Below are 575,007 nucleotides of genomic sequence, written 5' to 3'. Positions count from 1 at the left end.
TGAGTCCAGGTAAGATTAGAAGAAACATCTTGTCAACCACAGAATCATGAGGAATAATAAATTTTTAAAAATATATATTTTATTGATTTTTTACAGAGAGGAAGGGAGAGAGATAGAGAGTTAGAAACATTGATCAGCTGCCTCTTGCACACCCCCCACTGGGGACGTGCCCGCAACCAAGGTACATGCCCTTGACCGGAATTGAACCTGGGACCTTTCAGTCCGCAGGCTGGCGCTCTATCCACTGAGCCAAACCGGTATCGGCAGGAATAATAAATTTTTATTATTTTCAGCTATTAAGCTTTGAGGGTGGTTTTTTACCCAGCAATAGCTCACTGATAAAATACTGAGGCCTTGCTTGCACTCTCAAAAACTGAGAAGCAACCCAAATGCAGGTTGTGGGGTGTAGTTTATAGGAGCCTGGACTTTGAGGCTTGGGCCCCAAATCCCACCCTGCCACTTTACCACTCTTTGACGATAAAAAATTTATTCAACTTCCCCCTATGTGTTCTCCTAGATCCTTGAGAGAATTCGAGGGGTTAATATACAGAAAGGACTTGAAATAATCTTTGGTAGAGATCAATGCTATTAAGTGTTGGCTATTGGTATTATATGGTCACCAATAAATGTGGTTCATATATGCGCTAGAGATGATACCGGAGTAAATTTAACATATATGTAAAAACTTGGACAATTCTCAAAAATATATGATTGTGTGGAAAAAGCAAGTTGTAGGATCATAACATTTATGGAAAAGTATTTTAAGCCTGGCCGGCATGTCTCAGTGGTTGAGCGTCAACCTATGAACCAGGAGGTCATGGGTTTGATTCCCGGAGAGGCCACGTGCCCGGGTTGCGGGCTCAGTCCCCAGTGTGGTGTGTGCGGGAGGCAGCCAATCAAAGATTCTCTCTCATCATTGATGTTTCTATTTCTCCCACTTCCTTCCTCTCTGAAATCAATAATAAATATATTTATATATATATATATATATATACATATATATATATATTTTTTTACAGAGAGGAAGAGAGAGGGATAGAGAGTTAGAAACATCAATGAGAGAGAATCATCGATCAGCTGCCTCTTGCACACCCCCTACTGGGGATGTGCCCGCAACCAAGGTACATGCCCTTGACCAGAATCGAACCTGGGACCCTTGAGTCCGCAGGCCGACGCTCTATCCACTGAGCCAAACCGGTTTCGGCAATAATAAATATTTTTTAAAGTATTTTAAAAGGGAGGAGGACAAAAAACTGTCTTAGAGTGTCTCTTCGAAGGCAAAGGTGGGAATGGATTTCTAAGGAGAAATAAAAAAGGATTTTGCTTTAATTGGAATGTTCTTTTTTCTTATTATACAAAAAGTACCCTAGTTGCATCATTTTAAAAAAGTCATGCATAGGAAAAAAAACTGGGGGCCAAAAAGCTAAAATCTAACATTGGTGAATTAGGTTTGGTGAGGATATGATTGCTGTTTTCTTCGTCCGTGTTCTTTATTTCTGCACCCCCTCCTCCCAAATTCCCATATTAATTGAATTACAGTGGTTCTGAATCCTTCGTTTTCTTTAGCTTCAGCTTGGGGACCTGGCCTTCTCCAGCCAGCCCTGACACCTGTCTTGTCGCAGGCAGGCTGAGCGGGGTGTGCATAGCACCTGGAACTGTGACCCAGGGCCTCCCAGCGTGGGCCCACCCATGCCCTCCGGTGGCTGTGTTCTTGCCAAAGCTTCAGATCTCAGGCTTTGATCCTCAACGTGTTTGAAGAACATCGACTCATTAGTTTCAATCCTGTGAATTATAAGGGGGTTTCCCATCCTCCTACTCCTCTGGCAAGGAGCCTAGACACCCTCCTGCAAGCAGCTGAGGGTAAACAGCTGTGGGGAGGGGGGTGCTTGTACCAAGGTGTCTGGGGAAGGGGGAGCACAAAAGAGGTGCGTGCCAGGGGCGATTTCCTTCCATAGCAGATGCCGAATGGAGGACTTTATCAGGCTCTTTAAATTTTTAAAGACTGGTTGGCGATGTTTTGTCTTGCTGTCGTTTTTTTTATCGAGGAGGGCAGATAAATCGGCTTTGGTGTCCTTAACTATTGTGTATGAGGGTGTGAAAGCAAAGGCTGCTGCAAGGACCTACAATATACAGGTCAGTGGGAGATGGGGAAATTGGGAATCAGGAGAATTGTTTGCTCTCAAGCAAAATCGTTCCTGGATTTTTCTATTTTTCTTGTCATTGTTTTTTTTGGGGGGGGAGGGAGGCATCTTTTTTACTTAATTTATTCTTTTTCCTGGATTCTTCTGTTTGGACGCTTATCTCATTTTAGGGTTTTATATCCAAAGGAAAATCTTGACGTTCTTTCTGGTTTTGATCTATAGATTCTGGATTACACAGTCTGAAAAATTAGAGTTCGGGTAAGACTGGTTTTTAACTCACAAATAACACATATTCTTGGTTATTCTAATAGAAAAAAATACAGCTCTGGTCAGCGTGGCTCAGTTGGTCGGAGTGTCGCCCTGTGCACTGAAAGATCAGTCTGTCAGTCGAGGGGAAGACAGGCTGGAGGGGACTCAAGAAGGCCATTGTGGTAGTCCAGGAGAGAGATGACAGAATTAAATAGAATAAAATGTGCAAAGCACTTAATGATATGGGGATGAGGGGGAATTACTATTCGCAATAGAGTAGGCAAGCAAGGACTGCTTGAGGCAATAAGTAAAGAGTCCAGAGTTAGAGGGACTTGTGTGTCCCTGGGATCTTTGAAACTCCTTTCCCCTCTTCCAGTGATAAATGCTAGAGTCTTTTATCCTTACCAAGTTATTTGACCTGTATTCTGGTAGTCTAATCTGCATTTATGTTTGTATTTTTCCACCTGTGTTCCTTCTGGTCACCATCAGCTGGGGAGGGAAGAATTGCATGGAGAGAGCTTCTAATGTTATCAGTTGAAGTGAAGTTCTTGGGGTATCGTGAGGAAAAGAATTTCCTGAGTCCCCCGTGGAAGGATGGGGTTTCATGGAAACCTTTATTAATGATGTAAAATTAAGGAGGCTCCCCTCCAAGGTCCCATCTCTGTCCATCCCACCATGGAAAAAGTCCAATCTTGTCTTCAGCAGGGCCAGAAATAAGGCCACCATCCAGAATCTCTGTTCCATATTAAAGTCCAGTCCAGTCCAGTCCGGTCCAGTCCGGTATCCTGTGTGTGGAGCCCACATGGCCATGGGCCATTCGACTGCGGCCACATGGCTATGGAAGTGAACGCAAGGGTGAGTGTAGGTCACAGAGCAAGGAGACACAAGAAGGGGAGGAGGGAACTCTTTGTATAGGGGTTTTAACCTTCCAAAATTCTGCATGTTTCCAGTGGGGTCCACCTGCCAGCCAATTCCTTGTTTCCTACGCTAGGCTGACAGGCAAGTACCTTCCCTACGTCCCCCTGAGTTCACTGCGTACGTGCCCACCTCCTTTGTTTGATCCTTTCCCCTGTGATCTGCAAGGAATGGACAGGTGGTTCCCTGGGGAGGGTAAGGCTGTAGCTTCCTCATGAAGCTGCCCAGATGTCCATGCTTATAATGTCTGACTTCCCTTTGCTTTCTTTATTAATAATAACAAGCTAATTACGATGATAACACTAACACTTCTTGTTAGTCATGGGATCTTGTAAGTCACCCAGTCTCTCTGAACTCAGTTTCATCTTCTACAAAATGAGGATTCTGTGAGGATCCGTGGATAACTGTACAGAAAATATTTTCAAAATGCAAGGAAAAAAATTATTATTATTTTATTCAATATTTATTTTTTTAAAAGAAATACTTAGTAAGCATCTACTGTGGGCCAGGCACCATTGTTGGTGCTGAGAATATAACAATGGGGGGTGGGGGGAGAGAACAAAAATGCAACCCTTTGCCGAAACCGGTTTGGCTCAGTGGATAGAGCGTTGGCCTCGGACTGAAGGGTCCCAGGTTCGATTCCGGTCAAGGGCGTGTACCTTGGTTGCGGGCACATCCCCAGTAGGGGGTGTGCAAGAGGCAGCTGATAGATGTTTCTAACTCTCTATCCCTCTCTCTTCCTCTCTGTAAAAAATCAATAAAATATATATATTTTTAAAAATGCAACCCTTCCACGGTTGATGTTATTGTGGAAGTCCATTCAAATTCTGGGTTTTTCGGATTTTGATCATATGTTCTAAATTGTCAGATCACCTTGAGCCCATGAAAAAGACAAACGGATTCTGGCCTGACTACAGTCTTGGTCAAAATAGGGAAGATAGAATGGGGGAAGGGTTTACTAACGCCCTGAAGTTATTCAGAAAGGACTAAAAATAAGAGGTTAAGTGGATTAAACTTGCCTTCCCTTTCCCAAACACTGATCAAACACTAAGCAATCCTGCATACACATCTGTTTATATACTGAATTTTTCAAAAATATTTCTAACTGCCTTTCTTTTCCCAAACACTTAGCAATCCTGCATACATATCTATTTATATGCTGAATTTTTAAAAAATATTTCACCGCGAAAGCAAGTCCAAACATGAGAACCAGCTTTGTGACCTTGAGGGAGAAAGCAGTGGAAGTTAGCAGAAATAACTGAGCTTGCTGTGCAACCATGGGCAGGTCACCTTCCTGATCTGGATCTTGCTGAATACCAGTTCATGGATGATTTAGTTGCATCAGAATTGAGACAGGACAGTCAAAAGCTAGGTAAATTTAGTTGATTGAATTAAATTGCATTGATCAAATGAAAGCAAATTTAATTATTTGGATTACATGATATTACTAGAGGCCTGATGCACGAAATTCATGCAAGAGTAGGCCTTCCTGCCCTAACTAGTTTGGCTCAGTGGATAGAGCATCGGCCTGCAGACTAAAAGGTCCCAGGTTCGATTCCGGTCAAGGGCATATACCTTGGTTGCGGGCACATCCCCATTAGGAGGTATGTAGGAGGCAGCTGATCGATGTTTCTCTCTCATCAATATTCTAACTCTCTATCCCTCTCCCTTCCTCTCTGTAAAAAAAAAAAAAAGAGTAAGCCTTCCTTCCCCCACTGCTGGCACTGGCTTCCCTCTGGCACCAGGGACCTGGGCTTCCCTCACAGTCCCGGCTTCATCTGGAAGGTCATCTGGAAGGAGGTCCGGAAGGACATCAGGTCTAATTAGCATATTACACTTTTATTATTATAGACTAGCGGCCCAGTGCACAAAATCTGTGCATGGGGGGGCGGCATGTCCCTCAGCTCGGCCTGCACCCTCTCGCAATCCGGGACCGCTGGCTCCTAACCTTTCGCCTGCCTGTCTGCCTGATCGCCCCTAACTGCTCGCCTGCCTGCCTTATCACCCCTAATCATTCTACCTGCCTGCCTGATCACCCCTAACTGCTCCCCTGCCAGCCTGATCACCCCTAACTGCTCTCCCCTGCCAGCCTGATCACCCCTAACTGCTCTCCCCTGCCAGTCTGATTACCCCTAACTGCTCTCCCCTGCCGGCCTGATCGCCCCTAACTGCCTCTGCCTCAGCCCCCACCACCATGGCTTTGTATGGAAGACGTGCAGTCTATCTGGTCTAATTAGCATATTACCCTTTTATTAGTATAGATTATTTTCTTAAAGATCCCTTTTTGGCCTTACAGTTGTCAAAGTTTCTAGACCTTAGCCATTCACAGGGATTCAGGGCTTGTGAGTGCTTATTGATTCATCGATTCCATGCCCTGAATATACACACATACATAAATACTTGGCCTCTGATCTCCGGAAACTGAAAGCTCAGGCCTTGGCAAAAATTCACCAGTGCTGAAGGCATCACCACCCTGCCTGAGATTCAGGGGAAAGGAACCTACAGTATGTGCGTTAGGTTTCTCCATGGGGATCAGCTGCCTCAGCACCTTTAAGGATTCAAAGGTGAGAGTCCCAGCCTGGCCAGTGTGCTCAGTGGTTGAGCACTGACCTATGAACTAGGAGATCATGGTTCGATTCCTAGTCAGGGCACATGTGGGCTCATGTGTGGGGCATGCAGTAGGTAGCTGATCAGCGATTCTTTCTCATCATTGATGTTTCTGTCTCTCTCTCCCTCTCCCTTCCTCTCTGAAATCAATAAAAAATATATTTAAAAAAAAAGTGAGAGTCTCAGAAAGCTCAGGAACAGACATAAGGAAGTAAGGCAGGAATCATTTGTGCAAAGCACTGGACAGGGGAGGGAGAGGCAGGAAATAGGACCTCACCCAGTTTTAAGGCTGTTTCCTAGAAAAGACTGAAAAATACCCGCTTGTCTTTGAGACACATTCCCATAGTGTACAGTGTGGGAGTGAAGTTCTGGGAAACTTGCTACCAAAAATGGGCAGAAAAGCTCTTTCTAAATGTTTCTTGAGGACTCAGAATTTAACCCTGGCCCAGAGGCAAATATGTTTAAGAGATTCTTAAGAGAAAAGGATTTGGTATTATGGAATTCTCCCTAATATCTGCTCCCCAAATTAATTCTTCTAGCACATATTGGTGGGTAGTAGGTTGGCAACTGGTTCAGGCAATGAGTTGTGGAGTGAGACAGAATTGGGTTATACTGTCATTTTGCCTCAGCTGTGTGGCCTCAGTTTTCTTGTCTGTGAAAAGGGAATAATATGAACGGCTGTGTAAGTTGTGAGGATTAGAATGAGATAATGCATGAGAGTACCTAGCACAGAGTCTGAATCCAGTGCATGCTCTGAAAATGATAGTAGTTCATTTGCTTAGGACTTGTATTACTTGTATGAAACTGTGCAAAACCCTTTCTCATATCAGTTCTGTGAGATGGGGCAAGAAACCCACATCGATTTTGCTTCTATGCATCTAGCACCCTGCCAAATGCTAAAGTTATTACCTTGTTGATTTCATTCATTCAATAAATATTTTAGTATCTATTTAATGCCAGGCTGGTCTGTACACCAGGTACAGCAGTGAACAAAGCAGACAAAAATCCCTGCCTCTCACAGAAGATTCCCTCCATGGGGGAGAGACACAGGAAATGCAATTGAATGAACACTTACGTTTACTATGTCCTAAAGGGCTTTACAGATATTAACGCATAACCCATGAGGAAGGGGTTATTATGCTTATCCCACTTTTCCCATGAGGATCCTGAGGCACAAGGGAGTTGAAAGCCACGTGCCCAAGGTCTCAGAGTTCAGAAGAGCTGGATTCAGGATTCAAAGCTGGACATTGTGACTCCAGAGCCCTTGCTCTTAATCACTACTGTATAGTGCCTCTCAAAAAAAAAAAAAAAAAGTGCATATGGCCCTAGCTGGTTTGGCTCAGTGGATAGAAGAACGTCAGCCTGCGGACTGAAGGGTCCCAGGTTCTATTCTTGTCAAGGGCCCAAGCCTGGGTTGTAGGCTTGATCCCCAGTGGGGGATGTGCAGGAGGCAGCCAATCAATGATTCTCTCTCATCATTGATGTTTCTATCTCTTTTCCCCCTCTCCCTTCCTCTCTGTAATCAATAAAGATACATTTTTAAAAAAGTACATATGTACTAATACATCAGGGTATGATAAATGCTATGAAAAATATAAAGCAGGGGCAGGGCGGGGGCGGGCTAGAAGGGGTCAGTGGGGTAAAAAAGGGGACATGTAATCCTTTCAACAATAAAGATTTAATTAAAGAGAAAAACAAAAAATAGGGAAACTTAATAAGAGAGATAGGGGGTGATAGGAGGTCGGGAAAGGCCCCTCTGAGGAGCTGCAAGACCTGAAGGAGTGAGGGAGAGGCAGGGGGGAGGCCTGGAGGAAGGGCGATCCAGGCATAGGAAACTGTGAGTACAAAGGCCTGGAGGCAGACCTGTGCCTGATGTGTCGGAGAACCACAGGTAGGCTAGCGTGGGAAAAGCAGTGTGAGCAAGTGGTAGAAGATGAGCCAGAGAGTGAAAGAGGACTCGGGCTGACCACTGGAAGCCTGCAATTGCCTTTCTCTGAGCTGGGAAGATGGCAGGAGGAGCAGGTTTGTGGGGGAAGGTCAGGAGTTCAGTTTGGGATAATTCTCATTCTCACCCATCAAACAGGAATGACTGGCTCCAGAGGGCTTGAGAAATGAAATAACTCACCCCAGGCCAATCAGGCAGTCGTTTCCAGAGGAAAAGGTTCAGCCTCCCTGCTGACCCTACTTTCAATGCCACAGCCTTTCCCTGGTTGGGTGCTCTGGAGAAATTTGGAGAAGTTATATTTTATTTTTTTTTAAAGTATGTTTTTACTGATTTTAGAGAGAGGAAGGAAGAAGGAGAGAGAGATAGAAACATCAGTGATGAGAGAGAATCATGGATCAGTTGGCTACCTCCTCCTGCATGCCCTCACTGGGGATGGAGCCCGCAACCCCAGCATGTTAAACATGCCCCAAATTCAAGTCTGGACCTTCCCCCAATTCCAAACTTGCTCTGCCTGCAATAGGATTCCAAGAAGCAGACCCTGAGACAAGGACTCGTGTGTCTGAATGACTTATTAAGGAAGAACTCCCAACACATAAAGGAATGGGAGAAACGGGACAAAAAGGGTAAGAAGCTGAGCAAGGGTGTGATTTCAGAGCCGGTGCCTGGAGGAAAGCTTCAGCCTGATCCAGGGATGCTGTGGGTAGGTTACCGCTGGGAGCTTGTCTGAGGGAAAGGGAACTGGTCACTGGCTAAGGGCTGGGAACGTGAACTCCTGGGCACTTCCTTGCAAGGGCAAGGGGACCCCAACAGCATGAGGATAGACCTCTGAAGAGAGCCACAGGTGCTGGCTGCCAGGGGAATCAGCACAAAGAAGCCAAGGGAAGGGAGTTCAGAAATAAGCCAAGGGATCCCAGGGGGTCTGAGTGATGCCATGAGAGTGTCCATTGCATGTACCTTCCCATCTCAGGAAATGGCATGGCCATCCTGGTGGTTGCTGAGGCCCCAAAGCCTGAAGTCATCCTTGACCCGCTCTGCCTCTCACACCCCATACATATCCAATCCTTTCGACAATCTTATTGTCAATCCCTTCAAAATATACCCATAATCTGATCCCTTCCTCCCTTCCCTTCCCTCCCCTCCCCTCCCCTTCCCTTTTCTCCTTCTTTCTTTCTTTCTTTCCTTTCTTTCTTCTTTCTTTCTTTCTTTCTTTCTTTCTTTCTTTCTTTCTTTCTTCCTTCCTTCCTTCCTTCCTTCCTTCCTTCCTTCCTTCCTTCCTTCCTTTCTTTCTTCCTTCCTTCCTTTCTTCCTTCCTTCCTTCTTTCTTAATCCCCACTCAAGGATATTTTTTCCATGGAATTCTTTTAGAAAGAGTGGAGGTGGGGAGGAGAGAGAGAGAAACATCAATGTAAGAGAGACACATCAGTTAGCTTCCTCCTTCATGTACCTCGACCATGGCCAAGCCTGCAACTGGGAATCGATGCTCTAACCACGGAGAAAACTGGCTAGGTCTCTTTTTTCTTTTACTAATTTTTTTTTAATTGTGGTAGAATACGTAAAACATTTCAGTGGTGCCGAAACCGGTTTGGCTCAGTGGATAGAGCGTCGGCCTGCGGACTGAAAGGTCCCAGGTTCGATTCCGGTCAAGGGCATGTACCTTGGTTGCGGGCACGTCCCCAGTGGGGGGGTGTGCAGGAGGCAGCTGATCAATGTTTCTCTCTCATCGATGTTTCTAACTCTCTATCCCTCTCCCTTCTTCTCTGTGAAAAATCAATAAAATATATTAAAAAAAAAAACACACACATTTCAGTGGTATTAAGTACATTTGTCACTAACCCCTGCTGGTCAGAGACTCCCAAATCATAGTCGTTCTGCCCAGTGTTGCTCACATCAATAGGACAAGATAGTATTTGACAAAGCAAGTCAGAAACTATTCTTTGGCCAAGGACTGGAGAATAATCAAATGCCTAATGATTCCTTCTCCCTGATTCTGGGGAATTAGGAGAATATGAAAGGGTCTGGAGTGGGGGAGGGGGAGTAGGGGTGGGGATTCCTGAGAAAGGGTGGAGAGTTCTTGGATTTCTAAGGGAGCATGCACAGTTCCTAAACATGTTTGGAACATGCCTACCCATGCATCACATGTCTCATTTTAATGTTAAATCTCCACCCCTGGGCGTGATTTTTACTATGCTAGTGAAGAAAAGTTAGTGAAAGGTCAGGTGCCATCTTGGATTTTTTTGATGCCAACTGGTTTCTGGTTGGTGGTCCTTGTGTTCTTAGCTAGTCTTGGGATTTCTGCCTTGTCTTACCATGGTCTATAGGCCTTACGAGATTTGTTCCCCGCCCTCCCCATTCTAACTCATTTCTTACTGACTGGCTCTACTCCGGCCACACTGGCTTTTTGTTTGTTTGATTATGTTTCTGTCCCAAGTAATTTATCCTCTGTCTTGGGGCCTTTGCCTGTTTTCTCTACCTGGAATACTCTTTCTTCAGATATCCATAGTGTAACTTGCCTTTTTGCTTCCTCAGGTTTTGTTCAAATGTCCATGTCTCTCTCTCTCTCTCTTTTTAAATTGATGAGAGAGAGAGAGAGAGAGAGAGAGAGAGAGAGAGAGAGAGAAGCATGGATTTGTTGTTCCACTTATTTATGCATTCATTTGTTGCTTCTTGTATGTGCCCTGACCAGGGATCAAACCCACAACCTTGGCCTTTGGATGACACTCACCAACTGAACTACCCCAGGGCCACCTGTCCATTTCTCAATGAGGCCTCTGGGCTTCCTGATTGCTCATCTGCCCCTCATCTATTTTTTTTTAAATATATATTTTATTGATTTTTTACAGAGAGGAAGGCAGAGGGATAGAGAGTTAGAAACATCGATGAGAGAGAAACATCGATCAGCTGCCTCCTGCACACCCCCCACTGGGGATGTGCCCGCAACCAAGGTACATGTCCTTGACCGGAATCGAAGCTGGGACCCTTCAGTCCGAAGGCCGACGCTCTATCCACTGAGCCAAACCGGTTTCAGCTTGCCCCTCATCTATTTTCTGCCCTTCTCTGCCTGCTCTGTGCCTGGGGAGAATGACACCTAAACACCCCACCACCTGGGCGGGCTTTCTTGTCCTCAGGTTTCTGGATGGGTTTGGACCATTGGAGGCACTGCCAGGAGCTGAAGGGCAAAAGGAAACCGATGTGTGGGTATCTTCCCCTGCTCTTCCCTGCTCTGCTCTGGGCAGTGGCCCTACCTCTCCTGGACCACAGACGCATTTGGAAGGGTGGTCCTCACTCTCCAGCTCTTCCCCAACTCCAACTTCCAATGAGACCATTACCTCCTTTTGTCCTCCAGTCCTCAAAGTTGTAATGCCTTTCTGCTGTCGCTTAACACCCCTGTGGGTTCCCTGACCATTCCTCTAGCCCTTTCACTGAGACTTGAAACCCCCATCTTCCCAACGCCCCCAACCAAGCTGGATTCTGTCTTCTGCTACACCGTTACCCGAACACTTTATTTACAGTTTCCAATCCTATCTTCTGTCCCATGAATTGGCTATTCCCATTCTGTTCTTATTCTTCTACACAGCACATGTTATCTAACATAATATATATTTACTTAATTATTTTCCTCGATGCCCCACACTCTTGGATGGAAGGTCCAAGGGTGCAGGGTTGTTTGTCTGTTTAGTTCACTATTGTATCTCTAGTGATTGGCACAAAGCAAGCAATTGTTGAATGAATGAATGAATGAATGAATGAATGAACGAACGAACGATCGACAAGGGAGCTACGGAGAAGACCGCAGTGTGGTCCAAGCTGCAGGCGGAAGAGCTGACTCTCAATTTCTCCTCTCCCGCCTCCGCCCGGAATGCTGAGCGCCCGAGAAGGAGGCGGAAATGAGTGCGCCCAACAGCCCTCCAGCCGGGAGTTTACTTAATTAGGACCTGCATCCCCGGGCTCGTTTGTGTTTAACTGTCCGCCTAATGGCTTCATCTGGCTCCTGGCTGGGGAAGGGGAACCTGCGAGGCGAGGGTAGGCGGGGCCCGAGGGTACATTCTGGGACCTGCCGCGCCCAGTGGTCCCCCCCCCCCCCCCCCGCCACCTCCCGCGCGGGTACCTACCTCTCCCCGCGCCCCGGAAAGCGACCCCTGCGGGAGAGCGAGGCGAGGGGGGCGCAGAGTTCAGCGAGCCTCCAGTTTATATTGAGCTTTATCTACCCCTCGTCCCCAACCCCACCCGAGGGACCACTGGCCGGTAACACAGCGCTCCGGCGACCTCGGAGGCCAATGGCTCGCTGAACCGTGAGCCGTGAAATTGAAGGATTACAGCGTTTCTCATTCTCTTAGTTGGGGGGGATGTAAGGGCTGCTACAGAGGAGGGAAAGGGCTCGGGAGGCGGAGGCGGAGGACACATGAGTCGGATCCTGAAGCAATACCAGGAAACATTTGGGCACTTGCTCTGTGCCAGGTACTGAGTTTAGCGTTGGAAACGTGCTAATTTAATCCTCGTCGGTATGCATTAGTTCACTTAATCTCCTAGTACTGTGGGTGGCAGATGTAATAGCCCCATCTGACGTCTGCAGAACTGTTGCTCAGAACTGTTGCTCACTTGCTCGAGGCCACAGCGCTAGTAAGCGGTGCAAACGCATGCGGGAAGGCGGGCGGTGCGCCCCAGAGCCAAGGCCCAGGTAGAGAAAGGACTGCCAGGGTCGCAACGCAATCCGTCCCCCTTTTAGCCTGCCGCAGGCCTGATGGTGGGAAGGACTAGGAGACCACCACCTCAGCTCTGGGGGGGAGGGGGAGGGAGGGCGGGCAAAGAATCTACAATTAGAGACTTCACTCTCCTCCTCAAACCCCTAAATCTGAGCTGGAGAGGAGGGGGGCGGGGGGAAGGAGAGACGTCAGGGAACAAGAGGGTGGGCAGAGGGCGTGCAGGGCGCAGCGATTCTCGGGACAGTTTCTGTGTCCAGGGCAAGCACTTCAGGTCCGCGCACGTCTCCCAGAGCCGTGTTCAAGGAAGGCTCGCTGGAAGGCTGCTTTAGGCAGCAAGCAGTTTTTGCTCAGGTTATATTCAGTATTAAAGACCAATAAAAAGAGCCGCATTTTTTTTAAATGCCTTTATTTAAGTTGAGAAAGTGTTATGTTTTATGGGAGTGGAGGGTGTTGCTGGAGACTATGAGGCTAATAACCTTGTGCCCTTGGACGCCACCGTGACTTCCGAGCGCTGGGAACACCCCTCCCAGGCCCCGTTGGTTCTGCTGTGCAAGGGGTTTTCTGCAGATTTTGTAACGCGGTTCCTCGCCACTCACTGCGTTTTAAACCCTCCGAGTGGGCTGGCGTGGGAGGTGGGGATAGAGGCAGGGGCAGACGCGGCTGTAGCCGGGCGTGGGGCGGACACGCCCGCCTCCATCAAAGCTTTGGGTCACAGCGCCTCGTGGGGGAGGGGCCACGAATGGGGCGCCCCTGTTTCGGGTCAGGTTCGAAGGCCTCTCCGCTTTTTTCAGCGACAGCCGCAGGACCCAGAAACATTTTTCGTTGCTTGCCGCGGAGGTTGAAGAGTGGGGTGGAATTTTTTTGTTCTGCTTTTTTTTCCCCTCGAACCCAGAACCTGTGAGACAGCGGAGTCCCTGCCGGGAGCAGCTCCAGAAAAGCCGAGAGAACGCCGGAGGAGGGGTTTCGCGGGGCTTCGAAGGTGCTAGGACCGCGCCAGCCACCGCCCCACCTGCGAGGGAGGCGGGACCTCGCGGCGCCGGACCAATCAGCGCGCACCGGCTCTCACCTGGCCTCCTTCCGCTGGGTCCCGGGAGCTACGGAGCTCACAGCGGCGCGGAGAGCTTAGCGCAGCGGCTGCACGCTGTCGGGGCAGTGTCTTCACCTCTCTCTCTCCAGCAATGGGGCTCCCTAGAGGGTCTCTCGCGACCCGCCTCTTCCACTTCTTCCTCCTACTTCAGGTACCCTATTGCCTCGCCCTTGCCCTGCCGATGGGATGCTCCCCGGAGGGCGGGCGGGGTCCGCATGCGGTGGCGTCGGGGAGGGCGTCGGGGTGGCTGGTCTCCTGGAGGCCACGGCGTCCTGGGAAGCCCCGAAGCCCCGTTAGTAATCCGGAGATGGGTGTGCAGGGCCGGGCACGCCCGTGACCCGACCTTCCTCTTTTCCCCGCTCTTCCCTTTGGCTTAGGTTTGCTGGCTGCCGTGCGCGGCCTCCGAGCCGTGCCGGGCGGACTCCGGGGGAGCTGAAGTGACCTTGGAGGCGGGAGGAGCGCAGCTGGAGCCGGGCCAGGCTCCGGGGAGAGGTAAGATCCTCCAAGCGCCCGCCCCGTGCATCTACTGGGCGGATGGAAACCGCACGTGGTCCGCTCTGGGGTGGCCCGCGCGAGCGGTGTCCCGCCGCCTCAGGTGCGGGGGAGGCGCAGAGAGCGTCTTGGGGGCCGGGGTGTAGGTGGGCAGTTGACGGGGAAGACCGGAGGGCGTCGCGCCCTCTGAGGTCCAGGTCCTCCTTGCCCCACTCCGGCTGCTAACCCGGGCGGCTTGAGCTCCTCACCCAGCGGGTCTGGGGGAGGCTCCCCCGCTGGCCTCCGCGGAGGAATGTGCCGGCCGCATTCTTCCCCCGGCCCCCGCGCAGGTGCGGGGATGAACCGTGCCCGGGGCGGCCCCCTTCGCCCCTCTCGGGCCCCTTTGTGTACCGTGCTTTGTGTCTCCGACAGACAGACCGGGTCTGTTTCTCTTCTTCGCGCTCCCCCTCCCCCGCCCCCCTTCTTCCCCGGCAGCTGGAATGCGCTCTTAACCCTGCCCTTCCCGGCGGGTCTGCGCCCCTGCTGCCTGCCTGCCTGCCTGGAAACGGGGGCTGGCACACCTGGGCTCGGGCCATCGCGCAGCGGGGACACTCCCGCACCTCCCGTGCCTTGGGACTGGAATGTTAGGGCACTTGGGGAGTGGGGGGGTCCCAAGCTTGAAAGTCTTGAGCTGAGGGGGCGGTGGGTGGGAGATCAAAGCACGTTTTTGACCTCCCCATGACTTGTTTACCCCCTTTAGTTCAAAAACTTGAGAGTGGGGGTGGGGACCACTTTGGTGGCGGAGAACCCGTGGGTTCTGAGAGCCAGGCAGCTGCAGGCTCAAAGGGGTCTCCTTCCCTCCCCGCGGAGGAGGGGGGAGGGTGGCTTCTCCGCTGGACCAAACCCAAGCTCTTCAACAGAGGTGTAACTCAGGATTCTTGAGTGGGGTTCCGGAGGACTGTTCACCTGTAAAATTGTTTTAAGAATTGCTGTGTGCATTTTTCCTGGGAGGGGATCTATAGTGTACTTGGTTTTCAAAACAAATTAAACGCTGCCACCTAGCATTTTTCTCAGCCCCCGTCAGCATCCCCCCTCACCCCACAGCTTTAACGCGGAGGTGCCCGTGCTGCCGGGACAGAATGGCTCTCTTTTGTTTCTGCAAAAGAGGATTGGAGGCCTTGAGCCTGTGGAAGCCTTTCCCCCACCCTCTTTTCCAAAATAACTGCAGATCCTCAAAAACAATTAACACTCAGGCTAGGCCAGGCTCCTTAAACTCCTGGCTGTAGGGAGCAGAGGAGAGGTATTAAGAGGCCATGCCTCATAAACTTTAAATTCTTGTGCATGAGTTTATTACTGACTAGCTAACAAACTGCAGCTCAGGCAACCTGTAAAAACGTTCACTTGGGCAGGGCCCCAAATCCAATTCCAGCTCCCCGAGGAAGCCTCATTGCTAACCCGAGTGCTGCCAGATCTGAACCCCTGCCCCTCATTGTCAAGTTCTTTGACTAGGTTCTGGGAGAGCAAGCTGTGGCTTTTGAGTGCTGTCTGCCTTATCTTTCTTACCGAAGCAAGAAATATCAGATTAGCTGTCACTGCACTAAGCTTGAGGTTGTTGGGGGGGGAGCGGTGATCTGGTTTTCGATTTCACGGTCTGCTTGGTGAGTGTTTCCTGGTGACATCAGGCTTTTTAAACCTTTTGAGAAAATTCCGCTTTCTCGGGTGTGTGGTTTAGGATTGTGAAAAGGGTGGGTTCATGCCAGGAGCACACCTGGGATATTAAACAAAGGGTGGGTTCATGTGCTTGGCTAACTTTGTGCCTCCTTGCAACATGCCTGGTCTTCCGGTGAGATAGGCTGCCACCTTATTTAAAGTAAAAGTAAGTTTCTGGGCCCAATTGGTCCCATAAATTAGGATGCCCCAGCAAAAAAATATTGGTATTTCTCCCCTTAGTCGTCAGCTGCTGACACCTGTCTACCTCCCTACCTCTACCCCAGCTCCCCACCCTCTCAGTACACAGGATGGACCCAGCCCAGTTGAAAGGGTTATCCTGAGGGGACATACACACACTCAAGTCTGGCCAGGCAGACAACAGTTTCCATGTTGCCAGGGAACAACTGCCCCTGTTGTTCTCCCCTGGGTTATGAATATCACAGGTGTCTATGAAGTTGAGCTCAAAGAAATTATCTGATATAATTAATACCTTGTTTGTATGTGCACTTTCCTCTTCAAAGCATTTCCACAACCCTGAGCTTGCTTAATCCTCCTGACTGTTCTCTTGAAGCTGGTAAGGTAAATATTAAACTACTTCAGCTCCCAAGCTGAGTTGGGGCTTCAGAAAGCCGTAAGCCCAGCCCTTCTGGAGGTTTTAAAAGGTGGGGAAATGGAGGAACAGCTTAATGAATTTAATTTGCTTAGTTAAATAGCTCGCAGGCTTCCTTGAGCATCACAGACATGACTTTTACCTGTAGGTTTATGCCCAGGACCTGTTAAGGAGGATGCCCCGTGGGTATTCGCATGAATCATGACACTCTTACGAAGGGGCTGCCCATTTTACAGGTGAAACCCGAGTAGTTATGGCTTCACTAACATCATCACTGCAGTAACCAGCTGGGACTTGAATGGCAGTTTCTGACTCCCAAGTCCCCTGGCATTTTTTTACTGCCAGAAAGTGGGAGGTGGATGAAATGGAGATAGAGCAGGAATGTTCTCCTACCCCAGCCCCACAGTGTGGGGTCTGCTTTCCTTCAAGTGTGGTCTGCAAGCAAAGACAAAGGAGAGGTGGGAGGAGGGACTTGCATATGGGTGCAGTGGTTAAAAGTGAGTGACCTAGAGCGGTCTATACATTCTTAATGGTGAACAATTGAGAGGCAGCTTACAGTACGAGAAGTTCAGTACTTCATGTGGTCCCTCAGCAGGTTCAGCTCCCCCTCAGTCAGCGTTTGGGTAATTTCAAAGCTCAGTAATAAATCTGACTGGACATGAGTTAACTTCAAGATGGTTTTGCTTATTTCAACTTGTGTAAAAATTGCCTTTTGTTTCGGAGCCCCCATTCTGGGCTGTGCCCTCTATTTGATGATTATTTGGCCTCTAGTTACATTTTATTCTTTCAGTAAACGTATTTAGCATCTGCATGTATCAGACCCTGTTCTAGAACTGCAGCCATATAGCAGTGAACAAAACGAAGGCCCTGCCTTCGGGGAGCTTGCAGTCTAAAACTAGAGGTTCGATGCACGAAATTCGTGCAAGAATAGGCCTTCCTCCTTCCCCCGGCTGCTGGCACCGGCTTCCCTCTGGCACCCCGGGACCCTGGCTTCCCTTGCAACCCTGGCTTCATCCAGTCCAATTAGCATATTATGCTTTTATTATTATAGATTAGTTATTTTTGTGCTTGTGACTGACTGCCTTGCAAAGCAGGTGACGGTATTTTCCCCTTAGTGTAGGATGGGGATAAGGAACTTGACATGAGGTCACGGGGGCAGTCAGCAGTAAGGCCAGGATTGAAACCCAGAGGGATTCCGCAGTGCCTGATAAATCTGCCTCTGATGAATGAGTATTTGGGAATTGAGGCTTCGAGCTGGCTCAGCAGCAGAGTAGGGTTGGTTACCAAAGCCTGTTGTACATCGCTGTTAGCTTGGGGAGCAGGTCTCAAATCTCTAGGCTCCCTTTCCACCTCCTCACAAGGCACTGTTCCTAGGTTACCCAGTGCAGGGCGCCCACAACTCTGCTGTGTGAGAAAGGCATGGCTTATGATGAGCAATGAGTTTCTAGGGCTAGAAACTAGCTCTGCAAAGCATTCGGAGGAGGGAGAGAAGGGCTTCCCCTGCCCAAGTCAGTTGCACCTTTGGTTCTGAGACTGCAGCGTCTCTATTCAGAGAACCACTGTGATTGAAGAGTAACATGTGGAGGAAAGTGCTTGATGGACTTCACTGAAGACACCCATGTACCCAGCACCCAGCTCAGGAAACGGCATTACAAGCACCTCAGATACTCCTTTCTTTCCAGTCTCTACCTTCCTCCCAAGAAAGCCGCTATCCTGATTCTAATAAGATGATTTAATCTGCCTGTATTTGGACTTCATGTAGAAGAACCAGAGAGAAAATCCTCTTGGATCTGGCTTCTTGACTGCACATGTGAGATTCTTGTATAGTTCTGGATGTGGCTGTAGTTGATTCTCATGTGGCTGAAATACTCAATATAGCATTTGGGAATTGAGCATTTGAGCAGCAGACTCCTCGTATGACGAAGATGCTCCTATAGTAGTCATTATGTGACTATCCGCAGTTCTGTTGACCAGCGATTGAGGAGTCCCCCATCCCCCCCTTTTTTTGTGGGTGGCTATAATAACTGGTGCTACTGTGAACACTATTGTTCAGGACTTTTGGTGAAACTATAAACAGTATCTATTAGGTACATACCTGGGAACATAATTGCTGGGTTAACTTAACTGAGACCCACAGTACTGTGACCGTGTCCTGAGAAGTCAGCTTTTCTCTGTCTTGGAGTAGCTGGGTCTCTTCTGGATTCAGCCACCTGCCCTCCCCCAACAGTCTCCTTACCAGACCCATCCTGTCTTGCTTCTTATCTGGCCTTAAGCTAAGAGACAAGCCATTATTGTGTACTTGGTAGCTTCCTTTATCTTGGGGGAGAAATCTTTATCTTTTTTTGCCCTTAAGCTAATGCTTGTATTTTCCCCCAAAGTAGAAAGGAAATCTCAAAAGGACCCTGAATTTCTTAGGTGAGGTCTTTTTCCTGGGTGAAGATTGTTATCCTGGCCAGTGAGTGGGTGGGCAGCAGACTCCTCGTATGACAAAGGTAGTGAAGTCCAGCTCCTCCCTCAATTCAGAGGCAATGAAGTATCTGAGATCGGAAGCCAAGTTGAGTGGTCATTCAGCCAACAAATGTCAGAACACCCACGGTGCTAAATGTTCATAAGTGAGCAAGACCCCCAGCTCCTTAACCTCAGTGGGCTCCTCTGATTAGAGGAGGAAGCAGATCAGTCACCAGACAATTTTATTTACTTTGTTGTTAATCCACACACAAGGATATTTTTTCCATTGATTTTTTTTTTTAGAGAGAGAGTGGAAGTGGGAAAGAAACATCAATGTGTGAGAGAGAGATGGATTGGTTGCCTTCCACACCCAACCCAGGTACATGCCCTTGACCGGAATTGAACCGGTGGTGTTTAGGCCAACTCTCTAACCAGTGAGCTCACTGGCCAGGGCAGTCACCCAGGCGATGTTAATAGTGAATCCTTTGTTCAGCAAATATTTATTGAGTACCTACTAAGTTCCAGGTACTGTTTTTAGGTGCTGGGGATACATTTAGTGAACAAAACATGAAAAAAACTCAGGCTTCATGAACTACATGTCTGTTAGTGGAGGGAGACAGACAAATTAAGTTATTTACATGAATGTGTGTGTGTGTGTGTGTGTGTGTGTGTGTGTATTTATATACATACTAGAGGCCCAGTACACGAAATTCATGCACGGGGCGGGGGAGGGGGGGACGGAAATTGTCCTTCAGCATAGCCTGCACCCTCTCCAATCTAGGACCCCTTGAGGGATGTCCGACTGCCCGTTTAGGCCTGATCCTACTGGAATCGGGCCTAAACGGGCAGTCAGACATACCTCTCACAATCCAGGACTGCTGGCTCCCAACTGCTTGCCTGCCTGCCTTCCTGCCTTCCTGATTGCCCCTAACCACTTCTGCCTGCCAGCCTGGTCACCCCCTAACCACTCCCCTGCCAGCCTGATTGATGCCTAACTGCTCCCCTGCCAGCCTGATTGCCCCTAACTGCCCTCCCCTGCAGGCCTGGTTCCCCTCCAACTGCCCTCCCCTGCAGGCCTGGTCCCTCCCAACTGCCCTCCCCTGCTGGCCATCTTGTGACGGCTATCTTGTTTGTTGGAGTAATGGTCAATTTGCATATTACTCTTTTATTAGCTAGGATATGACCGAGTGGGAAGTGGGAGAGGAAAAATTTAGAGTCACATAGGAACAGCTGCTGACATGTTCTTGGGGGAACCTGGAGGAAGTGGTATAAAGCTGGAGGCTGAGGAAGACTTAATGCAAGAGAGTTGGGGCATGAGAGGCAACAGGGAGTGTTCCTGGCAGGGGAACAGCATATGGCTGGTCCATGGAGTGTAAGGTGGGGAGAGGCACAAGGAGAAGTAGGCAGGGTCCAGTCCAGCTTGGAATTAGTATCCCCTCAGAACAGAGGTAGTAAGGTGTTCTGGAAAGGCAGGACAGGGGGCTGAAGTCCCAGTTGTGCCGCCATGGAGGCCAGAGTCTCTGAAGTCTCCTCTTGAGCCAAGACAGGGCCCCACCGCCAGCATCCCTTCTCAACCCCCCTTTTCCCAGACCCGAGGGCAAGGATGTTGTCAGCCTCAGTTGAATTTTCCCCCTCATTTCATTTAGTTACTGGGCATTGCCAACCGAGGCAGCCGGGCTGATGAGGAAGGACTTTGAAACAAAAACACAACCTAAGTACCATTTGCCAAGAGCTAACTGAGTTCCAGAAACTACACTGTGTACTTTATGTAATAAGCCCCTTTAATCCTCCTAAAAGCCCTGTGAGCAGGGTGGAATTGGCTCCATTTAACTGGATAGGAAACCTAGGCTTTTAACTTTGTAGCTTATCCAAGGTCGCCCAGGTAGTAAATTGTGGAGTTAGGGTTTGAACCCAGGTTGGACTCTAAGCGTGAGGTACTAACCATTTGGGAGTCGGGGTGAGAGAGGGAAAGAGGGTGTGAGTCTCTGGCCCCAGCCAAACCGGAGGAAGATTGGAAATAGTTAACTTCTGACCCAAGAGCTTTGAATTCCTGTCCCCTCCACAGGCCTCTGTTAATCACCAGGAGCTGGAATTGGGCGGGGGAGGGGGCATTTCTAGCCAGGATCCCTGGCCTTCCTTTTAGGATGGAAGGCGGGTAGGGAGGGCTCAGGACCCAGGCCCGATAGCCTCTCACTGACATTCTCAGCAGAGAATCTGCTTCTGGTGTTCATCTTCTGCCTCTCCGCCCCCCCCCCCGTCCCCGTCCCCGTCCCCCCCCCCCCCCCGCTCTCCGCCCCCTCCTCCCAGCACCAAGACCCTCCCCCACCTTGCTCTGAATGGAGGAGCTTGATGTACTCGACCCTCCCCCTACTCCTCCTGCCAAATCTGGGTACCCTCGCCCTTCTGGGTTACTAGAACATCAATGGGCTGCAAACCCCTCAAGCTAGCAGAACCCCCTCAGGCTGCAGTGGCCGTGGTCCCGCTGAACGGCAGGGTGCTGGGGTCCTGCTGCTTGCTCAGTGAACCTGTGCAAAGAAAGCTGAATGCACACCTTGCTTTCTCCCTTTACCCCATCTTTTTTTTTTTTTTTTAATATATATTTTATTGATTTTTTTACAGAGAGGAAGGGAGAGGGATAGAGAGTTAGAAACATCGATGAGAGAAACATCGATCAGCTGCCTCCTGCACACCTCCCACTGGGGATGTGCCCACAACCAAGGTACATGCCCTTGACCGGAATCGAACCTGGGACCTTTCAGTCTGCAGGCTGATGCTCTATCCACTGAGCCAAACCAGTTAGGGCCTTTACCCCATCTTTGAACTCACAACTCGCTCTGTCACCGTCTGTCTTTTGAGGGGAAGGCTCACAGCCAGGACTACACAGCCAGGAGGTGGAATGGCTGGGGCTGCTACCCCCCGCAAGCGGTATCTCTAGGCTGCACAGAACCCCAGGGAGGAGAGATCTGGTCTCCCCCGGACTCTGAGGCATCTCAAGGGCTAGATGGGGAGATGGGGCTGAGGACGCACCATCCCAGGCTTCCCTCTTCCCCCTCAATCTCAGTAACCCCACTTCTGCTTGTTTACTAGTAAGAGTGCATAAGATTAGTTCGAAACGACATCTCTCTCACTAAGAAACCTTAAACTTGAATTGAAGACTGGAAGTAAATTGATCTTGCCCAGGGGTTCCGACCTCTGGGTCTCACATTACCTGTAGGAAGTCTGCTCCCCTGCAATGACTTGTGTACTAGGGTGCCTGTGGCCCTGGCTGGGTAGCTCAGTTGGTCAGAGTGTGGTCCCGATACGCCAAGGTTCAGTCCTCGGTCAAGGCACACACGCAAGAATCAGCGTTTAGGTTCTAACGTCCTGTGTGGGAAATGCCCCCTGGCCCTGGAGCCACGAGGAGGCAGGTGGGCTGCTGGTTGGTCAGTGGGAGGGCTGGAGCGCTCAGCTACCATCCTGGGTGTCTTGCTTAGGCTGGCTGCCTTTTCACAACGAGCCCTGTCTTGTTGTAGCTTCAGGCAGAGAGAAAAGACGGCTACTTGTGGGCTCCCCGCACACAAGTCAGAACAAGACTCCAAGCCCCACACCCTGCCCTCTCCTTGTGGAGTCGGCTTCGGCTGGGGCTTCCCACCAGGGCTTCAAGACCTGTTATTTTCTTGTCTTTTTCCGCTTCCAGAATTCTCCTGCATTCCCCAACTGGGACTCAACCACATTGTTAACTGGTTTGCCCCTGCCTTTGGCCTCCAAGAGTCAGTAATTTGCAAGCTTGACTGAGTGTTAAAATTGCCTAGGGAGCTTTTTATTTTCATCATACTCCCTTCCTTGTATACTATTTTATATTGTTTATGTAGGGTTGGGTGGTTGGGATTTTACGTTAATACGTAAGTATATGTTCACGGTAAAAACCATGGTTTTCACTCAAATATATTAGCACTTACTATGTGACAGGTATTGCTCTTAGCATTTTATGTGTTAGCTTGTTTAATCACCATGACATCCCTTGAGGTAGATACCGCTATCACCCTCTTGTTACAGATGAGAAAACCAAGACCAGAGAGGTTAGGTAACTTGCCCAAGACCACACAGCTGGTGAATAGATATTTCCAAGGATGCAAATCTAAGCATCCTGAGCTTTAACCACTAAATGTCACTGCCTCTCAATAGAAGCAAATCAGAAATAAACACGTGAAAGTTCTTCTCTTCCTCAGTTCTGCTCCCTAAGGATAAGCACAATTAACGGTTTAATGTGAATCCTCGTAGACCTTTTTCTTTACAAAAAAAATGTATGGATGCACACCAAAATTCTTAACAAGAATTGGACTGTATTATGCATGAAGATATTACTCTGCAGCTTTCCTAACTTACTGAATCCGGCTTCTTTCCAGAGTGCTCAATACACATCTGTCTTGTCCATTAACAGCTCCGTGGTCTTCTACGTGGTAGACATATGGTGATTTATATAGCTGACCCCTATTTTTATCTTTGACAGATGTGGAGTGGGGAGGAGTTACCATAAAAATTGTGAAGTGTTTAGACTTTCAGAACTCTTTAACTATCAGGAATCACCTTATTAGGAAAGATTGCTGTAGAAAGGAGTGAATGAATTGTTCATCTTAACCCCATCCAGATAAATTAAGCCTTTACGTTTGAATAATAACCTTCAAGACGAGCTTTGCTGTAAGCTTCACGAGGTTACTGTACCACTTTAAAATCATAGTTTTCACACTAACCATTGTTGTATGTCTTAATTATCTGACTTGCAAAAAGCATTTGAAATCACCAAAAGTAAAAAATTTAATTGTGTAACAAATTTATTAGCACTTGTATTATTTTCCTTTAAGTGTCGAGAGCTCGAGAAATGTGACGTTCGGTCAAAGCAAAAATGCATTTTTTTTTCTCAAGTTTTCTTCAGATTCCAAAATCTAGTTGGCAAGCATTGTGCTGAATACAAGTTGACTTCCATTTTTAAAGAGCATACTCTTTTCTGGTCTTACTTTTCCCTCCCCCCCCCCCCCAGAGGGGCTTATGGGTGTGTGTGTTTTTTATATTACTGCAATACACAGTCTTATACAGGGTGGTTGCATTGATGTAAAATATGCATTCTTAAAAACCTCAAAAATTCATAACTCCCATGATTCAAGACCTACAGTCTCATATGAACATATGTGTGTGGGATGAGGAAGCTAGGGGGATGCTTACAATTCACTAGTCCCTCCAGTTTTGAAATTATGAGACTTTTTACACTTTTTCTTAATTTTGGAGATTTGTATTTCTTTAAAGTTTGCATACAAAGTGAGACTTAATAATTATGGCACCGTTTCAAATTTCTGTCACTGAAATTTGCACAAAATGTAACTATCCTAATGCCGAGAGGCCGGAGCTGGAGTTCAGGGCTGCAGTGCCTGAGTTAATGTGTTTGTCCCTGACTAGCTGTGGAAACGGGTAAGTTGCCTGTTTTCCCATCTGTAAAATAGGGATAATAGTGGGGATCTTCTAACACTGTGGTGAGGATTAAACGAGTTATTGTTGCCTTGGCTGGTGTGGCATAATAGAACCTCAGCCCGCACACCGAAGGGTCGTGGGTTGGATTCCCCGTTAAGGGCACATACCTGGGTTGCAGGTTCGATCCCCAGCCTTGGTCAGGGCGCATGCAGGAGGCAACCAATTGATATGTCTTCCTCACATCGATGTTTCTCTTCTCTTGCTCTCTCCTCCTTCCCTCTGTCCCCTCCCTCCCTCTGTCCATCCCTTCCACTCTCTCTAAAAATCATTGGAAAAACTCCTCAGGTGAGGAGGATTAACAATAACAAAAATGAGTTAGTGTATGAAAACGCATGTAGTAAAAACAACCAAAACGCATGTAGTAAATAAATGTTAGGTGTTAGGGGTGTTTATAATAGTACTAGAGGCCCAATTGCGAGGAGGTGCCCTGCGGGGGGCTGGGACCCACACCTGACCGGCATAGCACTGGCCGCTGCATTGTGTCCGCTGGGGTGGGGGTAGTCACTCCTGTGTGTTGTGTCTCTGCTCCGGCCCGCCCCCCCGCCCCAGCCTCCCCGCTGCCGCCGGGGGGGGGGGGGGGGGGGGGACCGGCACGCAGTCCCCTCCTGCCCATCTGCGTGGGCAGCTCCTCCTGAGCAGTGGTGATGCCCGGCTAATTAGCATATCCCGTGTTTTTTTTTTTTTTTAATGTATATATTATTACAATTGGACAAGTCTGTATGCATATTTCCTTAGAATGCTTTCTTGGAAGCAAAATTGCCAGATCAAAGGACTTTCATGGTTCATTCAACAATTATTGAATACCTACTGTGTGTCAGGTATTGTGCTAAGTGTTGGGATACAGTGATAAGCAAATTCTAACACAATCTTGGCCTTTGCGCATTATAGAAACTAGTAGGGGAGATAAGCATTTAGCTAATAACAAGTAAACTGATAAATTGTAAGGAATTCTATGGAAGAAAGTTATATAGAGCTAGAAGAGTTTTTAAAATGGGAAACTGATCTACTTTGGGAGGGTTGAGGGAGTTTTCCTGAGAAAGTAACTTTTGAATTTGAATCTGAAGAATGTTAGGAGTTAACTGGGTAAAATTGGAGTGGGAATACAGGGAGAAACTGTTCTAGACAGAGGAAATGGAATGTGCAAAGGGCCTGTGGTAAGGGGACTATGAAGAATATTAGAAGAGAACTAATATAGTTAGAGAGCAGAGATAAGGATTGAGCACATTAAAGATAATGGTTTTTATCCAAAGAACAATGGCACATCATTGGTAAGTTTCAAATGGAATTGATTTTATTTTCTCAAATGTATCATCTGTTACATTTTCAAAAGGACTGCCCTCCCTTTTTTTTTTTTTTTTGCAGCAAAGCAAGCAAGCATTTATTGGCCACAGCAAAACACACTCAGGATAGTGAAACAAGGAAGGGCTTAGCATAGAAGAAGCAACAGGAGAGTCTAGGCTGGGCTGCGTTGGCTCACTGGGAAGTCAGAGAAAAGGGGGCCTTGGAGACAGGTTTGGGGGTAGCCTGAGCTGCCAGTGCCCATTGCTTCTCTGGTTGCAAGTCTCATGGGGTCCCTTAGCGTTTAGGAGGTGTGTGCCTGTGAGGGAAGAGGAGGGGAAAGGGAATGGTGCGGGTGTGCTCCCCAGAGGGAGAGCGTGCTAAAAGATCCTTTTTTACTTTTTTTTTTAAATATATTTTTATTGATTTCAGAGAGGAAAGGAGAAGGAGAGAGAGAGAGAGAGAAACATCAATGATGAGAGAGGATCATTGATCAGCTGCCTCTGGCATGCCCCCTATGGGGGACCCCGGCATGTGCCCTGACTGGGACTCGAACCTTGACCTCCTGGTTCATGGGTCAATGCTTAACCACTGAGCCACAGTGGCTGGACTTAATGTATCTCTTTGACAGAGGGACTAAAAGAAAAAAAGAAACTAGTAAGGTATGCATGAAAGAAGCATGGCATTTTGAATTTAATTTCCAGTGCTTGCCTCTATGGCAGTTGATCTGTTTTTTCTTAACTTTCTGCTTCAATCAGGATTCTGGGTGACCTTCACTTTCCCTTTTGGGTGTTGTTTGTTTTTTGCTTTTTAAATTACTATCCCTGGTTTTAAATACTTATTTATTTATTTATTTATTGAGAGTGAGAGAAACATCAATGTGAGAGCCAGACATTGATTGGTTGCCTCCTGTACACCCCCTACCAGGGATCAAACCCACAACCCAGGCATGTGCCCTGACCAGGCATTGAACCGGCAATCTTTTAGTCCACAGGATGACACCCAACCAACTGAGCCACACTGGACAGTGTTAATTGTGCCTTTAAAAGTACAACACATCCTGTTTGACCCTCATCAGAGCCTGTGTGTGTGTGTTCCCATTTTAGAGACTGGAAATGAATAAGGGCTTATATTTGTGGAGTGCTTACTGTTGCACAGCTTAAATATGAAGTGACTTGCTCAAGGCTGCAGGGCCAGCCAGTGTGCTGCAGTTTTACCCAGCAGACCCTTAGTTGCTATCCCAGATGTCCCAGGTTGAGCACTAGGATCTCTATTCTGATTTGGTCCTTGAAGGTAGAAATCAGCGAGCCGAAGAGCACACCTCATGCGCAGCTTTGAGTCTGTGGGTGCTTCAAGCTCTCCGCGTGCTGTGGCGTGTAGCCCAGCTTGGGTTTCTCTAGGGACTTTCAGAGAGGACGCAGCTTCCACCGGTAAGGAGGGAAGCTCTTTCCAAAGAGGCCAAACTGAGTCCCCTGGAAAGAATTGCTTTCTCCTTAACTGGCTACCAAAAAGCTTTTCAAGTGGGGGAGTTGGAGGGGGCGGGAACCGCATCTCATTTTGATTGCAAATCCAATGTTTACTGGTACTGTGGAAAATAAGCAAAATGGAGGTCACCACCCATACAGGACCTTTGCCTTTTTAAGCGAACACTTTCAATAGATCTTTCAGGTCCATTTACCTAACCAAGACTCCACTGAGGGTGTCTGATCGGAGGGAGTGGACCTGCATCCCATTGTGCACCCTCTCCAGCCCCCTTCCTTCCCTGGCAGTCCAGCTGCCCCTCCTACTTCGCTGGGTCCGAGAAGGGCTCCAAGCCGAGGGCCTCAACTGCCCTGCCTGCTCTGTCTGCAGGAAGATCCGGTGGCAGGGTGAGGAGAGCATAGATGGGGGCCACCTGCCAGTGTGGCCCCGCAGCTGGTCATCTCTGCAAAGCCACCGCTATGCTGGCGACCCCGGGGAATCCCATCCACCGAGCGCTGCAGCTGCAGCACAGAGCTGGTCTCCTTTGGCGTCCGGAAGACGGTGATTTTGTGGTGACGAATGATCACTTACACGTCCATGGTGGTGGAGCGGTTTACTCTGCTCTTGGCTTTTGGGAGGAAGAACCTGGCTTCTAGGAGGGCACTGGCGGGCAGGTGGAGCGGCCTGAGCGATTTATCTCCCCGTGGCTCACGGCCAACCTAATGGCCTCGAGCCCCTCACAGGCCTCCTCCCTCCCGGCCCTGCCCCGCTCACCTATCGCCACCTTGTTTTGTTGTTAGTGTTTTGGTTTTTTTTGTCAGGAAGATGGGTGGTTCTGGGGAGAGCTCGTCTGCCTTCCCGGTGCCAACGCTCGGGGCCATATGTAATCTATCTAATCTATGCATCTGCCTTTCTCTTTTATAAGATAAACATAGCCATACTTCATAATAGCCAGGTGCCTGGTGTAAATGATAACAGGGCTGTTTTGTGACCTGTCCCCAACCCCGCCTTCAGCAGAGTGGTAGGTCTTCTTTTATGACATTTAAGGCTATAGGTTAGACATTTGAACAACTTGTCGCACACATAATTAAGGATTCTGTTGAAAGGTAAGTTGTTGAAGCTTAAAAAAAAAATTTTTTTTTTTTAAATACACTGTTCAAGCAACAGTCATGAACATCCTTGCAGTTCCGGTTTTGTGACATCCGGGATGATTTCTGCCACAATTCCTGGGTCAGAGGGCTTGTTTGAGGCTTAATTTTTCAGAAAGGTTGTGCCAGTGTGCACTCCCCCACCCCTAACAATATATAGCAGCGCCGTTTCCCAAGTATTCCACAACACTTGTTCTTTTCACCTGTGTTTCTTAATAAGTGAACCTTTTATAAATATAGTCTCACTCGGGAAATCGGCAGAATCTTTTTTCAAGGCAATGTCACATAATTTCCCCCTGCACCTTCTTATCCCAACCCCTAACAGGAGGGTAGTGATCGCTGCAAGGACGAGTGCTGGCTTCATGAGCTAGAGATGCCCCTAAACCAAAGGTCAGTAGGGAAACTGGCCAAGGTGGATCACGCGAAGGACATTTGTCCCCAGAGAGACGGCTGGTTGTATTTCGTTTTTTGTAAATAACAGACAACTTTTAATTACCAAAAAGGTTTTGCACGTTGGTATCTATTTAGGAAATGGACTTATCCAAAAGCAAACGAAAATAGGTTCCTCAGCCCTCGCTGGTTTGGCTCAGTGGATGGAGCATCAGCCCGTGGACTAAAGGATCCCGGGTTCGATTCCGGTCCAGGGCACATGCCCGGATTGTGGGCTCGATTCCCAGGAGGGAGTGTGCAGGAGGCAAGGAGGCAAGTCAGTCAATGATTCTCATTATTTCTCTCTCTCTTGCTCCCTCTCCCTTCCTCTCTGATATAAAAGAAAATAGGTTTGTCAGGCGACCCAAACTGAAAATCACTGTTCCCATGTTTCATTAATCAAGATATAAAATACAATTAAAGAAAAATATTTTACATTAAAATCTTGGTTTTGTATGTTTTTTAGAAGAAAATTTTCTACCTGGGGGTGGCAGTTACCAGTGATTTCTGTTTGTTTTTATTTTTCAAACTATTAAATCATGCAATGCATACAAAAATGGAATTGCAAACACATTTATGTTCAGAAAAGTCACTTTTTAAGTGTATCAAACACTTAAAATATATATATATATTATTGATTTTTTTTTTTTTTTTTTTTTACAAAGAGGAAGGGAGAGTGATAGAGAGTTAGAAACATTGATGAGAGAGAAACATCGATCAGCTGCCTCCTGCACATTCCTACTGGGTATGTGCTCGCAACCAAGGTACATGCCCTTGATCAGAATTGAACCTGGGACCCTTCAGTCCACAGGTCGACGTTCTATCCACTGAGCCAAATGGTTAGGGCTGCTTTTGTTTTTAAAAAAATCTTTGGCTTTTTAGAGAGAGAGGAAAAGAGGAGAGAGAGAGAAACACCCATGTGAGAGCGCAACATTGATCTGCTGCCTCCTGAATACCTCCTAGCAAGGATCTATCCCACAACCCAGGCACGTACCCTTGACCTGGGGCAGGCTGGAGGGGGTCAGTGGGGTGGGGGGAGGGGATATATATAATACTTTCAACAATAAAGATTTTAAAAAATAAATGAAAAAAAAAGACTTCTCACTTAGAGCAGTATAAGCAAATATTTTCAGTTTCACAATACATTATCATTTACTGGAGACTCTGCAACAATGGCTTATCTATAATAATAAAAGCGTAATACGCTAATTCGACCTTCTGAACAACGGTGTGAGGGAAGCCCGGGTGGGAAGCCCAGGTCCGGATGCCAGAGGGAAGCCGGTGCCGGCAGCCGGGGAAGGAAGGCCTACTCTTGCACGAATTTCGTGCATCGGGCCTCTAGTTGGCAATAAGTACCAATTATGAGTTATTCAGGAATTATAAAGTAGGCCAGATAACAAGCAGGGAGAGGAATACTACCTACAGCTCTCAGGTTCAACTGCAAATGAAAGGTTTCTCCTCCAGACCCGAATGCACTCTGCTATTTCAGAAGGGACACTGTATCAGTCAGGGTCCCTGAGGAAAAGATGACACAGGGCTGGCTCTGGGCTGGACACAGTGCTCAGTGCTGTGTGAACATCATTCCGCTTAATCCTCCCAGTGAGCTTAGGAGATGGGTATTATCGCTTGTATTTTGCCAAGGCATTCACTCAGTCAGAATGGATATTGGGGCTCTATAGTACCTCCATGTCATGGCTGAGAGGACAAGCTCCTCACCTTCAGGGGTGTTCCCCTGAGAGTTTGGAGGTGCCCCAGGCAATTCCAGTCTAACCCAGGCCTGGAATGATGTCTCAGCCCAGTATCCATCAGTTCTTACAAGTCTATTTAAAAATATTTCTTGCCCTGGCCAGGTGGCTCAGTCAGTTAGAGCATTGTGCTGATACACTAAGGTTACAGGTTCGATCCCCAGTCAGGGCACATACAAGAATCAACCAATGGGTGCATGAGTGGGTGGAACAACACATCGATCTTTCTCTGCCTTCCCGCCCCCCCTCTCTAAAAATAAATTTAATGAGGGCATATATGGGAGTGGGGTGGGGGTGGCAATGGTAAGATATGTACATATATAATACCTTAATAAAAAAATTGGAAAAAAATAAAAAATAAATAATAAACAAAAATAAATTTAAAATAATAAATAAATAAAAAGCTTTCTTTTTGCAACAGCTCTAGTACCCCAAGGACTTGACTCTTCTTGCCCAAGTTTTATAGGGGTGCCATTTCAGGATCTGAGGTCAGGCTTGGCAGGGGCGATCTTTAGAGAGGAGCTTTGAGCACAGGCCAGGGACTCCTGGTTCCATTGGATGTCTTCTGATCCAGTGCAGATACATAGAACTCTGGTTTTTTATAAATTAATTTCTCTGGAAGCAGTCTCAGGTTATCAACTCCCTTCTTCAACAGTATTCTAGGAATTGTGTATTTCGGCTCAGTGCTGAGAGCTATCAATTTATATCTACCTTTTCATCAGGTTCATTGACTTGGTGATTCAGAATTCCTGTGGGAGAAACTGAATCTGAAGCAGTCTGCTGACTTTGTTTACCGTACCGGATGCGTGTGGAGAGTAGGCCTCTGTTTCCCAGTCTTAAGATCTGAACTGTTGCCCCATGTGCTCATCAGCACTCACCAGCTTGCCCCAAGCAGAGTTTGACACAAGCCCATTCATGCCTTCATGACTTGGCCGAGGTTTGTGGCCTTGTGGAGGTAGGCTGCAGTCAGGAACAGGAAATACATCTGCTTACTTCACTTCACCGGCTGTTGGAAGGTGGATGAGTGATTATGAGACCTGGTTTCAGATCAATTTCATTTTGAACCAGTGATGCAAGCCACTGGTGCCAGGAAGCATCTGGGAGGAAGTTGTAATGATTTTGCCCCACAGCTTACTGTTTACCGGTCTCTTTGTGACTCATGGCTTACAGAGAAAACTCATATTCCTACAGTTGTCTCAGCAAGCTTCCGTGGGCAGGTCAGCTTGTCCCTGAGATCTCTACCCTCTACCTCCCCCGGTTAGCCCAGAGCACTCCCAAAAAACAGTCCTCTCCAGATGCAGACTGAGCCAGCTCCCTTTTATGCTCTTTGGTCCCGTGTATCTCCTCCTCCCTTCAGTGCTTCATCCCTCAGGTAAGGCATTTGGCTATAGCTAAGCCCCTACCCACTTTGAGAGATGGTTTTTCTATGATGTAGAGGCAGGCCCAGACTTGGAGTCTGAAGCCTAGGTTAATTGTGAGTAGGCGAAAGGTACCTTTTAAAGGCTTACTCTGGGCTAGTCACAGTGCTCAGTGCTGTGTGAAACATCCCATTTAATCCTGCTAAGTTTATGAGATAGCTATGATTTTTTCCTATTTTCCAGAGGAGGACAGCTTCCATATGCTCATACAATATGGATTTGAACCGAAGCCTTTCAGTCTCCAAATCCCACGTTCTTCATCACTGCCCTGCCTCTAGGATTTGAAATCTGGTCCTGCTGCTTCTTGGTGGTGGGGCCTTGCATGCTTACCCGTCTGAAACTGCTTCTTGCAGCAGCCTCTGGTTTCCTGAGTTGTCAGAAAGGGGAGGAGGTGTAATATCCACCTTGCAGGTTAGTTTTTGAGGATTTTGGATAGGAAAACACTTAGCTGAGTGTCTCAGGCCTTTGAAGCATGTTCCTGCCTGCCTGGCTCAGGCCCTTGGCTGTATTCTGCCTCCGGCTGAATGCGGGTTGCAGCTGGCGGGGCCAGGCGGGGCCAGGCCCTCTGATGCAACTGGAATAGGCGGCTTGAGTGGGAGGCATGTACAGTTGGCATCCATCCCTCTTGGCTTCCTGGTAGTAGGCGCTGTCCCCTCGGAGAATAGATGGACAGCCCAGATACTGTGCTATAAATATTTGGAACCATAAGAATGATGGAAATGTGCTGGCAAACAGCAGTGAAGCGTGTTCACGTTCCTGGGGGGCAGATCTGGAAGATGGCAGAAAGAGGGTTTCTGGTTCCTGGCAGCTTTGAGAGTGTGGAGGATTCAGGCTTCTGAGTAATAAGGGGAGTCGCTCCATTAAGCCTCCTGCTGGGAAACCTGTTGGGGAGGGTTGGAGGGCTCATTGAGTCTCTCCTGAAGGGAAATCGCTGACAGGCTGATCTGGCCAGCCCTCTGCTAGCTGGAGACCTTCCCTTAGGAAGAGGACTGTTTTAAGCCCAGTTTTTCGAGTTACCCCCCAGAGATATTTTTCAAATACAACTTAAAAATACACATGTAGGCATTTTGTAGAGACTGCATTGTTCTATATCTTTTTTTCTTTTTTAATTAACGATATGTCTTAAGAGATCTTTCCAGATCAAGACACAGCAGCTTCCTCGTCTTTTATAGTTTTTATGGCTACATCTTGTTCTCTTGTATAAATGGTATCATCACCCAAAGTTAACCTCTTGTTGATGGACATTTATGTTTTCTGGACTTTTGCTATTATAATGAGTCCTTGGTTGGTTGGTTTGCTAGAAAGCGGAGGGAAGGTTATGGTGTCCTTATAAGAGGAGGAAAGTTGGACACTGGCAGTCACAGAGGGAAGACCAGGTAAAGCACAGGGAGGAGCCAGCCATTTAGAAGCCAAGGAGAGAGAGGCCTCGAAAGAAACCAACCCTGCTGACACCTTCGTCTCAGACTTCTGGCCCCCAGAATTATGAGAAAATAAACATTTTGTTGTTTAAGCTCCTTCGTCCATGCTGGGTTAGGACCCACCCTATGACTTCATTTTATTTTATTTTATTTTATTTTATTTTATTTTAAAATATATATATTTTTATTGATTTTTTTACAGAGAGGAAGGGAGAGGGATAGAGAGTTAGAAACATCGATGAGAGAGAAACATCGATCAGCTGCCTCCTGCACACGCCCTACTGGGGATGTGCCAAGGTACATGCCCTTGACCGGAATCGAACCTGGGACCCTTGAGTCCACAGGCCAACGCTCTATCCACTGAGCCAAACCGATTAGGGCATCTATGACCTCATTTTAATTTATCACCTCTTTAAAGGCCCTGTCTCCAAAAACAGTCACATCCTGAAATACTGGGGGTTAGGACCTCAGCATACGAGTTTTAGGGGAGACATGAATCCTGTTAAGAGAGTCATGTTAAGAGAAAACTTGAACATATAAAAAAAGAAGAGCCCTAGCTGGTTTGGCTCAATGGATAGAGCGTCGGCTTGCGGACTGAAGGGTCCCAGGTTCGATTCCAGCCAAGGGCACGTGCCTGGGTTGTGGGCTCGATCCCCCAGTGGGGGGCGTGCAGGAGGCAGCTGGTCAGTGATTTTCATCATTGATGTTTCTATCTCCCCCACTCCCTTCTCTGAAATCAATAAAATATATTTTTTAAAAAAGAAGAAAGTAATTAAAAAAAAAAAATCCTCAGCTGAGGACATGCAGAGAGAGAAACATTAATCTACATATGCCCTAACCAGGAACCAAACTTGCAACCCAGGTATGTGCCTGACCTGAAATCAAACCAGCAACTTTTTGATGCTCAACCAACTGAGTCACTCCACTGGCAAGAAAGTAAATTTCTGATAACCCTAATCATTGGGAAGGTAGACTTCCTTCCAGTCTTTTTTTTTTTTTTTTTCTGTGCCTAATTACAAATACTGTATGTGCAGTTCTACATTCTGCTTACTTTTCTTACTTCATAGTATAAGTCCTTCCCTAGATAACTTAAAGACTACTATAAATATCATTTTGCATAGTTGATCAATAATGAATGGAGTTAGTACCCCATAGGTTATTTAACTCTTTTATTTTGTTGTTAATCCTCACCTGAGGATATTTTTCCATTGATTTTTTAGGGAGAATGGAAGAGAGAGGGAAAGGCAGAGAGAAACACACATTAATTGGTTGCCTCCTGCACGGGGCCGGGCCAGGGAGGAGCCTGCAACCAAGGTATGTGCCCTTCACCAAAATCGAACCTGGGACGCTTTGGTCCGCAGGCTGACATTGTATCTCCTGAGCCAAACCAGGTAGGGCTAACTCTTTTTAAAAATTTATTTATTTATTTACTGAGAGAGAGACAGACAGACAGACCGACAGACATTGATTTGTTGTTCTACTTACTTATGCATTCATTGGTTGCTTCTTGAGTAGGGATCAAACCTGCAACCTTGGATGATGTTCTTAACCAACTGAGCTACCTGGCCAGGGCTAGATCATTTAACTCTTGCCCTCTATGAAAGATGACGTAACCTTTGCCACATGTCATTCCTGGTCCTTTTAGCCCTAAAGCAGAGCAAAAAATAACTCCAGATGAGACTACAAAGCTGTGTTGGAGGGAAAGGGCAGGTTCTCCCTGGGGATCTTGTGCCCCTGGGGCCCTCTGGAGCTGAATCTGGCCTCATCTGTCTTCCCCTTCCTCCCACTGGCCAGGCATGTCACAGCCCGTGACTCCTCAGTGGGAATGTCGTCAAGGAGGCAGGGCTGGTTTCTAAGCAATCTTCTCTTTCACGTGGGCACATTCCAGCCTTCCCACAGCGGGTCCTGCCTCTGTGTGTGCGCTCTGGGGAGCTGGCTCTGGGCTCGGGAGCTGAAGGCAGCTCTGTGTGCTTTTAAGTCCCCCTTGACACTCTTCCATCACTAACCCCTCTCCCCAGATTATGGCCAGTATGTTAATAACTTCCTTCACCTAGGTTAGTTTTGCCTGTTTTTGAACTTCAGGCTAATGGGATCATGCATATGTTCTCTGTTCAATCTGGTTTCTATTAGGGAACCATATGTTTGTAAGATTCATCCAGAATGTCCTTATAGTTGATTCATTTCAGTATGTGAATAGACCATGATGTTTCTAGCCATTCTACCTTGATGGACGTTTGGGCTGTTTCCAGTTTTTAGCTATTATAAACAGTGCTGCTGTGAACATTATAATACATGTCTTTTGGTCAATGTGTTTTTGTTGAATCTATATCTCAAAGTGAATTGCTGGGTCTTGGGGAATGTGTATATTTAGCTTCAGTAAATACTGACCAACAGTTTCCCAAAATGACTGTCCCATTTTACACTCTCATGTCGGACTTCCACTTTTCTATTGAGCTAAAATTTGCACAAAAATTGACCATTTAAAAAACCATTTTAACCCTGTCCGGTTTGGCTCAGTGGATAGAGCATCGGCCTGCGGACTGAAGGGTTCCGGGTTCGATTCCAGTCAAGGGCATGTACCTTGGTTGCAGGCACATCTCCAGTAGGAGGTGTGCAGGAGGCAGCTGATCGATGTTTCTCTCCCATCAATGTTTCTAACTCTCTATCCCTCTCCCTTCCTCTCTGTAAAAAATCAATAAAATATATTTTAAAAAAACCATTTTAAAGAAAACAATTCAGTGATATTAAGTACATTCATAATGTTGTGCAACCATCACCGTTTTCCATCTCCAGAACTTTTTTCATCTTCCCAAACAGAAACTTTATATCCTAAGTACCTCATGTAAGCAGAATCGTACAGTATTTGTCCTTTTGCGACTGGCTTATTTTACTTAGCATAATGTTTTCAAGGTTCCTTTATATGGTAGTGTGTATCAGAACTTTATTCCTTTTAAAGGCTGAATAATATTCCATTGTATGTATAAACCACATTTTGTTCATCTCTGATGGACAGTTGGATTATTTCTATCTTTTTGCTACTATGAATAATTTTTCTATGAAAATTTATATATGAATATCTGTTTGAATTCCCACAATTCTTTTGGGTATGCACCTAGAAATGAAATTGCTGGATCATGTGGTAATTCTATGTTTACCTTTTTTTAAAAATATATATATTTTATTGATTTTTTACAGAGAGGAAGGGAGAGGGATAGAGAGTTAGAAACATCGATGAGAGAGAAACCCTGCACACTCCCTACTGGGTATGTGCTCGCAGCCAAGGTACATGCCCTTGACTGGAATTGAACCTGGGACCCTTGACTCCGCAGGCTGATGCTCTATCCACTGAGCCAAACCGGTTAGGGCCTATGTTTACCTTTTGAGGAACCACTATTTCACATTCCCAATGCATGTGGGTTCCAATTTATATACATCTTGCCAACACTTACTATCTTCCATTTGAGGGGCGGGGGTGTTACACATTTGTAAAAATGTGTTGATTTTTAGAGAGAGAGGAGTGGGGGGAGAGACATAGATTTGTTGTTCCACTTATTTATGCATTTATTGGTTGATTCTTTGTATGTGCTCTAACCAGAGATCGAACCGAACCTACAACCTTAGGGAATTGGACGATGCTTGAACCAACTGACCTACCCTGCCTCCTGTATGTCCCCGACTGGGGATGAGGTCGCAAACTCAGGCATGTGCAAAGGACAACAGCTCTGCCAACTAAGCCACACCGGCCAGGGCCCATGTGGGTTTTTTAAAAAATAGCCATCCTAGTGGGTGTGAAATGGTACCTCATTGTGATTTTGATTTGATCGTTCCTAATGACTAATGATATTGAGTATCTTTTATATGCTTATTGACCCTTCCTTGTATATTGTCCTTGGAGAAATGTCCTTTCAAGTTTTTTGCCTGCCCCCAGAACAACTTGGGTGGTTTTGTTGTTGAGTTTTTAAGGAGTTCGTTATATTTTCTGGATATTAATCCTTTGGAATTTGACTTTTTTATATTAAACTCCTTGAATACTTTGTCATGTTCACATTACTTTTGTACTTGACAAAAAAAACCTCATCTGTTACCCTTTCTTATACTAAGGAAGGATTTAAAATAAAAACAATCACCATCATCATCAACTGAGCCTAAAGGACAATTCTTCAAAGAAGGACAGTTGGAAGGCCTCACCCTGACATGTCCATGGCACAGCACTGTCCCGAGGTCCTGGCTGTGCTGCAGCCCGGTAAAACGATGAGCGCTGGGGTCTGGGCCAGCGCAAAGGGAACCACAGGGCCAGAGCCTGGTGCTAATGGGCCCAAGTGTGGCCTCCAGCAGGTTCCCTGATTTGACCTCAGGAATAGCGTGTAAGAACATTGGTTGTGAGTAATATTTAGCGTATGCTTTAGGGTCAGGCTGACCTGGCTTCTGAACCTCAGTTTTCTTACCTTTGCAAAGAGGCTAACACCTACCTTGGTGGGGTAGATGTAAGGATAAAATGGGCCCAGTCTCTGGCTTGGTGAATGATAAGTTATTAACTCACAATGCTTATTTAAAGGGTGGCCAAGCAGGAGGGATCCAGGAGTGTGACAAGCTGAGCAGCAGTCGCCAACCAGTGGTCCGAAAGGTTGGCGACCACTGGTTTAAGGAAACCTTTGGAGCAGTGGTCGCCAACCGGTGGCCCGTGGACCACTGGTGGTCCGTGAGGTCCGAAAGGATGGCGACCGATGGTCTAGAGCAGTGGTCAGCAAACCGCGGCTCGCGAGCCACATGCGGCTCTTTGGTCCCTTGAGTGTTCTAATGCCACTTCTTCAAAATAGACTCGCCCAGGCTGAAAACCGACTTACACTCAAGGGGCCAGAGAGCCGCATGTGGCTCGCGAGCCACAATTTGCCGACCACTGGTCTAGAGCAAGCTGTGTGAGCGATGATGTAGCCGGATGCATAGTGCATGGAAACCTTCTGCCTCCAGCTGTGACCTTGCCCCCCTCCCCATCCCCTATGTCTCATGAGGCCGCTGGGTACTAATGTCACTCAATGTCTGTGATCTTGGTTTTCTGGCCTCATGAATGAAGAAAGGGGTTTGGCTTACAAACTGACCGCAAAGTGGCCCTCCCTTTAGAGACCAAACTTGGAAGCCCCATCTGAAACTCGTCTTTGGTCACATTGCTGCTCAGAGGAGGCAAGCCGAGCCTCCACCTGCAGTGGAACACGCCTCGATCCAATCAAGGAGCTGCTGTCTGCTGTAGTTTCTCTGGGGTAGCTTCCAGAAGCCCCTCCTTCCTAATACTCTTTCTCTTCTCCCCAGTTTTCATGGGCTGCCCTGGGCAAGAGTCGGCCCTGCTTAGCACTGATCACGATTTCACTGCACTGAACGACACAACAGTCCAGGTAAAATACCACGTCCACCCGTGTGTATAGGTGGGGAGTGGGTGAGATGTACTTTGTGCATTAGCAGATTGCTATTGTGAGCCACCTCGTCCCTTCAGAGGAGGCAGTGTTCGCCCAATTGTCACAGTGTAGTGCTTGCAGCTGCCCAGTAGGGGCGGCAGAGAGCTGCCTTGTGAGTACTGGTCCAATGCTCTTGTAACCTTGGATTCTTTTTCTCACCTCTCTTTTCTTTCCCATATCATCTGGGTAAACCCCAAGGGAAGGCAATTCCCACACAGAACTGCCAATCCCATGAGCCCCTGGGAAGATGGACATGAGGCACTTGGTCACACATTGTTTCTTTTAATTAGTTTTTTTGAATGGCTAATATATACATGGTTCAAAAATAAAAAATACATATATTTAAAATTATGCAATGAATTACCTCCCCTAATTTCTCTCCATCTGCCTAATGCCCTCTCCACCCCCTTCCCACAGATAATCACCATTATTAGTTTCTTCTGTGTTCCCCCAGACTTTGTCTATAAATAAGCAAATATGAAGGTATGGTCTTATTTTCCTACCTTTTTACACAAAAGATGGAACAGTGCCTGGCATCTGTTAAGCACTATGTGTTTGTTAAATAAAATGCTAAACTCTTCTGTACCTTGTTCTTTGCACTCAACAGTACATATCAAAGGTCTTTCCATGTCAGCACATGGAGAGCTTCCTTATTCCTCATTTTTAGAGCTGCATAGTACTCCCCTAGATGTATGTACTATAGACTTTTCCATTGGTCCTCTGGACCTTAGATTGTTCCAATTTTTCTTTTGCCGTAGACCCATCCAGGTCTGCCTCCTGACCCTTAACTCCTGTAGGTGAGGATGGTGGGTGCGTTCCAGCTGTTTGCATATCTAGGTTAAGGGGTCTTCTCTCCTTACAGGAAAGTAAGGCTCTGAGGCTCTCCCCATCCAAACGTATCTTACGAAGACGCAAGAGAGAGTGGGTGTTCCCGCCGCTGTCTGTCCCTGAGAATGGCAAGGGTCCCTTCCCTCAGAGGCTGAATCAGGTATGACTGTGCTTCTCCCTGGGAGTCACTGGTGGCTGCAGGGACCCTCACCTAAAGGCCTGAATAGAGGTTTCCTGGTCCTGAGCACTGGGGCCTACAGAGGAAAGCCTCTCTCGTGGCACCAGTTTCTGATAAGGCTGTGCCTCTTCACCCAGGAGATATGGGTCACTTTGTCAGCTGCCGTTTTTTATTTTGCTTCCAGCTCAAATCTAGTAAGGACAGAGGCACCAAGATTTTCTACAGCATCACAGGGCCTGGGGCCGACAGTCCCCCTGAGGGTATCTTCACCATAGAGAAGGAAACAGGCTGGTTGTTACTGAATAAGCCATTGGACCGGGAGAAGATTGCCAAGTATGAGGCAAGTAACCTTTAGCATCCAGTGAGAAGCGGGGCCCCAGGGCCTGGTGGGAAGGGTGGCGCCAGGCTGACCCCAGACCTGTGCACCCGCAGCTCTTTGGCCACGCTGTGTCAGAGAACGGTGCCTCCGTGGAAGAGCCCATGAACATCTCCATCATCGTGACAGACCAGAATGACCACAAGCCCAAGTTCACCCAGGATGTCTTCAAAGGGAGTGTCTTGGAGGGGGCACTGCCCGGTAAGAGGATTGGGGAGGGGATAGCGATAGAGGCCTATGGCCTTGGGTCAATGTATGGTACCATCTGGAGATCAGCTCAGACCCTTAAGGTTCGAAGGACTCTCTACCTCTGACTTCCTTGGCTGTGCAACAGATCACCTGGGATCTTCTTTAAAATCCAGATTCTCCTACTCCATCCCAAGGTCCCTGAGTAAGAGTGATCCTAGACTAGAGCTCTGGAATCTGTATATATATGAAAATTTCCCAGAAGCCTCAGATGATCAACCAGGTTTAGGAACCACTAGCTTTGGAGCTACAATGACTAGATTTGAATTTTGATTTTGCCTCTTTACCTGCTGTGACCCTCGACAAGTTCTTGACCTCTGAGCCTTAATCCTCACATCTGCAAATGGCAATAATATCAACCTTAGAGGATTCTGAAGGTTAGAGATAATACACCTAACTTATATAATATGAAGCACCTGACACGAGGGTCTGCTGTGAATAGCAGCAGCAGAAAAGCAGTAGAGGCCAGGAGGTACTGGAGGATGGTTTATGCTGAGGGAAAAATAAATTCTCAGGGCTGGAGAAGAGGGTGGGAGAGGCCAGCAGCAAACTAGGGAAATAGGTACATATTAGTGCTCAAAGACGGGTCCTGCTGGGAAGGGTTCCTCTTCCTTCCTCTCCGAATTGTGGACAATACATACAGAGAAGTATAAATTGGTTAGACTGCCAATAACAGAAATTCCCAAAAGAAACGCAGTACCTTAAACAAGATGGAGGCTTCCCCCTGCCTGCCCCCACCCCCCTTATAGTTAGGAAGCCTACAAGTGGTCAGCTCAGTCTGGAATGGTGGTGTCCAGTTGGAGACCTAGACTCCTCTCTCTTTGCTCTGCGGTTTTGGCACGGTTCCCAAGGTTGTCTCATGGTTGCTGCTGGAGCTCCAGCCATTCTACCTGGGACAAGGGGAAGGGTGGGAAGAATAAACCCAAACTCGGAAAAACACGCCCCCCCCAAAGCCGTAAATCCCATTTGTCAGAATTTAGAGTTGTGGTCACAGCTAGCTGAAGAAGGGATGGGAAAGAGTCTTTGTTCCAGGTAAGCCTGTGCCCAGCCGAAAGTGATTATGGAGGATTATGTCTCTTAAGTAAGAAGGGAGGGAGGAGAAGGGGAGCGTGGAAAATGGGCACCCGTTAGCGATCTCTGTCAGAAAGTGGACTGTGGGTCTAAGCCGCGGAGCAGGAGGGGGCTCACTCATCCTTTCTGCCCTCCAGGCACATCTGTGATGCAGGTGACAGCCACAGACGAGGACGATGCCATCAACACCTACAATGGGGTGGTTGCTTACGCCATTCACAGCCAGGAGCCAAAGGACCCTCCCAACATGTTCACCATCCACCGGAGCACCGGCACCATCGGCGTCATCTCCAGTGGCCTGGACCGGGAGGTGAGTGGCCCCGAGGCAGAGTGCCGCCTGCCCGGGTTTGTCCAGGCCAGGGCCCGACGCTCGGAGCAGGAGCCTCTGGCCCTGCCCCCAAAGCCCACGATGGAGCAGTGGGGACCCACGTCAGCTGGCAGTGGTTGCTGCTCCGTTCCCATGCGGGTGTCCCTCCGCCCATTGGGCCGATGGCATGCCGCCAGACCATCTCGTTGAGGCTGAGGAGGCAGCTATAAAATGCAGACATTTGATATTTTCCGTAGGTTTTCTCATTTCCTCTCGGAACGGCTCACTTAGCGTGCACATGGCCCAGATTCGTCCCCTGTGGACCACAAAGTAGAATTAGCTCCTCGGATACTGGAGTCGCCTCCTGTTTCCTAATTAATTCCTCCGACCGAATCCCTGCTCAAAGCTCTCATTCTGCATCTGCCCAGGGTCAGGGGTCAAAGCCCAGGCTTCAGCCCCCGACAGGCCCCGGGACGCTGTTTGTATGGGCAGTTTCCCTCCCCTTCCACCCTTTGCTTCTCTTCTTTTGGGCGGTGGGTCGAGGAGTCAAGAGAACACGGTGAGAGGGAGAAACATTCTGCCGCCCTCCGCCTTCTCCCAAGGCTGCACTCTCAGGGGCCTCCGCTCTCCTCTCCTCCCCAGAAAGTCCCTACGTACACACTGACGGTCCAGGCTACCGACCTGGACGGCGAAGGCTCCACCACCACGGCAGTGGCCATCGTGGAAGTCCTCGACGCCAATGACAACGCCCCCGTGTTTGATCCCCAGAAGGTAATGCCCCTTCCTTCCTTCCTTCCTTCCTTCCTTCCTTCCTTCCTTCCTTCCTTCCTTATCAGAAATGAAGAACGAGGGGTTTCCTTTCTAATGAAACTCCAGAACCAGCTTAACGTTGCTTCAATTCCAGCCCCACCACCGACGAGCAGTGTGACCTCAGGCAAACTCCCTAACCTCTCTGTGCTCCATTTCCTAATCTGGGATCATGATAATACCCGCTGCATTGTTCTGAGTTTTCAGTGAAATAACCTGTGTAACACAACCCCTGGTGTATAAAAAATCTTTGATGATAAGAAAACTTCTAATTTACCTGCCCACACAGTGAATGCTTGTACATTCCAGTGACAGAACTCGGGGCCAGTCGAGACAACACCTAACCCCCTTCTATCTTGAGGCAGCTTTGGCTGCTAACATTACTTAAGGCTGATTAAAATGTGTTCTGAGCAGTTCATCTGTTCTAGAACTTCCAAAAAAGAACCCGGTCCCCGCCCCAGAGCACTTATGCCTTCCTGATCTCAACCCCATAGGTGGTTACACTTGGAGGGGGTTGGGCACCCGGACCAGGGAGATTCCTGGAGTATCAGGCCCCTGGGTAGAGGGAAGGCAGGCCCGAGGTTGCTGTAGTCTGTCCCAGCGGCTGGGAGGCCGGCTCTCGGGGCGTACTGCCTCTCTGTGTGCCCCGAAACCCTGGTGACCGAGTCGGGTGAAAGGGTAAGAGGCATGAGGCCTCCCTAGAGCTGGATGGAGGATTCACAGCAGGAGACGAATGGAACAGCCTGTCTGACTGCTGTGCTTCCCACTGACAGTATGAGGCTCATGTGCCCGAGAACGCAGTGGGCCACGAGGTACAGAGGCTGACCGTGACTGACCTAGACGCCCCCAACTCATCGGCATGGCGTGCCGCCTACCGCATCTTGGAAGGTGACAGTGGGGACCATTTTACCATCACCACCCACCCCGAGAGCAACCAGGGTATCCTGACAACCAAGAAGGTGAGTCCGTTTGGGCTTTAGACGAGGGCCACACCTGGGACGGTCAGGTCTGCAGCTTCGAGGTGACACCTGCCTTGGGACAGGTGCCTTGGACCATTCGTTCGTCCGTCAGAGTGCGCACCAGGCCAGTGGCCTCCGACACTTGCCCATCCCTTTTCTGTGGGGGAATTCCTCTCATACTAAACCTTAACCAGGGACCCAATCGAATCAAAGCAGGTCCGTGGAGCCCCTCCACTCAGTTCCCAGTGCCCATTGGCTGTCCTCAGTCAGTCCGCACACGGAGGTTCTCTGTCTTATTGGAATTCTTGCTAATTTCGTACTTCATCCATATCTCGGTGATTGGATAGTAAAATGTTCTGAATTACTTAGTAAGGTATCTCAACCACGACGTAAATAAAATTGATGCTTTAGGAAGATGGGACTGATCTTTCTTTGATTTCTTTTGTATCTCTGTAGAATCATTCAAATGTAGTGAATACTGGCTCATTCAAGCAGCTCACAACACAAGTGGTATTAATGTTTTTCCCCAGAACAACAAATAAACAACTCTTGGGAAAGGCTTGAACAAATCGAATTACAATTCCCCCTCAGAAGTTCCATTCCTAGAAAATTCAGTATATATTAAAACCACACCAAAAGGGTTTTTTTTACGTAAAACATGTTCTAGATTGCAATTGTAAACAGATTTTTCACACCCGTGAATACACAAATGTCCAGCGGAATGTTGTCAAGTCACATGGATATGGGACAGTTCTTTGTGTCCCTGCCCCAGCCTGTAAATACCAGTGGTGTCCCCAGTCATTACGACCGAGAGAAATGCCTTCACAAGTTTCTGAAGTGCCTGCCAGGGGGCGGCACCACCCCATTGGGAACCAGTTCTGGGGCTCACCAGTCTGGTTGCCTTTGGGGCGGTGGGGTGGTCTGAGAGGCCCCTCTAGATGCCACTCCGGAAATGCAGGTGGCTTTATGGGTAGGGAGGGGGCAGCGGGGTGGGCCCTTCCTTCTGACATCCCAGCTCCGCATGGGGCCTCCTTCTTCCCTCTCAGGGCTTGGATTTTGAGGCCAAGAACCAGCACACTCTGTACATTGAAGTGACCAACGAGGCTCCCTTCGTAGTGAAGCTCCCGACCTCCACGGCCACCGTAGTGGTCCACGTGGAGGATGTGAATGAGGCACCCGTGTTCGCCCCGCCCTCCAATGTCGTTGAGGTACAGGAGGACATCGCTGCTGGGGAGCCGGTCTGCACCTACACTGCGCAGGACCCGGACAGGGGGCGTCAGAGGGTCAGGTATGCAGCCGCTGGGCTCACATTCCTCCAGATGCGCTGGGACTTCTGGGCGTTGGTTATGGCCAGTGTTTGTTCTCATTGCCATAAAGGTTGTGAAATATTTTGCCCGACCGGCGCGGCTCAATGGTTGAGCATCGTCCTATGAACCAGGAGGTCATGGTTCGATTCCTGGTCGGGGCACATGCCCAGGTTGCGGGCTCGATCCCCAGTGTGGGGCGTGCAGGAGGCAGCCAGTCAATGATTCTCTCTCATCATTGATGTTTTTCTCTCTCCCTCTCCCTTCCTCTCTGAAATCAATAAAAAAAAATAAAAAAAAAAAAAACCAACTGAAATATTTTGAACCTTCTGGACAGTTGTTTATGATGGCCAGGATTTGTTGTCATTGCCGTAAAGATTGTGAAATATTTTAAATCTTCTGGACAGTTGTTTATCATGGCCAGTATTTGTTCTTATTGCCGTAAAGATTGTGAAATATTTTGAACCTTTTGGACAGTTATTTATTATGGCCAGTATTTGTTGTCATTGCCCTAAAGATTGTTAAGTATTTTGAACCTTCTGGATGGCTGTTTATTATGGCCAGTATTTGTTCTTATTGCCGTAAAGATTGTGAAATATTTTGAACATCTCCCCGCTCCTCTTCCCCCCCTCCCCCCCCCAAAGGCTAAAGACTCTGGGCAGGGGTTCAGGGGGCAGGTGTTCTTGCTCCTTCTCACATATCCTTGCTGGCCCCCCACCTGCTGCTCAGGCTCCCATTTAGGGGTAAGATGCCTTCTCCACATGATCCTGCTCAGGAGCCCTGCGTCCCAGGACACCGTCGGCTAGTTGGCATGAGGAAGCTTTGAATGATGACACCAGAATTCTGAGTATTCTGTGTGTGACTCTTCCCGACTTTTCCACTCCAGCTACCACATCCTGAGAGACCCAGCAGGGTGGCTGGCGATGGACCCGGACAGTGGGCAGGTCACTGCTGCGGGAGCCCTGGACCGGGAGGATGAGCGGTTTGTGAGGAACAACATCTACGAAGTCATGGTCTTGGCCACGGACGATGGTGAGAGCTTCCTCCCAGCCCCTCCTCATCGGCACCTTTGGTTTCCCAGGTCACATAACACAGCACGTCCCCTCCATAGAGGGAGTATGGTGTGTGTGTGTGTGTAAGGGGGTGTTAGCAATCCAATCTGGAGGGTTCAAAGGGGTCCTTCAGAGGAGTGTTTTAAAGACTGGTCCTTGGGTGGCTGGCCATGGTTCTGATTTTCCTAAAACCTGAGTTAGGAGATATCCTGAAGCCGAAGTTTGTGGTTCACTAAGCCCTGAATTAGCCTGTCCATGTCCCCTGGGTTAATTGAAAGGGGCTGCCTGGAAGTGCCATGCTTGATTAGTGATGTCACACTATGGCAGGGTGGGGGTTATGATGTGATTGTCATCTGTTTGACACATAGTGAGTAAATGGAGGCCTGGGGGCAGGGGAGAGGTCTGTGTGAAGGGAAGCTGCATTAGCCCACAGGTGGCCAGTAGGTTTTGCTTTGTGACAGAATGCTAATGGCTGTCTGGATGAAGTGGCTGCAATTCTATGCTATGGTCAGTTAGTAATATCTGCTGTGGCCACAAAATGAGAATGCTGGCTCATTGCCTTGTATCTGCCATCACTGGTTTGATCTACAGTGAAGCTAGTGTATGGAGGGTCTTCAGAGGTTACAGCCGGGCAGTAACAGGACCCCTCCCTGAGGCTGACTGGGTAGGTCATAGGGGAGCTTAACATTGATTCACCAACCCAACCAAGGGCACATGCTGAAAAGGATCATACGTGTCATTATGAACAGGGAGCCCTCCCGCCACTGGCACGGGGACCCTCCTGCTGACACTGGTGGACGTCAACGACCACGGCCCTGTCCCTGAGCCCCGTCAGATCACCATCTGCAACCAGAGCCCTGTGCCCCAAGTGCTGAACATCACGGACAAGGACCTGTCCCCTCACACCTCCCCTTTCAAGGCCCAGCTCACACAGGACTCGGACATCTACTGGACGGCAAAGGTCAATGAGAAAGGTAACTGAGTGATGGTGGCAGGCAGGTGCCAGCTCTGCGGGGTGTGTTTGCCCCGTACCAGGACCCTGCGCCCACGCCCACTGAGCATCTTATGGGCCATAGAGGTAATGGTCTCGAGAACATCAATCCAAGGCTAATGATTTACCTATCGGGAGCCTTTGGAATTCCACAGGAGCCTTGCAGACCATTCTAGCCCAACTGCCTTCCTGTGTAGATGGAAAAACAAGCCCGGGGGGGTGGGGGGATGACTTTCTCCATGTCACGTGAGTCAGGGTCCCAATGCCGTGGTAACAGCTAAAGTGCACTGAGCGTGCTTACTCTGTGCTAAACACCACTTCAGATGCTTTACGTGGGTTAGATTTTTAAATCCTCACAACAATCCTATGAAGAAGGTACTATTACCACATACACATGTGTGCATACCCATTTTACAGATGAGGAGACACCAAGGCTTACAGAAGTTTAAATACCTTGCTAGAGGCTCTATGGCTAGAATTGATGGCACCAGGGTTTGAATCAGGCAGTCTGATTTACCCTAATCCTCTGCTGCCTCCCATTTATTGAACCCTGGTGATATGCACGATGGGTTTTTCTCTTTTTCCTTATTTAATATTTCTACCACCTGTGTGGTATTTTTTTCTCCCTAGTTACAGATGAGAGTGAGACTCAGAGAGGTTAAATAGCATGCTTAAGAGTGAGTGAGCAATAAAGATTGAAGCCAGAGCCCCTGGCCCCCCACCCTGCTCCCATCCGCCTCTGTCCTTTCTCTTTCTGACACCCCTGTAGCTTCTCGGCCTTCAGTAGTATTTATTTGCCACAGGCCTGGAGAGGGGCTTCACTAGTATTAAATGGGTGATGACCCAGCATGCATGAGAGAAGGTAGATCCAGCCTCAAGTGCCAACAGGTCTCTGGAGAAACATTGCACCACTTCCCTCCCCCCCCCCCTTTTTTTTTTTTTACGGTTGCAGTATTTTTTAAAATACTTTTTTATTTTTTTAGAGAAAGAAAAAAGGAAAGGGAAAGAGAGAGAGAGAGAAACATCAACGTGAGAGAGAAACATCGATTGTTTGCCTCCCATATGCACCCTGATCAGGGATTAAACCCAAAACCTGGGTATGTACCCTGACCCAGAATCAAACCGTCAGCTTTTTGGTGTCTGAGACAACATTCAGCCAATTGAACACGCTGGCCAGGGTCTGCATCACTCTCCTGCAAAATGTTCTCTTCTTGCCTGGCCGGCATGGCTCAGCAGTTGAGCACCTACCTAAGAACCAGGAGGTCATGGTTTGATTCCCGGTCAGGGCACATGCCCAGGTTGTGGGCTCGATCCCCAGTCTTGTGGGGTGTGCAGGAGGCAGCCGTGGGTCAATGATTCTTTCTCATCGTTGTTGTTCCTGTCTCTCTCTCCCTCTTCCCCTCCTCTCTGAAATCAAGAAAAAAAGTATATTTTTAAAAATGTTCTCCTCTTCCTCTTGGGGCCAAGATTCCAATCCAGGAGAGAAGTCGGTCCTCCGGTGTCTGGGAACCAGTACATTCAGGCTCTGCCTTCTGCTCCAATGAGACCAGATGCCCAGGGTCCATTCCTGCTGCTAATCCCAGTGCAGAAAGGACTGCCCACCTGCTTCAGGCGCCCACATTGGCTCATTTTTGTGATGCCTGTGATTTGGGTGTATATGTCCAGCACCTTTCCTCTGGGGAGCCCAGATTTGTCTCCTGTCACCCCCTTGTGGCCTAGAATACACTTTCCCCTCCCTGACCATGTTGTTGAGAGAGTGTGGACTCTGGAGCCACAAGGCCTTGGTCCCAGACCTGACTCCTCCATTTACTAGCTTTGTGATCGTGGGCGACTTACTGAGCCTCACTTCCCCTGTCTGTAAAAGGGTGCCGATCACTGAGCCTGCTTCTCCTGTTACCATGGAGGTTGAGTAAGTGGCCACATGGAAAGCATCTTGTCCGGCACGTCAGTGCTCGGTAGATGCCCACGGCCGCTTTTTATCACCGCGACTTCCCAACACATCAGCTCTGGCTCTGTCAGGTGTGAGCATTATGGTCAAAGCCCAATGCTCCCAGCACCTGATAACAGTATTAATACCTGGTTCTTGGTTTTAATTTAGTTTTTGGACCCGATCTTGTCCCCGTTGTCAGGGGAATTAACTCAAAATGTGACCCAGTGTGACCTCGAGCTAGTTGCTTGACCTCCCTAAGCTTCAGTTCCTGCATTTGTACAAGGGGGATAGCAATACCTGCCTCTAAGTTAAGGTGAAGATTAGAGTTGGGCTTAGTCCATAGTGTCAATTTAATCACCATGGCCACCAGCACCACCACCACCACCAACTGAGAAATCAGCCCTCCAGTGTCTGGGAACAGCGTGGGGATAGAGGTGTTTGTGAAATATCCCACATTGGCCTCTCTACACGGCAGACCAGACGTTCAGCCTGCAGAACTCACCCTGCCACTGCCGAATGGGCACAGGGCGATTCTCCCTTCCGGCCTTTTTACTAAGAGGGGCCCAGTGAGTGTGCAGAGGCTTTGAACTGAAAATGGCTGGAGGTCAGTGCTGACATAGGCCAGCACTCCTAAGGGCAGGTGAGCTGGAAATGTGGGGCTGTTTCTTATTGTCCCAATGATTGGGAAATACTATGGCATTGAGTGGTGAGGATCTGTCATGCTTGGGGAAGTCCTGCATGATGAAACATAGTCCCACCCAAGCTTAAGTAGCTCTCTCCCTGAGAAACTTGCCTCTAAACTGAAGGTCTTTTTTCAGAGATGCCCCTGACTGTATTTCTCACCTGCAAACATAGCCTCTCTCCCCACTCTAGGATTGCCCCACGGTCTCCCCAGAATGATGCCCCTTGTGCAGGCTGCACCGAGCTCAGCTTCTGCCTGTGGTTAGCCTGCCACCCATCTTGGGCTTTTGAAGGCCAGTTAGCTCAGTGCCCATTGCAGCCTTATTTCCAGCAACCCTGACTTGTGTGCAGTTATAACACAGGTTAGCGTCCTCTCTGATCTGCTTAACGACATGTTATGTCACCAAGTCGTGTGCATTTGAATTTATTAATAACAGATGCTCACTTGGGAATATCAGTGCTTGGGGTATTGAAATGCTATTATACAGTTGGGGTGTAAACGTTGTATTTACTATTGCAAGAGCAAAATGCTGCAGTAGTCAACGGTAGTGAACTTTCAAATAGGAAAACAAGTGGCCAGTTAACATGACTATTAAAATACTAGTTAGCCCTGGCCAGGTGGCTCAGTTGGTTGGAGCACCATCTTGTACACCAAAAGGTTGTGGGTTCAATTCCAAGTCAGGGCACTTACCTAGGTTGTATGTTCAATCCCCGATCGGGGTGCATATGGAGGCAACCAGTCAACGTTTTTCACGTCGATGTTTCTCTTACTCTTTCTTCCTCTCTCTCACAAAATCAATTTTAAAAATATCCTCAGGTGGTGATGAAAGAAAGAAAGCATGAGGATAGCTATCTCCTGGGAAGAACAGTGTTGTTTTTGAGGCAAAGAACAGTCTACAGCGATTGCCAACCTTTCAGACCTCACGGACCACCAGTGGTCTGTGGACCACCGGTTGGCGACCGCTGGTCTAGCAGCTAGTGGTGCTAAGAAATTACTGGCTCTGCATGACAAGACTTTAAAAAAAAAAAAAAGTCATATTTTAAAAATACTGTGATTATTGTGTGTGTGTTTTTTAATGTAAGTTGTTTTGTTTTGTTTTCCTGCCCCAATAATCCTTACCATGATGGTGAATTTGGCTTTGGCCATATATAAAAAAAATTTTTAAGGTATTTTATTGACTTTCAGAGAGAGAGAGAAACTTCCATATGAGAGCGAACATCCGAAATATTGACTGGCTGCCTCCTGCACACTCCCCATGGGAGATGGAGCCCACAACCCAGGCATGTGCCTTGACCAGGAATTGAACCAGCAACCTTTTGGTACACGAGATGACACCCAACTGAGCTCTACTGGCCAGGGCCAGATACCAATTTTTAACACTTGCTCAAAGCGTGCTTTTGGGATATTTTTCCTTGTCACCCAGATATATAGAGGCTCTTGCCTCAAACCTCCGTCATGATATGCTCTGTTCCATTCATGGTTTCCCGAGGTGAATAAATTATCTGCCCACTCCAGGAGACGCAGTGGCCTTGTCACTGAAGAAGTTCCTAAAGCAAGACACGTACGATGTGCACCTTTCTCTGTCCGACCGCGGCAACAAGCAACAGCTGGCAGTGATCAAGGCCACCGTGTGCGACTGCCACGGCCACGTGGAGACCTGCCCCGTACCCTGGAAGGGGGGGTTCCTCCTGCTCCCCATCCTGGGGGCCGTCCTGGCTCTGCTGTGTGAGTACCGGTGCCCTTCCCCCTCTAAAGATGGGGTAGTTAGAAAACCTGATTCTACACTGAACTCCGGGGACTAAGGGCCACCAGCATTGCCCATCTCTTCCTTAAACTCTGAATTCCAGGAGTGTCATTCAGTCAGTAGGAAAGTAACATCAGCTAGAAGAGTCCCATCCCTACAAAGGAGAATTTCCCTAAGGCCAGTACCGTTAATAAGGGAAGGCTGACAATAAATGGATACAGAATTATAGATGGGGATGAAGTCACAGTGCTGCCAGGAGGAGGTGACTTTGACTGAGACCTGAAGGGCGAGAGCCATGCATGTGCATAGAGAGTGTTCCAGGCAAGGGGAAAGCCCAGAGCAAGGTTCTGAATGGGGACCCGCTGGGTATAGTTAAGGAACTCTGAGGAGGCCACTGTGACTAGACCTGGGCAGGGGAGAGGGAGGGATGGGAACAGGCCAGGGCTAAATCCTGTACACCTTGATGAGTTACAGGTGTTCTTAGGTGCAAGGGAGTGACTGAAGTGTGTTAAGCTCTGGCTACTGAGTGGAAAGGTCTAAAACTAGATGGGGCTCTGAGAATTTGGGGGTCCTGTGTGGTTGTGGGGGGGGGTGTGAATATTCACACTTCCCCACCCTTTCAGTCCTCCTGGTACTGCTCCTCTTGCTGGTGAGAAAGAAGCAGAAGGTCAAGGAACCCCTTCTGCTCCCAGAAGACGACACCCGTGACAACGTCTTCTACTATGGCGAAGAGGGGGGTGGCGAGGAGGACCAGGTAAGACATTGGGAGGCCTGGGGTGTGGGGCCACTGGCCCGGGTGGTTAAGTCAACCAACTAACCACGTTACTTAGCTACATTGACCAGACCTTGGCCTAACATTGATAACACCTCGTGCCATACAAAATTATCAACTTAAAAATTAGCCTGGTATATTTGGTCAGACATTTAATTAACTCACCCCTAACGCCTTGGCAGGGCCAGACCTAATGACTGGGCGTTCCCCACCCCTGGCCTAAAGCGTTAATCTTCATGCAGGATCGACCACCAGCTCTCCTCTTCTGAGAGGGTATCTGGTCCATTGCTATAGTCTCTTAGGCCCCGGTCAAGGTGACCTTCAGCCTGCACTTAATTTGAGAGAGGGGATGTGGAGACTAGGGCTTTCAGAAATCAGATATTTCTGTCTTCTAAGACCTACCCATGAACCAGAACATCCAACTGGGAGCGAAGTGGGGTGAGATGTAGATGGTGGGGGGAGCAGGGGAGTCCTTCTCAATCTCATGCTCTCCTTTCTCGAAGGACTATGACATCACCCAACTCCACCGGGGTCTGGAGGCCCGGCCCAAGGTTGTTCTCCGCAACGATGTGGCGCCAGCCTTTATCCCCACACCCATGTACCGTCAACGACCAGCCAACCCCGATGAAATCGGCAACTTCATCACCGAGGTGAGGCATGGGGCCAGCCTAGGGCAGCCCTGGACTCGGGCTCCCGTGGCACAGGGGCAAGAGCATGGGCCAGAGTCTTGGCTCTTGGTTCAAATCCTGACTTCACCACCAACCAGTTGTGTGACCTCCGGCACCTTTGAGTAACTCCTGGGCTTCTATTTCCTGCTTTATGAAACCCTGGCTTGCAGAGTGGTAAAGAATGGATTAGGAATCATTTATTCATTTATTCAACAAATACAGGGTGGGGCAAAAGTCAGTTTACGGTTTTGAGTACACGCAACAGTTTATTCTTGTATTCTTATTTATTAATTATTGTATTGTTTTCCATATGAACAACTGTAAACCTACTTTTGCCCCACCCTGTATAGTGGTTGTTAGGAAAAAACTCTGGAGCCAGAGAACCTGGGTCTGGATTTGTAAAGGTGCCAGGTGGTCCTGGTGTGGGTGGGGTTGGGACGTGTGATACAGGCTGCTTTAAGGATTGGATGCGTAAGCACCTGGAACAGGCTAGCACGGTGGCTCCCAAGCTGCCCTCCCGTTGCAATCTCCTGGGGATGTCAAAACCTGATGCCTCGGACTCACCCCACCCCCCAAGGTTGTGATTTAATTGCCCTGGATAATACCTGGGCGTTGGGATGTTCTAAAGACTCCCAGGTAATGTAAGTTTGGGAAGCACTGGCCGGGCACCTCCCATTTGTTAGGAAATGCTAGTTATTGTTGCTAGTAGCTGAGTGCCTCCAGTGTTCTTAACTCTAGTCACACATTTGAAGAATTTTGAAAAATATCAATGCCAGGGACACAGGCATGTTTTTATAGGCTCTGATATTTTTGGCTCCCAGGGTTGTAAGAACCACTGAACTAGGTACATAGGAGGTAGACGATATGAGCCTGGGACCTCCGTAACAGTCAGTAAATGGAGGTTTTTAATAGGAAGGGTGGATGGGTGGGTGGACGGATGGATGGATGCATGGATGGGTAGGTGGATGGGTGGATGGATGGATGGGTGGGTGCATGAGTGCATGGGTGCATGGATTGGGGAGTGCGAGGAAGTAGCTGTAGGCAAAGGGCTCGGGGGCGGTCAGGATACCTCTCCTCCCTGGCTTTTGACCCCTTCTGGCTCAGTCTTCTCTTCTGCATAAAAGGCAGCTACACACACACACACACACACACAAAAAAAAAGGCAGCTACACTTTTTGCTTTGTGGAAGTAACCTGAGCATGTTTGAGAGTGCCGTGCTAAAACAAAAGCATCTGGGGAAAGATACCTGGAATGGTGGGTTTGAGAAGATACCTCGGAGCTAAATATCTGCAGCTTTTCCCTCCAGTTAGATTAAGTCGGATTCTAGAATGTCTCTGTGTATTGGACAGTTAGCAAATAGTATCTCATTTAACCCCTATGGCAACCCTGTAGGGTAGGAGTCCCATCATTTTCCTCATTTTACAATAAGGAAATAGTGTTCCGTTATTATGCCAGGTACTATTCAATAAGCACTTTACAGATATTCACTTATTCTTCTAATGCCGTGGTCGGCAAACTGCGGCTCGCGAGCCACATGCGGCTCTTTAGGCCCCTTGAGTGTGGCTCTTCCACAAAATACCACGGCCTGGGCGAGTCTATTTTGAAGAAGTGGCATTAGAAGAAGTTTAAGTGTAAAAAATTTGGCTCTCAAAAGAAATTTCAATCGTTGTACTGTTGATATTTGGCTCTGTTGACTAATGAGTTTGCCGACCACTGCTCTAATGGAATTTATTCCTCTAACTATATGAAGTCTCCCCATCTCAGAGATGAGGAAAAAGCAGCATAGAGAGGTGAAAGGACTTGCCCAACGTCACATGATAGTGTGTGAAGTCTGAGTTCTGGCTTAAGCCCTCTGATGTCAGAGTCCCGGACCTTCACTGCTGGCCTGTCTGTCGCACTGAGCACTTGCTGTATGTCGGGCCCTGCGCTGAGCTCATTGCACGATTTCATGTCAACCTTCAAAACCTCAAGGGAGGGGAGAAGTGGCTTCGCAGGTGAGGAAATGCAGGCTCAGCCCAGTGATCCAACTTGCCTGAGTTCTCGCAGCTGCCAAGTGCGGGATCCCGCGGCTCTTAACCACCTGCTCTCTGTCGCTACAGAACCTGAAGGCGGCCAACACGGACCCCACAGCCCCGCCCTATGACTCCCTGTTGGTGTTCGACTACGAGGGCTGCGGCTCTGAGGCCCCCTCGCTGAGCTCCCTCACCTCCTCGGCCTCTGACCAGGACCAAGACTATGACTACCTGAACGAGTGGGGCAGCCGCTTCAAGAAGCTGGCGGACATGTATGGGGCTGGCCAGGATGACTAGGCCTCCGGGCCAGCGGGGCCCAGGGCTGAACGTCAGGCTCAGCTGCATCTTCAAAGGGGCTCAGTGCCCCCTCAGCCAAGGACTCTGAGCTGTTGGGAAGTGGCCTGAGCAACTCGGATGCAAGAGGCCTCGAGCCTGACAGCAGATGGGTTGGTTCTCAGCCCTTCGAACATGGGCCGTCGGACTTCGGCACTGAAGCCTGGCAGCCTAGGGCCGGGGTGCCCCCGAGGCTGAATTTTTGGGAGTCTCCTCCCTGCCTTGAAATGCTCAGCCCTGTGTCCTGACGCCCCAAGATGCCGTTCTCTCTGGAATGGACCTTTCTCCTTAGGAAGAGGCCTCTTTTTACAACCCGGATTTTTTTTTTTTTTTTTAATGCTATTTTTGAAAAGTTAGAGGCGGGTCCTCAGCGGTCCCCTGGAGCCTTCAGAGCCCAGCCCAGAGCTGCTGGGCCCTCGGCCTCACACGTTTCTCTTTGATCTCCAGGCCCGAGGCCTCCTAACCGGAATGGATTGCTGCGTTTTTATACTGAGCGTGTCTAGGTGGTCCTTTATTTTTATTTTCCCCGCGGAGTGCTGTAGACGAAGGGTGATGACAATCGGGTAAATGTACTAGAACTTTTTTATTAAAGGAACTTTTTTCCCAGAGGTGTCAGGGGAGTGAACTCCTTTTTTAAAGTCGTTTTATTGATTCACATGCACATACCATTCACCCACTTACGTGTAAAATCCAACGGTTTTTAGACTTTTCAGAGTTGTGGGAGGGGAGTGAGCGCTCTTAACCCCTTCCTCTTTTTGGGAATGGGACTTCCTCGATGAGCACCTTCCTCTTCTGCCTGCCGACCACAGCTTCCCCCCACTGGGGAGAGGAAACTCAGGGTCCCTTTACAGGCCCAGGTGGGGACGAACCTGCTCTCCTCCCTGTGGGTTCCGTCTCCCGTCTGTGTGAGAACCAGTTAACCTCCTGACCCCGGAGCTGAGCCCCACCAGGGCTGCCCGGGACATCATTTCTTTTTTTTGTGTGTGTGTGTGTTTATTACAAACTTTAATTGCTTCTTATCCTAATAACTTTACAAATATAGAACTACATGCCAGTCTGGGGATGCTCAGTAGTGAATCACCCCTGTGAGGCACAGCTTAATGCCGCTATCATCCATGTGGGAGCAGTCTCAGTGGTGGCCTCAGCCATAGGGAAAGAGGGTCATGAGGAAGGCTGCCTAGTGTGGCCAGGCCACCTGGCTTCAGGTCTGTGCAGGTGCTTCAACTGCACGATGCTCATTCTCTGTCCGTTGAGTCTCCATGTACTTTCGCATCTTCTCAACTATCCAGGAGGGTAGGACAAAGGATTTCAGCTCCTCTAACTTCAGGTCCAGGCATCCTCTGTAATCATCGCTGGCAGCGAGGTCCCGGATGTCCTCTTCAATGAGGAGGTAGGCCATCTTCCCCCCGGTTGCCCGCATGTGATGTTGCTCGGCCAGCCAGTGCTTGTCCTGGGGATCAGCTGCGTACTTAAAGAGGTGTGGGTGCTTGATGTAGATTCTCCCTCTGGTGCCCCCCATCCCCAGGGCTTTGTTGGCTCGAGATCCTAACACAAAGGTGGTAGATTCATTCAGCCGAGCTGGGTCCCACTTGGGGCCTTCTCGGCGAATTGGTTCACAGGATTTTGGTTTCCACACCATGCCAGGGGCTGCCCGGTCATTTGACTGGATGTGTCCAGGAGGCCGTCCCTTCCTCTTTTTGGGAATGGGACTTCCTCGATGAGCACCTTCCTCTTCTGCCTGCCGACCACGCTTTATCCCTGGAAGCTCATGGGTCAATCTGGGTATAACTTTTTCTCCGTCTGAGAACAGCAGTTTTGCCTGCTCTAGGCAGCTGCGACAGGCCTCCTGGATCAGCTGCTCTGCATCCACTTCTTCCCCAACGTTGTCTCGCACATTCAGTGCTGCCTTCTGGAAGAACTTCATGTACTTGTTGAACACAGTCTGGATCTCCTCGTTGATGCTAGGCTGCAGCACAGCTCGAAGGAGGTCCATGGAGATAGCAGGATCTGTGAAACTGGTGGTCATCTGTGAGCGGCGGCCCCTTCGCTGCACCTGCCGGTGCTTTATCATTATGTTCCAAGGATTCGTGAGGACCAGCTGCCCCGCTGCGCCCGCATCTCCCAGCTCCGGGCCGCCCCGCTCGGCCCCGCCGGGTCCCCGCGGCTGCTCGGCGTCGCCTGTGTCCCCCATGGCGCCCCCGATCCTCACAACTCTAGCCCGACTCTGCCAATCGGGACATCATTTCTTATGGGGCGTGTGTACCGCGTGATTTCCTCCACGCCACAGGCTGTGTTGAGAGACGGGTTGGGGGGGAGGGGAGTCCGGCTGTGCTACTTCTTAGCATCACTTAACCTCTACCTGCCTCAGGTGTTTCATGCATAAAAGGAGGTGGTCCTAGGGGGGGTAAGTGAATTCATGTATGGCACAAGGCGCTGTTTGTGTTCATTGGTAACGGCTTCCAGTTAGTCCCTTTTTAGGCCTGGACAGCACTTAACTCCAATGATTTCCTTCAAACCCATCCTTGCCATCACCCTCTGAGGGGATTTTCCTCCTTTGGAGAATAGCCTTAGTGTATTTCTTTCAAATGACGCCTGATCATCATCAGAATCAAGCCAGACAGACAGAGAGCTCACTCCGCAGGTCACCGAGATGGAACCCTCCTCACAGCGCCCAGGCACGGATGCAGGGATAGGGCTGAAGAGGCAGCAGGCAGAGAACCGTGCACGTGGGCCTTCGTTCCAGCAAAATTTCAATGTTTTCTTCGCAATGAACCGGCAGGATAGAAGCGAGTGAAGCTGAAAAGGTGGCTGACGTGGAAATAAATGTTTCCTTCCCGCAAGAGCGACCCTCTGGAAAGCAGACGTCCCCGGGCCCCCAGCAGCCGTGTCACCTGCAGAATCAGACTGCAGGCAGGACCCCGCCGGCTGCTTTAACCAGCCTTCCAGGTGGTTCTGATGCAGGCGCGAGGTTAAGACCAAGGCTCTGAAGGACGAGGCTGAGGGTGTCCGGAAGCCTCAGACCCAGACCCCGGATGGGGAAGTGAAAAGAGAAATGAGGTAAGAAACCTCACCCGTCCTTGGTCCTTAGCACCGTAGCCCACAGTCAAGGCCGCTTCCTGCCTCTCCCCCGAGCCGCTGCCTGTGGCTCCTGCGGCCTCAGATTCCCCTCCACCAGGGCCTTGCTGCTTTTGCTGATAAGGTTGTTGGGGAGGATTAGGTGTCTCAGCCAGCAAACACCTGCTGCCCTTTATCTTAAACTCCTCTCCGGGAAGCCTGAATGAAGCCTGAAACCCTATCTTCGGTGGAGACTTAATCCTAAGACCGAACAGCCACCGTTTGGGCTGGCCTTCCTCCCCGGAGGTTTTTGGAGGGGGTTGAGGAAAAGCGGCCTTTCCCAGCCACGCCTGGGCTCCGGGTGGATCTCGATTCCCCGAGCGGTGGAACCCGTCGCCAGCCTCGGTGATTCGGAAGGACTAGGCCTGGGCTCTGTGAAGGGAATGGGCGTGAGGTCACTCTCTCTCTGGCCTGCTTCTTATCTGCAAAATGGGATCTTAGGACTAGTCTTTGGGGCCTGTAAAAAGTCAACATAAGTCACCAGTGCTAACCACTCCGCGTGGGCGCCAACCGGAACCAGTGCGACCATCTGCCAGTGGCCACCTGCATGTTTGATTTTCTATACCTTGAGTATGAATTATTCACATTTTGTGGTTCAACAGTTGGTTGTGCATCCTTCCAGTCTTTCTCCCTATACCTTACGTGGGAATTTTGCCATCTATCTTCTCCTAACAGGACCTACAAGCAGACTGCCTTATTGTCTCTAATGCATCCAGTTTAGATGTGTGAGCATTTATTTAATCTCACCCACCATCCATGGACATTACTGATTTTGCCTTTGACACCGTTAAACTCCCTGGAGCATCCATCTCTGCAGATGCTTCAAAGCCAGTCTCCCACCAACTAGGGAGGGTCGGGGTGGGCGAGGCCGTGGTCCTGGTTGGGATCAAGGCTGCCCGATTCTGAATGGAGGGTTCCGTCTAGGTTGATGGCTTGGTGCTGAGGGACCCCTCAGGCTCATTCTATTAAATGACCCCACCCCCCACCCCCCGCATCTTCATCCCACAGACTTATAACCCAAGTCCAACTAAAAAGGTAAAGTGACTTAGTTGGAAGGAGTTGGGGTGCTCAGAGACCCACCTCGTAGCCTCTTCCTCTCAATATTGCTCCTTAAGAGCCCCCCAGTTCAGAACATTTTGAAAACTGCCTCTAGGCTACCCCTGTCATTTTTCAGGTGGCAAAAGGTAGAGGTGCCAAAAGTGGGCATTCCCCAAGACCTCTTGCAGGGCAGAGGTGGGCTGGGCCTCTCACTTCTCACATGCCTTTTCCCTTGTGGCTGACCTGACAGTCGTGTGTGTGTGTGTGTGTGTGTGTGTGTGTGCGCGCGCGTGTGTGTGTGTGTGTGTGTGTGCGCCAAAGAGGTCAGTCAACCTGGGAAGCCCCTTTGACAGCCCACACCCTGTATGACCAGCTCCCTTTGGGCTGAAGGCAGAGCCTACCTCCCACTGAAACCATCCACCAAGGAGCTGTGGTTCAGGGCACAGTTCAAATCCCAGCGCTTCCAGGCAGGGCACCTTAGACAAATCACTTTACCTTTCTGTGCCTCACTTTTCTCATCTGGAAAATGGAGCAATAAATGAGTTAATATCTGTAAAGTGCTTAGAAGGTGCCTGGCATACAAGTGCTGCCTAAGTGTTGTAGTTATCACTACTGTGGTTGAGGGACTGCCGGCCAGTAAGCTCCTTTACCTCCACAGTCACACCTTGGGTGGAACTGCCCTTCCCACCCTAAGCCAGACATTCCCTGCAGGCCCTTCCCCTCTCGCCCAGCAGAGGGCACCATCCACCTGAACCACAGCATGGCTGGGGAGACTCCCAACCTGGCAACCAAGGGAGAGAGAGATCCCAGGAAGGGCAGGAGCCCCAGGCAAAACAGTCACAGTGGCTGCCGCACCCCAGGTCCAGGAGTCAGCTGTGTGTCAGGAACCGCCTTGGACACTTCGGTGATGACGGTGGTGGCGGCAGCAACACTCAATTATAGGTGGTGCCCTTCACATGCCTGGAGTCAGTTACACACGCTCTCCGACTCACAACCCTGGGGAGAGAGGTTTTATGGTTCCCTTTTTGAATAGAAATTTAGGGTCAGAGAAATTAACGACCATATGTAGCCAGGAAGTGACAGACAGTTTGGGGGTTCAGGTCCCCTTGATTTCCAAGTATGGGCTCGTTTTACTATCCTACATAATAAAAGGGTAATAGGCAAATCAAATGGCAGAACGACCGGTCGCTATGTCGCACACTGACCACCAGGAGGAAGATGCTCAATATAGGAGCTGGCCCCTGGTGGTCAGTGTTCTCCCACAGGGTGGGAATGGGCGGGAGGAGGGGGGAGCACCGCTCAGCCAGAAGCTGGGCTGACAGCTGGTGAGTGCAGCTGCAGTGGCAGGATGTCCGACTTCTGGCTTAGGCCTGCTCCCCACAGCCCACTCCCTAAGCTATCAGTTGGACATCCCCGAGGGTTCCCGGCCTGGGGCTGAGGGGCGGCCCCTCCTCCCCCCCAGTGCACGAATGTCGTGCACAGGGCCTCTAGTTGAGAATAAGACTCCAGCCCAGCTGGCGTGGCTCAGTGGTTGAGCGTTTGATGAGGTTGCAGTTCAGTTCCGGGTCAGAGCACATGCCTGGGTTGTGGGCTCAATCCCCAGCAGGGGACATGGAGGAGGCAGCCAATCAACCTGGGATTGGTGTTTCTATCTCCTCCTCTCCCTTCCTCTCTCTGAAATCAATAAAAATATATTTTTTTAAAAAAGGAGGAAGATGCCGAAACCGGTTTGGCTCAGTGGATAGAGCGTTGGCCTGCGGACTCAAGGGTCCCAGTTTCGATTCCGGTCAAGGGCATGTACCTTGGTTGCGGGCACATCCCCAGTAGGGGGTGTGCAAGAGGCAGCTGATCGGTGTTGCTCTCTCATCGATGTTTCTAACTCTCTATCCCTCTCCCTCTCTGTAAAAAATCAATAAAATATTTTTTTTTTAAAAAAAGGAGGAAGATGAAGTTGGCAAGGGGCATAGGAAGGAAGGGGCTGGGCTGGGGGTCAGTTCCAGTAGTCAGGGAAGGCCTTGTTGAGAATGTGTCATTTAAGCAAAGACTGGAGGATTTGGGGGAGCAAGTGTGCAGCTATGTCCAGGTAAAGGAACAAGTGCAAAGGCCTGAGGCAGGAGCATGCTTGGTGGGGCTCCGCAGGGTGTGGCAGGGACACCAGTGTGGCCGGAGCAGAAAGAGACCGAGTGCAGTGGGAGATGAGATCTGACAAGCAAAGGGTGGGGCTCAGGGTGCCCAGTCCTGGGCCCAGTCCCCGCCTGGGCTGGAGGCTCAGTTCAGGGCAAGGCCTGAGAAAAGGCCTGACTCAGTAACCTCAGCTCCATCCCGGAGCTGGAGAAACCTGATTCTTCTCTGCTCCATCCTCAGCCCCCGAGGAGGCAGCCGGACCTGTCGGGGCCTGCAGGCAGCTGCGGAGCCGCCTGGCAGGCGCTGCAGGATTCTCTCTCTCGGGGGCCCTGACTGAAGGGAGAGGCTGTCAGAGAGGAACCAGGTCTGGTGGGGCAGCGGCCTGGTGAAGAGGGAGCCCCTAGAGGTTGCAGACATGGTGACTCAGCAGCCCGACCCCCTCTAAGCCTCCGTTTCCTCAAGACGGCACCTCTCTCAAAGGGCTGAGAGGAGCGGCTGTGAAATAACGTTTGAGAAGCACTCAGAGCTGTGCCCGATGAGCAGTTAGGGTTCAACAGTGGTAACTGCTACTATTCTTGTTGCTGTTTCTTGTTATCAAGCCTTCTCCAAGTTAGGGGTGGGCTGGGAGCTGCCCGTCCGTCCGCTCGGCTGCCTCAGCATTCCTGTGCCCACTGCCCAGCAGGCTGCAAGGGTGTGGCGGGCCCGAGGGGAACCTGAGAGGGGGTGGTGGGTCAGGAATGCTCGGTCAGGGTTCCACCCATTCCTGTCCCCACTGCCTTCCAGTAAACCAGGGCCAGCTGATGGGGCAAGACAGGGCAGTCCTCCGTGGGTCACCCTGGGACCTACGGCCAAGGCATTCTGGGGAGGTGATGCCAAGTGATTACAATTATCATTAGAGCCTCCATGAGTTATCTACTTGCCGTTTGCGAAAATGTCACTCCAAATCGAAGTCGCAGTGTTAAATGTCCCATAAGTCTGCACAGGAGCTGACCCCAATGCGCTGGGACCTCATCTGCTGCTGCTGTCTCTTCTCACTCACACCCTGGTTCTGGCTCCATCAGCTTCCTGCCCTTCTCAGAATAGTCCAGGCTGCCTCCCACCTCAGGGCCTTGGCACTTGCCGTGCCCTCTGCCTGCTGTGCCATCCCCCCCAGGTACCTCCTGGCCCCCTTCCCTCCTTCAGGCATCACCTCATGTCAGCTTGTCGACTCTGCTTGCATCAGGGAGAGAGTCCCCCTCCTTTCCGTGCTTAGCCAGTCTCTAACGACCTGAACCAGAGAAAGAGGGCCTAGGATTTAATGACATGGTTCTGTCGTCATTGTTTTTATACTTACTTTCTAGTGTGACAAAGGACGCTGGTTTTCCATGTACAATATTGTTCATGTTTTGAATTTAAGATACATTTCTTTAAGTTTTAAATAGTGAGTCCATTTAGTGAAACAATATCGAGTCAAGATTAGTGAAGGTAGATCTCCGGGGCGCCGGGAACAGTGAAGGTGGTACTTCAAAGAATGAAGCTGGAAAATGTAAATCCATGTTCTGTGTTTTATCTCAGAGGTTTTTTTAAACAGTATGCACTTTCTTTGGGGAGAGCCAGTTTACATCCAGAAAGTAAAAGAAGACTTACATGCTAATCTGCTTATTGAAAGTTAGCTATAGTCCAGGGAAGAGTGAGAGGGAACTGTGGGAGCGGGGAAAATCCTGGCAGGCTTCCTGAAGGAGGAAGCTCTTGGAATTGGCCTCGAAGGATGTGTGGCAGTTGGATAAGGGGCTGAAAGAAAGGAGGAGAGAGGCAGGGAAAGAATGGTTTCCTAGAATTTTCGGATGAGAAAGGAAGAGTCTTGGAGAGTCCCATGTTTTCTCTTGCCATTGACTTGTGATACAAATGAGAAAACTGAGGCCCAGAGGGTGGTTAGAGCAAGTGGCTACAGAGAGCCCAGGCTGGGTGGGGTCTTGGGATCTTGTTCCAAGCCTGAAAAGACAGGGCCAGGCCGAGTGAGAAGAGGTAAGGGCCGGAGTGGCAGAGTGAGGAGAGATGACAAGGAAGACACTTTGGGCTTGAGGCAGCAAGGAGCCTCAGTGGCCTGTGGAGAAGGAGGAAGCCCCAAGAACGGTGGACAGCACAGCAGCGTGTGAGAGTGTGGGCTCTGAAGCGCCAGTGCCTGGGTTCGAGTCCTCCTCTGCCATTCATGACAAGTTACCATCTCTGTAGGATCAGCTTCTCTACCCGTGAGATGGGGTAACAAGAGTGCATGCCTCACGAAGTTGCTGCGACAAGTCAACGCATGTAACGCACTCGGAGCGGGGCTTAGCAAGTACTCAATAAATATTAAGCCTTGTAGTTTTTATTGCAGTCATGCACCACATAAAGATGTTTAATGGACCACATATATGTTGGTGGTCCCATAAAATCATAATGGAGCTGAATTTCCCGTAAGAAATGGGAGGATGTGTGTGGCTCAGGAAGGAATTCTTTTCTCTGACAGAAGCATTATTGGTGGGGCTTGGCAGTAGAATCCCTCTCACCTCGGGTTTTTTTGTTTGATTTTTAGAGAAAGAGAGACATCAATTTGTTGTTCCACTTATTTATGCGTTCGTTGGTTGATTCTTGTATGTGCCCTGACCGGGGATCGAACCTGCAACCTTAGCAGATTGGGGTGATGCTCTAACCAACTGAGCTACCCAGCCAGTTCTGAGTGCACGGACTACATGCCCGTCAGCCCGCCGCTGGCCTGGGTCAGCACAGAGGAGCCTGTCTCCCAGCGCTAGGTATTCCGAGGGCTCTACAGCCCCCCAGACCTGGACGCATGGCCTTCAGAGTGCATGGCTCCAAGTTCTTCGTTGAGGACCCAAGACCACCCTGGCACAAGGACACAGGTCCCCAGGAGCTTCCTTACGGGCATGAAGTCACTGTCACTTCAGGGGCAGCTTTCTGTGGTCGTGTGGAGCCAGCCTCCCCCTGTGCTTGGGAAGTATTTTCGGGTTGTAATGATGTAAAGCATAGATAAGATTTACTGCTTCCATCAGTGCAGTGCCAGGGAGAGCCCTCTGTACCAGGCGGGGTCAATGGAACCCAAAACAAACTTCCAGCGTCAAAATACCGAGTCTTCCGTTCCCCGTCCTCCCCGTGTTCAGTGACCCTCTTTTTTAAAATGAACACCGCAAAGTTCCGTAATCTGACCGCGACTCCAAGTGCAGTAGCCAAAACCACGGGCCGTGGAAATCCCGTTCCTTTGTCTCGATGACTCATTCCTGCTGATCCTCGGCCACCTTTCAGTCCCTCCTCACAGTCACAACCATGGTGATCGGCGCCTGGCCCGGCCAGTTCCTCCTCCTCCTCATGTCCCATCAGTCCAGCCCACGTCCCTGTGCGTGGAGCAGCCCTGACAGCTTCGAGGTTTCGTTTCTGACCTGCAGGAAGGCAGCGGGGGGAGGGAGGGGGGGGCGGCAGAAACAGGCGAACTCGGAAGATTCACTGAGGAAAGTAACGGAGTTCTCTTGACGGCGTGGTGGGCAGACTTGCAGGATTCCTTACCGAAGCACTGTTAGCATTGGGGAGGGATTCCCCTTGGTTGTGGGGGCTGTCGTGCGCGTCGTAGGACGTTTAACAGCATCCCTGACCTCCACCTGCTGGATGCTGGATGCCGGTAGCATCTCTGCCCAGTTGTGACAACCAACCTTGTCTCTAGACGTTGCCAGGTGTCCCGGGGGGAGGGGGAGGGGGTGCAAAATCATCCCTGGGTGAGAATCACTAGGCTACAGTAACCATGTGGGATAGATAGCGAGGCATCCTGGGGCTGGCAAATGGGAAGCCATTACACCCTTAGGCCTAAGGGGCAGGGGGAGGAAAGGGCCTTTGAGACCCCGCTGAGAGCTGGAGCCACGGAAGAGGGTCCACGTGACAGGAGCCATGGCCACCGGTTGCAGAATCGCCACACAGCGTGGCAGGGGAGGGTCTGAACTCACTTTCCTCCCAGGCCCATCTCAGTGTTCTACCTCAGTTCCACCAGCTGTCAGCCGGATCACGGGGAGCTCGGGCCAGCGCCGCTCATAGAGGGGCTCCTGGCGCACAGGGCAACGGGAGGAGCGTGGGCCTGGCGGGCAAAGGGGGGGACTTAACCGGGGCCGAGGACTGTCGTCCAAGCGGGGTGACGGTGGCTGGACAAAGAGGCGGGCGTGGGTGGAATGGGCAGAAGTGAGTGGAATCGGGGATATCTGAGGATGCGTGGCTGATTAGATGTGGGCAGTGAGTGAGGGGAAGGAGTGAAGGATAAGATGGTCGGGTTTCTGGCCTGGTTTGACAAAGGCGCCATTTTCTGAAATGAAGAAGACAGAAGGAGGAGCAGGCTGGAGAAGGGCAATGGTGAGTTTTGCTTCCGACATGCCTGCACTTGGAACATTTTGAGGTGCCCATGGGACATGGAAGTGGAGGTGTTCAGGGGCAGTTAGGTTATCCTGGGGTGGGGCTCTGGAGAGATCTGGGCTGCACGCAGGGGAGGGGCCCTGGACAGGAGGGGCATTGGTGCCAGCTTCCCACAGCCTCTGTCCTGCTTCCCTGTAGAGATGGGAGAGGGAAGTTGAGACCAGCTGGAGGGGAAGCAAGAGGAGAGGGGAAGGAGAAGTGGTAGGCTGCATGCCATGAAGGGAGCTCATCCCTTATTTCCTATTCCCATCTCCCTCCTCTCTGGGTGCTCTCCTGGGGAGGGAAGTAAAAGCTGAGGGTGAGGCCCGAGTGCAGGGCCTGAAGGAGGGAGCTTCAGACACTCTGCTTGTGTCATCCCACGAGCAGCCTGGCAGTTGGGGGGGAAGGAGGAGGTTTGGAGGAACAGTCATCTGCCCACCCCTGGTGCTTCCTGGCAGCCAGCAGTGAGAAAGCTTGGGGATGCCGCTGGGCCAGGCCCAGAGCTGAAGATCTAAGAGGGCTCTCTCCATCCTGGGTGACCCCGTGAATCAATGAGTCTATAGAGGCTTCAGCAAGAGCAGCTAAGAGCTGTGAATAATGATCAGAACTTCAAAAGGAATCACCCTGGCTGGGTAGCTCAGTTGGTTAGTGCATCATCCTGATACATCAACGTTGGGGGTTTAATCTCTAGCCAAGGCACATGTAAGAAGCACCAATGGGTAGAAATAAGTGGAAAAACAGATTGATGTTTCTCTCTCTCAAATCAATAAATAAAATTTCTGAGGAAAAAAACAACAACAACTTCAAAAGGAAATGATAGCCCTAGCTGGTTTGGCTCAGTGGATAGTGCGTTGGGTTCCGGGTTTGATTACAGTCAAGAGCACATGCCTCAGTTGTAGGCTCTCAGCCCTGGTCAGGGGCATGCAGGAGGCAACCAATTGATGTGTCTCTCTCACATTGATGTTTCTCTCTGTCTCTCCCTCTCCCTTCCACTCTCTCTAATAATCAATGGAAAAAACATCCTTGGATGAGGATTAATAACAACAACAACAAAAACAGGAAATGATAAGGAAAGCTATAATAATAGTCTCCTTGTCTTAAGAACTTTCTAAATGCCAGGTAGTCCTCGGAGCACTTTCTTTTATCCCAGTCCAATCAGGTGACCAGAGCAACCTGCTCTTTCTGAGATAGAGCTCTAATAGCCATCACTGGGCCATATGACAAAGATGCGATGATCCCCATTGGACAGGTGAGGAGATTGGGGCTAAGAAACGTGGGGAAACCTGGCTGAGATCTGAACTCAGGACCTCCCAACTCCAAGATCCTTACACAGTCCACCTGCAGGCCCAGGGCATGCGCCTCCCTTCCATGCCGTCCTCCCTCTGCTGCTGGCCCCACACGCCCCCTCGTCCTCCTGAGATCTCCCCACCCTCTGCCCCGCCTCTCCCTCCCTCTCTATGGCAATTAAGATCTTTTTTGTGTGTGTTTTTTGTAGACTACACTTAAGATCCTTGAGAAATATTTTAAATGTTGATCTCATGTAATTTTTTCCATTAAGGAAAAAACAATAAAACCAAGTCATTTCACTTATATGGCACCCTCTTATTTATTTCCCTTAGTAATTCAGCTGACCCTCCATAAAGGGAACAGCTTCCCTAATCCTAATCAACAAGCATATCAGGTTGCTCCTGCTCCCGCTGGCTGGGGTCAGGAGCAGGTTTGTTTTCCAGGGACATCAGCCATCTCAACTCATGAGCCAACAGGGAGGAACTTCAGGGGTTTGGTTTCAAGTGCCCCCGAGGGCTGCTTGCAAGCACCCCGCCCTTCCCCTCTGTGCCCACCAAAGTGCCTGCGCAGACGGTTGCAGTGGCCTTCAAGCTGTGCTGCCTCCCAAGGAGCCCTCCCCCATCTGTGCCAGAGTGACCTTTCCGGAACGCGGATCTCATCGTGCCCCTGAAACACTTCCGTTCCGTTCCCGTGACCAACTACATCAAGTCCAAGAGGCAGGTCGTGTGAATCCTCCAACCTTGGTCTCAGTTGACCTTGCAACTTCAACTCCTGCCCACCCCTCACCTCTCCCCACGAGCTGTGCTGGACACCCCCCCTCTCCCTCCTGGAACACGGACTCTCCTCCGGCCTCACCTTTGCTTGTACTGTTCCCCTACTGGAGTACCTTTCCTTTCACCCCATTCCTCCCCAGTCTGATCAATTCTTTTTTCTTTCTTTCTTTATATTATTGATTTTTAGGGAGAGAGAAGTGGGGGAGAAAGAAAGAGAGAAAGGGGGGAGAGGAGAGAGAGAGAAACATTGATTTGTTGTTACATGTATTTATGCCTTCATTGGTTGATCCTTGTATGTGCCCTGACCGGGGATTAAACCTGCAACCTTGGCATATCGGGACGATCGACACTCTAACCAACTGAGCTACCGGGCCAGGGTGAAAAATCTGATCACTTATTACAAGCAGTTCATCTGCAAAGCCTCCCACGATTCTGGGAGTGTCAGAATTAGCCGTTCCCTTGACATCTCCCCCCTTCCTCTAGTACAGTGGTCGGCAAACTGCGGCTCGCGAGCCACTGCCTTAGGGAAAAACACTTAAAAAACATTTTAACAATGTACTAATGTCTTTAACCTGAAGTCAAAACTTCGGGTAAGGGTAATGCCTTACGCAGCGGTCGGCAAACTCATTAGTCAACCGGGCGGCAAACCGCGGCTCGCGAGCCACAGTTTGCCGGCCACTGCTCTAGTAGATCTCATCAGAGTCTGGTTCTTGGGCATTTCGTGTCCATCTCCGCAGTTAGACCTCAGGCTCACTAAATGCCTCTGCCTTGTTACAGCCAGCCCACACTCTCACCCCGAGCACCGAGCACAGTGCCTGGGACCCAGGCGGGTTCTGCGAAATCGCTGCATTGAAATCCAAGACTGAAAACCTTCTCTGAATCCCATCTTGGTATTTCCGGTAAAGGGGAGTAATGCTGGTCTCTCATCTCTCAAAGCTGCTTTGCCTCTCTGTTACCTACAAGGAACTTGGTTCCTGCCATGCTGTCACTTCTTCCAGGAAGCTTTCCAGGTTTGGCATCCCTCCTATGAGAATTTCCTTAACACTTGCCCTACTGCACTCATCGCTCTGAAGTGTAAATGCCTCCTTGCCTGCCCATTTCCCCCACCAGCCTGAGGACACCTTGAGTGCAGGGCTGAGAGTCTAGCCCAGGGTAGGTACCTGGTGAGAGTTAACAATTGTAGAGCACTTCCAGCATGCTCAGCGTGTTTTGAGCACTTTATATATGTATTCAGCTGTTTAAGTGCCAAAATAACCCCATGAGGTATGTTGTATTATCTAGAGAGTTTCTGAAATTTGCCCAAAGTCACCCAGCTAGGAAACAGAGGAACAAGGATTTTATTCCAAGCCATCTGACTCCAGTGCCAGCTCTTACCCACTGCACAACATTAATTGCATAACTTAGTGAACGGAAGTGGGGCCCATGCTGAGGAGCCCAGCACACCCTGGACTCCTGCTCATCTCCCCGCAGGAGACATAGACCCACTCCCGTCTGCAGGGAGTTGCCCAAATGCCAGGCCAAGATCTGTACTAATAAAGCATTCTTGGTGAATAGCATTTTAATAAAGACCTGTTGTTCTCCTCTGCCCTCGAAGCCACCCCATTTCCTGCTGCCCCACAGGGAGGTCCCGGGAATGGTTAATATTGCTTTGCTGATGAATAACCTCTGGGGTGGCTTTAGTAACAAAAGACCTCGCAGCACCAGGCCTGCAGCCAGACCTCGCAAAGACAGTCCTCCCTCTCCTTGCTGGTGGGCACAATATGCAGTGTGGGACAGAGGTAGGTTGACAGTCGCTTATATGGGAAATAATATAATAATTAATAAATAATAATACAAGAATAAACTCGTGTTTCACATACAACAGTAGACCTACTTTCGTCCCACCCTGTATGGCTCAAAAACCTGAAATATGCACCTAATATTTGACCCAGTAAATCCACTTGGAGAAATTTATCCTAAAGACTTATCCGTGCACTCCTCACTGGTATCTATACTACTAATAGAGGAATATGCAAATTGTCCAGGACGCTGTCACAGTAACAGTAACGACCGAACAGCGGGCTGCGTGGGGCAACCAGGCCAGCAGGAGGGCAGTGGGGGGCAGTTAGGGATGACCAGGCTGGCAGAGGGGGGCAGTTGGGGGTGACCAGGCTGGCAGAGGGGGGCAGTTGGGGGTGACCAGGCTGGTGGTGGGGGGCAGTTAGGAGCAAGCAGTCCTGGATTGTAAGAGGGTGCAGGCTGGGCTGAGGGGACTCCCCTCCCCCATGCACAAATTTCATGCACTGGGATATATATATATATATATATATATATATATATATATATGTTCCTCATAACATTGTTGGTAAGAATAAACGGGGGGAAAAAAAGGGAAATAGTTTTATAAGTTATAGGTATCTAAACAGCCGGAAATTATATAGCCATTAAAATGCTATTGGAAATCTATATTTATTGATGTGGCAGTCTGTCCATGAACTGGTATTGAGTAAAAACTCGGGTTACTCTGTAGAATCAGTCGAGAAAGGTAGTTTATTCCACAGAAAGTGGTACCAGTAGTTGCCCTTGGAGAGGGGAACAGAGAGGAAGATTTGCTTCATAATTCTTTTAAAATATGTTTTTATCGATTTCAGAGAGAGGAAGGGAGAGGGGAGAGAGAGATAGAAACATCAACGATGAGAGAGAATCCTGCAGGTCCCCTACTGGGGATCGAGCCCACAACTTGGGCACGTGCCCTGACCAGGAACCAAACCGGTGAGCTCTTGCTTCACGGGTCAACGCTCAGCCACTGAGTGACACTGACCAGGCGATGTTACATTTTTAAAATCCATTATCCTGTCAGTGGACACCTGGGTTTGCCCAGATTCTGCTATTATGAATAATGCATCTTTTTTTTTTTTTAATATATTTTATTGATTTTTTACTGAGAGGAAGGGAGAGGGATAGAAAGCTAGAAACATCGATGAGAGAGAAACATCGACCAGCTGCCTCCTGCACACCCCCCACCGGGGATGTGCCCGCAACCAAGGTACATGCCCTTGACCGGAATCGAACCCAGGACCCCCCAGTCCACAGGCCGACGCTCTATCCACTGAGCCAAACCGGTTTTGGCATGAATAATGCATCTTGTACGGGTCTCCTGCTGTGCCTGCTGCAGGTGCTTCCTCGGCTGAAATGCTGAGGAAGGAGCTCTCTGGGGTGTTGGTTTGTGAATGATGAGTTTTACTACGATTGTTCATTGCACTCCCACCAGCGCATCAAGGAATGGCTGATGATCCATGTTCTAAGTGACGCTGATTTAGTTGGACTTCTTAACGTGGGCAACTGAATGAATTGGCAGACTTATTCTCAACACTTACCCTTTCACTCCTTTCAAACTTGGGACCAGGTGCATGTATTACTCAGATGAATATAAAACACAGTGATGTCTTTGTCTGAAGAGACAAAGGTTGGATATAGCTCAAAATGTCAACTGTGGTTAACGCTAGGGTAATAGGTCATTTTTATTTTTCTCCTTTTTGTTTATCTCTGCATTAAACATTTTTTCTACTGAGGATATTTATTACTTATACTAGAGGCCTGGTGCATGAAATTCATGCACTTAGGCGGGAGTCCCTCAGCCTGGCCTACACTCTCTCGCAGTCCGGGACCCCTTAGGGGATGTCCGACTGCCGGCTTGGGCCCGATTCCCCCGGAGATTGGGCCTAAGCCGGCAGTCGGGCTTCCCTCTTGCAATCCGGGATCCCTCGCTCCTTACCGCCTGCCTGCTCACTCCTTACTGCTCAGCTCGCTGCTCCTTAGCACTGCAGTGGAGGTGGGAGAGGCTCCCGCCATCACCACTGTGTTCACCAGCTGTGAGCCTGGCTTCTGGCTGAGCGGCTGCTCCTCCTGTGGGAGTGCAATGACCACCAGGGGGCAGCTCCTGTGTTGAGCGTCTGCCCCTGGTGGTCAGTGTGCATCATAGCGACCAGTTGTTCTGTTCGTTCTGCCATAATGGTCACTTAGGCTTTTATTATATAGACAATTTTTAAAAAGAAAGAGGGAAGCTATATGGTACACAACATTAGTTGTTAGGTAAATACAAATTAAAATGGCAATAAAATACCACTACACAATTATTAGGATGGCTACCATTTAAAGACTGACCTCACCACATGCTGGAGGAGATGTGGAGCAGCTGGAACCCTCACACGTTGCTGATGGCACTACAAAATGGTACGGCCACTTCGGAAAAACAGTTTGGCAATTTCTTACAAAGCCAAACACGCTAACCAAGTGATTCTGCAATTCTACTCCTAGATATTAACCCAAGAGAAATGAAAACATATGTTTATACAAAGACACATGAATGTTCCTAGAAGCTTTACTCATAATAACCTAAAACTGGAAACAGCCCAAATGCCCATTAAATGGGTAAACAATTTGTGGTGTATTCATGCAATGGGATATTGCTAAACCAGAGAGAGAGAGAGAGAGAGAGAGAGAGAGAGAGAGAGAGAGAGAATTACAAATCCAGGGAAGGCAACTGTAGGTTTACAGTTGTGAGTACATGAAACACGGAGTTTATTCTTGTATTGTTATTTATTAATTATTGTATTTTCCATGCAAACATTGCTGATATAGTTCTTTCATAATATAACAATAACAATAATGATAATAATAATGTTTTGTAAAGTTCATTGAGCATTTAGAGTGCTTTGCAGGTATTAGTTCATTTCATCCTCACACCACTTCCAAGAGGTGGGAATGTTGTTACCTCCATTTTATTAAGGAGAAAACCTAGGTGCCCAGAGTTTATGTAATTTGCTAAAGTCAACACAGACCAGTGTCCCCAGGATTTGAACCCAGTCTTCTCCCGCTAGGGCCCAAGCTCTTAACCATCATACTAAATCAACTGAGGTGTCTTAGACAAACTTTATAATGTCATCACAGTGTCTGGGTCCTCCAGGGCCCTCAGTCGATAAAAACGAATGAAAAGTAGCTAAGGTGGCACATAATAGCCACCCTTTATGTATATTGCTTATCCTGTGCCAGACATTGGTTCAGACCTGTACCAGCTAACTTGATTCCTAGAAAATCCTAAATGGGAGGTTCTACTACATCATCAACCCCATTTAGTAGATGGGAGCTTGAGGCACAGAGCCAATAACTTGTACATAGCCAGTAAATGGTAGAGGTGGGATTTGACCCCAAGCAGCCTGCCTCCAGAGTCGGTATTCTTAAACACTACCCAGTCTGCCTTTTGGGTGGCTTTTCAGTATAAGCTACAGCCCAACAACAGGTCCTCAAGAATGGGATGAGGCCCTGATTTACCGTATTTTCCGGCGTATAAGATGACTGGGCATATAGAAGATTTTCCTGGGTTAAAAAGTCGTCTTATACGCCGGAAAATACGGTAATTCCCTGTGAAGCACATGCCTGGGTTGCCTGCTGGATCCCCAGTGGGGAGCATGCAGGAGGCAGCTGATCGATTGTTTATCTCTCTCTACCTCTCTCTCTCTCCTTCCCTCTTTCCCTCCCTCCCTCCCTGTTCCTTCCTCTCTAAAATCAATAAAAAATATTTTAAAAAGAATGGGATGGGGAAAAGAGAGGATCACAAGTGAAGAAAATTTCTTGCAAATAAGGCTATTTTGGACTCTTGGCTTTTAAATTTTTGTTTTGATACGTTTTTAGATTTTTAGGTCACAGCATGACTAAGTTCTATCCACTAAGAGGAACCAGACTGCGACCCAGCCCCAGCAGGCACAGACTGGAAACTGGCATGTAGCATGAGGGAAGTGTCTTCTTGGACCTTGGCGGGCTCTGGAAGGTGTGGCTCTGCGGGGGGGTGTGGGGGGGTGGGCAGGGCTTCCCCCCCAGAGGCAGGCACCAGGCCCACCATGCTGCCCCCACTTTGAGCTCCTCCATCAGAGAGGACCCCACAACCTCAGGGGAGTGGCTTCCTCCTGATGCTAGGCAAGCAGGCTGCCGCTGAAGGTTCGCTTGTACACCCAGCATCTCTTCGCTCTTCCCTAGTTGACAGCACCATCACTTTCCTTTCGGGGACACAGTCCCCCGACCCTTGGTCCTGGGAGGCTGATGCCCACGGCCCAGGCTTAGCCGATCAGAACCCCGCAGCGACCTCTCTGGCCGCAGTGCCGGCTCCGAGGTGTGCACAGGAGCCACGTCAGGGCACAGAAGTGAAACCTGAGACTTCCGCTGCGCCTACAGGGAAAGCCTGGCTCTTTGTGACCAGGAGCCCTAAACCGGTGGGTTGGGGGCCTGTCCCTGCCTTGATAGGAGAAACTGAGCGGCAAAGTCCACCTGGAGGAGAGCCAAGACAAAACAAGACCGTTCCCTGATGACATAAGGTGGCCCCCGGGAGCCATCCACGCCTGAATCCCATCCACGTGACCGTTTTAGGACACGAGCCCTCCTGTGTCTGCTTACCCACTTCTGTTTCCCGCACTGACAACCCAAAGGGACAATACACGTGCCACACTGGGTGAGGAGTCTTAAGGCTCAGATCCGAGTCAAGGTTTCCCTACTTGCCGAAGCCGGTTTGACTCAGTGGATGGAGCGTTGGCCTGCGGACTCAAGGGTCCCAGGTTCGATTCCTGGTCAAGGGCATGTACCTTGGTTGCGGGCACATCACCCAGTGGGGGGTGTGCAGGAGGCAGCTGATCGATGTTTCTCTCTCATCGATGTTTCTGGCTCTGTATCCCTCTCTCTTCCTCTCTGTAGAAAATCAATAAAATATATTTTTAAAAATAGGTTTCCCTACTTAATAGGCCTGGAAACGTCCTGTGTTTCAGTCCCTTCAGCGGTGAAATGGAAGTGGTGTCGCTGCCTGTATCCGGTGTTGCGGTGGAAATCAAGTGAGCATGGGCAGGAAGTGCTGTGTAATCTGTAAGTGCTTTGCCAAAGCTACAACTTCATATACAGGTGGGCAGTCTCTATTGTGTGTGGGATTCAAAGGAGAAGGTGCCCGGCCGGCATGGCTCAGTGGCTATGCGTTGACCTATGAACCAGAAGGTCAGGGTTCGATTCCCGGTCAGGGCACATGCCTGGGGGTCATGGGCTCCATCCCCAGTGTGGGGCGTGCAGGAGGCAGCCGATCAATGATTCTCTCTCATCATTGATGTTTCTCTCTCTCTCTCCCTCTCCCTTCCTCTCTGAAATAAATCTATATAATAAAGCGACCGTTAAGGCAGAACGACCAGAATGACTGGTCGCTATGATGCACACTGACCACCAGGGGGCAGATGCTCAAAGCAGGAGCTGCCCCCTGGTGGTCAGTGCACTCCCACAGGGGGAGTGGCCGCTCAGCCAGAAGCCACGGCTGGCAAGCACAGTGGTGGTGGCGGGAGTCCGCAGCGCTAAGGAGCAGCGAGCAGGTGGGAGGTAAGGAGTGAGGGGTCCCGGACTGCGAGAAGGCGCAGGCTGGGCTGAGGGACCCCCCCCACACACACCCAGTGCATGAATTTCGTGTACTGGGCCTCTAGTAAAAATATTAAAAAAAAAAAAAAAAAGGAAAGGAGAAGGTGATCTAGATGTGAGCAGTTCAATTTATTCCATGTCCAACCTGCTATGTGACTGTGACATCGGACAGGTGTTGTTTTGTTGGTTTTTTTTTTTTAAATATTTTTATTGATTTTTTTACAGAGAGGAAGGGAGAGGAATAGAGAGTTAGAAACATTGATGGGAGAGAAACATCAATCAGCTGCCTCCTGCACACTTCCTACTGGGGATGTGCCCGCAACCAAGGTACATGCCCTTGACCGGAATTGAACCTGGGACCTTTCAGTCCGCAGGCTGATGCTCTATCCATTGAGCCAGACCAGTTAGGGCCGGACAGGTATTTTAATCTCTCTGAACTTTGGTTCTTGCCTTGGGAAAAATGATTTCTTGGTGTCCCCTGGGGGATTTGTAAATTGGATCAGGTTACTCCCCTGATCTTTTTTTTTTTTTTTAATATATTTTTATTTATGTCATAGAGGAAGTGAGAGGGAGAGAGAGATAGAAACATCAATGATGAGAGAGAATCATTCATCAGCTGCCTCCTTCACACCGCACACTGGGGACTGAGACCGGATCCCGAGCATGTGCCCTGACCGGGAATCCAACCGAGACCTCTTGGTTCATAGGTCGATGCTCAACCACTGAGCCACCACGGCCGGGGGTACTCCCCTGATCTTAATTAAAGTCTTGGACTCCAATGGTTCCCACTGCTCTGAGGACACAGTCCAAGTAGCTGACCACGATTAACACGTTAAGCACCATGTCAGTCACCGGTGACTGAAACGGAAAGGAAGACGAAACAGGCTTGGCGCTTAACGTGTTAACACAGCCTCCACCACCACTCTCCTTACCTGCCTGTCCAATCTCTTGCCTCCCCAGCCTGAGCTCTACTGAACTTCCTGAAATGCCGAGCTCTCCCCCTCTGCCAAGAACACCCCGATTAACTGCCTTCCCCGAGTCCCTGTGCCTCCCCGTCACAGGCCTTCCTTGTTCATCTCCAGTCATGATCACCTGGGCGGGACTTCAGCCGGTCACTGACACGGCTATTCTAGCTGCTAAAATACTGTACTGAAAAGTTCCCGTATCTGTTGGTTACCAGCTGCTTCCCTGAGCCCCTCAAGCGCTCCCCACACCTGCAGCCCCTCCCATGACCCCAAACCTCCCACCACCCAGCATCCAAAGGGGCGAAGCCTGGCGCAGCAGGTGCCCAGGGATCCTGCTCTGGTCTTAGTGGCTGGTGTTCATTTTGACGGGCCCAGCGTCCAGGCTCTACCAGTTGGTAAATATTATTAATATTTCACCAGGCAAATACCTGGTTCCCTCGCCGTTTATCCCACAGACCAAAGGCTCCTTGAGGGCAGGGGGCTCCTCCCTCCCCAGCAGAGCACTTGGCCCAGGCTAGGTGCCCAGGGAGGGTGTGCCCGATGAATGAATGGAGGAGCGAGCGAATGAGAAGTTGGAGAGTCGCTCTCGAAAGTGGTGCCCGCCCCCCCTCCCCTCCTCAGAACGGACTCTGGAGTTTTTGTTGAGGTTGTGATGGAAACCTTGCTCTTTGCCCTGGTTTTATCGCTCTGCTGGTCTCCACCCCTGCGGGACACTCCCTCCACCTGCCATCTCTGCTCCAGCGTGGCCACCCTCCCTTCCTACAAACTTGGGTTCTCTCTGGGAACGGCTGAGCCTGGGAAGACCAAGATACACCCCTTTCATGAACGCATGAGCAGGTGAGCACATGCGCGCGCGCGCGCACACACACACACACACACACACACATACACACACACACACACTCACACACACACACTCACACACACACACACACACACACACACACTCACACACACACACGCACACACTCACACACACACACTCACACACACACACACACACACACTCACACACACACACACACTCACACACACACACTCACACTCACACACACACACTCACACACACGCACACACACACGCACGCACACACTCACACACACACACTCACACACACACACACACACACACTCACACACACACACACACTCACACACACACTCACACTCACACACACACACTCACACACACTCACACACACACATACACACACACACACTCACACACACACACACACACACGCGCGCGCACACACACACACACACACAGAGTCAACAGTGCTCACGGACAGTGGTAAGGTGACTAACTCCTCCCTGTTTACCCAGGACTTCCCCGTGTGTAGCACTAAAGTCCTCCACGCCAGGAGCCCTCTCTGTCCCTGGCAGACGGGGATGATGGGCCACCCTAGCCCTGGGTTGGCTGGGTCTTTCTTCCTGGGCCGTGGGAGGTGTGGTGGCTTTCAGGATGGGCTTCTGTGTCACGGTGCTGGGCACAGGGCCTGCCTGGCGCCTGGGGCGTTGGCCACAGCTCCGCCCCTTCCTAGCCACTTCCAGGGTGGCATCTTCCTCAGAGAGGCACACGGGCTAATAAAAGTAAAAGTGCCTTGACCTAGGGCAGTGGTCGGCAAACTCATCAGCCCACAGAGCCAAATATCAACAGTACAACGACTGAAATTTCTTTTGAGAGCCGAAAACCGACTTCTGCGCGTGGGCCACGAGGTTTCAATCGCACTGTCCGTGCGCGCCCGCACGTGGTATTTTGTGGAAGAGCCACACTCAAGGGGCCAAAGAGCCGCGTGCGGCTCGCGAGCCGCGGTTTGCCGACCACGGACCTAGGGCCTGGAGCACAATGAGTGTTGTATAAATGACAGCCACTCTTGTTGTTGTTGCTGTAGTTGTATATGTGCATGGGAGGAAGGTTTCTAGGTTTTTCCATTTGTGAAACAAAAACAGTCGGAGGTGTAGGGCTGCAAAAACCACCCCTCTACTAAGACTGCTCTTAGCAAGACACTCCCCCCACTTAAAAAAATAAAACCGTTTTATTCGGATAAAATTCATAAACCACACAGTTCACCCATTTAAAGCATTCAATTCAGTATGTTTTAGTGCGATCGTCACCACAGCCTAAGTTTAGAACATATTCATCCCTTTCTGAAAGAAGTCCATACCCATTAGCCGCCACTCCCAATTTCCCTCCGACCCCCAATCCTGCCCAGCCCTAGGCAACCGCTAATCTATTTTCTGTCTCCATAGATTTGCCTATTCAGGAAATTTCATAAAAATGGAGCCATACGATATGTGGTCTTGTGTGTCTGGCTTCTTTCACTTAGCCTGATGTTTTCAAGGTTCACCCATGTTGGAGCATGTATCAGAACTTCATTCCTTTTCATTGCCAACCTCCACCCACCCCCTTCGATCCAGTTTAGATATACCCAGAAAGAGTTCAATGCTCACCCCAGGCACAACGGGTTCGCACTTGTGGAGGAAGAGACCAACTTAGGTTACTCCTTATGTCTTCATTTTTCTTTTGCCCTCTTTACTTTTTCTTTATATTTTAAAGAGATAATATTTGAAATAAAAAGAGAATAGCCCTGGCTGGTTTGGCTTAGTGGTTAGAGCATTGGCTTGTGGTCTGAAGGGTCTCAGGTTTGATTCCTGGTCAAGGGTCAAGGGCATGTTACCATGGTTGCAGGTTTGATCCCCAGACCTGGCCAGGGTGTGTGGGGGAGGCAATCAATCAATTCGTCTCTCTCACATTGATCTTTCTCTTTCTCTCCTCCTCCTCCCTCTCGTCCACTCTCTAGAAATCAATGGGAAAAACTATCCTCAGGTGAGGATTAAAAAAGAGAGAGAGAATAAATATATTACAGTGTAAGTTATAAAGCATAATAGTGAATAAGAGTGAACTCACCACGTACCTACAGCTTCCCTCTCCAGAGAAATAACTGTTGGGAGGGGAGGATGTCGTGTCCTTATCAAGCTTCCCAACTTCCCTCTGAAGCGATTTCCAATTTTTAATAGTTATATATTATTCATAGTATTTCCATTTTGTCCTGTGACTATAATTAAGTATTTTGTGCTTTGTCTGGGGGTTGAGTCTAAAAACTGAAAAGCAAAAACAAAACAAACAGCATCATGATTCCATAAATATTCCTCACAGGAGAACTCCTGGCCCCCAGGGAAGGAAATGTGAACCTGGCCAGTGACACGTTCCCAATCTCAAAAAGCTCAGAGTCAAAGAGTTTCAGAAGCAGAAGAATGAAAGGATCTTTTCAGGCCAACTAAGTCATTTCACAGGCAGGAGGCTGAGACGCGGGGAAGGAAAGAGATTCTGCTCCCAGTTACAAGGTCAGTCCCCTACAGTGTTCTAGCCACCTCCTGGAATTGGATAAGTAAATTGTGTTAGCCACAAAGTTCCATTTTATTTTATTAAAAATATTGAATTGATTTTAGAGAGAAAGAAAAGGAGAGAGATAGAGGAACATTGAGTTGTTGTTCCACTTATTTATGCATTCCTTGGTTGCTTTTTATTTTTAACTTTTAAAAAAATATATTTTTTTATTGATTTCAGAGAGGAAGGGAGTTAGAGAGAGAGAGATAGAAACATCAATGATGAGAGAGAATCATTGATTGGCTGCCTCTTGCACGCCCCACATTGGGGATCGAGCCCGCAAACCGGGGACATGCCCTGACTGAGAATCGAACCCACAACCTTGGGGTACCAGGCTGGGGGGCTCTAACCAACTGAGCCACCTGACCAGGGCACAGAGTTCCATTTTAAAGGGACATTAAATCATGAGGGCTTCACAGTAAGAGTTCGAGGGCATACATTAAGAAAATAAAATATTTTAATTACATAAAGTAAAAGCCCTTTGTCTCCGAATATCTGTGACTTGGAGCCAGGGGGTGATTTCATTGGCTGCTGAGCCTGGAGAGGGTTGGCCCTTCGAACCTGGGGGTAAGCCTTATCTCTCCATCCCACCTGGCAGGGTTCTTGGCTCTGAGAGCAGGGGTGGGGCCTTCTCTGCTCGCAGGTGGGAGACAGGAAGCAACAGGTCTGTGGGGCCCCGACAGCTATTCTGTGGCACCTTATCTGTCTTCTTGAGTCACCGGTACAAAGGTATCTGTGCAAAGAGAGGGCACCCTGCCAGCCGCGGCTCCCTGGCAGCGGCTCCCTCGCTCACGGGCTCAGGAGGAGGTGAGGGGTGGGCTGGAGGGAGCCTGCTGCCAGGGACTCCACTCAGGGAAAGCCCCCCACTCCTGAGAACGGTAGAATGTGAAATTAACAATAATTAGTGTTTATTGGCACTCCCTGTTGGCACAGGCACTCAGGTTAGTTCACCCGATTCTGGCAATCAGCCAACGAAGTAGGTGCTATTGTTATCCCCATTTGTACAGAGGAGGAAATGGACTCCTTCAAACGCTTATAACTCGCAGGTGGAAGCGCAGGGTTCAGACCCAGGCGGCGAGGCGCCCGCGTCCCTGCTGGGCACCATTTGCCGTTTGGTTTTATAGCTGGGGCACCAGCCCCAAGCCCACCTCTGCCATGACCTGGCTGTTACTCTCTCTGAGCCTCGGTCTCCTCCTCGGGAAAATGGGGATAATACCTTCTGCTGTGTAGGCAGGTTGGAGGGCTGAACGGTCGGGCCCAGGGCCTGCCCCTCTGGTTTCAGTGCTCGCCATCCCCGCCCCTCCGTGTGCTGGGAGCTCCAGCCAGACCCAAGGGTCGGCAGCTCAGGCTGTGCTCTTGCCACCTTCTCTTGGCTGCCCTGGAGTCAGGAATTTCAGGCCAACTCGACAGACCATTTATTGCTAAATGAAGTCAGGTTTGCCTCTCAGTTCAGATGGCACCTGGCATTAAAAGCCTGCCCTGACTTTGGGAGGATAGCATGAAGATCCAGAGTCTTTGGAGGCGGTGGCTGTGGGTTCAAATTCCAGGTTTGTCACTGTTACTGTGTATCTTTTTACCCCTCTGTGCCTCTGCTTCCAAATCTGTGAAATGGATGTAGTGATTGCACCCAGAGGGCTGTATGAGGACTGGTGAGAGAAGGGAACTCCAGGAAGTAGCAGCTACCATTTTTATTACACTGTATATTGCAATCACAATGGCTGGCATATAGCATTCAATAATCCTATCTAATAAAAGGGGAATATGCTAATTGACCATCACTCCGTCACAAAGATGGCTGCACCCACAGCTGAGGCCAAGTTCCCATAAGGAGCCTTAACAAGCAATCAGCAGGGACCTGAGGCTACGCCCTCCCCCACCTGGCAGGGCTTGACAGGGGACCTCAAGGTGCGCTTCCCATCCTGGTGCTGGGTTAGGGGACCTCAGGCTGCTCCCCCCGCCCCAGCGCCAGGCCAGGGGACCTCAGGCCGTACCCCCCGCCTGGCAGGGCTTGACGGGGGAACCTCAGGCCGCGCCCCCTGCCCCAGCACTGGGCCAGGGGACCTGAGGCTGCACCCCGCTGCCTGGCTGGGCTTGACAGGGGACCTGAGGCTGCACCCCCGCCCTCCCGGTGCTGGGCTGGGGGACCTGAGGCTGCACCCCCCCACCCTGGTGGGGCTTGACAGGGGACCTCAGGCCATGCTCCCCCACCCAGCGGGGCTTGACAGGGGATCTCAGGCCATGTCTCCCACCTGGCAGGGCTTGATGGAGGACCTAAAGGCAGGCCCCCGGCCCCAGTCTGGGCTGGGGGACCTCAGGCCACACCCCCCGTCCTGGTACCGGGCCAGGGGACCTGAGGCTATGTCCCCTGCCCGGCAGGGCTTGACAAGGGTGGACTGGCCGAGTCTGGATCTAGCCCAATGGGGGGGGGTGGGGGGGGGGGCCGGCCGGGTCTGGGTCTCACACGATTTTGAGGTGCGTGTGGGTGGGCGGGGACTTGACTCTGGGTCCCGTGGTGAGCCCCAGACTGACAGGAGGAAGGTTTTCATATACATTTTACTAATTTTCTTTCATCTCTGACACTTCTTTATAGAGAAAGGGAAAATAGCAATATTAAATTATTTCCTCTAATTAATCCCCCCCTTTTTTTTTTTTAAATATATTTTATTGATTTTTTACAGAGAGGAAGAGAGAGGGACAGAGAGCTAGAAACATCGATCAGCTGCCTCCTGCACACCCCCTACTGGGGATGTGCCCGCAACCAAGGTACATGCCCTTGACCGGAATCGAACCTGGGTCCCTTGAGTCTGCAGGCCGACGCTCTATCCACTGAGCCAAACCGGTTTCAGCTAATCCCCCCCTTTTTAAAAAATATATTTTATTTATTTTTTACAGAGAGGGATAGAGAGTTAGAAACATCGATCAGCTGCCTCTTGCACACCCCCTGGGGATGTGCCCGCCACCAAGTTACATGCCCTTGACCGGAATCGAACCTGGGACCCTTCAGTCCGCAGGCCGACGCTCTATCCACTGAGCCAAACCGGTTTCGGCGTTAATCCCCTTTTAATGTGCACGAATTTCATGCCCCGGGTCACTAGTACTTAATAAATAAATGGCTGGATTTCGCCTGTCTGTACCCCTCATCACCTATGAACAACTTCTCCTCCTCCTCCTCCTCCTCCTCCTCCTCCTCCTCCTCCTCCTCCTCCTTCTTCTTCTTTTTAAACCTATGAGCTTCTTAAGGGCAGGGACTATATTCTGTTTATTTCTTTGTCCCTAATGTTAAGCAGAGTGCCTGCCACATAGGGGTACTTAATAAAGGTTTATTGTTTGCCCCAATAAGCTAATGGACCTGGACAGCCACCATCCATGGTACTAAAACCACAGGATGAAAGGCTGATGACGGATTTGATAGTGGAGGGCTGAGCTGATACCAACTGCATCTTAGTTATTCTAATAGAGTCAACCAGACAATTTCTGGCTTCTAATAGGAAGGACTAGGTATGAAATATTTTTCTAATATGGGAAATACTCAGGATGAAATATTTTTGCCTGAAAAAAATGGAATCTGAATCAAATCTAGTTTTGAGTACCAGTTTATGTGACATATGGAATAGAGGGAGTAACATCATGAGGATGCATTTGACCAAAATAAAATGCAGGACAAATGATCTGGTATATATATAAATATATATATATATATATATATATATATATATATACATATATATATATATATATATATATATGAATATATAAAAAAGCCCCTTAAAAAAAGCACAAAACAAAATTGTCCTCTGTAAATCTGGAATTATGTCAAAATAGAAACAAGCAAAAAAGGGATCTGTTCATTATCTTGCTTGTGCTGATGGTTTCACAGTGTATGCATATGCCCAAACTCATTATATTACGTACTTTAAATATGTGCTGTCAATTATAACTCAGAAAAGCTGAACAAAAAGGGGTGAGGGGACCATCACAGATATAAAAAGGCACCATAGTCCAGTGTGGCTCCTGCTTGGTCCTGATTCAAACAAGCTAATTATAAAAGAGACTTTTTTTTTTTTCAAATAAAGCCTAGCCATTGGATGATATTGAGGAGTTATTATGAATTTTATTAGATATTATTGGTCATGTTTAAGGAATGTATTTCTCAGAGATGCAGATTGAAATATTTACAGGGGAAATGACATGTTATTTGGGATTTTGCTTTAAAATGTTCTGGAAAAAAACAACACACCCAAAACAACATCCGTGGGCTACACACTTGAAGGAATGTCCAAAATCCAAAACACTGACACACCAAATGCTTAGGATGTGGTGCAACAGGAACGCTCACTCATTCATTGTTGGTGAGAATGCAAATGGTGCAGCCACTTTGGAAGACAGTGGCAATCTCTTACAAAAGCAAACATACTCTTACCATACAGCCCAGCAATTCTGCCCCTGGGTATTTACCCAAAGGACCCGAAAGCCTACATCCACGGAAACCTGCACGTGGATGTTTATAGCAGTTTTATTAATAATTGCCAAAAGTTGGAAGCAACCAAGATATCCTTTAATAGGTGAATAGATAAATTGTGATACCCTCAGACAATGGAAAATCAAGCAGCAGTAAAAAGAAACCGGCTATCAAGCCATGAAAAGACATAGAGGAAGCTTACATGCATGTTACTAAGTGAAAGAAGCCAATCGGAAAAGCCTATAATATGACATTCTGGAAAAGGCAAAACTGGCCACAGTAAGATCAGTGGTTGAGACCTGGCCCGTTTGGCTCAGTGGTTGGAGCATTGGCCTGCAGACTAAAGGGTCCCGGGTTCGATTCTGGTCAAGGACATGAACCTCGGTTGCAGGATTGATCCCCAGGCCCGGGTTAGGGTACGTGCCGGAGGGTACCAATTGGTGTGTCTCACTCACATTGATGTTTCTCTCTCTGTCTCTCCACCTCCCTTCCACTCTGTCTAAAAGTCAATGGAAAAAATATCCTCAGGCCAAGACCGGTTTGGCTCAGTGGATAGAGCGTCGGCCTGCGGACTGAAGGGTCCCGGGTTCGATTCCGGTCAGGGGCATGTACCTTGGTTGCGGGCACATCCCCAGTGGGCAGCTGATCAGGAGGCAGCTGATCGATGTTTCTCTCTCATTGATGTTTCTAACTCTCTATCCCTCTCTCTTCCTCTCTGTAAAAAATAAATAAAATATATTTAAAAAAAAATATCCTCAGGTGAGGAGTAACAAAATAAATAAAACAGCAGTGGTTGGCAGCAGTGAGGGGAGGGAGGACAAAGGGGTAGATGGAGCACAGAGAATTTTTAGGGTAGTGAAGCGACTCCGTATGATACTGTAGTGGTAGTATACATTTGTCCAAACCCGCAGAACATACACCACCAATGAATCAGTGTCGGTTCATCAAGTCTAACAAATGTACTACTATGGTCGGGGATGTTGGTCTTGGGGGGAGGCTATATATGTATGGGGCTGGGGATATATTGGAAATCTGTATCTTCCCCTCAAATTTGCAGTGAAGCTAACACTGTTTTTTTTAAATAGTCTTAGTTTTTTAAAAACGCAGGGGTGAAAAGATGCAACAAGATTTGGTGCAATTACAAAGTTTTCAAATTATAAAAGTTACAAAAAATACTGCTGAAGCTAGATGGTAGATACTCGATGTTTCATTATAGTCAAATGTATACCATAGACATGGTATACATTTGACTATTTTCTTTGCTTTGTGTTTGAAATAGGCGTGTTTTTTGCAGACGTAAGTGGCTGTCAGTTGAGCAGGAGGCAGAGGGGCATACTCAGTCCCCTCCCCTGTGTGTTGGCAGGCGGCGGCCCTGCAGAGGTGCCAGGAGCCCCCAGGAGCAGATAGAACCCAGCAATCAAGCTCCTTGGGAGCCAGATCTGACTGCAGCCCCTAGCAATTCCATTTCCCCCTGGGATTCCTCCCTCTATAGCTGTGGGGTTGGGCTCCTCCCAGCAGAGCCTGGGGCAGAAGTGGCCCTCCCAGTCTGAGAACCAATTTTACTGCCTTTGGTCTGGAGATGAAAAAGATAGGACTGCCAGAGGGATTAATCATTAGCCCCTGGCTGAGCCGGCTCCTGGACACCGGACGTGAAAGCCCTTCGGAGACACACCTTCAACCAGGAAGCCTGGCGTTCCTCATCCCAAGGAAGGGTGCCCGGTTAGCACCAGCGGTAGGGACTGTCATCCACCTGGAGGGGCACTGGCAAGGCCTCTCTGGTCCACATTTCCTTTCCCCGTTGATGCCTGAACTTCCACCATTTACATTGGACAGGCCCTCAAATGGATCTCAGCGCCAAGATTTTGATTTTTCTTGCCCCCATGTGAGAAGCTTATGAAAGCAATGAAACTCACCACCTGCACCGAGGGGTTTGCATACAATTTCAGGGTTCCATGGGCACCCCCCCTCCCCGCAACTCCCTCCCCCCCCCCCCAGTCCACCCACTGACCAGGTTAACAACCCTGGGTGGAGTTTAATGGCTCCTGAGGATTTATTCTTTGAGAGAAGCACACTCCAGAGCCCTCTTTAAAATGCAAATGACCCTGGGAGGGTTGAAAAGACTAACCAGTCAGTGTGAACATTTTTCCAAGCTGAGGCCATAGATAGCCTCAGAGACTTTAATGGTGGGGGTGGGGTGGGGAAAGGAGGGCCTGAGGGTGGAGAGGCTTCCTGGGGACTCACAGTGTGGCTTAGAACTGGGAAGGGAATGTACTGAGCCGAGTGCGGAAAGCCAACTTTAGGGCACTTACAGCACCCCCCACCCCCCCACACCCCCGGCCCAGCTAGTGGCAGAACAAGAATTTGAACCCTCCACCAGCTCCAGACTAAAGGCCATCCTGTTAGAACTAAGGCGAGCCCCCAAAATCAAGGGTCCTGGTAGAACACAAAGCATACTCGGGAGCCAGACAGCAAGGCAAATACCTTTACTCCTGCAGGAGGGCGCGCAGGCACAGGGAGCCGGTGGTGCGCTCATAGCCCTCCTCTTGAGTTTCCGGATCATCGCCATCGACCAGGAGACTATGTTCATTCTAATCAAGACTTGGAAGGGAAATAAGTTGGAACCCTCCAGGGAAGGACCCTACCTTGTCTTGCTTACGGTGGAGACTGCTGTTCGAACTGCAGAACGAGGTTGGAGCCATCTCTCATGGGTTAAGGGCGGACCATCAGCTTCTCCGGGTGGACACCTCCACCTGGACAGCCGTACCAGCCCCTTGAAATTAATGCTGAAAACTGTGAGGCTGGGTTCGATTTGCTTTAGGGATCTGGAATTGCAGGGGCTTATAATGTGGGTTGGAGAAATGTGTACAATTCAGATCATGCTTATCCAGTTAAGTTATGGGTTGCAGATAACTTGAATGACTTGGATATTTCAGCCTTTAGGCCAAAAGATTGGCTAGGACTAGACTTAGGAGTAGATGTCACAGGACAAGATCCCCTAGGCCAGTGGTCGGCAAATTCATTAGCCAACAGAGCCAAATACCAACAGTACAACAATTGAAATTTCTTTTGAGAGCCGAAAACCGACTTCTGTGCATGGGCCACGTGATAGAGCCAAATTACCGTGCTGCCCCTCCCTGTAGACTGCAAGAATGTAACAGTTGCATGTACCTGCCAATAGGAATGTAGAGAGATGGACTCAGTCCACTTTAGGCAAGAACAATTGAAATTTCTTTTGAGAGCCGAAAACCGACTTCTGTGCATGGGCCACGAAGTTTCAATCGCATTGTACGTGCATGCCCACACGTGGTATTTTGTGGAAGAGCCTCACTCAAGGGGCCAAAGAGCCGCATGTGGCTCAGGAGGCGCAGTTTGCCGACCACTGCCCTAGGCCACTGCCACCACCATGCAAATAGAAGCAGGATATAAGGGAACGAATGCCTGGGTGGAATGGACTAAATGTTCTGTACACTGCCCTGAATAAAAGCGACCGTTACGTTTGTGTGGCTGGAAGGCTAGAGGCCCAAGTGATCCCACTTTCGTTCGGATGGACCTCAGACAGTAACAGGATGGAATGTGTGCTTGCCCTATATCAGGAGGAAACCACCTGGGGAAATACTTCCTGTAAGACTCTCGCCCTGTTGTTCCCATCCAACAGAGGTAAAGAGCAGGGATTCCCCCAAACGATCTGGCCCCTGTCTTCCGACATAAACTATACCTCATGCCTCTCCAGGGGGAGAACAGTACTCAGAGTTTATGGGAAATTTATCCGGATGCGTAAATGGCCAAGTATCCTCACAAGCCCATCATGCTGCACTGTGGATACCCCTTGCAGATGTCTGGTGGTGTTTATTGTCAGGGACCATTGCTTGCGGCCTTGCCCAGCAGTTGGAGCGGAACTTGCGCTCGGATACAATTGGCTACCCCCTTTCACTTTGGCAAACCGTAAACCTCTTTCAAAGGACAGACAGACCAGGAAGAAGAGAGAGATCCAGGGGGCTCCTTGGATCCCCATATTTACACAGATCCCATTGGGCACTCTTCCTAAATCTAGTGCCAAATGAGTTTTAAGGCTGGAAATCAGATTGCTGCAGGATTTGAATCTGTCCTGTGCTGGCGGTCCACTGCAAACAAGAATGCGGTTGGGTTAATGACCTGTACTATAACCTGCAAAGGGTTGTTAACTATACTCAAGATGCAGTTCAAGGTATAGCTGAACAACTAGAGGCCACCAGCAGGATGACGTGGGAGAAGAGATTGGCCTCGGATAGGATTCTGGCAGAAAAGGAGGAGTTTGTGTAATGTTCTACACTCATCCCTGACAACACAGCTCCAGACAGGACCTTCACGAAGGCCCTGCAGGGGTTAACAACTCTAGCTAGTGAGTTAGCTGAGAACCTGGGATTGAGGATCCTTTCTCTGATTTAGCAATGGTTCGGAGAATGGAAGGGAATGACAGTAGTGGATGTTCTATCATCCCATGTATGAGGGGTCTTTTTTTTTTTAATATATTTTATTGATTTTTTACAGAGAGGAAGAGAAAGGGACAGAGAGTTAGAAACATCGATGTGAGAGAAACATCGATCAGCTGCCTCTTGCACACCCCCTATAGGGGATGTGCCCGCAACCAAGGTACATGCCCTTGACCGGAATCGAACCTGGGACCCTTGAGTCTGCAGGCTGACGCTCTATCCACTGAGCCAAACCGGTTTCGGCATGTATGAGGGGTCTTATCTAAAGGTTAATGGAAACCGCATTGACCAAACAGCAAAACAGTCTTCTCCTAGACACTGCAGAGCATGGAAGTCATGTTAGCCGAGTTTGAAGAAAAGAGTTAAATAAAGAAAAGGGGGGGCACTGTGAGAATAAACAAATCATCTTCTCTGTCAAAGAAGGGAGTTTAGGCAGCCTTCAGTTTGGCCCACGTGACTTGCAGCTCCCCTGGGGGCCGCCATTTTCAAATGGCAAAGGTCAACCCCCTCCCCCTTTAAATTAGCCAATCTCGCAAGACTGGGAGCCTAAGCTCTTCCAATCAAGAGTGAGGCACAGATCACGTGCCTCAGGGATAAAATCCTGAGTGGACCGCCCGCCCGCTCAGTGTGCGTGTGCTCCCAGACCCTGTGCTGCACACCCTCCTGCAGGAGTAAGGTATTGGCCTGCTGTCGGGCTCCCGAGTATGCTTTGTGTTCTACCAGGACCCCTGATCTTGGGGGCTCGCCTTATTTCTAACAGTTGAGAGAGGTCAGCCCTTCATGATCAATTTCATGGAACTTGGAGAAATTCTTGCTGAGAAGTCTGAAGACAAGCATCTCTCCGGACCTGTCCACACTGCCCCTAATTGTTTTCTAAAATCCTTTTTATTGAATTATCAGAGTGTAATGGAAGAGTCGATGAGAGTCACTGAGAAGTTACAAGGCCAAGGCTTGCTGGGCGGAGGAAAACAAAGCCCTAACAGCTCCCTGGGCTGAGTGATGGTATAAAATATGTATTTTTACATAACTGGGCAAAAAAAAAAATAAACGAACAAGGCCGCCCCATGGGGACAACGCCTCTTTCTGTATTTCCATTATCTTGTTTAATGCACAGTCCAGTCCAGCAGGAGCCTCAGTGGGAAGGGAATACTGGAGCCTTTTCCCTCCGAGCCTCCTGGTAGGTGAAGAGGCAGAGAGAGCCAAGATGCAGAAATCCAAACGGCCTGGGCGTGTGCTCAGAAACCCATTAAAACGAAGGGGCAGATGGGGAACGCCATTAAAACTGAGGGGACAGACAGGTTGAGGGGGACTGAGTTGACCCCAAACAGTCTTGCTCTGAGACATTGCTTCTCTTCTGGGGCTGAAAAAGTAGCTTCAGTGGACTCAGCTTTACCGTTAAGCTCCTCTGGGTGAACTATTGTAAACATGGCCTTCCCCATGTGGAAGGGGGAAAGGGGGTGGCCCTTTCCAAAAACAACCTCCACCCCAAACATTTACGGGGCCCTTGCTACTAGGGGCCAAGCACTCTGCTAAGTGATTTTCTTGCATTATCTCCCATCAGCCCATCTGTAGAGATGAGAACACAGACTCGTCAAGGTCACACAGTTAGTCAGCAGCTGACTCCACACTGTGTTGTGGTTCTGACCATGTTTGGAGAGTGAAGGGAATGATGGTGCTCTTGAAACCACGCAGGTGCGGCTGGCCCCTGAATAACATTTGCATGTCTATTCTTTTCGTGATCCTAAAATTATTTTATTGGGGACAGAATTCTCTAGAGAAGGGTATGTGGCGATGGGGTGGTGTTAAGAGACCCAGTCTGGGGATCAGGAGATCTCAGGTTCCAGTCTTGGCTTTGACATTGATTTGCTATGGGACATTGAGAGTTATTTGCAAATAACAGGTTTGCGTGATCTCCATTTAAAAAAATATATATTTTTATTCATGTCAGAGAGGAAGGGAGAGAGAGATAGAAACATTAATGGTGAGAATCACTGATTGATTGGCTGCCTCCTGCAAGGCCCCCCCCCCCCCCCGCAACTGGGGGCAGCCCTTGTTGTTGCTATTATCATCACTCGTATCTACAGAGCTATTATGGTGCAGGAAATATTGGTCTCCTTAATTGTATGGCAACCTCACAACACAGGGAGGCATTTGTGATGATTATTCCCATTTGGAAGGTGAAGAAGCTGAGGTGTGGAACTCCGCCCGGTGAACTGAGTTGCAGACAAGAGCCGGCGGAGACCTGCAGTTAAAAGGACGGAACTAGATGAAGGGTGAAGCCCAGGTGTCAGTGAGTCACCCACTGCGGAGCCGGCTTCCAACTTGGTGGTAATAGGAATCCTGCACCCAACCCTCACTCTGCCAGCCGCGGTCCAGCGGGGCACCAGGTCAGCGCGAGGCAGGGGGCGGGGCGGGGTCGGGGGCGGGCCGGCCTCCCGGGGCCAGCGGAGGAAGCTGGGGCCGCGCCGGCCGCTCATTGGCTGCGGGCGGCAGGTGCAACCTCAGCCAATCAGTGGTGCCGAGGGCGGGGCCTCCCCTGCTCACCTGGCGGCTGCGGCGCTGCCCTACTCAGTGGCGCTGGGAGCCTCGGAGCACCTGCGAGTTCCTGGAAGTTCTGCCCGACTCTAGTCCGGCCGTACCGACCCGCACCGGCCCGCCATGGGCCCTCCGTGCCGCAGCCTCTCCACGCCCCTGCTGCTGCTGCTGCTGCTGCTGCAGGTACGCCGGGCCCCCTGGCTTTCCGGGGACGCCTTCCGGGCCCATCCTCCGCGCCCCGGCTCCCAGTCCCTCCGTCTCTCGTCGTCCCTCCCGCTCTCCTGTCGTCCCCGCTCCCTCTTCTTCCAAGAAAGTTTGGGTCCAGAGGCCCGGAGCGGCCTAAGCCGGCGGCGCCCTGGACTCGGCGGAGCGGGAGCGGGAGCGGGTGAGAGCGAGCGCGGCTTTGCCCGCCGCCCCTGGTCCCCGCGGTGGGCGCGCCTCGGTGCAGGCTCTGGGGGCTCGGGTTTGGCTGCGGAATGGGCGAGGGGCGGAGGGGGGCGTGCAGCCGAGTGGGGGTTGGATATGGAAAGGGGGAGCCCCGGTGCGAGTGCAGGGGAGCCGGGAGTAGTGGGGCGGCCCCCGAGGTAACGCAAGAGGAATCGATAGAAATAAAGGCACCTGCCGGGTGGAGAAAGGGAAGTTAATAGGTATGGGGCGACCCCGGGGTGAGAAAGTGGGGTCAAAAGTTGTTAGAGCGCCCAGGGTCCGAGGAGCTAGACCAGGCATGGGAGCGTCCCCGGCGGGAGGCCAGTGGAGTTGGGGAGTCCAGGTGCCTCCAGGGGAACTGAAGGAGCCGGAAGGGAAGGGGGGCCGGGTCGGGAGGAGGTGACCCAGCAGCCCCTCTCCCGGGCGTTCCTGGGGGCTCGGCGGCCTCGGGGCTCGGAGTGAATTCGGCGCGGCTGCCTGCCCGGGGGCAGCGGTGGGTCCCTCCCACAGTCCCGGCGCTGCGAGCCGGGGAGGGGTGGCGCTGTGGGGTTTCGGTGTAGGCTGGAGGGGACCCCCCCAAGTCACCCCGGTTCCATCCTTTTCGCCCACCGCAGGTCTCATCGCGGCTCTGCCAGGAGCCGGAGCCCTGTCGCCCCGGCTTTGGCGCCGAGAGCTACACGTTCCCGGTGCCCCGGCGGCACTTGGAGAGAGGCCGGGTCCTGGGCCGAGGTGAGCTCCGCGGGCCGGCGGCGGGGCCTGGGGAGGGTCCGAGACGTTGCGCCCCCACGTTCGGGGGCTGGACTGGGCAGTCCCCTTCTTCCTTGGCGCAGAGGACACGCCTTTGGAATGTGCACAAATGTGGGGGTCCGAGCTTCGGTCTCACGGAGCTCTGTGGTGGGGGGGCTACCCTGGCGAGTTATGTTACAGGAGGGGCACCGGTTAGAGGCCTTCCGTGTGGCTCCTGTCGTCCTGACCCCTTCGGAGACAGTCTGTCATTTCCTACCGCACAAATCTAATGTGTGGGCAGGGCGGGAGGGGCGTGGGAGTTCCCCGTCCACAGATGAGCAACGGAAGGCTCAGCGGGCGGGGCCCACTGGCCCAGGGTGGGAACTGGAACTCGCACCTCGCTCCCAGGCCGCGTTCTGCACCCTCTCAGATGGCTGGGGAGCCCTCTCAGTTGTTAAGCTGTGGCTTTTGCTCTCAGAAATGAAAACATTTGGACACAGGTGCTAGTCCTCCTCCCCCCTCCCCCTCCCCCCCAGGAGTAATGTCTTTTTCTTTTTCTTTTTCTTTTCTGGGCTTTATCATCGCTGAGATAATCAGAATTCTAGAGCTTGCTTTGTTTCATTCCACTGTTGCCCTGGGGCGAAAACAAGGGAAGGTTGGTTTCTCTTCTGGTTTCACCGATTCCCAGATGCGTTTTTTTTTTTTCTTCCCAAACCACTTTCTCCTCCCGCTGGATTTTAGTTGATTGGGCGAGTTATCATAACAATAAAAAAAAAAAAAACAACACACTTTTTGAAACCAGAAATCACCCACAATCCCCTGAGGGAATTGATTGCTTATTCTTCTAATCTTTGGCCACGTGAAACATCTACAGCTATCACCCTGTTGTTTGAAAAAAAAATTTTTTTTTGAACTTTGGAATTTGTGCCAATTGTAGGCGGCATTTGCGGCATTTTTACCCTCCCCCTCTTACGGAGAAACTGAAGCTCGATTGATTAAAATGTGTTTGCTTTTCTGAGGCGTGTGTGTGCGGTGTGTGGCGCGTTCTCTGGGGTCAGGCAGGAAGTGTTTGCCCGATTTTTGCCCTGGGTCCGTCTTACTTGGCCAGTCCCTGCTTGAGGTTCTGCCCCACCCTGTGCTAGGCACCTGGGAGTGAACTGAGATAGAGGGATATTCTAGCCCTGCCCTCCGTACTGCCTGCTCCAGCAGGTTGCTAAGAATGTCCCAGAACCCACTTAGAGGGCACCGGTGCCTGGAATGTTTGATGGGTATCAGTGGGCAGGGAGGATTGGCTTCTGGAAGGAGTCAGCATTGACCCAGCCTTGAGGAAGGGCTCAGGGATTAGAAGCAGGTGTGTGTACATATGGGGTGTCCCAACACAAGTGCTGGTCACTGTGATTTCCTGAATCAAGACATCTGGTAGCACCAAGGGTGGGATTTGTTTTTATCCCTCTGGTGTTTGACCACAATAATACTATTATTACGGCCCTAACCGGTTTGGCTCAGTGGATAGAGCGTTGGCCTGCGGACTGAAGGGTCCCAGGTTCAATTCCGGACAAGGGCATGTGTCTTGGTTGCGGGCACATCCCCAGTGGGGGGTGTGCAGGAGGCAGCTGATCGATGTTTCTAACTCTCTATCCCTCTCCCTTCCTCCCTGTAAAAAAACAATAAAATATATATTAAAAATACTATTATTACGTATTAATAATAATTATTAATAACAACACCTATTAGTTGCTTTTAACTGGACGGTGGGGCAAGTGCTTCACATATTTTTACCTCCTTTAATCTTCCCAAGAGCCTTATGAGGGTGGGCACCAGGGTTCTTCCTGTTTGGCAGATGAGAAAACGGAAGCGTAAAGCAATGCAGTTGTCTGCTCAGGGTTTCCCAGCTGGTCTTTCTCCCGCTCTCCCCTTCTCTTCTCTGTAATCTCAACAAGGAAAGAGGGTGCTCGGGAGTCAGTGTCCACTGTGAAGTGGGCTTCATCCTCCCTGGGTGCCTGGGAGAGCAGAGGTGTTGACAGGGCCGACCCTAGAGGAGGTGGTGGTGATGGAGACAGCTCAGCCCCGGTGGGAGGGGTCAGACCCGGTGGGAGGTGGAGGGGCCTGCAGCTGGTGGTCTTGCTGGGCGAGGCGGTCTCCACCAGCTGCTTGTGTGGCTGGTTTCAGGTCCCCACTCAACAGATTTCTTGACATTTCACTTCGGGGGGGGGGGGGCTTTTTGGACTATGGGGTCCTTTCCTATCAATCCAGTGTGGAATCACCCCAGGACAGAAGTGCCCTTGTGATAAACCACACGTGGGACCTCAGGGAACTGGCTTTGTGATGTAAAAAGGCTGGCAGGGGTGGGGGGGATGGGGGTAGGGGGAGGGTTTAGGGAGGTGGCCTCCCTCTCTCAGGACAGTGTAGAAAATGGAGGGATGTCACATTACACCAGGTTTAAACCTTGGCCCCAGGGAGAGTCTGCATACAATCTCCCTCAAGGTTCCACGGGCATCCCTCACCCCCAGTCCAGCCTCAGACCCCAGGTTAGAAGCCTGGGTGGAGTTTCATGGCTCCTGCGTTTTAATTCTTTGAAAGCAGCGCAGTCCAGAGCCCACCGGCTCCGTGGAGAGTTTGCTGCCTGGGAGCTTGAAAACTGGAACCTGTCGCTTTTTGTCCACCCGTGACCATAGAGTGTCACAAGTAGGATTTGGCTAAACTCGGGGGGGCTTTGGGGCATTTTTGTGCCCCATGAGATCCTTGTATTTGTTCTATTGGTTTCTCTCCAGGTTCTAGAATGGAGAATGTTTTAAAAACAAAGACCAACCCCCCCAAAACAAACAAACAAACAAACAAAAAAAACAACCCCAGCTGTAAATGGGTTCTTTAGTTTCTGATTATCTTCCCTTTTCTGAGCACAAATGGATTTCGGATCTCACTCTGCTTTGAGTGACGGGAGGTGGCGGGGAGGAAGGCGGCTGGGCTTCAAACCCAGGATTTCCGTGCTTTTGCTTCCTCTGCCACCTGGCCTTGGGCAGACAAGGCTTGTGCTTTGGGCCTGAGCTCTGGCTGCGTGATGGATTGACCTCCTCACCGGCACCCACCTGTGCGGATTCAGTACACCCATTTCCTCCTCTCCCTGAAAGACGTGCTGAAAGGTGGTGGGAACCTTACGCTGGCCCCCTAATTAAATGGGCTTTAACAAAACAGAGAGAAACCTGCTTTGGAATGATCTTACATCATCAGATCCCCACTCCCCCACCTCTCAAACTCCTCAACATCACTTCCCAGAGTACGGCACTCACACCTGTGGGCACTCACACCTGTGACCGAGCTCACGGGGATCGGGGAGGAGACTAATGGCTCCTGCTCCTGCTCCTGCCCTTGCCTTTGCCTCTCACTAGGAGCAGAGGCCTGAGGTCCTGGGCCCTGCAAGGCCATTTAAGGAAGGCTGGCTGCTGCGCCTGCCCTCCCTCTCTGCCAGGTGGCTATGGAAATCCCTGTTTGCTCTCCGGGGCTTTTTATTGAGCCAGCCTTTTCTTCCGAAATGCTCACCTTGGTGTCTGTTACGCATTCCCTTCCAAGTGTAGCCCCAGATAAGCCAGACGCTGAAGCGATCAGCTCTCCCATCTCCCAGAAGCTGCCAAAACCCGAAAGTCCCCGGGAGGCACCACACAATCCAGACTTCTGGGTTTCCACTCTGCCTCAACTTCCATCTCCTCTCCGGGCTCGGGGCTTTCAGGGAGATGGAGGAAATCAGTATGGCTGGGCAGGGTGGCCCTGTAAGTACCTGAAAGGTCCGGGTTTGAATTTCAGCTGTTAGCTGTGTGACCTTGGGTAAATCCATTTACTTCGGCGAGCCTCAGTTTCCCCATGTGTAACATGGGAGGCTGGCCGTGAGAATTGAGCGTTCGTATTCACTCAGTCGTTGAGTCAACCCGTGACTGTTGAGTGCCAGCACTGGGCTAGGCCCTGGGATCACAGTAATGAATAAAGCAGATGTGCACTGAACATAAAGGCAAGTGGGACAAATGTAAAGAGATAAGGGGGGGAAAAAAAAGGAGATAAGGAGTCGTGAAATGGTGGCTCATATTTCTTAGGGACGGAGTAGGCAGTCAAATACATTTTGAATAAATGAATAAACGAGTGAATAAATACTGACCACTCCTCAGGCCTTGTCTTATCCTTTTCCTCTTAAACTCCGTGGCCTCGGGCCAGCCCTCGCCGGCGATTGTAATTGGGCAGGGAAGAGCTGGGGCTGTGGCTCTCCAAGCTTTGTGGTAAGTGTGTCCCTGGGATGCAGTGTACTGAGTGCTTCCCTCTGAAAGCTCCGGAGGGCAGAGAAAGGAGACCTCAGCTTCGGAAATGGGAGGGCAGTTAGTCATTTTTAAGTGTTTTTCATCTTTGGTCAATTAAAAAGAAATAGGTGGTGGCCTTTCTCCCTCGCTCTAATTCGTTTCCCATTTATAAAGCGCAGCTTATGCTTGGCAGGGCTTTAGGTCCCTCCTCTTTCTGCGCTCTTCCTCTTCCCTCTCCTTCCTCTTCATCTCCCTCCAGTCCTCCTCTTCCCCGCAAGGCCCTGCCTGCACCCTCCCAACATTTGGAGGGTCCTGGAGTCAGACTGCCTAGATTGCAGTCCAGGTAATGCCCCTTGCCAGCCGAGGGACATTGGACAAGGGCTTTCTAAGCCTCTGTTTTCCCATCTGTAAAATGGGCAGAATAGTATCCAAGCCATAGGGTGTGTCAAGTGCTTGATGAATATTAAGTAATAAAGCCCCCCCCCCCCCCCCCCCCCCCCGGAGTATTTAGTGCTTTCTGTTTGAGACACTCCCTCCCGTGTTTTACCTTCAGTTCAAACCTCTCCCTGGGCTCCCTCCTGCCCAGCAAACCAGCCAAACCAGTTTCCTCAGTCTCTCTCTGCTTCTGTGTTAAAGCAAACACCACTCTGCAAACAGTGACTAGACCAAAGTGCCCTTTGCTAGGAAAGGAAACGCTGGTATTGCTTGCCACTGTGCCGTGCGCTTGGGGTGGGCTGAAGCGGGTTTGCCTGTTGACCTGCTCATGAATATTGTTTAGAATCGCCGTGGGAGGAGTGGGGCCAGGAGCAAGCGGGGGTGGGGAAGTCAGGATGACGTTAGACGTTTCAGTTTCTGCTTGGTTTGTAAAAGTATTTCATAATCCACATGCTCAGGGATACCAGTCTGTTTTCCCATTGCTATGAATGCTCTGCCCCAGCCCCTGAGACCCTGGTTTGCCCACACGGCTAAGCATCGAATCACCTGGAGCACTTCAAAAACACAGATTTGCCCTCCTGCTAATTCACTGAGCTACCGTCCCACTTAGTTCCTCACAGGTAATCGATTTTATTGGTGTTTTGTGTATCTTTTTTCAGGGTTTCCTTATGGGAACACAAAAGGAGTAATTTCTTGATGCAAAAAAAGTAAATTTATTTATTTATTTATTTAATATATTTTTATTGATTTCAGAGAGGAAGGGACAGGGAGAGAGGGATAGAAACACCAATAATGAGAGAATCACTGATCGGCTGCCTTCTGCACGCCTCCCACTGGGGATCGAGCCCACAACTGGGCATGTGCCCTTGACTGGAATCGAACTCGGGACCCTTCAGTCCACAGGCCGATGCTCTATCCACTGAGCCCAACCAGCCAGAACAAAAAAAGTAAATTTAATAATAATCTTTTTATGTAAAGAGGGTGGGGTTCTGGACATGGCACTGGACAACTCCAGCCGCTAGGTCACACATGTTTGAGTAAATACCTGGTGCCAGGCAGGGTGTGGGCATCTGGTTGTCAGCCTGAGGCCAGGGATCCAAGGGCACCGCGGATCAGGCTGCGGCCAGGCTGGCCGTTCTGCCGTGCTGGGGGAGGAGAGCTCTGTGGGTGCCAGTGGAGCAGCTGGGATGGGACGGGGGGGACCTGAAGAAGCAGCAGCCAGTGCCCAGACTTCAGCCCCAGCCCCTGCCTGCAGGACATTCCAGAACATCTCTGAGAGAAAGTGTCCAGGGGTAGGTAATTCCAGTACACTCTCAGAATTCCGTGGGGTGGGGACACGTTCAGCGGGTGCAAGGAGTGGTTTTACCTGCTAGGCTTTGAAGAGTGAGAGTGCGTCTACATCAGCCAGACAGAGAAGGGGAAAGAGCTCTCCAGGAAGAGGAAGTGGGGTGCCCAGAGGTGTGGCAGGGCATAGTGGAGTCAGGCTGGCTCTGTGCCTTCTGGAACAGGGAGGGTGCGTATAGGAGGAGAGGGTCCCCGGATGAGGCTGCCTAGCCCGGCCAGGGTTAGGCCTGGACCTCAGTCTACAGGTAAGAGAGGATGTTCTCTTTCTGTTCTTTTAGTAGGCAGATCATGCATTTGATTAAAAGGTGAAATAGTCTTGTCCTGGCCAGTGTGGCTCAGTTGGTTGGGCCCCATGCACCTCAAGGTTGTAGCTCAATCCCCAGTTGAGGGCTGGGAGCATGGGGGAGGCGGCCAATCAATGTTTCACTCTTTCTCTCTCTCTAAAAATCAATGAAATATATACTTTTTAAGGGAAAAAGTCTCCTTTCCACCTCATTCCACTCTTTACCCAGTTCTTCCCCTCGGCACAGATAATCAGTTAGTTCATAGATAACTGCTTTTATTGGTCTCTTGTGTATATTTTTCAGAGTTTCCTTATGGGAATACAAAAAAGGTCATTTCTTTATGTAAATATAAATTTAATAACAATCTTTTTATCCAAAGAGTAGCATAGGGATAATACTGTTCCATACCTTCTTTTTTAAAAAATTTAATATATTTCTATTGATTTCAGAGGGGAAGGGAGAAGGAGAGAGAGATAGAAACATCAATGATGAGAGAGAACCATTGATCAGCTGCCTCCTGCACACCCCACACTGGGGATTGAGTCTGCAACCTGGGCATGTGCCCTTGACCGGAATCGAACCTGGGACCCTTCAGTCCGCAGGCCGACGCTCTATCCACCGAGCCAAACCGGCTAGGGCCATACCTTCTTTTTTGCCCAACAGTATAGTTGTGTGTTCTCTCTATATATCTCGATCTTCCACATACTTTTACTTTTGATACAGCTGCGTGGCATGGATGTGCCATAGTCTTATTTAACCTGCCCCTGATCGACACTGGGATAGACTATGGGTTGTGTCTTTTTGTTCAGAAAACAGCACCCCAGGGAATAACGTAGCATCTATATCCTTTTGCACACATCCTGGTGAATGCAGAAGATAAATTGCCACAGACGGGCCTGCCGGGTCAGGGCACGTGCCTTTCTAACTTGGCCAGATAGTGCCCTTCCAAGGACTGTATCAGTTGCTGCCCTGCCGGCATCTAGAGACAACCTGTTTCCCACTGTCCCCGCGGGGGCTTTTAAGCAAAGGTACTGGGAGCCTGTCTGCCTGAAGTCCAGATAGTTTTGATTTGAGGAAAGACTTTAAAATTCCAGCAGCTAAATGGCTCTAAGCAAGAGGCTTTAATTCTAGCAGCTTCTACTTTGCACTCATACTGGGAATAGACAAGAAAGAGGAACACGTTGGGGAAGGAGAGAGTTTTTGGTTAGGAGAGTGGTGAGTGAGTGAGGACCCAGAAGTAGGTGGTGTTATCAAAGAAGTGTTTGGGAATTTCAGGTCTGGAGCTTGGAAGAATGCTAGTCACCAGTTTAAATATGAATTTGGGTACGAAAATGGTGTTTTTCCTTAATCAAACTGGAGTGTAAAATGATAGAAGGGCTATACTGACAGTATGTATTTGGGGTGGCCAACAAGTAAAAATAGAACTATTTCTACCCAATATGAGGCATGGGTCCTGCAAAGGGCCTTGAAGACTTGATGGTTTAGCTAAGCCTCACAGTGACTTAAGTCAGGAACTGTCATTACTCCCTGCTCTGGAAGAGGAAACAGGCTCAGAGAGGTTGGACAGCTTGCCTGAGGTCACCCAGCTGGGTAGTGGCAGAGTTGAGGCTACAGTCCTGGGCTTTTTTTTTTTTTTAAGATTTATTGATATTGAGAGAGAGAGAGAGAGAGAGAGAGAGAGAGAGAGAGAGAGAGAGAGAGAGAGAGGACATGGATGTGAGAGCTTATATAAATCGGCTGCTTCCTGCATGCCCCCTACTGGAGATCGAGCCTGAAACCTAGGCATGTGCCCTGACCAGGAATTGAACCAGCAACCTTTCAGTGCATAGGATGACATGACATTCAACCAACCGAGTCACAATGGCCAAGGCAACAGCCCTGGACTTTTATCTTTCATAACCTGTGCTCTCATCTGTGCCCCTCAGTGCCTTTTGACAACCAGCATCTCCCGTGGAACCTAATTCACTTTTCTAAGGCAGCAATTTTCAACTAGTGTGCCACAAGAATTTTTAAGACAGGCAATACCTGAGTAGTCAGGGGTCTGACCTTTTCCTTTGGATTGTCAAATAAAAAAATGACAGCCAGGCTGGTGTGGCTCAGTGGTTGAACATCGACTTATGAACCAAGAGGTCATGGTTCGATTACTGGTCAGGGCATGGGCACACGCCTCGGTTTCTGGGCTCGATCCCCAGTGCAGTGTGGGGTGTGCAGGAGGCAGCCTATCAATGATTCTCATTATTGATGTTTCTATCTCTCCCTCTCTGAAATCAATAAAAATATTTTTTTAAAAAGAAACATTAAAAAAAAATGACAGCAGTCAACAATAGCTGTCCAGTGTGAATGAATCAAAATTATACCTTTTTTTCATATTGCCAAAAAATGTTTTTTGCGAGCTACAGATATTAGCAATTAGTTTATGTGTGCCAGGAGATGGGAAAGGTTGAAAATCACTGTTCTAAGGGAAAAGGATTCCCTCCTGATACCTTTGCATCTCACCAATTTTAATTGTGATGCTGGAATTCAGTCTCTTTTGTCTTTGAAGTACCTCTTTTGTCTTTCGATTTTGGGCAATTTTCAGCCTCTTTCCCTTTTTTAAAAAAGAATTTTTTTAAATTTATTGATTTGAGAGAGAGAGAGAGAGGGAAAGAAACATCCTGTCGATGCATTCATTGGTTACTTCTTGTTTTGTGCCCTGACCTGGGATCAAGCCTGCAACCTTGGCTATCTGGACGAAGTTCTAACCGATTGAGCTATCTGGTCAGGGCAGAGCCTCTTTCCCTTTTGACTTGCATCTCCAAGGAAATGCTCGGTGAACAGCACTTATTTTCCCTTCTGTCTGTCTTTTCAACTTTCTGAGTCCCTGAGAATGCGATTACTGTGGCATTCAAGATCGGAGGGTGGGAAGAAAACTGCCCTAAACAAGCTCACGTCCCACCTAGGGTTTTCTCAGGGTGCGGAAGCCGGGCAGCGGCCTGGGTGTGGCTCTCTCCCCGGAAAGAGGGAGAACACGCCCACATCCCAGTGAGCTCTGATGTTACTTCTAGGACCGAGTGGGGCCTGCCTGGAAGGGTTGAACCTGTTCCCCAAGAGCAAAATCATAAAAGGTAGCCAGCACAGGACTCCTTGGGATAATTGGCCAAGGCCTAGATAATAATTACTGGGCTTTGTAATTAGGAGAGCTTGTAACAAGCCGAAAGCCTTTCAGTTAGGTGATACCGGGGCAAGGTGAAGTCTATAAGAACACCTGTTTCTGTGGTTTGGCATTCAAACGCGCTGATATACCTTGTCTGTTCCCAGAAGAATTTTCCCAAAAGAAGTTTGAGAGGGTCCTCACTTAGATGATTGCAACGGCCTCCTTTCTGGTCTCTCTGCTCCCCCCTTCACTTACCCCAACACAGTCTTTTCTCTGCCCAGCAGAGTTAGAAAATATCGATCTCACTCAAACTCTGCCAGTAGTTCCCATTTCACACAGACGGAAAGTCAAAGTCCTTTCTGTGTCTTACCAGGTCCCCATGATCTGCCCCTAATCACCTCTCGGTCTCTCGCCCTCTTTGCTTCCTGATTGAACCTAAGCAGCACACCAGACACACGTCTACCTCAGGCTCACTCCTTACCGTCCTCGAGTCTTTGCTCCTATGTCAGCCTCTCAGGAAGGCCTTTCTCGAACCCCCTATTTGAGGTAGTGACCTCTTCCTCCGAAACCCTTCTTTTCCCTTTTTTGTTTTATTTCCTTTCGCAGCACTTTTCGCCATCTAACATCCTATGTATTTACTTACTTCTGCCCATTGTCTCCTTGCACCAGAACATAAGCTCCAAGAGGCCTGGGATTTTTGTCTTACTTAGTTCACAGGCTGTATTGTGTCTAGAATAGTGCATGGCACATAATAGGTACTCAGTAGTGTTTGGTGAATGAAAGAATGAATCTGGTTTCAGAATATATATATATATCTTTTGCTTTTAGAAGCTATTCCACTATGCTTTTAAAAATAAAAAAAAAAATTGAGATAGCCCTGGCTGGTTTGGCTCAGTGGATAGAGTGTCAGACTGCGGACTGAAGGGTCCCGGGTTCAATTCTGGTCAAGGGCACATGCCCGGGTTGCGGGCTTGATCCCCAATTGGGGGCGTGCAGGAAGTGGCTGATCAATGATTCTCATCATTGATGTTTCTTTCTCTCTCTCCCTCACCCTTCCTCTCTGAAATCAATAAAAATATACTTTAAAAAATTGCGATATCATTGACATATAACAGTTTCAGGTGTAATTGTGCCTTTTGTTTTAAAGAAAAGAGGCAACTTTTTCAGTACGAACCACAGAGAGAAACAAAGAGGAGGGGCTGTTCTCAGGGCATGTGTCTCTGCTTGGCACTCCCGAGTTTCTCTGCGCCCTGCACACACCCCTGATGTAACCTTACCTAATTGTCTTGTCACAAAACAGCTTGCAGTCTGCAGTCTAAAGGTCAGACGAGCCATTTCTGCCTTGGTGTAAGGAAGCACCAGATCAAAATCTAAACAGCGATCTGAGCCCGCCAGGGCCATCTGTCTGGTTTCCTATTGTCTGCGTAACACCTTCCTTGAGCAAGGCTCCCAGATACACCCAACACCTCCTCCTGGTGTCTGCAGTATCCGCAGGCCCATTAATTGTTCAAGACCCGGTGTCCATTCTTCTAGTCCTTGGCAATGAAAAGGAGCCTGGAAGGAACTTGTGGAGAGATGTGAAAAGCGCAAAGACAGTAATTTAAGGCTAACTCAATCAGCTCATGGCCACGATAAAAATCTCACAGCTCTGAAATCCATCTGATCGATCAATCAATATTCATTGAGAGTGTATTATAGGGCAGTATTTTATAAATCTTGATGTAAGCAACATCACCCTGCTTTCAGGAAGGTAACTAACTGCCTAATGGGCAGAATTGCCAGATTTAACAGATTAAAAATACAGGACAGCCTGACCAGCATGGCTTAGTGGTTGAGCGTCGATGGTTCAATTCCCGGCCAAGGCACATGCCCAGGTTACCGGCTCGATCCCCCATGTGGAGTGTGCAGGAGGCAGCCAATCAGTGATTCTTTCCCATCATTGATGTATCTATTTCTCTCTCCCTCTCCCTTCCTCTCTAAAATTAAATATATATATATACACACACACACACACACACACACACACACATATATATGTAAATACAGGACAGCCAGTTACATTTGAATTTTAGGTAAACAAGGACTAATTTCTTTAGTATCAGTATGCCCCATGCAACATTTGAGAGATACTTACTAAAAAAAAACAAAAATTGTTGTTTCATACTCGATTCTTTTTTTTTTTTAATATATTTTATTGATTTTTTACAGAGGAAGGGAGAGGGATAGAAAGCTAGAAACATTGATGAGAGAGAAACATCGACCAGCTGCCTCCTGCACACCCCCTACCGGGGATGTGCCCGCAACCAAGGTACATGCCCTTGACCGGAATCAAACCTGGGACCTTTCAGTCTGCAGACCAACGCTCTATCCACTGAGCCAAACCGGTTTCAGCGCATACTCCATTCTTTTTAAAACATTTATATTTTATTGATTTTTTACAGAGAGGAAGGGAGAGGGATAGAAAGTTAGAAACATCGACGAGAGAGAAACATCGTTCAGCTGCCTCCTGCACACCTCCCACTGGGGATGTGCCCGCAACCAAGGTACATGCCCTTGACCGGAATCGAACCTGGAACCCTTCAGTCCGCAGGCCGACACTATCCACTGAGCCAAACCGGTTAGGGCCATACTCGATTCTTATCACAAGCAATGGTGTATTGACTAGTCCTTCCCATGCACTTACTATGTTTCCAATAAGACATGCTGTCTCTCTCCCTGAAACCTCACAACAGCCAGTGAGAAGTGACATTTGTTGGCCCTGAGAGGCTGAGTAAGATACGGGTGGGTCATGGAGACAGGAAGTGGGAAAGACCGGCTGCTTGTTCTGGTGGCTGTTGGACTCCAAACCTGTGCTCTTTACAGCCAGTGTGTGAGCGCCAGGCGAAGGGGATGGATAATTCCTGCTCCGAAGGTCTCGGAGGGAGAGGAGTCCTTCTGGAGACAGAGGCAGTCATCTGTGCATTCACTGCACAATTTTATGTTGAGTGCCTGCCGGCACTGGCTCTGTGCTAGGCAGCGGGGATATAATGGAATGAAAGAGACACAGTCCCGCCCTTGTGGACTTCCCTTCTAGTCGGAGGAGATAGGAGGCAGACAGATGGCGATCTATGGAAGGAAAAACAGCAGAGATAGCAGGAAGGGTGTGCTGGTGGGGAGAGATTTGCGGGAGTCATCACTAAGAAGAATGACATCTGTGAAAAGACCTGAAGAAGTGAGGTGCTCCATAGATGTTGGGATTGGACTGTGTTTTGAAGGAGTTGGACTGTCCACATTCTTTCACTCCCGATTGCTGCCGTTTAAAAAGACTCTTCTCTGAGCAGGCATTTTTCTAGAGGAATGACCCTGAGGCCTAATTGTCCCCACGTCTCCTTTAAAGGCTATGCCGTTCAAACCAGGATCTAATCCTCTTTCCTAGCTACTCACGCATTGGCGTGTTGCCCAAGAGGAATATGGTTCTAGTCTAGTTTTCTTAACTTCCTCATGACAGAAGGATGAAATTGTCCAATAAACAGGCATCATGACTTCTTGGGCATGATTTCTTTTGGGGGGGGGGGTGGGGTGAGGTGGGGGGAGGTACATGTATATTGGTGTCATAGGAACCCGCTAGTTAGAATACAGTCTTGATTGAGTAAGAAGATTTTCAAAGACTGCAAACTTCCTCCCCCACAAATTCTTCATCACCATTGTGTGGGTGTGTTTGAAAAGGGAAGGAGAGATGACCAGCTGGAGCTTGTGGGAAGCGTGGTGGCTTTCCTATTGAAAACGTCACCCACTGAGTCAGCGGAGGGACATTGGTTGGCAGGTGGAGGGAGGCTCTGAATCACCGACATTGAGAGCCTGATCCTGTTAGGCTATCGGTATCGGAGGCTGAATCAGCTGTGACATCACCCTCTCACAGTCGCAGGGCAGGTACTCTCGGTGCCATTCTTACTCATAAATCCCGGGAGATCCTGGCCCTCGATCCCTTCATCCCTTCACCAGCAAGAAGCCCGGGGTTTCTGCAGAGATGACTGAGTCCAGCAGTTGCTTGGTGAAGTTCCCGTGTCCGGTTTTCATTACCGCCCCAACCCCTGGGCTTGCAGTCATGACTAAACTTTCTGGAGAAATTGGGCTTGGTGGGTGAACTGCCTTCACCCTTTGCCCTTCTTACGTCTGCGTTTATGAAGAAACGCTCTTCCGTGCCCTGCAGACGGGGGTTTCGGAGCTTGTCATCTGCGTCTTCGATTTGGAAACGTCCCCTGTGAACTGTGCTGATTTTTCTTTGGACTTTGGAGTCAGTGACGATTTCCCTCTCGCTTTTCCCCTCTCCTCTCCGCTAATCCTCTCACTTGAACCACGGGCACACGGAAGACTTGGGGAGGCTGCTCACCCTAGGAAACTGCACTTCACTTCCCAGGTGTGAGGCCTGACTCCTGGTTTCAGCGGAGATTGGATGTCAGGGTTGTGACTCTAATCCTCAGCACTTATTTCTCTTCTAACCTGTGAAACAAAGGAAGCCGCTTTCCCCGGGCCTCCCTGGGAGAGGGAAGATGAATGGGGAGGGCTGCGAGGAGAGGCGTGATCGGGTGGCTTCAGATCCCGTCTCGCTCTTGTTTGCCACGTGACCTCGGGCAGGTTATGTAACCTTTCCGTGCCTCAGTCCCCTCACCTGTAACACCATCGTTCCTACCTCGCAGGGTTGAGATGAGGACTCGGCGAGTTCACGTGTATAAAGTGCGCGCAGTGCCGGGCACAGAGCAAACACCCTGAAGCATTGAGTTTTCCCGATGAGACCTTTCTGCTTTAGAACTGTATCAGGAGGTGAAAAAGACGCTAACGGCCAAAGGGGCCCGAGGGAATAAGGATGAGGAAGGGGTTACACCCCCTTGTCTGTTTGCTCCTTGCCTTCCCCGAGTCTAAGACATTCCTCTTGACCCAACACCCACTGTGCAGACTGTTTGCTGCCAGTCAGGTGGACCATCAAGAAGCCACTCTGCTAATTTATAGTCACGCCTATTTGGTTCAGTCATCCTATGAACTTGATTCCAGTGTTATCTCCATTTTACAGAGGAGTAAACTGAGACTCAGAGAGAGTTCATGACTTGTCTAAGGCCACAAAGCTAGGACATGGCAGGCAGAGGTTAGAACCCCGCTCCACTGACCCCAAAGCTTATGCCACCACCTGTGTACCTGTACCTACCTGGCGAATGCTTCTCTGTGAACTCTCAGGTTCCTTGTTATAACCATTAGAAAAATCATATATTTATATTCCCAGTTATTCCCAGTGTTTCTTGAATTAGATATATATAGATACTTATTCCCCCTCCCCTAACTTAACTAAAAAAGTAGCATATTATACACAGTGTTCTTGTTTACTTGAAATATCTTGGAGAGTGTCCTCATTTTTAACAAATGTATAGTATTCCCTTGTAGCCCTATATTGATTGATGGATACTGGCTGTGTCTGGGCTTTGACTATGAGAGCAATGTCAGGAGCATTTTAGATGCCGTGTGCAGGAGCGCCTGCAATGCGGAGGTCTCTGGCCTCTGGATTTTTACCGATTGCAGGGGACAGGTTCCTTGCTGGACCAGTCTGGGCATTGGAGAGGGACTAGGTGTTTAGGGTTTTCTGATGATAAACAGGGTCCTCATTAGTATGGAGCCAGGGGCAACTTCTCACACCAACGCTGATGAGTTGATTCTTGCAGGGGTCCCTGCCCAGCCTCCCACGTGCCCATCAATAGTCCTATAATGCTGTGCTTCCCCCAGGTCCCAGGATCCTTAAGCCGCCCCGGTGGGGAGTTTTGTGGATGACTGACTACCCCAGCCTTTGCTGCTGGCCTTTTGAGAAAGCGGAGAACTAGTTAATCTGCTTTCAAATACTTGCAAAGGCCATATCCTCCATGTGGCCCACGGAGAATAGAATAAGAGGAAATTCGGAGAATAGAATAAGAGGAAATGCGGCAGAATTGCAGCAGGAGGGGCTGGGGAAGACTTCTGTGATTGGCTGGTAGCACTGGAACCGCCTGTTGCAAATACAGCTCCTGTTCCAGTTGTGCACCGAGATCCCCTGTGGTCGCACCGGGTCATCTTGCTTGTCCCCCCCTCAATCCCTTGCCACGGGAGCTCTGTTCCAGACAGAATTCCAGGGTCTCTGTAACCTTCACGGACTGTCGCCCTAGGAAGATGTGGAATGGTTCAGCATTAATCTCACAGAGAAAGAGTATGTTTTAAAAAATCCGTTTATTGGGAGCAAAGTTAGGAAGGAGTCTTAACCGAGTCATGTAGCTTCTCAGTTTGTACATGAATTTGGCCGTTTCAGTGCTGTTAGGTGACTGGACCAGAGTCACACAGCTGACAGGAGTCAGAATTAGAATAATAATAACATGGTTGTTAAGCAGGAATCATCATGTTCATTGCACTGTCCGTTGATTGAGTCCTCAACTATTCCCGTAGGATTTCATTTTAAAATCCCTGCCCTAACCGGTTTGACTCAAGGGTCCCAGATTCGATTCCGGTCAAGGGCATGTACCTTGGTTGTGGGCACACACCCAGTAGGGAGTGTGCAGGAGGCAGCTGATCAATGTTTCTCTCTCATCAATGTTTCTAACTCTCTATCCCTCTCCCTTCCTCTCTGTAAAAAATCAGTAAAATGTATTTTAAATAAATAAATAAATAAATAAATAAAATCCCTGCACCAACACTTGGGGGTCGGTACTGTGACAGTTCCATTTTCAAACAATAAAACAAAGGGTCACACGGCTGGTGGCCTGGGAAGGGAAAAGGGAGTCTCCCAGCCTGGCGGGCTTTTACCCCTCCCTGTGCTCAGCAGCTCCGTTTCTGGGAACATCTGCATTCTAGGCTCTTCACTTTTGGCCCAGAGAGGAACCTCAAGGTCCACCCGAAGTCCTTTACTGCTTCCAGCCTTTGGGTAGATGAAGCTTTAAGATCCCTTTGGCTCCTTTGAAAGCCCAGAATAAAAGGGGTGTTACTGGCCCCCGTGAATGGTGAAGTGTATCCAGAGTTGAGTTTTGCAAGCCATTTCAGAGTTTCATTGGCTCCTTTAATTGTTATTATTATTTTCTTTTCTAAGCTACTACTTAAAGTTTCTTCCTAGTCACTTTGGGATGGGGATGCGGGGTGGGGTGGAGGGTAAACCAGTTAACTCTATGAATGCCACAGCTTGCTTGACCTCCCTACCACGCTTCATGGGAGGGAAAAAAAAATTATATAATATTTTTTTTTTTTAATTCATAATAGCAGTGATGGATTGGGGTTATGTTGAAGAAGGAGGGACGGGACGAGTTTGGCTGGTGTGGCTCAGTTGCTTGAGCGTTGTCCCATGCACTGAGGCTGCTGGTTCGATTCCAGGTCAGGGTACATGCCGGGTTTCAGACTTGATCCCCAGTAATGAGTGTGGAGGAGACAGCCGGTCGAGGTTTCTCTCTCATCAGTGTTTCTATCTCTCTCTCCCTCTCCCTTCCTCTCTCTCTCAAATTAATAAAAACATATTTAAAAAAAGAAGGGGGTGCATCAGAGATACACACTGCCATGTTTACAGATGGAAGGCTACGTGTCCGGGTGGGTAAGGAACTGGCGGTATAAATGCCGTGAGATCGCCATGAGCTCAGGGTTGTGGGAGCTGGATATGTGTGGTCCATTATCCTACTCTCTCTACTTTTGATTATGTTCGAAACTCTTCATTATAAAGTTTAAACAGGTTTTGCAAGGAAAACCTGAATAATGATCTCTAATAGAAAATTCAAACACCTTCCCCTTCTCGGTGGCTGACGTTAGCAATTTGGTGTGTGTCCTCCCGGACCCCTTTCTAAGCATTCACAGAGCATGCGTGCCCATATCTGTGGGGTTTGAAAAAAAAAATTGGGGTGTTGCAGAAATGGAAATATGAATTGTTCTACAAAGTGGAACCATCTCCCTTATAATATGGAAAATTTTGCACGTCAATCCTGGAACTTTGTCCCCCTCCATTCTCTATAACCTGAGGAAGGTGTTTTTAATAACATAGAAGGCAAATGAATTAGTTCCCCTTAGCCTGGTGTTTGAGTGCCTACTGTGTGCTCGCGTCAGTCATGAGGCTCCTCCTGTCCCGAGGGCTTTGGAGATCTGTCCGGGAGCTTTGGAAACGCAGAGACACCGAGCTATCAGACAATGGGCGCATTCAGAATCCAGGTGGGGTTAGACCTGTGTGGGCTGGAGCAGCTGCCGAAGCTCCTGCAGAGGTGTTGGGTGGCCTGTGAGCAGGAAGGGGGAAGGGGTGGGAAGGGAGGGGCCTCCCATGCAGATTGGGGGGGGGGGGTTAGGAACATGACAAGGAATGTTTGGATGGTGACTAGTAGCTCAGGTGAAACTCAGCTTTCTGCCCTGGAGCCACACCAGGAGGGTGAGGGGCTGTGAGGAGACTCTCCTTAGCCCTCCCGCCTGGCCTCTGAGGCTGGCAGGGTCACAGCAGGACAGTAATGTGGCTGCCTGGCAGGGTGGGGCCCTGTTGGCAGAGACCCTGGCAAGCTGGGAGAACAGGAGCAGCAGGTTCTCCCTCTGCCTGCCCTGGGGCCAGGGGACCCAGTCCGTCCCAGGCTGGAGCAGTCTGGAGTCGGCCACAGAGAACGGGAAGTGCCCCTCAGAGGCCAGCGTGGTCTGGCCTGATTCATCAGAACCAGGGCCGCCCACCTGGGCCACTGCCACCCCAAGTGCTTATCAGACTCTCCTCCTCCATCCCCAGCCTTGCTCCCAGGTGCCCTCTCAGCCACTGGCAGCAGCACCCATCTGTCCACCCCTTTGTCCATCATTCACGCACTTGTTCACTCATTCAGTCAGTAATGATTGAGAGCTGTTATGTGCCAAGCACTGTTGTGGGATGGGGGATACCGCAGAGAACAGACCTATGAATCTCCTCCCGTGTGGAGTTTGCATTCTAGTGTGTTGGTGGGAACAGGCAACCAACATAATAAATATGTAAGACATTTAGGGTATTGCGTGGCAACACATGTTTAGGAAAAATAAATCTGAGTGAGGAATTACTGAGAAGCCCTGGGGTGGTCAAGAGGGCCTCACTGAAGGGGGCCATTGAAGCAAGGATCCGAGGGAAGTGAAGGATCGGGTGAAGGGGGATCTAGATGAGGGAACAGCAAGGACAGAGGCCCTGAGGCAGAGCGGAAGAGCAAGGAGGCCAGGGTGCGTGGACTTGAGTGACCAAGGCGCAGGGGACGATAGAAGGGCAGAGGGGGATGGCCCAGTGCAGAGGGCTTTGTAAGGACTTTAACTCCTGGCTCCTCTCTCCCGTTCAGTCCAGATCCACCCACTACTTCCGGCCAGTTAGCTGTCTCCTCCCTGCCTCCATTCCAGGCAGTGGAATACTCAATAGGTAGTTGTTTGGGCGGGGCTCTTCCAAGGGCAGGGTCCGGCTGGTGGTTAATAGCTTGGACCCTGGACCCCGACTGCTCAGGTTCTAGAGCTGAGCACAGAGGCCCAGGGCCTCTCTCAAGCTTCTGATTCACTTGGTTCAAGGTGAGGCCCATGGAGTCACATTTCTTATGATGATGCTGTTTCATCCCCAGAGCAGCCAGGCTCTCTGTCTACTCCACTAGCACACTTTCCTGTGTTCCCTGCATAGCTAATTCACCTCTCCTGGCCAGCTCCATTGATGCTTCCTCCAGGAAGCCTTCCTTGATTTTCCACCCCTAGCCTAGGTCAGGACATCCCTCTTCTCCGCCCACCTCCACCTGCCCATGGCTATTTGCTTCCCAAAGATAAATCAGTTGTAAAAAGCAGCTTAACTTGCCCTAACCGATTTGGCTCAGTGGATAGAGCGTCGGTCTGCAGACTCAAGGGTCCCAAGTTTGATTCCCGTCAAGGGCATGTACCTTGGTTGCCGGTATATCTCCAGTAGTGGGTGTGCAGGAGGCAGCTGGTTGATGTTTCTCTCTCATCAATGTTTCTAACTCTCTCCCTCTCCTTTCCTCTCTGTAAAATATCAATCATATATATATATATATATATATATATATATATATATGGCAGCTTAATTTAAAGCATTTGATTCCTCTGCTTCTTAACATTGAAGGGAAATTGTGGTGATAGCCACTACTTTTTTGTGTTTAGCATCAGCAAGGACCTGAGCCCCAAACTTCAACTCACTCTTCAGCCTATTGAGCCTACCCCGTGCCAAGCATTCAGACAGACCCTCAGAAGTGAGGACCCCCACCCCCGTGTGGAATTTCTGTTCTAGAAGGGGGAGGGACAACAAACAGAATAAGTAGAATGTGAGAAGGTGGTTGCCAGAGGAAAAAGTCCGAGTAAAACGGTGGCATGGGGGCTGCACCTGTAATCCCGCGATTGCCATAATCCTTTGTCTCCCAGGCCCAGTCCCGGGTACAGATGACAGATTGAGATTGAGAAAGGGGAACGGCTGGCATTTCCGGAGAAGGGGATGGGCAAACGCTGAGGGCAGAGGGAAGTGGAAGCGGGTTGTGGGACCTAGAAGTGAGGGAGGGAAGTAAATACTCACAGGGGTGGAGGGGGGTAATCACATGCCCTCACCCTACTCCTTGGAATGTGCGCCCAGAAAGCTCTGCCATTTGAAATGCTGATCAGTTCATTAGCAATTGTTATGGGCCTTCAGCTCTTGTAAGGTTTTAACCCTGTCATTCTGGGAAATAGTTCTCAATCTCTAAGATGCTTCAAAACCACCTGTGTAACTCATAAAAAATGCAGACTCCTGGGCCCCTTCCCCTCAGACGTAAATCTGGGTGGGGTCCGGGAATCTGCATTTTAAACAAGTCCACTGGGCTCGAAGGGGAGGGCTTGGGATTGCCCTTTCAAGAAAAGCTGGACCATAGCATCCCATCCCAAACCTGAGTGTGGGTTACCCGGACACCTTAAAAGTGCAGGCTTTGAGGGGCCTCCCCTCTAGAGGTTCAGAGTCACGAGGCCTGTGGGGGGAGTGGGAGTTGTTTTAAACACACTCCCCCGGTGATTCTTGATTGGACTTGGGGGTGGAGTGGGGGTAAACGTATGAATGCACCCAAAGCTATAGACAAGATGAATGTGTGTGCATGCACTTGTGCAAGGCTTTTTTTGGGTTCAGAGGATCTACAACTTTCATCAGACTTTGAGGCGTCCGAGCCCCCGCCCCCTCATCCCCCCCCAACAAAGCTTGGTTCTGTGCAAAAGGATTGGTTCCCGAAGTCTGGGAAACAACCTCAGGGTCTGTCAGTTCGGAAGGGAAGGGAAGTTGAGGGCTGCAAACTCCTCAAGATATGTGACAAAATGGCTGAAACGCTGGTTGAAGGAAGAGTTCCAGTGTATTTGGAGACAAGAGCTTGGATGGCTAAAGGGGCTTATTCTTCCCTCCCTCCCTCCCTCCCTCCCTCTCATTCATCCACCCATCATTCATTCTTTCGTTCAGATAGTCTTTAGGCACCTGCTGCATTCAAGACCCTCAGCCATCCAGGCTGCTCGAGGCGGGAGGGCAACCCAGATAATTCAAACTAGTGGATGATTTGGCAAGCTAACTGACTTGGTTTTGGTCCGAGATGTGGTTTATGAGTCTGCAAACACAATTCCCTAATTTATGAGTTGCCCAGCCCAACATTAAGATGTGTGGCCAAGCCCTACTGCTGTTCTGGAGAAGCCAGCATGAAACTCAAACAGCATGGAGATAAGGCAGCTGCCGTTACAGTTTTAGGTTGGGCCAGGTAAGAATTTTAGGGACTTCCCTTGCTGTGAACAGGGAGTAAAGTTGCTTTTCTCTCTGTGTGTGTTTTTTTGGGGAGGAGGGGAGGGAGGGAAGATTTGGTTTATGATTAATCCATCTAGAATTTGATAACAGATCCAGTGAGTGTGTAAGGCATTTCAGAAATTTGAAATTTGATTCTGATGCACTCCTGAAATTTTAGAGAAGGAAATTAATCATAAATCTGGGGAGTTTGCCAGTTATTACTAGGTATGCCTTAAGGCAGGTGATTTATCTCTTTTTAAAAAAAATAGTTTATTAATTTTTTAGAGAGAGGAAGGGAGAAGAGAGAAACATCAACGTGAGAGCGTCACTTTGATTGGCTGCCTCCTGTACACCCACTACCAGGGATCAAACCTCAACCTGGGCCTGTGCCCTGACCGGGAATCTAACCATCAACCCTTGGATGCCCAACCAACTGAGCCACATGGGCCAGGGCTCCTTTTTTAAATTCTCACTTGAGGATATGTTTTTTTATTGATTATTTTTAGAGAGAGAGAAAGAGAGGGAGGGAGGGAGGGAGAGAGAGAGAAGAGAGAGAGAGAGAGAGAGAAACATCAATATGGGAGAGAAATATCCACCAGTTGCTTCCCATAATAACCCTGACCGGATCAAACCCACAACCTTTTAAGTATTTCTGCATATCGTGACTTTCAGATATTTAACACTTTTACAGATATATTTTTCCTCTCATAGGAAAGTTCCCTGTTGCAATTGGATCTGTTTTCTACCTGGATCTGTCTTGTGCCTGTTCTCAGTGAATCCTCCTCAATATAAGTCTCAAATAATTAATGGCCATTATCAAGAACCTCCTTCAGTTATTGACATGCACACTTGGTTTTACATATGTGAGCTTATTTAGTTTTCACACCAACCTTATTATAGTTATTTCCATTTTATAGATGGGGAGACTGAGGCCCAGGGAGGGCTACATAGTGGCAGGGCAAGCATTTAGCGTGTGCATCTAATTGCTGGGATACACAGCATCTTTCCTTGAGATCACCGAGTCAAGTTGTCCAAGCACTTGGGGTCCAGTACTGGATTTCTTTCGAGGGCATCCTGTCTTCCTGTTAACTATTTTTCCGCTGTAAAACCGGATTAGTCGTATCTATCTCATAAGATTATTGGGGAAATTAAATGAGATGAACAATACAGAAGGTCAGGCATGCACTGGGCACTCAGATCGTAGCAGTAATTACCCTTCCCGATAACTGTAAAATACACTAGCCATTATTGTTAACACTATATCAGTGATACAGCTCTTACTATGTGCCGGGCATTGCCCCGAACATTTGCATCTATATATATAAAAGCCAAGCGACCGGAACGACAGAATGACTGGAACGCTCACAACGGCAGCCCCAACTGCCTGTGGCCCCTCCCCCTGGTTGGCCTGGCCCTGATTAGCCCCCATCGGGGCAGGCGGCTGGACCCTACCCATGCCTGAATTTGTGCACCGGGCCTCTAGTAGTAACATAAAATTCCACCAATCCTCTGTGGGAGTAGTAGGTTCTAGACCCCATTTTCAGATGAGGAAATGGAGGCCCAGAGAGGTTCATAGAGCTTAGGGCCCACCATGACATGAGGATCTGCCACTTAGATCTTAAGGGCATTTTATCCTCTTGGTGATAGAATCTGATGAACTAGATCATTCCTACTCCATTGTCGACAGTGATGTTCCAGTAACAGGATGATCAGAATCCTCCAGAGACGGGCATTCTCTTTCCCATGGTGCCAAGGACATTCCTTTTTCATGGTTTCCTTAAGCACCTCTTGTCTCTGTTGGTCTGTTTCTTCACTTTGTTCATCCCCACCTCATTCCAATGAAGGACTTGAAGGTGTGGGCTACTGAGACACATAATATCTGTATGTCCGATGGAGATAGGGAAATGGGCAAAGGAAAATGTAAGGCTAAAGGATGAGGACAGGAGGAGGGCTGAGGAGCCAAATGCTCACCACAGCGCCTGGTTCCCTGCTACAAGCAGACCACAAATGTGACTGAGCTTCCTACCAGTCAAAACAAAGAGCTCATTTGCATGATGGGGATTCTGTATGTTAAGCATAAATCAGTGCTTCAGCGGGGAACTCAGCTGTTCCAGAGCGTTCTTACCCGTCTGGCAACGCCTCTTATACCTCAGACTTACCATTTGTACTTCCCTTTATTATAAAACTAATACATGTTTGTTATGGGGAAAACATTAGGAAATGTAGACAGCTAAGAAGAGGAAAAGAGATTTAAATTGTGCATAATATCACTACCTAGATATCAGCATGGGGAAACATTTTGGCGTACATTCTCCTAGAAGTAAGGTGTCTATGACTACAGGGTGTAATATAATGTAAATGCATATGGTAGCAATAACATGTACCCGGGATTTTACTAATGCATCTCGTTCCCCAGCACTCTGCTGCCTCAGGGCCACTGTGCGGGCTGTTCCCTGAGCCTGGGACACATCTCCCGCAGGTATCCTCATGGCTCTCCTCCTTAACCCCATCCAGGCGGCTGCTCCAATTTCACTCTCATCCGAGTCCGCCTGTGCAACAGCACACACCTGCACCTGTCACTGTACCCCCTTACCCTGTGTTTATTTTCATGGTCCTTAAGTATGTATGTATGTATGTATGTATGTATGTATGTATAGTTCAGAACCATGATCTCGCTATGCTTTACCTACGTAATATCTGCAGGCTGCTTCCTGATTTCTTCAAGGAGGCCTTTTGTGCACCTGCCTTTTTTCAGGTGATAGTCCCTCTTGGATACCTTCCCTCCCAGTCAGTTTTGTGACCTGTCTTGGCCACTATTATGCTTTTTTCCACCTTTGCCTGAGAGTCATAGTTGCAGAGTTGGAAGGGCTCTTGGAGCCACGTGGTCCAACCCTTTCTCTGGCCTAGAGAGTCAGCCTTCCTACCCCTGGTGTGTGCTCCTGGGAGCTCTGTCTCCCATCCTAACCATGTCACCTTCCTGACTCAAGCCTGCTTCCCAAGGACACCACCCCTGGCCAGCCCCCCTCAGACACAAACTTCCCCTGGGACTGAAAGGACCTCAGAGGTAAGGACTTGGGTCTCCTTTCTGTCCCACCCGACACTAAGGAGGACCTCAAGGGATATTAATGGATGGATGAAAAGCTCCACACCCACCTCCAGGTGGGGATCATGTTTATTTAGGGCCTGGCACATACCAGGCACTGGTCCAGGTACCAGGCGGTACTGCCGAGAGGGAGACACACCAGGCCTGTGCCTTCAGGGAACTTGAGTTCTAGTGTCTGTGTAGACATTACCGTGTAAATAGGATTTCAGGGAGTGGTACATTTTATGAAAGAAATGGGGAGGGGAGAACGGGTGGGGAAGAGGCCTACTCTAGCTAAGGATGGGTCAGGCAAGTGGTTAGGGGAGGTGTGCATTGTGTGGAGAGCTGGGAAGGAGGATGCTGCGAAAGGAAACGGAGAAACCTAAGCAGAGGAAACAGCAAGGGCCAAGGACCTGAGGCAGGAAAGGCGCAGTGCCGGGGGAGGAAGAGTGGCCAGGAGCCAGGTGGGCAGGGGTGGAGAGCGGGTAGGAGGAGACGTTGGAGGGGTAGGCCGAGGCCAGATCTGGTCTCTGGTCAGACGGCCTCTTCTGAAGGACAGATACATGCCTCTGCATCAGCTTCCACCCCGATGAAGTGATGCGAACCAGTCCATTCGGCTGACTCATTCTTCTGGGTTTTCAGGGGAATCCATCTGTTTCTTTTAGAAATGATGCGCGGGAGACCAGAGCATGAAGTTTGTTCAGTGAACATGGCTTGCCCAGTGCGGCCTCGGTGTCAGAAAGGATTTGGGTGGATGGCTCATGAAAACTAATTCCTGCCCACAGGATCCTGTCTTTCAGTTCCAGCTAACCCAGACCTCCCCTTGCTGCTGCTGCCCACACGTCTGTTTCCTGCCCCGGCTCTGTTTCTGGTAGCATCTGCTTGTCCCTAGCTCCGGAATAACAGCTAGCGCCCATCGAACTTTCCTTCTGTGTCCGACACCTGCTAAGGGCTTGACATGGATTAACCTGCTTACTCATCCCATCCCCTTAGGAAACAGGGGCCATCACAGTCTCTGTTCGATGGGTGAGAAAGTGAGGCAGGAGAAGGTGAAGTTAGGTGCCTGGGGTGGCATAGCTGGTAAGTGGTGGGCCTGGGATTTGAACTCAGGTCATATGACCTCTCACCTGGGCTCTTAACCACTTAACGCTATCCTGTGGCCCTGAATTAAGGACTCGGAGCCTAGGCTGCTTGTCTTAAAATTGACCCCATATTGCCCTGTGGTCACCAGTAGTTTACGTCCTTAAGTTCTTGTAGACAGGGTCCCTGCCTTTCCCGACTCAGCCTCCCTCCCCACGCCGGGCACGGAAGGGCAGGGCTCCATTAGAGCTTGGAAGCCTCATCTCTGATTTACAGTTTTGACAACTGCTGTCCCTCCTGACCTCTTGTGCGGCAAGGGTAAGTCTCTTTTATTAGTCCACTAAGATTAATGAACTATAGACCTTACAAGTAGTAAACATTCAGTAAATGTTCACTGAGCATCTCTTAGGACCCGGCTCTGTTTGCATTCCGAGTGAGAAACCAGTGATAGCCAGCATGTACGGAGAACTTGCCGTGTGCCCAGGGCTGGGCTGACCCATCTTGTATATTCCTCACCACACTCCGAGGCAGGACCTAGTCCGTTCTGCTCTATTAGCAATGTGATCCGGGCCTTCCGAAAAGTCACCCAGGAAAAACCACAGAGCTTATGGGGAAACGGCTAGGGGAATGGCACTCAAACTTTGGGAGACATTAGAAAAAAGAAGTTTGAGCGGGAGGGTAGGGAGGAGAGGGGGGGAAAAGAAAGAAGTTTGCATATGGGAGTAGGTCTCGGGAGGGTGGCATCTTGTGAGTTGTGGATGGAAGGAAGGTAATCCGTAATCAGATGGAAAGTTGTAGCACCAGGTGGGGATGGGTATGGAACACGACACGTCCTGAACTGAGGGAGCTGGAAGGGGTGTGCGCGTGTGCGTGTGCGTGTGTGTGTGTGTGTGTGTGTGTACATGTGTGCATTCCTGTGCTTCAGCTGAGTATACCTTTCTAAGTGTTTCTCACAAAGTCATAGCACATGAGCAAACTTGACAGTTGAGTTATGCTCAGACTGTTCCCTAATTAATCATTCATGTTGGAACAAATGTGCCTTTTCAAAGCAGGCATTGTGGAAGAGCTGCTGTTATGCCAATTCTGCAGTGAAGTAAATTGGCGGCGCAGGGCTGTGCAGCTAGGAGATGGCAGAGCTGGGATTTTAACGCAGGTCAGCCTGAGGGCTTAACCTCTGTGCCACAGGGCTCTCCCCCTTCTCACTGATGGGAAGCCAGTTGTGCTGACCGAGATGGGCAAGAGGAGAGGTTCTGGAACCGCACTGCCCCCTCCCCTCATCACAACTGCCCGTGTGGAAAGAAAAGGTGGTGTTTTTCCCTTCGAGTTGAGTCCGATAGCCTCCTTTTGTCCTCCTGCTTTGAGGATAGAACCTGAAGCATCTGTAGGGTGCCAGGAGGGGTTGGGCATTTCTGTTTTTGTGTGTTTAAGCACATGAATTTCAGGTAAACGTATCTATATCCATGTACACACAACAGCCACACATGGATCTCAAGTTTGTAATTTAAAAAAGTCATTACATTTCCCTCCCCTGTAATAAAGCCTAGCTGGAATTTCTAGATCTGAAGCTTCTAAGGTAAAGAGCTGGTGGTGTCAGCACGTTGCTTTCAGAAGGAACAAAAGGTTATGATTTCACAGACCCTGAAATTAGACCTCAAGGTCAGGGCAGTGGACTCCAGGGCACTCACTCATGATACTTGGGTGTTTAGCTTTAGCTAAATGTTGCCCTTTCTACTTTTCATCTGCCGTCCACAGACCCCCTAAATGGGAAAATTTAGCTGTGAAAGTCATAAAAAGTCCCCAAATATAGCTACTTTAGAATTTTTAATATGGTAGCAGGTAACAAGCACAGTTTGTATACTCTTTCTATTTTGATAATAACGATCACCATTCTCTGAATGTGAGCAATGGATTAAGTGCTTAGCATACGGCCGGACGTGCACCGAGAACCACTGCCCAGGGCACTCATTGTGCGTAAACTCCGAGGCCGACAGGCTTGTGTGCCAGCTAGGGTGCTGGTCCCTCCTTTGTGCGCCTTCTCATTTCCTCCTCACTACGGTATTCTGGTTTGGAGACTGCCGTTAGACCCATTTCATAGATGAGGAAACTAAGATCTGGGGGAGGGCAAGTGATTCGACTTCAACTGGAGTTCTGAGCGGTGGCGTGGAAACCTCAATCTAGGTGTGTCTGACTTTGGAGTTGCCACCATCCTGTCCCACCTCCCAAGTTGATAGCTCTGTTATAAATGTGATGTTGGTGTCTATAAGCCTTATACCTTCCGCCGGTTTAGAGGAAACCAGAATTGCCCTGAGTTCATTTAGGGTGGTGGTCAGGTATGTTCACCTGGTGCTTCCTGTCCCACCCCCAGGCGTTCTCAACAAACTTCGTAGGGCAGGAAACCATGCGTGAGAGCATAGTGGTCAAGAACTCTAATTCCAGTTTCATACCAGTAACGTAAGCCAGGAGACCCTGAGCAAGTTTCTCAAACTCTGCCTCAATTTCTCCACCTGTCAGGTGGAGATAGCAATAGCACCTACTTCATAGTTATGGTGAAGATTAAATGTCTAATATAATGAGCCTGGCACAGAGCCTGTGCAATAGAAAGTGTCAGCAGCAGCAGCAATAGTAGTAGTAGTAGTAGTTGCCATTATTATTATTGTTATATGATTGTTGTTTTTATTACCACCTCCACCACCATCACCACCAACAAAGGCTTTAGCCAGGGTTGCCTTCAAAGCAGTGTTTGTGAGGTGGTGATGTTCTTGGGGAGGTGACGTGTTTCCTTAAAAGATCATTAGAAAAATCACAATAGATAATACGTCACACTCACTGGGATGGCTATAATTTAAAAAACAGAGAACATGACAAGTGTTGGCGAGGATGGCGGAGAAGTTAGAACCTTCATATACTGCTGGTGGGAATGTGTCATTGTGCTGCCGCTATGGAGAACAGTCTGACAGTCCCTCATCGAGTTGAGCATGGTTACCATACGACCCAGCAATTTCACTCCTAGGCATATACCCAAGAGACTGGAAAACATATGTCCACACAAAAACTTGTACATGAATATTCATAGCACTATTCAGAGTAGCCAAAAAGTGAAAATAACCCAAATGTTTATCAACTGGTAAGTGTGGTATGTTCATACAGTTGAATATTACTCAGCTATAGAGAGGAATGAGATGCTTCCCCATTCCTTTTAATGATACTGGCTACCACATGGTTGAAGTTGAAACAGGCTGAGTGAAAGAAGCCAGGTACAAAAGGCCACATATTGTCTGACTCCATGTATATGACACTAGTGGCCCGGTGCACGGATTCGTGCACATTGAAAGGAAATTAATTAGAAGAAAGATTTGTGCCGTAATTACGTTACTGCAAAAAATTACATGTGAAAATAGTGTATATAATATAGTATTATAAAATTAAAATATGAAATACTTTAATATCGCTATTCACCCTTTATAATAGAAGTGTCAGAGATGAAAGAAAATTAGTAAAATGTATATGAAAATAATATATAAATTGATTAATAAATAAACAATAACAACATGATATAAAAACAAAGACATGATATAAAAATAACAAAAACGATATAAAAACAACATTGATAAAAACAATGACTGGTAAGTTGATTAATAAATAAACAACAACAACATGATATAACAATAAACATGATATAAAAACAACATTGAGCCCTAACCGGTTTGGCTCAGTGGATAGAGCGTCCGCCTGCGGACTGAAGGGTCCCAGGTTCAAGTCCGGTCAAGGGCATGTACCTTGGTTGCAGGCATATCCCCAGTAGGGGGTGTGCAGGAGGCAGCTGGTCGATGTTTCTAACTCTCTATCCCTCTCCCTTCCTCTCTGTAAAAAAATCAATAAAATATATTTTTTTAAATTGATAAAAACAATGAATGATAAATTGATTAAACTTATTCTAATATTTCCCTGTACACCACATTAAGGTTAAAAACACTTTCAGAGTGCTTGAGTAATTTCCCTTGTGATGAAGTATTGACAACTTGAACATCACACGCTCTTCGAACTTGAGAGAGAGCAACATATAACTGACCATGTCTGAAAACGGGTTCAGGTAAAATATGCGCAACTCAACGTTTATTTTTAAATTGTCAGTGTGCAATTTAAGTGACTTTGCTAGTCATATGTACCGGCCAGTTGGTCGGACGGTCAGACGGATGGATGGTCTGTCACTTAGCCTTTTATATATATATAGATATCCAGAACAGGCACATCTATAGGGACAGAAAACAGGTGAGTGGTTGCCAGGAGCTGGGGGAAGAGGCAGGAATTGGGGCTGATTGCTGATGGGTACATGGTTTTTTTGGGGGAATGATGGAAATGTTCTAGAGTTACAGAGTAATAATAGTTGCACAACGTAGGGAATAATTAAAAACACTAAAATTTACACTTTGAATTGGTGAATGTTATGGTATGTGAATTCCATCTAAATTCTTTAAAATGCAGCAGGGGAAAAAGTAAGATCATTAGTGAAGTAGTTCCTGCTCCTGGTAGTACAGGTGCTGCTGAGCGTTTAGTAAACCACCTCAGGCTGGAGGGGGTGCTTCCCGTGGCCCTGCCCCCTGAAGAACCTTGGTTCGCAGGCTTCCCATAATCAGAAGGGATTCTGGGAAACCACAGCCACCTGCTTGCCTAAGAAAATGGACACCCGAAGTAAGTTTGATGTATTGTGTAATTCAAAGGCAGGCAGGCAGGCAGGCAGGCAGGCTTTCGAGATGAGTCTGAGCTAATGGCTTAAAAGGGTGTTTAAAGAGAAAGCTGTAGCCGGACTGGTCTCATCTGCCCAGTCAGCAGAAACGGCACATTAAGGATGAGAAGTATTTAAAGCTGGCAGCCATGACACGCGTTTTCCGTCCTACAGGGTTTAGTTAATGCACGGTTCTCCCGTGGAATTGATTAAGGTCAGGAGGTTCTTTCCCCTCTTGCTGGCTCCCCTGCTGTCCCCCTTTATGTCAGAAGGCAAGAAGTTCTCCAGAAATTAACACTCAAAGGCTGCGCTCTTCTTTAAGCAAATTAAGGCCTTCGGGGATGACCAGGTGGCCCATCAGGTTTTGCCAGGGCCAATGAGCCCCATTACCAACCAAGGTGTTGAGCCAACTTTATTTACAGCTCTTAGAGCCAGTTCCTGTGCTGTTGAAATTCCCCCAAAGACCTGTCTGTACGGGCCTTGTCAGATGTCAGCACACCGCCTGCCCCATCAGCACTTTAGCCTTCCACCTGCAGTGTGGGCTTGAGTGAGATGCCCCAGAGCCAGCTCACCTGGAACCCGACACTCCCATTTGGTGACTGTTTGGAGGCTACTGCAATGGCCCAGGTGTCAAGGAAAAAGGCAAAGAGAACCAGGGAGAGAGGATACATGCCGACTGATCACAGGGGCAGGGCGAAGTGGAGGTTAAGGCTTTGGGGTCAGGCTGGCTTGAGTTCAATTCCCAGCTTTGTCTGTTTGCTAGGCGTGTGACCTTGGGCAAGTCACTTCACCTCTGTGCGTCTTGCTTTACTCACTTGTAAAACGGAACTGCCGTACCTGCCTCCCAGGGTCCTTAAGGGGATTAACTGAGACTCTATATGGTGCTTCTCATGGGGCTAACACTTGATCACTTCCTGGTAGCCATAGGATAACTAGCAGCCATAGCCCACCTGCAGGCTCCTGAGCATCCTTGGCGGGTCTAAAGTGGGGATTCCAAAGCCCGCAATTCTCGGCCATACTCAGGCGCCACCCTAGCCTCTGGAAAGTGTGCCCACCTCTGCTGGCTCTCATCTTCAGAGTTCACATGAAGGCCCTGCTCTTGGGTTGCCTTTGGGGCCATCTGGGGCTCCTCCTTGGGATCTGGCCAGATGTTTGGGGGGACAAAGGCGCCATTTATTCATCCAACAAATATTTATTGAGAACTTAAGTGCTCAGCACTGGTGTAGGTACTGTAGATATAGTCATGACCACAAGGATAGTAGGGAATAATAACGATGTAAGTGTAGTAAATATACAGTGTGTTAAATGCTGTAGAGAAAAAATAAAGCAGGGAATAAGGATAAGAATGGAGATACCAGCCCTAGCCGATTTGGCTCTGTGGATAGAGCGCTGGCCTGAGGACTAAAGGGTCCTGGGTTCGATTCCCGTCAAGGGCATGTACCTCGGTTGCAGGCTCCTCCCTGGCCCGGGCCCGGGCCCAGGTCGGGGCTCGTGCAGGAGGCAACCAATCGATGTGTTTTTCTCACATCTATATTTCTCTCTGTCTTTCCCTCTCTCTTCCACTCTCTAAAAATCAATGGAGAAATATCCTCGAGTGAGGATTAAAGAAAAAGAATGGAGTGCTAGAGGCAGGGGACTGCTATTGGAAATACAGTGTTCAGGGCCTGCATGGAGGAAAAGAGGGAGGGGTCCCAGAGGGAACAGCAAATACAGGTGACTTGGGCAGGAGCACATCCAGCCATCTGGCTGCAGCAGAGAAAATGAGGTGAGGGTAGACGCTGTCAAGCGGGGAGTCATGCTTTTACTTGGAGGGAAATGGGGATCTCTGGAGGGCTGGAGCTGAGCAGAGGCACATGGTGATGTGACTGCGGTTGTAACAGGCTCGCAGGCTCTGCTTCGGAGAGAAGAGCCTGTGGGGATCTGGGCCTGAACTGGGAAGACTGTTAGGAGGCTGCTGTGAAGGTCCAGGCATCAAGAGATGAATTGGGTCTATCGGGCGAGGGGATGGGAGATATTGGATTCTTGGGCTGTCTCCATGTTCTTCTCCCATCCCTCATTTTGACCCCCTGCCCCCACATGCTAGCAGGAGGCTTGCGATTACCCCTCTGCTGGTGCTCAGGAGTTGGGGCTGGGGAGGCATTGGAAGCAACCAGTCATTTGGCCTCATTTGAGCCCCTTCATTCTTTCATCCTCCCTCCCAACACCCACTGCTCCAGTTTAAGCCCTAAGCGTGCCTCTGGTCCAGAGCTCCTCTTTGGGGATCTCAGACGTCTTTGAGAAAGTATCAAAGGCCATGGAGCCTCCCACAGGTGTCCATCCACATCTTTTTTTTTTAATTTAAGGTTGTTGGTGTTTTTTTTTCATATATTTATTGATTTCAGAGAGGAGTGGAGAAGGAGAGAGAGATAGAAACATCAATGATAAGAGAGAATCATTGATCGGCTGCCTTCTGCAAGCCTTCTACTGGGGAACGAACCCACAACCCGGGCATGTGCCCTTGACCGGAATTGAACCTGGGACCCTTCAGTCCACAGGCCGGATGCTCTAGCCACGGAGCCAAATCAGCTGGGGTGGTGTCCACATCTTTACTTATAATTCCAGGGGCTCACGGCTTCCCATTCACAGACCTAGAACCTTGGCTCAAGCCAGAGTTACCACCGCTACCTCCTCAGGGAGGAGGTCGGGCAAAGCAGAACAGTCAAGTGGGACACTTCCTTTCATGGCCACAGAAGAGGCTGCCAGGTGGCCTGAGAAGGTACCACAACTTTGATCAGAAGAAATGGAAGTCACTGACTTGCCCTTAGGCGAGGGCACCACACCCAAAAGCGGGAGTGGCAGATGGTGGGGGGGGGGTGGGGGGGTGCCGGAGGCCATGGGGGGGGGGCACTGATAGAATGTTAGTTTACAGAGGAACCCGTGGGGGCTCTGCCTCTCCTGCAGGGTGGTCTCAGGTGGCTGCGGAAGGCTCCAGTTCCGCAAACCTCTAACGTGACAATACCAGCAGCAAAGCAGGTTAACCACATATCAAGGTTGAGCAATTGATAAAAAGCCTTATCTTGCCCTGTTGTAGAAAAAGGGGAAACAGAACAAGGGTTCATTTTCCTGAAGTCACACAGTTCTTAGAGGCACAGCTCTACCTGGCCCCCAAGCTCACACTCTGGGCCCCAGTGCTGTACGAAGCCACGCCAGTGCGGCCGTTGGAGCCTGAGTCAGGGCCATCTGGGAGGCTGGCCGCCAGCCCAGTCCTGCTTGGGGTCAGCTCTGAGCAGACGGCATTTCTTTCTTTTCTTGGGTGGTCTTGCTGTTTCTGTCCCTTGGCTGGCCCACATCTTGCCCTCTGATGCCATTGTCACCGGCCCTTCTAGAAGGAGTCAGCCTAGTACATCTCGAGGAGTAAACTCCCAGTCTGTCTCTTCTCCACTCTGCCCAGGGCAGCTGTATCCTCCTTGCCCCTTTGCCTCTGGACCAGTTCCATGGGTCAACATTCCTCTTAAAGTGTGACCCTTGGGAAGAAAATCAGCATTCATCACTTAGATCATTAGATCGTAACCCTGAGAATGTACTTATCAAACCACAAATAGACTCGGACAGAACCAGACCACGTCGCCTCCCGTCTCTGAGTGTCTGATTTCTGATAATGCAGCTGAAGTCTGCATCAGGGGTTTTGGAAGCCTGAACGCAGGGCTTGCCTGTTGAAGTTTGTCGACTCAACACTGGCCCTGTCCTTCGGTTCAACCCTCTCGTTAAAGAAAGCTGTAAATGTGAACGTAGGAAAGCCAACATGAACCAACTCAAATGCTACAAGTGACCCAAAAGCAGGTCTCTCTCCCTCCATCAGCAGTTCACCTCCTGTGACAACCAGTGTTCCCAGTTTCTGTATCCTGAAGATATCCTAAGCACATTCTCTGTCCCATTTTGCTTTTTGCTTTCTCTGAAGGCAAGTTCCTCTCATTATTACATACAGATTTATTTTATTCTTTTTTTTTGAAAGTTAAATTTATTGGGGTTATTTGATTCTTTTAAGCAGCTACCTCATTCTTTTTTTTTTTTTAAATTAAGATGTTTAAAAATTGTATTTTTAGAGAGAGAAGAAGGGAGAGGGAGAGAGAAACAACAGTGTGAGTGAAACATTGATCGGCTTTCTCCTGCACACCCTCCTACTGGGGATCGAGCCTGCAACCCAGGCAAGTGCCCTGACCAGGAATCAAACCGGCCACCTTTTGGTGCACGCGACGATGCCCAACCAACTGAGCCACACTGGCCAGGGCACTGATCCTCTGTTGACGGATGCTTGGTTTGTCTCCCATGTTTGGCCACTGACTGCCAGCAGTGCCTTATGAATAACCTATGTCCTTTAGCCTGTGTGCAAGCTTCCAATTTTTGATGGTATTGGAACGGGGGAAGAGGCCAGGTAAACGGATTGTTGTTGCAAGAAAGGTCCAAACCTGTAAGAATTTTTGAGTTTTTTTTTGAGCCAAACTGACAACAGTTGCGGGGAAGCAAAATCTCAACAGATTGAGAAAATGCTCCAGAGAATGGCAGTTGTGCACCGTATTTTGTACATGACAATCAAAGGAGGAGGTGTAAGGGGTTACATGAAATCCATTGGTGATAGATTAGGGAGGTGGGCGGGAGCAAGCAGCCTCGGGGGAGGAGGTAGGGGGTGTCTGGGATAGGATGGAAAGTAAAACGAGTAGACAGAGACACCCTTCTTTTCCATAGGTGGGTACAGGAGAGTGAGCGGTCTCCTGCTCTGGTCTCCTGCAGTGAGTGTGCTGGGCGGGGAGCGGGGGGGGGGGGGGTGGTCTGGAAAAAGGAAATTATTCTGACATTCCAAAGGTTTGTTATTGAAGATGCAAGAAAACAGACAGGCTCCGTTAAGGTAAAGATTGACCTTTGTCAAGGAAGATACCAGCCTAGGACAGGGCTACCCCCCATGACTGGCTTTCAGTTGAGAAGTTTTAATTTCAGACCATCCTATGTGGTTCCTTTTGGTCTCTGAGGTTGTAAGGCCGCCATGCAGGCCTCCCCTGAGCTTGTCAGGTTTCGTATGTGGCCCCTTTTTCATCCACAGGACCACAGAGTCTTGTAAGAGCTGCAGCCAAGAACATTAAAAGTTTGGGAACTGAGCTGGGACAGGTGCCACCTGTCCTTGTGGTGGCAGCCACCATACCATGGCATCTTAAGGCGTTAGTCATGTGGCCGGTGGCTGCACCCTTGCATCTGCCAAAGTCTACGCCTGGAACCGGGGCTTGGTCTTCCTGTCATTTTCTTATTTTTGATTTTTTTTTTTTCTTACTTGGAGTGAGAAACACCAATTTGAGATATTTCTGCTTTTTCCTGGGACTCAGCAGGATGCGGGATTGGTTATGGGGGCTTATTTCTCAGGAGCCAGAGCGAAGGCCCACGCGAGGGCTGAGCGATTACCTTCAGCAAACACTCTTGGAAGCAGCTGCCTTTCACATCAATGCTTATTTGTTCTTGATAATGGAAAACGGTGCTAGCGTCCACTAAGAAAGAAAACACTTTCTCTTGCAAGCTCTGTCGGACAAGTGAGCACTTGTTTGGGAGTCATCTGCAAGGCATGTGACCTGGAGCCTCTGGGAAATGCCCGACTTCTGAAGCTGGGGCTTCCAGCTGTCTTAGGGAGTCCTGTTCCAAATGTCAGAGGCAGTGCGCCCAGGCTTTCCTAGCACAACCCACCTTTGGGAAAGGTGCACGCCCCACATTCTTTCCCTGTGCAGAGGCTTCCAGGCTTTGTTCCCCAGTTACCCAGTGATCCCAACTGCCCAGCTCCGCGCCTGTGTCAGCATATTTCTGCGCCAGCTCGCACTTGGGAAATGCTGCCGCCAGATTGGCGCATATTTCTACCCGGGTTGTGTTCTTTACGGAGAATTAAGTCTGTGGTGTTAAGCAAACTACCTTTGTCCCCAGCATGGATTGTCCTCCATTGTGTCGCTCGTACCTACCCCCGGAGCTTCTCTCCCTCTTCGAGGCAGAGCAGTTTTAACCGAGTGGTTGCTATACCAGCGTTGGCAGGTTTGGGGCGTGAATCCTGCTTTAGAGAGTGACTGGCTCTGTGACCTTGAGCAAATGACTTAAGCCTTTCTGGGCCTCGGGCTCATGGGCATCCAGGGGATTAAAGGACCCCGCCTGCTTCCCAGCAGTTCCACGCCTGTGAAGAGCTCAGCACCATGTCTGCACATAATGACTATCATTATATTGAATATTTATTTACTCTTCTAATTATTGTTAATTAAGAATGATTTGTGGCTTCTCTTTTCCTTCCCCACGTTTTCATAACTCTGACCTTGGCATTTTTGGGTGCATGGATGGGTGTCTCTTTTGAACCATGGGACTTGGACTCATGGGGTCCTCCTCAGAGGAGATCCTAGCAACTATTTTTGTTACAGGTTTGTTGAGATGTAACTTATATCCCTTACAATTTACTCCCTTGTGAGTGTACAGTGAGATAATTGTTATGCATATGCACAGCTGTCTGGCCATCACCACAATCCAGTTTTAGAATATTTATATCACCCCACAAGTTACCTCGTGCCTCTTGGAAACCAAGACTCAGACCTATTCCTAGCTCCGGGAAGCCACTGACCTTGGTTGTCATATAAGTGGAATATGTACTCTTTTGTGCACTTTTTAAAAATGCCCAGGCATAGGCCTTGCCCCAGATGAACTAAATCCAATCTCCTGGGCTGATAGTTTTTTTTTTGAATTGTAGTCTTTGTCTTTTTCTTCCACTTAGCATAATGCTTCTAAGGTTCATCTAATACTACGGCAGTTATTGTTTCTATTGCTGAGTAGCTATACCATACTTTATCCTTCCTAATAACTATCTAGGTTGATTTTTGTTGTTTAATGGACAAGTGGAGGAAAAAGAAGAAAGTTGAGGAAGAAGGCACTTAAAAATACGGTAGTACCCATGCCCCAATTTTAGAAAAGCAGGGCATTATGGATACAGGACAGGGGAAGGAAGTGAATTAGGAAAGGGTCGTAGACCAGAGTCTGAAGGACACATAGGACACACAACAAGCATTAACAGTGGCTTCTCTGCTTGGATGGGACCATCAGTGCTTTTTTATTTTTTAAAAAATATGTTTTATTGATTTTAGAGAGAGAGAAGAAGGGAGAGGGATTGAGCCTGAAACCCAGGCATGCGCCCTGACCTTTGGTACATGAGATGACGCTCAACCAACTGAGCCACACTGGCCAGGGAGACCATGAGTGCTTTTGATTTGTGTGTGTGTGTGTGTGTGTGTGTGTGTGTTCCTTTTTTGGGGGTAGTGGGTGACAGCTTTATTGAGATATAATTTACACATCATACATTAAATCCTTTTAAACTGTAGTATTCAATGGCTCTTCAGTATATCCACAGAGCTGTGCAGCCACAAACAACTTGAGAACATTTTCATCATTCCAAAACGAAGTCCCTCATCCTTTAGCTGCCACCTCTTGGCTGCCCCTTCCCCCCAACCCCCAGAGCTAGGCATCCACTCATTTATTTTCCATCTACAGAATTTGCCTATTCTGGACATTTCATATAAGTTAACCAATCAATACATGGTCTTTTGTGACTGGCTTCTTTTAGCATAATGTTTACAAGGTTCATGCACGGTGTAGCACGTATCAGTACTTCATTTCTTCTTGCTGCTGAATGCATAATATTCTATGGTATGGATATGCCACATTTTATCTGTTCATCAGTTGATGAACATTTGGGTTGTTTTCACTTTTTGGCTATTTTGAATAATGTTATTACGTCATCTATGTTTTGTCACTTTCCCCCTCTAGCACAAGTTATTGCTATTGAAATTAAAAACAAAACTTAAGATTTGAGGGGAAAATAGCACCCTGAGTAACAAGTGGCCGAGGAATGTGAGGTATGTGCGTTTCTACCATCATGTTATCCTCCAACAGCCCAGAGTAAAAGGAAGGGAAGTCACGGGGTGTCAGGTGGGGAAGGAGGAGGCCTCAAAACCCAGAAGATCAGACTGGTAAGGGGGTAGGGCTGTAGGTTTTGGGGAGCACTCTCCCTCCTGGGAGCATGTCCACACATTTTCTCCCTCTCAGGCTTGCATTGCATCTCCTAAACTCTTAGGGTCCCCACGAGACTTGCAATGGGCAGTGGCAGCTCATCCCAGGCTAACCCCCAAACCTCTCCCAGGCCCCCTTTTTTCCTGACTTCCCTGCGAGCTAAAGCAGCCCCGTCTAGGCTCTCCTGTTACTTCTTCTATCCTAAGCCCTTGCTTGCTTCACTGACCCCAGCTTTAATACACGTACTCTGTCAACCCCTCTTTTGCCCCCACAAAAGCAACAACACTAAGTCTCGAGAGTCAGCCAGACCTGGGTTTGAATCCCACCTCAAGCCACTCAGTGCTGTACGAACTTGGGAGAGTCACTCTCTGAGACTTTACCGATACGCTGGAAGAGCGATACTTCCCCCACTGGTGTGGTGATAATGTAAGGTGTTTATTATACCTCCTGCCGCTCCTAAGGGCAGCCTTCGGAAAGCCATTCTCCACCATCATTGGGTGCTCCAAGCCCCTGGGGGAGGTTTAAAATATACCCGGTGTCTGTGCTCTCTACTAGCCCTAAACATCAAATTCAGTTACCCCGGGCAGGGCCCAGGCCTGGGTATTCGGTTGTTGTGTTGTTAATCCTCACCAGACGATATTTTTTCTATTGCTTTTCAGAAAGAGTGGATGGAAGGGAAGGGGGGGGCGGGGAAGAGAGAGAGAGAAACAGTGAGGTGAGAGAGTCCATCGACTGATTGTGTCCTGCACAAGCCCCAACTGGGGGCGGGGAGTGAACCCACAACTCAGGTACCTGCCCTTGACCGGGAATGGAACCCACGACCCTTTGGTGCACAGGCCGATGCTCTAACCACTGAGCAACGCCGGCTAGGGCCAGGCCTGGGAATCTTTTAGCCCAGGAGAGTCTGTACAGGGCACATTAGACCCTGGATTGGAAATGATGTTACAGGTATATTGGTCACGGTGCTTTATTTCATAAGTGGCCAACTAAGAGCCCTCCCTTAGGGCCTAGGACCCAGTCCCCCACCCCAGGCCCGTCAGCTGTCTCTCCTCTGAGGGGTCAGCAGGAGTTGGAATTTCTGAACGTGGGGCCCTCTCCGGCCTTGGGGAATGCAGCAGAAAGGAAAAGTGGACAGATGTTGTGGTGTATGAGGGAGCCTCTTCTTTCTAATCAATAAGCAAACAGTTCCTGGAGTTGCCCAACCTGCCACAGGAATGTTTCCTGGGTTGCAGGCCATGGGAATGATCAATTACCGCCTCTGCGTTTAGGCAGGCAGGTTGGGTGTTTGTGTATTTAACATGCAGCCGGAAGCTGGGTCAGTAAACCCCCAATTTAGTGAGGAAGCCAGAGAGCCTCCTCATTCTCTTTGTTGTTTTGACGAAACCAAACAAGTTTCCCTTGCTGTGACAGGGAAGAAGTCCCCTCCACCTCTCCCGCAGGCCGGATGCCAGCTCCCTGCTGGAGCGGAGTGCCATTGCTTCCCCCTCTTCCCTTTTTTAAAAAATTTAATATAGCTGAAACCGGTTTGGCTCAGTGCATAGAGCGTCAGCCTGCAGACTGAAGGGTCCCAGGTTCGATTCCGGTCAAGGGCATGTACCTTGGTTGTGGGCACGTCCCTGGTGGGGGATGTGCAGGAGGCAGCTTATCGATGTTTCTCTCTCATCGATGTTTCTAACTCTCTATCCCTCTCCCTTCCTCTCTGTAAAAAATCAATAAAATATATTTAAGAAAAAAAAAATTTAATATACTAGAGGCCCGATGCATGAAATTCGAGCAAGAGTAGGCCCTCACAGCCGCAGTGGCTTTGTCTGGAAAGGCGTCTGGATGATCATTCTGCTGTTTGGCCATTTGGTTGATTTGCATATTATGCTTTTATTATAGATTTTTATTGATTTCAGAGAGGAAGGGAGAGGGAGAGAGAACCGTCAATGATGAGAGAAAATCTTTGATCAGCTGCCTCCTGCACACCCCCTACTGGGGATCGAGCCCACAACCCAGGCATGTGCCCTTGACCGGAATCGAACCCAGAACCCTTCAGTCTGCAGGCCAATGCTCTATCCACTGAGCCAAACCAGCTGGGGCCTCTTCCCCTTTTTGAACAGGTGAGGTGAGAGGCCTTGGCAGTTAGTGTTCACCTTGGAGAACTAAAGCCAAGCCCTTGGTCTCGGACTTGAGCAGAGAAGCAGCCCCGGCTGAGCCACCAGAGCCCCATCCAGGCAGGATATTGAGATCAAACTAGATGAGGTCTTATCAGCGGGTGCTGGCCCCTCCGTATCTGAACTGCCCAGGACAGGCCTGGGATGAAAACGACTTAAAACAGTTCTTTTCTGGCCTTGATTTGAAAAGGGCAAAGGGAATGGAGGCCGGGTCTGACCAGACAGAAGGAGCAGGAGCCTTCACCACGAACAGGCCTGTGTGGGAGCCCCGTGCTAACATGACTTTCATTTCACTAGAATGTCAGCCCCAGGAGGTCAGGGATCAGGACCGGCAACCCTGCTGTGTTCACCCCTGGCTCTTCAGAACTAGAATAGGGCCCAGTCCATGGTAGCTGAGCAGCACTAGGCGCTTGAATTTCCTCCTGGTTGTCACATGGCTCCCTCCCTCCCTCATCTAGCATGCAGCCAGAAGCTGGGACTCCTCCTCCTCCTCTTCCTCCTCTTCCTCTTACTCCTCCTCTTCCTCTTCCTCCTCCTCCTCTTCCTCCTCCTCCTCTTCCTTCTTCTTCTTCTTGACTTCTTCTTATTATTATTACTTTTAAATCTTTAAAAACATGTACAGGAGGACATGTTTTTCATAGATGAGAGAGAGGGAGAGGGAGAGAGAGAGAGAGAGAGAGAGAGAGAGAGAGAGAGAAACAGAAACATTGATTGTTGCCTCCCGTACACACTGCAACCAGGGATACAACCCAAAACGGGTATGTGCCCTGACTGTGAATTGAACCTGCGACCCTTGGGTGCACAGGACAATGCTCTAACCCAACTGAGCCACACCAACCAGGGCCTAAAGTAAATTGTCCCGTCCCCTCCAGCTGCTGCATAAAACCTTGGAACCCCCTTACATGCTTATTTTTCTCTATTAACACTTTTCATTGCTGACACTTATTAGTTTGTCAACTGTCTCATCCCCACTGGAATGTAAGCCCCGTGAGGGCAGGGACATTGCTTTGTTTTGCTGTATGTCCCAGGCCTTAGGATGATGCCAGGCAAAGAGTAAGGGCTCAGGCAATATTTTGTTGAAGAAACAATCCTTGATGCAACCCCTTAAAGGCGAAGAGGAGAATGGGGAAACTGACGCTCACGGGAGGTCAACATAGCTTGCTGACAGCAGCACATAAAAAGCACAGCTGGGGTTTGAACCCAGATTGGTTTGACCTGCATTTACACAGATGTAAACTATAAAGGTGTTTGCACTGGCTTTTAGCCACTTCCACAAGTGCCATTTATGACATTTTTTACTGGGCCGATTCTGATCAGCACCACAGTGTTTGCTGTTCAAGAACAGAAACAGCATTAGCCTGAGCAGAACCATGAGTGGGGAGCAAAAACACACTGTCTGAGTGACCCAGGGGGAGGACAAGGGTGATGGATCACCCCTTTGTCCTTGTGGGCGCCCCTTCCCAGGGGCCTGGGCTAATGGTTCCTTCACCTGTGATCTCACTGCTCACTGTTTACTCTCTGCGCTGACACCCTGCCCTGCCCCTCCACCTCCGTCTGTTTTGATGGAAACTGAAGCAAGGGGACTTTGCTCCTTGCTTCCTACCCAGGCAGCATTCATTGTTTTTTTTGTTTTTTTGTTTTAAATATATTTTATTGCTTTTTTACAGAGAAGAAGGGAGAGGGAGAGAGTTAGAAACATCAATGAGAGAGAAACATCAATCAGCTGCCTCCTGCACACCCCCTATTGAGGATGTGCCTGCAACCAAGGTACATGCCCTTGACCGGAATCGAACCCGAGACCCTTGAGTCCGCAGGCCGACGCTCTATCCACTGAGCCAAATCGGTTAGGGCAGTGTTCCTTGTTGACATCTGTTATTTGGGTGCCGGTGAAGACAGAGACCACGTAATTAAAATGTGTTCTGGGCAAAGACGTGTTGGGAGGCTGGGAGAAAGACCTCACTAAGGTGTGGGTGCCCCAGGCAATGACACCCCTGAAGCCCATCACCTGGGCTTTGTGGACACAGAACTTGAGTTATGCTTGTGCAACATGATAGTCCAAGCTGCTTATCTCTCCCAGAAAAATGTGTGGGGTTTAAGGCTAGCTCATGAGAGGAATTCTTCACTTACTTTAGCTAATGTAATATGTTGATTTAAAGGAGGACATTCTTTAAAAAAAAAATTTTTTTTTTAATGGATTTCAGAGAGGAAGGAAGTGGGAGAGAGAGATAGAGACATGAGTGATGAGAGCGAATCATTGATTGGCTGCCTCCTGGTTCATAAGTCAATGCTCAACTACTGAGCCATACTGGCTGGGCAAGGAGAACATTCTTGAATCTGACATTCAAAACTTTCTCCTTCGCGTGGCTTCTGATGGTCACTGTCCTTACTTAATGTTTTCTGAGGTTTGGAACTGGGTTTCCAAGGCACAGCAGCCTTCGTTCTAGGAGAGAGACGGAGTGTGTGTAGGGGGAAGATGGAGACTGGAAACTTGGCTGTTACATGCCAGCTACTCTCCACCTGTCCTATTCTTCTGTGTGAACTAACCTCCGGGATCCATTCAAGTAGTAATTATTTTGCAAAATGGCTCATCAATACTAAGAGGCTGCCTGTGGTTAAGTCCCGATAGTGGCGGCCGACCACAGGCTCTGCCACTTGATGGCCGGCCGTGTGGCCTGGCCAGGTCTCCTCAGTGACACTTCTCGGAGCCTCAGTTTCCTCATTTAGAAGCAGGACTGCCCAGGCCACCTGGGTCTAGGAAGGCTATCACGTGGTATTGTGTCCCTCGTTCTCAGTAGCAAATGGACACATATAATTTGAGACCTACTGGGGCTAAAAAGATAGTCTTCCTGGTGCAACTTGACTCTCCTCGGCATCACCGAGAGTGGACAAGCTGGAGGCTTTCCCTCCCACTTTTTAAACCTGAAAACGACATTTTTCTGCTGAGCCTGGGTATTCAGTGAACCCATAAAGTTTAGTAATTTCATGGACACCATCAAAGGAAAATGGTCCAGAATCACACAGAGCCATCAAAGAAAATGGAACCTATAAAGGAATTGGATAGGCAGTGGTAGCTATGGAGAATTACGGCTTTGTTTGAAACACCGTTCCTAACCAGCAAAAATAAACTCTTGCCTAGCTAAGTGATCCGTGTCTGTCTTCCCAGGATTCCTTTTGTTCATCAGGTTAAACTTCTTGTCTTTTTAAAAAATATATCTTGCCCTGGTTGGTTTGGCTCAGTGGATAGAGCGTCCGTCTGCGGGCTGAAGGGTCCTGGGTTTGATTCCAGTCAGGGCCCATGCCCGAGTTGCGGGCTCGATCTCCAGTAGGGGGCATGCAGGAAGCAGCCGATCAACGATTCCCTTTCATCATTGATGTTTCTATCTCTCTCTCCCTCCTTCTCTGAAAGCAATAAAAATATATTTAAAAAATTAAAAAACAAAAAATAAATCTTTATTGATTTCAGAGAGGAAGGGAGAGGGAGAGATAGAAACATCACTGATGAGAGAGATTCATTGATTGGCTGCCTCCTGTACGATTGAGCATGGCTTATACCCAGACAGGGAATTGAACCGTGACCTCCTGGTTTATAGGTCGATGCCCAACCACTGAGCCACCGTGACTAGGCTAAACTTTTTTTTTTTTTTAATTATTATTTTAAAAATATATTTTATTGATTTTTCACAGAGAGAAAGGGAGAGGGATAGAGAGCTAGAAACATGGATGAGAGAGATACATCCATCGACCAGCTGCCTCCTGCACACGCCCCACCGGGGATGTGCCCGCAACCAATGTACATGCCCTTGACCGGAATTGAACCTGGGACCTTTCAGTCCGCAGACCGACGCTCTATCCACTGAGCCAAACCGGTTTCGGCTAGGCTAAACTTCTTGTCTTTTATCTTCTCTAAGTTAGAAACTGAAGCCTTCAGGTTGGGGGTATGCAATGGCCGTGTGACCCCCAGGAGCCTCAGAAGGCTCTCTGATCTAGCCCTCGAGTTGTGTGTGTGACTTTCTCTTCCTGAGGCTGAGCGCTCAAGTTCAAATGGTCCTTGAATGAAAGCTAAATGCCCTCTTCTTTGGTGTTAGCTGTGGCAAAAGCGTTCTGATGAGAGGGAAACAATCCATAATGCACGCCTTTGTATGTGGTGTGGTGAAGACACTGCTTTCAAATAGTTGCTTCTAAGAGACTGGGGTATCCCAGTCTTGAGATATAGTTACCAAATAACTATAGTTAGCTGGCTTTGATAGCAGGCCCCTGTCCTTAAATCTCAACATCTCCTGGAAATATATAAATGCTTTTCAAACTGTCTTGTTCCTACCCACTCACATTCCAGCTATGGGGCTGGGCGGGGGTGGGAGAAGAATCCTTGAAGCTGGACTGTTCTGTGGCAGATTGGCAATTCTAAGTGAAGAATGCTGCTGAGCGCCCAGAGCCTACCCCAGCGCTGGTCACGAGTTTAATGTGTATTTGAACTTCACTCATCTCTTCCAGGGCCTTCTGATGAAAGCTGCTACTTCCGCCAAATAAGCTAGAAAATGAGACTCTTGCAGGATGACTAATACACAAAATCACAATGTGTTAAAAAAGTCATTTTGTCTGGCCGGCGTGGCTCAGTGGTTGAGTGTTGATCTATGAACCCCAAGGGATCATGGCTCGATTCCCAGTCAGGGCACATGCCCGGGTTGTGGGCTTGATCCCCAGTATAGGGTGTGCAGGAGGCAGCCAATCAATGATTCCCTCTCATCATTGATATTTCAAACTCTCTCTTCTTCTCTGAAATCAAGAAAAATCAAGAAAAGTCACTTATTTTTGTTGTTTTAAAAAGTAATTCATGGTAATTGTGACATACAATCTATACTAATAAAAGGGTAATATGCTAATTAGATCAGATGTCTTCCGGACATCCTTCTGGACAAAGCCACGGTGGCGGGGGCTGAGGCAGAGGCTATTAGGGGCAATTAGGCCGGCAGGGGAGAGCGGTTATGGGCAATCAGGCAGGCAGAGTGGTTAGGGGCGATCAGGCAGGCAGGTTAGGAACCAGCGGTCCTGGATTGTGAGAGGGATGTCGAACTGCCAGTTTAGGCCTGATCCTGGGCCTAAACCGGCAGTCGGACATCCCCTGAGAGGGTTCCGGGTTGGAGAGGGTGCAGGCTGGGCTGAGGGACACTTCTCTTCCCCCCGCCCCGCATGAATTTTGTGCACCGGGCCTCTAGTCCTATATAATAAAAGCCTAATATGCTAAGTGTCCAACCGTTTGTTCAACCATTTGACCAGTCGCTATCATGTGCACTGACCACCAGGGGACAGATGCTCCAACTAGTAGGTTAACTTGCTGCTGGGGTCCAGCTGATGGGGACTGAGCAAGATGGGCCGGACATGCCCTGGAGCCCTCCCTCGGTCCCTCCCCGGCCCCAATCGTGCACCAGTGGGGTCCCTTGGCCAGCTCTCCAACATCCCCTGAGGGGTCCCAGATTGCAAGAGGGTGTAGGCCAGGCCAAGAGACCCGCCGGTGCACAAATCCGTGCACTGGGCCTCTAATATAATATAAGGATGTACAAGGAAAATACATTTAACAAAAAGAAAACTACTTCCTACCCCTCCTGCTACCACACTTCTTCCAGTCTTCCCCCACCTGCCTCCACCCAGATTACCGTTAACCATTTGGTGTATAGAATTCCATACTGACCTGGAATGTCTTTTCCTTAAATATTCCTTTTCATTATTGCTGGAAAGCGTATCCCCATTTTGCATACAGGAACAGGGGTGAAGACAGCCCAGCCCCTTCACTCACCAGCATATAATTTAGGGCAAAGGAAATGGGGTTAGTGATGTCTATCCAAAGGCTGAGAAGGTGGGAAATTTAATCAGAAAATTGGACATAAGGAGCACAGTTCAAGGGGTCGGTCTGGCTAATAGAAGCATGAGGAACAGTGGTTAGGGTCATGAACTCCCAGGCTGTCTGGGTTCCAATCCCAGCTCTACTACTTAGCTAGCTGCCTCAGTTTTCCCATCTTGAAAAGGCAACATTGGTAGTGCCAACCTCATAGAGTTCTGGGATGAATATTAGTAAAGTGCTTGGAAGAGAGCTGGACGCAATGTTCTATACATGTTAAGAATATTTAAAAATTGCCTGGCTGGTGTGGCTCAGTGGTTGAGCATCAACCTATGAGCCAGGGATGATGGTTCAATTCCTGGTCAGGGCACAGGCCTGGGTTGCAGACTTGATCCCCAGTAAGAGGCATGCAGGAGGCAGCCAATCAATGATTTTCTCTGATTATAGGTGTCTCTATCTCTCCCTCTCCCTTCCTCTCTGAAATCAACCAAAATATATTAAAAATGTTTAAAAATTGCTTAAATAAAGGTAGTAGAAGTGATTGGTTGAGGTTGTAGTTTTTGAGGGTGATGATAACGTTATGGTGGTGAAAAGTTTTTCCCATTAAGAGATGACCATTGGGTTCTTGGCTCTTGTCACTGGGATTTGGTTTTTTAGATCAAGCGACCAAATGGCCGGTTTAAGAAAGGAGGAGGAATAGAGGATTGCACCCTCTCCAATCCGGGGACCCCTCGGGGGATGTCTGGCTGAAAAGAATAGTTAGTTCCTTGCTGGCTTTATTTGCGTTTAACTTTTTTATTGTGAAAATGTTCAATTCTATCCACTTCCCAGGTACTGATCCTCTTGTTCCAACAGTTTGCCATTCCTATTTACTCTCCCACATGCTGGCCTTACCGTTCACGGTGGCTCCTCGTCGCTGGCCAGCCCTGGCCAGGTTTGAAGTAAGCTTTCCCAGAGCCTCCCTAGATCTGGAGATCCCCTTGGTCTGTCCTATAATTTCTGGCTTATCAGCCTAGAGGATCAGGTTGCCAGGAAAGGTAATGACCCTTAATGAGCACCTAGAAATTCAGGTTGGGGCTGCCTGGTGGCCACACTTCTTCTGTCACTTCCCAAAGGGTGGGGCTTTGTCACCATTAAGATGAGACGCCCCAGAGCAGGTTAAACGCCTTGCATCAAGTTATGCGCAAAGCCATTTTCATTTTTTCAGGCCGCCACCCTTGGCAAGTCCAGTCATGCTTGTCCCAACTTTCGCTACCCAGATTTGAGCTTGAGTTGGCTGGCTACAGGAATGCCGTGTGATGAACCGAGGCAGCTCTTGTTCCCTGGTGATGTGACAGGTCCCCAAACGGTCCAGTTGCCCCAGTATTTCTGTTGGAGGGAACTGGGGGAGGGTTATTTGAAAAATATCTTGTTTTGCTAGTTTAAAAAGAAATTTCTGTTTTAGACTTACAGGGAGGTATCGGCCCATCCTTTGAAAGACTTTGCATTTTTGCCCTTGATGGTGTTGCTCAGTTGGTTGGGTGTTACCCCGTGCACCAAAAGGTTGCTGGTTCAGATTTCCAGTCTGCGGGCTTGATCCCTGGTAGGCGGTGTGCAGGAGGCAGCCAATTGATGTTTTCCTCTCACATCCATGTTTCTCTCCTTTTTCCCCTGTTCTCTAAAAATCAGTAAAATACCTGAGGGGGGGAAAAAAACTATTAAAAAAGGAAAGACCGTTTTTCTTCTCGGCTTCTGTTGTTATTTTAGGGTTCATCTGTCTGTCTAGCAAATACTTGTCTTCTAGCTTGTATGCAAAGAAATAAAAACCTCCTTTGACTTGCATTGTCCTTTTGCTTTCAAAATGTGATTCACATTCACTGGCATGGCTAATCTTCACAAAACCCTGAAGAGGCAGGCTTGATAAGTGGTGGTATTCTTCATGTTCCAGTGGAAAAAACCGAGGCACAGAGAGGTTAAGCGTTTTGCTGAGGCCACTCAGCAAGAACATGGCAGAACTTGGGTTTATAATCCAGCCAAGAATCAGACCAGCCCTTTCTTCATGTCGCCTTAAACCTCCCGCGCTCCGCCCCCAGCCCCTCCTGTCATTTATTACAGCCTTATTTGCCAGGTAGTAGACTCCCAACTACTGCATGAGTTGGCTGCAGATTTTTATCATCCCTGGATTTTAGGCTACGGGGCAAAGTCATCCTTTAAAAATAGCTAAGGCCCCAAGCAAAAAGTTCTCTGCAGGGTGAGAGAGTGCCAACCATGAGACATGCTGAGGGTTAGTCCCAGCTCCACGGTAAAGTCGTTATAAGATGTCAGGTAAATTTCTTAACCTCTCTGAGCCTCAGTTTCTTCATCTTCAAAATGAGGGGTACTCGTGGTACTTACCCTGCCACCCCCAAACATGGTTTTATTTTCTCTGGCAAGGGTGGGGCTGTTGGCTTCAAAAACATTTGCAAGGGTGGCCCCTGGTGGAGGAAGTGAAAACTGCAATTCAGGCATCATGGTGATTTTAGGGCTTTCTGGCAGAGACCTGGTCCTCATGAATGGAGAGGTGTCTAGCTATGTAAAATAGGCACAAAAGCAGGAACTTAATAAAAGATCACTTACACAAAATAGAAATTCCACTGGAGGAATGCGGGGCAATTATCTGAATGGGAGGAAAACAGGCCAACTTGAGTTTCCCAGAATGAACTGTTTTATCTACGGTTCCCTCTGCCTTGAAGGCTCTTGAGCCGTGTTTTCTGCAAGGCTGGTTCCTTTAGGTCTCAGCTCAGATGCCTCCACGTCAGAGAGGTCTTCCCTCACCATCCAATATAAGTTGTGCTTTTCCCAAACCATCCCGCCCCGCTGTCATTCTTGTAGTACCCTCTTTAATTCTTTTAGAGCCACTGGCATTGATCACTATCTGCAAGTTTTGGTTTAGGTATTTGCCCATCTCCTCCACAATAGTATAAGCTCAATGAGAGCAGGTGTCTTATCTGTCTTGTTCACAGTTGGTGGGAACCTTATCAATATGTTTATTGATTTGAGAGGGAGAGAGAAACATTGATATGAGAGAAAAAACATAGATCGGTTGCCTCCCGTTTGCACCCTGACCGGGAATCTAACCTGAAACCTAGGTATGTACCCTGACTGGGAATGGAATCCACAACCTTTTTTGGTGTATGGGATGATGCTCCAATCAACTGAGCCACCCAGCCAGGGCAACTACATTTTTAGAAAACTAGTTTTGTCTTTAAGCAGTTGGTCCTAAGTTCCCTCACCCAGGTTGTCCTCTGCCTTTTGCATTTGACTTGCCTCCCTGGATGATCAGGTTGAAGAGTCCTATGACTCCCCAGCAGACAGTGAGCAGTTTCTCCTCTGCCTCCTGCAAGCAGGAATTTCCTCTGAATGTCTCAGATAATCTACAATAATAAAAGAGTAAGATGCAAATTGACCATACCTTTGTGATGCCCACCAGCCAGTCAGGAGTGAGTATGCAAATTAACCCAACAAAGATGACGGGTTAATTTTTATACGCAGGCATTCCACACTGCCCCTGGCTGCTCTGAGCCTCTGGGCAGCATGGGAAGGCGGAAAGGTGGCTCTGGCTGGAGCAAAGGTGGTGCCGGCAGCCAGGGGAAGGAAGGCCCATACTTGCATGAATCTTTGTGCATCGGGCCTTTAGTAAGCATATAATCAGCACTCAGTAAATACCTGCTGTTATCAATGTCTTTTGTGGAGTACTCATAGGGGTTGAATAAGTTATTAACCAAAGCTATATATATCCTACATAATAAAAGGGTAATATGTAAATTACCATCACTCCGCTACGCCCACGATTGGGCCAGCGGGAGGCACAGGGGGCGGGACTCGGGGTGGCCAATTGGGCCGGCGGAACGCTGAGCTCGCGTTGCCAGCGGCGGCACAAGCTCAGCGTCTGCGCCATGTCTGTGCTGTGCCACAGAAGGGGCCTCTGGGGCAGCGAGCGGACCATCAAAAGCGGGGAAGCTGGCTGTCTATCCACATCCTGCTGCGGACCATCAAAAGCGGGGAGAGAAAGCGGGGGAGCTGGCTGCTAACAGTGTCCGCGGAGTGTGCTAGGCTTTGCGGGGCAGTGGATATGGCCTGGATGGCAGGTTAGGCTTAGGGGACCCTACACGTGTATGATTTAATCATGCACTGGGCCTCTAGTATATTTAATATTTTATTTTAAAAATTAAATGTAGTATTTAAATTTTATATAGTGTTTCTGTGCCAGACACTGTTCTGTGTATCTTAAAACCACCTTAGTAGGTAGTTGCTATTATTTCTGTAGCCTATCCACAGTATCTGACTGTACCATGCTCTCTAGATTTTTACCTCAATAGGTATTCTGTTTCCATTATTTTAGGGGGCTGTTTCCATATTGTCAAGAGTATCTGAAAAGGAGAAGCCCCTTTTTATTGATATCGAAAAGCAGAGGTTACTTGCTAGACAGGTTACTGTTTCACTTTACAAGGAGAGGAGAAAAAAAAAAGCAGACCACACTAAACAGTCGCCCTCTACTTGTGAAGAACAGGAAGATGATATCAACTGCTCTTTCTTTGCTGTCCTGTCACCAGACGATGGTTTGTTTTGTTTGTGCTTAATTTGTGTGACTTAGGCTTTTGGTAGGTGAGTCCCGTTTGATTTTTAGAGAAGGAATGTGCTTGTTTTTAATCTGCCCAATTTCTTAATCGCTGTTATTTATACCCTGCAGTGAGTTTTGAAGGATGCACCGGCCAACCAAGGACCATCTATGTTTCTGATGACACCAGATTCAGAGTGGGCACGGATGGGGTGCTTATGGTCAAACGGCCTTTACAGCTGCATAATCCAGAGATGAGTTTTCTTGTTCACGCCTGGGACTCCGCCCGCAAGAAGCTCTCCACCAAAGTGACACTGAAGGCAGCAGTGCACGACCACCGCCAGCACCACCACCACCACCACCACCAGCACCACCACCATCATGTACGTTGCAGTGTTTCTTAAGCGTTCACTGTTATTTGAGTCTGCTTCTTAATGTGGGGTTCTGTACTTGGCACCATGCAGATTTGGGGCTGGGTAATCTTTTGTTGTGCAGCGTCCCGTGCACTGTGTGCTGTCTAGCAGCATCCCCTGTCTTCACCCATTAGTAGCTAATTGCACCCCCACGAGGTGACAACCAAAATGTCTCCAGACACTGCCAGTGTCCCCTGGGAAACAAAATAGTCCCCAGTTGAGAACCATCGGTCTAACTCAGTGGTCGGCAAACTCACTAGTCAACAGAGCCAAATATCAACAGTACAACGATTGACATTTCTTTTGAGAGCCGACTTCTGGAAATTTCAATCGCACTGTACATGCACGCCCGCACGTGGTATTTTGTGCAAGAGCCACACTCAAGGGGCCAAAGAGCTGCATGTGGCTCGCGAGCTGCACTTTGCCGACCACTGGTCTAACTGAACTAATTTTTTGTTGGGGATTTTTTTTTTTTTTTTTTTGCTTCTGGGTAGAGAGGGATCAGGTGGAATGGTGGCAAGATGCCATTATCTTTACTTCGGCAGGTTGAGTAGAATAGTGTGGGTAAGGGCATGGACTCTGTCTGGGATTGAATTTACTACCTGAGTAAACGTGGAAGGTATTGTCAGTGCTTGAATGTCCTTATCTGTAAAATGGAGATGATAATGACTGCATGTGTTAATACACGTGAAATGCTAGAACCACGCTTGGCATATGATAAGTACCCAGTAATTGTCAACTATACATATGATAAGTACCTCCTTATCACTCCTGGAGGAAGAATGAGTAAGAGGTCAATACTCTGATCGTTTGCTCTTTGTGTTTCTCGTGGAGAGGGTGTCTTGGCAAAGACAGGGAAGAGTCAGTGGGAAGCTTTTGCCTCATTGGACTGTAATCTACACAAGATCCTTCCCCATGATACGGCAGTGTCTGGCCCTCCGTCTGGCACATACCAGGAGGCCAGTAGCGATTCAGTGGACAAACAGGTGGACCAGCCATGAATGGAAGGACGTATGCCTGTCCAGGTCCTTGGCAAGAGTGTTTCTGGGAATTGTTAGCCAAAGCCAAATGCCTTTCCCAGTTTCTAAAGTGCTCCCATGGTGCTTCCTACCAAAACGTCTCCCTGGGGAGCATTCTAGTTGCATTCTGCTACTGCCCTGGAAGTGTGGAGCGGGTTCTACATGCCAAGGCCTTTCCGGCTGGCTCCTGTTTTTCTCTCCAAAGACTCCTGAGATTCAGGGGACTTGACAGTCCGGACAGATTGAAATTTATCATCCTGGTGTAATTGGACCGACCAGAAAAATGAGGAACTTAGCAGAATTATATTAACATAGGTCTCTGACTCAAGTCCTCAATGGACTCTGTCATTCATGTAAGTTCAGCATGGTGGGTTCTTGTTGGGTAGCTATGCCTGAGAGCCTCTTATGACCAAAGACAGTTTTGAACTTGTTTTTTTCCTTCAACTTTTCCTCCCCACCTTTGCCAACTTTGCCTCTGCCTCCGTGTCGGCTGATTGTGACTAGATTCAAATACATGTCTTGCACGAATTGCATGCATCAGGCCTCTAGTACAACATAATATTGAATGTAAGCTGGAATGGAAAAATAAAATTTTAAAAACATGACAGTTGTGACATTGCAGGCTTAAAATACTTGTAAAATATCATGAAACCCACAAACCTATCATCGTGCATGTATAATGATTGCTTGAACTCTGGGTACTAAGGAAGATCAAAAGAGACCACTTTCTTTATTATGGCAAAGCGTTTAATTGGGTTTTGTTTGGGCTGTTAATTTTGTTATTAACTTAAAATCACTTGCTGTCCCCACAAGGATGGAGATGCTGACTGGATAGATTGGATTGTTTGGCAGGCATTATTTCTCATGAATTATCTCATTATGTTCTTCGTCTCTTTTCCTTTTAGGACTCTCTCCCTGAAGCCCGAATGGAAGTGCTCACATTTCCCGACTCCCACCATGGTCTCAGAAGACAGAGGAGAGACTGGTTTATCCCTCCCATCAGCTGCCAAGAAAATGACAAAGGGCCATTTCCTAAGCATCTGGCTCAGGTAGAGAAGGATGTTCTCTATTTTCTTTGGGAGGAATTTGGCAGAGAAGGACTAAGGAGAGGAAGGAGAAAGACCGAATGTAAGGATCCTCCCTTGCTAATTCTGTGTCTGTTTTGTCTCCAGATCAAGTCTAGCAGAGACAAAGAGACACAGGTTTTCTACAGCATCACTGGCCAAGGAGCTGATGCACCCCCCGTCGGTGTGTTTATTATTGAAAGAGAGACAGGATGGCTAAAGGTGACGCAGCCTCTGGATAGAGAAGCAATTGCCAAGTACATAGTGAGTATTTCTTAGATGCTTATTAATGATGGGGTACCATCTTTCCAAAATTGTTTGGTCAACCGATTTGTATCCCTAGATCCGACACTCTGGACATAAGAGGGGCTTAATTTGCTACTTTGTGACCTATTGATAAAGAGAAATGACAGGAGAACCTGGATATGGGGGTTGTTAAATTACTTTTGTTGTTAGGAATAATGCGGGGAGAGTCCTTATGCATCATGCATAACTTTGGACCCAAGATATCAGCCTACTGGAGCTAAAAGTAGAGGCCAGTGATGATGTTGGAGAGCAAAAACCATTTCTGGACCCCGTAGCAGAGTGAGCTTAGGGAAACTGGGAAGTAATGTATTGATGCCAAATGCAGAAAAATCAGGAGGACACACTAGACTGGAGTGGCCAGGCTAATTTTACCCTGCTTGGAAGAAGTCAGAGCGTTAGGGTTCCACCGTTATCTCCTGAGCCTAGATCCTGAGGAGGGAATGGGAGCTCTGGCCTGGTGGGTGTGTTCTCCAGCCCTCAGGTCTCCACATGTCATGCTCTCAGCCAGTGTGCTGACCTCATTGGAGCAGCAGCACGTGGGTGAGAAAAGGGCTCTGCTGCAGGTGTCCATGCACTCGGGTCTCAGAGAGTGGGAAGGAGGGGACACCAGGTGGAGCCCACTCTCTGGTCGGGCCCCTCCTCCCACTTCTTCTCTCCTTGGGGCCCAAGTAACCCTCCCGTGGCTCTTGCAGCTCTTCTCTCACGCTGTGTCTTCCAACGGGGATGCCATTGAGGATCCGATGGAGATTGTGATCACGGTGAGAGATCAGAATGACAACAGGCCCGAGTTCACCCAGGCGGTCTTTGAGGGGTCTGTCGTGGAAGGTGCTCTCCCAGGTAAGGAGGAGCCAAATACCCAGAAAGAAGAAGCATAGGGTATTGGACAACAGTCTGTTGGGGCTGGGATTTGGCGGCAGGCTCTTCTTGTGGACAGAACTTGTTTGAAAACTACTGTGTGTGAGTGTAATTATTAGACTTTTTAAGCTCTAGTCCATGAGGAATAATATCTCAGTGCAATTATAATTGCATTTCTCTAATTATTAAAAGGCTAAGTATCTTACCATATGTTTGTTGGCCTACGAATTTCTTCATTTTCTTTTTTAAATGTTTTTATTGATTTTTTTTTAGAGAGTGAAAAAGGGAGAGGGATCTGGAGATAGAAACATTGATGAGTGAGAAACATCATTGATTGGCCAGCCTCCTGCATGTTCCCAAATGGTGGATAAGCCCCATCCATTGGCAGGTGCCCTGACCAGGAATCAGACCAGAGACTTCTTGGTTCCAGGGTTGACGCTCAATCACTGAACCACACCAGACGGGGTTACGTTTCTTCTTGACAATTTGTCTATTCAAGTCTTTTGCCCTTTTATTCCCTTGGGCTATTTGTCTTTTTCCTATAAACTCTTAGAGTTTTTTAGATGTCCTAGGGGCTAGTCCTGTCAGTCACTTGTGTTATAAATATTTTCTCCCACCTGGAAGGCAATGATCTCATAGGACCCATTCCCTCATGTGAAGCTGTGGCCGAGAAGCCCATTGTGGACATCTTTGGATTTTTCCTGTTTTTCAGGCTATTCACTCAGTATAAGAGACATGAAAAAAAGTTTTAATTTAACCCGAACTTATTTCCTTTCTCCCCCTCACATCCACGCTCACCCAAAATTTCTTGGAACACTGCTCACCTGATGGAAGCCTTCCTCCTCTAGCACTGTTTTAAATCATTTGGAAATTAGCAACCAGAAGAGCCATGACATGGTGTGTCCTTGGGGCCCAGCCTTTAACGCTCTGGGCAGTGTTGAGTTGAGTAGTACTGACCAGACCCTGAATGCAGCTTGACTCCATCTTCCTCTCCTTTCATGCTTCCAGGAACCTCCGTGATGCAGGTCACAGCCACAGACGCGGACGACGAAGTGAACACCTACAACGCTGCCATCGCTTACAGGATCATCAGCCAAGAGCCTAGACAGCCTCATGCTCATATGTTCACCATCAACAGGGACACAGGAGTCATCAGTGTGCTCACTACCGGGCTGGACCATGAGGTTAGGGGGAAGAGATCCAGAGGGTGTTGTGGGCAAATGCACATTAGCTAAATCCATGGACAACACAAAACTCTGCTGAGGCCAGTTACCACCTATATGGTCATGGTCTGAGCTTTGCATCTGCACATGTGTGCAGAGGTTTTGTGCCTAGCGGACAGGCTGGTAGGCCGGCATTTACGCAGATGATAAAATATCTGTGTCTGTGCTATGGGCTGGCTGCTGTGGCTGTTGGTCCTAACTTGGGTGTGTTCAATCTCTTGCAGAAGTTTCCCAACTACACCCTGGTGGTTGAAGCTGCTGACCTTCAAGGTGAAGGCTTAAGCACAACTGCAAAAGCTGTGATCACAATCCTTGAGACAAGCCCTCCAGAATCTGAGCCAACCAAGGTAATTTTGCAACCCTTTGATGGTTTTCATCTGCTCCTGAGGGAAGTTCTTGAAAGCTTTCCGCGACTAGTGAACGCAGATAGGCGTGGCTAGTGTCTGTCTCATGCCCCTTGGCAAAATTTTGTAAGTAGCCAAAATCAGTTATTGAATCCATGACCTTGCATTGAACATCTTAGTAGCAAATTGTATCAGGTTCTATTTATTCATTGAATAAACATTTTTTGAGTTAATACCAGGCACCAATTTTATTTGTTAACTAGAGGCCCGGTGCATGAAATTTGTGCATGGGGGGGGGGTAAGGGGGTTGTGTCTCTCAGCCCAGCCTGCACCCTCTCCAATCTGGGACCCCTCAAGGGATGTCCAACTGCCCATTTAGGCCCGATCCCACCACTGGGATTGGGCCTAAATGGGCAGTCGAACATCTCTCTCACAATCCAGGATTGCTGGCCCCCAACCGCTCACCTGCGTGCCAGCCTGTCTGATTGCCCCTAACTGCTTCTGCCTGCCAGGCTGATCACCCCCTGACCACTCCCCTGCCAGCCTGATCAACGCCTAACTGCTCCCCTGCTGGCCAAATTGCCCCTAACTGCCCTCCCCTACCAGCCTGGCCACCCCCAACTGCCCTCTCATGCAGGCCTGTTCCCCCCCAACTGCCCTCCCCTGCAGGCCTGGTCCCCCTCAACATTCTCCCCCCCCCCCCCCCCCCCGCGCTGGCCTGATCACCTACAACTGCCCTCCCCTGCCGGCCATCTTGTGGTAGCCATCTTGTGTCCACATGGGGGCGTCCATCTTTGACCACATGTGGGTGGTCATCTTGTGTGTTGGAGTGATGGTCAATTTGCATATTACTCTTTTACTATATAGGATTATTCGTAAGTAAAGCGGGGGCTTGGGCAGTGGGAGAATAAGTTTATATCTGATGTTGCAGTTCTTTCTCTTTGTTTGTGGGTTTTCTCATTCTAGAGTCTCCTTTTTTCTGAGTTATGAATTCCATGTTCAGTATGCTTAGGCACGGTTCCCTTTCATTTTACACATGAAGCCATTAATGTTATGTTTTACCAGCACGGTGCTCATCGTCATTTATTACCATTCTCTGAAAATATTCTGTAATCCTGATGTCAGCAAGGCATGGCCTTTGTCTTCCTCTTCAGTGGAGCAAGTGACTCTGTGTGCACTCATCCGTGCCGGTTCGCCACCATGGCGGTGCAAGATGGTGCTGTTTATGCTTAGGTTACAGTATTGACAGTTGGGTTTGTGCTTGTCTCAGTGCTGGGGTCAAATTCCAAACTTGACTTCATTAAAACCATAACTCAGAGTTTTCCAACCAGTTCAACCATCCTCTCCATCATTGTCATTTGCGGAGCACTTACTACGTTCAAGCACTATTTGTAATACTAGTATCTCATTTTTCCTTTCAAAACCTTATGAGGTGTAGGTACTAATATTATCCCCATTCTTAGATGTTAGGAAACCGGGGGACAGAGAAGTTACATAATCTGCCCGCAATATGCAAGTGAATATTGAGAATTCAAAGCCAGGGAGAACACTCCAAAGCCGGCGCATACCCAGGCAGGACTGCTTCTCTAGGAGGTGAATGTGATGATAGAGATGGTGTGTGTGTGTGTGTGTGTGTGTGTGTGTGTTTGTGGGAACTATGCAGAATTGAGAAGTATTTTGTGATGATATCTAAGCACCTCTCATGTTTTTCTTGTCCATTTTGAATGAAATTTTAGAAACCAGGAAATAGCGCTTGAATCACACTGGGCAAACAATGACCAGTGGTTTTATACATGGTAGGGGATGGAATTGTCCTCTGGAACCTTGACTGTGTTATCACTAATCACTTTAAAACTCTTGCACAATTTGGAAGATTTTTTCCCTTCCATCTTCCACTATCTTATTTCCCTGTGTGTGCATAACGTTATCATTATTTTACATGGAAACTGTTTAATACAAGTCTCTTAGGATGTTTTTTGTTTCGATCCCAGTCGCTTCTATTAGAACAAATGGATATCATGTAGACAAAATGACACTATGCAAGTAAGCAATTTAAATATATACATATGGATATTGATTTCAGAAAGGAAGGAAGAAAGAGAGAGAGAAAGAACATCAATGATGACAGGCAATTATGGATCGGCTATCCCTGGTTAAGTTTATTCCTAGGTATCTTAATACTTTTTGTTGCCATGGTAAATGGGATTGTTTTTTTAATTTCTCTTTCTGTGAGTTCATTATTGGTGCATAAAAAAGCTATAGATTTCTGGGTGTTAATTTTGTATCCTGCTATATTGCGGAATTCATTTATTAAGTCTAGTAGTTTTTTGATGGAGTCTTTAGGGTGTTCTATGTACAATATCATGCCATCTGCGACTAATGACAACTTAACTTCTTCTTTTCCAATTTGGATGCCTGTTACTTCCCTCATTATGTTTTTTTTATCTCTTTTCTTTTTAGGAATCTCTCCCTGAAACCCAGACGGAAGTGCCCACATTTCCTTTCTGCCACCGTGGTCTCAGAAGACAGAAGAGAGACTGGGTTATCCCTCCCATCAGCTGCACAGAAAATGAGAAAGGCCCGTTTCCTAAGAATCTGGTCCAGGTAGAGAAGAATGCCCTCTATTTCTTTGGGAGGAATTGGCAGAGAAGGACCAAAGAGAGGAAGGAGAAAGACCGAATGTAAGGATCCTCCCTTGCTAATTCTGTGTCTGTTTTGTCTCCAGATCAAGTCTAGCAGAGACAAAGAGACACAGGTTTTCTACAGCATCACTGGCCAAGGAGCTGATGCACCTCCCATCAGTGTGTTTATTATTGAAAGAGAGACAGGATGGCTAAAGGTGACGCAGCCTCTGGATAGAGAAGCAATTGCCCAATACATAGTGAGTATCTCTTAGATGTTTATTAATGATGGGGTCCCATCTTTCCCAAACTTTTTGGTCAACCGATTTGGATCCCTAGATTCGACACTCTGGACATAAGAGGGTCTTAATTTGCCACTTTGATAAAGAGAAATGACAGGAGAACCTGGATACGGGGATTGCTAAATTGTTTTTGTTGTTAGGAATAAAGCAGGGAGAGTCCTTATGCATCATGCATAAGTTTAGACTCAAGATATCAACTTATTCTTGGAGTTAAAAGTTCCTCATTCAAAGGAAGAGGCCAGTGATGATGTTGGGGAGCAAAAAAACCAAGCTCCTCGTATGTCCAGAGCTATTTCTGGGCCCCGTAGCAGAGTGAGCTTACGGAAACTGGGAAGTAATGTATTGATGCCAAATGCAGAAAAATCAGGAGGACACACTAGACTGGAGTGGCCAGGCTAATTTTACCCTGCTTGGAAGAAGTCAGAGCGTTAGGGCTCCACCGTTATCTCCTGAGCCTAGATCCTGAGGAGGGAATGGGAGCTCTGGCCTGGTGGGTGTGTTCTCCAGCCCTCAGGTCTCCACATGTCATGCTCTCAGCCAGTCTGCTGACCTCATTGGAGCAGCAGCACGTGGGTGAGAAAAGGGCTCTGCTGCAGGTGTCCATGCACTCGGGTCTCAGAGAGTGGGAAGGAGGGGACACCAGGTGGAGCCCGCTCTCTGGTCGGGCCCCTCCTCCCACTTCTTCTCTCCTTGGGGCCCAAGTAACCCTCCCGTGGCTCTTGCAGCTCTGCTCTCACGCTGTGTCTTCCAACGGGGATGCCATTGAGGATCCGATGGAGATTGTGATCACAGTGAGAGATCAGAATGACAACAGGCCCGAGTTCACCCAGGCGGTCTTTGAGGGGTCTGTCGATGAAGGTGCTCTCCCAGGTAAGGAGGAGCCAAATACCCAGAAAGATGCTTAGGTCCTTTGAACCCCCAGTGTTTTGGGGCTGGCATTTGGGATCAGGCCCTTCTTGTGGACAGAATTTCAGTGAAAGCCACTGTGTGTAAGTGTGTTTGTGTGTGGGGGAGGGCACTATGCTTGCACATGCGTACAACCCGCTATTTGTAAAAATGTGTATAAAATCAGAGTAGTTTAAAAACAACCTTCCTGAGCTTTACCCATAACATAAACAGGTGATAACACATTTTTGTACATTCAATGTATTATATACTGTATTCTTACAATAAAAAAAAACTAGAAAAAGAAAATGTTAAGAAAAAACTTTAAAAAATAAAGTAAAAATGAAAACAGCCTTCTTTCACTAAATAGATCCTTGCCAGAGTTTAAGTCCCTCAAACGATTTTCCTGATCACACAGCCTCTAAATAGAGAAGCAATTTTTTCTACTTCCCATAGGTAGATACTGCCCTCATGTTTGTGGTAATTATTTCCTTTTTTTCTTTTTCTCCAAATCTATCTTCACCGTGTGTGAATTTGACCCTAGATAAAAATCTTGTTAGTTTTTCCTACTTTTCTACATGGTGATAAACTGTTTTCCAAGGTGGCCTAACTAGTTTGTGTGCCCATGAGCCATGTATGTTCTGTAATTACTAGACTTTTTAAGCTTTAGTCCATGAGGAATGATATCTCAGTGCAATTATAATTGCATTTCTCTAATTATTAAAAGGCTAAGTATCTTATCATATGTTTGTTTGCCTATGAATTTCTTCATTTTCTTTTTTAAATGTTTTTATTGATTTTTTTTTTAGAGAGTGAAAAAGGGAGAGGGATCTGGAGATAGAAACATTGATGAGAGAGAAACATCATTGATTGGCCAGCCTCCTGCATGTTCCCAAATGGTGGATAAGCCCCACCCATTGGCAGGTGCCCTGACCAGGAATCAGACCAGAGACTTCTTGGTTCCTGGATTGATGCTCAATCACTGAACCACACCAGACGGGGTTACGTTTCTTCTTGACAATTTGTCTATTCAAGTCTTTTGCCCTTTTATTCCCTTGGGCTATTTGTCTTTTTCCTATAAACACTTAGAGTTATTTAGATGTCCTAGGGGCTAGTCCTGTCAGTCACTTGTGTTATAAATATTTTCTCCCACCTGGAAGGCAATGATCTCATAGGACCCATTCCCTCATGTGAAGCTGTGGCCGAGAAGCCCATTGTGGACATCTTTGGATTTTTCCTGTTTTTCAGGCTATTCACTCAGTATAAGAGACATGAAGAAAAGTTTAATTTAACCCTAACTTATTTCCTTTCTCCCCCTCACATCCACGCTCACCCAAAATTTCTTGGAACACTGCTCACCTGATAGAAGTCTTCCTCCTCTAGCACTGTTTTATTTATTTATTTATTTATTTATTTTTAAATTTTTTTATTTTTTTTAAATTTCTTTATTGATTAAGGTATCACATATTTGTCCTCGTCCCCCCATTTCCATCCCACCCCCCTCCCCACACATGCCCCCACCCCCCTGTTGTCCTTAACCACTGGTTGGGCTCATATGTCTGCACACAAATCCTTTGGTTGATCTCTCCCTTTATCCCCACCCTTCCCTACCCTCCCCCCGAGGCCCGACAGTCTGATCCATGCCTCCTTGTTTCTGGGTCTGTTCTTGTTCATCAGTCTATGTTGTTCATTATTTCCCCTAGATGAGTGAGATCATGTGCTCTTAGAAATACACTTATAAGAACCGAAAATGAGACAAGCAATAATGGTTATGGTGACAGGCAAATGAATCGGTCTGTAGTGAGTTTCTTTCTGGGCCAACAGTTCTTTTGAGACCCAATTTCAATGTCCAACAGTTCCTTATGTGTACATGTCAGCACTGACATTTCAGTTCTGGATGGTGGACAACTGGTGGTAATGCAGGTCCGACTCTGTCTGGTTTGGTCCTGGGCAATCTGCAGTGATGCACAGCTGCTAACTGCTATTATGGGAAGGCCACATCAGCGTCTTCTGTCTCTGGACTGCTTCTCTTCTGTATTCATGGCTGTAGTAGTCCTGTCGATTCTTCTCTTGCTAGAATCCACATGGTCTCGGAGTTGTTTTCTGAAAATATACAAACATATTCTCGACCAAAAGTTAATAAAGGAATATTTTCTATAAATTTGACTGGGGATCCTTTTTCAATTTTTGCCCAAATGATTTTCCTCTGGCTTGTTTTATCACCTTGTGTGTTTTTCATGGGTGTCTTGCTTTTAGCCTTACAATTAATTTTCTAAAGTATTAATTTTCTAGATGTAATTTACTTACAGGATATTTTTCCTTACATGATATTACTCTACTATCCCCTCCTTTTTTGATTTAAATGTTAGGAGGCTTTTGAAAATTTTATAATGTAGTCTTGATGGCTTTTAAATTTTAATTTTTTGTACTATAATATTACTGTTTTAGGTTCATTACATGGTGCACAATTTTATCGTGAGATGAAGTACCAATAAAGATTTTAGTTGATACTTTAGGAACACCTTTTTGTCCAGTACAGTTATTTTTCTAGAATATTCACTTGTTTCAACTGGCCAATTTAAATTTGCCTGAAAACTTGACTACTATTTTACTGTCAAATTTATTACTCTAACAATAATCTTGTTTTACCCTGTAAATATTGGTGGAAGGGATTATTTGCCTTCTTGAGTAGGTCCTGAGCATTCCTGGTGGTAGGCTGGATTTAGATATCATAAACCCACTTCCCCACAACATGAGTACAAGACAACTCAAACAATTCTTGTTGGAGTGAGAGGGCAGCTGCTGTCGGCCAAGTCTCTGTCGGTCACCTGGGTCCTGATCTGAGCTGGGCATGGGAAGCACGAAGCAGCCATGGGGGCAGGAGACCTCCCTCAGAAGGGGCTAGGATTCAGGCCCCTGCAATGTTGGGGGAGGTGAGGGTCTGTGCCCCACCTCTGTTGATCCCCAAATTCTCTCCTGATGGCCCCTCTGCGACTGTGCCTGTCTTAGGTTGTTCCTTCCTTGAGGAATCTTACCCGTCTCTGGCTAACCAGCCATCCTCCGGGGCCAAGCAGGGTGACGTGAGGTTCAGTTTTGTCTCCTTGGTAGCCTATGCCCCCGTGGCCTCCATGCCCAGCTCCTGTCTTGGGATCCCCTCGCCTGCTGGCGGGGCCCCAGCCCTGATCACATATCTTTTGGAACCCGGGTTTCTTCTCCAGGGGGGGCTCAGTTCGCCCTACTGGGTGAGAGACAGATCCATGGCACCAGCCATAACGAGACTTCAACCTCAACATGAACAGAGAGCTCATGCAACAGCTGTGAGCAATTGAATTGTGTCAAGAGGGTCTCTCTTGGCCTAAAGGGTAAGAGGGACCAATATAGAGTGCTCAGGTGCCCTCCCAGGAGGCCCTCCACACAACGAAAAGGGTTAAATCCTTACATGTCCTTTTTAAATTGCTGCCAGACATTCCAAGAATTAGTTTGTACATTTGCTTGGGATAATTATATATTATGCTGTAGTAATTCTAAAGTATCAAGAGATGTGTTAAGTTTGTCTCCAAGCACCAAACAGATGACTTTTTTTTTTTTTATTCCCAAGGGTGCGAGGAACTATTATAAGTATTGGGGGTGATCCAAATCTGGGGATAAATTTTAATGATAGTGTAGAATAATATCATGCAAGGATATTCTTTGTTGTCATCCATGGGAATTCCCTTTCAAACTGGCTGTCCATTTCTTTTTATGTAGACAAGGTCTTAGTTACATTTTTTGGACCTCTACCGGGGGCACGTAGTGATAGTAGTGACACCCTTTCTTTGGTATCCACACAAGCCAGAAACCTCTCTTTAATTGTATACACAAAGGGGCATTGTTCTAGCACTGTTTTAAATCATTTGGAAATTAGCAACCAGAAGAGCCATGACATGGTGTGTCCCTGGGGCCCAGCCTTTAACGCTCTGGGCAGTGTTGAGTTGAGCAGTACTGACCAGACCCTGAATGCAGCTTGACTCGATCTTCCTCTCCTTTCATGCTTCCAGGAACCTCCGTGATGCAGGTCACAGCCACAGACGCGGACGACGAAGTGAACACCTACAACGCTGCCATCGCTTACAGGATCATCAGCCAAGAGCCTAGACAGCCTCATGCTCATATGTTCACCATCAACAGGGACACAGGAGTCATCAGTGTGCTCACTACCGGGCTGGACCATGAGGTTAGGGGGAAGAGATCCAGAGGGTGTTGTGGGCAAATGCACATTAGCTAAATCCATGGACAACACAAAACTCTGCTGAGGCCAGTTACCACCTATATGGTCATGGTCTGAGCTTTGCATCTGCACATGTGTGCAGAGGTTTTGTGCCTAGTGGACAGGCTGATAGGCTGGCATTTACGCAGATGATAAAATATCTGTGTCTGTGCTATGAGCTGGCTAATGTGGCTGTTGGTCTTAACTTGGGTGTGTTCAATCTCTGCAGAAGTTTCCCAACTACACCCTGGTGCTTGAAGCTGCTGACCTTCAAGGTGAAGGCTTAAGCACAACTGCAAAAGCTGTGATCACGGTCCTTGAGACAAGCCCTCCAGAATCTGAGCCAACCAAGGTAATTCTGCTACCCTTTGATGGTTTTCATCTGCTCCTGAGGGAAGTTCTTGAAAGCTTTCCCCCAACTAGTGAACGCAGATAGGCGTGGCTAGTGTCTGTCTCATGCCCCTTGGCAAAATTTTGTAAGTAGCCAAAATCAGTTATTGAATCCATGACCTTGCATTGAACATCTTAGTAGCAAATTGTATCAGGTTCTATTTATTCATTGAATAAACATTTTTTGAGTTAATACCAGGCACCAATTTTATTTGTTAACTAGAGGCCCGGTGCATGAAATTTGTGCATGGGGGGGGGGTAAGGGGGTTGTGTCTCTCAGCCCAGCCTGCACCCTCTCCAATCTGGGACCCCTCAAGGGATATCCAACTGCCCATTTAGGCCCGATCCCACCACTGGGATCGGGCCTAAATGGGCAGTCGAACATCTCTCTCACAATCCAGAATTGCTGGCCCCCAACCGCTCACCTGCGTGCCAGCCTGTCTGATTGCCCCTAACTGCTTCTGCCTGCCAGGCTGATCACCCCCTGACCACTCCCCTGCCAGCCTGATCAACGCCTAACTGCTCCCCTGCTGGCCAAATTGCCCCTAACTGCCCTCCCCTACCAGCCTGGCCACCCCCAACTGCCCTCTCATGCAGGCCTGTTCCCCTCCAACTTCCCTCCCCTGCAGGCCTGGTTCTCCTCAACATCCCCCCCACTGCTGGCCTGATCACCTACAACTGCCCTCCCCTGCCGGCCATCTTGTGGTGGCCATCTTGTGTCCACATGGGGGCGTCCATCTTTGACCACATGTGGGTGGCCATCTTGTGTGTTGGAGCGATGGTCAATTTGCATATTACTCTTTTATTATATAGGATTATTCCTAAATAAAGCGGGGGCTTGGGCAGTGGGAGGATAAGTTTATATCTGATGTTGCAGTTCTTTCTCTTTGTTTGTGGGTTTTCTCATTCTAGAGTCTCCTTTTTCTGAGTTATGAATTCCATGTTCAGTATGCTTAGGCACAGTTCCCTTTCATTTTACACATGAAGCCATTAATGTTATGTTTTACCAGCCAGGTGCTCATCGTCATTTATTACCATTCTCTGAAAATACTCTGTAATCCTGACGTCAGCAAGGCATGGCCTTTGTCTTCCTCTTCAGTGGAGCAAGTGACTCTGTATGCACTCATCCATGCCGGTTCGCCACCATGGCGGTGCAAGATGGTGCTGTTTATGCTTAGGTTACAGTATTGACAGTTGGGTTTGTGCTTGTCTCAGTGCTGGGGTCAAATTCCAAACTTGACTTCATTAAAACCATAACTCAAGAGTTTTCCAACCAGTTCAACCATCCTCTTCATCATTGTCATTTGCGGAGCACTTACTACGTTCAAGCACTATTTGTAATACTAGTATCTCATTTTTCCTTTCAAAACCTTATGAGGTGTAGGTACTAATATTATCCCCATTCTTAGATGTTAGGAAACCGGGGGACAGAGAAGTTAAGTAATCTGCCCACAATATGCAAGTGAATAGTGAGAATTCAAAGCCAGGGAGCTGACTCCAAAGCCTGCCCTTGACCCAGCAGGCGGGACTGCTTCTCTAGGAGGTGAATGTGATGATAGAGATGGTGTGTGTGTGTGTGTGTGTGTGTGTGTGTTTGTGGGAACTATGCAGAATTGAGAAGTATTTTGTGATGATATCTAAGCACCTCTCATGTTTTTCTTGTCCATTTTGAATGAAATTTTAGAAACCAGGAAATAGCGCTTGAATCACACTGGGCAAACAATGACCAGTGGTTTTATACATGGTAGGGGATGGAATTGTCCTCTGGAACCTTGACTGTGTTATCACTAATCACTTTAAAACTCTTGCACAATTTGGAAGATTTTTTCCCTTCCATCTTCCACTATCTTATTTCCCTGTGTGTGCATAACGTTATCATTATTTTACATGGAAACTGTTTAATACAAGTCTCTTAGGATGTTTTTTGTTTCGATCCCAGTAGCTTCTATTAGAACAAATGGTCATCATGTAGACAAAATGACACTATGCGAGTAAGCAATTTAAATATATACATATGGATATTGATTTCAGAAAGGAAGGAAGAAAGAGAGAGAGAAAGAACATCAATGATGACAGGCAATTATGGATCGGCTATCTTTGGTTAAGTTTATTCCTAGGTATCTTAATACTTTTTGTTGCCATGGTAAATGGGATTGTTTTTTTAATTTCTCTTTCTGTGAGTTCATTATTGGTGCATAAAAAAGCTATAGATTTCTGGGTGTTAATTTTGTATCCTGCTATATTGCGGAATTCATTTATTAAGTCTAGTAGTTTTTTGATGGAGTCTTTAGGGTGTTCTATGTACAATATCATGCCATCTGCGACTAATGACAACTTAACTTCTTCTTTTCCAATTTGGATGCCTGTTACTTCCCTCATTATGTTTTTTTTTTATCTCTTTTCTTTTTAGGAATCTCTCCCTGAAACCCAGACGGAAGTGCCCACATTTCCTGTCTGCCACCGTGGTCTCAGAAGACAGAAGAGAGACTGGGTTATCCCTCCCATCAGCTGCACAGAAAATGACAAAGGCCCGTTTCCTAAGAATCTGGTCCAGGTAGAGAAGAATGCCCTCTATTTCTTTGCGAGGAATTGGCAGAGAAGGACCAAAGAGAGGAAGGAGAAAGACCGAATGTAAGGATCCTCCCTTGCTAATTCTGTGTCTGTTTTGTCTCCAGATCAAGTCTAGCAGAGACAAAGAGACACAGGTTTTCTACAGCATCACTGGCAAAGGAGCTGATGCACCCCCCGTCGGTGTGTTTATTATTGAAAGAGAGACAGGATGGCTAAAGGTGACGCAGCCTCTGGATAGAGAAGCAATTGCCCAATACATAGTGAGTATCTCTTAGATGTTTATTAATGATGGGGTCCCATCTTTCCCAAACTTTTTGGTCAACCGATTTGGATCCCTAGATTCGACACTCTGGACATAAGAGGGTCTTAATTTGCCACTTTGATAAAGAGAAATGACAGGAGAACCTGGATACGGGGATTGCTAAATTGTTTTTGTTGTTAGGAATAAAGCAGGGAGAGTCCTTATGCATCATGCATAAGTTTAGACTCAAGATATCAACTTATTCTTGGAGTTAAAAGTTCCTCATTCAAAGGAAGAGGCCAGTGATGATGTTGGGGAGAAAAAAAAACCAAGCTCCTCGTATGTACAGAGCTATTTCTGGGCCCCATAGCAGAGTGAGCTTACGGAAACTGGGAAGTAATGTATTGATGCCAAATGCAGAAAAATCAGGAGGACACACTAGACTGGAGTGGCCAGGCTAATTTTACCCTGCTTGGAAGAAGTCAGAGCGTTAGGGCTCCACCGTTATCTCCTGAGCCTAGATCCTGAGGAGGGAATGGGAGCTCTGACCTGGTGGGTGTGTTCTCCAGCCCTCAGGTCTCCACATGTCATGCTCTCAGCCAGTGTGCTGACCTCATTGGAGCAGCAGCACGTGGGTGAGGAAAGGGCTCTGCTGCAGGTGTCCACGCACTCGGGTCTCAGAGAGTGGGAAGGAGGGGACACCAGGTGGAGCCCACTCTCTGGTCGGGCCACTGCTCCCACTTCTTCTCTTCTTGGGGCCCAAGTAACCCTCCCGTGGCTCTTGCAGCTCTGCTCTCACGCTGTGTCTTCCAACGGGGATGCCATTGAGGATCCGATGGAGATTGTGATCACGGTGAGAGATCAGAATGACAACAGGCCCGAGTTCACCCAGGCGGTCTTTGAGGGGTCTGTCGATGAAGGTGCTCTCCCAGGTAAGGAGGAGCCAAATACCCAGAAAGATGCTTAGGTCCTCTGGATCGCAGTGTGTTAGGAATGGCGTTTGGGATCAGGCCCTTCTTGTGGACAGAATTTCAGTGAAAGCCACTGTGTGTAAGTGTGTTTGTGTGTGGGGGAGGGCACTATGCTTGCACATGCGTACAACCCGCTATTTGTAAAAATGTGTATAAAATCAGAGTAGTTTAAAAACAACCTTCCTGAGCTTTACCCATAACATAAACAGGTGATAACACATTTTTGTACATTCTATGTATTATATACTGTATTCTTACAATAAAAAAAAACTAGAAAAAGAAAATGTTAAGAAAAATTTTTTAAAAATAAAGTAAAAATAAAAACAGCCTTCTTTCACTAAATAGATCCTTGCCAGAGTTTAAGTCCATCAAACAATTTTCCTGATCACACAGCCTCTAAATAGAGATGCATTTTTTTCTACTTCCCATAAAGGTAGATACTGCCCTCATGTTTGTGGTAATTATTTCCTTTTTTTCTTTTTCTCCAAATTTTTCTTCTTCCGTGTGTGAATTTGACCCTAGATAAAAATCTTGTTAGTTTTTCCTACTTTTCTACATGGTGATAAACTGTTTTCCAAGGTGGCCTAACTAGTTTGTGTGCCCATGAGCCATGTATGTTCTGTAATTACTAGACTTTTTAAGCTTTAGTCCATGAGGAATGATATCTCAGTGCAATTATAATTGCATTTCTCTAATTATTAAAAGGCTAAGTATCTTATCATATGTTTGTTTGCCTATGAATTTCTTCATTTTCTTTTTTAAATGTTTTTATTGATTTTTTTTAGAGGGCGAAAAAGGGAGAGGGATCTGGAGATAGAAACATTGATGAGAGAGAAACATCATTGATTGGCAGCCTCCTGCATGTTCCCAAATGGTGGATGAGTCCCACCCATTGGCAGGTGCCCTGACCAGGAATCAGACCAGAGACTTCTTGGTTCCTGGGTTGACGCTCAACCACTGAACCACACCAGACGGGGTTGCGTTTCTTCTTGACAACTTGTCTATTCAAGTCTTTTGCTCTTTTATTCCCTTGGGCTATTTGTCTTTTTCCTATAAACTCTTAGAGTTATTTAGATGTCCTAGGGGCTAGTCCTGTCAGTCACTTGTGTTATAAATATTTTCTCCCACCTGGAAGGCAATGATCTCATAGGACCCATTCCCTCATGTGAAGCTGTGGCCGAGAAGCCCATTGTGGACATCTTTGGATTTTTCCTGTTTTTCAGGCTATTCACTCAGTATAAGAGACATGAAAGAAAGTTTTAATTTAACCCGAACTTATTTCCTTTCTCCCCCTCACATCCACGCTCACCCAAAATTTCTTGGAACACTGCTCACCTGATGGAAGCCTTCCTCCTCTAGCACTGTTTTAAATCATTTGGAAATTAGCAACCAGAAGAGCCATGACATGGTGTGTCCCTGGGGCCCAGCCTTTAACGCTCTGGGCAGTGTTGAGTTGAGCAGTACTGACCAGACCCTGAATGCAGCTTGACTCCATCTTCCTCTCCTTTCATGCTTCCAGGAACCTCCGTGATGCAGGTCACAGCCACAGACGCGGACGACGAAGTGAACACCTACAACGCTGCCATCGCTTACAGGATCATCAGCCAAGAGCCTAGACAGCCTCATGCTCATATGTTCACCATCAACAGGGACACAGGAGTCATCAGTGTGCTCACTACCGGGCTGGACCATGAGGTTAGGGGGAAGAGATCCAGAGGGTGTTGTGGGCAAATGCACATTAGCTAAATCCATGGACAACACAAAACTCTGCTGAGGCCAGTTACCACCTATATGGTCATGGTCTGAGCTTTGCATCTGCACATGTGTGCAGAGGTTGTGTGCCTAGCGGACAGGCTGATAGGCTGGCATTTACGCAGATGATAAAATATCTGTGTCTGTGCTATGGGCTGGCTGCTGTGGCTGTTGGTCCTAACTTGGGTGTGTTCAATCTCTTGCAGAAGTTTCCCAACTACACCCTGGTGGTTGAAGCTGCTGACCTTCAAGGTGAAGGCTTAAGCACAACTGCAAAAGCTGTGATCACAATCCTTTACATCAACCCTCCAGAATTTGAGCCAACCAAGGTAATTCCGCAACTCTTTGATGGTTTCCAAAGAAAGGTCCTTTGTCACTTTACAACTGCTCCTGAGGTAAGCCCTTGAAAACTTTCCCCAGCCCTAGGCGGTTTGGCTCAGTGACTAGAGCATCATCCTGCGGAATGAAGGGTCCCTGGTTCGATTCCAGTCAAGGGTACATGCCCAGACTGGAATGCTCCCTACTATTTTTATTTGTTAATTTATACATAAATAAAGTGGGGGCCTGGTGGGCGGGAGAATAAGTTTAGATCTGACATTGCAGTTCTTTCTCTTTGTTGGTGGGTTTTCTTATTCTAATGTATCCTTTTTTCTGAGGGATGAATTCCTTGTTCAGTATGCTTAGGCACGGTTCCCTTTAATTTTACACATGAAGCCATTAATGTTATGTTTTACCAGCCAGGTGCTCATCGTCATTTATTACCATTCTCTGAAAATACTCTGTAATCCTGACGTCAGCAAGGCATGGCCTTTGTCTTCCTCTTCAGTGGAGCAAGTGACTCTGTATGCACTCATCCGTGCTGGTTCGCCACCATGGCGGTGCAAGATGGTGCTGTTTATGCTTAGGTTACAGTATTGACCGTTGGGTTTGTGTTTAGTTCTGTGTAGGGTCACGTCCCAAAGTTGACTTCATTAAAACGATAAATCAGTGTTTTCCAACCAGTTCAACCATCCTCTCCATGATTGTCATTTATGGAGCACTTACTATGTTCAGGCATTAATACCTCATTTATTCCTCCCAAGAACCTTATGAGGTGTAGGTACTAATATTATCTCCATTCTTAGATGTTAGGAAACGGGTGGACAGAAAAGTTAAATAATCTGCCCGCAATATGCAAGTGAATAGTGAGAATTCAAAGCCAGGGAGAACACTCCAAAGCCAGCGCATACCCAGGCAGGACTGCTTCTCTAGGAGGTGAATGTGAGGATGAAGATGGTGTGTGTGTGTGTGAACTATGCAGAATTGGGAAGGCTTTTGTGGTGATATCTGGTCACATCTCCTGTTTGTCTTGTGCATTTTGAGTCAAATTTAAAAAAAAAACAAAAACTAGGGCTTGAATCACACTGGGCAAACAGTGACCAGTGACTTTATAGATGATGAGGGATGGAATTGTCCTCTGGAACTTTGACCGTGTTACCACTAATCACTTTAAAACACTTAATCAATTTGGAAGATTTTTTTCCCTTCCATCTTCCACTATCTTATATTCCTTTGTGTGCATAACATTGTCATTATCACACATGAAAACTGTTTAATACAAGTCTCAAAGGATGTTTTTGGTTTTCATCCCAGCAGCTTCTGTTAGAACAGTGGTCGGCAAACTGCGGCTCGCGAGCCACATGCGGTTCTTTGGCCCCTTGAGTGTTCTAACGCCACTTCTTCAAAATAGACTCGCCCAGGCCGAAAACCAACTTCTGCGCATGGGCCACGAAGTTTCAATCGCACTGTTTGTGCGCGCCTGCATGCGGTATTTTGTGGAAGAGCCACACTCAAGGGGCCAAAGAGCCGCATGTGGCTCGTGAGCCACGGTTTGCCGACCACTGTGTTAGAACAAATGGACACCTTAAAGATATAGTGACACCACAAGAGTAAGGGATTTTTATTTATCACAAAGTAGTCTTAGTACCAGTTCCCAAAACTCACTGATTTTGGCTGAATTTGGGGACCTATAACCCTAAGAAAAATATAAAGCAAAAGAAATTAAAACACCAGGATATCCAGTTGTTGAGTAAGCTGATACAAAATCATTGGAGTATACAGTTCTATTAAAAATGACAGGTGTGTTTTGTAAAGTATATGATTATCTCACCACAATGCTGTACACTTGAAATTAATCTATATATATCTCCATAAATGATAAAGTAATTTATATATTAATACATACACACACACACACACACACACACACACACACACACATATACACATATATACATATATATGTGTAATATGCTAATGAGACCGGACGACCTTCCTGATGAAGCTGGGCCTGCGAGGGAAGCCTGGTCCCGGGTGCCTGCCGTCTCTCGCACAAATTTCATGCATCAGGCCTCTAGTACAACATAATATTGAATGTAAGCTGGAATGGAAAAATAAAATTTTAAAAACATGACAGTTGTGACATTGTAGGCTTAAAATACTTGTAAAATATCATGAAACCCACAAACCTATCATCGTGCATGTATAATGATTGCTTGAACTCTGGGTACTAAGGAAGATCAAGAGAGAACACTTTATTATGGCAAAGCATTTAATTGCGTTTTGTTTGGGCTGTTAATTTTGTTATTAACTTAAAATCACTTGCTGTCCCCACAAGGATGGAGATGCTGACTGGATAGATTGGATTGTTTGGCAGGCATTATTTCTCATGAATTATCTCATTATGTTCTTCGTCTCTTTTCCTTTTAGGACTCTCTCCCTGAAGCCCGAATGGAAGTGCTCACATTTCCCGACTCCCACCATGGTCTCAGAAGACAGAAGAGAGACTGGGTTATCCCTCCCATCAGCTGCCCAGAAAATGAGAAAGGCCCGTTTCCTAAAAATCTGGTCCAGGTAGAGAAGAATGTTCTCTATTTTCTTTGGGAGGAATTTGGCAGAGAAGGACCAAGGAGAGGAAGAAGAAAGACCGAATGTAAGGATCCTCCCTTGCTAATTCTGTGTCTGTTTTGTCTCCAGATCAAGTCTAACAGAGACAAAGAGACACAGGTTTTCTACAGCATCACTGGCCAAGGAGCTGATGCACCCCCCGTCGGTGTGTTTATTATTGAAAGAGAGACAGGATGGCTAAAGGTGACGCAGCCTCTGGACAGAGAAGCAATTGCCAAGTACATAGTGAGTATCTCTTAGATGCTTATTAATGATCGGGTCCCATCTTTCCAAAATTGTTTGATCAACTGATTTGGATTCCTAGATTCGAGACTGTGGACATAAGAGGGGCTTAATTTGCCGCTTTGGGACCTATTGATAAAGAGAAATGACAGGAGAACCTGGATATGGGGGTTGTTAAATTACTTTTGTTGTTAGGAATAATGCGGGGAGAGTCCTTATGCATCATGCATAACTTTGGACCCAAGATATCAGCCTACTGGAGCTAAAAGTAGAGGCCAGTGATGATGTTGGAGAACAAAAATTATTTCTGGGCCCCATAGCAGAGTGAGCTTACGGAAACTGGGAAGTAATGTATTGATGCCAAATGCAGAAAAATCAGGAGGACACACTAAACTGGAGTGGCCAGGCTAATTTTACCCTGCTTGGAAGAAGTCAGAGCGTTAGGGTTCCACCGTTATCTCCTGAGCCTAGATCCTGAGGAGGGAATGGGAGCTCTGACCTGGTGGGTGTGTTCTCCAGCCCTCAGGTCTCCACATGTCATGCTCTCAGCCAGTGTGCTGACCTCATTGGAGCAGCAGCACGTGGGTGAGAAAAGGGCTCTGCTGCAGGTGTCCATGCACTCGGGTCTCAGAGAGTGGGAAGGAGGGGACACCAGGTGGAGCCCACTCTCTGGTCGGGCCACTGCTCCCACTTCTTCTCTTCTTGGGGCCCAAGTAACCCTCCCGTGGCTCTTGCAGCTCTTCTCTCACGCTGTGTCTTCCAATGGGAATGCCATTGAGGATCCGATGGAGATTGTGATCACGGTGACAGATCAGAATGACAACAGGCCCGAGTTCATCCAGGCGGTCTTTGAGGGGTCTGTCGATGAAGGTGCTCTCCCAGGTAAGAGGAGCCAAATACCCAGAAAGATGCTTAGGTCCTTTGAACCCCCAGTGTTTTGGGGCTGGCATTTGGGATCAGGCCCTTCTTGTGGACAGAATTTCAGTGAAAGCCACTGTGTGTGTGTGTGTGTGTGTGTGTGCGCACTGTTCGTGTGCATGCATGTAGCACTCTACCTGCAAAAATGTGTATAAAATCAGAGGGATTTAAACACAACCTTCCTTCACTAAACAGTAGTATGAACCCCTCATACAATTTTCCTGATCACATTTTTTTCTCCTTCCCTTAGAGGTAGACACTGCCCTCCTGTTCTTTGTGGTAATTATTCCCTTGTGTTTTGTGTGTTTTTTTTTTTAATTTGTCTTCTACATTGTATGTTTTTGCCCCTAGATAAAATCTTGTTTTGCCTATTTTTCTACATGGTGATAAACTGTTTTCCAATGTGGTCAAACCAATTTGCACTTCCATCAGCCATGTATATCCTGGAATTATTAGACTCTTTAGCTTTAGTCAATGTGTAATGACTTCTCAGTACAGTTTAAAAGTGCATTTCTCTGATTATTAACAGGCTAAGCATCTCATATGTTTGTTGGCTTTTGAGTTTCTTCTTTTTTTAAATGTTTTTATTGATCTTTTTTTTAGAGAGAGAGAAAAGGAGAGGGATCGAGAGATAAAAACATTGATGAGAGCGAAACATCATCAATTAGCTGCACACCCCACAGTGGGGACCGAGCCCCAACCCTGGTATGTGTCGGGACCAGGAATTGAACTGGCTACCTCTTGGTTCCTGGGTCTACGCTCAGCCACTGAGCCATACCAGACAGGCTTGAGTTTCTCCTTGACGACTTGTCTATTCAAGTTGTTTGGCCTTTTATTCCCTTGGGCTATATGCCTTTTTCCTATAAACTCTTATAGATATTTAGGTGTCCTAGGAACTAGTCCTGTCAGTCACTTGTGTTATAAATATTTTCTCCCACCTGGAAGGCAGTGATCTCAAAGGACCCATTCTCTCAGGTGAAGCTGTGGCGGAGAAGACAGTTGCGGAAGTCTTGAGATTTTTCCTATATTTCAGGCTATTCACTCACTATAAGAGACATGGCAAAACGCTTTAGTTTAACCCTCACTCTATTCCCCATCTCCTCCTCACATCCACCTCCACCCAAAATATTTGCTTGGGAAAACTGCTCATCTCGGGGAAGGCGTTCTTCCTCTGGTAGCACTTTGGTAAGAAATTTGGAAATTAGCAATCAGAAGCTCTGTGACACAGTGTGTCCCCGGGGTCCCACCTTTAACGCTCTGGACAGAATTGAGTTGAGCAGTACTGCCCAGACCCTGAAGTGCAGCTTGACCCGATCTTCCTCTCCTTTCATGCTTCCAGGAACCTCCGTGATGCAGGTCTCAGCCACAGACGCAGACGACGAAGTGAACACCTACAACGCTGCCATTGCTTACAAGATCATCAGCCAAGAGCCTAAAGAGCCTCATGAGCAAATGTTCACCATCAACAGGGACACAGGAGTCATCAGTGTGCTCACTACCGGGCTGGACCGTGAGGTTAGCGGGGAAGAGATCCAGAGGGTGTTGTGGGCAAATGCACATTAGCTAAATCCATGGACAACACAAAACTCTGCTGAGGCCAGTTACCACCTACATGGTCATGGTCTGAGCTTTGCATCTGCACATGTGTGCAGAGGTTGTGTGCCTAGCAGACAGGCTGGTAGGTGGGCATTTACGCAGATGATAAAATATCTGTGTCTATGCTGTGGGCTGGGCTGATGTGGCTGTTGGTCCTAACTTGGGTGTGCTCAATCTCTTGCAGAAGTTTCCCAACTACTCTCTGGTGATTGAAGCTGCTGACCTTCAAGGTGAAGGCTTAAGCACAACTGCAAAAGCTGTGATCACGGTCCTTGACATCAACGACAACCCTCCTGAATTTGACCCAACCACGGTAATTCTGCAACTCCTTGATGGTTTCTAAAGAAAGGTCCTTTGTCACTTTACAACTGCTCTTGAAAACTTTCCGGAGACTAGTGAACTTCAAACTAAGAAGCAAGCAGATTGGGGTAGCTGTTGTCTTTATCTGGTGCCTATTGGCAGAATTTTGTGAAGTGGCAGAAAGCATCTATTGAAGCCATGTCCTCGAATTGTGTATCTTGGTAGCAAATCTTACCAGGTTCTAGTTATTCATTGAACAAACATTTTCTGAGTTAATACCAGGCACTATGTTAGACACTTGCGATATTATCACCAACAAGGCCAAAGATGCCATTTTCACGAAGTTGATAGTCTATCTAGATGTTAGACAACTTAAACGGATAATTGTGTGCAATTATATTAAACTAGTGGCCCGATGCATGAAATTTGTGCATGGGTAGGGTCCCTAGGCCTGGCTGGCGATCAGGGTTGATCTGTGGGGCGACTAGCAGGGCGATTGGGGGGTTCGGTGAGGCCGCTGTCACCCGCCTTGACTGGCCTGGGGCCTGCGGGCTGGGGACAGTTTCTGTGTTGAGTGCCTGCCCCCTGGTGGTCAGTGCACATCATAGCGACCGGTCGTTTCACTGGTCGTTCCGCTATTCAGTCAATTTGCATATTAGGCTTTTATTATATAGGATTATTATACAGGATAGGGTGCGGTGCAGGAGAAGGGACTATGCCCCACAAAAGAACCTTAAATCTTATTGTATTAATTAGAAATCAGCTCAATGGTTAGTAACAGAGACTAGCCTCTTGGGGGTTAAACAAATAGGGTTGACGTTTTCTCTTGTGTCCCAAAAAACCCAGAGGTGGATAGTCCACTCTGGCAATAGAGACCACGCCTGCTTTGTTTTGGGGCATGACTTCCACCCTCAATGCTTCCTTGTGGCCCAGGAGGGAGGCAAGGGCAAGGCGTGCAAAAGGCATTGCTGCTAAGTTAAGTCCAATTATTTCTGGGAAGACCCATCCCACAAAGTTTGTTTACATCTCATTAACAACTGCTGTCTGCAAAGGAAGACTGGAAATAGAGTATTTTATTTGGGAACATTGCTTCCTCCAACAATACCGTAAGTGAAGAAGGGGAGACTGGATATTCAGTAGGCAATTAGCCGTGTCTGCCACCCTCACCTAGACATTGTGCCAGTGAGTAACATTTGTACTAAGACCCGAAAGGAGGTTGGCAAATGTGCAGGACAGGGGAGGATGGAAGTGTTGCATGCAGAAGGATATGCCCTGAATCAAGAGGGAGCTTGATGCATAGCAAGAACTGCAAAACAGCGTAGAGAACCAAATGAGGTGGGTCCTGCAGGACCTTGTAGACTAAGTTTAGAGTTTTAGAATTCTTAACTCAACACCTGAGCCAGAGTGTGCTGAGAGGCCCAGATAGCCAGGGCCTTGGAGAGCTACTTTAGGTACTCCTAAGTGCTACCTGACCCACCGACAGGAAAGAAGGGCCCTTCTGGTTGGGTGGCCACTTCCTCTGAGCATTCCCTTAGCCCCCTGAGACCTGGTTTCACTATCGTGTCTCAGGAAGTCATACGTGACCCGTCTTTTCCTTTGTTCTGCAGTACCAGGGGCAGGTTTATGAGAACGAGGCTGATGCCGTAATCGCTACGCTCAAAGTGACTGATGCCGACCTCCCCAGAACCCCGGCGTGGGAGGCCGTGTACACTGTATTAAATGGCAAGGACCAATTTGTTGTCGACACAGACCCAGTAACCAACGATGGCATTTTGAAAACGGCTAAGGTTTGTATGGTGCTTGGCAAGATGCAGAAACTGACAGCCCAGCTAGCTGCCGACTCCCTTGTCCCTGTTGTCTTCTCAGTAAATTAACATGCTATTCGGGGGGTAGAGGTGGCTGGCTTTCCCAGTTTCCTTGGACCATTTGGGATTTGCAGTGACTCTTCAGGCTCCTGTGAGAAGTCAGGAAGCTCCTACCCAGCATCCTAGAATTGAAGAGGAAGTACCATCTGTTTTAATAGGCTCTTTCCTTGAAGCATTTGCCTGCCGTCCATATCCATTTTGCAAATGAGAGCAAAAATGGTTTATTGGTCCCTGCTATTTTCCTGAATTATTTTAGAAGTGGGTCAGATATGATTATGATTGAAAGATGTCTTGGAAACTTGAAAATAAGAAGTTGAGTGATTTTTTTTAAAAATTGATTTTAGAAAGAGAGGAAGGGAAAGGGGGAGAGAAAGAGAGAGAGAGAGAAACATCGATGAGAGAGAAACATCAACAACGACATGCCCTTCTCTGGGATCCAGCCCCCAATCTGGGCATGCGCCCTGACCGGGAATTGAACAGGCAATCTGTTGGTGCATGCATGGGTCGACGCTCAACCACTGAGCCATGCTGGCTGGGCATGAGTGATTTTTAAAATTATTAAAAAATTATTATTCTTAAATAATAATTATTAAATGTGAGGTAGTTCCTTTTCCTGCTTTCTTAGGTATAGAAACAGGCCTAGCGGTTAAGTTTCCCAAGTCACATAGGATCTTCTGTCCATCTGCTATCACATGGCCAGCATGTCAGACAGGATGTGAGCATTCGCACTGCTCTTGAGTTAACGTGCTAGTGTTTGTTAACTGAAGCTTGCTGTTTGAGATTTCATGAGTTCATCTTTCTTCTCCTTCTGGCGGGGGTGCGGGGGTCCCCAACTTGAATGCAGCCAGAGTTGAGAATCACTGGTATGTTGCTAACCAAAAGCAATAGTTAAGTGTTGTTGTTATTTTCTACTAATATAACATTTTTAACACTTTTTTTTTTTTTTAGGGCTTAGATTTTGAGGCCAAGCAGCAGTACATTCTCTACGTGACAGTGAAGAATTCGATCCCCTTTGAGGTTGCTCTGTCTACTTCCACAGCCACCGTCACCGTGGATGTGATGGATGTGAACGAAGCCCCCATCTTCATGCCTCCCCAAAAGAGACTGGAGGTGTCCGAAGACTTTCCAGTGGGACAGGAAATCACATCTTACACCGCCCAGGATCCGGACACGTTCATGGACCAGAAGATAACGTAAGTGTGGGTTTTTCAACTGACTTGGAGCAACTGGGTGTATGTATATAAAGTACTTAATTTATAACATTTTATCATCATTGGTGCAAGACCCTTCTCTTAATTGTTTGTTTTTTTAAAAAAATTTCCTTTTTATCTCCATTCCCCATATCTTTTCCCCTTCCCTCTATAGCTAGCCATTCCAGGATTACCGTGCTTCCTCTCTTTGAGTTCACGTAGTATAGTAGGAATGTGGTTTTAATTTACATATGTGCTTTGTCTATAAGTTTATTGTTCTCTTTAAACTTGAAAGCACCTCTGTGGTGTAAATTACAGCCACAGATACTGAAAATACACACAAACCAACAGCAACAGTGTTCTAGACTTTTGAGAGCTGGGTTTGACTAGGAAAAACTATTAAAGCACAAACCCAAACATGACACACATGTGTCTTGTTAGTACGTGTGGTTTCCAGGGGTAATGGAGGCCTTTCCTCTGTGGTACTCACGTCCTCTTCTCAGGGAGCTAGATTTCTACTTGTTAATACCTACTTCAGAGGAATCTGTCACGACCTCTGAACTATTTATAAAAATGTTATGTGAGCCCAGCCAGCGTGGCTCAGTGGTTGAGTGTCGACCTATGAACCAGGAGGTCACAGTTCAATTCCCGGTCAGGGCACATGCCTAGGGTGCAGGCTCAATCTCCAGTGTGGGACATGCAGGAGGCAGCCAATCAATGATTCTCTCTCATCATTGATGTTTCTACCTCTCTCTTCCTCTCTGAAATCAATAAAAATATATTTGGAAAATAAATAAATAAAAAATGCAGAGGAGAGTCAAGTTTGTTTGGTAATTGAGTGTGTTATTGTTGTGGATGGTGTTTGTGTTTTAGCCTCCGGGCATGTGACTTAATGAAACTTAAAAGAAGCAGATGGAAAGAGTTTAAGTGTGACTTCAACTTCTGAGGTTTTTCCGGAAGTGTTACTTCTGTCCTGAATGAGAGGGCTCGTAAATGCCTTTAAACCACGTGCGCACTGCACGGGATGAACTGTGTGGAGGGTCTGGTCAGTGATCTTAGTGGCCGCGAGCATCATTAGCTCAAGGATGATGGGGATTTTTAAAATGGAGGAACCGGGCCGATAGCACCCACATCTTGGATTAATTTTAACATTTACTAAAACAGCAATGACAACTCGCCTTGATGTGCCACCTGGTGGGATTCAACAGCAGGTGCCCAGCGCCACTTAAGAAATCATTTTTGGAGAAAACAAAAGTTGAAACAGAATCTAATCAAGTCTTAGGGTCTGATTTTGAAGAATTACAGGGAATGAAGAAACAAGTTAAATCCTAAGAAGAAGCAGTCGGCCAAATACAGAATGTGGGAATTATATGACAGATGACATATTCTTCAACAGATAAATGGCAAGAGGGTGAGGGTGACTGCTATAGATGAAAGAGTTAAGAGACTGACCAACCAGCTGGAATGTGTAGGCTGTGCTTGACTGTGAGTTCAACAATCCAACTATCAGAAACACCCTTGAGGCAATTAGAGAAAGGTGAACAAAGACTCAGCATTAGATGACATTAAGTAATTATTGTTGTGTGTGTTAGTGGCATTGTGATTATGTCTTTTAAAAAACCTTATCACCCTAGCCAGTTTGGCTCAGTGGATAGAGCATCGGCCTACGGACCAACAGGTCCCGGGTTCATTTCTGGTCAAGGGAACATACCTTGGTTTTAGGCTCCTCTCCAGCCCAGGCCCTGGTCAGGGCCCCTATAGGAGGCAACCAATTGGTGTGTTTCTCTCACATCAATATTTCTCTCTCTCTTTCCCTTTTCCACTCTCCCTAAAAATCAATGGGGAAAAAAATATCCTTGAATGAGGATTAACTAACTAGATAAATAAGTAAGTAAGTAAGTAAGAATAAAAAACCTTTTCTATACAGGATCCATGCTGAAGTGTTTGCAGAAGAAATCTTCTGATGTTTGAGATTTGCTTTAAAAATACCATAATTTTGCACATGCAGTCAATGTACTGCTCATAATCCAAGGATTCTTCTTCGTGGTCCAAAATATAAGGGCTGGATAAGGTGTGTTTTTGGCAGTGCAGCGGTTGACACCTGCCTGCCCGCTTCGCCCTCCATGGCTAACAGGGAGCGCGGCCTGGTTGGCAGCATCAAGTGCTTTGAGCAGAAGAGATTCTGCTCGTGGCCATGAAGTTCCTTTGGGCCTCTGAGGAACTCCTGCAGCGGCACAGCATTGAACTAAAAGACCACCCATTCTACCCCGGGCTGGTGAGGTACATGAACTCGGGGCCTGTGGCGGCCACGGTCTGGGCAGGGCTGAATGTGGTGAAGACAGGGCCCGTGATGCTTGGGGAGACCCACCCAGCAGATTCTAAGCCAGAATCCTCCTCGGAGACTTCTGCGTTCAGGTTGGCAGGAACATCACTGTCGGCAGTGATTCGGTAAGAAGTGCCGAGAGAGAAACCATCCTATGGTGTAAGCCTGAAGACTTGGTTGACTGCAGGTCTTGTGCTTTTGACTGGATCTATGACTAAGAGGTGGACAAAGCACCAGTCCTCTTTGGCTCCACTTGGAATGGTCCCTGGACATCGCTCTTCATTCCATTGACTTGGAAGCAATAGGGTCAATCTTTCTTTTCTGAAGCACATTTACCAATAAAGCCTTTGGAAACGGCGGGGGGAGGGGGGGTGTTTTTAAAAAATATATATTTATATTGATTTCAGAGAGGAAGGGAGAGGAAGAGAGAGATGAAAACATCAATGATTAAAGAGAATCATTGAGGGAGGTGAGGGGGTAAGAGATCAACCAAAGGACTTGTATGCATGCATATGAGCATAACCAATGGACACAGACGGGGTGGGGGTTGGGAGGGGTGAGGGCATGTGCTGGGGCATGGGGGCGACCGGGGAGAGGTCAATGGGGGAAAAAGGAGACATTTGTAATACTTTAAACAATAAATAATTTAAATTTAGAAAGAAAGAAAGAATCATTGATCGGCTACCATCCTGCTCGCCCCCCACCGGGGATGGAGCCTGCAACCCAGGCATGTGCCCTGACTGGGAATTGAACCATGACCTCCTGGCTCATAGTTCAATGCTCAACCACTGAGCCATGCCCAAAAAAGATGTGTTTTTAATCAAACTTCAAAAGGATAGTAAAGAACTAAGATAACGTTGTAGTGTTTTTGTTCCAGGGGTTTCCAGGCTGGGTTGATATCTTAGCTTGCAATAGTGAAATAGGTAGTTCAAAGCCTCCCTTGGGTCAGGGACCAAGTCTTAATAGTTTGTGTAGCGGCCCTTACCCCTGGATAAAGACCACTCTGTGTAGTTCATTGCTTTGCACTTCTAAGGAAGTGGGGATAAGCCTATAGGTATCCAAGGCTCTTACCTCCTTAAGTTTCTTTGCTTGCTTTTCTGAGTCTTCCCATGACCCCAATGAATAACTAACTGAGCACTATTTCCCTGTTTTTCACGCCTATGTGCCCTCTGATGGATTGGCTTTGTACTCCTAATAAGGTGTTGCTTACCAGTGTTCTCTTTGCTTTTGGCCTTTTTTTTTTTGGTTATTGTTGTAACCCACTGAGGCATTTTATTTGCATGTATGTATTACATCCCTGAAAAAAGAATCCCAGGTTTTCCCTCCTGTGTGTTTTTGTCTTGCTTCTTCATGGGGCAGTGCCCGCTGGAGTTGTCAGTACAATGAAACGGAACTGATGGGATGGGAGCAGGATCTTTGTGTTGCTTATAAAACCTGGGGCTGATCTCGCCACACTTGTTTGACCTGCCTGTGAGGTTCACAGCAATTTCCCCCAACTCTGTGAGCATCAATAATTTCAAATTTGCCAATGTAACTATGCTTCATCATCACAGTTAGAAACCAGATGGTGACTTTGGAGGGCGGCCTAATAAGGACCTCTCCTTTTGGCATTGTTGATCCTCTTGAGAATCAGCCAGGACATCCATGTGCACCCTTATGGAGGCATGGGAAGATGATGGAAAGAACTCACTTGGCATTTTGAATAAAGCATTTTTATTTTTTTTTTGCTCTGCATGACCATAAGAAGTTTTAGCCTGTTTCACACCTACCATTAAATGCCACTCTAGCCTGACCAGCTTGGCTCAGTGGTTGAGCATCAACCTATGAACCAGGAGATCGTGGTTCGATTCCCGGTCAGGGCACATGCCTGGGTTGCGGGCTCAGTCCCCAGTAGAGGGCATGCAGGAGACAACCAATATCAGTGATCCTCCCTCATTGATGTTTCTCTCTCTCTCTCCCTCTCCCTTCCTCTCTGAAATCAATTAAAAAATATATTTTTAAAAAATGCCACTATAGAGGCCCATCCCCAAGTTACCAAATCTCCAAATGCTAATGGCAGGGTGCTGAGTGATGCCAAACTCTGAAAGAGTTTGCTTTGAAAAATACATAAAGATGATAATACTCATTATTCAGGCAAGAATTACCCACAGTTAAATCTATGGGAGGAAAGTTAGTTGAACAGGATATTCTCAGATTATCTCCCCTCAGGGTATAATTTAATTGCAAAGAGGAAACATTTACCTTTACTGTGAAAAAGCCTGTTGGCCCCTCCTTTATCTGTGATCAAAGGGAACATCAATAAAAGGACAAACAGACGCCTTGTCCCTCCTAATGAGATGCACCTAGAAGGACACACCATCACCTGTGTAGTCTGAGGACTGTTTGGGGGAAATTGACAATTTGCATGTGTACCATATGTTTATTAATAGTATTTTATCAAAGGTTATATTTTATGAAATTGAAAATTACATTGTTGGTTATATAAGAGAATGCCTTTGTTCTTTGGAGATGATTACTCATAAATATTTCAGTGTGTTAAGGAACATCATGTCTGCAATGTAGTCTTGTGAGTTCAGCAAAACAAGACATGATATAAATGTGTGTCAGCTTTTGTATATAGCAAAATATTAACAACAGGTGAATCTAGGTGAAGGGTACATGGATGCTTATCACACTTTTCTTGGCAACTTTTGTATAGGTATGATATTTTAAAGAAAAGGTGGAAGTCAAAATTGTAGAGAAGTTGGAACTGATCAACAAAGAGGAACTTTAGAATTCATCAGCGACATGCTATTCACTGTTCCAATTCTAAGCCAGAGCTTGTGCCTTTTCAGGTATCGGATTTGGCGGGATGCTGCCAACTGGCTGGAGATTAATCCGGACACCGGTGCCATTTCCACTCGGGCTGAGATGGACAGAGAGGACTTGGAGCACGTGAAGAACAACACATACACGGCCCTCATTATAGCTATTGACAATGGTAAGGCCACCCTTCCTCCCTGGCTTTGCTGCCTCGCCTCGCTCTCTTCCTTGCCCCCCACCCTTCTTTTGGAAGCATGAGTTCCTTCTTTTTCTTTAACAAAAGCATTCTCATTGACAAAAATGCAAATAATTTCAGTCAAGCAGAAGTTCCTTTTCACCACTTCTCTATACTCCTTCTCCTCGGCAGCCAGGCTGTCTGGATTTAAATCCTAGGACTAAAGCTCAAGGCATGTATGACCTTGAACTTATTACCTAATCTTTAAGTCCTTCAGTTCCTTTATCTGACAAAATGATAGTATCCCATCAGAATTTAATGAGTTTATATATGTAAAAAGTGCCCAGAAGAGTACATGCTCCAGGAGGACTGTTGTCATTTTTATTATCGTCATCCTCATTATTAGTTAAGTGTGGTTCCTTCCAGACTATTTCTGTGTATTTTAAAAATATATGTATTTTTATTGCCCAATCAGTGTGGCTCAGTGGTTGAACATCAACTTATGAACCAGGAGGTTACAGTTCGATTCCCCGTCAGGGCACATGGCCAGGTTGTGGGTTTGATCCCCAGTGTTGGGTGTGAAGGAGGCGGCCCGGATCACTGATTCCCTCTCATCATTGATGTTTCTATTTCTCTCTCCCTCTCCTTTCCTTCTGAAATCAATAAAAATATTTTTTAAAAGCGAAGCACAAAAAAACAATGAGATGTGCCTGTACCTCTTTTCAATCAAATGATATTATCTGGATACAGCATAATTTAATCATTTGCTTATTAAAAGACCATGGAAGTTGTTTTCAGTTCTTCACTATTTACATGAGTATTAAGTAAACATCCTTGTGCATGCTACTTCCCTGAAGTAGATACTCAGAAGCATAATTACTTTTATAAAAAAAATATTTTTATTGATTTTAGAGAGGAAGGGAGAGGGAGAGAGAGATAGAAATATTAATGATGAGAGAGAATTATTTTTTTAAAAAAATATATTTCTTTATTGATTTCAGAGAGGAAGGGAGAAGGAAAGAGAGATAGAAACATCAATGATGAGAGAGAATCACCAATTGGCTGCCTCCTACACACCCCCTACTGGGGATCGAGCCCGAAACCCAGGCATGTGCCCTTGGCCGGAATTGAACCCGGGACCCTTCAGTCCACAGGCTGATGCTCTATCCACTGAGCCAAGCCGGCTAGGGCTGAGAGAGAATTATTGATCGGCCATCTCCCACACACCCCTACTGGGGATCGAGCCCACAATGCAGGCATGTGCCCTTGACCAGAATTGAACCTGGGACCCTTCAGTCTGCAGGCAATGCTCTATCCACTGAGCCAAACTGGCTAGGGCACAGAATTACTTTTATTTTTTTAATTTTTTATTTAAAAAAATATATATTTTATTGATTTTTTTACAGAGAGGAAGGGAGAGAGATAGAGAGTTAGAAATATAGATGAGAGAGAGACATCGATTAGCTGCCTCCTGCACACCCCCCACTGGGGATGTGCCCACAACCAAGGTACATGCCCTTGACCGGAATCAAACCTGGGACCTTTCAGTCTGCAGGCCGACGCTCTATCTACTGAGCCAAACCGGTTTCGGCCACAGAATTACTTTTAAAGAGACCCGCTAGCTTCCAGTGATTAAATTCTTTTCCCCTTTCTCATTTCTCAACTGCCTGAAGTAGTAATTCCAGACTTGATAATCTGGAAAGCAGAGGGCAAGGCAAATATGGCCCTGGCTCTATTCGCAGAATGCTTTTTTGTTGTTGTTAATCCTCGCCCGAGGATATTTTCCCATTGAATTTTAGGGAGAGTGGAAGAGAAAGGGAAAGGAACAAACATCCGATGTGAGAGAAACACATCAATTGGTTGCCTCGTGCACGAGCCCCAACCAGGGCCCGGGCTGGGGAGGACCCTGCAACCAAGGTACGTGCCCTCGACTGGAATCGAACCCAGGACCCTTTGGTCCGCAGTCTGACCCTGTAGCCATTGAGCAGAACTGGCTAGGGCACAGAATGCTTTTGCATAAAGGGAAAGCTAACCCATTGCTTCAGCTGCAGTCCCACACTGGCCAGTTGTCTCTGGCTCCATGGGAATTCCCTGGCCTGGCCTGAGATGAGTTGAGGGAATGGTATCTAAACCAAGGGTCAACAACTTTCTGTAAAGGCCAGGAAGTAAATACCTTAGGCTTTGTAGGCCATGCAGTCTCTTGCTATTGTAGTGTAGAAGCACTCATAGACAGTCTATGAAGGGATGAGCATAGCTGTTTTCCTAATTTGGCCAGAATGTGTTCATTCTAATTGATTCCTTAAAATGTTACTTAGTGCTGGACTCAATAGTTCTCAGTGTAGGTCTACGAGAAGAAGGAAGTTTCATCAGAAAACCAATCAGTTCATTTAAAAAAGTTTTCTTTAAAAAAACGTGATACTGCCAAAACCGGTTTGGCTCAGTGGATAGAGCGTCGGCCTGTGGACTGAAAGGTCCCAGGTTCGATTCTGGTCAAGGGCATGTACCTTGGTTGCGGGCACATCCCCAGTGGGGGTTGTGCAGGAGGCAGCTGATCGATGTCTCTCTCTCATCGATGTTTCTAACCCTATCCCTCTCTCTTCCTCTCTGTAAAAAATCATTAAAATATATTTTTTTAAAAATGTGATACATGCTCATTGTTAAAACAAGAAAATTCACATGATAAAGTAAAAAAAAATCTATCCATGGATGAAAGAATAACACACATAATGGAATATTATTCAACCTTAAAAAGGAAGGAAATCCGTCACATGTTTCGACATGGATGGACAGTGAGGACGTTATGCTAATTGAAATAAGCCAGTCACACAAAGGCAAATACTGTATGATTCCACTAACAGGATTAAAGTCAAGTTCATAGAAACAAAGTAGAGTGGAGGTTACTAGGAACTGGAGGGGAGACGGGGAATTGTTTAATGGACACAGAGTTTCAGTTTTGCAAGGTGAAAAAGTTCTGGAGAGCTGTTTCACAAGGTGACTGTTGGACTGTTTACTTAACAAGGTGGTAAATTTTATGCTATGCAGTTATTGTTTTTTTAACCACTAAAAAAAAAGGTCGCCTTGACCGGTTTGGCTCAGTGGATAGAGCGTCGGCCTGTGGACTCAAGGGTCCCAGGTTCGATTCCAGTCAAGGGCATGTACCTTGGTTACAGGCACATACCCAGTAGTGGGTGTGCAGGAGGCAGATGATCGATGTTTCTCTCTCATCGATGTTTCTAACTCTCTGTCCCTCTCCCTTCCTCTCTGTAAAAAATCAATAAAATATATATATTTTTAAAAATGGGCAAAAGAAAAATAATCACTACAGTCTTGCCACCCAGGTATAACTATTTACAGGTTTGAGATATAGTTCCCTGGGTTTTATTCCCCAATAATATACTCACACTGATGATGATGATGATGATGATGATGATTCCTTGAATATCTACTTTTTTTTTACTACCATATGCTAGCTACTGTATCAGGATGTAAAAGAAATGCAAACAGAAGTGTGTATGACCTGGCTGGTGTAGCTCAGGTATTGTCCTGTGCACCAAAAGGTTGCCGGTTCAATTTTGTGGGGGCACATGCCCAGGTTGTAAGCTTGATCCCTGATAGGGGGCATGCAGGAGGTAGCTGATCGATGTTGCTCTCTCACATCTATGCTTCTCTCTCTCTCTCTCTCTCTCTCTCTCTCTCTCCCATTACGTTCCCCTCTCTCTCAAACTCAATAAAAATGTATTTTTTTAAAAAGCAGTGTGTATGAGCTTCCAAATCTATTTTGAAAATCTAGTTGGAGCTATTTTATAAGGCTCAACCCATTGCTAATGACCTTAAAGCCATTGAAGTTCAGAAAAGGGAGAACTGGTAGGGGCAATGCAGACTTCTTAGAGTGGTAGAAATTTAATGAATGAATAATGATAGGTGAAGAGGAGGAAGGAGGGTGCTCTTGGTATGAGAAATCCTATATAATAAAAGGCTAATATGCAAATTGACTCCTCTACCAGGAGTTTGACCAGGGGGTGGGGCCAGCCCGCCTACCACCCATGGCCCCTTCCCCCAGCCGGTCCAGCCCGATTGCCCCCACCCGTGCATGAATTTGTGCACCGGGCCTCTAGTAACTTGAATAATTGTTACCAAAATGTGGAATTAGCATGTCAGAGACCTGCCCAACCAGGAGTGAAGATGCCCTGGGATTGGCAGGATAGGAGGCTCTGTGGGCAGGTGACCCCTGAAGAGCCAGGACAAGCTTTGGGTTCAGTCTATGGGAGGCAATAGGGATTCATTAATGTTCCCGAGCTGTGGTATATCCTATGTATTTCTTCTTAGGTTCTCCACCTGCTACTGGAACGGGAACCCTTCTCCTGGTCCTCTCCGATGTGAATGACAATGCCCCTGTACCAGAACCTCGAACTTTGGAATTCTGCCAGAGGGATCCGCAGCCTCATGTCATCAACATCATTGATCCAGATCTTCCCCCCAACACGTCGCCTTACACAGCAGAACTTACACACGGGGCCAGTGTCAACTGGACCATTGAGTACAATGACGCAGGTGGGAACTTGCATCTCATTTTGGAAACTTTGCTCTGACTTTCGTGCTTCCCCCGCCCCCTCCCCCACCTCCCCTTCTGAAATTCCCTTCTTAACTTGCAGGTGTCACCCCTTTCATTCGATGCTTGTTTCCTTGTCCCCTCTGCATTTGAGGCTTCCACCACAACGTCCCTTTTCCCAGCTGGTTGACTCTGGAACATACTGCTCAGTAATCTCCAGTCCAAGCAGCTTTGGGACATCTTTAGTTCCTTAATAATCTTATTCGACAGTAAACTTTTTTCTCTCTCCTGACCCCATCATTTATTTTTGTTGCTTCCTCTAGGACGTGAATCTCTCACTTTGAAGCCAAAGAAAACCTTAGAGTTGGGCGACTACAAAATAAACCTCAGGCTCGAAGATAACCAGAACAAAGACCAGGTGACCACCTTAGAAGTTTATGTGTGTGACTGCGAAGGGGCCGTCAGCAGCTGTAAGAGGAACGCAGCCATTGTCGAAGGTGGATTGCAGCTTCCTGCCATCCTGGGGATTCTCGGAGGCATCCTTGCTTTGCTAAGTAAGTACAGCTGGCGAGTGTACCTTGACTTCTAAAATGGGGGAGGTTTATCACCTGCTGAACATTTCAGAGGTCCAAGACTGGAAGGCCACCCGTTGTATTAACACATTGCGGACGGATCACGAGAATTCTTGTGTTTGCTGTTTTAAGGCTTGTGGCCAATCACGAGAATTCTGTAAGAAGATATTAGCTTGTGCCCTAACTGGTCTGGCTCAATGGATAGAGCATCGGCCTGTGGACTGAAAGGTCCCAGGTTCGATTCCAGTCAAGGGCATGTGCCTTGGTTGCGGGCGCATCCCCAGTGGGAGGTGTGTAGGAGGCAGCTGATCGATGTTTCTAACTCTCTATTCCTCTCCCTTCCTCTCTGTAAAAAATCAATAAAATATATTTTAAAAAAAAGATATTAGCTTGTAAGAACATGTAATAACTTCACAATGCAATGGGTATTTATTTATTTTATTTTTTTAAAAAATATGTATTTTTATTGATTTCAGAGAGAGGAAGGGAGAGAGAGAGAAGAGAGAGAGAGAGAGAGAGAGAGAGATTGAAACATCAATGATGAGAGAGAATCATTGATTGGCTGCCTTGAGCCCACAACCTGGGCATGTGCCCTTGACCGGAATCGAACCCAGGACCCTTCAGTCCACAGGCCGATGCTCTATCCATTGAGCCAAATTTGCTAGGGCTATTTTATTGATTTCTTATAGAGAGGAAGGGAGAGGGATAGAGAGTTAGAAACATTGATGGGAGAGAAACATTGATCAGTTGCCTCCTGCACACCCCCTACGGGGGATGTGCCCACAACCAAGGTACATGCCCTTGACAGGAATCGAACCTGGGACTCTTCAGTCCGCAGGCCGACGCTCTATCCACTGAGCCAAACCAGCTTGGGCTGGGTATTTAATTTTAAAGTGTGCTTTTAACATTTATGTAAAACAATTTTTGTACTCGTTCAATAGAAACTTACCTGGCCACTGGGTAAAGCCAGCAATAAGTCTCCTGGTCCGCAATGTGTTAAGTCAACAGGGGGCCCAGTCCTTCTATTTTATTGTTCTTTCGATCCATCAGGGTAGTACTTCTCAAGCTCATGGGCAGACAAATTGCCTGCACCCCTTTTTTTGTTTGTTTGTTTGTTTATCTGTGTCTCTTTGTAATATCACAGTTTTGATCCAGTAGGTTTGGGGTGGGGCCTCAGATTCGGCATTTCTAACCAGCTCCCACGTGATGCTGGACATTGCGGGTCCTTAGACCAACTCAGGGCAGCAAGGCCTTGGGATGCTGTCCTCATCAGCGTGGTCAGAGCCAGCCAGCTCACCTCCCGCACATTCCATCCTAGAGGAGGGATGATCAAGGAAAGGGAAGGGACACATCTGGAAACTGCACACATCACCTTCACTCACACCCCCTTGGCCCAAATACAGCCACCCCTGGAAGTCCCCACTCTAACTGGGTGACCATGTGCCCGATTAAAACTTAGCAGAGGGCAGGGTGGAGTGTGGAGTGAACGGTGAATATCAATGACTGAAAGAATGAAGGAGAAAAAAGACCCTGGGAAAAATCTGGCAGTTTCTGCTGTAGAGTTTAAAACTGATACTCCCTGACCCCACCTAGGGTTGACCCAGATGTTTTTACAGTTTCAAAAAAATCGGTTTGTTGTCTCACTTATTTCTGCATTCTTGTATGTGCTCAGTCCCTCAGGGTAGTGCTTCTCAGGGTAGTACAGTCCCTCAGGTAGTAACATTCTCATATAGTTGCTTCTTGTATGTGCTCTGACCAAGGATCGAAGCCGCAACCTTGGTATACTGGGACGATGAGCTGCCCAGCCAGGACAGAATCTGGTGTTTCTTCCATTGGATCTTGTTCTAACAAGAACAAAGATAGCAGCAATCTTTCATTCTATGAAACACTATAATTAATATTATACCCATAAGCAGCTAGTTTTCCAGCCATATATTCTCCATCTGAATTATTATGAGAGCAACCCCATGTTTGTATCCAAATTTCCTGTATGCCTGGAACAGTGGGTGGATTATCTTCCTCTTGCAAATAGTTTAGGGTATTTCGCCTTCGCACCTTTGGAACAATGTGCTTTCTTGCAAAACGCCTATCTTGTGGCTTTGAATCTTGCTGTGACACAGTATCTTCTACGTCTGGGGTATCAGCTGTTAAGTATGTATACATTTTTTTGGGGACACCCTATATTTTTTTTTTTCATTTACAATAAACAATTTGATATTTTTAAAACATTAAATGCTAATTGTATATCTTAGAATTATCCCAAGATCAGATGAAAACCCTGGAAATTAAGCAGCTTTTAAAGCTTGCTTACATGATTTTATCTTAAGGGAAGATAAGGTATATACCAGGTGATTATTAATAGTCTATGCCCCACCCCTATAACTGATTAACAATAATATGCATGCATCAAATCACATTTAGGCCCAACCCTGCGCGCAAAATTTCAGTGGCATCAGTTCGCTCAGAACCAAAGTCCTTCCAGTGGTCCACATGTCCTGGCTACCCCTCTGCCCTCCTCAGCACTTCTTTCCCCCTCACTCATCCTGCTACAGCCACGCTGACCTCCCCTTCCTGAATCACACCACCCATGGCCTTACTGGTACCATTTCCACCGCGTGGAGCACTTCCCCTCAGATTTTGGAAAAGAGCCGATTGGTTTCAGGTCCAGTTGTGAATTCAAGACCGCACTTGAATTCACATGTCGTCCGGTACGTTGTAATGCGTATGTCACCTGCAGGGATGTGAGCATCCCCACGTGGGTTGTCTGACAGCCCTCCGTCTGGTATGCGAGGCAGTGTGCTCTGACAGTTGCTGCTTAAGGCCTTCTTGACCTCTGTCTTCGCCTTTCAGTCCTGATTCTGCTGCTTCTGCTGTTTGTCCGGAGGAAACGGGTGGTCAAAGAGCCCTTACTGCCCCCGGAAGATGACACCCGGGACAACGTGTATTACTACGATGAAGAAGGAGGTGGAGAAGAGGACCAGGTGGGTGTCAAAAACTGTGGTAAAAATCTTAGTGGCAATTTGTTTGGAAGAAGCAATGGTTAGAGGGCGGACATTTGAGATAGCTCTGTGTCACTTTGTATATTATTTTTTTTAAAGCCTTGCCCGATGCCCTAACCCAGTGGTCGGCAAACTCATTAGTCAACAGAGCCAAATATCAATAGTACAACGATTGAAATTTCTTTTGAGAGCCAAATTTTTTTTATTATTATTATTATTTTTAATATATTTTATTGATTTTTTATAGAGAGGAATAGAGAGTTAGAAACATAGATGAGAGAGAAACATCGATCAGCTGCCTCTTGCACACCCTCTACTGGGGATGCGCCCGCAACCAAGGTACATGCCCTTGACCGGAATCGAACCTGGGACCCTTGAGTCCGCAGGCCGACGCTCTATCCACTGAGCCAAACCGGTTTCGGTGAGAGAGAGCCAAATTTTTTAAACTTAAACTTCTTCTAACGCCAGTTCTTCAAAATAGACTTGCCCAGGCTGTGGTATTTTGTGGAAGAGCCACACTCAAGGGGCCAAAGAGCCGCATGTGGCTCGTGAGCCGCAGTTTGCCGACCACGGCCCTCACTGGTTTGGCTCAGTGGATAGAGCGTCGGCCTGTGGACTGAAGGGTCCCAGGTTCGATTCTGGTCAAGGGCATGTACCTTGGTTGCGGGCACATACCCGATCAAGGACATGTACCTTGGTTGCAGGGGGCAGCTGATCGATGTTTCTAACTCTCTATTCCTCTCCCTTTCTCTCTGTAAGAAATCAATAAGATATATTTAAAAAAAATAAAGCCTTGCCCAAGAACATGGACATTGCCACTGGCCATCGTCATCAATATAACACTGCTTACATTTATTGAATGTGCACTGTTCTGCACTCAAGTTACTGAACAGAGGCACAGAGCAGTTAAGCAACTTACCCAAAGTCACACAGCTAGGAAGCATTAGAACCAGGTAGTCTGAGTCCAGAGCCTACTTTCCTCGTCGCTAGTCTCAGGAAATGAACTTCATTCAAATTATCTTTGACATGGAGCAACTGATCTGGCTTCATATTTTTCCCCTTGAATTGTTTTAGCTACGCTAAACTGTTTTTTTACTTTTTGTAGGTATTAAATCTTTAGGTTTCCTTTATTTGTCCTGATTTGGAGGTGGTCTTAACTTGCCTTGCCCTGGAGTTTTCCAGAGGAGTTTTAGAAGTCTGCTGTTTTTAGAAAGGGAAGCATCAGACCCATTACAGAGTCCTGTTAGGGTGGGAAGGGCGTGAATATTTGCTGAATAATAATCTAATAATCATACCCCGTGAGAATTTAATAAGGTCCAACCATCTCCATCTCTACCTACAAGTGCTTCTCGCAAATCCTTTTGTGCTATATTTCCTTCCAGTGCTGATTTGGAGACTCTTAGGTTGAAAACTACCATTTCAGCTTACACTGGCACATGCTTGTAAATACATAGTTGTCAGTGAAGGCATCATCCGGTACCATAACCTATAAACCAAACAGAACCCTGTTTCTGGTTTACTCTTTGCTATACTTTCACCTTTTTCTCCAAAGGACTTTGACCTGAGCCAGTTGCACAGGGGCCTGGATGCTCGGCCGGAAGTGACTCGCAACGACGTGGCTCCAACCCTCCTGAGTGTGCCCCAGTACCGGCCCCGCCCTGCCAATCCTGACGAAATTGGGAACTTCATTGATGAAGTAAGTAAGCAAAGTCGAAAGCCAAGGCACAACTCGTCTCTAAACTTAGAAAGGAGCATTTGTGTCAAAAAGTTAAGAGTCTAGATGCTTTCCTTCGCCACATTGCCATCTTTCACGATCCCTGAGCCCTATTTCTGTGTGTCTCATCTGGATTTCAGAAATAATATCATTTCGAATGGATCTCAGTGAATTGCAGAGTCCGTATGGCAACACCAAGCATCACTTGAAAAGACTGAATAGAATTAGAAATGAAATGAAAGAGACACAGAGTAGATCCCGTTTGGTTTACAAATAACGTTTTCATTTTTAGGGGGAAAGATATTCTGCATATTTTCCCTTAACTTCCTTTTCATGAACAACATACCATGTCCATCTTCGGGGGCAGTTTGTACGAATTTACCGCGTCGGTGTTGGTAGCTCCTGGGGTGCTCCAGGGTGGTGGTCGCATTGCCATGCGGTCCACTCTGCCTGCGGCACCAAGAGAAGGCATCTTGCCTAAGATGTCAGGTGTGTGGCGCCTTCCATTGAAAGGTCCTGTTTTCTTCCTTCTTCTTTAGAATTTGAAGGCGGCCGATAGCGACCCCACGGCTCCCCCTTACGACTCTCTGCTCGTGTTTGATTATGAAGGAAGTGGTTCCGAAGCTGCTAGTCTGAGCTCCCTGAACTCCTCGGAGTCAGACCGAGACCAGGACTATGACTACCTGAATGAATGGGGCAATCGCTTCAAGAAGCTGGCAGATATGTATGGAGGTGGCGTGGATGATTAGGGGACTCCAGGCAGATGAGGAGAGAGATGGGTCCCTATACTCGTGTGCTGGGAAATGTAGGAATAATTTTTCTGGAGGTCTTTCAGCTCCCCTTATGTGAGGTGAATATCTGGGGAAGAGAGATTGATCAGTGATGCCGTTAGGATAGTTATAATTTCCACTTTGTAGATCTAATCTGTGTGTTAGAAAGATTTTGACTTACTCCTTGAGTCTTTTCTTTCTCTTGTCACTCTTTACAAGCTTGCAGATTTTTTAAAGGGTGTTGTCTCATTTTTAAAAGGAAGGGGAGGGGTTGAATGCCCTATTGTTTTGTAAATACATAAAATTTAATTTTTAATTTTTTTATCCTATCACTGCATGGGTGTCCCATGTTCCAGTCTCCACTCTCACTCCTCAATTTACTTTACCCCAGACAGGACTTCTGGGAGGCAGAAACTATTGGGCCCTTTTAGGGTAAGAGGCTGTGTCTTAGTCTGGCCATATTGTGACTGGGTATTGTATACTCTTAAAACCCTTTTTTTTCATCTCCTAAGTGTGTAACTTGAAATGGACATCTACCCATTAACTTGTTCTGAGTCAGCATGTTTGTTATGTGAATGTCCTTATGGGGTGCTTTGGTTCTAAACAAGGAGCCTTGATCAGAATCAGCGATGAGTTTTCAGGTGCCACTTAACTTTTAATGTTTATCACAAAAACGTAAAAAAGACTGATGTATTTCGAGACTCGGATCAGTGCCGAAAGTGTTGCAGCCAAAGAGAGAAGATGGCTTTTCACAGCTGATGGAACACATGAAGAGTGGGCTTGGAGATGGCAGGAGAAATTGTCGCTGAGCCTGGCAATTTAGCAAACTGAGGCTGAGAATGGTTGAGATGGCTTTACCTCTGGCCCTGAAAATTCTGGAAAAAAATGGAAGACTCTCAACATGTGTTTCCTACCCGGATCGCAAGACCATGGTCCATAGAATCCCCAAGTGCTTGCTTCTGTTGATGTCCACAGGAAGTACTGGCTGATCTGGACACATTTGCCCCCACATCTGAGAAAACATAATATTAGGAACTCCAGTTTTTTCTTGGGGGTAAGGAGAACCTCGATTTGGATATTCTTTTCATAGAGATGCAACTATCAAAAACTTTTGACAACCACAGAAAATTGCTTACTGTCCATCAACTGTTTTTCGAAGGAAAAAAAAATCCCTGCAACCACTTCTTGGAATTGTCTTGATTTTTTAAGCAATTTAAACTCCAAAGTAGTTCTGTATAGACAGTCACTATAGTTTTGAGTGGATATGTGTGCGGGTGCTGATAATTTCTATTTTCTTTGGGGATGGAAAAACAATTCAAGCTGATAAAATGTATTCCTAAATATTCATTTTTATAAATTTTATTAAAGAATTTTGTTAAATCATTGTCAAACTTGTTTTATTTGATTGCACCACAATCCCAGGCAAGACAAATGATAGATGACCTCAGTCTAAACATGGAGAAAGGAGCTTTATATTCAAATGACTTCTCCAGAACTTTGATTTTTCCGTGATGCACCAAGTAGAAGAGAAACTGCATTTTCAAGGTCACTTTATTTGAAAAACATTTCTTCATGACCTAGCTGATTTGGCTCAGTGGATAGAGCGTCGGCCTGTACACGGAAGGGTCCTGGGTTCGATTCTGGTCAAGGGCTGCGGGCCCGATCTCCAGTAGGAGGCATGCGGGAGGCAGCCGATCAATGATTCTCTCTCATCATCGATGTTTCTATCGCTCCCTCCCTCTTCCTCTCTGAAATCAATTAAAAAATATATTTTTTAAAAGGTCCAAAATTATAAAGAAAAACACCTTATTCATGTGCATGTTGTAAAACCAATACAATTCCTTTGGCAACGGGAGAGGTCTGGGCTGAGCTGGGGGTAAGAAGTAGAGCTTCAAACAACATTCAGTCAGTCAGCAAAGTTAGTAAAGACCAGACGTTCTCTAACAGGGTACATAGTGGCCCCCTCCCCCAGGAGATACTTGGCAGTTTCTGGATATGGTTTGATGGTCATGACTGGGGAGGTGCTGCTAATATCAAGTCAAGGCCAGGGACGCTGCTGAACATCCTGCAATGCACAGGACAGCCCCGCATAACCAAGAATGATCAGGCCCAAATGGCAGTGGTGCCTCTGAGAAGTCCTGGGATAGGCCTTTGACTTTTCTCTGCTGGAGGGGTATAACTTTTTAAACTACTTTAAAAAATTTTTAATTGTGCCAAAACCGGTTTGGCTCAGTGGATAGAGCGTCGGTCTGCGGACTTAAGGGTCCCAGGTTCGATTCCGGTCAAGGGCACGTACATTGGTTGCGGGCACATCCCCGGTAGGGGGTGTGCAAGAGGCAGCTGGTCGATGTTTCTCTCTCATCGATGTTTCTAGCTCTCTATCCCTCTCCCTTCCTCTCTGTAAAAAATCAATAAAATATATTTAAAAAAAAATTTTTTTAATTGTAAACTACATATCACATTTTATTGTTTTTAAGTGTACAGTTAAATTGCACTAAATACATTAACAGGGGCTTAATGATGGTGACATTGATCACTAGGACAATCCTTATTCTTAGGAGATGAATGATGAATCTAGGGGCAAAGTGTTAATGCGGTCTGGAAAGTAACAATTGGAGAAAAAAAAGCATATCAACAGAGCGCAAAAGCAAACGTGAAAAATGTTCGCAACGCCTGCACCTATGTTCACTCACTGCAGCATTTTTCACAACAGTCAAAAGGTGGAAACAACCCAGTGTCCATCAGTGAATGAGTATATTAAACAAAATGGGGCATACACACAACATGGAATATTATTCAGCCTTAAAAAGTAGAAAAATCTGCCCTGGCTGGTTTGGCTCAGTGGATAGAGCGTCGGCCTGCGGACTCAAGGGTCCCAGGTTCGATTCCTGTCAAGGGCATGTACCTTGGTTGCGGGCACATCCCCAGTGGGGGCGGGGGGGTGCAAGAGGCAGCTGATCGGTGTTTCTAACTATCCTTCTACCTTCCTCTCTGTAAAAAATCAATAAAATATATATTTAAGATGCTAAAAAAAATAAAAAGGAGAAAAATCTTGCCCTGGCTGGTGTGGCTCAGTGGACTGGGCATCATCCCCGGCACTAGGGGGTTGCTGGTTTGATTCCTGGTCAAGGGCACATACCCCAGTTACAAGCTTGATCCCTGGTAGGGGGCGTGCAGGAGGCAGTGGATCCACGTTGTACTCTCACATCCATGTTTCTCGCTTCCTCCTCTTCTCCTCCTGAGAAATCAATAAACTATTCTTAAAAAAAAAAAAAAATCCTGACACATGCTACAATGTGAATACTTAATGTCACTGACTTGTTTACATTAGAATGTTGATTTTATGTTATGCATATTTTACCTTAATAAAAAGAAGTTTGACATGGGAGTATAAAATGGTTACCTAACATTGTGAATGTACTTATTGCCACTGAATCATATGCTTAAAAATGGTAAATTTTATATCTATTTTACAGTAATAAAAAATAGGGGGAAATATGATACAGACAAATAAAATGATTCTACCATGAATAAAATTAAAGTGTTTACAGAGGACCTACCATAAGCAAGGGGCTGTACCAGCAAGGAAATAACTTCTGAAAAAGACTACTGAGAAGATAGCAGGCCCAGCCAGGAGCCTGGATGATGGGAAGTCTGGAGAACCGTGCCTCTGTTTCCCTCTTGCTAGTTCTGTAGGTCCTGACAAGGTGGTATGTGGAGAAGACAGGAGCCATCCTGCCTGAGTTCAAATTCTGGTTCTGTACTTTATTTATTTTTTAAATATATTGATTTTTTACAGAGAGGAAGGGAGAGGGATAGAGAGTTAGAAACGTCTATGAGAAACATCGATCAGCTGCCTCCTGCACACCCCCTACTGGGGATGTGTGTGCAACCAAGGTACATGCCCTTGACCGGAATTGAACCCGGGACCCCTCAGTCCGCAGGCTGACGCTCTATCCACTGAGCCGAACTGGCCAGGGCTGGGTTCGTACTTTATAGCTCTGAGCTTAGACAAGTTATTTAACCTTCCTCTCTCCTGTTTCCTTTTCTCCAATAGGAAGATAACCGTTCCTACTTCACAGGAGGCTGTGAAGCTAGGTGAGCTGAAATGTATAAAGCATTTAGAAGAGTGCCTGGCTCACGGTAGTGCTTTTTTTTCTATTGTTGAATAAGGGGCACAGCAAGGGAGTTTTGAGTAGAGGAAATCATTTAAGCAAAACCAGGATGATAGAAAAGACCAAGCCAGACTGGATTTAGTCAGATAGAACTATTAAAGTGTGTTGAGCAGAACTATGTGATCCAAAGTGGTGTTCTGTGAAGGTGCATCTGTTTGCAGGGTTGAACTGGCCTGGGAGGGGACCAGAGACAGCAAAGAGCCTCTGAATTTAGAGTTGAAATAAGGATAAAGGGATCCAGAATATACCACTACTGAAGAGGTTTTCTCCTGAACTCCCCTTATCTGCTTAAAAGCAGAGCCTCCCAAAAGAATTCAACAGTCATAAACCTCCCCAGGAGTTTCACAACCAGGGAGGGTAGAAATTGGCTTCACTGGGATAGGAAATCAGCAACAGATATTGTCACAAAACTATCATAGCTCCCATTTCTTTTTCTCAAAGTCTCTTGTTTTCCCTCCGCTGCCCTTTCTCTCCCTCCCCTTTCCCTGTTAAGACAGCATACAAACCCCCAATTCTAACCACCTCATTGAGGCACATTCTTCTGTGAATTCTTTAGGATGTGCATAAACATCTGGTTTTTCTCTTGCTTATCTGTCTTTTGTCAGTTTAATTCACAAGCCCCATATCCAAAACCTAAGTAGATAAAATTCTCCTCAGATAAGGATCTGCTTGATGCTAAAGGGAGAGGTAATATAAAGGTAAAACCTTTCCTTTAAGATAAGTGAAAAGAAGCTTCAGTGATGTCTTTTGTGGAGTGGGTGGTGGGGGTTATCACAGAGACTAAGGTTTTCAGACGGATAGGGTAAGAATTTAGGGCTCAATTATGAAAGATAGAATGCAACCACTCCACTTATCACATGTGGCTTTAGAAGATAGAAACCCTTAACTTGCTGGGGTCTTGACTGGCGATTCTGTTTCTGTAAAACAGCCATTGATAACTATTGGATACCAAAAGCCTTGTTAGTTCTGGGTTGACCAATGTTCTATCTGCTTAGTTAGGTCTCCCATTGTTTCATTCAGTACATGCATATTTTCATACTGACATACATACTGTTTCACGATAAACTACTTCTAATTTCCTTCTTGATGTAGCGGTTAATTGTGCATCCAGGCAAGTTATATTAGCTGTGGGTCCCCCCGCCCCCAGGGCAGTAAAGAGGGGCGGAGAAAATATCAGGACCAATGGGCGTTCCCGCTCACGTCGGCCCCGCCCACGTAGGTGGCCCCGCCCCCCCAGCACCACGCGCGCATGCGCGCAGCACCTGCCACACTGAACATGGCGGCGGGCCCGGTCCGCCGAGGCGCCTGAGCAGGTCGCAAAGTGGCGCGTGCCACTCCAGTCATGGCGGACCGCGGGCTGTCCGCGGGTGGCGGTCCTCTGGAAACATGCGGTCTGGAGCGGATTTTGGAGGCGCTGAGGCTGCTGCTGAGCCCGGGAGGTGAGAGGACGGACCACGGCGCCGGGCTGCATTGGGGACTCTCAGGGCCGCCAGTCTCCCACGGCCGCTCTGACTCCCACACGGTGCGCCCCTCAGGCCCTCGCGGGGCTTCGGGGCTGGAGGCCGCCCCGCCCCCGGGGGCTTTGGGCACGGTCTGCCCAGCCTCACATGACCCGTGAGGAAGCCAGGCTTCAGGAGGGATGGGTTTCTGTGGACACTGATACTAACCAGGGTCTCTCGAGCGCTTCCCTCTGCCAGACCCTGTGCAAGCGCCTTGGGTACTCGGTTTCTTTCAGTCCTTCTGCAGCTTCCGAGGCAGGGACTGCGGAAACGGCTCCGGAGGCGTGGGTGCTCGGGACGGTCAAGGGAGGTCCCAACCTCTGGGGGGCGCAGGGTCTAATGGGGACACTGGAGGTTTGTGCAGAATGCCAAGGAGTCCCGCAAAAGGAAGCAGTGGCGTTTGAGCTGGGTTTGGGGAGAGTATTTAGGGATTTACAGCCTGGGACGGATTTACAATCACTTTTAATCTTCCGTGATGACTTGACAAGGTGTTCCCGATTTAGAATCTGAAGGCACCCTGGGAGCCTGGCGCTCACCGTTCACAGCCAAGCACACCCAAGCCGCACCGAAGACATAAGTAACCTACCCAAGATCATGCGCTCATATTGTTCCAGATGTTACCTGGAGCTTTGAGAAAGGACACAGGTGAAGTGTCTGTTTTGGGGAAAGAGGTTTAGGGTGTTACATGAAGTGTCATGTGAGGTGATGTTTCATGTCTTAAATTTTGAGACATGCCCTCTTCCCCGTCAGCCCCCCCTTTCCCCGCCCAAACTGCAAAAACTCCCACAAACATTATACCATACATGGAATGAAGTGAAAAGAAGTTTTTAATAATAGTAGTTGAGTGCCTAAGAAGTATCCATCCCTGTACTATGCTGATTATTAATTTCTCACAACAATCACATGAGCTAGGTATTATGTGTATTCCATTTTACTGAGGTTGGAGATTGCTCAGTGTCAGTCTAGCGAGTGGCAAAGCTAGGGTTTGAATTCAGGAGGCTTCCACTGTAGTGTGATGACTACACTACTTTGCCCCAGTGAAGAACTAAACCTCAAAGTAGAGTTTTAACTTCCTAATCAAGAGGTCACTTGTCTAGCAACTGCAACTCTCTCACATACAACTGAGGAAAAGGTTAAATGAGCAAAACAATCTGGAAGTAATCATCTGTCACAAAGCTCATGTACTTCATTTATAGAAGACCTCTAAATCTCAAAGAGTATGTGGTAGAATTATATACATGAACTTAATTAAATTATTCTTTTTCAAATAGGAATCTAAGCATTCCTATTTGAAAAAGAATTATTTAGTGTTGTTAAAATGACATTATTTTGCACATACAGTCTATTACATATTGTGTGAATCTGCCTGCTGTTTTCTTTTATCAGATCTTTCGCTGAAGGAGTTTAAAGTGCATTATGATATTCAGATGCCCCTGATGGGCAGAGGATCTTGAGCAGACAGGATGAAAGTATTGGTTAAAATGACATCCCCCTGGTTAAACTTCTTTTGATCTGTAAATTAACTATCTTTGAGGTAATATTTACTGAGAGTTAACTGTTTCTAGTATTCTATCCTCAGTGCTGTTGGAGATGCAAATGTGTACAACAACTTATGCTCTCAAGCATCTTGTCTGTTTGGGGAAGATGGTACCATACCTATAAACCAGAAGATATTCGACATGGCAAGATAATACTAGTGCTAAGTGGATGGTACAGATAGCAATTGGTTAGAGAGGAATTCTCCATGGGTGAGGCCACAGGAGGAAAAAGAATTGAGTCTAGATGGGAATTACATAGACAGGAAGGAAGATATCAACATTCTTTCACTTTTGAGCTACCAAAAGTTCTACTGCATTAAGCATTTCTCTTCCCCTGACTTCCATTTCTATTCTCAATCATGGGCCAAATAAGAATATTTCCATCTCCACTTTTAGGAAAAATGGGGGCCATCTCAACAATAGTTTTCTTAAAAAAAATAACTTTTCTAAATAAATATAGTTTCACTGGGGGAGAACGGGCTGAAAATTCCAATAATCCTATATAATAAAAGGCTAATATGCAAATCGACCTAACTGTGGAGTGAACAGTCGCTATGAAGTGCACTGACCACCAGGGGGCAGATGCTCAATGCAGGAGCTGCCCCCTGGTGGTCAGTGTGCTCCCACAGGGGGAGCACCGCTCAGCCAGAAGCTGGGCTCATGGCTAGTGAGTGCAGCAGTGGTGGCGGGAGCCTCTTCAGCCTCCGTGGTAGTGCTAAGGCTGCCCAGGCCTAAGCTATCAGTCGGACATCCCCCAAGGGCTCTTGGACTGCAAGAGGGTGCAGACTGGGCTGAGGGACACCCCCTGAGTGCATGAATCTCATGCACTGGGCCTCTAGTTTATAAATAAGGAAAGTGTGTTACACTTATTCTTGCATGCCACATTGTTTGCACTTTGAACTTAATAAAAAGTATCATACAAATTGTGACGTCTGCTTTTAAATGTCACAAAGCATAGACATTTAAATTGCTGATTGGAAAGACTAGATGATGCTATTCACGAGGGCAGCATTTCCCAAAGTGTGATAGGAATGGCGCTAGGTGGTGGGTAGAACAATGTAGTGAAGTGATCAAGAGTTTGGCTCTGGAGCCAGACTGCCCAAGTTGAATATGCCCTGGAAATAATAATGATTAATGACTAATAATAGTCCTTGCCTTACAGAGTTGTTGTGAGACTTGAGTTAAATACATAAAGCTTAGAAAAATGTATTAGCTATTATAATTTAAGTTTAAAATGATTTAATTTGAAGAAATAAACAAAGCAAATTACAATATAGCTGGTCCTCCAGTAAATGACAACAATTGTGAAATGCTATGTGACTGAAATTTGGAAAACATTGTTTTAAGGCAACAATCTCAAACTTTTTGGTTTCAGCACTTTTTTACACTCTTAAAATTTGCTGAGGACTTAAAAGAGATTTTCCGTGGGTTATATGTATCAATATTTACTGTATTAGAAATGAAGATCTTAAGAGAAGCCTTTTACATTTATTTTAAAATAACATTAATTTTAAAGAAGATAAAATAACATTGATAAACCATTGTATGCTAACATAATGACAAGTCTCATGAAAATTATTTTTTGCAAAATAAAATAAATTAGTGGGAAGAATGGCATTGTTTTACATTTTTGCAAATTTTCTTAATGTCTGGCTTATTAGAGGACAGCCCGATTTTTATATTTGCTTCTCCATTCATTCTGTCATGATAGGTTGTTCTGATTGAAATAGATGAAGAAACGCTAGACTCACAGATATATGTGGTTGGAAAATGGGAGGAAACTTCAATCACCTTTTCAGATAATTGTGTATATTTATTTATTTAAGTTTTTTTAAAATTTATTTTTAGAGAGAGAGGAAGGGAGAGAAGGAGAAACATTGATGTGAGAGTGGAATGCCTTTATTTTCAAGTAGATTTTATTTTTATCACCAATAGAGGGCAGAAAAGACTACTTTATTAAGGGATTCGATAAACAGCTTTTGCTTTAAATCACTTTCTTTGTGTCCCATGTTTGGGTTCAAACATCTTATAAAGTTACAGAAACTCACTTAGAGGTTGTTTAGTGATCTTCATGGTTAGTGACTACAAGCTGTGAGAGCACTTACTTTTTAGGTATCTTTAGCCAAAGGAACCACATATTCACGCCCGTGGGTCAGAATACTTACCCTGGACAGCCCTAAAGAAGTACTGGAAAATTCTTCTGACTCTTATTATTTTTAAAGAAAAATGTTATTCTTCCTTTTTATTTTTACAAAGTACTTTATGTTCCTTATAGTAAAGCTTAAAATATAGAAAAACTAAAAGAAGAAAATTAAAATGACCTTAATCCCACTATCGAGAGATTGCATTTTGGGAAATATTATTTTTCTTTTTGACAAGGTCTCATATACTACCTACCGTTTTATAGACTTAAAAATAACTTTTTTTTTAGTACAGAAACTATAAATATTCACTATAAAGATTTTTAAAATTATAATTAAACACAAAAGAAAAATCCATATCTTCTTACTGTTCTCTCCCTCTTTCTATGTAATTCATTTTAGTTTTTAATTTGTTCTCCCACTGCTATTTTTGAAAATAAAAGTAAATAATATATTTCATATTCCCTTCCATTCTTACACAAAAGGTAGCATACTATATACATTCTTCTGCACTTTTACATTTTAATAAGTCTTAGGGATCACTAAACAGTGGCACTAATCTTTCTCTTTCCCTTTTATAAGTAATCCATTATGTGTACATATCATTTCTTATCCAGTCAGTTTTCTAATGGGCATTTGGGTTGTTTCAAGTTTTTGGTTTTTTTAATCCTCACCCGAGGATACTTTTCCATTGATTTTTAGAAAGCGTGGAAGAGAGAGGGAAAGACAGAGAGAAATATCGATGTGAAAGAAACACATCGATTGGTTGCCTCCTGCATGAGCCCCAACCAGGGCCCAGGCCAGGAGGAGTCTGCAACCGAGGTACGTGCCCTTGACTGGATTCAAACCCAGGACCCTTCAGTCTACAGGCTGATGTTCTATCCACTGAGCCAAACCGGCTAGAGCAAGTCTTTTATTAATACAAGAAACACTACAATGAATACCTTGTGTATATGTCATTTTTGCCTGAATTCCTGAAATGGAATTGCTAGGCCAAAGGTTAAATGCTGATGTAATTTTGCTAGATATTGCCCAATTTCTCTCCTTAGGGAGGTACCATTTTAGTTTCTACCAGCAATGTATGATAGTGTGTGTTTCCCCTAAACCTTGTCACATAATCTACATATATAAAAGGCTAATATGCTAAGTGTTCAACTGACTGACCAGTCACTATGATGCGCACTGACCACCAGGGGGCAGACGCTCAACGCAGGAGCTGCCAAGCTGCAGTGACTTGGCAGCGGTGGTTCTCAGGTGACGCACCCCGAAACCAGAGAGGAGGGAGCCCAATTCCTCACAGGGCCGTGGTATTCCACCTTCGGCCATGGGTTATGTTGTCGCTGGGGCACTGTCCCCCCGAATCTGGTTTACTGCACACTTGCATTTGCATTCCACACCCTGTACCACAGCTACTTTGCAGAGTGCCCTCTCACTCTGAGACCCCTTGGAGGATGTTGGAGAGCCGATTTCGGCACCATCCTCGCAGGCCAAGCCGAGGGACCCCACCTGCCAGCGGGACCCTGCTCACTCAGCAGACGCCTTTCGAGCCACAGCACCACCCCAGGTGCGGCCGGCTGGGGAGGGACCGTGGGAGGTTGGCTCCAGGGCATGTCCGGCCCGTCTCACCCAGTCCTGCCCCGCCGGCCACCTTCTAATTAATTTCCTTTCAGTGTGCACAAATCTGTACACCGGGTCACTAGTGTGTTATAAAACTTGGACTTTAGCCAGCTGATAGATGGGAAGTGCTATTTTAGTACAGTTTTAACTTACCTTTCTTTTAGGAGCAAAGTGGATCATATTTTCATATTTAAAAGTCATTTGCATTTTTTCTATAAACTTGACATCTTTTGCTCATATAGTGTTTTATACTCTTTGTCCACTTTAGAATATATTGAATGAACATGTCGTTAATTAATGTTCAATATAATTTAATGGCTGCACCTAGAACAGTTTGATTGAATGAATCTTCGGTACTAAATGTTCAGCTTTCTAAATTTCTGTTCTAGTTACAATTTAAGCCCAGAAAGATAGCTAAGACATGGCCTCTGACTTCAGAACTCAAGTGGAATAGAAACTAACTAGATGAAGAATAACATGTTAGGGACGCTATTCTAATGACATCCAAAGTGCTATGGGAAGGGAGGGAATGTGGTCCTGAATTCTGCCTAGGCTGGGTGGCACAGTTAGAGGAGGCTTTCCAGAGGCAATGCCCAGGCCTCAGAGGATGAACTGGAGTGGGCAGTGCATTTCCACAGAGGAAAGTGCAATTAATTTTCCACGTATGTTGTCTCTCCTTTTTTTTTTTTTTCCCCTTAAAAGGATCAGGCTCAAGTTCACTACAGATCACAAAACATGATGTCTTGTTGGCTACTTTAAAATCTAACCTGTCTGCTTTGGAGGACAAATTTCTGAAGGATCCCCACTGGAAGAAACTGCAACTGCTAAGGGATGAAATTGCCAATAGGGCAGAGTGGCCCCAAAACTCGGTGGATGTCACCTGGAGTTTTACCTCTCAAACCTTACTGTTGCTCTTGTGCTTGAAGGAAACCATGATCCACCTTGCAGCTGGTTTCAATCCAGGTAAACCCAACCCGAGGACTCCAGAAGCCGCCCCTGCCCTGAGCCCAGATACACTCAGTATCTCACAGCAGAAGACGGTCCAGTCAGCTTTACAGTTTGTGGTCACCTTGGGCGTCTGCCCATATCTCATGCCCGGTGTTGGAGTCCCCTTGAGATACAGGACTGAGTTTGGGGCTGTTGTTCAAGACGTGGTGTGTCTTGAGGCTGCCCCCGATGCAACCCGGAGACTGTATACCAGCTGCAGGGTCCTCCTGAATGTTGCTCAGCACGCATCTCTGGGGAGCTTGATTTTCTGCCGCCATTTTGGGGATGTTGCAGCAGGTCTGTGCCAACTGGGATTCTGCCCAACCAAGAGAAAATCACTAAAACCTGAAGAAGAGGTAAAATATATGTTGAGAGAGACAGAGTCTGTGGGTGTGTCTGTGCGAATCTGTATGAATATGTGTACATATTTGTGTGTGGTTGTTACAAAAAATAACTCTTACTTCTTTGGAAAGGGACTGATGGAAAGAGAGTTCCTACTGAATGTCAAAGCATACCCAGTAGATAAATGAATCTTTTTAGAGGGTTGGAGCTTTATTAGATGCTAGTCCTTTGCCCACTTGGAGAGTCCATTTCACCTGTCCCTTCTTGTCATTCTATGGAACAGCTATCACAGGCTATTTCTTTGAGCCTCTGTTTCCTTTTTTATAAAATTGTATAGTAAGACCTGCCTTGGAAAGAGGTTGTGAGGATTAAGGTTAATGTGGGTAAAGTACCTAGCCCAATCCCCAATAATGCTCATCAAAATATAATTACTACCGATATTAGTATTAAGCTGTTCATAACTCCTTCATTAAGTTCTTGGGAGGATTAAATGAGGTAAAGTAGGTAAAGCACCTGGTACACTGCATAATTCAGTCAATGTTTGTTGTTATTAGGAGTTAGGGGTATGTGCCTGTGTTTTACTGACACTCAGTAGGTCAGGATTTAGTATCTGGACCATAAAGGTACTGTGGAAGTTACGGAAGCATAAGACATGTCCTTTTCTCAAACAGCTCCCACATTAATTGAGGAGACAAGTCTCACAAATATAACATTTCAGGGACTCCTACGCCCCCATGAGGGGACCACTAGCATCTGCGTAGGAACCTGGCCAGAAGAAACTGTTACTATATGAATGTAGTGAGGGTCAGTGTAGTTCATATGCAGGGTAATTCCTTAGCCACTGCCGCCAGATCTCGTAATGCCCACCACCTCATTCTCTGTCACCTTTCTATGTCATCTTCCAACTTGTTTCTTTTTGTTCCCCTTTTTTTTAAAAAAAAATCCTCATCCGAGGATATGTTTATTGATTTGTAGAGAGAGAGGAAGGAAGAGAGAGAGGGAAACATTGATGTGAAAGAGAAACATCGATCAATCAGTTGCCTTCTGTACATGCCCAACCTTTGCTGTAGGGGTTGACACTCCAACCAACTGAGCCACCCTGCTAGGACTGTTGGTTCCCTTTTCCATTCTCTCTCCTGGCTGTGCTCACAAACATTTACCTAAACCCACTCTCATTGGAGCAATGACAGGAATTTATGAGCTCTCCCACTGCCTTTGTTCTGTGGAGCAGAGCGTCATGCTCTTTACGACAGGGTGTGAGTCATGACAGTTCTATCTGGACTTCTGAGATAGGGGCATCTGATCGACAGGTTTTATTAATATCACTGGGGCCAGGCAGTGCCCCAGGGGTCTCTGGCAGGAGAGACAAAAGAAAGGGAAAGACATAGAAAGGACCAAGTATGAAGGTGGGAGAAGTTGGCAGAAGGGGAAACATGACGGTGTCATCATGAAGCTGGACAAGTCCCAGCTATAGCTGCTGCCCTAAGCAGCTCCTGTACCTCCTTTTGCTAAATGGTAATGGGCAGCACACTGACTGCTTGACTGAGTTACTGAAGGGGGACAGTACTGTTGAGGCCCTGTGAATAGCACCCCTCTTTGCTGCCCAAGTTCTCAGTGAATTAAAAGACATTTAACAGAGTAAGAGAGATGTGAAAAGTAAAGACATCACCTTTAGCCCTGGCCCGGTGGCTCAGTTGTTTGGAACGTCATCCCATGCACCAACAAGTTGTGGGTTTGATCCCAGGTCGGGGCGTGTATGAGAGGCAACGGATCAGTGTTTCTCTCTCTTTCTCTTCCTCTCTCTCCCTCCCTCCCTTCTTTCCTCTCTCTAAAATCAGTAAAAAATTAAAACAAACATTACTCATAAGTTCAGAGTTGGAGGATATTGCTTCCAGATGGAGACAAATGAGCTTCCCAACAGTGAATTCCAGAATCAGACACTCTTACTACTCCCCCAGTTTTAAGGAGGGCTGGACAACTGCAGTGCCTCTGCTGCATGGCAGGGGCTGTGCCTCTGTAAAACGCACAGCCAGGAAGAGCAGACAGAATGTGCACTTGCTCTGAAGAGGTAGAAGAGGAACGAGCTGAGCTGTGCATGACAAAACTAGCCAATAAGTAAGCTTATTCCAGACTCACCATTGAGGTAAGTCAATAAGCTCTGCTGCCCAGAGTTGAGTGCGGGGATGGAAAGAGGCCAGGAGTGTGTCTATAGTGTGGCTTCCTCCAGGCGGCAGGATGAAGAAGCCTTCTTCCCTCTCCCCTCACAAGTGTCTGGACAGTATTGTAAAATATTACCTTCGATTGCCTGCCTGCTTTTTATTCTGCAAAAGACAAGTACCTGTTTTTTTAGGTGTTAACTGAAGAGGAAAGAGCCCTATCTAGGGAGGCCTTGAGAGACATCTTGGATCAAGTGTATCAACCATTAGCAGTTCGAGAATTACTTATCCTCCAGGGAGGACCACCCCAGGTTGGTATTCAGGCCTAGGGACTCTCGTGGGTGAATCATTAATTATAATGTGCAGTCTTCTGGGAGTGGGCCTTCTCCTGGGAAATTTGATAATCTAGTTAAATCTCATTTCATCTCTTAGATCATTACATGGTATTTGGAAAACTAAATTTCACTGATCCTTAGGATAATTTAAAAGGATTTTTTTAAAATATATATTTTATTGATTTTTTACAGAGAGGAAGATAGAGGGACAGAGAGTTAGAAACATCAATGAGAGAGAAACATTGATCAGCCGCCTCCTACACACCCCCCTACCGGGGATGTGCCCGCAACCAAGGTACATGCCCCTGACCGGAACCGAACCCGGGACCCCTCAGTCCGCAAGCCAACGCTCTATCCACTGAGCCAAACCGGTTTTGGCATAAAAGGATTTTTCTTTTAGTGAAATGATGGACACTGTTCCCAAGAATATGGTAGTTTTATTTAAAATATATTTTATCCATTCTGAAACTAGATATTTTTAAACTAAAATTTGGCTATTTGACAGTACATTCTTTTAGAAGAAATATTTGAATATCTTATTTTTTAATGGAGTATTTGAAGTCAAGAAATTAAATTTAGAGCTGTTGCCCTAGTTGGTTTGGCTCGGTGGATAGAGCGTCAGCCTGCAGGTCCCGGGTTCGATTCCGGCCAAGGGCACATGCCCGGGTTGTGGTCTCGGTCCCCAGTGGGGGGCGTGCAGGAGGCAGCCTATCAATGATTCTCTTTCATCATTGATGTTTCTATCTCTCTCTCCCTCTCCATTCCTCTCTGAAATAAATAAAAATATATTAAAAAAAATAAAATTAGAGCTGTTATTGGGACTATTCTTAGCTCCTTTGAAAAAAAATGTAATAGTATATATTCTACTAGGCATGTGATAATTCTTTTTTTTCTTACAAATACTTATGTATCTGCAGTGACTGAATTTGGGGATGTAGATGGGAATTATCTATTTGCTTTAGGACCTAAAGTTTAGTTATCATTCTAGGTGAGTAAAGCGTGAGGGGCCAAAGGAATTGGCTGTAGGTTAGGAACAAGGACCAGCTGAAACTGGAGACAAAGATATCTCCCAACTGAAGTCATTTTCATCTCATCCCCAGAGCATTACTATAGCTCACCCCCCATACACTCTGCTTCTCTGAATAAATTCACAGTTTGCCAGATTAAAACAAATGCATTCTACTGATAATGTGGTAAAAAGCAGAGACTCTGGAGTTAGGCATACTAGAATTCAACCCCAGTGTGCAGCTGTATGAATTAATAAACCTTTCCATCCCTCACTTCCCTTATCCATAAAATGGGATGACAGCAGTGCCTTTTTATAAGTCCCTTTTGAGATTATGTGGGAGGTTCTTAACAAGAAATGGTAATTTTTACTCCTCCATAAGTATAAGAGAGAGGACAGGTTAGTTAGGATTGTTTCTTTCACTAATTTTGGGCTCACAAGTGCCCAAAAATGGTTAACATTTTTGCTCAAAATAAGGGACACCAAGTCTGTTTGTTCATGATGGCTCCACATAGCTCTCAAAAAGGAGCCCTTGATGAAATCCACCTCTTGCCTGAAATTGCTGTGTCACAAGGAATCATAGTAGGTAAGACCTTGGAGGCAAGATTAGAGTGCCTGCCCTCTCTCTGTTGTGAACTGTCCTGGTGGTGAGGAGTGTTCAGAAGAATCTTCTTTGGAAGCTAGATTCAACTGGAAGGACTGCATTCAGAGACTGGCCACATGAACCCTGTGTTCCCCAAATCTGTTTTATTCATTGATGTGTTTGTCTATTTCTGGGTTTGAAACTTCACTTGCTGTTTCACTTGAAGTTTTACTGTATTTTTACTTTTTTAAAATGAGGAAGAAGGTTTTGTAAAGGAAAAAAATTTCTTTTGAAGTCTGTACAGCATACTATTTATTGTCAGTCTGTCTCATTATATATGTTTTAATAATTTCTACACATCCCATCTATTTCATTGACATTCAGTTCATACCTTTCCCTTCCTTTTCAGTCCTGCACAGATGTGAAGACACAAGTTAGATGTCGGGCCCCCGCTTGGCTTCGGCGTCTGTGTGGGCAGCTGCTCTCTGAAAGGTTGATGAGATCCAGTGGTGTTCAGGCAGTGGTCCGGGGCATTTTGGAAGGAGCAGGTGGTAAGAAAGAAAATGTTTCTGTTACTTTAGTATCCATTTTCCTTAAAGTCAGAGTGAATTACTGATCTTTAACATTTGCCTTTAAACTTGATTGAGACTATATGTGTCTTTGTGGAGATTAAGGAACTTAGACTTGGAATTCAAACCTTAATGAATTTCTTTTCCAAAGAAACTATTTTCTTGCCATTTTTCTAAAACAGTCGTGATACACTGCTCACATTGTTTGAATGATATTGTTGGCTATTTCAAATGAATTGTAATATCAGAGGAAAACATTGCACAGAAAGTTTAAGTAAAACCCTAAAGAAAATGTGAAATTCTCAGTGGGAAAAGGCTTTGTAGCAGGGTGCTAAGAGGACTTTGCCTCAGGACTTAAAACACAAAAGAGTTATCTTGAAGCTACACATACCTTAGAGATACACACTTTGGGATGAAGTTTTAGATTTATTTCCACGCCCTGGCCAGATAGCTCAGTTGGTTAGAGTGTTGTCCTGATATGCCAAGGTTGAGGGTTCAATTCCCGATCAGGGCACATATAAGAAAAGGGAACATACAAGAATGAACCAGTGAATACACACATAAGTGGAACAGCAAATTGATGTTTCTCTCTTTCTCCCTCCCTCTCTTAATTCTCCCTTCTCCTCTCTCTCTAAAAATTAATTTAAAAAACTTTCAAGAATAGTTAAAAATAGCTCTAGCTGGTTTGGCTCAGTAGACAGAGCATCAGCCTGTGGACTGAAGAGTCCTGTGTTCGATTCTGGTCAAGGGCACATGCCTGGGTTGCGGGCTCGATCCCCAGTTAGGGGCGTGCAAGAGGCAGTCAATCAATGATTCTCTCTCATCATTGATGTTTCTATCTCTCTCTCTCCCTCTCCCTTTCTCTTTGAAATCAATAAAAAAAGAAAAAAAAAAAAAACAACAAGAAAAATCTCAAATAAACAATTTTTTTAAATATAGTTAAAAATAAATAATGAAGAAAGAATACAGTTCAGTGGTTTTTAGTATATTCACAAAGTTGTGTAGCTATTACTAATATCTAATTCCAAACATTTTTCTTTAATTAATTTTATTTTTTACATAAAAAGTTCAGTAAAAATTGGATAAAGTAGAGTGATTTTAAGCAGTAAAGCAATCTTATCAACATAGCACAAGGCTGGCCAAAACCACAAGGCAGCCTGCTTTGGAATATTTACATGATAACAAATTAAACCTTGCAGGAGATCTTCAACCGTCCTTACAAAGTCTGCCTGTGATTCTAGCATGTAAAGGCTAAAAGCAAAACAAAAAACCAACAAAAACCAGGAAAAAACAAACATTATTTTCAATATATTCACATATATATTAAAATATAATACAGGTCATCAGGGTAGAGGTTGTGCTTGGGGATGCACATGGTCTGTGGGCCGACAGCACCGCCATAGTTCTAAACATTTTTATCATTATCCCCCCCAAACCCCTCATACTCAGCAATTACTCCCTGGGTCCCCTCCTCCAGTTCCTTGTAAGCACTAACCTACTTTCTGTCTCAGTGAATTTGCCTGTTCTGGATATTTCATCCAAATGGAATGAATGATGCAGTTTGTGATCTTTGTGTTTGGCTTCTTTCACTTAGCTTCTTTTTATTTTTTATTTTTTTAGGTTTAGTCATGTTGTACATGAATCAGCCCTTTATTCCTTTTTATGACTGAATTGTATGCATATGCCTGGTAATTTTTAAAGTGTTGTTTTTTTTTTATCCTCACCCAAGAATACTTTTTCCTTTGGTTTTTAGAGAGATAGTGGGAGGGAGTGAGGAGAGAGGATGAGGAAGAGGGAGAGGGAGAGGGAGAGGGAGAGGGAGAAACATTGATGTGAGAGAGACACATCAATTGGTTGCCTCCCCCTTAATCCCTGACTGGGGGCCCTGGATTGAACCTGCAACCAGGGTACATGCCCTTGACCTGGAATCGAATCTGTGACCTTTTGATCCACGGGCCCACACTCTAACCACTGAGAAAACCCAGCCAGGGCTATCTCAAATTTTTAGGACCTTACCTGGGAGACTGCTGTGAGTTTTTGACATGTCTATTCATTGCTGACAGCTGGGGCAGCTGGTGGGAGTGATGCGGAGGCAACAGCTGCTGACTGGAAAAAGTGTGACTTGATTGCAAAGATTTTGGCCTCTTGTCCCCAGCAGTCTCTTTCACCAGAGGACTACTATAGAGATACCTGCCCGCAGGTAAATCATTTTGTTTCTTTTGAAAGTTTGAGGATTTTCTGCTTATTTACAGAAAGAGGATTTTTAATGTTCCTCTAATATTGAGGTAAAAGCAATATAATATTTAAGTTTATTGTTCATTGAGCAACCTTCTTAATAAGTGAATTGAAAACCGGTTGGAGACACAGACCTATTGTTAGGTTCAAGTACACTTCATCACTATTAGATAAGTAAGTAGGCCACCCAGCTTACTGTCAGAGTTGGGCTATAAAACTAAAGTTTTATCTTATTCCTTATCTTTTCTGTGTGTTTTTAATTAGCTAAAAAATAGGTATTAAATAAATAAGGTAAATTAATATGACACATAATTTAAAAAGCACAAAAGAGTAAACAGAATTGTAAGTTTCCCTAGTCCCTCAGAAGTAGTCACTATTACCAATTTCTTGTTTATTTTCCAGAGATATTCTGTGTGTTATGTATATATAATTATATGTATTTGTATGTATATTTATAGTCTAATTTTCATCCAAATGATAACGTACTACACACACTGTTTTTCATTTTGCCTTTTTAACTTAACAATGTACCTTGAAGATCATTTCATATAGTCATTTCATATAGAGCTGCCTAATTCTTTTTCGTGGGTGCCTAGTATTGCATTACATTCATTAATAATTTGTACCATAATTTATTTAACCAGTCCCCTAATGGATATTTGAGTTGTTTTCATTATTTTGCTATTATAAACCATGCTACAGTTAATACTCATAAATCTTGTACATGTGCAAGTCCTACCATAGGAAAAATTCCTAGAAATGAAATGACCAGTCCAAAGGGTATATACAGTTAAATTTTTTTTTTACGAGTTTCAGTTCTTTATTGGCTTCCTACAGTTAAATTTGTAACTGATATTATTTATGTATCTGTTTTCCTACACTTTTGCCTATACAACATGCTACAAAACTTTTTTTATCTTTGCTAATCTGATAGGTGAAAAATGTGGAAGGAGTTTTCTTAATCAGTACTCCCCATGCAATTAAATGTAAGACATGGCTTTTGAAGTATAGTCCAAAGAAAGTAGTTCTTTGTTATGCTGATCAGGGTTCTCATGGGTAGGCATGCATGAGAACACAATATCACAATGTAAAGATTTTATAGTGAAATATACTGCATATAAATAATCTTACAGGACAAAGTTAGTAATTGCAATTATGAATAAATATTTCCTGAAACTAGCAGCTTTAGTTTCGGTACTTGACAAAAGGCTAAAATCAAGTCACAGGTTTCAGGCTTGCTGAGTCTTTCTGGCAGTGTCAGAGGTCACATACAGTTTTTGGGCAGAGATTCTCCTGCCTACAAAAAGTGCAAGAGTCACTTTTAAGTCAGGAACAGAAATATACTTTTCTATCAGTTGCTTTTAGAGTGTAGTAAACCCACCTAGGTACTGGAAATCTATGTTTGTCTTTGAGAAAATAGGCTGTTGTCTGGGATAATTCAAACACGACAGGCGATCTTTAGGCTCTAAATGTACTTACATACCTTGACCCAGTAATTTCATTTAGTGGTGCTTTTATAATAGCAAAATTTGGGGAAAAACAGAATGTCTAGATATTAGGAAATAATTTAACCCTTTGCACTCGCTTGCTTTTTTTCTCGAGCTGCTACCGATGCTAACCGTGTCGAGTCACACTCGACATCCGAGTGCAAAAGGTTAATAAATTCTTACCTGCAGCTTGAATAGATATATATCACCATATAGTATTTTTGAGGAATTTATAACAGTACTAGGGGCCCAGTGCATGAATTCGTGCACCTTGAACTGTGGGCCGCAAGGCTGCGGTGGGCACAGGGGCGGGTCTCGGCCCATCCTCCACTCCCTTGCCCAGCTCCTCCCGCTGTGGCCCCGAGTCCCTTCTCTGCCTGAAGCCCTGCTCCCACGCGCAGACAGTGCTGGCCCCACTCACACCCACTGATGGCACAGAGCCATTGGGGCCAGCACCAGCAGGGGGTGCCAGCGCCAGATGGGACAGCGGTGTGGGGGAGCAAAGAATTTTCAGAATTTCCAGAGGCTTGCCCCGATGACAGCAACCAGCACCCTGCCTTGTCTGATGCCCCAGCTCACCTGTTCCATCATCCCGCCGGGGCTGACGCCATTTATGTTCCGCGCGCCTCCTGGTGGTCAGCGCATGTCATAGCGACCGGTTATTCGGTTGCTCGGTTGTTCTGCCGTTTGGTCTATTTGCATATTAGGGTTTTATATATATAGACAATATTTTAATAATATATACAACTGAATATTAAGTGTGGCTTCAATTAAAAAGAAAAAAGAATTATACAGAAATATATTGGAAAATGGCGACCGGGGATCTGATGTGAGTCAGCACCAGACACGCTTCCACTTCTCCTGGACCTGTTCGCTGCCTACACTCCCTAGATTCCACAACTCCACCCCTTCTCCTGCACCTCAGCCATGGATGAAAAAACTGACAATCATGCCTGCAGGGCTGATATTTGCATCTATAAGTGTGCATGCAGCCAAAGAAGAGGAATCCAAAAAGCAGCTAATGAAACCAGAGCAGCTCCCCATATATACTTCACCACCTCTTCAATCTAAATATGTTGAAGAGCAGCCTGGTAATTTACAAATGGGCTTTGCCTCCATCCACACTACAACTGGTCGTTATATTGGCTGGTGCAAGGGTGTTTATGTCTTTGTGAAAAATGGGATAATGGATACAGTTCAATTTGGAAAAGGTTCTAGATTTAAGAAAATTGCTTATCCATTGGGATTGGCCACTTTAGGAGCAACTGTTTGTTACCCAGTTCAGTCCGTAATAATTGCAAAGGTCACCGGGAAAAAGGCATATGCTACAAGTCAGAACATTTATGAAGCAGTTAAATCACTGTGGACAAAAAACAACGAAAAGGAGTCACTTCCTGAACCTAAAGAAAAAATTAAGCTAGAAAGCTCTGCTGAAATAGAAATACCTGCAAAAACAGCTCACAACCCAAAGCACTCAGTGGGTTTGCCAACAGAACTCAGATCTGAAATGAAGACAAAATCAGAATTCACCTCAGGTGCTACACAGTTTATGCCTGACCCCAAGCTCATGGATCATGGACAGTCCCATCCAGAAGATGTAGATATGTATAGCACTAGAAGCTGAAATAGTCTACGTAGAGAATTACAAGATGTGTGAAGTTCCAAATGATAATGAAAGAAATCATGTAATGGGTAATTGTGATGCATAGAGCATAATTTAAAGCAAATTTATCCCATACATCTTCTAATGTATAGTTTGACCAATCAAGGAAGTGATTAAAACACAAACAGAAAATACAATCGAAACAATATTAAATGATTGGTGAAGAGGCAGAGGTAGTAGTATTAAGATGCATTTGATGACTTAAGGGTGTTTATAAACAAAAAATAGAGTAAATATGTGAACAATTATGAGACTAAGATCTGAAAAAAATGTATGTACTTATACACACATATATTTGCTTTAGCTTTTTCTCACTATCAATTCCCAACTTGTGACATTAATGTCAGCTAAATTAGAATGGTTTGTGGAAGGATATTTTCTCTATCCTTCTCTTTTTTCATTTCCCAGAGCAGGAATAAAATATCCATATTTTATGACAAAAAAAAAAAAAAAAGAAATATATTGGAAAAAATACACCACAAATGATTATTAGTGATTTAGGAAGATTTAATTTTATTCTCAAAACGTTATTTTCTAGATTTTCCACAATGAGCATGTAGTTTATATATTTTATAAAATTATTTAATGAAAACATAGTCTCTTCAGTTCTCATAACCTTTGATACTGGGTTGTTAAATTTTAAAAAACCGATTTTGTTGAATCAGTGTTATTTCAGTGAGTTTATTTTTTGGCCTAAAGAAATTAGTGCTTTTTCTTCTTAGTTAATGTAATGCCCCTTGTAAAGAGGCTGGTATTTATTTACTTCATATACTTTTTCTTTTAGATCCTGGATTTATTTCACTTTCAGGATAAATTAACAGCACGACAATTTCAGAGAATTGCCACCACTACCTTCCTAACTATGTCAAGAGAACGCCCACAATTGGCAGCAAAGTATTTGCTTCAGCCAGTGTTAGCGCCTCTTCATCGATGTTTGAATACAGCAGGTAAAGGAGGAAGTCTGGTGGTTGGGTGCCTCTCTAAAGGATCTTCTTCAGTGTGTCAGGTTTAAATGACTTCAGTCTGTGGTATATCAGTGACTTTAGTTTTACCTTTTTCTCCCCCAACGTTTTATTTTGAAAAATCCAGTTCACAAAAGTTCTAAGAAGATACAGTGAACCTAGATTGACCAACGGTTATTTTTTGGCCACATTTGCTTTATCTTTCTCTTTCGATACGTGTACATTTTTTTCTAAAACATTTGAGAGTTGTAGACATCATCTAATATACAGACTTTATTCAGATTTCTCTAACTGTCCCAAGAATTTCTTTTATAACTTTTTTAAAAATCCAGAATCCAGCCAAGAATCATGCATTACATTCCCTTATGTCTTTTTAGTTTCCTTTAATATAGAATACTTCTCCAGTTTTTTGTTTGTCTTTCACCACCATATTTTTGAAGAGCCTAGGTTATAGAATATTTCTTAATTTGTATTTGTTTAATTGTTTCCTCATGATTAGATCCAGGTTAAACATTTTGGCAGGAATACTACATAGGATGATGGTTCTTTTTTCAGTCTCCATCAGATTAAGGGACATATGTTATCACTTTATCCCGTTATTAGCAATGTTATATTTGATAATTTAGTTAACATAGTAGCACACAGATTTCTCCGTTGTAAAATACTGTCTTCCCTATGTAATTAATAAGTAAGCTATGTCATGGTAGTCTGAGACTGTGTGATAGTCTCTGTGAATACTGTTTCCCAATAGTCTTTCATACTATGGTTTAAAATCCATTGATGTCTTACCAGTAAAATGGTGACTATTTCTTTTGTTATTTCTATTTTGTTAGTTGGTATTCTTCTGTAAAGAAGAGCTTCTCTTTCTTCCTGTCTCGCCCCTTTAAGAAATTATTATTTAAATATCAGTATAGATATTTAGATTATTTTTTAATTGGTTACCAAACATTTCTGTCATTCATTTTGATGCTCAGATTTTCCTTTACTTGGCCAGTGTTTAGTTCTGTTTTAATGTCTTAAAAGATTGACATTTTCAACATTTTCCTTAGTATGTATAGCTTTATTGAGTTTAATGCTGGGATACTGAGTATCATTATAGCACTCTTGGTGATTAAAAAACATTTTTTCTAGTTAGTAGTTCCTAAGGTTAATAATGAAGAAAAAATGTTGGATGTTATGGTTAAACCAAATTTAGGTCTGTGTAGACTGTGTGGAAGTCATTTTGTAGTGTGAATTTTTCTGGGTGTACTAGTATGTGGTAGGAGATGTGGAGTCATGGAGAAAGTCTGATCCTTTTGCATAGTAAAACTTCACCAGACTCAGCCTTGGTGAAGTGAAATTAATCAGACATGACAAACATGATAGTTTAGTAAATACTTAAATTTCCTTTGTATGTTTAATAGGAATCTATCATAGAATCAGTATATTCTTCAAAAAATGGCAAAAAAAAAATGACATGCTATTTCTGTTGGCTTGAGTGTGGGTAATTTTGGTTTTTGTTCTCTAGAGATTCCAGAGAGTGACATGGTGCCAGGGACCATTTTGGTGACAGAAGAAGAACTTAGTAGATGTATTGAGGATGTATTTAAGGTTGGTAATTTGAGTCACTAATGTTTTTAGCTAATATTTTTACTTAGTCTTTAAAAATAATTTTGCCTTTTTAATTGGTTCTTTAAGAATTGGAATGGTTAGTCTTAAATTATTCCAAATCATCAAAATCTTTTCACTTTTTGAAACTGGAAACTATAAGCTGTTAATGAAAAAAAACTGGTACATTTTGAAACCATCAGTTTTCATCATTTATCTGAATGTTAAGCAGTTTATATTCTCTAACTAGCACATGCCATTGATGAAAGCATGCCTTTTAAAGAAATTGACAGAGGCATTTACAATACTGTAGGCTTCCTAAAGTGTATGAACATTTTGAATCTACTTTATAACTTTTGATAAAATTACCATCATAAAGAAGTCTGAATAAATGGATCCTGCAAATGACTACCTAAAAATATACTGAAAATGAAAAAAAAGTAAATTGTATATCCTCTATGATTATATGATATATATGAAATACATATTTTTAGTCAAAAATAAAATCCATTGTGTTAGGCTTGAGGTAAAGATTCTTTTTTAAGTTTATTTCAATAAATTTATAAATGAAAAATATTTACAAGAATAAACAGCTTTCAAAACTATGCTCCATGTAAAAAGGTATAGCCACTTTGGAAAATAGTTTGGCAGTTCCTCACAAAATTAAACCTGGAGTTATGTGACCCAGAAGTTCCACTCCTAGGTGTGTACCCAAGAAAAATGAAAACATGTTCACATAAAAATCTGTACAAGAATATTCATAGCAGCACTATTCATAATAGCCCAGATATGGAAACAACCCAAAGTCTATCAATAGATGAATGGATAAACAAATGTGGTATGTTTACATAATAGACTACTTTTTTAGCCATAAAAAGGAGTGGAATATGGATACATACCACAATATAGATGAATTTAAAAATTATAATTTAAGCCCTAGTTGGTTTGGCTCAGTGGATAGAGCGTCGGCCTGCGGACTGAAGGGTCCTGGGTTCAATTTCGGTTAAGGGCACTTTATCTCGGTTGCAGGCTCCTCCCTGACCCGAGTTCTGGTCGGGGCTTGTGCAGGAGGCAACCAATCGATGTGTCTCTCTCACATCAGTGTTTCTCTGTCTTTCCCTTTTTCTTCCACTCTCCCTAAAAATCAATGGGAAAATATCCTCGGATGAGGATTAAAAAATATAATTTATGATTTAAAATATTTAAAAAGAAGCCAGAGCCGAAACCGGTTTGGCTCAGTGGATAGAGCGTCGGCCTGCGGGCTCAAGGATCCCAGGTTCGATTCCGGTCAAGAGCATGTACCTTGGTTGCGGGCACATCCCCAGTAGAGGGGTGTGCAAGAGGCAGCTGATCGATGTTTCTCTGTCATCGATGTTTCTAACTCTCTATCCCTCTCTCTTCCTCTCTGTAAAAAAATCAATACGATATATATTTAAAAAGAAGCCAGACACAAAAGACCACACATTGTATGATTCGATCTATCTGAAATGTTCAGGATAGGTAGATTCATAGAAATAGAAAGTAGGTTAGTGGTCGCTAGGGGTTGTAGATAGAGAATTGGGAGTAGCTGCTAATGGGTATTGGGTTTCTTTTTGAGGTAAGGGAAATATTCTTGGATTAGATAGTGGTGATTGTTATACAACCTTGTGAATATTCTAAAAGCTACTGGATTGCATATTTTAAGAGAGTGAATTTTATGGCATGTGAGTTATATCTCAATAATTTAAAAATTTATATTCTACATATCTCATTTCTATGGTAGTAAATTAAACATTTTTATTTATTTATTTTTTAATATTTTTTAAAATTGATTTCAGAGAGGAATGTAGAGGGAGAGAGAGATAGAAACATCAATGATGAGAGAGAATCATTGATTGGCTATCTCCTGCACACCCACTACTGGGGATCGAGCCCGCAATCTGGGCATGTGCCTTTGACCAGAATAAAACCAGGGACCCTTCAGTCCGCAGGCTGACACTCTATCCACTGAGCTAACCCAGCTAGGGCATAAATGAAACATTTTTAGAGTAAATTTTCAAATTTTAGTTTATTATGAAATAGTTCAAACATACAAAAAATATGAAGAGTAAAACACTCATGCACCCATCACTCAGCTGAAATTCTCTACTTGAAAGGATTACTATCCTGAATTTGTACTTACTATCTCTTAAGCTATTTGTAGTATCATTGTACATGATTTTAAATTTATTTTAATGGCATTGCAATGTATGTGACATTAATTCATTAATTTTCACCACTAGATGTAATTACATTATGTGACTATATCACCATATATTTGTTTATTTTTCTATTGGTATTTGAGTTATTTCCATAGAGTTTTTGCTAATCTGTTTGGTACATTAGTTTTGACTAGAGGCCCAGTGCACGAAATTCGTGCGCAGGGTGTGTGTCCCTCAGCCCAGCCTGCACCCTCTCCAATCCAGGACTGCTGGCTCCCAACTGCTCGCCTGCCTGCCTTCCTGATTGCCCCTAACCATTCTGCCTGCCAGCCTGATCACCCTCTAACCACTCCTCTGCCAGCCTGATTGCCCCTAACTGCCATCCCCTGCAGGCCTGATCACCCCTAACTGCCCTCCCCTGCAGGCCTGGTCACCCCTAACTGCCCTCCCCTGCAGGCCTGGTCCTCCCCAACTGCTCTTCCCTGCAGGCCTGGATCCCCCTCAACTGCCCTTCCCTGCAGGCCCGGTCGCCCCCAACTTCCCTCCTCTGCTGGCCTGGTCTCCTCTAACTGCCCTCCCCTGCAGGCTTGATCACCCCCAACTTCCCTCCCTTGCAGGCCTGGTCCCTCCTAACTGTCCTCCCCTGCTGGCCATCTTGTGGTGGCCATCTTGTGCCCACATGGGAGCAGCCATCTTTGACCACATGGGGGCAGCCATCTTGTGTTGGAGTGATGGTCAATTTGCAAATTACTGTTTTATTAAATAGGATTAGCAGTTAGTTCTCTTATTACTAGTGAGGTTAAGCATTACTTTGTGCTTTAAGTTCATTCTGTAAATTGTTCATTTTTTCACTTCTGTAAATTGTTCATATAGTTTGTCCATTAAAAATTGTGTTATTGGCCTCTTTTAGAGTACTTTCTTTTTTAAAACAGCTTTATTGAGGTATACTTTACAGAACATAAAATAATATTTTAATTGTACAATTCAATGATTGTTAGTAAATTTACAGAGTTGTAAAACTATTACAATATAGTTTTAGAACATTTCCATCACCCCCCAAAGATGCCTTGTGCCTATTTACAATCACTTCCTCTTCCCACTCTCAGCCCCAGGCAACCACTAATCTGCTCTCTGCCTCACTGGATTTGCCTTTTGGGGATATTTTGTATGAGGGAATCATGCGGTATGTGCTCTTTTGTGTTTTGTGGCTGGCTTCTCTTAGCATAATGTTTCTGAGGTTCATATGTTGCATATATCAATATTTTGTCTCTTTTTTTTGTTAAGTAATATTCTATTGTATGACTATATCACATTTTGTTCATCTGTTCATTAGTTGATGGACGTTTGGATGTAGAGTAAAATATTTTAAAAACAGCTGTATAAGATGTAATTCACATATTGTATAGTTCACTCATTTAATGTATGCACATCAGTGGTTTGTTTTTTTTTACATCAGTGGTTTTTTAATATATTCACAGATTTGTGCAGCTGTCCTCACTATCTTATTTTAGGATATTTCATTACCCAAAATGAAACCCCACACCACTCCCAAATCCTACTATTGCCCCCCAGATGGAGGGAAATCCACTTCTAGTTTGGTGAATTAAAACCTCCTGGAGAGGCAAGCAAAACAGTTTGGCGTAGACACTTGATTATGCACAAGGATTGGGACTATCGTGAAAGCAGAAGGGGTGTAGAAGGGTAATTATTCTCTCTACAAGGTTTTGGCAACTCAGCTGCAGTGGGAAAACAGAGGACATGTGTATGTTGGAGGGAAATGGTAAACACTGTGTAAAATTTAGCTACAAAGGATGTGTCTTTATTAACTTTCTGCTAATACTAAATTATAGAGTACAGCCCAACGGCAGGAAATAAGGAAAACATCTGGGATGGTTGAATTGATTCAGCAACTCACTGGGTAACAAGAGGGTGTTTAATTTTAGAGAGGCACTTGGGAACATTTCCAGCTCTGGTTGTCTCTCTCTCACTTTTCTTTTCTTTTTAACAGATTTATTGAGATATAATTCACATACCACACGACTCACACATTTAAAATGTTCAGTTCAGCTCTCTGAATGAAAATTTTATGGTGGGAACAATGACAAGGGAAGGCCTTTCTGCGCTTGCATCCTTCATACACACAGCGAGTGGAGCCGTATGGCTCTGGTGGGCCAAGTGGGAAGTTCTCACCAATAGAGGTGTAAATATAGGTGCTAGTGGAATTGAATTGAAAGTTGGCAGAGTTACTTCTACTTCATCTGCATAATAATCCTCATCATTTCTGTGTGTGTACCTTACCTCTGGTAAAATTATCTAAGCCAAAAAAGGGATATGCAGCTCAAATAACTTTTAGTTCATTGGCTTCCTATTCTGTTTCCTCCGACTCTGAATGTCTGGGACCCAAGCCCTAAAATGCTGAAATTCTTTTGTCCTCCCTGGTATGAGAGAGATAAATGGTCTTTCTTTGCCTACAGGGGTGAAGAGAGGTTTAGACTGCACAGAGATTGGTTCTGGGTAAGGTAGGATAAGATAATTCCACTTCTTTCTGATTTGGATATTTTATTGGTTTTAAGAGAACTGGCCAGAATCTGATATTGGACTTGGGTTGGAGGAGGAGTGGGGTTAAGTATGGGATGTTTCCTTTTAGTATTCCTTATAGTACTTGCCAGACTCCCTAAAGGTGGAAGAAATTTTAGGGTAGGAAAGGCTAGAAGATAACTAATTATTTTATTTTCCTCATTTCTCATTTCCATCATCTTTTCTTCTTTCTGTCTTACTCTCACTCTTTCTGTATTTAGAAAAGATAATATTTGCACATGGTGTAAGTTTAAGAAGTACAAAAGGCTTTAAGTTACTCTCCCTCTCATCTGTGGCTGTTCCGTAAAGGCAGTCATTCTTTCTGGATGTTTCCATCTTTAGTTGAACTGTGGCCTTGAATAACATGCAAAGGACTGAAAGAAGCGCCCTTCAAAGCTGTGGGATATGCAAGTGTTAGATTTTCAAAATGCTGCAGTTCAGATTCTGGTATAGTGTCGTGACAAGCACCTACCCTTTTGAGTCAAACAGACCTTGATTAGAATCTGGCTCCAGGGTTGACTATCAATGTGACTTTAGGTGATGTATTTAACACGAGTTGTGGGGGTGAATAAGGTAAATTTTGGTAGGTTCATTGTATGCTTTAATACATAATAGGTACTCAAAAACTCAGTTCCTTCTTGGTTCAGGGAAATTCTTATTTTAAAGGATAATTTTATGCAATATGCTCTGAAAACATGAATAGTACAAAATGCTATATTAGGTAACTTGTCCTGTTCTTCTGCCTCTTACAAGTCTTATTGAAACTCAGTAAGTACATTCGAAGTTCTGGAACATTACTATCAAAAGGATCACTGTGATATTTTAGAAGGCAGCATTTAGCTAGTTTAATACTTAACAGGAGTAAAATCAAGTTTCAGCCTGTACTGGATTTCAATGTTAGGATTAAGTCACCTTGATTCTGAATAGACTCATCATGTTTTTATTTCCACACTTGTACATCCCTGTGAAAGATAAGGCCATAAACTAAGGGGATAGTTCCATTTAAAGTGGCATCAGTGAGAATAAAATATTTAGAAATAAATTTAACATTTGCATAAGGTTGTATATTTTACAAAATGTTCCAACATGAATTATCTTCCTTGGTCTTTATGCTAAAAGCTTAGTGCCTACATTATAAATGAGGAAATGAGATCTAGGGAGCTTTAAGTGTCTTATCCATGTTCACTCACTTGATATGTGATTTTGGGAAATTACATAGGTGGCACACCCAGTTTCCTGGCTCCTGACTTCCCAGTGCCTTTTCAGTTACTCAGCATGTGCTTAACAATGTAATGGGAGTCTATGAAATGTGAGATGGATCTTCTGAGGACTGCTTTCTGTTTTGTTTTGCTTTGAAACAGAAACATTTATAAAGGGCAAAGAGGGCCAAAGATGATTTGACTTTGGGTGATGGGCACACAATCCAATATGCAGATTATGTATCATAGAAATATACAATTAAAACCCATATGATATTATTAACCAATGTCACCCCAATATATTTAACTTTTTAAAAAGGAAACACATGATTATTCTTAATACTTTTGACCATTTTGACTCGTGTGAGTTTTTCCTTTCCTTTTTATTTAAATTTCTAGTCAATCCTGCCAGAGAAATTCAGTCCTCCAGACATTGAAGATAGTAAGTACTGAACAAGCCAATATGGTAAAGTCAACCCTTCTTTTGTCCAATCTGCTCTCCCTTTCATGGCTGAAGTTCTGTTCTGTTCAGTTAATTTGCATTGATTGAGTAGCTTCTAGCTATAAGTTGTTGTTTTTTAAGTGAAAATACAGAGTGCATTGCAACTTCCCCACAAAAGTAGAGCTTTTGAGAAAGTAAACACCAGTCAAGTCTTTGTTCATTCATTCTTTGATCCAGTTCATTGGTCACCAAAAAAATTTACCAACTACCTACTAAGTGCCTAACACTCTGAGAAGTTTACAAATGCAGATATGATTAAGAGCCAGTCACTGCCTTCAAGGAGCTCCTAGGCAAGCAAAGAGTTACAGTAATGTGCAATCCTAATATATAAAAAGCCAGGGGCCATCACGACTAAAACAACTGGATGACGACTGAACAGCAGGCTGCGTGGGGTGACCGGGCCGGCAGGGGGATTAGTGAGGGATGACCAAACGACTGAACATCAGGCTGCATGGGGCAACCAGGCCAACAGGGGGGGGCATTTGGGGGTGATTAGGTCGGCAGGGGGGGGCAGTTAGGGGTGATCAGGCAGGCAGGCAGGTGAGCAGTTAGGAGCCAGCGGTCCCGGATTGTGAGAGGGATGTCCCGGATTGGAGAGGGTGCAGGCTGGGCTGAGGGAGACCCCGCCCCCCCCCCCGCCCATGCACAAATTTTGTGCACCGGGCCTCTAGTCTATATATAATTAAGTACCCAGAAACACACCTCTGCTACTTGTTAGAGCAGCAGTCCTCTAAGCTTGAATGAAGGGTTGTAAGGCTTAACTGTGGGCACGTTCTCTCATGGCTGGCTCTGTGATGGAAAGCCAAGATTCATTCAGGAAGGAATGTGGAAATCCCCAGAAAGGAATGAGGAAATCCCCAGACTGCCAGTGGGATCACTGGTACCCATCTGTTTCCTCTTCTAATCTGTTCTGAGCCGATGTGATTTTTATAGAGCCATACTGTTCTCTTATTTTGCCCGACAGCCCTGTACTACACATTTATACTAGAAAAGCCACAGCTAGATATGGAAGTTCAACTGCAAAGCACCATTTCACTTACTCACAGATTGGCTTTTTTACACCAAAGGATTGAAAAGGTACCTTGAGAGTCTGTCTTTCCCTTCTCTGCTTCAGCTTTTCCAAGGTATTTTGTTTGGTGATCCCTGGCTGTATAGATACAGAAAACCTTTAAACTAAATAGGATTTCATCTTTAAAGTACTAAGTTCAGAACTGATAGAACAGAAAGTGTGTCTGGAAGGGATAGAAATTTTGGTCAAGTTGAAGATTCAGTGTTTCAAAAAATGTTGGGTGGGGAAAGATGGTTCTTTTTTTTTCAACTAGTCTTACCTCTTAATGGCTGAGGTACCAGAAAGGTATAGAAGAAAATGAGCAAACTTGCAATCAAGTCAGAGAATGCTTGATGAGACCTGAACGAGGCCTTAAAATTTGATGATCCAACCCCTTTATTTTCCACATAAGGAAACTGAGACTCAATTTGTGTTATGTCTTACAACTGGACAGTGGAAGTATTTACAAATAATCCTATGTGAAACATACCCAATAGTTACACTGCTGAAAAAAAGGAAGCTTTCAAATGATATGGAACATTTTTACCACAGGTAGAAATAATATATGAAGTGTTGAATTATGTCTCAGAACTTGAATTCCCATCCCACTTTGCCTCCAGGTGAGGAGAGGAACCCCAACTAGAAAGAGACAGCACGTAAGCACAGTCCAAGGAAAATCCGTAATGCCTGGATGTTAAGGGCACAGAGATGGTGCAATAGAGTCCTCCCTCCCTCAGAGGGGAGGAAGCAGCTTGCCTGTTGTGCCTTGACTGCTTCTTCAGTTGGTGCTGTCACCAGCCTGGTGTGGAGGAGACTGGCCCAGCAGTTTCCTTTATATGTTGTATGACTTCACTGGAAGGACTGTGTTTGTTTGTTTTTTCTTTTTCTTTTTTTTTTAGAGCATTTGTTCAGTGTTGGCACCAGAGATCATAGTTCAGTCAGTCAGAGCTCCTTTATGGGTCACTAAACTCCAGGTACAAGTCAATAATCTGGGGAGTCCACTTAAGGGGGAAGCAACCAGAGTCTACTTTGGAAGTATAAGAGGTTAATGCTGCATGTTAGGTGCAGACCAAACTGTTAACCTGCATGTGAGTTTAGTATGAGGCAAGAGATTGGAAGGAAGGGGCTGTCATTGGAAAGGACTGGCTAGGGTATGGGCCTGGAGACCCACCAGAAGACTTGGTAGAAAGGGGCCATATAAGATGCTCAGTAGGAGGAAGAGGAAGTGGTACAGAAGCTGCTGTCCATGGTGCCGCTCAGAAACTCCAGTTCTCTTTTGCAGATTGCAGGAATAGAGTTATTAACCCTTTGCACTCGCTTGCTTTTTCTCGATTTCTTTATTCTACTCGGGATTTAATTTTTTAAATACCCCAGATTTTACAAAGCGCGGCAGTAGAATAAAAAACTGGAGTTTCTTTTCATACAAACCTATTTATTTGGATTTTTTTATATTTCAAATTATTGATACATTCAAAGAGTAACTTTAATCTCTATAATTTTTCATGGTGTGATATTTTTTGAAACATTCACCCACATGAAGACCTGGTTTACATTCACATGTTTCGCAAATATAAATCATCTCTCTTCTTCCTCCTTTGATTTTTCTGTTAGAACAAACAACACAATCTTTGTGTTTTTTGTTAGGGTGAGGTGTGATTATATGGAACTTTCCATCTAAACGTTGCTCTAAGTTAGTGGATAATAATCTACCCCTGGAAGTTAGTGTACCATCTCTGAATTCTCCAACAAGATCATGTACTAGTTTCCTAATAAATTTCACACGCGTTATCCGTTTTTCATTTTTTCTTTTTTGGCATTCTTTGTACAATATATAGGAATTTACAACACTGACCTCAAGCCCCCAGAAAAACAATTTACGCCACCATTTTAGAGTCTTCCTCATAAAACAGTATGTGCCTGTGTAGTGATCAGCTATATCAACACCCCCCATAAACTTTGTATAGTTGGTCACGACCATGGGTTTGAGAACTATTTCCTTCCCACCACCACGCACTCTCCTTTCCACAGACTCAGTCTCTGAAGTGTCCCATGTACTGAGCATTGTGACTATCCTCTTGTCTTTCCACGCAAGAAGCATTACATTTTCATCCCTGAAAGCCACTATCTCTCCTTTCATTAGCTTTGGATGTTTGATAACAGGTGGATCATCTTTCCTATTGGGCATTATTGTCCCTGTCAATTGTGTTTTTTCCTTGAACAATTCCTTTGCAAGAGTGACACTAGTGTAATACCTGTCAGTGAAGAAATGATAACCTTGAGAACCAGGTACTGAGTTCTTCAATCTTTCATGAAGCTCTAAAACTATTCTGCTAGTAAAAGGGAGATCAGGTCTCACCAATGTTTCAGATGTTATTCCTACATAATAAGGGACAAATGAATGTACGTAACCACATTTTGAATCTGAGAGGACTTATGAACGAATACCCCATTTTGTTGGCTTTTTAGGATTATATGTGATGAAGTGTATCTTTCCCTTGAAACCAACAACAGTCTCATCAACAGCAATCTCTCTTCCAGGATAGAATCTCTCCCTAAATTTCATTTCAAGGTATGACAAGAAGCAGTTTACCTTCTCAGTTCTTGTTCTCAAATCTTTACTTGACTTTTGGTCGTTTTTCAAGTGTAACATCCAAAATATTTGCAAGAACCTTTCTCTTTTGAAAACAGATAGAAAAAATGGTATATGAGACTCAAAATCCATGGACCAATAACTCTGCAAGTTGGGGTGATTCAATACACCCATATTTAGTATTACACCAAGAAAAGCCTTCATTTCCTCTATTGTCACATCTTTCCAATTATTCCAAGTGGATTGCTGGGATAGTTCTTTCTGGCTAATTTTATGCCTAGCATACTCATTTGTCTCATCCGTTGTATTTTTTATCAACGTCTCAGTAAAAAACAACTGAAAAAAGTCTATTGGTGTGGCACATCCAGAAGGAACTTGAGGTCCATCATGTAACTAACCAGTGGAGAAAGGGATTCTGCTAGGCTCTTTGTCATTCACAGATGTAGATGTCCACTTTTCTTTTTCCTGTTTTCCCCTAGAAACGTAACTTTCACTGGGTCTTATACCCGATCTCTCAATGATATCACCTATATCTCCATCACTCTCACTCAAATAAACAATTGTGCGTCTTCGTTTTGCCTTTATGAATTCAATGTCACTGTCACTGTCAGTACTTTCAGCCAGATCTTTGGGCAAAGCAAGGGACTTTTTCTTTTCTGTAGTTCCACTAGGACCAGCGATTTGTTCATTATCTCCACTCGCATCCTCAGAGAATTCACTTTCGTCACTATTACATTTTTCACTTTTTTCTTCGTTTTCGAAGTAAAATTCATCATCGCTGCTTTCTATGTCTTTGGAAAACTTATCCATCCTGCGGAGGGGAAATTCACTCAGAACGTGCGACTGCTAGGGGACAAGCCAATCATCCAACTAAACCCTGTGTCATGACAACATCTGTGATATGCTAATAGAAACCTAAACAAACCTAGGAGACGAAAAGATAAGGTTCTTTACCAAGGAAAGATGATGCAAGCTCAAAAAGGCATGATGCAATGACTCATGCCTTGGACCCTCCTACTCAAGATTGCTGCCCATGCAAAAGATAAGCTTAGGTGGTGGCATCAGTTGAGACGGCATTTACATTTTACTTGTCCTTTCATGCTAATGAAAACAAGAAAAGATACTGGAAAAATAGACAAAAATCCCCCTTCCCCCCGCGGTGAAACTACATGTCGAGTGTGGCTCGACATACGAGCTGCTACCGATGCTAACCGTGTCGAGTCACACTCAACATCCGAGTGCAAAAGGTTAATAGCCTGACAAGCTGGGATCTACTGATTGTGGGGGGGAGGGGGGAGGGATAGCTGGGATAAAGTTGGTATGGGTTAGGAACTGAAGCAATGAAAATATCATTATGAACAAGGGGAGTGAGTATGGGAGGTCATATAGTACAATGCTTTGTTCTTTTTTAAACTGTGGTAGAATATACACAACATAAAATTTACCATTTTAGACACTTTAACTCAGTGGCATTAAGTCCATTCACAGTGTTGTACAACCATCACCACTCTCTGGTTTTAGAACTTTTTCATCACCCCTGACTAGGGTTACAGGCTCGATCCCCAGGTGGCGTGCAGGAGGCAGCCAATTGATGTTTCTCTCGCATCACTGATGTTTCTCTATCCCTCTCCCTTCCCCTCTCTCTAAAAATCAATAAAAACATATTTTAAAAAACTGCTTATATACCAAAAATTGAGGTAACACAACATAATCATCTCCTCTGATAGGTGCTGAAGTAGGAAATTTGACTTTTGCCTTCAAGGCTAGATGAAGAGGTAAGAGATAACTATATATTCAAAGATTGATTATAGGTTACAAGCTTTAAAATGCTATTGGGATTCAGAGGAGAAAAGTCACTAATAGTTGTTAGATGCTTAATGAATAAATGAATGAATGAATGAATGAATGAATGAATGAACAATTGAACAGTCAAATACATAGCTGGCCTATGGAAGAAGTAGAACTTGATCTGGGTCAATATAATAAGTACCACTGCCTGTCTTTCAACTACAAAATACAATCTAGTCATTAGGATGCAGAGCAATCTATTAGGTGGATAACAGAAACTGGATTTTGATGATTTTCTTTTTAGATGGCTAGTCCAAAACTTTTGGAAAAATATATATATTTTCATTAAGGAAATTTAAAGGAAGGTAGATTTGGGCACAATACAAGGAAGAATTTACTATTAACATTGGAAGGAAGGTGACAATCCTGTATGTGTCAAGCAGAGGCCATTAAAGTTCTTTGAGATATATAGAAAATTATTGACCAGATTGAGCCAAAGGAGACTTGATTGCTAAATCTTTCCACTTTGAAAAAAAAATCCATTTCTCTATTTCTATCTGTGAATTTAATGAATTATTAGTTGATGAATTGCTAGGATTTATTCTTAATTTCCCTCTCTTTCCACATGCCCTTCCTCTCATCACTCTCTATCCCTTTAACCTATTTTGTTTTTCTTCATCACACTTGTCACTGTCTGATATTATATTTGCTGTTTATTCACTGTCCCCCAACTAGAATGTAGAAGCAGACAATTTGTTCACTTCTGTATGCCTGGCACACAATTGGTGCTCAATAAGCATTTGCTGAAGCTTTAGATAACAATAAATAACATATATATATAAATAGCTGTACAGTTTTTCCTAAATATAAAAGTAGTACTTCTTTCTTGTTAATAAAATACAGAGAAATATAAGGAGAGGTTTTAAAAATTGGAGGAATTTATCAACAACAACTTATACTCCTGGGAAATGTGCTTGATTTGGGTTCACCTAAAGTTTTAGGTGTTTGGGCCCAATCAGGCCAGTAAATAATAAAGATTTAACCCCATCTGTGTTTTTTTTGTTCTTTGTTTTGTAATGTACAAAAGATGCTGGTAAGGAAGGATGGCTCCATAGGGATTACCTCTGGGAACATAGAATCCAAAGCCGAACAATGGGCTCTTACGTTATCTGGGCAATCTGTTTTGTACCTCCTGTAATTGGTGATATATAATTAGGCCTGCATATTACTTCTGAACACTGCCATACAATGCACTTCATTTAGCTGGGCTTATGGAGATTAGATCATGCACAGGAAGCTGGCTCCTTGGTTATAGAGCTCCATAGAGGAGTTGGGAGGCTTAAGGAGGGTGAAAAATTAGGGTTGATTTAAAGGGACAGGATTCTCTGGAAAAGCACAGAGATTTTTCCACTTTGTGCCTCCATGACCTTTAGTTGCCCATAAGCAGCATTGATTCTTGCCTCAATACTTTCTGTAAATAAGGGCCTCTTTAAGCTTCCCTTTCCTTGCCCTTTAAAAAAGGCTGCTACTACTGACATTGTAAGATTGTTTTCATTTTCATGAGCTAACTCTAAAGAATCTAACAGTACCTAGAAGATAAAAACCCCAACATAGTTCCTGGAACACATACTAAAAGTTTAATCATTGTCGGTTTCTTTTTCCCCCTCTCCTTTTATCCACCGTTATCACTGTCCACACTATCAGGCTTTAATTAATTTATTGTAAAATAATGACATTTTGAAATCCCAGTATGTTTGACTGGAGTTTTGAATAACATTTTGCACTTCTTAAGATAATTTAAATTACCCACCTTGAGTTATTGTTATTATAATTGGTTTACTTGTTTTATTCTTGTTAGATCACAAGCAGTCTGAGAGATGACTCTTATTCATTTTTATATTCACTACCTAGGACAGTACTTTGATCCCAGTGGATATTCAAAAAATATATATCATAATTATTGTTAATAAAAATCAGCATCCTCACACACTTCACCCTATAAGGCCAGTGCGGATCTAGATACACAGCATAACTTCTTTGAACATTTATTGATTTGGAGAGAATAGGACATACCATTTTGCCAGTAACATTTTAAGAGTGACAAATCTAGAGCAAGCTATGTTTTTGTGTGGGGTTTTCTCAAACTAGGTTTAACTTTTTTATGTGGCATTGATTGCTTGTTAGTTTCTAAGAGCAGGGCCTTCAGCAGTAAGAGAATTATTGTACAGATGAATAATAGGCAGATTAGGAGACTCAGAGGTAGTCAAAAGTAGGAAAGTAAGGGGTCAGAAAATGGGTCAATTTACCCATTTTGCCCCGCAGTTTTTCAGGCTGCACACACAAAAGAGCTGCAGCCCAGTCTCCCTCCATGTGTTTCAGCCTGTCTGTCAATCTCAAATGGTTTCATTGGCCTTAGAGCTAAAATTGTTTGTCTTAGCACTAGTGTGTTGCTTACGGTAAGACTCTGAGCCCTGCTAATAAGTGTATGCTGTTTGATTCCCATTCCTCTGGCTTTGCAGTTACTCTCTCCATTTCCTTTTCCCTAGGTGTACGTGGTGGGGAATGAGCCTTTAACAGTTTTGGTGGATTCCCTGCTTCCCGTCCTGGGAGTGCTCTTTTCTCTCTACTGCTTTACCAAGCAGAGCGTGTCTCACATAAGGTAAACAACCAGAGAAACTTACTTGTTTATAAATAGTGAAGTCTTCTCTTGCATGTTGCTCTCGTTCTTATTTTGAATTTAACATGTCTCCTTATAATTAACTAGAGGTTCAGTGCACGACATTCGTGCACTCGAGGGGAGGTGGGGGGGTCCTTCAGCCTGGCCTGTGCCCTTTAGCAGTCCGGGAGCCCTTGAGGGATGTCAGTCGGACATCCTTAGCACTGCCACCGAGGTGGGAGAGGCTCCCGCCACCGCAGCTTGTGACTGAGTGGCGCTCCCCCTGTGGGAGCGCACTGACCACCAGGGGGCAGCTCCTGCATTGAGCATCTGCTCCCTGGTGGTCAGTGTGCATCATAGTGACCAGTCGTTCCACCATTCAGTTGATTTGCATATTACCCTTTTATTATATAGGATTTTTTCTTTTCAGTCAGGAAAACATTTGAGAATCTTCTTCTGCTCATATAGAAAAGAGAGAGCTTTGCAAATTGCAGGGGATTGGGTGTAGTTTTTAGAATGACTTGCCTCAGCCTCAGTCCTAGACATCAGAGATGAATGTTTACATGTATGAACCTGCCCCTGTTTAATCAGTGAAAAATACTGGAATTACATGTCTAGGAAGGAGGAAATAGAGGATGGTTCATAACTACCTCGTGGGGAGCTAGGAATCAAGCTCGGGAAATCTGGATCTGAATATGGCACTCTGTAATTTAGACTTGGATTTGGTGTTAGTGCTGCACAGTGTAGTTTAGAATGAAGGGGTTTCTTAGTCGTCCAGAAAATAACCTTTTGTGTTGGAATTTAAGTTGACTCCTTTGGTATCAGCTCTGTTTTCACAGCTACTTTCATGGTTTCTTTCTCCTTCTTATAAGAGTTTATATCCTTTCTAAAGTATTACAGAATTCTGATTTTTGGTGTTTGGAAATACCCCTTATGTAATCTGATGTACAATAATGGAACCTTCTTTATTGAGTTATTATAAAGACTGCGTCAAACTGTTTAGCAAATCTACCATCATCTCCAAGGGGTGAAGGAAAGTATAGTCGACCCTTGCACAACATAGGTTTGAACTATGCGGGTCCAGTTATAGATGATTTTTTTCAGTAAATACCTGTACTGTTTTTAGTCTGTGCTTGGGATCTGTGGAGGTGGAGGACTGACTGTACATAAATCTATGCCATTTTATTTATTTATTTATTTATTTATTTTTATCCTCACCCGAGGATATTTTTCCATTGATTTTTAGAGAGAGTGGAAGAGAGAGGAAAAGACAGAGAGAAATATCCTTGTGAGAGAAACACTTCAATTGGTTGCCTCCTGCACACTCCCCGACCAGGGCCCGGGCTGGGGAGGAGCATGCAACTGAGGTATGTGCCCTAGACTAGAATCGAACCCGGGACCCTTTGGTGGATAGGCTGATAGTCTATCCACTGAGCCAAACTGGCTAGGGCAATCTATGCCGTTTTATATAGGGGACTTGAGCATCTTCAGATTTTGGTATTTGCAGGGGATCCTGGAACCAATCCCCCAAGGATATGGAGGGACATCTTAAGTTTTCGGGGAGTCAGAAGTTTATACATATATTTTTACTGTGTGTGGGGGTCGGTATCCCTAACCCCCACACGTTGTTCAAGGGTCATCTGCACTGTCTTGCATATTAGTCAAAGCTTACGTATTGCCTTCGACTCTAACTTTTGGTTAGCGCATCATTGTAGCCCAAAGCCACATGGGAAGTGACAATAGGAAGTGCATTGTGAGATGAAGATTATACATGTGAATTTGGCTTTAATGGACCATCCATATAATAACTCTTGTTTTAGTTTTGAAACCCAAGTCCTCATAACACTGTCATGTCCACATCAGAGACTAAGAAGGAAGAGGCAAATGTTTATTCCATTCCTCTCCTAGTTGAAAAGGGGATGAGGAGTCAGCAAGAATTTGTTGTATGCTGTTTCTTCGTCACCAGCTATTGGTCCCATTGGTAGTGATGGGTTCATCAGTGTAAACTTTCTTTCACAGCGCCTAATCCAAAGGCAGGGGGTACACTTTGTATTACAAAAAAAAAACATTCACGTGGGGCTCATATGTCATATCACATTTATTTCTAGAGCCAAAGATCAGTCAGTCACTCATTGAATTTCAGGATATTTGTAAGAAGCATACTTTTCATTCTTGCACTTCAGTGGAACTAGGTGACTATGCCAGCATTTAGAATGCAGTGGGACCTGACAGTCTTTCTTTCTCTCTTGTTAGATGCATAGAGTAAGATGACAAGCTCATTTATTACTTTTTCTGCCAGGTCACTTTGCCAAGAGATCTTATTATGGATTCTGGGGAAACTGGAGAGGAACAAAGCAGTTGCCAGCCTGAAAGGATTTGCAGGATTGGACCGATCTGTGCCTTCTCTCCATTCTCTATGTCAGTTTAGAGCTGCCACTCAAGGTGGCATTATGATTACCATCAAAGAGGCCATTTGGTGAGTCCAACCACACTTTGCTGTCTCTCTTCAGATTTAATTGTACCCGAGGCCAATCTGTGATTTGTCCACTAAGGGGCGCTGATAGAAAGGAAACAAAAAAGGGGCTGACATGCTCCTGTTTATTATAATGTCTAAATGAAATGTGAGCCTTCAGTAATCCTCCAGGCTTTTCCTCCATGCCAGCTAATAGTAGGTGCAATGTACTGGAGCCTCACAGCTCTGCATCACGACAAGCCCCTTACTTCACAAAGTCTTTGCCAGTGAATCAGAATAAAGGGCAGACACATGTTCACCCTCAACACCATAAACCAATGCGCTTTCTCACTCTCAAAATGGTATATGTGTGTTCTGAGTCAGGCGTTTTCCAATGGGAAATTGCTTGATAGCTACTTTTTATAGAAATTTTATAATGGCGGTTTGTTTCTCCCAGGGATTGATTAGAAGGTGCTTAATAAATGTTACTGGAATGGATAATTTATTTCTCCAACATCTCACAAGTGTAGTTTAAATTATTTCCATTTTCTGGGTGATATGTATAGATGTTATTACCTCAGACTGTAAATTATTCTTATCAGATTTCACAAAGTATTTACCTGGTGGCAACTACTGTACTTAGATTTCATATCACATTCAAAATGAGGCCATTTGTTAGTGTTTAATTTTTTTATTCATGGTTGACTTTAAGTTTTAGAACACTTTCATTATGATGAACTTGAGGAAAATAAACATATTGATTGCAAACAATTATCAGTACAAACTTAAGCTAATATTTTACTGAGAGTTATTTTGTTGAGCATTAGTAGGTTCTGTAGTTATGCCCTTGAACTGAAAGAGTTTAAAATTTTGGGGCATGTTTATTTAAAAAGTGCTTTGAAACAGGGACCAATTTAGTGACTATATAAAGAATTTTATAGTATTTAACTTATCAGTAGTTAAAACTTATTGCTATGTTAACAAGTCTTTAGTGCACTTCTTAGTGCACATATGTAAAAATCAACAGTTCTTATTGAAATTAAATTTTCTCTTTATTGTCGGAAAGATAGTGACTAGGCAGCGCTTGAATGAATCTCCATCACGACCAGATCCTTAACCTGGGGTCTCTACATGGACTTTTAAGGGGCTATAATCTCCTTGAAATTATACACAAGAAATTTTTTTATATGCAAACATGGATTTTTTTACCCCCCTGGAATAAAGGGAAAATAATTTAAACCAAAATTTGCGGTCTTTTTAATGATTTGTTGTATGGAAAAATAACATGTTACTTTAGAATATTATTAATGGGGTTTTAAAAAAAATATATCTCTGGGTGATCAGTCTTCCCAAGATAAATGTGATCCACATTGCAGTGATGAAGATGAAGCCCTGTACCAGAAGGTATCCTCAGAGCAGTGCCAGCTGGAGCATCTCGGGGACTTGCTGTCCCACTGCCAGGAATGTGGGTTGGCTGGTGACTTCTTCATCTTCTGCTTGAAGGTAAGAGCTACAGTACATGTACAGTTCATGGTCAGCTTTATTCCAGGGTAGTATCAGGAGCCCCATTGAATTTTCAGGGTAGTCATGATCTTAGGTTCTAAAATTAGGGCCTCTTAGGATAAATAATCAGAGGGTATAAGAGTAAGTTATTTTTTAAGAGGTTTGGTAAAAAGAAGAAACCTAACCCTCAGCAGTACACGTATAACTGAACGACTTTACAAGGTAATCTGCCCTGAATTTTAGAGATGACCAAAGCAGAACTGTTGATCTATGAAAGGGTTAATCTTTGCTCTGTGTTCATAGTAAGAACTCTTTTGAAGTTAATAGCAGGTTTTACAGCTATAGAGTAATCCCTTTCCTTTCTGACTATTGTTTTGTCAGGTATTTGGAAAGGAGATTTAGCAGTGCTGCCTCTCTCATTTCATTTTGTAGCCGCTTGAAAACCTTCTCCGGGTTTGCTTCTTGGTGCTGGTGGTTGTCCTAATCTCCAACAGTAACCCGTACCCCATACCATTACCCCTTATTTGCACTATTTGAGACCATAAGCCTCTGATTCCTTGTCTTCCAGCTCTGCCTTCTCCATTATTTTCCCTAAAGAAAGTGTCTACTCCAAGAGAATGTTTGTGGAGTTTAAGGATCGTGTGGGTGTGGGAGAATGCAAGGAGTGAATTAGGGCTAACAATTCTAGAATTTGAAGTTGGGGATACTTTTTTGATGCTTTCTCCTCTCCCATGTTCACATCTACCCCCTCCGCCCAGCCCACTCATTGTAAATAACATTACAAGAATATATGTCCTCTTAATTTGACACTTTAAAAATTTTTATTTAAAAACAAAAACAAAAAATGAAAGGGGTTTTTGTTTTTTGTTTTTTCCCCTCTAAACCTAGGTTTTCCCACCTTGGTATTATTGACACTTTGGGTAGGATAATTTTTTGCTGGCTGCAGGAAAAGGGGAGATGGGAGGCCTTCTGGTGAGGATTGGGGGGCTTCCTATGCATTGTAGGATGTTTAGCAGCATCTCTGACCTCTTCCCACTAGGTGCTTGTACCACCCTCCAATTATGACCAAAATTGTCCCCACACATTGCTAAATGTCCCCCTTGGGAGCAAAATGGCTTAGGCACAGTTGAGAAGCACTGCTCTAAACTGTCAGTTACTCCGTTAAAGCATTAATTGTTAACACGTTGCGGACCAGTAGTTTTATTGCTAGCTTTACCCAGTGGCCAGATAAGTTTCTATTGAACGAGTACAAAAAACGTTTTACATAAATGTTAAAGGCACGCTTTAAAATTAAATACCCATTGCATTTTGAAGTTATTTATTACATGTTCTTCCAAGCTATGATACTTTGTAAAATACTGTGTAATGTGAAGCGAGAATTCTCGTCATCCGTTTAAGTAAGTTAAGGTTTTACCTTCTCAAGGAAATTTTCAATATGAAGAGTAGGGGAAAAGCCTACAAAACTCACAATAATGAATTATGTATTGGTAGAAGTTTAGTTCTAAATATCTTAGGGAAAAGGACTGTGGTGCTGAAAGCATCTAATAGTCTCTAAAGAGGTTTGGAAATGTTATTTGGCTTTAGTTCAAGGAAGGCTAGTGATGGAGATCATAAAAATACTGGTGAAATAAGTAGTCTTTCAAACTAGTTCTTCGTGTGTATGTTTTTCTTTATGAAGTTTTAAATTTTCATACACAGGTATCATAGTATAGGTACTATCTGCCACTTACATTTTTTACTCCACAGTGCCTTTGAGAGCTCTCTGCATTGATATCCACATAGACCTGGTTCATTTATCTCAACTGCTCCAATATAATAAATACATCACAACTTATTCATTTTCTTATTGCTGGACATTTTTGTTTCAAATTTTTGGCTATTATAAATAATGCTGCGGTGAACACAGACTTGTCCTTTAAGTACACATTTCAAACAGAGTTTTCTAGCTCTTGTTGAGCCCTTCGTCCTACAGGCTTTTTATTCACTTTCCCTTTTCTCTTACACTGATAGGAGTTGACTCATGTGGCCGTGGAAAATGAAGCAGAGTTAAAAACGCAGCACTTCTCCAGCAAAAGCCTCTTGGAATTAGAACAGCACCAAAGTCTTCTGGTAGAAGGCCAAGAGCAGAAGCTGCTGGTCCTACAGCTGGTGGCTGTTCTGTGCGAGAGAATGTCTGAGCAGATATTCACAAACATCACTCAGGTCAGTGTCTGTCACATTCTGGATCCAGCCTGGTTTGGTTTCTTTACATTCTTTCCAAAAAAATGTTCGAAGAATGTTACTCAGAGTGTGGTTTGATGACACCTGCCTCAGTGTTACCTGGAATGCTGGTTAAACATGCAAATCACTGAGCCCACACCAGACCAAGAGGATTGACACTTTCATAGGTCCTGGGAATCAGCACGTTTATTAACAAACTCCTGAGGCGATTCTCAAACGCATAAAACTTTAAGAAGTGTTTTAAATGAGCCTGGGCATCTGCTTTTTGTTGTTGTTGTTGTTAATTCTCACCCGAGGGTATTTTTCCATTGATTTTTTAGAGTGTGGAAGGGAGGACAAGAGACAAAGAGAGGGAGAAACATCAATGTCACATCAATTGGTTGCCTCCCACATGTGCCTCAACCAGGGCCAGGGATGGAGCCTGCAACCGAGGTATGTGCCCTTGACCGGGATTGAACCCGGGACCCTTCAGTCTGTGGGCTGAAACTTATCCACTGAGGCAAACATCTGTATTTAAGAAACATATTTTTATTGATTTTTAGAGAGAGAGGGAGGGGAAGGGAGACAGAGAGAGAGAAATATGGATAGGCTGCCTCCTGCACACTCCCTACCAGGGATCAGGTCTGCAAACTGGGAATCAAACCAGCAACCTTTTGGTGCACAGAATGATGCCCAACCAACTGAGCTACACGGGCCAAGGCTGGGCATCTGTATTTTTTAATGCTCTATGGATGTGCATCAAAAGTTGAGAGTGATTAGAAACTCAAATTTAAGAAAACAATCATCTAGAATTTTACAGGTCCTCTAACTCAGATCTTATCTCCCTAATAGCCTGTGAAGTTTTAAGATTAAAAAAAAAAAATGCTTTCAGAGTAGAGTAACTATGTGTGTGAATCAGCACCTGAATTTTATTGGCTCAGACATAATTTTTACCAGCTTTTTTTTTTTTGTAATCCTCACCCAAGGATATTTTCTCCATTGCTTTTTAAGGAGAGTCAAAGTGAGGGGTGGGGGTGGGCGGGGAAACATTGATGTGAGTGAGACATATCAATTGGTTGCCTCCCACAGGAGCCTCCTACCTTTCGGGGATCAAACCTGCAACCCAGGTACATGCCCTTGACCAGGAATTGGAATTGAACCTGAGATCCTTAGTTGTGCTGGTGGATGTTCTAACCACTGAGAACATCAGCCAGGGCTTACTAGCTTTTTTAAAAATAGGAAATAAAAGTAATAAAGCATAAGCAGTGCAGGTGCCATATTATACCACTTTACCAGAATAAGTTGGTTGGTGAATAGTCAGTTGTAAGATGGTATGATTGTCGCATTTAAATCTGATTCTCCAGCTCTTTGTATCCTTCTCATTGTCATCTGCCTCGGGTGTTGCTAAGCAGCATTTCTGTACAGCTCCTGCTGAGAAAATTTGCAGCTGCCTGTCAGCTCTGACTTATCGTGACTGTTTAATGAGAATTATGGTCATGATTTTTTTCCTGGCCTCTTATTCCTTCAGTTCATTGACCCTGTGTTATGTTACTCAATGGGGTGATTTGTTTCTCTTGTGTTTATATCGTATCCCTAAAGACTTTCACATGCAGATCTTATGCTTTTGTCTCAGGATGCTAGTTGGAAGGGGAAATGGTCTAAAAATTTATATGACTTGAGCTTTTGCTCTTATCTCCCATTATTCCTAACTAAGGAACAATGGTTTGAGGCTGATACTAAAATGATTTGTCCCATTAAATTATCCTTCAGCTAAGGTTAAAATGTATCAAGACAAAAAGAAACAAAAAAAAATATTAAATTGGATTTAGTAATCTTATTGCTAGTGATACTTTTGGTATGTTATTTTGAAACACACACACATGGATAAGTTATAAGTAATAAATGTTATAGTAATTTGGTTACTATGATTAGGGACCACAATTTTCAGTATAAGAAAAGAATTATAAATATAAAACTTTTTTTGAGTAAAAACCCTAGTATCTTGAATTTTGATTGGAAGTTTGAGTGTGAACTCATGATTTGTTTTTCTCTTTTTGAAAAATAGGTAATTCCTGACTAGGTTCACTGTCAGTGCCAAGAAGCAATGACATCGCAGTAGCACTAAACATCATTTGTACTGGATTATAGTTTCTAAATACCATTTCCTACTAAAAGAACACAAAGCTTATAGGATTAAAGGTTTATTTGTGGTCTAGGGTAGGAATTGTATACTATAAGCCTCAGGGCATTTTATTGTACATGAATATAAGGAAACTATGTGAAATTAATGAGGTCATGTCAATAATACTCAGGAGCCAATTTGAAGGGGCCATAGGACATTTTGAGCATTAAAAGGAATAATGCCTGCAATGGATTTAAACACATCAAAGTTGTAAATTCTAGTCCCTACAAAAAAATATCTCGTGTAGGACATCTTTGGAGATTGTTAGGGTATTACTTATTAATTTGTAAATTGATAAATGAAGGAAAGAATAAAGCATTTATCTTGCTTTTCCTTGGGAACTGTATTTCAATATAACCAAATAGCTGATGAAGGAAAAATTTTCTTTATACAGGAATCACAGCTAAAAAATCCAAAGAACTAGAAAATTATTTTTTACAATTCCCTAATGAAATAATAGATCTAAGTAACAATCATCAATGTTACTAAAATCATTAGGGATACTGTATAATGAATGTAATTAGGCCAAATACACCCAAACCAACTGATCCCCTCACCCCCTGCACAGCATTTTATCAAGAAAACTTTCAGCTCTGGCCAGTGTTGCTCAATTGGTTGAACTTTGTCCCATGCACCAAAAGGTTACTGATTCCATTTCGGGTCAGGGCACACGCCCTAGTTTTGGGCTTGATCCCCAGTAGGAGGCATGCAGGATGTTTCACTCTCACATCAATGTTTCTCTCCCTATCCCTTTCTCACTAAAATCAATACAAACATTTGAAAAAAAAGAAAAATTTCAAATTTGAAAGAATTTTATAGTGATTACTTACATACCCACTGCCTAGATTCTATTAGCATTTTATTATACTTGCTTTATCACATATTAATCCCTGTTTTCAACTGTCTATCTACCTCATTTTTGATGAATTTCAGGGTTAATACAAATATCAGTATATGCCTCCCTAAATATTTCAGTATGAACTGTTCATCTTAACATCACCATAGGTAGACAAGCAGACATTATGTGCCTCTTGATGTAATACAGTAGGACAGATGCAGCAGCTCCTGGGAAAAGTTCTGACAAAATAAAATAAAATCCCCAAAATGTTAATTTGAATCTAATCAAGAAAACGCAGGACAAGTTAATGCCATGAGGAAGCAATTGGCCAAATGCAGAAAGTGGGAAATTCTACAGGACAAATGACCCAGTTTCTTTATCAAATAAATGGCATCAAAAAGGAGTAGGGCTAAAAAAGAAAAAAGGAGCAGGCTGTTGTAGCTTGAAAGGGACGTATAACCAAATGCAATGTGTGGATCCTGATTCAAACAAACCAAGACATTTTTGAACAGTCATGGACCGAGTATTAGAAGATATAAGGGATTGTTGGTTGTAGTCATGGTATGGTAGTAACACATGCTCATTGTAAACACATTTAAACAATATAGAAGTGCAAAATTTAAAAATTAGCGATTTCTGATTAAAGATGGTGTGTTGAACACATGTGTTTATCTGCCTCCTCTGGAAACCACAAGGACCAATAGAGCAGGAAAGGAGAGACAGTAAATAAAAGAGAATAACATTTGGAAACTGGAGAATAGTAGCTGATTTAGCAACTTCAGAAAATGGAAAGCTAAGTGCCTGCATGGGAGAAGTCAAGAAGCAAAGCACTGCATTTCAATACAATTGTTTTGAAAAGAAGAAGAAAAAAGAAACAAGCTACTTCTCCATGCAGAACCCTGGGAGGACTGGAGGCCCCAGATAAGCTTTAAAGATGGAGCTGAATTTAGAGCTTAAAATAGGTTGAAAAGCTGCACTAGCGTGGATAGACCCCTTGATTCTTTCCTCAACTTTGTACAACCACCTCCCGTCCACAGCAAAAGATTGGAGGTTTATTCTTTTTTAAAAAATATATACTTTTATTGGTTTTCAGAGAGGAAGGGAGAGGGAGAGAGAGATAGAAACATCAATGATGAGAGAATCACTGATTGGCTGCCTCCTGCACGCCCCACACAGGGGATCGGGCCCACAACCCAGGCAGGACAAGAAAACGCAGGACAAGTTAATGCCACGAGGAAGCAATTGGCCAAATGCTAAAAAAGATGTTTCACTCTCACAGCTATATCTTTTAGCTGATATAGAAGCATCCTGCCAAAACCGGTTTGGCTCAGTGGATAGAGCGTCGGCCTGCGGACTGAAAGGTCCCAGGTTCGATTCCAGTCAAGGGCATATACCTTGGTTGCTGGCACATCCCCAGTAGGGGGTGTGCAGGAGGCAGCTGATCGATGTTTCTCATCGATGTTTCTAGCTTTCTATCCCTCTCCCTTCCTCTCTATAAAAAAAAAAAAAAAAAAAAAAAAAGTGAAGAAGCATCCTATAAGCAAGGTGTGCTTTAGAAAACTCTTGAAAGGCAAATTAGGTAGCCCAAGATGCTCAATGAGAGTTTCTCTAAAAGGGCCAGTGTCCTTAACAATAAAGTCCTAGGCTAAGAGGGTGGTGAAAATTGCCATAACCAGCATTGTTCATTTCAGTAGGTGGAACTTTAAATAATTTTTCTAGCTTCCTGCCTTATTACAAAAGACAAGTGTTAACAAGCCACTTTTTTTTTTTTTTTTACTTTAAGCTTGCAATAAAGATTCTAGCGTAGTGTGTAATTTGCCCAGGGAGTTGAACATGCAAGCTTGCATGGTATTTAGAGGCTTATTATGACCTATCTCAGCTGCCCCATTTTCAAAATGATTTTCCTCTTTTGAGCCATTAATCCTCAGTGTGCGTGTGTGTGTGTGCGCGCATGTGTGTGTGTGTCCAGTATGTATGTGTGTGTGCATGTACAAGTGTATGTGTATGCTGTCTTTTATTCAAAGGTGTTTCTTCCTTTGAAAGTGATTAATCAATGTGCAGTTAAAATGATGCTGACCAAGATAATTCCATTTAAGGTTTAGTAGGTTGACAAATGTGATATAAAATATTATATGCGAAAGTCTTAATCCTTTAAATATATTTGATACTTAAAAAATGACTCTGATTCATTTGTACAGATTGTTTGAAGACACTGGCTTCTACATAAAATTGAATGCTTCTTCCCCCATTCTTTGCTTAATTAGAATAAGACTGTTAAAATGGCAGGGGTGAGGCCCTGGCCAGGTAGCTCAGTTGGTTAGAACATTGTCCCAATATAAGAAGGTTGTGGGTTCAATTCCTGGTCAGGACACATGCAAGAATCAACCAATGAATGCATAAATAAGTAGAACAACAAATCGATGTGTGTTTTTTCTCTATCTCTCTCAAAATCAATAAAAAAATTTTAAATTTTTTTTAAAAAGTGAGTGGGCCCTAGCCGGTTTGGCTCAATGGATAGAGAGAAGGGTCCTGGGTTCAATTCTGGTCAAGGGCACATACTTTGGTTACAGGCTCAATCCCCAGCCTCGATTGGGGCTAGTACGGGAGACAACCAATTGATGTGTCTCTCTCACATTGATGTTTCTCTCTGTCTCTCCCCTTCCCTTCCACTCTCTCTAAAAATCCATGGAAAAATATCTTTGGGTGAGGATTAACAACAACAACAAAAATAGTTGCTAGGATGCGGGGAAGATATTCTTCAGGAGGAAAACTCATTAGAAGAAGTAGAGCTAGGACCTTCTAAGTTGGTCAAAAAGTAACAAATCCTTTTTCATTTTAATTTCCTGCCAAAATTCATGAAAAGTAAAGGGAGTTGGTTTAGTATATTAAAACATTTGGAAAAGTTTAAATGGGCTTTCTCACTTATTGACCATATGGCCTTGAGCAGATAACCTCCTTAAGTCTCAGATTCTTCATCTCAAAATGAGGATAAGAGTAGTGACTTCCTAGAGTTAATATGAGGCCTAAGTGATATTGTGCATGTGAAACACTGAGCACCATGCCTGCTACACAATAGTAGTTGTTGTTGAAGGTTCTTGCTATCATGATGTTGATGTGGAAGAAGATGAAGTTGTAGACATAAGATGTAAAGAAAATGTTGAGATTTTTTTTTCTTTCTCCCCACTGATTCTAAATCCCTTTTCTGTGGTAGGTGGTGGACTTTGTTGCAGCAACACTGCAGCGAGCATGTGCAAGCTTGGCCCACCAGACAGAGAGCACTGTGGAATCACAGACACTGAGCATGTCCATGGGGCTGGTGGCTGTCATGCTGGGAGGAGCTGTTCAGGTGAGTTGCAGACATGAGCCAAACTTGAAGGGAGGGAGAAGAGAAAAACCTATGGTTTCCCTTCCATACCCTTGTGAGAAATAAGAATGGATGTTGCACAGAGGAGAACCAGGATAAACAAGCCAAGTTGTTAGTGAGAATTGTCTCCGAAGTAGAGGACAAGAAAATGTGCACTTTCACTTTGTCACCTGCATAGTGGTCACCATCAGAAAGGCAGGGCCCTTTCTGGCCTGGCACAGCTTGATTTGGAAACACTCAGCACAGTGATTTGCATCCATGGCGAATACTGAATCCTCTTACCCTCACTGTACTGGCTTCCAAAGCTGGTTCCTACTGTTCCAGTCAGGGGAAGCCTTTGTAGCCTGCTGGTTGCTTAGGGTTCCATCTGTTTTAAATAGTTTCGTTTTAGCATAGGATCCATTGTTTTGCTCATATCATGTAACATGTTAAAGCTTTGTTTCCAGTGGATGTATCTTTTACATACTTAATTTATAATTTTTTCCCCCTCAAAAGTATTTATTACACACTTGCTTTGTGCCAGATACTGAGCTAAGGTGCTGGGAATACAACAGTGGACCAAAGAGACATGGTTTCTACCCTCATGAAGCTTGCAGTCCAGTAAGGGAGTCAGATACCAAATAACTATCCAAAAAATATACATAGAATTGAATGAAGTTGCAGAAAAGTGGAAGGTACCAGGAGAATATAGCATCCAACCTAGGCTGGGAAGGTCTCTACTGAGGAAGTGTAAGGTTAAGGTAAGACTTGAATGATGGATAGAAATTTGGGTGTACATGTAGTGCGGATGGAGGAAACTCTTCCAATTAAAGAAAACATTTGCACAAAGACCAGGAAGCAGGAAAGAGCTTGGTATACTTGAGACACTGATAGAAGGCCAGCATAGCTGAAAGGTAGAGACTGAGGGTCAAAGTAATGCTAGACAAAGTGGAAAGGTATGCTCTGGCTAATTATTTCCATACTAGAGGCCCGGTGCATGAAATTCATGCACAGGTAGAGTCCCTAGGCCTGGCCGGCAATCAGGGCCGATTTGGGCCTTCAGGCTGCTGGCCGGGGCCTTACTTCATTCCACACCACCCCCTGGTGGTCAGCACACATCATAGCGAGTGATCGAGCTCCTGGTCTTCCAGTGGAACTCCTGAGGGGACAATTTGCATATTAGGCTTTTATATATATAGATAGATAGACTAGAGGCCTGGTGCACGAAATTTGTGCATGGTGGAGGGGGGTCCCTCAACCTAGCCTGCATCCTCTCGCAATCCAGGACTCCTTGGGGGATGTCCGACTGCCCGTTTAGGCCCGATCCTGCTGTGGGATCAGGCCTAAACCAGCAGTTGGACATCCCTCTCGCAATCCAGGACCACTGGCTCCTAACCACTTGCCTGCCTGCCTCATTGCCCCTAACCACTCGCCTGCCTGCTTCATTGCCCCTAACCACTCGCCTGCCTGCCTAATTACTTCTAACCGCTTGCCTGCCTGCCTGATCACCCCTAACCATTCTGCTTGCCTGCCTGATCGCCTCTAACCGCCTTTGCCTTGGCCCTGCCACTGCCGTTTCATCCAGAAGGACGTCCGGAATGATGTCCAGAAGGTCTTTCAGCTGTCCGGTCTAATTAGCATATTACACTTTTATTATAGAAGATTAGGTTAGGAGACTACAAGAAGGCAAAATGGACTTAGTGCAAGTATTATGAAATCTAACCTAAGAAGGCAGAATGGACTTAGTGCAAGTATTATGAAATCTAACCTGAAATTAGACTAGCTATAGCTCTTAGTAATGAGTAGGGAACCCTTTGGGAATGGAATTTTGAATTGGAGGGTTCAAATTGGATACCGATTTTTTTTATATACTGATTCTTGATATGTTAGGATTTCCCATCTCTAACCTGTCCCAAATGGAAAAATAGAACATAGAAATCTCCATTTCCCTTTCTAAAAGCCTATTGTTGGGACTGGCTGTGTAAATTAGTAATGTTTTAAGAGAGTCTCATGATTTATGCAAATGTACATTCCTTACCTATCCCTGCCCTTTCATGAGCTATCCTGACTCACTACTTACATCCTGGCTTTCTCTGACTTTGCAGTTACTTAAATTTACATAAACACGTCACCCTTACACTTTTGCTCTAAATCTAGTCTTTTTTCCCCCTTTTGGTTCGTGGGATTTACTAGTATAAGTGGCTTCTAGAGTAACACTGGGTTTCCTGTCTTTGTGTTGGAAAAAAAAGTCATGATTCTGAATTATGTTTTCAGATAACTATTGTCAGGTTTAGGGTTTTTTGCTTCAGAGTCTAGAAGATTATACTGTACCTATTCTCAATTAGGATTAATTATTTTAACTAATGAAACAGTATCTAGTAGCAAAGAACCTTCCTTTTTTTCCCATTCTAATTTATGTAATTAAGGTAATCATTAGAACATAGTGACTGGGAAGAGGAGTTCATTAGGAGGAAGTGTAGGTTTAAGACTTCTAATAGGACAACTGTAACTCCAAACTCATTTTCTAAATTTTTGGATTGGTCATCAGTACAAGTAGTATGATGCTGGGAACTTCCCTGTCCCCTCAGGAAGCAATTTTTGCCTGATGCTTTCTGGCCTGTCGGGTCCTCTGAGCTTTGAGGCTCAGGTGGTGTGGCTGGACTTGAACCCAGATCTTGAAATCACATACCACATTTTCTGAGAGTATCGTGGAATGAACTTATTCAAGAAATATTTATCAAGTGCCTCTTTGCCCTCATGGAGCTTACCTTTTAGTAGCTATGATTAATATGATGAATTCTTAATTATTTTTTTAAAAAGATTCTTATTTTTATATTTTAAGTATAGCTCACCATAAAACAGGGCATACTGCATGCTGACTTAGAACAAAAGTAAAAAAACTACTGGTAAATAAATTCAGTGTCATTATGTAAATAAGGATCCAGGTATGTAAACTAAAGGATCCAGGTCAGCTAAAGATCTGAAGAAATATAGGTGATATATGGAAATGAGAACACAAAAAATAAATGTAAGTATTTTTCAGAATTGGGAATTTTTAGGTCAGGATTTTATTGCTGGAAGAGACCCTGCGATTCTTCCAAAACAGTGATTCTCGCTGGAGCAGGATGAGGCAGGATGAGGGTATGCCTGCCCCAGAGGGGAGCTGCGCAAAGTGTCAGGTGGGGCTTTTTCAGTGTGCAGTTCCCTCTGGATGTCATGCCCCTTCTCAGATGCTTCCCTTAGAAGCACCCTCCTTCTCACCCTCCGTCCTGGCCCTGCCCGTCCAACCCCCAGTTCTCAAATTGAAAGTTTGCAGAAGTTTAGAACAACTCACCATCTAACTGAGTCACTCCCGACACCCTGAGCAAACTCATAGTTGTGGGCTGACATAGCTCTGCTTATTCCATTCCTGAAGCATTCCAGAAACTCTGGAAGAGAGGCAGCCAGATAAAGGACTCTGTCACTTGTGGGCTGTTCCTCCAGGCCTCAGGGCTTGTACACAGAATTCTGTGCTGAGTAGCAGTTACAGTAGAACCGGAGGCTTCATGTCAGGTCTCAATCTTGATGGTAGCCCTAGATGACCCTTGAAAAGTAATTAACTGTGTAGTGCCTCAGTTTCCTCATCTAATTAAGTGAATATTACTTCATACCTCAAAATAGTTTTTAAATATTTATCAACAAATAGTTGATACCTGTAGTCTTAGATTTTCCTCATCCTATCTAATAGACAAATATGCAAATTGACCATACCTCCGACACGCCCACAAGCCACACCCACCATCCAATCAGAGCAAGCATGCAAATTAACCCAAACCAAGATGGCTACAGCCACAGAGAGCAAGGTTTCCTAGGTAACAGAGGAAGCCAAGCTTTCTGCCTGCCCTGGCCAGACCTAAGCCTCCACTCAAGCTACAAAGTTTCAGTTATAGAAGGTAAACAAATTTAAACAAATGGCGGCAGAATGGAGCTTGAGAGAGCAGGCCAGGGTTGCCGCCGGCAACAGGGGAAGCAAAGCTTTCCGCACATCCTGGCCGGGCCCACCCGCTTAAGGCAACAAAGTTTCAATTATAACCCCAACACAAATGGCTGCCAGCCTCGGAGGGAGCCCCAGGCTTGGCTCCGCTCCAGGCTACAAAGTTTCAATTGTAGAAGGAAAATAAATTCCAGATACCAGGGCCTCTGCTTGGGTTGCCAGGGGGTGTGGCCAGCCTGCAAACCACCACAGGCCCCTCGCTCAGGCCGCCCTACACCCCAAGGGTACCCCACCCTGATCAGGGACACCCTTCAGGGCAAACCAGCTGGCCCCCACCCCTGTACCAGGCCTCTATCCTATCTAATAAAAGAGTAATATGCAGATTGATCATCACTGCAACACACAATATAGCTGCCCCCATGTGGTCAAAGATCCTGCCCCCATGTGGACACAAGATGGCCACCACAAGAAGGCCAGCAGGAGAGGGCAGTTGGGAGGCACCCGGCCTACAAGGGAGGGCAGTTGGAGGTGATCAACCCTGCAGGAGAGGGCAGTTAGGGGTGACCAGGCCGGCAGAGGAGGGAAGTTGGGGGCAAACAGGCTGGCAGCAGAGTGGTTAGAGGGTGATCAGGCTGGCAGGCAGAAGCGGTTAGGGGCAATCAGGAAGGCAGGCAGGCAAGCAGTTGGGAGCCAGCAGTCCTGGATTGTGAGAGGGATGTCCGACTGCCCGTTTAGGCCCGATCCCACTGGGATCGGGCCTAAACGGGCAGTCGGACATCCCTTGAGGGGTCCCATATTAGCGAGGGTACAGGCTGGGCTGAGGGACAACCCCCCTCCGTGCACGAATTTCGTGCACCGGGCCTCTAGTTTTTCTAATAGTGGAGAATCTGTAGGCTTATGAAGCTGAGGGTGTGCATTGCTTTGATTGCTTTATCAACTATTTGATTCAGAAAACACCTACTTGCCCATGTGATTAAAGAGGTTACCCAGTTTAATAGGATGAATTCCCCCAATGACTAAGAAATTTGAAAACAGGGAGAACAGGTGCTTTTTTTTTTTAATAGACAATTTTTAGAGCAGTTGTAGGTGTGCAGAAAAATTGAGCAGCAGGTTCAGAGGTTTCTTATGTACCTGCCTCCCCCACTATCAACATCATGCAATAGAGTGGTACATTTATTACAGTCAATGGACCTACACTGATACATCATTATCACCCCAAGTCTATAGTTTACATTAAAGTTCACTCCTGGTGTTGTACACTCTATGGGTTTTGACAAATGTACAATGACATGTATCTACCACATGTAATAGTTTCACTGTCCTAAAAACCCTCAGTGCTCTGTCTATTCATTCTCTCCCCCATCTTCCCCAACCCCTGACAACCAGTGATCTTTCTACTGTCCCTACAGTTTTGCCTTTCCCAGAATGTTACATGGTTGAAAGCATACACTGTGTAGCCTTTCCAGACTGGTTTCTTTTCCTTAGTAATATGTATTTAAGGTCCCTCCACGTCTTTTGTGGTTTGATAACCCATTTCTTTTTAGTGTTGAATAATTTCATTTCTAGTAGGTGTATAGTGGTATCTTGTTGTTTTAATTTGAAATTCCTTGATGTAGGATATTGAGCATCTCTTCATGTGCTGTATATCTGTGCATCTTCTTTGGTGAAATGTCTGTTGAGGTCTTTTGCCCATTTTTGATTGGGTTGTTTGTTTACTCATTGTTGAGTTTTAAGATTTCTTTGCATATTTTGGATAAGTGTCCTTTATCAGATGTGCCTTTTGCAAATATTTCTTCCTGGTCTGTGGCTTGTCTTCTGCAATGTCAAGAACAGAAGTTTTTAATTTTAATGAAGTGCAGCTGATTAATTATTTCTTTCTTGGGTTCCTTTTCTTTGGTATTTAATAGAAAAAAAAGTCATCTCCATACCCAAGATCATAAAGATTTTTCTCCTATATTATCTTGTAGGAACTTCATAGTTTTGCATTTTACAGTCTATGATGCATTTTGAGTTAATTTTTGTGAAGGTGTAAGGTCTGTGTCTAAATTCTTTTTTTTTCTTTTCCGCACATGAATGTCCAATTATTCCATCACCATTTGTTGAAAAGCCTGTCTTTTCTTCATTGTATTGCCTTTGCTTCTTTGTCAAAGATCAGTTTACTATATTTATGTAGGTCTATTTCTGGGTTCTCTCTATTTTCCGTAGGTCTATTTGTTTTGTATTATATTTACTTTTTAAAGAAATTGTATATAACAGAAATGAAAAAGAGTCCATGTAATGTATATATTCCCATTTCAGATGCATAAAGAAAACACACACACACACACACACAAAGATCCATGATACTACAGAGGTACTGAATGACGTTTAGCATAATGATAACACTAGCAAAATTATTCTAAAATGTCCTTCAGTTCCACATAGATTCCTGATAAAATTGACCCTTTTCTTAGGTAACATATACCTTTACTCTAGACACACATATTATCTTCCTTAAGATACAGTAACACAAAAATGGTCAGTTGTTTTACACATGAAGGTAATCTGACATATGTTGCAGAACTAGAAATTCTACTTTATGCCAAATTTGCATTAGTTTGTAATTGTTTAAACAAAGAATTCTGAGGGGAGTGTATGGTGAAATTCTACAGGTACAAACCTGTCATGTGCCTCAAGTTTTCACTTAATTTGGAGGAAAGTGGTGGGGAAAGTGAGCAGTAACAATTTGTGGACTTACAGCATAAAATGAGAACATTATATAGGTCTTGCAAAAACAGTTAGTTGGTTAATTGGCTGTTTGTTGGATAATGAAACAAATGAATGAATAAGTAATAAATATCCTGCCTTGTTCTAAAAAGGATTTAAGAATTGCAATATTTTGCCCAGCCGGTTTGGCTCAGTGGGTAGAGCATCATCCCACGGACTGAAGGGTCCTGGGTTTGATTCCGGTCAAGAGCACATACCTTGGTTGCAGGCTCGATTCCCAGCCCGGGTCGCACACGTGTGGGAGGCATTCGTTCGATGTCTTTCTCACATCGATGTTTCCCTCTGTGTGTCTCTCCCCATTCCTTCCACTGTCTCTAGAAGGAAAAAAAAAACCCAATGGATAAAATATCCTTCATGAGGATTAACAGAAAAAACAAAAGACTGCATGGTTTTCAAACTATCAGGGCCTCATGAAGCTTCATATAGTTTCCCCAGTATTTTCAAACAGAAAAAGGTTACAACTGATTCTTGTTTTCTACACTGACTGCACATGTATCTTCCCTAGTGAGGACTATGAAATTATTAGAACAAAGCTTCTGAAAAAAATAAAATCTTATGTAATTTTCACTCCTAATTTCTAGCAGAAATTCCCTTTAGCCAGTTATTGTCCCATTCTTTCCCAGACCTGTGGTGCCACTGTATGCTACCTAGCCTCTTTAGATCATTTAGTTAAGAACATTTGTCCAAGTGAGACCATGTAGGACATTAGCCAGACTTGTTGCGTTCACATCTTACCATGTGGCCTTGGACATGTTACTTAACTGTTCTGTGCTTCAGTTTCCTCCTGTTTAAAATATAGATAAAACACCACACCTGAAACCTATATGATCATGTTGACCAATGTCACCCCAATAAATTTACTAAAAAAATAAAATGTAGATAATCATTGTAATTAGATCAAAGGGATATGAATGTGTGTTTTGTTTATCATATTTATTTTTAAAACATTTACATAGTACTTACTATGTGTCAGGCCCTAAGTACTTTGCCAATAGGAACTCATCTTTTTATGGCAGAAGGTACATTAAAAATACAATAAAAGTAAAAAATACACTAATCTGGAAAATAATTTTATCATATGATTGGGTATTAAAATCTGACTTGGGCTCTAGCCGGTTTGGCTTAATGGATAGAGGGTCCTAGATTCGATTCCGGTCAAGGACACGTACCTCGGTTGCAGGCTCCTCCCTGGCCCAGGCCCTGGTTGGGGCGCGTGCAGGAGGCAACCAGTCGATGTATTTCTCTCACATTGTTATTTCTCTCTGTCGTTCCCTCTTTCTTTCTCTCTTTCTAAAAATCAATGGAAAAATATCCTTGAGTGAGGATTAAGAAAATCTGATTGGGTAAGAATAGCTGTAGAGATAAACAGTTTAAGGGATAAGTGGGTACAAAGGGTGTAAACAGGCTGTTAACAGAAAAAGAAATGCGGATGGCCAATAAACAGGGAAGGATGTCTAGCAGCACTATTAGTTTGGCTAATGCAAATTAAAACCATAAGATGCCATGTTATACTCGTCAGATTGTAAAACTTAAGAGCAATAATCTGCATTACTGATGTAATTGTTAATTTAGAAAAGGACCTATAAAATGGTAAGTATTCAATAAATGTTTTTTGTTGTAATTGCTCAACAGTGGCTATTAGTGCTAGACTCAGGCTATCTGCTGATTACACCAGCAACAAGATTTTACACCCGCCCCTTTTACTCAGGATGTGTTGCCTTATGTTCAAGTCATGTTAACATTTGCCATTTTTCATTTCATTTTGTAGTTGAAGTCAAGTGATTTTGCTGTCCTGAAGCAATTGCTGCCTCTATTGGAGAAGGTTTCCAACACATACCCGGACCCTGTCATCCAAGAACTCGCTGCTGATCTCCGCATCACCATCTCCACCCATGGAGCCTTTTCTACCGAGGCTGTCAGTGTGGCTGCCCAGAGTACCCTGAACAAAAAGGATCCAGAAAGGAAAATAGAAGAGCAGCAACAAACCAGTCATGAAAGATACACTGATGTGTCAAATAGCCACCTCGAACAACAGCAAAGCCATGAGAAATCCAATCAAACTGGCTTGAAGTCCAGTGCTCCACTCATTCCTCAGGAGGTCAGTGAGCCCAGCACTACTGCAAACCAGAAATCTGGGAGCATAACCACAGAACAGCTCCAGGAAGTTCTTTTATCTGCTTATGACCCTCAAATTCCAACACGGGCTGCTGCCCTGCGGACTCTTTCTCGCTGGATAGAACAGAGGGAAGCAAGAGCCCTTGAGGTGCAAGAGAAGCTTCTCAAGGTGAGGAGAGCGCCCTACAGAAACATATGTATGGGTAGGGCAGCTTCCCACTGTCTTGCTGTGTATCAAGCCCTGTCCTGGATTACTTGCAGGGACCTTGTAATTGTCTGAGGAGGCAAGACTTAGACACAGGAGAGACCCAGATGATCACACAAGGCTAAACTGAACATGAACAGAGTACCGGAATTTTTACAGGCAAGAAATGCTGTGGACAGTCGGGGAAAGGAGAGAGTTGAAATCTGGAGGAAGTATCTCTTGATATGGCCTTAACAAACTAGTAAAGTCTGAGCAGATGAAAGAAGAGGGGCTGGAACAGCATGAGCAGATTCCCAGAGAAGGGAAAGCACCTTTCTGGTAAATAGACACTGTGACCAGCCAGATAAGCCACCTGTTTTCTCTGGGCCCCTTTTAGAGGGGCATTAGGACTGAGTCTCCTGCTCTCTACTCCCTCCATCACAGTGAAAAAACATCATAGATTTATGTGGGAGAACACATATGCTTAGCTGGGGATCTTTTCTCTTAGTGGAAATTATCCTGACCTCAGTATGGGTTCAGAGCAAATGATCTAGAGCAGTGGTCGCCAACTTTTTGGACCTCACGGACCACCCAGTGGTCTGCAGATCACCGGTTGATGACCGCTGATCTAGAGACTACTGACCAAATTCTAGATCAGTTTCTTGGACAAGCCACTTAAACTTTCTGAGCCTCAGTTTCTTAATTTTTAAAGTGAGGGTCCACTTTATGTTGAAAGATTTAAAATAAAATCGTCCATGTAAAGCACCAATTATAGTGACAGGCACATAATGAGTATCAAATAAAGGTTAGCTGTTGTTATTATCTCTTCCATATGGTTAAGCCATTAGAGTAAGAATTGTAATTCTGATTGAAACCATTTATTTTTAGTCACTGAAGTATTAGAATTAACAGCATAATAATAATTGCTATTTATTGAGACAGACCCTATACTTTTCAGACAGTGTCTGTAGTCCTCACAACAACTGCAATATTGGTATTGTCCCCCATTTCGTAGATGAGAAAAGCAAGGAATGGAAATGTGCCAAGGATCTGTTGTCATTAAAATATTGCTGAAAACGTTAAATTTTATATCTTCTTTGAGTAATGATAAAAAAAAATCCCTTCATACTCTTATTTAGATGGTGAATTCAGTGAACATCTTTGGGATTTTTAAAAATTTATTTAATCTTCATCTGCTGTACATAACAGGTCATCAAGGTCCTGTCAATTCTTTTTCCAAGAAACCTTTCAAATCAATCTCTTGCTCTTTATTCCCACAGCTACTACCTTGGATTAAGCTTCCTTTACTTCATACATGATTCCCACCCCTTCCAACCTGGCCATCTTCCCAAATGAACTAATCTTAGGCTTTCCCTAACATGCTGCACATGCGGAGACCAGCAGCATCAGTTAATATCAAGAATCGCTGTACCAGGAGAGGATGCATCACTACCCATGGAACAGACACCCCCGTCTTCCCCTAGACACCAAGCAGGAGACACATGGGCACATGGCCACTATCTTTCTCTCACCCCCATGTTAGGGCCTAAACCCAGCATGTCACTGTCATGTCTTCTGGATAAACAGTACCCATAGCAGTTACACACCCTGATGAGTTCCTAAATTGTAAGATGTGTTGATAGTCATTTGTTACTAATGTCAATTGAAGTGCTGAATTTGGAAAAGATTTTAAAACATAAATTGGAACGCATTTAAAGTTATCCCAATAATAATGTTTCTGTCTTTCACATGTATTTCCATATGCTTTCTGAGTGTAAGAGAAAAGGATCAAATTACAGCAAATGTGCCATCAACTGGACATAACCCCAAACCTGGCCTTATGTGTGTCATGGCCTGTAGTCTGTCATGTCATATTGAGAACGTTGTCCCGCATGGGCTGTGAAGGGAAAAATGGTGAGGACTGCTCCTCCAGATTTTGGTTTCCAAGCCTACTCCTAGTGTATGCTTGACTACTTCTCTTAATCATTACCCTTTCTTAATTTTTATAAAAATGGGACTTTAAACTTATATAGTGTTTTCTCCACAAGACTTTAAAAGTCAGACCAGTGTCTAGCTATAAGACAAATAAGAAGCAAAGCATTTATTCTTTTGAAGCTGCTCTTTGTGAGTCATACCACTGCTGTATTTTGTGGTTCCAGATATTCTTGGAGAACTTGGAGCATGAAGATGCCTTTGTATATCTGTCTGCTATCCAGGGTAAGTTAGTCCTGATTTAAGAACTTTGAGTCTGTGGACCAAAGAGTTTTTCATGTATATTTGCACAAAATCTCTAAAGTCATGGAGCCACAAGGCTGCTGATCATTCTGTCTAGCTTCCTGTCTCCTAGCAAGGACTTGATTTACCAGGTGTACTAGTTAATAATGCGGATTTTTTTCAGTAGATGGAGTTACACATATGTTGATATATATATGCGATTTGATATTTATGCTATTTTGTTGTATTGACAGCAAGCTTCAAAGCTTCATATGTCAAATTTAAATGTCTAATTTCGTGCCAAAAAAAGAGCATTTGCGGGAAGTTTTAATTCATTACTTTGTTTTGAAGAAAAAGTTATCGTATACTTCAGGAAGCTTATGATGAACATGCTCCATCTCAAGATACTTGTGAACGCTGGTTTAAACGCTTTAAAAGTGATGATTTCAATGTGAAAGACAAAGAATGTCCAAGTCAACTGAAAAAGTTTGAAGACCAACCATTACAAGCATTATTGGATGAAGATGTGTGTCAAACTCAAAAACAACTTGCAGAAAGATTAAGCGTTCCTCAGCAAACAATTTCTGATCATTTACAAGCAATGGGAAAGATTTTAAAGGAAGGAAAATGGGTGCCACATCAACTGAACAAAAGACAAATCGAAAACCGAAAAGTCATCAGTAAAATGTTGCTTCAACGGCACGAAAGAAAGTCTTTTTTGCATCGAATTGTGACTGATGATGAAAAGCGGATTTATTTTGAGAATCCCAAATACACAAAATCATGGGTTGATCCAGGTCAACCATCAACCATCAACTGCAAGGCCAAATCACTTCAGAAAGAAGACAATGCTCTGCGTTTGGTGGGATCAGGAAGGTGAGGTGTATTATGAGCTTCTAAAACTGGGTGAAACTGTTAATACTGATCGCTACCAACAACAAATAATCAATTTGAACCACACTTTGATAGTAAAACGACCAGAATGGGCCAGAAAACATGGCAAAGTAATTTTGCTTCATGATAACGCACCATCACACACTTCGAAACCAGTTAAAGACACGGTAAAAGATCTTGCCTGCGAAGTATTAACCCACCCGCCATATTCACCAGAACTTGCTCCTTCAGATTACCACTAGTTCCGATCGATGGCACACTTTCTGAGCAGCACCTAAAAACATACGAAGAAATGGAAAATTGGGTCTCTGAATGGTTTGTCTCAAAATAAGAAAAGTTCTATTGGGACGGTATCCACAAATTACCTGAAAGATGGGGAAAATGTGTAGCCTGTGATGGACATTTCTTTGAATAAAGCACTTTTGATGTTTCTCTTGAAATTATCTTGTTTTCTTTGATTCCAAAATCCGCATTATTAACTGGTACACCTGGTAAGTCATAATAATAAAACCCTGGAGGTTTCCCAAAGGGTCCTTATAGAGTCTTTTTTTTTTTTTTTTTTAAATATATTTTACCGATTTTTTACAGAGAGGAAAAGGGAGGGATAGAGAGCTAGAAACATCGATCAGCTGCCTCCTGCACACCCCCCACAGGGGATGCGCCCGCAACCAAGGTACATGCCCCTGACCGGAATCGAACCCGGGACCCTTCAGTCCGCAGGCCGACGCTCTATCCACTGAGCCAAACCGGTTTCGGCCTTATAGAGTCTTAATGTCTCATAATGATGCAGAGGTTTTTATGTTCTATGAATTAAATCCTACTTCTTGTAGTTCAAGGAGGCAAAGAATGGCTCACATAGTGCTTATTACATTAACCTTTTATGTATTTGACTACTGGCAGTATGCACCTTTGCTTTCTCTTTAAACTCAGGGTGTGTAATGTTTCTTTATCAAAACACTTTTTGCGCCCTAACTGGTTTGGCTCAGTGAATAGAGTGTCGGCCTGCGGACTGAAAAGTCCCAGGTTCGAATCCGGTCAAGGGCATGTACCTTGGTTGTGGGCACATCCCCAGTAGGAGGTGTGCAGGAGGCAGCTGATCGATGTTTCTCTCTCATCGATGTTTCTGACTCTCTATCCCTCTCCCTTTCTCTCTGTAAAAAGAAATATATATGTGTGTGTGTATATATATGTGTGTGTGTGTGTGTGTGTTTTAAAAAAAAACAACAACACACTTTTTGCAATATTTTTATTTCTCTTTTGTGATTCTTTGTTGTTCTCCACATCTCCATTCATTTTTGGATTTCAGTTTTAGAGAGGAGCCTCCTAGAGGGGGGCGGGTCGAGAATTAGACACCCAAGAGGGCAAGAAGCAGATATGGTGAGAAGGTCAAACTTAACTCACAGTGTCTCTCGGCTCCATCAGTGGAATAGCCATCAGGAGCCAGGGCTCTGGAGACAAAGCACCTGGATGCAACTCCCATTCCCTGCTTCTCAGCTACATGAACTTCAGCAAGTTACATAATCGCTTTGGGCTTCAGTTCCTTATCTGTAAAAAGGGGCTAAATAGGAATGCAAAGTTGTACACTACTTTGGAAAACAGTCTGGCAGTTCCCTGAAAAGATACAGAGTTACCACTTGAACAGCTACACTCCTAGTAATATACCCAAGAGAAATGAAGACGTATGTCCACACAAAAACTTGTACAGGAGTGTTCATAATAGCCCAAAGGTGGAAACAATACAAATGTTCGTTAGCTGATGAACGGATAAGCAAAATATGGTATGTACATAAAATGCAATGTTATTTGGCCATAAAAAATGAGTTAATGAAACACATTACAGCATGAATGAACCTTGAAAACATTATGTTAAGTGAAAGAAGCCAGACACAAAAACACACATATTTTATGGTTCCTTTATATGAAATATCCAGAACAGGCAAATTTATAGAGACAGAAAGTAGATTAGTAGTTGCCTAGGGCTGGGGAAGGGGAGAAGGGGTTGGAAGGTGAAAGCTAAAGGGCATGTGGTTTCTTCTTGGGGTGATAAAATTATTTTAAAATTTATTATGGTGACAGTTGTATAACTCTGTGAATATGCTAGGAGCCATTGGATTGTACACTTTAAAAAATTGATTTTAGAGAGAGGAAGAGGGAGTCAGAGAGAGAGAGAGAGAGAGAGACAGAGAGAGAGAGACAGAGAGAGAGAAGCATCGATCGGTTGCTTCCCACATGTGCCCCAACCAGGAATGGAACCCACAACCCAGGCATGTGCCAGGCGTGGCCAGGAATCAAACCTGCCATATCTTGGTGTACAGGACGATGCTCCAACCAGCGGAGTCACACCAGCCAGGGTGAATTGTACACTTTAAATCAGTGAATTTTATGGAACACTATTCCCCCCTCTCACCCCAACCCCCGCCCAGCCCTTATTGGCAGTGGATACATTCCAAGACTCCCAGTGGGAGCCTCAACTCTAAGCAACTTGTTCAGCTCTGCTGGAAATGTGGTAGCATCTTCTTCATTGGCAGACACAGCCTTTTCAGTAATTTTTCCAAGCCTCTTCCTGGTTCTGTGTCACCACCCCTTGCTTGCAGGAAATCGCTTGGTGTCACTCATTTAAGAGGATCCCTGCTGAAGTCTTCCTATAGACAGCCTCAGTGCTCTCTGGCACAACACACTGCTTGCTGTCAATCAGAACACATTTTTTGCTCATTTCTTCTACCCACAAACTTAACGCCTGTTCTTCTTAACTAAGCACTTACTACTTGCTACGGCTGTAACTTTTGCTGTTTGAGGTGTGACAGCAGAAGTAGCACACATTTTTCCCCCCTTCTTCACAATTTCATGGATAGAAGATTTGGTTTTACCTCAGCATATGATTTTTCCTTATTAATTTGAAAACTTTTATCTTTTCACTTATAGGAAGTACTTTACCTCTTTTCCTTGGCATATCCGAATTGACAGCATCACTACTCTTATACTTTGAGGCCATTATTAAGTAAACTAAGGGTTACTTGAACACAATCACTGTGATACCATGACAGTCAGTCTGATAGATCTTATAACCGAGATGGCTAATAAGTGACTAATGGGCAGGTGGTGTGTACAGTGTGGATACGTTGGACAAAGGGATGATTTATATCCTGGATAGGATGGAATGGATGGCGTGCAATTTCATCATGCTATTCAGAACAGTAAGCAATTTAAAATGTATGATTTGTTTATTTCTGGAATTTTTCATTTAATATTTTTGGGCCATGGTTGATTGAGGCAACAGTGGAAAGCAACACTATGGATAAGGGGTTCCACTGTACTTCTATTGTTGGATTGTTAGATAATAATATAATGATCTGTGTAACTTCTCAGATCTAAAGCTTGAATAGGCTGATTCTGTCCATTAGTTATTGCTACAGTAGAGGTCCGGTGCACGAAATTCATGCACTGGGGCGTGGGGGTCCCCTCAGCCCAGCCTGCCCCCTCTCACAGTCCGGGAACCCTCAGGGGATGTTCTAAGCTGCAATCTGGACTCCCTCTGCGGGAGGCAACTGGGATGATCAGGGAAAGGCGCCACCCCCATCACCCTGCTGCTGCTGCCACTGCCAGTCGCCGTAGCTGCCAAGGTGTTTTCATCAACACGGACTCCAGTCCCTTCACCACGAAAAAATGACAACTTTCTTTCGGCATTTTTAAGTTGTCTCTTTCATAGAATATGACCTTTCTTTCTTTCTTTCTTTCTTTCTTTCTTTCTTTCTTCCTACCTTTCTTCCTTCCTTCCTTCCTTCCTTCCTTCCTTTCTTCCTTCCTATCCTCACCTGAGGATATTTTTCCATTGATTTTTAGAGAGTGTGGAAGAGAGGGAAAGACAGAGAGAAACATCAATGTGAGAGGAACACTTCGATTGGTTGCCGCCTGCATGAGCCCTGACCTGGGCCCCAGCTAGGGAGGAGCCTGCAACCTAGGTACATGCCCTTGATCAGAATTGAACCCGGACCCTGCGGTCCACAGGCCAAGGCTCTATCCACTGAGCCAAACCAGCTAGGGCAGGATATGACATTTCTTAGCTCCTCCAGCAGCGGACCTGCATTTTTTCCTCCAGGAGTGAGGTGGAAAAACCCTAGATTACCTTCTTGGATTCTTATTACCCAAGTTATCAAGAACACTGTGAGTGGCGTACAGGGAGCTTAGCCAATGAGCGGTCAGAAAAGGTGTTTCCTCTGCAGCTCATGCACAGAGGCGGGACTGCTGGCCTGCCTCGGTGGCTTGGGCAGGCCCCCCTGTGTGTGTCTGTTCCGGGCCTGCTCCAGCCGTGCCGTGGCGGCTTGGGCAGGCCCCCCTGCATGTGTCCGCTCCAGGCCTGCTCCATCCATGGCTTGCCTCACCACACAGGCAGTCTCCTCCTGCCCATCTGCACGCAAAACCTCCTCCTGAGCCAGTCGTGACTGTTAGTGTTCTGGCTAATTTGCATATTACCTCTTTTTATAGATAGATAGATAGATAGATAGATAGATAGCAATATACTCCAACACTCAATAGCTTAAAACACAAATCATTTATTATTACTCACACACCTGTAGACCCATGTGGTTCAGCTGATCTAGGCTGGGTTTGGCCCAGCAGCTCTGCTTCTCCCTTCAGGTCTGTGAGTCAGCTGTAGTAGCTCTGCTAAACACGTTCCTGATCGTCCCTGGACGGGTAGCCTACCAGGGCATGCTCCCATGGTGTAAGAGTGGGTAAGAGAGCAGAAGTATAAGAGAGCAAGAATAGACTTGAGAGGCCTCTTCTGGCCTAAGCTTGGAACTAGAATCCTAGTGCTTCTGCCTCATTCTGTCGTCTAAGGCAAGTTATGTGGTCCAATCCAAAAGTTAAAGGGTAGAGAAATATTCTCTGTCCCGTGGGATAAACTGCTAAATCACAGGACAAAGGTCATGGATGCAGGAAGGGGTGAAAAATTGAAGCCAGTGATGCTGTGTTCTGTTTATCTGCAAAAGGCAAAGTTCTCTGAGAGCACAAAGGCATATACAGATCCTTATTTCATGGTATAATTTGAGTATAATTGGTTCTCTACAGAGCTACAAGTTGAAGCTTAAGAACGAGTACAGAGGGGAAATTATACAGTGATGAAGGCCTTGGGATTTACTCTTTATTCAGCAAACATTTATTGTGCACCTATTATATACAAAACTAGAGGCCTGGTGCATGAATTTGTACACCAGTGGGGTCCTGCCAGCCCACCACAATTAGGCCAGCCGGGGGGAGGGGCCACTGGTGGTTGGCCGGCCAGCCTCAACCCCTGGTCAAACTCCCAGTCGAACTCCCGGTCGAACTCCTGGTCGAAGAGACAATTTACATATTAGCCTTTTATTATATAGGATATTTGAACAGTGAGTTGTTGTGACTAGGTTAAAAAGCAAAATGATCCCCCAAAGAGGTAAAAGGATAACTAGGTGAGAGCAGAAACTGAAAGAGTAGAAGGTTTCAAGAGAGAAAATAATTACCTGCAGCTGAGAAGCCAAAGAGTCCAGGAACTGAGATAAGTCTGGAGGCCCGATAGAGCTCAGGAAGCCACATGACAATCATGGTACTTACTGGAATTAAATCAATGAAGTGCCTATAATTAAAATGCCTATACTGAGTAAGGCTCAGAAAAAAGTCATCTTGTACTTTTCCTGGGAAATTGTAATACTGTAAAGATGTGAAGATGTTTCTCATTGATTTTTTTTTAGGGCTGGGTTTTGGGAAGCCTCCTTGTGTCATCCTAACGTGGCAATGTTGCTGTTTAGAATAAACTTCTTATCTGATTAACCCACTGAGCTCATTAGCCCCGAGGGTCTGCTATAAAAATCTCAACTGTTGGTTTTGTGTTTGTATTTAGTAATTTTAATTGGTGTGCTAATCAGTTAGTAGCTAATTTGGTGATGAAGAACATGGGAGGTAGAGGTGTAATTTCTGTTCTCAGCTCCCCTCGATGGGCAAGTTTGAATTAATTGATGTTTTTGGTGTTTGTAACATACACTTATAGGCCAAGGCCTTAGGTGAATTTCCCATTAAGAAAGGAAAGAACTGAATTTTCCCACCTGCATTGCCAATGTCCTTTGCCCAGGCCTAAAGCGCTCCAGGAGCCAAGCCATTCTGGACTTCCAGTCAGATAAGACCAGCCCACTTGTAAATGTCCTACAGTATTAGGAGCCCTTGGCTGTGGTTCCAGTAGCATTAGTTTGGGGGAGTGTGTGTGTGTGTGTGTGTGTGTGTGTGTGTGTGTGTGTTTAATATTTTCCTTTCTAGGCTACCTAACTGGCTCCATATGAAAGTTACAATGTACCTTTTGCTTAATTTATTGATATTTTGTATTTATTGTTTTGTCTTTGGATTTTTAAATTTTTTTATTTTTATTTAATTTTTTTTTTTTTTGGTAATTTCTTACCACTTTGCAGTCTAGGCATGCATTAGAGGAGAATTAAATAAACTCACTCAACAGATAGTACAAGTCCTCTTTTCAAATATTGGAGTTAAAATATATCCTTGAGAGACCCATAATTTATATTCCATGTTTTGGGCATTTTCACATTTCAGTTTTGAAGTAGGTGTTTAGTAATTAATGTGATGAGTAAATAAGTGGTATTCTTCAATAAGATATTATAACCAGGTTATTTATCACATTGTGGCTCTGTGTCTTCTCAGTTACTTTCAGTTATTTAAAGGACATTTTGAAAGCAACACCAGAGACAGCTGTATTTCAGGGATCCAAGTGATCCCCATCGGTGTCAAAAGGATCTCTGGATAAAACTACCAGGCTTATTGAAAAAGAAAGAAAGAAAGAAAACAGAAAACAAAAAACCCTAGGCTCTGAGCCAAGCATGAAGGTGGAAGTAAGCCAGTGTGTGTAGTAAGGAGAATCTAGACATCTTGACATGCCCAAACAAATCGCTGTAACTCTTCCACTCTCTTCCTTTCAGAGGAGAGTTTCCATTTCTGACAAAAGAGCCAAGGAAAGGAAAGGCAAAGGGCCCGAAGGGGGAAGGTAGACACAAGGTGAAATTGTTTTTACAGCGTTTCAACTGGGCAGGATACAAATCTTAACTTGTCAGAGACTGAACTCCCTATCTCATTCTCAGATTTCTACCTCAAATAAAGTAAGTTGGGAAACCATTAACTGAAAATAATTCTATCCCTTGAAGGACCATCTAATTGGATCTGGCACTGAAATTTGGAATGCAGCCCTGTGAAGTTTATCATCTCCATTTATGTCCTTGACATGGGAAGATGTCTTTTATGTCCTAACCTGGTTTCTGTACCACCTAATTAACGAGTGAGCATTGAGCAGATGTCTCTCATACGTGCTATCTCAGTAAATTCTTGAAGTAGTTCTGGGAAGTAGACATTATCCCCATTTCTAAAACTTCTTATGGGAGATACAATCTACATACCTAAAATTTCACCGTTTTAAAATGTGCAGGTCAGTGGTTCTTAGTATATTTAGAAAGTTGTGCAACTATCACCACTATCTAATTTTAGAACCTTTTCATCATCTCAAAAAGAAACCTGGTACCCATTATCAGTCTCTTGTATTTCCTACTCCCCCTAGCCCCTAGCAACCACTAATCTACTCTTTGTTTCTCTGGGTTTGCCTATTCTGGACATTTCATATAAATAGAATCATACAATATGTGATCTTTTGTGTCTGACTACTCTTACTGAACATTAATGTTTTGGAGGTCCATTCATGTTGTAGCATGGATTGGCACTTCATTATTTTGAGGCTGAAAAATAATTCATTGTATTGATTAACTAGCTATATTGTTAATTCATAAGTTGATGTTCGTTTGAGTTATTTTCACTTTTGGTTATTTTGACTGTACGAGTTGCTGTGGGGACATGTTTTCATTTCTCCTGGGTATATACCTACAGTTGGAATTGCTGGGTCATATAGTAACTCTATGTATCCTTTGGAGGAACTGCCAAACTGTTTTCCAAAGTTGTGCACCATTTTACTTTCCCATCAGCAGTGTGTGAAGGTTCCAATTTCTCTACATCCTCGCCAATACTTGTTATTGTCTTTGTTTTTAATTCCCTTCTCAGTGGGTGGGAAGTGGTATGTCATTGTCATTTTGATTTCTCTAATTGAGCATCTTTTTATGAGAATATGTCCTTTATATTTCTTCTTTGAAGAAATGTCTTTTTAGATTATTTTTCCATTTTTAAATTGGGTTATTTGTCTTTTTATTATTAAGTTTTAAGAGTTCCTTATGTATTCTGGTAACAGGTTTTTTTATCAAGTATATAAGTTGCAAATATTTTTTTGTCATTCTGTGTGTTGTCTTTTCTCTCACTAATGTTGTCATTTAAAGCACAGAACTTTTTACTTTTAATGAAGTCCACCTTATCAACATTCTCTTATTGCTTGCACTTTTGGTATAATTTCTAAGTAATCAATGCCTAACCCAAGATATTGAAGACATACTTCTGTGTATTCTTCCAAAAGTCGTATAGTTTTAGCTCTTACATTTAGTTCTGTGATCCATTTTGAGTTAATATTTGGGAATCATGTGAGATATCCCATTTTATAGCTAAAAATTCTGAGACTTGGATAGGTTAAATCCCTTTTCCAAGATTATTTAGCAAGTAATTTGAATCTTGTTCTTGGCCTCCAAATCTTGTTTTTTCCTTTCCAATATACTATTTTACTTCTCTAGAACTTTCAAATAATGGTAGAAATTGGCCCTATTGTCCTGCTTTTAAAAAGCACACAGATATTGTGATTATGATTATCAATGATATTTATTAAAATTGAATAATGCTTAATCATCTAGAAAGATCTGATTCTATCAACAGTCCTGAAATACAATAAAAGCAGATATCATAACCTTTTTATAAATGAAGAATAGACTTGCCTACAGTCACAGAAACTGGGAGAGTGGTGGAGCTGGCACTAGCCCCATTTCCCAGGGATTCCCTATTTACTGTACCTTGTCTTGCAATAGCCCAGGGGATCTATAGGATGCCCTCCCTCTCAGGTCAAAGACTGTATTTCAAAGCCAGTACACTTGATGTTTACATTAGCTTTATTTTTGGAATATCTCTTCAGTGTTTTCCTCCATCAGTCAAAGATTGGTACATTCAGATTTGTTTCAGAATATTTAGCAGTTTAGTACTTTTACCTGTAAATAAATAATGAGCTGGCTACTTCAAGCTTTGTTATTTTCACTTTCCAAGATTGCCCTGGATAATCTACACTAATAAAAGAGAAAGATGCAAATTGGCCGTACCTTTGCAATGCCCACCAGCCAATCAGGAGTGAGTATGCAAATTAACCCAACAAAGATGGTGGGTTAATTTGCATATGCAGATGCTGAGCGGTTGGGGGCGGGACACAGGTGTTCCACACTGCCCCAGTCGCTCCGGGCCTCTGGGCAGCATGGGAAGGCAGAAAGGCGGCTCTGGCCTGAGCGAAGGCAGTGCTGGCAGCCAGGGGAAGGAAGGCCCATTCTTGCACAAATCTTCGTGCATCAGGCCTCTAGTTGTTGTATAAGAGAAATGGCCGTAAGGACTGTGGAAGTTACTATTTATTGAGTGCCTGTTATGTACCAGTCACAGGAACCCTGAAAGGCAGGAATTATTATTCCTATCTATCAGGTGAGGGAACTAAGACTCAACAAGGTTAAGAAACTGGCTCAAAATGACACAGATGCTAAGTGTCAACATCAGGATTTGAATCGTAAATGTCTCTGGCTCTGAAGACTGTACTTTTGCCACAGTGAAGAGTAATCCTAGTGCCCATGTTGCTCCTGTTTCCCAGGTACAAGAGCTGAGTTTTCAATGGTCTTAGATATATGAGAACCAGCCTACCTGTGGGAAATAGTTTCACTATAAATCAGCCCTTTCTAGAATTTAATAATATGCTGACCTCATTCAGATTTGTTTGATTGTGTGTGTGGTTCAATATCATATTTTAAGCAACCTCTGTGTATATTTGTTAATCCTCATTTTCCCTATTGATTTTTAGAGAGAGTGGAAAAGAGGAGGAGAGACAGAGAGAAACATCGATGTGAGAGAGGCACATCGATTGGTTGCCTCCTGCAAATGCCCCAACCAGGGTGGGAAGGTGGGGGATAAAGCCTGTAACCGAGGTAGTGCCCTTTGACTGGAATCAAACCTGGGACCCTTCAGTCCGCAGGCCAATGCTTTATCCACTGAGCCAAACAGCTAGGGCTCTGTGTGTATCTTTGAAACTCATCTTCTGTAGAGTATGAGAGTATGTTAGTTCACACTGCCAGCCCTGCTTCCCGATGATGGTCATAATTGTTTCAGCACAATTCAGGGCATCTCCATCGTTTTAGGAGCATCAGGAAAGGGGCTTCAGAAATCAGTCCTGGGATTTATGCAGTTGCATGAAATTGTGGGCTATGTAAACATGTAGTTTTCTGTATAGAATTTTTTATACTTGTTGCATTTCTCATGCCAACAAATAACATTTAAAAATAACTTACATTAAAATAATATAAATTAGGAGGCCACAGAGAAATCAGAACCCTCATGTACTGCTGGGGGAAATGTGAAACAGTACAGCTGCTCTGGAAAACAGTCTGACAGTTTCCAAAAAGTTAAACAATTAGCACATGACCCATCAATTCCACTCCTGGATAAATACCCAAGAGAAATGAAAACGCACGTCCACATAAAAGCTTATATGTGAATTCTCATCACCGCATTATTCGTAATAACCCCTTCCCAAAATAAAATAGAAACAACCTAAGTATCCATCACCCATGAATGGATTTTAAAAAATGTGGTATAGCTATATAATTGAATATTATTTGGCAATAAAAAGGAATGAAGTACTGATTCATGCTACAAAATGGATGAACCTTGAAAACATGGTAAGTGAAAGAAGAAGAAAAAAAAAAGACTACATATTGTATGATTCCATTCGTATGAAATGTCCAGAATAAACAAATCCATCATAGAAAGTAGGTTAGTGGCCCTGACCAGTTCGGCTCAGTGGATAAAGTGTCAGTCTGTGGACTGAAGGGTCCCAGGTTTGATTCCGGTCAAGGGCATGTACCTTGGTCGCAGGCACATCCCCAGTAGGGGGTGTGCAGGAGACAGCTGATCAATGTTTCTCTCTCATCGATGTTTCTAGCTCTCTACCCTCTCTCTTCCTCTCTCTGTAAAAAATCAATAAAATATATATTTTTTAAAAAAAGAAGAAGAAAGAAAGTAGGTTAGTGGTTGCCAGTGTACGGGAGGAGAGAGGGGTGAGGAGTGACTGATAATGACTATGAGATTTCTTTGGGAGACTGATGAAAATGTTTTGGAATTAGATAGTGAACATTGCATAACCTTGTAAATATACTAAAAATCACAGAATTATGCATTTTAAAAATAAACCTTAAAAATTCAGAAAAGTGGCCTTAGCCAGTTTGGCTCAATGGATAGAGCATCGACCTGCGGACCCAAGGGTCCCAGGTTTGAGTCCAGTAAAGGATACATACGTTGGTTGCAGGTTCCTCCCTGGCCCCAGCCCTGGTCAGGGCGAGTGCAGGAGGCAACCAATCTATGTGTTTCTCTCACATGGATGTTTCTCTCTGTCTTTCCCTCTCTCTAAAATCAATGGAAAAATATCATCAGGTGAGGATTTTAAAAAAAGTTCAGAAAAGTAGTTTTTCATGGAGCTCTTAGGACTCTGAAGAGATGAGCAAGATTTAGACATGGGGAGATGGAGTGAGGGGATTAAGACTGAAAGAAAAGCAAAGGGAGGAAGATGTTCAAAGGAGGGGCAAGTGTATAGGAAGGGAGGCAGTTCAAGTTGTGAGTGGAGCAAAGTGGGCGTGAAGGGGAAGAGTGGGATTGGGCTGTTGAGATGCCAGATACCTGAGCTTCTCTGTGGGCTCTAGGGAGCCTTTAAAGTCTTGTGGTTGTTACCAGCCCATCCGTCATGTCTTGGGGATGGGCTTCCTGGATTTGACGCTTGTTGATACTTTATTTATATTTCCTTTGTTCTTATTTTCACTCATGATTTGCTAATCACCAACCACATATGTAACTTAACATTGTTTCATTTAGCCCTTACCATAACCCTATAAGAATCAATGTATCTCCCCATTTTTCAGACAAAAAAAACAAACAAAACGAAAAAACAAAGCTCATAGGTTTTTACCAGTAAAAGGCCAACCAATGAGTGATGAAGTCAGGAGTCCACTCCAGAGCCAAGGCTCTTATCCCTCTCTGTACTTCCCTCCCCTCTCCACTCTATTTTCTTGCTTTTCTCAAATCATCATGACTTCTGCTCTTGCAGAAAGTAAAAGTAAGCCATGGAACCAGTAGATCCTGATATTTTCAGCTAAACAATTAAATACTTCTTAATTTCTTGGTTTCCAGAGCTAATTTCAAATCCTTTACCTCCCTATGCATGTTAAGCCAGCTGTCATAGTCAGATTCACCACCAAGAAGGCAATTGTGAGACACCTTGGGTTAGTGTCAGTTGCTTAAATGTCTACAAACCATTAAGAAGGTATAAGTACCGTCCCTGAAGAGCAGTTACTACTTAAATTTTGCTCTGGAGTCACCCTTTCTTTAGTGAAGTTGGAATTTGAAGATAAGTTAAGGATGATAAAATAGTGAGAGAGCTCACAAGTAAAATAGCAAGTTCATCATTAGACTTTAAGTACAATATTCCTTTACTCTCTAAAGAATCAATTCATGTTATTGGAACTGCTTTGCTGAAACAGCTGGAGGGACACCCTGTTCTTACCTTTCTCTCCCAAACTAAAGAGCAAGCAGCCTACATTACGCTTCATTTCAAATACAAATGAAAATTCCTAATCTCACCGGATGTGGTTACGATGATTCTTGAAAATGTTCACATACTTAAGAAGCCCAGTTATATTTTTTATTAACCATGACACAGTTCCTTTTGTTGCTGAATCATAAGTTTAACATTTTTAACTGAAGTATTAATTTCTTCCTCTTTGGTCATGTCGAGACCTTGGGCAGTAGTAGAAAGTGCAGTTAAATGATATCTGTACAGTTTTGGCAACTCATTTTTAGATTCTTACATTAGACTTTTAAACTTGGTTATGTTTCCTGACCTTGTGGTATCTCGGCTGTCCCTGAAGAAGCTGGGAGGTTGGGAACAAATTGAGCCTCAGGGAACGGATCACAAGCATTGAGCTACCCAAGACCTACTAATTAGGTCATCTCTCCCACCCACCTGCCAGGGCATGTCCTTAGATAGGGACAGAAAGAATTGTAAAATATCATTTTTTTAAAAAGATTTTTTTTACATTTTATTTTTTATTGATTTTTAGAGAAGAGAGGAAGGGAGAAGGAGAGAGAGAGAAAAATATCAATGTGATAGCAAAACATGGATTGGCTTCCCCCAACCAGGGACCAAGCCTGAAACCCAGATATGTGCCCTGACTGGAAATTGAATCAGCAACCTTTCAGTGAGCAGGACAACACCCAACCAACTGAGCCACATTGGTCAGGGATTGCAAAATATCTTTGGCCATTGATTTTTTTTTTTTTATTGATGGTTTAAAAGATTTGTTCATTTATTCAACAAATATTTACTGTGCACTTACTATGTGGGAGGGCACTATGAGTCATGCACTGCCTTCATGGAATGTATAGCTGGAGTGGGGGAGGACATGAAGGGCGTAAATATTGATCAAATAATCACACAAAAGAATTGAAATATGCTGTGAAGAAAAGGTACATCGTGATAAGAGAACCTATCTGGGTCATTTTACCTGACAGAGATAAGCTGAGACCTGGTGGATGATTAGAAATTAACCTAATAAACATGGGAAGAACGTGTTCATGACAGGGAACAGTAGTGCTGTGGCAGAATGGGGCCTGCAGACCAGAAGGACTACATGGATGCCTGTGCTCTACAGACACTTGGGGTCAGTGAAAAGGGGATGGGCTGGGTGGGCTCGGGGCACCATCAACCCCACTCTAACCAGAGGACTCTGCTTTTCTCTCTCTCATTGAGCCTCCTCTAAAGACTTCATATGAAAACAAAGGTCTGCTATTTAAAAACAAAAAAGGATTTGAAAAATCACTATCTTAGGCCATCTATCTGACCTAGCAAAGAAGTTTTATAACACATGTCATATGTGATGTGTCATGCCACACAACACTTTTCAGCACCCTCCTCACCGCTGTCAGAGGATGCTATCTCTTTTTGAGACTGTTTTCATGAAATGCAGTGAGTATGTTTGGCTATCTGTACAAGTCTCTAAACTCAGTTGTCCAGCACACAGCCCTGAGCCATTAAAAAAAAAAATCATTCTAATTCCAAATGAAAAAGGTAAAACCATATGGAGTTATTTTAGACCAATGGTTTTCAAATAATTTTCTTTTTTAGCTGTGGGATTAAATAAGATCTAACATGAAGTTGTCAAAAAGTCAAATGCTCTTTGTTTCTTATTTGTGCCTTTTTCTTATATTTTTCACATTTTTTTCGTATAAACAGTTATTGCTTTTATCATCGGAAGATAATGTTTTTTAAATTATGTGGCTGTTTAGCAAAACGGGATCATTTCATGGTAACAAGCTGCAGGGACTAGAACAGATCGAAACAGATGGCTCCCTCTGTTGTAGTGCCCCCTGTCGACCTTCTCACAATGAGGGATTACTAATCACATGGTGGCCGTGGCTTCCTCACCATGAATTTATGTGATGACAGCGGAAACCTTACTGACAAACAGATGTTTTTCCCAAGTGGAGCTTTTCTTAATGAAATGGTTGCTTAGAAACCAGACCATGCTAATAACTTTTCTATATTTAGTTTGTAAAGTGATTCCATTTGCAAAGTTATTAAGTCAGAGAATACTAATGAGATCAAATTAAACATATCTATTATTTCTTGCCTTGCAATTCAGCAGCCAGCTGGTTAAATTAGCAGCAAAATTTGACCCTGACGTGTCTATTCATCATAAGGACATACACGGAAAATGGCAGCTCATGGAGCCACCCTGCTCTGCTCGTCACTGTGGTGCTCTAGGGGCACAGTGTGGTTGATCTGTCACCTAGATGTGTTAGACACGGTGACATGGAGCACTTATTAGGGTGCTGAGAGGATCAGTTAGGTCAGTGGGTCAAAAATTGTAAGTGAAAATGTAAAAGTAACTTCAGGTTAAGCTCAGTGACACAGCAGTAAAGGAAAGGCTTGGGAGGGAAGATGCTTGTTTGGAATGACAATTTATAAATGGAAAATCTGATATGCTGACTATTACTAACACAGAGAAACCTCAGCATGAGCCATATTTGTCCGGTGGATTGAAACATTAAGTCTTAAATTCAAACTACACGAAATTTGGAAGAAAATACATTTCTGTCTTTTATTTCCAGTAATGATGAGGTAGCTCAGCTGAAAACAGCTATGCTTCAGGGCCCCTACAGGGTCCATGACTAGGTCTGGTCACTCCGGGAAATTGTAGACAAAGTGTTTAGTGTGAATGTGCATTTATGAGGGAGAAGGGACTCTTGGCGGGGGCAGAGGGGGTGGGAGGGAGGGAGGGGAGGTTATAGTATCTCTGCCTGGTTTCCCTATGAAACTATAGTTTAAGTCCTACAAGGCATGGTTGCTGATTTCACAACAATCACGTTTTCTAAGCCAGTCCTAGTGCCTGTCACAAAGACTTGCCTAATCATCTCATCAGGACAATCGCCAGGCTTAACTGAGGAAAAAGGGGAGAATTTCAGAAATATTTATATCTTGATTGTGTCACTGTTTGGTACCCAAAGCACAGAGCAAGTCTCCTGGCCGGAAGACATCGGAGACTGCAAGATCAGCCCTGTCTTGTTAGAGCTTCAGGCCAGGTGACAACTCCCCTGGGAGGCTTTGGCTCTCTCAAAACTAGTGAGAACCTGACGCATCAGTCATTGTTGCTGATTCTGCAGTTTCCCTTTGCGTAGGCTTCAGGTGAAATGCCAGCAGAAACTCAGAAAAAAAAAATGAATCCGAAGTTCTGGTGGTACTCCTACCAGGACCACCCATCTTGGGGTCTTTAGGAGTTGTAAAGGGTTTTATTTTCTTACCGAGTCTAAAAGAGAACAACTTATTGTTTCCTGGGAAATCAGAAGCTCCTATTTTCTTTTTAGCAGTAAACATTTCTTTTGATAGCATAAAGAGAATGTTAATGTGATTTTTCACTCTTTGAAAGCTACATAAAGGAATTAAATGAATAACATTCTGCTTATTTGTCAGCCACAATCAGTTGACGCAAGTTTCTCTGAACATGTAGGGCAATGATTACTCCCAGAGAAGTGATAATTGCTGTTTTCTTTTCCTTCCTTCCTCACTTATGCCTTCAGTCAGTATTAGAGCAGCTTTGTTCGTATTTCTGTGCATAAAACAGAGCCCTTGATCACAGTGGTATTCTTGCGCCTCTGCTTTTCTCAGCTCTGTTCTCTTACTCCTTCCTCTCTATTGCCCTAAGTTATTTGATAGAGACAGGGTGGACCCTAAGCTTTACAGTGCTGTTTTGGGTTTCATTTTATTCATTTGGGGAGGGTAGTAGAATTAAGAGATTTAGAGGCCTTACAGTAGCCCATAAAGATGTGGAGTGGAGGTATTTTCAGAATCACTGGTTAAAAACTGGAACTCATTAAAATCCAAGGTTTGGATTTCCATTTGTGTGGCTCCTCTGTCATCATTAATGGCAACAGCATCTCAAGTTAGAGTCATTTGTGAATTTAATAAACATCACTACCTCCTTTTCCACCAACTGAGAACAAAGCAGTCCCCATGAAGCCCAGCCGGACCCAGTAGAGGACTCTGCCTATTCATATGGGAAGCCGTATGCAAAGTGTTTCTCCTTCCTCTGATCTTGGAGTCCAACAGAAAGTAAATTTTATGGAGTGAGGCTGACATCATATACTTGAAAATGTAAGGTTTGTATCTTTGGGGGTAGGATTTGCGGAGCTAGTATTGTCCCAGCACAGATTTCTCTTAGGCGCTGCCAGGTGAGCCCAGGGATGACAGAGTGCAAATTTGCAGTTCTGCTCTGCCAAGTGGCAACTCTGTATTCTTGGGCTATGTTTTTACCCCTCTGTTCCTCAACTTCCTCCTCAGTAAAACTAGGAATGATGGTATTACCTATTTCAAAGGATTGTTCGAAAGCATTAAATGGGTAAATAATGTCACGTGCTCAGGACTTTGCCTGGCATATTGAAAACAATAAATGTTAGGAATTTTTATTGTCTTTACTACTTATAATATTAATAATAAATGCATTTTTATTTATTATAATAATATTTCATGATCCAAATGACTTCCAATAAGTACAGTTAACTTTCAGTAAATATAGATTATTCACTTGTTTTTACTTTTTCCCTCTTCAAAATGGGAATTCGAAAACAGTTTAAGCAAATGTATATTGGCATTATTTTAGTATTTGGTATTTTTTAAAAATATATTTTTATTGAATTTAGAGAGGAAGGGAGAGGGAGAGAGAGACAGAAACATCAATGATGAGAGAGAATCATTGATCAGCTGCCTCCTGCACACCCCATACTGGGGATTGAGCCCACAACCTGGGCATGTGCCCTTGACCAGAATCGAACCTGGGACCCTTCAGTCCGCAGGCCAATGCTCTATCCATTGAGCCAAACCAGCTAGGGCGTAGTATTTGAATATATTATTTAGATCAGTGATGGGCAACCTTTTGAGCTTGGTGTGTCAAACTTCGCCAAAAAACTGAGCATAACTCGGGTAGTGTGTCACTTTGAGGAAAAAACATTATTTCGCAAATGTTTCATCCTCAGGAGCAGCAAATGTTTCATCCTGGGCATGCAGCCGCCTCAGCGGCCGCGTGTCATCAGAAATGGCTACGCGTGTCAGGGCTGACACACGTGTCATAGGTTCGCCATCACTGATTTAGATCCTGGTTTAAAAAGATAGATACTAGGTACAGTTTCTACAAATTTTCAGCTGTTAGTCTTCTATTATGCCTAACCCTGTTTTTTCCTCAGGCCTAAGTAACACTCATTCATCTCGAATCTTTATAAATTTGTTGGGGCTTGTCTACACTTAACACAACTTTGGAGCTTCAGAAAAACTTAACATGAAATTGGCTAGATATTATCATTTACTTTAATTACAAAAGCAGCCCAGCTATTCAGTTGAGCTCCCCATACTTCCTTGAGTTAATAACCAACTTCCCCACTTTGTGCGACTTCCTAGATTCTTAGAGCTGAAGTTATTGTTAGTTTCCACCATGAGAGGTCTCAAATGAAGCAAGTGAAGTAACCTACTAAAGGGTAATATTTTCCTTCTCTTGGTCTACCTTTATTATCTCTCTGTCATAGAGCTAGAGGACAATCCCAATTGGTGATTATCTTTCTGTAATCAGAGGAAAATTTCCTTGTGCCTGACTATCATTGTTCTTTCAAACTAGGGATTCCTCCACAGGTTAATATGCATTTTATCTTCTTTTTAGTTTTTCAAAATCACTTATTTTTATAAATTTATTTCAGACATAGTTTGTAAAGGTTCAAAAAGCTTATCCCCTACCTTTCTTACTCCCTCACAGAGATAGCCATTCCCCTCACCACACTCTTTTAAAGTATTTTTTTCCTAGTGATTATCTCCTCATTTATAAAGAAAATGCTTATACTTATCTCTCTTGATTTAAACAATTTTGGACACTATGTACTTATTTTCTACATATAGGGTGAGGATTTAGCGCAGGCACAGACACATGTATACGCTGTATGCCCACCTATACCCCTTCTCCTCTTGTCTTTTCCCCATCACAATTTTGACTGCATCATTGGGTAGCATTTGCTACCCATTAATAATAAGGGTATTATTCATTGCTGAGCCCAGTTCAGTCTTCCTTTCTTATATATTTGCTTAGTTTTCTATTTAATAGTTACTAGTTTTTTCCAAATGATCTATCAAATACATATAATTTTTTTCTACCTTTGTTCTCTTTACCCAAATTTCAGCCTTTGACACCTATCTTACTCTCTTTATCCTTGTTTGTGGGTTTATACCCTTTTTACTCCTTAATCATTAATTTAGTAGCATTTCAGGAAGAAGAGAATACAAATGTTTTTCGTCATTCTGCTATGTTTGAGTGAAAATTCTTTTTACATTTTCACGTTTAAAAGAGGCTATTCTATTTTAAAAAACCATGCCTGTTACCACAGATTTTTAAAAACTTACATTTATTTTTATTTGATCGGTAAATTCATGGTTCAAAATTCACAAGGTACAAAAAGATACAGAATAAAAAGTATTTTCTCTCATATCTATCCCCTGAACGCCTCATTTTCTTACCCCAAAACAACTAACATCATTACTTTCTTGTGTATCCTTTCAGAACTACTTTATGAGTATATTTGCCCTATGTACACAAATTATATACACATTGTTTTGTGTCTTGCTTTTCACTTAATAGATCTTAGGACTTATTTCTTATCAGTTATTTAAAAGCTTATTTATTTTTTATGGATGCATTCTGTTAAATGACCACAACTTAATCAATCCTCTATTAATGAACATTTCATTTGTTTTCAATCTTTCCAAAGAGTGCCACAGTGACGATTTTGTACTTAAGGAATTTTGACTATCTGTGGTCCGATATCTATTAGGATAAATTCCTAGAGTAGATTATCTGGCTTACCACAGAATGTAGATTTTTAAATGTAATAATTTTCTTACAAAACAAAACAGAACCCGTAAAATATGAAATGCTTGATTTGTTTTCCCATTCAAATAACAAATCATTTTCTCCCTCATTCTGCCCTCACCCTTCAGGGAAACCAGAAGAGATTTGGACGTTAAAAAGAAGCTGATACTTTGCTTGGCAGATTTCTCTTTACATTCATGATGTGCTATATTTTCTCCCTTTTTCTTCTAGCCTAAAAACCTAAAAGTGTAGCTATGAAATATTTTCTTATAGTTTTTTATAATAATTTTTAGACGTAATTGATGTACCATACAATTCACCAACTTAAAGTATACAGTTCAGTGGGTTTTATTATAATCACAATGTGTAACCATCACCACAAAAAATTTTAGAATGTTTTTATCACTCCAGATAAAAACTCCATATCCATAGCAGTCACTCCTTATTTCCCTCCAACTCCCACAGCCCAGGGTAACCACTAAATCTACTTTCTGTCTATAAATTTATCTGTTTTAACTAAATGGAATCACACAGTATGTGGGTTTTGTGTATCTTATAGTTTTTCGGCAGATATACCTGAGAGGTTTGAGTAGGTGGTTTTCTAGGTTGATGTGGATTTGGGGAGATAGGTGATTAGCTGCCTATGGGAATGAGGCAGGTTAGTTTTGAAGTGGGGTGGTTTAGCAGGTACTTGGGATAGAGCCAGTCAGCATAGACATTTTTTGTTGTTGATTTTAGAGAGAGGCAGGGAGAGAGGGAAAGAGAGAGAAACATCGATGTGAGAGAGAAACATCAATCAGTTGCCTCCTGTATGCACCCCAAACCAGATTGAACCCCCAACTTGGGTATGTGCCCTGACTAGAAATCAAACTCACCACCTCTTGGTATACGGGGTGACTGACATACCAACCAACTGAGCCACCTGACCAGGGCAGCAAAGAGATCTAGAATTAGGCTGTCTTTCCGACATGTAAGCATACTGTGTAAGGTGAGACTACACCTAATCCACTGTCACTGCTGGAGGTCTGAGGGATCATATTGAAGTCAACACTATTTTGGTTTTTGTTTGTTTTCTTTTTTTCTTAACACTATTTTTAACAATACATTTTTGTCTTTATCATGAAAGTCATTGGGAGAGAAAAAAAAGCATAGTTATTTTGCAAAGTTGATTGTCTTTTTTGTTGTATAAAGTACTTTTAATAATATTTTAAGTTAATTTGCCTATATCCTATGTGTTGCCCCAAAACGCACGTCAGAATGCTTTCATGAACTCTTGCCAGTTTGTTTTACCTTTACCTACTATGTATCTTATCGTTATACCACATCTTGAAATACATGGCTGTTTTCCTAGGAATCAGAGCAAGAGCAGCTATCTCTCACACAATCATTTGCGTCTGATTGCCAAAGGGATTGGTGTGTCATGTTTCCTTGAAACCTGTGCTGACCCAGAAATTACCTCATTTTCAAATTACAAAGGAATTATCAAGTGTGAGAGGTCAAGGTTCATGTGAAGGTTATGGCCATGTTTCCTCCCTTGTCACAATTCAGAAAACTTTTCAAATAAGAAAACAAAAACAGCCACACAAAACTTCATCCCTTTACATTGTTATACAGTCTTAACCATCATATACAATTCTCTGCACTGCTTGATGTAATAGTGAGGAGGGAACTGCCTTTGTTCTCTATGGATTTGTAAACTCATAGGTGGCAACCGTATCCTAGACGGTAAAACGCAAACAGTCAGAGGGTCATTTGGCAGCAGTCTGCGGAGCAGGCCAGCAGGAAGATAAACAGTTGCTAATGTGGGACTGTGGGAAGCAAGGAAACTACTTTGCTATTGGCAATCTTTTTATGCAAGATTGGGAGAATTTGTAACTCCCTGGTAGGAAAAGTAAAAAAATAAATCTGAAATTAAGTAAAAATATATATGAAGAAGACTGTGTTAGGATTACTTTGGTTGAAAAAAAACCAAACTGACATACGCATATAGGGTATTATTGCCTTATGTATCCAAAGATTCAAGCTGGTAGGCGTACAGTCGGATCCAGGGGCTCAAAGGATGCCATCGGGTCTCTTCCTTTTCTCCTTCCCACTCTTGGCTTGACCCTCCTCGGTGTCGGCACCATTTTTAGGGGTGCTTTTTCCACACGGTGGTCACTGGCAGCTTCAGGCTCATAACTTCAACAGGAAAGAAAGTAAAAAGAACTTATCTTTCCCAGTAGTTCTGATGTGGGCTCCAGGATTGAATCGCATTGCCCATTCCTGAACCATTCATAGTGGTGGGGATGTGATGGAATATCCTAACTGGCCAGCCTGGGACATGAGTTCACACAGGAGGGAGAGAAAGTAGGATGTTAGCTGCACTCAAACCATGTAGGCTGAGAGTGGAGCTTCGAGAAGGGATACTTACCAAAGGAACACGAGGTGCTGTTAGCAGGAGAGTGAGTAGATGCTCTGTGCAACCAAAAATGCCTGCTACAGAGAGGAAATCAAGAGCTCGTTTTGAAGTATATAGAAGGATAATAAACTGCTCATAGAAGTAAATAAACTGTTCTCTGCCAAAGATTAATGAGAGAAAATAGGCATAAACTACAGTAGGAGGGATTTTAGTAATACATATGCTTTAGAAAAGCTAGACATAGATCAAAGATTTATAAAGCAAATTCCACTTTTCCACTGATTTCCATTATAAAGTCCCAACCTGCCCTAACCGGTTTGGCTCAGTGGATAGAGCATCGGCCTGTGGACTGAAGGGTCCCAGGTTCGATTCCAGTCAAGGGCATGTACCTTGGTTGTGGGCACATCCCCAGTAGAGGGTGTGCAGGAGGCAGTTGATCGATGTTTCTCTCTCATCGATGTTTCTAACTCTCTATCCCTCTCCCTTCCTCTCCGTAAAAAAAAAAAATCAATAAAATATATATATTTTTAAAAATAAAGTCCCAACCTGTATTTCCAAAAGGAAGCAAATTTACCAGGTTTTTTAGTTGGGAATTTCTGGTGGAAAGCTAATTACAACAGCAACAGATCTATAATATGTACTGGGCCTTGTAACATATTAACTATACAACATCTACCAGAATTGCAGTTACCAGCCACCAATTCACTTTTTCTTTGGGGTTCTTTCAGAACTGGGAAGCTTTTTCCTTTCTCTCCCTTGGTAAACAATTAATTTATCCTTTTCTTAAGCCACAGACCTTTTTCCTATGCTTAGGTGTTTCTAATTCCACCTTGGACCTCCAAGAAGTTGTCCATTTTTTTACATAAAGGAGCTAACTACAAATGCTGGGTCACATTTTGCCAACAGGGAAGTGATCTAATTCAGGTTCTGCCACAGCCTGAAACTCCCTTAAGAGCAGTGCTTCTGTTTGTATAAAATTGGAGGCCACATAAAGAGAGCTATGGCTTAGGACCACCTGCAGAGACTTCCCAGCTTTTTCCCAAAGCAATGAAAAGGTAGGGATGGGGAGGACAGAAAAGAGAATGGGCAGGCAGGTACAGCCCACAGCAGGTGCTCCGCCTTTGTGTATATCTGATTTATAAAAGAATGGAATCACTATCTGTAACATAGAAAGCAGTATGTAGACTTTGCCTGCAAGATTGTCAAGCTTAAACAGGAGAATGGTAAAGTCAGGTAAAAATAATTATAGATTTCTCAAACATTTATATCACTCCTTCCCATCTTTCTTAATTCCTAAAATTTATATCAAGACTCTGTCTTTGAACCCTTTTGTCCATTCATTCATTTAACAAATAGTTATTGAGCACGTGCTATGTGCTGACACTCTTCTAGGCATTTAAACTATAGCAGGGAATAAAATAAGTCCTTGACTTTGTAGAGTTCACATTTTAAGGAGGAGAGCAGTCAATAAATAAGCAATATATAACATGTCAGGTAATAGTAAGTGTTGAGAAGAAAAATGAAGCAGGCTGAGAGGGTAGGCAGAGGGAAAAGTAAGGCAGGCAGTCTACTCTAAGGACAGCAAGGAGTCCAGAGTTGACTGTAGGGAGCAAAGGAGAGTATGGTAAAAGATGAGGTCAGAGAGAAAGCAAAGGCAGGTGGGGATTGGGAGCTGCCCATATTTAGGGAAAAGGGAAACCATTGAGGAATTTGGACAGAAGAATGATGGAGCCTGGTTTATTTATTTTTTAATCTTTTTAAAATATATATTTTTATTGGTAGAGAGGAAGGGAGAGGGAGAAAAAGATAGAAACATCAATGATGGGAGTTCTCATTGATCGGCTGCCTCCTGCACACCCCCCACCGGGATTGAGCCTGCAACCTGGACATGTGCCCTTGACTGGAATCAAACCAGGGACCCCTCAGTTCGCATGCAGGTTGACACTCCATCCACTGAACCAAACCGGCTAGGGACTGGTTTATGTTTTAACCAGAAAGTTCCAGCTGCAATTAGGGGATAGGGTAGAAGCAGTGTGACTGATTAGGAGATCATTGAAAAACACCAGGCCAGAGATGATGGACCATCATCTGAGATTGAGGAGGAGGTAGTGAGAAGCATCTTCATCCTGGGTATATTTAGAAATTTCAAGGTTTTTTTTTCTTTTCTTTTTCCTCACTATTCTTTAGACGTTATGTAACCTTTTCCACCACCCACCCACCCAACCACAGTGATGGAATTTGTATTTATATGCTTTGAGACCAGGAGCTTTATTTCTGGTCCTGTCTTAGGTCTCTTCCTCCTGCCATCCCTCTAAAGTTTGCTTGATATGGAGCTGGGCACAGATACGATAACACTGCTGCAGACACACGTTTGGGAGGTACTGGCATGATGGGAGAAGGGATTAGCAAGTCCTAGGAAGGGGGAGTCAAGAGCAGGATCGTCCCTATTTCTGGTCAGGGAACTCAGCCATAGCATACATCTACTATTGAGTAGGCCCAGAATCTCTGAAGGTATTTCTTGTGGAAACTGCTCTTACTGTTGACATTTTACAGAGAGAACTCATACTGGAATGGAGAACTGCACAGAGACAGGAATCACTGCTGTGTTTCAGGCCGATTTGTTGGCAGGGACAATAGAAGTCATAGAACCTTAAAGTCTCGGAATCAGGATTCTAGAAGGCACTTAATCCAGTCTTCTCCTGCTGTTGTGTGAACCCCTACCATGATTGCAGTCATCTAGCCTCTGCTTCAAGAGTCTATAACTCATAAATCATGGAATGTCAGTGCTGGAAGTGACCTTAGAAATTATATAGGGCTGGGACTAGAACTGCCAGTCCCATGTTCTTTCCACTCGCTGTCTTGTCACCTCAAATAAAGGGCAGCCATTGCCGAGAATTACAGAGGTGGGTTTAAATGCCTTAGTGTTCATCCCATCACAGGCTGTCTGGGTTAATTTGCCTTTCAATCCTAAAAAGTAACGAATTTTCTTTTTATTTTCAACCTCAGGAATTGCCCTGCTCTCAGATGCGTACCCTGAGAAAATCTTGATTGGCCTTTTGGCTCAGTATGACAGCAGTAAAGACAAGCATACACCGGAGACCAGAATGAAAGTCGGGGAAGTCCTGATGCGAATTGTGAGGGCATTAGGTGAGTTTTCTTGTTCCATCCTTCTGAAACAGTGGGGGAACAGTCTGGCTTTGGAACCAAAGTCTGTACACCTGGAGGCTTAGTCTGTCCACTGTGAAGGCGGGGATGTTCCTGAGCATCTTGCAATGCCCAGGACAGCTCCCTACAACAAAGAAGGATCTGGCCCAGATTGTCAAGAAGGCCCCTTTGGATAGATCCTGTTCTAGAGCTTATGTGAGCCATTTTGTTTCTCCTTTAACATCACTCAGATGTGTTAGTTAAGTCCAGGACTGCCATATACAGTTACTCAGGTTGTTCACAGCTGTAAAATCTCCAAGAGGCATCTTTGTATGAATGGCATGTCCTGGAGTTGTACAATACTCAACCTCTGTGATCATCGTGGTGGCCTTGACACATCTCAATGATCATTTAGATTGCCATCTCACTGGACAGAGTTTGAAAGTTATTCATTCCCTTCTGTAATATATTTACAAATCCTTTTGGATGTGGAAGCTTCTGCATGTGGCTAATTTTATCTGTTTTATACCAATCTTATGAGCATACTTGTTTAGTGGATAGCCTTTTCTGATCCTATCTGCTAAATATGGGAGTGTGTCCTCATTAGAGCCTGTGGCCACCTTATAGGTGATTATATATGCCTCCTACGCCTTTTTTGGCCTTCTTTTTACATTTAGTGGACCATAATATAAAATAAAGTATATTTTTAAATTATCTTCACATCAATTTTTTCAGAGATGTAAGTTTAAAATCTACTTATAGATCTTGCCCCTCCTAATTGTAACAGTAATAAATGGTAGTTTTGGAAAATTTGGGAAATTAAAAAAAAAAAAAAAAAAAGTAATCGCCCTAGCTGGTTTGGCTCAGTGGATAGAGCGTCGACCTGCAGACTCAAGGGTCCCGGGTTTGATTCCAGTCAAGGGCACATGCCCGGGTTTCGGGCTCAATCCCCAGTGGGGGACATGCAGGAGGCAGCCAATCAATGATTCTCTTTCATCATTGATGTTTCTCTCTCTCTCTCCCTCTCCCTTCCTCTCTGAAATCAATAAAAATATATTTAAAAAATAAAAAAACGAAGTAATCACTGATAATCTCATAATTCAGAAATAACCACTTTTTGTTTACATTTTGATGTTTCCTTTTTTTTCTCAGAACTATAATTATAATGTGTATATACTGCATTTTTAAAATATATATATATTTGTTTATTTCAGAGAGGAAAGAAGAGTGAGAGAAAGATAGAAACATCAATGATGAAAGAGAATCATTGATCGGCTGCCTCGTGCATCCCCCTACTGGGGATTGAGCCCACAACCTGGGTATGTGCCTTTGACTGGAATCAAACCTGGGACCCTTCGGTCCACAGGCCGACGCTCTATCCACTGAGCCAAACCAGCTAGGCCTATACTGCATTTTTTCATTTAACATTCTTTATCAGCACTTTTCTATGTCATTTAATATTTCTTGAAAATATAAGATATATTGGTTGTATTATTTAATCAGTAATCTGAATTTATTATCATAATATTTAATTTTCTTCCAGAAAGCTATTATTGTTTAATTAGGTTGTTTCCAGTTACTTTCTTTTTTTTATTATTATTATTCTTTTTTTTTTAATCTTTTTTTTTTTTTTTTCCAGTTACTTTCTTTATGAGGAACTTTTCAAGGATTATAAGAAGTGTGCTATTGATTAATCTCATACACAAATCCTTTTGGTGACTCTTTGATTCTTTCTTTTTTTTTTTTTTAAATTTCTTTATTGATTAAGGTGTCACATATTTGTCTTCATCCCCCCCATTCCCATCCCACACCCCTCCCCACGGATGCTCCAACCCCCTGTTGAACTTAACCATTGGATAGGCTCATATGCATGCACACAAGTCCTTTGGTTGATCTCTTCCCCCTCCCCCCACCCTCCCCTATCCTCCCTCTGAGGCCCGATAGTCCGATCGATGCCTCCTTGTTTCTGGTTGATTCTTTCTTTAAGATTGTTTCCTGCAAGGGAAATTGCTAGGTCAAAGTATATGCATGCTTTAAGGCTCTTGATATTTAGTACTAAGTTTTCCTCTATAAATGTGCACTCTTGTCAGCAGTGAATGAGACTGCTAATATCTCATACAGAAAAATTATTTCGTGGCTTCAGATGAGAATTCTACCTTGGACCTATCAGAAAATGTGGTGGGTGGGTGGGCTGAAGAAAGGAGGGAAGTGTGAGGGGAGGGACTGCTGGATGAAAGGGTGGATGTGTGACTCAGTGAACTCATTGTTGCTCTAGAAGAGCAACTCAGATCTGGTGGTGTCATCGTTATATACAAAGAATAGCACTTAATTACATTTAAAGGCAGAACAGTCTTCTACTCAGCAAGCTCAAACAAGTTCCAGTTTACTCTAGATCAGAAGTTTCTAAAAATAAGCAAAAATAAAAAGCCCTATTCATGTTGAAGATATTCATCTGAAGAGTTTACCTTCAGTAAACTCTATAGAAAAGATCAAGAATTAATTTTTGGAATGAGGAATGAGGGGAGAGAACTAAATCTCAGGTCTCTACTGGAGTATGCCAAGGCAAGTAGAATGACACCCAGAAATGCTGGGGCAAAGCAACTTACACTTCTAGGTTAGGAGGTGCCTTTTCTCAAATTACTTTATATTCCAGGAAAAGATGGGTCCAGGAAAAGGGGGTATTTCTAACTCTTATTTACCTTATTTAATGTACTTTGTCAACTCTTTTTCATGTCACCTGCTTAATTTTTATTAGTTTTGTTGTTGTTAATCTTCATCCAAGGATATTTTTTCCGTTGATTTTTAGAGAGAGAGGAAAGGAGGGGGAGAGAGAGACAGACAGGGACACAGACAGACATTGATGTGAGAGAGACACATAGATTGGTTGCCTCACACATGCGCCCCAACTGGGTCTGGGGATGGAACCTGCAACCCAGGCACATGCCCTTGACCAGGAAGCAAACCCTTGACCATTTGATGCTCTAGCCAACTCTCTAACCACTTTGCCATACCAGCCAAGGCTCACCTGCCGAATTTTTGTTTTAGTTTAGTAATCACTTTGCCCCCTTACAGTTTAATCTAGTGATGAGCAACTCATGATCCCATCTAGTTCCAGGATGAAGCTCATAATCTGATTTTAGAAAACGTGTCATCTGCGCAGAGAGGAGCAAATTCAGCCCCAAATTCTTTTCTGACAACCACCTTCTTCTAGCCAGTTGTACAGGAAAATTGATTAATTAGATTTGTCTAGCAGGCTACTGTGAGCTCCAATTGGCTTGGACTGGGAATTAAGATAAGAAGAGGAGCTTTATAACAGCTACATAGCCCTGACCGGTTAGCTCAGTTGGTTAGAGCATTGTCCCAATATGCCAAGGTTGTGGGTTCTGCCCCCGGTCAGGGCATATACAAGAATCAACCAATGAATCTAACCTAATAATAGACAAATATGCAAATTGACCATACCTCCGACAAACCCACAAGCCACGCCCACAAGCCACACCCACCATCCAATCTGAGCAAGCATGCAAATTAACTCAAACCAAGATGGCTACAGCCACAGAGAACAAGGTTTCCTAGGTAACAGAGAAAGCCAAGCTTTCCGCCTGCCCTTGCCAGGCCTAAGCCTCCACTCAAGCTACAAAGTTTCAATTATAGAAGGTAAACAAATTCAAACAAATGGTGGCAGAATGGAGCTTGAGAGAGCAGGCCAGGGTTGCCGCCGGCAACAGGGGAAGCAAAGCTTTCTGCACACCCTGGCTGGGCCCACCTGCTTAAGGCAACAAAGTTTCAATTATAACCCCAACACAAATGGCTGCCGGCCTTCGCAGGGAGCCCCAGGCTTGGCTCCGCTCCAGGCTACAAAGTTTCAATTGTAGAAGGAAAATAAATTCCAGATACCAGGGCCTCTGCTTGGGTTGCCAGGGGGCGTGACTGGCCTGAAAACCACCACAGGCCCCTCGCTCAGGCTGCCCCACACCCCAAGGGAAACCCCACCTGATCAGGGACACCCTTCAGGGCAAACCAGCTGGCCCCCACCCCTGTACCAGGCCTCTATCCTATCTAATAAAAGAGTAATGTGCAGATTGATCATCACTGCAACACACAATATAGCTGCCCCCATGTGGTCAAAGATCCTGCCCCCATGTGGACACAAGATGGCCACTACAAGATGGCCAGCAGAAGAGGGCAGTTGGGAGGCACCCGGCCTGCAAGGGAGGGCAGTTGAGAAGGACCAGGCCTGCAAGGGAGGGAAGTTGGAGGTGATCAACCTTGCAGGAGAGGGCAGTTAGGGGTGACCAGGCTGGCAGAGGAGGGAAGTTGGGGGCAAACAGGCTGGAAGCAGAGTGGTTAGGGGCAATCAGGAAGGCAGGAAGGCCGGCAGGCAGGCAAGCAGTTGGGAGCCAGCAGTCCTGGATTGTGAGAGGGATCTCCAGTGGGATCGGGCCTAAACAGGCAGTCGGACATCCCTTGAGGAGTCCCATATTGGCGAGGGTACAGGCTGGGCTGAGGGACGAATTTCGTGCACTGGGCCTCTAGTGTATAAATAAGTGGACATTTCTCTGTCTCTCTCTCTCAAATCAATAAATAAAAAATTATAAAAAACAGCTACATAATATTTTATAGTATGGATATACCACAATTTAGACCATTTAGTCAACCATTCCTCTGTGAATAAACCTTCACTTTTTTCAATTTTTTCCTGTGACATGCAGTATTGCAATATAAATTTTCACATACATGTGCTAATAGAAATATATGCATATTTTGTATGTATGTACTAGTACATGCTACAGTACTAGAACATTTATTTCTGTAAATTTGATATTTGCCAAAGTGGAATCACTGGGTCAAAAGCTGTTTATATTTTAAATTGCATATATACTGACAGATTACTTCCTAAAATTGTGGATGAGATTGTGCTTTTTGAACCCCTGCTATGTCTGTTGCCAAATAAAGAAAAGTATTTTTTGAAAATTGTGTTCTTCGAAGTGAATGGACTAAGAAAGTCCATCTTTCGTTATTATGTTGTTTGTCTTGATTGCAATGGGGGAAAATATCTTAATTTAAGAAATACAATAGTAATACATTTTGCTATCAATTACCTTATAGTAAGAGTAGTCAAGTATCTCATTGTGGTTTAAATTTATATTTCCCTGTTGACTAATTATATTGAGCACATGTCTTTTCATGTGCTATTTTCTATTCATGTGTCTCTTACGTGAAGTTAATGTTCAGATATTTTTCCATTTTTAAATTGGATTATTTCTCTTCTTTTTATTGAGTTGTAAGATTTCTTTAATGTAGTGGATACAAGTGCCTTGTCATACATCTGTATTGCAAACATTTCCTTCTCGTCTTTTTTTTTTTTTTTTTTTCACATCATAGAATCCTTTTAGTCTTTTCTTACTGGTGTCTTTTTTTAAGAGCAAACATTTTTTTTTTGGTTAAAATAACACTTATTATAATATTAAGTAAATATGCAAAAACATAAAATCAGGTTACATATTTTTCCTCACAGCTTGAAAAATAAACACATTTAAAATTTTAATGCCAACAAAAATATCAAATTGATGGCATTATTTTAATGTGATAGAAAATTTTTTGCTAAAATGAATTCACTGCCCACAATGTGATATGGTTCTGATGTTAGGATGGGGAATTTTTTTTTTTAGATCAGCATGCCCAAATTATTATCTGCTGTATGATGAATCCTTACTCCCATATCTTCCCTCTGTACAAATTACTGCAAAACCCTTGGGTTCTGAAGTCAGGCTGCCTGCATTCAAAGCCCAAGGCTGCCACTTCCTAAATCTTGAATGTGTGACCGTAGCAAGTTACTTAACATCTCTGTTTCTTGGTTTCTTCATCTATAAAATTATCTTAATAAATACCTACTTTATAGAGCTCTTGTGAGGCTTGCAGGAGTTATTAGATGTAAAGTGGCAGATATATAATAAGCAGGTATATTATAATAATAATACCTTTTATTACCTCAAGCTCTGTGTAGTAACTCTGCAGTCACTGAAGCCTCAGGCCAATAGGAATACTAGACATTAATGTTAAGGGTAGAATTTCAACTACATCAGGAAAATAGGAACTAAATCCAAACCAAGCTTTGTGTATAAAGCCAGGGACTAGGTTTGTGCTACCCTGTACACATAAGAATGAAAGCTACAATTACCACTGGGAGCAAGCTTCTCTCTTGGAAGATAAATGAAGACACACCATCAGCCCCTGCTCACTGGTGACTAGAACTAATTTCTAGTTATTTCCCAAGGATGAAAGCCCCTGTAGTAAAACTGCTTCTGAATTGGGTCACCTGCAACATCAATTTCTTCTTTCTACTGAATTATTCCCAGCTACATATAAGTATTACTTAATATATATTTTTAACAAAACATCTCTCTTATCCCCATATCTCCTTCCAAATATAGCCCTATTTTTCTGGTCTCCTCCAGAGTAAAACTTCCCCAAATGTTGATGTATTTTCATTTTCATTCATTTCAAAATATTTTCTAATTTTGCTTATGATCTCTTTTTCTACCATGGATTACTTAGATGTGTGCTGTTTGTTGTTTAAATTTCAAATATTTGTAGATTTTCCAGGTAACTTTCCATTATTGCTTTCTCATTTCTTTGTGGTCAAGAAGCATACTATGTTCCATGTGCATGTGGAGGTGTGGTCTGTAAATATCAATTAGATTAACTTGGTTAGAGTATTTGAACATCTGTTGCTGTGTGTATACATAGAATTTTTGTCCTCTTGATGAATTGACCCTTCTATCCCTTTTTTAAATTCCTTGTTCCAAAGTCTACTTTTGTGATGTTAATATAGTCATTCCAGCTTTCATAAAATTAGTGTTTTTATGGTATATCATTATCTCTTAATCTGTGTCTTTATATTTGAAATGGATTTTCTGTAGGCACATTTTAGGGTCTTGCTTTTTTAAAAAATTCATTCTGATAATCTCTGTCTTTCTGTTGTTGTTAATCCTTACCCAAGGATATTTTTCCATTGATTTTTAGAGAGTGGAAGAGAGGGGGAGAGACAGAGAGACACATCAATTGGTTGCCTTCTGCACACACCCTGACCAGGGCCAGGAAACCTGCAACCAAGGTATGTGCCCTTGACTGGAATGAACCTGGGACCCTTCAGTCCATGGGCCGACACTCTTTTCACTGAGCCAAACCAGCTAGAGCTAATCTCTTTCCTTTAATACTAGCCTTTTAAATAGTTTAGATTGTCTATATTTAATGTAATTTGAATATGATTGAGTTTAAATCTATCATCTTGCTATTTGTCTCATCTATTCTTTTTTAAAAATTTATCTTTATTGTTGAAAGTATTGCAGATGTCCCCCTTTTTTTCCTCACTGACCCTCCCCTCTTCCCCACTCTTACCCGCTCCCCAGGCCTTTACTGCACTATTGTCTGTGTCCATTGATTATGTACATCCTATCTAATAAAAGGGTAATATGCAAATTAACCACCACTCCATCACAAAGATGGAGGCGCCCACAGCCACAAGATGGCGGTGCCCAGTCCTCTCAGCCCCGCTGGAGTCCCCCAGTTCCGGGGGTGGGGGGCGGCTGCTGAGAGTGGGCAACGTGAGTGGCCTGGTGGAATGTTTGCTTCATCGCCATGGCAACGAGGCAAGCAGTCCACGCCTGGTCGAGGATGAGCCTCTGGGCTGCGGAGAGCCTCTGGGCAGTGGGCGCAGAGTGGCCAGGCCCCGCAGAGAGCTACTGGCGCACGGATTCGTGTGCAGGGCTACTAGTATGCATATAACTTCCTTGGTTAATCTCTTCCCGTCCTCCCCTTTCCCTCTGAGAATTGTTAGTCTGTTGCATGCTTCCATATCTCTGAATCTGTTTTATTTGTCAGTTCATTTTGTTCATTAGACTCTACATATAAGTGAGGTCATGTGATATTTTTCTCTAACTGGCTTATTTTGCATAGCATAATAATCTCCAGGCTCCTCCATGTTGTCTCAAAGGATAAGAGATCCTTTTTTGCAGCTGCATAGTATTCCATTGTGTAAATCAAGCATGTCACATACCAGCCATGAGTTTGACATGCTTGGTACCACAGCTTTTTTAACCACTCTGCTGATGGGCACTCGGGCTATTTCTAGATCCTGGCTTAATTAAAGAAGCCAAGATGATAAAGAGCCACATGTGCCGTGTTTAGGGATTTGGATTTATGTTGACTTTAAATGGAAGCCATTGAAAGATTTTAAGGAGGGAAGAATTCATCATAATTACATTTTAGCAAAATGACTTTGGCTGCTCTGGGAAGGATGAAAGTGGCACAAGACTAGAAGCAGAGAGACCTGTTAGGATGTTGCTGGGACAATCTGGATCTGGGCAAGAGATGATGGTGGGTATGGAATGAGGGTTTACACATGAGAAAGAAGGAAAAAGATGTCTTCAGATAGGAAAGAGAGCATACGAACAAGACAAAAGTGGGCTGCTCGTGCATAGAGAATTGGGACTTGATCTGTCTCCCTGTACCAAGTTGTTTTGGGTGCCTTGGGGAAGTAAGGCTAGATATAGGAGGTGGGGTATACCACAAAAAGCGTTGATGCTGGGCAGAGAGGAGTTTGGACTTGATGTGATGGGCATTTGGGAATCACTATAGATTCTTAAGAGAGGAAGCAACATGATGAGAGATGTGTAGGAGTGATTGGCTGGAGCATGAAAGATGGATGAAGAAAGGAGCCAGAGAGATAACTAGTAGGCTGTTGTGGTATTCCATGCCACAGAGAGATGAGGGCTTTGATTAGAGAGATGTCTGTGAGAATGGTGAGAAAGTAGATTTATAGGCAGGTCAGAGGGAAAAAGAGACTGTCATCTTTTTTTGTACATTTAAAGATGGTGATAGAGTTATAATCCACCCAGGAACTGTTACTCTTGTAGAATTGTTGAGAGGTTGAAATGAAGTAATATATATTAAATCACAAATATTTGAGTGTCATTATAGAGATATATTTACCACTATATTAACTCCTATAGTGGGGTTTCCAGATACCAAAGTAGAGAGATGGGATTATCCAGAGTGGCAGCCAGTGGGCAGGTAAATAAGGATTTGACATATAGCCTTAATCTTGGGATATATTTTACCTTTCTCTATCAGAGAGAGGTATGTACTATGATCCTAGAGTCATAACCTCCTAAGTTTTGAGCTTGACTCACATTTAATAACTATGGACAAGTTACCTAACCTCTCTGTTATTTATCTGTAAAATAGGCATAATTATAATAACTACCTGATTGGGTTATTATGAAATTAAAAAGATAATATATATAAAGTGTTCAGAACCAGTAGCTCTCATGGTAAGGAGTGAACAAGTATTGGTTGCTATTATTTTCCTGTTGGTATTTTTTTTTTTAATTCTTTATTGTTGAAAGTATTACATATGTCTCCTTTTCCCCCCATTGACCTCTCCCTGCCTGCTCCTACCCCCCAGCACAGGCCTTCACCCCCCTACTGTCCTGTTGGTATGCATCTGCCCCCTGGTGGTAAGTGCGTGTCATAGCAACCAGTTGACTGGTCATTCATCTGCTTAGGCTTTTATATATATACCAGAGGCCCAGTGCACGAAATTTGTGCATGGGGGTGGGGGGTGTCCCCTCAGCCCAGCCTGCACCCTCTCCAATCCGGGACCCCTTGGGGGATGTCCAACTGCTGATTTAGGCCTGATCCTGGGGATTGGGCCTAAACCAGCAGTTGGACATCCCTCTCACAATCTGGGACTGCTGGCTCCTAACTGCTCACCTGCCTGCCTGCCTGATCGCCCCCAAACTGCCCCCCCCCAACAGTCTGGTCGCCCCCAACTGCCCCCCCCCACCAGCCTGGTCGCCCCCAACTGCCCCCCCCCCCCCCCCCACCGGCCTGGTCGCCCCCAACTGTTTCCCCACTGGCCTGGTCGCCCCTAACTGCCCCCCCCCCCCGCCCCGCTGGCCTGGCCACCCCACGCAGCCTGCTGTTCAGTCATTTGGTCGTCCCTCACTAACCCCCCTGCCAGTCTGGTTGGCCCACTCAGCCTGCTATTCGGTTGTCCGTCTGGTCGTTTAGGTCGTGACAGTCCCTGGCTTTTTATATATTAGGATAGATGTTTCTTTAACAGCACCTCACTGCTTGCTTTTTAAGGGTGTTTCTTTGGAAGTTGCTCATCTTTCCAAATCATCCTTAAGTCCTCTTTCCCCCAAATCAAGCATTGTATCCTACCTTTAACCCTTTGCACTCGCTTGCTTTTTCTCGATTCCTTTATTCTAATGCTAACGGTGTCGAGTCACACTCGATATCCGAGTGCAAAAGGTTAAATAGCAGAAACCTTACCTTTTATAATTAGATCTCTCTGAATAAGTTTGAGTAGATATTGCATTTCTTTTCTGAACATTACCAGCTGCAAGAATCTTTAACTCAGGAGATACAAGATGACATTGGCAAAGGATCCTTTCTTTAAAGATTACAACATAATTATATTTTAATGTTTCAGCATTTTAATTTTGTTACTTTTATTTTTCAGTGTCTTCATATTTTTGTCTTCTCATTTCACTCCCCTATTCCAATTTAGAGTAAAATTAAAACATTAATTTTGGAACTTTAGTGTGTATGTGAAAGGACACAGTACATGAAGCATCTGATTTTCTCTCTCTCTCTCTCTTATTCCCAGTAAGGGGTGTGCAGGAGGCAGCTGATTGATGATATTTCTCATTGATGTTTCTATCTCTCTAAAATCAGTAAAAACATATTTTTTAAAAAACATACCTGGTAGATCACTTGTACTAACAATAGTCCTACTAACAAGTTTGCTTTTGTTTAATAACTTGTCCCACAGGGATCTTCCCATGGTTACATGTACACCTCAGTCTATCTATATACAATTTGCATCTCAATCATCCCTGCTTATGTGGTCTATGTGATGAGGTACAATGAACCACAACCAGGAAAGGGAGTGCTAAGAGTCCCTGAAATTTTTTCTAACCATCTCATAGCTCAGGGTCAACTCTTGGTTACATTGCTGTAAAAACTTTTTTACAAGTTTTGAAATATAGCTTGCATTTATTTTAACTTATGGACTTACAAGTCAGTAAACCAACATCCTAACTGAAACAATTCCTTAGAAAGAAATTGTAACTTAATTTTCCTTTTGCTGGACCTGATATAATAGAGATTTATTTCATAGCACTTGAGGGATGTTGTGTTACTGATTTAAACATGAAGTTGTATTCTCAGGCCAAAAGCTTCTCAATTTATGTTTGTCAATATTATGAGGCCAACTAACTCTGGAGCATGCTTTAACGAGTTTGAACATTTAAGTAGTGAATTAAATTAATTAAGTCACTGAAATGATTTTAATACTTTCATCATTACAAAATTGTAAAGACAGTCTCCTTTATTGAAAATATCTACTTTTTTCCTTTCATCTTTTTTTCTTGGGGGTTGGGGGGGAAATACTTTTTAATGTTTTTTTTTCTTTACAAATATGCAATCCTGGGCCACAAATCTACACACTCCTTTGCAACGGGTCCTCTGATGGCAGAACCTTCCATCTCCCCTTTATTGTTTACTGTGACCCCCGCATTATCTTCAAAATTAAGAAACGTGCCATCTTGTCTCTGGTATGACTTTCATTGTCGAATTGGATGTCCCTTCCTTCTGAGCTCTGGTTTGCCTTCTTTAATTGTGACCATCACCATGTCACCCACACCAGCAGCAGGAAGTCTGATCAGGAGTCCCTTGATCCCCTTTGCAGAGAGGATAAACAGATTTTTGCCTCCTGTGTTGTCAGCACAGTTGATCATGGCTCCTACTGGAAGACTCTAAGACCCATCACATCCTCGCTGGAAAGGGAAAGTTTTCTTTCATCTTTTAAAATAACTTACCATAAACCTGGAACTTTTCCTTCCTTGTGATCACATTTCTGGGCTTGATTTTGTTAATTCTACCCTTCAAGAAAATTCCGTCCTGTTTCTGAAGTGTTACTGTCTCAAGCACACTTTTCAGGAGAACTGATCTGCTTGTCTTGTCAGTAACCCCTTGGGGTAGGGTCAGTTATTGCAGATTTTCCTTGTAGGGTAACTTTGTGTAAACTGGAAAGTTTATGCATTGATTAAACCAATCTTCAAGTGCAATGAGCTGTTGAGATGGAATGAGTAACCTAGTTAATGCACCACTACAGAGGCCTTGGCATCTCCTGTTTCAAACTGTTGGTTTCTGTTACTTTAGTTCATGGAGTTGCCAAAAATGCTTTGTTGCCACAAAGCATTTCCTATACATTGTTTTACTTTGTCCAGAGATACTTACCTATAGTTCTTATTTGCACTTCACTCTGTGATTTGAAGACACTAAAAGAAAACTTTTGCAAGTTAAAGTGTATACTCCTTTCACTGCCCTCATTCTATCTCTTTCTTCTTAGCCCCTCCCATTTAAAATTTCCCTCTGTAGGTCCTTACTCAGGCTTCAACCATCACTAGAAAGTAATCAAATTTCAGAAATTATTTCACCCTCAGATCTTTCTCATTCCTTCCCAGCTTGTAAAAAGGAGAGAGCAGCTTTAATATTTACGAAGGGGTTGATGGCAGCCTCCTATTGTGCTATCCTTCTTAGGATGACTTTCCTTTTCTAATTGGAGGCTATTTAGTCCAAAGAAATAAAATTCTAATGATTAAATAGACTCTGAGGCAATACAGTTTGCTAATAGAAGAAATATTTGGAGGCAAGAATGTCTCTCTCTGGCTCTTTAAAACATATCTGGTAGGCCCAGCCAGTGTAGCTCAGTGGTTGAGCATCGACCCATGAACCAGGAGGTCACTGGTTCAATTCCAAGTCAGTGCACAGGCCCAGGTTGCGGGCTCAATTCCCAGTAAGGGGTGTGCAGGAGGCAGCTGATTGATGATATTTCTCATTGATGTTTCTATCTCTCTAAAATCAGTAAAAACATATTTTTTAAAAAACATACCTGGTAGATCACTTGTACTAACAATAGTCCTACTAACAAGTTTGCTTTTGTTTAATAACTTGTCCCACAGGGATCTTCCCATGGTTACATGTACACCTCAGTCTATCTATATACAATTTGCATCTCAATCATCCCTGCTTATGTGGTCTATGTGATGAGGTACAATGAACCACAACCAGGAAAGGGAGTGCTAAGAGTCCCTGAAATTTTTTCTAACCATCTCATAGCTCAGGGTCAACTCTTGGTTACATTGCTGTAAAAAGGATAACAGTATAAATGTAAAACCAAAACCATTAGCAGATCAACCATTAGCCTTAGGGAGAAAAGTGGGTCCTGACATGTAGGCAGCAGTAGGGGGAAATCTATCCAGAGACTACCCAGCATTCTTGCCCAGTGACTACTGCGACCTGCCTCCTGGCAAGCCCCATCAAGACCAGAAGATGGCTTTGGCTCCAGCACTCTGCAGTTCCCTAATACGTGCATCTAGGATAGGGGTTTAGCAGCTTTCAGTAGGCCCTTACCACTCATCTCCCACTGTTAGGACATCGCAAGTGTTCAGCTCTTCCCACTTTGAAAATGGTAAAGAAGAAGGGGATCTTTTTGTTTTCTTCCAGCTAGAATTATAGGATTTCAGCCTTTAAACAAGATAATTAAGTAACAATTCCGGTGCTTGCCCATGGACCATTACTCCCATTATGCCCTATTGCTCACACACTTTTTCAGACCTGGCTCTGGCTTCTTTTCCACCCATGCCTTATAAGGTTAAACAGAAAAAGACCATGAAATGCCAGAGATGTGAGGGAGTCAATTGGCCACTTTCACATCCTTTGTTTTAGAATGGAAGTTCCTGCTGATCTTAATGCACAGCCAAGTAAGTGTCCGGTGGCAGTAGTAAGAGCCCTCTGCCTGGGAGATAAAATTCTGGTCTTGAGAGCATGTCTGTCTGTCAGTAGCTGAGTGACCTGGGATTGGCCCCTTTTAAATTTTACTTTCTTATTTATAAAACAGAATTAATATTTTTTTCTACCTACCTTAAATTCTTGTGAAGCTCAAATAAGATAATAGGCACACAGGTGCTTTGCAGATAAAGAGGCTTATAAATGCACATAGCATTGCTTTATTGCACAGCATTTTATATCTGGGCTGTACTGTAGCTGCATATTTTATCTTAACTAAAACCCGTCTCCTGTTCATGAAGGGCTGTGTAGAGAAGGGAAACCAAAATCAGAAAAGAGATGATTTCCCCAGAGCTACAGGGGAAATTCAAAGCTGAAAAGTAATTGTTAATAGATCATAATTTACCTATGAATATTTTAATGATGAATTTCACCAGAAATTAACTGCATTTAATTATTAAATTCTCTACATGGCTTTTGGAGAAGAAATTCTGCCTGTTAGGATCTGCCATCTCAATCTCATTTCTTTCTGACCTCAGCAGAAATCATCATCTCTGTTGACTCTGGTCCACACATGTGACAGTAGGTTGTATGCATGAAACATTACAAGGAACCAGTCATTCTCCTCCTGGATTTCTTTCAGTCGTGAAGTGGAATCCTAGAGCAAATGAAGAGCTGTAAGCAAGGACATAAAGGGGTACACAAACAGAGCAGGTCTGTATTTCGTCTCCTGTTTTCTCATCGGCTGATCAGCGGGGATATTTCTGTGAGGGCATGTGGCTCTCCATGTTACCCCTAGGAATCTCTTCACTTCACTTCAAAAGTAAATGGAAATCCAAGATGGGAGGGAAAGTAGTTCTTCTGGAGCCCTTTCTTAAATAATTGATTTAGTGAAGTCAAGTGTGTATTGTATCTTCATTTAATCTTTTTCCGTCTTTGCTCTTATTTTCTCCCCAAAATATCTAATATCAAAACAGAAAGTACCGCCTTGGAGAGAGGAAGAGCATACTTGGACTGGTTAGATTACAGAGGGGATTTAACACTGTAATTGAGATCTCTCTCCATCTCCACTTGAGTCTGATCTGTAAGAGGAAATGAAGTCAAAGCAAAAGAAATTTGGATTAGACATAATAAAAGGCACAAAGGTTTCTTAAATATTGGTAGAAAGTCCTAACTATCCTTAGGTTCATGTGTGTCAAACAGGGTTTGGCACAGACTTTTGATAGATGGGATATTGGACTAAACCTATGTGTAAGGACCTCTGAGTCTAAATCTTCAATATTTTTTTATTTGTTTAAGAGACTTTTATATTACACTAATATGTGTGTGTGTGTGTTTTTAAACTGAACCAATGAAAGTTAATTTAGAGGTTTTTTTAAAAATATGTTACCCATTAAACTACCAGCTCTGAGGTAGTAAGGACTGAAATTTTTTGGCACCATTTTTACCAACAAATAAGGAAGCATAGAGCTGGCAGAAGTAATACCATCCCCAAAGCAGAGGGAAAGCTCCGGGTTCTGCTTTCTTGAGATATAATTCATATACCATACAATTCACCCATTTATAATGTGCAATTCAATTTCTTTTTTTTTTTGTATGTTCACAGATATGCAGCCATCACCAAAATCAATTTTTATCACACCTAAAGAAACCTTATACTCATTACCAGTCAATCACTGATCTACTTTTTTCTCTCTAAGGATTTACTTATTTTGGACATTTCTTATAAGTGAAATTATACAACATTTTTCAGCACAAAAAAAGAGATGAGCTATCCAACCATGAAAGGACATGGAGAAACCTTAAATGCATATTATGAAATGAAAGAAACCAATCTGAAAGTCTACATGCAGTGTGTTCCCAACTATAGTTGGCAACATATATAGTTGGAGTTTGAATTGCACGGGTCCACAGATTTTTTCTCTCTAAATACTGTAATTGTATTATATGTTAATCAACTGTTTATGTTATTGGTAAGGCTTCTGGTCAATAGTAGGCTATTAGTAAAGTTTGTGGGGGAGTCACAGTTTACATGCATATTTTCAACTGTGTGAGGGTTGAGGGGAATCCGTGCTCCTAACCCCCGCATTGTTCACAGGTCAACTGTATATGACATTCTGGAAAAGTCAAAACTGGAGACAGTAAGATAAGTGGTTGCCAGGAATGAACCAGGAGGGAGGGATGAATAGGTAGAGCACAGAGGATTTTTAGGACAGTGGTTGGAGTGTCGGCCTGTGCACTGAAGGTTCGTGGGTTTGAATCCTGGTTAAGGGCACAAGGGTATGGTTGGGGTGCATGCAAGAGGCAACCAGTCGATGTGTCTCTCTCACATCGATGTCTCTCTCTCTCTCTCTCTCTCTCTCTCTCTCTCTCTCTCTCTCTCTCTCTCTCTCTCTCTTCCTCTTCCTCTTCCTCTTCCCCTTTCTCCCTCCCTTGCACTCTCTCTAAAAAAGAAAAAAAGAAGCAGCAATGGAAAAAATGTCCTTGGGTGAGGATTAACAACAAAAAATAAGTAAATAAAAAATTTTCAGCTCTCTCTTTCACTGTGCATTGATTTTTCACCTTCCTAAGCAACTCATTTTTATCAGATTTGTTCAAACAAATCTAGATCCTTCACTTTTCTTTGAACACATAGCTGTTTGCTTCTCAGGAAGGTTAATTATTGCTAACATCCTGACAAGAATATGAAGATGCACATCGCCAGGTGTTGTCATTGCACAAAGTAGAAGTCATTGATGCTGAACTAAGTCAAACCCCTCTGACTAGCAGCTACTTGAGTAAGTTTCTAAAAGTGAGCTTGGATTTACTGTGCGCATTTCCCTGAAGCTGTTTAGAAATCCTGAGGAAAAGATGGTGGTCTAACTTCAGTTCCATGGGTATCTCTCAGTCCACATGTTGTAGCCTGTGGTGATTACTTTCTGAAAATGGAGGTGAGGGAATTCAGAAATCAATAACATTTTTGTAAAAGCCATATAATATGCATGTTCTTAAGGAGACAACTCAACAGGATGGTCATGAATGTTTGTCCGTGTCAGGGATCAAGTGCCTGCCATCTTTCAGACAAAAAGTGAATTAGGATCTTGGAATCTTGTGGTTCAAATAAATTAACTGAAACAATAATACCATTTCAACTAGATAAAGAAAAATACAACAACAACAACAAAAAGGTAAAGAAAATACCCCCCCTAAACACACACACACACCACAAACCAAAACCAGGAGTGCATGGGATAATTGAGATTTGATTGCTTAATCAGAAACTAAGGAATACTTGTGGGTATTCTGGAGCTGTGGTTTTAGTTCATAATGAACTAGGTTAGTCAATAGTTGCGAAATATACTCAGCATATAGCTCTCTTCACATGAGCTACTACTGTATATAGTTACCTTTTTATAATAGGTTGGCAAATGGGAACCTATTATATATATAAATATATATAAAATCTGATTTATGCTGTATAACAGACTATTATCCCAATTAAAATGATAATTAGAAGAAAAAATTATTGGGTTTATGTTTTTCTGTTTATGTTAATTATAAAATTGACTTTTGAAGCCTTTAAAAAACATATACTATCTTAAATTCCTTTGTTTTAGCAAATCTGTCTTTTCAGGCTTTGTACTGATAGACATAGAACTGACATAGAAGTACTCTATAATTTTAAAGAATATTTCAATTTTCATATTACATCAGTTAAATGCTTTTAGCTGCAGGTACAGAAATTTCCAACTCAACTGGCTTAAACAATAGAGAATAAATCATTGCACATAATAAAAAGTCCAGAATTAGTGAATTCTTTGATTCCATGACATCATTCAAGACCCAAATCTTTTCATCTTTCTGCTCTGCCAACCTCAGCTTTTTTGCCTCATTCTCTGGTCTCTCATGGTTTCAAGTTGGCTGTAGCAACTCTAAGGTGTCATATATTTAACATAGCCAGAGGGAAAAACGGTTGCTTAGAGTCTTCCAGCAGGTTTTTCTTCACACCTCATTGTCCAGACTCAGTCACCTGCCCATAAACAAACCATTTAAGGCAAGGGGGGCTATGTCCACCATGATTCACTAGGTAGCCTGAGTCACATGGGTGGTGGTTAGGGGCCCAGGCAAAGGTGGATATTTCAACATAAAAATTAGAGTGCTATTTGCAAGGAAGATTGGGAGAATGCCAAAGAGATGTACACAACAAAATTTGACATATAGGGATCTCCTAAGCTCAAATTAAAAACCCTTTATGGCCCTACCTGGTGTGCTCAGTGGTTAGAGCGCCAGCCTGTGTATGGAACGGTCATTGGTTCGATTCCCGGTCAAGGGCATGAACCTGGGCTGCAGGTTCTATCATGTTTCTCTTTCTCTCTCTTGCCTTCCCTCCCTCCCTTCCAACTCTTTAAAAAAAAAAAATCAAAGGAAAAAATATCCTTGGGTGAGGATTAACAACAACAAAAAACACCCAAAAAAACCTTTATGTAGGATCTTCAAATTCTATGCCTGTGTCAAAGTGCAGTCCTGGAAGCGTTATTCTCTCACTACATGCATTCAGTTTGTTCTGCATAGAAACCTGGTCAGGGCTGACCTCCAACCTGGAGACTAGGATCCAGTACAGTCTTCAGAAACGCGGAGGGTGGCATAGTCAGAGGCTAGCAGAGCCCCCAGGAAATGGAAGCAGAGCTGTAAATCCCCAAGGAACAGGTTTGAGCAAAGTGTGACAAATCTAGGCTGTGTATGTGAGGTCCAAGGGAGATTAGGTTGCACCGAACGTGATGTCAGGGCTCTTGGAGAAACGCAGAGTGGATGCAGCGAGTGTTCCAGACCAATACCTGCAAAACCAGGTTGCAAGTGGGCCCAGAGCCAGCGGACTGGGTACAGTGCAGGGCTCTTGTGATGCTGACCTTCCCACTGGCTCCTGTGGTTCTCAGGTGCACTCGGGGAGGGTGTTGGTAGAGCAGGCAGTTAAATGGATGCTCATTTGGAAAGTGGTAACAAAGCTCAAGCAGGGCAGGAATTACATAAATGGAACATTAAATTGTGGTTTTGTTTATGTGATGGTATGCTCTTTTCTTTTATGGTGGGTCAGTATAAGAAATAGTCATATGATTTCTACATTGAATATAAAACTTTCGTTGTCCGTTCTGCTCTTCACTTTTCCCCCAGTTCTCACGTGACTTGTTTCTTCAGGTCTTCTCCTCTGAGAGCTTTTCCCTGAGCCCTCACCCCTGGCTCTCAACCTCCCTCCCCAGCCCCCACCTTCCTTTTTTTCTGTCATAGCCCTTCTTGCTGCTGGAAGATTTATTTACTGTATCGTCTTTCTTCCCCACTAGAAGTAGGCTTCAGGAAGATGGGGACTTTGCTCTCATGTTCATGCTATATTATCTCCAGTACCAAGAACATACGTTTTTCTATACATTTGTACGTTTAATATACATATTTAAACTTGTAAGTTTTGTTGTTAATAGTGAGGGAAGTTGTGTGTGAGTGCATTTTTACATACATAAATGGAATGATGTTGGTTCCGTTAGTTTCTTTTGCTTAACAGTTTCTTAAGGAGACCTTTCCATATTAGTGTATATATTTCTGTCATGTACCTTTTTTTTGTTAATCCTCATCTGAGGGTATTTTTTTCATTGATTTTTAGAGAGAGTGGAAGGGAGGGAAGGAGGAGGAAGAGAGAGAGACACACACAGAAACAGAGAGAGAGAGACTGAGAAACATCCACGTGAGAGAGACACATCAATTGGCTGCCTCCTGCACATGCCCTGATCAGGGGCGGGGAATGAACCAGCAACCCGGTACCTGCCCTTGACCTATCAAACCTGAGACCCTGCGGTGCAAGGGCCGATGCTCTAACCACTGAGACCCACCGGCCAGAGCAAAGTCCCCTCTTTCCTATTCTGAAAACAGACTATGGCCAAAGTCATCATTGATTCGGTTTCTGTGATATACACTGAGTGGCCAGATTATTATGATCTCTGAACGCATAATAATCTGGCCACTCAGTGTATATCCTATACAATAAAAGGCTAATATGCAAATTGTCCCCTCGGCCAGGAGTTCAACCAGCAGGCAGGCCAGCCGGCCAACTGCCCATGTCCCCTCCCCCTGGCCAGGCTGGCCGGACCCCACCCATGCACGAATTCATGCACCGGGCCTCTAATATGTGTGTGTGTGTGTGTGTGTGTGTACACACACACACACACACACACACACATATTAGAGGCCCGGTGCATGATGTTAACTGGGCGGGATGAGTCTATGACGACGGCATGTAGTATATTAGGAACTGGGAGCTTTTTTTTTTTTTTAAATATATTTTATTGTTTTTTTACAGAGAGGAAGGGAGAGGGATAGAGAGCTAGAAACATCGATGAGAGAGAATAATCGACCAGCTGCCTCCTGCACACCCCCCACTGGGGATGTGCCCGCAGCCAATGTACATGCCCTTGACTGGAATCGAACCTGGGACCCTTCAGTCCGCAGACCGACGCTCTATCCATTGAGCCAAACCGGTTTCGGCAGGAACTGGGAGCTTTTGAGAGAAACTACTTCTCATCTTTTTCTTAAATTATATGGAAAGTACATTGTGTTCCTGACCTTAAGGGAAAACAAATATCCTCTTCCTCCCCTTTCAAGTGATTGAGATTGTTGAAATTATGCTCTCTAAGCAACCTCTGCTTGACTCTAGGATGGTATTCACCAGTCCCTCAAAACCGTTCTTGTCAAGGTCAACAGTGACCTCATTGTTACTCAGTCTGATGGTCAGTTATTAGTCTTCTTCCGCCTAACAGTGAATGTTCTTCCAAAGCATGCTTTCAAATAGTTATACAAATACTTTAAAAGTATAAAACACCATAAAATGTACCACCATGATGTCATTATTCCTTCTTTAATAAGCTGACTGTGTGCTTTAAAAGATTTTTATTTCTTCCCTTTTCCTATAGGGGATATGGTTTCAAAGTACCGAGAACCTTTGATCCACACCTTCCTGAGAGGAGTGAGAGACCCAGATGGCGCTCACAGGGCCAGCAGCTTATCCAACCTTGGAGAATTGTGCCAGAGGCTAGACTTTCTGCTGGGCTCCGTGGTTCATGAGGTACTGCATGTTGATTCTTCTCTAAAGCTTTTCATTTGGACCTATGAATAGCTTGGGATTAGCAGTCACAAGACCTGTGTTCTTTTTCCAGGTCAGGTAAGTAAGTCATTTAATCTCCCTAGTCCTCACTAGTATGACACATATATTAAAAGTGATGCCCAGCCAGTGTGGTTCAGTGGTTGAGCACCAACCTAGGAACCATGAGGTCATGGTTCGATTCCTGGTCAGGGCACATGCCTGGATAGGGAGTGTGCTGGAGGCACCCGATCGATGATTCTCTCTCATCATTGATATATATATATATATATATATATATATATATATATATATATATAGTTATATTACTAAGAATTTTTAATTTTAAGAGGATTTATTATAAAAAATTCGAGGTAACTAAGAGAATTGAAGAAACCTTGAGGAAGGACAGATTTGAAACTTTATTGGGGTCTCTGGAAATACACTCATGGATTATTCATCTACTTGAATTTATGGTATTTCCTGATTCCTGAGCTTTATATGCTTTGTTTTATTGATTATAAAGGCTATTCTTATAATTAAATTCCAACTTAGGATTTTTAGGAAAGTTATACACCAGTCATTTTCTCTCCTTGAACTCCTCTTGAGGGACATACCCCTATGCCCAACTTTTTGTATCTTTTTAAAAATAACTTAGAAACAATGATTGTTACTGACTTAAAACCTTCAACTGCTCTAATATACATGAACCATTAGGCACCTGATGTTTGGTTGTGTTAGCAAATCTCTTGTTGTTTAGCAATATCAACTTGTAACACCTAAGAAAAGGCCTTTGCAGGACTATATGTTTATGTCAGCTAAAGATTTCAGCTTATTATAACTTCTCTGGGTCAAATATTGAAATAGTTCCCACATTTTTTTTTCTGTTTACTTGGTTTCTTCATATGACTCAACCTAAACTGAACCATAAATCATGAACTGAAACCTATATAATTTTATTAGCCAATGTCACCCCAATAAATTCAATAAAAATTTTAAATAAAAATTTTGAAATCACCCAGATGTCCGTAGATGGGAAGTTTGTTTGCTTTTGTGTTGATTTTTAGAGAGAGAGGAAAGGAGAAAGCAAAAGAGAGAAACATCAATGTGAGAGAGACACGTTGGTTGCCTCCTGCATGTGCCCCAACCAGGACCAGGGATGGAACCTGTAACCCAGGTACGTGCCCTTGACCCAGAATCGAACCCATGACCCTTGCTTTTGTGGCCTTGAAAAGGAAGAGACTTGCCAGATGAAAAAAACTACTGACAGGAAGGGTCATGTAGCTTCATCTTAATAGCATTTGCTTTTGGCAGTGAAACTTCTGATTTGAAAAACCAGGTGTTTCCATCCCACATAATTTCTGTCTCTTCTTTCTAGATGTTCCTTCTTATGTACCATCCCACGCTTGCCATGTCATCAGTGCCAAGCCGGCCGCCTTGGCTGGACTACAAGTTGGAACATGATTGGACACCTGACAGTCTTAGTATTTCATTCATCGAATCCTCCTATAGTCAGACTGTTCTTGTCCATTCTCATGGAAAAAGTAGGATATTTGGCATGGCTCTTAAGTAGTTCTTCATTCACTTCTTCATTTAACAAATATTTATTGAGCATTTATTCTATGCCAGTGATGGAACTATAACCAAGCCATATGCTATGACAGGGGGATCCAGTTCTGAGCACAATGAAGTTCCTGTCCTCATGGAACTGACACTTAACAGAGGAGAGTTAGGTAATAAGCAAGCAAGCAAGTACACAAATATGTACTGTGGTTGGATGGAATAAGTGCTACGGAGGTAAATTTAGAAAGGTAAGGGACAGGAAGGGAGAACTTGGATGAATAGGAAAAGCTTCAGTGATGAGTGACATTTGAGCAAAGACCTGAAGGAAGTAAGGGGTTGACCCAGGCAGCTACCTGGGGAGAGAGCATTCTTGGCAGAGGGAGCAGCAGTACAGAGGCCCTGAGGCCCACTAACAGCAAGGCCAGTGTGGCTTGAGTGAAGAGGGTAAGGGAAGAAATCAGAGAGGTGATTGCATTCCAAGTGGGGCCTTGTAAGGACTTTGGCTTTTACTGTGAGTGACATGGGAAGCCAAAGCAGAGGGATGAAGCGATCTAATTTATTTTAAAAGATGATCGTATGTTCTTCTCTGACAGTTCTCCCAGTGTCTCATAAAAGCTCTGGAAGTCTTCTAGTCTCAAAAATGCTTAGCCCGGTGTGTGCTGGTGGGGAAGGAACTTTAACCTTGGGAAAACCTGTCTTTGGCTGCAAACTGAAGGACTTCTCCTTCATTAGCATTTGTCATGTGCCAGGTATGTTAGACGACACAGGTGAAGGACCCAATCTCTCTCCCCAGGACATCTCAGGGAGTGTGAAATACAGAGGAATGAATAGACAGTGGACTGACTGGAGGGATGACATAGTACAAGCACGGGGTGCTGAGCAACGCAGAGCTGCGACCCTCAGTTAGAAATGCCAGGGCAGTGAGTCCGTTACATTGATCAAGTGTTAGGCAGAGAAAGAGGAGAAGCGTAATCTGTTTTGATACAAAATTGAACAAAGTAGCCACCATAGGCTCTTCTACACGATCTGATCTGCAGGTCAGAGTTACAGCCCTCGGGCACCTGAAGAAAACCGCGCCCCCCGCCCCCCATTGGGTGGTCCAGATTTGTGGACTGTCTATACCGAGACAGTGCTTGCTGGTAGGAAAGGAATATCGAGTGTAGGATCATCTCTTCCACAGTCTCTGTACCGGGAATTCAGGTTTTTTCTCTCTGTCGAGTCAAGATTTAACCTGTTTGGAGAGCATTATTATTTTCCCCAATTTCCTCTTGTTCTTGTCAAGAGCTGTGTTGCTTGAAACCAAATCTTGAGAAGTTCTTTATTCCTTATCACTTTCTGTGAGAAGTAAATATGATTTAAGTCAACCACAGGGAGAGGCCCAGCCTCAGAGCAGCAAATGAGATAGGCCCCAGGTGACAAGTGCAGGAGCATTCGCGTCTAATGTGGTGCCCACGAAGCCAATACGAAGCTTCCACCTCTGGTCCCGCTGCATGGCCTGCATTTATTACCAGTTTTCCACAGTCAGTGCAGTTTCTAAGTGGCAGGGTGTGTGCAGGGTGAGGGCACGTAGACCCCTGAGACCAGGAGCCAGGTGGATGTCCTGGGAAACCTCAGGAAGCTAAAGTAGCCTCCGTGGTTCTCTTTCGTGGCAGGTTCAATGAGCAAGCCGAGCACGTGTGAATTAGAGACCCCGCTGCCTTTGCTGTTAAGGCTTCTTAGTTTATAAAACAGAGGGACAGATGGTCTAGTTTCAGACTGGTTAGCAGACCAACTGAATTTTAACAAAAGAAATGCTTGGAAAAGGGATGAAGATGCAGTTGGAAAATTGAAACCATGCTTTCCTTATACATACCTCCACTCTGGTACCTCTCTTCTGGAATTTTCCAAGGGTTGTTTTTCCCCCCAATCTTGCCATCTGTATTATTTATTTATTTATATAGTTCTGATTATGTTTGGTGTGTGCCAGCTATTTGAGGAGTGATGTTTTTCCTATTTCTGTTGGCTCCTATCAAGTGTCCAATTGCTTAAGCTGACCTTTAGTGTTTCCAAGCAGTCATCTTCCTTCTCTCTGTATGGCTTTCAGAAGGGGGTATGATTGACATAATTTAGCCAATGACGAAAAAGCCTTACATAGGAGAGTTTATTAAAATAGCAACATTGACCCTTAGGCAGGCAACACGAAGACCACATAGAATGGGTTTCTGTTCTTTGGGAGAACTTAGAAACAGAATAGAAATATTACACCAGTTCATAAATTAGTAAAGACCTTACATCATCTATCTATTTGCCAAAGCTTTTAGGGGTGGAAGGCAATGTTGAGTGTGTCCTTGGGGTTGGAGGTGAGGGAGACTAGCCCTGGGAGTGGCTTGTTCAGACTGGGTGGATGGAAGAGAGTGGCCATGCATTTGGTGAGGGGTCTATCCCACTGGCCTGCAGAAGAGCAACATTACAGATTAGTTTTGGGAGTTTAACCTGGAAATCAGAAGGCCTTTCTTACTTCTAGGTGATATCTGTAAGATTGTATTAAAATTTTGATGCTTTAAAAACATTTTGCATAACTGGCTGTCATACACTTCATAGAACTTGGTATTTATGGCAAAGGTATCAAGGAAGGTTCATGAACACTCTCCTGTTCACAGATTCTTCCTGATTGTCCCGGGTGGCTAATTGCAGATGGGGTTGGTATAGTCTGGTGCATAAATCACTAACATCCTGTAACAAGTAGGAAACCATTCCAGCTGATCTCAGCAAGGCTTGTAATAACCAGCTCCTCTGTCAGTCATGCCTTCAAGGTGGCACAGGCTTTTGAAAACTGGCCTTGCCGGGGAAGTGCTTTGCCAGCCAGGATGGCTCTGCCTGTCCTAATTATAGAATTCACTGAGAGCCGAGGCGGAAGCATAGTGCACTCAGCAAGTGAACGGAGCAGAGGTGACAAAGCTGGACACCCGCAGGGTTCTAGGCCAGGAAGTCTTGGTCCCACAAACGTGGAAACAGGGACCCAGAACTAAAACCTAGAGGGAAGCCGGCGAAGAGGCTTGGGGGCGTCTGCACATTGAACAGCCCTGTGCTGGCTTTCACACTTCAGTTATCAGACCGAATCAGCTAAACTTTCAAGTGTCAAGAAAGACTCAGACCTAGCTCTAACTTGTTTCCCTGATTTCAGCTCTTACCTTGTAAATAGTAAGCCTGCAAGTAGAGGTAGCTATTATATTGTTGCCGGTTTGGAGATCGCCCAAGGAATTCCTCCTAGGACTGAGTTGCTTTCACCGTTAATGCCAGGGGCCTGGCAGCCACTGATGGCCTTGGGTCAGGGTGTCCCAGGTCAAAAGCAGAAGCAGCTTGCTGGGTCGCATTGAAAAACAGTCCCCAGAGAGTTGAGTTTTTCTGGGATTTTTCTTTCACTTGCAAGCTGCAAACTTATCTAATGGATGTACAACTTGATTGAATGCCAGTGCACCACAGATGCAATTATATTTAAGAACAAGCTACTTCTTCTCATCTCTCTGCCATCACTGATTAATTAGACACTTTGAACTATGCCCAACTGTTTGAAAGCTGTGAAAAATACAACCTGCATAGTTAAAATTTCTCCACAAGCCTATGTCCTCATTTGTGCCTTTATTTAAAAAAAAAAACAACAAAAAACATTCTTTAAGCATAATATACGTATATTAATACATGTTTCCAAACACACAATCTGGCTAATTTCTTATCATAGCTAGAAATTCCTCCATGGTTGGCCAAGAAATACACTCACGCAGTAAATCAAATAACAAAGTATGTGAGAGACCAATTGAATAATTTTCTTACCTTCTATTTTGTGCTGCCATTGGTCACACTTTTAAAATTTTTGCCTTTTCTTTTTAAATCTTGCGCAAGTGCCTCAGAAAGGTTTGCTGCTAATATTTTTAGTGGTACCTCTATGCCTACTAGGAGCAAGGTATAGAAACCCTCATTTTATTACATGTAATTATTAGCTATATATCTGGCACCATGTTTTGCAAGTAATTTCCAGTCTTTTCTGTTATAGAGCCATCTTTTAAAGTGAATGAGCCCTGAACGACCTCCTCCACAAAAGAAGAAGCCCAGGCAGGGAGTCTCTGAAATTGGCCCCTGCTGACTCACATGGGGTATAAACTGGATTTGTAGGACTGGGAAGTCTGGACTTGCTAAAGATCAGTTTGAATATTTATGTACTTCTCTGTCCCTGGGCAGAAACTTTCATCAGTGGCACATTCATATTCATGCCAGGCCTGCATATGAACTCTGAAGCCTGCTTAGCTACAGCTCCATGGTTCTCAGTCCCCAGGTGCCGCTGTGTTTTGGAACAGCTTTTCTGCCTCTGATTCCGTGTTCCCAAAAGGGGGGCAAGTAACAGTTCTTCCCCACTTTTTTTTTTAAATATATTTTTATTGATTTCAGGGAGGAAGGGAGAGGGAGAAATAGAAACATCAATGATGAGAGGGAATCATTGATCGGCTGCCTCCTGCATGCCCCACACTGGGGATGGAGCCCGCAACCCGGGCATGTGCCCTGACCGAGAATCGAACTGTGACTGGTTCATAGGTTGATGCTCAAACACTGAGCCACACCAACTGGGCAGTTCTTCCCATTTGTGAAAACATATTTGCATTTGAACATACCTTTATTATACAGTCATGTGCCGCAAAAACGACATTTCCGTCAACAACAGACCTCAAGATGGTGACCACAGCTATGGCTCAGGTGTGTAGTAGGGTGTACTCCTAGGTTTGCAAAAGTGCACTGTGATGTTTGCACAATGACAAAATTGCCTAACGACGCATTACCCAGAACAGGGGTCCTCAAACTACGGCCCGCGGGCCACATGCGGCCCGCCGAGGACATTTATCCGGCCCGCCGGGTGTTTTGGTGTTTTTGCCGCCGCTGCCTGACCTGCTTAGCAGCCGACTCGTCCCGGGCCCGCAGTGCGCATGTGTGGAACGTGCGCCGCACTCTCCGACTCCCCTCCTTCTCTCTGAGGGACAGTGAACTGGCCCCCTGTTTAAAAAGTTTGAGGACCCCTGGCCCAGAACGTATTCCCATCCTTAAAGTGCACATGACCATATACGTATCCCTTCCCACTCCCTAATTTTCCTCCTGAATTCCAAACCAGGTTTTTGTCCTTTTCCATAAAAGCTTAATCTAGATCTCTCTTACTGAGAATGAGGAAACTTTCCACCCCTCTCTAAGCTAGATTGTTCTTGATGGATGTATAGAAAGTGGGACGTATTTAAGAGGCTTTATGTAATTGTGCAATCCTGGGTTTTATTGACTTCTTCCCTCACTCTCCTAGGTAACAGCTTGTCTAATTGCTGTGGCTAAAACAGACCGTGAAGTTCAAGTGCGCAGAGCTGCCATCCATGTGATTGTGGTGCTGCTTCGGGGACTCAGCCAGAAAGCTACAGAGGTAACTCAGTCTCTTACCATTTGTAATTTTCCTACCTCTGGTTTTTGTCTGTTTATCAGTCTTCCTTTCACCAGGGCAGGCCTCAAACCTTTCCCCTGGGTTGACTCATGCAGATGAATCGATAAGCAGGGATTTCGTAGCAGGAAATTGTATTGTTTGCATCTTCAGGAAGATGTTTCTTCTGTAACATAGTAGGTAAATTACACACTAACTGCTACAGGGAAACCAGAGCATAGATTTGTAGATTGAGGCTCTGTGTCTTGGCATTCCAAGGTGAGCTAGCTGGAAGGCACTGAGCCTGCCTCTGTAGCCTGAACTTTAGTGACTTGCCTTCCTGACTCATAATAGTTCATACTGAATTACAAAAGGGCCTCATTTTAAATGTTTCCTTTCTAGCGGTCAGTTCAATCCATGAGATTTTAGTTGCTGCATAAATTAAACTTTCTTCCTCCTCCAAGTGGGTTTGGCTGGATTTCTCCTCAGTGTATGGCCAACACAGGAAGAAAGTATTTATATCCATATGTGATCTGAGAATGAGTGACCTCTAAATTAATTTCCTTCTTGATCTTAATGGACACTTATTCCCAGTTGACTTTGTAGAGAGAGTTTACATTAATAATTCACTTACTGGCATCCACAATGCTCGTCTGCGGCTGGCACATCGGTATTTAACTAAGTGTCAGTGAAGCCGTTAGAAGAGTAATAGTTTTGCCAGACACACAGGCTTTATTCATGCTGGAATTTTGCCATATCAAGTTTCTGACACCATTTCGTACATGAGTTCCCCCCTAGCTATTATCTAGGACCTTGATGGGAGTGGAGGACGTTCAGATCACAACTCAGTAACTCAGATGATGAAATCGCTGTAGGATACGCACTGCTCTTGTTGAGAATCTGCTGAACAAGAGGGAGTTAAGAAAGAGTGAGTGTTTTACATCCATTGTCCAGATTTACAAAACTCCTGACAAATATTTCATGGTTGTGTAAATTGTTAACGATAGGGAAGACTTGGTGAGGGGTATACAGGAATTCTCTGTGCTGTCTTTACAACTTATCTGTAAATCTAAAATGATTTCATAATAAAAATTTGTCTAAAATATGATAGACTATTGCCCTAACTGGTTTGGCTCAGTGGATAGAGCGTCGGCCTGTGGACTGAAAGATCCTGGGTTCAATTCCAGTCAAGGGCATGTACCTTGGTTACGGGCACATCCCCTGTGGGAGGTGTGCAGGAGGCAGCTGATCGATGTTTCTCTCTCATCAGTGTTTCTAACTCTCTATCCCTCTCTCTTCCTCTCTGTAGAAAATCAATAAAATATATTTTTTAAAAATATGATAGACAAAAAAAAAATAAAAAAATATATGATAGACTATTAAACTAAATCTACAATATTCTCTGAGTGTGACACACTCTCATTAAGCGAGAGAGAAAATATGCCTGGTTAGTAAAGTGAGAGAAGAAACAGAAAGAAACACTATCCAGATTTCTCATATCCATGTGTAGCCAATGAAAGCAACACTGCTAGTCTTACCAGTACTAAAACAATTTGTGGCCATGGAAGATTTTTGTCACTTTCAAAAGGTCATGTGAATGAAACACCTCTATTCTCCAAAACAACTCTCGTCTGCACTCACCAAAATTTATAAATTGTGCTTACTCAGTGAATAAAGAAAAGGAAATGGAACGGGATGGATGGATGATTCCTCTTCCTGTGGCATCCTTGAGACCAGGTGTGTTAAATCTTGTAATCGTAGGTGTGATTATCATCAGGGCCACTTTAATGAGAAGCGGAGATAACCACAAAGCTTTCAATCTGGGATTTCTCTTTACTGCTCTGTTTTGCCCCCAGGAACAGCTGAAATGAAAATGCCACTTTGTTGATGAAGTTTGGTGTGATTTTTTCCTTCTAATCACTATCTCTCAAGCAATAGAGTGCCAGAAGGTAATCCCAGGTCTCAGTGAATGCTCTGTTGTTCATAGAGCTGCCGGCCAAGGACCTCTGTGGTTCTGGCAGCTTGAAAAGGAGGCAGAGAGTCCTGGGAGAGGCAGAGGCTCAGAAGATCAGGTGATAGACTGTGATCAGAGAGGGAAGGCATCGCCACCTCTGACTCATAAGGCAGCTTCTATCTCTTTCCTACTTGAAAGTAGCCAGAATTTTGTGCAGTCAACACAGTAATCACATTGGAGGAGAATACTGCATTCACTGTTTTATTGAAATACTTATTTTCTCACCCTAACCGGTTTGGCTCAGTGGATAGAGTGTCGGCCTGTGGACTCAAGGGTCCCAGGTTCGATTCTGGTCAAGGGCATGTACCTTGGTTGCAGGCACATCCCCAGTTAGGGGTGTGCAGGAGGCAGCTGATCGATGTTTCTCTCTCATCGATGTTTCTGACTCTCTGTCCCTCTTTCTTCCTCTCTGTAAAAATTCAATAAAATATATATTTTTTTAAAGAAATACTTATTTTCTCTTTTTAGCCTTATTTTGGCTTTATGACTATATCTTTTTGTTAATTAATTCCCAATATATCCTGAAGCCTAAGAGAACCAGGAAAGACACCACTTTAAACCCATTCTACTTTATGCTTGATGGAAATGAAATTTACTGGGATACCCAGGAGAGGAGCTGTGGTTAGACCTGTATCTTCCATTGGCCTCAGAGTTAATAGCCCTCCTCAACATGAAGGAGATGAGCTGAGTGACAGAATGAGAAAATTATGCCTAACTATATGCTTTTCCCAAATTAGGTCTTTGCAAGGTAACTAAGCATTGTAAGTGTTTAGAACATCCATATTCATATTCCAAAGACAATAATGAATAATTGGGACAATAATGGCTGACTAATAGTCTACCAGACTGGCCCTCCTCAGATAACATCTAAAAACTCTGCATATAATACAGTAGGCAGCTATCTGAAGACCCTGGAGTGTGGTCAGAAGCAGGCAGGTTCTTATGGGGAAGCCATGCTTAGAGAAGAGGTGCTATACAAAATGAGTTCCCATTTTCTTGGCTTTCAGCCAAGCCTATTTGACGAGGATTGGCATGCATTAGGGCCACTGGTCTGGAAGACCTAGTCTTTCTAGAATGTGGAACCTGAAGATCCAACCTGAGAAAGGTACAGCTGCAGGAGAGAGGCTTCAAATCCTGAAAGGGAAAGATCTGGAGAGAGGATTCCCAAATTCTGTCTGCATACATCTCTGCCTGACCTCTGAACCAAGCAAGATGATTGTCTGCTTTATAGAAATAAAAGCACTGATTGGAAAAGAAAAGAATCCAGAGTCTCCATAATTTAATGTATATAATGTCCAGGATATAATCCAAAATAACTCAATATATGAAAAACCCAGAAAATGAAATATATTCCCAATAGAAAATAAAATCAACTGAGACCAACTCAAAGATAATCCTGATATTAGAATTTTCAGACAAGGATTTTAGAGCAATTATTATAACTATCCTCAATGAATTTTTAAAAATATGCCTGCAATTAGTAAAAAAAAGGAAATCTCAGCAAGAAAATAGAAATGATTTTTTTAAAAAAGAGCCAAAAGGACGTTCTAGAACTGGAAACTACAATATATATGATTCTTTTTAAAAATCACTCGATGGCATTAGAAGCAGAATGGAGATGACCAAAGGAAAGAGTAAAAGAATTTGAAGAGCCCTAGCAGGTTTGGCTCAGTGGTTAGAGCGTTGGCCCACTGACTGAATGGTCTCGGCTTCGATTCCGGTCAAGGGCACGTACCTCGGTTTCAGGCTCAATCCCCTACCCAAGTCAGGTATCTGAGGGAGGCAACCAGTCGCTGTGTGTCTCTCACATCGATGTTTCTGTCTGTTTCTCACCCTCCTTAGAGCAGTAGAAATTATCTGATGTGAAGAACAGAGAGGGGGAAAGAAGATTAAAAAGCGAGTGATTTAGAGTGACCAGAAATTCTCAGAGAGCTAACTACACTTCTTCTAGGAACAGTGGTTCATTATCCACTATTTCTGTGTTTGTGGTGACTTTATAGGACATAACTACTGTGAATAATGGAATCAACTGTGGGGGATACATTCCAAGACCCACACTCACAGTGCAGGCCTGAAACCACAGATAGTGAACCTTATGTGTGCTGTGTTTTTTCCTGTACATACCTACATACCTGTGATAAAGTTTAATTTATAAGTTAGGCACAGTAAGGTTAAAAATAATACTATTAATAAATTATAACAATGTACTCTAATAAAATTACAGTGGAAACTCATTTCTCATACTTAATTTGTTCCAGAAGGCTGTTCAAGAAATGATTTGTTCAAAAACTGAAGCAGCCCTAGCTGGTGGCCTATGGACTAAAGAGTCCCGGGTTCGATTCTGGTCAAGGGCACGTACCTCAGTTGCAGGTTTCTCCCTGGTCTGGGCCCTGGTCAGGGTGGGTGCAGGAGGCAACCTACCTGTGTGTTTCTCTCACATCGATATTTCTCTCTGTTTTTCCCTTTCTCTTCCACTCTCTATAAAAGAAAAAAAAAATCAATGGAAAAACATCCTCAGGTGGAGATTTTAAAAAATACAAATCATTTTTTCCCCATTAGAAATAATGTTAATTGAATTAATCTGTTCCAGACCCCCAGATGATTCCCTGTTTTAACCTTTCTTATATACAGTACATGTCTAATGTACTGATTATAAATAAACACTTATTTTCTTAAATTTTCTAGTACAAAACACTCTGTACTAGCCTTAAATTAATTTTTCATATATATCACTGAATTATTTATTTCTGGAATTTTCCATTTAACATTTTCAGGCCACAGTTAATTGCAGGTAACTGAAACCTTGAAAAGTAAAACCACCAATAAGGGGGGACTACTGTATATACAATAAAAAAAATAAAAGTTGATGATCTTTGTTAAAAAAAATAAGTGATTTGAGCCCCTTTGGTTGATCTCTTCCCCCCTCCCTCCACCCTCCCCTATCCTCTCTCTGAGGCCTGATAGTCCGATCGATGCCTCCTTGTTTCTGGGTCTGTTCTTGTTCATCAGTCTATGTTGTTCATCATTTCCCCTAGTTGAGCGAGATCATGTGTCACTAGAGATATGCTTATAAGAACTGAATGTGAGACGAGCAATAATAGTTATGTTGACAGGCAAATGAATCAGTCTGTAGTGAGTTTCTTTCTGGACCAACAGTTCTTTTGAGACCCAATATCAATGTCCACCAGTTCCTTATGTGTACATGTCGGCACTGACCCCTCAGCTCTGGATGGTGGACAAATGGTGATAATGCAGGTCCGACTCCCTCTGGTTTGGTCTCGGCCGGACCCAGGGGCACGCTTCACCCGGACCCAGGGGGCGTGTGGCCTCACCTGGACCCAGGTGCGCGCGGCCTCACCCAGACCTGGGACCCAGCCTCACCCGGATCCAGGGGCACACGGCCTCACCCGGACCCAGGATCCAGCTTCACCCGGACCCAGGGGCGCGTGGCCTCACCCGGATCCAGGGGCACACGGCCTCACCCGGACCCGGGACCCAGCCTCACCCGAATCCAGGGGCACACGGCCTCGCCCGGACCCATGATTCAGCTTCACCCAGACCCAGGTGCGCATGGCCTCACCCGAACCCAGGGGTGCGTGGCCTCTCCCAGACCCAGGGGCAAGTGGCCTCACCTGGGCCCGGGACCCAGCCTCACCTAGATCCAGGGGCACACGGCCTCACCCGGACCCGGGATCCGGCTTCACCCGGACCCAGAGGTGCGTGGCCTCATCCGGATCAAGGGGCGTGTGGCCTCACCCAGATCCAGGGGCGCACAGCCTCACCCGGACCCAGAATCCAGCTTCACCCGGACCCAGGGGCACGTGGCCTCACCCGGAGCCAGGGGCACGTGGCCTCACCCCGGCCCGGGACCCAGCCTCACCCGGATCCAGGGGCACACGGCCTCACCCGGACCCGGGATCCGGCTTCACCCGGACCCAGGGGCGCGTGGCCTAACCCGGATCCAGGGGCACACGGCCTCACCCGGACCCGGGACCCAGTCTTTCCCAGACCCAGGGGCGTATGGCCTCACCCGGACCCGGGATCCAGCTTCACCCGGACCCAGGGGCGCGTGGCCTCACCCGAAGAAATATATTTTTAAAAAGTTTTAAAAAAAGTGATTTGGGATAGGCTATAGTTCTAGATTTATCTCGATAGCTAATCTCGATAGCTACTACTGCCATCCTGTGTGTAGTTTACAAAGAGTTGACTTCTTGCAAGAACTGTGAAGTACTTGAGAACTTTGCAGGGGGATTTTAGTGACTAAGTATAGCAGCTTTTTACATTAAAACTTTCCCCCTTGCCTTTTAATATTAAAAGATAATTCCCAGTGCTTAGTTTTTCTTCCTTCTAATCCCTAATTTTAGATGACAAAAGAGTAATCTGTCCTCTGCACAGTCTAGTGGGAGATAAGTAGTAGACTTTAGAATTCATTCCTTCAAGATGATAAACAGGTGTTAACACAAGGTCGTATCTTCAAAAATAAGCAAAACCGGAAGCATCTTCGGGGGGAAGAGTTGGGGTTTAATTTTTAATTGATAGCTGAGTCAGATTCTGAGCCAAACCCAGGCCTCCACCCAAGAGTGATTTTTAATTCCTTCTTTTTTGAGTCCAGTGTTGGATTCTGATGACAAAAATCCTCCTAATAACATGATGAATAGTGGTTTCACTAACATTTGTGCAGTTGTAGGTTACTCTCCTCCTTTGTTGTGAGAGAGAAGGCAAACCCTGGCTAAAAGAAAAAAATATGAATGACGTTGTGTATGGCATTATGCTTTTTTAATTACAGCAGTCACACATGGTCCATCCAAAAGGTTTAGTGCATGTGTCCTAGGTTCACCTTGTGTCTGTCTATCCAGGCTGGGAACTAGGACCTGAGGACATAGCACAAATGACAAGTTATAAGTAAATAGACAGACTTAATGGAAACTTCCTTTTATTCGTTTTTGTTTTATCCTGAAAGCTATTTTGACAACATCTGGTGTGGGATTTTTTTGTGTGCTCTGTGCACAGTAAACAGGCCTAGTTCCCTTCCCAGGGCTAGTTTCACAGACACTGCTCCTTTTGAACAGATCGAAGGCTCCATGTGAAAAGCAAATGAAAAGAACACATAAAAATGACTGGGATCCAGGTAATAATTATTCCTCTGTAAACTTTGAAAAAGTGCTTGGGAGAGCCCTTTCAGGACTGAAGTTAAAGAGTATCTTCCCTTCTTGGGAGTGTGAAGCTATAGCCAGTTGACCAAGGTAGCAATTCTGTCAGTCATCTTCTGCTACTGGCCAGGGCTCGGGTGTTTACAGTATTGATAATATTCATAAAAGGCATGGAATAAGAACTCAGCATTTGAGGCCCTGGCTAGGTGCTCAGTTGGTTAGAACATCGTCTGGATAAGCCAAGGTTCTGAGTTCGATCCCCACCAGAACCACCCAATGAATGCATAAGTAAGTGGAACAACAAATCTCTCTCTCAAATCAATCAATAAAATTTTTAAAAGAATTTAGCATTTGTTGGACATTATTTATAGTGTCAAGAGAGACAGGCATAGAGGAATTTTAAAATATGTATGCTGTAAGTTTATAAATTATCTCCCCAAACACTTGCCTTTTTACTTACTCTTAGACATCCTAGCTACTATGACTCCATTTCAGTCTTAAAAGAAAAAAACCCTCTTAAACCCTGTATTAGATTCTTCCTTTTTTTAAAATTTATTATTCACTTTAGAGAGGAAGGAAGAGGGAGAGAGAGAGAAACATCAATGATGAGAGAGAATCATTGACCGGCTGCCTCCTGCATGCCCCCACTGGGGATCGAGCACACAACCCAGGCATATGCCCTGACCAGGAATCGAACCGTGACCTCCTGGTTTATAGGTCGATGCTCAACCACTAAGCCACGCCAGCCGGGCTGTATTAGTTTCTTAGGGCTGCCGTAACAAAGTACTACAAACTGGGTGACTTAAAACAATAAAAATGTACTGTCTCATAGTCCTAGAGGCTAGAAGTCCAAAATCAAACTGTTGACAGGGCCACATTCCCTCTGACCTACTGTAGGAAAATCTTCCTTGCCTCTCCCTAGCTTCCAGTGGTTTACCAGCAATCTGTCATTTATTGGCTTGAAGATGCATAACTCCTATCTCTGCCTTTGTCATCATATGCATTCTTCCTGCGCGACAATGTCTTCACCTGGCTTTCTCTTGTAAGGACACCAGTTATGTTGATGTCCTACTCTAGTATGATCTTATCTTAACTAGTTACATCAGAGCAACCCTGTTTCTCAATTAGGTCACTTTCTGAGGTCCTGGGGTTAGGACCTCACACATCTTGGAGGAAGCAGGAGACACACTCAACCATGATGGGCCCCTACGAGTCTATAGTCATTTCTCTTTTGTGTTTATGCTTCTCCATCTATTCATTATTACTGCATCTTGAGAAGAGCCTGTTTTGTTTGAGACATCTCTGTCTCTTGTTATTCTCTTCCTTTTTTTTTTTTAAGCTTTAAGTATCTGTGCTACATCCCAGAACCTCAGGAAGGCAAGAGGAGCAGTGTGTCAGACATGCTTACCTTGGAAGAAATAGATCCTCACAGTTTAGTAGAGAAAATAATGAGGGAGCATAGAATAATTTAGGGGCTGCTGAATTTGGTACAAGTTCTGGTCTTGGTGCAAATCTCTTAACCTTACTGAACCTTACTTTCATATCAGTCCTATCTACCTGACAGAGATGTGGCAAGAATTAGATGGGATAACATGTAAAACTTCACAAATTGTAAAGGATGCTAAATATAAAAGATAACAATACTAATGATAACTACTAATCCTTATTGTTGTTGTTGTTACTACTACTACTACTACCACCACCATCACCATCACTACTACTATCCAATCTATAGATTTGCAGGAGGTTTTTAATAATTTTAAAACTCACCAAAGAAAATTTTATATTTAATCTAAATGAATAGGCCATTTATTTCATGGCTGGAACTTTTAGAGGTTTACACCTTATCTCATCATCAGTCATCTCAGATTTTGGAAGACAGACTTTATTATATGGAACCCAGCCTTCCAGTCTGTGCAATGATCTCATGTTGCATATGCCCCTCATTCTTCCTCAGGATGGGTACCAACTCCGCTGGAACCTAGATGCTCTGTAGTTACTGAACCACAAGTTATTGGATTTGATTTGACCTCCAACACTCTTGTTTTTTGTCTTTCTTACCTACCACTATGAAGCAGTTGATGTAGTACCACAAAATAATAATAATGCCGTGTGCTTTTATAAAGCAGGCACGGAGCTAGGTGCATTACTGTATCATTTCAGTTGATTCTCTCAGGAACTCTGAGGGGGAGGTAGGGTTATCCCCATTTTACAGAAGACTAAGGGAAGCCCCTCAAGATTAAGCAAACTGCTCAAGATCACACTACTAGCAAGTGGCAGAGCTGACTTAAACCCAGGCTGTGTGTCTCTACCCAGCTCTTCTGTTTCCTAAGTTTATTAGACTGCTTATTTATTTTTTAATACTCAACTGGGGGTATGTTTTTATTGATTTTAGAGAGAGAGAAGTATCAATGTGAGAGAGAAACATCGGTCGATTACCTCCCATATGCCCCCTGACTGGGCATCAAACCCACAACCCTTTGGTTACAGGATGATGCTCCAACAAACTGAGCCACCCGCCCGAGACTAGACTGCTTCTTTTTTAAAGAAAGAGCAAATCAAGATTATTTTTAAGGCAAAGAATTGCATCAACAATGGGTGAAAATATAATTTTCCATGCTGAGGAGATTTAAAGTGACATTCTAGTTTATTCAGTAAAGATTTGTACCAAGTTCCAATTCCTGTTTAGCCATATACTTTTCTTTAAATAACAAAGGTTTCATCACTTCTCTGTGTTAAGGTGTTGTGATGATTTTTATACCTGTTGTATATATTTAGCAGCTTGTCTTATTCTGTTTTGTCTCAAGCCCAACATAATTTGCTATCCTTTACTTCTTAAGACCCAGTCAGACCAGAAGCACAAGTTTCCAAATATTCATTCCCACACATTAAAAACTAAATGTTCAGTCATTAATGAGTGCCTATTTTCCCAAGGATCTCTATTGCCTGTCAAATACAGATTTGTAGATAGCAGCGATTTTCAACCTTTTTCATCTCATGGCACACATAAACTAATTACTAAAATTCTGCAGCACACCAAAAAATATATTTTTTGCCAATTTGGCAAAAAAAAAAGTATAATTTTTATTGGTTTACCTACCCTTTATGCTCCAAAGTGACTTTTAAAAAATCAGATGTCTATACTTATATATAAGGATTTCTGGTACTAAGAATTAACCAATCAGACGCAACCTTATTATGCGACGTGACCAATAAGATGCAACTGTATCATATGACCTATATGTTTATGGTTCAAGACAGGGCATTCACACCAGATGGTTATTGTTGTGTTGTCATTTTTTATTGACAGTCTAAGGGAAAAGAGGTCAGTGTTCCTGACTAAATAGTCGGATATTCAATGTTTAAAAACTCTTGCAGCACACTGGTTGAAAATTGCTGGTACATAAGATAGCAACTCAGAAGTCTTGCCCTTAAATTTCTAAGTTAAAGAGGGTTTATAGCTAGATAACCCTGGAGATAATCAGAGGCCTTTTTCAGAGGCATATTTGTCCCAGGATCTGAGCCAAGGTCTGCGAGAGCGGGGCTGGAGGGTATCAGGAGAGGAGCAATGCCAGGCTGGAGACAGAATGAACCTGGGGGAGGTTGGTGAGTAGGAAAAAGGCAAGGCCCGGTCCAGGTAGATGAAGGCCACTGCTGCTGACGCAAAGGGAGGTAAAATAAGTGTGCTCTGTTTATCAGTAGTTCAATAGCCTCCACTCCCCGTCACCTTGCATCTTTTTTATCACATAATTTCTTAAAGTGAGATATTCACATCTATAAAATGTACTGTATTAACGTGTACAATACAGAGCTTTTAGTATATTTATAAAGCTGTGCAACCCTCACCACAACCTTAATCCCAGAGCATTTTCATTAGCCCAAAAAAAGAAGCCTTGTCCCCATTAGCCGTCACTTCCATCATTCCCCCCTCGCAATCACTAATCTACTTTCTGTGTATGGATTTGCCTTTTCATAAATTTTCATATGAAATTAATTTATAGGTGGCTTTTTTGTGTCTGCCTCCTTTCACTTAGCATAATGTGGTCAAGGTTTGTATGTATCAGGATTTCATTATTCTTTATGGCTGAATAATATTCCATTGTATGGATACACCACATTTGTTTATACATTCATCAGTTGATGGACATTTGAGCTGTTTCCACTTTTGGGCTATGTTCTCATGCACATTTGTGTAAAAGTTTTTGTGCCAACATGTTTTTGGTTCTCTTGGGTATATACCTAGGAGTGGAATTGCTGGGTCATACAGTAACTGTTTAACTTTTTGAGGAACTGCCAGACTGTTTTCCAGTTGCATCCCTTTTCATTCCCATTAGCAATGTATGAGGGTTCCAAATGCTCCGCATTGTCACTAACACTTGTTACTGTCTGTCATTTACTAGAATTAGAGCCAAACTAGCGGGCGAAAAGTGTTCTAGTATAGATCTGCGGTTTCCCTGATCGTTAAAGATGTTGAGCATCTTTTCATGAACTAATTAGCCATTTGTGTGTCTCTTCTTTGGAGAAATGTCTATTCAGATTTTTCCCCCCATTTATTTGGGTTATTTGTCTTTTTATTGTTAATGTTTTTGTTTTTTAATTTTTATTTTTCAAAAAAGTTATTCATACACATCAGTCGTTTGACAAAGCTTAATTCAGAGATCCATAACCCCATCCTCCTTTCTTTCCCTCCATTCTCTAGCAGCGACTATTTTCAACTTGATTAGCCGTTTCTTTCAATGTTTACTTTTGTATTTCTAAATAGTATACTTATATTGCTATTTCTTGATTTTTCAATTTACTTATTGACTTCCTACTAGATCTAATATGTAAAGGTGGAACTCGCTCAGTGATTATGTTCCTAAGGTGGAGAAAACTGGCCTGCATTGGGAAGGAAAGAAGCCACAAAGTATAGTGGCTTACACTAGAGCATGGCCTCTGGAGGTACTAGTAGAATGTCTGGGATTGAATCCCAGCTTTGCAACATATTGGCAGTCAGACCCTGCACAAGTTAGTTGACCTTTCTGTGCCTTAATTTCCTCATCTGTAAAATGGGGATAATATAGGGTTGTTACAAGAATTAAATGAGCCAATTTATGGAAAGTAATTAGAATATATGGGTTATAGAACAGGGGTGGGGAACATCCAGCCTAAGGGCCATATAAGGCCTACAAAATCATTTGGTCTGGCCCTGCCAAGGCACTAGGGGTGAGTTAATTAAATGTTTGACCAAATATAGCAGACTACTTTTGGAAAAAAAAAAAATATATATATATATACATATATACATATATACATGTTTTTTATTGATCTCAGAGAAGGAGAGAGAGAGAGAGAGAGAGAGAGAGAGAGAGAGAGAGGCAGACATACATCAATATCATGTATCAGCTGCCTCCTGCATGCCCCACACGGTATGGAGCCCACAACCCGTACATGTGCCCTGACCCGGAATTGAACCATGACCTCCTGGTTCATAGGTCAACGCTCAACAACTGAGACACGCAGGCCAGGCATAGCAGGCTAATTTTTAAGTTGATAATTTTGTATGGCCTGCGAGTGATATTATAAATGTCCAAATGGCCCTTGGCAGGAAAAAGGCTCCCCACCCCTGTTCTAGAAGCTCTTAGAGCCCGCAACCCAGGCTGCTTCAGGTCCTGGGAACTTGATACCCAAGTTAGTTGTTGTTATTAACATGCCCCCACAAAGATGTACATTTTCCTTCCCCGTTCTCCCTGTATAGTACATTAGAGTTTTTGCTATATCAGCATTTAGTGTTTATATTATGAGTGTAACTATTACCCACAGTTGAGTTGAGTCATATAATGTACTATGATTCATTTCCTTTCTTGTATGAAATTTGGCTTTCTCTGAAGTTAATAAATGTCTCAGGTTTACATTTGTTACTCTTCTATGAACCAGTTACCAATTCATCCCCAGTCTCTGCTAAAAGTTTATAAATCTCTTAAAAGGTTCAAACACATCAAGTACTACAACTCTTCATCTACTTGCTCTTATCTGGACTGGTCACCTTCTAAGCCTACTGTAAGATTTGAGAACAGAGCACTCAAAAGCTGATGATGCTCTGTGTGCATGGGAAATGCTACGGACTGGTGGACTTTGTAACAGGGTGATCATCTGGCCAGGTCATTTCATGGGGAGACTCCAAAACTTATTCGGAAGTCTTTTCTTTGGGGCTAGTCAGAGAAGAATCATCTAGTCTCCTACTTAGACTGGCTGGCCAGGGTTCTGGAAGATGCATAGAAGGAGGAATATGGTGGGCTCACCATCAGTAAGTAGACTTTCACTTAATCCTTCTGTTTTCAACATGGCAACCTCATCTTATCTAAACCTAATGTCCACCTATCCAGAGTCTCTCTAGTTGGACTTAAGTGGGTAAAACTCTAGGCTTCTGGTGTGGTTGGGGAGGGGCAGTCACCTGGATGCACAGAACAGAAGGCAGCAGGAGACTTAATTACTACTCAACATACTTCCAACCAGGGCTCCTGTTCACCTCCATTTTGAGAGGTATGGATCATCAGCTCCTGAATGTTTTTGAGTTTCCCTGGTGCATTAGGCTTGCTTCTGGGCTTTGGTTTAATGAATCAATTTGTCGTCCAAACCAGAATATTTTTAAGAGCAAAAGAGGACACTATTAATAATTATACCAATGCAGCAAACAAAACATACTAACCTGGGCAAATCAGGATTCATCTAACTGCTTCTAGTGTTACCATTGCCTTGTTAGTTCTTTTTTTTTTTTTTCTGTATTGATTAAGGTATTACATATGTGTCACCCCATTGCCCCCCCCCCACCCCTCGCCTTGTTAGTTCTTTTTGTTCTGATAACTTCATACCATTTTTATCCCGTTACTGTCATTTTAGTGGGGCTTGAGGAGAGAGCAGTTGTGTGTACATGTGTTCAATCCACCAGCTTTCAGGATTCTGCCTTCTTTATCGATAGAGAAAGGAGATGTGGGGGACATGTGACTATAGTCAGAGCTCTTTTGGTTTTAAACAGCAGAAACCTAGTTCTCAATAAGCTTGAGCCAAGAGAACTTTTCAGCCTCCTGAATCCAAAGAAGAGTGAACAGGCATGTTGCAGGGAAAGCAGGGCTGAGCTGGTCATCAGTGACCCAGACCCAGGAACTGCAATGCTCCATCTTTTGTCTCTGCTTCTTCCTGCACTTTGCCTCAATTCTCTTGCACTGGAGTCCAGCTTTCTTCCTGTGGCAGCAACATGACCACTGCCAATGGCCAGTGCCGCATCTTACACCCAGTACTCAGATTCCCTCTCTGGCCTGAAATGCAAAAAATTTGAGGGAAGATACAATGTTCCAACTAAGATCAGGTGTTCATTCCAGGCTGAGCCAGGTGGGGTACGTGGGGTTGCTGGTTCATGTAAAACCATGTTCAGCCTCCACCACAGCCATGTATGAGAGGAGAGGATGGGGTCAGTACTTAGGGGTAGAGGATACTCCATAGATTTAGCTAGATCTCAGCAGTAACTTGTCCAAATCCTTTTGTCATTAGCGATAATTTGAAAAGATAGGACCTTACTGTGTCTGCTAAAATGTATAGTCACCCTTTTCTAGTGAGAACATAAGTGACAGTTTAGAAGCCCTAACATTTAAAACTGCTCCCTTTCTGCCTTGTCTGCATATAATTTACATAGATCTACATGTGTTAGAACTTGGTTTTTCTTTCTCTTCTGCATCTGGCTTGTGCTATTTTATTTTCTGTAGGATAGCTCTCTCTTTACCCTTATTATTATTTTTTAATTGATTTCAGAGTGGAAAGGAGAGAGAGAGAGACATCAGTGATGAGAGAGAATCATTGATCAGCTGCCTCCTGCATGCCACACCCTGGGGATCGAGCCCGAAACCCAGGCATGTGCCCTGACCAAAAATCAAACCATGACCTCCTGGTTCATGGATTGACGCTCAACCACTGAGCAACACTGGCCAGGCCTCTTTACCCTTAATTTGATCTAAAGTGTCTGAGAAGATTTTAGAATTGTACATCTGAAACCTATATAATTTTATTAACCAATGTCACCCCAGTAAATTCAGTTTAAAAAGTAAATAAAATAAAATGGCCAAGAAGAAGGTAATATCATTTAAATACAGAATCCTATATAATAAAAGGGTAATATGCAAATAAACCATCACTCCATCACAAAGATGGTGGCACCCATAGCCACAAGATGGTAGCACCCAGTCCTCAGCCCCACCAGAGTCCCCCAGTCCCGGTGGGCGGCCGCTGAGAGCGGGCAGTGTGAGCGGCCTGGCAGAATGCTTGCTTCATCGCTGCGGCGACGAGGCAAGTGTTCTGCGCCCAGCTGCAGATGGGCCTCTGGCCAGGCTGGGGCGCAGAACGCTTGTATGTTGTGGAGAGCCTCTGGGCAGCGGGCGTGGAGCTGCCAGGCCCCACAGAGAGCTCCTGGCACACGGATTCGTGTGCAGGGCTACTAGTTTTAAAATGTTGGATGTGGAAGAGGCCTTAGAGACTAATTTATATCTTACAGAAACCTCATGAGTTGCTCCTTTGACATCAGGTCTCCATGGTCAAATGAGTTTGGAAGATGCTATATACAACTATATTCCCCTCTTGGAGACTTGGTGTATGTTAGCCTATTAAGGAATCTGAGAAGTCCTGCAGCAAAGAAAACTAACAATTCCCCAACTCATTTACCAAGGAACACTTTTTTCATTATAAGCATGCCAAGTAGTAATATTCCATGAAACATACTTTGGGAAATAGTCCAATGATCTTATTTATGAATGAGGAAATAAAGTTCATGAAGAGACTGTGGTTATAATTTTCCAAAGCAAATGCCAGGAAGAATTAGCACTCATTTCCAGTTGTTCCTGGTAGCGTACAATGGCCAAGTGCTAATGAAAGTATAGTATTCCCCCTCCTCTCCCTCTTACCTAATTCAGTTATTCACCTGGAACGAGTTCACATTACAAAGATGAGTTAGAGTACAAGTTAAACACCAAGTTTGGGAATGTTTTCTCTAGATAAGATCCAAGATACAGATATCTTGTACTGGCAACTCAGATGTGCATTGGATAGTTGATTTTCCAAAATGATAAACTACAAAAGTACTTTTACTGAGCATTTACTATATGACAGCACTTATATCTAAGTGCTTTATGTTAATTCATTCATTTAATCTTCATAATCCACTTAGGTATGTATAATATCCCCATTTACACATGAGGGAACAAAGAGAGAGAAGATAAGTAACTTGTCCGACAACTAGTGACAGAGGGGGTGAGCCCAGATAGCGTGACCCCAGAACTGGCACCACATACTCTGTGACTGTCTGCTGCAGGACTCGGAAACTGAGTCACTTGGGCTTTCTCTACACAGATCATGACTAACAGAAGGCTGCTTCAGGTCCTGGGACCTTGATACCCAAAAGACTACCTCCTTACAGCTTATTTACTGTCTACCCTGGAGGGTATGGAACAGTGAGAGGTGTGTTTGGGGCCAGCCTTGGACCCAGGTGCCCTGACCTCCCAGGACCTGCCAATGTGAACTGCTCAGAATGCAGAGACAGAAAACAACCCTGGCTTCCTCATGTTCCATTATCTCTTGCCAAAAACACAGTCCAACCATGGACTACGCCATCCAGCGACTTCCCATAATGTACGCAGAACTGGAAAAAGCAGGGAGCAGAGAAAAACTGATGGAGACCAGGCACCTTCGGGGCTGCCAGGCTGGGGAATGAGAGTCTTGGGACTTTCCTCCTGCCCTGCAGCCTGATTGGGAATTGTTTCCTCCCCTGAAAGTGATTATTCTGATAATTAGATGGCCTCTGGGTTGCAAAACCCACTTATCTTTGCTCCATTCTCTGAAAGGGAATTCTGACGCAGTGTTCCCTCAGTGGGTGACATGAAATGACATTCAGGATTGATGTTCTGGGGTCTGTTCCAGCTCATTGCTCATCACCCCATGGTTTGTTTGCTCTTAGCAAATCTGCTCCAAATAAATCCCATGGTCTCTGAGGTTTAGTATTTAATAATAATACAACTAACATCTACTAAGGGCTTATTGTATGGCAGGCAAGAGCTAGGTTCTTTACATTCATTATAGTATTGATCACACCATGTGAGAGAAATATGCTTACTAACTCTATTTATAGATAAGAAAATTGAGGTCCAGAATTTTACCTTTTGATGCCCAGGTCAAACAGCCAATAGAAGGTAGAACTGAGTGCAGGCCCAGGCTGCCTTATTGCCAGCTTGGCTATTCTGAAGACACTAATTCCAACTGGCCTGAGATTGTACTTGGGGCCGAGGTGAGCTGTTACAGGTGTATTGGGACAAGCTTGGGTTCCTAGAACCCTGTTTCCTTAACCACTAGACTTTCTTCTATTTCTCTGGGGTCAACAGGTATTCAATTGCTCAAGGAGCAGCCAGGATCTTTCTGAAATGCAGATCTGCTGAGGTCCAGTCCCCACCTAACCTCATTCAATGGTTCACTTGGTCCATAAGAAAGACCAGGCTCCTTAACAGGACATAGAAGGCCGTGTGTAACCTGGACCCACCTGACTTCTATAACTGTCTCTCCCATACTTTTCCTCCTGTGCCCTGAGAACTGCTTGCAAATTCCATATAAGCTACATACTAGTTCTTGCCTCCACCTCTTGGTCCATACTGTTTCTTATGCCTCAAGTGTCTTCTCCACCCACCCACCCTCCACCTGTACACCTGCTGAGCTCTTATTCATTCTTTAGGACTCTATGTAAGTGTTATACTCCTTGTGAAAAGCCTTTCCTGGTTTCTCAGGTAAAAATTAGTCCTCGCTTCTCTAGTCTCTGCAGGATCAGAGTAGATATTATGCTTTGTTCACATCTGATGTCATGTGAGGCCCCTGAACACACCAATCACTTTATTTAAAAGTTGTGATGAAATTTACTAATGTAACCATTTTTTAAATGTTTTTATTGATTTCAGAGAGAGGAAGGGAGAGAGAGAGTTAGAAATATCAATGATGAGAGAGAAGCATTGATCTGCTACCTCCTGCATGCCCCCTACTGGGGATCAAGCCCAGGAATTGAATTGTGACCTCCTTGTTTATGGGTTGATGCTCAACTACTGAGTCACATCAGCCAGGCATCATAACCATTTTTAACTGTATGGTTCAGAAGCATTTCAATACATTCACATTGTGCCCTAGCCTGCTTGGCTTAGAGGGTAGAGCGTCAGCCTGTGGACTGAGGGGTCCCGGGTTCAATTCTGGTCAAGGGTACATACCGTGGTTGCAGGCCCCTACCTGGCCTGGGCCCTGGTCAGGGCCCATGCAGGAGGAAACCCATCGATGTGTTTCTCTCACTTCGATATTTCTCTCTGTCTTTCCATCTCCCACTCTCTCTAAAAACCAATGGAAAAATATCCTCAGGGGAGGATTAAAAAATGAATACATACATTCACATTGCTAGGCTACTATCACCATTATCCCTCTACAGAGCTCTTTCCATCTTGCAAAACTGACACTCTTTGCCCATTAAACACTGTCAGTTCTCCTCTCTCCACAGCTCCTAGCAATCACCATTCTGTCTGCCTCAGTGAATGACTCCCCTAGGTACCTCATTCCCTTCATTTTTATATTCCCAAAATCTAGCACATTGCCTTGCACAAAGTAAGTGCTTAATAAATGTTTATTGAGAGAGTACATGAAATCTTTTCTCTGCTAGGCATGAACACATCTCTGGAATTTCTTTGTACCTGCCTAAGTAGACTTCTTCCTATTACACCTTGAACTGGAAACCTGGGACTTCCTCCAGTGTTCCGGTTTGCCAAGGGCAGCAGCTGTCTGAACCAGTTCTCTCTAGGAGGGAATTTTACCTCTTACTGGGAAATGCCTAAAGTTTGTGTTACAGTGGGCTGTAGACATGCTGTCCCTGAAGCAGTGGGAGAAGAAGGCCTGAGGCAGAGTGACAAACTTGGCTTCTTACCCGCTGGTGTGGTTCAGTGGTTGAGCAATGAACCATGAACCAGGAGGTCACCGGCTTGATTCCTGGTCAGGGTACATGCCTGGGTTGTGGGCTCCATACCCAGTAGAGGGTATGCAGGAGGAAGCCGATCTATGTTTCTCATCATTGATGGTTCGATTGATCTCTCTATCTTCCTTCCTCTCTCTAAAATCAACAAAAACATATTAATTAAAAAAAAACAAACTTGGCTTCTCCCCTCCACACACAGTTTATTTACTTATTTACATTTATGGCACATGTATTCCCCTCAACTTCTCCCATCTGGGCAGAGGTTTCGGCCATAACTTCAGCTAAGCTAGCAACAGAGGCAGCTGCACGTTGTTAGCCTGTCACACTCTGTGTTCAGAATCTCACTTTACATACACATGATTGGGAATAAATTTTTAAGATTTTGGAAAGAAAGATAAAAATCTTAATTTGTGGATCCAAAGATTTAAACCCTGTCCCCCTTACTGTAAAATGAAGACCTGGCTGCTGACAGTTTAGAAAATTCCAAGAATGTCATAGGCTATGTCCAAATCACATCACTCGTTATTGGCACTTAGATTTTTTGTAGGCAAAGTCGTAACAGTGATCTCTACTTCTGAAACCATGGCATATCTTTTATAAGTCTCCTATCCAGTGTTTTTTTCCTAACATTCTGAACTACTGTATCCTGGCTGCTTATTAGAGTCACTTGGAGAGTGTAAAAAGAACAAAAACACACACACATTAAGCCCTGAGCACCAATCCCTAAGATTCTGATGCTAATGACAGGTTGGGGCCCAGGCATTTTGAAAGTTCTCCAGGGGTTTGTAATGTGCTGCAGGGTGGAGAATCACTACACTAGGACAGAGGTGCTACTCAGAGGCAAAGTCTGGACTGTGTAGACATACATGTGGGTGGGTCAGTTGCTTTTTCCAGTTTAGTCCCGTCTAGTCCTCGCCATATATTAGCACATAATAGAAACCCTACCAGGGCCTCTAATGCGTCAGTGACTCTGATTTTCTCTGGCCTTTGGTCTAATTCTATAACCTTTTGTTCCTGAAGCATCTGGCACAGAGCATTGATATCCGCTGAGCAAATACCCTAAGGAGAGTGGCCTGCATTTCACCTGTGGCCACTTTCAGGCTAGACCTGAGGTTGTGTGACCCCATGAGCCTGGGGTGAGGCTGGCCCTGCAAATCCATGCCACAAAGGAAACCCAAACCTTGCGGTCAACTAATTGCCTGGTGGCTGCTGCCCCTCCTCCCTAACCAGGCCCCATCCAAATAAACAGCCTTGATGTGCAGGAAAAAGGTCATCGTCTCTCCATCGTAGCTTCCTTTTGCATATTGGATTTCTTTGTGACTGCACATACTTAAAAGCAAGGTTTGCAGAGTTAGATCTGACAGACACAGGTTTGAATTCTAGCTGTGCCCTTGAGCAAATACACTAATGGTCGATAAATCCCCTTTCCCAAATCTGTAAACTGGGCCTAATAACACCTACCTCATAGGATTCAATGTGTGTGAAGGGCTAGCACAGTGACTGAAACGTAGTAACCACGCACTATATGGTAGGAGTGAGCTTTTAGCTGGTGCCATCTATTCCCATGTGGGAGACATTAGATGCAGAAAGGGAGCAGAGCTGTGCTGCCTCCGCAGGGTGTCTGCATGGAGAGCTTCAAGGGCCAGGGAAAAGGAAACCCTTTCCCCCAGACGTGGTAATGGAATACAGTCTGAAAGCTGGGATTGCAATCACCTTCTAAGGAAAAAGCTGCCAATCTCCCCCATGAGCAACAGCCTGCTGTCTGCACATACTCCGGCCATTTTTCCTGCCTTCTTTGTTCTATTTCCGTGCCTGTGGGGGTGTAGGAAAGCTGCTGCCTTCCTCAGGTTGCTATTTAAAGACATTCTGAAAGATGCTGCCACCGCTGCTCCCAGCGCCAGAGCAGCTACTGATTCTGTGTCTGCCACAGAGAGCTGGCTGTAGCCCCTGTCAGCGCTGTCTGACACCCGGAAGCCTTGGGTCGCATGCCTCAGGGCACACACAATTAGGAGTAAGTCCAATCGCCTAGCTTTTGTTTGGGCCCCTGAGCTGTCACCCCTTTCAGGGGTTAACCGTCTGTCTTGGTCTTTGTACCTGATCTGCTCAGCCAGTCTATGTCCCTGTCATATTTTTGGCACTTGACCAGTTAAATTTTCCACCCCCTTACTCTTCATCGAAAATCCTCGCCCATCTCCAATTCTAGCATGAGATACCCTCCCCATTTAACAGTCAGACACAATCCAGAAAGGATAAAAATTCCATTTATCTCTGGATCTAGCAGAGAAAAATACTTTGGAATTAAAGCATTTTGAAAAGCCCAATAACCTCGGGTTAATAATAATGCTACCCTGAATTCAGCATGTTTGAGATTCTCTGTCAGGCATGGATAGAAACCTCTTAGACATTATTAATCCCATCTCCCTTAGCTGACCCTCCCTACGCTTTCAGTGAAGTGTCTCAAAAGCCTGGTCTTTCTGTCTGAATCGGCCCTCATTTCTTTTTCATAGACCCATCAAAGTGAAGGTTTGGGTTTTATCAATAAAGCATTCATTCTTCTTCAGGCCAGAATGAGGTACGGATTGTCTACTTCCTTGCTTCCCCAATTCATTTGTTTCCTGCCCATTATCTTAGAGAGCCTGGCTCCTCTCTGCTTGCTCAGCAGAATCCCTGCTGGTGCTCAGCTCTGCGGATAGCACCGTCAGTGTTCCCGATTGTAGGCACCCACTCTGGCCCCCATAGTGCGCTCAGATGACGTAAGCCCATATTCCCTCTCTTATGCCCCTTCCCTTTTCTTCTAATTCTCCTCCATTTATTCATCTTTCTGACTTCCTGACCACTCTTTTTTTTTTTAATTTCTTTATTGATTAAGGTGTCACATATTTGTCCTCATCCCCCCATTCCCATCCCACACCCCTCCCCACGGATGCCCCAACCCCCTGTTGTTCTTAACCATTGGTTAGGCTAGCCTCTGCTCTCTGTTTTCTGAGTTTTGCCTTTCCCCTCATTTTCTTAGCCCCTTGGTGGTAAACCCAATTACCTCAATGTCAGAGTAGTAATAGCAACGATATTTTGAATTATGTATCACTTTGCTTTTGAGAACAAAGTACTCTCACATGCTTTATGCTCCCCACTTTGTAGAAGTTAAAATAATCACCACTTTTAGAGGCAGAATAGTATAGTGGTTAGTAAAGCCCATGGGCTGGCTCAGTCAGGCTGCCAGGGTTTGAATGTTGGCTCTACCTGTTACTAGCTGTGTGGCCCTAGGCAAATGGAGATGATAATAGTACTTCTCTCTTTGTGTTGTTGTGAGGATTAAGTAAGTTAGTATAGATAAAATACCTAAAACCAAACCTGGCACGTAACAGGTATATGTAAGGTTTAGCTATTGTTGTCATTCATTCATTCATCAAAATTTTACTTTATGCCCGGTGCTGTTCTAGGCCTCAGTGGTAGAGGAGTAATAAGTTGGACACAGTCCTGAACCTCAAAGAGACCACAGTATTAGTGGGGCAAACTGACAAATTGCCTCTTATTTAGCACCCACCACATGCAAGTCCTTGTGCTGGGATCTTTATAGGCATTAATTCTTACAGCAGCCTTAAAAGGTGGCAGTGTTTTCTCCATTTTACAGATGAGATTGCTGGGTTCCAGGAGCTGATGTAGTTTACTCAAGATTCCTTAGCTAGTAATTGGGAGAGCCAGGATTCACTTCACCCAATCCGACTGCCTCCAGGCAATTAGGTTCACCTCTGCAAGTCTGTCTCCCCCAAAGGGTGGGAGCTCCTGAAGGGTGTGCACTGGCCTTCATCACAGAATGCTTAGCATAGTCTCCTGTACACGGCTTGGGAAATGCTGGCTGAGTTGTGCTCTGTTGATGATCCTTGACTCTCTGCCCCATTCCTAGTCTCATCTGTTCACTCTTAGTTCCCTCAGCCACCCAACCATACATTGGTTTTAACATCAAGGCCCAGTGGTCAAAATGAAGATTCTTAGAAGTTGGCTTATAGTTCTTTAACAGGTTCACACTAACTTAATGCTTATTGCAACGTGTTTTAAAACAGAACTAATCGGATTCTGGGGTTTCTTCCCCCTCCGATCCCCAATCTAGAGAATGTTTTTGTCTGCCAGCCACTAACTCAGTCCACCTCTTCTCTTGTGTCTGCCCCTGCTTTTTACTTCAAAGTCTAACTTCCCTGGTAGTCCTCTGTTTCTGTCTTTGTGCCAGTACTTACTCATTTTTTTAGCCACAAAGGGAGCCACAATTGGTTGTTGATAGGTTTGTATGGAATTTAGTTTTCTTTCTTCTGATCTTTTTTTTTTTTTTTGCCTCATCTGTTGGTTCAATAGAAGTTTGAATTTCTAAGTATAGTTAGTGTATGCTAGCACTGAACTCTTTTTATCCTTTTATATTGAGCAACCTATTTCCCCTTAAATATTAAGAAATTATAGATGGAAAAACCTCCACTGGATTCCATCTTTCTGTTAATGTCTTGTTTGTGACCATTTGTGTCATGTCTTATCCTATATAATAAAAGGGAAATATGCAAATTGACCAAACAGCAGAGTGACTGGAACACTCACGGCCCCTCCTCCTGGCCAGCCCCGTCCCTGAGCAGCCCCCCCACCCCAATCGGGGAGTGGGGCCGGCAGGCAAACCACATGCGGCTCCTTGCCCCAGCCGGCCCATCCCCAATAGGCCCCATCGGGCGGGCGGCTGGACCCCACCAGTGCACGATTTCGTGCACCGGACCTCTAGTTGATCTCATATAATAGTTGCAGAAGAATAGCAATTTCATTGCTTAAGTTCCATTTGTAAAATCACCTCAAAGTATAAATGACTTTTTAAATATTAAAACAATTTTTTTAATGTAACTACATCTACAATTACTAAACATCTTTACTGGTGGGGCTTATGCTAGAGAGGTAGTATGACCAAGGACTTCTTTTTTCCTTCCTCTATTTTCCAGATACTCTGGGTTGTGGTTAGATTGCTTTATAATAAAAAAATAAATGTAGGAATTAAAAAGAAGAAAGATATCTGCCATGTATTGCTTCTTTTGATCTTAACTCAGATACAATAACCACTTTGGGGATGTTCCAGGTCAAGCTCATTGAAAGAGTCAAACCCTGCTTTCCTGCTATTCCATTGAAAGTGCACCTGTGTGCCCAAGGCAGTCTTCCGCTCACACTGTTCCCCTTTCAGTGGGTCCTGCCTCTCCCTCACCTGGTCTTTTCTAAGCCACGTCTAACCCTTGTCCCTGAAGCCTCAGCATTGTGTGCTTCAGGGAACTGGTGCCAGGAGGGGGAGAGGAGGGGAAGAGAGGAATAGTGTGTGTGTGTGTATGTGAGTGAGTGAGTGTGTGTGTGTGTGTGTGTGTGTGTGTGTGTGTGTTGGGCTAACACTCTAAATTCTTTTACTAAAGCACCTGAACCCTACCCCTTTCCAGGGAGTTTTCAGACTGCAAATCTTGGTACTTCTTTAAGATATTCCTGGCTCGCCCCCACTCATATTTGTACCCCCCTCCGTCTCTCCCCGGAGTCCTTGGGCCTGATACATGGAGGGATGAAGAGCAGGTGTGTTGAACTCTTAATGAGAGGTTTCCTCTGTGGGATTGCCTATATCCTGCCCACCACAGAAGCTGCTGTGAGTAACTTTACCTTTGAACTCTCCTTGTATTCAGCCCCTGATCCACCGGATTTGGTGACAATCCCTGGCTGGCAGGAAGCTTTGATCCCTGGGGAGTCCAGAGGAAGTCCTGTGATGTGTGGGCTCCCCAGGGTTTCAGGGATTGGGAGAAGCGTACCAGGGTGGGTTGCTAAGGTAGACCCATTAATTAAGAAGGAGCCTATGCCTAACACTCAAGTTACCTGCAAAAGGAGATCCGGTAGCTGATAACTAGGAGCTCCGCACCCCTCCAGTATGAAGTGGTGTTTGCACAAGCATTATTGTGATTTTAAGAACACAGCATGCTGAGGGGACTGTTCCTCCCCACACCAGAAAAGAACAGAGTGCCTTAGGACTTCCTTTTTAACAAGTAAGAGCTAACCTTGCTCTGAATGTTAGGAGGCTCTAGCGAGAAAAAAAAAATTTTTTTTTCTTAAGAAAAAACAGGTGACTTTGTAATAAACTGTAGGAGCTCTAGAATTTCTATGTAATCCGTTGGAGAGTGTGTTAGGAGACTTGTCTTTAAGATGTATTTGCATAACAAGGATGCCTGGTCTGTTCACAATCTGCGTTTATTTTAGGTGGCTTGGAGATGAGGAGACTCCTTGAAGCTTCCCAAGCCACTCCTTGGTGCCACCCATTGGCTACGTACAAATGAAAGTCAGTGATGGGCCCTGGCCGGCTTGGCTCAGTGGATAGAGCATCAGCCTGCGGACTGAGAGATCCCAGGTTCGATTCCGGGCAAGGGCACATGCCTGGGTTGCGGGCTTGATCCCCAGTGGGGGGCGTGCAGGAGGCAGCCGATCGGTGATTCTCTCTCATCATTGATGTTTCTATCTCTCTCTCCTCCCTTCCTCTCTGAAATCAATAAAGAAATATATATATATATATATATATATATATATATATATATATATATATATATATAAAGAAAGTCAGTGATGGCCCTTTTGCATGGTAGGGAGTTATTCTTTCCCCACCCACCTCCACTGGCGGAAATCACTTCCTTTGCTTCCACAGAATCACGTATTTATTTCTCTCTTACAGTGAGGATCATGCTGTCTGGGGTATGAGTCTGCCTCCCTGCTAGGCTATAGCTGCCAGAGGGTAGGGTTTGTGCATTATTCATCTTTTTATCACCAGCCCACTGCCTGGGCATGAAGTAGGCCCTTTATGATGATTATTGAATTAGTTGAGTAATCATGAGGCATGAGGCATAGCTATGGGGAGTCATCCTCTTTCCATATTCATCTCCCTTTTTCACACTGCCAGCCCCGAGGAAAGAAAGGGCAGCTGGGATAGTGCCCCAGTTAGAGTCAGATGCCTCCACTAGGAGACCTAACCCCCATTGTGTCTCCACATATTTTTGAGAAAACCCAGGAAGCAAGCGCACAATATGGACGGGCAGCATCTTTGTGAGGTTTTGCCCACCACTTAATGTGGTATCACTGGGCAAGGAGCTCAGAGAGTTGTCTTCAAGGCTGACTGCATAATATGTGGGGCCCAGAGCACAGTGAAAATGCAGGGTCCCTTGTTCAAAAAAAAAAAAAAAGTGTTGCTAATGGCATGAACAAAAGAACATCCAGCCTAGGAAAAAGTCTTACACAATTTTTTTTTTTTTTAGCCAAACTGACAATTGCTGGGAAGCAATATCTCAATGGATTAAGAAAATGCTCTGGAGAATGGTAGTTTTGCAGCTCATTTTATACATTAGAATCAAAGAAGGAGATATAAGAGGGTTGCATGAAATCCATTGGTGGTAGATTAGGGAGGTGAGGACATCTCTGAGGACTGAATAAAAAAAAAGTGAAATGGAGAGATACATAAGTCTTTTATACAGGTGGGTATATGATAGTTAATCGTTAACATTTACAGCACATAGAGATGGTATGTGGTCAGAAAGATAACACTGTAGCTCCGGGACCCAAGTTGTACCTTCAAGGAGTCTACTAGTAGAAAAGAAGATTACTCTGACATTTCAAAGGTATGTTAGCTCTTAGATGTCCAAAGACAGTAGACAATTTCAGGGTTAAAGACTGACCATTGTCAGGAAGCTACAGGCCTAGGACATGACTACCCGCCGTGACTCACTTTTAGTTAGGAATTCTTATGTTCAGAATATGCTGTGTTGTTACTTTGATCTCTGGGTTTGTAAGGCTTGTCATGTTGGCGTCCCCTGAGTTTGTCAGGTTTAGTATGTTGTCCCTTTTTGGCCCGCATATTTTTAAAATATAGAGTTTTTTTCCTGCCATCATCTCTCTCTCTCGATTTGTCGTGGTGCTTATTATTTGCTACTAATTTTATTCTAAGTAAAGAAAAATGTAAGTTATTAGCATGAATTTTACTGTTCATCTTTATATTGTGCAATGCTAATTTAAAATGCAAATATAAGAATATTTAATTCAGATGTAGAATCACCGAAATTACACAATTTATATTCTGTAGCTTTTACGTGCATATGTATTTCCTTCTGAGCAGAACAGTGGAACTCCACACAAAACACTCAACTGTTTTATTTCACTTCTTGATCCATGCATATTCTGCCACACTCTTTTTTTTAAATATATTTTATTGATTTTTTACAGAGAGGAAGAGAGAGGGATAGAGAGTTAGAAACATCGATGAGAGAGAGAATCATCGATCAGCTGCCTCTTGCACACCCCCTACTGGGGATGTGCCCGCAACCAAGGTACATGCCCTCAACCGGAATCGAACCTGGGACCTTTCAGTCCGCAGGCCGACGCTCTATCCACCGAGCCAAACCGGTTTTGGCCTGCCACACTCTTTACCTTCGGTTTACTGATGAGAGAATGGACTGAAAGGAATAAGATTGTGGGTTGTCCTATTTTCTTCCATGTCACCGTTTTCAGTGGAAATGGTTGGCTAAAACAGGGAGGCAACATGGAGGATACACAGAGTGTCTTACTGGCCCAGGCTTCTTAGAAAGCCATTCCTTCTTTCTGTGTTTGAAGCACGTTCTGGTTCAAATGGAGAACGAGGCCTCTCCGGGCTGTCAGTGCCTCCATTCACTCAGCTGTAACCGTAACAAACATACTCCCCATGACTGGCTTTGAACATTGCTCAACTCCACACATAGTGGATCCTTCAGAATTCTGTGCTCACGGGGCACGGCAAACACTATATTCAAATGCAAAGAATGGTGGACATGGTATTGGCCATATCTGCTCTGCTCACACTCATGTTCCTTTGTCCCATTAAACTTCACATAAACACACAAGTTCAAAGATAAAATTATTAAGAATTTTAAGGCGACAACAGCAGATTATTAAAGCAAGCATGGGGCCCTCTGATTGTGGGCCCCTACCATATGTGACTGCACAGATCATATACCCATGAAGTTGATCCAGGTTGTCTAGCATTGTTTCGATAGATGTCCTTAACATTTTTAGTGTTTACCACGTGAGAGACTGGCTAAGAGTAGCGTGCACATGCCTTTTTTCACTCATAAATATGTCTTAGGTATCTGCCATGTGCCAATTATTGTATGAGGCATTGAGACTACAGCAGGCGGACAAGACAAGACATGGCCTCAGTGTCAGTAGTATCTGTGACCAGTGAGGAAAACTTTTAAATTACACAACAAACATTTAAATCACGATTGTGATAGAGGCCACAAACAAAACTACAGGTAGGGTAGGAAGGCTTACAGTGGGTGTTGAAGGAAGGCATCCTTGCGAAAGTGGTATTTTAGGCGAAGAATAAGTAGGAGTTCTAAGGTGAAGAGGAAGTGAAATAGTCTTCCAGGCTGAGGGAACAGCATATGCAGGGAAGGAGCTTTGCTCAGACAAGGAAAGAAAGGAGGCCTGCACAACTGGAGCCCAGGGGACAAGAGGGAGACCAGCCCTGTGGCCTGGGGGCTTGATTTGTAGAACCCTTTTTCTCTTCCTTCTTCCTTCTGCCCCCTGATCCCCCTGCTGATCAAGAATACAGAAGATGGGAAGGGCCCTTTCTCTGTTCTCTAGCAATTCCAGAATATGTGGTGCTACATACACACTTAGAATACTTGTGTGGAGTGCGCACGAGTCCTTGGGCCCAGACCGTGTACTTGGTACCCACTGAATTAATCATTTCCCTTCATTTCTGTGCACCATCTCCAGTTTACTTCCTGTTCTTCAAATGTGACCTCTCTTTTCTCTAACCTTTCATCTCCCTGCTCTTTTTTAGGACACTTAGGTTCTGTACCGTCTTTATATGCATGTCTCATCTGTGAGCCTTTTAAGGGCAGATTCCTTATCTGTTTTACCTATGAAATGGCCTTAGGAAAAGCGTTATCTAGGAATTGATTCAGTTCAATAAAAAGCTTATTTATTTTTAATAGGTAAAATATTCATAAAATTAAACATTGAAAAGGTACAAAGAGTATATAATTCCCCCATCTCTCCCCAGTTTCCCTCTCTGGAGACAACTCGTTTTTTTGTTTGTTGTTTTTCATGAATATGCAAAATAATGTATTTATATATATTTTTTTAATTTCTTTATTGATTAAAGAATTACATATGTGTCTTTATCCTCCCATTTCTCCCCCCAACTACTAGTTTTTAAATGTATTTTTGCAGAAATACTCCATGTTGCCGAAACCAGTTTGGCTCAGTGGATAGAGCATCGGCCTGCGGACTGAAAGGTCCCAGGTTCGATTCCGGTCAAGGGCGTGTACCTTGGTTGCGGGCACATCCCCAATAGAGGGTGTGCAGGAGGCAGCTGATGGATGTTTCTCTCTCATCGATGTTTCTAACTCTCTATCCCTCTCTCTTCCTCTCTGTAAAAAATCAATAAAATATATTTTTAAAAAAAAAGAAATACTCCATGTTTATATTATATAGGCTATTATACATATTTATTACTTTTTTAAAATTGATTTTGAGAGAGAGAGAGAGAGAGAAACACCGGTGTGAGAGCGTAACTTTGATTGGCTGCCTCCTGCATGCCCCTACTGGAGATCGAGCCTGCAATGCAGGACATGTACCCTGACCGGGAATCGAACCAGCAACCCTTTAGTGCACAGAATGTTGCCCAGCCAACTGAGCCACTCCAGCCAGGACTGATCATCCTCCTTTTTTAGAAATTATATATTGGCACAGACTTCGATGTACGTCAACTCTTTAAGTTCCAGTTGTTTGAGAAAAAAATGTTAAGTCCATTTGGACCAATTATTGTCATAGATGTTTGCATATAGTGAGGTAAACCCAACCTGATGCATGTAGGTAGCATTATTAATAAATAGAAAGAACACAGCATAGCATAGTGGTTAAGATTATAGGCCCTATTTCTTCTAAGCAAAATACATACCTGCAACCCAGGTATGTGCCCCAACTGGGAATCGAACCATGACCTCCTGGTTCATAGGTCAACCCTTACCACTGAGCCACGCTGGCCGGGCAGGAGAAGGCAGTTTGGTCATTCTCGGAAATGTTGACACAGGAGACACAGACACGCCTCTCTCTCGCACAGGTGCTGAGGGACGTTCTCAAGGATCTCTACCACCTGCTGAAGCATGTCGTGCGTTTGGAGCCTGATGACGTGGCCAGGCTCCATGCCCAGCTGGCTTTGGAAGAGCTGGATGAAATAATGAGAGACTTCCTGTTTCCGCCACAGAAGCTGGAGAAAAAGATTGTGGTCCTGCCATAGTCCTGGCTGGCTCAAAGGCCATCAAGGAGGCAGAGAACCAAAGCCAGAGCAGTGCCCACACCTTCCAGCAGGTGGCCCACTGCCTCTTCGATGCTGGCAGTATGGCTGACCCTGGAGGTGGCGTTGTGTCTCTGGTCAAGAGGCATTTCAGAATGCAGTTGGAGGTAGGGAGGGGAAGGAAATTGTTACCGAAACATGCAAAATGGAATAAAATTACCCTGGCTGGAAAGAGAAACAGGTCTGAATCTGGTCCTCTGCAATCGAGATGGAAAGCTATGCTGTCGAGGATTTGATCTCCAAAAAAGAGAATCAGGCTGGTTCCATCTTCCAGAGAAGAAGGGTAAGCCCTGTGTCTGTCCTCCCAGGCCATTTTCTTCCACTCCCTCTGCTAGTTTGCGTAGAGTTGCCCTGATTATAGGAGAAGGGAGCCACAAACATCTCAGATGAGGGAGTTGCATCCTGCATTCAGTCCTCTGCTCCTTTAGAAAGGCAAGTGCTTAGACGGTGGTTTAGTACGAAATGCGTCCTGGAAAGTGCACTGCATATTGGTGACCTGATGCCAGGTGGATTGAAATCATTTCAGATGTAGCACTGTGGAGTCCTTTTTATTTAGATACTTTGGCCACTGAATTTTGGTGGCAGCTAAGAGATACAAAAAAGGAGAAACTGGTTGTTTCCAATAAGCCCTCCCTGTGGCCAATACCTGACAAGGGCTAACCTGGAGCTCCTTGATCAGTCCTTAGATTTGCAGGGCTGGGTACAGAGTTCTATCACAGGATTGTATCCCCGCTCTCTGGGATGAGGCCAGGGGAACCAGAACACAATTTTCCAAAACGCTCAGGTGACTGAAGGATCTATATACAGGCATGCCTGTGTGCCAGTGAACAGCAGGAGATTTCTCTCTGGCCAGACTACAGACATGGTTCTTAGTTTAGAACCTTTGTGGTGGGCATTCCTTTTAAGGGGTTAACTTATAAACAGTTAGGGATCACAAATTACCTTAAGCAAAGAATTAGAACAAAGGCAATAAGATGTTTTGAAGGGATATTTCTTTTTTAAAAATACATTTTTTTTATTGATTTCAGAAAGGAAGGGAGAGGGAGAGAGAGAAATAGAAACATCAGTGATGAGAGACAATCATTAATTGGCTGCCTCCTGCATGCCCTCTACTGGCACTTGAGCCTGCAACCTGTGCATGTGCCCTGACTGGGAATCGAACCTTGACCTCCTGGTTCATAGGTCGATACTCAACCACTGAGCCACACAGGCCAGGCTGAAGGGATATTTCCATTCAGCTAGGGTAGCTGGGTTCATTTTCATTCTCCAAATCAAGGCTGTCTTGAAAATCAGGATTGGGGCTTTCAATTTAGACAAGAATCTCCTTTGGATCAGCTAGATGTGCACAAAAAATTGTCATTTCTTAACCTTCCTTTAACTAGACTCCATACAACTCACTTTACATAATAAGATTGGATGTTATATGATTAATATAACTTACAACTTTATTTGCATTAAATGTATTCCAGTTCTAAAGACATATCCTAATTGATCACCTTGCTTAGACTGAGCAACTCTCTAGTCTAAGAACCTACTAGTCTACTAGAAAATGCCTCATGAAGCATTCTAGTTAGTCCCTGCATCTCCATTTATAAATTGCCTCTTTAAAAAAATTTTTTAAATTGATTTCAGAGAGAAAGGGAAAGAGATAGAGAGAAACATCAATAATGAGAGAGAATCACTGATGGGCTGCCTCCTGCATGCCCCACACCGGGGATCGAGCCTGCAAACTGGGCATGTGCCCTGACCAGAAATAGAACTCTGACCTTCTGGTTCATAGGTCGATGCTCAACCACTGAGCCATGCCGGCTGGGCATATTGCCTTTTTGCAAAAAAAAAATTATTGATTAATTTTAGATAAGGGGAGGGGGAGAGAGAGAGAGAGAGAAATTTGTTGTTTAACTTATTTATGCATTTTATGGGTTGATTCTTGTACTAGTATGTGCCCTGACCAGGGATTGAACCCACAACCTTGGTGTATCAGGACAATGCTCTAACCAACTGAGCTACCTGGCCAGGGCCATAAATTGCCTCTTAATTTAACTTAATTTGGCACGTAGCAAAAAAGCATCTGTTCTTTATTGATTTTGGTGGATTTGATTTTAGAGTGACTTTTTTTTTTACTATTATTGAATTGAAGGGGAAGATACCCTAATACAACCCTCCTAAACATGACCAAAATATTAAAAGTTTCCAAATTATTAAATAGTTCTTCCAAGTTTATATATATAAGATTTCATCCATCTCTGGGTAATAGCATGAGAACGGAGAACTTTAGAATAGTAAAAACACAAAAGTAAGAAGAAAAAAAAGACATAGGGGCAGATGGCAGGAGCAATAGTGACACTTCCCTGCACGGCCTGTGAGATGTCTGACTCTGTACAGCGGCCACATACTCATGCTTGCCTCCCCCCTCTGCCCATCTCTTCTCCTTCTGAGGCTCCCTTCTTCCTGCCCCTGCCTGTCTCCTCCCTTCATCTCTCTTGCTGCCCAAGTTCTCCTGGCCTCTCACCTTCAATCTCCTCCACTGCCCAGTGGTCTGTCACCCATGCTCTCCTTGATCACCCACCTGGTCTGTTACTTGGCCTTTTCTCCTCCTGTCTTTCTCTTCCTGGCTTCTTGCTCCTCTTTCCAGGCCTACTGTCCACCGCTCTCTTGGCCTACAGAGGATAGCAGTGCGGCAGGAGGCCCAAAGCTGTGGCTGTAGCCGAACCCCAGGAATTATGCCCAAGTATCGACTGCTTGTTCAGGCATTTCCTGAAGATTCTGGAGAGTTTCCCTTTCTGCTGTGTTGTACTTCCTTCCTAGCACAAACTTGACCTTCTGTAAGTCCTCTGTTATTTAATCAGAAATCTCTTAACTTACACTTTGTTCCTTATCATCTCCCCACACATACAACTTTTCCATATTTCCTAATATTCTTCTCCTTTCATCACCCTTCTTCTTCATTCCTTTACTTCCCTGTGGTCCTGTCTGCCCATCCACGAGGTGCCAGGCACTGGAGGGCAGGAAGGCAAATCACAAACAACAATTTGTTGAGCACCTGCTATGTTCCAGGTGCTGCACCAGGCACACTGCAAACACAGCAGTGAACCAAACAGACAAAACCCTGATCCCCGGGGAAGCTTCCTTTGTAGTGAAAGGAGACAGATAATAAATAAGATAAATAACAGAATAGATGGAATGTCAAATGGTGTTAAATGCTACTGAGAAAAATAAAGTCGGGAAGGGGGTTGAAGAGCGTATGGAGATGGGAGCTATAAATTTAGGTAACTTGTCCAGAGAAGCCCTCACTGAGAAGTGGGTATTGAGCAAAGATCACACGGAGGTCAAGGAGTGAGGATGAAGATATCTGGAAAAAGAGCATTCCGGGCAGAGGGAACGGATGGATGTGAAAGGGCCTGAGGTCAGAGTGTGTGTGGAGGCCAGTGTGGCTGGAGCACAGTGAGAGAAAGGAAAGTGGAGCGGATCACAGGAGGGAGGTGATGTGCCCATCACATCTAGCCTTGTTGACCACTCTGAGCCTGGGGGCAGCCAGAGACCTATTTCTACCTGAACCTCTTCAGCTTGTTTTTGGAAAGTGCTTGGAGGCCAAGATGATAAGTTATGTAAGATGGGAAACACATATAAATATAGAGTTGCATACCCAACCACAGTTTTTGTCATAATCAAAATGAAGCAGGGAGCCTTTTCACTGCTCCCTCTTCTCTGGCAGCAGCAGTTTCTCTTCACTGGCCCCAGAGAAAGAGAAAAGCAAATGTGTTATCTGTCCTCAGTCCACCCCTCTGCTCTGTCCCTTTGGGAGAGGGTGAGTGAATGGAGCTTTGCCTGCCACCTGCCTGTGACTCTCCCCAGCAGCTCACTGCAGTGGAGGGATGGTTAAGACATCTGAAAGTCGATCGGTGGGTAGGAACGAGTTGGGGAATAATTCATCTGACCTGCAGAATCCAGATGGGCTTCTGCAGTCTTTTTTGCACAGAAATCCAAAATTTCAGTCAGCATTGCCATGGAAGGGAGAGAATCAGAAACAGGAGCTGAGGTCAGGGTGGGCTGGAAGCGGTGGCCACTATTCCGTGACCATGGGGGCTCTTGTTCCCTTGCTCCTCTGTTCAGCAGGCCTGACCTCTGAGGGCCCGGCTGTGTCCTCCAGCGAGTTCTGCAGCCACAGATATTCTGCAGTCACATGCAGCAGCCTCACTGCAGTGAGAGGCACCTCTGACTTCCATGCACCACTCTGCTTGGAACTGAGTGACGGCTTGGGGGTTGGGAAGTTGTCTTCTGAGAATATTGGCTGCGGCACGCTTCCCTGCTGGCTGGGTCAGGGTGCTCAGCGCGCCCACCTGCACATGCTGGCAAGTGAAGAGGAAATGCAGACCCTCACCATCAGCCCTGGAGGGGGCTGTGCCCCCTAACTGGAAGTGTCATCTAGTGCCCCTCCCCACAGTTCTTTATACTGTGTTGTACTTCCTTCCTGGTAGCTCCGTGCCACCAGGAGGGCTCAGGGATTGCGCCCTGCCCCTAGGTGGCCCTCTGCAGTCCGCATGGGGCATGGAATAGAATGATCAGTTGCTCTGTGCTTCCTTTAGTTCGGAAAGTCGATTTTTTATCAATCAGCTTGTCTGATTCTCACGTCATGGAACAGGGAGGAGAGCTATTGTTATTCCCCCTTTGGAGGGATTTGGCCCCAGGTCTCCTGGGTCCCAACTAGACCCTTTTTTGGACATGTGTTGAATACCACAGAGCCTCTCCCCCCAAAATGAGTACAGAAGCAAGAGCCTTTCAACGAGAGCCAAGTTTGGGAAGCACACTCAGGGGCTCAGATATATACATGAGCCCTGGCATTGGGTTCCACGAAGAAGTCATTTCATCTCTGCTGACACATCCTGAGGATGCCTAGCAATACCCCATGCCAGCCTCTGCCCTCAGAGCCCTGAGGAGTGGGAGCCCTCAGGTCTGGATGCCCTGACTGCTTGTATATCTGTGTGTGTGTGTGTGTGTGTGTGTGTGTGTGTGTGTGTGTGTGTGTGTTTTCTGATTGCATATGTTACATGAATTATAGCAAATTTAACATATATGTCACAAAGGGAAATTCCCGCAACCTCACCTCCACTCCTACCCCTAGACCACCCCTGAGAGTTGGGTGTCTGTCCCTCCAGAGCTTTCTTTCCGTTTGCCCTTTTCCAAGTGAATGCTAACACATGTGACTGCTTTCAAAAACAAAAATGGGATTTTTACCATGGTGTCCCAGGTATTTTCTCTCAGGCATATACCTTGGAGATGCTCTCTTTCCAGTACTTACAGATCCCTCTTCTTTGTGGTGGTGGCATGTCCTCCGTTGCGCAGGTGAGCTACAGCTGGTTTAAGCATTTGTTCTGGATGGCCAATAGATTTGTTTCTAATTTCCAGTGATTCTTTAGTGCTTCTTAAACATAACTCTTTGCATAGTGAAGTGTTTCTACAGGATAAGTCCTAAGAGGTTGGAATGCTGGACCAAAAAAGCCATGAACACTTTAAATGTTAGCACCAAAGTGTTCACCAGAAAGTTGGTGCTGATCTACACGTCCCCATCCTCAGCTGATACTACTTTAATGCCCATAAAATGCACATTCTGACTTCACAGCAAAATGTTAACACCATTTATTTTCTAAACAATTCAGGACTAGAAAATCTTCAGGGGCTGGAGTTTTCTGTGCACCAAAACCGCCAATAGGGGCACAATGACATGCTTTGCAAGTACACTCACCAGCAGCAATATCCCAGCTACAAGCATTAGTTAGCAGGCGTCCTCAAACTACGGCCCGCGGGCCACATGCGGGTGTTTTTGCCATTTTGTTTTTTTACTTCAAAATAAGATATGTGCAGTGTGCATAGGAATTTGTTCATAGTTTTTTTTAAACTATAGTCCGGCCCTCCAAAGGTCTGAGAGACAGTGAACTGGCCCCCTGTTTAAAAAGTTTGAGGACCCCTGAGTTAGGGGCTTGCAAGTGTCACCCTGGAGAGAAATCCTGAGCCCTAACAGGTCTGCTAAAAAGAGTCTCTTTCCAGACTCTCAGCTCTGAGGCTGTCCTGAGTATATGCCATTCATGGGTGTGGCATGACCTCAGGACAATGACCACAGTTCCCAGGCCAGACTCAGGACATAGGGTCTGATGGCCCCTCAAAGTATCTGTTTATCCTGTAAAACCTAGGATGAATGATTACAGTAGCTCTGCATTGCTGTGCATAGTCAGTTAACACTATGGTAAAACTTATTCTGCTCTTCTGTTCACTTGACATATATTAATCCACTGAGTCCACACACTGGGCTTGTGGGATATTATTATCCCATTTTACAGATGGGAAAACTGAGGCACACAAGAGGCTAATTACTTGCCCCAGGTTACATAGCTAGTGAGAAGTAGCCAAACCAGTTTTTGGACCCAGGCAGTCTGGCTCCTGGGGCTGGGCTTTTAGCCACTGTGCTTTGCTGCTACCCAACAGATACTATTTTCCAAATTGTAAAAAATTCTTCATATAAGTGGTTCCCCTCTGCTTGTTTAAATGGACCACTTCGGCCCTGATTCCCTCCAGACAGTGTCCCTGATATCAAAACCCAACCTCAGACGCCAGAGCCTTGTGTCTTGTGTTTGACCTTGTAGTTCGCCCAGCAGCTGTAGATGAGATTTGCTGCAGTTCTCCAGCCTACCTGATCCTTTGACAGCTTTTGTAAATTGCTTTTTGAAAGGCTTCTTCTTCTTTCTGGGGGTGGTGAGGGGAGTATACTAAGACTGCCTTCCTGGGAGCAGAGGCACAGAGAGCCATGTGCATCATAGAAAATGTAGCAAGTGTTCCATGAACTCCAATCAGAGCAGGAAATGCCCCCTTTTGTTTTTGTTTGTTGTTTTTGCTTTATTTTATCCTTTCATCTCTACCAGATTTCATTTTCAGGATGGTAACAAAGGAACATTTAAACTGTTATTTCTTTTTTTTAAATATATTTTATTGATTTTTTACAGAGAGAAAGAGAGGGGGATAGAGTTAGAAACATCGATGAGAGAGAAACATCGATCAGCTGCCTCCTGCACAACCCCTACTGGGGATGTGCCTGCAACCAAGGTACATGCCCTTGACCGGACTCCAACCTGGGACCCTTCAGTCGCAGGCCGACACTCTATCCACTGAGCCAAACCGGTTAGGGCTAAACTGTTATTTCTTGCATAAATGTTTCTTGCACATATATATTAATAGCTCTGTTCCATACCATTCTTTGAGAGAGAGAAAATGAAACAGAATTAATGACTCTCGTTTGCAGAAGGTGAAAAAGGTCCAGAGAAGCCAGTTAATGTGAATGAGAAGAGAAAGAAGAAAAGGGAGATGTGAGTGTACTTAGGCAGAGAAAGTTCTTCTACTTACTAGTTCTTCATGTTAACCAGTTAGTCCGCACCTAACTCCACCATGGAGCTGCAGAACGGCTGGGGGAGAGTGGTTGATAGAAGTGGGCAACCTGCAGGGCACGCCGGAGCTGCAGGAGCACCCTGTGCACTGGGGACCGGGAAAAGCTACTGGCCTTTCAGTGGTTTATGAGATGATGGAAGATTGAATCCTCACTGTCTGCCTTAAGAACCGAAGCCCGCTCCGAGCAGTGCCTGGGTGCGGCTTCTCTGATGCTCAGCCCTGGTCCTCACAGGCACGGGCAGCCTGGCGTGGGCGGAACAAAGCCCCTGCTCCGCACTTCCAGTCTCTAGAACTTGGACGAGCCCTCCCCCACCTTCACCGCCCCTCCCCACGCCCCATGGACAGCCTTTACTAGACCACATACCATTTTCAAAACTTCAAAACCTATGGTGACCATATTAATCCTAGGGAAGAGCCACCCTGAAATTAGACTGTCTTTACTAAAAGAATGGCGGTGCTGATGCTTCAAAGAGCTGTGAGACACCCCCCCACACACACTCCCCAGAGAGATTGAGTAGGGTTGTTGTTCAGAGACTGCAAAGGGGGCTCCAACATGTGGGTATTTTCTGTGGCCAAGGCCAGGACCATGGGAGAGAGAGAGTCCTGGGGATCCCATGCCCTCAAGGCCCACTGTCCTAACTCATCCTTTGAGTAAGGAAAGCCCCCAAAGTGCAGACATTCTGTCATTTAGAAAACAAAAGCTAATCGAAAGTCCTCCCACTGACAAGGCTGGCTGGTTTCCACCACCCCACCCCACCCCACCCCCGTTCTCCTGGAAATAGCAGGTAGCACCTTTGCCAACAAAAAGATTGTATCAGTCCAATTCCTGGTAGATTGGGGAGCTCTGGGGACTGACCCGACCCATCTGGTCTGTCCTCGTGTGTTTCTCCCAGGCTCTTCCTTCTAATTCCAGTTCCATCAGCATCCTTTCTCCTTTTATTTTTTTCCTTCTGGCTTGATAGCTCATTGGTTCATTGTTAACTTTTTTTAAGGCCAGTCTATTCAAACAGGTGTGGCAGGCAAGGTGCTAGAGGAAGACGGGTAGACACACACTCTGGAGCTCACCTCTGGGCTTGGCTGGCTCTCTGCTGTCCACTTAGTGCCAGAAATGTATTTGCAAATCTCAGCTGAGGAGAATCCTCAGGATGTGCGCTCCATGCTGATACATAATGGAATCGCCTACAGAATTTCAAAAGAATGCAACTCAAGCCTGGGGCTCACCCCAGTGATTCTATCTAAATGATTCTGGACAGAGTCCAGGCATTCATGGTTTTTGTTTTGTTTATATATTTATTTATTTTTTATTTTTAATATATTTTATTGATTTTTTACAGAGAGGAAGGGAGAGGGATAGGGAGCTAGAAACACCGATGAGAGAGAAACATCAACCAGCTGCCTCCTGCACACCCCCCAGCGGGGATGTGCCCGCAACCAAGGCACATGCCCTTGTCCGAAATCGAACCTGGGACCCCTCAGTCCGCAGACCGATGCTCTATCCACTGAGCCAAACCGGTCTCGGCTTGTTTTGTTTTTTTAATATGTTTTTATTGACTTCAGAGAGAGGAAAGGAAGAGCGAGAGAGATCGAAACATCAATGAGAGAGAATCATCGATTGGCTGCCTCCTGCACGCCCCCTACTGGGAATCGAGCTGGAAACCTGGCATATGCCCTGACTAGGAATGGAACCATGACCTCCTGGTTCATAGATTGATGCTCAACCACTGAGCTACACTGGCCAGGCGGCATTAGTGTTTTTTTTTAAAAAGCTACCAAGGTTTTAAAAGGTTAAGGTGCAACAATCAAATATGAAAACAACTGTATTAGCTTATCTGGTGAGAAAAGAAGGTGTGTGTGTGTGTGTGTGTGTGTGTGTGTGTGTGTGTGTGTTGTGTTGTGTTGGTGGTGGTGGAGAGGTTGTCCTAGCAAAAAAAAAACACACCCTGATAATAGGACATTTTTGGGGGTCCCTCCCATGAAGGAGCCCATGGGAACTGCTCCTACCCTTGGCTCTTCTATAATCACTTTTATGGAGGACCTGGCTTTGGACCTCCTCGGTGACAGTGACTAATGATGTCTTTAATCAAGAAAGAGGACATAAAGCAGAAGTGCCAGCACATTTAAGAACTGTGGTTGATGTTACTGTAACAAGAGCCAAATGAATTTGGAACAAAGTTACCTTAAGTGATTTGTTCCACTCCTGCTGATCTGGCGACTGGAGTTGTGACTACATAGACTGGGATTGTGTTCCGTTAAGGTCTGGGAAAGTGTGCACTTGAGTAATGAGCAAGTATGTGGGTGTCCATTTGTGGATAGTGAGTTGTGTGCACGCGCAGAGTGGGCACGCACACGGGCACTCGCACAGTGGGTAGGTTTTCAACACCCCAAGGAAAGAACCTCTCCCAGGAGCTCCCTGGGGCAGCAGTGCAGTGCTGTTGACATCATCATTCTTCAAATGCTTTTTTCAGGAAAAGCATCCTTTCAGGGTACTCGTAGAGCACATAATTATGTACGCCTCCCTCCCTCACCCAGATCATCATGGGGTGTGCCAGGCAAGCCCTGTGCCCCGTTCAGGGCTGTGTTCCCAGGAGGAAGGGGTCTTTCTCTGATTCACTCAAAAGCTGCTGAATGAGCCAGCACAGTTCCATATACTTCCTCCTTCCCTTCGAAACTCTCTCAAAGGAACAGTGGGAAGGATTTAAATAAAGCAAAGTACTCAAGTGTTGGCCACCACTAATCCTCTCTCCTGGCCTTCTCAACTTGACTGCTTTCTTTGTAGACTGCGGCTGTCAAACCCTTTTCACGTGAATGCATCTGTCATACAGGCCAGGGGTGGGGAACCTTTTCTTCCAAGAGTCATTTATTTATAACATCATTTGAGGGCCATACAAAATTATCAACTTAAAATTAGCCTGCTATGTTTGGTCAAACATTTAATTAACTCACCCCTAATGCCTTGGCAGGGCCAGGCCAGATGATTTTGCGGGACTTATGCGGCCTGTGGGCTGGACGCTCCCCACCCCCGATACAGGCTGTACCTCACCCAGCCCCAGCCTAGAAGGAGATTCTGTGAACTCAACAACTCATTTCAAAATATCTTTTTATTATAAACTTATTATACTTATTAATAGAAAATTTGGAGAACACAGAGAAAAAAAACTCCATTGTTCTACCAGCCAAACAACCCTGATCTTAATTTCTGGGTGAGCTTCCCTCCAGCCTTTTAATGCATAGTATTTACAAGAAAACAAAGTAAACATAATTGTTCATACATAACAATTTTGTATCTTGCCTCATTTACTTTACATTATAAGCATTTTTGCTTATTTCTACATTTTCTTTATGAACATGATTTTTATTAGCTGTACACAGCATTCCACTTAGAAGGTAGATTATGGTTGAAAATTGCCTGGATTTTTTTTCTCTGCGTTCACCTGTGGGAGGGAGAGAAAGGAAAGATGGCCAGGAAGAGCTTTTTCTGTTCAAGATTCCAAGAAAAGCATCTCCAGGAATGGTTTGATATTCGGTCCTCATTCTGGTGTGCCCTCCGAACCCTGACCTGCAAGCCAGCACAAGAACCTGGCTCTCGGAGGAACCAATTATTCGGTTGCTGCACAGAGACTTCTTAATTTGAAATGAAAACACTTCTTCCATCCAAGAAGAGAGAGCGAGAAGAGAGACTGGAATTAAAATCTCACCTTCGTAACTGCAGGACAGAATAGTCCTTACACCTGCTTTTTCAAACATAGCACCCAGAACTGGGGCTGATTACAGGGTACTTGTGAGTAAGAGGGCCAAGTTATGAAAGGGTAACTTTGTTTGGTAGTAGCTGCCTTACTGTATCCAAGGCACACACTTTCCACTTTGAATTACGTATTAACTAGTATTGCAGATTAAGCTGCCTTGAAGAGAGAGCCCTATTTAGTCAGCTGGTGGACATAACCTGCTCCTCCGGAGGAGGCCAGTTTAAGTTCACCTTCATGAGCTTCAAGAGGTTTTGACTGTAGTCAGCCCAGGGGAAGTTGATGGGATGGATGGATTAGGGGAGACCTAGTAGCCTGGCTGCCACCCTCCATTCTGCTGTGCTTGGCTAGAAGCTGTGGGCTGGATGCCATAGAGGAGGACTGAGGCCGGAGGTCAGAGGGTGAGGAGGAGGCAGCCTGTGGAGCTAGAATAGCCCTCCAGCCCCCCCTCACCCAGTCACTCCCCAGGAGACCAGCAGAGCAGAGCAACACCAGGTTGCTGGCAGGGTTTGTCCCACGCCTTCAGGCAACAGTGATGACAAGAGAGATTGAATGGCGGGCTCCTATTGGTGCAAGGTATTTGAGCGTTTCATGAGTTTGGATTTGAAATTCAGTGGAAAGGTGAAATCTTTGTGAAACTGTCAGCTTCGGTTACCTCAAACCCCCAAACCTTTGAGAATGGCCCTTTCAACCTTCCAAGCTATAGAAATTATACCTCCACCTCTACCCTCGCTTGTGCCCCAACTCCTCTTCCTTGAAGGCAGCACCAACAGTCCTCACTGCAGTCCCATCTCAGCCCTGTGTTGTGGTTTATCTGCCTCGTAACAGGTTTCCTACACCCCATTCCTGGTCCTTATCACAAAATACCACTGGCTCAGCCATCCCCAAACAATACTTTCAACCTATTATTACCTTGCTCAGATATCTTCAATAGTTCTCCATCACCTACCCAATAAAATCCAAACTCCTTATTTGGTCATTCATGGCCTTCCAGAATCTGTCCCTAGCATCTTCCTCAGCAGCTAGACTTTCTCTCGGGCACTTCCTGTACAGCAGACACTGTTCCAGTTCTCTAGTAGAAATGCCTTGTTTCATCCCGGCCTCTCTTCACTGTCTTTCCGACACACCTCGCCCGTTGCTCTACCTGCTCCTGGTCTGTGTTATCATCCCAGCTAGACTGTTCTTACCTTTCTACACAGTCAGCGCAAGTTCTCCGTGAAACTCGGTCTAGTCCATTCCAGCTTACAGAGTTCTCTTTCCTAAAATTATCAAACTCTCGAGTTAGAGTCTCGCATAAACTGCCTTGTATGGTGACTGACTTTTTCAAGTATGAATTTGTCTTCGACGTGGACAACCGTCTAGATGGCAGGGACCAGCCTGAAACTTCCCAGTGGCCAAGTGCCATTATCTGCTCAGAGCAGCTCAGAGTTTGTTAAATGAAGGTTGAAATGAAGTACAAATAAGTCTACAACTGAGCAAAATAGGAGACTTATCCTCTGGAACCTGAGTAAAGGCCAATTCACAACATCTGAAGTGACATTTTTAAGCGATTGGGTATGGAATTAGTCCTATTTCTAAATCCTCAGTGGTAAGCAGAGATAAAGCTGAGCTTTATTGGATCAGCCCCTTAAAGATTCCCCTACCCAACAACTCCTGAGGAGATGAATGCAAACAGGGCACCGAAAACTGGATGTTAATTATAGGCAGACCTTCCCTGGCATAGACTGGCCACAAAGGTAAAGCTGCCTGATAACAGCAGATCTCTGGCCCTGCAGATTAGAAGAAAAAAAAAGAGAGAAAATTTACGCCCTTGGGAAAGCCAATTGGTTATGGGCAGAGTGTTTTCGCATGATGTTGCAACCGGACCCACCGTTCATTTAGGATGTTGGAATTGTGCGGTCCCAGCCCACCACCTATAAATTCCCTGGAGCCAACTGAGCAGAATGGGACAACCTTGGAGCCTTCAAAATTAACATGAGATGACCCCGGAGCAGCCCCAGGCAACTTGGCGTGGAGAAGTCATGTTGCTGTTGCCCTGAGGGCTGATGGGGTCTTTCCAAACTGGCTGCCCTATTCCTTATGCTTCTAAACAGGTCACTTACAAGTAGCCGGTTGGTTGGCTATGACTCAGACACATTTTTTGCCTGGTCTGTGGAATGTATTTTTTCAACATTTGAATTAGCTTCTAACACTTAAAAATTAGGAGATTTCGCATAGAAATCTGGATTTCTGGCTCCTCTTGATATCAGAATACCTGTCCATGCTGGGCCCTCCCTCCGAGACACTCCATTTTGTGCCTGCCTAGTCTCTGCTTGTTTTTTCCCCTAAAGATTGCAAGTTTGGGTGGGAGGTAGAATCAGATCATCTCTGGCAACTCCAGGCTCGGTGACACCCCAGGATGTAGAGGAGGTGGCCCAGGGCTTTGTGAGACCATAATGCAGTCTAGACAAGGCATTCATCATGAACAGGGGCCTCTGAAATTCCTGTCACATCCTGGAGGGATGGGCATGTGGAATCCACAGCATAGCAAGTGGATGCTGTTTACTGAGCACTTAACTCTCAGCCAATTTGTTCAATCCTTATAACAACCCGGAGAAGTAGATACTGGACCCATTTCTAGGATGAAATACTGAGGTCAGTGCCTAACTGCCTGGCTCCAGAGCCCTCCTTTTACTTAACCAAGGGCTTCTCTCTCCCTGTGCATGATTAGCTTTTTAAAATATAAATATATTGATTTCAGAGAGGAAGGTAGAGGGGAGAGAGAGAAACATTAATCATTAGAGAGAATCATTGATCAGCTGCCTCCTGCATGCCCCACACTGGGGACCAAGCCCACAACCCGTGCATGTGCCCTGACCAGGAATTCAACCAGGACCTCCTGGTTCATAGGTCAACACTCAACCACTGAGCCACACTGGCCGGGTTGATTAGCTTTTATTAGGGCCAGTCTTAAGTTCAAAATACACTGCCATTGTGTATTCAGTACTAGTTTTTAAAAGCACATCATAGCCAAAACCGGTTTGGCTCAGTGGATAGAGCGTCGGCCTGCAGACTGAAGGGTCCCAGGTTCGATTCCAGGTCAAGGGCATGTACCTTGGTTACGGGCACATCCCAGTAGGGGGTGTGCAAGAGGCAGCTGATCAATGTTTCTCTCTCATCGATGTTTCTAGCTCTCTATCCCTCTCTCTTCCTCTCTGTAAAAAATCAATAAAATATATATATTTTTTAAAAAGCACATCATAAAGGGTATTTAAATGATGTAACACATTAGTGATGGTTTTTTCAAGCAAAAGCATAGAGTGATTTGATATCTCTAATGCAAGCTGGGAGTGGGTGGGGTAGGTGTGCCAGGGGCCTTTGCTTGCCTGGGCAACTGAGGGGTCAGCTCTGTGGCCCAGAGTGAGGGCCCTGGGGCAGGCAAAGACGTCCCTGGGCGCTTAGCACTTCTGACAGGAGCAGCTTGTCGACTGCTTTAACCTGAGGCAGCTTGGAAAGAGATGGGAATTATCTCAGGTGTGCTTGAAGGACACGTACATTTACTTTCTCCTGGTCTTTAATTATAATTTCTCGAGTTTTTCGGAGATTGAGAAACTCAGTGTGTTCAGCTGGTTCTAAACTTCCTCTGCTAACAACTCCCTACCTCTCCCCAGCCCCACCCCACCTCACCCAAGTCTAGCACCAGATTTTAGGGACCTGGAAGCACCCCCCCCCCCCAGATAAGGTCAGTTGGAAATTTAAAGAGGTCATGGATGTCGGGAATAACTGGGGAGGAGGAATTGGTTGTGGCTTTAAGACCCTGGAACTTGGAGGTTTTTACAAGACTATGTGCATCTTTTGCAAACAACCTTAAAGTCATTAGCGCCCCACTGCGGAATTCAAAGCTAAGCTTGTCATAATGGTTAACACCTTTCTTTGACCACTTGACAATTATTCGCCTCTGCGCCTTTTACTTATTTATTTTGATTTATTTATTTTGCCGGCAGGAAGGTCCCGCTGTCTTGGTTTTAGGGAGTGCCCTGCACAGGGAGCAGCCCCGTCGCGTGCCGAAGTCGGGGGGCCATTTCCACCGGCGGCCAGGGTGAGTCCATCTCCAGGCTTCGACAGCGGGTTATCTGAAAGTTACCGCTCCAGGTTCTGGGTTGAGCGCAAGGACCGCCTTCCACTGGGCAGCTAGGTGTAGCCCCGACGAGCGCGGAGCAGCTGGGCCTTTGGTGGGCTGGGGGGTGGGGGGTGGGGGGGGACCCGGTTTTCGAAGGCGCAGAGACTGTGAGTCTGCAAACCGGAGGAGCGGCGTCCACGCGGGACCCGGCGTCCCGCGCTGCGCCGGCCGCGTGGAGCTCCCTGCGCCGGAGCCAAGAAGGGGGTGCTCCCTCGCGGCCCTCGGGGGAGCCCTCCCACTCTTCCCAACTTTCCGGGCCTCGGGGCCGGAGGAGGGCGCCTCTCCCGGCGGGGACGCGCTCGGTACTTAAAGGCGTCTCGGCGGGGCTGGCGCTCGTCAGTCGGAGCGCGCGGCGGCGGCGGTGCGGAGCGGGAGGAGGGGCATGGGGCTGCCGCGGGCCTGCTGAGCACCGGAGCGCGGGCGGCCGGCGGCACGGTGAGCGCGGGCCCGGGGTTCGCTCCGGAGGGCCGGGCGGCGCGGGGGCTGCGCCGGGGAGGAGGGCGCGCCCGGCTCCCCCGGTGCCCCGCGGACTGCAGCCGGCTCCCCCGGATGTGCGGGCGCCGGGTCCAGAGCCGGGAGGCGGGCTGAGGGCTGCGGCGGCTCCCGGCTTCCTGGCGGCGGGTCCTGCAGCCCCCTCCCCACTGACCCCTCCTCCCTTTCTTCCTCCATCCTCTCCTCCTCCGGCCTCTCCTCCCTTCCTCCCTGGCGGCTCCTGTTTTGTGAAAGGATTAGGAGGCGGACGACGGTGCGGGGCACGAGGCTGGCTGGAGTCTCTCCCTCCCCCACCCCACCCGCGGGTTCGCACCTGTCCTGGCACCGAGACGCTTGGCGCCCAGGCTCCCGCGGGTCAGCGGGGCCACGGCCGCACGTACCCGCCGGCCTGGGCTCCCTTCTCTCGCCGGCTCCGAGGGGCCGGGAGGACCGAGCCCCCGCCCCGCGCACAAGTTTCCATCCCGCCGCGTGTGGCCCCGCTGCAGGGCACACCTGTCAGCTGGAGAGGCTGCAGCCTGGGCGGCCCCGCCAAGTTCCGGGGGGTAGATAGGCGGGGGGACATTGCGCCCTTGGTTGAGGTTTTCTCCTTCTATCGGCCGGGGGCGGGGGGTCGGTCTTAGGGATCGTCCCCTAACCCCGTGTCCTTGAAGCCGAATGCGCAGTAGCCTACGGGGGCGAGCTCCCGCGAATCCCTTCGGAGCGAAGGGGGGAGGGGGCACGTGCAGGGACAAGAGGCGGTCTGGGCTCCCCTCCCCTGGCTTGGGGTGACACGGCCCCCCATCTGGGCAGGGGCACCTCAGCCAGAGCCCGCACCAGCGTCCGATTGTTCGTGAGGTCACCGACTCCAGGATCCTGGTCTTCAAAGGGGTAGGAGGTGCCGGGGTAGTGCCTCCAATTACTGCGCCGGGTGTGGGGGTCCCACCCGGGAAAGGAGGGCGCCGGCGACACCGGGGATGTCGCCTTTGTCTGCAGGCACACTTTGCCACGGTAGCTGGGGCCCCGGGGAGATGCATGGGACCTGGTCCGACTGACTCCTTGGGTTTTCCCTGGGTCGTGGGAAACCGGCACGTGGGTGTGGCCGGCGCCGCCTTCCCCAGAAGGGGAGGCTCGGGCGGCGGGGAGCAGCTGGCCCAGCCTTCCCGGCTGCGTGAACCTGGTGGGCACCGCCTCCAGCACTGCACCGAGGCGGTGCGCCGGCGGCCGGCCGGCAGGTTGCCGGGTGGCCTCCGAGCCCGCCGCCTCTTCCCAGATCGGAGGTGGGCAGTGGTGCCCGCAGCGCCCCCTCGGCGTGTAATCTCTAAAGGGGGGCAGGGGCGCTCCTGGGCCGTGGGAGGCAGGGTCTGGGGGCCTCTGGGCCGCGGGAGCATGCCAGGAGGGGGTGGGGTGGGGACCAGGGAGCCCTGCAGAGGAAGCACGCGGCAGGCTCCTCGGGATGGCGGGGCAGAGCGCCCGGGCGCCGCGCTTCCCGGAGCGGCGAGGCTGCCAACAGCACTTTGGGGACTGAGGCTGCTGGCTGGTGCGGGGGCCTGAACCTCAGGCTGATTTAGGCAGGGACCGCGTGTTCCCGCGGCAAGAAGGTGCGTTGGTGTTGGGGTGGGGCTCGGGGGACGGTTTCAGTAACACCTAGAGTTGGAGCAAGCTTGGAAGTGAGATCTCATTGTCTGTGGAGGGTGGGTGGGGTGGAAAGGGGGATTCCACAGATCAGGAACCCCCTCTCTCCCCCCTACAATCAGCCTTCCCACTCAGGTAGTCTCTCATAGCTGGAAGTGCTTCCATTTTTCAGGAAATTATTTACCTATGGAGCAAGAAACCATTAGAACCCCCAATAGGGGGGAAGGTACCAAGTTAGAGAACTTGGCAAGGTCAGGCAGCCAGGAGGTGGTAGGGCCCTGTCTCAAGCACAGGTCTTCTGGTGTCTTTCTAGTCCTAGGCTCTTTCCATTCAAACACAGCTGTTCCCGACAGTACAGGTGCTGGGAGCCCCGACTGCTGCAAAGGGAATCTGGCAGCGTCTGCGGGAGCGCCGGGCCGGGCGGGGACGAGCACAAAGGCTCTGTGCGGGCACTAGGACCAGGCTGCTGGGCTTCCCAGGCAGCCACCTCCCAGGGCTGCAGTGTGGCTGCAGTTCCCTCTGGTGCCCTGCGCGCCGGCCTTCCCGAGAGCTGTCCACACCCCAGCTCTCCTTTCCCTCCCTTTCCCCTGTCTGCCTTTCCCAGTTGCTTTCCCTTTCTTTCCTGGCTCTCAAGTACAAGAGGAAAAGATGAGAAAGGAGAGGACACAGGGAAACTTTCTCTTACTGATTGTGCTGTTTGGAGAAGGGAAGGCTGTTTCCTTCTTCTTCTTTTTTTTTTTCTTTCTCCTGGTACCTCTTTATGTTTCCTGCTGTTTCTTCTCTCTTCCCCTCCTCCCCCCACTTTCTTTCTTTTTAAAAAATCCTTCCCTGAGAATATGTTTCTATTGATCTAGAAAGAGAGAAACATCATCGATGTAAGAGAGAAACATCGACCAGCTGCCCTCCTCCCCCATATGTGCCCCCACTAGTGATCGAACCTGCAACCTAGGCATGTACTCTGACCGGGAATCGAGCCCACACCTTCTGGTAGACAGGACACTGCTGCAGCCATCTGAGCACCCGGCAGGGCCCTTCTTTACGGGCCTCATTGGTGGCTGTGCTTTACTGGAGCATATTCCCCTCCCAGGGTGCAATCCCCTAGAGGTTACAGTGCAGGTAGGAGCTTGGGCCACTGGCTGCCTCCTTGTTCATCTTCCTCCCTTTTCCCTGGCCCCTCGTGTGCTCAGAAGTGCCTCAGGCTCACCCCTGCTGAGGCTTGCCTTCAAGAATTTTGGGTCAGGCAGATCCAATTCTGTCATCCACTAGCTAGGTAGCTCTCTTCAGCTTTGGTTTGTCTGACAATAAACAGTAATAATGCTAGTTTAAGTGCTTTACCTATGTAACCCATTTAAACCTTCAAAGAGGCTGCGAGGTTAGCGCTACAACCCACCTTTTACGGATGAATTAACGAAGGGACAAAAGATAGTCACACAGGTAGTGCCAGGGCTGGGACTGGACCCCTCGTCGTCTCAGTCATGCTCAGTGGAAATAGTTTGTATTACTGGGTCATCTACCCTGCTCTGGGCCAGGCCCCAGAGATAATGCCTCCATTCCCACTGACTGGAGATGCTGCCTCCTGCCTGACCCCCGCATCTCCCGCCTTCTCCCGCCAGATGCCGGTGCAGCTGACGACAGCCCTGCGCGTGGTGGGCACCAGCCTGTTTGCCCTGGCAGTGCTCGGTGGCATCCTGGCAGCTTACGTGACGGGCTACCAGTTCATCCACACAGAAAAGCACTACCTGTCCTTCGGCCTGTACGGCGCCATCCTGGGCCTGCACCTGCTCACCCAGAGCCTGTTTGCCTTCCTGGAGCACCGGCACATGAGGCGGGCAGGCCGGCCCCTGAAGCTGCCCTCCCAGCCGCGGCGCTCCGTGGCGCTCTGCATCGCTGCCTACCAGGAGGACCCCGACTACCTGCGCAAGTGTCTGCGCTCAGCCCAGCGCATCGCCTTCCCCAACCTCAAGGTGGTCATGGTGGTGGACGGCAATCGGCAGGAGGATGCCTACATGCTGGACATCTTCCACGAGGTGCTGGGCGGCACTGAGCAAGCTGGCTTCTTTGTGTGGCGCAGCAACTTCCATGAGGCGGGTGAGGGTGAGACGGAGGCCAGCCTGCAGGCGGGGATGGACCGTGTGCGGGACGTGGTGCGGGCCAGCACCTTCTCATGCATCATGCAGAAGTGGGGAGGCAAGCGAGAGGTCATGTACACAGCGTTCAAGGCCCTTGGCGATTCGGTGGACTACATTCAGGTAAGGGTGCCTCCCTGCCAGTGTGTGGACATGTCCAGCCAGCCGGGCATACCCTCCTCCAGGAGTTCCAGGTCCAGAGTAGATGCCTTGTGTCTGCACATCCCTCCTGTTCACTTAAGAAGACAGTAGGCATGATGGTTCTGAAAGCAGCCCTGGGGGCAAAAAGACCTGGGATGGAGTCCTGGTTCTGCTGTTACTTAACTTTGGGAATTGTGTTCTAATAATAGAAATAGGAAACAGATATATAGCATTTACTTTTTACCAGGCACTAGTGTAGGCTTTTCATACATATTAACTCTTTTAATCTTCATAATGCTCCTAGGGGATAAGTACTATTATTACCTTCACTCATAGAAGGCAAACGTGAAGCACAGAGAGGCTAAGTAACTTGCCTCATGTCACTCAGTAGTTGGCATCTACTAATTTATTATTATTATTATTATTTTAATTATTATTATTATTATTTTACAGAGAGGAAGGGAAAGGGATAGAGAGTTAGAAACATCGATGAGAGAAACATTGATCAGCTGCCTCCTGCACAACCCCTACTGGGGATGTGCCTGCAGCCAAGGTACATGCCCTTGACTGGAATCGAACCTGGGCCCCTTCAGTCTGCAGGCCGACGCTCTATCCACTGAGCCAAACCAGTTAGGGCTCACAACTTATTCATTGTGCAATACTGCCTCATCACTGGCAACATGGGGATGAGCCCTTCATAAAGAAGTGTGGTGAAGATCCTGCCCAGGATGGCTCAGTGATTGAGTGTTGATCCATAACCAAGAGATTACTGGTTCGAATCCTGGTTGGGACAAGTGCCCAGGTTTCAGGCTTGATTCCCAGTAGGCAACATGCAGGAGGCAGCCGATCAATGTTCTGCCTCCGTAGCCATGATTCTCTCTCTCCCTCTCCCTTCCTCTCTTTGAAATCCATTTTTTAAAAGTGTGGTTTGTCTCAGTGGATAGAGTGTCAGCCTGCAGACTGAAGGATCCCAGGTTCAATTCCAGTCAAGGGCACGTGCCTGGGTTGTGGGCTCGATCCCCAGTTGGGGGTGTGCAGGAGGCAGCCGATCAATGATTGTGTCTCATCATTGATGTTTCTATCTCTTTCTCCCTCTCCCTTCCTCTCTGAAATCAATAAAAATATATTTTTTTAAAAAATAACATAACCTTAAAAATAGTGGTGAAGAGCAAAAGACATCATGCTTGAAAGCACTCAAATATTGTTTTCATTATGGACCAAAAAGTCCTACCTTCTCAGTGTCAAATTGGTGTCTGTGAGGCAGAGGGACACAAGTGCGAATCCAGCAGTTGTGGTAGGGCCAGAACCCTGAACAGACCCTGCCTGGCTTCCCGTCAAAGGGGTCGCTGACAGCAGCCTGAAATTTTTATTAGGATTGACAAGGTTGAATAGCTCCAGTTTTCAAATAACAAAACCTAGAGAGAACTGATTAGAGCTTCACACATTTCAGTAACAAGTCAAAACTGATACCCAGGACCCCACATTTCTGGTCCAGCATCCATGCTGTCCATCCCCCTGTTTCTTCCCTTCTCTGAACTTGCCAGAAGGTTTTGCCCATCCGGTTGAATGTGTAGTGGCTGTTGTGGTAGCCCACCTGTGTACTAACTCAGTATTGCTGATAACAGGTTAAGTACTCCAGTATTTAAATTTTCTATACTGTTCCCACCTAAATTTAGCTTTCCATAGATTTTTTTTGTTTGTTTGGGGTGGGTTTTTTGGTGTTTTTTTAAGTTGTATTCTTGCGTGAGAGTTGGTACATTTATCTTTTTCTGTGTTCCTAGGCCCAAGGACCTCCTCAGCCTTGTAGAGGGGGATGTGAGGCAGTCTTGATTCTGCACTTCATCTAGGGTCAAAGGACCTTTGAAACTTTCCTGGGGGCTCAGAAGGGTTAGCAAAAACCCTTGAGCCCTGGCTCATGCTCAAGCAACAGTGACTTTGTCATTTACTCCCTTGAAGCACAGGATCCCCCCACCCTCACCCCCACCCCCGCCCCGACACACCGCAAACCTGCTCTGCTACACATCTTTCCTTTCCTGTGTGTTCTGGTGGAGTAGCAACTAGGCTCCCATACCTGAGCCAGACTTTCCCGGTAGGGCTCCGGGATCACTGCCTTGGGCAGCAAGGGCGTGTCTTTCCCGCTGTGGGAGGTAACCCTGCCCCAGGCAGTGGTGAAGCACAAGAGCTCTGACCTCTCTAGCCCTGCTCAGCTAGAAGACCTTCCTGTAGTGAAGGCGGCTGAGCAGCATGAAGAACGTGTTAGGGTCAGGGCAGGAAGTGGCCATGAGACCAGCAGCACCGGGAAGCTTGGTCTGTAAGCTGAGGAGGCTCTGGGAGTTTGACCGAGGCTCCTTGGGACCTCCCCAGCCTGGACCAGAATGTAAGACTGTGTCGGTAGGGAGGTAGGAGGGAGCAGGTATGATGCTCCGCCGGGTTCCCCCTCAGCCTTCTGCTGCTTGTGGCCACCGTGTCTTCCAACATGGAGAGAGCACATTGGGTAGGTTGGAGCTTGGGGGGCCTCCCCCTTCCTACAGGCTAATGGCTTTCACTCAGCACCTTCATTTAAAGCATTTGGGGCTTTTGCAGAACAGGGTTTGGGCTCATCTATGGATACTGTTCTTTGCTCCTTCAGAGGTCAGAAAACCAAGTCCCTTGCCCAATATTTATCTGGGCTCTTTGTACCATCTCAGTAATTTTATAGAAAACACACAAGGAGCCCTGGCCGGTTTGGCTCAGTGGATAGAGCGTCAGCCTGTGGACTGGAGGGTCCCGGGTTCGATTCCGGCCAAGGGCACATGCCTGGGTTGCGGGCTCGATCCTCAGTAGGGGGTTGTGCAGGAGGCAGCTGATCAGTGATTCTCTCATCATTGATGTTTCTGTCTCTATCCCTCTCTCTTCCTCTCTAAAATCAATAAAAATATTTTTTTTTAAAAAACAACACACACACACACACACACACACACACACACACACACACACAAGGAGTCAGCCACCAGGGTAAGTGTTCATAGCCAGATTCAACTAATGAGGCTACCTGTTAGAATCAGACCATGAGCCTCCTGGAAAGGAAGGCAGGGGGCAGGTTTTGAAGGCAGCTGCTACCAGAGTCTCCACGCCCGTCCAGGGTATATTCCAGGTGAGAGCAGCCCGTGGCCATACTGTGCCCTGATCTGAGACTCGGCCAAGCGAGTTCTGAAGGCTTGGCAGCCATGTTGGGGGGTGGGTTGCGACTGGTAGATCCATTTTCCACTTGGGTTGTGGATCATCCAGAGGCCAGAAGCTGAAACAGGGAAGACCTTGTTGTTAAAATTCTTATGGGATAGTTTTGGGCAACAGCCTCTGGCAATAGCTTGGCCTTCTGAGGTGTGTCTACTGGCCTTGGTCTAGGCACTGTGCCTGCATTTGGGTTCTCAGGAGCCTGGCTTCATAGAGGCTAAAGACTAGTCCAGCACAAAGCATTTCTCCCTTTCCAGGTCCGGCATTGACAGACTCCTGGGTTTCTCTCTCCGCTAGTGGTTGTCAAGCCTGGTATCCGAACTCTTCTTTTCCTTACTTTCCTTTGTTACTCCTCTCACCCCTTCCATTTGGCACAAATCGCTTAGCTAGTGGCTAGAAGCGAACCATGTGAAAGGGGGCTGTGTCCCTCAGGCTGTGGATGGACTGAGGTCAAAATGGGCTAACGGTGCATTTCCTCTGCAGGTGTGTGACTCGGACACTGTCCTGGATCCAGCCTGCACCATTGAGATGCTTCGAGTCCTAGAGGAGGACCCCCAAGTAGGAGGAGTTGGGGGAGATGTCCAAGTAAGAAGTAACTAAGGATTCCTGGGGGTGGGGGCTGGACTCTCTTAGCTTTCTAATCCAATTGGATATGTCTGGCAAGTGGGCATCTTGGCTTCCTAGTACTTTTGGGGGTAGGGGAGAATATTCCTTTGTGACAGTTTCAGATGGTTCACCTGCTATTCAACTCCTTTCCTGCCCTTTTTAAACCTGAGGGGAGAAAGTTACTTACCAGGCATGTAGAGAGCCTGTGTTGCTGGGAGGGGCACAGCATTCTGAGCCCATCGGTCGTGCAAGGAGCTTCCTGTTTGGTAATACAGCAAGCACCTCTCAAGTTAGACCCTTGAGAAACCCTTGCTCTGGGGTGAATTGCTCTGAGGCGCTCTGGGCAATGTGGTCAGAATAAGGGCTATAGCTTCTTCCAGAGGGTACTGCTCGTAACACACCAGACCTTCCCCATAAACTTTCCAACTGAAGGGTCAGGACAGCTGACTGGGTGTTGCTTTGCCTCTTTCTCAAGGCCTTCTCTCTATCACTGCCACAGGCTGCCGCCTGAGACGGAAGGTGGCTTTGACTGCTAGAGTAACTTCACTGGGACAATCCATGCAGACGACACAGTGGAGGGTTGGGGCTAGTGCTGGGGAGAGAGAGTGTGTGGTTGGCTCCTCTGAGCCTCGGGTTTCCCAGCCATGGCTGGGCTGGGACTGATGGCCAGGAATCTGAGCAATGGGCTAGGAACTCAGCGTAGCGAGGCGTCCCAGTCTCTGGTGTGTGTCTCCTGGGTCTCATGGTCTCAGGTGTGGAGGCCCAGCATCTATGGTTCCCTTACAGATCCTCAACAAGTATGATTCATGGATCTCCTTCCTGAGCAGTGTGCGGTACTGGATGGCCTTCAACGTGGAGCGGGCCTGCCAGTCCTACTTTGGCTGTGTGCAGTGCATTAGTGGGCCGTTGGGCATGTACCGCAACAGCCTCCTCCAGCAATTCCTGGAAGATTGGTACCATCAGAAGTTCCTAGGCAGCAAGTGCAGCTTTGGGGATGACCGGCACCTCACCAACCGAGTCCTGAGCCTGGGCTACAGGACTAAATATACAGCGCGTTCCAAGTGCCTCACAGAAACCCCCACCAAGTACCTCCGGTGGCTCAACCAGCAAACCCGCTGGAGCAAGTCTTACTTCCGGGAGTGGCTCTACAACTCTCTGTGGTTCCATAAGCACCACCTCTGGATGACCTACGAGTCAGTGGTCACAGGTTTCTTCCCCTTCTTCCTCATAGCCACCGTCATACAGCTCTTCTACCGTGGCCGCATCTGGAACATTCTCCTCTTCCTGCTGACGGTGCAGCTGGTGGGCATTATCAAGGCTACCTATGCCTGCTTCCTTCGGGGCAATGCAGAGATGATCTTCATGTCCCTGTACTCCCTCCTCTATATGTCCAGCCTCCTGCCAGCCAAGATCTTTGCCATTGCCACCATCAACAAATCCGGCTGGGGCACCTCTGGCCGAAAAACCATTGTGGTGAACTTCATTGGCCTCATCCCTGTGTCCATCTGGGTGGCAGTCCTTCTGGGAGGACTGGCGTACACAGCTTATTGCCAGGATCTGTTCAGTGAGACGGAGCTAGCCTTCCTTGTCTCTGGAGCCATCCTGTATGGCTGCTACTGGGTGGCCCTTCTCATGTTGTATCTGGCCATTATTGCCCGGCGATGTGGGAAGAAGCCAGAGCAGTATAGCTTAGCTTTTGCTGAGGTGTGACATAACCCTCAAGCGGAGCCGGAAAAGTGCAATGGGTAAGGGAGGGAAGGGGAATGGAAGAGAAAAGATGGGGTGGGAGGGAGGAGGGAATGCTGTTTTAGTTTCTTAATGGTCCAAAGGACAAATCAGAAGTGCAAAGAAAGGTGACTGTAGTATGGCCCAGAGCTGTGCTTAGGGAAGGCAACACCCATTCCAGCTCAGGGTGGTAGAGGAGACATGTTTTCAGGCTGCCTGGCTGCTACACGGTGGTCTCTGGGAAAGATTCCACTCCGGCCCCAGGATCCAGAGGGAACTCAGAAGTGTGTTAAATCAATAAGTTCCAACCATAGCAGCTTCTGATAGGTAAGTGAGCAAAGCCAGCTGTGGGAAGGGGTTCTCTTAGCCCATTTGAACACGACCAGAGGTGGGGGTAGAATTTGAGATCCGGGCCAGCTAGTAGTGTCTCCCCCCTCAATCTAGTTATCAATGCAATAAGATTGTGCCTGAGATACAAGGCCCAGAAGCCTGACCTCTGGGCATCAGAAAACAGGGTACAGGAATGGTGCTTTATTATGTGTACCCCATTCCACATCTCCACATCCCAAGGATGAGCCAAACTAGCAGGGAGTTAGCATTGAACTGCTTTAAGTGTACATAGATGTGAATGTTAAAAAGGAAAACTTGACAGGAGGAACAAAGGTGGGTAGTGGTGCTCAAGGCTATGGGCTATATGGAGGCCTATATATATTCTACCTGGAAACTGCCTAGACCAGTGGTCGGCAAACCGCGGCTTGTGAGCCACATGCGGCTCTTTGGCCCCTTGAGTGTGGCTTGGTGTTAGAATCACTTCTTCAAAATAGACTCGTCCAGGCCAAAAACCGACTTCTGGCATGGGCCATGAAGTTTCAATCACACTGTACGTGCGCGCCCGCACGTGGTATTTTGTGGAAGAGCCACACTCAAGGGGCCAAAGAGCCGCATGTGGCTCGCGAGCCGCGGTTTGCCGACCACTGGCCTAGACATCTAGATGAGCTTATCTGCTGAGGAGAGAAAATGTTTCAGTCATCTACCAGGGAGATTAAACCCCAACATACTAAGAAAGGAAGTGAGGGCACAGTATTTCAACCTGTGTACTCATGAAATCCTCTTAAATTCAGCTGAGTCCTAAGATGGCCACCTCACTGATTTCAAGGTGATGTAGTCACCTCTTTGCCCTCCTCCTCATGGGGTGAATTTCTCAAGGTGGCAAGTGAGTCAGCACCTGGACTCTCAGGCTCCTCTGTAACAGGCAAGCCTGCCCTCAGCACATGGGGGAAACCTACTAGGAGCCTCTGACCAAATTGGCTACCATCTTGGAACTGCTTGGGATGATTCCTTGGCAGCTGGGTAGCATGCATGACTTTCAGGCTACAATTCTTTTCTTCTTTTAAAATATATTTTTATTGATTTCAGAAAGGAAGGGAGAGGGAGAGAGATAGAAACATCAATGATGAGAATCATTGATTGGCTGCCTCCTGCAGGCCCCCACTGGGGATGGAGCCCACAACCAGGGCATGTGCCCTTGACTGGAATTGAACCTGGGACCCTTCAGTCCGCAGGCCGACGCTCTATCCACTGAGCCAAGCCAGCCAGGGCCAGGCTACAATTCTTGACAATCGTCTCTAATGGAAAGCTTTTCCGTGTTCCCTAAGTGAACCCTCAAATCCAAGCTGGTCATCTTTGAGACTGTCCATTCTCCTCAGTGGCTTTTCCAGGGAATTCTTACAGCCAAACTGTGGATAGTCACTACTGCATTTGCTTCTTTCCAGAAACCAAACTAGGAGATGGAATTGATTCCTAAATCCCAAGGTTCTTGCTTTCTCATTCCATTTGAGGCAGCTTTATTTCCTTCTGCTTTTGGTGGGGAACGAGGGAAAGCCATTTTCTAGAGATTGGCAGTTCAGACTATTCTCAGCTCTTGGGTTTGAAACCTGGGATCTTGACTAAGCCTCTGACTTAGGGGTTGCTTGCTCGTGTGCTGTCTCCAAACGTCCATTCTCAGAGGGTCCAACTAACCCTTCAGAATGAGCACTAAGGGAGAGAGGAGTGGAGGGGCAAGCCTCTAGCGTACCTAGGTGCTTCCTACAAAGGAACAGTGTGCTGAGTCACAGATTGGCAAACCCTGGTGCTTTCCTTCAACTCCCATGAACTCAAGGGTTTTCCAAGTGCAGCCAACACGGCTGCATCACACAGACCTCAAGTTTCTGATAAGACTGCTGGGTGACGTTGGGCCCAATCCATGAAGGCTCTTAGAAGAGGCAGCAGCCATTTGCCGAAGGCAGTTGTTCCCGACTCTTCCGTGTTTTTGCTGGCCAAGAAGTAAACTATTTTGAGCACTACAATGGAGGAAATCCGGTCAGCCAACTGCAGAGCTCAGACTTCACTAAGGGCTGTTTTTCTTCAGCTTTCACTCGAAGGGTAACATAGGATGTGCTTCCAGATGGAAAACTCTTGGCTGCCCTACCATCAGCTCTGCCTTGCACTGTTATCAACTTTCCTCATATCAAAAGTAGTGGGCTCACAACGTTTGACCTCGACTGGTTTTTCTAAGTTATTTTGTACGTTTTTCAGCAGTGAAACCAAACTGGGTCTTCAGCTTTATCCCTGTTTCTTGCAAGGGAAGAGCCTTTATACAAATGGACACATTTTGGTTTTTCCTCATTGAAAATTTTAACTGTCTTTTTTGTATTATTTCTACAATGATTTGTAAACATATTTATTTTTACCTGCTTTTTTTTAACTTTTCAGGTCAGATTTTTTATACTGCACATATTTGTCCAAATAAAGATTCTCTCATACTGCTGTCTCTGAGCTACTTCCTCCCTTTTTGTACTCAATGAAAGCTGACTATTCCACTTTCAAAAGTTGCACTTGAGCTAGAAATACAGTTGCAGTAATTCAAGTGTCACTCAGAAGCAGGATGAGCTGTCACAGCTGCCTCTGAACCTGGGGAATACAGTAAGCCTACCTTGATAACTGTACACCTATGATGGCTTAACTTTTATTGAAGAGGGTGGGCAGGGTCTTTGGTGAAACTACTGGCAGAGGAGTGAGCTAAGGCTAAAAATCAAGCTTGCTTCTTTGAGTGAAAGTATTTTATCTGTCAGATAATACAGGACTATGGCTAAGCTGAAACCATGGAAAGCAGTGGGTTAACTTCCTTCCCTGTGGAACAGGTAACAAAACAGAGTGACACCAGAAGCCCTCTCATCCCATTTATTAAAGAAACAGTAAGAAAAGATACAACGCAGGAAAAACACCAACCATCCTTTCACATCAGGTTGAACAAAGCACAGTGATTTCTTCCCTTCAACCCCCACCCCTCCCACCCTCCTCCCCCTATCCCATCCACATCAGTTTAAATTTTGAGGTTCTTTGATTGGGAGTACCAGTGGAGAGGGAGTTGGATGAACAGTGGAGCCTTGATTCTGGCCTTCTCTAAGTCCCAGAGAAGGAAACTCCAAGACCTGCCAGTCAAGTGGAAATTGTAGTTGGTGGGTCTGTAAAATGGCTGCCCACCTCCCTGTTCTGTGTCAAGCCCCCAGGGAAAGGTATGGCAGTAGAGGACAGGTCCAAGCTGCCCAGGTCAGAGCTGCTGAAGCATGGTCCGTTCACCAATGCAACATTTCTAGAGCAGTGAGCTGATTCTCCAGTGGTGAGCAGGGAACTACATATGAATTGGGACCTACAGGTCACTGTATCCCTGAGGAAAAGTCCACAAGAACAATTCAAGAAACTAGCAAGAAACAAGGGGCAGAAAGCTGTGGGACAAAAGCACAGCAGGCTTCTGGAAGGCTGGAGATCCTTTCTCTCAAGGCTGGGATCATTTCCACCTGCCACAGTCCATGTCCCACAAATAACATTTCACCTTTAATCAAGAAAGAAGCGGAGTTTGAAAGAAGATGACTCATTTGAACTTGAGCCCCAGCTATATACTTCAGACTGTAGCTCCATGACTACCCTTTTACCTAAAACACAGCCTCTGCCCAGAACCACGATGCCTGGAAACCAAGGTGGTCCTAGAGAGAAAATGCTGTTTAAGGGGGTAACATTCCATTTGGGTACATTGCAGCCATTGGACCCCCTGGTCTGGGGAAAGCAGCTGGGTTTGTGCCAGGGAGACTACCCACTCTAGGAAATGGGACCACAGTCTTCATTACAGGACCATTCATCCTTGGAAAGGAAGCTGGGTTTAGACCCAGGGTCCCAGTTGGCCTTGCAAAAGGAGCTGGGTTGATACCCACAGAGCCTGCTGGAGAAGAGCCCAGAGGCCCAGAAGCTGACCTGGGGAAAGGAACCTGACCAGGGCCTAGTGGGCCAGTAGACCTTGGGAAGGTAGTTGGACTTGGACCCTGTAAGCCAGGGGCTCTTGGGAAATTAGCTGGGTTGGGTCCTAGCGGCCCAGAGGCTCTTGGGAAAATTGCTGGATTTGAACCCTGGAAGCCAGCAGACCTCTGAAAGTTAGGTGGGTTTGAAGCCAATGTTCCAGAAGACTGAGAGAAGCCAGCTGAGTTCAGTGCCCCTGAACCTGTCCCCCTTGGAAAGGGATTAGCATTTACCCCCATGGGGCCAGCTGGCCTTGAAAAATGAGCTGAATTAGGGCCTATGGGGCCAGGAGCCCTCGACATGGGAGATGGATTTGGCCCTGGAAGGCCAATTCCCCGAGAGCCAGAACCCAAGTTTGGGCCCATGGGGCCAGGTACTCTTGCCATGGAAGATGGGCTTGTGCCCATGTTTCCAGAAGCCTGTGAGAAAGAAGCGGAATTTGCTCCTAAAAGACCTGCTGCTCTTAGAATGGGGGCAAGATCTAGGTTTTGAGGTCCAGCCATTCTTAAGTTAAGACCAGATCCTGTGCCCAAGAGGCCACCTGCTCTGGTGTCCATGTTAGGGCTTGGGCCCAGGCCACCAGCCCTTGGGTTGGGCCCAAGGCCTGGGCCTAGACCACTTGCTCTGGGGTTGGGCCCAAGGCCTGGGCCTAGACCACTTGCTCTTGGGTTGGGCCCAAGGCCGGGGCCTTGAAACATACCTGACCTTGGGGCAGGGTTTGTACCTATGAAGCCCGATCTCAGATTGGGACTTGGTCCAGGGCCCAGGCCAATGGACCTAGTATTGGGAGGGCCATTCCCAGGAGTCAAGAGGACACCCGTTCTCAGATTGGGTCCAGATCCAGGGCCCATGGGGCCCCCACTTCTGGAGTCAGGTCCTGTTCCCAGGAGACCACCTGCCCTTGAGTTGGGCATAGGACCTGGCCCTGGGAGACCCCCTAACCTTGGGTTAGACATAGGCCCTGGGCCTGGAAGAGCCCCTGCTCTAGAGTTTAGAGCTGGCCCTGGCCCTGGGCCCAAGAGGCCACCTGGCCTTGAGAAAGTAACGGAACCTGCGGCAGTGGGATTCATTCCCCTTGGAAAAGAAGCCATGCCTGAGTCACGAGCACCAGCAGGGAAAGGTGCTGGATTTGAAGCCAATGAGCCTGATGAAGTTGGAAAAGAAGAAGGGTTCCTTGGAAACGGGGCCAGATTTCCACCAAGAGAACCAGTTGCCATAAGGAAGGAATCTGAGGCCATGCCCAGTGGGTGGCCAGTGTTTAGAACAGGACCCTGACCCCCCTGTGGTCCCAGGGAACTGTCCAACCGTCCTCGAGGTGGCAGTGGAGCACGAGTCCAAGGAGTTGGCCGCTCTCTAGGGAAAATCCGGGGTTCTTTCATACTTTCTTGGGTACGTTGGTGATAATGGGCTTCGGGCGAGTTTTGAAAAGAATCTTGTTTTTGATGAGTGCTGTCACCAAGTACTGGGTGCCAGTCTTACAGCCACGCTCATCACAGTCCTGCTCCGTAGAAGTGTGTTTGACTAGGACAGCAAAAGGTTTCTCCAGGTGGATGATTTTCCCGTAGAGGATGTGATGCCCCACGATCAGCACAGGAATTCCCTTTGGCAGAATAAGAATAAGATGCCTGAGATTCAGGGCAAGATCTTAACACTCAAGTCTTCCTAAAGATGCTCTTGGCAGGCAATAGTGGTACCTGCACTCCCTGGTTTGGCTATTACACTGCTATATAGCTACAGTGGACAACCCACCCTCATGTCCTTTATGGCCCTGGTAAGAGAATTTTCACTTTTAGAACTGTGACCTTTTGCCTGGCCAGTGTGGCTCAGTGGCTGAGCACAACCTATGAACCAGGAGGTCACAGTTTGATGCCTGGGTTGTGGACTTGATTCCAGTAGGGGGCTTGCAGGAGGCAGCCGATCAATGATTCTCTCATCATTGATGTTCCTATCTCTCCCTCTCCCTTCCCTTCTCCCTCTCCCTTCCTCTCTCCGGAGGAAAAAAAAAAAAAAAGAACTGTGACCTTTCAAGAGTCCCCAAAACTAAATTTACCTGCAACTGCAGAGGTGGGGGGAGAACAAGCAGATAATTTAGCAGATTAGCTAGCCCTTGATTAACAAACCTGAGGGCAGTCCTCACTCTAGGTCCTGGGAGCACCACCTAGGTGTAGCTTGCTTTCCAGAGGCATTAGGCAAGGAAAGAAAAGCCCCCTCACCTCAGTGGTGTAATGTAGGTCTCCCAGGAGGTTTCCAGCTAATCCAGTGCTGTAGCGAGCCTCGATCTCCCCCTGTAGCTCCATCAGCACCCATTCTGCCAGGCCTCCAGCCCCAGCACTGCAAGCAAAGGGCTGGCGGTTACAATATTTTTGAGGGGGTAAAGGATGAATAGTATCCTACACCACCATTCAAGGCCCAAAGGAACTCTCTGTTGAGCACAAGTTCTTGGGAAACTAGGCAGTGCTAAGCACTGAACTAGAGACTGAAATGCAAGCATCTGTACAAGATGCACCTGAGGACTCTGATTCTTGCAAGGAAATATCAAATCTATATAGCCCTAAGCATTCAAACTACACAAAAAGTCTCAAAATGTACTCACCTTGAGACAATAATTTGTACCATGAGCCTTCCGTCTTTACAAAGTCACTGAAAATAAGCTGTAGAGGGAAAAAATAAGATTTAGGATAATAATGACAGCTAATATTTACCACTTATTGTGTACTAAGCATTTAATGCTTTAGATACATTTTATCTCATTCCTCTAACAATTCCATAAGGTGTCAGCTTTTAAAAAACTGATGTACATCTACAACTGCTTAAAATCGCCAAGGGTTGCCCTAGCCGGTTTGGCTCCTTGGATAGTGTTGGCCTGCAGACCGAGGGTCCCGAGTTCAATTCAGGTCAAAGGCACATACCTTGGTTGCAGGCTCTTCCCCTACCCGGTCCCTGGTTGGGCTCATGCAGGAGGCAACCAATCGATGTTTCTCTCACATCCAAATTTCTGTCTTTCCCTCTCTCTTCAACTCTAAAAATCAATGGAAAAATATCCTCGGGTGAGGATTAAAAAAAAAAAAATCACCAAGGGTCAACTACAGTATGAACAGTTTAAAGATAGCACAATTGGGTTCCAGGTCGCATAGCTATTAGTCAAAGAACCAAAATTTGAACCTAAGACATACACTGCATAGTCCACGCTCTTCACCACTATGCTAATAACTTATCTTTCTCAAGAATGTTTTAAAAAAAAACTAGATCTTTTAGATTTTACTTTTTTTCTTGGTGACGATATGAACTTCGTGTCTACCACTTTGGTTATCTGATACTTCAAGGTTCAAAGGACCCCAAAATAAAAGCCTTGAGAACTTAAAAGTCCTTCAGACAACTTTAGTGAATGGTAAGCAGATTTCTGATATGACTCTCATCAAATGCTTTGACCATCTTTTACTTCGATACTAAAATAGACAATTCTCATTTTATACAATATCACCACCTGGTGGCAAGTTTGTGGTACTCCATGAGAATGGGTTAAAATGGGACATTTTGGCCTGTACTTGTCTTTCTGGGAAGAACAGATTCATGGGGGATTGAGAGCATGGGGGACCTAAACTACAGATTCTGTATAAGTCTTTCCAATGAATAGATGGAGCTTAGTGGAAGGTTATTAGTCCACCAGTGTTTACCAACTGAGTTCAGCAAGTTAACAGGTATAATTGTGCTCAAGCTCAGCAAATAACACAGGTTTCTTTACTGATTTGTTAATCTTCATTTTGGATATCCAGGAAAAAGTATATTACCAGCACACAGACTCAACAGATAGCATAATCTCTACTCTTGAGCACCAAACAAACTTTGGGAATAGCGGTTGGTTGAATCACTGGACTTAAAATTCAAATATAAATGGCAGCTAGTATTTATTGAATTTTTACAATGAATCAGATGCTGTGCAATATACATGGGTGGTATCTCAAACACTGTGACCACTCTATGATACTTATCCCTATTTTGTAGATAAAGCTACTGAGAGATGCACTTGCTTGTATGTGGCGCACACACAGCTAGTATGTGGTAGAGGCAGCCTAAGAACCTAGGCCATTTGACTTTATCTACACTCATTATGACTACCCAATTCTATCCTTCCCAAAGGAGAAAACCAAGTGCCAGTGAAAATGAAAAGGCATCAGGCAGGCACTGCATACACCCAACAACTTGTCAGAAGAGCAACAGAGAATGAAGGCATCCTTGCATAAGTGAGACCTTCGGACGCAGCACTGGTTGCAGGACCACCTACAAACAGGTAATACTCTAGTTCAGGAAGGCAACAGGCCTTCAGAAAAATTAGGCCCTAATTAAAAGAACCACCAAAAGCGCTTAAGAAATCCTTCCCAAGTTTCTTGAAGGAGGATAAGAATTTAAAATCAAAATCCAAAAGGTCTGACTAGAATCAGAACAATCTGGGTGGGGTACACCTTCTCATTGGGTGGCTATCTCTATTTTGAAGTTAATTACTATTAAAAACCTGAAAAATTCAAGTGCCACCACAATTTCTAAGAGAAAAGTCCAGTCAGAGTATTATGTTTACAATACAAAAAGCTTCATTTCTCACATAGCTAAACTTTTCAGAATACTTAATCTGGATTCTTTTGGTTCTAAAGTGAGAACAATCCCATGATGTAGGCACTGTTTTATCATTCCCATTTTACAGATGAGGAAAACAGGCTGAAAGAAGCTACAAGTCAAGTAACAGGTCACAAAGTGGTAGAGTTGGGATGTGAACTCTAACGTCTCCACAATATGGTCTCTCTTGCAGTCCTCTCCTATAGTATATCTGTATTGTGAAATTTAAAAATTCTACTTTATCACCTTAAAATATCCTATCACCCGAATCCTATTTCTTTACTTGCAACAGTTGTCCTTAGGTATACAGCATGTCTGTAAAACTGATTGCTTTACAATACCTAGCCTTTCTCATAGTACCACTTACAAAATGGCAAGTAACCTATGCAGATCTTACAACTCGCCACCAAAGTAGCTAATACATCTGTAGGGCAGGCAGTTAAAAAAGAACAGCAAGCCTGCTTATTATCGTATCTGATTATAGAGGGCATTCTTTGACATCAAAACTCGTTATTTCTGACAAAATTTAATTATCTTCTGAATTGTTAAAAGATTTCTAATGTCTTATAGAGAACAGCATAAGCAATGATCTTCATAATGGTAACTGCCCCCCACCCAAAAAAAATTTGGCAGAATAAAGTATGGAGTGTATCTAATTAAACAGTACAGATTTTACTAAAAGGGGCCTTGACTCAATGGTTTAACTGCAAATTATTAAGTTTCCCTAGAGCAAAATAATGTTTTATAAATTGTTTTCATTAGAACCTTGTAATTCTTGTATTTTAAGCTTTTAAAGAAAAGGGGGGGAGCAGGGAGGAGGCTTTAACTTCTGCTAGGCCAGTGGTCGGAAATATCAACAGTACAACGATTGAAATTTCTTTTGAGAGCCAAATTTTTTAAACTTAAACTTCTTCTAACGCCACTTCTTCAAAATAGACTCGCCCAGGCCGTGGTATTTTGTGGAAGAGCCACACTCAAGGGGCCAAAGAGCCTGTGCTAGGCCAACAGCGTTTATTGTGCTCTTATTTGGTCCCAGAGATTATTCTGTGTTGGGGGATACAGGGAGAAGTCATCAGATCTGGATTCTATGATTATGCACTTATCCCATGTGTGATGAGAGTAATTTAACCTCATTTCAGTCCCCCACCAATAAATTAAGCATAAAAGAGAAGCTATTGCACAGTTGTGAGTTAAATGAGGTTATGAATGTAAAATCCTCAGCACAGTGCCTAAGACAAGGTAAGCCTATAGCATCAAGCTACTGATTACCTGGAGGAACATGGCTTTTTCTTAGTATAGAATGTCTTATTACACTGTGTAATTATTATACCAATGTTTATAGTGGTGTAAAACATTCTACAGAAGCATCAGGTCATCAGAATAAAATCCGTTTTACAAAATGGGAGAGCAATTCAAACGTGGTAGTCAGGGCTCACCAAACTGCTTCAGGGATTAAGTTCTGGAAGGTTTTTTCCCCTCTAAGTATGACTATTTTTCTATGTGCCTTCCCACCAAATGAACAATTCAGTAGTTTGACATACAAATGAATACAGATTTTTATTAGCAGTGTCATTGTGGTTTTGTGACTGAAGGGGATGGTCTAAAGGGGATCTTGTCTGTGGAAAGCCTTATACCATCAAGTACTAAAATCCCTTCCAAAAAGGCATGTGATGGAGTGTAAGTGGAACTGAATGCTTCCAAACTTTTCATTAGTGAAGACTGTGTTCAAAAACGTGTGTGGGTACTATGTACAGACGTGGTACTTTCCCATCACATTTTAGGATTCCCAGGATGGAGGGAATCAATTACTGGTATTTGTAGATAATGAGTGGAAAAGATGACTTCAGTCGATCTGAGTTAATCCAGTTTTCTCCATCTTCTGCTACTCTGCAGCCCCCTCTCCATCTTCCCTAAAGCCCCTTCTTTTCTAGCCCTGCTGGCGGTCTCCCCTCTATCGTGGACTCTCCTCCCACCGGCTCCCATCTTCTCCCCCCTCTCTCCCCTGTTCCCTTCCCATCCCTTCAGTTAGGGCCACAAACACTCCCTGTGTCTGGTCCCGCCCACTTTCTGGGACTACTCAATCCGCTTCCCCTCTCTTCACCAACCCCCTCCAAATGCCCCCCCCCCCCTTTTTGCTGGGACCTCTTACCAAGCTGTTTAACCCTTTCTCCAACCTCCCAGGTAATGGATTCTTTACTACCTTACTCCCCCACCCCCCCAAGAGTGACCTTCCAAACCGTTTACCCTCCTCCGAAGATTCCTCTTAAACGTCTCCTTCCACCACCCATTAAATCGTGGCCTGTTCCCCCTAAATTCTAAAACACTTCGTTCCATCCTCCAGGACCTCACCCCACTCTTCCCCCGTCTCTTCGCCCACAAAAGGACCTGGATCACTTTCCCGACTGTTTCTTCCTTCAACCACCCTCCAAAATCACCTCTGCCAGCAGCCTCCCCGCCCCGATTTAACATGTCCCTTCGAACCTCACAGCCCTACAACCCCCCCCCCCCCCCATCCCCTTTCCGGTATTCCCGCTACTTCTAGGGTTCCAGCGCCACCCCGCTCCCGCAAGCCTCCCGCGCTGGGCTCCCTCCCGCCGGGAAGGGCCCCTTTTCGCACGTACCTCGAGAATCCGGCCCGCGCCGCCCCCTTCTCCGTCCTCCGCCCGCGCTCGGCCACCCTTTCCGCCCGTCTCCGCTGCGCTCCGCCCCGCTCGCTCCCTTCCTTCCCTCCGCCTTCCGTCTCCACACCGCTCCACCCCCACCCCCCCCACCCCCCAGTTCCCGGCCTTCCTGTTCCCGGACCCCCCAGTTTCGTCCCCACTTCTGCGCGGCCCTCCCCGCTCCCTGCTCCCTTCCCGATCTCCCCTCCCCCGCCCGCCCGCCCGCCCGCCGCTCCCCGCCCCACCGCTCGCCATTCTTCTCCCGGAGCTGCGCGCCCCGCCCGGCCCCAGCTCCCTAGCTTCCCGTTCCCTCGCCCCCTCGCCCCCATCCCCGGCTCGGCCCTCGCTCCCCGCGGCCTCCCGCGCCCCCCTGCCCGCGGCCTGACCTGCAATGGCGGCCGCCGAGCGCGGCGCCGCGCGGCCAACGGGCGACAACCGAACCTCCCGCCGCCGTCGCCGCCGCCGCGAGCACTGCCTGCGCACTTCCGGCCTTGCGCCGCGAGCACTTCCGGGGCAGGGCACGCGGGTGCGCGCACGTGGGGCCGGGGCGGAGAGAAGCGAGCGCCCGTCGGCGGGTGAGTCGGGGAAGAGGTGTGGGAAGCGGCTGTGAGAGAGGGCAGTTCGAGGGGGCGCGGCCGGCCCTCAGTCGGAGCCCCGTGGAGCTCCCCTGTCCCCCTGTGTCGAGGGCGGGTGGGGGCTACTTCGTAGGTCCCCGGAGATGAAAGGGGCGGTGGAGACCTCGTGCGCGCTTCAGACTCCCTCTCAGCCGGGCTGGGCCGGGCCCAACACCCCTTTTCTGCTCTCGGGTTCCTAACCGTGAAGGGAGACGAGTAAGGGGTCCACCAGGCCCGGCCCCTGCCCTTTCCGAGGGCGTAAGTTGGCCGTAGGGGGCGGGGGGTTGGAGGGGTAGTTGACAGATGCCAGACCAAGTCCTGTCGCTTCCTCGTTCAGCTCTGGGTTCTGGCTGCCCCATCAATCCCACCTTCAAGTCTGATTTGAAACCTTAGCGTGCTGTAGAGTTAGGAAGAAGTGCTGGCTAAAATGCAGATTCCTAGCGTCTGCACCCCCAGAAATTGGAATTCTGGAGCTACGGAGTAAGACCACAAATCTTGCATTTTTTGAAAACCATTGGAATTCTGGAGCTATGGAGTAAGACCACGAATCTTGCATTTTTGAAAACCATTTATTCAAGGTGATTTTGATGCAGGAGTTCTGCAGACCTGACTTTGAGAGAGACTGACTTAGGCTCTCAGCGTTTCTTGCCTCTGGAGAGGGTCGTGGCGCTTACTCTACTTTCCCAGCATTTCGCAAGTGGTATTAACCCTCGGAGAAGCCTCACACCCCAAATGGAAAGAAGGACCTTAATTCTTTCTTCCTGGAATACAGCCGGTCAGCTCCAGGCGTCTCCCTTGGTTCAAGTGTAGGCTCCCATTACAGAATGATATTATGTTCAGTCTTTTGCTCTAAGATCACTGTTTAGATTCTCACCCTTCTTTTCCATACTTCCTTCAGGCAGTTGTCAGGATTGTTAGAATTCTGGGTGATGCTCTATATGTTGATCTTTTAATATTTTTGCAAAAGAATCTTGAGCTTCTGGAGATTATTTGATAGATTCTTGTGTGGGGCATGAAAATACCACTAGTTAGATACGTAGAAAAGAACTTCAGTGAGATATAGTTGGAGTCTTTCATTCAGAGCAGTAATAATAAGGAACAATACTGCAGTTAACATTTTACAAAAATGACTTTTTTTTTCCTCCTCCCTTAGGAATGGGTGAATTTAAAGTCCATCGAGTTCGTTTCTTTAATTACGTTCCATCAGGGATCCGCTGTGTGGCTTACAATAACCAGTCAAACAGATTGGCTGTTTCAAGAATAGATGGCACTGTGGAAATATATAACTTGTCCGCAAACTACTTTCAGGAGAAAGTAAGTCATTTGGAAGCCTGATTTGGTATTTCTGGTGTTAATTTTCTTCTTAAGTTTGGTTCTACAAAAACGTGTACGTCTTTTGTAGTCAGAGATCAAAAGAAAGTGACTGTACCCTCTCTGGAGTTGTTTTGAACTATGTAACTTCTGTAGCATGCGATTTCTTGTCTGACCGATGAGAGACGCTCCAAGCTTTGATGTGTTATGTTAGTTAGAAAGAGCTTACCTAGGAATTGTGGCAGCTCACTGTCATTTGGAAACTGAGGTTTGCTCGTTCTTTTGGGCACAAAAAGGAAAATTGTCGAGACCGTTACTTTATATCAGTCTCCACACTGTTGCAGCTTTAGTAAGCTGGCATTTCCTGCTGGGGTGTCTATACCAGTTTCAGGAAAAATCATGAAACATTTTAATATCAGAAACTTTGGTGATGTGATAGCAGGAAGTAGATTCCTAAGTTGGTCTGTCAGAGAATATAGACTTTCATCCCTATATTTGGGAGTAAAGGAGATTTTAAATTAGGTAAAATTCCAGTTGGATGTATCTAGAGGGATGTGACAGCAGCGTTTTTTTCAAAGGCACTGATTACTGATTTCAGGTGCAACATGTAATTCCATTCACATTGATTGAGTGTCTTACATACCCTGGGCATCATGATGTAAGTGGGTAGATAGGTAAATGTATGAATTTATTGCCCAGTAGCCTAGTGCTTGGAATGTAGGCACTCTGTAAAAGTTTCTAAATGAATGAGTGGCAAATATTAGGCATTAAAACAAATGTCAGATGCCCTACACTCAAGGAGTTCAAAGTCCAGTTAAATTTTATATAAAACTAAGTACAGGCATAGAATATTAGTAGAGAGATAACTTACTCTGATGAGGTGGGTTTAGGAATCTTGGAAAAGAATGACTTATTGAGCTGATCCCTGAAGAACTAATAGGAGTTAAAAAATTACTGGTCACCACAACTGGGTCTTAGTGTGAACAAATGTGCTGTGGTACATGCTTGTTGCATCCTGTGTTTTTCTTGTCATTTATGACAGCTGTGATTATATAATAATTTGTATATTTGTTTAACGTCTTCCCCATTGAACTTCAAATTTTATGAAAGCAGGGACCATGTCAGTGATGTTCATGACTATATTTCCAGCATTTAGCAAGTGTCTAGGAGAGGCGTCCTCAAACTACGGCCCGCGGGCCACATGGGGGTGTTTTTGCCGTTTTGTTTTTTTTTTACTTCAAAATAAGATATGTGCAGTGTGCATAGGAATTTGTTCATAGTGGGTTTTTTTTAACTATAGTCCAGCCCTCCAATGGTCTGAGGGACAGTGAACTGGCCCCCTGTTTAAAGAGTTTGAGGACCCCTGGTCTAGGATAAAGCCACTGCTGAATTAATACTTATTGAATGAATTACATCAACCATTTGTTACTTGTGTCTCTTATTCTCTCATCTGTTTTTTCAGCAATTAAGTAATTCAATCTAGTTTTCTGCTTTCTTTCCCTACTATTTAAGGTTGCTTAGCTCTGTTAGTTACTCTCAGAATAAGAAAAAATTGTGTCTCTCAGAGTGAAAAGAATAGGGATAGGGAGACCAACGTTCTCTTCCTGTTATTGACTGACACTTTGGCAAGCCACTTCACCCACAAGTACTTTGTTTGGCCTTTTCAAATTCAGATAGGAAAAATTATACTTACCCAGTCTCTTTTGTGTCAAGCAAATAAAAGAATAAAATGCCTTGATAGATATGAAACTTTTTGATTGCTAAGAAAGCACTTAGAAATCTGAGACTTGAATGAAAGGCTGGAGTGAACTGCATTAGTTTATCTTTTATTTTTTAAACAGCTTTTTACAGGTAAAATTGACAAAATAAGCAGCATGTACTTAAAGTATATAAATTAATAACTTTTGACATACACACACACACCCTTTGAAACCATCACCCAATCAAGATAGTTGCATTGATTTTTTTTTTTTAAATAGATACTTCAAATACAATTAGATGCAAATTTTATTCTACTGAAAAGGTTTTTTGGTGTTTTTTTCCCCAAGCCAAACTGTATCCAGCTTTACTAAAGATACTTTTCATAAACAGTCATGGTATTACAGGCAGGACATGGGCAGACAATCGTTAACAGTATACAACAACTTTCAAACTCCCTTCTTCAATGAACTGCCAAAATGAGAAAGCCACTATAAAACCCAGTGAAGTCTTCATCTGATGCTCTGAACAGGGAAGGTTTAGAGAGAGGGTTGACATTTCACATTAAGCATGTTGTTTAACAGCTTTTCACAAGCCGACCCTGACTTTCAGGAAATGAAATGAAAATGGCAGAGAATATCAATCTGTAGATCCACAATCCGAAAAGGAACTGCTGCTCTTTTGAGGGATGCCATCTCAGTGGTGACACTGGAAAGACCATATTGTCCAACATACTAGAAATCAATTTTTTAAAATATATTTTATTGATATTTTACAGAGAGGAAGAGAGAGGGATAGAGAGTTAGAAACATCGATGAGAGAGAAACATCGATCAGCTGCCTCTTGCACACCCCCCACTGGGGATGTGCCCGCAACCAAGGTACATGCCCTTGACCACAATCGAACTTGGGACCCTTGAGTCCGCAGGCCGACGCTCTATCCACTGAGCCAAACCGGTTTCGGCTAGAAATCAATTTTTTTTGGGTCGGGTCCCAATAGCGCTTAAGAGAGCCAAAGTCTATGCTTAAAGTGGAGAGGGAGAAAAGGACATAAAAACGAACTTTAGTTTTCCCACATGACGAGGCGTTTGTGCCAAGATGGCTAATGTGTGTCAACATCAAGAGATCCCTTCTCCCAGGGACCAAGAGGAAGTTTCTCAAAACTAGAAGGGAAAGGTATTCCCCCCGACTTCCCATGTCAGTCCAGCTTTGGAGACATTCTATTAGTACTATATGTCCTTCCCCCAAAAATAGCAATGACGTGTTCTGTGTGCTAACAACATAGCTTTAAAAAAAAGTAAAACAAAATTCTGCATTTTTATAAAACTTGATAAAAATAGTATTTCAAACTGTACAGTCACCAGAAATACACAGTTATCAAAAATGCACAGACTTCACTTGGCATCTCCAGCACCTTCAGCTTTCTGTGCCTGGTCTGTTTTGGCATCTCCGTTTTCTGCAGGGTTATTCCCATCTTTGCCAGCATCAGCTTTCCCTTTTCCCTTTCGGTACCTTCTCTCCTTTCTTTGCAGGGGCCTTTTTTAGGCTTGGGCTCTGGCTTTGGAGGAGCAGGTTTCGATAACCTGGCGGATCTTCTCTGTGGTTCGTCCTTCACCTTGGCTTTATCTCCTTTAGCATCCCCTTCAGCCTTTCTCTTGGGCATAATGGCGATGGTGGCGGGAGGTCCGAGTGGGATGCAGCAGCGCGTGGGCTTTGTCGGTCCGGGGGTCAGTCTAGCTTCCTCACACTGCTAGGGCTCTGGGGGGTTTATAAAGTTTTTATAGCCCCGAGAGCCCCAGACTGGTTCCTACTGAAAAGGTTTTACAGAACAAGTTCTACTAAAAGAAACAAAACCAACTGTAGAAATAACTAAAACACAATCCTGGAAAAAAATGAAAATGTCAATAGACATGATCTTCTGATAGCACAAAATCCCACACTCGTTACTTCTAGGGAAGTGTTTTATTTTTTAAATTTTTATTCATTGATTTGAGAGAGAGAGGGGAAGAGTGAAACATTGATTTGTTGTCCCACTTATTTATGCATTCATTGGTTGCTTTTTAAAAATATATATGTTTTGTCCTAACTGGTTTGGCTCAGAGGAAAGAGCATTGGCCTGTGAACTGAAGGGTCCCAGGTTCGATTCCAGTCAAGGGCATGTACCTTGGTTGCGGGCACATCCCCAATAGGGGGTGTGCAGGAGGCAGCTGATCAATGTTTCTCTCTCATCGATGTTTCTAACTCTCTCTCCCTCTCCCTTCCTCTCTGTAAAAAATCAATAAAATATATATATTTTTAAAAATAATAAATAATTAAAAAATAAAAATATATATATGTTTTTTTATTTGAGAGAGAGAGGAAGGTAGAGGGCTAGAGAGAGAAACGTCCATGTGAAGGTGCTGCATGCCCCTTACTGGGGATCGAGCCTGCAAATCGACCTCTTGGTTCATGGATCAATGCTCAATCACTGAGCCACACTGGCAGGGCTGGTTGCTTCTTGTGTGTATCTTGACCTGGGTTTGAACCCGAAACCTTGGGTTCAGTGCTGTAACTGAGTTACCTAGCTAGGGCTAGGGAAGTATTTTCTTTTTCTTTTCTTTTTTTAAAAATATACATTGATTGATTTCAGAGAGAAAGGGAGAGGGGGGAGAGAGAGAGAAACATCAATGATGAGAGAATCATTGATTGGCTGCCTCCTGCACATCCCCCACTGGGGATCAAGCCCACAACCCAGGCATGTGCCCTTGATCAGAATCAAACCTGGGACCCTTCAGTCTGCAGGCTGACGCTCTATCCACTGAGCCAAACCAGCAAGGGCTTATTTTTCACCATGTTGCCTGTGACCACTCAGTGCTGGTAGATGATGAATTCATGATGGGTTGTTGAAGTTATGATGTTTCTGCAGTTTTTCCCAGGTCATGAGTCTCGAGCTACAGAAGCTTTGTGTTGGGCAAAAGGACAGCGACTCTTTAGTGCTGGACTCAATGGAGAGATTATCGAGTATGATTTGCAGGCCTTAAACATCAAGTATTCTGTGGATGCCTTTGGAGGACCCATTTGGAGCATGGCTGCCAGCCCCAGTGGCTCTCAACTTTTGGTCAGTATGCAACTGTTGGTAATTTAAACCAAGATTCTCTTGTGCCCACGTAAAACTTCTTCCCTGTGTTCATAGGAAGGTAGATTAAAGTTATGTTACGCTATTTAGCAATTCCGATCTGAGTTAGATTTCAGCAATCCCAGAATGAGATTGTAGTTGATATTGGGGATTAATAATCCCTTGTCCTTTTGCATCCTTTCTGTTTTTACTTTTGACCTTGTTCATTCATTTATGAAATGAGAGGGTTAGTTTGGTTTCCCAAACTTTGTTCTTTGGAATTGGGAGCTGTAGAGACTTTTGTTTTGTTGTGTTTTACAATGAATTTCCTTTCAGAATATAGCATATTAAATCCTTTTGTAGAGTCACAGTGCACTAATGCATATTAAAAATTCCTAGGTCCTTCTACTAGTTAACTTGTGCAACTGTGTTTCACCACAGTGTTTCTCAAAATTGTTTGAGCACAGACTGAGAAGACTGCTCCCCCAACCATTAACATTAGAATGGGTGCTTTCAGAGGTTGAACCTTTTGTGATAAGACCACTGTTCTCTTCTGGTTTGCACTAATTTGTACAATATCTTGATAAGTCTCTGTTTAGATTATACACTGAATGGCCAGATTATTATGGTCTCTGAACACATAATAATCTGGCCACTCGGTGTATATCCTATATAATCCTATATAATAAAAGGCTAATATGCAAATTGTCCCCTCAACCAGGAGTTTGACCAGCAGGCAGGCCGGCCAACTGCCCATGTCCCCTCCCCCTGGCCAGGCTGGCCGGACCCCCACGCATGCACGAATTCATGCACCGGGCCTCTAACACACACACACACACACACACACACACACACACACACACACACAGTGGCAAGATTATTATGCGTTCAGAGATCATAATAATCTGGCCACTCAGTGTATAGTTACTAGGTCTTTCATTTAGTCCATGGGTCTCTAGCAGAGATGCCCTGTGAAATCCTACTTCTATTCTATGTCCAGTGCAGGAATTGGGCCACTACTTAGCCTGCTTTCTTGTCAGGACATAAAGGCTACCAAGAATACACAACCAGTTTCTTGGTGCCAGTACTTTTTTCTGTGTCACTAATTATTTTTCAGAGCAAGTGATCACTTTAGGGAAGAAATGTATATATTTGTAAATAAATATGTTTAAAAGTGTAAAAGTTAAAAATGTAAAATGCTTATCTTCTCTATTTTCTACCTCCTCTCCCCTAATAGGTTGGTTGTGAAGATGGATCTGTGAAACTATTTCAAATCAACCCAGACAAAATCCAGTTTGAAAGAAATTTTGATCGGCAGAAAAGTAAGGGTCATTTCTGGTGGGGCTGTGAATAGCCTTAGCAAGTAGTTATGTTTCTGTGCCACTAGGGATGGGATATTTCCCCATGGGTCCAGGTAATATTTTAACTACTAGAGGCTTGATGCACGAAATTTGTGCAAGAGTAGGCCTTCCTTCTCCCAGCGGCCGGCACCAGCTTCCCTCTGGCACCCGGGACCTGGGCTTTCCTCTTGCTGCGGCAGGCACCTGGGACCTGGGCTTCCCTCCCAGCCCCAGCTTCATCCAAAAGGTCATCCGGAAGTATGTCCAGTCTAATTAGCATATTATACTTTTACTAGAGGCCCAGTGCATGATTGAATCATGCACGTGTAGGGTCCCCTACACACTTTCGCTTTTCGTGGTGGAGCTGGGTGCCTGTCCGCTGGTGCACCAGGCCTTTCAGAAGCCTCCGGCTCAGAGAGGCACCCAGCTCCCATGCTTTTGATGGTCCGCGGCCGCTGAGGGGGGCTACCCTGCTGTTGAGAGGCGCAGGGGGCGGAAATCCCGCCCCCTGCGCCTCAACAGCAGGGTAGCCCCCCTCAGTGGCAGCAGATCCGTGCCTCTCAATGGCCGGATAGGCCATCCCGAGTCCCGCCCCCCAGCCTCCCGCTGCCCAATCATGGGCGTAGCGGAGTGATGGTAATTTACATGTTACTCTATTACTAGATAGGATTATTATAGACTAGAGGCCCGGTGCACAAAATTCGTGCACTCGGGGGTGGGGGGCCCCTCAGCCTAGCCTGCGCCTTCTTGCAGTCCGGGAGCCCTCAGGGGATGTCCGGCTGTTGGACATCCTTAGCACTGCTGCAGAGGCGGGAGAGGCTCCCACCACCACAGCTGCGCTTGCCAGCCATGATCCTGGCTTCTGGCTGAGCAGTGTGCTCCCCCTGTGGGAGCACACTGACCACCAGAGGCAGCTCCTGCATTGAGTATCTGCCTCCTGGTGGTCAGTGCACATCATAGCGACTTGTCAACCGGTCAACTGTCTGCTCCCTGGTGGTCAGTGCATGTCATAGCAAGCGGTTGAGCGTCCTTAGCATATCATTAGCATATTGCACTTTGATTGGTTGAACGGATAACCAGATGACCGGATACTTAGCATATTAAGCTTTTATTATATAGGATATGCTAACTCTGAGTACAGGGTATGTACTAGAAGCCATCTCTAGCTCAGGTTTTCTCCATTATATAGCATAGTTGTGTTTGCTTGGTTAAGTGAAAATATAGAAAACCAGAAATATAAAATAGAAAAGCTAGTGTTCTCTATAGGTTGATTTTTTTTAAAAAATATATTTTATTGATTTTTTACAGAGAGGAAGAGAGAGGGATAGAGAGTTAGAAACATCGATGAGAGAGAAACATCGATCAGCTGCCTCTTGCACACCTCCTACTGGGGATGTGCCCGCAACCAAGGTACATGCCCTTGACCGGAATCGAACCTGGGACCCTTGAGTCCGCAGGCCGACGCTCTATCCACTGAGCCAAACCGGTTTTAGCTATAGGTTGATTTGTTAATCCTCACTTAAATTTGTGATGTTTCAACAAGTGTGCATAAAGTCTAGAAACTAGAATTTCATCTTTAGGAGCTGTGGTTCTTTTTTATTGCTGTTAATCTTCACCCGAGGTATATTTCCATTGATTTTTTTTAGAGAGACTGGAAGGGAGGGGGAGAGACAGAGAGAGAGAAACATCGATGTGAGAGAGACACATTGGTTGCCTCCTGCATGCGCCCTGACCAGGGCCAGGGATTAAGCTTGTAACCGAGGTACGTATCCTTTTTTTTTTTTCTTTCTGGGGTATGTGCCCTTGACCGGAATTGAACCCAGGGACCCTTCAGTCTGAAGGCCAACGCTCTACCCACTGAACCAAACAGGCTAGGGCAGAGTTGTGGTTCTTAATCCTGCTAGTGCATTTAAATTGAACAGGGGAGTTCTATAAATAATTGCCCATGTTTGAGCTTCACCTGGACCAATTGATACTGACCTGTAAAGTAGAGGTTGGCAAACTGTTTTTGTAAGGACACAAAGTAGTAAATATTTTAAGCTGTATAAGTCAAACGTCTCTGCCAACTCTGTTGTGGCACAAAAATAGCCATAGATGATACTTAAACAAATGGGCATGCTCCCGTAAAACTTTACTTTCAAAAAAAGGTGGTAGGCCTCATTTGGCCTTAAGGCCATAGTTTGATGACTCCCCTTCTAGCAAATAGTAACTGTCCCATGTATTCTTTGTATCCATTAGTAATGCTTATTCTCTGCTACTCAGATTCATATTTTGGTTGTTTTTAATACCTTTGGGGTGTTCTTTTTAAATTACAAAGGTGATCCAGTGCTTGTTAAAAATTTCATATGTTTAACCAAGAATAAAAGAGAAAATAAGTATCTCATTCCCCTATGTAGACACCATTTTGAGATTAATCTACTAGACTTTTTAAAATATTCATATAAACAAATACACAGGGGTGCCTGAACCTGTTTTCAGCTTTGTTTTCACTTGTTACATCACAGACATCTGTCAGTCATGCTAGTCTGCATGGCATTGCATTTTATGGTGTTCCATAATTTATTTAGTCAAACTCCAACTGATGGATAGTAATTATTTCTTTACTGCTACAACCAGTGTTGCAGTGAATATTTTTATATACATGTTTTTGGGCACTCATGCAAGTATTTCTCTTTGATTAATTCCCTGTGCAATTACTGGGCCAAACATGCACATTTACATTTTGTTAGGCTACTACCAGATCACCCTCAAAAGGTTGTGCTTCTTTATACTCCCATCCACCATTTATACATTATTAGAGTTAGTATCAAATACTTCATTATGGATCCCAGGGCAAAGTTGTTCCTCATCTGTAATAAACCAGTTCTTCACAAGAGTGCAGTAAGTAGTGGGAGCTAAGACTAGGGAACAGTAGCCCCATAGATAATTGTGGAGGGAGAACTCAGTTACCTTTTGTTGTATATTTATGTGTATGTCACTTTTTTATTGTTCAACTCCCAAGGTCGCATCCTGAGTCTCAGCTGGCATCCCTCTGGTACCCACATTGCAGCTGGCTCCATAGACTACATTAGTGTGTTTGATGTCAAATCAGGTGACTGTTTTTCTCAATTCATTTGGGATGTGGGTCTTGTTAGTCAGATTCACATTTCTGACAAACTGTTTAGCCCTAACCTCATTAATCTTCTGGGATGTTCACCATGAATTTCAGTCCTTTCTTGGATTACTAATCCTGCTTTGGGAGGAATCTTGGGTCTTCTATGGGATGCAGTATTTTTTGTTTTTTTTTTTTTATTGATTTCAGAGAGGAAGCGAGGATAGAGAGATAGAAACCTCAATGATGAGAGAGAATCATTGATCGGCTGCCTCCTGCATGCCCCCTACTAGGGATCTAGCCCACAACCTAGGCATGTGCCCTTGGCTGGAATCGAACCTGGGACCCTTCAGTCCGCAGGCTGACGCTCTGTCCACTATGCCAAACCAGCTAGGGCTGCAGTATTTTTTTTTAAATATGTTTTTATTGATTTTACAGAGAAAGGAAGGGAGAAGGGGAGGGAGAGGGAAATATCAATCGACTGCCTCCTGCACACCCCCTACAGGGACCAAGCCCAAAACCTAGGCATGTGCCCTGACTGAGAATCAACCAGCAACCTCAGAGCATGGGACAACACTCTACCATTTGAGCCACACTGGCAAGAAAGGGATGCAGTATATGTGTATATATGTGAGTGTGTACATATATATATATATATATATACTAGATGCCCGATGCTTCGTGCAAGAGTAGGCCTTCCTTGCCCCAGCTGCTGGCACTGGCTTCCCTCTGGCCGCTGGCAGGCAGGCATCCGGGACCCGGGCTTCCCTCGCAGACCTGGCTTCGTCCGGAAGGATGTCTAGTCTAATTAGCATATTACACTATATATTTATTTATATATATATATATTATTATTTTTTGGTTAATCCTTACCCAAGGATATTTTTCCCATTGATTTTAGATAAAGTGGAAAGGAGAGAGGGAGGAAGGGAGAGAGAGAAAGAAACATCAGTGTGAGAGAGATACATTGCATGCACCCTGATTGGGCTAGGGATCAAACCTGCAACCCAGGAAATACCGTTGACTGGGAATCGAACCCTCGACCCTTCAGTGCGTGTGCTGACACTCTACTGAGAAACATTGGCCCAGGCTGTTTCCTGGTTTTTACAGCATTCTGTCTTTGTTTCATTATATACTAACTCTTTTCTTTTTTCTAAGGCTGTTCATGATAGTATTTGTCAGGTGTACTTCACCCTGACCTTGTTTCTTCCTTGTTACTTGTTTTCTTTTCATCTGCTTGGCCCCTACTTTTCATAGTAAAGCTTTCCTCACATGTCTTATGACAGCCCTCATCACCACTGGAGTGCAGTTTTAAATTCTCCTGCCTTGTGTTAATAAGCTAATGCACCGGGCCTCTAGTATGCATATAAGATCTTTGGTTAATCTCTTCCCCTTCTCCCCACTTCCCTCTGAGATTCATCAGTCTGTTCCATGTTTCCATGCTTGTGTGTGGAGCGTCTTCCCCCTGGTGGTCAGTGCACGTCATAGCTACTGGTCAAAAGGTCACTTAGGTTTTTATATATACATCTATATTAAAAATATAGGAATATGCAAATTGACCAGGACACCATCACAGCAACAGTAACCACCGAACAGCAGGCTGGCAGGCTGCGTGGGGTGACCAGGCCGGCAGGGGGGATTAGTGAGGGACAACCAAATGACTGAACAGCAGGCTGCATGGTGTGACCAGGCCAGCAGGGGCGTTAGTGAGGGATGACCAAACGACTGAACAGCAGGCTGCGTGGGGTGACCAGGCCGGCAGAGGGGGTCAGTTGGGGGCAATCATGCCAGCAAGGGGGGCAGTGAGGGGCAACCCGGTGGGGGAGGGGGAGCAGTTGGGGGCGACCAGGCTGGTGGGGAGGGGCAGTTGGGGGCAACCAGGCCGGCTGGGTGGGGGGCAGTTGGGGGCAATCAGGCTGGCAGGCAGAGGCGGTTAGGGGTGATCAGGCTGGTAGGGGGGCAGTTAGAGTCGATCAGGCAGGCAGGCAGGTGAGCAGTTAGGAGCCAACCTCCCGCGGTCCCTCCCTAGCCGACCGCACCTGGGGCAGCACAAAGGCTCAAAGGGCATCTGCGAAGTGGGCGGGGTCCTTCTAGCAGGTGGGATCCCTCGGCCTGGCCTGTGGGATTGGGCTGAAACCGACAGTCGACATCCCCTGAGGGGTCCTAGAGTGCAAGAGGCACTCTGCAAAGTTGCTGTCATTTGGCAGCTCCTGCGTTGAGCGTCTGCCCCCTGGTGGTCAGTGCACATCATACTTATCGGCCGGTCAGCCAGTTGGCCAGTTGGTTAGCCTTTTATATATACAGATATATAGACTAGGGGCCCAGTGCAAAAATTCGTGCACCTTGAACTGTGGGCCACGAGGCTGCAGTGGGCACAGGGGCAGATCTCAGCCCATCCTCCGCACCCCCACCTAGCCTCTCCCACCGCGGCCCCCAGTCCCCTGTCTGCTGGCAGCCCTGCTCCTGCTGCCACCGCTCCCACATGCTGACGGCACTGGTCCCGCTAGCACCCGCTGACAATGCGGAGCTATTGGGGCCGATACCAGCAGCAGGTGTGAGTGGTGCCGGCCCCGTCAGTGGGTGCGAGTGGCAGCTGCTGCCCCGATCACCCCTCAGGAGCAGGGGGTGGTGGAGGAGCCCTCAGGGCAGTCGGGGCCAGTGCGGGGCAGCGGTGGCTCTGGCACTGGCAGCAGGTGCGAGCATCAGGCAGGACCACGGCTCACGGGAGCAAAGAATTTTCAGTAACGACCAGAGGCTCATGACCAGAGCCCCGCCTTAGTCTAGTGCCCCCGCTCACCTGTCCCACTATCCCACTGTGGCTGATGCCCGCCGTGTTCCACACTCTGCTGATGCCCGCCATGTTCCGTGTGCGCCCCCTGGTGGTAAGCACATGTCATAGTGACCGGTTGTTCGGTTGTTTGATTGTTGAGTTATTCTGCCATTCGGTCTATTTGCATATTAGGGTTTTATATATATACTAGTAGCCCTGCGCACGAATCTGTGCGCCAGTAGGTCACTGCCGCCCTCCTGTAGCTCTCCACCCGCTGCCCACCCTCCTGTAGCTCCCCCCACTCCCCCATAGCTTGCTGCCCTGCCCCCTCCTGTAGCTCTCCACCTCCCGCTTGCTTGCTGCCCTGCCCCATTCTGTAGCTCTCTGCCGCCTGCTTGTAGTTCGCTGCCTCACCCTCCTGCAGATCCGGTGATCCAGTCATTACGCGGTATGTCGTTACGCCTCAGGGCATAACGAATAATTAGCATATTCCTCTCTTATTGTATAGGATATATAGATATAGATATAGCTATTCCATATAGTATTCCCACCCTCAATTGTGCCTGATGTCCCTCTTCAGAGAATAGGTCTCTAGTCTTTTGTTGAGGTGGTGTTTTATGGCATTGCCTGATTTTTACTTAGGGGAAGGGATCTGAGGGATCTACAAGTTTCTTAAACTTTCAATCAGTCCCTCCTTTTAGTCCCACTTTCTTCCTCTATTTCCAGAGTATCTGGGGTCACCAGCTCCTGACTTTACTGAGGATCCCAGGGTGAAGTCAGGTGGCTTCTTGGCTTTCCCCACTGCTGACTTGGTACTTAGTTTCAGGGCTCTGCTGAGCCAGTTACCACTCTACACATTCTCATAAATTGTCACTGTCTCTTTCTTTCCCAGGGGGTTTGGAAAAGAGCAAAGTGTAATGGTTGTGTGCAATTGGCTAGTTTTAAGTACAGTCTCTTTTCCATCCCACCTCCACCCCTCCAGCAAATTTCTGTCCCTTCCCTGTCCCCACCCCCCTCTCTCCTCTTTAGGCAACCATTTTGGTGTTCAGAGGCTGAGTTCACTGTAAGTAATATACTAGTATATTGGATGTGGTTTGTGCTCAGGTAGCTAACTTAACATATGTCTACCACATCATTCAAATGTGGACTTTTCTTATTTTCCAGGGAGCGCTATTCATAAGATGCTCGTGGATAGGCAGTATATGGGTGTGTCTAAACGGAAGTGTATCATTTGGGGTGTGGCCTTCTTGTCTGATGGCACTGTCATCAGTGTGGACTCTGCTGGAAAGGTGCAGTTCTGGGACTCAGCTACTGGGACGCTTGTGAAGACCCATCTCGTTGCAAACGCTGACGTGCAATCCATTGCTGTCTCTGATGTGAGTATGGCTCCTGTTTTGAGCAGTTCCTGTACAGTCCCGGGGATGAGTAGAGAAGGCCCTGGTAGTGTTGCACCACAAACACTGTTCCCTGGCTCTGAACGTTGCACTGGAGGAAGATGAGTTTAGGAAAATCTATCTGAAAAGCCACTTAATTTCCCTGAACTCTCTTATTCTCTTAGCAGCTAGCTGGAGAATATTCTTTGAAAGATTGGTTAGCAGAAAAGTTTTCTTCAGGCACTCCCCACCCCTAGTTAATCACGTCTGATTGTAGACAGGGCACAGTGTGCTCGAAGAATCTTGAGAAGCAGTGTTTCCCCTCTCTACAACTGATCTCCTGCTTCCTATCTTGGGAAATTAGAAGATAATTTTATATTGATTTTTGACAATGTTCATTTGAAGTCTTCTATTTGAATAAGACTTAAGCAGTTTTGTACTGAACAGGTGTGCCTTTTTCCTTTTGGTAACCAGAGTGCTTAATCAGAAACGTTTGGGTATTTTAGCAGTGAGGCATAGAAGTAACTGAGGTTTGTTGACTACGTCCTTTATTTTTTTGCCTTCTTAGTTTGAGAATTGCTTGCTATCTTAAGGGTGAAAATCCAGTTTCTAGTGTAGAGATCACACATGTTTACTTTCCTTGCCTATAAAATGTTTCTGTCCCATTTCACAGGTTTTCTGTGAGAACAATTTTGTGTGTATTAAAGCCCTGTAAAACATGTAGATGTCACCTATAAACTATAATAGAAGTGTAAATTGAGCCCTAGCTTGCTTGGCACAGTGAATAGAACGTCGGCCTGCTGACTGAACGGTCGTTTCCCGGATTGCTTCCTGTCAAGGACACATGCCTGGGTTGCGCGCTCAATTCCCAGTAGGGGGCGTGCAGGAGGCAGTTGATCAATGATTCTCTCTCATCATTGATGTTTCTGTCTCTCTCGCACTCTCCCTTTCTCTCTGAAATCAATAAAAATATTTTTTAAAATCTCCAAAGAGTTAAAAAAAAGTATAATTTGAAATGAGTGGGAGAAATTATTTTTAAAATGGAGTCTTAATCCAAAATGGTTGTAATTATTAGACTTAAGACTTAATTATTAATTTTAGTAGCATTTTAACTGTACTTACACAAATATTATGTGCCTGTTTCAAAGATCAAGGAAGATGTATATTGATTACTATGGAACAATTTTCAGAATATATTGTTAAGAGAGAAAAACAGAACAGCATAATAGTGTATAAGGTACACTAATTAAAAGAGAAAGATGCAAATTGACCATACCTTCGCGACGCCCACCAGCCAGTCAGGAGTGAGTATGCAAATTAACCCAACAAAGATGCAGGGTTAATTTACATATGCAGGCGCTGAGCGGCCATTCCACACCGCCCCAGTAGCTCCAGGCCTCTGGGCAGGCGGAAAGGCAGCTCCTGGCCTCTGAGCAGTGTGGGAAGGCAGAAAGGTGGCTCTGGCCTGAGCGAAGGCGGTGCTGGCAGCCAGGGGAAGGAAGGCCCATTCTTGCACGAGTCTTCGTGCATTGTGCCTCTAGTATAGGACATAACAGTATATTAAGAGAAGAAGGAGTAGCCGAAACCGGTTTGGCTCAGTGGATAGAGCGTCGGCCTGCGGACTGAAGGGTCCCAGGTTCGATCCTGGTCAAGGGCATGTACCTTGGTTGCGGGCACATCCCCAGTAGGAGGTGTGTAGGAGGCAGCTGATCGATGTTTCTCTCTCATCGATGTTTCTAGCTCTCTATCCCTCTCCCTTCCTCTCTGTAAAAAATCAATAAAATATATTTAAAAAAAGAGATAGAGAGAAGAAGGGGTAGATTTATATATTAGGTATTAAGTATTTTTTGTATATGCAGTTATGCTAGTATATGTGTGTATACATACATATATAATATCTCTAAGAAGATTTTTTAAGTGCAAATTATAATTTCTGGAGAGGGAAATTGGGGCGGGGGGGTGTCAGTGGGAGGTAGGCTTAATTTGTATTGTATACCATTTTATACTGTTTAATCTTTCTTTTCCCATATGCCTATATTACTACATTGCATTGACTCTTTATATCTGATTGTAAAATATGCCATAATTTTTTTGTTATGAGAAAGAAGAAACACTGCCAATTAAACTATGCCATAGTGTGTGTTTTTTTGTAAAGTAAAATATGTATATTATAATATAAGCATATAATATAAACTATTATAATATAAAATGACACAATGCTTTTTTAAACATAGAAGTTATATTTTCCTTATTGAAGAGTTCCTTGAGACTTAAACATAAGTTTTTGTGATAGCACTTATGCATATATGAAAAGGAATGTATAACTGACTTAAAGTGATTAAGGTATTCCTAAAATTTCTTCACAAAGTTGGACTCTGAATCACTTTTTTTTTCTTAATATGTTTTTATTGATTTTAGAGAAGAAGGGAAAGGGAGAGAGAGATATAAACATCAGTGATGAGAGAGAATCATTGATCAGCTGCCTCCTGCACATCGCTTACTGGGGACCGAGCCTGCAACCCAGGCATGTGCCCTTGACCGGAATTGAACCTGGAGCCCTTCAGTCCGCAGGCCAACGCTCTATCCACTGAGCCAAACCAACTAGGGCTGAATCACTTTTTAACTAAAAAAAGTTTAGTTAAACTTTTAGTTAAACTTAAATGTTTGCCACACCTGCCACCCAGCCATCCATCCGTATGTTGGTGATGAAGCTCCACTGTGGTCCTAAGATTTTATTTCCTTTTATTTATATTTTTCTTTAAATTTTTTTTTTATTTTTTGTTATCAAGCTTTTCTTTTATGCTTTTGGCAGCGTTTCTGAAGTCTTAGTGTTGGCTCTTTCTCTGAAGATGTCACACAATAACAGGTTGACAGATACAAGATACCCTGATTTGAGAGCTGTTGCCTGACAATCAGTGAATTGTGGTACTTATTCAAAATTGAAAAATGCAGTTGTACATACAATATATAGATGATGTATTATAGAATTGTACTCCTGAAACCTATATAATTTTATTAACCAAAGTCATCCCAGTAAATTCAGTGCAAAAATTGCAATTGTACAAATTCCAGCCCTCAAAAAATGTTTATCACAGACTCCAGAGTGGGCAGCCTTGGGTTTGAATCCCAGCTGTACCGCCAAATAGCTGTATGTCTTCCTTGGGCATGTTACTTTTTTCCAAGCCTCAGTTTCTTCTTTGAAAACAAGGATGTTAGTGACACATAGAGACTTTGGGGGAAGATTAAATGGGTTGTCCTTGTAAAGTGCGAAGTACCAAGTCTGGCATAGAGTGTGTGGTTATCAGCATTATCATTTTCATGTCTCTTTTGAAAGTGGTCCTAATTTCCAGGCTTTTCTCCACTTCATTCTTGCCAGCACCGCCAATTATTTTTAGATTTCTTTTTATTGGATTTTCATTGACTAAAATGTGAACAGCAGCAAATCCCAGTCCTTTGATCTTGTGTCTTTCACCTTCGTGGAGTAAGCGAGCACTGGTTCCTGCAGGGCATTGTCGGGAGCGTTTGCTTTCATTTACTAGGACAGGTCAGTCCTGAGATTTTGTTCTGTGTGAAGCAGCCACTGATTAAACTAGGACACACACCTTCCAGTTTTGCTTTTCCCTGGCTGCACCTTGGGAGAACTCTTTTTCTTTCGTTTTCTTTTCCGTTCTTTTATGATTCCACCTCGGAAGAGGATGTGGAGTTAGAGAGACCTGCCTTCCCAATCCCTTCCTGTAGGTGGGACTTCAAGCAAACTGGCACTTTTTTCCCCAGTAAACTGAATGAACTGTTTTAGTTTAGATGGGGGAGAGTGTGTGAGTTCCTGAGCTGCTCGGTATCACCACTTTTGCTTTGAGCTAATGGTTTTCAGTTAGTGTCCTTAGAGGAGTTGAGGGAGAGGCTGGTCTGGGCCACCTTATATGCTGTCCTTCCGATATACTTTCGTTCCTTCTCCACCATCATATGCTGCAAATGATCCCAGAGAGCTGGCACAGGCTGAGCAGGTGTGGTGTGTCCAGAGCAAAGGCTTCGGAGGCAAATGGCCCTGTGTCTGTCATGTCTCTAAACCTCTCGAAGCACCAGTTTCCTTGTCCATGTAAAGGCCTATTACATGATTAGGGAGACAAAGGGGAAAATCATGGCTCACACAAATATGGAATGGAAATATGTCAGAGATTTTCTATAGCTCATTAACTGAGAGAATCGGTAAGATGTTACAAGCAGAATTTGAAGAACACAGATATATATGAGGTCATCAGGAATGCTGAAATTAATTTGCAAGTTGTTGCAGGACTCAATGTCCACAGGGCAATAATCAGTTGCATTTCACCAGGCAATTTTTTTTTGCATTTCTGTGCAAAATATAATTGAGAGACCTGCCTTCCCAATCACTCAATGATAATCACTCAATTTTCTATAATTTACAGAGTTGTGAAACAGCTCCCAGATAGTCAGAGGGCTCAGTAAACCAGGACACCAGTGCTTTTTAATGCTCATTTCAAACTCTTCCTCTATTTCTCCTGGTAGAGAAAATGATGCTTAATTTTGCAAGATATTGAAGTATTAGAGATGATATGACATAAAGTTTCTAGCACAGTAAGTGTGTAGTTGATGGTAGCTGCTTGCTGAAACATATTGAGACATCTCATATCTCTTGATTGACCGAACTAGTCTTTATACAAATCGATTGGTTGACTGCTGATTGAGGTTCCTAATTTTTCTCACTCTCCTATTAAACATCCTGTCTTTTATTCTTTGCTCAAAATTAGTGTACTTTTATTTTTTACTTGTTAATTTGAATAATCCTCATCCGAGGACATGCTTAGAGAGAGAGAGAAACATCTACTAGTATGTGAGAAACATCCATCAGTTGCCTCCTGTACACACCCTGACCTGGGCTTGAACCTGAAGCCTATGTATGTGCCCTGACCGGGAATCTAAAGGGGAACCCTTTGGTGCACAGGACAGTCAGTGCTCAGCCAACTGAGCCACTCTGGCCAGCAAATTATGTTTATTTTTAAAAACGAGTTAAGATGAAAATGGTTTTGAGAATATAGAGGAATTAAAAAAAATAAGGCCTTTTAAAACTAACAAATCACAGTGCTTAACGCACTGGCAAGAGAGAGCCTTAAAACGGGACCAGGAAACACGACCTTTTTATGATACTAATCAGGCTATTTCCTCTCCTCAGCCCACCCTCTCTTCATCTTTAAAAAGAAGACAGTGAATTTCAGGGATTTTCAAACTAAATTCTTTTTTTTTTTTTTTCCTTTTTTAAAAAAATATATTTTATTGATTTTTTACAGAGAGGAAGGGAGAGGGATAGAGAGCTAGAAACATCGATGAGAGAGAAACATCGACCAGCTGCCTCCTGCACACTCCCCACCGGGGATGTGCCCGCAACCAATGTACATGCCCTTGACCGGAATCGAACCTGGGACCTTTCAGTCCGCAGACCGATGCTCTATCCACTGAGCCAAACCGGTTTCGGCTCAAACTTCATTCTTTTGACTACCAGTTTTGCAATTGTTTGCCCTAAATCCTTTAATCATTTAAAAAAATGTTTTTATTGACTTCAGAGAGAAGAATGGAGAGGGAGAGAGAGAGAGAAACACCAGTGATGAGAGAGAATCATCAGTCGGCTGCTTCCTGCACACCCCCTACTGGGGATGAAGACCAAAACTCTGGCTCATGTGCCCTGACCCAAATCGAACCGTGACCTCCTGGTTCAGGGTTGACACTCAACCACTGAGCACACCAGCCGGGCTATGTTCTTAACACTTTATTTACATTTAAAATCTTTTTTATTGTGATAAAATTTACATAACAAAATTTGCCATTTTAATCATTTGTTAATGTATTCTTGTATTTTCTTTTTATATATATACTAGTAGCCCATTTGCAGGAAGAATCCTGCAAGCGGCTGCTGTGGCCGGTGCGCTGTGCGCTGCCACTGCCGTTGCAGCCGCCGCACCTGCACCCACGTGCTGCTGCCGCCCGCCCCTCTCCGCCCCGCCCCGCCTGGGCTTTCCCTCTGGCAGCCACCTTGCTTTCCACTTTTCCTCCCTCTTCCTTCTAAGTTGTCTTCTGTCTTCACTCCTCCCTCCCTCAGTGTATGCAAATTAACCGCCATCTTTGTTGGGTATTTTGCATACTCACCCTGATTGGCTGGCGGGCGTGGCTTGGGCGTAGTGAAGGTGCGGTCGATTTGCATATTACTATTTTATTAGGTAGGGTATTTATTTTTATTTTTATTATTTTTTTTTTTAAATATATTTTTATTGATTTTTTACAGAGAGGAAGGAAGAGGGATAGAGAGTTAGAAACATTGATCAGCTGCCTCTTGCACACCCCCCACCGGGGACGTGCCCGCAACCAAGGCACATGCCCCCGACCGGAATCGAACCCGGGACCCCTGAGTCCGCAGGCCGACGCTCTATCCACTGAGCCAAACCGGTCTCGGCTATTTATTTATTTTATTGATTTCAGAGTGGAGAGAGAGATAGAAACATCAATGATGAAAGAGAATCATAAATTGGCTGCCTCCTGCATGCCCCCTACTGGGGATCAAGCCCGCAACCCAGGCCTGTGCCCTTGACCGGAATCGAGCCTGGGACCCTTCAGTCCGCAGACCAACACTCTATCCACTGAGCCAAACCGGCTAGGGCTTTTTAAAATCATTTTTAAGTGTACAATTCAGTGGCCTTAAGTATATTTACGGTGTTGTGCATCCATCACCTCTCCATTTTCAGAACCTTTTCATCATCCATTAAAGAATAACTCCTTATTCCTTCCCTCTCCCAGCCCCTGATTACTTCCATTCTACCTTATGTCCCTATGAATTTGCCTGTTCTGGATACTCATAAGTGGTATCATATATTTGTTCTTCTGTGTCTTTGTTATTTTACTTAGCATAATATTTTCAAAGTTCATCCATGTTGTAACATCAGAATTTCATTCCTCCTTAAGGCTAAATAATACTCCATTGAGTTTGTCTGAATGAAACACCTCATTGAGTTTATCTGTTGATGGACATTCGGGTTGTTTTCATATTTTGGCTCTTGTGAATAATGCCGCTATGAACACTGGTGTTCATGTTTCTGTTGAGTCCCTGCTTCCAAATCTTTAAAATATATTTTCATTACTATTCTTGCTTGGATTGGTTTGTTTGTGTTTGTTTTTTAGCGTTTTTTTTTTGTTCTATATGAATTTAAGAAACAACTTTTTTAATTCCAGGTATAGGACTATCAGTATTTCTATTGGATTATGTAAAGCTTAAAAATTTACTTAGCGATCATCAATATTTTTATCTTGTTAAATATTCTCATTCAAGAATATGGTATAGATTTCTTTGTTTAGGTCATCTTTTGTGTCCTTTAAGGAGGACTTAAAAATTTTTTTCTTATATAGGCCTAGCACATTTCTTGTTAAATTTATTCTTAGATATTTTATCTTTTTTATTGAATTTCTAATGAGGTCTAGTTTGTATATATGAAAGCTCTGTAACTGGTTGAGGTACATATTGTTAATTGTGCCAGTAGGGGGTGTGTTATTATCTATGAGTGAGCTTGCTCCTGTGTTGGAATTGTTATCTTCTAGAGAGAAAAGACCCCTGTAACCTACCTTCCAATTCTGGGCATAAGTTTTCCCCTAAGCTGCCCAGACAGACAACCTCAGGAAATCTTTTTCAAAGTGGGCCCTGTTTTGCTCAAATGTACCTCCTTGATGATTTAATTTCTCAGCAAGAAGACAGTTTCGTGGTGGGCACAGCCGAGGGGACAGTATTCCATTTTCAGCTGGTCTCTGTGACTTCCAACAGCAGCGAGAAGCAGTGGGTGCGGACAAAGCCATTCCAGCATCACACTCACGACGTGCGAACCGTGGCCCACAGCCCGACAGCACTGATCTCGGGAGGTGGGTTCTGCTCTCGCCAGCTGCTGCTTTATTCTGCCCAGCTCTGCTTGTTTTCATGCAGGACATTTTCTAATGCTGATGTCTTCTCCCCTCTCCCTCCCTCCCGCCTAGGCACTGACACCCACTTAGTCATTCGTCCTCTCATGGAGAAAGTGGAGGTAAAGAATTACGATGCTGCTCTCCGAAAAATCACTTTTCCCCATGTAAGTATCATCCCCTAATCCCCCACCGTGTCCTCATTTTCCCATTCCTCTGAGCATAGCTCACACTTCCTATGCTCGGTGCTTTTTTTGTTACATACTGTGCTTAGCCATGTTACAGTTCTTAGCACACTTAGTGTAAATGCTTGTTTAATTCTGTGTCAACCCTTTAGACTATGAGCTTGAGAGTGATAGGTATGCTTTTATTTACCAGTGTGTTCTTAGACCCTAGGACAGTGCCTGGCATATGGTATTATGTAGGAAATACTTATCAGGCAAATGGATTTTAGCAGTAAAAAATATGCTAAGATGCTGCTGCTATAGCTCGTACTGAGACAGTAGATGACCCCAACCTACTTACCACTTTTTGATTCTTGGATACAGCGACGTCTCATTTCCTGTTCAAAAAAGAGACAGCTTCTCCTCTTCCAGTTTTCTCATCACTTGGATCTTTGGCGACTGGGATCTACAGTTGCAACAGGTATGATGGGAGCAAGACTTTTCTAGGAAGAAAACTGGAGAAGCCAAAAATTAGAATTGCAGTTGATAATCTGCTTATGGAAAATGAAGTAGATTTTTCTTGTCCCTTGGAACTCATGGTTTCTCATCCACTAGATGGAGCAAAGGAGTTCTTCCGAGTGTTAGATCTGTTAAAAGTTTACAGTTCTGTACGGTAGAAAGGGTAGTAGTAGCAGGATGTAGAGAGTGTGAAGGTTGTGGAATCGTAGTTTGCTCTGTCTTGGCTGGGATCAAAATAGGATGTTGAAAAATGGCAGGATTTAATGTTGGTTAGTGACATCCCTGCTAGGAGGTCACACGGATCTTACTAGGACAGTGGTCGGCAAACTCATTAGTCAACAGAGCCAGATATCAACAGTACAACGATTGAAATTTCTTTTGAGAGCCAAATTTTTTAAACTTAAACTTCTTCTAACACCACTTCTTCAAAATAGACTTGCCCAGGCCGTGGTATTTTGTGGAAGAGCCACACTCAAGGGGGCAAAGAGCCGCATGTGGCTTGCGAGCCGCAGTTTGCCGACCACGGTACTAGGATGACAGCCTAGTGGCCTTTTGTATGGCCTGTAAGGAAATGTTTAGGTTCTGTTGTTTTATATTGGATTAGGTTTATACTGGAATAAGTTTCCAAAATGAGCAAATGAAGTTGAGGCCACATGAACCACAAACTCCACTTGTACCCACCTACATGCCTGGCTGTGGTGTTGAGCTTCAGCAAATTAGTGATGTACCATAGGCCATGGAGGACACCCAAAGAGAAGTTAAGAGAATGTTCACTGCTTTCCCCAGAAAATGGTAGGCTTATGAAGATAGTTTCCTGATTTGTCACTGTTAGAGATTCCATTCTATCCAGGAATGACTTTTTAGAAGAAAAAATGTATACAAATAACCTTTCTTTGAAGAGGAAAAACCTCAGGGAAATTTCTTGTTCCAGGAAAGAATGGGGATACCCTTCCACTCTCTAAAGATGCAGATCATTTACTGCACCTCAAAACAAAGGTAAGGAAGTTTAACTGTATATGTGCTGTCTCTGAAATCCAGAGCATTTTCTCCTGCTGAATTTTAAGGATTACTTAGTTGACATCACTAACTGTATAAAATCTAAAATAATTTGAATGTAGTACTATGTCAGCAGAACTGGATTTCCTGTGATTATATGTTGGACATTTAGAATTTATTGGGTGGATGAATACAGGAAATTGGTTTCATTTTTTTTGTATTATTATGAAAATAATATGCTTTTTAAAAAAATTCAAATGGTACAAAAGAGTATATGCAATAAAAGATGAGCTCCCTTTCTTAAAATATATATATTTTTTTAATTCAGAGAGGAAGGGAGGAACATCAATGATGAGAATCATTGATTGGCTGCCTCTTGCACGCCCCCTACTGGGGATTGAGCCCACAACCTGGGCATGTGCCCTCTACTGGAATCGAACCTGGGACCCTTCAGTCCGCAGGCCCACACTCTATCCAAACCAAACCAGCTAGGGCTGAACTCCCTTCTTAACCCCAAATCCCTGGGCCTCGTCTCCAGAGATAATCATTGCCGATAGTTTCTTGTATATTCTTCCAGAAAAAAATGTCCACCCATTTGTGCATATGCCCTTTCTTTTTACAATAATGGGAATCTACTATGCAAACTTTGTGTTCTTTAAGAAAAACTTTATTTTAATTACACAAATATTTGTGAATACAGTCTTACTGTAAAAGATTCAAGCAATATTGATAGTTTATTTCCTCATCTACTTCATTAATTCTAGTCCCATTTCCTGAAATAATTGTTAATTGGCTAGCTGTAATATATCCTTCCAGATCTTCTTTGTGTGAGAGAGTATTTATGTGGTACATACATATTTTCATACATTTAGATATATTTCGTGAGTTTTTTCAAGTATATAAATGTTACAAATTTTTCCTTTGTTCTGCAAATTTTTTCACTTACTATTTCTTAGAGGCCCCCCCCCCCCATTTTTTTTTAATCCTCACCCCAGGATATGTTTTTATTGATTTTTTTTTTTAATTCTTTTTTTAAAGACAGAGAGGAAGAGAGAGAGAAACAGAAACATCGATGTGAGAAACATTGATCATTTGCCTCCCGTATGCACCCCAACTGGGGATCAAACCTGCAGCCTGGGTATGTGACCTGACTGGGAATCCAATCCACAGCCTTTGGTGTTACAGGACATGCCCCAGCTAACTGAGCCCCCAGGACAGAGCTTCTCAGAGAAGAAGACTGTTCTAGAACAAACAAATCATTCTCCAAGTTACCTCGCCTCCAAAGCTTTCCTGCATTAAGTGCCTCTCTGCTCGGGTTTCTGATGTTAGGGTTTAGTACGAAGCTACCTGTGAGGTACACAAGGGCTGAGATTATTTAGTTCACAGTATTCATAGACCTCAGCTCTTAGAAACCAAAGCCACACCGTTTAGGTACTCTACTTGTGACATAATCATAGTGACACATAGTATGTAATTGTCAGGATTGTGTGTAGGTGTTTGTGGATACGTCCAGAGTGATGACAGCTTGGGGATTCATATCACAGTGAACCTCGTTGTCTGAAGTTTTACTTGAACATTCATCCTCATTCCTAACATTGCAGGGGCCCGAGAACATTATTTGCAGCTGTGTATCCCCATGTGGAAGTTGGATAGCGTATTCTACAGCTTCTCGGTTTTTTCTCTGTCGGTTGAATTATGAACATGACAACATAAGCCTCCACAGGGTAAGTGATGACCCAGTGTCTGGTGGAATGAGAAGAAAATTTATAAGTGAATTTTTGGGTGAAGTGGGAACGTACTGGATATGAATCCTTACTCAGTGGAAGGTATTTGGAGATAGCATTACAAAAAAGGTGTTTTATTTTTTCCACTTGGATTTGCTTTTGTTTTTGGAAAAGTAGGGAAATGCCAGAGAGTGGCAGTAAAGTTTAGGCTTTTGAAGAGATAAAGGAGGCGGGGTGTATAGGTTACATTAGACATGTCAGTGTCCCAGACCCTTCATCAGTTGGCTTCCTTAGACACAGGAAGCATTAATGTAACTTAAGGCTGGCTATGATTATTATTGATGGCTGCTAGGTCTCACTTCTCTCTCTTACTGGTTTTTTTTACTACTGGTTCACCCCAAGGTTTCCAAAATGCCAGCGTTCCTTCGCTTTGCTGTTCAGATTTTGTTCTCTGAAGATTCAACAAAGCTCTTTGTGGCTTCAAATCAAGGGTCTCTGCATATCGTTCAGCTGTTGGAAGGAAGCTTCAAGCACCTGCATACTTTTCAGGCTCAGTCAGGTAGGAATTTGGTAACTGGCCATAGGAGAGAGTTGTCAGGCTCTGATATATCTATTTTTTCCTTTTAAACCTTATTCATTGTCGGGTATTCACTAATCGTCTTTTCCACCCTGCAAGTACATTCACTCACATGGTTGCAATTTAAAGTAGGAGGAGATATCTGGCAAATAAAAAACGTTGATGAGATGTGAAATATTCCTTACACCTACTCTTTTCTCACTGGGCTTTTGATTCCTTTTTTGGGGCCAGAGAAGTTTCATCACCCTTAGAAGTGGTTTTGTTAGCAGGGCAACAAGAACGTTAAAATAATTTATAATCCTGACTACTGTTAACATATTTGTATATTCCAGTATGTGTGTAGATAGGCATTTTATAGACATGTTAATTTTTTGGTTGTTTTTATAAAGATGAACTTTTACACATACAGTTTCATTACCTATCATATAATGTTCATGATCATTTTTCCCTGTTCTTTGAGAACATGAATGAGTATGCATGAATAAGTGACTTTGTAGTTAACTTGTTGAGTTAATTATTGAGGACTTAGTCACCCAGCTTAATTTAAGCTGGTAGTTTTCTTGGATACTTCCCATGGGCCTTTCCCTTCTTCCTCACCCTGGATTATAGCAGCTTCACTGTCACTTAAACTCCATCAGCTTGGAAAGTCAACTCTTTTTTTCTTTAATATTTTTATTGATTTTTTAGAGAGAGAGGAAGGGAGAGGGAGAGGGAAAGAAAAACATCGATGTGAAAGTGAAACATGGGATCGGCTGCCTCCTGCATGCCCCCTACCAGGGATCAAGTCTGCAATCTGGGCATGTGCTCTGACCAGGAATCGAACCAGCCATCACTTGGTGCACAGGACAACGCCCAACCAACTGAGCCACACCGGCCAGGACAAAAGTCAACTCTTTTAACTTAAACACTCACTGTTCATAAACTGGTTCAGAACCATGCAGGAAAAGAAACCCACAAGTTAGTAATCAGATAAAGTAAACTGCCAATTTTTGAGTACCTGTATGTTTTTATTATAAAACTTAGACTCTTTATTTTGCATTTAGCATCCCTTAAAATTAGGCTCTGCGTAGTATATATACTTTTATTTCTTCTCTCTCATCTCATGTCCCCCTTAGAGTCAGGCTGGTTTCTTCACAGCCTTCAAACCTGTGTATTTCATTTCTTTTTTTTTTGTTTTGTTTTGTTTTGTTTTGTTTGTTTTTAATGAATCCTTATTGTTCAGATTACAATTGTTTCTCCTTTTTCCCCACATATCTCCCCACCACCCAGTTCCTACCCCCTCCTCTTCCCTTACCTCCCCCCCCCCCGCTGTCCTTATCCATAGGTGTATGATTTTTGTCCAGTCTCTTCCCATACTCCCCACACATACACCCCTTTCCCCCTGAGAATTATCAATCCACTCCCATTCTATGCCTGATTCTATTAAGTTCACCAGTTTATTCTGTTCCTCAGATTTTTAATTCACTTGACTTTTAGATTCACTTGTTGATAGATATGTATTTGTTGTTCATAATTTTTATCTTTCTTCTTCTTTTTCCTCTTTTTAAAGAATACCTTTCAGCATTTCATATAATGCTGGTTTGGTGGTGATGAACTCCTTTAGCTTTTTCTTATCTGTGAAGCTCTTTATCTGCCCTTTAATTCTGAATGATAACTTTGCTGGGTAGAGTAGTCTTGGTTGTAGGTTCCTGTTATTCATCACTTTGAATATTTCTTGCCACTCCCGTCTGGCCTGCATGGTTTCTGTTGAGAAATTAGCTGATAATCGTATGGGAGCTCCCTTGTAGGTAACTAACTGTTTTTCTCTTGCTGCTTGTAAGATTCTCTCTTTGTCTTTTGCTCTTGGCATTTTAATTATGATGTGTCTTGGTGTGGTCCTCTTTGGATTCCTTTTGTTTGGGGTTCTGTGTGCTTCCTGGACTCGTAAGTCTATTTCTTTCATCAGGTGGGGGAAGTTTTCGTTCATTATTTCTTCAAATAGGTTTTCAGCATCTTGCTCTCTCTCTTCTTCTGGTACCCCCATAATTCTGATGTTGGTTCGCTTGAAGTTGTCCCAGAGGCTTCTTACACTATCTTCAACTTTCTGAATTCTCTTCTCTTCATGCTTCTCTGGAAGAGTGTCCTTGGCCTCTTTGTATTCCAAATCTTTGAGTTGATTCTTGCGATCCTCTAGTCTGCTTTTGGGTCTCTGTATAATATTTTTTATCTCAGTCAGTGTATGTTTAATTTCTAGTTGGACCTCATTAAATTTATCGGCCTCTTCCATGAAATTCTTGAAAAACCTTATAACCGTGGTTTTGAACTCTATGTCCAGTCGCTTGTTCTCCTCCATTTCTTTGGTTTGTGATCTGTTTGCTTGCCTTCTCATATTCTCTGCTTCCCTAAGTTGGTAGGGTAGTTTTGTGTACTAGGTGTCCTATTGGTTCAACGGGTCAGCCTCCCAGTTACTTGAGGTGGACACTCTTGGTGTACCCTTGTGTACTGTGTGTCCCCCAGCAGGAGCTACAGCAAGGGCTAGTTTTCTCCTCCTTTGCTTGGGCGGTTTTGGAGCAGTCTGACTGGAGCTGCAGTTGGTTAAGCTGCTCCAGAACAGGCCATTTATATGCAAAAGCCGCTGTGTGGAGCCGGGGCGGGTTTGTAGAATGTGCGGGGCGGGGCCTCAGGGCTGGGCGGGGTCTCAGGGCGTCACTAGGCTGGGGCGTGGCCAACGGCGATGGCTGCTGTCAGCCGTCTCTGCCTTTCCATGTTTCCAAGTCCCTGCGCCCCGCGCTCCAGCGCAGTAAACAATGATTGTTGGGCGCACCACTGCAAAAGTCACTCTCACTTTCCGACCCGATGGCCGAGAGTCCAGCTTCTCCCCGTAGGTGCCTGGGTCCCCCGAGTGTCCCCAGAAACTGGATTTCAGAGTGATCGGGAGCTTGTCTCCCTGCGGGTTGAAGAAAAGCTGCGCACCCAGCAGCCCGCCGCCGGCCCGATTCGAGTGCCTCCGTACCTCAGCTTTTCAGCGATTGTGCTTCTTTCTCTTCTTAGTTGTAAATCTTCCACTCAGCCAGCTTTCCCGTGGTTCTGGGTGGTAGACGTTTTTGTCTTTTAGTTGTATTTTTGAAATTGTTGTGTGAGGCAGCAGATTAGTTGTTTAACTATGCCGCCATCTTGGTTCCTCCCTCCTATTTCATTTCTTGTTACTTAGCTCACGTTCTTCATCTTTTTCTACATACCTCACCCATCCTTTAGCATCTGGCGTATGTCTTGCTTTAGAACTTTTTTATCATTTGGGGGTGTTATAACAGCATGTATTTTGGCATATAGCATCACTGTCTGATTTTTATCCCACATGAGTTTTTATGTTGCCAGATTGGTTTAAAATCTTTTGATGACAAAGATGGCTCATATGTGCCCATGCTCCTGTAGTGCTAAATATAAAGCACGCAGCTCAATAAATTTAAGATATGCTTCAAGCCTGTTGAATTGGCTGTTTGTCCCTAACTTTGATTAAAAACTATTTGGTGGAGTCCTCGCCCGTTTGGCTCAGTGGATAGAGCGTCGGCCTGTGGACTGAAGGGTCCCTGGTTCATTTCCAGTCAAGGGCACATGCGTAGGTTGCGAGCTCAATCCCTAGTAGGGGGCGTGCAGGAGGCAGCCGATCAATGATTCTCTCTCATCATTGATGTTTCTAACTCTGCCTCCCTTCCTCTCTGAAATCAATAAAAATAAATTTTAAAAAAACTACTTGGTAGAAAAGGATTTTAAAATAAAGTATAGATTTTAGTGGTAGCTGCTACCTTGATTCTTCATTCCTATAGTAGGCAGTGTCTCATTCAGGCCTGAGCAAGTGATGCCTTCATGTTTATCTCTCAGGCTCCTCTTTATATAAAGAGTAGTTATTAAATGAAAATAGATTAACTTATATAGAACTTACTTGCAGAATTATCAAGAAGTTATCCTAGTCCCCAGTCTATATGGCTCAGTAGTTGAGTGTCCACCTATGAACCAGAAGGTCATGGTTCTATTCTGGTCAGGGCACATGCCCAGGTTGTGGGCTCAATCCCCAGTGGTGGGTGGGCAGGAGGCAGCCAATCAGTGATTTTCTCTCATCATTGATGTTTCTCTCTCTCTCTTCCTCTCTCTGAAATCAATTTTTAAAAAATGTATTTTTAAAAAATTACCTTATTAGTAATTTAAAACTGAGGGTCTTACTGGCTTTTGCCATCATCAAAGCAGGGCTGGCTGTGGACATTGAATTCAGACTTACCTGTTGTTCTGTCCTCACAGGGACAGTGGAGTCCATGTGTCTTTTGGCGGTCAGTCCAGATGGGAATTGGTTAGCTGCATCGGGTACTAGTGCTGGAGTCCATGTGTACAATGTGAAACGTCTAAAGGTGAGCTTTGGGTTTAGTAGCAGCAAACAAGAAGTTAATCCTGCAGTTATAAGATTCAGGGCCAATTGGTATGACCTGGAAAATTACTAGGCTTTTTTTTTTTGTTTTTAACCAAGAATTTTTCCTGTTTTACTTGTTTGGAATCTAAAAGCTATAATCTACCATATTAAAATCAGTCAGTGGGAACTGAAACCACTCGTGCCCAGAAATTTGAAATTAAGGATTTATGGGTAATGAGTCAACATCTAGGTTATTTCTGTATTTTGGAGAGGAAATTTTTTTAAAAAATATATTTTATTGATATTTTACAGAGAAGAAGGGAGAGGGATAGAGAGTTAGAAACATCGATGATAGAGAAACATCAATCAGCTGCCTCTTGCACACCCCCTACTGGGGATGTGCCCGCGACCAAGGTACATGCCCTTGACCGGAATCGAACCTGGGACCTTTCAGTCCGCAGACCGACGCTCTATCCACTGAGCCAAACTGGTTTCGGCTGGAGAGGAAATTTTTTATTTACCAAGGTGAATAGTTACAGGAAGTAACAATTTCCTTTAATAGTTCACCTTGTAATCTCAAGGTACTTTTTAAATTAAACAGGACCAGAAATTTGACAAAGGAATAGCAAGAGAACATTTTTCATGAATCAGTAATGATATTGTCATTCACTCATTGAATCACTAGTGGTCCCTTACAAATCTTCATCATAAAAGTCAGATAAGAACCACCCAAAACTTGGGATAAGCATTAAGTTTATAGAACAAACTAGAGGTCCGGTGCATGAAATTTGTGCATGTGTGGTCCCTAGGCTTAGCTGACGATCAAAGCGCGCATCTGGCGTGAAAGGGCAGTTCCCAGCTGACCTCTGGGCAGCACCTGGGCCCCGCATGCCCCCCTCTGCCTGAGTCACGGTACCTGAGTCCCCAAGTGGAGATGCAGTGAACGCAGCTGGTCACCATCTGCAGGGCGATCAGCAGGGCTATCAGGCCCCCGCTTGCACCTGCCTTGGCCTGGCGCCACCTGCTCACCTGCTCCACTATCCTGCCATGGTCCTGCTGTCATCAGAACTGCCGCCCCCTGGTAGTCAGTGCACGTAATAGCGAGCGGTCGAACTCCCAGTCGAATAATTTGCATATTAGGCTTTATATTAGGCTTTTATAATATAGGATGTCAGATTGCTGCATTTAATGGGTTTGCCTGTTAACTACACAACTTAATCTTTATTACATTGTGGGAATAGTTGTACTGCTTGCTCTTTGAGGCTTGCCTGGCATTTAAGACTGTCCTGTGTAGTAGTGCACATGCCTTGCAATTGTACATAAATGTCCAAGCCTAGGCATTGATTTATTTCTTTTTTGTTGTTGTTGTTAATTCTTACCAGAGGATATTTTTTCCATTGCTTTTCAGAGAGAGAGTAGAAGGATAGAGAAAGAGCGAGAGAGAGAAACATCAATGTGAGAGAGACACATTGGTTGCCTCCCACACTCACCGCAACTTGGGCTGGGGATCAAACTTGCAACCCAGATTCCCTTGATCAGGAATCGAACCCGCAACCCTTCTGTGCATGGGCTGACATTCTAACCACTGTACCGCTGGCCAGGGCAGCATTGATTTCTTTTAAATCCAGTGTGGATATGTAGATTCCCTGTTTAATGACATGTTTACGATCAGTTTACATTGATATCAAGACAGCAGGGAAAGCTTTACTCTGCAAATGCTGTCAGTTTTGTAAGCAGTTAAACATTTATTTTTTTTAATGAGATTAAATTTTACTGTTTGGAGAAATGCCTGACATTTATGGGAACTTTCATAGGACCCTTTGCGTTCCAAGGAATACTATTTAAAAACAATTGACGTAGACCATCCAGTTTTTCCTGGGTGCGGGTATCACATAGAGGTGCCTTTTGTGTCTGCTTCTTCCCAGCTTCACTGCACGGTTCCTGCTTACAATTTCCCTGTGACTGCTCTGGCCATAGCCCCCAAAACCAACAGCCTTGTCATCGCTCATTCCGACCAGCAGGTGAGAGATTCTAGTGCTTTCCAATTACTTTTTCCTGGATGGTAACTTAGAAGCTGAGATGATAATTTTGAAAGACCCTTTCTTTGAAAGTACTGGATGATATAAAGGTCGTTTTAGACTGGAGAGAACATGGATTCAGGTGTTAGACTGGATATGGGATGGAATAAGATTTTGAGAGTTGAAAGTGACTAAAACATAATATAGTTAACCTTCACTTTTGCAGGTGAGGAAATCAAGTACCTAATACCAGCCAAAATTAATGCTTAGCCTACTGCTTTTTTCCATACTAAGTTGTAAGAAGATTGTCGTTTTAAGGAGATCTATAAAATACCTGAGCTATAGAACATACTCTGAAATTATTCTGACTTCATCTGTAAGATGGGCATGATAATACCTTCCTCACTGGAAAGTTTTAAATGTGATCCGAGAATCACATTTAAGTAGACTTCCAGAGAAATGGTGTGTGCTACTTTAATTAGTAGTTTTTACACTCACACATGCACACTCATATACATTCTAGCCAAAAAAATTAAATTTCTCTTTTCAGTTTCATAGATCTGTGTCCTTAATCAAAGACTGAAAGATTAGTGAAGCCACCTTCTTTGTCACATATAATGATCATGTCCACCTGATGCCTTTACTGGCAGTTGGTCCCGTAAGTTCTTCAGTCATTAAAACTGGTGGGAGAGGTTTATGTACCTGGTAGATTAGCAAAGATCAATAAAGGTGATAATACACATGGTGTGAGAGTATAGGGAAACAGCACTTCATACATTGCAGAAATTAGTATGACTTCTTTAGAGAACATTTTGGCAATATCTATAAAAAATTTTAATGCACATAATCTTTGATTTGAAGTTCCCATTCTAAAAGTTCTTCCTACAGATAATATGCTTTCAGTTGTACAGAAGGACATTGATACAGAGATAAACATTGCAGCCTTGTTTGTTGTAGCCAAAGATTAGAAATAATCTAAATGTCTATTAAACAGACTAGATAAGTAAATCATGGTACATCCAAAAAGTGCGTGGGTTATTATGTGTTCTTCAAAGGGGCTCTTCAAAGGAGTATGAGTGACCTATATTGATATGAGTCATAGTGTGTCTTGTATGCATAAAATATCTCTGAGAAGAAGTAAACAAGAAAAATAACAGGCTATTTTTGTCTTGGGGAGAAGAGGTAAAGATTATAGGGTGACTTTTCATTCTAAACCTCTTTGCTGTTTAATTATTTAGTCTGTAATTTACCTTAAATTTTTTTATTTAAAAAAAGAATAGAAAGCATAAGGCTGAATATGACATATTCATGGTTCATATAGATATTTTCTGGTCTTTCTGGACACGAGGCAGCATTTCCTCTGTTTAACGTTCTTCCTCAGATATTTGAATATAGCATCCCAGACAAACAGTATACAGAGTGGAGCCGGACCATCCAGAAGCAGGGGTTTCATTACCTTTGGCTCCAAAGGGATACTCCCATCACCCACATCACTTTTCATCCCAAGAGACCAATGCACATTCTTCTCCACGATGCCTACATGTTCTGCATCATCGACAAGTCATTGGTGAGTTCTTTGCTACTTCACCCTTGCTCTCCCCAAATCTTCTTTACTTAAGAAACTGCAAGTTCTAAAAGCAAGAGTTAGAATAAATTAGAGGAAGGAGAATCAGAATCAAGTTTTCCTGCTATATTATTTGGAGGAGAGAAGCCTTTTGTTTTGCAGATTCCTTGTTTTTGTTCCCACATTTTTTTAAGGCTCTCAGGGAAGGAGTGGGCCTTTGTGTACTGGTTTTTGCTAATTTGACCACTTCTTTGTTTTGCCTATGAGTACATAAACCTAAGTGGGAAAGTGATTAGGTCAGTATTCAGAAGGTGACCCTCATTCGGGAAAACCATTGATTTGGCTGAATCACTTCTACCTTTGCACCCTGAGTGGCTGAATAATGTGGTTTCATCAAAGGGGATACAGACTGTGGTTTGGACCACATATGTCCCTAGGCTGTATGTACTCAGACACTATCTGCAGGCTTGAGGAATTGGTCTTAAGTTCTTAAAAAAAGTCCAGCTAAGATTTCATTCTTCATGGCTATGATTTAGGTGGACATTTTTTTTCAGTTCTAGATTCCATCCTCTGCCAGCTGCTGTTTTGATTCACTGCAATTTATGTCTTTTCTGAGCAGGCACTTTCTTTCCCGGGAGCACTGAGATCTGTGGCCATGCCTGCAATGCACTTTGGGCTTAGATTACAAGCAACACACACAGTGTTGTATATCTGTGAAGGTGGGGGTGGAAGGAACATGGAGAAAGCAGCAGATGGCTCTAAAGGAGGGTGCGTGGTGATGTGTCACTGGAACTCTTCTCATGGGCTCTGCGTCCTCTGGGTGTGGGAAGTAGAGCTGGCTGACAAGTGCCTTCTGCAATTTGAGTGATACAGGAAGGGCCCCTCCCACTCGCTTGCCTCTTTGTAACTCAGTCCAGATCGGCCCATATTTTTTCCCAAGCATTGGTGATAAGTCCATCACTTCCTCTTTCCGGGCAGAGCTATTTCCCAAGGAAGTCAGAGATGAAATATCACTTGCTTGGCCAGAGGCCATCTCTTGAGGTGTCAATGACATCAGTGGAGGTGGCTGTATTGCCATTTCTCCTGGGGAGAACTTTAGTCACTGGGCCAGCCCGTGACCTGGTTGGGGGTAGTGTAGAAAGCAGAACCTTCATGGGCTAAGCTCCTGCACATGCCAGTTTATTCCTGTCACTCAGTGTTACTGACAAGACTGGCGGAAGCCCCAGCTGGGCTCTTTGATCTTGCCGGCAGAGTACCAAGCTCTTTTCCCCTCATACACACCCCTCTACATTACAGCTGGAAGAGTGACTACAGCTCTCTTCCTGAAGTGAGGCGAGTCAGGGAGGAAGTAAATGTATATGATGGTTGGGAGATAGTGTTTGCCTGAAAAATCACTATGGTCCATTGTTCTGTATAAGCCCAATAAAAACAATGACTTAAAACAGTGTATCTTTGTCTTTTCAGCCTCTTCCAAATGACAAAACCTTACTGTACAATCCACTTCCTCCCACGAATGAATCAGATGTCATCAGGAGGCGCACAGCCCATGCCTTTAAAATTTCTAAGAGATATAAGGTAAAGCATCTTGCATAATATTCTGAACAGTTGATTCCTTGTGATATTAACCAAATGTATCCAAAAGCTGTCAAAATGTCACCTTCATTTTTCATGCAGAGGACCTCATTTGGGGAGACAAGTAACTTTCTGAGGATGTGTGTCCCTTATGTCTGTTTCATTGTTCTTGCTTTAATAGATTAGAGGCACATCATACTTAACCAAAATGAAATACATTGGTAGTGAGAAATAATGTTGGAGCTCAGGTGGGATCTTTGTGTTAAAGTCAGCTTTTAAATTTGACCTCTAGTTGGAGAATCCTATCTAATAAAGAGGGAATATGCTAATTGACCCTCACGCAGTTGCAAAGATGACGGTGCCCACCACCAATAAGGAGGGAATATGCTAATTGACTGCCACGCCCTCAAATATGGCAGCGCCAAGTCCCCTCAGCCCTGCCGGGGCAGCAGGCATGCGGCCAGGCCAGGCCTGCCTCCAAAGTCCCCCAGTCTCCTCAGCACCCCCAGCTGCCCAGGGACGGCCCGAGGCACAGGTAACCAGGGCCAGCTGAGGCTTGCGCTACCGGCAGTGGCAGCAGCAGAGGTATGATGGGCTGTCGATCGCCCCTGAGGGCTCCTGGACTATGAGAGGGGGCAGGCTGGGCTGAGGGACCACCCCCTCCAGTGCATGAATTTTCATGCACCGGGCCTCTAGTGTTCTATAAGATAATTTACAGCAAATGGAAGTCATTGACTATTACAACTTTCTTTTCTGGGCTAGGCTTTTCACTGTATAGAAAACAGATATCATTGAGCCTATGATATTCCAGCTGTTTGTGCCACCATAGAAGTTCTATATTTATGCTTCTCAGATGGGGTTCCATGGCGGCCCTGGAGCATTTTCTGAGGGGCCTGCATGCATTCTTTTTTAAGGGGAGGAAGGTCTGTGAATTATTCAAATATGATTAGCTTCTTAATGCATTTGTAACTTGTCATTTGTCAAGAATTTGGGATTCAGGCCCTCCGTTAATACTGATTCTAAGAAATTAGATTTTCTGTACAGAGAAACATGAAAAACCTTGCTGAAATCTTTTATGAGTGAACTCAGTTAAAAGTTGCCAGCCTTTTCATCCATTTTGAGTCCTAGGGCAGGAAGGGCTGTCAGAGATTTCCATCCCTCCAGTCTTGAACTAGACCAGTGGTCGGCAAACTCATTAGTCACAGAACCAAATATCAACAGTACAACGATTGAAATTTCTTTTGAGAGCCAAAATTTTTAAACTTAAACTTCTTCTAATGCCACTTCTTCAAAATAGACTCGCCCAGGCCGTGGTATTTTGTGGAAGAGCCACACTCAAGGGGCCAAAGAGCCACATGTGGCTCGCGAGCTGCAGTTTACCGACCATGGAACTAGACTAACCATTTAGCTCTAGGTCCTCTATTTAGGACTGGGCGTGCATGGAGCCTACCTCCTGCTAGAATCATTCTCATCTCTCTACAGCCTCTACTCTTCATGGATCTTTTGGATGAAAGAACACTGGTGGCAGTAGAACGGCCCCTGGATGACATCATCGCTCAACTCCCACCACCCATCAAAAAGAAGAAATTTGGGACCTAAGATAGGGCACTGTCTGTGTCCTTCCTTGAACTGTTCTTCCCTATTTGTTTTCACAAATCATGTTAATAAAAAAATGCTATTCTTTAGGATTAGAGTCATTATAAATGTTATCATTTATATATTTTTACTGATATCAGAGAGGGAGAGAGAGATAGAAACATCAATGATGAGAGAGAATCATTGATCGGCTGCCTCCTGCACACCCCCTACTGTGGATCAAGCCCACAACCCAGGCATGTGCCCTGACCAGGAATCGAACCGGGACCTCCTGGTTCATAAGTGACGCTCAACCACTGAGCACACTAGTCAGGCATAAATGTTACCTTTCAAAGTAATGGGCAGTAATTTCCCTTCATTGAATGAGAGTAAAAGGAAACACCAAGGTATTTGTACTTGGGATAATGTTCTATGTAGCTACAAATTCCTGCAACTTTTTCAGGGTCTTGTTTGTGCTTTCAGACCCTAATCTCAGGGAGAAAAAAAAAAAAGATAGTTACCCTCTCTTCCCTAACACATGCCTGAGGCTTTAGAATGCTGATGACCTTCACTGTCTGCCAGCCCGCAGCCCCTGCTGAAGCGTGGGGGCCTGCCCAACATTGCCCTGGAGGGCAGGGAACTATGCTTGCTTATCAAAGATAGCCTGTCTACCAATAGCAATAATCAGCCCATGTTGCAAGGAAGAATTTTAATGGCAGTGCTCCATCTGAAAAGCAGAAGCCGTTGGCCTTTCATTGTCAGGTATTAATTTTATTTAAAAGGAAAAAAGTGGGCTTTGGAGTATCAGTCCCATCAACTCTCTTTTCACTTGTTATATGCCAGTTTCAGAGGTTCAGGAAACATTGGGCATTTTGGTAAGCAGTAGGAGTGAAAGTGGGAATCAGAAAGCCTGTCATATATTTCACCTTTTCTGTCCTTGTCTACTGTCTTTGACATTGTTATTCCTGTGGGTGTTGACTGACTAGTTTTAATGTGATCTTTTAAATGAGAAAGTGAAGAACTGTACTTAACCTGAACTGAGCAGATAGATTTCTTTCCCATCGCAGTGGATGTATTCTGTTGCATGCCTGCAGAAACCCAGTATGTGAGGTTTTGTTTGTGTGTTTGTTTGGGGCATGAAGGGCTGTGGTATAGGCAGAGAAGTATGTGAGTTCTGATGACATCATGAGTAAAAAAGCTGGTGAAAAAACATTTTGCTAAGATGGAGTCTGGAAAAGAAAAAATAAAGGTGAGAATTTAAAGTACAGGTGTGGGAGGAGAATTAATAGGTAATAAGAGAGATAAAGAAAGCCCCAATACATTATAACATAAAGGACAGCCTATTTCAGGTTCATTTGCTAAGAGGGAACAACAATGTTTATAATGGACACAACTTCTCGGCCCCGCCTGTTCAGATGGTGTACAGTGATCATCAGGGCTGATTTAAATAAGCAGATGCAACTTTCTACTCTCTCTGTGTAAAATAACTTTCCTCTTGAATAAATGTCTTTAGTGTGGCATATTCTCCTCGTCTGCATTTGACGGGAGTGTTACAAACTTTCAGTGGACTAGAAGATCCTGCCTTTTCTAAGAAATGATTTATGTGTTTTGTGTAGTTGAAACCAAAGTTCAAGTCACTGGTCTACATTGAATGTGACCAGAGCAAGGCGAGGATGCCTTAAATATTAACTCACTCGCTTTTAACTGACTGTAGAGCTATAAATTCAGAGACTCTTTTATTAACTGGAGGCTAGTTTATGACTTGATTTACTTAACCTTAAACATTCTGAAACCTTGTGGATCTTGGAGGGTGTCATTCTGACAGAGAGGGCCCACAGACCATCTGAGTGAAGAAGTAAAACTTCTGAAAGTAGAAAGCATTCCTTTGCAACATTTCCAGCCAGTGACTTGGATTTCCATAAATGGTATGGGAAGTAAGAGCTTTGAGCCTTGAAATTCTTCCTAAGTAGAAAACTTTGAATGCAAATGAAGCAGAAACTGATTGAGGCAAGTTAGAGAATTTGGGGAAGGAAAGGCAAAGCAGTATTAAAGAAAAGGACACGTCAGTGCACATGTTTTGGGGCGATTTTACTTTGGGGATTGTGTAACTGAAACATTATGTTTCTGTTTCGGGCATTTTGCAGACCAGCTCATATTTGGGTTCCACAGAAAAATTTTGATCTGATACCTAGAAAACGCTTTTTTTTTTTTTTTTTGCTGACCAGACTCAAATGCTTTAAAAGCAGTTTTCTCTGCCCTAGCTAGTTTGGCTCAGTGGATAGAGGATCGGCCTGTGGACTAAAGAGTCCTGGGTTCGATTTCAGTCAAGGGCACATGCCCAGGTTGCGGGCTCGATCCCCATTAGGGAGCGTGCAGGAGGCAGCTGATCAATGATTGTCATCATTGATGTTTCTATCTCTCCCTCTCCCTTCCTCTCTGAAATCAATAAAAATATATATACTTTTTAAATGCCAACAAAACAGTTTTCTCATGTAGTTAGTAATCTGATTTCTGAATGGCTAATGTACCCTTCACCATGGAGATTACAGCAAATTATACTGGAATATTGGGAAAAAGTTAGAGACCAATATTTTTTTTATTTTAATGTAAATATCCATGTTTGGCTAGTGGCTTGGTATTGAACAGCACAGACCTAGCTAGTAAGGCCTACCTTTGTGTCATTCCTTTGTCTTCGGGGAGTTAAAGAATTTAATAATCAACCTACATTTATTGAGTGCCCACTATATGCTACATACCAACAACAGATGACAAGAGGACCTCAGCCCTGAAGAAGCTTACAACCCAGTTGTAACAAGTAGATCAGTGATGCTATGGGAGAGATGAGCACAGAGAAGGGGCACTTAATCAGTAGGGTTGAAGGTAGGAGGAGATGGTCCTTAAGCTAATAACTCTTGAAAGTAGATGGTCATTAGCAAGGTGGGAAAGAGAAGAAAAGACGCATCCATGGAGCATTCTCAGTGCAAAAACCTGAAGCCAGAGAGAACATAGCCTGCCCAAGGGACTGCCAGTAGTTGCACATGGTTAGTACACAGCATGTATCAGAAATGGAGGGAAATGAGGCTGAGGGGGCAGGCAGGGCCTACCATAGGACTGAGAGCATGCATGTCTCATTCAAGGAAGCACCCCTCCCTGCAGGGGAACGCCTTCCCTAGTTGATAGTAATTAGGAACCAGGTGAGGTTCCTAGAAAAAGTAAGAGTAGAGCAGTTGCCACAGAGGAAAGCTAAGCATCTTAGAAAAGTATGTAGAAAAGTAAGTAGATTTAGGTAAAGTACTCCTAAGCCAACATGTAGTGAGAAATAAGACTGGTAGGAGTGAGCCTTGAAGTTTGGTTAAAAATTGTCATTCAGTGGAAAACATAGTTGTGAACCACTCGTATTCAGAGGAATAGCACAGTAAAAATGCCCACTTAAGTACGTAAAGGAACAGAAGAGACTGGCAGTCAGGAACACAAGAAACAGGCTGTTGTGTAGGTTCTTGGGGTCTATATTAGTTTGCTAGGGCTGCCATAACAGACTGGGTGGCTTAAATAAATTCATTTTCTCACAATTCTTGAGGGTAGACGTCCAAGATTAAGATATTAGCAGCACTGGTTTCTTCTGAGGCCTCTCTCCTAGGCTTGTAGATGGCCGTCTTCTGGTATCTTCACAGGGTCTTCCCTATGTGTGTGTCTGTGTCCTAATCTCATAAGGAGCGTCCCAGTCTCTCATAAGTCTGTTGCGTTGGGGCCTACCCTAATGACCTCGTTTTAACTTAATTACCTTTAAAGACCGTTATCCAAATATAGGCACTTTCTGAGGTACTGTGCATTAGGCCTTCAACCTATAAGTTTTGAGGGGGACAATTTAGTCCATAAAAGAGTCCTTGGGAGGATGTTAGGGGCTTTGCAAGCCCCAGAGTTTGAATGCTGAACTCTGTACAAGTCTGCATTTGTCTGAGGCATGTCCACAGCATGCACCTGATTCCCAAAGGGACCCATGAGATCCCCACAATTGGCTATTTCATTAACAGATTCAGGAGGGAGTTAAAGCTGTGGGACAAAGGCCTAGAAATACCATATGCATCAATGAACATGATTTGGTGTTCAATAGCATATGAAAAATAGGAGTTGAGCTTGGCCAGTATGGCTCAGTGGTTGAGCATTGATCTGTGAACAAGGAGGTCACAGTTTGATTCCCAGTCAGGCTATATGCCTTGGGTTACAGGCTCAGTCCCCAGTAGGGGGCGGGGTGTGCAGGAGGCAGCCAATAGATGATTCTTTGTCATCATTGATGTTTCTCTCTCTCCCTTCTCTGAAGTCAATAAAAATATATATATATTTTTTAAAACAAAATGAGTTGAAGCTGATTATAAGACTGCAAGTCTTATGAGGTACTGGAAATTCTGTCAGAACTAATATTAGGGAAAAGGGGATTTTTATTTTGGAACCTTATATGAATTTCATGGCAAATTATGTTATTTCCATGATTGTCAATTTTAAAACGCTGGTAATTTTCCATAACTAAGTGGATTCAATGAAACTAACCTTCTGCTTAGTATGTCCTTGCTAATATTTTCCTAAAAAGAAAGTCACAGAGCTACAAAACTGTCACCAGCTGCTTCTCATTAGTAATGTGGTTAGCAGATGTGGGTTTTCATAGTCATAAAGCATGAGATAGTTAATCCATTTTTGTGGGTTTCAGATGGACAGTGATTTATCTTGGCGGGATACATTTTTAAATGTGCTTGCATCAGCTAAAGGATATAGGCACCTTTCCCTCTTTCACTTCAAGTTTGTGCAAGAGAGAAAAACACATTTTAGGATATTTCTCCTGGAAGGCAAAGGAGTACAGCCCGCTGAAAAGGACAATTGATCTCACTGTCTTCTAACTGGGGCAGAGTTATGGGTGGATAATTTTTCAAAGTTGGATGTTAGAGTGGTTATCTTATAAGCTTATTTCTCCCTTTGGCCTCTTTAGTAGCAATTGAGCAGCTCTTGCTTTTGTTCCTCTGGCATCAGGCCGCCTTTGTGGTAGTGACCTTCAGGCTTGCTAAGGGCTGCAATTTTGCCTGGGGCCCTCCTTCCTTATGAAATTACACAACACTCAAACCTTGGAACGAGCCCCAGATCCACTAATTCTTTCCTTTGACGGACTCTTGGCAATATGTTCTCCCTTTATACAAGATCTGTTTGTCACCGAAATTAATCTGGCCATTTGCCCTTTAAGCCTGGAATCAAATGGTATCATGGCAGCCTCATTCCTAGATAAAGTATAGTCTCTCCGCTCCAGAGTTTCTACCAAAGGTTTTATTGTTGCTGCTGCAGCTGAAGGCCAACAGGTAATAATAACAGCAGTGGATACTTTTCTCGGAACTCTCAGTGCTGCTCAGCGCTTTGCGTACGTCATCCCACCTCTCACAACCACCCTCCGAGGATTCTTCCAAAAAAAGAAACTGAAGCCCATGACCTCAATCCCTTGACCATTGTCATATAGCTACTAAGTGGCCACGTATGATTTGAACCTTGTGCTCTTAATGACCGTGCTATATTATACAGTGAAGGAAAGGGAACAAACAGACCATTGGGTTTTGACAGGGCACAGAATCTTGAGCCTGAGTTAGAGTTGTAGGAAATTTGGGAACTGAGAGCTCTTCCAACCTCCTTATTTTAAACTAGCAAAGATTTCTGACTTGTTCTGAGAAATAATAAGGTAACAGCTTGAGCAGAGGAGATTACATATTGATAGGTGACAGGAATAAAAGGTTATTAGGAATTGTCTCCGCCATTTCCTTTTTTAGAAGTAGATAACATGGCTGTTCGAAAATTATCTAAGCTTGTCTCGCAGTCCCTGGGAAGTGGTGGAAATAGATGTGTACTCCTTTTATTTCAGATTTCATTATCCACTGACTACTTGAGATCTCCTAGATGGTAATTTTCACTCTGCAAGGAACCAATAACCTTCAGAGGGATTATTTGAAATGACTACAGCCCAGGAGGCACTGAATGTCAATCAATCACAGTTTAATGAGTTCCTTTTCTGCAAGGCAATATTTTTTGAATAGTGGGGAATAAAAAGAAGCCTATGGGTGGTCCCTGCCCTCCTGTATTTTTAAATCTACTTGGGCAAACCAGCCAAGCATGAAATAAAATTGTTCAAAGAAAAAATCCCCATGAATTGTGTAGACAGGGGAAACTTGGTAGGTGGGAATCTTGCAGCCCTTAGCAAGCCTGAAGGTCACTACCACAAAGGTGGCCTGATGCCAGAGAAACAAAAGCAAGAGCTGCTCAGTTGTTACAAAGGAGGCCAAAGGGAGAAATAAGCTAATAAGATAACCAGTCCAACATCCAACTTGGTAGGTAGGTAGTTGTTGAAAGGGGCAGGTGGTGTTTGGAAGGATAGACTCAGGCAGGAATTTGGAAGGCATCATTGGGAGGGACTGACTAGATGAGTTTGAAAGTAGTCATGTGATTGTTGAAAATTAATTTAGGTTCTGATGGAATACTTTGTATTTATTTTTTAAAGAGGAAGCTAGGAAGGGAGAGAGAGAGAAATCAGTTTGGTGTTCCACTTATGCATTCATTGATTGATTCTTTATGGGAAGGGGCGGGGGGGCGGGGAATTAACATGAAACTTTGGCATATCAGGACAATGCTCTAACCAACTGAGCTACCCTGCCAGGGCCTCTAGTGGAATACCTTATAAAAACAGCTTGATAGTTTGGGAATTTTTATGGATATATTTAAAACTAATCCAAATATCAGTCTCCATTACCTTCTCCCAGGGTTAAATATTTTGTTATATAACTTACTATCTTATATAAGTGCTCTCATTTACAATTTAGTTCAAAGATCTATAACTTCCTCCAACTCTATGGACCAAAAGGTCTTGATACTTTGTGAAAGGATTTCCAGCACTTCCCTTTTGCTAATAAAGGTGCCCTTAAGTGCCCAACCTCTGGGTGATTACATTAGTTAAAGTGTTCAAAATAGTGCTCAGACTGTAAGGAATCAACTGCTAAGTGCTCTCTAATAAGCAGAAATTTCACGTACCTCAGACCTCTGGGGGCTCACGCCTCAGCTGGAGCAAAGCCAGAAATGTCTGGGACTGCAGGTGCACTTGGGCACATCAGGACCTGCTGGAACAGCGAGCTGGCCTCACTGCAGTTGATTTAGGAGAGGGCTGGAGGGATGAGCTTCTGCTGACATTTGCAGCTTTGAAAATCCTGCTCCATTAATTGCAAAGTGGATTCTGCTGTAATGATTTTTTTTTTTTTTTGTAAGATAGTTTTCTCATTTTGAATTCTTTCTTCATTTGGGTTCTGGGTGCTTTCCAGTCTATTTTTATTGTTTCAACTCCTGATATAGGAGGCTCTTTGGAAGTTTTGCCAACACATGAATGTGCATTCATACAGTGGTGCATGGACATGGATTACGAGCTTCAACACGTTCTTTGTGAGCAAGCAGGTATACAGCCCCTTAAACAGGAATTGGTGCACACTCCCTCTTGCAGCCTGTAAACCGCCTCTGCCCCCCAATGAAAACATAGGGATTTCGCTTTTACTGCTGAAAGAGGGCACCTCAGCTTCATGTGTTTGCTGAGATCTTTCTTTCTCGGCAGTGTGATTTCTGGACCCTCATTTTTGAGGTCTGAGGTATGTCGTTTTCCTCCCCCTTTAGACCGCTAGTGCCCTGAGGTTTGTGTGTGTGTTTGTTTTTTGAAGCACTGGTCCAGGAGGCTGTTTTCTCTGCTTCCTCACTGTGGACTTTGGGCCAGTCATTGGCTTTCTGGGCCTCACCTTCCTCAGCTCTTCCATTCCATGAAACTGGGAGAAGTGGGTGGATAGCATCACCCATGTCTTTGGATAAAAGCTGCTGTAGGCTCTGCAACATGCATACAATTTCTGGAGCTGCTCAGATACACTTGCCCCAACAAAAGGCCACTGCCTCCAGGATAAGAAAGTCAGATCTGCAAACCCAAATTCAAACTCTTTGATATTTGATTATAGGAGGCTTTTCAGACTTATATCTTGCTGCCTCCACTGATCCTATGCTCTGTTCACATAGAAATTCTGGCATCTTCCTAAGTAACCATCATTCTGAAAATATCTTTGAGGTCTAGGAATTGTGGCTGCAGTGCTGAAGAAGACACCTCCCTTTAACGTTACAGGCAAGTAAACAGAAGATTACAAAGCAGAGTGACATGCTTGGAATCCTGTCTCCGGACCTTTGTCACAATTATCTCTGCCCCACCTATTCAACTTCCATTGTCACCTCTGTGAAGTTGACCCCAGGCCTACCTAAATGTTTCTTATACCCTATTCTCAGGGCGTTTTCTATCACTTAACCACATGGTATCACACCAGGTTGGTTGGGTCTCAGTTTTCCTCCCCACTAGACCACTAGCGCTCAGCTGTGGTACGATTTCTTCAGCTCATCTCCAGGCCTCAAAAAGAGCACACCAGCGGAGCCCTCAGCAAATACAGAATGAACCAATCAATGCAAGAATGAAGGTGCAACCCCGTCTTGCAAAGTGCTTCTCGAAGCTGACTTTGCTTTCCGTGCCTAGGCAGCTCCGGTGAATTGCACGGTGTAAAGGTCAGGAGTTGGCGGCGTGGGTGGAGGGTCCGTCAGAGGCGAAAGGAAGGAGGAGGTGAGATGGAGCGCCGCTCGGCTCACGCTGCCCACGTCCGGTGAGCTGCAAGGGACTGGTCTCCGGGCAACTCCTTAATCTCCCGGAAGCGGCTCGTCTCCCCGCCCCTCCGGGGAGGTGGGCGTGGCCTCATGAATAATGAATCGGCAGGGGGAGGGGCCGGCCCCGCCCCCTCGGGCGGGAAGGGGGAAGCGCCGAGCTGCCTGCCTGGAATGAGGGTAGCAGCGGCGACTGCGGCGGCGGGAGCGGGACAGACTATGGCGGTGTGGACGCGGGCCACCAAAGCGGGGCTGGTGGAGCTGCTGCTGAGAGAGCGCTGGGTCCGGGTGGTCGCCGAGCTGAGCGGGGAGAGCCTGAGCCTGACGGGGGACGCCGCGGCGGCTGAGCCCGAGCCCGCGCTGGGGCTGGCGGCGGCCGCCTTCAACGGCCTCCCGAACGGCGGCGGCGCCGGCGACTCGCTGCCCGGGAGCCCGAGCCGCGGCCTGGGCCCCCCGAGCCCGCCCGCGCCGCCGCGGGGCCCGGCGGGGGAGGCGGGCGCGTCGCCGCCCGTGCGCCGGGTGCGGGTGGTGAAGCAGGAGGCGGGCGGCCTGGGCATCAGCATCAAGGGCGGCCGCGAGAACCGGATGCCGATCCTCATCTCCAAGATCTTCCCGGGGCTGGCGGCCGACCAGAGCCGGGCACTGCGGCTGGGCGACGCCATCCTGTCGGTGAACGGCACGGACCTGCGCCAGGCCACCCACGACCAGGCCGTGCAGGCGCTGAAGCGCGCGGGCAAGGAGGTGCTGCTGGAAGGTGAGCGGCGGCGGGCGGCGGGCGGCGGGCGGCGGGCGGCGGGCGGCGGGCGGCGGGCGGCGGGCGGCGGGCGGCGGGCGGCGGGCGGCGGGCGGCGGGCGGCGGGCGGCGCTCACTTTGTTTCTGCCCCTGCCCCTCGGCGGAGCGAGCCCGTGCCCTCCCCCTCGGAGCCCTCGCCGTCCCCTCTGCCGGTGGCCCGGCTCTCCCGGTGTGCTGGGGTTTTGAGGATGGAAAAACTGATGCTTCTTGCGGGAAAAGTTGGGCAGCCGCCGAAGTGTGGCTCGCAGTCCCGAGGAAGAGGCGGTTGAGATTTAGTAAAAAGCAGCCGCGCTCGAGAGCCCCGCCTCCGCGCGATTAGCTGACACCACGAACTTCCAAGGCTCGAGTTCGGGGGTCTCCGTGCGCCTCCGGAGGAGTACCGGGCTGGCGCTTTCTTCACTCACCTCTGGCGGGCGGGTTTGTTTTTTTTAAAAAATAATAATATATATATATAATTATTTTTTTAATATCTCCACACGGATGCCATCGGTATGCTTGGGCAAACCACCAAAACGCTGGTTAATTTATGGGAATTTAACCCATCATTGGCTCTCAACAATAACCAAAGCAGATCACAGCACTTCCTTGAAGCCAGAAAGCTGAAACAGCAAGTTTGTGTGGTTAATGAGCCTTGTTTAACAGGGGAGGCTCACGTGTTTGGACATTCACTGCCAACTAGAGTTTTGCCCCTTTTGCAAGAGGCTGGTGGTGCCAGCTTCCTTCCATTCACAGGCATGCTGCTGCATGGCTTTAAGCTTTCAGAAGCCTGAAATGTTAAATTGCAAAGATACGTTTGAATAGCCAGGATTATTTAGTATATAGAGTGTCCCAATACACACACTTGGAATAATTATAAAGGCAGTGTTTATTAAAATACATTTCATTTTCAAAATTGAGCTGTCAGCTGTTAAAGTGTGTATACATTTTTTTGGGGGGGGGTGGAGGGAAGACACCCTGTATATGTGGTCTGTAACCTGGATCTTTCGTGGTGAATTTATGGGACTAAAAGGCAAACTAAATCTCCTCTCCTTGAAGGACTCATGCATGTTGGAGGTGATAGAGTATCTGTATTGTAAATGTGATCTGAAAAGCCAGTTACTTCACAAGTTTTTGAGCCATTGGCTTTCTTTCACTGGTGATTCAGCCATTCAGGAAGCATTTATTGCCTGCCGTATATAGAAGAGAATATAAAAGATGATGTGTCTATTTGTTCTCTACTTAAGGAAATGATAGAAAAATGCAAAATGTACAAGTCATTGATTATATAGTGCAAACTATATATAAATGCCAAGGGAATGTAAAGTCAGGAAGTAGTTAGTGAAACTCAGGATTAGTCATGGAGGACTTTTTCAAGGAGCTGAATCTTGAACCTGGTCTCCAAGGATGCGATGGACATAGGCAGAGATGACTCAGGAGGGTATCCCTGGCCGAGGAAGAACAAAGGGAAGGGGTAGGGAGGGACCAATCCTCAAACTGAGAAGCCATATCTCCTGCTTGGCAAAGCGATTTTTACTTTTTTCAAAATAGCTAGTAAATATTTGGGAAAATATTAGTTTGCAAGTATGAAATTCCAGTTGTGAAATTCCAGTGTTCCACATTATAATATCCTCTTTATAAATCTTACTTATATTTCACTTGTAGGTGTAGCTAGACAGTGCTTAGAAGTTACTATTAATAAAGCAACAAATAAGAAAAACAAAAACTCATAGACACAGACAACATATGGTGGTTACCATGGGGAAGGAGCATGGAGGTGGGGGTAGTAAAGAGTAAAAGGGGTCAGAGAAGAAGGGGTCATGCTGACAGAGAAGATTTGACGTTGGGTGGTGGGCACACAATGCAATATACAGATGAGGTATCATAGTTTTGTTCACTTGAAACCTATATAATTTTTTAACCAAATGTTAAAACCCCAATTGAAAAAAATTAGTGTTAATGGAGTAAAATTATAGATTGAGGATTGGTGGTTTGTATATAAAAAAAAACTTAACTGTGTGCTTTTAAATTGGCCTAGCTAAGCATTTGGTTATAAATTCGTAGAGCCAAAATATTGAATGCAATACTATTTGTGTAGTTCTCAGTGGTGATGGGCAGACATTTCAACTCTTTACACCATTTTTTTTTTTTAAACCAGTTTCAGTTTGAATATAATTTGAACCTGGTATTCATACCAACTAAATGAAAATCATCTAGTAAATGTTTTCATTAGTTTAAAATAGGCCACATGTGCTTTTAGAAGGTTTACAAACGGTAGCATAATAACATTTACTGAATGCCTTTTTACCTAACACAGGTTCTACTTTACTTTCCCATGTTTGTAAAAGACAAGCACTTTTTGTCCTTATAAGTGGAGGGAAGAATAAAATTGCGCTTTCAAGCCAAGGGATATAAAAATAAAATTACTTAGAATAAGCAAAAATCACTGAAAACAGTGATTTGATTGATCCATTCAAACTACTTAAAATTGAGAGCTGGTAGCCCATCCAGGTAGGCCACTTTTTAAAAGACAGAATTTATGTTTAGCTCTTAAAGTTTGGGAACTGTATTGTTCTCTCATTAGATGTCTCAGAACTTGAAAAGCTGCCTTGACATAGCACAGTGATGCTCTTCTGTGGTAGGGGCAGGGAATTTCAGGCATGCCCTTGCCACCCCCAAGCAAAGGAGAGCTGTAGGCTCTGGCTGCCTGTGGTTAGGGAAATGAGTTAAAGGGTTCCTATTTATCTCATGGATTTGTAGGGATTATTCATTCATACATCTAACATTTTATTCAACTCTGCCATCTACCAGAGGCATTTGAAGATACCGAATTTCTGCCCCTCAGGAAGTTTGAAGTTGAGATAAGAAAAAAGTGCAGCAAAGGACTCTAGTAATACAACTCTAAGAGGACACAGCACAAAGGAAGGAGAAATCTATAGAAGAACATAGTGGGGATCAGAGGTGGAGGATGGCCAGGAAAAAGTTGACGGAGAAGTTGAAGCTTGAATTGAGCCTTCCCCTAAGAAGGGAAAGCTGCTACCAGGAAAGACACACAGTGAGAGGCATTAAGAAGGCAGTCTGCCCATGAGGGTAGAGTACAAATGAGGACTTTGTGGTCAGACAGATACAGGTTTGTTTCTGGCTAGTGGTTTAACCCCTAGGCTAGTTACTCACCTCGCTAAACCTTAGTTTCCTCATCTGTAAAACCAAGGTAGTAATAATGCCTCCCTTTAAAGGTTGTTATTCATTTGACAATTTATGTGCTGGGTACTTTTTAGGTACTGGCATATAGCAGTAAACAGCAACAACAATAACAAAACCACACACACACACAAAAAGTATGAATGAGAAAAGTAGGACCTGGCCATGAAGATGTGCCTTGAGTTAACAAAGACATTCTCAGAATAGCCAGGATAACACATTGCTAAAAGGCTCCATTTTACTTGATAAGAATTATTTTAGGTTGAACAGATTAAGAATGAGTTTGCATTTCTTGGACGCAAACACCTTTTTTCTAATCTTGTCTTCCTGTTTTTCTATCATCTCTGGTCTAGGCCAACTTTTTATCCTTAAATTTTGCATTTAGTTTTTCCTACCTCTGACTTTTCCTCTTCACACTAACTACTCAGAACCTTAACACTTGCTATTAACTTAACACTGTGCTTGTAGTTTGGGCTAGTGTTTGTTGGCACTGATATTAAGATATGCAGAGATAATACAGATTGGAAGCATAAAGGGTGACTACTTACCTATCAGATATTGTATGTTGAATTTACTGTATCCTGTATGCTAGAAATAGGATTTATCCAGAAAGCTTCTAGATGAAGCTTTTAGGGCCATAAAATTGGTTAAATGAACATGAACTAAACTATACATCAAAAAGTGTTCCAGATAAGGTTAGGGAAGACAGTATAAAGTGTCCAGTTTAGGGTTTGATATTTGAGAAAAGATCAATATTTTTAAAGTCTCATTAGAATATTGTTGGGAAATCATCTTTTATTGCCTAAATATGGTTCTTAAAGTATTGCTATCGAATATACTGAAAAGAAAATGGTTAAGTGTGTAGAGGAAGTAGATTGGCATGAAAGTTAACTTCAAAATTGAAAATAATTTTTGTATCTAGAATGGTTTGAGATTTTGAGTGTCATATATAATATGGCTTGTTGTATATGTTAGGGGACATGTAACAAATAATGCTGACTTTATTATGCTGCTAAATTAAGCTAGCTTCGATTCCTACACTGCCACTTTCTTTGTATGTTGGACAAGTTGAGAGTTTCCTAGGAAAAACATTTTACATTTTCATTGAGGTTTTGCCTGTATATTCTTTAATCTATCTCTTAAAGAACAACTACAGTGTCAGAACATCTGTATTTCTGCGTTTTTGTTGTTTTTTAACTAGCCTCGTTATGTTTCACTTGAATGATTAGACAGACCGTGTTTGTATGAGACGCTATGTCTTTGTAATCAGATTATTATTATAGACTTTCCTTCATGTTAAAATATGCCCTTTAAGTTATTATCAAAATACAAGAAGTTTATTGATTCTAATTCAGAGTAATTATGAAAATTCTAAGAGTACTTTTAGAAAACATAGCCAGGCTTTAATTTAGATCTCAACTGATGACTTGGTAACTTCAACCTATATAGTTTGTGTAATCCTTCCGGGATAAAAGTTACTTTACTTTGTGCTCAAATGTGTGTCTTTGTACTTGTAGATAAGATATGAGTACACCCAGTGGCTGTAGAACAGTGGTCATCAAAGAATCAATCACTTTCCTTAGCTAGGTTACCACACTATCCTAACAGAACGACAGTAATGTCACTTGCTTACATTTCCACCAAAATGCCTTGCATTTTTATGAGGATTTTAAAATTATCTGTGCATTTTTATCTGCATTTTCTCCTCTGACCTTTACATCGTCCTTTGAAGTGGTGGGCTGTTTTATCTTTGTTTTACAGAGGATTACACTGAAGTTCATTAAAGTTAGGTGAGTTACCAAAGGTATCAGAATTTCTCTTGGTTTTTAAAGGAAAAATTTTAATGTTTCCTTTGGACAAGAGGAAAAATCTTACCTGGAATTTAAAAAGTTGTACAGTCTCATCTTCCAGATGAGAAATCAATGACCCAGAGAGGTTACAGTGGCATGTTTAAGGTCACCTAATTAGTGGTGGAACTTGGACTGAAACCCAGTGCAGTGCTTTCTCCCTTGTACGGTGCTGCCTACAGTCAGTCGGTCAGATCTTTAGCACCTCCTATGCATCATCATGTTGCAGTGTGTTCTAAGAAAACAGTGTGCTCAAGAAGTTGAAGGTGGTCTCTGGCATCCAAAACTTAGACTGACATGGGGGAGAGAAAAATGCCACATAGAGAGCAACTGCTAAAATGTGTAGTACTCATTCTTCAAGAGTTCTCTGAAGAGACTGATAAGTTGGGAGACAGGAGAGTTGAGTATGACTTCATGGGGAAAGGGTAGTTTGATCTGAGACCTGCAGGGCAGGTTGCTGCTCTATATGGAAGGCAGTCCAGTTGAGGGGCTAATTTGAGCAAAAACCAAAATGAGCATGGCATATGATAGGAAGTGAGAATAGGAATGGACCTGGGGAAAGAAAATAAAGCTGGGTAGATACATTGGAGCCAGATTATGCAAGGCCTGAAAGCCAGCCAGAGGAATTTGGACCTTTTTCATTCTGTCAGTCAACATTTATTTTATTAAGTACCTATTGCAAACAAGGTGCTATGGTAAATGCTGGGAATTCCAAATTGGGAGTAATCCCTGCCCTTTAGGCTAGTAAGGAAACAGTTACAGCAGGTTGTGATAAGTGCTTTAAAAGAGGTGAGAACATGATGCCCTGGAAGCAGAGGTAGAAGCTCAAAGGAGAAGCATGTCAAAGCTAAGAAAGTGATAGTGTCTAGTGTGTTGAGAGAAGTAAAGCATGGTAAAGTATATGGTAAGTGTGTACCTGGAGAGCGGGCTGGAAAGATGGGCAGAAGCCAAATCACCAAGGGCCTTGTATGCAGTGCCAAGCAGTGGTCTCTACGTGGGGTGTGTATAGGGTGGGGCAAAAGTAGGTTTATAGTAGTGAGTGTTCGAAACAGTTTATTCTTATATTATTTTTAAATTTCCATACAAACAACTGTAAACCTACTTTTGCCCCACCCTATATTTACTTCCCAAACTGAAAAAGGTTTTAAGCTTTATTAATATTTAATGTATAGATGACACTGGTTCATTCTCTCCCTCAGTCTTATAAGACCGTGCTATTACACATTCAACATACAAGTGATGTCTTGAGAAGAGTGGAAGCTTTCACAAAGCAGAGGAACTGATCGTGGTGACCTTACTAATTTGTCTGCTATTATCATATTGCAGTTTGCTTGAGTCTGATTGAGTGGATTTACTTTATATTATCTGCTTTTAACTAAATCTTCACACAGTGAACATGTGGCTTAAAGATTTGTACAAAGAAACCATGGATTGAAGGTAATTCTAACACAACAAACAATAACAAAGCGGTAGAGCTGACATTTCTCCTATAGGAGCTCTTTGTCACATTTCAAGGTAATCATATCTGTCAAGAAGTCAGCCTAAAAAATGAATTTGCCAAATAGACTATGTGAAATGTGGATTAATACATTATCATTAATATTGTACTTTGAGACATATAGTAGCTAATGATAGTATGAGTTCATCAGAGGTATGTTTGTGTATTTCATCTTTATCTCATTCTTTCTTGAATTCTGTATATGTTTTATAATATACATTACATACATCAATGAATATTCATACATTGAGGATATAGACTCACATTTTTACTGAAGGGTATGTACTGTTAAAAGTTTTAGTCCTGGCCCTAACCGGTTTGGCTTAGTGGATAGAGCATCAGCCTGCGGACTCAAGGGTCCCAGGTTCGATTCAGGTCAAGGGCATGTACCTTGGTTGTAGGCACATCCCCAGTAGGGGGTGTGCAGGAGGCAGCTGATCTGATCGATGTTTCTAACTCTCTATCCCTCTTCCTTCCTCTCAGTAAAAAAATCAATAAAATATATTTAAAAAACAAAAAGTTTTAGGCCTGGAGCCCTGGCAGGTGTGGCTCAGTTGGTTGAGTGTTGCCTTTGTACTGAAGGGTTGTCCCGTTCGATTCCTGGTCAAGGCACATGCCCAGGTTGCATTGGGGAAGATGCGGGGGGAGGGAGGGAGCCGATCGATGTTTCACTCTCAACTTGATGTTTATCTCTCCCTCTCTCTCTCTCTCAAAATATCAATCAATAAAAATATAAAATAAAAAGTTTCAGGCCTGGGAAGCCACTCAGGCTTTAAAGTGCTTTAAGTGAGAAAGTGTTTTAAATGAGAGTGCGCTGTCTTAGAAAGTGTAGAGTGGCAGAGGGAACGTAGGAGTTCAAGAAAAAGCAGTTAGAAGGCTGTTGTGACACCATAAGGATAGTGACACTAGATAAGACAGTATGAAACTGAAAAATACTAAGGACATAGAAACAGCAGGTCTAAATGATCAGTTTGAAGCCCTGGCCAGTGTGACTCAGTTGGAGCGTCATCCCATAAATTTTCCTGGCCAGGGCACATGCCGAAGTTGCAGTTCAGTCCCCGGTCAGGCATAAGGCAGCCAGTCAATAGTTCTCTCTCTTTCTCTCCCTCTCTCTAAAATCAATAAACCTGTCCTCGGGTTCAGATTTAAAACAAACAAACAAATAATAGTTTGGAGGCTGAAGGAGAGAGAAAAGTGGAGGATAACTGGCTTGGGAAACTGGATAGCTATGAAAACAATATACTTCTTTAAAGTATATTGGATAGCTATGAAAACAACAGTGGAAGAACTAGTTTTTTGGGTGAAGATAAGAAGTTTTATTTGGGACATGTTAAATTTGAGTAACCTGCGTGACCTCCTGGTGCAGAAGGCCAGTAGTCGGTTTGAAGTACAGGTGTGTACTAGTAGTCAGGATAAATGTCAAAGCTGAGCTGAAGATTTAAGATGTCAGGGCAGAGGTGGCAATTGATGCCGTGTGCCGACGTAATCATCCAGAGAGTGCAAATTAAAAAGAAGAGTAGAACCAGGATGGAACCCTGCAGAACCCTTCCATTTCAAGTGAAAGTGGAGAAAAACGAAGCAGGAAAGATAGTCCAGGATGTAGGGAGCGAGTCTGGAGAAAAGGGTGCAGTGGGAGTTAGGGAGGCAGGAGTTTCAAAAGGAGGGTGACAGCATCTTCAGATGCTACAAAGAAGCCAAGAAAGCCAAGAATGAAAGAGTAGTCAGTTGGGTTTGGTAATCAGAGAACAAGGTGTTAGAGTTCTCATGAAAGCAATTTCAGAAGAGTGACAGGAGCAGAAGCTAGTGAGTAGACTGTACCTTTTTAAAGCTTCTCAGAAAAATAAAAGAAGCAAAGATGGTAACTAGAGTTGAATAAAGTGTCCAAGGAAGATTTTACTTTTGTGGTGGTTTGTTTTTCATTTTGTTTTGTTTTAAATGGGAAAAGAAGAGATAGAAGGGACGGGAACTGATGCAATCCAATTTTGAGCCAGGAAGTGACATGATGGGAACAGAATTTTGGTTGGCAGCAGTGGATACACTGGACGCAATGCAAGGAGGAAGGACCAAAGGTAGGAACACCACAGCTGTTGCAGTAAAATGCAATCCAGGCCAGAGGCGATGACCATTGAAGGGGGGGGAGGTAGTAACGGTGGAACTGGGAATAGAGAGGAAGATTCCATTCAAGGAACATTTTTTAAAAATTGATTTTGAAAGAGAGAGGATGGGCTAGAGAGAGGCGGGGGGGGGGAGGAGAAAGAGAGATTTGCTGTTCACATATTTAAGCATTCATTGGTTGCTTCTTGTATGTGCCCTGACGATGATTGAACCCACAAACTTGGCGTATGAGGACAGTGCTCTAACCAACGGCGTTACCTGGCCAGGGCCTCAAGAAACACTTTAAAGCGGGCGATTCTTCCAGGGGGCAGTAGAACCCATGAGGGACATTTTCTCACCCGAACAGTCTCCTTCCGACTTCCCAAAGGTTTGATACTTGTAGAGAATCTCTGGCTGTTAACCTCTGTTGGTAGCACAGGCATTAGGTCCCTCAGAGACGAGGGTAGGAAAGTGAAAGCCAGTTTTAAAGAAAGAAATGACAGGATGTGGGGGCAGACTGGATCTAGTGAATTAGCCCTGAGATTTCTATCTAAGGACACTAGAAGATTTGTTATTACCAGTGGAAGGCGGGGGAATGGAAAAATGGGGAGGGTGTTAAGCTTATACTATTCAGCTTTGTTATAAACCACTTAGGCAGTAACTCCGGCTATGGGGACTGAGAAGAAAAACTTTAGGGTCACAAAGCATGAGAACATATTCTTCCTTTAAAGGGTTTGTTTGTTTGTTTGTTTGTTTCTCTAAATTAGAGAAATGAGCTTTTGACTTTTCCTCTGGAGAAATTATGGTGTGTTCAGGTGAGTTTAAAATTTTTTCTCTGGAGAAATACAGTTGATTTAGTTACTTTAAGTGTTCTAAGGAAAATACACTGATTCCCTTATCAAATTTTATGTTCAAATTCAGTTTAAAAATAAAACTCATGAAATAATTGTGTATATGAACAAAGTGCCAGTGATTATGGTGTCCATAGATTTGCCTTTTGGAAAGAGTAAAAGAGTTACAAAACTCAAATCTGGTTTCGTTTCTGTGACCTGTCTCCCGAGACATTGTTAAAATGCTTTGACATATAACTAGGTATGAATATGTGAAGTGCAGATATTTTTAAATTCCTTTGGCTTTTCTACAACATCTTTTCTTTCTACCGTCTTCTGATCCTCTTGTTTTTGAATTTGCAAATTATTTAAAATGCTTTATGAAAAGTAAACTGAATGGGAGAGATGAGAAAGTTGAGTCCTCTGTTTTTCCATTTAAATAATCTGTCATTTGTGTAAAATGTTACACCTCACACTTGAAAAATGGGAAGCTTTAATTGTTCATTGAAAGAGACTCAGGTTCTGGCTGGGTTGCTCAGTTGGTTGGAGTGTCATCCTGTACATCAAAAGGTTGCAGGTTCATTCCTTGTCAGGGCACGTACGTAGGTTGCAGGTTCGATCCACAGTTGGAGTGCATATGGAAGGTAACCGATAATCAGTGTTTCTTCCCCTCCCCGCCCCCTTTTCCTTCCTCTCTAAAATCAGTTGTAAAAAAAACATACCCTCGGGTGAAGATTTTAAAAAAAAGAAGAGATTCAGAAAAATCACAAATTTATTTATTTTTAGTAAAATGAGTTGGTGAATAACAAAAAATGATAGTAGACATTCCTTATTCAAGGCTCTTTTGGTTTCAGAGCACAGAAGCCCATTCAAGCTAGTTCACAGAAGAGGGTGGAGGAGGTACTGTAAAGATACAGACAGGTCTCAGAACTCCTGGGAAAGCTGAGCAGCCAGGCCTCAGGACCACCGCTCTCACTCCCTCTTGTCTCGTCTCAGAGCTTTGCTGTTTTTCACTCTAACAGTGTCTTTTGCAACAGTTTTGGTCTAGTCCTTTTATGGTTTCATTTTTTTATATTTAACTCTTTAACCTATGTAGAGTTTATTTTGGCATGTGGGCAAGCAGTAGAGATGTAACTATTTATTTTCTCAGCATTACTTGTCAAATGATCTTAATCCTCTTGCATGCACTGTCTGTTAGATTGATGGGGCTGCCAGGCATGCCATGTGGGGAAAGATTCAAAGCCATGCCTGCGTTCGGCAGGAAAGCTTGCTAGTTAGTTAGTGATGTCTGCAATGAGTGTGCCGTGGGCAGGTACACATGCTCCCTGTCTGCCACTGGAGGAGTGCCCTGACCTTGCCTTACTGATTTGAAATGTACTGTTTTTTTATATACTTAATTTTTTTTTTATATTCTGTGATCTCATTCTGGATTTTCTATTGTATTCTATTTGAGTATTTTGTAACACACCACACTTTATTGTACCTATAACATTTAATATGTGACAACTCAAGTGGACTATTCAGTAAAAATCTGAAAAATAACAGTCGGGTATATTTACTTAATTCTCCAGATAAGGTTTGGAATGATTTTATCATTATTTGAAAAAACCCTTTGGGATTTTTATTAAAATTGTATTAAACCCATAAATTAATATGAACAAAACTAATGTCTTTGTAATATCTTCCCCAGTCATTCTGCCAGAAATCTGGACCTCACTTATCTATGTTCCAATCATGTGGGAAGGGCTATAGGATGTTCAGATTGGCCAGGCTTATATCAGGTACTCACCTTGGAGCCAGGGAATAGGGCAACCTCTCCTGGTTCTAGATGGACTGACAGAGGCGGTTTCTCAAAGTATAATCAAGGTAATGTTACCAGAAGAAGGAGGAATGGATGTTAGGCAGACCTGAACAGCAGATGTCCACTAGGATATTCTAAAAACATCAGGAGACAGAATTAGAGATTAAATGAGAACTACCATGTTAAGACATATCGAAACTTCATAGACAGCTGTAAAAGGAAAGCAAGAAGAATAAATTTGCTTGGATACACGTAAGCTAGAACTTTTCAAAAACTCTTGACACTCCATAGTTATTCCCAGCATTTATTTTAGTACATTTTGAACATCACTTTTATATGAATTTCAAGCAACTTTGCAAGTATGCGTTATGATTATCATTTTATAACTAGGACAACAAAAATATGGAGAGCTCACGGGTAGGCCTTGAAATTAGATTGGGATAGAGAAGAAGCATCGTCTATCAAAATAGACATACACATTTTTTTTTAGTAAGAATTATTTTGGTTGCAGACACCCAAACCAAACCAAGCAGAAGTGGAATGTATTGCCTCATATAACTTCTCAGAGTGGGGGTGGATCTAGGTTTAGGTCCAGAGGGATCCAAAGGCTCAAATTATCTTGGCTGCAACACCTCCTGCTGTAGAGTCTAATTCTGTGTAGTCAGCTAAGATGGTGCCGGCCGTTCTGGGAATACAGGGCCCTAACTTAGTAACCCTATTAAAAAAGAAAATTTTTAGTACCCACATATCAGTCTCTGGGAAGGACTGAGTAGCTCTGCTTTGTCTGCCCCTTGGACCTGTCATTATTTCCAAGATGATGGAGACTATGATCTAGGCCTGGGTCACGTGTCCATTCCTGGTATGTTGAAATTGGCAGACTCACCACAATATGAAATAAATGTGGAATGGGGTGGTGGCTAGGCAGACTTATGTCCACTACAACAATGTAGATATTGAAGCTATAGAGCTTAAAATATTTCTGTAGATAAATTATAAAATTTTAAAAAGCGATAGAAATAATGACATTGCTGCAAAGCTTTACATGTATTGTCGCAATTATCACCTCTATGGCAGGTAGCATCACGCCTATTTTAAATATGAAGAAATTGAGGCCTGGAGAGATTAAATAATTCATCCAAGGTGACAGCACTTGGATGTAAAGGCAAGGTAGTTACTCAGATTTATCAGACTCCACAGCTCTTGGTGTTTACCATTATAACAGATTGCTTCTCTGATAGATCAGTTTAGGTTAAGAAACTAGCAAGTTCTAAAGACCAGCAGTATTTAATTTTCTATTATGATTGGCTTAATGTACAGGAACTTGTGCTCTGGATTCTGTGTTGTTTTGTCTGTCTGGAGGTTATCGTTAATGTCTCCCAGTCTTTTTGTTTCTGATTTTTCATGCTGGACACAAATAGATAGCTGATTAATCAAATCGTATTGAGTACCCACACTCTGCTAGACACACTGTGTACTTTTAAGTACCCAGAATGAGTTTATAAATGTTAATAAACTATATAAATTAATCCAAATTATTTTCTACATTATAAGGAAAGATCTTGGCATAAAGGAGCATATAATGTTAAGAATGTGTTTTGGCTCAGGTGAAAGAAGGGCGGGGCAGGGAAGGGAGGTGGGAGGTCCTGAAGTTGGAGGTATTCTCTCTGAGGGGAACGGCATGTCCAAAGGGCAGAGATGGGAGCTAGCAAGTGATGTTCAAACTCCAAATAACTGATTTTCAAGACTCTGAAACACTGAGTCTTGAAAATGTTTACTAATGTTTTACTAGTACAAATGATACAATTGATTTCTTAGATATTCTTTTAACAATTTTGTTCATTATCTGCTGCTTTGTAATGCAAAATAAAAAAATTTTGTGATTATTCTAGCCAAACATTTTATTTTATTATATATATTTTTAAAATATATTTTATTGATTTTTTACAGAGAGGAAGGGAGAGGGATAGAGAGTTAGAAACATCGATGAGAGAGAAACATCGATCAGCTGCCTCCTGCACACCCTCTACCGGGGATGTGCCCCCAACCAAGGTATATGCCCTTGACCGGAATCGAACTTGGGACCTTTCAGTCCGCAGGCTGACTCTCTATCCACTGAGCCAAACCAGTTTTGGCTATTTTATTATATTTTTATTGATTTCAGAGAGGAAGGGAGAAGGTGAGAGAGATAGAAATATCAATGATGAGGGAATCATTGATTGGCCTCCTCCTGCACAACCCCTGCCTTGGATCGAGCCCAAAACCGGGGCATGTGCCCTGACTGGGAATCGAACCGTAATCTCCTGGTTCATAGGTCAACACTGAACCACAAGGTTATACTGGCTGGGCTAGCCAAACATTTTTTTTGGTTGATATTTGTATGTGCCCTGACCAGAGATTGAACCTACAACCTTTTCATATTGGGAGGACATTCTAACCAACTGAGCTACCCTGCAAGGAGCAGGTCTTCCATTTTTAATTTATTACTAAGTTATTTTACTTTTGGAAAACATCACTTTTAGCAAAGCAGCATTTAAACTGTGTCCACCTTTACAAAAAATGTATGCTCAAATGAAACACAGTCTGTTTCACTGAACACAAAGTGTCTTGGATTTGCCTCCTTACTCTGCTGCAATTGTTGGCTAGTAAAGGTATTTAAATTGTTAACTGTTTTCATTGAAATAAGAGCAGTCTACCTTTTAGAAAATTACTAGTAATCTATACTTTATTTTAGAGTACTAAGAGTAAATATTCTGTATTAGTCTCTTCAAAGATTATCAATTATATACTAGAATAAAATTGCACTTATCTTTACAATGAACATAAAGTAAAAGTAATTGAAAAAAATTAAGCTAGCTCTGGGAAAATCTGCAGGAAAACAACAAAAAAACTGAAGTGAATTTCTGAAAATCAGTGTTCACCACAGATATTTTAATATTGATCTTTGTCTACTTACAGTGTCATAGAGTTGATTTTTATATTTGTTAATTTCATTTTAGAATACAGAATAATGACAGTACTCACAATATTAGTATTAATCATTTATACTGGAAAATAAAGAAATGAAATCATTTTAAATGTTGCAATATGGTTTTTAGCAGCCAGGTCTGATAGATAGTATCAGACAGCCGTATTTGTATGTATATTTCACATACTTTTTTTTTTTTTTTTTTTACATACATACTTTGACAATGAAAATGTTTTCAGTAGTGTGGTGAGGGCCTGGTAGGAAGAGGGCGGGGCTAGGTGGAGGTAGGCAAAAGCGGCGGGGGAGAAATTGGGGACACCTGCAATAGTGTCAACAATTAAAATTTTAAATTAAAAAAAAAAGAATGTTTTTCCTCTTCTTCTCTCTAAAGAGATTGTGGTTGAGAGAAAGAAAATCTAGTTTCCTCATATTACTCTATCACCTACAGGTTTACTCCCACTATTCTCTTTTATTTCTCATATTTCCTCTTACATCCTCTGTGCTTGGGCCTCACTCAAAAGACGTCTTTAGGCTCCTTAAGGCATCTCTAACCCTCAGAATGCAGTTACAGAAACTACCTGAGTCTTCTGGTACCAAAAATGCTTTGGTTCCCAACTGAAGCATGAAAGGACAAGATACTTGGGGAAAAATACAGCAAAGCATTTCTGACGGCCATTAGCTGTTAATGTGACCTGGGAAAAAAATAATTTCAGCATTACAAGCCTTCCATTTCTTATCTATTAGAAATAAGGTGCCTTCCAGTTCTCATATTTTATAATTATAAATATGAGATAATGAAGAATTATAGTTAATATAAATTGACTATATACAAATACATGGATTGTCAGAGAATTGGAATATAATCAAGTTACTTGTAATACTAATGTTATTTTACATATACTTGAATCTTTCTTTGATCATTCCTATGGAACCTCAGGATTTGTAATACCTTATCGTGAACATTACTATTGTGCTAGAGATGCACAAAGTGCCAGAGAAGAGATTTTATGTTACAGATTTGCAGATAAATCAGCTTTTGCTCTCCCGCCTTTCATTATAACAAGTAACTAATCTCCTTGAGGCCGACAAAGGCAGCTCTTTAAATGAACTTTTTCTTCAAACAGAAAAAGATCACTTAGAGAAGAGAGAAATATTGAGCCATCTCAATTGCAGTTAATTTTGTCACTGATTATTGTGTACCTTGAGGTTTCTTCATTGCTTTTTAGTGAATAAGAACAATGAATATTGCAAAGAAATGTGAAAGTATAGGACTTAGATACCAAATAATCTCTTGTTCTTTGCCCTTTCTAGAGTGGAAAAGCAGGAGAAATGTGGAAATTGTTTGCATAAATATTTATCTGTGTTGGCTATTCTTAAGCAATTGGTGATTTAAGAATTTAGATGCTAGGAATATTTTGACAAGATCGGGAATCAATTTCTTTTGCAAAGAAGTTAATATTTATCTTGTTTAGCATTAGCATACTGCCATGAAATTATTATTTTTTTAAATACATTTTTACTAGAGGCCCAGTGCATGAAAATTCATGCACTGGAAGGGGGGGTCTCTCAGCCCGGCCTGCCCCCTCTCACAGTCCAGGAGCCCGCAGGGGCAGGAAGCAACCCGGCAATCGGGAAAAGCGACACCCCCATCACACCTCTGCTGCTGCCACTGCTGGCAGCGCAAGCCTCAGCAAGCCCTGGTTAACTAAGCCTCGGGCGGCCCTGGGCGGCTGGGGGGCTGAGGGGACTGGGGGACTCCGGAGGCAGGCCCACCTGCTGCCCTGGCGGCACTGAAGTGACTGGGTGCTGCCATCTTGTGGCTGTGGGCGCTGCCATCTTTGAGGGCATGGAAGTCAATTAGCATATCCCCTCATTGGCTGTGGGCGTCGCCATCTTTGAGGGTGTGGCGGTCAATTAGCATATTCCCTCCTCCTTGGCTGTGGGCGCCACCATCTTTTGTGATGGCGTGAGGGTCAATTAGCTTATTCCCTCTTTATTAGATAGGACTAGTTAAGCCCTAGAACATTTCCATCACCCTCAGAAGGTTCCCTCATTGCCCTTTTCTGTCAATTCCTTTCCCCCACCCTTACTTCCCTGATTTCCTTCACCATAAATTGGTTTTGTCTGTTCTTGAAATTTATAGGAATGGAGTCATATAGTAGGCAATCTTTTGTATAAGGCTTCTTTCCCTTAACATGTTTTTGAGATTCTTGGTTGTTACATGTAGCATTGATTCTTCTTTTTTTTTTTTAAAGAAAAATATTACTCTTTTTTTTAACCCTCACCCAAGGGTATGTTTTTTTGTGTGTTTTTTTAAAAATATATTTTATTGATTTTTTTTACAGAGAGGAAGGGAGAGGGATAGAGAGTTAGAAACATCGATGAGAGAGAAACATCGATCAGCTGCCTCCTGCACACCCCCTACTGGGGATGTGCCCGCAACCAAGGTACATGCCCTTGACCGGAATCGAACCTGGGACCCTCCAGTCCACAGGCCAACACTCTATCCACTGAGCCAAACCGGTTAGAGCCCAAGGGTATGTTTTTATTGGTTTTTAGAGAGAGAGAAAGGAAGAGGGGGAGAGAGAGAAACATTGATCAGTTGCCTCTCATCTCCCTCATGCACCCCAACATATTTAAAGAAACTTAATACTACTACTTTAAAAAATGGATTGATTATAATACCTGACATTTATTGAGCATTTACAGTGTTCTAGACACTATTCCAAGTGCTTTACATCTTATTAATTCTCATAACAGCCTTGTGAAGGTGGAACTGTTGTTTTCCCATTTAAGGATAAGTAACTTGAGGTATTGAGATTTGCCCAATGTCCAAAGTCCGATAAGTGGAGATCTAATAGGAACCCTACACTCTTAACTACTATGCTAGCTATGATTAGAATTCATCCCAAATGTTACTGATTCTGAGTTAGCGACATAACTAGGAAAATGTGTAACATTAGGGGACAGAACATTAAAAGTTTAGCATGATAGTAGATGCACTGCAAAATTTTGGAATTTGTAATTTCCTCATTTTTGGTAAGTGTGACATCTTCATTATTCACAAAATTGTCAAGTACTTTTAAAAATTTAATCAGCTCTAGTCGGTTTGGGTCAATGGATAGAGCATCAGCTCTCGGGTCTCAGGTTTGATTCTGGTCAAGGGCGTGTACCTCAGTTGCAGGCTCGATCCCTAGTCCTGGTCGGGGCCCATGCAGGAGGCAACCAATCGATGTGTCTCTCTCACATCGCTGTTTCTCTCTGTCTCTCCCTCTTCCCATCCACACTCTCTAAAAATCAATGGAAAAATATCCTCAGGTGAGAATTAACCCCTGAAAATAATTCAATCAATAGGGAAGTGTATAAAATTAAATAAAAAGAAAAAAAAATTGATAGAGTCCCCTTTTCCCTGGATATTGTTCTGTTTGTATAATTTCTTTTACTTTGGATAATTTTGTAGGATAAGGGAATGTATTATTATAGGCTTATAGATGTACATACCTGATATATTCTAATGGTGGTAGGTATAGGAGAGCATCCTGTGTTTTCACAGTAGTCATTTAGAGAGGTTTTACAGAGCCCTCTCATCTACTATGTTATATACTTATATAATATGACAGTGTTTACACAGTACCCAATTCCTTTTGTGATTAAAAAAAAACAAGGATAAAAATTGTTTTAAAGCAATGAAATAAAAGAAAGAAATCTTGGGGAGGGGTGGGGGATGGGAATGGGGGGGATGAGGACAAATATGTGAATAAAGAAATTAAATATAATTAATTAAATATAATATAAATTAAAAATAATCAATAAAGAAATAAAAAATAAAAAATAATAAAAAAAAAGAAAGAAATCTTATACTCATTGGCCTGAGGCTTAGGGTAATATTCTAGGATACTTTGGAGGGAAACTTTGTTTCCCTTAAATTCTTAAACACTTTTGTTTCCTTAAGTACATACCCAGTTGTTTGGCGTGTGTATATTTATTTTAAGGTTGTTTAATTATCCATTTCAAATGTAAAGATCCTAATACTATTTAATCATTCTTTAGCTACTCTTCATAGAAACTTGAAATGTAAAAGAAACAGTTGAATTGAAAAAGATTTTCTATATGGTTTTTATTGTTGTTTGTTTTACTTGTATTTGTAGATTAAGGCTAAGGCCAAATTTGAGATAACCTGTGCATATATCTTTGGCGTGCACAGAGACAACCCATTTTACCTGACTATATGTTATCACGTGAGGTCAGGAGCCCTGTAATACACATCTTATACTAACCTGCTCACAACTGAAGGGATGTTTTTGATGTGTGAGTGAGATCCTTTCTTTACTCAAAAGTTATCTTTAGCCCTGGCCCGTGTCCTCAGTGGTTAGAGTGCTGGCCTTTTACTTTGGATAATTTTATAGGATAAGGGAATATATTATTATAGACCAAAGGGTCTCGGATTTGATTCCCGGTCAAGGGCATGTACCTGGGTTGCAGGTTTGGTCCCACCTGGGTCGAGTTGCATGTGGGAAGCAACCAATTGATGTGTCTCACATCAGTGTGTTTCTCTCTCTCTCTCTCCTCCCCCTCTCCCTCTCCTTATCTTCCCCTCTCTCCCACTCTCCCTCTCTCTCTCCTCCTCCCTTCCACTCTGTCTAAAAGTCAATGGAAAAAATATCCTTGGGTGAGGCTAACAACATCAAAAAAGATAAATAAAAGTTATCTTTAAAAATAGAAATAAATAAAAGTATACGTGTATCTATTATGAAGTTTTTGACCTGTGTTTTAGTAGTGATCTCAAGCTCTGCTTTAAGGGAAAAGTCTTTTATAGTTTTTAAGGTACTTGTTTCCTTTTGTAGACCTTGGTAGCTCCTTAAGGAGAAATAATCCATAACAGCCAATACTATCTTTTCCAGTGTCTGATAACACTTCATTGAATATCAACGACCTTTCAATAGCAGATCACTGCTTTTCACCTTGAATCCTACACTCTAGCCTTTGCTAACTACCAGTACTTATATTTCTCTCAATGTTTCATGTTCCTCCTTGCCTCTGTGCTGTAACCCCATCCAGACTCGCTCATTTCCACCTTGTCTGCTTGTCTTTTTTTGTTGTTGTTGGGGGGGGGGGGGGAGGGAAAGGGGCTTTTATATATTTTATTTAGTTTACTTGCATGCACCAAGTTCTCAATACTACACTTTCAAGAAAAGGGAGATGATTGGTTGAGGTGGTGAGGCACGATGTATTCAAGAAAAGACGACGTGGGTTTTCAGCCAAGGCTTTGCCACAGACTGACTGTGACTTAGAAGAAGTTTTCTAATTTCTTTGAGCCTCATTTATCTTAGAGTTTCAGTTTAACATTTTTTAAAATGAGCAGGTTGTACTGAATTATCACTAAAGTCTCCTCTAGCTCTAAAATTCTATACATTACCTATTTTTAGATTAGTGTTTGCACAAAGGACACTCTGGATGGGTTTGTGTGGTGGGGCAGGGAGAGATAGAACATAATACACTTGAAATTAATAGCTATTTGTTTAACCTTCTCTAAATATTGTCATTTACTTAGGCTCTCTTGAGTGTAGCTCTGTAATTCATGTGTACTAACTACACTGGTGAATCTTTCTCCTTTCCTAGAATAATCTCCAGGAGAGAAAGGGGGATTTAGCATGCATGAAGATAAATATAATCTCAAGATAAGCACTCTTACTGATTATAGGAAGCTAATATTAACACAAATATGCCATCAATCTCAAGGACAAACTTTCACATATCCAAAGCTGCTTTATAATATTGCCTTAATATATTTTGACCAGAATATTTGTCATGGAATTTTTGAATTAACTGTAGATACCTGTAGAATGACAATGTACTTTGGTTTTGTCATTATTCCAACACCTCAAATTACTCTTGCTCATTAGGAATGAAGTAAAAGTGGCTGGGGGAAATGAGAAGACAGTGGTCAAAGAATACAAACTTCCAGTTGTAAGATAAATAAGTTCTGGGGATTTAATATTCAGCATGGTAACTGTAGTTAACAACACTACAGAATACACTTGGAAGTTGCTAAGAGAGGAGATCTTAAATGTTCTCATCACAGACAAAAAATTGTAATTGTGTGAGGTGATGGATGTGTTAACTAACAACCTTATTGTGGTGATCATATTTGAGTCATCTGCATCATTTTGTGGGATGTTTACCAATTTGGATTTGTCTCTTATTCTGTTGAGATTGTAAATATCCTGTTACTCTTTAAACTTTTCACCAATTTTAGCATTCCTCAGTGGGATTCACCTACAACAATTATTACTGTAGTGTTCTAATGATTATTTCCTATTTCTCTCATTCCTTTGACATTTATTAATTGGAATTCTTCTGTAAGAGCTGTCCCTTCTCCCCCATTTATTTGTTTAATTACTTATTTATGTCAGTATGGCCTCATGGATATTTACTTGTTTTTTAGGTTATAATTTCATTACACTGTTATTTATATGGATGCTCAAATTGTTCCACTTTTAATTTTATGACATTTTAATTTAAAAAATTAATAAGCCCTGGTCAGGTGGCTCATTTGGCTGGATTGTCGTCCCATGCACACACCAAAAGGTTGCAGGTTTGATTCCCGGTCAGGGCACATACCCAGGTTGGGAATTTTGATCCCCAGTTGGGGGCACTTATGGGAGACCCGATTGATGTTGCTCTTTCACATCGATGTTTCTCTCTTTCTCTAAAATCAATAAAAACATATCCTCAGGTGAGGATTAAAAAATTAATAAAACAAATTATCAGTGAATACAGTTACTTGAGGTGGGTTGAGCAATGTATTTCACAATAGCTTAGCATTCAATAGTTGATTTCTATGAACTTTGACAATTCTCATCCACTGCTCCTGAACTCCTTAGTCATGTGTTATATAAGAATGAGGAGGGAAAGAACACGAACCCATCTTTGTTTTTCTCCTCTTCCTGAACCCAGTTAATTCTGTCAGTTTGGTCAGAAAATCCCTAATGACAACAAAAGCTTGGCAGTTACTAAGAGCAGTTCTTTTGTACAATTTAAAAAAAATTACAAAGTGTTTAAAGATATGGAAACTTGATGGCATTCTCATTCCCCAGTGGTGACTCTGTGACTGGGTGTTCAGGATGGAGTGCTTGCTGACCCCTAGAACAGCTATTGTGCTTGGTTAATATTGTGTTTCCGTCTGTGGTTTATCATTTGGGGTGCTGATCCAAAATAAACCATCCGGTGTATCCAGCCAGTCCAGGACATACCCACTTAGCAACAAAAATATGGCTAAGGATTTCCTTGTGCTTAAACTACTAGAGTCTTAAGTTTGGGGTTTTATTTATTTTTATGTTTAGGGGTTTTTGTTGTTGTCTTTTTGTCTAGTGAAAAACATTACTTTTAGTATTTTTTTAGTTTTTTCATTTTGTTTACTGTTGTTATATCCAGTTATGTGTAACATTTTATTTATACTTCTTGCAACATTTATCACATTTTGCCTTTTGTAATTTTTACTTTATAAATTGGTCTTTTTTTGCGGGGTGCATATCTTCCTTTTTCTTCTTTTTAAGTATATTTTTATTGATTTCAGAGAGAGAGGGAGAGATAAATAGAAACATCAATGATGAGAGAGAATCATCAATCAGCTGTCTCCTGCACACCCCCTACTGGGGATTGAGCTTGCAACCAGGGCATGTGCACTGACCAGGAATCAAATCGGACTTCCTTCCTGGTTCCTAGGTCGATGCTCAACTACTGAGCCACACCGGCCAGGCTTCCTTTTCCTTCTTAACTGGACAACTTGAGGACAAAATCTGTATACCAAACATTTTAAATATCCATATACTTTACACACAGGAGAGAGTTCTTTGTTGCTGAAAAGGGGGACATATGGTTTTTAAGAGTAAAAAAATTGTTTCCTATCACTTATGTTAGGAATAGATAAAAGCCTACCCACTGGGTTGGTGAGGCAAGAATTTTCTGTACTTACAGAAGAATGTTCTAATCCATGATTAACTCCTCATAATGAGATTAAATGTTTATGTCACTATAAGAACAAACTGCTCATATTTAAGCCATGTGTTTAAGTTGATAATAGCTTAAGAATTATTTTTAAATTAGAGGCCCAGTGCACGAAATTCGTGCACGGGTGGAGGTGGGGGGCCTTAGCCCAGCCTGCACCCTCTCCAATCTGGGACCCCTCAAGGGATGTCAGACTGCCCGTTTAGACTCGGGTCTAAACGGGCAGTCTGACATCCCTCTCACAATCTAGGACTGCTGGCTCCCAACTGCTTGCCTGCCTGCCTGCCTTCCTGATTGCCCCTAAGCGCTTCTGCCTGCCAGCCTGATCACCCCCTAACCACTCCCCTGCCAGCCTGATTGATGTCGCCAGCCTGTTTGCCCCCAACTTCCCTCCTCTGCCGACCTGGTCACCCCTAACTGCCCTCCCCTGCAGGGTTGATCACCCCCAACTGCCCTCCCTTGCAGGCCTGGTTCCTCCCAACTGCTCTCCACTGCAGGCCTGGTTCCCCCCCATCTGCCCTTCCCTGCAGGTCCGGTCACCCCCAACTTCCCTCCTCTGCCGGCCTGGTCCCTCCCAACTGCCCATCTTGTGTCCACATGGGTGCAGGATCTTTGACCACATGGGGGCAGCTATCTTGTGTGTTGGAGTGATGGTCAATCTGAATATTAGTCTTTTATTAGATTGGATAGAGGCCTGGTGCATGGGTGGGGGCCAGCTGGTTTGCCCTGAAGGATGTCCTGGATCAGGGTGGGGGTTCCCTTTGGGCGTGGGGTGGCCTGGGTGAGGGGCCTGTGGTGGTTTGCAGGCCGGCCACGATACCTGGCAACCCAAGCAGAGGCCCTGGTATCTGGGGTTTATGTATCTTCTACAATTTAAACTTTGTAGCCTGGAGCGGAGCCAAGTCTTCTGCTTGCTCCGTGGCAGCAGCCATTTCTGTTGGAATTTATAATTGAAGCTTTGTAGCCTTAAGCGGAGGCCTGAGCCAGCCAGGGTGTGCAGAAAGCTTGGCTTCCTCCATTGCTGGGGGCAACCCTCGCCTCCCGCTCTTTCCAGCTCTGTGGCTGACGCCATTTCTGTTTGGATTTGTTTACCTTCTATAATTGAAACTTTGTAGCCTTGAGTGGAGGCCTAGGCCGGCAACGGCAGGCAGAAAGCTTGGCTTCCTCCATTTCCTGGGAAACCCAAGCCTCCCTCCTGCTCTCTGTGGCTATAGCCATCTTGGTTGGGTTTATTTGCATATTTGATCCTGATTGGCTGGTGGGCATGGCTGGTGGGTGTAGTGGAGGTATGGTCAATTTGCATATTACTCCCTTATTAGATAGGATTACAGATTGTTCTGATAGCAAATTTAGCTGAGAAAGAAAAACAAAGATCCTACATATGTAATTTATGTGATAATCTTCAGTATATGGAAAGAGTGACCATGTCCCACTCAGTCAAAAGGCAAACATAATGGTGTTGAACAAGGACCCTTTATCCAAATATTTGCAAAAACTCTTAATCTAGAACTATTATCAACATTTAAAAATTTTTTTAGGGAGGGAGGATGGGAGGGAGAGAGAGAGAGAGAGAGATTTGTTGTTCCACTTATTTATGCATTCATTGGTTGATTCTTGTATGTGCCCTGACCAGGCATCAAACCTGCGACCTTGGTGTATTGGGAGGACTCTGTAACCAACTGAGCTACCCTGCCAGGGCCTATTAACATTTTTAACTGGAATTTATTACCCATGCCATAAATATTTCTCATGATTTCACCAGGACAGGGAAATTAAGACTACAAAAATATATCTATATTTGTGACAGAAGTTTTCATAATTCATCTAACCAATATTTACAGTGTATCTTCTATGTGGTAGTGATCCCTTTATCAATGTACTTCCAAATTTGGACTAATGTATAAAATTTATTTGTGCTATAGCTAAGTATGCATATGGAGTCATGTGGATTGGGGCCCAACTTGCTGTCAAGGTTGAGAAGCCAGTCACAGAAAGATTGTGTATGTACTAGTACTCGACAAACACATGGATTTTGCCTCATGAACGTGCAAGAGAGGGTATGTAGGGCCTTAAGTAGCCCTGCACAAACTGCAACACAGTTCTGAAGAGTGACTAAAAAAGTGAAAGAACCTTGGGTAGATAAACATGATAGAAGTGATGGTTGTAATTATCATTGACGTGTATGGTGTCTTGAATTTTAATTCCTTTACTGTAACTTGATCATGTAGGAAAGACTGGCAAAACAGAAATGGTGACATATGACACGTGCCATCATCGTGATATGTGGAGTGTTGCAAGAATATAAATGAGGACGGCTAAGTGCTGTCAAAGTTGGTCTTTTAGTGACAGGGAAGACAAAACAATTATCTTGCTGTCTTCCTGGAGATATTTTAACTACCATCTCCATGTTCTTCCATGTTGCGTAAAAATTGCATTCTGTAGATCGTTTATGTTCAGTGCTTACTATCTTTCAGGCTCTCTTAAGCTGTTCACTTTGTTTTTTAAAATATATTTTTGTTGATTTTAGAGACAGGAAGGGTTAGGGTTATAGAGAGAAACATCGATGAGAGAGCAACATCAATGAGAGAAACATCGATCAGCTGCCCCTCACACATCCCCACTGGGGATTGAGCCAGCATCCCTGGCATGTACCCTGACCAGGAATCAAACCATGACCTCCTGGTTCATGGAGTCGACGCTCAAGCACTGAACCACACCAACCGGGCTTCAGCACTTATTAAATAGTGACTTTCCCCCACTGTCATATTGTTTCTGCTATTGAATCTATTTCTGAAATTACTTTTTAAAATATTTTTTATTGATTTCAGAGATGAAGGGGGAGAAAGTGAGAAAGAGAGATCAATGATGAGAGAGAATAATTGATCGGCTGCCTCCTGCACGCCCCACACTGGGGAACGAGCCTGCAAACTCAGGAGTGTACCCTGATCAGTAATGGAACCGTGACTTTCTGGTTCATAGGTCGATGCTCAACCACTGAGCCACTCTAGCTGGGCTAATCCATTTTTCTTTATTATTTGATGGCATATATTTTTAAATTAAGTTTAATACTACTTATTATAGAATACTAGAGGCCTGGTGCACGAATTCATGCACAGGTAGGGTCCCTCGGGGTGGTCTGCAGGGATTGGGCCCCAGCTTGTGCCTCTAGCCTCGGAGCCTCGCAGCCCTGCCTGGCACCCTGCCTTGGCCTGGTGCCGCCCCCTCACCTGCTCCACCATCCCGCCTGCAGGGCGATCGGGGCCGGGACCCCTGCCCGACTCCCTCAACACCCAGAGCTGTGCGGCGACTTGACCCCCTACCGCCACCGCTGGTTGCTGTCTGCGCAGCGATCGGGCCCTTGCTCACACCTGCCTTGGCCTGGCACACCCGCTCACCTGCTCCACCATCCTGCCGCGGTCCCACTCTCATCGCGGCCCATTGGGGCCAGCAGCACCTTCACTGCCACCCGGTGCCAGCGCCCAACACCCACCATGTTCCACACCGCCCCTTGGTGCATGTCATAACGAGCGGTCAGACTCCCGGTCAAACTCCCAGTTGAACAATTTGTATATTAGGCTTTTATTATATACTAGAGGCCCGGTGCACAAATTTATGCACGGGTGGGTTACCTTGGGGTGGCCTGCGGAGATCAGGGCCTCAGCTCACACCCCCAGCCTTGAAGCCCTGCAGGCCTGCCTGGCACCCCTCCTTGGCCTGGCGCAGCCCCCTCACCTGCTCCACCATCCCATCTGTGGAGCAATCAATTGGGGCTGGGCCCCCCACCCAGCTCCCTCAGCGCCTGGGAGCCGGGTGGCAGCCTCATCCCCTGCTGCTGCCAGCGCCGTGCCACCGACGCCTGCCATATTTCACGCCACACCCTGGTGGTCAGTGCACATCATAGTGAGCAGTCGAATTCCCGGTCAAACGACGGCCCAAGGGGACAATTTGCATATTAGGCTTTTATTATATAGGAGGATATGCTTATTATTAAAAAGTTCAAACATGATAGAAAGTTAACTTCAAAAATAGAAGTCCCAATACAAATATAACCATTATGAGCAATTGTCATATTTTCTTGAGCATTTTATGAATATACTAACTATATATAATTTTTAAAATATAACTGAGAACTTTTATAATTTGGCAACTCTGATACCCTTAGTTTCATCATTATTAGTCCTTTTATGATGATTTTTAAAATCTGGTAGGGTTTTTCCCCCCCAAAAAATTAGTCTTTAATATTTCAGCAGAGACAAAGAAGCAATATAAATTATTCCTAGCCAGCCTGTTTCTTGTGCAAATTGCCTTTCTCATTGCCTCTGCTGTAGTGAAAATGAAATTAAAGTCTTGTCTTTCTATTTTTTCTCTTCCTATAAGTGGTCAAGACCTTTCTACTGTTGTCAACAGTCTTCTCTGCTTTGTGTTTTGAAGTGAGCAGAAGGAACATTGTTTCATATTAAGCAATACTTCTTTTTATGGGAGAGAGAAATACTAGGAAATGGAATTGACTCATAAAAATAAATATGGCATAGAAAATATAAACCTCAACACCGAAAGGAAAAGAAAACTATGTAATTCAAAGTAATTTTTCAGATGCAGCATCTCCCACTTTTGGTATTAGTTCAATAAAGGCTTATAAATACACATATTTAAGGTACAGCAATTTTCACAGGGAAATTTGCTGGTAGTTGTGTTCCTTATAAAAACACTTAAAAATGCAAACCTAAGATGTTTAAAACTTTTTGCAAAAAAGTTTTATTTTTTAAATAAAAAAGTTGAAAATCTTGCATATTCTTTAGCAGTTTGAGGAAACATTCCAAAGAGAAACACTTTTTAAATTCATTTTTTAAATATTTACTTTATAAATGACCCATAACTGGTTTTACCATATAAGATTAGTATTTAAAGAAGACTACCAAAGAGAAATTATATAGTAAACAGTCCCAAGACTGAAATTGTTTCAATCGAGCTTGTTCTATTTTTATATATATAAAAGTGTAAAAACTAATAGTTGTATAAAAGTAATAGATATCTGTGTTAGAATTTGATTGAGGCCTAAAACATCTTTTTTGCCAGTTTACATAAATTTATTGTAAAAAGCCATAATTTTAAAATAGTAAAATTTTAACTGCTGGGGACAAATTTTGGAACTACCTAATTTCTAGCATATTTAGACCTGTTCCACTATAGCTCAGAGGCTTAAAAGGAAACTTGAGTTCTCCTTGTCATCCTAATAGTAATTTGAGATCCTCAAAAAGGATATATATCTCCCACTTTTATTGACTTGGATGAACCTTAGATTGAAATGGAGAAGGAATGATGGGTAATAAAGTGAATTGAAAATCCCAAAACCAGCACAAATCACAGCTGTTTTGTCTTGTTTTTTTAAACCCCAAAATGTTGAAATCATATCTATAAAAACATGTACTGCTTCTGAGGACATGCTTGGTTTTCTTGCTGGGATTTGTTTTCCTCCTGATGACTGGCAAGAAGAAAGGAGCTAACTTCACAGAGTTAAATGATGAGGCAATAATAGGAAATTAAGTATGACTTTGGAAATGCTGATACAGCAAATTCAGAGAATGATAACTCAACATTTTTGTTAGATCTGAGGTGCTGATGATTCTCCTGTAACTCCTCACTGTTATAACCTCACAAATCACTCCTCCCATGTCTTCAGACAAAAAAAGAAAAAAAGAAAAGAAAAATGTATAAAGAGACAAGGATTTCCTGCTTTTAAAGAAAAGATAATAATAATATCCTGCATTTGTTGAGGCAGGAGATCAAGATTGGGTGAGCTTATATACATATCACTTTTCACCCATTAAAGTCGCAAAGATGGTTTTAAATAAGATTACTTGATGTCGGCAAGTGTACTGACATGGACATGCTCATACTCTGCTGGTGGGAACATAAAATGGCACAGTCCTTTTAAGAATTTGCAGTATTTATCATGACCCATAAATATTCCTTGGACCCAGTAGTTTCTCACCAAAAAAAAAAAAAAAAAAAAGTTCATTATTATATTACTTAAAGTAAGTGCCCAATAATTAGGGGGTGCCTAAATAAATAATAGTAAACACATAATAGAATGCTGTCTAGATTTTTAAAAATAACTAGAGGCTCAGTGCATGAAATTCATGCACTGTGAGGGGGGTGTCCCTCAGCCCAGCCTGCACCCTCTCGCAGTCCAGGACCCCTCGCTCCTTACTGCCCGCCTACTCGCTGCTCCTTACTGTTTGGCTTGCTGCTCCTTAGTGCTGCTGCAGAGATGGGAGAGGCTCTCACCACCGCTGCTGCGCTCACCAGCCGTGAGCCCTGTGGGAGCGCACTGACCACCAGGGGGCAGCTCCTGCGTTGAGCGTCTGCCCTCTGGTGGTCACTGCGCATCATAGCGACTGGTCATTCTGGTCATTCCGCCTTAATAGTTGCTTTGGCTTTTATTATATAGATGCTTATGATGAGTTTGTGTAACATGGAAAGATTTATGTTACTAAAGAAAGGACTAGCCCTAGCTGGTTTTGTTCAATGGATAGAGTGTCGGCCTGCGGACTGAAGGGTCCCAGGTTCGATTCCAGTCAAAGGGACATGCTTGGGTTGCGGGCTCGGTCCCCATTAGGGGGCATGCAGGGGGCAGCCGATAATGATTCTCTCATCATTGATGTTTCATCTATATCTTCTCCCTTCATCTCTCTGAAATCAATAAAAATATTTAAAAAAGAAAGAAAGGACTAAAAAGTCTGGAAGGAAATGTGGTGGAATTGGGAATTTTTATATTTATCTTCATTTTCTTTTCAGTATTTGTCAGTTTAATTATCTGAGAGAAAAAGATGAGGCCAACAGAAGGTAAAATGGTAGTTGTTGGGGCCAAGGGAGTTATTATTTAATGGGTACAGAGTTTCAGTTTGGGAAGATGAAAAAGTTCTGGAGATGGATGGTGATGATGGTTACACAACAATGTGAATATATTTGTTGTGATGCCACTGAACTGTACACATAAAAATTGGTTAAGATGGTAAATTTTGTTATGTCTATTTTACCGTAATTACTACAGCAACAAAGGCCATTACAATGGTTTGGGTAATCCAAAAGCATATTGGCAGTGGGAATTGAGGGAAGTAAGATTAGAGAAAAATTTCAAAGCGGGGATGGGATGGTTTGGCACTTGCCTGGATGTGGGGACTAGGAAGAGAGAGGAGTCTGCAAAGGGTTCTGGAAGTGGTTCCCAAAGCTTGACTGGGCATGAGAATCAACATTCCAAGGAATTTTTAATAAAATACAGATTATTGGGCTAGGTGGCTAGAAAGATGCTAATGCTGATAATAATGCACAGGAGGAGATTAAAAATAATGAGGATTAATTTACCTTTGGATATGTTGAATTTGAAGGTAAGGTCAGCACCCAGGAGTAAAGAATTGGGGCCAACAAGAGATATTGGTTCTAGAGATCTATGTTCAATCTGGAGATCTAGCATTGAAAATTGCTAGGGAGGATAAAATGAGAGGAAAGTGCTAAAATCAGAGCCTTGGGGAACAACTACATTGTAGGGATCAGAGGAGAAGAAGGCATCCTTCCTGTATAATAAAAGCCTAATATGCTAAGTGTCTGACCATTCGTTTGACTGTTCAACCAGTCTCTATGACACACACTGACCACCAGGGGGCAGACGCTCTGACCAATAGGTTAGGTTGCTCCTGGGGTCCCGGCTCTCAGAACTGGGCGAGACAGCTGGACATGCCCTGGAACCCTCCCACAGTCCCTCCCCGGCTGATTGGCCTGGATCGGGACTGGGTAAGAGGGGCCGGACACACCCTGGAGCCAACCTCCTGCCTCTAAAATATTTCTACTAATTAATTTCCTTTCAATGTGTACAAATTCATGCACCGGCGCTCTAGTTAGAAAATAATGGCCACAAAGGAGGAATAAAAAACAGTTGATAAATGTGCATTGTCAGGTATTGGAATGGTCAACAGGAAGGATTGAGCCCTGGCCAGGTGGCTCGGTTGGTTGGAGCATCATTCTGTACACCAAGAGGCTTCAGGTTCAATCCTGGTTGGGGCTCATATGGGAGGCAACTGATGGATGTTTCTCTCTCACATCAATGTTCCTCCAATCCTCTCTCCCTCTGTCTTAAAAAGATCACTAAGCATATCCTCAGGTTAGGATTAAAAATACATACATACATAAGGATTGAGAAAGGGGCTTTGGATTGGGTAAGAAAATGTCAGTGACTCTTTAGAATTCAGTTTTATTCAGAAGAGTTAAGGAGCAACAGGAGAAATAGAAACAAAATAGAAACTTTTTCTTTTATAGGAGTGCATTGAAGAGGAAGGAACTAACAGGGTTAGTAAGATCAAAGCAAGGCGTTTTCAGTTTGCATAAACTTGGTAATATTTTAAGCTAGTGTTTCTGTGGAGTACTTGTCTCTCATGGGTCTCCTGTCTCTTTGCTGTTCCTTCTCTTCTCCCCAGCCCTTTCATAGTGGAATGTACTCTTCCTCATCTATACTCACTCCCTTGGTGATTGTGCTGGAAAGTCTTCCATTGGCCCCTCCAGGTCCACTCCTTCTCTACCTGCTTTCTCCCCAGGAGGATGACTGCATGGACTATATCAACAAGCTTCCCAGGATGCTGGAGGGAAGGAGGGAGGAGAGTGAAATGGGAGCATTTATCCCCTTCGCTCCCAGTCTGCAGGCTCACTTCAGTCTGGTTGAATTTGACTGAAAGTCACTGCTCCTAACAAGTCAGCCGTCTATGGGACTCTCTCCTTCTGGGTCTGGTAACCACTTCCTCTCCTAGTCTCTTTAGGCCTAGGCGTGGAAACAGGCTATCACACTCTATTTCCCCTTGTGGTTTCCCTGAACTCTTGCCCACACCTTTATAAACTGTCCTTTTATTAATCCTGTGCCATTCATTTCCTGCTGGGATCCTGACTGATCTTATCCATTCTCTTGATTTTAAATATCCACTACATGCCAACAATTCCCAGATTTATAGTTCCAGCCCAGACCTATCTCCTGAACTGCAGACTCATATATCTGGCTGCCTGCTAGATTTGATTGTCTAATATATATCTTAACTTACTGATCTTTCCTCCTAAACGTGTTGATGGCAACTCTGTTTTTCCAGTTGTTTAGGACAAAAGTCTCAAAATCATCCTCAGCTTTTTTCTTACCCCCCTCTTAACCAATCTGTCAGGATATCTGAGTAGCTCTTCTTTTAGTAGAGAATCCACTTCTCACCACCTCCTCTCCTATCGCCCTGGTTCAACTACTTTAACTCTCATCTCTAATAACCTCCCAGTTGATCTTCCGGCTTCTGCCTTAACCTTTTTCACCCTATTTTTCAACATAGTGAAAATGATTAAAATGCTTGTTAGATCATGTCACTCCACGGTTTAAAACCGCCCAGTGGCTTCCTATTTCAGAATAAAAGCCAAAGTCCTTAGGATACCTAAAAGGCCCTACACCATCTGCCTTCCACACCTTTACCTTTATGACCCCATTTTCTAGTCTTTCCCCCTATTTACTGCGCTAGTCACAATGGCTTCCCTTACTGCTTTAATAATATTCCCTCTGTCAGGAATGCTTCTCCCACATATCTGCATGACTAATTCCCCCACCTCCTTTAAGTCTTTCTTCATTCAAATGTTGTCTTTATGAATCTTACCCTAACCACCTTATTTAGAATTCCCTAGTATTCCTGATCCATCTTCTCTTACTGTCATTCCTTTTCTGCAACATTTAACATCTACTAAATACTATATTATTTGCTTTTTAAAAATTTTTTCATGCAGTAAAGTTGGTTTTCACTTCTTATGGTATACAGTTCTGTGAATTTTAACACATGTATAAATTCTTATGTCTATAGCCACACTCAGAATACAGGATAGTTCCATACTCCAAATAATCATCACATCCTCCTTATCCCTAACCCCTGGCAACCGCTGATCTGTTCATCATATAGTTTGTCTTTTCAATAATGGGATCATACATATGTAACATTTTGACACTGGCTGCTTTTACTCAGCATAATGCCTTTGAGATTTATCCATGTCGCTGAGTATATCGGTAGTTTACTCCTTTTTATTGCCAAGTAGTATTCTATTCTGTGGCTATACTGCAGTTTAACCACTCACCCACTGAAGGAAATTTGGGTTGTTTCCAGTTTCCAGGACACTTATAAAAAGAACTGCTAAAACATTAATGTACAGGCTTTAATGTGAACATAAGTTTTTGTTTCTCTGGAATATAATTTACTTATTAATTACATTCATCTTTTTTTTGTTTTGTTCACAGATGTATTAGCTTAAGTTTCTAAAACAGTTCTTGGCACATACTAGGAGCTCAACAGATTGGTAAATATGCAATGTTACTTTAAAATGGAAAGGTAGCCCTAGCTGTTTGGTTCAGTGGGTAGAGCATCAGCCTGCAGACTGAAGGGTCCCAGGTTCAATTCCTGGTCCGGGCACATGCCTGGGTTTCGGGCTCGCTCCCCAGTGAAGGGTGTGCAGGAGGCAGCCAATCAATATCTCTCATCATTGATGTTTCTATCTCTCTCCCCCTCCCTTCCTCTCTGAAATCACTAAAAATATTTTTTTTTTAAAGGAAAGGTATACAATGGCAGGGGAAAAAAGGGGGACACATGTAATACTTCCAACAATAAAATTTTTTTTAAATAAATAAAATGGAAAGGTATAGTGAAACCAGGATTATTCTGAACACATTCAGAGTTTACATCAGCAAACCCTAGATTCAGTCTACTCAGACCCCAGTGATTGGAGACTTGAGTTGAAAGACACCTGTGAGTTGAGAACATAAATGACTTTTTTCTGAAAGTGTTTCCTCTCTAATGTTTTTAGTGGCCATTTAGCAGATTCCTGATTTGAGATTCTTGGGATGAGGTTAAGGAGAAACCTCTTGGGAGAATACTTTAACAGTGATGTCAACATAACTCATTTGTGAGCAAAATGAAAAGCCAACTTTTCCTCCCTAAGGATAACCTAGAAACAAACTTGCTTGAAAAAGCAGGGGAAATAATTGGCACCATTCTCTCCACATTGTCCAATCCATTTAGTTTCACTTAAACTCACAGTAAAGGTCACTGGATAGGATAAGAAAAAGATAAGTTTAGGGGTAAAGAGGAAAATAATGATTCTGTGAGAAGTTGTGTTCATAAGAGAAGGTGATTGATTTTCTGGAATATTTCTATTAACAGCCATAGCCTATGTCTGACTATGAAGTATCTTTTGAATAATCTTTTATTTAAGATTATTTGCTGCCTAATGGTTCCAAACCAGAATAGCAGTGTACCTTGTTAAAATACATAGGACCCCAACCCCATAAAAAACCTATTCTTTAGAGGATGGAATTCCGTAAGAATCAGTTGGCTCCTGGATCCCATCCAGTGCATTATAGCTTTTGAAGGCTAGCAAGATTTCACTTTAAGGTGGTTCCATGTTTAAAGTTTGAGCAAGGTTTTGGGATAAGTTTTCTTCATTTTTTAAAAATGTTTCTTTTGGTATAAATGATATGGACTCATAAAAATTTCAGACTACATGAAGATATACAGAACTACATGAAGAAAACAAGGCAAGCCTATACCTATATCTGAGCACTATTGATATTTTGATGAAAAATCCTTCCAGGTATCTTTTCAGGTAGCTGTAGAGTACACATATATGTTTTTGTTACTCTAAAGAGAAAGGGCTACAATGATGCTTTTAGGATGGGGGACAGCCCCTTTCACTTTTAATAAGAGTGATCAGTACATAGAAGAAAGAAAATTAACTTCTGCACCTAAAACATTGCAGACATCAGTGTTTAATTAAACATTTTTAGGATGATCTTTTTCAGGAAAAATGAAATAATTCTGAAATATATTGAGGGTTCTGAGTGCACATGGGAGTATAGGGGGGAATAATTTGTTTATTCATCCAAGTATCCAGTTTAAAGCACTGTGGCAACTTGGAAGGTCTAAGTATAGGACTAAAACAGCACCATTATCTCTCCATCTTCCCATATCTCAGGCAAATTAGAAATAGATGTCTATTCTTAGTTCTTCAGCCATTATAGATGGCCAGGTAGATGGGGGTGGGTATCATTGTCGTCAGCTCAAATGAAACTCGTAGCTCTCTGAAAAAAGCCATGCAATAGGCTGTGTATGTATGTATGTTTTATTTAAATATGTGTGCAGTAATCAGTTCAGTGATACTGTGTGATTGAATGAACTTCCAAGTAGATCATGAAGGATCCTTTCCTAACCACTATAATATTCAAGATTAGTCATTTAGAATGTCTTTAAGTTCCCTCAATTGGTAGCCCAATAGTTGGTGTACTGCCTTAAATAGTTCAAAAAGCAAGTTTCTGCCTTTGGCAGTGACTGGAAACTGTAGGAATTTCTGCCAAAGTTCTTGTGATCTAATCCTCTCTTGGAAGTACAAAGCTAAAGCATGCACTGAAATGCCTGAGTCAGCCACTCAAGGGATATACTGGCTGCAACCTGCTCATTTTTCTAGGATGAAAAAATCTCCTTGGTGACCTGCGACAGCTAGCTAGCTTTAACTCTCTCCACCTAGAAATACATGTATTATAACTACATAGAAAGCGTGCACACACACACATACAAACACACATAAACTATATATAAATGTTGGCATAATTGAAAAAGGACCCTTTATGATCTCTTATATCTTCTGGAATTATGATTAATTTCAGCAGATCTTGTTTAGTAACTTATAAGAAAATACCTTCACCTCTTCTATTGATTGCTGTTTAAAAATTTTAACTTCTCCAACTTTCTAATTTAGGGAAGTAAAAGAAAGCCACCTACTATTTATTGAATGTTTAGTATATGCCTGGAATTGTTACTTGTTTAGTGTTAACTCCTATTATATAGATGAGGACCTCAGAACAGGCAAGTGAGGTCACATAGCTCTGAGATGGCAAGCACAGTTAGTATTTGAACCAGGTCTGTATGATCCCAAACGCCTCTCTATACCACATCATGCAGTAAAATGAACTGTAGAATGTTAGGCTTATAAAAAAACTATTATCACTATTATTAAGTAAAAAATACAAGGTGCAGAATAAGCATAATATACTGCCACTATGTGAAATGTGTGTGTATACATATATTCACGTGTGTGTGTGTCTGTTGTACATATGCCTAGAACATCTAGTATATCTCTGAAGTACCATACAATGGTTGGACCCTGGGAGGGGAACTGGGTAGCTAGAAAACTAGACTTTTTATTATAAAATCTTTTATACAGTTGAATTTTGTCATATATGCATACATTTGATTATTTTTTAGATTTAGTCTATTTGTTAGTAAAGTTTTATAAGCATAAAGCTTCTAATGCTATAAAATGTTAATGCTAGCTCTTATGATACTGATAAGCATTGATAATGATCATATCTTTCTAGTTTTCAATTCCCATCATCTACTCTAATGACCTACCACTTTGGAATTTGAAAGGGAGATAAAATATTGATATAACATATAATTGATGTTAGCAGAAGTAATGGTGACTGATTCATCTACGTTCAACTATTTATTTACATTTTTATTGCTATTTAAGATTTTAATAATCTTTGGTTTATCTATTTTTTGAAAAAAGAACATCATGCCTCAAATACAGTAGTTGCCAGTCATGACTGAGGTAAAAGAAATCTATATATATAAAAGGCTAATATGTGAAGTGTCCGACCGTCCACCCGGTCGCTATGAGGCACACTGATCACCAGGGGGCAGACACTCAACACAGGAGCTGCTGTGACGCACACTGGCCATTTACAGAGAAATGGCACTGCAGACCTGGCACCCACAAAGCAATATTCGGCTTCCCCCAAGTGGGACACAGGCTCCGCCACCACCCCGGAGTGACAGCCCACCAAATCGCAGCCAATGCTGCCGAGATCCCCATGGTGCAAAATGCAGCCCAGCCCAGCCCGGAAATGGTCACTGTGGGCGCCGGGTAATGATGTCCCGGAGCAAAGCGCAGCTTCTTCTCCCTAGCAGTTAGCCTCTTTGGAATTTCTTCAGCCCAGGAACACGACTTGCTTTATAGCCAGGTGCAAACATTTCACACTTTAACCAAATATCTGTGAAGCATTTTCCTGTGCCTCATCTCATTTGATCCTCACAGAAGTCCTGGAGTAGGTAGATAGGAGACTCAGTGGAATCCTGTTTTCTTTTCATTAGCCAGAAAACAGAGATTTAGAAAGCTTAGAAATTTGACCTGACTGAAAAGAAGTAAGAAATGGTGGACCTTGAAAATGACTTCACGTTTTCTCACTGCGCAGAATGTAGTCAAACACTGCTGCAGTTAAATATTTTACCCTTTGTTCTCCCTGTGTGATCTACAATAATAATCTGCTTCATGTTGATGTTTACTGCTGTGTTGCTGACAATTACCTGAAAGAGAAGTTGGGGTGCTTCACTGGGCTGGAAAAGGTTTAGCTAAATCAGAAAGCAGGTCTAATTAAGCAAGTTTATCTAAATATATAAAGCTCTCGCTGGCGCCAATCTCACATGTGTGTTTCCATCTGTCATTGTCGATTGTGAATTTGATTGACACTTCTATTATAGAAAAAGGGTGAATAGCAATATTAAAATATTTCTTCTAATTAATTTCCTTTCAGTGTGCACGACTTTGTGCCCTGGGCTCTAGTATTTTATATAATTCCTAAAATTGAACTTAAAAAAAAAAAAGTTTCCCATCTATTAAAAGCTATATATTGGGGCTACCATTAATGGAAATAACTTACCTTGAATATGCTTATTTTTGTACTTGTTTTTACTTGTTTTAAAAATTGTAATGATCTGTTTACACAGTTGTCTTCCTTAGTAGACTTGTCATTCCTTGAGGGCAGGGTCTATGCCTCATTTGTTCTTGTTTCTCAGTGCCTCTCCTAATGCTTGACACTTAGTAGGTAGCTAAGAATGTTGATTGAATTGAATCAAATTGAACTAGAGATACTTAGCTTAGTCCAGTGAAGAGAAAGAGAGATCATCTCATCTTCAGATATTTGAAGGTATTCTCTCATGTGGAAGAGATTGCTCTATATGGCTTCAGTAAATAGAAAAAACGAGTGAAAGTTTCAAGATGTTTCTATATGTTGACTCATCTAAATGTAGGTGGCGCTATCTCAGGAGGTACTGAATCTATCACCAGGAGATTCATTCATGGCTGGTCAGCTCCTGAGACAATTTAAGAATTTAATTATTCATTTGTTTCTTCACTCATTTATTGAAACATTTGCTGAACAGACACTGTTCTAGATAATTGGATGCCAAGATTGAATAAATCATAATCCCTGCCTTGGGGAATTCAACAGGCAGCAGGGGAACAGAAGTTTTAGCAAAGGATTCCAACCCAGGGTTCTAAGAGGATGTTGTTGTAGAGGTGTAATGGTAATACCCTGGAGAGAGGAGACAGAAACTGCTGCTGAGGAGGTGACTCTTGAGTAGAGTTGATCAGGCAGACCAAGGGGGGAAGGAGTGTCCTAAGAAGACAGAACAATACATACATACGCTCAGAAGTTAAAGTTTTTAGAATAGAGTAATGCTATTTCATTTGTATTACATGCCCTTAAAGGACCCTCCAATACTAAGATTCTGTATGCTGGCTCTTTAAATTAGTATTTTTGGCTTTGTTTTTTACTTCATGCTAGATATTGCATGAATGTGTGCATTTTAGTTGTCATTTTTTATAGGAAGCAAAAATACTAACCTCCTTCTTTGATTTTTGTTCATAGTCAAATTCATCCGAGAAGTAACGCCATATATCAAGAAGCCATCATTAGTATCAGACCTGCCATGGGAAGGTGCAGCTCCCCAGTCACCAAGCTTTAGTGGCAGTGAGGACTCTGGTTCTCCAAAACACCAGAACAGCACCAAGGACAGGAAGGTCATTCCTCTCAAAATGTGCTTTGCTGCTAGAAACCTAAGCATGCCGGATCTGGAGAACAGGTGAGCTGTACCTAAGCAGAACAACGTACTTAAAGACATGTTGCAATATCATTTTGCAATAACATGACTGACTAAATTTCACAGAGGGAAACATCAGTCTGAGATAAGAGAATAGTTTTTGGCATTCCATATTTAAATTACTTCATACATATGTGTACAGTACATATATAGAAAATTTTGGGGCAAACAGACAAGAAGCATAATGGTGGATACTCCTGGGGAGTGAAATGGGATTGTAAGGAAAGAAGGGACTTCTGGTCTTCGTTTTATACCTTTCTTTTTTCACTATGAGCATTACTTTGTAATTGAAAAAATTTTACTAAAGAAATTTTTTAAATGTTTGTTTAGATGTAAATTCCTTATACTGTGGGTGTGTAAAGAGTCAGAGAGCTGCATTATAGATCTCACTATCAACTAATTATGTGACCCTGGCAAGTTAGCTTCTCTTGACCTTAGTTTCCTCGTTTGTAAAATGAAAGAGTTGAATTGGATAATTTCTAATATCCCTCCTAGTTCTATAAACATTTATTTTCTATGAGTTTGTCTTCATTAACTCCATGAAGTGGTACTGGTAAACCTAGTGTTAGGTTAGGGAATTGGGGGGGGGGGGGGGTGGAGGGGGTGAGATAAACTTGTCCAAAGACATAGTTAAGGATAAACTTTTTATTATGAGCTTTCACTTTTATGGTCTCCTCCAGTCTGAATGCAGAGCCAGGTACCTGATCAGATGGAATGGGTCATAGAAGATAGCAAGCAGCTGAGTGACTTCTTGGGCATTTTAGACGACAGGGACATTAAAGCTCCTGCTCTATAACATGTGGTATGATATGCCCTAACGGACTGAGCTCTGCAATCAGACAGACCTTGATTTGAATCCCACCTAGGTACCTGCTCAAAGGAAGGGTCTGAGCAAGTCCCTTCACCTCCATAAACTGCCATATCTTCATCTGTTAAAAAACACACCCAAAAACACAATAATTAACTCATTGTAAAGATTAAATATGAAGCTTTTTATGTAGAGGCAAGCACATAGTAGATTCTTAAAAAAATAGTATCTTTAAAAAGTATTTAAAATGTCTATACACTTTTAAAATTATATTCTGATATATTTGTATTGTTTTTGTTGCTTTCCTTTTTTAATTTCTTTTTTAAAGTATTTTATTTGTTTATTTCAGAGAGAAAGAGAGAGGGAGAGAGAGATAGAAACATCAATGATGAGAGAGAATTATTGATTGTCTGCCTCCTGCATGCCCCCTACTGGGGATCGAGCCCACAACCCAGTCATGAGCCCTTGGATTGAACCCGGGACCCTTTAAATAAGTCCCTTAATTTCTCTGTCATCCTGTTGGGTTTTTTCTGTTTGTAAAATGGACTAATACCTGCTCAACTATATTCTTTAGAACTACTTCAAGGATAAATAAGATAATATCTATAAGATAATATGTGTGAAATCAATTGGACCTTTTGATCCTTAAATTTATCTCCACTTGATCAAGGGAAGTGTCATGGCAGGTGACACAGCTGCAACATTTAAAACCATGCAAAAAATTCACAATTTATATAGGAACAGCAAAAATAAGTTTCATCAGGACATCTGTCATCAAGACACTTATCAAATTGCAGCTTTATTTAGCTGACTGTGTTTCTGTTTGAAAATCTTTATCTTCCATAGTCTTTTGTAAAACCCTGAGCAAAAAAATAGGCTTAGTTGTTCCCTAATCTGGAAAATACTTTGGAATCTGTTTTTAAGCCGTAGGTAGGCATGTGGTTTCTCATCATCCCATCATTCTTCACTTCCCCCTAATATTTTATTATGAAAATCTTTCAACACGTAGCAAAGTTGAAAGGATTTTATAGTTAGTGCCCATTTTTCCACCACTTAGATTCTACCATTAACATTTTACTCTATGCTTTATCACAGATTGGCCCATCCATCGATCCATCAATTCAGTTTTTATAAAATGCATTTTAGAGTGAATTGCAGACATTAATATATTTTCCTCTAAATACTTAAGCATGCATATAAATAACTAGAGTTCAGTGTTTTTTTATAGGTTTTTTTCCCCCCTTTTGGGCCAATATTTACATACAATAAAATGCATAAATCATAAGTTTTGACAAATGCATACAATTATATAACCCAAGTCTATCAAGATATAGAACATTACCATCATCCTGGAAAGTTTTCTTGTGCCCCTTCTCAGTCAATTCTCTCTCCCACTTCCCAAGGCAACTACTGTTCTGATTTTCTAGTATTAGATTAGTTCTAACTATCCTACAACTTTATATAAGTGTATTCTTTTGTGATAGAATTCTTTTGCTCTGCATAAGGTTTTTGAGATTTGTCCATCTTGTTGCATGTATCAATAATTCTTTCTCTCTGTTGCTGAGTAGTATTGTGTTGTATGAATGTATCACATTTTATCTTTATTTTTGTATTGATGGATACCTGCGCTATTTCCAGTTTGGAGCTGGAGCTGATATTAATAAAGTTATTGTGAATATTTTTTTTAATCCTCACCTGAGGATATTTTTTCCATTAATTTCTAGAGAGAGTGGAAGGGAGGAAGAAGGGAGAGAGAGAGAGACCTTTGGTCTGTGGGCTGACACTCTAACCACTGAGCAAACGAGCCAGGGCTATTGTGAATATTTTTCCATAACTCTTTTTGTGGGCATACACTTTCATTTCTCTTGGGTAAATTCTTAGAAGTGGAATTGCTGGGTCAAGGGATGGGTATATGTTTAGTTTTTTAAAAAACTGCCAGACTTTTTCCCAAAGTGGTTGTGCCATTTTACATTCCCACCACCAGTGTAGGAGTTTCTGTTGCTTCTCATCCTTGCCAGCATTGGTGATGTCAGTCTTTTCAATATAAACTATTCTGACGGGTATGTAGGAATCTCTTTGTGGTTCATCTTTTACCTTCTAAATGAAAAAGGTATTTGACACAAGAGGAAAGCATCCTTTTCTTCTGTTTTACTACTTTTATTTAGTTTCATATTCACTAACCAGAGCTGGAAAAAAAAAGTGCTGACCATCAGAATGAGTGAATAAGGAGGAGGAGGTTTATTCTCTTCCTCCACCTTGAGTTCTCAAGACTCACTAGATGCTTCTGATAGTTATAAACAGTTAATTCTGGAAAGTGAACGCTAAATAAATAATGATGACGTTCAGGGAAAGAACAGGAGCCCATTCCTTAGCAAACAGCCGTGTGGGCAGTGTGGAGGTTAGCAGGGACAAGGTGTTCTTAAACACTGCTCTTCGGAAACGTGCATCTGTTTCCTTAGAGTTGGTTCACAATGTCTTGTTCATCTTCTCATTGGCTGTTTTCCATGTAAAAGGTAAATTTTGGCTTTATGACACATAAAACAATATGATTTTTACTGAATTGAGCACATAAGTTATGTCAAAGACTTTACTAAACGGAAGAAATAAGCAGGTTAGACTTATAGAATCCTATGCTTCTGTGTATCTAAATATTGATTTGATTCATATGATCAGAATGGAATTGCATTTCTCAGGAAATCCTCAGTGGTTTGACTAGAAGCCAAAACTGTTCATACTGTAGCTGTTTCCTCCTCTCTCCTGTGGACCCAAACAATTACTGGCAGACTGCCTCCAAATTTTTGTTAGGAGAGTTTCATATGAATTTTTCTTTTAAAACAGCAATAGGCTTTAGGAAATACGTTATCCCCTATATCAGGTGTAGGGGAGCTTCCTCTTCAAAAGCAGATTCTTCTGTATCCTAAAACCATCAGAATTTTGGAGTTTCGTTTCTGTTTCTTCTCATTTAATTTGCTATTTCACAATCCCTTTTTTAAAAAACATTGCAAAATTTCTCTTTTCATGAAAAACCGGTGATCCTGCCCTGAGAACAAATTTATTGCCTCTTTTCACCTTTTTCCAGCTCACTGGACTTTGTTAATCAAGCTTAATTTTATTTTATAACAGACTTACTGGAAAGTGAAAGCTAAATTACACCGCTGAATTACACCACTTACTAATTCCATTCCCCCAGTTATTAATAACTAGGGTCTTTTATGTTAGGATTTTCAGAGTTCAGAGGCTGTTGAAGGAGATGTGTCTGAGAGACTGTCAGGAACTGTATGAGGTGAAAAGGCCTTTTCAGAAGGTGAACGTTTTGTACCCAGAGAAGGATGAACTGATTCCTATCTGTAGTGCTAAGTAGGCCAGGAGGAGGAGTGAAAGAAATTTCTTGTCATGGTTTTACGACTGAACTTTTAGCATGTGTCTAAAGGATGTTAAGCTGGTTACAGGGAGTACCAAAGCAGCCAGGTAGGAATAATTAGCCCCTTTTGAAAGCAATCAGCTCGGTAGAGGATCCGAGTTAAGGACATCACCGGCGCTTCCACCCAGTTAGGTGAGATGAGTGTGAGTTTGAACCTTTTGCTGGTTTGAGGGTGGGGTAGTCACTGGCCTCTGGATGTGGGGAACGCTGAAACAGGCTTTCAGCCAGACCCTTTATTTTACCTGTGTGCTTTACTCCTACTGTCAGAGGTACCTGGTGCCTCCAGTTTCTCAGCCTCTTTGGGATTCTACACCATGGATTGGCTGGGAGTTGGCTCTCCCCACTTTTTTTTAGGTCTGATACATCATTTAACTCCTCTGTCTGCTTGCCAATTTCCAAAATTTTGTAGTGCTCCTCTTCTTTTCTCTATGAGCGTGTAGGATTATGCTTTTTAAAAAATTCCTTTTAAAGGTTCCTGATGACTTCTTAGATACAACACCAAACTCACAGTACATAAAAGAAAAAATTTGTAAGTTGACCTTTCTTAAAATTTAAAACTTCTGCTCTATAAAAGGCACTGTTTATTAGGGTTCTCCAGAGAAACAGAACAATAGAAAAGATGGATGGATGGATAGATAGATAGGAATAGATTAATTTTAGGAATGGGCTCATGCAATTGTGGAGTCCAAGAAGTCCCATGATCTGCTGTCTGCAAGTTGGCGAAACAGGAAAGTCAGCGGTATAATTCAGTCTGAGTTCAAAGGCCCATGGATCAGGAGTGTCAATGTGCAAGGGTAAGAGAAGATGGATGTCCCAACTCAAGCAAACAGCAAATTTGCCCTTCCTCCACCTTTTTCTTCTATTCATGCCCTCAATGGATTGCATAGTACCCACCCAAGTTGGTGAGGGCCATTCTTACGTAGTCTACTGGTTCAAATGCTAATGTCTCCCGGAAACACCCACAGATACACCCAGAAATAATGTTTTAACAGTGATCTGGTCATTCTTTAGTTAAGGATGACACATAAAATTAACCATCATATACCATTAGAGAATGAAAAGAAGCCACAGAATGGGAGAAAAACCTTTGTAGAATGCAGATCAGATAAAGGACTGGTATCCAAATAAACAAATTCTTAAAGCTCAACAATAAGAAGCCAACCCAATTTAAAAAATGGGCAACAGATCTGAACAGACACCTTACCAGAAGAGAAAGAAATACAGGTGGCAAATTAGCATATGAAAAGTGCTCAACATCATATGTCATTAGAGAATTGCAAATCAAAACAATAAGATACCACTACACACCTATTAAGATGGCTAAAATCAGGGCAACAGTAACTCTTAATCCTCACCTGAGGATTTATTTCCACTGATTTAGAGAGAGAGAGAGAAATATCTTGATGGAGAGAAACATTGATCAGTTGCCTCCCTCATATACCCCAACTGGGGATTGAACCTGCAACCCAGATAAGTGCCCTGACCAGGAATTGAACCCCCAACTTTTTGGTGTATAGGATGACGGACGCTCCAACCAACTGAGCCACCCATCCAGGTCTAGAGCAACAGGAACTCTTATTTGTTGCTGGTGGAAATGTCAAATGATCCAGCTACTTTGGAAGACACCTTGGCAGGTTCTCACAAAGCAAAACAAGGTCTTACCATATGTGATCCAGCAGTCATGTTCCTTGGATGATTTACTAGATGGTTAACTCCATTGGGAAGGCATGTGAGTGGGTGAGTAGATAGGTGCAGGTAGATGTGTTTATAACCTGTGTCATAGCGTAACAGCTGCTTGAGGGAGGTGCCCAGAGGTAGAGAGGCTCCATTGCAGTTCTGCTTTGCCACTACCATCTTCGGAGTGTCTTTTTTAGATAAGAACTTCATAGTAGCCTTCATAGTCCTTAATAGAAGCACTTTTTATAACCTGTAATTGTGTGTTAGTTGTTTAATTTTCTGCCTTCCCCATTAGACTAGAGACCCAGTGAGGGAAGAGACTATTTTTTCATCTCTGTATCACCAATAGCAATATCTACCACAATATCTGGTATGTAGAGTAGGTGCTCAATAAATGTGTGTTTAAGAAAGATAGACTAACCAGTGTTCAAATGAGAGTGAATATTTGCCGTATTAAATGTGGCAAATTTAAATATTTGGCAAATGAGAGAAATACAAGCTTAAAGGCAGAAATGCCAGTGTAGCCCGGCCAGTGTTGCTCAGTGGTTGAGCATTGACCTATGAACCAGGAGGTAACGTTTTGATTTCCTGTCAGGGCTCAATTCCCAGTAGGGGGTGTGCAGGAGGCAGCTGATCCATGATTCTCTCTCATCATTGATGTTTCTATCTCTCTCTTCCTCTCCCTTTCTCTCTGAAATCAATTAAAAAATTTTTAAAAAAAGAAATGCCAGTGTACATGTAAACTGCTTATCTTTGGCAGGAGTTGTAGGATCTGATGGCAGTACTTCAAGGCAGCAAAAACTGTCTTTAGAAAGACAGTGGCAATTCATCAATTTCTAACCTACCATGAGAAGCACTTCTAAGAGCTTTTTCTTTTCCATTTTGAAAGAACTGTTGAACACAGCAATGTGTGTATATATATTAGTCATTTATTTATTTGCCTTTTTAAAGTCATCTTGACAAAAATTTTGGCCAAAACACAAAACAGTACCCAATAAATTGCTGTGTACAGAATTTGTTCAATGTACTTTTTTTGTTTTTTTTCTTCTTATTAATAGTTTCTTCTTACGTTTTGGAATTTTGAGCTACAGGCCCATTTTTTTAAAAATATATTTTACTGATTTTTCACAGAGAGGAAGAGAGAGGGATAGAGAGTTAGAAACATCGATGACAACGAAACATCAATCAGCTGCCTCCCGCACACCCCCCACTGGGGATGTGCCCGCAACCAAGGTACGAACCCGGGACCTCTCAGTCCGCAGGCCGATGCTCTATCCACTGAGCCAAACCGGTTTCGGCTGTTCAATGTACTTTTAAAAAATTGTAGCTAATTCCTGAAGGTTTCTTTTGAAGTATATAAATTGTTCTCAATTGAGCATTAACAAATAATAGTCATAGAATTGAAGAGCTCTTAATTGTTTTACTACTATGACTCAGTAGATGATTTATTATATAATGTTACTCAAACACTAAAAAACAGTTGTAAATTTTCATAAGGAATCATATTCTTCAACTATTTTCTCTTTCTTTATTACACACAAAATTTCAGTTCACTGTTTGGTGGTAGGTTTTACTTACCTAGCAATACTTTTCTAAAGGTATTTTCTAAATTTTTTTTTAAAATATCTATTCCTTCTTTAACAATGTGCCCATCAGATTCAACAAGCATTCTTTCTATTTCTTTGGCATGGAAATTAAGACAAAAGGAAGTGTTCTATTATAGACTATACAACAGGTTCCCTCATCTTAAGTTATTATTTTCACACATTGAAATAGGAGACCCAAACAGTTTGTCGTTCTGATGATCATCTTTTCATATGTGGTTTTCTCTGGAACTGGAGAAAACTATGGAATTAGGAGAAAGCATCTCTATTCTGGAATGTAAAATTAAAATAAAAATAGATTCCCAATAATGTGTTAAACCCTGGCAGGTTTGATGACTTCTGATCTAGCTCACTTTTTCGTTTTCTTTTTCCACACAGATTGATAGAGCTCCATTCTCCCGATAGCAGGAACACGTTGATCCTACGCTGCAAGGATACAGCCACCGCACACTCCTGGTTCGTAGCTATCCACACCAACATTATGGCTCTCCTCCCACAGGTGTTGGCTGAACTCAACGCCATGCTTGGTGCAACCAGTACAGCAGGAGGCAGCAAGGAGGTCAAGCATATTGCCTGGCTGGCAGAACAGGTAGGCTGGGCAGCAGGGTAGGGTTGCCATTCACAGCCAGGATGGTTCCCCCATTTCATATTGATCATGCAGTCAGGTCTGGACATCTGGATTGCAGATCTTTTGTTTATCCTCCCTACCGTTTAGCTATTTGTTGCTAATTATCACCTCCACCAGAAGAACTGACCGTCATGATAATCATCATCACAACAAACTTAAAAGAGGTTCTTATTTATCATCTCTGTTCTTAATGACAGAGAATACTTTTCATGATTTAGAACAGTATCAGGAAACTGTTCCTGTAAAAGGCAAGATAGTGTCACCACTACTTGCCATTGTAGCAATAAAACAGTCATAGACAATATGAAAATGAATAGGTGTGGCTGTGTTTCCATAAAACCTTGTTTACAAAAACAAGTAATGGGCTGCATTTGGCCCACAAGTCATAGTTTCCCAACCCCTACTTTAATTTAGTCTGTTGACAGTTTTAGGAACAGCAGGCTTAGTCCCCTGCTCTGGGAAAAGTATAAAATATACAAAGTATTTTACAAGCCATTAGACAAATGTCTCCCCCAACTGAAAAATGAAGAGAAACAAGAGAACCTAAGTGGCTATTGGCCGAAGGGAAAGGAAGAACTTAATCCAAGTTTGACGTAAGGGAGACAAAGTTCTATTCGATGTATGGTGCATACTTTTTCTTTTGGGTCTGGCACTGTCAGCCGAGCCAGAAGGACTTGAAAAAAGAAGACTGGACTTGGGGTTCAAAGAAGAGTGTTCAAGTGCTAGTTCTGATTTTCACTGGTTTTAGCTCTTTTTAAAAGTGCCTTCATCTCTTAGAATCCTGGTTCCTTAATGTATGTGCAAGGGGCAGGCAGGCAGTATCAGCCCAGGGTGGTTTTGTTGTTTTGTTTTGTGTTTTAAATACAGTTTCCCAGGTTGCCCTTCTACCTCCCCGCCCGCCCCCCCATCCCACTTCCACCTCAAAAGAGTTTTGATTTGGTAGATCTATTGTGAGGCCTGGCAATCTTGTTTGGTAACTTTCAGTGATTGTATTGTGGACCATTTTGGATTCTAATCTATTTTTCTCAGCTCTGAAATTTTTGAACATTTCAAATAATAATTATAATAAATTAGAACATAGAATTATATTACTAACACAAACTTAAGAACCATATATATTTAGATATGTGATCATTTTTAGGGAGCATAATTAGAATAACTAGACAGAGAAGAAACTAATGAAAATCATGGTATAACTACTTACAACTTATGAAAGTTTTAGTCTTTTAGTTATGTTTACCATTGTTTCTATTTTTTATGCAATAGTTGAAAAACACCATTGAATTGCAATTTTTTGTGCTTTCAGCAATGGTAGAAATATTTATGATTTTTAAAAGCTAATAATTCACATAGTTCAAAAATCAGAAAAAAAATTAAGAGGTGAAAAGTCTTACTCTCTTTCCTGTCCCCCATCCGCCTAGTTCCCACTCCCAATTCCCCAGAAAGGTCATCAATTTCATTACTTTCTAATAATTTGTTTGAGAGTTTCTCTATGCAAATAAAAGCAAATATGAACATATATCCATCTTTTCCTCTCTTATGAAAGAAGATAGCATATTATGCACACTATTTTATACCTTGCTCTTTTTTTCATTAAACAATATATCCTGAAGATCTTTCCATATCAATGAATAGAGGGCATTCTTTTTTCCTTTGTGTGATTGCAGTTAAATAAGCACACCTCCAACTTTATTATCGTCTTTTGCCATTATCAATGATGCTGCAATGAATAACCTTGTAGTTTGTTCTTTAAACATGTACCGTCCAAACTCTGGTTCTGAGTTCAGATAAATCAGGTAACAAGGGGACCCACCTATCTGAATATATTTGGTTCATAAGTTTGTGTTAGTGAGTATTAAAACTTTGGTCAGAAAAGGATTTATGGAGAAATTTACATAAGTTCCTGAGTTTGGATAATGACAATTCAGAGAGTAGGGGATATTTCTCTATCTGTAAGATAACTCCCAGAAGTGCTGAGTCAACAGGTGTATTAATGATCTATTACTATATAATGAATTACCCCAAGACTTAGTGGCTTTAAAATAACAAGCATTTACCTTACACAGATTCTAAGGATCAGGAATCTGTTTACAATTTGCCTAAGTGGTTCTGGCCCAGGATCCCTCATGAAGTTGTTGTCAAGCTGTCAGCCAGGGTGGCAGTCATCTGAGGGCTTGACCGGGGTTGGCAGGTCCACCTCCAGCACGATTCATTCACATGGCTGTTGACAGGAGGCCTCAGTTTCTTGCTGCCTGTTGCAGAAGTCATCAGGCCTTTCCACGGGGCTGCCTGAATGTCCTCAAAACATGGCTGCTGGTTTCCCCCAGAGTGATGATCTGAGAGAGAGAATAAGATGGAAACTACAGTGCCTTTTATGACCTCTACTCTAGTCTGCTTTACTCTTCATAAGAACTGAGTTACTAAGTCCTACCAGCCTACACCCAAGGGCTTCACCTCTTAAGGGGAAGAGTAGTAAAGAATTTGTGCGCATATTTTTAGTTTTGTTTTGTTTTTAATCCTCATTAGATGATATTTTTGCACTTGATTTCTAGAGAGAATGAAATGGAGGGAGGAGAGGAGAAAGAGAGAAACATGGATTGGTTGCCTCCCACATGTGCCCCCATCAGGGCTGGGGGACCTATAACCGAGGTACTTGCCCTTGACCGGGAATCGAACCTGAGACCCTTTGGTCTGCGGGTCAAGGCTCTAACCACTGAGCAACCAGTCAGGACATATTTTTAAACTACCACAAAGGGTATGTGCAGTTGTAATTTTGGTAAATATTTCCAAATTGCCTTCCATCAGCCTTGAACTAATCTAAATTAGTTCATTAGTTCAAACATTCCCAGCAATGTTTGAGAGTTGCCAGACTTTTTAAGTGAACTTAACATAGTTTATGCTACATACAGACAAGTCGGAGAAAAATAAAGCCACCAATTCATCAGTCTGTCTTTTATGAATCATATTATGTGTGTTTCCTCCACTCATTTGTGAGCTCCTGGAAGACAGGAGCACACTTTTTCTAAATGTTTATTGCCACCAGAGAACTTAGCCTCATGCTTTCTATTATAGTACAAGTGCAATAATTTTTTTCTTTGTCTCTGTACATACATACAAAAAGCAAGCAAACAAGTCACTCATTATAAAATCTTGTCTAAGAAGAAAACTTTAGGGTTGGGAAATAATACTAAGAAGAAAAGTTTCAGCCACTTTAAAAATAGTACCACTGATTGCACAGTGAACACCCAAGTGTGCTTTATAGTCCCTTGGCTTTGACTCTGTGCTAGAGCAATGTCTGTTCTTTTCCTCTGCATTGAAAGGACTGTTCATAAAGTCAGCACATTCTATTGTATTAAAGGATAGGAATGATCCAGAATAAATCTTCAAAAATATACTTTATCATGAACTATAGTGACATCTAATTGGAGAACTCCAGGGTTAGTGGTGGTTAAAAAATAATAAAATAAAATAAAATAAAAATAGTACCACTGAACTAATTCAAAGTACTGTTTCTAAAATACTCTTGATTTTTACTTTTCTGAGATAGTTGTTTGGGTTACCCAAATTAAATATCACTCTCAGAATAAGGTGTTGAAGCAAGAGTGGATACCATTTCTCAGAAGTATTATGAGCTTATGTATCTCATAAAGGTTGGACTTGGTACATGCCAAAGCCTTTTCTGACCTAAGATTGTTTATGAGTGGGAAAATGGTCAAGATAATTTCAGATCATATAACCTGTTAAATGTAGGTAACCATTTCTATTGGCAAGAGGTGCATCTCCTGAAAAGCTTGCATATAAATGAAACCGTTCCAGTTGTACTTGGAAAACATAGTCATTTGGGACAAATAAATTAAGAAAGGATCATTTAACTTTAAATGATTTCTCCATAATTTATCCTTTTTGTTATTTCACGTTGTCATAAATTGAGTTTACTTAAGACAGGGGAAACCGCCGAAACCGGTTTGGCTCAGTGGATAGAGCGTCGGCCTGCGGACTCCAGGGTCCCAGGTTCGATTCCGGTCAAGGACATGTACCTTGGTTGTGGGCACATCCCCAGTAGGGGGTGTGCAAGAGGCAGCTGATCGATGTTTCTCTCTCATCTATGTTTCTAACTCTCTATCCCTCTCTCTTCCTCTCTGTAAAAAAATCAATAAAATATATTAAAAAAAAAAAAAGACAGGGGAAACCTATAATATAGATATTTAGTAACTGATAAATACTAATCTGTTCTATGCAAAGGGACTTCTGTCCTTTATTGATACTGATTTTTACGTGACTGATAGTTGACCTTTTAGTTGGTTATATTCTTAAAAGGGAATTTTCTTTAAGTGCACCAAATGGGGGAACATTAATTATCTATAAAATCAGTATTTTTAAGCATTTGAGTATAGGTTAGAAAAGCCAAGACAGCCAGAGAAAACTTTGTTCTCACAGTTCCTACTTGGTCCCTGATAATTCCCCAAATGTGTAAAGACTCAAAGTAGTATTAGTGAAATGGTTTATTTAGTGTTTGCTCTTTGTTTTCTATTATAAAAAATAAATAAAGAACAGAAGTACATCACTTGTCAAAAAGATTTATAAGATTAAGAGATTTAGGGAATGAGTAATAACTATTAGTATTTTTTCATCTTTAATGCTATTCAACTCCATTTATTCTAAAATAAAATTTGCAGAAGGGTCTTATTTGGCAGAGTATATGCAGGCATATGGGTATGTGGGTGTTGAAACACAAGCAAATAAAAACCCTAACATTAGTGTCCCTTTTTTCTCCAGCCATAACCTCAATAGTGGAGCCCCAAGGCTGCTTGCACTGATACCACAACTGAAAACACAGGCTATATATAGCAGGCAGCATTTGACTCCAGTAAAAGCAAACAGTATCTTTATAAGTTAAGGCAAATAGGCAAACAGAATGACTTAAATTGAGGCTTTCTTATTCTCCAATGGTAAGTAGAAAAGGGAAAAGATATTCTCCAAAATCTAAGGACTCAAGAGAGCTAAAGAATAAACACTTTTTAAATTATTTTAATTGAATAAAAAGTTTTCTATCTTGAAATTGAATATTCTATTGACATTAGCAGTTTTCCTTTGGAGCCTAAAATATCTTCCTTGGGAAGAAATACATTTCATTTAGGTTTTCCAAATCCATATACTCTGATCTAGCCTTCAAAATCTCCCTCTTACAACTTAGGAGATCATTAATTTTTTTAAAAATCAGATTATCATTTTAACCCTTTGGGAAGATAGATGTTACATTATTTTCCCTCCTGAAATATTATCCATAAAAATTTCAGAGACAAAGACTTAGTAGTGAACATAAACTAGAAATCCCTTTGGGGTACCTGTGACCCCAAAATGTAAGAATCTAGGGAACCTATTTAGAGATGGCATTCTCCCTCCAGACATTACAGTTACCTATGGACTAATACAGAGTCCTAGAAAATTTGGGCTCACTGATAAGACAAGTATAATTATTTCTACAGTAATTTGCTTGAATTCTGAAAGTAGAACAACGGTCACTTCACTGGGTGGAATTCATTTCCCACTCCTGGAATCAGCTGGGGGCTCTAGCTAGGAGAAAAGAGTCTGAGTGTTAGTTGTTATAACACAGAACAGAACCACTTAGGCCATTTGTCATATTATAAATGTATTCTTAAGGTACTCTAACATGTCCAGATTATCTTCAGAGTCATTAAGGAGGAGAAAATGAAAAGGGGCTCTGAGACGTCTCTTTAAGAGACAAAAAATTCATCAATTTGAATTCTCCTTGAAGCCATCTGTCACTGTGATGATTGTGAGCTGAAGAATCAGTGTTAAAATACACTGAAAATATAAATGATCAGAGTACACTGCATAAAATATATTTCCAAAATATTGTTTTGGAAATTTTTACATTCAGTTATTTATATATGTGTGTGTGTATTGGGTTGTAATGTAAAATATTTCTTTTTTTAATATTTAAATTAGGTTTTTAAATTCTTTGTTATTGAAAGTATTTAAAATATATTTCTTACAAAAATATTTGAAAAATACTGATGTTTAGAAAATATGGATGGGGAAACAAATGGAGACTCGAGACCTGCTATGTCAGACCACCACTGAATGGACTTTTATAATTACATATCGTTATAGTTAGCTCTGCTTTCTGGATTTCACCATTGTAACAGGCAAAACTAGATGGTGGAAGACAGCAGTGGAGACCTGTTCTCATGGCTGTGACTGAGAAGGATTTGCTGCTTTATGACTGCATGCCATGGACAAGGGATGCCTGGGCATCACCATGTCACAGCTACCCTCTTGTTGCCACAAGGTAAGACAAAAGACATAAAAAGAAAGTATCTGTCCTACTCTAAATCTTCTAAAGAATTTTAAAGTGAAGTCTATTATCTTAGGTGCCTAAAATAGGATTTAAGTAGCTGACATAGTTGATTTAGACAAAAACTTCTTTCACAACCTTATTGATTATTTTGCTTCTCCTAGCTCAGAATAAATGGTTTCTGTCATTAGTATTTTTGTGTGCATTTTTTAAGTTGTTGAAGCAACTTTCTAACTGCTCCCTTCAAGCCTTGCTTAGTCATGAATATAAGTAAATAGTGTGTGTGTGTTTTTTCCTTTACTTTATTGACTGTGACTACAAAACCACTGAAATTGTGGCAGCCTCTTGACCGAGTGATGAAATCATTTAAACCAGAATGTGGTACTGTGGATAAACCACACAACTCAACCAAAATATTCTTCAATTTCTCTTTCTGGTAGAAGAGCACATAATTTTGATTCCATCAAATAAACATTGATTTGACCTGAAGCAACAGGATGTTTCTAGCATGCTAGAAGTGGGGAGTTGCAAGCACAAAGAACAGAGAAATGTAGATTTGAGTGCCAATATGTCTTAAGAGAGGACTGGAAACTAGTTACCTCGTGTTAAATTAGAAGACATATGCACATTCAGTTTTACTGGAGCTTTAAAAAGAATCAGGTTTTGATGTAATTCAGAAACTACACAATTAAAAAGGACCCCCACAGAAAAGCATTTGGTACTCAAAAAAGCTAAATGTTGAAACCATCTGGTATGTCCCACAGGGAACAGTGGGGAGCAGTCCTGCTTTGAGCAAACAAAGATTCATGTGAGGAAAGGTATTCCTTACGTTACAGGAAGACTTGCATGTTATATAGGACTTTCTGCAACTTGCCTCGCTCCCTTACATATATCATTTTTAAAAATAAAAATATAATTTTTACATAGCTTTTCAGGAGTGTCTCTGTGATTTAGAGCTGGAACACCTAGATCACAGAATAGAGACAAGGGATTTGTTGAGCCTCAGAATGAGAGAGGTATGCCCTCATTAAGTCCTTCAGGACATAAGGGTCCTGCATGAAGACTAACTCTAACCATAATTACCTTTTTGTTTTGTTTCTTAATCCCCACTAAATTATGCCCTTGAGGTTAAGAACTGTGACTTAGTCATCTCAGCACTTCCTATAATGCTTTGCATATAGTAGGCCCTCAATAAATCTCAGTTGAGTTAAATTCTGTTACTTAAGTTATAGTTTCTCTGTCATGGTTATATTGGAAGCATGACAGGAATCCTATGAAAGCATGTGGACATGTCTCAGTAGTTATAAGTGCAACGATTAGATTTATATTTTCCAAAGAGTTAAGCTTATGAATATGACTGTAGAGATTGCTTAAGTTTAAATTTCATGGTAAAGGCTTATTCTCTAGTTATGATTATAAAATGCAAGGAGGGTAGTTTTATCCTTAGACATTTCCTTAATTTGTGGCACTGTGACATTCCATAGGTGAGCCTTTGTTTAATACTAGAAATTACAATCCATGAACAAAAGTTTCTGGCCATAGGCTAGACTAGTCCTAGACCACAAAAGCACTTTGGTACTAAGGAAGGAAATGGGGTGTTTGTGTTTGTACTATCAGTGTGGTATTAATTTGAAACTAAAGAAAAGTTAGAAATAAATTTAAGAGTTAAAATTATAACAGGAGTAGATCTTCATGACCTTGGCTTGGGCAGAGTTTTCTTAGATATAACACCAAAAATGTAAGCAACAAAAAATAAATCAATTGGACTTCATCAAAATTTTAAAATTTTTGTGCTTCAAATGTCACCATCAAGAAAATGGAAAAAACAGTGAAAAGACAACCCACCGGGTGAGAGAAAATATTTGCAAAATATATATCTAATCAGGATCTTGTATCTAGAAAATATAAAGAACTCTTACAGCTCAATAATAAAAAGATAAATTACCCAATTAAAAAATGGGAAAAGGATATGAATAGACATTTGCCCCAAGAAAATATACAAATAGCTAATAAGCACATAACAAGATGCTCAACATAATTAGCCATCAGGGAAATGCAGATCGAAACCACAGTGAGATAGATACCTCGTCCTACCCAGTAGGATGCCTATAATTAAAAAGACAGATAATAACAAGTGTAGACTTGGATGTGGAGGAAATGAAACCATCATACACTGGCTGCTGGAAATGTAAAACGGTGCAGTCGATGTGGAAAACAGTCTGGAAGTTCCTCAAAAGGGTAAAGTCACTGTATGACCCAGCAATTCCACTCCTATGTTGTATACCCAAGAGAAACGAAAACTTATGTCCACCCACAAAATTACACATGAATGTTTATAACAGCATTATTCATAAAACCCAAACAGTGGAAACCCCAAGTTCATTCAAATAATGAATGAATGAATGAATGAACAAAATATGGTATATCCATACAGTAGAATATTGTTTGGCAATAAAAAAGAATATGGTTTTGATAAATTCTGCAATATGGATGAACCTTGAAAACATTATGCTAAGTGGAAAGGAGTTAGATACAAAAGACAACATAGTATTTGATTCCATTTGTATAAAATGTCCAGAATAGGCAGATCTATAGAGATAGAACGATTAGTCATTGCCAGGAGTATAGGATGGAGAGTGGGAGAAACAATGAGTATAGGATGTCTTTTGGAAGTAATGAAAATGTGCTAAAATGCAATGTGGTGGTGATTATATAACTCTGAATATACTAAAATCTATTTAACTGTACACTTTAAATGGGTAAAGTATATGGCATGTGAATTATATTTCAATACAGATGTTATAATTTAAAAAAACAATACCATTTAATGGAAGGGACTAAGGCCAATCCTTAATAAACTTGAGTTTGAATCCCTATTTTGCCACTTCTAGTAGGTAATTGGGAGCATGTAACTTAACCTTTCTGTGCTATAGATTTTTCATTTGTTAATGAAACTCTAATGAGATAGGGCGGGTGTGAGTATTAAATGAGTTTATACTTGTAAAATGCCTACAGTGTTACCTAACACATTGTTAGCTGCTTTAATTACAATAATAATAATTTATTATTAAGTGAAAATATGTCCAAGAAGAATTCTATATAAAAAGTATAATTGGTTTAATTTGGCCATTGTTAAAAGAGGAGTTTAGTTCTACAACAGCTTTTACAAGTAGTGAAAATTTCATATTAAATGTGAGGAATTCAAATGTATTATTTGGATCAACCTAGGCATGCAAATTGAAATTGTCCATTAATTAAATGGGTAGGGCCTGTAGCTCCCTGAACATGTTTCATACTAAATTTAATTAATGTAACAGCAGGGATTCTTAACTCCTTGTTCAGGAAGCACCAGTGGATTAGGAACAAAGATGACAGGCAGATGAGAAGTTTAGTTTTTCCATGTGTCCATGTCCACCAGGTGGAATTGGTTTAAGTCACTACATGATATAATCAAGTGGGTTTTAATCATCCTCTGTCTCCCAGAGTGGGTAGAGTATGGCCACTGAGAGAGAGGCCCGAGGATGGAACCAGACCAGGAGGTTTACTACAAAGAAAGGCAAGGCCAGAAAGTGGTGTGCTTATGTCTTTTTAGTGTGGGGGAAAGAGAGGGTTTGAGATTTATATGAGTAACTAGAGGCCCAAAGCACGAAAATTCATGCAAGAGTACGCCTTCCTTCCCCTGGCTGCTGGCACCGGCTTCCCTCTGGCACTGGGACCCAGGCCCTGGGCTTCCCTCCTCCCGCTGCCAGCAGGCACCTGGGACCCAGGCTGGCTTCCCTCATGCCACCTGCAGGCATCCAGGAGCTGGGCTGGCTTCCCTCCAGCCCCAGCTCCATCAGGAAGGATGTCCGGAATGACATCCGGAAGATGTCCGGTCTGATTAGCATATTACCCTTTTATTATTAAAGATGAGAAAGGGCTGAATGTTCACTTTTCACTGATTTTATCTCTAATACTTGGGAACATGTTCTTATGAATGGATGAGACCAAAAAAAAAAAGATAGCATAAACACATAGGGAAGAAAAATTAAGGACCTTGATTATCCACAAAAGTAGATGGTCAAAAATCAAAGAACATTGTCAGGGTAGTGTAAATTATCATGAGTTATCGTTTATATTGGCTTGCACCCCTACAGATTCTTGGAAAGCAAGATTTCGTGTGTGTGTGTGTGTGTGTGTGTGTGTGTGTGTGTGTACTTAAATAGCTGATATTTCAGGCTGGTAAAGAATTCAGTAAAACATTAAAGTGGTAAATGAAGAGGATATTTATTTATTCATTCATTCATTCATTTATTTAATACATCTCATGAGATTAAAGCCAGATACATGATAGAGGTAGAAGAACACATTGGTTTTAAAGGTGCTGTGGATTTTGTAGGATGTGCATTTTGTCGTCCTTTTCAATAAGCTCTCTTTGACTGGAGGAGAAAAAGATCCAAAGAAAGTGTGACTGCTTTACAGTGTGGAAAAGGGAGTAGTGTTGTGCTTGTAGCACTTATAGGGCAAAAGCTGCTAAAACGCCTTTGCGTGAGCTCATCTGGCCTCCCCACTTAAGGGAGCCTTTTGGCCGCGTGCGCTAACTAACTGCTCACAGCAAGACTCCAGCAGCTGGTTTGCATTAGATTCCCTCTGCCAAATATTTCATAATCAGATCTGTAGGAAACATTTTCCTAGACTTTATTTTTTTTTTTTTAATGTCTGACTTGGGATTAACAACGAAACTGAATATGGTAGACCGCACCCTGTCACTTTCCCCATGCACTGCCTTACTTGGATGATATGTGGAGTAATTTTGAAACTTATTTAACTCCTGCTGAAATAGCTAATGTTTAAGTGGCATGTTGGTTCTCTGGGAATCAACTCAATGAGGCGGTTCTCAAAGTCTACTTTCATGGCCCTCTGGGGATCCCTTCTTCAGGGGATCTGAAGATGAGTTCAAAACTCTTGCCCTAGCCGGCTTAGCTCAGTGGATGGAGCGTCATCCTGCGGACTGAGGGGTCCCAGGTTCGATTCCGGTCGGGGTGCATGCCTGGGTTGCGGGCTCGGTCCCCGGTTGGGGGGCGTGTAGGAGGCAGCCCATCAGTGATTCTCTCACGTCATTGATGTTTCTATCTCTCTCTCTCTGAAATCAATAAAGAAATATATTTAAAAGAAACAAACAATTACTAAGAAATAAGTTGCTTTTTTTCACTGTTGACATTTGCACTGAGAGTTGGTAAAATAGCTAGTGCCTTAGCATGAATCAAGACAGTTGGCACCAAACTGTATGACTTGGAGGGGGTGGGAGGATGCCAATTTAACCTCAAAATGTGTTTGTTGGAGCAGTAAAAATTATTCGTTTTATTCACTCTCAAACCTTGAGTGTTCATCTTTTTAATATTGTGAAGTATGGTGGTTTTCTCAAAAGAAAAGCACGTGTGTATTTGAGTTGTGAGTTGAACTAGCTGTGTTTTTCATGGAACATCTTTTTTTTTAAATATATATTTTATTGATTTTTTACAGAGAGGAAGGGAAAGGGATAGAGAGTTAGAAACATCGATTAGAGAGAAACATCTATCAGCTGCCTCCTGCACACCCCCTACTGGGGATGTGCCCACAACCAAGGTACATGCCCTTGACCGGAATCGAACCTGGGACCTTTCAGTCCACAGGCCGACGCTCTATCCACTGAGCCAAACCGGTTAGGGCGGAACATCATTTTTTACTTGAAATAACAACTGGCTGACAAACTATGGTAAGTCAGACTTGAGTATTCATCAGACATTTTTCTCTAAAATGACCAAAATGATTTTGTCACTTAAGAAAAACACAGATAGTATTTGTTGTCAAGTTTAAAATTATAGCTTTCAAACAAAAATTAGAATTCTGGAAAACTGGTATCTGTCCCTGTGAGTTGACAGCTTTCCAGTACCTAAAGAATTTTCTGATGAGATCAGTAGTGGTGTTAGCAAATGTGACTTTTTGATATTATATAATGAGATGGTTTAAACATTTGGAAAATCTGCATAGCTCAGTGAAAAATTATTTTCCAAGTGACCAATGAATGATGTTACAAATCATTTAAGCATATAAAAAAGATCCATTCAAAATGCAAGGGAAACCAGTGGATTTTTAATGTAACAGGATATTAACTTTATTGATAAGGTTTCAGATCCTACATTGCAGCTGACCTTTAAGAAAGCACTTGATGCCTGGACCCAGTGGCTCAGTGATTGAGGGTCGACCTATGAACCAGGAGGTCAGGGTTCGATTCCTGGTCAGGGCACATGCCCAGGTTGCAGGCTCAATCCCCAGTGTGGGGCGTGCAGGAGGCAGCCAATCAATGATTCTCTATTTTCATTCATGTTTCTATCTCTCTCTCCCTCCCCCTTCCTCTCTGAAATAAATAAAAATATATTTAAAATATATTTTTTAAAAACCCTAGCTGGTTTGGCTCAGTGGATAGAGCATCAGCCTGCGGACGGAAGGGTCTGGGTTTGATTCTGGTCAAGAGCACATGCCCGGGTTGCAGGCTCGATCCCAGTAGGGGGTGTGCAGGAAGTAACCAATCAATGATTCTCGTCATTAATGTTTCTATCTCTCTCTCACTCCCACTTCCTCTCTGAAATCAATAAAAATATATTTTTTAAAAAAGAAACCACTTGAGTTTTGGTTCAGTGGAGAGGATATCCACAAATATCTCAAAAGGCTATTAAAATACTTCCTTTTCTAACTACATACTGTGTGAGGCTGGGTTTTCTTCATATACTACATACTGCAACAGAACGCAGATGCTGATAGGAGAATTCAGCTATCTTTCATTAAGCTGGATATTAAAGAGATTTGTAAAAACTTAAAACAGTGCCACTCTTCATTAAATGTTTTTGTTTTGAAAATATTTTAATAAAGATAAGTTATTTACATTAACATGTAACAGGTTTATTATTTTTATTTTTAAGTGAATTAATACATTCTTTTAAATTTCTCAGTTTTAATTTCTAATTATCAATAAATATAATGGATGCAAACAAAAGCATTTTAATTTCTAATTATCAATAAATATAGCAAATGTAAACAAAAGCATTTTAGAGTACTCTGTAGTTTTTAAGAGTATAGAAGGGTGCTCAGACAAAAATGTTGGCAAGCCACTAGTTTAGTGCTTCTCAACTGTAGCTACACACTTAAACCATCTGGAAAATTTTTAATAAAATAGTTTCCTGGGCCACACCCTAGACCAGTTAAGTCTGAATTTTTGAGGATGTGAGCCAGGCATCATCATTTTTAAAAGCTGTGTACCAGGTGATTCTAGTGTACAGCCAGAGTGGAGAACTATAGTCATTAACTTGGTTAAACCAGTTAGTGGATAGAAGAAATTGCCTTTTCTTTGAGAGATGCACTCTTGCCTTTTATCTGAACCGACAGTGACTCCCTGACAACTAAGGGAAATGTAAAGGAGCACCCATTTGCTCTTAGATGTGTTCTTGCTCAGGTTGTGAGAGGAGGGAAGGAGCCAACAAATTCGTAGAAAATATTATAGGTATATAGCCTACCATGAAGCCAACAAGCCTTTTTTTTCTTCTTACTGTACATTTCTTAGTCAAGTTTTTAAAAATTCTGTATGGAAAACATTGTCGGCTGGATTTCTAATAAGTGAGGAAGTATGTTTGTACTCATATACAGATCTTCTTAGAACTTACAGGAAAAATTTTTTGGAAGAAGTAAATAAATTGAACTGTATTAAGTGGTTGCCATGAAACAAAATGTTGAATAGTTTAATGACCCTAAGGAAAATTACTTTTCTCTTGTTTTTTTCCACATGTGTACTTTACTGTTTTTTTTTTTTTAGCAGTTTCATTGAGATATAATATACATAACGTGATTCACCCATTGAAAGTATAAAATTTAATGATTTTTAGTATGTTCACAGAGTTGTACAACCATTACCATAATAAATAGTAGAACACGTTAATCACCCCCAAAAGAAACTCGTAACCTCATTTTCCCCCTCCCCCAGCCCTAGGCAACCACAAATCTACTTTCTGTCCCTATGGATTTGCCTATTCCATGTAGTAAATGGAATTACACATTTTATGTCCTCAAGGTTCACCCATGTTGTAGCAGGTGTCACAACTTCATTCTTTTTTATGGTTGAATAATATTCCATTGTTTGGATATACCACATTTTGTTTGTCCGTTCATCGGTTGATAGATATTTGGGTTATTTCTATTTTGGGGCTATTATAGGTAATACTGCTATGAACATTTGTGAACAAGTTTTTGTGCTAGCATATGTTTTTAGTTTTCTGGCTACAAACCTAATATCTAATATCTATCCTAGACTTAATATTTCTAAAAGCAAATCTTGTGTTTCCCTGACAAACCTTTTCTTCCTGCACTCTTTTCCATTTACCTAATGGAAAAATCTTTTTATATGCTTATTTGCCATCTGTCTATCCTCTTTGATGAGGTGGCTGTTCAGATCTTTTGTCCTTTTGTTTTCAGTGTTTTTAACTCCAACGATTTTTTTAAAATTGTGGTACAAAATACATAACAATATTTATCAACTTAACTATTTCTAAGTGTGCAAAAGTAATGTTCGCTATGTGCACATTATTGCACAACAAATCCCTAGAACTTTCTAATCTTGCAAAACTGAGACTCAATTTCCCCATCTAACCCAATCCCTGGTAACCACATTCTACTTTCTGTTTCTCTGAGTTTGATTACTTTGGATACCTCATATAACTAGAGTCATGTAGTATTTGTCTTTTTGTGACTGGCTTATTTTACTTAACAGTGTCCTCAAGGTTCATCTGTGTTTTAGCTTTCTTCTTTTTAAGACTTAGTAGTGTTCTACTGTGTGTAGACACCACATTTTCTGTAGCCATTCATGCGTCAGGAGACATTTAGGTTGCTCCTGGCTTTTGTGGCTAATGCTGCAGTGGACATGGGTGTGAAATATCTCCTCAAGAGCCAGGTTTCAGTTCTTTGGTATATATGCCAAGAAGTGAGTATTTTGCCCGTTTTCTTTTTGTTTTTGTTTTATTTTTCTTGATTTCAGAGAGGAAGGTGGGGGGAGAGAGAGAGATAGAAACATCAATGATAAGAATCATTGACTGGCTGCCTCCTGCACGCCCCCTACTGGGGATTGAGCCCGCAACCCGAGCATGTGTCCTTGACTGGAATCGAACTGGGACCCTTCAGTCTGCAGGCCAATGCTCTATCCACTGAGCCAAACCAGATAGGGCTTGCCCGTTTTTTTTAACTGGGTTTTTTGTTTTCTTACTGTTGAGTTTACGAGTTCTGTGTATATTTTGAATACCAGTCATTTATCAGATATGTGTTTTTCATATTTTTTTCTCCTACTCTGTGGCTTGTTTTTTCATTCTCTTATCAGTGTCTTTCAAAGAGCAGAAGTTTCTAATGAAGTCCAACTTATTGATATTCTCTTTCATGGAAAATGCTTTTAGTGTATTATGCTGATCACCTACATTTTCTCTTAAGATGTCTTTTAGAAATTTTACACTTTTGCATTTTACGTTTAGATCTAAGATTCCTTTTGACTTAATTTTTGTGAAAAGCGTAAGGTCTTTCAAAACGTCAAGCAGCTGAAACCGGTTTGGCTCAGTGGATAGAGCGTCAGCCTGCGGACTGAAAGGTCCCAGGTTCGATTCCGGTCAAGGGCATGTACATTGGTTGCGGGCACGTCCCCAGTGCGGGGTTTCTCTCTCATCGATGTTTCTAGCTCTCTATCCCTCTTCCTTCCTCTCTGTAAAAAATCAATAAAATATATATATTTTTAAAAACAAAAACGTAAAGCACAAGGCCCAGATGCGTTCACTAGTGAATTCTACCAAACATTTAAGGAAGAAATTTCCTATAATCTCTTTCAGAGGATAAAAGCAGAGGCAATGCACTGGCTGGTGTGGCTCAGTTGGTTGAGCGTTATTCTATGCACCAAAAGGTTACCAGTTCAATTCCTGGTCAGGACACATGTCTGGGTTGTAGACTCGTTCCCCAGTAGGGGCATGCAGGAGACATTAAATCAATGTTTCCCTCTTCCTCTCCCTCTCCCTCTAAAAATCAATAAAAACATATGTTTTAAAAATAAAAACCCATTTGAAAAACAAAGCAGAGACAATACTTCCTAACTCATTCTATGAGGCATTACCCTGTTACCAAAACCAGATAGACATTACAAGAAAAGAAAACTAAAGACCAAGATCTCTCATAAGCATAGATGCAAAAATCCTCAACAAAATATTAGCAAATCAAATCCAAAAATGTATAAGAAGATTTATATACTACAACCAAGTGAGATTTATCTCAGGTATACAAGGCTGGTTCAATATCTGAAAATCCATTAATGTAATTCGTCATATAAACAAGCTAAAGGAGAAAAATCAAATGTTACTATCAAGAGATTTTAAAAAGCATTTGACAAAATACATATCTCTAACAACATACTTAGTGGTGACAAACATGACATTTTCCCACTAATATCAGGTACAAAGCAAGGATGTAGCCTCTTGCAACTCCTTTCCAACATCATATTGGAAGTCCTTGTTAGTGCAGTAATGCAAGGAAAGGAAGTAAAAAGTATGCAGATTGAGAAGGAAGACACAAAACTTGTTTTATTCACACATTTCATGATCATCTATGTAAAAAACCCAAAAGAATTGACAAAAAAACTCCTGGAACTAATAAACAATTATAGCAACATTGCAAGATACAAGGTTAATATACAAAAATTAATTGCTTTTCTATATACTAACAATGAACAAGTGGAATTTGAAATACAATGCCATTAACATTAGTAACCCCAAGAATGAAATACTTATGTATAAATCTAAAATATGTTCAAGATACGTAGTATGAGGAAACTCTGATGAACAAAATCAAACAACAATTAAATAAATGGAGAAATATTCCATTTCCATATTCCATTGTCAAGAGGTCAGTTCCCGATTGATTCAATGTAATTTCAATAAAAATTCTAGCAAGTTATTTTATGGATATTGACAAACTGATTCTAAAGTTTTTATGGAGAAGCAAAAGACCAGAATAACCAACACAATATTGAAGGAGAACAAAACGAAAGGATTGATACTACCCAACTTTAAGGCTTTCTATAAAACTACACTAATCAAGGTAGTGTAGCCCTAGCCAGTTTGGCTCAGTGGATAGAGTGTCGGCCTGCAGACTAAAGGGTCCTGGATTTGATTCAGGTCAGGGCACATGCCCAGGTTTCGGGCTTGATTCCCAGTAGGGGTTGTGCAGGAGGCAGCTGATCAGTGATTCTCTCTCATTGATGTTTCTAACTCTCTCTCTCCCTTCCTCTCCGAAATCAATTTTTTTAAAAAGGTAGTAGTTTTGGTGAAATAATAGGTAGATAGATCAGTGAAAGAGAATGGAGAGCCCAAAATTAAACTCCTATAAATATAGTCAACCGATCTTTGACAGAGGAGAAAAGGCAGTGCAATGGAGTAAAGATAGTCTCTTCAAGAAATGGTACTGGAACACCTAGACATCCACATAGAAAAGAATGAATCTAGTCACAGACTTTACACCCTTTACAAAATTAACTCAAAATGCACAACTAAATCTCCTAGAAGATGACATGGGAGGAAACCTGTCTGGCCTTTGGTGTGTTGATGGCTTTTTTAGATAACATCAAAGACATTCATGAAAGAAATAATTGATAAGCTAGACTCCATTAAAATAAATTTCTGCCCTGACCGGGTAGCTCAGTTGGTTAGAGCAGTGGTCGGCAAACTGCGGCTCGCGAGCCACATGCGGCTCACGGGCCTCGGTTTGCTGCTCTGTTGACTAATGAGTTTGCTGACCACTGACCTAGACTCTCAATTCCAATAATTACAGGCTGCTGTTGTTCCTTGTGATTAAGCCCCTATCCCAGTGGTCGGCAAACTCATTAGCTCGCGAGCTGCAGTTTGCCAACCACTGGGTTAGAGTGTTGTTCTGGTACACCAAAGTTGCAGTTTGATCCCCTGTCAGGGCACATACAAGAATCAACCAATGAAATTTATGTTTCTCTCTCAAAAAAAAAAAAAAAAAATTAAATTAAAAATGTCTGCTCTGCAAAATACAATGATAAAAGAATTAGAAGACAAGCCATAGGTTAGGAGAGAGATTTGCCAGACACATGATAAAGGACTATTAGCCAAAATCTACAAAGAACACTTAAAAGTTTAACAATAAGAAAACAAATACCTCAATTTAATAATGGGCCAAGGAGCCTAGCTGGTTTGGCTTAGTAGATAAAGCGGCCTGCAGACTGAAGGGTCCCGGGTTCGATTCCCATCAAGGGCACATGCCTGGGTTGCGGGCATGATCCCCAGTAGGAGGTATACAGGAGGCAGCTGATCAATTATTCTCATCATTGATGTTTATATCTCTCTCTCCCTCTCCCTTCCTTTCTGAAATCAATAAAAATATTTTTTTAAAAAATGGGCCAAGGACCTTAACAGACATCTCACCAAAGAAGATACAGAAATGCCAAATAAGAATATGGAAATATGCTCTACATTGTATTATCAGAGAAATGAAAATTAAAACAATGAGATACCTCTACACACTTGTTTAAATGGCCAATATCAGAACACTGGCAATACCAAATGCTGGTGAGGATGTGAAGCAACAGGAAGTCTCATACATTCCTGGTGGGAATGCAAAAATGGTATAGCTACTTTGGAAGACAGTTTGGCGGTTTCTTACAAACATACTCTTCTGATACAATCCATCAATTCCACTCCTTGGTATTTACCCAAAGGAGTTGAAAACATGTTAACACAAAGCTATGGAGTTTGGGTGATTATAATGTGTCAGTCAATATATATATACACACACACACACACACACAACACACATCTGGTGAGTGAGGTTGATAATGAGAGCAGCTATGCATGTGTAGGGGCTTATCATTTCCTAAACAGAATTGAACCTTTTATTGATATGCAGAGCCTCTTGGGAGCATAAAAATGCCTGTGGGAAATTGGGGACTTGGCCCCACAAGCCCAGTGTTCTGCCTGTGACACCAAGGGTCATTTTATGGGGAAAAACAATGGTATCTACTTATATTGAAATGTGCTTCTCCAAACACTGCTGATGGCTTTTATAATTTTCTGCGTATCAGTCAGCATAAACTGCTGACATCTTCCCTGACAGTACATTAAGTACTTTTAATCTTTGCTCTGTTTGTGGTCCTAGGTTGGTTCATTCTGGCTCTGGATGTCGATCACCCTCACTTGGTTCTGACCTTACATTTGCTACCAGGACAGGCTCTCGGCAGGGCATTGAGATGCATCTCTTCAGGGTGGAGACACATCGGGATCTGTCAACCTGGACCAGGATACTTGTTCAGGGTTGCCATGCTGCTGCTGAGCTGATCAAGGAAGTCTCTCTAGGTATGGATCTTAGCATTTCACTTCTAATAGTAATTAAATGGAACTGTTGTTATACGTAAAGTACAAATCATTATCATGTGTACCAGACTTTAAAATGTTCTGAAATATGGCAGCTTAAAGTGATCATGATGGGAAGAAACCTGGTTTCTTTGTATCTATAGCAAAGTTTTTCCAAGCCTTGTACATGGCTCTGAATTCATTCATAAAACCCTCTGTACAAGATGGCAGTTTTACTGTTCATCCTTTTAATCTTTCTGATAATATAAAGACTCATTTACCAAGTACTAGATGCATTGACCCTCTAGTTAAGATTTGGAATTTAAGATACACATAGATACCCTTAAAATAAGAGCATCTGGCAAAGCTTATGGCTATAGAAAAGTAATTTGGAATACAAGTTTCTCTTCAAAAGTTTGAAGATTGTGTACCCAATACTTACTGAAATAACCATCTGAAGGAATTAATTTCCATTCTTAAAGCGCCCTCTTGTGGCTAGTCTATATGATTGGGGGTGTGGTTTCATACGTATACACAGTATTTGTGTATTATGCACCGTATATATGTACAGATATTTCCAGATTGCCTTTCATTTTAATAAGAACAGAGAATATTCAAAATTAATATACAATTACAGTTTCTAATATAGTTTGAATTGCTTTAAATATCTTGGTTATAAGTTGGTTTACTTAATTTTGCTGCTTTTATCCATGATTTTATTTTATAGACCTAGTTTTACAGAATTTATAAAAGAGAAAATGTTTCAACAGCAGAAAGTCTTGTGATTTATCTTTCTGTTGTTTCTTGAAAGTGAGGGAGCCCCATGGCTTTAGAAGTGCAGGGGCACAGGGACAGTTTTTTAGTGTTGTCAGACAGTGCAGATCTTCATCTATTTAGGACCTCGATATTTTCCTCAGAGCCACAGTGACGATCCAAGCAGCGACACCAGTGACTAGTAAGAACCCACTGTGGATTTTGACCAGAGCCACCACATCCACACTGTCTTTCTCAGTGGTCTGTTTCCTGTCTACTTTCTCTGTGAAGTGGTTGGTCACCACATTAAGGGCTGTGGGGCTCTAGTTTTCATCTTGACCACAGACTGTGCTTTCTGAGATGGCCAGTCCTCAGTCTAAAGGTCTGTGATGCTCTGTGTTCCTGTGCGGAGCCTGAGCAATCAGGCAGCACACCCATTGGGCCCTTCACTGGGATCTGGGGTCATCAGGTCTTCTCCGAGGATCCAGAGAGATATGCTTCCCAAGCGAAGAGTTCAACTTGAATTTTTAACATTTTTTAGTTTCGAGTTGTTTCTTTGTTGTGTGGGAGCCAAACTTCACCTTCCAGGAAATAAACATCTATCTAGTTCCCGGCTCACAGTTGTTTAAATAGAGATGGCTTGAGGAGAGGGAGAATAAAGACCGGCTGGTTCCTTATATTTTTAAATAGACAAAAGAAACATTTTTAGGTAGATTTTGAACTTTTTGTTCTCATTCACAGCCTTTTTAAACCATTACCTTGGTAATACTTTCATTTTCACAGTTCAGGTCAACTGATGTGCTAAGCCTGTTAATCACTTACTTACTCTGTATCTAGAGGTCTGCCAGGTATTAAACTAGCTGAGGGAAACTGCTTTGGTGAAGGTCAGAGTTTCTGTACAACGTGTGTGTGTGTACATGCACATACTCATGTGTGCACACTTAGTCTGCTGTCTTAATGTGTGTATGCTTAGTGTGCACATACACATTTGCATATATACACACATACATACATAAAACAAGCATGTCCTTCAGATACACGTTACCACCTTCTGTTCCATTGATTCAGAAAGGTTCATTTAAAACCAGTTAACTGCCACGCATCCAAAAGGGAAACCATCCCCACACACCATGATATTTTGAGTTCAATTTAAAAAATCAATTTTCCATGAATATTATAAAAATAAATATATTACAATTCAGGTGTTCTTGAATATTTTCAGCTGAAAATACGAAAAATGATTTTAAAGTTGGTCAGGGCTGCCACTTAGGGACAATTGTTTTTTTATAGACGCACGTGGCATGTGTGGAAGGCCCACCACTTGCTGTAAAGACATTTATGGTGTACAATGGGTAAAGCTATAATTGTGGCCCTAACCAGTTTGGCTCAGTGAATAGAACCTCAGCCTGTGGACCAAAGGGTCCCAGGATCGATTCTGGTCAAAGGTACCTCAGCTGCAGGCTCCTCAGGGCTCATGCAGGAGACAACCAATCGATGTGTTTTTCTCACATTGATATTTCTCTCTGTCTTTCCCTCTCTCTTCCACTCTCTCTAAAAATCAATGGGGAATTATCATCAGGTGAGGATTTTAAAACACACATATATATAAAATAAATGTTAAAAATAAAATTATAATTGTGGAACGTTGTACCACATATTCAGATATTCGTGGCCTAAAAGAAAGAAAGACAGTTGACAAAAAAATACACCAATACTTAAGCTCTGTTTTCTTGTCTCTTAATGTGTTTTGGTTATCAATTATCCATTTAGAAAAATTCCAGTGACTACCTACAAGATTTGACTAGTGAATGTAATACATGATCTTTATAATGTTCATTTCGTGTGTTTTATTTTTATTGATTTCAGAGAGGAAGGGAGAGGGGGAGAGAAATAGAAACATCACGATGATGAGAGAGAATCATTGATCAGTGCTCAACCCCGAGTCACACCAACCATGCTGTTCATTTCGTTTTAAACCTTTATTAGATTATAGTTATAGTAGAATTGATCTGTGATCCTTCTGGTATACAAGGACTTTTTTCTTCTAGCAAAGATGAACTTCAAGATGACTAAGCAGAGAATACAATTAACTCCCTCAGATCCATAAAACCATTTCCATTAGTCAAAGGAATTGAAAATACATATATGAATGTAGTTGTAGTTTAAGAAGTATGCTTGTAAAGGCTTAATTTCATTAAATCAATTACCCAAGCTATTAAAGTTTTTAAATCCTGCAAGAACTTTATGAAGATACTTTATATTTCTGTAGCTTTGGTGATATGGGCTAAGAAGTCATAGACATAGGTAGAAATTGCATTAATAAATACGCAAGAAATCCTAAGAGGAGAAGGAACATGGGCATTTAAAAGTATATTGTTGCCTGGCCGACATGGCTCAGTGGTTGAGAGTCAACCTATGAACCAAGAAGTCACTGTTCAGTTACTGGTCGGGGCACATGCCTGGGTTGTGGGCTCAAACCCCAGTGGGGGACATGCAGGAAACAGCCAATCAATGATTCTCTCTCATCATTGATGTTTCTATCTCTTTCTCCCTGTCCCTTCCTCTCTGAAATAAGTTTAAAAAATATATTTTTTAAAGTACATTGTTAGTATATGTGAGGAAAGAGTTTGCTGTAACCACGTTGTTCTCAGTTTTGTAGAAATCCTCTTGAATCCCTTTTTATTCATCTTCTCATCAGATATTGAGTGTATTCTCTGTGCTTTAACTGGCTACACTAAAATGAGTTAAACATGGCCCCTGCCTTTGAAGTAGGAAGGACAGAAACAGAAAGCCCAAAAGGTACATATCACGGTTGTTATACTAGGTGTGCCGGTTAATAATGTGGATTTTTTTCAATAGATGGAGTTACACATATGTTGATAATATGCGATTTGATATGTATGCCATTTTGTTGTATTGACAAAAAGCTTCAAAACTTCATATGTCAAATTTTCTGAAGGTGTTAACATCACAGATAATTCTACACTTAAAAATACCAAATTTTGTGCCAAAAAAAAAAGCATTTGCAGGAAGTTTTAATTCATTGATTTATTTTGAAGAAAAGTGCTGCTGAAAGTTATCGTATATTTCGGGAAGCTTATGGTGAACATGCTCCATCTCAAGATACTTGTGAACACTGGTTTAAACGCTTTGAAAGTGATGGTTTTGATGTGAAAGACAAAGAACGTCGAGGTCAATTTGAACCACGCTTTGATCGTAAAACATCCAGAATGGGCCAGAAGACACGGCAAAGTAATTTTGCTTCATGATGAGGCACCATCACACACTTCGAAACCAGTTAAAGACACGGTAAAAGATCTTGCCTGGGAAGTATTAACCCACCCGCCATATTCACCAGACCTTGCTCCTTCAGATTACCACTTGTTGCAATCGATGGCACATGCACTTTCTGAGCAGCACTTCAAAACATACAAAGAAGTGGAAAATTGGGTCTCTGAATGGTTTGCCTCAAAACAAGAAAAGTCCTATTGGGACGGTATCCACAAATTACCTGAAATGAGGGGAATGTGTAGCTAACGATGGACATTACTTTGAATAAAGCACTTTTTTGATGTTTCTCTTAAAATTATCGTGTTTTCTTTGGATTACAAAGTCCATACTATTAACCAGTTAATAATTAATCCGCATTTTTAACCGGTTAAGAGGTAATGTGCACTATTAACCGGTTAATAATAATTAATCCACATTATTAATCATAATAATGCAGATTTTGTAATTTGTAACATTCCCCTCATTTCAGGTAATTTGTGGATACCATCCCAATAGAACTTTTCTTGTTTTGAGGCAGACCATTCAGAGACCCAGTACATTTTGAAGTGCTGCTCAGAAAGTGCATGTGCCATCGATTGCAACAGTGGTAATCTGAAGGAGCAAGGTCTGTTGAATATGGTAGGTTGGTTAATACTTCGCAGGCAAGATCTTTTAACGTGTCTTTAACTGGTTTTGAAGTGCGTGTGCCATCGATCGGAACAAGTGGTAATCTGAAGAAACAATACAACAAAATAGCATACATATCAAATTGCATATATATCAACGTATGTGTAACTCCATCTATTGAAAAAAATCCGCATTATTAACCGGTACACCTAGTAAGTCATAAGTGAGATACATGTTAGATAACCCTAACACACAACCCTCTGAGGCAAATTTTATCACCTCCATTTTCAAGATGAAGGAACTGGCATTAATGTGGCTGCAACTTGAATTGGGGACTTTCTGATTTCAAAACCCATGCCTCAGGCCCCTGCACTTACCTCTCTAAATGATTCATTCTTACGGCCAAATCAAAATCGTAGAGGGCGTATACATTATCAGTTTCTCTTAATTCATTAAATCAACAAATATTTACTGAGTATGTTATTAGTTACAAAGCTCTGCTTGGTAATGAGAGAAATAAAAACAAATAAAACTTACCTCATGCCTTTGACCAAAGAGCTATAAGTAAGGAACATCGTGTCATGTTCTTCTTTGTAACCTGAGAATGATTAGCCTGTTGCTTATACTTGATGGACTGGCTTTTCCTATGCGTAGTAATGGAGAATGTTGCCCCGGTCTCTCTCTCAGAGAGTCCTGAGCAGCCCAACCAGGTTGAACATGCGAAGCCCACTCCCTTCTGGTTGTTCTGAATGCCCAGAGGAGCCCACACGGTCCTGCAGCTGCGAAAGGGGCTTGCTGGGAACATGGGCACCCCCAGAGTCCTCCCCCCATCTAACTGGCCCCAGAGCAGCACAGACAGGATTTGCAGGGTAGAATCTATGTGACATCAGGGTCTTTGTCCTTCGTGATACACTGATAACCATTTAGAAAGACACAGGTAGAAAACACAAGTTGTATTTAACAGTATTTTTCTTGTTGTAACACTAATGGATTTATTACTAATTAATGAGATTTTCTTCCTCTTAAATTTTTTTAAATTTTTTTTTAGTATTAAGGGAGCTGCTTAGAAAGTTATCTTTAATGTATGTCATTACACTCAACAGTATCCTTGTGGTTTGAAAAAGCCAATGTCCCTCCCACTTAGCAGATTGTGAAGTGGTAGCCAGAGCAGTAGAAGGAAAACCTGGGTGGGTGGGGACAGTAAGTATCAAAGAAAGAGTATTCGAGGAGAGGAATGGCCAGTAGGGTTAAATGTATCAGTTGGGGTGATTTAGGGTGCAATTAATAGAAAATAACCTCTAAAACTAGATTCAACGTTAAAGAAATGTATTCTCTTACATAAAAGAGAGGAACAAGAGTAAAAGGAGGGTGGTGGTGTGTTTTCTCTTCCCAATCATAGGTCTTTTCTATCTGAGTCCGTTTGGTTCATATGCACACCCTCAACCAACGCCAATCACCAGGAAAAAGCCAGGCTGTCTGCCCTTGAAATTGAGGTCACCCTTCCCTGAAACACTTTAGGAGAAAATAGAAACCTGAATAAAATTGGGGTTTGGCTGTAAAGGAAGAATGGAGAAATAGAAGCTGGGTAGACAGCCAACAATGAGCACTACCAGTATCAAGTAAGACAGGGCTGGAGAAGCAGGTCGGATTTAGCAACATGAAGATAATTGGTGCCCCTGGGGAGAGACACTTCGTGGTGTGGTGGCTGAGGATGGGATGGGAGGTGAAATGTGGATAAACTGAGTGGAGACCAGCTCTTTCAGAAGTTTTGCTGTGAAGAGGAGAGAGGGGACTGGTAGAAAGTGCAAGGTAAGGAGCTGAGTAAAGGTATTTCTTTTAATGAGAGAGACTTGAACATTTTGAAAAGTTAATGGAGGGATCCGGTTTAGAGGGACATGTTGCAAATGGCAAGAGGAAAAAGGGATAAAGTCTTGTACAGTTTCTGAGAAGATGGGAGTGGGCGGGATCCAAAATGCAGGTGGAGGGAATTGGCCTGGGCCTGGCAGGGGGACAGGTGGCTCTGAGAGGGGAGAGGCTGGGTGGAGCTGTGCGGCCTCGTCTTAGCTCTGGAAGTGGGCGTTGCCTTTTCCTCCTGAGTAATTATGCCGTACACATCCCTGGCTTTTACTCCATCCCTAACTCCAGGTGCAATTATAGGCTACTTTTATATTGTTCAAAAATTTTTAAGTTATATTTCATATAATAGGAAAAACTTTTCTTTTTCCCCCTAAGAAGCTATTAGTTAGCCCCATGCACCAAAACCATCACTATAAAGAATTTTACAATATGTTATTGAGAAGCTGGGAGAAATAGCAGAATTTTAGTTTGAGGATTTCCTGTGAAATATAAGGCTAAAATTAATGGACTTTTAGGGACCAAATATTGACCCTCTTGTCCCAATCCCAATGTCGTATATTTGCCCAATTGCATAACCATCAGGAATTTTACCAAAAAAAACCTACAGATATTAATGCTCCAGATCAGTAGTTCTCAACCTCAACTGCACAGTGGGGTAGCCTAGAAAGCATCTTTTATTCAGCTCTGTATCTCCTAGCACCTAACACAATGTCTGCCGCATAGTAAGTAGTGTTTGGTTGCAATTACCTGTCTGTCTTCCCTGCTACTCTGTGAGAGCAGGGAATTTAAAAAATATACGAATAAATGAAATAATGAACAAATAACCAGTGGAGAAAGACTCACAATTCCATAAGACAGTTACTCTTCATGTATGTTTTCTAGTTATTCTGGGTCCAGGCTCATGAATTTGTACCTGTGACAAGTGGCCCTATTATGACCAGTTCACACACAGACACTGACATTTCCTTCCTTCCCTCCTGACGAGAAACAATCCTGAACAGAACATTTTAAGAAATATCTTGTATGACAAGCTTGTTGGGGGGTTAATGGCTGGCCTTTGCTAGCTGAGATTGCAGATCTTGCCCCACTGGGGACACACCTGCAGACAGAAATACTCACCCGCCTGCACGGCACCTTCTTCAGCCAGTGCTGCAAGGACTTGGGCAGATCCTTGTTCTTTGAGCTTTTCTAAACTAGAACTGACCCCTCTCTTCTTATCAGACCTCAACACCCTTAACTATACTATAGCTTCAGGGATGTTAATGGAATAAAATTATCTTGAAAACTATGCTGGTTGCCTTGATTGGTGCCTTGATTGGGATCTGTCTGTTCTTTCTCCAAACCCCTCAGCCACTCATTTAGAGATTGTGGCATTGGATTACTTCTACAGAGAGTTATTATTTTGTTGTTGTTATTAATCCTCACCCGAGGATATTTTTTCCATTGATTTTTAGAGAAAGTAGAAGGGAGGGGGAGAGACAGAGAGAGACACATTGGTTGCTTCCTGCATGCACCCTGCCCAGGGCCGGGGATTGAGCTGCAACCAAGGTAAGTGCCCTTGACCAGAATCAAACCTATGACCCTTCAGTCCGAGGGTCAACACTCTAACCACTGGGCAAAACTGGCAAGGGCTACAGGGAGTTAATTTTATCCATTTTCCTCCCCAAGGTTTCCTCTCTGAGATTTAAAGTCCATTGTTTAAAACTCTCTTCTTTGAGTAGTGTTGAGAAGGGACACTGCCAATATTTATGTTATTCATTTTCCTTATTTCATACTAGTAAACACTCCAGCTGTCTTGACCAATTGAATGTCTTTGCACGTCCAGTGAAAGAACCAGTTTGAGTATGAGCACTTGCTTCTTTGAGAGCCAGTCTGTCTGTTTAAAGTGACCAAGCAGGGCTGGGAAGAGAGAGAGGGGAGAAAAGGGGAGATATCTGTAATGCTATCAACAATAAAAAAAAAAATTTAAAAAATATAAAGTGACCAAGCATACTCCATTCTGATCCTTTAGGTGATTTTAAGTTGAGCTCTTACAGGCCTGTGTTAATTCCCAGGTCTCAGAGGGTTCTCTCACATGTAAACCCCGTCCTAACAACAAAACTGTACTCAAATGTTAGTGAGACAAGGACTTTGCCAGTCTCTATAAAAGACATTTTTCCTTTTTTTTTTAGAGAGAGAGAATGGAAGAGAGAGGGAAAGACAGAGAGAAATATCGATGTGAAACATCAATTGGTTGCCTCCTGCACGCACCCCTACCAGGAGACTGCAACCGAGGTACGTGCCCTTGACCAGAATTGAACCCGGGACCCTTCAGTCCACAGGCCGATGAGGGCACGATAGCCTTTATCTTTGATAAACATTATCTTTATCCTCTTCCCAAATACCAACCAAACGGTGTTCTTTCCCTGAAAGGCATTTCTTCTCTTTTGGTTGTTCCTTATCCTTGCCCACTTGAAACCTCTCCCTATTCCTCACTGCCTGTCCAGTTTGGTCTATTCCTTAGTTTAGGGCCTATCTGAAGTCCCATCTCCTACAGGAAACCTTCCCTTGACTTTGGCCTTATTCAGTTCAGTGTTTATTGATTTTTTACAGAGAGGAAGGGAGAGGGACAGAGAGCTAGAAACATCGATGAGAGAGAAACATCGACCAGCTGCCTCCTGCACATCCCCTACTGGGGATGTGCCCGCAACCAATGTACATGCCCTTGACCGGAATCAAACCTGGGCAGTTCAGTGTTTAGTCATGTCTGTACATTCTACTTTACACAGGGGTTCCATGTTTATGCCTGTTTGTTTACGAGGTCCTTGAGAGCAGGGGCCGTGCCTCTTGCTTCTCCAGTACCACGCACAGGCTCTTGCCAACACGGGTTCAATTGTCACTCACTAAATTGAACTGAATCAGATCAGATTTCAGGGAGAGTTATGGTAATTTCTTCCTTATCTCAATCAAGATGTTGACTTGAGTGACCAGAACAAAACTCACTATAGGAGGTTCCAAATAGGTTAGGTAACACACATTCTTAAGAAAAGATTTTGTTTCCTTTTTTTAAAGTCAGAAGAATCCTTTTCCACCTGACAACTGAAGCAGGAACGTTAACCATGCGTTTGCTTATCTTCAACAGGCTGCACATTAAATGGCCAAGAGGTGAGACTCACTGTCCACTACGAAAATGGGTTCACGATCTCCAGGGAAAACGGAGCCTCCAGCAGCTTGCTGTACCGCTACCCCTTCGAAAGGCTGAAAATGTCTGCTGACGACGGCATCAGAAATCTGTACCTGGATTTTGGTGGTCCTGAAGGAGAACTGGTGAGAGAGTTTCTGGAAAACATGTTTATTCTAATAGCTATTCTCTTTCTTATTTATTGCTTCTTACCCTCTTGCGTAGACATATTATGAACTGATCACCTACTTTTTTCCAGGAAACTGTTCTTCAGTTTTCAAGATGCAGTGGGTTTGGGTTCTTTTTTTTTCCTTTCCCACATTTGGAAATCATTCCCTTTTTTTTAAAAAAATATATTTTATTGATTTTTTACAGAGAGGAAGAGAGAGGGATAGAGAGTTAGAAACATCGATGAGAGAGAAACATCAATCAGCTGCCTCTTGCACACCCCCTACTGGGGATGTGCCCGCAACCAAGGTACATGCCTCTGACTGGAATCGAACCTGGGACCCTTGAGTCCGCAGGCCGACGCTCTATCCACTGAGCCAAACCGGTTTCGGCTCATTCCCTTTTTTAGAAGTATTTTTTTAATCTTCGAAAGAAAAAATAGCCCTTTTAAGAAATAGGTTTTTATAAAAAAAAAAAAAAATAAGATTAAATATTAAGCATTTTAAATACTAAATAAATTCTAGTCATTGCTATTGAGCAGTTTTTTGGCATAAGAATTAAAAGTAATAGGGTGTCTTGGTTGCTACAGAAGTTCTGCTGACCAGAGAAAAAGATGCAGAGATATGCCCATACAGCCATCATTTTCTTTTTTACCTCCTTGTCCCTTAAAGGAAATTTCAGCAGGAACTCATGATCCCCTTTAGAGAACTAGAGAAGTATACTTCAGAAATCATAAATTGTGATAAAGGAGTAAAACAATGCCTTTTCTCTTTTATCAATATTGAGCCAGTAGTTCAGGTCTTTATGTGAAATCTTATGTCCATTGACACAGTTACAACAGGTCTAAGTTGGAAAACAGTATCTTGGCATTTTAGAACTGAAATAGATCTATTTTGAGCACACTGGCTAGAAATCTTACTTTAAATGGTGAAGCTTTGGGAGACTATGGGTAGGACTTTTCAAAAACCTGAAGCATTAGAGACAGTTAAAAGCTTCTATGAAAATAACTTCTATTAAAGTAACCAGTTATTAATATCAGTAGCCATATAGCAAGCAAGGTATTAGATTATCCTCAGCTATTTATATATTTTTAATCCCTGCTTTACAAATGTATGCAAAGTTTAGTGAGGAATTTAATGCTCTTCAAGTCCTATTTTTCTTTACAAGGCATAATTAAGCCATGTCCTATTCCTGGTCTCTGTTATCAGTGCCACCATGATTGACGTCCCCCTTGACTCATGCAGCCAGACCCCAGGTCTCCTATGCATCTGGTGCCAGGTGTCCAAATTAGAGGCCTGTGCTTAAGAAGGTATAATAACCCTCCTTACTAGCCTCAAGAGTTGTCATTTCCACCACAAACTTATATGAGGTGTCAAAAATCATACCATAGCCCTAGCCCATTTGGCTCAGTGGTTGAGTGTCGGTCCGCGGACTGAAGGGTCTCAGGTTCGATTCCGGTCAAGGGCATTCCAATCAGCTGCGGTCTCCAGCCCGGTCGTGGGAGGCAACCAATCAATGTATCTCTCTCACATCAAAATTTTTCTCTGTCTCTACCTCTCTCTTCCACTCTCTCTAAAAATCAATGGAAAAATATCCTCAGGTGAGGATTAACATCAAAAATCATACCATAGCCCTGGCCGGTTTGGCCCAGTGGATAGAGCGTTGGCCTGCCGACGGAAGAGTCCTGGGTTCGATTCTGGTCTGGGGCATATGCCCGGGTTGTGGGCTTGATCCCCATTGGGGGGCGTGCAGGAGGCGGCTGATCAGTGATTCTCTCTCATCGTTGATGTTTCTCTCTCTCTCTCCCTCTCCCTTCCTCTCTGAAATCAATAAAAATATTTTTTAAAAAAGACAAAAATCATACCATAGGTGGTGACAGTTCAGCTGAGCTTACTGTGGCTCCCACTCAGAAATGCATATAATTACAATTAATGGTTTTCATATAGGATATTCTTTTCTTTTACATCCTCTGCTTTTTAGTTCTATCAGGCATGGTGGAAGCCAGTACACCACCAAGTGTATCCTAATTGTGGATGTGAAATCTCAGACTAATGTTTAATTATAACATGGAATAACCTAACTTCAGAGTACACTTTCATTTGTGGCTTTCAGTTCCCAAGAGTTTCTGTAGCTCCGGCACATTCTTTATCTAAGTTCTTCTGAAAAAGTAGAACATCACATCTAAATTTGTTTCTTTTGCATGTTTGTTTATTAGCATTTCTGTGTATCGTTGTGGTAACGCCCTTTCTCCACAGACCATGGACCTGCACTCTTGTCCGAAGCCGATTGTATTTGTGCTGCACACGTTCTTGTCGGCCAAAGTCACTCGCATGGGACTGCTTGTATGAGCAGCAAGAGTCAGAAAAGAGCCTTGAATGTCACAAGAAGTATTTCCACCTCAAAAAGAAAAAGAAAAAAAAAAAGCACAAAAAGAAAGCTCTTTGCTCTCCTCCAGCACAGTGCCTTGACAAGGACCTGCGAATCACTGCTGAACCCTAACCACGTTTGAACAGAGCCTGCCTTTCACAAGTACCGTGGCCAGAAGTTCTAGGCTCTAATAAGCTCCAAAATGAAGCTGTTGGCTTATTGTTAGTTTCCTAATGTGGTTTCTAAGTAATTGGGTTTAATTCTCCTGTTAAGAAGGGTGGCTCATTGTTTTTCTTTTTGGACATAGTAAAATATCCAAGAAGTTGGGGGTTTTTTCTTCTTCCCATAGGATTCATTTCAGACTTAGCTTTGATCTCTGGCTTCGGAAGACATCTCTTCCCAGGTGCTAGTTTCCAGCAGCCCCTGCTTCTTGGCCATTCCAGACATGTTGTACGTTGTGATGGAGTTTTCTGTCCCCACGTGCTCCTCCCGCCCTAGGAAGTCCTCGAGTTGTATCACCAAAGCGCTCTTCCATGTGTCCTGGCTCTCGCTACCTCCCGCCCCCCTGTCCCCCGCCATCCCTTCCCACTGCACCACCAGCTTTGCCACTTCTCAGTGCTTACGTTAGGACTTAGAACTTGCAGAATTTTATTTGCCTTGCCTTCCGCTCCCTTTCTGGTGGTGACCAAGTTGAAGAGCAAGTCGGAACCACTGCATTGAAAGAAAAGTTTTACTTGTTTGAGAGTTTTCTAATTTTATCCTTGGTAGGAGCTAGGGGATGTGGTAAGATTTATTTTAAAAGAAAATCCTTATTTTATTTTTTCCTTGACCTAATAATTGATATTTACTTTAATGAGAAAATCCTCGTGTTAGCCTAAGCCATTTTTTATTGCTTACCAAACGTGCCTTTGGTTGGGGTTCGTGGAGCTTTATTAGTCCCTGTTTGAATAACTGGATATCACTGCCATCCCAGGGAGGCCATCTGTCCTGGTGTAGGAACAGCCTGCGGCAGCGCTCGGCAGCGCTGTCTTTCTCGTGGGCAGAGATCGTTGAGGAAGATACATCCTGATGAGCAAGCTTGTTTCAAGAGGAGAATTGGTGGGTGAAGCCAGCTTTGCAGCACAAACAAATTGTCGAGTTGCTTTGGGCTCTGTTCCTCCATGTAGGACCCTGGCCCCGGCCCTCCCCACCTTGCAGCAGCACAGTGGTCTGGACAAGACTCAGTGTAGCTCAGTAACCCCTCCTACAGTGAGCGGGGTGAGGACACCATGGAACGGATGCCTGGGTTTTGCTAAGCACTGCCAGATGCCATCATTAGGACACATTACAGTAAGATAGCTGCTTTTGTGGTACTGGAAAACACACTCAGTTATTTATGATTATGAAGGAGGTGCATAGCTGAAACCATTTAAAATAGGGTAATAGCTGTATAAGATGTCAACATCAGCACAGTCCCTGGAACTGAAAGAGAAGGGAGTAGTGAGTTGGCTGTTCTCCGTGTTCTCTGAAGAAAGGTCTGGGATTAGTTCTCCTTTACTACGTTTATTCGGAGTGCCTAGAGGATGTGGACATTACAGAGGGTGGAGGAGGGCGGCACTCCCAATAGGAAAAGAAAACAGCGGTGTGTGCAGCGCACAGCTATTTGGTGTGAGGGCAGACTGACACAGGTGGGATGTGAAAGAACCGACTCGAGCAGAAAGTTCTAGTTAGACGTTGTAAGCCCATTGTCTTCACTCCTTCCCCGTGTTCAGTGAGATTAACCACAGGCAGAGGCTGGGGAGAGATGTCTGTTCTTCTCTCACCACCGGTCCCAAAAATGAACTCTGATCCACTTAAAACTGGAAATTGAAATCTTAGACTAGAATATGTCTTTCAAGAGCTTCTGATGTTTTGAAAATTCACAAGCCCAAGTTTGGTTCCATCTGGAGTAAGTTGACAAGTTAGGGAAGAAAAAAAAGTACCTTGAAGGTCCAGCTGTGATTTCTGGAAGAAGAATTTGAATACAGAATACCCTTCGATAGGGAAGCTTAGACATTCTTTGCAGTGAAAGGATTAATCTGAGAAGATGAACGATGTAATCACAGACTTTTGCAGCAAAGCCATTTGGTTGAGGTTTTCTTACAGTGAGAAAGGCTAAGCCACTGAAAAGACTTTCAGGGGGAACTTCTGAGCCACCTGCTCATTGGTTATATGAAAAAGATCGGTAAAAAAGGTGTAACTAAAATGTGGGAGGGGGAGGTAAGGCGTGCATGCCCTTCAACCCCTTTGTTCAAGCTGAAACTGCCATGGATAGCCCCAAGGTCCACAGGGTTTTTAATATTTAATAGGGTTTTGAGTCTTGGTGTGAAGTGGAATTGATGGGAGGTTTCCTGTGACAGCTTGCACCCCCAAGAGCAAGAGCCCTTCAGCTGCTTGTTTCACATACTTCACTTTCCAGCCCCGGATGACCGGGTTGTTCTTCCATTAAGTGTGTTTGTGGGGTTTTCAAACCACAGGTGAAGTACTTTTTGTGAATGAGACAGCCTTGATAAATATGTGCATGTTTTTGACCCACAGTTGGGAATATGAAGAGGGCTGACTGTGTCCACTGCTCTACACTGTTTTATAAGGGGACTTGCGCGTCTGTGGATTTGGGTCCTGGAACCAATCCCTTGTGGAAACCAAGGAACGACTATAGTGAAGGTTGTAGGGAGTCAAAGTTAATTCGTGGATTTTCGACTGCCGGGGGAGTTGGCACCCCTAATCCCCACGTTCTTCAAGGATCAATTTGTACTTTGTATTTAGATGCCAAAAGATGGCAAATTATTTTCAAATGATAACTAAAAATAGGCATTTTTCATATTTCACATCTTTTACAGAACAGCTAATTTTTCATTTCTTTTTTATTCTGAATTAAGAAAATTGTTGAGAATGTTGTGGGCTTCCATGTGTTGAATGTAAAGGAATTGCAGAGTATGTCCCCCTCATTCAATGCCCCCCAAGACCTGGGCCTAGACATCTTCTCCATATTCCACACAGATGCCTATCAAAGAAAAGGCTCAGTTATTATTTTTCTGAAAAAGGTAAGTCCTTTTCTGAAGTCATCAAATGAACCTTTCCTGGAAATTAGTATCTAATATTTTATATGAAGAAATACTTTAATGTATGTTTATACAGTATTTATAAGATATTTGTAACTGTAAACTCACCTACCTAGTAGACAGAGTTTCAGGTTAAATATTAGGGCATGTACAGGCAATCAAAATATTACTTTAAATGTCATTCACCTATTTTAAAGCCATGTTTTAGCACTTTTTAGACTAGGTAAGTCTGATAGTGCCTGTTTTTATCATCTGAAATCTCACCAACTTTGTTATTGAAAATTATTGCATGGAAGGAGAGATTGAATTATTTATTTCTTACATTTTTATAAGTGGAAAAATCTCTCCAACCAACAAATGATTAAAGTTGTTACTGATTATTTGTTCTCTTATCCTCCTAAGCAGAATGGTAACAAAGCTTTTTTTTTCAGCTGATTAAATGCACTTAGCTAATAAACCAAAATTTATTCTTTAAAAAAAAAGCTGTGTGGAATCTGGATAAGATTATGTTTCTTCCAGAAAAACAATTAGTGCAAATGCTTTTGATGGACAAGTGTGACCACTTTTGAGAAAAGGTTATGATAGATTTTTTTGTTAATTTTCTGAGAACCTCCAGGTCTTCTTGTTTAATTTATATGCATGTGGATAATTTGTGTGTGTTTTTCAAAAACATGGAAGAATCTCCATATTTTTAATGCAAATTATCTTGTAAGCTGCTATGCAAATTGTATTAAAAGGCCTACCTACTAAAAGAGTTAAACATTTTTGAAGCTTCAGGGAAGACCTTATAGACTTAAGCACTTTCTCTGCTTTTTTGTGTCTTATCTTGGATACTTAACGCTGAATTATGTTATTGTTTTCACTGGTTATAAGCTATTGATTGTACATAATATTTAAACCAAATATCCAGCATACATTTCCATGTTGCTGCCATCCACTATCGACACCATGAGTGAAATGGCTGTTTGGAAACCCAAAGTTCATGCTTTTACAATCCTTAATGAAGAAGTAAAATGCCAGATCTCTTCGGTCTCAAAACATTGTTCTGGTCTGATCTGACTATCTGTGTAAGAAGAGAGACTTCTTTAAATTGGGATGCTTAAACTTTTAAGTTGAATTTGACTATAGTCATACTCTACTTATATATTTTTTTCAAGTATATTATGTGGCAAGTGATACTATATTCTACCTTGAGTTTGGAAATTTCTTTCAGTTAAATTTGAATTGTTACAATGGCTGCTGAAGATGAAGACAAAGGAATCTGCCATCTGCTGCCATTCTCTCTCTGTCTCGATTTTAATTGCTTGGAAATCTAGAATTATTTTGACTTTCTTTTTTTTTTCTTTTTTCTTTAATTGTAGACTCTTGTCCTTTAGAATTCGGTTTGCATACATTCCATCTTTAAGGGAAGTTTTTGATAGCTCATCAAAGATAGCTGCATTTCTCGGGTTCATGCCGTGTTTGCTTCCAGTTTTTGGTTGCTCGGTTGGTGGAGTGGGAATGTCTTTCTTCTGTGGCTCAAGAGCATCGCGCACATGGATCTTCTCTTCACTAACCTTTGTTCCCACAAATTTGGCAAAGCTCATTTGTGTAACTCTTGCGCAGAGCTCCTGAAACTGATCGATGAATTCTTTCTGTCCATTCAAGCTTCTCGTAACTCCTCTCGAACTGCACCCATCTCACTGATAAGTGTGTTGATTCCAACTTCTAGCCTCTTAAGCAGTTGTCTGTCTGAAGCAGCGAAGCCTTCTTCAGGAGCACAATCCATTAGAGATTGAGGAGGTCTCACACTCACTATTGCTTCAACCTGGCTGGCATCAGCAGTGTCAAGAGTCGAGCCTATAGAAGAGGTTGGACTTGTCGCTCTGGATTCAGTCTCCTCTTCATGCTCCATAAGCTCGATGATTGGTTTTTCCTTCCTCTTCCCCTTTGATGGTCCCGCATCCTTGGAGCCTGAGGTTTTGCGCCTTCTTGAGTCTGCCATAATAGGTGGTTGGAGTCCTATTTTGACTTTCTATATCCTGTCTTTAAAAACCGACACAGCAGACTTTCCCCTCCCTTTCCCTTTTTTAAGCTACATCTTTGTGCTGAGTATATAGACAATTGATAAATGTGTCATGTTAGTTCTAAAATAATTATGCTTTATATCAGGTTTATGTTTTCTTGATCAATATAGCTATTCTCATGGTGAAATTTATTTTACACTAGTAATAGACTGCTTAAGCGGCTGATTTGAAACCCTTTCTCTAAAAAAACAAAATCATCTGGCAGATAAGTGATATAAGTTCATCCTTGAAAGGATCACATTTCAAGTTAACGTAAAGTACAATCAATAGGCGCATAGAGCGTATCTGTTTCCTTGTCCTTTTGACACGAGCTAAACTGCCAACTGGAAGAATGATTGTTATATATTAACTAGAAAATGTATTTTAACAAGATTTCTTCTATTGTTTCAAAACTGATAAACTTGAACTTAATCTCTTGCCATTTATTCTTCCTTTCCACTTCAGGTTCTGAACCAAAGCATTTTCTGGGTTTTTAAAGCAACTCTGCATTTGATATAATGCATAAATATGCCATTTGCAAATAACTGCTTGTTCTCCAATGAGCATTTGGTTATATTCAACAAAAATCTACCATATGAACTGTAATCTTTGAATTGCCCAAAATAGATTGATTGAAACTAAAAACCTATAATAGAGAAATTATCAATACTCTTTTATTCAGGGGTTGGACAGAAGTAGATTTACAGTTGTTCATTGAAGTAATACAATAATTAATAAATAATAATATAAGAATAGCCCTGGCCAGGTGGCTCAGTTGGTTGGAGTGTCGTCCCATACACCAAAAGGTTGCAGGTTTGATTCCCGGTCAGGGCGTGTATGGGAGGCAACCAACGGATCGATGTTTCTCTCTCTTTCTCTTTCTCTCCCCCTTCCTCTCTCAAAAAAAAAAAAAAAAAAGCCACACACTCACAAAAAAATATTCTTGGGTGAGGATTAAAAAAAAGAAGAAGAAGAAACTGTCTCATTGTACTCACAAACTGTAAACCTACTTTTGCCCCTGTATTGTGAGATAAGGTATCCTAATAGATTTCTAACTTCTGCGTCCTCTGAGTAGCTTACTTACTCAGTTTTTCTTAATCTTAAGCTCTAAACTGTTGACACCAGTGATCTTTTCGTTTTTGAGTCCCTCTTTGTCCCAGTTACATACACACCCTGAACTCTTCCAAAGTGGTAGAAGCCTCTTATGAGGAGATGAAAGGTACGTGGGAGGCTTGGAGCATTTTTAGAAATTGGGGGACTAATTAATGATCTAGTAATCCTTGCATTCTTTCCTCTAATAAGCACTTATTAGTGTATAGTTCTTCACAGGCACTCTGAAGGATCCATAGCACATAATCCATTCTCAATCACACCATGCCATCTGTCAGTCAGAGGTTAAATAATTAACCACTTCATATTTTTATCAAAGTACATCTGGAGTTCTGCTCATTTGGCAAACTGGAAAATGTTTAAAAGGAGGCTCAGTCTTTGGCCCATGCTAGGATGAAAGAATTCCAAGCACATTTAAGTAGGCTGGTCTTTTCATCATGCATAAATTTTTAAATGCAAAATTATTATTTTAGTTTGGGAAGGAGAACACTGTAGAATATCTTTAGGGAGATAAGTCACAACAACAATTAAGTTATGTTGCTCAAAGTGGATCAATGGGAAAGTCTTTTTAAAGAAATGCTTCTTTTAACTATAAACAGCAAAGCTAACAGTGAATTTTCATCTACCCCCCATTTCAAAATTGTGCTGGCCTATTCATTTCCACACTCACACCATTTAAACATCTCATTTGCTGAAAGTCCTTATACGTGGTAGATGGAGTATTTCTTCATAGTGAGAGCTCAAAATGAAGATATTTAAAACTTAGTAAAATTCCACTTGTTCCAGACACTCTGGAAACTCAGTGAAAAGAGCACCTAAAGAAAATGAAAGATGGTTTGAATGTTTGCATATTTTTGTATATAGTAACATCCTTTTCTATCCAGCTTGCCTTCCATTTATCACCAGGATCAGCCTCTCAGGTAGCATCCTTCATCACGCTCAGAAAGTACCTGAGTGATGTGATTGGAATGGCATAGAGCCGTGGTCGGCAAACTGCGGCTCGCAAGCCACATGCGGCTCTTTGGCCCCTTGAGTGTGGCTCTTCCACAAAATACCACGGCCTGGGCGAGTCTATTTTGAAGAAGTGGCATTAGAAGAAGTTTAAGTTTAAAAAATTTGGCTCTCAGAAGAAATTTCCATCGTTGTGCTGTCGATATCTGGCTCTGCTGACTAATGAGTTTGCCGACCACTGTCATAGGGAACACTCATGGGCTCGTTCCCCTTTGTGTCCAAGTGTCCTGGGGTTGTGCACACATATTAGGTCATGGTCTTTCCTTTAAACCTGCCCTTTGACAATCAGGTGCTAATGATTATGTATTATTGGAACCAGCACATAAGTTTTGTCGCGTGTCTGTTCTTCCTCGGTTGGAAGAAGTGCGTCCCTTCTCTCTCAGTCCTGCTCAGGTGGGGGTCAGCTATATTTTTTCACCTCTGTTTTCTAAATAAATAGAATCTGGGGGAGAGGAAATTATTAAATCGAAGTTCTTCGTTTGGCACAATCAATCTTGATGATGCTCTTCACAACTTACAGCAAATCTGCCCTTATCATGAGATCCAGTTTTGTTTTCCTCCAGTATCGGGGGCTGCGTGTTACCTTTAAACCTACCAGGTGGGTGCAGCACGTTAAGACCTTGGTTCCCAGAGAATGGTTCCCCTTTGGGTATCAGACCCAAGGTCTTTTAGCAGATAATGTGGCAGGCCACTACCTAGGAAGCCTTTTGTTTGGGCTAATCTCTGCAAACTCTGGTTTGTCCCACTCGTTTGTATTCTGTCCCACACAACTAGCATTTCTATTAAGTATTAAGACTTAGACAGCTAGGATAATACTTCTACAAAGTATTAAAAGTATGTGATATTCTGGGGTTTTCTTCTTCTTTTTAGAACCCTGTATTTAAACAAGACTTCTTTGTAAGTGTTTAAAATTTAAGTTTCAAATCTTCTGGCATCACCAGACTACCAAGTTGAAATCCGTGGCGTAAAACAGGGCAGTATTTGTGTTCTTAATTAAAAAAAGAAAAAAGCTTTATGTATGTGTACTCTATAAATACAAATGCATAGACAACACTTTCCCTTGAGTTGCACATCGACATTTAGCATTGTATATTACAATGAAAGTTTGTAACTTAAGGGTATTATATATATAAATACATAAATACCTTTGTAACCTTTATACTGTAAATAAAAAATTGCTTTTAGACTTGTATTTTTTTCTTTTTTTTTTAATATTAAAATAGTTTCAAACCTACAGGAAAGTTTTAAGAACAGTACAAAGAACTCCTACCTCCCCTTTTTCCAAATTTCCCAGTTAACATTTTAGCACATTTGTTCCATCTTCTTTTTCTGACATGATGCTCTCTTCTGCGTACCTCCCAAACACAAGGACACTTCCCTGCATCGGCACCACACAGACCTCCAATAGGAAACCAGCATTGGTGCAACACTACCGCCCCGTCCAGAGACCCCATTCAGATGCCACCGATCATCCCGACGACGTTTCCTTGCCTTTCTGGCACAGGACCCTATCCAGTTCCACGTTGTTTGGTTTTCGTGTCTCATCAGTTCCTTTGGTACTATTTTTAAGCAGATTTAGGGCAAATCCAAACTAGTTTTGGTTCTCGTTCCGCCAGTGACTTTCTGTGTGATAGAAGCTTAATCACTGGATCATCTGAGCTTTATCAGACTTTGAGTCACACTGAGGAGTGAGAGGGGAGATGGTTTCTTGGGAACTGTATTAGGAACCATCAGTGCTCCATTGATCTGGGTGTCACTCACCTTGCATGATATCTTAGCAAAATTTTCCCCTAGCCCTACCTCTCCAAAATGTTCCTCACCTAAAACTGGTTTTTGTTCTGCACACTGCTCTTGGCCCCCATCAGGGAGTTCATTAACAAATGGTTAGGAACCCATTCCTTGGTACAAGCCCTAGAACACGGGGGTTTGTTTAGTCTGACTTTACAGGTTGTACTGGCTAAGCAGAGTGGATGCACTGGTCCAAGCTTGGGTTTACAAGTGCCACATTCTCAGCATCATGATCCCAATTAGAAAAGTGCTGTGCAAGAGAGAGCAGATGGAATTGTGCCTTCGCAAGTCAACGACTTTCCACCTAAAGGTGGGAGCTGAGAATCTGATTTCTGCTCTAGTGAGAGAGTTAGAACAGAAAGGTACTGATCTGATCATCAAAATCATCAAGCCTAAATAGATCCCATATGCCAGCCCACAAATAAAACTTAAATTTGGTCCCTTTATTCCCCTTCCTCAACTTACTCCCCCATCCCCAGCAATGGCAAACACCACTGTAGAACTGAGGGGGGAAGGGGGTTGTTTCAGAGTCTGTTTTCCAGCTCTTCCCAGGAAAAAAGTCAACAATGGATGACCAAGTGAGAGGGGAGAAGATCCATTTCCTGCCATCGGAGGCAGCAGCTCCAGACAGAGCTTCCTCTAGAAGGGGGAGCCTCCTCTGGGAAGCTCTACCTTGGGATCAGGGGCAGTGTGGGTGGCAGGCTTGTGAAAGACAGAAGCTGAGCAAGAGGTCCAAGAAAGTGGAGTGGGCAGAACAAAGAAGATGCACACAGCTCGTGGATCGCAGACCCAGCCCTTGTTTCGGGCTGAACTGTGTGCTGCCAAAATTCATATGCCGAGCCCTACCGCCAGCACCTCAGAATGTGACTGTATTTGGAGATAGAGCCTTTAAAGAGGCGATTCAGCTGAAATGAGGCCATTAGGTTGGGCCCTAATCTAATCTGACCGGTGTCCTTATGAGAAGAGGAAACGGGACACAGATACGGGGGCGTGTGCACACAGAGCAGGGACCCTGTGAGGACAGAGCCCAGTGTGGCCATTCGCAAGCCAAGGAAAGAGGCCTCAAGAAACCAACACGGACTCCTTGACCTTGGACTTCCAGCCCCCAGAACTGTGAGAAAATACATTCCTGTTGTTTAAAACAACCCTGTCTGTGGCATTTTGTTATGGCAGCCCTAGCAAACTAATAGAGCCCGCTTTTACTTGTAGGGACTTTTTTAATTTTAATTCCGTCTTTCAACTCACACAGCCCATCTCATATGTGGGGTTCATATGTTCTCAAGCTCTCTGCTTCACGCTCACCCACCAGTGAGAGCTGCTCTTTCGTTTGCTCACTTATTCATTCTGAATAACTTACTTATTAATTCTCCCAGCAGATATTGCTGGGCCCCTAGAAAAGGCCCAGCCCTACCCTCAGTGATGCAAAAGGACAGTGACTATGCCAGGTGCCCTCACAGCAAACGAAAGCTTCCCTGCTCAGCTCTGTCGGTATCTAAGCGTGGCATATTCAGGGCAGAAGCTAAGAAGCCGTGGCTGACAGGGTGTGTGCCGCCCTACCTCACCCAAGCCCGTCAGAGGCCTCGTCCTGCCACTCCGGTCATTGTCCTGACTCCTGTCCACAGGGACGCGCAGCACTTTGGCCTTTTGGTTCCTGACCTCCCGTGTGTGGTGATGGCCCCATCACTTCATCTCCCCATCTTCCTGCTCCCAGGGCCACCCCTGGACTGCATTATTTTTTTTTCTATTTTTTTTATTAAGGTATTATATGTGTACATATCTTACCATTGCCACCCCCCACCCCACTCCCCTATATGCCCTCACCCCCCAGAGTTTTGCATCCGTTGGTTATGCTTATATGCATGCATACAAGTCCTTTGATTTATCTCTTTTTTTTTTTTTATATACATTTTATTGATTTTTACAGAGAGGAAGGGAGAGAGAGAGAGAGTTAGAAACATCGATGAGAGAGAAACATCGACCAGCTGCCTCCTGCACACACCCTACTGGGGATGTGCCCGCAACCAAGGTACATGCCCTTGACCGGAATCGAACCCGGGACCCTTCAGTCCGCAGGCCGACGCTCTATCCACTGAGCCACACCGGCCAGGGCTGGACTGCATTATTGATTATTGCTGAAACAGCCACTTCCGAAATCAGTAACCGAAGCACCCCTCTCAGCGTGTTCTCATTGTGCCTGTCCTTCAACCTCCTGGGTCCTCCATCAGTCCCACTGACTCTTCCCGTCTCCCTACGCACTTCGCCCCGTACCTGGCTCTGATTCCACACTGGCTGAGCCTGTGAGTTTCCTTGCTGCTCTGTCTTCATAGCGGCCTCCTGGATGAATCCTGCCATCTCCCTGCACCTGAGCAGCTGAGTATTGGGGAGAAAAATCCAAGGCAAATTAGTACCTTATACATTTGTAGAGGTTTCCAACCTTCACCAGGTTTGCCCTTAACACTGCTCACTTTCGGATTACTTTACATTGCAAACCATCTTTACTCTCCTCAAGCCCCAGGCCTCCCACCTTCTCTCTCTCTCAGTAGATTCTCTTTCCTTCTAATTCATGGAGAAAGTAGAAACCATCCAAAGGTACTCTCCCAACTTCTTGTTACCTTCCAGCCAACATAGGCAGGCGTCTATCTTTTCCCACCTATTGTAATGGCTAAAGCCAATTCTCCTACCTATACGTTGATCCCATTCCCATTGATCTTTACTAGATCCTTTCTATTGGTTTGTTTGGTGTGTGTGTGTGTGTGTGTGTGTGTGTATTGATTTCAGAGAGGAAGGGAGAGGGAGAGAAAGATAGAAACATCAATGTTGAGAGAGAATAACTGATCGGCTGCTTCCTGCATGCCACCCAGTGGGGACCAAACCCACAACCCGGCCATGTGCCCTGACTTGGAATCAAACCGTGACCTCCTGGTTCACAGGTCGACACTCAACCAGTGAGCCACGCCGGCTGGGCCCTATTGGTTTTTCAAACACGCTCAACTCTTCTCACATTAACAACCATCAAAAACTCCTTCCGGACCCACAGTTCCTGCAGCTATTGTTCTAGGCCTCCCTTTCTTTTCCCCAAACTCCTTGAACTCATGGACTACACTTCCTCATGACCCACTCACTCGTGGCCCTCTGCAGCATGGCTCTGCCTCCTCACTTACTCATCTCTGGCTGAGGTCGTCAGTATCTTACATATATCACTGTCTGCTTTCTCAACTGCATAGGTACTGTGCTCCTCTCTCCTTCCCCACAGTCCTCCCACCCCTCCCCTGACTTCCAAGACACTCTTCTGTCTATCCTTGTCTCCAGCTGTCTTTCTGAGCTGCCTTTGCAGGCTCATCCTCTGGTTGGCCAACAAACCTCCAAGCTCTGCCCTAGGCTCCCCCTACACTCTGCTCTTTCTTACTCGCAGCTTCCATTCCCACTGACACCCAGATGTCTCACAGATGTGCATCTCCAGCCCTCATCTTTCTTCTGACTTCCAGATGCATATATCTGACTGTTGATACTTCAAGGGCACCTCAAACTCCTCATCCCTCCTCCACAAGCCCCCAGATCTAGTCTTTGTCCAGTGTCCCCATCTCAGTAGCATCACTATTGGTCCAGGTGCCGAAGCCAGCAACCCAGGAGTTATCTCTGTCCCTCCAGCCCTCACCATACCCCTTATCTAATCCACTTCCAAGCGCTTAAAATTTGTCTTCCAAAACCAACCCCATTCTGTGCGTATCTCTCCATGCCCCTCTCCCCCCAGTCCAGGCTTCCCTCACTCCTCACTCTTCTGGACTAAGGCAGTAGCTTCACAGAGCCATCCCACCCCTGCAATCAGTTCTGCATAGTAGGGCTAGAGTCATCCATACAAAAACAAATGAACAGTTTCCCATTGTTCTCAGGATAAAACCCAAAATCTTGACCATGGCCAAATGTTCTGGCCCCTGCCCTCCCCCTGAACACAGTTCACCTCAGGCTTTGACTTACACTTTCTGCTCTCTGGCTGCCTGAGCCTTCTTCCAGTTTCTTAAATTCCACCAGTGGCCTCCTCAGGGCCTCGGGGCCTTTGTACAGGCTGTTCCATCAGCCAGGAATGCTCTTCTAACCCCCTTCATCGCTCGAAGAATGGGAGGCTTTCCTGAACCCCTATCTTGGGCAGGTTTGCCTGCTAGAAGCCCACAGAGCCATGGGCCTTCGCACACAGGCCTCAACATGCTTATTACATAACTTTTCCTGATGCACATCATCTTTCTCCTCAGACTGCAGGCTCCCCTAGAGCTGTCAATCATTGCTGTACCCCCAGAAACGACACAGAGCTCCAAAATAGCCTATATTGATGAAATATTGTTAAATGGAGTGAACGTGGCTCAGTTGGTTGGAACATCATCCTGTACACCAAAGGGTTGCGGGTTCGATACCTAGTCAGAACACATACCAAGGCTGTGGGTTCGATCCCCAGTGGGGGCGCGAGCAGGAGCCACCCAGTTCCATGTTTCTCTCTCTCTCGCCCCCTTTCTCACTCTATTTAAAAACAAATAAGAACATATCCTCGGTGAGGATTAAAAACAAAACTACTTTTAGACAGAGCCACAGACATGGTAAGTTACCAGGAACTGATAACACTGTAGGGGACACTATGTTTACATTAGCTAGCTCATTCATTACCCTCAAAAGCCAGAAAAGGTGGATCCTGACTGTTAGCAAACCCTGCACGCGGAACACAAAGCTCTGGGAGCTGAAAACTGCCCCACGGGCGCTGCTTTAGGGGAAGTGGGGTCTAGGGCTTGAGGATTCTGCCCCGCCCTGCGTACGGCCCCGCCCCCTCGCCCCGCCCCACTCCCGGGCCCACCGCAGCCCTGCGGGGCTCCCGGCCTCGCCCCCGCCCACCGCGCACTCCCTGGCCGGGCTCTCGCCGGGGCGGCCGGTGGCCGCGGAGAGCGGTGCCTGCAGTGCGGGCCGTAGCCGCCAGGGGGCAGCCGCGCCGCTCGGGCCCGACCGCTCTGGGCCGCACTCATCGCTCGTTCCCGGACTCTTCTCCCGCTGCCAGCGGCCACCCTTCCCCGCGCCCAGCGCGGACCCATCGGGCTCCCCGCGCCGCACCCAGCACCTCGGCTCTCCGAGGCCGGACCGAGGCCGCAAGCAGCGCCGCGGGGTGTGAGGCGGACCCAGGAGATGAAATGACAACGTCAACCCTCCAGGTACTCGGCGCGGCCCGGCCGGCGTGCGGAGGCCGAAGGAGGCGCGGCGGGGCCTGCGGACCGGCAGCCGGGCGGGCGGGGGCCTCCTCTGAGCCCCGCCGGCCCGTCGCCGCCCCCGCCGGTTTCTGTGTTTACGGACTCGGAGCCAGGGGCCACCTCCCGTTCGGAACGCCCGGCCCCCTGGCCTGGCCGAGCCCGAGGCCGCGCCGTGCAGCTGGCGCCGCCGTCCCGCCGTGGGCTCAGCCTCACCCGGCGGGGCCTCCTGGCGCCGCCCGGGCAGCTCGGGCCGCGGTCGGCTGCTGGCTCTCCCTCCGCCTCCTCCTCCTCCTGCCTTCCTACCAGCCCCTGCTTCTTCCCTGTCTCCTCCGGTTTCCTCTTCTCGGCCAAGGACCCTTCATTCATTCCCTGGATTGTGCAGGGCGGTGCTGGGTGGCGCCACCTGGATGCAGGACTGACCCACCTTCCAGGTGCCGCCGCCGGTCCTGCTGGGCCGGAAAGCGTAAACATGCTCAGGCCTCAGGCTGGGCTTGAAGGTCCACCCTGCCACCCCTCGCGTGTGACCTTGGGCCGGTTCCGTGATCCTGGGGTCTGAGGAGGGTTGCTGTGGTTAATTCTGGGAAAGCATTCCTGACAGGGTGTCAGCTGCACAGTGAGTGCTCAGTCAGAGAGGATGGACACAGTGCTTGCGGGGAGTTAGTCAAGATTTCATGGAAGAAGTGGCACTTGGCAGGATCACAAAGGTAGCATGCAGATTCCTGGGGGTGGAGGAGGGAGGGCTGCTTCAGGTGGAGGGGCAGTGGGGACAGTGGGTAAACTTCCACCTGCAGGTCCCATCTGCCCAGTGTTTGTAGGGCCTGCAAGCTAAGAATGTTTTTTATTTAAAAAAAAACAACATTTTTTAAAAACAGCTTTACTACAATACAACCCACACCGCACAATTCACCTGTTTAAAGTGTTTTCCGTATATTCACTGTATTGTGCAACCATCACCCCAATCACTTTTAGAGCATCTACATCACCCTGAAGCCAAACCTTCACCCTGTGGCTGTCACTCCCCCTCTCTCTCTCTCCCCTCAGCCCCTGGTAACCACTAATCTACTTCCTGCCCCTATAGATTTGCCTATTCTGGGCATTTTATACAAATGGAAATTATACAGTAATGAAGTCCTTTGCGAGCGGCTTCTTCCAGTGCGGCATAATGTAGGTTTTCGCATTTTCACAAGGCTGAAAGGGTATTTCGTGACACGTGAAAATCATGCAATTCAAATTTCAGTGTCTACAGGTGACGTTTTGTGGGCACACATGCCTGCTCATTGGTGTCTGTATTGTCAGTGGCCGCCTTGGGGCTCCCAGGCAGGCGTGAATCGTTGCCACAGAGATTCTGCAGCCCTTTTCTTTCATCCTCGTCCTTTGCAACACGTGTCACTCGAGCTGAGGCAGGGTTGGCACTTTGGTCTCCTTACCCTCCTGTTATGCAAAACTGTTCCTCTCCAAACTGCAGCTGAGGCCTCCTGCATGCAAAAAACTGGATGCGGGTGCCAGGAGAATCTCAGGTGCCGTAATTGAGTATTAAGAAGGAAGCAAGGGCCCTAACTGGCTTGGCTCAGTGGATAGAGCGTCGGCCTGCGGACTGAGGGGTCTGGGATTCAGTTCCGGTCAAGGGCACATGCCCAGGTTGTGGGCTCCATCCCCAGAAGGGGGTGTGCAGGAGGCAGCCGATCAGTGATTCTCTCTCATCATTGATGTTTCTCTCTCTCTCTTTCCCTCTCCCTTCCTCTCTGAAGTCAATAAAAATATATTTTTTTAAAAAGAGGGGAGCCCTGGGCAGTTAGGCTCAGTGGATGGAGCGTCGGCCTGCGGACTGGAGGGTCCCAGGTTCCATTCTGGTCAAGGGCATGTACCTTGGTTGCGGGCACATCCCCAGTGGGGGTTGTGCAGGAGGCAGCTGACTGATGTTTCTCTCTCATCGATGTTTCTGATTCTTTATCCTTCTCCCTTCCTCTCTGTAAAAAATCAATAAAATATATTTAAAAAAAAAAAAAAAAAAAGAGGGGAGGTAAGGGATGGGCCTGCTCTGCCACGTGGCCTGTCACATGGGGGACAGAGCGGACCTGGAGTGTTGTTCTGAACCCCACCTTCCAAAAGGACAAACCTAAGCAAGAAGGCGTATGGAGCAGTGATTTTCATCTCATGGCACATGTGAACTAATTTCTAAAATTCTGCAGCACACCAAAAAATATAGCATATTTTTTGCTGATATGCCAAAAAAAATTTGATATCATTTTGATTCATTTACACCAGACGGCTATTGTTGTGTTGGCTGTTGTCATGTGTGTGTGTGTGTGTGGAAAAGCAAGCAATTTATTAGCCGCAGCAAAAATATACCTAGGACAGTGACACAAAGAAGGGCATGGAAGAAGCAGGAGAGCCTGGGCTGGGTGCCTTAGCTCACTGGGGAGTCAGAGAAAGGGGGAAAGGGAGCCTCGGAGACAGATTCAGGGGTTAACCCTGGACGCGCTGCCACTGCCCATTGTTCCTCTGGGTGCAGGTCTCCCGGGTCCCATAGAGGTCAGGGGTGGGGAGAGGGAATGGCCTGGGCATGCTCCCTGGAGGGAGAGCGCTGTTGTCATTTTTGTATTTGACCAACTACAAACTAAGAGAAGAGGTCAGTGCTCCTGACTGAATAGCCAGGTATTGCATGTTTTAAGATTCTTTGCAGCACACCTATTGAAAATCATTGGTATAGAGGGGGAAAGTCCAAGGAACTGGGGGTGTTTGTTATGGAGAAGAGGAGTCACCAGGCACAGGACTACCCGTTCATGTCGTTTCTGAAGGGCTGTGATGGGAGAGAGGAGACGAGTGAAGCTTGTGTGTAAGCTACTCATCCAGTCAGAAGGTTCGGGGCTCCTGGCCATTCTCTCTGTTTAGGGAGCGGATGGAGCCGAAGCTTGAGAATGGTAGCTACACTCTCACCTTCCCTCGTCTCTTCACCCCGGCGAGTTCACATCAGCCTGGCTGCGCTGCCCGTCCGTTAGTTTGGTAGGGCTGTCTGTGTCTTTCTTTCTGAGGCTTCCTGCCTTCCGATGGGAAGGGCTGCACAAATGCCTGGGCCCTGCCCCGGCTGGCCAGGAGGGTTATCGTTTGTATGGACGGAACTGTGTGTAACAGCGGGACCCGCCCGCCTGGGGTCTAGTGCTGTATCTTCTGGCGGAGGAGGATTCTGGTAACGCTCCCCGGGTGAAGCCGTGGTTTCCAAAACTGGATTTGTGGGGGTGGGGCAGCGGTCTGAGAGACCCATCGTGCTCCGGGTTCCGTGGAGAGCACAGGCCTGCAGGGTGTGTGAGATGCACACAGACTCCCGCAGAGTTCTCAGAGGGTTCCCCAGGGCGGGGCCCTTCTGTTGGCAGCACCTACGTGCTTATGGGGTAAGCAAGCACTTTCCGTAATGGAGATGCTGGTGGATTGACCCATGTGTACCCGTAGCTTTTCCCTAAGTGTCAGCTTGACGAAACGTCTTCTCTTTCCAGTCTCCAGAAGCAGGTTGGGCCAGTAGATCCTTTTAACTTCATCTCGTAAAACTCCGGTCGATGAAGGGCTTTCCGCGCTGGCTGGCTCCTCTCTGGCCCTCAGGTTTCTGGCCTCCCTGCCGCACAGCACAGGAACCCATCGGTTCCGGGTTCCCCTGTTCCAGGCTCTGAGTCGGGGTCCATGTCTTTCCCCCGAGGCGCGGAATGACCGGACTGTTCACCAGCTTCCACTTGCTCAGAGCAAAGACTGCGGAGGTTGCTCCCGGGGTGCTGAGTGCACTGGGAAGAGGGATGGCGATCTTGTCAACATCCTCTTACGGCCTTTCTAGTTGTTGGAGAAGGAGAGCGGCATAATGGTCTGTGCCTGACTAATTCTCATCAGCGCATTCCTTCTGCCTGGGGCCCGAGGGCTTTCTGGATCCCTTGGGAAGCACTGAGCTCTCTGCTTTGCCTTTCCAGAAAGCCATTGATCTGGTGACAAAAGCCACAGAAGAGGACAAAGCCAAGAATTACGAGGAGGCACTCCGGCTCTACCAGCATGCGGTGGAGTATTTCCTACACGCGATCAAATGTGAGTCCCGCCCGGGCCCTCCCAGGCGCCAGGCCCCTGCGAGAGGAGTGTGGGGGCTCACAGGGCCCCTCCCGTCCCCTTTGCAGATGAGGCACACAGCGACAAGGCCAAGGAGAGCATTCGAGCCAAGTGCATGCAGTACCTAGACCGGGCAGAGAAGCTGAAGGATTATCTACGGAACAAGGAGAAGCACGGCAAGAAGCCAGTCAAAGAGAATCAGAGTGAGAGCAAGGGGTGAGTGCGGAGGAGGGGAGGACCCGGCCGGGCCCACGAGCATGTGCCTGGCCCTGTGTTGCTGTCGCTTTGGGTGCTAATGCAGCCTTGGACTTCCACCGCAGCCCACAGCGGCTTTCGTCAAGCACTTGACAGAATACTGCTGTGTGCACTGCGTCGCTGGGTCCGGGTGGGGAGCCAGCGTGGAGGTTACTAGCCTTGGATTCTGCAGCCAGACTCTTGGGGTATAACCTGGCTCTGCCACTTCCTAGTCTTGTGACCTTGGGCAAGTGCCACGGCCCCCTGTGCCCTCAAGTTCCTCGTCTGTAGGAGGAGGAAGATGATGAGCAAATGAGGTGATGGGGTGAAGCCCTGAGGATAGATGTTGGTGCCCAGTAAAGGTTAAATAAATGTCAGCTGCTGTTGTCATTAGAGTTAACATCTTTATCTGACTTATGAAGCTACAGACTCAGAGATTCAGAGATTGCCAAGGTCACAGAGCTGGAACTTGATGGAGTCTGGACCCACACCCTGATTCCAAAGACAGGGTTCCCTCTGCAGTTTCTCTCCTCACGTCTGTGGTTTGTCCACCATGGAGATTCCGGTTATCTGAGCACAAAGGCCACTGGGGTCCTGGAGGTGAGGGAGGATCCTGGGCAGGAAGTCCTGAGTAGGAGAGTGGTGGGTGCTGTGTTAGCTGTATCCCCAGAGGTGGGAGGCTCTGCTTCCGGGTGGAGAAGGTTGCCTGAGTGAGAGACACACCAAGGAAGGGGCAGAAGGCCAGACATCTCCAAGGGAGCTGCAGAGGTGTGAGGATGGCAATCCCTCCTATCCGGACAGGGATCTGCCAGGGGGTGGGGGGCAGGGACTGTTCCTTTTCCAGGTGCTCCTCTGTAGACTCAAGAAGACTGACCTTGACTTAGCTGGTTTGGCTCAGTGGATAGAGTGTCGGCCTTCGGACTGAAGAGTCCTGGGTTCGATTCCAGTCAAGGGCACATGCCAGGGTTGCAGGCTCGATCCCCATCAGGGGGTGTGCAGGAGGCAGCCGATCAATGATTCTTTCTCATCATTGATGTTTCTCTCTCTCTCCCTCTCCCTTCCTCTCTGAAATCAACAAAAAAAAAAAATTTTTAAAAAAGAAAAAAAAAGACTGACCTCTTCTCCAGGTCAGAGCCACTTGCTGTCTGGTTTCGAGTCCGTATGAGAGGCCAGTGAGGGCTTTAATTACTTGCCTTGCCTGGCTGCTCTGTTTTTCCCTCTTTTTAAAATAATATTTTTATTGATTTCAAAGAGGAAGGAAGAGAGAGAGAGAGAACCATCAATGATAAGAGAGAATCATTGATTGCTGCCTCCTGCACGCCCCCTACTGGGGATAGAGCCCACAATCCGGGCATGTGCCCTGACCGGGAATTGAACCATGACCTCCTGGTTCATAGGTAGATGCTCAAACACTGAGCCGGGCCCTGGCTGCTCTTAAAGTCCAGCCAAAGCATATGTCCCTCACCAGTCTCTAGAAAGAGCGCATGTCTCCATTATTCCCTCAATGAAGAAATGAGGACGGGTCATGAGAGTTTCCTGGAGGACCCGTTGTAGTCCCTGAGTGTGCTCGGGGTACCTGTTCGTGGGTCTCTCCGCCGTTGAGCAGGAAGAGCATCCCTTTACCACTCTGCTGGCAGCAGAGCCTGGCCTCACTCTGGGAGCCTCTTCCCAGCCTCCGGCCCCAGCCTGTCATCTTCTGTCTCCTTTCCCAGCAGTGATAGTGACAGTGAAGGGGATAATCCAGAGAAAAAGAAATTGCAAGAACAACTGATGGGTAAGAGGCTGGAGGCCCCATGCTGTGGGAGCGGGACATGGCGAGGGCCCCCGTGGGTCTGGGCTCTGGATCCAAGGCTCTGCCTCCCTCTGCAGGTGCTGTCATGATGGAGAAGCCCAACATTCGGTGGAGTGACGTGGCCGGGCTGGAGTTGGCCAAGGAGGCCCTCAAAGAAGCTGTCATTTTGCCAATTAAATTCCCACACTTGTTCACAGGTAGGAGTTGAGCCTCTGTAGGCCTGGATGTAAACATATCAGGCTTCTGAGGGAGCAGGCTTGAGGCTCCCGCACTGAAGCTGTCCAGGGGCAGGTGGTGACTCGGCTCCCGTTGCCCTCAGTGGGCGAGGCCTGGCCTTTCGGGGGCTCCCACTCAGGAAAGGCCGAGGCCTGCCCATTGCATTCATCCAGTCCTTGCTTCTCTCTGGTGTTAACACCTTTATACCTGGAACTTCGACTGACGGTCCCAGTGGGCGGGCAGGGTCAGAAACCAGTGCCAGACAGTGTCACTGTGAAGGGCACGGGGTCATGAGCCAGGGCTAAGACAAAGCCTGGCACTTAATGTCGTTCCTTCACCCCTTGGCTCTTAGAATCAGCTGTCCTGTAGAACTCATTTCTGACTGCATTGACAGTGACTGAGGCCCCTCTGCCCCAGTCAGAGGGAAGCTCACTCAGTTTATTCTTTCTTGCAGGCAAGCGTACCCCTTGGCGAGGGATACTGCTCTTTGGACCCCCTGGCACCGGGAAATCCTACCTGGCCAAAGCGGTGGCAACAGAGGCCAACAACTCCACCTTCTTCTCTGTGTCCTCCTCAGACTTGATGTCTAAGTGGTTGGGGGAGAGTGAGAAGTAAGTCAGCACCAGGCCCTCCTCTGCCGGCATCCCCGGCATTCTCTGCGGGTGGTCCAGCTCCCCTGCCCTTGGAGCCGCCTCCCGGAGGAGCTGCTGTTGGGTGTCAGGGAGAAGTAGGCAGCAGAGGGTATCTTGCTGGCTCATCGGGTAGGACACTGATCAAGACACCGAAATCGGGAGGGCACTTGGGAGAGATGGGTCTTCATGAAGGGAAGAGAAGGCACTCCGGCAATTGGGTATCAGGCGGGTATCCTCTGTTGGGGACTTTATGTCGTTAGCGTATTGCCCACCCTGACTCCCATTTAGCAGATGATGACACCGGCTGAGAGGAAGGGAAGTGACTTAAGACAAGTCCAGAGCTAATGGATGGGGAAGGGCGCCAGGCTTGCCCTTCCTCTGGGTGCAGTGCTGCCGGAGGATTTGTCACCACCGTTTTTTTTGAAATCCAAGCATGACTATCGTCTTGACCTCCTCGTGGCAAGGGCAGGAGAAGTGGTGGCCGGGACCCGGGCTGGGCATGCGTGTGAGTGTCCGGGTGCCAACCCCACTCTTCGCCTCCACAGGCTGGTCAAGAACCTGTTTGAGCTGGCCAGGCAGCACAAGCCTTCCATCATCTTCATCGACGAGGTGGATTCCCTCTGCGGCTCCCGCAACGAAAATGAGAGCGAGGCTGCCCGAAGGATCAAAACAGAGTTCTTGGTCCAGATGCAGGGTGCGTGCTGGTCCTGGGTTTCCGCCCTGGGTCTCGGGCCACCTAAAGCCAGCCCAGGCTTCGTGAGTCAGCTGCAGCTGGATCTGATTGTCCTTGGGGTGGAGGGAAGCTCAGAGAAGCAGTTCTCAGTTCCATCTCCTCAGGCCTTCATTTGGAGAGGTCCCTGCGGCCTTCGGCCACCGCCTCCGCCTCTCTGCCCCTCAGCCCTCTGCCCCTCTGCCCTCTCTGCCCCTCTGCCCTCTCTGCCCCTCCGCCTCTCTGCCCCTCCGCCTCTCTGCCCCTCCGCCCTCTCTGCCCCTCCGCCCTCTCCGCCCCTCCGCCCCTCCCGAGGCAGGCAGGGCAGCCGAGCTCTTCGCTGCCGCTAAGCCAGTTGGGGCCCCACCACTGAGGTGGCACAGGGTGGCTCCAGTTCAGGACACAAAGCCCCTGAGGTCCTCCCCGCAGGGTCTGACTGACTGCGGTGCTCGGAGGCAGCATCTGTTTCCCTTTGTCCACAGGAGTGGGGAATAACAACGATGGGACTCTGGTTCTCGGTGCCACAAACATCCCATGGGTGTTGGATTCAGCCATTAGAAGGAGGTGAGTCTTCCCCAGTAGGAGAAGCCAGGGTCATTCTCCGGCCATGGTCAGCGTTGACCGTGGCCGGCAGCCGGGCATGCAGCCTGACCGGTCTCTCGGAGGCTTTTCCGTCTGCATGATGAGCAGCCAGCTCTGTGGGCGCTGTCCCTCCTCAGTAAGATGACTCCTCCATCTGCTCTCAAGTCCAGCCGTGTGCTTGGCTCTCTAGGTTTGAAAAGCGGATTTACATCCCGTTGCCGGAGGAGGCTGCCCGTTCCCAGATGTTCCGGTTGCATCTGGGTAGCACTCCACACAGCCTCACGGACGCCAATATCCAGGAGCTGGCCCGGAAGACAGAGGGCTACTCAGGTGCAGACATCAGCATCATTGTGCGGGACTCCCTCATGCAGCCCGTTAGGAAAGTACAGTCAGCGACACACTTCAAAAAGGTGAGTGAGCCACAAGGCTTGTTTAGAAATTGTCGCGGGAAAGGGGACAGCAGCTTTCTTTGCCAGCTGACACATCTGGGTCTCTGGGAGCACCAAGGGCAAGTGCAAAATGAACCCTTGGGCTGCAGGGCCCGGCCAGGGCTGTCCCTGCTCTCCCCTCCCCTGCAGTTCTTCCTGCTTGACCGTCTCAGATTGTGTGAGCCGAGGGGACAGGGCACCGTGGCCCCGCCGCCAGCACTGTGCTGTGTGTGGCGGGCCCTCCTCGGTGTTTGAAAAGTGGGTGCAGAATCCCACGCCGTGAGGAGGAACCCCGTTCACACGGAAGCTCTCTGTCAAGGGGCTGCCAGGCGTCCTGCTCTGCACCTGGCTCTTTCTAGAAGCTAGGGAGACACTGTAACCGACCACAGCAGACAAAGGCCCTCCTCCAGGAGCCTCTCCTAGAGGGCGAGACAGGGAATCAACAAAACAGACTCATTTCTCAGAGGGCGGCGAGGGGCAAGCTGGAGCAGGGAGGGGAGGTCTGAGATTTGGGGGCAGAGGGGCAGGTTGCACTCTTAAAGGATAAGCCACACTGGGTGACATTCGAGTTGACGAAGGTGAGGGAATGAGCCTTCAGACACTTGGGAGAATGTGCCAATGGAGAGATTTCAGGTGGAAAAACATTTTTGAAGCCACTACGTTGGTGGTGAGATTTGAGTGAATGAGGGAGAGGAAGGTACCAAGGCATTTGGGGCCACACAGTGAGATTCCGGAGGACAGTGGCTGGAGTAGCACGCCATTCACCAGCCTCTCAGTCAGACTTCCAGCCACTGGGACCACTCAGCCTGAGAGTTTTGAAGGAGCCTTTCCCTCCTCAGACTAACGACCTAGAAATCCAGGCATTTGTTCACATCCTGCCCTTACCTTCTCTTCAGGACTCAGAAACCTGAGGTGTCCTGCCCCTTCTCCAAAAGCAGCCAATCAAACTCCTGTTTGCTTTCAGGTCTGTGGCCCTTCCCGCACCAACCCTAACATTATGACCGATGACCTCCTGACCCCATGCTCTCCAGGGGACCCAGGGGCCATGGAGATGACTTGGATGGATGTCCCTAGTGACAAACTCTTAGAGCCTGTGGTTTGCATGGTAAGTGGCCAGCTGGCAGAGAGGACTGCACAGCCCAGAAAATTGAGGGCTTGGGTCCAGGAATAAAAATAAGCTTCTCCCCTTTTCTGTCCTAGGCTGTTGTGGCTCCTAAACAGAGAACGGCCTTTGGGGCTCTGAGTAGCTGGGGCTTCTGCTGTTAGACGCAGTCCTCACTCAGTCCCAGGATGGAAGCCGTAGCATTAGCATTTTATTTTCTTCTGCAAAAATAGTAAAAGCCAACCCCAGCCGGTGTGGCTCAGTGGACAGAGCATTGGCCTGCGGACTGAAAGGTCACAGGCTCCATTCCGGTCAAGGGCATGTACCTCAGTTGCAGGCTCGATCCCCAGCCCCAGTTGGGGTGGGTTCAAGAGGCAACCAATTGATGTGTCTTTCTCACATAGATGTTTCTCTGTCTGTGTCTCTCCCCCTCCCTTCCACTCTCTCTAAAATTCAATGGAAAATATCCTCGGGTGAGGATTTAAAAAAAAAATAGCGAAGGCCCGGTGATATGTCTGCCTCATTCCATGGGTTTGGCTTGTCCTGCACCCAGAAGGAACCAGCAAACGTGTGTCAGCACCGTGTGACCTGATGCAGCTGCACAGGCAGCCTCTCCTGGCTGGTCCTCACCCCTCCTTTCCCGGTGTTGCCCATGGTCTTGCCCGTTCTGCATGGCGGTGTCTGCCTTTGCAGCGGGTGTGGGCGAGCAGTTAGAGCTTCTCATTGAGTTAGATGCGGGAGCTTAGATTCCCTCGGACTGGCAGCAGGCCCATCTGGAAACGACAGAAACTGCCCCAGGAGGAAGAGTATCTCTTCGGGAGGATTTCAGGCAGAAGCCAGGCTGCCAGAGGGAGGTCTGCATTTGGGGCTGGGGCTGACCTCCACCCTGGACTGCGTGGGTCTGTGACGCTGGGAGGCCGAGGACCTGAAGCCCGGCCTCGCCTCAGCCACACGCTCTTGTCTTTGCAGTCGGACATGCTCCGGTCTTTGGCCACCACCCGGCCCACCGTGAATGCAGATGACCTCCTGAAAGTGAAGAAATTCTCAGAGGACTTTGGACAGGAGAGTTAAAAGCTTTTCACTCTGGTGACGGTGAAGGAGGGAGGTTGATGGCGGTAAATTCCTGCACTCCTCATGTCGGTGGCCAGTCAGGGCTCCAGGGCTCGTCCTAAAGTCACTCCATGTCCCCTGTACTGTGTGGCCGCCAGCCAAGGAGCAGGAAGGAAGGGGCTCCCGGCCGCAGAGATGCAGAAGCACATCCGCAGCGGGTGGAATACTGGCTCTTCCTACTTCCTCCTCCTCTTCTGGATGCTCACTCCTTGTCCTGCCACTCCATGTTGTTTTTTAAAGCCTTTTTGTTCCTCTAAATTAATGCTGCTTGGATTTTCGTCTTGTTTATAAATAAAGTTAAAATCACCTGAAGCATCACGGGAACAGCCGAGGAGTAGGGCTGGTGCAGCAGACCTGCGAGCCCCGTGGCCCGTTCCTTTTAGATCCAAGTGTCACTCCTTGTGAACTGAATGGCCGATGCCCTGGATCCCCAGCCCAAGCTCTGCCTGTAAAGGCCAAGAGTAAAGCCAAGCCATTCGCACCCTCCCACGTCGGCATCCCGAGCCCTGTTCCTCCCTGCAGGAGGAGAGGGTCTGTGAACACCAAGCTGTGCGCGTCAGGAGGGAAGGCGGGCAGGCGGGTCTCCCTGCTGCCTCTTCCCTCTGAATGTGAGAACATGAACGCAGCCACCGCCGGGTCCCTGTCCGGGAAGTGGGCTAATAAACCCTTTTCCCTTGAGCCACCTGAGTGAGTGCGTCTTTGACTCTTGGGCTCTTGGAAGGCAATGCTTGCTTCCAGTAGAAAGACCTGGTTTTCTCCGCTGTCTTGTCTTCAGCAGAGTAGGAAGTAGGAATGTTGCCACTGCCACTGTGCCTGGGCCTATACTCAGTCGGGTTCCTGAGACCTTTCTTCCCCCAGGGCCTCAGAAGTGTGGCCAGGGGTGTTGGAGGGACTCGGGCAGTTCTTCCTGTTGTCCAGCCTCCAGATCAGAATCTCAGACTGGGAGGCCTGTGGGCCAGATGTGGTTTGCTCTGCAGCCAGCATTTAAAACTCAAGAGTAGCCGAGACCGGTTTGGCTCAGTGGATGGAGCGTCGGTCTGCGGACTGGAGGGTCCCGGGTTCGATTCCGGTCAGGGGCATGTGCCTTGGTTGCGGGCACATCCCCAGTGGGAGGTGTGCAGGAGGCAGCTGGTCGATGTTTCTCTCTCATCGATGTTTCTGGCTCTCTATCCCTCTCCCTTCCTCTCTGTAGAAAATCAATAAAATATATTTAAAAAAAAAACTCAAGAGTAGACACAAAAATTCAGATTAGGTGATGCTGGGCCTGTGTCCCCAGGAGGCCACCTATCAGCGGCAGCTGAGCAGGGGCAGCCCTATTCAGTTGTGACATGCTGTGCTGTTCACCATCCCCAGGTGGCCTGCTCACACATTGGCATCGTCTGCCTGTCAGACGCCCAAGTCTCCAGAGCGGGCGGCCCTGGGCCTGCTGTCCACGGAGCAGGTGCAGTGATGGCTGTCACACGTTGGCCACGAGATATGGACATGCAGGAAAGGCCTGGCGCGGGTGGTTCAGCCTTCCTGCTTCGTTCCCCCTCCACCCCACTGGTGTCTTCAAACCCGAATGGTCCAGACTGAGTATGTGGCCAACTCTTAGGTCGTGTTAGCCTTGCGCTGTGGTGGTCCTGTGGTCTGGTTAGGAGTGTCTGCTGAATTCAGCTAATTTCTTTTTTTCCTTTTTTCTCCCCTCCTCCCCCCCCCCCCCCCAGCTAATTTCTTAAAGTGTCTGCTGAATTGAGCCTTCTTACCGCATTTTTATGTTTCTTGAAGGCTTGGCACTCCCTCCATTGCTAATGGGTTATCCTCGTTACCTGGAGCGCCAGCAGGCCTGACCTCCGATGACACTTACGCAGCAACTGTGACTGGAATTTTTTTTTTTTAAATTTTTTTTAATATATTTTATTGATTTTATTACAGAGAGGAAGAGAGAGGGAGAGTTAGAAACATCGATGATAGAGAAACATCGATCAGCTGCCCCCTGCACACCTCCCACTGGGGACGTGCCCGCAACCAAGGTACATGCCCTTGACCGGAATCGAACCTGGGACCCTTCAGTCCGCAGGCCGACGCTCTATCCACTGAGCCAAACCGGTTTCGGCAGTGTGTGACTGGAATTTTTGTCGCTTGCTCTGGAGTTCCCACATGTATACTTCTTGGTTAGTTATGTGCCCTCAGCCACCAATTATGTTTGTAAATGCTGGACTAGAAGCCAGCATAAGCACCCTGCCAGTACTGTTTTATTTTAACTTGGTGTTTACTCGTATTTTATTACTCTACCTCCATTATCTTTACTTGAATCAGAAGGTCCTTGGCGCCCCCCTCCCCCCCTTTTTAAACCTGCTTCCTCATTTCCTCTGCTTGAACACCTAGACAAGTCACAGGGTTCATCCTCATAGCTGTAGTCACAGCTTTCAGACACCCCCTGAGGCTGAACTAACTCAGACTGATGCTGTGGCCTCCCGGTCTCTGTTAATCATGGCGAATGTGTGCAGAGGAACTTCCTCCCCTAAATGCTCCCTCTGAAATCCACGTCTTCCCTACCTGGAACTCTGTTCTAAACCTTCTGCCTTCATTGGCTTTCACTGTGGAAGTTGATTTCTAAAACTCAGCTCCAGATGCCAATTGGTGTGTGTGGTTTTTGTGGCTAATACATCTTCAGGTGCAAGAAATTTTCTTTATTGGGAATGTAAGGATTTGCCCTTGGGTTGTAGTGTCTTAACTAGTAGACCAAATCCTTCCTCCTCTGTGGATTTGGTCACAACAGTAAATCTCATATATTGTCAGCAACAGAGATAGTCTCAGGGTTTCTCCAAGGTCCACTCTGAGCTGTCATTTACTCTTGGGCCTCCACGTCAGGGAGCTGAAGTCAGATGCTACAGATCTACATTACAGAGGCCTTACTAAGGACTGTTAACCTCAGAGCTCTGTCAGGAGGCATTGGACTGTTGTGTTTTTTTTTAATTAATTTGAGAGAAAGGAAGGGGGAGAGAGAAGCTTTGAATTGTTGTTCCACTTATTTATGCATTCATTGGTTGCTTCTTGTATGTGCCCTGACCAGAGATGGAACCAGCAACTTTGAAGTATCAGGATGTTACTCTAACCAATAGAGCTACCTGGCCAGGGCCCAGAATGTTCTGAGGCCACCCTGCAGGAGTCTCTGAACATTGTCTGAGGGAAAAGGGGTCAGTGAATTCTAGTTTTTTTAAGGACACATGTTTTCAATATTAATGAGAGCTTTCTACAGACTTCCCCAATGGCTGAGTGCCTGACTTCACCTCGGGGTAGTGCTAAGTCCTGTTCCTTCCAGAGTTTAATGCACAGAGAGCTAGTTCACTTTTGCGTGGCCTCATAGGCCCGCCCCCCCAGACTCAGCCTGTTTAGAAAAAGCTTAGAGGAGAGTTCTGTAAGGAGGGTTCGTTTGATTAACTGCTGTTTAAAATTCGTTCTCTCTAAAACAACTTACTGGACTTCTTACTGCATGGGTACTGGGACTTTGAGGACTTTGGTAAGAGTATTAACGATGCAAAACAACATAAAAATGAGGTAAGTCAACCTAAAGAAACAAATTCCTTCACCTCTGACAACATCTTAAGGTTAAACACTGGTCAGTCATCGTGATGCTAATTTATTTTTCCAAAATAAGTGTGGTGACCAGGAAGCGCAAGTTCTTTCTACTCAAATTGTGACGGGAAGAGGCTCATTGGCCTCCCCCAGAGAACAAGCCAAGTACAAAGTACCAGCTGCCCAAGAAATCCCAGCAGAAAAATCCTCCCCAGGTCTGTTCAAGGTGAAAGGCAAAAGTGGGAACCTAAACTCTGAATGTGTTCATGTGTGTGGGTACTCATTTATTCTAATACTAGAGGCCCGGTGCACGACATTCTGCACTGGGGGGGTGGGGTCCCTCAGCCCAACCTGTGCCCTCTTGCAGTGGGACATCCCCCAAAGGGTCCTTAGCGCTGCTGCGGAGACGGGAAAGGCTCCTGCCACTGCTGCTGCTGCTGCGCTCGCCAGCTGTGAGCATGGCTTCCAGCTGAGCAGGTGCTCCTCCATGTGAGCGCATTGACCACCAGGGGGCAGCTTCTGCATTGAGCATCTGCCCCCTGGTGGTCAGTGTGTGTCATAGCAACTGGTCATTCTGCCGTTTGGTCGATTTGCATATTAGGGTTTTATTATATAGGATTCTCAGTAAACATTTCCATGAACTGGGGCCATTCTGTCCTGTGTTTACTTCCACAAACACACTGGTGTCCAGGGCAAAGGACTTGAGGTAAGACACACAAATCCCTTGTAAAATAAGAATTTGGTAAATAAAGTCAATCACAGCCTTAATCTACATTTTAAACACAGCTTTCAGATATTCTGGAACTACATTTATTAGCAAATCTTTGCTTTGAGAATAGATGGCACAGGTCTTACGAAGTCATGTCTACTGAGAGTGGTTATTGCCCCACTCATCCTCCATACAAAATTATCAGGAAATGTCCATTCTTTTAGGGGAGTTAGTTTTCTTCTCAAGTTAAAGGCAGTATTTTATAGCTCAACCTGGAGCAATCATTTTTTTAAAATATCTTATTGATTTTAGAGAGGAAGGGAGAGGGAGAGAAAGATAGAAACATAAATGATGAGAATCATTGATCGGCTGCCTCCTGCATGCCCCCTACTAGGGATCGAGCCCACAACCCAGGCATGTGCCCTTGGCCGGAATTGAACCTGGGACCCTTCAATCCGCACGCTGATGCTCTATCCATTGAGCCAAACCAGCTAGGGCGCAATCATTTTTAACATCTTCCTCCAACTCCGTTCGGCATGCTTCAGAAGTCCATTGTTTTCTGTCGGAGCCAAGTCAATGCCACGTAAGCCTGGCTCAAAGCTGAAGTGTTTGTGTCCTGGTTTTCAGAATCCTCAGGAAAGGTTTAGTCATTCACCTCCATCCAGCGGATGTTTGTAAATGTCGTGCTATCCATTTTGTCAATGAACAGGCAGCCCTGCAAGTGGTCCATCTCATGCTGGATGATGCGTGCTGCCCACCCACTGGCCTGCCACACCACCTGCTCTCCTCGGGGGTCCAGCCCTGCAAAGGAAGTTACAGTTTGGGTGAGCACATGCTGAACTGCATCATTCTCAACCTCCTTACCACCTTTCCTGGCCCCTGGATGTTCCTGTTTACAAGAGGCAACATCAGAAGGGAACTCAGCACCTCTTATCCGCCTAGAAAAGATGCCCCAAATCTGCCAATTACCAAGTAGTCAACTTAGTTCAGTTAGGTTGCTGGGCTTACTATACGATCTTCCTAATAAGGTGCTTCTCTCCTGAACACTCCTCCCACTTCTGAAGTATTGCTGTTCGCTTTCAATTCCTAACAAAAAGTATACTAGCTTGGTGCGATATAAAATCAGGGAGACCACTGACTTTCTGACCCTCATGGGCCAAGTGGCTTGCTCAGGAGGAACAATCATCACAACCCCAGCAAAGAACCACATTCCTGGTATGACAGACCGGGAATGGCGTGTCACCTTCACCCTGGGCTGGGCAGGGCAAAAGAGGTCCCATTTCTCCCGCTCCACCATGACAGATCTAATTTGGGGCAGAAGTGTGTGTGATAGACAGAGTGGGCGAGGGCATAGAGCAGAGGGCCAGCTGTGAGGAAACAGCGGAACCGGGCCAGCCTAACAAGCCCCTCTTAACCTCCCACCCCCGTCTCTTCCACTTGAGCTGGCTGTGCCCCAGTCTGTTAGTCCTGAGTCCCGTCAATTCCCAGATCCCGTCCTTTGTTCACCCCGGAAGGTTCCGCTGATCAGCCATCAACGTGTCTGCACTTGGGAGTTTTACAGAAACTTTACTGGGATCCGAGGCCGCCGCTTCCACAGGCAGAAGAGACACAAGCGCTTCCCCAGCCGCCCCAGGGTCCCTGCCATCCCGCACCTGAGATCTGCACGGCCTGGAAGCGGGGCACGCAGGCCAGGAAGCCGGCGACGCTCTCGCAGCCCTCGGGGAAAGTGACCAGGCGGCTGTCCAGCACCCGCAGGCTGGGGTTCACGAACACGCGCAGGGGGAAGGGCTCCATCTGGCGGGCCTCGCGCAGGCGCGGCGCGCAGGCGTGGAAGAGCGCCTCCGGGAACTCCAGGGCCAGCACCTGCAGTGGCACCCCGAGCTGCGGCGCGCTCAGGCCCACGCAGTGCCGGTGCCGCATCACCTGCACCAGCCGCTGCACCAGCCGCTGCAGCTCGGGTCCCGCCAGCTGCGCCGGCTCTACTGGGGCTGCAACGGCCCGCAGCGCCGGGTCTCCGACCTGGCACACGTGCGGGTATGGCGGCTTGGGCGCTCCCAGCACCAGACGCCGCAGGTAGCGCCAGTAGGAGCGCCGGCGCGGCGGTCCCTCGAGGCCATCCCGGGGGCACGTGGAACTGCAAGCCCGGGCTCCGACCGCCAGCTCCTCCCCCCACGGCAGGGCTGGCCCCGCGAGGCAACGTGCCCGCAGCGACCCCAGCAGCAGCCCGGCCCCCAGGCGGCCCATGGTGTGCTCCAGAAGAGCGGCCCGCCCTTACGCTTTCCCCCCTCCGGCCTCCGTAGCCAAGCCCTCCAGCCGCCAGGGACGCTGGGAATCGTAGTTTCCGCGCGCCTTCCCGCCCACAGAATGCTGTCCGCTTCTCGGTGGCGATAATCAGCTTTATTATTTTATTTCATTTCTTATAGTATAAGAGGAGTGACTAAGAGGTTCTCCCTTTCATTTTCTCTGGCGCGTGCCTCTCCCCTGGGGCTGTCCGGCCGGGCGCTGCAATAGGCCTCCAGGCCCTGGGTGCTGCGTCTGGTTCTGGGAGCAGGGAACCCCGTTAAGTGCTCTCACTGGGCACATCCGCTAGCAGTGGCTCCCCTGATTCAACCTGCTCTTGCCCCTCCTCAGGGAAGGCCGGAGTGATGGGCTCGAGGCTTGACTCCTCGGCTGGGAGTTCCGGTTCTGGTGCTGGAGCTGGAGCTGGAGCTGGAGCTGGAGCTGGAGCTGGAGCCGTGAGCTCTGGCACTGGCTCCCTTTCATCTAGACAGAAGACCATCTCTTTCTTGGGCAGGATGAAGGCGAGAGGCTCCTGGACGATGCTGATGTTGACATGCCCAAGGTTTCCGTACTTGGAGAGCTGAGTGGGTGGAATGCCTGACCCAGATGGTAGGCAAAGTAAAAGAAAAAACATTTGATAAATGTAAATACTGATATGTCACATGAAGTCACTGTCACAATTACCGTATTTCAATATAGTGAGCCATTTTGTGACATGGGAGACGAAGCTATACTGTAAAGCCAGGCTTTGAAGGTAATCCGGCACAGCACAGCGCAGGGCGGATGGAGTAAGGGTCAAGAGAACCTCAGTAAGCAAGCACTGGCTTCCCTGTGACAGGCCCAAGAGAAAAGCTGGGGGAAAGTGGCGAGTGGTGTGATTAGTGGCCCATTGCCCTTTGGGAAGTTCTGCCTCCCCCACCCCCTGCAACCATCCCGGGGGCAGAGAGAGTGGGTACAGGGAAGTGAAGGCAAATTGGAAAATCATACAATATCTGGTTCTTTTGTGATTAGCTTCTTCCACTTAGCCAGATACATACATTGTATGATTCCATTTATATAAAATGTTCAGAAAGGCAAATCTGTTGCATCAGAAAGTATATTAGTGGTTGCCAGGGGCTAAGAGTGGGACTGGGGAATGACTGCATTGGGCATGAGGGATCTTTTTGGGGTGATGAAATGTTCTAAAATTGAATGGTGGTAATGGTTGTACACTTCTGTACATTCACTAAAATACACTGAATTTTAGAAATAGGTGAATGAATTAGTATGTGAATAAGATCAACCAAATAGTTTTTAAAATCTTTTCTCCTTCCTCTTACCTAATGTCTGTGCTATCTGAGCTGGTGGAAAAAGGACTTGGAGACAGCGATTTAAATAAGGAACGAGGTCCTCCAGGAAGACAGTGCAGAACTGGATGAAAAGCTCTCGCTCCCCATTGGTGAAGGCAGCCTCCTCAGCACGGTGGAAGCCCAGGATTACTTTGGTTACCTAGGAGACAGAGGCACCATCAGTCACTCAGTCGTCTACCACACCGTCTGAGAGAGTAGTCTGTCACTATCAGCAGTGCACGAAACTAAGCACAAACGTGCAGCCCTCAAGTTTTCATGAAGGAAGCTGTTCCAAACAGTACATTATAGTACTATTTTGTTTAAATTCAGAATTGTGATCACTTTTCACAATTCTGTCATTTCACTGATGTCGTTCTGACCCAACTTGTTTCATTATAGTTGCTTGTTCCAGTGGAAGAGAATACATGGTTATTGACTCCCATGGGAGACTGTCCAGAACTATGTTGGATTCAGGAAAATGAAGCAAAAATTATAAAAGGGTTTTACTGAGTAAGGCCAGGAAGCTAGGTCACTAGGAAATTGTAAAGGAAGAAGGAAACGGAGCTGGGAAGAAGTTCCAAATACAAAGAACAGAGCAGCCTACCCAGCATTACAGACAGGTGTCATGCTAACAGGATTATCAATAGACTCTGGTGCTAGATGCCCTGGTTCAAGTCCTACCTATGCCACTTACTGGTTCTGTGACTTCAACTGATTACTTACCTGGTAAGCCCTCCATACCCTCTGTGCCTGTTTCCTCATCCCTTCCCTTTCCTTCCCTTCCTCAAGTTTCCTCAACGACAGGACCTACCTCATAGAATTTTGAGGATCAAATCTTAATATGTGTAAAGTATGATGAATGCTATTTGGCAGGGAGTGAGTGCTATATAAATATTAGCGAATTACTATTATTTGAATTTCATTGACTCTAAATGTGCTAGCTGGTGTGGCTCAGTAGGTTGGATCGTCATCCCTTATACCGGAAGGTGGAGGACTTGATTCCAGTCAGGGCATATACCCAGGTTTCGGGTTCAATCCCTGGCCGGGCGTGTATAGGAGGCAACTGATTGATGTTTCTCTCTCACATCGATGTTTCTCTCTCAAAAAAAATAAATTAATTAAATAAAGTGCGGCATACTAGGATATTACAGTAGTAATAGCATTACTTGTGTTAGGCAGAATTCTAAGAAAGTTTGTGTGTCATTTCTATCCCCTTGTATCCACTTTGTATAATCCCCTCCCCTTAGCTGCAGGCAGAATCTGTGGCTTGTTTCTAACCAATCGCAAACAGCTAAGGTGGGTAGAGCAGGGTATGGGGGGTGGAGGGGAATGGTGATGGAAGGAGTCTTAACTTGCGGTGGAGCACACACACAGCATACAGATAATGTGTTGTGGAATTGTGCACCTAAAGCCTGTATAATTTTGTTATCCAGTCTCACCCCAATAAATTCAATTAAAAGAAAAAGAATATGGCCAAGGTGAAAGATTTTGCAGTTGTAATTAAAGACCCTAATCAAGTGACTGAATTAATCAAAAGTGGGCCTGATTTAATCAAACGAGCCTTTTAAGAGAGGGTTGATGACTTCCCTAAAAGAGATTTGTGCAGGAGATACTCTTCCATTGGCCCTGAAGAGTCAAAAAGCCACTGATACTGCGCCTGGCCACCTGCTCCACAGAAACTGGGAGGTGATAAATGTGTGTGGGAGTTCGTTATTCGCAATAGAAAACGAATACATTACGGAATCGTTACTATAGGGTAACCACTTCATGGGTTGTTTCAGGTTCCACGAAGGGTGACTAACTGGCTAAGAGTTGCTCAGCCATTATAAACCTCCAAAGCCACACTAAACCTCTCTAAGTCAGCACTCACCACTGTCATATGGACTAGTTTATTACCAAGTCTGGCCTTCTGTATGTGCTCACCTTAGCAAGGGCGTCCTCCAGGACCCTCGTCACGTCCTGCGCCAGGGCTATGGGGCAGCAAAGGCGCAGATCATTGAAGGCGACCAGAATGTTGTTGAGGAAGCAGGCAAGGGGTGGGAAGTCTAAGAGCACCATGGGCGGCTGCAGGGTCCCTGGCTGAGTCACTGGCACAGCAGCAGGCAGGTTACTGCTGCCCAAAATGGCTGGAGCCAAGATGAGGGTGTAGGAGTTCATTTCATCTTGGAACTTCTCCACCGCTTCCTGAATTGCTTTCTGGAAAGTGCTGATAGCTACCTGCTGGAAAACAGGAGCCAGCTGGCCCCGGAAATCAGCCCCCACCCGGCTGAAGGACAGCCCAAAGTACATGCACTGGCCCAGCAGAGAGTCCAGGCGGCCGCCTATCCCTCGGTGCAGGTCGGTTTCCAGCACCTGCAGGAACTGAGAGACTTTCTGCAGGACCCAGCCATGGAAGATAGCACTCTCATTCACGGTGTGCTCGCCCACGGCAGGGGACAGCAGTGGGTCCTCGTCTGAGAAGATTGCACGGTACTGAGTGATGATATCAAACAGATGGACACGGCAGGCCTCGATGGTTTTTGTGATGTGGAAATAGGGGTCATCGTTGGGGATGGCAGTCAGGATGGAACGGAGCCAAGCATCTCGGGCCTGAAGAAACTTCACCCTCAACTCCGCCTCAGTGAAGATGTCCATGCGCCTCAGAAAGCCAATGACACGGAGGCAGGCAGGGAGCTGGATGTTGGTCCTCAGCTGCTGGATCAGCTGGCTCAGCATCAGCTGCATGGACTGGCGCACTTCGTTCACAATGCCCTGGCAATACAGAGGGTGAGTCACACCACGCTTGGAAAGACACTCCCTGGAACCCATCCCACTAACCCTGGATATTCCCCGTTTTCCTAACGTATGAAGTAGATTTCCTAAAACTGACACATATTGGGTCACCATGGCCCTGCTTCTCCTACCTCACCTGCTTCCTCATGCTCTCCCCTTGCTCACTGCAGTCCAGTCCCACTGGCTGTCTTTGTATTTCTTTTTTAAATAAATTTTTATTGATTTCAGAGAGGGAGAGGGAGAAACAGAAATATCAATGATGAGAGAGAATCATCAATCAGTTGGCTGTCTCTTAGATGCCCCCAACCAGGGACCAAGCCCGAAACCTGGGCATGTGTTCTGACCAGGAATCGAACTGTGACCTCCTGGTTCATAAGTCAACGCTCAACCACTGAGCCCCGCTGGCTGGGCTGTCTTTGTATTTTTTAACACTCCAACTTCCCTCCTCAGCCTGCTGTACTTGTTCTTTCCACTTTCTGGTTTGCTCTCTCTCCTCACATCTACGCGTGGCTGGGTCCTTTTTATCGTCTGGGTCTGAGCTTACATGTTCTCTCTCCAGAAGAGCCTTTCCTGACCACTCTCCCTAGAGTAACTCACCCTGGTCTCCTTCCATCCCATTCCCTGGGTTTTCTCTAGACAATCACTATCTGAACGGATCATATTGTTCATTTGCCAACTATCAGCTTACACTCACGAGAGCCAGGGCCTTGTTTGCTTTGTTCACACTGCATACCCAGCACCTAGGTCGGCGAGTGCCTGGCACACAGATTCCCATTTCTCAGTTGAGTAAATGAGTGGATGTATGTTTATGTTCAAGCCTGGCTGGCAGCAACTGATGTGAAACATATAAAGAGTTTCTGCCTCAAGGTTCAGTGATGACCACAGAATTACTGGTTACAAGAACATCAGTTTGAGTCCCCTCTGGGGAGGCTGGCTACCTGGATGACAGGGATGGAGGAGTATTTCTTCTCCAGTCGGCGAACGTAGGCTGCAAGCTCCAGGGCCTCTTCATAGTAGCTGTTTCGGACACAGGTGTCCATGAGCTGAGGAATCTCTAAGATTTCCAGGATTTCTGTGTGCCGGTTTAGAGTCAGGGTGTTCATCCGGCGGCTGGAGCTGATCTCCTCAGCCTCTTTCACAAAGTTCCTAGTACAATCAGGAGAAGGTTGGTTGCTCACTGCTCCGCACCCAAACCTTAATTGCAATTAGTCAGCATTTACGGTGAACTGGGCACTAGGCTGGCTGGTTTGATCTAATCTTCAAACCAAATTATGAGGTAAGTACCCTTGAAGAAACTTTAATCTCGGGTTAAGCAACTTGTCCAAGATCACACAACTAGCAAATGGTAAAGATCTGAACCCAGATCTGCCACTTAACTAGCTGTGGTAAGGTAGTTAGGCTTTCCTGTTTCCTCATTGGTAAAATAATAATAATTAAGGATGTAAGGATTAAATAAGATGATGTGTGTAAAGTATTTAACACAGAACCTGACTCAGACTAAATGTTCCTTTAATAACAGCTCAGTCTATTCCTAGCTATGGTTAACCTTGGTTCCCACCAGTTTCCATTTCTTCTGCAATAATGGCAGAGATCTGTTTCATGAAGTCCCCTATCTATTCTGGGGTGGGTAGAAGGGTACAAAAGCTATTGTCAATTAGCCAAAGATTCAAAAGAACACTTAAAAACGTTTATCATGAAAGGCTGGAAGGCAGAACTAGGGATAATGGATTGAGGGTCTAAGGAAGCAGAATATGACTCAAAAAGAAGGAATTTTTAAAAAAAATAATTTTTGCCAACCCCAAATGGTAGGATTTCCTTGTCAGTTTCCTATCAATAAAAGTTTTGGAGCAGAAGACTTCTGGTCCAAGTTGTTGTATGCGTTGTGTCTATATGTGTGTTTATGTATATTTACATAAATATGCTTATCTAGTAAGCTGCCAATTGTTGATAGTTAAGTATGTCAGGCCCAACTCTTACTGCTTTGCATGGATTCTCTGTTTATTGCTCACACAACCCTCTGAGGGAGGGACGTGCTGCTGGGTTCCAATTTTGACTAGTAAACGTAATAGCTGGGCCCTTGGACAATCACTAACCTCTCCGTGTCTCAACTTCCTCATACATAAAAAGGGAAAAACAGTACCTACCTCGGAGACTGTTGTGAATTTTAAATGGATTAATAAAGTGCTCGGAGAGCCTGGGACATGGTAAGCGCTACGTAAAGTGTGTGCTCTCTCCACCATGGTCAATGTCACTACCGCAGCTGTTTAAAAGCCCCTTTGGCACCGGCCCACCGCACCTGCAGCTCTGCTGGAAGCTGGGCAAGCGGTCGAGCAGGCGGCCGACCGACGCCTCCACGTCGCCAAACAGGCGGTGGATGCGCTCGGTGCACTCGGCGCCGCGGATGAAGGTCTTGTAGTTGGCGAAGGCCAAGTCGCGCGTTTGCTGCAGCAGCTGGGCGCGCTCCTCCGCCAGGCGCTCGGGCTCGCGCCGCAGCCGCTCCAGCCCGGAGCCGCTCAGCTCCCGGAGGTAGCGACCCACGTCGGGCCGTTCCCGCCACTGGGCCTCCGGGAAGCGATCCCGGAACAGCGACGCCAGGAGCCCTTCATCCTCCACCTCCCCGAGAGCCGCCGCGGTGGCCGTGGCGGAAGCCGTAGCGGAGGACGGGATTGCCTCCATCGTCGCCATCTTCCCGGCAGCGGCGTCACTTCCCCTTCCGGCCCAGAGAGGGCGCTGACTCCGAGTCTAGGACCGGAAGCCACGGAGGTGCACTTTCCGTCTCGATGGTTTCTGATTCGGCGGCGCTGGCGTGGGGAACCAATGGGAAGCGGGCTTTGGGGTTGCCAGGGAGAGAGAGAGGCTGGCGGCTGACTTCCTCTTCCGGCGACTGAGGCACGAGGATCCGGTGTCCCAACAGCGGGAAAATGCGGCCTTTGACTGAAGAGGAGACTCGTGTCATGTTTGAGAAGATAGCAAAATAGTAAGAGCGCGGGGGGCGGAAGAGGGAGTGTGTGTGGTAGGAAGGGGCGGGGGCGGAGTGCGGCGCGGGGCCGGGCCCGTCCGTTAGGACGCGGCCTCCAGTCCGCCTCTTGTCCACAGCATCGGGGAGAACCTTCAGCTGCTGGTCGATAGGCCCGACGGCACCTACTGTTTCAGGCTGCACAACGACCGCGTGTACTACGTGAGGTGAGGAGGGGCCGGCGGGCAGCATGGACCCGGGTCGGGGTCTGGGTCACACGTGCGCCCTTAAATGACACCTCTTTCTTCCTCACCCTTTTAGTGAAAAGATCTTGAAGTTGGCCGCCAACATCGCCGGTGACAAGCTGGTGTCGCTGGGGACCTGCTTCGGAAAATTCACTAAGACCCACAAATTCCGGTTGCACATCACAGCTCTGGATTACCTGGCACCCTATGCCAAGGTTTGTGGGGTGGTTTCCAGTCGGCCACTGGGGATGGAGGAGGTCAGGGATGAGGGCCACCCCTGAACCCCCCCTGAACGCAGATAGTTGGGCAGCGTCTCTGCCACGGAGTCCCTGACAGTGATTGGCATCAGCACCAGCACGTGGAGATGTTCGAAGGTATGGCTAGGGCTCCCGGACAGGAGTCCTGTGACTACCAGTTGTAATTATCTCCGGCAAAGTGGAAAAGCCTGCGCAAACCCAGCTGAAGATCGAAAAGCAAATAGGTGGCTGTGATGAGGGGCATAGTAGGTCCAGAAAAAGAGCTGTTTGTGCATAGGAGAAGGTGCTCATAGAGTGGAGGAAAGAACCTGGCAGTTCTGTTGAGGGGATGAACAATTTGAGGGAAATATGCATCTTTCAAGAAATCAATCCTAGATCCAGCTGCTAGCTTATCTGCAGGGAGATAGCTGTTAACATTTTTGTTTTGGGATTTGATTCTCTCTTATATAGTACAAAGTGTGGATAAAGTCTGGAGCAGAGCAGTCCTTCCTGTATGGGAATCACGTGTTAAAATCTGGACTGGGTCGAATCACTGAAAACACGTCTCAGTACCAGGGAGTGGTGGTGTACTCCATGGCAGACATCCCTTTGGTGAGTACAGATGGTAGCTATTACATAAATTAAAGATTTTTTTTTATTCAAGAAAGATGTATTTTTTGGTCTGTGGGCTTGTGAGACTAAATTCTCAGCACCGTTTGAATTTCTCAGAGAACTGTAATTTTTTTTTTTAATGTCTTTTGTTATTTCCAGCCTTCAGTGCGTGCTTATTGAATGACTTGAGTGAATCAGTGTCTCTTCTTTTGAATCCCAGGGTTTTGGGGTGGCAGCAAAGTCTACACAAGACTGCAGGAAAGTAGACCCCATGGCGATTGTGGTATTTCATCAAGCAGACATTGGGGAATATGTGCGACATGAAGAGACATTGACTTAAAACGAAATCATCGCGAGGACTTATGGCTGTGTGGAAGGGCCTAGCTTTGTTTCCTGTGTCTGTGTAGGCTCCACCATCATGTTGAATTTGGCCAACACTGTGCTCTCTCCAGGGACTACTTAGTTTGATATGGACAAATGCAGGCTGGATTCTTACTAAGCAGGAATGGGTCAAAAATGGCGTTTTGGGTGTTTGTGTTTGTTACTAAATAGAATATCGTGTTTTTTATATTTCAATCAGAGGGCTTCTTGTTTTCAGTAAAAGATTCTAAATCATTGGAATTGAGGACAAGAATAGCTCATTGTTATCTGTGATAACATTTTTCCAAGCTTATGGTAAGAACACAACAGGTTTTCTTACTTATTAATATTAGGAAGGTAGATATTGCTGTATGGCCATGTCTGGGATTTTACAAATGAAATTTGGATAAAATACTAAGAGCAATTTATTCTAGTTTTCCTTATGATGAGTGCTGTGTGGTGTGGAAGAAAACTTGGATCCTAAACCTAGTTCTAATATCTACCAGTTCTATGATGTTTTAGATGAGTCATTAAATTTTAATGAGCTTCATTTTCTTCTGTTTCAAAGAACAGCTTTAACCATCTACCTAAGAATGGTTTTCAGAATTTGCCTAGCAAATGACAGGTGCTGACTAAGTGGTAAGAATTGTTTTTATGTTGCATATACTGAATGTTTCTGCTACTAAGCGTAGGATCTAATGAGTATAATTTGATTACATTATTTTGGTTTTTCCAAGCTGTTTTCTGCATCTTTTTCCTGGATGGTGATTTCAGGTTGAATGTTATGTTCATCACCTTGACTTCCTAAAACATTTCCCTTATGAACCTTTACTTACCTTATTGGACTGGACAAAAAGCACTAATCAGAGACCCTGAAGTAATTTACCACCTTCATTATTCCCCATGCTTCCTGAAATCATTTTTAGAATTAAAGTATTTTTAAAATGAAAGTAATTTCACAGGGAAATATTTTTTAAACTACCTATATTATAAAACAGATTTTCTAATGATTATACTGTTTAAAATCCAAAGGTGACATCTCTAAAAATAAAACATTTTTAACTCCAAAGATGCTAAATATCCTATAATGCTACTACCAATTGTAGAATGCTTTTTCACCCATTTTTTCAACTCTTCTTCCTTCACCAGTTCTCTGTTAACCTCTGAATAGACTTAGTGGCCCAGCTGGCATGGCTCAGTGGTTGAGTGTCAACCTATGAACCAGGAGGTCAAGGTTTGATTCCAAGTCAGGGCACATGCCGGGGTTGTGGGCTGGATCCCCAATGTGGGATGTGCCTGAGGTGGCTGATCAGTGATTCTCTCTCATCATTGATGTTTCTATCTCTCTCTCTCCCTCTCCCTCTCTTTTTGAAATTAATAAAAAATATTTAAAATAAGTAAATAGACTTAGTGAAGGTTAAGGGACTGCTACAGTATTTTGATGGTACATTTGGTGCGTACATTAGAAATAGCCAACATCAAAACTTCTACATTTTTATTCCTTTATTGCCATTTTGCCTCAGTAGATGAGTGCAATAAACTAAAACTTTCTAATAGGAGAAATTGATTTTTCCCCAGTAACTTTACAAAGCTGATTTAACAAAGCTTTGACAAGCTTCTGCCCCAGAAGAAAAGAGCCAGCACGCTGTAATTATTTTAGCTTAGCATTTTGGCTTCTTTGTGTCAGTAGTCATTGAGACATTGAAGAGACGCTTCAAGAAGTACAGCTGCAGGATCCCAGAAAGAACAATAACAAGGCTCTGGGCCATCGACCACCAGTTCACATAGTTATAGTTTGATTGGAGAAGGAAAAAGTCGGCCATTTTCCTCATGCGGGCAAAGTTGTAATGACGCCACATGTGAAAGATATTTTTCTGTACCTTTCGTGTACTTTCCTGTGGGACAGACAGTGAAATAAGGAAAGGGCTCCTCCCTACCCCCCATCTAGCCTCACCTGGATGCTCTCCAGCACTAACTTAAGTTATCTGGGAGTAGTTTTCTTTTTTTTTATTGGAAGTTGAGTAACAAGTTATTTTATGATCTGTAATAAGTTGGCTATTGTAATTGATAAGTGTTGCTGCTTTTGCAGTATATGAAAACATGGCCTGGTCTTTAAGTTTAAAAAAACTTCAATATTGAAACTAGAGAACTCTTCTAGAGATCTCTAGATTTAGATACCACACAACATGTCATTGTCCTAGTGGTGTCTTCAGCTCTTGCATATGGTAGAAGACAAAGGCCTGCAAACTTACAGAGCCAGACAGTATAGTAAATATTTTAGGCTTTTCAGGCCATGCAGTCTCTTGCAACCACTGAACTCTGCCGTTGTAGCACAAAAACAGCCATAGACAATATGTAGTTGTCAATTAAGCATGCTGTGTTCCAGTAAAACTTCATTTACAAAACTAGGCAGTGGACTTCAGTACATCCAGGAGATGATCGTGAAAGTGCAAAGACATTCCACAGAACTGGAGAAAATACCTGTAAATCATATCTGATAACATATCCAGAATATATTAAAAAAAAACCTTAAAATAAAAAGACAACCCTGTTTTAAGGTGGACAAAGGATTTAAGTAGACATTTCTCCAAAGAAGATATACAAATGCTGAAAAACACCTGAAAAGTTGCTCAGTGTCATTAGAGGCAACTCAAAAATCACAAGATACCATTTCACACGAGTGTGAAGATGTGGAGAAATTTACTGCTGGTGGGAGTGTAAAATGGTTTAGGCACTGTGGAAAACAGCCATTCCTCAGTCAGTTACTATATGACCCAGTACACTACTATATATAGAAATGAAACCACATTTACACAAAAACTATTAGGCAAATGTTCACAGCTGCATTATTCATGATAGCTAAAAAATGGAAACAACGCAAATATCTGTCAGTTGATGGGTGGGTAAATAATGTGGTATATCCATTCAGTAGAATATTATTCAGCCATAAAAAGGAATGAAATACTAAATACATGCTACAATATGGATGAGCCTTGGAAACATACTAAATGAAAGAACCCAGAGACCAAAGGCTACATTGTGTAATTTCACTTATGAAATACACAAAATAGGCACATTTATAGAGCCAAAAAGTATAAAACAAGAACTCCAAGTCATAAAAATTAAAGGCTTTAAATCCCCTTGCCTGTTTGGTTTCTCAGCTCAAATGCTATCACTCCCATATTTTTAATCTTTTCTCCAAATTTAAAATCGGTTTCCATGGATGTTTCTCCCACAAAACAGTTACCTCAATTGCATCCAGAGTATCATTCAGTTGTTTTCTTTCGTTCTTCTGTTTATGGTCCATCTCAGGCTCTTCATAGAAGACTCCAAAATTGAGATACACTTGCACAGAACCAAAGTGATTTTGCTGATTTTTTAGACAAAGTTGATAAAAACCTGTAGGAATCCCTGGATCATTACCAAGTCTTGGTCTCCCACCCTTTGTTGATCTCTCACTCTCTAGGTGTGGAGATAGCAGTTCTCCAGGGGTCAGTGTGCTACATTAGCACCTTCTTTTTACTTAGCAAGTACAGTGACCCAATTTTTGATGTAGAAGTTACACTGATCTTACATGAAACTTATTTTACTAAACATTACTTATAATAATCATGTTTTGGCAGATATTACTAACTAGGTCTATAGAGAAAAGAAATCAGTGTTTCCTTCCTCTTTCAACCTATTATCTCAAGGAATTTCTCAAATTGAGTTGAAATTAAGAGCTGGAGGATACCATCTTGAACTTAAACGAGGCAAAAATTGATGTGTTGTGAATGAAAGAAATGAGCAACTAACTGCAAGGTGGTCTGTACAGGGACTGATGGTTTTGGGCATGTACTGGTGCTGGTTTGCAGCTGGGGTCGCCTCTCCTTGTGTGTGTGAGAGTGTATTTATCGAAATGATTGGAAGGCACTACTGGCATGGAGGGGCCAAAGATGCTAAATATCCTATAATGCTACACAGTGAAGGATCATCTGTGCTCCTGTTGAAAAACATCTTTTTTTCGTACACCTGGCTGGTAGAGTGCTGCTGACTGGTGCTGTCCCAGGTGGGGACAGGCTCAATCTGGCTGTAGGACTTTTCTGGTGAGAGAAGTGCTTTGCTGTGGGATGTGGATATTTTTCATGGCTGTGCATTTACTCTGGTTCTGAGTGCTTTTTGGTAACTGGGTCATGTATTCCGATGAATGGAAAGAGATGTCATCCCGTAATAAATTTACTAAATGAAATTCTGTATCTTTAACGAGTCTGTCTGTTTGGGGCACTTTCCCATATTCTGGTTAGTTCTGGATGATGAGATAAAATTGAGTTTCTGGACCCTGGAATTATAATGAGTCACCTGGAGACTGCCCGTTGGCCATTGGCCGTCTCCAGGAAAACTGGTTTATGGTGTTCCAGGCTGAAGTTTTTTCCTACTGTTTTACCATCCTATGCAAAAAAGCCAGGGTTTTCACATTTTAGCCACTTAATTTCAATACTTCCTCATCATTTTCCCAATTAAAAAAAAAAAAGATGATTATTAGAATAGCCGTAGTTATAAAAACAGACCTGTCTCATGGGTAGAGAAGTTAATCTGGCCCCGAACATTCTGAGAGGTTTCTATGAGAAAACCTTGTGGGGTATGTGCAGTGGCAGCAATATGCCGGTCATGTGATATTCCCAGTGTCCGCTGAACCTGCCGAGACACATTAAAGAGGAAGAACAGTCCCTGATACATCACCAAGAAGCTAGTTAAGTGGTAAGATTGATATCCTATGGTTCTCAATCAAGGATGGTACTGCCCACCCCTTCTGGGAATTTGGATTGAGATAACAATGGTGTTGCAGTGGGGTGAGGAGAGACAGCAAAGATGAACATCCTGCTATGTTAGAAACAGAACTGCAGGACAAAGAATTGCCCCAAATGCAGATGGCACTCCTGTATAAAAAAGACATGGCACAGACCTCACAGCAGGCCTAAATCAGTTGGTGTGCAAGATTCTGGTTGTAGAGTCTTGACTGAACTAGCGTGGCTTTGAGCTCCCTGGTGTTGTCCTCACACACTGGGGCTTCTTTCATGCTTCATAGCAAATAAGGCACTCAGTAGGCACTGAGTATTGCCAAGCTGGGTCTTGATAAGCCCAGGCTACAGCGAGCTGACTATTGCTACTCTTATCACAATTGAAAGATAAGAAAAAGCTCTGGTAAGTTCATTTAAAATAAGTTGTTTTTGTTTTGTTTTTTAAACATTTTTAAAATTGATTTCAGAGAGGGGGAGAAATAGAAACATCAATGAGAATCATCTATTGGCTGTCTCCTGCACGTCCCCTACTGGGGATCGAGCCTGGGCATGTGCCCTGACGGGGAATCAAATAGTGACCTCCTGGTTCATGGGTCAACGCTCAACCACGGAGCCACAGCGACTCGGCAAAATGTTTTGAAGTTACAGTGGAATAAGGTCAGTATACATAATCTATTACTATGTGAGCAGATTAGAAAGTTAAGGTTTCTAAGATGAAAAACAAAGGGAATGAACCGCCTCTAACTTCACTATTGAGTAGGACGGGTTTAAGTACCTGGCCTGTGAACAGGCAAGTTGAAAACATTTACCTTCTTAACACAAACAGGACTGTCTGGCCCAATAGCGAAACGTTGAGCCAGTGACTCTCCAGTTTGCCAGAATTACCCCTAAAGGCAAGAGACTAAATGTTGCTCTCCTAGCCCCATAAACTGAAGTGTCTTTTTGAAATCTCTATCATGTGACTTTCCATATCCGTATTTTAATATTTTTAAAATGTATTTTCTCATCTCCAAATCTGAGTAAATGTGATGATAGTTTCTCCAGAAAGAGGCACCCCATTTGTCTCATGGTTTTGAGCACACTTCCATAGCCTCCAGTTTGGGAAGCCAAGCCATATGTTTTAGTGATTATTCATCCAAGAGTTTCCATCTAACTGCAAGTCTATTTCATTAACAGATGGAGAATCACAGCATAATAAAGACAACCAGAACCTCATGTTAGTCTAGGACTTGATCCACTTTACAAAAGGAAACAACAAAAAAATTCTCCCATGTGGCCAGAGGAGCCCAAGTACCTACCTCATAGCTGAAATAGAAGTATCCAGTTTGGTGGGCAAATTGCCAAAAGCATTCTATGCCTCCAGGAGGGATCATGATGGCAAAGTCATATCGATCTGCTCCCCGGAAGAGTGGCTGGTCCCCAGAGCCACTAAGGGGTTCTGTTTTCTGGCTCTTAGCAGAGGTCACTAGGTTCAGAACCACCAGTCCAGCTCCAATGAGCAAAGGGAACATGCTGGTTCCCGGAGACTCCTCTGCAGGTGAACTGCCTGTAGCCCAGTGGAGCCAAGTAAGTTTGGATAACTGCTGGGATAATCATTAACTCCACAAGTCACACCTGGGCCGGCTTCAGGGCCACACAGATATTCCATAATAGAACTGGCATGATAGCCCATGTGTGGCTCACAGGAAGAGTTTCTGCTTTCACCTAGAAAAACTCAGTGACTTACCAAACCTACTTCAGGGCCCTAACCAGTTTGGCTCAGTGGATAGAGCGTTGGCCTATGGACTGAAAGGTCCCAGGTTCGATTCTGGTCAAGGGCATGTACCTTGGTTGCAGGCACATCCCCAGTAGGTGTGCAGGAGGCAGCTGATCGATGTTTCTCTCTCATTGATGTTTCTAACTCTCTATCCCTCTCCCTTCCTCTCTGTAAAAAAAAAAAAAAAAATCAATAAAATATATTAAAAAAAAAACACACCTACTTCAGGGTGCTAGATAGAATCTACTACTTCGATTTAGCTCTATCCTTCCTTTTGGCTGTCTTTTTTTCAGTTCTTGCTTCTTGGGGATAAATATTGAATAAGTTTATTTACAACCATCTGAATAGTATACAGACAGAAGTTGGCTGGGGAGATTTTTCTCTTATTCAAATTGCTAGGTGATACCCAATGTTATAGTTGAGAGAACAAAACCCATGAAAATGTGCAAAAATTTAAATGGGTGAAGAGTGAGCACAAGACAGAAATGGACTTTCAGAGATTCCAGTGGCTGGCTCACCACCCATAAGCACAGCTGGCACTGCAGGGCCCTGAGTGGGCCTCACACTCTTACCCACCAGGACAGTGTTTCTGTCACTCTGTGAGTCGTGCCAATATCTAAATGTTTTTATTTCAGCCATAATCTTAAAAAAACAAAACAGCATTAACAGCTTCTAAGCAAGTCTTGCTTCAGATTCATCACATTGATTCCAAGTGGTAATACCTGAACTATCACAAGGGAATAAGCAAGGAACAGACTTCATAATTGTGTTCAGTTCTGGAGAAGAGCGAATGTTACAGCACTGTTCTTGCTAAGGTGGAGGTGGGAAGAGACTGGGATCATTTCTCAGCACACTGTGGCACAGACACCCCACCCAAGTTCCCCACTGCCACAGTTTTTACACTACTCATGTTGTGAGCAGTGACTTAGACTCAGCGAAACAGTCAACAGTACATGGTAAGTTTTCTAGAAGCCAAAGTCTGTTTTTTGTTTGTACACACTTCATTAACATTATAACAACACTGAATCGATGTTAAAAAATGTTCATGGACCTGTACATTTTTCACATTTGAGAAATGCTGATTAGGATATTTTGCTTCCCTAAATCATTGCAGTGTCACTGTTTTACCCAGAGCACGCCATCTTACTGAGGTGAGTTGAGGGGAGAAAAGATTCTGGAATACAAATCCAGTTTAGAGGGAGACCACACGGGCTGCCACCAGATCAAGAGGAGGTGGCTGTATTGAGAGAAGATCAAGTTCTCACTGTCGTTTCATTTGGGGTTCATTGAGAAAAAACAGTAGTACCAAACCCCCCAACACACAGTTAACAGGTAATATAGCTGTACAAAGCTTCCAACTTGTAACTCCAGGATGAATTTGAAACTTTAGCACTAATTTCTTTACATCTTTCACTCCAAAGAGAAAAAGGGTTCCAGGTGGCTTCCAAGGACGACAATATCCAGTAGAGTTTGACATCGCTTTTTAACAGTCAACGTGGTTCAGCAGAACTTGTTTAACATTTGCCACCTCCATGTGTTCATACATGTTGAGCTGCAATTAAACAGCCACTTATATTTGATAGAAGCAAGACTTTAATGAAGAAGGCTACAAGTTATGGACAATAATTAATTTTCAAATTTTAAAAAATGATTACAGAAAACACTTTACTGAATTTTCTTTTTGCTAAAAAGACAGTCTTTAAGGATGTCCAAGAGAGACAGCAAGCACAACACAGTACAAAAGGAGAAGGAAATGTTGAATTCCAGTGCAAGACACTAACATAGCACAATTAGGGAATCAGGTGGAAGCAACCATTTTCACAAAGAATGGGATTAGGCTTTTATATTCGATCAGGATTGGGCTTTTTAAGCTTTAAAAGTCCAGCATAAGGAAGAGAATTGGGAAGAGAGAATGGGTCAAGGGGCTAAGCGTATCTACAATCACCAAAAAAACACACTGGGGTTCAACCACATCAGTAGAGGTTAAACCTGCCTATGTAGCCCAGCAAATATTAGGAGCAAATGCCAAGACTAGGTCTAGGTGTTGATGTCACAACAGGCTAAACAGTTTTTAAAGGGACCCTGATTCCACCAGGACTGGTCTCTCATCAGCGTGGGCTCTGACAAAGTTCCTTTGCATTTGCACCAAAAGGCCAAAGCTTTACCTGGAACAAGTTCACTCCAAATAATGCTCACGTTGCTGGTTTTAACAGGTCATGGAGTCAAAAGTGCTCCTAACAGACTCCACCATTTCCTAGGAGAAAGTCCTACTGATTACCAGGGATTGAAATTCAAGCAAACCACTGAAGAAAGGAAATACTAATGATATTCTGGCACTGTACAAGCTGTCTGCCTGTCGTCTCTGCCAAGGACATGGGGTATACTTGGCTTGCAGCTCCATGATCTCCAACAGCGATGAAGTGGAACTGGGAACTCCCCCACGTCAGAGGAGGATGCCCAAAATTTTCATCCCAGCCCAACTTCTGAAAGAAAGCAGACTATCGGGGCTATTATTAGGAACCATGCTCCTGTGAATTCTGTGGAAATGAAATCTGTTTCAGTTCATGCCAAGTCTTTTCATGGTCCGCCAGCGATCCTTAATCATCACAGCTGTTCGATTAACAAATGGGTAATTTTTAGAAATTGCAGCCCAGTTTCCTTCCCCAAATTTTTGCACTCCAGCCTTGATCCACTCGCTCTCTTCTACAGTCCACTTCTGCAAAAGAAAACAAAAAGATTTATCATAACCTGGCTCTCCACTTATTTACATTTCCTAGGAGAGTAATATGAACCCAAAAAAAAGTTTTATATTTTTAAAACCCGATACAGATAATAAATTAACACTGGATTTGGATATTTAAAATGTTCAATGTCCTGCCATTTCATCTTCAATTAATAATCACTTGTGTAGTCAAGCTTCAAACATGTGTTGTTCATGGTCAGGAACATGTGTCAGGTTGCTGTCCAACAAGATTTTTCTTTCAGAGAATAACTGCAGTAAGCCCTCACTTAAGGCAACTTTAAGTGAGAGGACATATAACAAAACCAACTTTATCCTAGGCTAATTAATTAATAGAAACAAAACCTAAGTTTCTACAGCATCTAATCAACATTATAACAAAACATCGATCGAAAGGACGTTACTTGAGGATCTGCTGTATTTAACTTCGTTTGGATCATCAGAAAAACGCAAAGGATTTTTTGCCAGGTGCGTGGGTAGTCTATCTGTGAGGTGTGGGTACTTATTTTACCTCTGTTCTACCCACACAACCAGAAAAGATAAAAAAAGAGAATTTTAAATTACCTGCTTTTTTGTTATACTGGTTGTACTCTCTTCATCTGGTGCAGCTGGAAAACATTAAAAGTAGACTCATTTCAGAGTTCAGCTTTCTCTGCACAAACACCAGAAAAAGACATAGAATGTCTCTAATGGGAAAGCTTGATTCAAATTTCACAAACTGAGAAAAGAAAGGATATCACTAAAGGAGAATTTGGTTTTGTCCTTTGTTTGCAAGATACCAATCATTTCAGCCCATGAAAATCTGTACACAGCAAATACTTTACAAAAAGGCGTTAATAAATGTTGGTTAATGATGGATTTGGTGCTCTTTAATAAAACTAACATTTTCTAAAATTACTGTCTCTGGTATTTAAAACCCTAATATATAATCTTATACATACATGATTTCTGCTTTATAACCCCTTGCTAACCACTGTTTTGAAATAACTTACTGATTCATGTCAGATTTTTTAAGTCCCTGATCATTTTATATAAGAAAAATTAGGTTCAATTCCTTAAACAAAAGGACAGGGTAATGCCTCGCTGGTTTGGCTCAGTGGATAGAGCATCCGTCTGTAGACTGAAGGGTCCCAGTTCCATTCCAGTCAAGGACGTGTACCTCAGTTGCAGGCTTGATCCCTGACCCTGGTTTCAGGCATGTGCAGGAGGCAATCAATCAATGTCTCTCTCACATCAAGATGTTTCTCTCTCTGTGTCTCTCCCCCTCCCTTCTACTGTCGCTTAAAAAAAAAAAAAAGAATCCTATATAATAAAAGCCTAATATGCAAATTGTCCGTTCAACTGCTTGCTTTGACGTGCGCTGACCACCAGGGGGTGGCGTGGTGCTGGCAGTGGGTAGCAGTGGAGGCGCTGCCAGCCCCAGTGGGCCCCAACAAGAGCGGGACCATGGCGGGATGGTGGAGCAGGTGAGTGGGCGGCACCAGGCCAAGGCAGTGCAAGCAGGGCCCGATCACCCCATAGACGGTGACCAGGGGGCAGGGTAGAGCCGCCACCAGCTCCCAGGCGCTGAGGGAGCCAGATGGGGGCCCAATGATTCAGGCGGAGGGGATGCCCGGGGTCCGGGGGCTGCCCAGGGCCCAGAGGTCAGCTGGGACCTGCCCTTCCACAGCAGATACTCGTGCTTCGATCCGCACCCGTGCGGCCTAGAGACCACACCCATGCACGAATTTCGTACACCGGGCCTCTAGTCTTTAGGCTAAATGGCTGACTGGTTGGTAGGTGTGATGCGCACTGACCACCAAGGGGCAGACACTCAACACAGGAGCTGCTAAGCAACAGCAACTCTGCAGAGTGCCCTCTTGCACTCTGGGACCCCTCAGGGGATGTCAGACTGCTGGTTTTGGCCCAATTCCTGCAGGCCAGGCCAAGGGACCCCACCTGCCGGAGGGACCCCGCTCACTCCGCAGATGCCCTTCGAGCCCCAGCGCTCCCCCAGGTGTGGCCAGCTGGGGAGGGACCGCGGGAAGTTGGCTCCAGGGCATGTCCAGCCTGTCTCGCCCAGTCCCGCCCCACCAGCCACCTTCTAATTAATTTCAATGTGCACTAATCCGTGCACCGGGCCTCTAGTACAAGTATAAAAGACATGCCATTTCAAGGAAATGCGAGCTAGTTAAGAAGCTGCATGACAAGGCAAAGTTGCATAAACATGAAACTTGCCAGATGTCTCAGCAGGTGCCACTGTCCCAGCAGTGTTTCCTAAACAATGGAGGAAGGTGGCTCAGAGCAGATTATTTTTAAATTATGAAATATTTCATACTATAGTGGAAGCATATTTCTAAAGTTGACACACATCTGTACTGCACTGGAAGTGGGTGTTTCCTATAACTTTTATATCCTGTTGTTCTTAACTATTTAATGCCACGGTTAATGATTTTGTTACTTCCCCCATTTTCCCTGTGATCTTGATCTTGCCAACTATGTTTTTGCTACTGAAGCTACTTTTAAAAGACAAAACCTAGGAAGTGGCAATGGATTGGTTGGTGGTGCGTTATAAAAGTGCTTAGAATCTCCAAAATTCAGGTTCAGCTCTTAGATATTCCCATTAGAATATGAAATATGTGATGGGAGAGATTCTAATGCAAATGTTAGTAAGTTCAAGAATAATTATGGAAAAGCAAAGTTTCTCATCTTAGAAAACATGGAGAAACTGGTAAGAGATTTTGTATTTAAACAAAAATGCAGGGAATGACCACTTCTACCTTTTCTAATTAAAAGACTTTAGGAAGAACATCAGTTACAATTAAAGATAGGATTTATTAAAACAAAACCAGGAATTTTCATCTAATACAAAGTTCTGCTTTGACAGTCTTCATTGTTTAATGGGAAAGGACATATAACTGACTCCTGAACTGAAATTTTTCTAGTTGGGAGACAAGCAGTTTCTGAAACATTGATGTGATAGTAACATGCACCTTACACTTGAAAGTGTCAAGGAGAAACCAAGGAGAATCTCTTAGCTTACCCTGAACATCAAACAGTTCGTCCTCTTCTACCCAAGTCTCTTTTTCTTCAACCCCATTAGAACTGTTCCACTTGCCTTTGGGTAATCTGTGGAGAGAACAATGAGACAAGGTGTAAAACATTCATCCTGGGTCATCCATATTCTGTCCCTGGCTCACTTGCAGTCCTGTTTCTCCTCGTTCTGCTGTGACCACATTCAAAATTCACCTACATACAACTCCTAAACCCTAACTGGCCTGGTATCTCCATGTCATCATCAGGCTGTAGGACTACTCCTCAAACAGCACTGAGTACATCCCCACCACCCTCAAAATACGTATTTTTAAGGCTCTCTGGTTATTTTGCAAATGAATAATGAAAGCAGCTTGCTTAATAAGTGCATAGGTTTGAAAAAAAAAAAAATTCCTTGAGTTCCATGAGTTTTCTGTGAAATGACCTAATTGACTACTTTCCTTTGTTTTTTAATTGGATCCTATCTCCCAAAATGTAATTTCTGAGAATAACGAATTTGAGACAAAGTAATGGATGTTTTTCCTTCTCAGGACATTAGCTGTTAATTACTATTTATAAATAAAAGTCAGATAGCTTAAGTTTTCTATCTCTTATCCTAGTGCTGGGATAAAATTGATTTTCACCTCTGGGTCTGTCATTTTCACCTAAGTAGGTGTTCACTCTTTTTATAGATAGTCTTTGCAGTTCAGTGGTAACCCCCTGCACCTACTCTCAACTTGGCATTTATTACGTGTACAAATGGTTTGGTACTTGTTAATTTCTCGTGTTGTGGAAGGGGCTGAGATCTGGATTTTCATCTTATTAGTGGCAGTGCGCTCCTGGGAAAGTCAGGATAGCCTGTGGCTCCTGGTTTCTGAACAACCCTTGAACTAAGAATGGATTTTTATATTTTCAAAGCATTGTAAGGAAACAAAACAAAAAATACATAACGGACACACACGTGGCCCACAAAACCTAAAATGTTAACCTTTAGCTAGCCTTACATAGAAGTTTTGCATGTGATCCCTTAAATTGCAAAAACCAATAATTATTTTATTTGATGAACAAACACGTAGTAAGCACTTGTTCATGCCAAGTGCCATGGGGGATATAAAAACCTAGTTAGTCATGGCCCTGCCCTCCAGGTGATAAACCTTAATCCTGCCTTCCTCTCTTCCACTGGCCCGTCTCCCCTAGGTCCTGACTGCTCGCCTGACAGCAGTGTCTAGCCACTCCTTTCCCTCAGTACCTCTTCCGAACCCTCAATGGTATCTCATCAAACCTTCAGATTAGTGGGGTTAGAATTATTTGGACATAGTTAGAAAAGCAGATTACAGGGCATTTCCTGGCCCCTTCTAATTCAGTAGTAAGGGGCCTGGGAATATGTATTTTTTAAACATTCCATAGGTAATTGTGATATGAAGCCCAATTTGAGAACCTCCACCCAATAGAATACAATAGGAATTCAAGTTCTGGCTCATTTACCTATCCAGACTTTTCTACTTTATTCCTCCCTGTGCATTGTATTCCCCTGCAATAGACTACATGACATTTTTTGGAACATACCAGGTGTTCTCATGCCTTTATGCAAGGGATTCCTGCTGCCTAGAACCCCCGGGTCATCTTTCAAGGCCAGCTCAACATTTGCTCCTCTGCAAGGTTTGCTCCACCAACCCTGCTGAGCAGGCTCATCTCTTCTTCCGTGAAGCTCCCCAGGCCCCTCACACACACTTCCTTTAGAGCTGGGGTCACGGGGTGCCTTTTTTGTAAAGGGCCAAATAGGATCTTCAGCTTTGCAGGCCTTACTGTCGCAACTACTCAAATCAATGTAGCAACAAAAGTAGCTACAGACAACAAAAGTAGCTACAGACAACTCAGCCAGACAATACATAAATGATAGATGTGGCTGTGTTCTAATAATCCTTTACAAAAACAGACAGCAGGTAGATTGGGCTCAGGGACTGTAATGTGCTGACCTCTGCTTTAGAGTGTCAATCATACTTCATATCATAGCCTTGGCACATGAGGGAGATAGTTATGTCTGAAATTTCACAAATCCTCCCATTAATAAAACTATTGTGGTCAGGTACTCTTTCCAGTTTTCTCATCTGTTCATGGGGCAATACCTACACCTCACGAGATCACTATAAGGAGTCAAGGAGATCACGTCTAGAATGAAAGTGTGTTGAGCTGCATCTACTTGCCCAGCCGTGACTCACTCACTTCCAAATGCTGGTATTGGTGCATATAGTGCAGCTTAGTGCCCGAGGATGACTCACCTATCAGATGCCACAGCCCCGCAGGACACCTAGCCTTGGGAGACCATCGAGGTCACTTACAGCAGGGGAGGTTCATGGAGGAAGCAGAATTTTTAAGAGGCAGCCTGCTGTGTGTGGTGTACAGGCCCTGGGCCTGTGTGTCCAGACTGACCTGGATTAATGACTTAAGGCCAGTTAGTAACTTTTCTGAACCTTCCTCATTTATAAAATGGGGCTAATAATTGGTAACTGAGGATTGTAGAGATTCAGTAATATAATACATGAATGTACTTGGCCCACAAAAAGTGCTTCTCTTCCCTTTAAAGGACGGATGGGATTCTGACAAGCAATGATGGAGGGATGATAGTCCAATCATGAGGAATGACAGGGAGCAAGAATACAGTAATAGAAACAAAACAGCGTGTTCCAGAGAGAGCAAGCAGACCAGTGTGCCTGGAGGAAGGATCCACAAGAGGACACAAAGGGTAGCAAAACTCGAGAAGAGAGGTCAGGGGTCATGATGGGCGAGCAAAATGAAAGCATTCTAACCACTGCTCCACAGAACCTAGCACAATGTGAGAGAGGTTAGTAAATATTTACTGAATTTGCCAAGTCTCAAAAGCTCATAGAAGGTGCAAAACTGTAAATACTCATAAATCTCTAGTTAGTAGTCAAGGTACTCAGAAGTCTGCTAAAAATGGAAGCAGCAATGAGTAGGAAGCTCCGACCCTTCCATCCTCGTGCCCTCGTGCAATGCCTGGAAGCCCACGTGTAGGGCTTCAGAACTGGCACGGATGGCTATGTTGTCTCTCCCCACTCCCGAGTCACATTCTAGCAGTCTGAGCAAGCCTTGGTGGTAGACAGCTTAGATGCAAGTTACTTCATTCACAGAAGCAATACCAGGCCCAACCAGGCCCACCAACCAGCCCCCAAACTCCTACAAAGAAGGTCTTCATACTTGGGATTCTTCTCCCTGGGAAGGGGTTGGTTGAGAATGGCAGGCGTGGATGGTGACGCTGGAATGATTTCCTGAGAGGAGTTGAGGCTTGGGCTCAGCTCAGTACTCTGACTATCCTCCTCCAAAACCAATCTGCTTATTGTCATGTGCTTGTTCTTGGGCTGCAGTTCAGAGCCACTCTCTCCCTCGGCAGGAGCTGAACCTTCGTTTTCATCCTTCCTCGGTCTCTTGTGTTTGAGGGCTGGCGATGATAGGGATGCTTTACTAGGAAGTACCAGATCTTTCTGGTCCAGTTTTGAGAAGATTGCCTCAGAATCTTGTGAACCACACAGAGTCTTGAAAGCTGCTTTCAGAGTCGTAATTCCAAAGGTGGTTGGAGTATTCTGTAGCTGCCTACAAATAAGGCAACATACTAAGATCAGTTTCACCACTGTTTGTTTTTTTAAATCTTACCTATGGGTATTTTTTCTTCATTGATTTCTAGAGAGAGTGGAAAGGAGGAAGGAGGGGAGTGATGAGAGAGAAACATCGATAGGAGGACTCATCGATTGGCTACCTTCTGCACATACTCCTACCACTGGCAACCGAGGTATGTGCCCTTGACCAGGAACTAAACCTGAGACCCTTCAGGCCACACGCTCTAACCATAGAGCCAAACTGGCCAGGGCAGTTTCACCACTGTTGATGCTCTTATTAGCAGAGGACTCCTCAAATTGAGGTTAAAAAATAAAAAACAGGGAAAGAGAGAGAGAGGTTGCTTGATATAACCCTACTTTACAAAAGCTTCTATTGAAGTTGAACTATGGATTTTAAACTCCAAATCAGAGGACCTTAAAGGAACTAGGGCCAAGGATACTACAGAGACCTCTGTAGCTTGTATGTGATCGAACCTGTTAGTCTGTATGCACTACAGCAGTGTTTTCCATTATGTAAGAACTTTACACAGTGTCTGACAAATATAAGTCCATCTGGACAACTTACTGATAATCCAGCAATTTCACCTTGAAGTCTATAAACTCTCCTTCCAGCTGTCCTAGTCCAATCCTCATGTGACAAAAGTGAAAGATTGGTCTCCATTCTGCCCATTTTCTCCTACAATACACTTGTGAATGAGATCTTGAGAAATCTCAGAGTAAGAAGCGTGCCACACAATCTTAGAACAACAAGAAACTGCCTTTTCAAAAGGAAGTTCATCTGTCATTTGGAATAGCTAGTGTGCTTTAAGTAAAAACTGTTAGCAGAGGGAAAACTGGCAGCCAGTAGGCCAAACCCAGCTGACAGGTGTCTTTGCCTAACCTATGCAAGTGTTTTTTAAAAACTGGATAACTACCAACATTCAAAAATTGAGAAAGCTAGCCCTGACCAGTTTGGCTCAGTGGATAGAGTGTCGGCCTGCGGACTGGGGACTGAAGAGTCCCACATTCGATTCTGGTCAAGGGCATGTGTACCTTGGTTGCGGGCAAATCCCCAATAGGAGGTGTGCAGAAGGCAGCTCATCGATGTTTCTCTTACATTGATGTTTCTAATTATCTATCCCTCTTCCTTCCTCTCTGTTAAAAATCAATAAAATATATTTAAAAATATTTTTTTGAGAAAGCTAAAAAAAAAATTGTATGTATCACACAAAAGTGTGAACTGAAACTTGGGCATCCTTGGACAGTCACACAGCAATAATCACACAAGGCTGAAAAGCATGCCCTCCTGGTTTACTCTCCAAGCCCTCAATTACCCTAGACCCACTTCATTCCTTTACATTTCCCACCAGGCCCCCAAAGGCATCTAAATTTGTGACCCCCTGCTTTCACAACTGGTCTTGGGAATCTGATTCACAGTCTGAACACTCTATTTAAACAGATCAGATATCAACAAGGAAGTGCTGAGTAAACATGGGTGAGGCAAAGAGAAACAGGAGGACAGAACCTTTGAGGGATAGCCAGTCAGGAATTTCTGTCAGGGATCTGACATCCAGTCTCCAGTACTCTCATTTTCCCAGATGTGCTCTGTAACTCCACAGTGTCTTGTATGAGCAACCCAGTAACAAGTTAGGAGGTCAAATCACCAGGACATACTAACTGAGCTTGCTCTGTGGAGGAGACTGTGTTTCCAACAGATCACCCCAGTATTTTACCCAGTTTCACAAAAGGGCATCTCTCACCTCGGAGGTTCTCTGGGTGGCTTTTCCACAGGCTCTGGTGCTGGCTGTTTATCTTCCTTCACTGTACTTGAAGCAGAAGACTCAGATTTCAAAGCCTTTTTGGCCATCTGGGAAAGGAAGGATGTCATCAGAGAGAGGAAGCCACAGAATTTCATTAATTCTCTGCTTCTTTAACCATGACCAGTGCAATATGCAAACATGTTCACCTATAAATCCAGACTAGGCATAAACTAGAGGACATAAAAAGCAAGAGAACTTACAAGACTTCCTTCTTTTCTTTTTCAAAAAAATGGCTCATAGTTTCTATGCTGAAGGAGAACTCAATTTTAGTGCTACCCATCTTGACATTGAAAAAATTCTTTAATTATGTGATTTTACTTCACATTCCTCTTCTTGGGAATCTGATTCACAAGTCTAAACACTCTTATTAAGTGTTCCTAGTATCCTGACACTTGCTCCTGGATTATTCCAAATGATCTGCTTTACAAATAATTTGAGATTTGCCAAATCTCAAATTTGCCAAATGACAAATGATGTCTTAAGAGCTGAGAGTTCTGTCCTCACACAGAAAGTGGCAGGTATTTTCCAGTTACCTGGAACACAAAGGAAAGGATCCTAGGCCAGGCTCAAGTACCCTGACACTTGCTCCTGGATTATTCTAAACAATCTGCTTTATAAATAATTTGAGATCTGCCAAATGACTACTAAGATCATTGACATTATCCTAATACAGGTCTTGTACACCTATAATTATGAGCCATATTTTCAACATTCTCAAAGTCCTAGTTTAAGAAAAACCCTTTCTCTGTTTTCCCTTACCATCGTCCACTTTCTAGGAGAGACTGGGCTCTAATTCTTCTACAAACTGTGTTGAGCCTCACTGTTTCCCTTCTTTATGCTTATCTCTTTGATCCAATTAAAGAATGTCTTCATTTGGCCTCTTTTGCCTTATACTTCTAATCACACCTTTTCTCCAATTATGCCTTCTTCCTGTTAACCCCATCATACCACATCTAATAAACCACTCTTCCTCCCAATTTAACTCAGATTTCATCTGCTCTGGGAACCACCATCAATTGTAAGATGAATTTTCTCCTGTATCAACCACACAGATTAATCACATGTAGAGGAGGTAAAAATGGGAAGTAAGGGAGACCAGCTTTGTTTCATTTGCCTCTGTCAGGATCTCTGCTTCTGTATATTTAAGGCATTTAATTAATTAAGGTAGATAGTGGATATAATTCAAAGTCTTTTCCACACATTTATTTTTTCACTTCTAACAAGAATTGTCCTTTTTTAATTGCCTACACATCCTCAAGGCCATATCATGGTTATGGGAAGAGAAGGCCACGGCCCACCGTGAGGAGGTAGGGTTCTGCATCATCCAGGTGACTCTCCAGGAAGCGCAGCATCTTCTGCTGGAAGGTCTCATAGGAAAAGTTCTGGATAACAGGGTGGGCCAAGTTCTTTTCACGGATGATGTTCAGGAGGTCATTTCTCAGTTTCTATACAAAGGACAAGTATTGCCAACATGAAAAGGAGAACACTAGTACAAATTCAATGATGAGTTGAGACAACACTGTCAGAAATTTCACAACATTCTCAATGAAAATCACTGGTACCCACATAGGAAGGGGAGCCCACTACAAAGGATGTGTCAATAAATGATGGGTCAGCCACAGTGCATTACTATGCAGCTATAAAATAATGATGAAGAACTTAGTATCTAAAGTGCCTTTATACATTTACTTATAGATTTTAAACTTATAAGAAGAAACCCAAAATACAAAAAGGATAAAGAAGTTCTTTATCTGCTAATATAGCATGATCCTCTAAGCTAGAGTAAGTGAAAGAAGCAATTTACAAAAATACTCAAATTAGTGTGTAGAATATGCTCACATATGTATATTGGAAGGACAGGAAGAATGGATATGTATGTATACAGATATCCATATGCAGACACATGCACACTTATTTGCTTGCATATACACAGAATATCTCTGAAAAGATAAAAACAGAAAATACTGGTGGCCTCTGAAGAGAGAGGAATGAGATGGCTGAGTCAGAGATAAGAGTGTTTCACCAAGCTCTCTGGTTGTACTTCTTGAATTTTGTATTATGTACATGTTACCTTTTCAAAAATTAAAATTTAAAGGAAAAATAAGGGGGAGGGGGGCAAGAAGAGGGTATCAACAGAGCTTTCGGCACCAGAAAATAGAGGAGTTACGTCCTTACAAAAGCTTCTCAGATCTACAGAATCAGCATTTAGGCAGCATTAGGTCAAGTTAGAAGTGATACAAAACTTGATAGTGTGATACCTGGTGCTGATCACTTAAAGTTCTGCCACAAATCAGACATAAATGGGCAAGTAAATGACTTATGGAAATTTGTGTAATAAAAAATAAAATTTAAAAAGCCAATCTAACAGTAAAATGTCCTGGATATAAAAGACAACATGCTAAAGGTGCTGAATATTTATATAACATTCCTAACAAAGAACTCTTTCCCTGTTTTCCCACAAAAAAACAACAACAATGAAATGGATTTAAGTCTTAGGAGCAAAATATTATATTTACCTGAGTTGTAGGGTCCTTGGACATATGTTTTTTCAAAATTTTTGAAGCCTTTTCAAATTCTTTATTTTTAATACAAATAATGACAGCCTACAAAAGGGGGGAAAAACCTTTTTTTAACTGTTGTTATAAGTATGAGAATATTAAATGTCACAAAGCTTGACTAAAAAGTCACATACCCAAGAATTTTTTCACATTCTTTCAAATTCCTGTACTTAAAAACTAATGTTTGTTCAAGCGTTATGAACAACTGTAAGCTCTTTTTCAGTGTATAGGGTATAGATTTTCAGCATTACATTCAATTTTTTAAAAAGATGCCTATTACAGCAAAATCTGATTCCCCTAGATTACAGACCATTTACTCAATTTGAATAGGGCCTCATAAGGAAAGGCAAAATGGACTCGAGTCATTCCAGGTCCCCAGAACAATTGGTTTTGTTCTTTTTAGATGCAAAAGCTTTGATGTAAAGGAGGGAGAAAGGGTAGGATACATTATTCCAGTTAAAATGTGCAGGAATTACTGGGACAGACAAAACCCAGCTCCTCCACAGCAGCCACAAAAGAGTTTCAGTTAGAATGAGGTCTCAACAACCAGAGAAAATGAAGAGTCCTTTAGTAAAAAAAACACAAGAAAACCCAAGAGACTATAGTAGAGGGAAATTAACCGTAAATTGAAAATTAAAAAGGATATTTTAAAAAATGTGTTTTTTGTTGTTGTTATTGTTAATTAGAAAGGCCAGGGGAAAACTGGGAGCACATGGAATTATCTAACAGGATAACGATCCTGTCTCAAGAGAAGTATCAGACATACCTCACACACAAAAGGAAGGAAAATTGGTTCGTAGGTAGGTATTTTCAATCTTCACAGGGAAGAATTTAAGAAGAAACAGACAAGAGTAGGAGGAATAGCAAGAAAATCCATTAAGTACTAATCTCTGGTCATTCTGTCAACATGCTGAGCACAGCCCTACAGGGCAAACTAGTCAAATGCTCTTGAATGCATAAGCCTAAATTCTTGCTGCCCAGGGAAGGTACAAAGTCCATTTTAATTAGATGATCACATTCACTTTTACATAAATTTTTTTTGCAGAAAAACAGCACTAAAACCATACTTTCTTGAATACAAAGATTTTACTTTTTATAAGTCAGTTAGGTGCTATTGTTTTTAAATTTTATTTGCCTTGCATATAGTAAATTAACTTTTGGTGGACTGTTGAGTTTTAACACTAGTATTGACTCTTACAAGGATACAAAAACCTCCCTTGTGCTGCCTCTCTGTAGTCACTTCATCCCACATCCCTAATCTTTTCACTGGACTCCTCAAAAATGTTATAAATGTATTTATACAGTACTTAGCGCTTATTTTTTAAAGGACATAGCCTTTAGACTAGCTTACTTCTCTCAGTATGATGCCTTTACAATCCATCTATGTTGTTGCATTACCAATAATTCCTTCTTTTTTATTGCTTAACAGTATACCCCATTGTATGGATCTACTACAGTTTTGTTTATTCATTCACCTTTTGAGGGACATTTGAGTTGTCTGCAATTTTTGGTGATTATGAATAGAGATGCTAAAACATTCATGTACAGGTCTTGGTATGAACTTCATTTCTCTACAGTAAATACCCAGAAGTGGAATTGCTGGGTCATATGGAAAATGTATAATTTCATAAGTGGCCACACTGTTTTCCTTAGTGATACCATTTTGCATTCTCGTCAGCAATGTAGGAGAGGTCCAGTTGTTCCACATCTTCACGAGCACTTCTTAAGTGTTACTTTTTAAAGTTTAGCCACTCTAATAGGTATGTTCTGGTATTCAATGTGGCTTTACTTTGTTATCTCCCTACTGACTGATGTTGAGCATCTTTTCATGTATTCACTTGCCGTCCGTATATTCTCTTTGGTGGTCTTTTGTCTATTACTAAAATAGAGTTGTTGTTTTTTTCTTTTGAGAGTTCTTTAAATATATTTTTCCTTTTTATTGAGTTGGGATAATACTGGTTAACAAAATTATACAGTATAGATTTAAGGTACACAATTCTAGAGTTCTTTATATACTTTGGAGACAAGTCCTTTGTCAGATATAAAATTTGCAAATATTTTTTCCCAGTCTATAGCTTGTCTTCTTTCTCAACAGTATTTTTCTCAGAATACAAGTTTTAAATTTTAATGAAGTTCAGTTTGTCAATTTTTCCTCTTTTAGTGTCATAGCTAGGACATGAAAATTTTCTTTCATGTTTTCTTCTGAAAGTTTTATAGCTTTACACTTTACATTTAGATTATGATCCATTTTTAATGAATTTTTGTATAAGCTAAGTTTTAGGTCAAGGTTCCTTTTTTTTTGCATGTGAACATTTGTTTCAATACTATATGTTGAAGACTATCCCTTTACCATTATATTTCCTTCACATTTTTGTCAAAAAACTAAGTCATATTTGTGTGGGTTTATTTCTGGACTCTCTCTTCTGTTCCACACTAATCTACATGTCTACATGGAATGTAATTCTTAAAATTGAGTAGTGAGTCCTCCAAATTTGTTCTTACAAAACTGTTTTGTTTTAGTTCTTCTACCCTAACATATTATTTTATAATCAGTCTGTATCTCCAGAAAACCCTACTGAGACTGTGATTGGAATTATATTAAATCTATAGGTCAAGTGGAGAAGAATGACATCTTAACTATATACTATAAAGTCTTCCAATCCACGAACATGGTATGTCTTTCCGTTAAATACATCTTGAATTCTTTCATCAGCAATTTGCACGTGTTTTGCTGGACTTATATTTAAGTATTTTTCTTTTGGGAGCTATGAGTAGTCCCCCTATTATCCATTTTTATATAGAATGGGGCAAAATTAGGTTTACACACTTGTGAGTATGCGAGTTTATTCTTATTATTAAACTAGAGGCCTGGTGCACGAATTCGTGCATGGGTTGGGTCCCTAGGCCTGGCCAGCGATCAGGACCATCGGGGCCATCTCACCCAGTCCTGATTGGGGCCGGGCTGATCAGGGCCTGCCCGCCAGAGGGAGGAATAGGGAGAGGGACCGCAGGAGGTTGGCCAGCTGGCCAGGATGTGGGAGGGGATATGGGAGGCTGGCCGGCCAGGGGGAGGGACCGGCTGGAGGGAGGGACCGTGGGAGGTTCTGGGGGAGGTTGGCTGTGGGAGCGCACTGACGCATTGAGTGTCTGCCCCCTGGTGGTCAGTGCTCATCATAGCGTCCAGTCGTTCTGCTGTTTGGTCAATTTGCATATTCACCTTTTATTATTATTAAATATTGTATTATTTTCCATACAAAAATCGTTTCAGTTACCTGTGGCCAAGTGCACTCCAAAATATTAAATGGAAAATTCCAGAAATAAACAATTCATAAATTAAATTGCGCCATTGCTCTAGGCAGCACGATGACATCTAGCATGATGAAATCTCAGGCTGTCCTGCTCCATCCCACCAGGGACAGGAACCATCCCTTTGTCCAGTGTATCCATGTTGTACACGCTACCTGTCTGTTAAGTCAGGTAGCTGTCTTGGTTATCTAATTGACAGTCACAGTATGGCAATGCTTGTGTTCGAGTAGCCCTTATTTTATTTAATAATGGCCCCAAAGCACAAAGTAGTAATGATGGTAATTAGGATGTGACAAAGAGATGCCATTAATGTATGTATGTATAGGGAAAAAACATAGTATACATGAGGTTTAATACTCTCCAAGGTTTCTGGCATCTGCTGGGAGTCTTGGAACATATTTCCCACATATAAGGGGGAGATTACTGTATTGTAAATGGCACTGTTTTGGTAATTTGATTTCAAATTCTTTACTGCTAGTGTATGGAAATATGATTAATTTTTGTGTTGATCTTATATCCTGCTATCTTGCTAAAGTTACTTAGTATAGCTTTCTTTGTATATTCCATGGGATATATTTTTATATAGAATGGGGCAAAAGTAGGTTTACAGTTATGAGTATGGGAGTTTATTTTTATATTATTATTAATTATTGTATTATTTTCCATTCGAACACTGTGAACCTGCTTTTGCCCCACCCTGTATACAGGGTGATGTCTTCTGCAAATAAGGATAATTTTATTCCTTCCTTTCTAGTCTGTTGCCTTTTATTTCTTTTTTTAACTTACTGCACTAGCTAGGTCTCCTAACATGATGTAGAATGGAAGTGGTGAGAATGGATTCCTTGCCTTGTTTTGTATTTTTAAGGACAAAGCATTCCTTCTCTACCATCATGAAGTATGATGATAGCTGTAGTTTTTGTAGATGCCTTTTATCAGATTATGGTTACTTTTTATTCCTAGTTTCTGAGTGTTTTTATCATGAACTAATATTGAGTTTTGTCAAATACATTTTTGGCATCAACTGATATGATTTTTTTCTTCTTTAGATTAATAGGGTGGATTACACTGATTTTGAAATACTGAATCAGCCTTGCATTTCTGGGCTTTAGTTTCCCCACTGTGCCACACACTAACTGCACATGTATCCAGGGCTATACCTACAGCAGCAGGATGTACAGTAAAAACAGCAATGGAGCCCAGCCTGTGTGGTTCAGTGGTTAAGCGTCAACCTATGAACCAACCAGGAGGTCTTGGTTCGATTTCTGGTCAGGACACATCCCTGGGTTGCAGGCTCAATCCCCAGTAGTGGGTGTGCAGGAAGCAGCTGATCAATGGTTCTCTCTAATCACTGATAGTTCTCTTTCTACCCCTCTCCCTTCTTCTCTGAAATCAATAAAAAATATATATTTTAAAAGCAATGGAATTTGCTCCAAGTTCTAAGGATCATACCTCTACGGTTAAAGAGGAAAGGGGTTCCGCCTTCAGTTTAGGTGCCTGCCCTGCTGCCACTACTCTAGTGCTGCCTAAGTGCTAGGGCACGAGAAGGAAAAAACAGAACTGGAATTTCTCCCACCCTCTCTGACCCTCAGATCTCTTTCCTGCTCCTCAGACCAGAGAGAACCTCCCTTGGAGTTCTTTCTGTTCACACCTAGAGTGCACTTCCAGCTTTAAGGAGCCTTCAAGTCCAGGCTGGAAGATATTGGAGAGGGAAAAAATGATTAACTACTCACCACCAGTTTGGTAGACTTTCAAATGCTGGTGTTTTCCCCCCATCTCTTACTACCATTTATATTCCTAAGTCCTCAGAGAGTTGTTCCACACATTCTGTGCAGGACTTACACTTGGAATGCTTTCAAAATCTAAAAGTCTGCCTCCAAAGTTTGTGCTATGAGTTTATCTTTTAAAACTAAGTATTAATTTCCGGTGAAGATTTCTTTTAAAGAGATGAACCATTGCTTTTTCACTTGAGAGTATTCAGAAATAAGTGTAATTTCTTCTCGTATGTGTCTGTTAAGGTTCTTGGGATATAAGCAATAACAGTGGTCTCTTCAAACTTAAACAAAAGGGAAATTCTAAGCACAGATTTTCAATAGAGGTGAGACAGACTTAGGTTTGGGGGGAAAGACAGAAAACAAACAGAAGAGAAAACCAAACTCACAGAAGTAAAGAAAGGCTAAAGAAGAAAACTCAGAAAGAATCCAGGCTATTATGTGAAAGCAGGCATGCTCAAAGCCTTGACAAAGCTTTTTGTTTCAAAAATTAAACTTCTGAGAGAGTTTGTCTGATCCACCAGCCCCTCAGACGGGGTAAAGCACCAAAAGAAAATCAAAGTGCTCTTACAAAGCAAGGTTCAGGAGAAAATGCTGCAACAGCAAAAAGCAGCAAATAAATGCTTCCCCAAAACATGCCATACATGCTATTCGCTGCTGTTTTCGACAAAAACATTAACTGAGGAGTGTCTTCTAGTGATGAAGAGAAAACCAGTATGTCTCAATATCATTAACTTACAGAAGCAGTTCCCAAACTCTTTGGTCTTGGGATTCCTTTATACTCTTAAATGTTAATGAGGATCCCAAAGAGCTTTTATTTATGTGTTATATCTATTAATAATCATCACATTAGAAATATAAAACTGAGGAAATTTAAAGATATTAATTCATTAAAAAACAATAATAAACTCATTACAGGTTAACAAAAGTACACATCTTTATGAAAAATTACTATATTTTCTAAGACAAAAGTTTAATGCAAAGGGTGGCGTTGTACATTTTTGCAAATCTCTTTAATATCTGATTTAATAGAAGATCGATTCTCATTTCTGCTTCTGCATTCATTTTGTTGTTTTGGTTGAAATATATACAAAAAGTAATCTGGCCTCACACAGGTATGAAGTTGGAAAAAGGGAGGAATATTTTAATAGCCCTTCAGAAAATTATGGCTGTATTTCTTCTTCAACTCTATACCAAACTTTGGCAAGTGAACTTTTTATAATCTGTTACATAAAAATGTGTTAGTTTATCTTATACTTTAAATGGATCTTTTACCCAGGAATGATTCTATAATATAATGCATTGATCATCTGGAAAATATTGGTTCATTAAATTATGTAGATCTTCCAAATATTGACCCATTTACTTTAAATATTTTTAAAGTCACAGTTGTTAATTCCATATCAATCTTATCAGAAAAGTCTTGAAGAACTGGGAAGCTATCAAGCACATTAATACAAGTTTCCCAAAACTCACTTGAAAGCTTGAATTTTGTCATTGTAACAAATACTGTCAATTGTTTTCCTTGAAGTGCCAAGTTCACTTTCTCAAGAAAATGACGGCCAAATACCTAAAGTTTGTCAGTTCCTTCAAGTAAAAATGGTGTTCCATTAAAAAGGCAGCTAGGCCCCGGCCAGTGTTGCTCAATGATTAAAGTGTTGGCCCAACACTGAAGGGTCATAGGTTCGATTCCCAGTCAAGGGCTGGTACCTGGGTTGCAGGTTCACTCCCTGCCCTTGGTCAGGGCGTGTGGGGGAGGCAACCAGTTGATATGTCTCTCTCACATTATAGTTTCCCTCCTGCTTCCTTCTCGCCCTCTCTCTACTTTTTCTCCCCTCCCCCCTCCTTTCCACTCTCTATGAAAAGAAATGGAAAAAATATCCTCAGGCGAGGATTAACAACAAAAAGCAGCCAGGTCAGCCTGCAACTCAATCACTCAAGGGCTTTTCTTGAAGACAACCATCAAGTTTGCAGCAAAAATACTTTAGGCAAAATGCTTATTTTATCACACAAAATAGTGAAAAGATGTTTGCTCAAGAGTCTAGATGAAATAAAATTAATAATGTTTACTCCTTCCTCAAAGACATTCTTAAACTGGCTTTTTTTTAACTGCAAGCATGTGGCAATGAATACAAGGAGTACTAACATCATTTACTGCTACCTTGATCATGCTAAGGCACCAGCAATTTTACCCATCATTGCTTTTGCACCATCAGTGCAAATGTCAATGCACAGAAAAAATTCAACTACTGTTTTTGGCAGTTATGAAAATTGTTTTTGACCTGTTAAAGGGTCCTGAAGACCTGCAAGAAATCCCGACTATACGCTGAGAAGATCTAACTTAAAAAAATAACTCACTTGATTAAAAAAAAAAAAAAGACAAGTGACAGAGTATTTAATAACTAGGAGATCAAGATAATTTTGATAGCCAGCCTCTAAGATGGCCCCCAATGATCCATACCTCGTGCAGTCCCATTCTATACACTAATCCAGTTGGTCTGATCTGTGTGACCAATAGCATATGCCTGAAGTGATGATACGACGTTACTTCTGAGATTAAGTTATAAAAGACTGCAGCTTCTGTCTTGGGCTCTTGTTCTCCTGGATCACTCGCTCCAGGGGAAGAAAGCTACCAGGATGTAAGCAGCCCTATGGGAGGCGAAGAGCTGAAGTCTACAACCAATAGCCACAGAGGATGTGAGTCCTGCTAACAACTGTGTGCGTGAGCATGGAAACAGATCTTTCAACCCTAGTAGTCAGTTTGACCATAATCTCCTGGGAGCCTTCAGCCAGAAATACCCAGGCTAAACAGCTACCCCATTCCTGACTCTTGGAAAATGGGAGAAAATACTTTAATATTTTAAGTTGCTAAGTTTTGGGATAATTTGTTACACAGCAGTAATAGTAATACAATTTAGTATATCGAGATCTTGTACCTGGTAGAAAATGGAAAGGAGGTGTCAACATAAGAAAATGGTTAACTGGATTTTACGAATAGATTTTTCCTTAACGAAGCTCCTAAACAAAAGGATCTATGAACTTAAAATAATATACAGCTGAAAGATGAAAGCTTCTCCCAGAAGACAAATCTATAGTCCTTGTGTTCTGAAGGAGTTGCATTTCTCAATCAGCTAGCTACTTAATAGCAGCTACACCTGGCGTCCTCAAACTACGGTCCACGGGCCACATGCGGGTGTTTTTGCCGTTTTGTTTTTTTACTTCAAAATAAGATATGTGCAGAGTGCATAGGAATTTGTTCATAGTTTTTTTTAAACTACAGTCCGGCCCTCCAACGGTCTGAGGGACAGTGAATTGGCCCCGTTTAAAAAGTTTGAGGACCTCTGAGCTACACAAATTACTCTGAACTGGTGCTGTTTCTTTCCATTCAAAAGCTATTCTGAAAGCCAGCATGGATTTCTCTTCCCTTGCTAATATGTCTTTTCTGGCATTTTCCCTCTAACACAAACCTGACTTACCTAAACCAAAATTCTATTCTTGCAACTAGAATTATCTAAGCTTTCTTTGCAAGAGCAAAAGTAGCTCCTTCCAAGGTCCTTAACTGAATAAATATCTGCACCTCACATACACTAGTTGTTTTAACAGGGTACCTGAGCACTCAGCACACCACCAAGGAACAGAGAGTCTTCATTGCTAAGCAAGGCTTTAACCTCAGCCTCCCCAAGCCCCCGACCCAATTCCATCCTTTTAGAGGGTACTCTTTTTTTTTTTTTTTTTTACCAGTTTTCTTACTTTCCATCACCAAGGCAATGCTGAGCTGTTGTTCCTCAGTCCCCAACTCTTGAATCTGCTTCCACATCCCTAGCCTTTGTTATTGGAGAACAAAAAACTTTTTCTGACTGGTTCCCATGGCCATTCTATGTTTTTGGTGTTTGTTTGTTTGTTTTTTTCCAAATATGTTTTTATTGATTTCAGAGAGAGGAAGGGAGAGAGGGAGAAAGCCATAGAAACATCAATGATGAGAATCATCAATCGGCTGCCTCCTGCACACCCCCTACTGGGGATCAAGCCTGCATCACCGCCATGTGCCCTGACCTGGAATGGAACTGTGACTTCCTGGGTCAACCACCGAGTCGCACTGGCCAGGCTACGTCTATGTTTTAAATAGGTTCTACTACTTGAAGCTACCTGAGCCATGACAGTCAACAGTCCCATATTCCTGGACACTCCACTAGCTTTTTTTCTTGTCAAGAACACTACCTGTGCAAGCCTTCTACCATGACTGTTTTTCTAATTGGCTGATTATCACAGCACCTCTGAAAGTGTGTCTATTCAAGGGGAATGTTCCCTAGCCTCTCTTTCTGCAATTGCATGAAATAGCTCAGAGTCCCACATTTCCCAAGGCCCCAGCTCTTCTCCTTGTTTTATTATATAGAAGGGTGGCCAAACCAGTTACTTCGAGCCCTTCCACAGTTCTCCGCAATGGTATGTAATAATCTCCAGTCTTCAATGCCAACCCATTTCCTATGTACCGTGGCCCCTCCTGCAAGAGCCACAAGGAAGACCATCAAAGTCACAAAAGCTGAGCACCTACCATCAATGGTTCTTTCCAAGTCTGAGCTGAGAAGGAGTTGCCTGAAGAGATAATATCTATGTGTATGTTCATGTTTGAGTGTGCTCACTTGCTCTCTCTCCACCATTTTTCCTCCACCGCACACAAAAAGATATGCATTGTATCCTCAAAGACCTCTGATTTTTGTTCAAAGAAAAAATAAAAATAGAGCCTTACAGCCTCCTTGACCAGTTTTCTACTGGATTCCACCACTGCCTCTGTCAGTGTAAATTCCGTTTTAATCATCTCCAGCACATTGATAGCTGATTCCAGGGGTGTGAGCTCAGCCTCCATATCAAAGGAACAGTCTAGGACAAAGAGCACAGTTTTCACTTTAAAGCTATTTTCTCCAGAGTAGAAACGTTATGTCCAAAAATACATATATTAATGGACAGGAAACATGCAAATATAGTAAGATTTGCATTTAATTGCTGACTAACTCGCTATAGGCTGACAAACATGTTAAGGGTCCAAATTCAAGTCAATGAATTTGAAATGGCTTACTTTTCAAGACAGGTAAAAAATTATTTTTTTAGCACATGCATTTGCAGCTCAAATTTCAAGATGCACACATCCTCCTCAGATACAAGCGGCCAGAAACTGGACAGTTTTGCTAAACAGCTTTCAAGTTCAATTCAGAAAATAAAAATGTGCTTCTACTCCGAAAAACTCTCTACTACGGGGAAAAAGATGTGGCCATCTTAACATAACTCACTTCAGACAACAGCAAAGTTGGGGCGAGCAACAAACAGGTGGGAGGAAATAAAAAGAAAAACGCAAACCACAGAAAAGCAGGCAAGAGAATCTCATCAACTGGAAAAACTAGAGCCCAGAGCATGCTCATTCTAGGAGGAAAACGACCACTGATCCAAACACAGCGCACCTCAATCCCGAATCCTCCAGTCCCGGATGTAAATTTGGTAACAGAGTAACTCTAAACCCGGAGAATAACACAAAAATTGCCATACCTAAATTTTCCCCTTCTTCAATACGCGACAGACACTGCATAACCCGCAGCAGCCGGGACACGGTGTGCTCCTTTCCCAAGGGCCTGACAAGCAAAGCTGGGAAAGAAGACAACGTTGGTTCGGCGATCCCCCTCCCCCAGCCCCGACACCCGGCCCCAGAATACCTCCCCCCGCCCAGCCCCTTCCCCGGGCCCGGCCCTCACCCTGCATGATGTCCCGGATCTGCTTGAAGTCCCCGTACCGGCTACTTCGAAAGGCCCGCAGCGCCTCGTAGAAGTAGAACTTGAGCACCCAGCGGTTCACCGCCTCCTCCAGCCGTGCCTCCCCCGCGCCCCCCACCCCCGGATCGTGCCGCCCCCGCCGAGCCCGCCCGCTGCTGCGGGACGCCCGCCGGCTTGCCGCCCGCCCGGTGCCGTCGCTGCTCCCGCCTCCTCCCGCCATCGCGTCCGTTCGCCGCGCAGCCTCCCCGCCCCCCCGACCGGACCGCTTCCTCGACTGTGACGCCGCCGGATCACGCAGAACGTCCGGGCCGGAAGCGGGGCCCCCTGTCCCGGCTCCCGCGGCCATGATACAGACAGCGTTCCGTGCAGCCTGCGGGCTTCTGGGTGGGAAAGGACCGTAGGGCCCCGGCCCCCTCTCGGCTCCCGTAGTTCCGGTACGCCTGCCGCAATGCCTACCGGGTCTTGAAGTCCATACTGCTCAGTTGCGCAAACCAACCCGTGTTTGCAGTCAAGGGTCAATTTTGCTCCGAAATTGTGGAACACTGTATTAGAGATGCGGGTCTTTGTATAAAATATTGAAAAATAAATACGTGAAGCTTATTAAGCACTAATTGTGAGTTGTATCATAACATGGAAGATACTTTATTAAAACAAATTTACGCTAAAAAATAACCCAAAGCAAGGGCCTGTGTTAACCCAGTTGATATTAAGAAATAGAATAAAGCCCGGCCGGTGTGCAGTGGTTGAGCGTGGACCCATGAACCAGGAGGACTCAGGAACCAGGAGATCACGTTTGGGTTCCCAGTCAGCCCCCATGCCCAGGTTTCAGGCTCCATCCCCAGTAGGGGGGCATGAAGAAGGCTGTAGACCAGTGATGGGCAACCTTTTGAGCTTGGTGTGTCAAACTTCGCCAAAAAACTGAGCATAACTCGGGTAGTGTGTCACTTTGAGGAAAAAACATTATTTTGCAAATGTTTCATCCTCAGGAGCAGCAAATGTTTCATCCTCGGCATGCAACCGCGTGTCATCAGAAATGGCTACGCGTGTCAGTGCTGACACGCGTGTCATAGGTTCGCCATCACTGCTGTAGACCAATGGTTCGCTCTCATTATTGATGTTTCTATACTGCTTCTTCCTCTCCCTTCCTTTCTCTGAAATCAATAAGAACATATTAAAAAAAAAAAAAAAAAGAACATGGCCAATACCCCCAAAACTTTTAGACGTATAAGACATAACTTTTAAATTACAAGAATAATACATAATGTCGTAGAACAATTAGAAAACATAAAAGGTTAACATTTAAATCACCCATAACCCCACATGAAAAATATGTTGACATTTAGGTTTATAGCCTTCTAATATCTTGTAATCTATTATGTGTATGTGTATATGAGTGTGTGTGTGTGTGTGTGTGTGTGTGTGTGTAAAAAGGGTTATGCTATATATTTTATACTAGAGGCCCGGTGCACAACATTTATGCACTGAAGTGGGGTCCCTTAGCCCAGCCTGTGCCTTCTCGCAGTCTGGGATCCCTCCCGGGAGCAGGCCTAAGCCAGCAGGTGGACATCCCCTGAGGAGTCCTTAGTGCTGCAGCAGGCAGGGGAGGCTCCTGCCACCACCACTGCACTTGCCAGCCTGTGAGCTGGGCTGCTAGCTGAGCAGTGCTGCCCCTGTGGGAGCGCACTGACCACCAGGGGGCAGTTCCTGTGTTGAGTGTCTGCCCCCTGGTGGTCAGTGCGTGTCATAGCGACTGGTCAGTCCACCTTGCAGTCGATTTGCATATTAGGGTTTTTATTATATAGGATAGGATAATCTTCGTTTTTCATTTAATATGTAATTGAATATCTTTCCATGCCATTAAATACTTTTTCTACAGTGTCTTTAGCAGCTACATAACATTCCAATATGTAGATGAACCAAAGTTTTCTTTATCTAAATCCCTGTTGTAAGATGTTTAGGTTTTCCAAAACTTTGTAATTCTAGACAATCTCCATATTAGAAACATCCTATAAACTGTTTTATTGCACAAATTCATAATTATTTCCTTAGGATAATTTCCTTAAAGTGGAATTACTGGATCAAAAAATACACAGAACACAAATCAGAACATTTCACTTATTACTCATCAACCTCTTGCTTTTGAACCAGGTGCAGACATCAGGTTCAGGCATCTGAACATGACTTTTACAGCCCGAAGAGGTCGCCTGTTTGCCAATCTCATTGTGGGCTCACACCCATACAACTTCTATCCTTTCCTTTTCACTTGCCACTCAATCTGCCTAGAGCCTTCGTCTTGTCCATTCTAGCCTAATTAAACTCTTCTTGTCCTTCAAGCCTCATTTAAAAGACATTTTATCCTTCCTGGGTTGAATCCCCCTGGTTGCTCCTCCTTAGCATTTCATATTTCACCCTCCCTGTAATACATTCTCCACAGTTTGGTCCTCTGGGGGCAGGCAACCTCTCTGCTTGCTCACCCGATATTCCGGAACCTATTCCAGGGCCTGAATAATTTCTTGAGGTTGAATTGAATTGACTAGGCACATGAATAAAGCTTTTGATACATGTTGATAAACTGTACTACAAAACACTTTATATTTACTGAAATTGAATTCCATTCCCTATAGCAAACTGAAATAGGGACATTCTTAGGCAGCCTCCCTTATCTTTTCCTTTTTTTAATAGCAAAGGCGGAAACTTACTGAAGAACAAGTACAGATTCCCAGATTCCCATGTGGGGAGGGGGAAAGAGTCCCACCGAGTTCCTGTTTCCACGGCTTCTAAAGTCCCTATATCGTGACATCCCCTCTGGTTGGTCAATATTCTCTTTTGAATTGGTTACTATAGTAACTCACATGAGCTCAAAGGTCAAATCTCCTGTAGGACTTGTGTGGCCCTTCTCCCTCATTGTCCTCCTCTTCCCTCTGGGCTTTTTCCTCCTTTATTTTGTAAATATAGACCTTTTGTTACCCCCAGTTTCCTTATCTTATGTAAATGTAACTGTTGCCTCTCTCTTGTCTTATGGAAATGTACCTTCTCCCAGTCTGTAGCCCTGTGTTTTGTTTTGTTTTCCATTCTAAAAATTCCCTTATCCTGCCTATTTCACCCCTAAAATTCCTATTTCAGTCCCCCCTCCAATTAGGAAACCCCAACTGCCATTGGGGGTGGCAGTCAAGGTCCCATCGGAAGTGAGCGGTCTCAGGGTCCACGGAAGATGGATGTAGCGGCCTCCATTTGGGGTTCCATGCGGAGGACCATTTGTAGCTTTAGGGCTTCTAAATGGGAGGATATGAAACATACCAAAGGTTAAACAGGCAATGGTTAAAGATGAGTAATAAAAAACACACACAGTATAAACCAAGGTCTCAGAAGAGCCGCCTATTTCTTATGTATTTGTATCATGATTTGCTAGACACAGAACAGCTGGGTACATAATCTTATGGTGTACAGTATAACTTCCTTGCGTTCTTTTCTCCCTTTCTATCCTAGTGGATGGGCCTGGAGAGGACTTCTTTAAAAACCATGATCCCTGCCCCAGCTGGTTTGTCTCAGTGGATAGAGCGTTGGCCTGTGGAGTGCAGGGTCCTGGGTTTGATTCCTGATCAGGGCACATGCCCAGGGGTTGCAGGCTCAATCCCCAGTAAGGGCCATGCAGGAGGCAGCCGATCAGTGATTCTCATCGTTGATGTTTCTCTCTCTCTCCCCCTCTCCCTTCCTCTCTGAAATCAATCAAAATCATGATCCCTCTCTCCTTCTCCAGGTACTTTTCTTGTCCAACCCCAGTTCTACATCCACTTCTACCCCCTTATTGCTGGATGCATTCCTGAACCTTACTTTCTTCTTTGCATTTCTGTGGTGGGTTTGCCACACTGACCTTGGAGAGTCCATTCCCCACTCCTTCTTTGGGTGCATCATTGTCCATATCTTTTACAGGGCGGGGAGTGAGTTAGGGGCATTTCCAGAGGAATGGGTGAGCCTGGAGTGGGTGTAGGAAGGAAGTGGGGACATAGGGTGTGAGTCACCTGCAGGTGTCCCAGATGTTCTTGGAATTCACCACCCAGTACCTGGACCAAATAGAGAAATCCCAGTCTGGTGGGTGGTTGCCCCTTCCCTGAGAGGCCCAGTAACTGGCTTAGCTTCAAAGGTTGTTCTGCCAGCCCCACTGGACTAGGACCAGCAAGGAGCCACATTGGGGCCATTCAAGGACAACCCAGGAGGGCACGTGGCAGCAGCATTGAAGATGTGAAGTCACATGCTGGACCCCTGAATTAATTAGACATGGACCTTAATCTTTATAGTATCTTGGTTTGACAAATTCTCCGCGCGGTGGACATTCCAGAACAGGGGAAGAGGCCACTCAGTCTGACAGATCTTTGGTGACTGTGGCTTCTTTGTGATCCCAATCTGCCTGTCTTAACAAGGAGCTAAATTACCTGCCTCAAATCCTGACTCTTGCTAGCTGTGTGACCTTGAGCAAGTTCCTCAACCATCTCTGTGCCTCTGCTTCTTCATCCGCCAAGCACAAATAATAGAGGTGCCTCATGGGGACTGTATGAAAATTAAGTGAGTTACTGTTTCCAGTGCCCTTAGTGCAGGCCTTGGCTCATTGTAAGGACTCCGTACCTGTAAGCTATTTTTATTAACTCATCCAGTGTCTGCCTGAAAAGTCTTCTCTTTTCCATCAAAATTCTTCTAATTTTTCTTTTTTTAAGGCTTAAGTTATAACTTACATAAAGTGCATAAATATTCAATGTAAAGCTTGATAAGTTTTCTCCCCATTTTTCAAAGTCCCACCATCATATAGTTATCCCAACATCACTCTCTTCCTTAGAGGAAAGGAGAGAGAGAGAGAGGAGAGAGAGAGAGAGAGAGAGAGAGAGATCAATTAGTTGCCTCCAAAAAATTCCAGGACCAGGGATCAAAACCACAACCTAGGTATGTGCCCTGATCAGAATTGAACCTTTGACCTTTGGGTGTATGGAACAATGCTCCAACTAACTGAGCCACACCGCCAGGGCAGCATGAAGCTTTTTAAAGGGGAAATCAATCTTCATGTGTTATTCTTAAAAGAAATCTACCTGAGAACACACCAACACCAGAGATCCTGCCAGCTTCCCTGATCCAATCATCTTTGGATAAGGCACACTGCCTGAATCTTACTGTGGTGTATATGTATATTATGACAGGAGAGATTGAGTTTGGATACAAATAAAGGCTTAATTCAAAAGATTAAAGTTCTATTAACTTCTCCTTCATTAATTTCAGTAAGGAGTGAATTTTTTTAAAATATATTTTTATTGATTTCAGAGGAAGGGAGAGGGAGAGAGAGATAGAAACATCAATGATGAGAGAGAATCATTAATCAGCTGCCTCCTACATGCCCCCAACCGGGGATTGAGCTTGAAACCCGGGCATGTGCCCTTGATGGAAATCAAACCTGGGACACTTCAGTCTGCAGGCCAATGCTCTATTCACTGAGCCAAAACCGGCTAGGGCAAGGAGTGAATTTTTAATGGAAATAATTTTGTGCTGCTTTGATTGATAATATTGGTGTATAACTAATAATTATAAGGTTAACTTAAACCCAAAGAACATTTTTTTATATTTAGACCTTTACGATTATTGTGAAATAGGAATATTTAGGGGTGAAATAGACAGGTTTAGGAAATTTTAGAAATAAAGGGTCCCTATGGAAAACACACAGTGCTACAGAGGTGGGAGAGGTTACATTTCCATATCACAAGGGAGCCAGGGGTAGTTACATTTCCATAAGACAAGGGAGACTGGGAGAAGTTACATTTCCATGAGACAAGGGGACAAGGAGTAGCCAAATGGTCTATCTATACTAATAAAAAGGTAATATGCTAATTAGACCAGGCCGACCGGCCATCTTCTGGATGTCCGACTTCCTTCCGGACAAAGCCATGGTGGTGGGGGCCAGGGCAGAGGCAGTTAGGGGTGATCAGGCTGGCAGGGAAGGGCAGTTAGGGGCGAGGTCAGGCCAGCAGGGGAGGGCAGTTAAGGGCGATCAGGCAGGCAGGCAGAAGGGGTTAGGGGCGATCAGGCAGGCAGGCAG

General features: G+C 44.3%; 15 protein-coding genes, 1 non-coding gene and 1 pseudogene across 26 annotated transcripts; 10 read left to right on the top strand and 7 right to left on the bottom strand.

Annotated features, from left to right (window-relative positions):
• The first annotated feature begins 13,675 nt into the window (after positions 1-13,675).
• CDH3 (cadherin 3) lies at positions 13,676-55,590 on the top strand. Of its 2 annotated transcripts, XM_028143212.2 has the most exons (16): positions 13,676-13,795; positions 14,022-14,136; positions 38,587-38,669; positions 39,592-39,717; positions 39,920-40,075; positions 40,168-40,312; positions 41,566-41,738; positions 42,378-42,506; positions 43,316-43,501; positions 44,548-44,789; positions 45,692-45,837; positions 46,607-46,831; positions 50,976-51,185; positions 51,828-51,958; positions 52,480-52,626; positions 54,744-55,590. In XM_028143212.2, exons 1-16 carry the CDS (start codon positions 13,736-13,738, stop codon positions 54,951-54,953), a joined length of 2,484 nt encoding a protein of 827 aa, XP_027999013.2. In that variant the 5' UTR covers positions 13,676-13,735; the 3' UTR covers positions 54,954-55,590. The 2 variants fall into 2 exon arrangements, with proteins under 2 accessions (XP_027999013.2, XP_054566842.1); XM_054710867.1 differs by lacking the exons at positions 13,676-13,795; positions 14,022-14,136 and adding an exon at positions 31,739-31,818.
• A 387-nt stretch (positions 55,591-55,977) lies between these two features.
• On the bottom strand, positions 55,978-57,205 carry LOC129147641 (deoxynucleotidyltransferase terminal-interacting protein 1-like). The gene has a single exon (XM_054710553.1). It carries the CDS (start codon positions 57,178-57,180, stop codon positions 56,191-56,193), a length of 990 nt encoding a protein of 329 aa, XP_054566528.1. The 5' UTR covers positions 57,181-57,205; the 3' UTR covers positions 55,978-56,190.
• A 33,801-nt stretch (positions 57,206-91,006) lies between these two features.
• LOC103284615 (cadherin-1) lies at positions 91,007-188,331 on the top strand. The gene is made up of 31 exons (XM_054709948.1): positions 91,007-91,143; positions 92,001-92,115; positions 142,936-143,186; positions 145,141-145,284; positions 145,408-145,563; positions 146,298-146,442; positions 147,469-147,644; positions 147,908-148,030; positions 150,488-150,631; positions 150,753-150,908; positions 151,676-151,820; positions 155,873-156,048; positions 156,311-156,433; positions 158,882-159,025; positions 159,147-159,302; positions 160,071-160,215; positions 161,774-161,949; positions 162,213-162,335; positions 164,755-164,898; positions 165,022-165,177; positions 165,912-166,056; positions 167,432-167,607; positions 167,873-168,001; positions 169,596-169,775; positions 170,802-171,046; positions 176,201-176,346; positions 180,670-180,894; positions 181,216-181,446; positions 184,315-184,445; positions 186,016-186,159; positions 186,717-188,331. Exons 1-31 carry the CDS (start codon positions 91,084-91,086, stop codon positions 186,924-186,926), a joined length of 4,920 nt encoding a protein of 1,639 aa, XP_054565923.1. The 5' UTR covers positions 91,007-91,083; the 3' UTR covers positions 186,927-188,331.
• Positions 188,332-192,449: 4,118 nt separating this feature from the next.
• On the top strand, positions 192,450-334,884 carry TANGO6 (transport and golgi organization 6 homolog). The gene is made up of 18 exons (XM_008139950.3): positions 192,450-192,561; positions 198,620-199,260; positions 201,597-201,713; positions 203,736-203,877; positions 205,959-206,095; positions 210,065-210,227; positions 211,750-211,832; positions 226,260-226,372; positions 228,669-228,845; positions 230,198-230,324; positions 232,335-232,526; positions 238,755-238,889; positions 247,394-247,909; positions 250,084-250,141; positions 276,080-276,220; positions 297,013-297,164; positions 304,057-304,170; positions 334,473-334,884. Exons 1-18 carry the CDS (start codon positions 192,465-192,467, stop codon positions 334,647-334,649), a joined length of 3,282 nt encoding a protein of 1,093 aa, XP_008138172.2. The 5' UTR covers positions 192,450-192,464; the 3' UTR covers positions 334,650-334,884.
• Positions 208,549-209,716, top strand: LOC129147680 (MICOS complex subunit MIC27-like). The gene has a single exon (XM_054710761.1). The coding sequence runs from the start codon at positions 208,549-208,551 to the stop codon at positions 209,239-209,241; it is 693 nt and encodes a 230-aa protein (XP_054566736.1). The 3' UTR covers positions 209,242-209,716.
• An 18,871-nt stretch (positions 334,885-353,755) lies between the features above and the next one.
• Positions 353,756-359,938, top strand: HAS3 (hyaluronan synthase 3). Its single transcript, XM_028143228.2, has 3 exons — positions 353,756-354,391; positions 358,106-358,207; positions 359,015-359,938. The coding sequence occupies exons 1-3, from the start codon at positions 353,756-353,758 to the stop codon at positions 359,936-359,938; spliced, it is 1,662 nt and encodes a 553-aa protein (XP_027999029.2).
• A 3,220-nt stretch (positions 359,939-363,158) lies between these two features.
• Positions 363,159-365,661, bottom strand: DERPC (DERPC proline and glycine rich nuclear protein). The gene has a single exon (XM_054711350.1). The coding sequence runs from the start codon at positions 365,659-365,661 to the stop codon at positions 363,994-363,996; it is 1,668 nt and encodes a 555-aa protein (XP_054567325.1). The 3' UTR covers positions 363,159-363,993.
• On the bottom strand, positions 365,658-372,003 carry CHTF8 (chromosome transmission fidelity factor 8). The gene is made up of 4 exons (XM_054711351.1): positions 371,937-372,003; positions 366,876-366,933; positions 366,496-366,613; positions 365,658-365,882 (listed from the first exon to the last, which is right to left on the bottom strand). The coding sequence occupies exons 2-4, from the start codon at positions 366,896-366,898 to the stop codon at positions 365,658-365,660; spliced, it is 366 nt and encodes a 121-aa protein (XP_054567326.1). The 5' UTR covers positions 366,899-366,933; positions 371,937-372,003.
• UTP4 (UTP4 small subunit processome component) lies at positions 371,942-409,987 on the top strand. 3 transcript variants are annotated; one of them, XM_028143224.2, is made up of 17 exons: positions 371,942-372,125; positions 373,318-373,478; positions 378,078-378,269; positions 379,504-379,588; positions 382,608-382,697; positions 386,632-386,843; positions 394,583-394,754; positions 394,866-394,957; positions 395,339-395,435; positions 396,405-396,469; positions 398,071-398,193; positions 398,596-398,752; positions 403,043-403,149; positions 405,074-405,169; positions 406,548-406,733; positions 408,195-408,305; positions 409,785-409,987. In XM_028143224.2, the coding sequence occupies exons 1-17, from the start codon at positions 371,942-371,944 to the stop codon at positions 409,899-409,901; spliced, it is 2,247 nt and encodes a 748-aa protein (XP_027999025.2). In that variant the 3' UTR covers positions 409,902-409,987. The 3 variants fall into 3 exon arrangements, with proteins under 3 accessions (XP_027999025.2, XP_054567323.1, XP_054567324.1); XM_054711348.1 differs by lacking the exon at positions 371,942-372,125 and adding an exon at positions 372,179-372,422; XM_054711349.1 differs by lacking the exon at positions 371,942-372,125 and adding an exon at positions 372,666-372,699.
• On the bottom strand, positions 376,500-376,843 carry LOC103284619 (non-histone chromosomal protein HMG-17-like; annotated as a pseudogene).
• An 8,643-nt stretch (positions 409,988-418,630) lies between the features above and the next one.
• Positions 418,631-503,675, top strand: SNTB2 (syntrophin beta 2). Of its 2 annotated transcripts, XM_028143230.2 has the most exons (7): positions 418,632-419,319; positions 457,338-457,551; positions 465,458-465,668; positions 471,878-472,020; positions 485,233-485,429; positions 495,055-495,239; positions 497,517-503,675. In XM_028143230.2, the coding sequence occupies exons 1-7, from the start codon at positions 418,659-418,661 to the stop codon at positions 497,607-497,609; spliced, it is 1,704 nt and encodes a 567-aa protein (XP_027999031.2). In that variant the 5' UTR covers positions 418,632-418,658; the 3' UTR covers positions 497,610-503,675. The 2 variants fall into 2 exon arrangements, with proteins under 2 accessions (XP_054567061.1, XP_027999031.2); XM_054711086.1 differs by lacking the exon at positions 471,878-472,020 and having other exon boundaries at positions 418,631-419,319; positions 465,579-465,668.
• LOC114230990 (small nucleolar RNA SNORA22) lies at positions 468,938-469,052 on the top strand. The gene has a single exon (XR_003616981.2). It is a non-coding gene; the product is annotated as a small nucleolar RNA SNORA22 (small nucleolar RNA).
• Positions 503,676-511,658: 7,983 nt separating the features above from the next.
• VPS4A (vacuolar protein sorting 4 homolog A) lies at positions 511,659-523,447 on the top strand. 2 transcript variants are annotated; one of them, XM_028143234.2, is made up of 11 exons: positions 511,659-511,848; positions 515,835-515,946; positions 516,033-516,180; positions 517,914-517,972; positions 518,068-518,187; positions 518,661-518,817; positions 519,384-519,532; positions 520,030-520,111; positions 520,320-520,539; positions 521,522-521,662; positions 522,629-523,447. In XM_028143234.2, the coding sequence occupies exons 1-11, from the start codon at positions 511,828-511,830 to the stop codon at positions 522,728-522,730; spliced, it is 1,311 nt and encodes a 436-aa protein (XP_027999035.1). In that variant the 5' UTR covers positions 511,659-511,827; the 3' UTR covers positions 522,731-523,447. The 2 variants fall into 2 exon arrangements, with proteins under 2 accessions (XP_027999035.1, XP_008138176.1); XM_008139954.3 differs by having other exon boundaries at positions 517,911-517,972.
• A 3,676-nt stretch (positions 523,448-527,123) lies between these two features.
• COG8 (component of oligomeric golgi complex 8) lies at positions 527,124-536,121 on the bottom strand. 4 transcript variants are annotated; one of them, XM_054710714.1, is made up of 6 exons: positions 535,713-536,121; positions 534,355-534,562; positions 532,568-533,395; positions 530,636-530,804; positions 529,695-529,913; positions 527,124-527,837 (listed from the first exon to the last, which is right to left on the bottom strand). In XM_054710714.1, exons 1-6 carry the CDS (start codon positions 536,099-536,101, stop codon positions 527,680-527,682), a joined length of 1,971 nt encoding a protein of 656 aa, XP_054566689.1. In that variant the 5' UTR covers positions 536,102-536,121; the 3' UTR covers positions 527,124-527,679. The 4 variants fall into 4 exon arrangements, with proteins under 4 accessions (XP_054566689.1, XP_054566688.1, XP_054566686.1 ...); XM_054710711.1 differs by lacking the exon at positions 527,124-527,837 and having other exon boundaries at positions 529,419-529,913; XM_054710712.1 differs by lacking the exons at positions 527,124-527,837; positions 530,636-530,804 and having other exon boundaries at positions 529,713-529,913.
• A 182-nt stretch (positions 536,122-536,303) lies between these two features.
• On the top strand, positions 536,304-560,748 carry NIP7 (nucleolar pre-rRNA processing protein NIP7). 3 transcript variants are annotated; one of them, XM_054709949.1, is made up of 5 exons: positions 536,304-536,393; positions 536,513-536,599; positions 536,694-536,832; positions 537,325-537,465; positions 560,711-560,748. In XM_054709949.1, the coding sequence occupies exons 1-5, from the start codon at positions 536,338-536,340 to the stop codon at positions 560,735-560,737; spliced, it is 450 nt and encodes a 149-aa protein (XP_054565924.1). In that variant the 5' UTR covers positions 536,304-536,337; the 3' UTR covers positions 560,738-560,748. The 3 variants fall into 3 exon arrangements, with proteins under 3 accessions (XP_054565924.1, XP_008138177.1, XP_027999040.1); XM_008139955.3 differs by lacking the exon at positions 560,711-560,748 and adding an exon at positions 537,686-539,333; XM_028143239.2 differs by lacking the exon at positions 560,711-560,748 and adding an exon at positions 537,625-537,680.
• On the bottom strand, positions 539,324-544,194 carry TMED6 (transmembrane p24 trafficking protein 6). Its single transcript, XM_008139957.3, has 4 exons — positions 543,902-544,194; positions 542,373-542,499; positions 541,073-541,224; positions 539,324-539,720 (listed from the first exon to the last, which is right to left on the bottom strand). The coding sequence occupies exons 1-4, from the start codon at positions 544,112-544,114 to the stop codon at positions 539,487-539,489; spliced, it is 726 nt and encodes a 241-aa protein (XP_008138179.1). The 5' UTR covers positions 544,115-544,194; the 3' UTR covers positions 539,324-539,486.
• TERF2 (telomeric repeat binding factor 2) lies at positions 546,668-569,349 on the bottom strand. Its single transcript, XM_008139958.3, has 10 exons — positions 568,917-569,349; positions 568,714-568,809; positions 567,923-568,053; positions 558,059-558,145; positions 556,841-556,987; positions 555,483-555,589; positions 553,328-553,720; positions 550,122-550,207; positions 547,664-547,707; positions 546,668-547,075 (listed from the first exon to the last, which is right to left on the bottom strand). Exons 1-10 carry the CDS (start codon positions 569,278-569,280, stop codon positions 546,917-546,919), a joined length of 1,614 nt encoding a protein of 537 aa, XP_008138180.2. The 5' UTR covers positions 569,281-569,349; the 3' UTR covers positions 546,668-546,916.
• Positions 569,350-575,007: the final 5,658 nt, after the last annotated feature.

The sequence above is a fragment of the Eptesicus fuscus genome, chromosome 21 (genome assembly GCF_027574615.1).
Source record: "Eptesicus fuscus isolate TK198812 chromosome 21, DD_ASM_mEF_20220401, whole genome shotgun sequence".
Taxonomy (NCBI): Eukaryota; Metazoa; Chordata; class Mammalia; order Chiroptera; family Vespertilionidae; genus Eptesicus; species Eptesicus fuscus.
The sequence above is the reverse complement of the archived record's forward strand: the minus strand, read 5'-3'. Positions and strand labels throughout refer to the sequence as shown.

Excerpts from the sequence above, each read along its gene's own strand:
- VPS4A (XM_008139954.3), top strand. The coding sequence starts at position 511,828 with ATGACAACGTCAACCCTCCAG. Across the intron at positions 518,188-518,660 it reads ATTCCCACACTTGTTCACAG|GCAAGCGTACCCCTTGGCGA; the intron begins GTAGGAGTTGAG and ends TCTTTCTTGCAG. Across the intron at positions 518,818-519,383 it reads TGGTTGGGGGAGAGTGAGAA|GCTGGTCAAGAACCTGTTTG; the intron begins GTAAGTCAGCAC and ends TCGCCTCCACAG.
- SNTB2 (XM_028143230.2), top strand. The coding sequence starts at position 418,659 with ATGAATAATGAATCGGCAGGGGGAGGGGCCGGCCCCGCCCCCTCGGGC. Across the intron at positions 419,320-457,337 it reads CAAGGAGGTGCTGCTGGAAG|TCAAATTCATCCGAGAAGTA; the intron begins GTGAGCGGCGGC and ends TTTTGTTCATAG. Across the intron at positions 495,240-497,516 it reads GTGGTCCTGAAGGAGAACTG|ACCATGGACCTGCACTCTTG; the intron begins GTGAGAGAGTTT and ends CTTTCTCCACAG.
- UTP4 (XM_028143224.2), top strand. The coding sequence starts at position 371,942 with ATGGCGGCCGCCGAGCGCGGCGCCGCGCGGCCAACGGGCGACAACCGA. Across the intron at positions 405,170-406,547 it reads TCGCTCATTCCGACCAGCAG|ATATTTGAATATAGCATCCC; the intron begins GTGAGAGATTCT and ends GTTCTTCCTCAG. Across the intron at positions 406,734-408,194 it reads GCATCATCGACAAGTCATTG|CCTCTTCCAAATGACAAAAC; the intron begins GTGAGTTCTTTG and ends TTGTCTTTTCAG.
- TERF2 (XM_008139958.3), bottom strand. The coding sequence starts at position 569,280 with ATGGCCGCGGGAGCCGGGACAGGGGGCCCCGCTTCCGGCCCGGACGTT. Across the intron at positions 547,708-550,121 it reads CGAACTGTTTGATGTTCAGG|CTGCACCAGATGAAGAGAGT; the intron begins GTAAGCTAAGAG and ends AATGTTTTCCAG. Across the intron at positions 547,076-547,663 it reads CCAGTATAACAAAAAAGCAG|AAGTGGACTGTAGAAGAGAG; the intron begins GTAATTTAAAAT and ends TTTCTTTTGCAG.
- TANGO6 (XM_008139950.3), top strand. The coding sequence starts at position 192,465 with ATGGCGGACCGCGGGCTGTCCGCGGGTGGCGGTCCTCTGGAAACATGC. Across the intron at positions 206,096-210,064 it reads ATAGAGATACCTGCCCGCAG|ATCCTGGATTTATTTCACTT; the intron begins GTAAATCATTTT and ends TTTTTCTTTTAG. Across the intron at positions 228,846-230,197 it reads ACCATCAAAGAGGCCATTTG|TGATGAAGATGAAGCCCTGT; the intron begins GTGAGTCCAACC and ends TCCACATTGCAG.
- LOC129147641 (XM_054710553.1), bottom strand. The coding sequence starts at position 57,180 with ATGGGGGACACAGGCGACGCCGAGCAGCCGCGGGGACCCGGCGGGGCC.
- NIP7 (XM_008139955.3), top strand. The coding sequence starts at position 536,338 with ATGCGGCCTTTGACTGAAGAGGAGACTCGTGTCATGTTTGAGAAGATA. Across the intron at positions 536,394-536,512 it reads TTTGAGAAGATAGCAAAATA|CATCGGGGAGAACCTTCAGC; the intron begins GTAAGAGCGCGG and ends TCTTGTCCACAG. Across the intron at positions 536,600-536,693 it reads GACCGCGTGTACTACGTGAG|TGAAAAGATCTTGAAGTTGG; the intron begins GTGAGGAGGGGC and ends TCACCCTTTTAG.
- LOC103284615 (XM_054709948.1), top strand. The coding sequence starts at position 91,084 with ATGGGCCCTCCGTGCCGCAGCCTCTCCACGCCCCTGCTGCTGCTGCTG. Across the intron at positions 148,031-150,487 it reads CAGAATCTGAGCCAACCAAG|GAATCTCTCCCTGAAACCCA; the intron begins GTAATTTTGCAA and ends TTTTCTTTTTAG. Across the intron at positions 169,776-170,801 it reads GCATTTTGAAAACGGCTAAG|GGCTTAGATTTTGAGGCCAA; the intron begins GTTTGTATGGTG and ends TTTTTTTTTTAG.
- TMED6 (XM_008139957.3), bottom strand. The coding sequence starts at position 544,114 with ATGTTCCCTTTGCTCATTGGAGCTGGACTGGTGGTTCTGAACCTAGTG. Across the intron at positions 541,225-542,372 it reads CTTCTCTACCCATGAGACAG|GTTTTTATCAACTTTGTCTA; the intron begins GTCTGTTTTTAT and ends GGATTCCTACAG. Across the intron at positions 539,721-541,072 it reads ATACTCTGGATGCAATTGAG|GAAAGTACACGAAAGGTACA; the intron begins GTAACTGTTTTG and ends TCTGTCCCACAG.
- DERPC (XM_054711350.1), bottom strand. The coding sequence starts at position 365,661 with ATGAAAGAACCCCGGATTTTCCCTAGAGAGCGGCCAACTCCTTGGACT.
- CHTF8 (XM_054711351.1), bottom strand. The coding sequence starts at position 366,898 with ATGGTACAAATTATTGTCTCAAG. Across the intron at positions 366,614-366,875 it reads GTACAAATTATTGTCTCAAG|TGCTGGGGCTGGAGGCCTGG; the intron begins GTGAGTACATTT and ends CTTTGCTTGCAG. Across the intron at positions 365,883-366,495 it reads ACCTACATTACACCACTGAG|GGAATTCCTGTGCTGATCGT; the intron begins GTGAGGGGGCTT and ends ATTCTGCCAAAG.
- HAS3 (XM_028143228.2), top strand. The coding sequence starts at position 353,756 with ATGCCGGTGCAGCTGACGACAGCCCTGCGCGTGGTGGGCACCAGCCTG. Across the intron at positions 354,392-358,105 it reads ATTCGGTGGACTACATTCAG|GTGTGTGACTCGGACACTGT; the intron begins GTAAGGGTGCCT and ends TTTCCTCTGCAG. Across the intron at positions 358,208-359,014 it reads GAGTTGGGGGAGATGTCCAA|ATCCTCAACAAGTATGATTC; the intron begins GTAAGAAGTAAC and ends GTTCCCTTACAG.
- LOC129147680 (XM_054710761.1), top strand. The coding sequence starts at position 208,549 with ATGAAAAAACTGACAATCATGCCTGCAGGGCTGATATTTGCATCTATA.
- COG8 (XM_054710714.1), bottom strand. The coding sequence starts at position 536,101 with ATGGCGACGATGGAGGCAATCCCGTCCTCCGCTACGGCTTCCGCCACG. Across the intron at positions 533,396-534,354 it reads CCTCCATCCCTGTCATCCAG|GGCATTGTGAACGAAGTGCG; the intron begins GTAGCCAGCCTC and ends CTGTATTGCCAG. Across the intron at positions 529,914-530,635 it reads TCAGATAGCACAGACATTAG|GCATTCCACCCACTCAGCTC; the intron begins GTAAGAGGAAGG and ends CATCTGGGTCAG.
- CDH3 (XM_028143212.2), top strand. The coding sequence starts at position 13,736 with ATGGGGCTCCCTAGAGGGTCTCTCGCGACCCGCCTCTTCCACTTCTTC. Across the intron at positions 13,796-14,021 it reads ACTTCTTCCTCCTACTTCAG|GTTTGCTGGCTGCCGTGCGC; the intron begins GTACCCTATTGC and ends CCTTTGGCTTAG. Across the intron at positions 43,502-44,547 it reads GTATCCTGACAACCAAGAAG|GGCTTGGATTTTGAGGCCAA; the intron begins GTGAGTCCGTTT and ends CTTCCCTCTCAG.